This window comes from Homo sapiens, chromosome 3 (assembly GCF_000001405.40).
Source record: "Homo sapiens chromosome 3, GRCh38.p14 Primary Assembly".
Lineage (NCBI taxonomy): Eukaryota > Metazoa > Chordata > Mammalia > Primates > Hominidae > Homo > Homo sapiens.
Window position 1 is genome coordinate 23,186,475 of NC_000003.12, and position 576,716 is coordinate 23,763,190.

At 39.5% G+C, this 576,716-nt stretch overlaps 1 protein-coding gene, 3 long non-coding RNA genes and 3 pseudogenes across 14 annotated transcripts, besides 34 other annotated features; 3 read left to right on the forward strand and 4 right to left on the reverse strand.

Moving 5' to 3' along the window:
• Positions 1-8,595: 8,595 nt before the first annotated feature.
• UBE2E2-DT (UBE2E2 divergent transcript) lies at positions 8,596-16,519 on the reverse strand. Of its 2 annotated transcripts, none has more exons than NR_136176.1 (2): positions 16,390-16,519; positions 8,596-8,940 (listed from the first exon to the last, which is right to left on the reverse strand). It is a non-coding gene; the product is annotated as a UBE2E2 divergent transcript (long non-coding RNA). The 2 variants fall into 2 exon arrangements; NR_136177.1 differs by lacking the exon at positions 16,390-16,519 and adding an exon at positions 15,951-16,104.
• Positions 15,526-16,501: an enhancer, noted in NCBI's record as "H3K27ac-H3K4me1 hESC enhancer chr3:23243491-23244466 (GRCh37/hg19 assembly coordinates)". NCBI's record gives its function as "activates a minimal SCP1, AML or CMV promoter by ChIP-STARR-seq in primed H9 embryonic stem cells {active_cell/tissue: H9 hESC(primed)}" and the evidence as "EXISTENCE:reporter gene assay evidence [ECO:0000049][PMID:30033119]".
• Positions 15,526-17,013: a biological region, named in NCBI's record as "H3K27ac-H3K4me1 hESC enhancer GRCh37_chr3:23243491-23244466".
• Positions 15,914-15,973: an enhancer, noted in NCBI's record as "active region_19591". NCBI's record gives its function as "activates an Ori minimal core promoter by ATAC-STARR-seq in GM12878 lymphoblastoid cells {active_cell/tissue: GM12878}" and the evidence as "EXISTENCE:reporter gene assay evidence [ECO:0000049][PMID:35858748]".
• Positions 16,324-17,013: a silencer, noted in NCBI's record as "silent region_14138". NCBI's record gives its function as "represses an Ori minimal core promoter by ATAC-STARR-seq in GM12878 lymphoblastoid cells {active_cell/tissue: GM12878}" and the evidence as "EXISTENCE:reporter gene assay evidence [ECO:0000049][PMID:35858748]".
• Positions 16,624-405,451, forward strand: UBE2E2 (ubiquitin conjugating enzyme E2 E2). 9 transcript variants are annotated; one of them, NM_001370225.1, is made up of 6 exons: positions 16,628-16,788; positions 22,218-22,401; positions 30,788-30,838; positions 313,134-313,266; positions 346,080-346,227; positions 403,260-405,451. In NM_001370225.1, the coding sequence occupies exons 2-6, from the start codon at positions 22,226-22,228 to the stop codon at positions 403,355-403,357; spliced, it is 606 nt and encodes a 201-aa protein (NP_001357154.1). In that variant the 5' UTR covers positions 16,628-16,788; positions 22,218-22,225; the 3' UTR covers positions 403,358-405,451. The 9 variants fall into 9 exon arrangements, with proteins under 9 accessions (XP_047304801.1, XP_016862615.2, NP_001357156.1 ...); NM_001370226.1 differs by lacking the exon at positions 403,260-405,451 and adding an exon at positions 347,679-350,223; NM_152653.4 differs by lacking the exon at positions 16,628-16,788 and adding an exon at positions 16,853-16,990 and having other exon boundaries at positions 403,260-405,320.
• Positions 70,374-70,423: an enhancer, noted in NCBI's record as "active region_19592". NCBI's record gives its function as "activates an Ori minimal core promoter by ATAC-STARR-seq in GM12878 lymphoblastoid cells {active_cell/tissue: GM12878}" and the evidence as "EXISTENCE:reporter gene assay evidence [ECO:0000049][PMID:35858748]".
• Positions 70,571-70,771: a silencer, noted in NCBI's record as "peak4575 fragment used in MPRA reporter construct". NCBI's record gives its function as "represses an SCP1 promoter by STARR-seq MPRAs in K562 erythroleukemia cells {active_cell/tissue: K562}" and the evidence as "EXISTENCE:reporter gene assay evidence [ECO:0000049][PMID:32103011]".
• Positions 84,062-84,261: an enhancer, noted in NCBI's record as "active region_19593". NCBI's record gives its function as "activates an Ori minimal core promoter by ATAC-STARR-seq in GM12878 lymphoblastoid cells {active_cell/tissue: GM12878}" and the evidence as "EXISTENCE:reporter gene assay evidence [ECO:0000049][PMID:35858748]".
• Positions 133,583-133,712: an enhancer, noted in NCBI's record as "active region_19594". NCBI's record gives its function as "activates an Ori minimal core promoter by ATAC-STARR-seq in GM12878 lymphoblastoid cells {active_cell/tissue: GM12878}" and the evidence as "EXISTENCE:reporter gene assay evidence [ECO:0000049][PMID:35858748]".
• Positions 162,359-163,558: an enhancer, noted in NCBI's record as "CDK7 strongly-dependent group 2 enhancer chr3:23390324-23391523 (GRCh37/hg19 assembly coordinates)". NCBI's record gives its function as "activates an origin of replication core promoter dependent on BRD2, BRD4, P300/CBP, MED14 and CDK7 cofactors, with strong dependence on CDK7, by STARR-seq in HCT116 cells {active_cell/tissue: HCT116}" and the evidence as "EXISTENCE:reporter gene assay evidence [ECO:0000049][PMID:35650434]".
• C11orf98P3 (C11orf98 pseudogene 3) lies at positions 203,187-203,435 on the reverse strand (annotated as a pseudogene).
• Positions 203,209-203,308: an enhancer, noted in NCBI's record as "active region_19595". NCBI's record gives its function as "activates an Ori minimal core promoter by ATAC-STARR-seq in GM12878 lymphoblastoid cells {active_cell/tissue: GM12878}" and the evidence as "EXISTENCE:reporter gene assay evidence [ECO:0000049][PMID:35858748]".
• Positions 255,001-255,170: an enhancer, noted in NCBI's record as "experimental_68697 CRE fragment used in MPRA reporter constructs". NCBI's record gives its function as "activates a minimal promoter by MPRAs in K562 erythroleukemia cells, with activity observed for the introgressed 3:23483051 or rs75564076 variant allele {active_cell/tissue: K562}" and the evidence as "EXISTENCE:reporter gene assay evidence [ECO:0000049][PMID:34662402]".
• Position 255,086: a transcriptional cis regulatory region, noted in NCBI's record as "Neanderthal adaptively introgressed variant 3:23483051 (GRCh37/hg19 assembly coordinates) or rs75564076 in the experimental_68697 CRE". NCBI's record gives its function as "modulates activity of the experimental_68697 enhancer by MPRAs in K562 erythroleukemia cells {active_cell/tissue: K562}" and the evidence as "EXISTENCE:reporter gene assay evidence [ECO:0000049][PMID:34662402]".
• Positions 287,242-287,411: an enhancer, noted in NCBI's record as "experimental_68737 CRE fragment used in MPRA reporter constructs". NCBI's record gives its function as "activates a minimal promoter by MPRAs in K562 erythroleukemia cells, with activity observed for the introgressed 3:23515292 variant allele {active_cell/tissue: K562}" and the evidence as "EXISTENCE:reporter gene assay evidence [ECO:0000049][PMID:34662402]".
• Positions 297,411-297,580: an enhancer, noted in NCBI's record as "experimental_68746 CRE fragment used in MPRA reporter constructs". NCBI's record gives its function as "activates a minimal promoter by MPRAs in K562 erythroleukemia cells, with activity observed for the non-introgressed 3:23525461 or rs17013344 variant allele {active_cell/tissue: K562}" and the evidence as "EXISTENCE:reporter gene assay evidence [ECO:0000049][PMID:34662402]".
• Position 297,496: a transcriptional cis regulatory region, noted in NCBI's record as "Neanderthal adaptively introgressed variant 3:23525461 (GRCh37/hg19 assembly coordinates) or rs17013344 in the experimental_68746 CRE". NCBI's record gives its function as "modulates activity of the experimental_68746 enhancer by MPRAs in K562 erythroleukemia cells {active_cell/tissue: K562}" and the evidence as "EXISTENCE:reporter gene assay evidence [ECO:0000049][PMID:34662402]".
• Positions 319,739-320,239: an enhancer, noted in NCBI's record as "H3K4me1 hESC enhancer chr3:23547704-23548204 (GRCh37/hg19 assembly coordinates)". NCBI's record gives its function as "activates a minimal SCP1, AML or CMV promoter by ChIP-STARR-seq in naive H9 embryonic stem cells {active_cell/tissue: H9 hESC(naive)}" and the evidence as "EXISTENCE:reporter gene assay evidence [ECO:0000049][PMID:30033119]".
• Positions 320,240-320,740: an enhancer, noted in NCBI's record as "H3K4me1 hESC enhancer chr3:23548205-23548705 (GRCh37/hg19 assembly coordinates)". NCBI's record gives its function as "activates a minimal SCP1, AML or CMV promoter by ChIP-STARR-seq in naive H9 embryonic stem cells {active_cell/tissue: H9 hESC(naive)}" and the evidence as "EXISTENCE:reporter gene assay evidence [ECO:0000049][PMID:30033119]".
• Positions 332,410-332,579: an enhancer, noted in NCBI's record as "experimental_68793 CRE fragment used in MPRA reporter constructs". NCBI's record gives its function as "activates a minimal promoter by MPRAs in K562 erythroleukemia cells, with activity observed for both the introgressed and non-introgressed 3:23560460 variant alleles {active_cell/tissue: K562}" and the evidence as "EXISTENCE:reporter gene assay evidence [ECO:0000049][PMID:34662402]".
• Positions 344,599-344,768: an enhancer, noted in NCBI's record as "experimental_68816 CRE fragment used in MPRA reporter constructs". NCBI's record gives its function as "activates a minimal promoter by MPRAs in K562 erythroleukemia cells, with activity observed for both the introgressed and non-introgressed 3:23572649 variant alleles {active_cell/tissue: K562}" and the evidence as "EXISTENCE:reporter gene assay evidence [ECO:0000049][PMID:34662402]".
• Positions 403,312-403,811: an enhancer, noted in NCBI's record as "H3K4me1 hESC enhancer chr3:23631277-23631776 (GRCh37/hg19 assembly coordinates)". NCBI's record gives its function as "activates a minimal SCP1, AML or CMV promoter by ChIP-STARR-seq in primed H9 embryonic stem cells {active_cell/tissue: H9 hESC(primed)}" and the evidence as "EXISTENCE:reporter gene assay evidence [ECO:0000049][PMID:30033119]".
• Positions 407,378-407,427: an enhancer, noted in NCBI's record as "active region_19596". NCBI's record gives its function as "activates an Ori minimal core promoter by ATAC-STARR-seq in GM12878 lymphoblastoid cells {active_cell/tissue: GM12878}" and the evidence as "EXISTENCE:reporter gene assay evidence [ECO:0000049][PMID:35858748]".
• Positions 407,448-407,557: an enhancer, noted in NCBI's record as "active region_19597". NCBI's record gives its function as "activates an Ori minimal core promoter by ATAC-STARR-seq in GM12878 lymphoblastoid cells {active_cell/tissue: GM12878}" and the evidence as "EXISTENCE:reporter gene assay evidence [ECO:0000049][PMID:35858748]".
• Positions 422,151-422,747: an enhancer, noted in NCBI's record as "H3K27ac-H3K4me1 hESC enhancer chr3:23650116-23650712 (GRCh37/hg19 assembly coordinates)". NCBI's record gives its function as "activates a minimal SCP1, AML or CMV promoter by ChIP-STARR-seq in primed H9 embryonic stem cells {active_cell/tissue: H9 hESC(primed)}" and the evidence as "EXISTENCE:reporter gene assay evidence [ECO:0000049][PMID:30033119]".
• Positions 422,748-423,343: an enhancer, noted in NCBI's record as "H3K27ac-H3K4me1 hESC enhancer chr3:23650713-23651308 (GRCh37/hg19 assembly coordinates)". NCBI's record gives its function as "activates a minimal SCP1, AML or CMV promoter by ChIP-STARR-seq in primed H9 embryonic stem cells {active_cell/tissue: H9 hESC(primed)}" and the evidence as "EXISTENCE:reporter gene assay evidence [ECO:0000049][PMID:30033119]".
• On the reverse strand, positions 427,187-427,285 carry RNU6-922P (RNA, U6 small nuclear 922, pseudogene; annotated as a pseudogene).
• On the reverse strand, positions 455,015-455,118 carry RNU6-788P (RNA, U6 small nuclear 788, pseudogene; annotated as a pseudogene).
• Positions 460,348-468,510, forward strand: LOC105376993 (uncharacterized). 2 transcript variants are annotated; one of them, XR_940651.3, is made up of 3 exons: positions 460,348-460,532; positions 461,061-461,241; positions 468,194-468,510. It is a non-coding gene; the product is annotated as an uncharacterized LOC105376993 (long non-coding RNA). The 2 variants fall into 2 exon arrangements; XR_940652.4 differs by lacking the exon at positions 468,194-468,510 and adding an exon at positions 462,297-464,871.
• Positions 468,271-468,454: a silencer, noted in NCBI's record as "fragment chr3:23696236-23696419 (GRCh37/hg19 assembly coordinates)". NCBI's record gives its function as "represses an EF-1alpha promoter that drives an FKBP-Casp9 reporter gene in an ReSE screen in HepG2 liver carcinoma cells {active_cell/tissue: HepG2}" and the evidence as "EXISTENCE:reporter gene assay evidence [ECO:0000049][PMID:32094911]".
• Positions 479,641-495,289, forward strand: LOC124909353 (uncharacterized). The gene is made up of 2 exons (XR_007095844.1): positions 479,641-483,585; positions 493,714-495,289. It is a non-coding gene; the product is annotated as an uncharacterized LOC124909353 (long non-coding RNA).
• Positions 481,593-482,792: an enhancer, noted in NCBI's record as "P300/CBP strongly-dependent group 1 enhancer chr3:23709558-23710757 (GRCh37/hg19 assembly coordinates)". NCBI's record gives its function as "activates an origin of replication core promoter dependent on BRD2, BRD4, P300/CBP, MED14 and CDK7 cofactors, with strong dependence on P300/CBP, by STARR-seq in HCT116 cells {active_cell/tissue: HCT116}" and the evidence as "EXISTENCE:reporter gene assay evidence [ECO:0000049][PMID:35650434]".
• Positions 485,028-485,529: an enhancer, noted in NCBI's record as "H3K4me1 hESC enhancer chr3:23712993-23713494 (GRCh37/hg19 assembly coordinates)". NCBI's record gives its function as "activates a minimal SCP1, AML or CMV promoter by ChIP-STARR-seq in primed H9 embryonic stem cells {active_cell/tissue: H9 hESC(primed)}" and the evidence as "EXISTENCE:reporter gene assay evidence [ECO:0000049][PMID:30033119]".
• Positions 485,530-486,029: an enhancer, noted in NCBI's record as "H3K4me1 hESC enhancer chr3:23713495-23713994 (GRCh37/hg19 assembly coordinates)". NCBI's record gives its function as "activates a minimal SCP1, AML or CMV promoter by ChIP-STARR-seq in primed H9 embryonic stem cells {active_cell/tissue: H9 hESC(primed)}" and the evidence as "EXISTENCE:reporter gene assay evidence [ECO:0000049][PMID:30033119]".
• Positions 515,538-516,150: an enhancer, noted in NCBI's record as "OCT4-NANOG-H3K27ac hESC enhancer chr3:23743503-23744115 (GRCh37/hg19 assembly coordinates)". NCBI's record gives its function as "activates a minimal SCP1, AML or CMV promoter by ChIP-STARR-seq in primed H9 embryonic stem cells {active_cell/tissue: H9 hESC(primed)}" and the evidence as "EXISTENCE:reporter gene assay evidence [ECO:0000049][PMID:30033119]".
• Positions 573,237-573,406: an enhancer, noted in NCBI's record as "experimental_68903 CRE fragment used in MPRA reporter constructs". NCBI's record gives its function as "activates a minimal promoter by MPRAs in K562 erythroleukemia cells, with activity observed for both the introgressed and non-introgressed 3:23801287 variant alleles {active_cell/tissue: K562}" and the evidence as "EXISTENCE:reporter gene assay evidence [ECO:0000049][PMID:34662402]".
• Positions 573,919-574,555: an enhancer, noted in NCBI's record as "NANOG-H3K27ac-H3K4me1 hESC enhancer chr3:23801884-23802520 (GRCh37/hg19 assembly coordinates)". NCBI's record gives its function as "activates a minimal SCP1, AML or CMV promoter by ChIP-STARR-seq in naive and primed H9 embryonic stem cells {active_cell/tissue: H9 hESC(naive and primed)}" and the evidence as "EXISTENCE:reporter gene assay evidence [ECO:0000049][PMID:30033119]".
• Positions 574,556-575,192: an enhancer, noted in NCBI's record as "NANOG-H3K27ac-H3K4me1 hESC enhancer chr3:23802521-23803157 (GRCh37/hg19 assembly coordinates)". NCBI's record gives its function as "activates a minimal SCP1, AML or CMV promoter by ChIP-STARR-seq in naive and primed H9 embryonic stem cells {active_cell/tissue: H9 hESC(naive and primed)}" and the evidence as "EXISTENCE:reporter gene assay evidence [ECO:0000049][PMID:30033119]".
• Positions 574,777-574,826: an enhancer, noted in NCBI's record as "active region_19598". NCBI's record gives its function as "activates an Ori minimal core promoter by ATAC-STARR-seq in GM12878 lymphoblastoid cells {active_cell/tissue: GM12878}" and the evidence as "EXISTENCE:reporter gene assay evidence [ECO:0000049][PMID:35858748]".
• Positions 574,927-575,046: an enhancer, noted in NCBI's record as "active region_19599". NCBI's record gives its function as "activates an Ori minimal core promoter by ATAC-STARR-seq in GM12878 lymphoblastoid cells {active_cell/tissue: GM12878}" and the evidence as "EXISTENCE:reporter gene assay evidence [ECO:0000049][PMID:35858748]".

A 576,716-nucleotide genomic window follows, 5' to 3' on the forward strand; every position in this document is an offset into this window, starting at 1 on the left:
CTCCAGCCTGTACCACAGAACGAGACTCCATCCCTGACCCCCCACCCCCCAAAAAAGAAAAAAACAAGATTAAGCCATGGAGGTACATCAGCTTCCCTGGCTTCAGGACCAGCCCAGCCTGTCCTTTCTACTCCTTTAAGGGCTTTCCCGTTCTTCTCTTTCTCAGCAGTAAATTGGTTACAGCATAATTAAGCAATCTCTGTCTGAATGTTGCTGGCCCCTCATCCTATCCCACTGCATATTTTTATTTTCTCCTGACATTCTTTCTCACTCCTTTTAGAAGAGTTAAGTCCAACAAATTGAAAAACTAAAGACAAAGTAATTACAGTGGAAATGTAACAATAGAATGGACTGCTCTCAGCCAGATGCCATCGGGGCAACTGTATACCAGGCAGCCTGTCTTCACCATCCTCCATTCCCACCTCCCTCTGTCTCACCCATTCTTCAGCACCTGTTCCCCTCCTTCCAGCCATCTAGTCACCCAAAGGATGTCCCCAGAATGTGAGGTCACCCAAAGTTCCTTCTGGAGCAATGCATCTCAGGAACCACACCTTTTGTTTTTTTCTTTCTTCCCATACAAACATTTCTGTTCTGCCTTTTGGGTGAACAAAACAAATGACAAATAACAACAAACAAAAGCAAACAAAAAAATCACCAGGAAAATCTTCTTTTTTGTATCTCTCATGCATATAGTTTTTCTTGTTTTGTTTTGTCTTGTTTGTTTGTAGAAACTGAGTCGCACTATGTTGCCCAGGCTGGTCTCGAACTCCTGGCCTCAAGTGATCCTTTCACCTTGGTCTCCCAAAGTATTGGGATTACAGGCATGAGCCACTGCACCCAGAACTTTTTCTTTTTAAATCGTTTTCAAAGAATAATTTATATACAGTAACATTTAACTATATTAAGTGTACAGTGCAAAGGCTTTTGACAATATACATCTGTGCAAATACCTCTGCAATCAAGACATATACCATTCCTCATTACCCTAGAAAGTTTCCTCTTGGTTCGCTGCAGTGAAACTCACCCCACAACTGACCTCCTAACCCCAAACAACCACTGATCTTCTTATGGTCACATTCAGACAGGGATGGCTTCACAGGTAAATTTTGCCAGCTCTAGAATTTCACATAAATGAAATCATATCATGGCTACTTTTTGTGTCCAGATTTTCCCCCATCAATATAAGGCTTTTGAAGTTCATTCACGATGTTGCATGTATGGATATACCACAGTTTGGCTAATCATTCTCCTGTAGATGGACAGTTTGTGTCCAGTTTGCAACTATTACAAACAGAGCTGTCATTGCCATTGTGTACAATTTTTCTTTGGCATATATTGTCATTTCTCTTTGGTAAAAACCTTTGAGTAGAATTACTGGGTCACATTGTAAAATTATGTTTAACTTTATATAAAAACTAACAATTATCCAAATTTTTAGTTTTATATTTATTTTATATTTTATAAAATGAATGAAATCATTTTATATTCCCACCAATGATGTATGAGCTCCAGTTGTTCAACATTCTCCCTTAAACTTAGTATTGTCAACCTTTTCAATTCTAGCCATTTGAATAAGCGTGTCATAGTATCTCATTATGATTTTAGTTTGCATTTCTCTGACAACTAATGATAAGCGTCTTTTCACGTACTTTTTACTGCCATTCGTATAGCTTCTTTTCTGAAGTACCTGTTCAAATCCTTTGCTCATTTTAAATGAATCATTTGCTTTATTACATACACACATACACGTGTGGTACTTAAGATGCTGAACTCAAAGGATTGATTTTAATGGTAGGCATCAGACACAGTAGTCAAGGGTGAAGTCTAATTTTGTATATGAAAGGTGGAATTTTTACCCCTATGTAAGCTGCAAAGCACTGGAACCCACTATTAATATTGCCCCTGCTCTGATATAACAGAATGATTGGGCACACAGATTATGGAGTCACTCTGTCTTGGCTCACACACTGGCTCCACCACTTCCCAGATGTGTGTTATTGGACAAAGTGCCCAATTAATCTGTGCCTCAGTTTCTTCTTCTTTAAAATGGGGCAATGATAATACCTCAAAAATTGTTGTGATATCTAAGTGATAATACTCACCTCAAAAATTTAACATCCTTTGAACAGTTCAAATACATAGTGAGCACTCAGTAAATATTTGAAGTTATCAGGACAAAGAATCTGAGTTTTGTTTATTAAAGTGTTCACCTAACCACATTCTTTCTAGAATCCTTATCAATACCACATTATCTCTCTCCTCCAGTTCTCAATTATATTTCTACCACTAATTTCTAGATCAGCAATATCTGGAGACTTATGTTTCGCTTGCTCCCAGGTGATTTGCAAAAACAATGGCAAAGACAGAGGTGGTGGCTGGGTGCAGCAGCTCACGCCTGTAATCCCAGCACTATGGGAGGCCGAGGCGGGTGGCTCACGGGGTCAGGAGTGAGACCAGCCTGGCTAACACGATGAAACCCTGTCTCTGCTAAAAATACAAAAAATAGCTGGGCATGGTGGTGGGTGCCTGTAATCCCAGCTACTCAGGAGGCTGAGGCAGGAGAAGCGTTTGAACCCAGGAAGTGGAGGTTGCAGTGAGCAGAGATTGCACCACTGCACTCCAGCGTGGGTGGCAGGACAAGACTCCATCTCAAAAAAAAAAAAAAAAAAGAAAGAAAGAAAAAGAAAAAGAAAGATGTGGTGTGAAGGTAGATTTTACCTGATTGCTTAAATTTTATATCAATTTATATCAGCTTTTTCCTTGGAAATCTAATTCTTTTTAGACTATAGCCACAAAGTCTTGAGATAAGTTAAAGCTCAAGAGAGGGAGAGCAACTAGACTCATTCCAGCAGGAGACTGGGAGTAACATATGACAATCCAATTATTTTATTTCAGAGAAGAAAATTAGTTTCCTCTAGGACAAACAGAGGAAGTGAAACTTTAACAACTTTTGGCTTTGAACTTCAGGAAGCCCTAAAAGTTCCTGAAAGTACGTATTAAAAAAAAAAAGAAAGAATTAAGATGTATTAGATTAATATAATAAAGAACAAAAACCACATGATCATTTCAATGCATGCAGAAAAAGCATTTGAAAAAATTCAACACCCATTCATAATAAAAACTCTCAAACTAACAATAGAACTTCCTCAACCTGATAAAGAGCATCTATAAAAAGCCACAGCTAACATCATTCTTAATGCTGAAAGGCTGGATCCTTTCTTTCTAAGATCAGGAACAAGGCAAAGATATCTGCTTTCACCACTTTTATTCTATCTTGTGCTGAAATTTGTATAGCTAATGCTATAAAAATTTTGTTTTTAAATTAAGGACATTAGATTGGAAAGAAAGAAGTAAAACTGCTTCTTTATATAATGTTGTCCTATATGAAAATTCAAAGGAATTTTACTAAAACTATTAATAAAAGACTTTAGCACTTGTATAAGATCAATAGACAAAAATTAATTGTATTTCTATGTAATAATAAACAATCATAAATGGAAATTAAGAAAACATTTCCTTCACAATGACGGTGAAGAGAATGAAATACAGAAGAAATACAAGAGTTTACAACTGACAACTATAAAACATCATTGAAAAAAATTGAAGAAGACCTAAATGGAAAGACATTTCATATTCATGGATTGAAAGACTCAATATTGTCAAGATAGCTATTCTTTTCACATTGATCTATAAATTCAATGCAATCAATCTCTAGCAAAATTCCACCAGAAAGACTGGAAAAGTGAGTATCTCTGTTAGTTTGCCCCCTAACTATTTTGGAGCCCAGGGGCAACGGTACAAATAGAAATCCCAGCCACAAACTACTCTCTTCTCTTCCTACCCCCAACCCTGTCTTACACCAGTAGCCTCATGTGCTAGTGTGTGTGTGTGTGCGTGTGTGTGTGTGTACATCCTGGCCCATAGGTACAAGTTCCAACCCTTCCTACCCTATCCCCATCACAAACAGCTTCCTCTTGGCCACCCCTTCAACACAGAGCTGTGCGCACCAGTAAAACTGTCTCCTTTCAGGAGAACAGACCCAGAGAAGTTCAAGCAGTTACTAGGAAAATCTCTCTCAGAGCCATCTGGAAAATTCCATAGTCCTGTTTACCTGAAGCATGCTCTAGAAGCACTGGCTTGGGCTCCAGATGGGCACATCTGCTAGGCCCCCCACTCCTCAGAGGAGAGCCAAAAGCAACGTTTCTCAAACTTTAATAAGCAAGTGAATCACTGGGGATCTTGTTAAAATGTAGGTTTGTAGGTCTGAGGTAAGGCCTGAGAGTCTGCATTTCTAACATGCTTCCAGCTAGTAATCTGTTACTGGTGTGTGTCTAGTCCGCAGCAAAGATGTAAAGCACGAGTCCTAGATTAGGGGCCTTACTAAGCTGGCTCTAAGGGCAGAACTCAGCTGTAGAATGGAAGTGATATCTATGGGAGTGGAAGGTGGCCCTAGGACTGCCAGGAGATCACCATCTATGACGGAGCACATTGGTAATGGCTAATGGAGGGCCAGCAAACAGTGCTTGCAGTGCTGGCACTTGAAGAGCTATAGGCTAATGGGCAAGTTAGACATTAATAAGTAATTGCAAGACATTGTGTAATAGGCAATAATAGAGGTATATATGAAGCACATAGGTGACAGCAGACATGGGGATTAACTCTTTGTTGGAAAAATGTTTCACAAAGAACGTCATATCTGAGCAGAGTGCTGAGGGATAAACTGAGTTTCCTAGAGAACAAAGACAGAAAGGGGATTCAAAGCCGAGGGAATAACTTATCTGTGGCAGGGTATATTTTCCAAAAATGGCTGCAACAATATCTCTACTCCCACAAAACCTTCTAGAAACTTTCCACTTCCCTATTAAGAAGTGAATTCCAATTCCCTTTTCCTTGTTAGGATACTTCCATGAGTACAACGTGGAGAAGTGACACCATGTGACTTACATGGCTAGATGAGAAAAGGCTATCTTCTGTCTGGTTTTCTTGGGATGCTTGTTTTTGGAACCCAACCACTATGCTGGGTGGAAGCCAAGCAGCCCATGGAAAGTCCTGGTGGGGAGGAATTGAGGACCTCACCCACAATTCCTATTGAGATCCTAGCTGACAGCCAACACCAACTTGCCAGCCATGTGAATGAACCATCTTGAAAAAAGGTCTTCCAGCCTCTGCCACACTGTTCCAGGTGACACTATATGGAGCAGAGATAAGCCACTTCCACTAAGCCCTGACCAAATTGTGGATTCATGGGCAAAATCAATGATTGTTGTTTAAACCATCAACTTTTGGAGTGGTTTGTTATGCAGAAGAGATTCCCACAACAATATCCAAAGGCAAAAAGGTGTAAAGCAGCCTGGTGTTTAAAAATATGACACAAACAAGGGCATGTTTATGTATAACTCAGCAAGTAGAAAAAAAAACATAATAAGATGGGACCTGTTGAGAATGTTTAACATTATTAAATGTTAGATTGCTTGAGCCCAGGAGGTTGAGGCTGCAGTGAGCCATGTTCACCCCACTCCACTGCAGTCTGGGCAAAAGACTTAGATCTTGTCTCATGAAAAAAAAAAAGACTAATAATCTGCTGTTGTGTGTATGCTGTAGATAAAGCCCTGGTAGACAATTTCCAAAAGAAATCAATTTATTGTTTTTACTACCAAAGTGGAAACATGATATAATTTCAGAAACAAATAAAAAACCCACCTGAATGTGGAGTGGAGGGAAAAAGTTTAGTAAACAAACCATTAGTAGTGAAAATGTAATGAAGTTGTACTATATATTCAACCATGCTTGGATTAATTATTTTTCATGGCTCTGACAGTTTCTAGATACAATGTTAAGGCATTTATATAACAACGTTTTCTTGCTGTAAAAAACTAAATTCTTATTGAAAAGAAAATACTGGCCAAGCATGGTGGTTCATGCCTATAATCCCAATCCCTCCCATGTCTGTTTTGGGATGCTAAGGCCAGAGAAAAGCTTGAGCCCAGGAATTCAACCAGTCTGGGAGACATAGCAAGATCCTGTCTCTACAAAAAATTTCAAAATTAGCCAGGTGTGATAGCACACACCTGTGGTCCCAGCTACTTGGGAGGCTGAGGCAGGAGGATTGCTTGAGCCCAGGAGGTTGAGGCTGCAGTGAGCCATGTTCACCCCACTCCACTGCAGTCTGGGCAAAAGACTTAGATCTTGTCTCATTAAAAAAAAAAAAGACTAATAATCTGCTGTTGTGTGTATGCTGTAGATAAAGCCCTGGTAGACAATTTCCAAAAGAAATCAATTTATTGTTTTTACTACCAAAGTGGAAACATGATATAATTTCAGAAACAAATAAAAAACCCACCTGAATTCTGTGGGAGATAAGTTCCCACATTCTCGGGACATCAAAGAACATAATTCTGACCTATCATCAATACCTTTGTTTTTCTCCCTAAACACACATTTCTAAAAGAACCAACCAGGAGTTTGTGAAAGATAATAAAATTTATGACTATTCTTTAAAGTTGACAATGTTATTTCCTACAAGCCTTAGGAGCGGTGGGTGCATGCTAATTTGATAGATAAGGATTTAGAATGCAGTGAATTGATAAGTCAAGATTGTTTCCTGAACTTGTGGGTCTCTTGTATTTCTTTTTATTCTTTGACACTAACCTAATGTGTCATTGAAAAGCAGTATCCCCATGCAGCATGGGAATTTATATTACATTTAGCAGCTGGAATGGAAGATTCCTGGGATGGGGATAGCTAGTGACAAGTAGCTTCCTTCTGCTCTCAGCTGATCTGACTCCTCCTGGAATACTGTGTTCAGTTCCTGACACCATATTTTAGGAGAAACATAGACAAATTAGAGTACATTTGGAAGAGAGTGCCTTAAATGGCGAGGAAACACAAACCCATGTCACATGAGGGACAAATGAAGAAAAAGGAGATATTAATTCAGGGAGGAACCAACTAATGAAGCATATTCAACATTTTTAAATAATAAAAGCTTTCCTGAAGAAGGGCTGTTGGCATTGTTCTGTAACCTCAAAAGCATATGAAGGGAAGGATTGGGAGGCAATTTTGGGGTGAAGAAAGTCAAAGCTACCCAAAGATGGAACCGGCTATTAGGAGAGGTAGATAGTCCCTGTCACTGGAGGTATTGAAGTAATTTTTTAAAGAAGGAATTCTAAATTTGATGATGGTTGGATTTGACATCCTGCAAGGTTCTTTCCACTACTGTCAGAGCTTTGACGTCCTTCAGAGAACTCCGTATCATCACCCCTGGGAGTCACCAGGTATACTCTCATATGAGCTTATAAAACAGCCCCTTTCCTTTTTTCCACTTCTTGCTCCCAGAAGTGGCAGCATTTTCTGAAGCCTCCAAAGCCTATGAAATCCCCAGAAGTAATCTGTTCTCTACCACTGGCTAAAAGGGGCCTATCTCACCTCCGACTGATCGGCCCCAAATAGTTCTGCACCAATGCCTCCAAGCTGCACCACCAGCCAAGCCACTGATAGTGCTGGGGCTAATTCCCACTCTCTGTCAGTTCCCTCAACATGGCAATGCCTGGCTTCTTCCCTTTTCTGTGTTACACTGTGCAATTGTCAAACAGATTTTGTGGGTATATGGCTGTTAGTCCTTAGTCATAGACCTTCTTCCCCTTGGACCATAAAAGTCTACAGGGGTTGAATTGGAATAATCGGAAAGCAACAGATTTTATGACATGCCTAAAATTGCCTTTATCCAGTGATATACTCCTCATCCTTAAGCAATCTTCTATGCCTCCAACCTCTTTTTCCTTAGGATCCTTCTTCTCAGGACAATGCTTGGCTCCTCATTTAAATATGACACTCCACCCTAAGAGCTTGCTCTACCACCCTCAGTACATACCTGACATTCTGAATCCTAGATTGAGACAAATTAGACTCAAGCTGTAGCCTTTCCTTTTTCTTTTTCCCCTACCTGCCCTCCCTGCAACATGATTCTGTGACTGAGGGTTAAGAGCAGAGAAAGAGGAAAATAAAAATAACAGATTAAAAAATGGTTTATGGAGGCCAGGTGCAGTGGCTCATGCCTGTAATCCCAGAACTTTGGGAGGCCAAGGTGGGCAGAACACTTGAGGTCAGGAGTTTGAGACCAGCCTGGCCAAATACAGGGAAACCCCGTCTTTACCAAAAAATACAAAAATTACCTGGGAGTGGTGGTGCACACCTGTAGTCCCAGCAGGCTGAGGCAGGAGAATCACTTGAACTCAGGAGGTGGAGGTTGCAATGAGTCAACATCGCACCACTGCCCACCAACCTGGGTGACAGACTGAGACCCTGTCTCAAAAAAGAAGGTTCACAGAAGGGGAAGGGAAAAGACTTAGATGATGTGGATGGCTTAATTAAAAATTTTGAGTGGAGTTTAATAATAATTCAGTATGATGTTTATACTCTAAATAGCATAACTGAAAGAAATGCTCTTGGAACTTAGCAGTGACAATGTAATTGGTCATTTGTCATAAGTTTCTGCTGATGAAAATCTCATTCATAAATCAGGAACAACATATTCAATAGCTTGCTGACAGTATTTGGAAAACAATGTTTCATACTCATTCAATGCTAATTATAAACTTTGAGAGTCAAATTAAGAATATATTGTATATACACTGAATAAAGATATTTACACATACACAATGTGGGTCAAGTGATACTCTCCAACTTCTGAGGTAAAAGTAGCTTGTTACCAGTGTCCCTGGCAAAGTTATGCTGAGGATTGATGGAAGGGATGGTATATGTTTTTCCTCCACTCTGAACAAGAAGAGAGATCAAGGGGAATTAGCTCTTTCATCTGAACTTTCCGTAGAGGTGCACAACTCCTCAGGGATGTAGTTTTGGAACGGGCTGGGGAAAAGAGGTCAACAGTTTGACTTCTTATGTATTCTTCACAGCATATTGCAGTGGGCCTCTTTCTCTTGCCTGTACAACAGAGAGAAATGACAGGAATTAATAAGAAAGCTAATACTCTACTCACTCTAAGCCTCTGAAGAAGAATTCAGGTATTTATTTTGGCTCTCTGAGGCCAGTCTAATGAAAGTTGAGCCTGGTACAGGATTGAACATATCAACTATTAAGCAAATGGAAGAATTAGAGGCAGGATATTAGCTATAGTCAGAAGCTCAAAGCTCAGAAGCTAGGTTAAAGCAGAGATGGTGAGCAATGGCATGAGTGAAACTCATCCCGGTTAGCAAGTCCAAGATAGATAGAAGTAGAGTGTGAAACTATGTTTGTGAACGTGCAGTTCTGATGACAAAGGTGCAAGAGGAATGGAAATGCATGGCTTGGATCACACTTTAAGAAAAAGATTTGCCTATCCACTGTGAGGAGTCCAAGTTAGCTGCTGCCAACTGGCAGCTCTCAGTGCCCTCAGGACCCATTTTAGCTTTTGAACCAAGGACATGCTCTCCCTAGGCATCCCAGCAAATGACAGAACATGATGGGAACAGTAGAAACTGGCAATTTCTGCCCAGTGCTTACAGGCAATCTTTGCACTGGAACTTTGTTAGGCTGGACGAGACTTCCTCAGCACTGCACTTCAGCATGAGGCTCCTCCTACAAACTTCTTCCTCCTTTCTCTCTTTTCACAGGTATCAGACCAGTATCATAGCCTGAAGGATTTCCCTGCCTACTCCTGCTCCCTTTCCCCTTTATCATTCGTATATAAATACATACATTTCTTGCACATCTAACTGCATCTTGGTGCCTACCTCCTGGAGGACTCAGCCAATACAAGGGGGAATGCTGATGTTTGGGTTTGGATCATAATCCAGAAAGACACAATCCCAAATGCCATAATCCCAAATGTTGAAGCCGTCAAAGATCAACCTCCTTAGACACGAGATGGGAAAATGTAGTAAGAAGTGCTCGTGTTGGTGTATATCAAATAACAGAAGAATTTCAAAAAGAGCAGGGCCACATAGAAAATGATTGTGAATGTATTTTTGGAGGAGAGCTATGTCAAAAAAAAAAAAGCAGCTATTCATTGTGATGCAAGACTTCAAACTACAGTTAATGATTGTGAAAGTCAGCCAGGTCTTCTGGGACTATATCTGTGCAATTACCTATAATCTATCCCTGTAATATATTGTTTCATATGTTGAATTTTCTTTGACTTCCTGGGCTCAAGCAATCCTCCCACATCAGCCCCCTGAGTAGCTGGTATGGGTGAGCCACTGCTTCTTTCTTCTTTTTTTAAGTTTTTTCCCCCACTATTTTAAATTGTCAATTTTTTTTTTTAACAATTTGCTATGCTATGTATTTCGTCTTGGCATCATTTCCAATAGCGGAGGTATAAATTGTGTAGAGACTTTTAAAGAGTTCTAATTTGTTTTATGCATTTTTTGCAAATTTGACTCCATGAGAGTGAATTACCACAAAAATGATTTGTATGTAAGCATTGTTCATGTATGTAAAAACATTGAAACTTCCTTAATAAATGGAGAGATGCCTTTTTTCGTACATTTGATTTGCAAAAAGTAAAATTGCCCAAGATCTCAGCTCTTCGGGCAACTGCATATGTGGTGGTGACCCACTGAGGTTTTTGATTGATTTCTTCAAAAGATTTAGGTATTTCTCACGGTATTTCAGTATGACCACAATAATAAAGCTGGGTGCACTCACTTACCAACCATAATGATATGTTTACACATTCCCTTCTTTGACCTATTTATTTATGAATATGGCTTGTCTGCTTATAACTGTGATACTCATGTGACTGTCATTAGTATACCTGAGTGTTGCAAAAATATGTATTACTGCCTATTTTATTGTGTAAACTGGCCTATGAAGTACTTTGTTGTATTTTTATGTTTCTCAAATAAATCCCCTTTTAAAATGTAAATAAATGTTTTATTTTTTTCAGAATTATATTCTTGAGATTTTGATCTTTCTGGATTGTGATTTTCAGGATTTTGGACTTTAGAGATTTTGGTCTTTTAGGATGTTGGGGATTATGGCATTTGGAATTGTGTCTTTTGAGATTATAATCAACTCCCCCAGAATCTGAGGATACAGCCTGACTAGAACTAGGCTAGTAAGATAAATCATCAACTGGGGGCCTTGATACTTGGCTTCTCTGATGGTGCTGGTTTTTCATTTGACCCTGGTTTGCATATTAAACCCAGAGACTTTAAACAAATGGCTTACCTACAGAGTCCTCATAGTAAGTCCTGGTCAAAAGAAAAACAGAATAGAAAGCAAAAGAGAAAAGAGTCTTTATTCTTCTCCATATAAGTTATGCCTTCCTCTTAATATGTAGGTGTACTAAAAATCATTGAATTATATACTTTAAATTGGTGAACTGTATGGTGAATTATATCTCAATAAAGCTGTTATTTAAAAAGTGTGCACTTCCTAGTATAGAAGGTAGTACTAAGATGCATGTGAAAGAAAATAAAAGCAATAAGATAACGACAGCCAAAAAAAAAAAAAGTTTTTTTCAGACCGGGTGTGGTAGCTCACACCTGTAATCCCGGCACTTTGGGAGGCTGAGGTGGGAGGATTATTTGAGGTCAGGAGTTTGAACTAGTGAAACCTAATATGGTGAAACTCCGTCTCTGCTAAAAATGCAAAAGTTAGTTCGGCATGGTGGTGGGCACCTGTAGTCCCAGCTACTCAGGAAGCTGAGGCAGGAAAATCACTTGAACCCGGGAGGCGGAGGTTGCAGTGAGCTGGGATTGCACCACTGGACTTCAGCCTGGGCAACAGAGCAAGAAGAGTCCGTCTAAAAAATGAAAAAGAAAAATGTTTTCTCATTTGGTCATATTTAAAAAGATTCCACATTTTTTCTTTATAGAGGCTGCAGAGAAAGCCAGAGCGTTCATGAAATACTGGAAAATATTCATTAGTATACTTTCTGAATTCATAAAAAATAGTAAAGAGCTTGTGTATTCTTTGAAATGGTTGTTGATATGAATGATGTGAAACAGTTACACCCATCTCCACAATTCTATAGTCTGGGGAAATGGCAGCTGAAAAAGCAGGTATATTTATTAATTCAACCAACCCTCAGGGATGCTTTTTCTTTTTACTAATGTGTAGGTGTGGAGATAAATAAAGCATGGTGTATGCCCTTCAGAAGTTCACAGCAAAGTAAAGAGTGTAGGCTTTTAAACAGTGTAAGGTACAGGGAGACATGCGGTGTGGCTGACCTAGAAGACTATTTGCAAGAGAAAGTGGCAAACTCAAGTGAGAGAATTACACCTAGACTTGAGGGTGAGATGATCTCCCACTTATCAAAGCACCAGGAAGACTAGTAGCTCACACTTCTATTGTACTTACTTTGCTTCAAGTCTATTCAAGTCGCAGACATACATTAACTCATTTAATCTTCCCTCTGACCCTATATAAGAATTGGCCATTCAAATAAGCCCCATTTGTAGGGGAGAACTCTGAGGCAGTAAGAAGTTAAACCACTTGCTCATGGTCACATAAGCAGCAGCAGAACCAGGATCTAGAAACAAGATAGCTCAGTTCCAAAGCATCTCTGCAATGCCCAGGAAAGGCGCCAACCAGGGCAAGGCTTTTCCGTCTGCTTCTTTCTGAGGTTTCTCCATATTTTTATTTATTGTACTAATAGCATTATAATAACTACAACAAAGAAAACCTCAACTACAATCTCATTGCTCAACAAATCTCCGATTCTTTCCTTTCTGTTTGGTTAGTCCTCTCCACAGCCAGTTCTTCGTTTCTTACTCCTGTGGTATCTAAAGACAGCCCCTCAGAACCACTTTTCTTTTTTTTCCTGGCCTGTGCTGTCTCTTGAGATCCTTTACTTATGTCTCAGTACCTCCTTAAGCCTCTATGTTTGCAGTTACTGAGAAGTTAGGTGCAATAGTCCATTTCAGGAGTTAGTGGGACTCCTCTCCCTGGAAGACCTACCATGACAGCAACCTCCTTGATACATGGAGAACTTGAGGGGGAACTTCATCATTAGTGAGCAGAGAGCATGGTGTAGTAATCATCTATTGATGCATAACAAATTACCCTTAAAACTTAGTGGCTGAAAATAACAAACATTATCTCCAGATTCCAGAGTGGCTTAGCTGGGTGTTTCTGGCTCAAGGACTTTCAAGAGTTTGCAGTTAAGATGTTGATCAGGGCTTCATTATCTGAAGGCTTAGCTAAGGCTGAAGGATCTGCTTTAAAGCTTACACATGTGGATGTTAGCGGGTCTTATTTTTTAGTCACATGGGCCTCTCCACAGGGCTGCTCACAATATGGCAGCTAGCTTTCCCCAGAGTCAGTGACAGCAAAGAGAGAGAGAGAGCATCAGTGTGTGCGCAACCAAGATGGAAGCCCTAAACTAATCTTGGAAGTGACATACCCTCCTTTCTCACAGCATTACACCAACCCTAGCATGACGTAGGAGGGGATTACACAAGGGTGTGAATACCAAGAGGCAGGGATCAGTGGGACATCTTAGAGACTGATTACCATACTCAGGCAACGTCTAGGGGTGAGAGGAGCAGCCACACTTCTATGTTTGCATCTTAATTTACATGAATGGCACCCCCTGATACTTTGCAGTGTACAAAATACACGATCATACATAGTGGTCCAGGTAGCAGTTCCTGAACAAATGGGGAAGTCAGGGGAATTTGTCCTCAGTACACTTCTATTCCCTGCTAGAATTTCATTTATTTATTTATGAAACAAACATTTTTTTAAAGCACCTGGTCGTACCTTTGCGTTGGTACTGAACTAGGTAGGTAATGGGGTTGCAGTTCTATTGGAGTTTCAATTTTCCTACACCACTGTTGCCCTTAAGTATCCAAAACATTCGGGGTGACTACAGCCTCCTTCAAGCCAGACAGTATGCAACAGATCATTGTTTTCTATCCCATTCTTTGGAAAACCTGAGCTAATATGATGTTTCTTTCAAAGGGTATAATATAAATATGTAATAACCCCTGATAATTGGGTGCCTAACAAGAACAGAAGTTGCCTAAATAAGTAGCAGGGCTCTACCAGTATAATGCTTCTGCTCAAATTCAGCCCAGTTCCCCTGAGAGAGGTCTTTTCTATCACCCATCCAGTCAAACTGGAAAACTAACTGTGGCTCTACTTACTCACGAAGTTGGCAGTAACAACGTTTTAAGAAGGACCCTTCAAAAAACATTCCAATTTGCCAGTTGCAGGGGGAAAAAACGTAGGCTCTAAATTAATGATCAGAAATAAGAAATGTAAGAAAGGAGTGAGTTCATGACGACAGACTGATGGACCAGAGCAGAAAATATAAGGAAGATGAGCTATTTGTCTTGGAGACCAAGTTTGCACCGCAGAAGAGAGAAATAGAGAAAATCAAATAAATATTTATGTCTGTAACACCAGACTCATGGTAAAGTGTCCTTAAGTTCACAGACTCCAGAGCCAAACTGCTGATTTCGAGTCCCAGCTCTGCTCCTCACTAGCTATGTGACTGTAGGTGAGTGACTTAATCCCTCCGTACCTCAGTATTCTCATCTGTACAGTGGGGCTGATTGGATAAAACCAACCTGTGTGGTGGTTGTGACCTAGTATAACTAAAGTGCTTAGCATGCTGCCTAGCACAAATTAAGAACACGGTAAGTACTAATTATTGAAGAAATTAGAAACAATACCTATTGTGTCATCAACTGAAAGAGACCAATTTCTTTCACTCGGTCATTATCTATTGAATATATACAGCACTGAACCCCAGACGACGAAATCCTTTTTCTCAAGGTGCTTTTACGTGGGAGGGCTGGGAGAGGGAGGAAAAAGAAAGCAGAAGGGGGAAACTAATAAATAAGTAAAAAAATGTATTATGTCAGGTGGTGATCATGGAGAAAAAGCAGAGGATGTGGATAGGAAGTTCTGGGGGAGGAGTGGGAGGAAAGAATGTTCTAGAGATAGGAAATAGTAAGTACACAGGTCTTGAGGCTGAGGAATGCTTGGTGTGTCCATAACTGCAAGGCCGGTGTGGCTGGAAGGAGACGAGGATGGAGTGAAATCGTACAGCTTGAGGTCAGGGGAATCCTGGCTGGGAATGGTGGGCACATCATGCAGGCCATGTATCCATATTTTGCACTTTGGCTGTTGCTCTATGATGGGAAGCCACTGGAATTTTTGAGAAGAAGAGAGACATAATCTAATCTTTGTTTTAAAGGACAGTCGGCTGTGTGTAGGTGTTGGGGAGGGAGGAGGCGGAGAGTGGGAGGTAGAAAGATCAGGTAGGAGATAATTATTGAGAGATGATGCCTTAGACCAGGACATTAGCAGTGGGGAGGGGAGTGAGACGGAGTGGACATTTTCACCATATATTTGTGAAAACAGAGTCAACAGAATTTGCTGACGAATGTGATGCTGAGTGTACAACAGAGAAGGTTCAGACATAGGGAAGTTCTGAGGACAAGGATTTTTTTCTTTTATTCAATGTCATATATCTACCACCTAGACAGTGCCTGGTATCAATAAATATTCCTTGAATAAATGAAAAGGGTAACTGATTTGTATTAAACCCATTTTGAACTTAGTAAATAGCAGTTAAAACATCTACAGTCAAATGAAGTACTGTAGCAACCATAATTTCAGCAATTAAGCAGTGAAAGATCTTCCAATCCTTTCCTCCACAAAGATAGAAGTTAATTTTGCTGCATCCCTGGACACCCCGTTGCCAACGACCCAGCATTCCGTTGGTAAGTGAGGCTGGAGGTTGGAGTGGGAGAAATTTCGTGGAAGCTAAGTTCGCAAAGCAGGTACGTTTTTTTTTTTTTTTTAAACGGTTATTTGGGATGAGGAGTACAACGGAACCTAATGTTCCCTCATGCCACCTACAGCACTGCTACTGTTCCCATATCCTTCAACTGGGCATGAAGGCAGCTTCCCACTCACTCTGACAGTGGTGCACCCTGTACCCCCACCCCTCTCTTCAATACCCCAGGGCTAAACGGCCCGAAGCTCCTCTCTACCGGCTGGTGCGCATTCTGGGCCAGGGCGAGCCAAAAGGCAGAAGGGCCTTCGTGCTGCAGTGTCTGGTGAAGACTCAGGCTTAGCCTGGAAGAAGTTTCCAGGCCAACGTGAAGTTTTCCTGTCTTGGGTACATGCGAGCCCCACGCGTCTGCGAGTTTGGGTTAGTGTGTCAACAGGGTCAGTCCCCGTATCTACTTTGCGAAAGCTTCGAGGCGAGCGTGAAGTCAAGGGCTGCGGTGGATGGGGGTAAAAGGCCTCCTCGTCCCACTGCCTGCACCGTCTTGGGGTAACCCCTAACCCCCAGCCGGCGTTTCCCTTTAATGCGCGTGCCCGGCAAGGTCCTCGCGTCCCCTCCCCTCAAGCCACCCCGTCAGCCTCGGTTTCCCCCACTTCTCCCCGTCCTTGTCGTTCCTTCCCCGTGGGACGCCCCTCGCTCACCCCCGTCAGAGCCCAGTCTGCGCGCGGGACCCAGCTGTCACTTTACTTTTCCTCGCCGCCTCCCCACCCCCTCTCCCGACCGGCGGGGCAGCCCGCCCGGGCGCGCTCCCGCCCCCGCCCCCTCGCGGCCGCGCGCCGGAGGAGGAGGGGCGGGGGGAGGAGGGAGGCGCGCGGCGCCGCATGGCCGACGTGGGGCTCGCGCTCTCGCGGTCTCTCCCGGGCGGGCGCGCAGGCACGCGCACTCGCGGGTGCGCGCGCGGACGGCCGGGCGGCGGCGGCTCCCGGAGGTGGTGGCTTCACTTTCCAGGACTCAGGGGCAGCCACAGCGACAGCCGCGGGCAGCAGCCTCAGGAGCCGGAGCTGGAACGGCCGGGGGCGGCGGCAGCGGCGGCGCTGAGGGTGAGTCCGGGCGGGCGCGAGCGCGGCGGGGACAGGCGTGGTCGGGTGCGTGGTGCGTGGGTCCGGCTTTCGGTGACTAGACGGTCCGCAGGGGACATCCCGTCCCTGGGGCCTCCCCAGTCTCCCTCCCCCTCGCGCCTGGGCAGCTCTCTCCCAGGGCTTCGGCTCGAGCCTGCGACCTGCACGGACACCCCCCCCTCAGGTATTCGCTCGGGCCGCGCCGGTGCCTCCCCTCCTCGGGCGTCCTCCCTCTCGCTGACGTCCTCCTCACTCCCCCGACCTCCCCTCCGCGTCGCAGGTCTCTGCTTACACCGCTCGTGCCCTAGTTCCCTCCTTCCTCGCTCCCCGTGCCCGGTTCCCTACGCCCCCTCCCGCGAGCCTCCTGCCCCCGTTTCTCGCCCTTTCTACCCCTCCCCCTTCTTCCCATCCCCCCCTTCTGCCTCTTCTCTCCCTGTCCTCCTTCTACCCCCTTCCGTTCTCAGTTCCCCATCCTTCTCAACCCTCCCAGCGCTTTCCTTCTCCTAGCCGCATCCTGGAACTAAGTCTTTTCAAAAGTACAGGATAAATGTCACGGTGGAAAGTGCCCGGCTTGATCTTTTGCTATTTTCCCTAATTGCATAATTGCTGCACATGGTGTGTCTCCTGGCGAGTGCCGGGTTTGGCTCCTTCGCCGCCGCACCCCGGTGGCCCGCCCGGAGAAGACCTTGTGGGGTATATTTGTGTGTGTCCTGGTGAGGGGTGTGTGTTGTATTGGTCTTTTGTGATGCCTGGCGCTTGTCACAGTTTGGAACCGAAGCCCATTTTTCTCTGGTCTCTTCTCTGCAGCCCCCACTGGCCTGGTTTGAAACTGGATTCCCTCTGTCCTCTCCCCCTTCCCGCCCACCCCACTTCTCCCCCTCTTTTCTCCGATCTCTCTCATAATGTTTTGATCTTTTTGCCCTTTACCATTTCTAATGAAGATAAAGCGTGGCTTCTTGTGGCTTTTTTCCCCCACGACCAACCAGAAATGTCCAATCCATCTTCCCTTAAGGAAATTAAGGCTGCTTTAGAAAGACATCATCCTGTGCTCGGTGGCTGTTAGACCCATTTGCATGTTTTCAAGATTCATCGTTTTGTATTGTGTATTCTTGAGAGTCTACTAAAATATTTTTATTTAAAAGTACGAAAGGAAGTGCTAGGGTTTACCCTCAAAGTATCTCGCGGTTCTAAAGGATTTTACGCTCTTCTTAGTTTTTAATCCCTGATTTCTTTAAAAAGTATGTTTCTAGATATGTGATAATTCAGTCTGGACTTTGTGAATCTAAATATTTGCCTTTACTACGGCAATTTGGATGCTCCTTGGCTCTTTGGAATTCTGTATGTGGGCTGACGCTGAAATAGAGTGTTTTCATATAATGCCATACCCCATTCTCTTTCCCCTGCAGCACCTTTTACCCCCAAATCAGGTGTTCCACTGTTATTTTCTGCATAAATGTCTTTGCAGTTAAATTTAAAGCTGGATATTGCTGTGTGCATATACTATATATTTATTTTACATTTTAGAAAAGTTTAGAAACATGAGTAGGAAGACAGCAAGACATATATGACAGAATTAAACGCTTTCCTGTTATAAAAGCTTAAATGAACACTTGGTTTTGCAGTTTTATACTAGTAGATACTGTTATAAGGCTTACCTGGGTAGTAGGCTGGATTTATGGAATGACTATAGTTGCCTTTATGTAGTCAGTAATATTTCAAGCCAAATCATTTCATTTTTATGGAACATGTGAGTTTCATTCACTGTATGTTGCTAATTTCCAGGACTGTAATTACAACATAGGGTACATAGCTAATACAAGCTTAGACAGTTTGTGTTGAAGAAGTAACAATATGTAAGCCTCTTAATATAGTTTTAGGAAGGACTACTTATTTTATGGTTAAAAATTAAATTTTACTTTGAGTTATGAAGTAAGCGTATTTATCTCTCTCAATATCTTTGAAAGTATCATTGGAGAGTAGCTGTTTGTTTATAACCCTGGGATTTAAGTTTATCTTCCCTGTAGATGAGATAATCGGATCAGATTAGCTATTTAGGAATTAATTTTAAAATGCTAATTTAGAAGATAATGTTTAAAGGATTTTAATTCAGGAATTTTTATTCATTTGTACTTCAGAGAGACAAGACATCAAGTTTACACTTACGACTAATTAAATTGATTCATAGACTACTTTTTCTTCATAAAAATTCGTTGCACCTGAGTGGTACAATAATTTTTTTCTATACTTTTTCTGTAATCAAGCATTCAAAAAACAAACCCAGGAGAAATTCCTTTTATTATTGATATTTGAAAAAGAGATGTGAAAACTTTATTTCTAAAAGTTCCTATAGTGGTTATCAATGGCCTCAGATGGACTTATCATTTGTAGGTTAACATTTGGATGAAATATGTCTTAACTCAAAAGTGGGAATAATTCTTTTCCTTAATGTGAAACCAGAAATTACACCTCTGTTGGGGAATTTCTAATAGTATTTTTATTAGTTCTCTGGTGAGACTAATTTTTATTTTAATCTTCCTCTAATATTCGGCAGTAGAAATTTGAGTTTCAGATTATGGCTCAGATCACATCATTGAGTAATCTTTTTAAGTAATTATATAACTATGGCATTCGATAGTATGTAAATGCACATAAATAAGAATATTGAGAAGAATGTGTGGCTTTATAACTAATGTTATACACAACTGAAACTCTCAGCATAGTTTATTAAATCATAGTTTATTACGCTGAAGCTGCATCCTCAGTATAGAGAATATTATTTCATTGAGGTACCCATATATTTGTCATGGAATGGATTGCTCCTGTTTTAAAATGTATAAAATGATTTCTCACTCATTTCACATTTCTTAAGGTATTGCTGGCAGCATTTTGCTATATCTGAGCACCTTTCCCTGAGGATTGTTCTCTTTTTCACTCTCATGCATGCCGCCCTATCTGATATGCCATTATGTACATACTTACAAGATTTTAAACTTCTGATATATTTTAACTGAAAGAAGGTGAAAAAAAATATTAAATCCAAGAATGAGAATTTAGAGTGAAATAAAAATGAAAAAAAGCAAGAAATATGTTACGACTTTTAGAGCTAGATGTGAAACATACTGATATAAAATTTCAGTGTTCTATTAAGTGACTTTAGTGCTCATAAAAGATGTCACAGCTGTGGAGACTGGTGCTCTTCATTTACAGAATAGGTAGAAAAGTAGTCAGCTTTTCCGTTAGTATGTTTCAGAGCTGTTGGGGCAGATCTGTTTCTGTTTGGCATGGGGAGCTGTTGGGGTTGAAGGGGTGCTGGTGGTGGTGTGTGTGGTGTGTCAGTGAAAGGATTCACTATTTTCTGTTGACTCTTTGTGGCTCTGTGCTTCCTGATGCTTCCATTCTTTTGCAGTGCTTTTTGGTTTGTCTTACAAAAATTTCAGTCCATTAAAGATCGGTGTTACAACATTGCTTTGGCTTAGAGCAAGCTACAAGTTAAATCTTTAGTGATGATGAATTTTCATCAGTGTCAAATAGCTATCCATTTGGACTAAGTTATAGTAATTAAAAAATTTTGCTTTATTTGAGGTATCTTTACCTGTTCTTATTCTTGATCATATCAGAAACAGTTTTATTTCAAGTTGTAATTTGATTAAGAGTAATCAAAAGGATCCATTTCAAAAGGAATTTGTTCAGTGTACCTATAATTTTTAAAGATATATTTTTTGCTGTTAATGGTACTTATTAAGTATAGGTATTTTGTTTTTAAAAAGGTGTCTGAGAAGATAGCTATACAGTGCTGAAAGTGATTATTAGGTGACAAAACCATGGGGAGCACAAGGCCTTTTAGAGTCTGGGCATGAGTTTTGTTGGTTCAGTTCTGGATTTGTCAGAACACTTTAAGCTAGTCAGCTCATAAGGGATGTATTCATAGTCATCAAACTCAGAAATTGATTATGATAGAATGACAGTTGAGGAGAGATACTCCTTTTCACTTACTGGAATTGTTTGTGTCTGCTGTCTAGATTATAACAGCTACCTAAATATCAAGGTATTGAGGAAATTGAGTTGGTAATCAGAACTGCTTGGGGGGCCTGAACTCAGAGCAAAGGGAATTTGAAAGCCTTGAGGGATATTTTAGCCAGAATGTGGGGAAAAAAAAAAAAATCTTCAGTGTCTTCATCTCTTGTGAAATATGGTTGCTTTAGTATATAGCTGAATGCTGTCATATGGTTCAATTTTTATTTAGAATCATGCAGTCATGCAGGCCTCTGTGTTCTTCTGTTATCACAAAGGTTACTTAAAACCACTTACTAGTTTGGAGAATTTTAACCTTAGCCCAGCCCTGAGGATGTATTGATTGAATAGGGATTTGAAAGTGTCGTCCCATTTTTGTGTTCCCACAAGTATTTGTACTAACCTTCGTTTTTGTACTTAGCAAGTTGGCTAGTCGAGGTTTTTCACAGTTGTGGGACCAAAGGGCTTAGCACAGCGCCTGGTAGAGAGTAGACCCTTAATCATTTTTGTCTTATTTTCTGTAACAGCATTATTGATATATAATTCACATACTATAAAATTTACCCTTTAAAAATGTACAACTCTGTAGTTCTTAGAATATTTATTATTAGAATTGTGCAAGATTATAATTATCTAATTTAAGAACATTTTTATCACCGCACAGGGAAGCATCATACCCATTAGCCGTCACTCTTCACTACTCTCCCCTCACTCCCTGGCAACCACTTACCCATTTTATTTTTTTATTAATTTTTTTTTTGAGACAGGGTCTTGCTCTGTCACTCAGGCTGGAATGCAGTGGTATCAATCATATTTTTATTTTTTGTAGAGATCGAGTCCCACTACGTTGCCCAGGCTGGTGCTCCCTGAGCTTCCCAAAACATTGGGGATTACAGGCGTGAGGTTCACTACTGAATTTTATGTTTATGGATTTGCCTGTTCAGGACATTTCATATAAATAGTCAAACAGTTTGTGGTCCTTTGTGGCTGGCTTCTTTCACTTACCAGAATGTTTCAAGGTTCATCCATTTTGTAGCATGTAGACACAGTACTTCATTCTTTTTTATGGCTAACAGTACATTATGTGAATATACTACTATATTTTGTTCATCCATTCATTTGTTAGTGGATATTTGAGTTGTTTCCAGTTTTGATTATTATGAATAATGTTGCTATGAACATTTCATGTATAAATTTTGTATGTTTTCATTTTAGAATACATTTTGAATGGATGAAGGAAAAGTTTTAGCAACTCCCAAAGCTGCATTGTTTTGTAAATGACCAATTTAATCCATTTTATATTGAGATTTACTTGTTTTACTTTGAGGCTCATTCTCTGTGTTCTGGAGGTAGCTTACTGTAGTACAGCTAAATAAATGATTTTTGATTCTTTAATCCAGGATCTAAAATGTCCACTGAGGCACAAAGAGTTGATGACAGTCCAAGCACTAGTGGAGGAAGTTCCGATGGAGATCAACGTGAAAGTGTTCAGCAAGAACCAGAAAGAGAACAAGTTCAGCCCAAGAAAAAGGAGGGAAAAATATCCAGCAAAACCGCTGCTAAATTGTCAACTAGTGCTAAAAGGTACTTCAGTTATTATAACCTTTTTATTGTTGGTATCAATTTATCATCTTAAGTTCTATTTTTCTCTTGCATTTAATCATTTTTTCTGGGATGTCGGCCGTGAACTTCATGGATTTTTCTTTTCCCTTCAAGATGATCTCGTTTACATGGTTTTAACCATAGGGAACTTCAGTATTTAAAGTCAGTTAAATGGCAAGGCAAATTCATAACATACATTTCCATAGTGTGTTTGTGTGTTTATGTATTATCAGGGAAACATATACAGGGTGTGTATGTAAAATTGCAGTAGTTTCATTTATGGTTACTTGACCATAAATATTTTTTTTCTGTTCAGTAACACAGAATAGAGATTAGGAATCTTTGAAGTAGTTACTGAGTGAGTGACAGTTTATTTTCCACTACTCCCAGTTGGTAAAGTCAGAAATGCTGACATTAGCAACAGGTGCATCTTGGTTTCATTACATTAGTCAGTGGATCCATCTTGATACGGATTTTCTCTTTCTCTAGAGAATAGATGGATCTGGAAAGTAGGTATTTGAATGATTTTCTGTTGGTACTCAATCTCTTAAAATGATTGGCATGTCACTGGACTTAAAGGGAATCTGTTTGATATTGTTACATTATAGAATATCTCTTGGAAAATAATTTGAAAGATAAATTAAATGTAGTGTCTTTCCTGATCCTGTGATTTTATGTTCTTGCTTTGTTTTCATATATTTTACATTGACCAAGTCGGAAGTATACATAAAAGCGATCTGTAACTTGTAGGCATAGTGGAATGCCTGAATGTTGTATTACAGCTTTATATGTTATTTTATGGTGTGGGTTAAGGGGAACTCCTTTCTCAAAGATAAAAAACCATTATTTTGTTCTAGTAGACCTTGTTTTCCTTTGGCTTAGTCAGTCTACAGGGTTGGAAAGAACCTTCTCAGGACCCTTGGTGAGAGATGTTGGAGGGATGGTGAGTGGTTATTCCAAGGTACTAGAGTATTCAGTTTCCCTTTCGTGGGGGTGTATTGCTGATCTCTGTTGAAGGAGCTGTTTGAAAGTCAGAGAGCCCTGAACTTTAAACTTTGAGACCTGTATACTAGACCATGCTAGGGTGGGGAAGAGGGTTCAGTTTGTTTTGCCATCACAACACAATTACCGGGGACTCAGCTGGCTGACCCTTCTGTTTGCCAGACCACAACACAAATGACCTGCTTAGAGGTGACCTGGAAAATGGGGGGTGGGGTTAGGATGGATGAGAAAGGTGGGGAATAGAGAAAATATGACATTTAGGTGAAAGAAGGAAGTCGATGTAGGTGGGAAGGAGATGTTCAGGTACAGATTGTAGTTCCACGCAGATGAGGAAGATCTAATTCAGTCCTCAGTGTCTGATTGGGTTTTTACAGGGCCTCTTCAGTTTGTCAGAAAAGGGGAAGGATTGGTTGGCCAGGTCTGTGGGGAATAGGGTTCTGCTGGGCCTGTGCTTTATTCTATGATTGCTAGTTAGCAAAGTCACCTGTTGTGGTGAGGCTCTGCCTTTTCCTCTAACTGGGAGCACCACTATAAAATACCTTAAAATCATATTTCTTGGGTGATATGTCAAAGACCAAATTCTGCTTATGAAAGATGTACTGCTTTATGTGTGAACATGAGTTTTTCAAGTACGTGGGTCATCTTTATTTTACTACAGTATATAGAGAAAGTACGGATTATTCAAACCTAATGATAGATTTCACGAGGGAAAAATATAGAAGATATTTTTCTGCACTGTATGTAGGAGATAAAACCTAGTTTAGAGATAATGTATGTGCAGAGCGCAGCGCAGTGCCTGATTGGCAGTAAATAGAAAGTGGTTGTATTGCATTGGTGAAAATAGGAAGTCTCTTTTGAGTTGCTTCCTGGCTGAAAGAATCCCTCCATTGGCAAATTGTTGTGAATCTGTGATTTTCAAATTGTGGTTCATGATCTTCCTCTAGAAAGGTCTTCAGTTGGTTTTCGGGTGACAGTGTATGAAATGATGTAATTATGTACTATTTATTTTAAATATAAAAATGCGGCTTCACTACTAATTTTTTAATTTAAAAAACCTTATTTTCCCCTCTCTCTTCCTCCAATTCAGCTGATAGTGAAGTTGTTGGTTCTTTGCCATTTCTGCTGAACTTAGGAAAAAAATTGGGAATTATGAGCACAGAGGACCCCACATCTTTTAAGTTCACTGCCATGTCCACAGTGCCTAGCAGAGTACAGTCACAGTATTTATTTACTGGCTGCCTTGGAACCCTGAGCTTCTTATAGGGATCGGATTTTCCATGGATATTAGGATCTTAGTACTAGTGTGTTCAGAAGATTAAAAGTTAGAGGTAGTTTCAAAATAAATTTTATTTCACACTTTTTTGTTGACGATCATTTTTATTCAGATGAGAAGCCTTTCCCAAATAGTGTCATTTTATGAGATAAAGAGTAGCATTGAAGAGCTTGAACTCTAGAGACAGCATCTACGTTTGAATCTAGGTTCTAGCATTTAGTAGCTATAGCTCTGTGGTCTTTTTTTTTTTTTTTTTGAGGCAGAGTCTTGCTCTGTCACCCAGGCTGGAGTGCAGTGGTATGATCTCCAACTCCTGGGCTCATTCAGTCCTCCAGCCTCAGCCTCCCAAGTAGCTGGGATTACAGGGTTGTGTCACCACACCAGGTTAAATTTTTAATGTATTTTTTGTAGGGATGGGAGTCTCACTATGTTGCTCAGGCTGGTCTTGAACTCATGGTTGCAAGCGATCCTCCTGCCTTGGTCTCTCAAAGTGTTGGAATTACAGGCATGAACCACTGTGCCTAGCCTCTGTGATCTTGATGTATAATTTAACAGCTCAAAGCCTCGATTTCTTCTTTCGTAGAAGGAAGATGATAACGGTACGCTGTTCAGAAGGTTCTTGTGAGGACTAAATGTGATAAAGCATTTATTTGGCACATAGTAAGCTCTCAAAACTGATGCCGTCACTGATAGACTTTATGTCAGTTAAAATCTACGGTCATATTTTTCAAGTCTGTTTGGTACAAACTTTGGAAAAATGAGGTATATGTTAACCTTGGAGGCCTTAATGCTATTGTTAAACTAGAAATACTCAGATGCCGTAATTAAATACATTTTGTAGTGACTTAGGAAAAGTGCTTGCACGTAGGTGCTCAGTTATTATATGAAATGTACTATAATTGTAGAATTAATAATTGTAATGCAGTAATTATAGAATTAATAAGCTGGTATAGAACTATGATTTGAAAAATCTCATTTGTGATATTATAGAATAGTGGTATATAATACAGAAAACATTTAAGTGGGTATTTAAACAGCAGTAGAAATTAATTTCTGTCTCAGAGTTAGGAGGAAAGATTACAGTTACATCTTAGATGCATTTTTGCTTTTCTTTGGCAAGAGTTTCTTAAAAAATTGTCATGCTCTTATCACAGCCTGTTCTCTTGATATGTCTATATCACTCTTGTTATATTTGCAAGTCTGTTGTTGGACTATATCTGCAGTGACAGATTTAGATTATTTTGATTAAATTGACTAGTCAGTTCAATAAAACGTCTATTTTGAGATCTTCTTTGAATTTATTCTGCTGCTTTTACGGGTTGATACATCTGTAAATGTGAATTTTATATCATATTTATTCTAAATTAACTGTTTAGAGTGGACATGGTGATTTTATTTTTGGACATTCAATATGATACTGTTCGAGGTATGGTTTTTGGTTTCAGACTAAATTTTTGTTAGGTTGAAAGATTGATTCCACTGTATTCCAGTTTGAACTTTTATCATATGGGCTCGTCTAAGTTTGTTTTCCACATGAGAATGAAATAGTACTTTTGTAGATAATCTTTTGTAATTACTGTATTTTCTTCATTCTAAAAGTACATTTTAAAACTTTTTAATGTTTCTGAAATTGGGACACATCTTAAAATTTATGTGCACAATTATTGATGGTGTGTCTTAAAATCAATGATCTTTCAGAATCATAGATATATAGTATATACCACCATTTAGAATGAAACTCTAGACTTCTTATTTGCAATGGCAATGTGTTTTCTAAAGATTGCTTTGACATTTAAAAAATTTTAATAATTAGTTGCATGATGCTTTTTTGAGAATAAGTTCATTTTGGAAGGTTTTCGCTAGGTGATTCAATTGATTAGAGTAGGGGTTTTTAGGTTGACTGAGGAATGTAGTCTGTAAGGGAATATAGAAAGTTGTCTAGATGAGATGAAGGGTTTTAAAAAAATTCCTGCTAAGAAATTACTTTGCGAATCTGCGTATCCACACATTCATGTTCTACTTGGCTCTCAGTAAATTTTTGAATTTTCTTTAACTCAAGAAATGTATGTGTGTGTTTTAAACATGTTAGTACATATACACTGCTTCATTTTTCTGAACCCTTAGCCCAATATATTGATGTTAAAATGAGTGTTTCGTATCTTCTCTGTTCTGTATAATTTTGGTACCATATTCTTCATTTAAGTCTGAGTGAATCATGATTGTTATGATTCCCCTCCTCTGCTATTTTTTTTAAAGCAAATAACAGTCCCACACAGCATTCTTATTGTAGTCTTATCATTCATTCCTGGAACGGTTAAGGTATAAGGTGGAGTAATATACATTGAAATTTAATTGTGTATTGCTCCTTGACTTGTCTCAGGAACAATGGGCAGTTGCTGACTTCTGTATCATACTAACCTAAGAGGTGGCACTGCCTTATGAAAATTGGAAATTTAGGTGATTGTTCAGGTGATTTTTGTGTAAAATAATTTTGTCTTAAAAGTTCTGATGAGGGAAGTCTTCTTGTTTGACTTAGCAAGATAATAGTTCTCCATCTTTCACCTTACCAGCGTAAAATAATTAGCCTTAGTTTTCCTTGCCTTTTAAATGGGGACTGATAAAACAGATACTTAGAGAATTCTGTGAGATTTACCTAATCACTTTTAACGGTAAAAGATCATCATGGGAAAGGTAGACTGTAAGTGTGAATTATTGATACTTTTCATTTTTCCTCACCCTAAGAGACAGTGCCTGAAATAGGTACCTTTCTTATCCCACTTGTCAAGGCTGAGAAACTTAATACATACCATAATCACAACTTTTGAGATAGAATTGAATTGCTGTCATTCAAAACAGCAGGACATCTTACAACCGTTTAAATAGCAATTCTTAGTATAATCTTTTCTGTCAAGAGACATACAACCATTTTAGGTAACAGTAGCTCAAAATATAATATTATTGACTCACTGCTCAGACTTCTTGAATTCATCAGTAAATTGCTTTTTGTATTGAATAATATAGACCTAGAATTATAGGGATCTGGAGTTCAAATTTTATATAGAATTATATGACAGAAAATTATGATTTATCAGTTTTTTTTCCCTTAGAGACAGGGTCTTACTCTTGCACAGGCTGGAGTATGTGGTATGATCATAGATCACTGTGGCCTCAAATTCCTGGGCTCAAGTGATCCTCCTGCCTTGGCCTCCTGAGTAACTGGGACTATAAGCACACACCGCTATGACCAACAGTTTCCTGAATTTTTTGTAGAGGAGTCTCACTGTGTTGTGCAGGTTGGTCTCGAATTTCTGGCCTCAAGTGATCCTCCTGCGTCTGCCTCCCAAAGCTCAGGGATTACAGCCATAGCCACCAATACTGAGCCTGGCCCAGGATTTATGAGTTTTTTTTTTGTTTTTTTTTTAAACCTAAAGGGCAGTATAAATATAAAGCAAGATGTGTTGTTTGAAAATTGCAAAGAAGTTTTTTTATGTTAAAAATAGTTTTCTTTGACAGTTTAAGCATGCTTTTTAGAATGCCTATTCTTTTGGTTCTCTTAGTTTAAAAACAATTTTTAAAAGTTGTTCATGTTTCTGATAACAAAGTAAACAGTACATAGATTTTTTTTTAATGGAAAGTAACAGTTTTTTTATCCACCCCCTGCCCCTAGTTCTCCCAATTCCATTCCCTTGAAGCAGACTGTTTAGCTGTCTTTAGTCTTACTCCTTCTGTTGGTTTTCTGTACAACTCTTAATAATACACTTATTTCTCATTGAATTGTTAATTGAAGTAATATCTTTTGATTCCCTGCTCTGAAATATGAGGATTTAGTTTGCTTACCTATTCTTCCTTTCTTTTCCTTCCTCCCAGTTAATGATAGTTAAAATTTTTTTAAAAAGATTATTGGTTGCCTTTATAGTCTAAAAATATATATTTAAACTTCTGTTTCTTATTCCTATGAATAACATGTTTTTTATTCTCTACTTTGTAAATTGGGGATAATATCTTCTCCATCCACTTTTAGCTGGTTTATATTAGCTACACTTAATTTTACATCTTCAAAGTTAATAACATTTACTTTGTACAGTGCAACTAACAACCAATCTTCTATGCTTTGTCTGTAAGTAAAAGGCCAATAAATTATACATTTATTATAACTAAATATTCAATGCCAGACCAAACAGCATATTACGATTAGATTAACTACAAGGCCAGTGTCATGATCTCTGGGCTTCTCAATGAGTCATAGCATTGAGGCACAATAGATCAAATCTTTCTCTCCCCACCTCACCCCCAATGTCTGATACTTAATTAAAGTTATTTTACATTTTAGTTTGCTTCATATTTCATCTGTGATTTTCTTATGCAGCTTTTTTTCCTTCTGGGATTTCTGATTACTTCCCCCTATGCCCCTTTAGTAGTCTGTTTTATTGGTATACACTCTGCAGCCCCCTCTTGCCTGTCTCAACCTGTTTGATTTACACCCATTTGTTTTGTCTCGCAGAAATATATTGAAATTTCTCACTCATTGGTGACCACCACCCTTCTCTTTGCTGTTTATTCCTTTTTGCATTTTCTGTATGTCCCCTACCCACCCAGTGGGGTCCTGAATGAGTGAGAGGTGAAAGTGTGTGTGCCTAGTTGGCCATCTTTAACCTGGACTTAGCCACTGAGTTTTGAAGTGTCTGTTGTATACTTTTGTGTGAAATCCATAAAATATCTTCTCCTATATCAAATCTTTGAGACTTCTGTCATTTAAATATGGGCAATATGTACTTTGTATGCATATAAATACTTCACAGAATCCATATTAGAAGGAAGTTACAGTGTGTTAAAAGAGATCACGGAGTTTGTTCTAGTTAACTTCTATTTTACAGGACGGAAAACTGAGGCACAGGGAGAGAGAGCAAGCATGTGTGAGCAGTATTCTTGCTCAGGGACTCAATTTAATGGCCTAGCAGAATTACAATGACATTTTTTTGACTTTGAATTTCTTAGCCGTGCTCTGATTCATAATGCCTCGCCAACCTTGAATCACGTGGTTTAGAGAAGTCACAATTATATTAGTAGCATGCAGTTCCTTCGGGAAGTTGATACCAATTCTATTGGAGGGATCCCATTTATTCTAGTAGTTTGTTGTCTTGAAAAAGAAGTAGAATGAAATTGTTTGAGTTTAAATATTTTTGCTCAAATTCTTGTTTTGGTTTTTAAAGATACTTTAATCAGTTATTATTGATATACTGTCACAGTAATTACCAGACAACAGGCATCCAGCTATTAATAACCCCATATTTAAGAACCAAGGCAAAGGAGAAGAAACGGTTTTGAGAATTTTTTGGTATTTGATTTAACAAAGCCTACATTTAATAAGGTATGAATGATAGTTAAGGGATTGCCAAGTATAGTCTTAGAAAACAGTGGCGCACTTTCAGCCTTTTTGTATGTACATAGGATGTTAGATGCTGTTAAAAATAAAAGTAGAATGTAACACATGAGGATAGAGCAGGCTTAAATTTTTTTTTTTGCATGAAGCTCATGCAATGACATTAATTGCTCATGTAATATTAGGGTAGTTCTAGCCGATGAAATAGTGTTAAACTTCAAAGTCCCAACCTGGTCCAAATTAGAGGCTCCAGGAAGGAATACCATATGCATCTTGATGGCAGTTTCAGGTGTTGGAATGAGATCCCGAATCATTTGATTCTATCAGTCATGATGCTTGGATTTAACTTAATATCAGCTTTCCATCCTGTATGGGAATGCTCTAATACAAAACAGAAGTTAAAATGACCCATGAATGGTGTGGCAGAAATTTCCAGCTTTAGAAATTTTAATTAGTGCTGTCAGTGGTTCAGTGAAGTCGTAGTGTTCCTTCCACAGGTTGCATGCACTGGTAGTCTCATCCTTTAGATGCATCCTCAAAACCCTGGCAGAAATTGCAACTTTATTGTTTGTTGGATGTGATTCTTTATACAGTATTAGTATTTCAAACTAATATACCAAAGGGAAATGTTATTAAAATGTAACGTTTTAATGAAATAAATTGTTAAGAGTGAAGATATTTTTAACATAATGTTCTTTGTCTTTATTTTAAAGAATTCAGAAGGAACTTGCAGAAATCACATTGGACCCTCCTCCCAACTGTAGGTAAGTACTCATGGTTTTTTATTTACTTGTATCTTTTGCAGAAGGTGCATTTGAACTGTTGGTTTTATATGCAGCTGTTGTTGTAGTCTGATTAATTAGTAAAAACATCATTGTTGTTTGAACTTAAGTGACTGTGGAAGACAATGGTTTTTGTCATCTCTGTGCAGAAATGGAATGTTCAGCAAGTATGTTTGTAGTGGTTGAACGGAGTTGCCAAAAGTAGTGTAATGCAATAACAGTAAGACAATGAAATTATAGGGTAACAAATACACTATGACATTTTAGTGGAAGAGGTGTTAGGGCCTTAAGTGGTTTTTTTAATGATAGAATAATAGCATGGCTAAAATATGTGCTATGTTGTATTGTTATCTTGTTGGAATTTGATTTTTAAAAATGCAGACACATTAAACAGTGTTTCTTCATGGTTTACATTATTTCTTGTCGTCATTGGTTGTGACTAGGTAAGAATGGGTGATTTGAGGCAATGATGTTAAATGTAAAACTCTCTCTCCCTTTATGATCATGACCTCGAATTTTCTGGTCAGTGTTTACTTTTAGGAAAGAAAAGTGCTTACCTGGAAATGGTTAATGTTATAAAGATACATGGACAAAGAGGAGAAAAATAACCTCTTACCTTATGCTGCTGCTTTGGGTCTGGTGCAGTAGTTAGAAGATGGCTGTTTGGTTATTTTTAAGACACTTATTTCTGTTTTGAGATGAGATCAGCATTGGAACCAGGCCAACCTGGAGTTTTTCTGGTTTAAAATGATAATCTTATGCATTGAAGGTGAGAGGGCCGATTAAATAAAAATTTTCCCAACGTTGAACGCAGGTAGAATTTATTGCTTGGTATGATTTCTGAGTTTACTGATCTTACTTTTATGTAAAAACAAAGATAACAATTTTGTGTAGGAAAAATTCTAATAGGACTTACTTTGTGGTGAATCTAATATGGTTCTTCAAATGAATCATGTACAGTTTATAAACTTACAGTAATAATATTCAAAGAATGTTTCACTCAAATAGAACAAATATTTCTTTGTTAGGTAAAACCGTTTAACCTAAGACTTTTTGTCACTCTTAGGACTGTATTACATCAAAGCCGTTTCAGATGGCAGATCATTGTTTAGCTTTTGGTGGTCAATGATTATAAGTGGATGGATTTGTGGAAAAACCCCAGTTTGAATTAAACCTAACATCCTTTGTTTCTTAGGATAATATTTGTTTTAATGGTCTGAATCTTTAAAAAACCCATATTATTAATATATTACATATATTATTTTTGTAACCTTTTTTATGAACAATTGAACTGATAAATAAGTGAACTTTATACACTTCTTTGCTTAAATTTTGACAACCCCAATCACCGGCAAAATAAACAACTTTGTTTTAATAAGTTTGTTTAAGGCTCATTTTTAATAAATGAAATCCACATACAGTATCATGTGATGTAGACTGCAATTTTGCTATTAGATAAATGGGGAAAGGAACTATATAAAGGTTATTATTTAAATAAACAAATAATTGAACCATAGTTCTATTAAAAGTAAAAGAAACGTTTAACTATAGTGTCATCTGAAATTTGGAGGTTTACTTTGTCTTTGAGCCTTAGTGACATCATTACTAGTTCATATGTAAGCTCTTCATAAATAGAGCAAAATGTGTATTACAGGTTTTAATTTTTAAATGTAGAAGTCACACATAATAAGCCCTTCAAACAGTTTCAGGGAAGATATCTACTTTAGTTAATTTTCTGACTTGGGAATTTGTAAGGAAATTCTCACTTGTGGGCTGAGGATTGGATAGCTGATAAGTTTGCTTTAGAAGCTAGGTCTGCAGTGCAGTGGCTTTGGCTCCTTTTATTGATTCTAAAACAGTTGCTTGGACTGGGTCAGGCAGAGAGAAAGGTTATTTACCTTCGTATGGCACTCCCTTTGGCAAGCAAAGGGTCCTCTGTGCTGTAGCTGATAGAAAATGTAAAACTGGTTAATCAACACTTATCAGTGTGCTTGTGTTACTTAATATGGATGTTTGGTGTGCTTATTAAGTGCATCACTGTGGTCTTTGGACTGTTTGGTGTCAAATATTTGGTTGTGGTTTGTAGTTAATCTGCCCATCTGTATTTCGGTGAAAATGTGGTTACCATCTTCAGAAAGAGATTAGATTGCAGTGTTAGTTTGGCTTATTTTTGGTCAAAGTTAACAGTGCTTTTGTGGTTGATTTTTACAAGTTCTGCACTGCCTGCATTGGCCTAATGACTGTAATGGATTAATTTATCAAAATAGAGCAAATTAAAGTTATCTGCCTAATAGAAGTCAGAGTCCTTTACTTAATCAGTTAAGTCATATCTCATTTCAGAAGAAAGCATCCCCTTACTCTGCTCCCTTTGTGGATTACCTCTCCTATCACACATGCCTCTCAAAACCCTGCCTTTTGGTTCCCTGGGTAGTTGTTAGTCTGCTATCACATGTAAAGATTATATGTGAGGGAACATCTGTGGGTTTTACCTGTTTAGTCAGAGAGTGGAGAACGATTTTTTCTACTGGTTGTCTGGGTAGGGGTGGGTGTGTGTCACATTCCACTTTGAGTGTGGTTTATCCTATTTTCGGGAACCTTAACAGACAACCCAATACTGTGTGTTTGTCAGGTTAGATGGAACCTCTGAATTTTGGTGCATCTCTTAGGTGATATCTAGTTAAGCTTCTTTTGGAATCATATTGAAGGAACTGTATGTGTTTAAGCGTTGTGCAAATCTGTTATTTAAAGAAGTTGAGACTATCAAGTCACCCCGAATCACAGCATTCAGTGTAGATAAAGTTTTATGTAAGGCATTTTTAGAGGAAGTTATTCTAATATAGTATTGGTTAATTTTTTTTCAGGTTTTGAATAAACAAATATTATTTTAAAGAACACCTACAAATGATTTAATAGATTGAATTATTTCATGTAGGAGATATTTGCCTCTACATATTTCAGTTTTTTCTCACTTTATTGTTGTCTTTGAAGTAAAAATGCAGTAAGATAGTTTTATTTTTGAAGTTGGGTTAAATATGTCATCCTTTTTAAAAACATTACTCACAGTTTAATGGGTAAATATTTTAAAACAAAACTTTATAGCTAAGAAAAAATTTCTGCTCATAAAATCGTAGCGTCTGTAGGGCCATAGGCATAGAAAATTACACTTCATTTGAGTGAAATTTGGTATATGCTTAGAGTATTTCCTATAAGTAGTGGAATATATTTTTCTTGGCCTTAACTGTCATGTTGGCTAACATAACTGACCCATGACATTTGCAAGGGTTCTATCCTGAGGCCTTCACAGATCCACTGATCAATAAATGTTTTCATACTACTGCTGAGTTAGAGGTGCTGGGCAGTTGGTTAGAATTGCTCGTTACCTTGGTGCCTTGCACACCAGCTTAGATGGATAGAGTGGGTCAAATTGATGCTTTATCCTTACAGACCTCTAACAGGTAGATTCACTGCCCCTTATAAATGACTACAGGTTGTAACTTTCACAGTTCTTCACAAATTGTTAAAAGCAAGATCTTAGATCTGTGCATGTCAGTGTGTTCATTTATACTTCCTCGGTGCTAGTGGAGAACTGGCAGCTAGTGGGCCAGCAAATCTCCAGATAAAAATTAAAATTAAAATCGTCATCATCCAAAGGATAACTTGCTCCTCTGTATCACAGAGAAGCTAACTTGTTCAAATGCTATTATGATCTGCTACTGCTAAAGTTTGTATTAGGTTTACGAGCAGGGGAATGACAGAGAATCCTTATTACTTTTTGGAAGAAAAGACTAAGGTAAAATGATTTATTTGGATTTTGATTTTTGGTCTAGTAATTGAACAAGTAAAAGGAGGAAGTAAACCAAAAAAGAGGATGTAGTTATACTAGCAGTTTACACTTCTATTTCTATGTGTTTCAAGAATCTGCTCATGGAACACTGGCGCTGCTTTTTAATTTTGTCTTTTATTTGATAACAGCTTTATTGAGATATAAAGTGTAAAATTCACTTATACTTTTAGGTTTTTAGTATAGTCTCGGAGTTTTGTAATCATCACAGTCTGTTTTGCAATATTTTGATACCTCCCAAAAAATAATCCATGCCTTTTAGCAGTCACTCCTTCCCCATTTTCCCCCAGCTCTTTCACCACCAGCCCTCGGCAGCAATTAGTCTACTTTCTGTTTCTATAGATTTGCCTTATCTGGACATTTTGTATAAATGAAATCTTGTGTGCTTTTTGTGTCTGGCTTTTAAAATTTTTTTTACAAAGTGTAATATTTTCAAGGTTCATCCATGTTGCTGCATGCGTTAGTACTTCTTTTTTTTTTCTGAGACGGAGTTTCGCTCTTGTCGCCCAAACTAGAGTGCAATGGCGTGATCTTGGCTCCCTGCAAGCTCCACCTCCTGGATTCAAGCGATTCTCCTGGGTCAGCTTCCCGAGTAGCTGGAATTACAGGCGTGCGCCACCATGCCTGGCTAATTTTTGTATTTTTAGTAGAGACGGGGTTTCACCGTGTTGGCCAGGCTGGTCTTGAACTTGATTACCCAAGTATTTCTTTTTTAAAAATATTTTTAATTGAGGTAAAATATACATACATGATTTACCATCTTTACCATTTTTAGTGTAAAGTTCAGTGAATATACATTTATATATTTATATTCTTTTTTTCCTCTTGATCCCCCCACTCCCCTTCCTGGCCTCTGGTAACTACCAGTCTACTCTCTATTTTTGAGATCTACATTTTTAGCTCTCATGTAAGAGTGAGAACATGTGACATTTGTCATTCTCTGCTGGGCTTATTTCACTTAACCTTGCCTGTGGTTCCATCCATGTTGCTGCACATGACAGGATTTCATTCTTTTTTATGGTTGAATTAAATATTCCATTGTGTGTATATACCACATTTTCTTTATTCATTCATTTGTTAATGGGCACTCAGGTTGGTTCCATATTTTAGCTATTGTGAATGGTACTTGGGTAAACATGGAGGTGCAGATATCTCTTTGATACATTAATCTCCTTTCTTTTTGATATATACTGATATGCTTTGGCAATGTCCCCACCCAAATCTCATCTTGAATTGTAGCTCCCATAATTCCCACGTGTTGTGGGAGGGACTGGCGGGAGATAATTGAATCATGGGGGTGGTATCCCCCATACTGTTCTTGTGGTAATGAATAAGTCTCACGAGATCTGATGGTTTTATAAGGGGAAACCCCTTTTACTTGGCTCTCATTCTTCTCTTGTCTGCCACCATGTGATGCGTACCTTTCACCTTCACCATAATTGTGAGGCCTCTCAAGCCAGGTGGAACCATGAGTCCATTAAACGTCTTTTTGTAAATTGCCCAGTCTCAGGTATGTCTTTATGGGCAGCGTGAAAATGGACTAATATATAAATATATATACCCAGTATAGGAATTGCTGGATCATATGGAAGTTCTGTTTTTAGTTTTGTAAGTAACCTTTGTACTGTTCTCCATAGTGGCTGTACTAATTTACATCCCAACAACAGTGTACGAGCCTTCCCCTTTCTCCGCATCCTTGCCAGCATCCGCTATTGCCGTCTGTTTGATCTAAGCCTTTTTAACCTCAGTGAGATATTGCATTGTAGCAATGTTGAGCATTTTTTAATGTACCCTTTGGCCATTTGCATGTCTTCTTTTGAGAAATGTCTGTTTACATCTTTTGCCCCCCCCCCCTTTTTTTTTTTTTTTGAGTTGTCTCTCTCTGTCACTCAGGCTGGAGTGCAGTGGCGTGATCTCTGCTCACTGTAACCTCTGCCTCCTGGGTTCAAGTGATTCTCCTGCTTCAGCCTCCTGAGTAGCTGAGACTACAGGTACATGCCACCATGCTCAGCTGATTTTTGTATTTTTTTTTTTTTTTTGAGATGGAGACTCACTGTGTCACCCAGGCTGGAGTGCAGTGGCATGATCTTGGCTCACTGCAACCACTGCCTCCCAGGTTCAAGTGATTCTTCTGCCTCAGCCTCCTGAATAACTGGGATTAGAGGCATGCACCACCACACTTGGCTAATTTTTGTATTTTGAGTAGAGATGGGGTTTTACCGTGTTGGCCGGGCTGGTCTCAAACTCCTGACCTCAAGTGATCCTCCTGCCTTGGCCTCCCAAAGTGCTAGTATTACAGGCGTGAGCTGCGCTTGGCCCTTTTGCCTGTTTTAAATTGGATTATATATATATATTTGCTGTCAAGTTGTTTGAACTCTTTACATATTCTGGTTACTAATCCCTTGTCCCTTGTCAGATAGATAGTTTGCAAATATTTTCTCCCATTCTGTGTGTTGTCTCTTCACTTTGTTGATTGTTTCCTTTGCTGTGCAGAAGCTTTTTAGGTTGATGTAATCCCAGTTGTATATTTTTGCTTTGGTTGCCTGTGCTTTTGAGATCTTACACAAGAAATCTTTGCCCAGACCATTGTGCTGTAGTGTTTCAGGTCTTAGATTCAAGTCTTTAATCCATTTTGGTTTGATTTTTTTTGTGTATGGTGAGAGATAGGGGTTTAGTTTCATTCTTCATATATAGTTATCCAGTTTTCCCAGCACCATTTATTGAAAAGACTCTCCTTTTCCCATTGCGTGTTATTGATGCCTTTGTCAAAGATAAGGTGGCTGTAAATGCGTGGATTTATACCTGAGTTCTCTCATCTGTTTCACTGATCCATGTGTCTGTTTTTATGCCAGTACCATGCTGTTTTGATTACTATAGCTTTGTAATAAATTTTGAAGTCAGGTAGTGTGATGCCTCCAGCTTCATTCTTTTTGCTCAGGATTGCTTTGGCTATTCATAGTCTTGTGGTTCCATGTAAATTTTAGGTTTTTTTTTTTTTTTTTTTTTTTTACTATTTCTGTGAAGAATGTTATTGGTATTTTGATAAGGATTGTATTGAATCTGTAAATTGCTTTGGGTAGTCTTGTCATTTAAAAATATTGTTATAGTTCTTCTAATCCATGAACATAGAATACCTTTCCATTTTTTTGGTGTCCTATTTATTTCATCAGTTTTATAGTTTTCTTTGTATGAGTCTTTCACTTCTTTTGTTAGATTGATTCCTAGGCATTTTATAATTTTTGTAGCTATTGTAAATAGGATTGCTTTCTTGATTTTTTTCAGGTTATTTGCTGTTGACATATATAAATGCCACTGATTTTTGTGTGTTGATTTTGCATTCTACAACTTTGCTGAATTTCTTGACAGTTCTAACAGCTTTTTTTTTTTGGTAGAGTCTTTAGGTTTTAACATCACGTAATCTGGGAACAAGGCTGATTTGACTTTTTCCTTTACAGTTTGGATGCCCTTTATTTCTTTTCTCTTGCCTAATTGCTCTGGCCTTTGTTCCTACTTGTTACCAAATAAACTTCCATTTTTATGGATATACCACATTTTATTTTTCTTCTCATCAATTGATGGATATTTATATTGTTTCCACTTTTTTGCTACTATGAATAATGCTGTTATGAACATTTATGTACAGGTTTTTGGGTAGACATTTGTTTTCATTTCTCTTAGATATGTACCTAGCAGTGGAATTGCTGGGTTATATAGTAAGTCTGTGTTTCCTGCCAGCAGTGTATGAGGGCCCAGTTTTTCTCCACAACTTTGGCAGCACTTGATGTTGTCCTTTTTTTTTTTTTAATGATAGCTATCCTAGTAGATATGAAGTGGTATTTTGTTGTGGTATTGATTTGCATTATTCTGATGGATGATGGATGAGCATCTTTTCATGTGCTTATTGTCCATTTGTTTATCTTCTTTGGAGAAATGTTAGTTCAAATCCTGCTCCATTTTTTAATGACTTGTCGTTTTATTGTTGAATTGTAAGAGTTTTTTCAAAATACATTTTGGATATAAGTCCTGTACATCAGATATATAATTTGCAACTATCTTCCTCCATTCTGTGGATTTTTTTTTTTTTACTTTCTTGATAATGACCTTTGAAACATAGAAGTTTTTGCTTTTTGTGAAGTCTAAATATCTGTTTTTTCTTTTGTTGTTTGTGCATTTGGTGTCATATCTTAGAAACCATTGCCTAATCCAAGACCACGAAGATTTACATCTGTATTTTTTCCTAAGAATTTTACAGTTTTAGCTTTTACATTTTGGTTTCTGATCCTTTTTCAGTTAATTTTTGTATGTGGTATGAGATTAGAGTCCAATTTCATTCCTTTTGGCTTGTGTAGACCCAGTGTCCCAGCACCATTCGTTGAAAAGACTATTTTTTACACTGAATTGTCTTGATACCCTTGTTGGAAATCAGTGGATCATAAATGTGAAGATTTATTGCTGAATTCTCAATTTGGTTCCATTGGTCTGTATGTCTGTTCTTATGTCAGTAACATACTGTCTTTATTACTATAGTTTTACTGAGTTTTAAATCAGAAAGTGTAAGTATTCTAACTGGTTTACTTTTTTCATTGTCTTAACTCATTAGGTAAGGCATTCCCAGTGGAAATGGGAAGAGGCTGTGACTGGACATAAACCTAACTACTGTGTCATTTTACTACTCATGGGAGCCATTTTATAGAAGAAAGTGTTTTTTTTTTTTGTTTTTGTTTTTGAGACAGAGTCTTGCTCTGTTGCCCAGACTGGAGTGCAGTGGCACCATACCAGCCCACTGCAACCTCCGCCTCCCAGGTTCAAGCAATTCTCTTGCCTGAGCCTTCTGAGTAGCTGGAACTACAGGCGCATGCCACCATGCATGGCTAATGTTTGTACTTTTAGTAGAGACGGGTTTCACCATGTTGGCCAGACTGGTCTCGAACTCCTGATCCCAAGTGATCTGCCCTCCTTGGCCTCCTAAAGTGCTGGGTTTACAGGTGTGAGCCACTGCGCCTGGCCGAAAAGTGTATTTTCCACATCATAGTAACTAAAATGGTATGTAGGGAAAGTGTGTGTGGGGGTTATTTTTTGAAATTATAGAATAGGAAGGTATTGAGACAGAAATTAGAAACAATGTCTGTATGCGTGATCTCTACAAAGAACAACCAATGCAAAATCTAATTATTGTCACTAATTATTTTTCTTCTCTGCTTATTGTAATATTTGTACAGCAGTTTTTAACTTTTGAAGGATTTCTGTATGTGATGTCATTTAGTCTTTTCAACCACTTTCTGAAACTCCTAACATTAAGTAACTTGTTCAAGGTTGCCTGAGCCTCCCAAAGTGTTGGAATTACAGGTGTGAGCCACTGCGCCCGGCCAGGAAAACATCTTTAAGGAGGGATGTGAACTTGGCTTTGAAGAATGGGTGGGATTTGGAAAGGTAAAAGGAAATAGGGATGGCTTTACGTAAGAGAATGAATGAGAGCAGAAACATAAAAGGGGAGAATTTAGTATAGTTATTCTTGGGACAGTGAGTTTAACAGGTTGGCCCTCCTTCCCATGTGGGAGGTAAGATTTGTTAGGACTTTCTAGGAAGGGTGTTAAAATTACCAGTTGCTGTAGTTTGAGGTTTAAATACTGAGTAAAAGAGAGTGAAATTGAAGTTTTGATTTAAAAAAATTGTGTCATAGAAATTAATTTGTAATATGGAGTGGAGAAAGATATAAAGAGTTTGGGAATCCAGTAAGAAAAGTGTTGCATGAATACAGGTTCAAGTTATATAAGACCTGGTGATGTGATACCATGAAGACCAAAAAAAAAAAAAAAAAGGCAGTGGAAATGGGAGACGTTTTTGAACTGGCCCACCTTGTTGATGGTGTGGTTTTGAGAGACAAAATTAATGATGTCGAGGATGACTTTAAAGAGTGTGATATTTGTAGACTAGAATGGTGATACTATTGGCAGAAGTGGATTTGTCTCTATGGCCTCTACGGATCTTAAAATTGATAATACATCCCTCTTTATTTAGTTTGGCTGCCTGGAAACTCATAGCCTTATTTGCTCCTCAGTTTTAGTAATTAATTGCATTTTGTGTAGAAACCTCAACTCTCTGGTTGTATTTGATTTTTCTACCCTTTTCCCTCTTTTATATCCATATCTTCATTTGTACTTTCATACTACATATATTTTTGTCAGCCAGCTCAGAGTCTTTTCGAGGGAGGCATATTATTGGTAAACGTACAATGTGAATAACTGAAAGTTTATGTGAATGTGTATTGGTTAGCAAAATGCTGGCATAGTTTTTAAGAGGAGTTATTAACATGATAAAATTTAAATATACATTGAGGACCTATGTTATTTATTTAGGGTACTGAATTATTTGTATCCATCTCTTTTTCCTTTATCTAAAACAGGTAATTGAGGAATATTTTTAATTCAATCCTGTGAGTTCTTGACTCAGTTGCTACAGTGTTGAGTGGTTTTGGATAGACTTTTTGAAGACAAAAAACTTTAAATAACATTGGAAATGCGTGTACTAAGTGACTAGAACAGTTAACAAGAATGGAATAGCACCTGCAGGTGGGATAGCTGCAGAGTTGGGCTATGTGTACTGTGTGAGAGGGAGTGAGGGAGCATGGTCTTGCCTTATGTTCCATTGGCAGTTCAGAATTTCAAGAGTTTCAAGCTTGTTTATATTCTCATTTCTGTACTTCCTTTTATAATTTTTAAGATGAGCTCCTTCATTACTGCCAAGAGTATGTTTTCTTTTTGCCTTTACCTTGAGGCTGTCTTTTCACCTGAGGTACAACCAATATAGGGCTTTAAAAGGCTGGCTGCTTGTTATTTCAAATGGGGAACTTTATGTATAATAGTTTGCTGTCATGTACCTGTACTTCAAAACTGTATTAAGGGAAGACAACTGTCTCAATAAAATCACCATGAGAAAAATTCTTTGCTTTGTTATTTCAAAATGTTATTGTTTTAAGTCTGCCTTTAATCATAGCTTTAAAAATATTTATTTGCTAATAAAAGAAAATGTTGAATGGTAAAGTGAGTTTAGTGCCCATTATTTCTGGTCTTTGAATTTTTTTTAAATTCTTTACTGCTTTAAAAACGATAAAATAATGTGTCTGAAAAATATATATTAAATGGTCACACTGGGACTGTATTTTATAATAGCAACAGAACATTTTATTATTGAGTTTGCCCAGCTTTATATCTAGTTATTATTTCAGATTTATTAACTAAGCACTTTAGAGATAGGAAGTGTCATATTACTCTCCAACATGTAATATTTTAATTCCCATACCCCTTTTATCTTTTAAGATATCCTGAAACTGTATTCTTTCATGTATCCAAATTTCTTTACGGTGATTATTATGCTCGTTGATTTACAATTAATCAACTAAGCTTTATTGCAAACAAATAAAATTTTTTAGTATATTTTAAGACAGTGTAAAATTTGATTTTTGCATTTTTGTTGTCAGTTTGCTTTTTGGGCTATGTTTCTAAATAAATGTTCATTTAGAACTGTCTACATTCTTCAGAATGTCTACATACTTTAGGGACCTAATGAGATGCCTTTAAGGGTATATCTCAATCCGTATTTGTGTAGAGGCAGCACTTTCTTCTAAAACGTTTAATAGAATCAGGCAAAGCCATAAGCTAAAATTCATTTTCTACTTCAATACACAGCAGGTAGACTCTCTCCACACACTTTCGCCTATTTGGAAGATGAGGCCTAGTAATAATTTGAAATGACCAAAGGAGAGGCAGAACTCTTACACCAGAGCCAAGATTTCTGCCTGAGTATCGACCATTTTTCCTCCACCTTGAATCCAGCATCCCCCTCCCAACATTCCGCTACCATCACTTCTCCTGATGCTTCAGATTACAACTCTTTTACCCGTTTCACCCAGTCTGGCAAGAGCTCTTTCTTTAATCCCTGCATTTCAGGTAGCATTCAGTTCAGTATATCTGTGAATTAGTAAATATAATTAATTATAGTAGGGAGCTAACAGCTATTGAATGTTTCCAGTATTTGAAGCAGTGTGCTAAATGCTTTACCAGCATTATCTCGTGTAATCTTTACAACTGTCTTTGAGGTGACAGTAGTTTTATTATTTATTTTAAGTTTTTTATTTCCATAGGTTTTTTGGGGAACAGGTGGTATTTGGTTACATGAGTAAATTCTTCAGTGGTGATTTGTGAGATTTTGGTGCACCCATCTCCTGAACAGTATACACTGAACCCAGTTTGAAGTCTTTTATCCCTCACCCTCTTCCCACCCTTTCCCCCTGAGTCCCCAAAGTCTGTTGTGTCATTCTTATGCTTTTGAGTTGAGGTGGGTAGTAGTTTTGTACAGCATTTTATAGATGGGAAGACAGGCTTGGAAGGGTTAAGTAACTAACTTGCTGAAGGTCACATAGCAAGTAAATGGCAGAACTAGGATTTCAACCTTGTTTCTGACTTCAGAGCTCAAGTGTTTTGAGGTCTTGCTTTTCTGTTTCCATTTGCAAAACAGATTTAGGTGAACTGCTCTAGAACAGCACTGTCCCAGTAGGACTTTCTGTTATGATAGACCTGTTCCTTATCTGCCCTGTCCAGTACAGTGGCCACTAGCCATATGTGGACATCGAGTATTTGAAAGGTGACTAGTGCAACTAAATAACTGATTTTTAATTTTAATTTAGATACCAATATGTGACTTGAGGCTACTATATTGGACAGCATAGATCTAGAAAAATAGCTTTTTAAGGTTAAACTTATAAGTATATGCTTAAACTTATGTTTATATTGGGTAAGAGTAAACTACGAGGTCATTTTGATGGTGCTTGTAGTTAGGTATTTATGTTGTGTATGTGTATAAATACATATATACATAACTACATACTACGTAACTACTTGTAGTATATATTTATTTATCTCCCCTCTGCTATCCACCATTATATTCTAAGGACTCTTAAATATTGTGGGAGACAATTTAAGTAAAATACCTTTGTCAGTTCTATTAATTGGTTAGATATTTATTTTAAATTTCTTATCAAAATGAAAGCAATATTGCAAATGATTGTTTTTAATACAGACTGTGAGGCTACTGAAACTGGAAAGTTTATGGTTCAGCAGTGTCTGCAGCCCAGAGAGAGAAATAGGACTTCCTCAAGGATGTGGAGTTTAAAAGCAAAACCAGGACTAGTATTCAGTCCCGATAGTTCAATGTGTTGCTTATTTCACTGATAGAATGTGGATGCATTTTATAAACTTAGAGAATTTAGAAAACTCATAAATAAGGAAAATTGGGAGTTCTTATCCATGATCATGAGGTACATTGGAGAAGAGTTGGCTGGGCGCAGGGGCTCATGCCTATAATCCCAGCACTTTGGGAGGCCGAGGCGGGTGGATCATTTGAGGTCAGCAGTTTGAGACCAGCCTGACGAACATGGTGAAACCCCGTCTCTACTAAAAATACAAAAAATTAGCCCGGCTTGGTGGTGGGTACTTGTAATCCCAGCTACTCAGGAGGCTGAGGCAGGAGAATCACTTGAACCTGGGAGGCAGAGGTTGCAGTGAGCTGAGATTGCACCATTGCACCCTAGCCTGGGCAGCAAGAGCGAAACTCCTTCTCAAAAAGAAAAAAAAAAAAAAAAAGAGTTGGATTTATTTTTCCTGGAGAGGTGAAGGGTCATGACAGCAGTGATGAACTGTTTTCAGAGCCTTAACATTCTTTATTAAGCTTATTCTGTGTGATTTTGGGGAGTAGAACTAGCGCTGCTCTGTTAAAGTTAGAGGGAAACCACTTTTTTTGCTTGATAAAAGCCTTCATCTTCAGCCAGGGCTTTCTAGAGAAATAATGGGAGACATCAGTACATAATGAGAGCTCTACCTTTAGAGGAACTGAAAATGAATTTATTTGCTTATTTCAGAGAGATTTTCAGTTATTAGATGGGTGATGGTAGTACTAGAATTATATTTCCCAGATTCTGGACCCTAAACAAATGAAGCAGATTTTTATCAGCTTTTGTCCTCTTCACCCATAGATTGTGACTCATTTTTCCTCTCTTTGCCCTCTTGAAACCAGTGGTAGGTAATTTATATACTTCATTGGCCCACTTAAAGCAGCTTGTATACTTGCTATCAGTTCCACATCTTAGTTGGTTAGTGAGGCTTTTATTTCCTTCTTTCCTCAAAACTTAGATTTGTAGGAAGAGGAGGCTATAGGAAGAACATGAATAAATGAGTCTGGTTTGAGGATAGGGATTGTGTGTGGGGTAGAAAACAACACAAACTCAGGACGCTTTTAAAATTTTTCTTATTAAACAATAGTCAACACAAGACTTCTGTAGCCAGATGTTTGGGGGTTTCTCTTCATACACCAAGCAAGCAATCAGTTCTTGAAATCATCAAGCAATTGAATCAGTGTCCACAAATTCAATTCTGACACTCTCTACCTGGAGGTAGACTCAGAAACTACAGATTGAGGGCTTAGTCCCAAAAGATTGTATCCTTCTTCCTACCAGTCACAAGTCCAGGCCTCTTGGAACGTCTGACTGACTTGCTTCAAATTAGGGTTCTTGCAAACCCCATCTTTGGGTTTGTTTGATTAACTAGAGTGCTCACAGAACTCAGGGAACCATGTTTGCCGGTATATTACAAAGGATATTTTAAAAGGATACAAGTAAACAGCCAGATGAAAAGATATATAGGTTGAGGTCTGGAAGGATCCTGAGCACAGGAGCTTCTCTACCCATGGAAGTGGAGTATGCTACCCTCCTGGCACCTGGATGAGTTCTTGTTCACCTTTACGTCAGCCTCCATGTGTTCAGCTGTCTGGAAGCCCTGCTGACCCTGTCCTTATTGGACCTCTTATGGAGACCTTATTACTTAGGCATGATTGATTAAATCGTTGGCCAGTGGCTATGATCTTAAGCTTCAGTCCCCTCTCCACCCTGGAAGTTGAAGGGTAAGGTTAAACCCTCTAATCATGCTTTGGTCTTTCTTCTGGCAACCAGCCTCTATCCTGAAGCTGCCTAAGGGCTGCCAGCCAGCCATCAGTCTTGGCATACCAAAAGACATCACTTTGTACATTCCAAGGATTTTAGGAGTTGTATGCCAGGAAAACGGGGTTGAAGAACAAATACTATTTCAAAATATCCATCACTTTGCTAGGTCTCAGATTATTGCATGTTGTTTCATAAATACCTTTTACCTGACGTAGTCAAGAAATAAAAATATTACTGTTAATCAAATGTTAACATACATTGAGTTCATCATCTAATGGAAATCTTTTGATTATTCATTTGTTTAGTATATACCCCTTCAAATTTATCAAACTGTGTAACAAACTGTTTAGAATCCTCCTGATTTCCCCCTCTTTCTTTTGGTCCTGGAAAAAATAATACTTGCATCCTCAAAAATTGAATAAATGTTAGTGAAGAAAAGTTATGGTTTATTTGGGATGTGTTTTCCTTCCTACATATAAATGTTGCATGAGCCGAGAAATCTTAGGATTAAAAGAGAAGTAAAAGTTTTTAAAAGATTTTAAATGATAGAATACACTGAAGAAATCATTTTTGCTCTTTGCGCATACATTGTTTCATTTATAATCGATTAAGAGACAATTATTTAAAAACTTCGTCCAATCCTACGAAAAGATGACCATCATGTGTATAGGCAAAGGCACTATTCTGTGGCACAGTTTATTAGAGTAGAATGATTTGAGACCAACATGCAAGTGGTGAACTGGAAGAAGGTGACAGATTCAGCTGCAAGTGCTGAAGGGAAATCTTTGCCTGAAGGTAGGGCAGTTTCCTAAGAGTGGCACAGCCCATTGCTTTAAGCATGAACATTTTGGTGTCAGGCTCAAGTTAGCAGGCGAATGTAGCCCTGCATTTGCAGTCTTTGGATTCTAGGTGGCTGGTTAGTTGGTGAGTAAGGGAGACTGTAGGGGTGCAGTGGAGTGAGGGAGTTGGCAATAGCCTGAGCCTGTAGGGGAAAAGTGAGATGGTTTAGAAAATGTGAGAAAGTAGGACTGTAAGAGTTTGAGAATCAGGCTCCCTTGACTAAGGTGGGGCAGGATTGGACAGGAATAGTATCAGTCTTTTTAGTTTAAGGTAAAATATTTGCATTCTTATCAAAGCTGTTGTACATCACTTCAGTAAATGCTCTGTAATAGCACGGTTCATAAATGATATTAAACAGTGTTATGGTCCTACTTTGCAAACCCCTGAGATCTGAAGTGGGTGGAATAGAATAGATAAATTTGCATTTTAAGAGGGGGTGAACAAAGGAATTCAGTTTACTGTTTTGTTGCATTAATGTAAAACCCTTTGGAAATTTTTAGAGTTTATATAATAGACACTTTGTTTTTTGGATGATATCCTAAACATTGGAACAAAACCTTATGCATTTTACTCTAAATTTGGTTATAAGGCACTTCTGGGACTACCCACATGGCTTGGATGATCTCCAAGTGGCTTTAGTTATTAATATTATAATAACAAAAGAACCTCATTATAAGTTTTGCCTAAAAGGTAAAATGGACCCCAAAGAGAACATTAGAAGTAGCCTCCAATATTTAAGTAGCAGACTTACTCAGTTCTTGATTATCTGCATTAATGGGAAATTAATAGTTTACTATGTAGTATAAGGTGAAAATATGTAGTATTTAAAAAACTACATATTCATGGGATATGAATCACAGATGGTATTTTGAATATATTATAATGGACAGAGTGTTTGAAATACTAAATTCAGGGTTTAAATAGCTTCTATCAAATGTGTAAATATAAGTGTTATAAAATGTTTGGTAAATATTTATCAAAATTATCAAATGTCAATTATCCTAAATTGATTTTTTTTCCTTCTTCAAATTATGTATTGGCCAGATGTATCTTAACTTTGAGGTCAGGGGGAAAAGCTGTTAAACAGATCTCATGATTTTTGAGCTTACTTGGGTGTGGGTTGGTGAACTGGTTGCTGACAAAATCTCTGTACAGAGAAAGAGTGTTGCACATGGTTTCTGTCATCATTCTCTGTGCCCTTTTTTTTTTTTCTTTCTTTTTTTATTCTCCAGTTTGCCATCATTTTGAGAAGTGAGGTGTTTGGAGTGGGACATGACCAAACTGAGTGCAGCTTTGTAATCAGCCAGCTGGGGACTCCTGACTGGACTTTAGAGATTTTGGTAAATTTTGGTTGAGCAGATCTTTAGTTTTCTGTGTGGAAGGTAGTCAGAGATTGATGTTCAGTTGGACACATACATTCAAATTCACTCATTGACCTTCAGCTCCTCCATGGTCAGCCCCATCAGCTGGGAATCCAGCTGGAGAGTTTTGATTAATTTAGAAAATAGAGCCTGCATTTTAGTAAGCACACTTTCCTAGGTAAGAGATTAGGTAGGCTTAAATCGATATTTACGTGTTGACAGCATTGACTTTATAAGTTAGATACAGTGGGGGTGGTTGGGATTGATGCTCCATAGTCTTTTGGAGGCTTGGGAAGGAGGTAGGGGGCAGTCTCTTGCTGTACTAATCTCTAATGGCTTAGAATAAATGTCTCTTTCTAAGTGTTTATTAGAGTTAAGCTTGAATTAGGGTTGGATACATGTTATCATGTTGTTAAGCGGTAAGAGTTTGTCACAGGTTAAGAATAGTCTCCATGTTTGATAAAGCAGCTAGTCAGAAATTAATAGGGAAATCTGTGGATAGGTTCAAAATGGTATTGGGGGCCTGGGAAATAGCAGATAAAATTATATTTTTGAAAGAATGTCAGGCGCTGATGTGTTCAGAAAATATCTCCTACTAGGTTAAGTGAAATGAGATAAGCTAAGATACATTTTGAGGTTAACATTCATTTAACATTAAATATTTTCTAAGGGCCAATATGTGATCAGCACTGTGCTGTATACTGGGGATGCAATTATGAACAAGATGGAAGGCATCTCCAGCCTTTGTAGAGCTTATGTTTTAGCTGTGAAGACAGACTGGAACTTGTTTAAAAACAAAACAAAACAGAAAAATTGCCTTTATGATGAGCTGGGGAAGTAAACAGACATCATAATTGCTATGAAGAAAACCAGGGATGAGTTTTAGTGTGGGGTTCTAGTTTTATTTTGGGTTGAGAAAGCTTTTCTAAGGAGGTGAAATCTTAATTGAGAGCAAAAAGTTGTTAGGTACATAAGGTGTGGGGGACCATTAGTATTACAAACTGCATGTGCTGAAGCTCGAAAGCAGATAGCTCTGATGTTCAGGGAGCTAGCTGGAAGAAGTCTGGTGTGGCTGGATTGAGGGGGAGTGGGGAGTGGGCAGGGGAATGCTGTTGTACAAGATGAGGTGGCAGAATGAGGTTGTGGCCAAATCAAGCAGAGTTTGGCTTTTATTAAGATCAGTCTGGTTGCTAGATTGGAGGTGGGTAAAAGAGTAGATGCTGACAGTCATCAGGTGAGAGAGGATGGTGTTATAGATTATGGCAGTAGCAGTGGAGATAGAAAGAGGGTCATTTGAAGTATGTTTTTTGAAGGCAGGTGGACAGGATTTGCTGATGGGTAAATGGCAGAGTTAGGGGGACTGTTAGAACAGAGAAAGAAATCATGGGGTTGGGTTTGAGTCTGTTGGGGAAATGGTGGTGCCTGTTTTGAGATGGGGAAGATTTCTGGGAGATAAGTGGTTTGATGGACAGGATCAAGAGTTCTGTTTTGGATGTGTTAATTCTGAAATGTCTGAGACATCCAAATGGAGATGTCAAGTAGGCAGTTGAACATGAGTTTGGAGCTCAGTGGAGAGCTGGAAATATCAATTTGAATTGTCATCAAAGAAATATTTAAATCTGTAGGAAATGATGAATTTGTGTGTGGAAAGAATATAGACAGACAGTAATACTCAAAACCAAGCCCTCGTAACATTCAGAAATGGGTGAACTAGCAGCTAGCAGAGGAGTCCTAAGGAGTTTGCCATCTAGGGGGTAGGAGGAAAACCAGGAGAGAGGTTTCCATGAAGTTGAGAGAAAAAGAGAGTCCCCTGTTCTTAGTGAGTACATCTAAAATTAATAATTAATGAAATTTTCAAGTGAATACGAAAGTAGAATAAAGTTGTAATTACTTTCTTCACCGGGAAAGTAATAAGTAAATAAAGACTATTTAGTGGCATTGAGATTTCAAGAGTAATTTCTTCAGTAATTTTGCAAGATTATTCATATTACCTACTCAACCAGACTCCATAATTGGGCTCAGGAGGGAAGGCTTTCCCTTAGAGAAGCAGAGTTCTGTTCGTCTGAATGTTGTCCAGTCAGGCTTTGGGACTTAAAAATGCTTTTGAGGATTCTTAGGTCCTTTTTTTTTTTTTTTTGGCCTGTGGACTGAACATAGCTGTTCAGTGTGTATCATTATTTATTGCCTTTCTCTTACTATAGATTATTTCTCACAGGAGAAGAAGTTATTGCTGGTAGCATGTCAGTTTACATGTGTCTAGCTCCCATCTCTGGAACACATAATTAAGTGTGGTCGACATATATTCTTCTTCATTTTTGCCGTTGAGAAAGCTGTCAGAAATGTTACATCTGGAGAACAGGAAAGACTACCCTCAAAGCCAGCGTTGGCCTAAGTGTACTCTTAAACATTTCCTGTGGATGTGTGGACCGCCTGTCTCTCTATCTCTTCATGACTTCTGCCTGTGTCTTGTGTGTGCAGAGGCCAAATAGTAGTAGCAGAGATGGAAAACCTTCTCCTACACATGTGCACCAGCATGGTCCTTTGTCTCTCTCTTTCATTTGCTCTTCAAGGCTTCGCTCAAATACTGCTTCCATTCTGTAATTTTCTCTTCCCAGCGCACCCGTGGGACCTGTTACATTGAGTTAGAGGCAGTATTACACGGTGGTTTCTTTTGGAGAGACTGGCTAGACTACGTATACATAGCCTCTTGGTTAGTTACATACCTTCTCAGTGCCTCAGTTCCTTCATCTGTAAAACCACATGGGGTTGTGTGAGGATTATATGAGTTAATACATGTAAAGCACTCAGAGTAGTGCCTGGCATATAAGGGCTCAAAAATTGTTAGTTGTTGATGCTGTTGTTGCTGTTTATAAGGCTTGCGTGCATTTCTTTTCTTCATTTGTTTTGGGAATGGTGAAGGCATATAATGTATTATTCATTATCTTCTTAATATGTTTCATGTAATAGACAAATATTTTTATGTAGTTACTAAGGCAGATAACTTCTGCATGTCTTATTTTTCTCTAAAATGGTAAGCATACATATAAGTATCTTGTTACTTGTGTGTGACCCTAGATTGCTTGGTTGTCAGTATCTCTTAATAAAGATTTTCCCTTTCATCTGTTTGTAGAAGCCTCATCAGCTGGGCTGGTATTAGTAAAAGGAAGATGACTAGAAAATTCACTTGGAGATCACATGGACTCTTTTATTATTAAATTAAATAATTCATTTTTCATGTATACAACACTCATTAATTGGGGTTGTGTTTATTGGTGAAAACATTTTTTTCTTAAAATGAAATCTTTAATTTTTTTACATTAATTATACTTAGTATGAGGCACTTTTGCTTCATTCTTACAGGTAGGCGAATTGTAGAGGTCTTACGTCTTTGCTGGGCCTGCCACCATCAATAGTTTAGGAGAATAATAGCTTTTGAAATGTATAAGGCCTTACTTAAACCAAAAAATATGCTTTACAATGCAATTTCTAACAGGGTCTTAATTCATTTGTTAATATTTCTTCAGAACGTGGGCTTAAATTTTGTTTTAAAGTCTTATACAAACTCTTGAGGGGAAATTTTTTTTTAGTGTTTTCCGCTTTAGTTTGTCTTTTTTGATGATGCAGCTCAACAACCATAAATACATTCAGGACTCACAGGTTGACATTTTAATCATTCCATCCACAAGTACTCAGAACTGTGGGGACCTGGAATAAATATGAGATATGGCCTCTTGACTTTAGTTTATAATCTTTATTGTTGAAAAAAGCCTGGTTCCCTTGAAATAGTTAGAGAAAAATATTGGAAAGCATATAGAAGGAAGTGTGGTATAGTAGTAAGATAATTCATCTAGTAGTCTTGTTCATTTATTCACTAAAAGCCTGCTGAGCACTTTCATCTCCTTAGTGTCAAAACCTGAGTTTTGTCACAAGATCCGCCACTGTGAAATTGAGCAAGTACCATTCCTTTACCAGATTTACTCCACCTGCCTTGTAGGATCATACATGATCATGTATATGAAAGCTTCTAGAACACTAAAGCATTGTGCAAATGTAAAGAGTTATATAATGTTACATTGTTCGGGAGAGGCCATGCCTGTGGTAGCAGTTAAAAGGAACAAAACTTTGAGAGTTGAACTAGTTAGGTTGGGTGGGATTTTCCCCTTAAGAAACCATCATCAGTAAAGGCTGTTTTTTAAAAGCTAGTATATAGGATTAATAAAGTACAGGTTGAGTATCTCTTACCTGAGATGCTTGGGACCAAAAGCCTTTTGGATTTCAGAATTTGAATTTTGGAATATTTGCATATTCATAATGAGCGATCTTCAGGATGTGGCCTAAGTCTAAACATGAAATGCATTTATGTTTCTTACACACCTTATACACATAGCCTGAAGGTAGTTTTATTTCTCCCATGGGGACGCTGAATAAACTGTGTATTGTGTGCCTGCGATCTGACTGGGACCTGCCACATGGGGTTAGGTGTGGAGTTTCCCACTTGTGGCATCATGTCAGTGCTGAAAGTTTTTGATTTTGGAGCATTTCAGATTTCAGCTTTTCAGATTAGGAATGTTCAACCTCTAGCCGGAGAAAGAAGATAGTTTTCTATAAGATGGAAAATTTATCCAGTCATGCCTTTTTGGAACATGCGTGAATTTGTTGAGTAACTGAAATGTATACCTTCAGGTTCCTAAATTTAATTTATGTGAGATAAAATTTGTTTCTAAGTAGTTTTATATTTCCCTCTTCTTTGAAACAGTATGAGTTTAACATTTTCTTATTAGTTTAGGACCTCATTCTCAACCTCAGTTATGATACCGTAATATAGTGATCAATTATGGAACTACTAAGTTATCGAGGTAATAGGACTCTTGTCTCATGCCCTAAGAAGGACTTCAGGCTGCCCATTTAAAAAAATTGAGATATAATTTAAATACCATACAATTCACTCTTTTAAATTATGCAATTCAGTAGTTTCTAGTGTACTCACAACGTTGTGCAACTGTCACTGTCATTACTTCCAAAACATTTTCATCATCCTAGAAAGGAACCCCACATCCATTAGCATTCTCCATTCCCCCCTCCCCCCCAGCTTCTGGCAACCACGAATCGACTTTCTGTCTCTATGGATTTGTCTATTCTGGGCATTTTGTATAAATGGAATCATACAAGGTGTGGCCTTTTATATCTGGTGTCTTTCACTTAACATAATTAAAGCATTTAGTTTTATAATAAAAAAGGCTAGGCAAATAATTGAGTGGAGGTTGGGAGGTTTAAGAGATTCCATTAAAGAAGAAGGTGAAATAAGGGGGAGAGATGAGATCAGATGAAGTTCAGATTTAGCAAACATTGAGTATTACATAAGCCAGGCACTGTGCTAAGTCTGTTGGGTGATAGAGCAGAAGAGGTTCTAAAAGATATGCTGTTTTTCCATCCTTTGCTTGATGATTTGGACTTTGAGTAGAAAGGACAGTTTTATCCTCTTGATGTACAGAATTACAGAATGAATTCTTTGAAAAGGAGTAGGAAAGCAGATCAGTCAGCTTTTGCTTAGTATGATTTATTCCTCTTTTAAAGTGTAATTTCTGTTTCTACCTAGTTTCAAGTAAGTTTTGAGGCATGTAGGGCTCTGCCACATGATGCCAGCCTTGTCCTGGGGTATAACTTTTTTATGGATCATAAAGGAGCCTGGTTAAAGTTTGGAACTATTATAGACTGGGAGAATAGGCATCTCAATAATATCCCTTTATACCTTACTGCTTATTATTTAAGGTTAGGATAATTGGGTAAACATTCACCATTCACATTTTATTAGCTGGTAACTACGCTTTCTCATTTATTCCAGAGAATAAGGACAGTCCTTCCTTTCGCCCAATTTTACTTGTTTTTCTAAATTTTATTTCTTTAGCTTAGCATTGCTTACAGGGCTTAATTAAGTTTTGTTTCATACTGTTCTGGAGCTATACTAGTGGATTACCCAATGAAATTTTTTTTCCTATGTGGTAAATTGTTCAAACACTTACCAAATAAACAGCTAACTTGGGTAATACTTTATGACAATGTGTAGCTGCATGGCAGTGTGCTTTTACTATCAATACTCAGTTCTGGTTTTATCATATTATTCTTAATAAATAGTAACAACCAAGTTATTTGGTTTAGGGAGAAAATCTGCCATGAGGTATCTTTGTGTCTGTGGCACACAGCCACACTGTTTATGCCATTATGAACCTGCAAAGCTCACTGTGTCTGCAGTGAAAGCTGCAGATGAAATCTGATAGGATCTCTTGGCATTTTCACTTCTACGATTATACATTGAATATAGGGATGAATTAAGCCCTTTGTATTGTTGAGCTGTGATTAAGATTACTGGATAGCTTAAGTATTTTCTCTTTTTGTCCACATACCCAGTAACTTGGGTCAAAATTATTAATCCATTAGAGTGTATGCAGTAACTTTTTTTCTTTTGTAGTGTTGTGACCTTTAATGATGGAGCATTTCATAGATGTGCTAAATGAAGGTTAATAACGGTGAAAATTTATTATATTGATTAGCTACTTATATATTAACACTTAAGGTTTAATTTTATTTAAATTTTATTTTTCTTAGGCTGTCTGTAAAATCTTCTCATTTAAAATTTAGCTTCTGTGGATAACTGTTTACTCATTGCCCCATATGAATATTTAATAGGCACTTCAACAAGTCCAAAACAACTTCTGCTTCCCCTCCCAAATCTGCTTCACCCAGTCTTTTTCATTTCAGTTAATAGCAAATCTGTCTTTCCATTTAGGAGTCATTGATTCCTTTTTCTCTCTCACTCTACGTTCATTCTGTCATCAAATCGTTTTTGTCCTACCTTCAGAATACATCTAGAGTCTAATCACTTCCCACTTTCTCCATTGTTACTATTATGGTCCAAGCCGTCTTCATATCTTGCTTGAGTTATTGCCACACCCTCCCAACAGGTCTCCCTTCTTCCATCCTTCCTTCTATATAGTCTATTCTTAATATGACAGCCAGAATGATCTTTTAAACATGAAAGTGAGATCATATTACTCCTTGTGTTCCCATTACAATGGCCTTTGAGAGTGATCAGGGCCCCCTTTGTCTCTCTGACCTTATTGCTTATTCTCTTGATCACTCTGCTGCCGCTACGCTGGCCTCTTCCCTGTCCCTCAAATGTGCCAGACATGCTTCCATCTTAGGGTCTCTGCACTGGCTATTTCCTCAAATGTCATCTCGGTGAGGCTAACCCTGATCACCCTACCTCAATACACCCAATTATTTTTACTCCGCTTTTTCTTTCCGTAGGAGTTAACACCTCCTAACATTTACTTCTATCAGTTTCTTATGATTAACTGTGTTGTGTATTCCCTCCCATTAGAATGTGAATATCTGAAAGACACTTACAGTTTGAAAAGTGCCTGGAACGTAGTAAATGTTCAATAAATTGCACTTCATTGATATTTATTGGCAACATAACATTATTACCACTCCTCAGAAGCCTGCCACATCTTCCCTATCATTTATACCTCTCCCCAAGCCTGATGTTTTTGTTTCTTGTCTTAATATAGAGACAAGGTCTTACTTTCACCCAGGCTGGAGCTCAGTGGCATGATCATAGCTCACTGCAACCTGTATCTTTTGTGCTCAAGCTATCCTGCTGCCTCAGCCTCTCAAGTAGCTGAGACTACAGGATTGGGCTAACACACCTAGCTAAATTTTTATTTTTATTTTTTTGTAGAGATGGAGTCTTGCTGTGTTGCCCAGGCTGGTCTTGAAACTCATGACCTCCTGCCTTGACCTCCCAAATGATCCTCCTGCTTTGACCTCCCAAAGCACTGGGATTATAGGCATGAATCATCAAGCCTGGCCAAGTCTGATGGTTTTTAAAGTTGTTTTTAGTATGATTGAATATGATTCTCATACAAATAAAGGTCTGCTGTATAGTAGTAATCTGTTGCATAGAACTTTGTTCTTCAGGTGAGGTGTGAGTCACATCCTTTTATCTTGTTTGTTTTTTTTCCCCGCCCCCCGCCCCCCCAGTATAGTCATGAGCAGTCCACAAAGCCAAAATATACATTGAAACAGAAAGACTATTTGTTAAATTTATGGAAATATGTTTTAAATTGTTTCTACAATCTTCTTTGCTTCTAAGAATTCAAATGTCACAGGAATAAAAGCTTTCACCATTTTACCAGAATCTGTAGGATTTAGATGATGGTCATTTTATTCTGTTGACAGTATGGAGCACTTTGCAGATGGATATCAGGTTAATTGTTATATTGAAAAGTGAAGGAGTACATTCTACTAACAGTCTTTCTGCTGAGAAAAATCTAATTATTGCCATTAAGGTGGCATTAAGTTAGTAAATTGGGTAAATAAACAGTTAAAATCCCCAAATTTCTTATAACATGCCATAATTGCTTTGCTTGAAAATAGTTATCGGCCAGGCGCAGTGGCTCACACCTGTAATCCCTGCCATTTGGGAGGCTGAGGCGGGAGGATCACCTGAGGTCAGGAGTTCGAGACCTGCCTGGCCAACATGGTGAAACCCTGTCTCTACTAAAAACACAAAACTTAGGTGGGTGTGTTGGCTTATGCCTGTGATCCCAGCTACTTGGGAGGCTGAGGCAGGAGAATTGCTTGAACCTGGGAGGCGGAGGTTGCAGTGAGCTGAGATCATGCCACTGCACTCCAGCCTGGGCGACAGAGTGAGACGCTGTTTCAAAAAAAAAAAAGAAAAGAAAAGAAAAGAAAATAGTTATCACTGAATAGAAATATAAGATGATCAAATAACTATTGAAGTTAAAGGAAACTACAAAGAAAATCTCCAAAGGACGCCATCCTAGTTTGTTTTTTTGTTAAGCACTATTCACCTGCTGCACTAGAGCCAGCAATATGGACAAACAATACTACTACTAATACCATTATTTGTTAGGCACTTATGAGGTAGCAGGTCTCATGCTTCATCTTTTATGCTCCCAGCAGTTCTGTAATGGCAGAGAATAGCATTTTGTTTTTCTAAATACATTCAATCTCTGAGCCTCAGTGTTCCCCTCAGACCTCTCAGATCCTGGGCCCTTTACCCTACATTTTATGGCCCGCTTCCCTTTCTGCTTCTTTCTGATCATTTTATTTTGTATTTGATGTTCTGAGTTTTCTCTAAAGAACAACATATATTCGTTTTAGATTAATGGCTTTAAGAAAATCATTTATTGTTAAGAATAGTACAGTTTTGTGGCTCAGCAAAAAATAATTCTACTGTTCAGCCATAATCATTTTGGCAAGTTTACAGCCTTTTTCTCAAGCGTTGGTTAGATTAACTGAACTTCTGAATACCTTTGTGGTATTTTAAAAATCTGAAATCACTTGTCTACAAATAGTATTTCTTTTTTTTTTTTTGGCCTTAAAGTTTTAATAATGAAATTTTTCTATGTAGTCCTCTTTAAAATATTTAAGTATAGTAGGAAGCAGCAGAGTTTGTTCCACCTAATGTCAATTCAGAGAACATTTTACATTTTATATTAAAATTATGATGCCTTAGGATCGTTCTTTTACCTGTGTATTTATTCATTTTCACACTCGGGAGTTTTAGTTGCCACTCCATATCAGTGGCACAGCCATGATGATTTTTCCCTTGTCCAATCATGAAGGTTTAAAAAAACCTGTACAGTTTTTAGTCTCTTATTATGATATCAATTAAGGTGATTTTATAGGAAGAATATCAATTAAGGGTGATTTTATAGGAAGAAAAATGTACCCTGCATTTCATTTGGAAAAAAAAAAAGAATCAACTATTAAATGAGGAAATTAAAAAAAAGTTTAGGTTTAAAAAGAAACATACTTAGGAGAAACTTTTAAGCTGCATATGCCTTATGTGAGAATTTTAACCAAGAAAGACTAAATGATCTTTTATAATTATGTTGTCACCATATGTTTGCAGATTCATATTTGCATACATTATTTATATATAAAGATAGATTAGTGTCTAGCTTTATGTGCATTCCATTTTGTAATACACATTCTTTTAGCAGGTTATGTATGTCTTCATGCAGTTGACTTTTCTGTATTTGTGTGCTTTAGCCTCCTTAATGAAGATTTTTACAGTCAAAGTGGAAGAGGGCCAACTTTTTATTGTTAGTACAGCAACATAATTAACTATACAAGGTTTGTTTATTATAGCTGAGTACTAGAACAATGCTTCAAAGAGGAAAACGTACAGAGAAGATTAGTAAATAACATAGCAATGTGTGAGGCTGGCCAATTGTAATAATGCCTTTATTGGGTGGTTCTTGAATTTGTAAGCACATGCTTACATTTTTCAGATAATAGGAATGAAAATGTGTAATTTTAATTGCTATTTCTGTTGCATTTTTATAAGAAAATAATGGAAACTTTGCTTGGATGAATGATTGTATTGGAGAAATGTTTTGTATACTTTGGTTCTGAAATACTTTGAGCTCTTTTATACAAATGAATAGTGTTAGGTAAGACTCCAAGGTACAAATTGTATTACTGCTGAATCAGATCTGAAGAACAGTGATAAATTGCAATGATTTATTTAATTATAGAATAAAAATTTGCAGTCGGGTTAATACCATGCAGCTGATTTAGAGCTTTGTTCATCCCACATTTTCTGGGAAGGTCCTGATTTCAGATACTCCTTATTTTCTTCTTATGTAAATACATTTAGAAATGAGAATATCCTTTGGGCTTATTACGGTCTAGTAAATGTCATTAACCAATATTTTAGGTACTGTGGAGATACAAAAAAGATGAGATAGTGGAAAGATGTTGAGATTGTAACCATTTACATAAAAATGGGAGGGTCATAGGAAAAAACTCCATAGAGCACTTACTGTCTGATAAAAGAGGGTATATAATTGATAAGTTTTACAATGTTTGAAAGAAGATGCAAAGAAAATATTGAGTTCTCATATGTGGTAAACATTATGCTGAATATTGTCATATTCTCATTTATTTAAATTTCACATCACCCTCATTTTATAGTTGGGGTGACTGAATCTCAGAGAGTTTACATTGTTGAAGGTCATACAAAGCCAAAATTCAAATCCTAACTGTAAATCTTATTTTCTTTCTATTAAATCATTATAAATGAATGGAAACCCTTAAAGGATATAATTCTTTCAAATTGACTGAATTGACACAAAATATTGGATATCTTTATTTAAATACTACAACTAAACTTAATAAAATATCACAGGCCGTATTTAGATCTTAAATTTATTCAGGTAGTAAGGGACCTTTGATATCCATAGTAATAGCATGAATAATTGAAGCCATCAAAGTAATAAGCCAATTTTGTTTAGTAATAATATATTAGAGTAGAATTTTACAGTTTTAAAGGGCACCATCATATCTGTTATCTTAGCATCTTAAACCTTTTATGAGGTCTACCAAATAATTGGTTTTGTTTCCTCTTGACCTTTGTAAAATGAAGAAAAACCATGCCTCTTTGAGTTCATAAACTGTGTTTTGCATATTTACACACATACATCTTTTATCCTCCCACCAATTATTTGACCTGAGGTTGAACACTTAATGGATAAGTAGGTGGATAAAATGATAAGTAAAATAACACATTTAAAAAGGAGAAGCAGGAGACTTCAGGTGAATAGCTACCCATAAGTTGTTGAAAATAATCAATATTTATATTTATTGGCATCCAGTCAATAAATATATATGAGCTAGTCTTGTTCTATCACCCAAGCTGGCATGCAGTGGTGTGATCATGGCTCGCCGAAGCCTCCACATCCTGGGCTCAAGTGGGGCTCAAGTGATCCTTCCACCTCAGCCTCCCAAGTAGTTGGGACTACAGGTGTATGCCACCATGCGTGGCTAATTTTTTTTTTTTTTTCGAGATGGAGTCTCGCTCTGTCGCCCAGGCTGGAGTGCAGTGGCGCAATCTCGGCTCACTGCAAGCTCCGCCTCCCAGGTTCACGCCATTGACCTGCCTCAGCCTCCTGAGTAGCTGGGACTACAGGCGCCCGCCACCATGCCTGGCTAATTTTTTTTTTTTTTTTTTTTTGTATTTTTAGTAGACACGGGGTTTCAGTATGTTGGCCAGGATGGTCTTGATCTCCTGACCTCATGATCCGCCCACCTCAGCCTCCCAAAGTTCTGGGATTACAGGCATGAGCCACTGTGCCCGGCCATGCCTGGCTAATTTTTTTAAAATTTTTTGTAGAGATGGGGGCCTTTCCATGTCGACCAAACTGTTGTTAAATTCCTGGGCTCAAACAGTCCTCCTGCCTCAGCCTCCCAGAGTGCTGGGCTTATAGCCACTGCACCTGACCAGTAAAGATATTTTGAGCTTTGAGTAGTACCTGGTTATTATCGGTTAAAAATGAAACATTTTATAAGTCTTTTGTTCTATTGAAAAACCACAGTGGAATATGTGTGTCTTCCCCAAGAATTATGACAAAGCATGTGGATCATTGCCTGGCATATAGTAGGTATTTGGTTATTTATTAAGTAAATTAAAAACCACAATGTAGACTTTCTGGACTTAAAAAGAAAAAAATAGAGACGGAGTCATGCTGTGTGGCCAGGCTGGTCTCCTGAGCTCAAGGGTTCTTCTTGCCTCAGCCTCCCTAGTAGCTTGGGCTACATGTGTGTGTTAATATGCTCAGCTAATTTAAAAACGTTTTTTATTGTAGAGACAGAGTCTTGTTATGTTGCCCACGTTGGTCTTGAAATCCTAGACCCAAGCAGTCCTCCTGCCTCAGCTCCCAAAGTGCCTTTCTGGGCTTTTTATTCTTTTTTGATTTTCTTCAGAAAGCCAGTTCCTAAATAATAAAAAAAGTAAAAGAATTTATTTATTCTCTTTTTATTCCAATTTATTAATTAATACTCAAATATTAATGTAAAACTAGGTTGGTTTCATATTGTTCTGGTACTGTATTGTCTTATTTTTTATTATCTGATATCTGAATCAGAAAATAACCTAGTTACATATTATTTAGTCTCTGAGTGTATTTTTTTTTTTTTTTTGAGACGGAGTCTCGCTCTGTCACCAGGCTGGAGTGCAATGGCATGATCTCGGCTCACCAGAACCTCTGCCTCCCGCGTACAAGCGATTCTCCTGCCTCAGCCTCCTGAGTAGCTGGGATTACAGGTGCCCGCCACCAAGCCTGGCTAATTTTTGTATTTTCAGTAGGACGGGGTTTCTCCATATTGGTCAGGCTGGTCTCAAACTCTCAACCTCAGGTGATCTGTCTGCCTTGGCCTCCCAAAGTGCTGGGATTACAGGTGTGAGGTATTATTTTTTAAGTAGGAGTATTTGGACCTAAACAGGCAGAATTCTTCAACAAAGTACAATGAAAGGCATTTCTTTGACAGTAGCCTGAATTTGGAGGCTCATTTGCAAAGGCACTTTCCACTGCCACTCTACCCCAGAAATTGCTTATGAAATAATTCTGGCATTTACTCCTTCTTCCTCCCCTCCCCCTTTTATTAAAGAGACTAGCTTGTACAAAGTCATTTGCAAATTCATTTGTGGTTCTCCATTTTGATTCAGATAGCAACTCTAAAGACTGAGTTATAAAAGTCTTTAGACTTTGCAGTTTAAAAGAACGATAATATTACCATGTAAAAATTCTGATTAGCATAAAGCTTTAGAAAGTCCGTTGCGTATACCAAGCCAAGTGCATTTTTGTCTCCAATTCCCAATTCTAATCAATTTCGTCCTCATTTTTCACTATTGCAAAAGTGTAGATCATGATGCCCATCTTTTTTGTAGTCGAGTACATTTTTTCTTCCATCAAAAAAGCAATTAGTGTCCTGATGTACTTCAGCTTCACACATTTCTGTAGATGATTTGATCAGGTTGTTGTCTTCACGACAGACATCTGATTGTTTTTGAATGTGGGAACACTCCTTAGACAACATGGCCAGAATTAACCCACATCCTCACTGGTGTTCCACACCTTCTCATATGTAGGAGAGGAATTTCTCTGTCATTTCCCTGAGACTGCACCTTAATTCTCTACTATAATCCTTGACTGAAGGAAAAGTTAGGCGATCAGGTGGAATTTTTAAATTGTTCCACAAAAAACTGAGTTCTGCTAGCTAAGTGGAATGTTGAGAATTTAGAACATTCAGCACAATAAAATATAAACATTAAATTTGTATGGCATTAGAACCGCCTTTAGAATTTTTAGTGGAAGCGTTAGATCACATGCATTTCACTTTAGTTAATTTCTGTAAATTCAACTATGTATAGTCTTCTTTACGAAAAGGAGAGAACATACTTGAGAAATATAATTTAAGAGTGCAAGTGAGAGTCATTCAGCCATTCCTTTTATTCTGATCAGTGAATGTGTGTCCCTGAGTGAGAGATGGAAGAAGTCCTTTTAGTTCTTGATTGCATTTCATAGTGTGAATAGCTCCCTTCCCTGACAGTGATTTTTAGTCTTTCCTAAACTTAGTCAGCTACTTCATCTGTTATTCAGCCGAATGAACAGTGAGTGATCTGTTGCAGTGCTAGAGGAACATTGGCTGTTTTGGCCTTATTGAAGAATACTTGACCGACTGATTTAAGAGCTATTCAAAGGTAATTTTGAGTATGCAATTTTTGCCTTTTGCAACTACCTTAGGACCTTATTCTGGCCGGGTGCAGTGGCTCATGCCTGTAATTCTAGCACTTTGAGAGGCTGACGTGGGAGGATTGCTTGAGCCCAGGAGTTTGAGACCAGCCTGGGCAACATGGCGAAACCTTGTCTCTCCAAAAAATACAAAAATTAGCTGGGCATGGTGGCACACACCTGTAGTCCCAGCTACTTGGGAGGTTGAGGTAGGAGGATTGCTTTGAGCCTGGGAGGCGGAAGTTTCAGTGAGCCGAGATTGCACCACCACACCCCAGCCTGGGCAACAGAGCAAGACCCTGTCTCAAAAAAAAAAAAAAGAACCTAATTCTGGAGTAAGATATGACTTTACCATAATTTGTGAATTAAGGATTAACAAGGTCAGCAGAGCTGAAGCCAAGTGAAAGCATTTGAGAACAAATGACTGAAAAATACTGGATATATGGTAAGATATGTGTAGAAAAAGAACTCTTTAAGCAATTTTCATTAAAAGCTTCTTAGTATGTTTTCCAGATACTAAAAATTTTGGTCACTGGAAACAATTGGGAAGCAAAGAGATTGATTCAGGATAAACGTAGTTAAATTAGCCAAGATTAGGGATTCCAGTGACCTTGAAAATAAATGTGTAGATTAAAATTCAGGTTATTTTAATTTGATGGCTAAAATAAAATGTGTGTATTAACTCAGATTTTTTTTTTTTTAAATTTTGAGATGGAGTCTTGCTCTTTCGCGCAGACTGGAGTGCAGTGGCATGATCTCGGCTCACTGCAAGCTCTGCTTTCTGGGTTCATGCCATTCTCCTGCCTCAGCCTCCCAAGTAGCTGGGACTACAGGCACCCGCCACCACACCTGGCTAATTTTTTTGTATTTTTAGTAGAGATGGGGTTTCACTGTGTTAGCTAGGATAGTCTCGATCTCCTGACCTCATGATCCGCCTGCCTCTGCCTCCCAAAGTGCTGGGACTACAGGCGTGAGCCACCGCATCCGGCCTAACAGAATTTTAAGAATACATATTCTTGAATGATTGCAGAGTAGGTGGTAAGTTATATGCCAGACACTGATCTAAGTGGTTTGCCTGTCTTACCCCTTTAATCTAGGAGGGTAGATAGATGCTGTTCTGGGAGCTTTATGGATGCTAGTTCTCAGTAACTCTGAGTAAGGACTGTTGTTACCACAACCTTGCAGGTGAGAAACTGCAATATAGTCACAATTAGAAACTTGCCAAAGTCACAGCCATTAAGTAGATAAGCCATGATTCAGATCAAACCACCTGGCTCCATTTCCTGTACTATTAACCTATCTTCTACGCTGGTCTTTAATTCTCTTTTACATTATTATTGTCTCATCTGTAAAGGTTCAAATGCCTACTCCAGTTCCTTGAAGTGGCTGCTTTGAGGTTTCTGAGACCAGGTCTATACTCAGTAAAATTTTTCTGAATTTGTATTAGAGGTTGTTTTATGAACATGAGATTGGAAAAATGGTGGCATGAACTCACTTCTAACTTCATATCAAACTAGATCACCAGAAAACTATTTAGTCCTATATTTTAGTATTGTTTCCTCATATTCTGTCAATTTTTGTTAGATGCATTTGTATGAAGAATATTTCTGCATCTGCGATGAAACTATTGAATGCATTGTCTCTTATGATACTCTGTTCCCTTTATAAGAATTAATGTGATAAATTATTCAAGAATTTAGTTTCAGAGAAAAGTTTCTTTCCTTATGATATGGCATACTTCCTTCTATCAGTCATTAAGAATTATATATTCTGTTGAGTTTTTCTGTTTGCTTTGGCTGCAAGAAAGCTTGGAGTTATATGTCACTTCAATTATAGTAACTTTATTAGCCTAGGCTTCTGATATGGGTAATTTCTTCTCAGTCCTCTGTGGCAGGAGTATTTATTTATTGGAGACAGAGTCGCACTCTGTCGCCCAGGCTGGCATGCACTAGCACCATTATAGCTCACTGCAACCTTGAATTCCTGGGCTCAAGTGATCCTCCTGCCTCAGCCTCCCAGGTAGCTGGGACTACAGGTGCATGCCATCATGCTTCTAATTAAAAAAAGATTATTTGTAAAGACAGGGTCTTGCTATGTTGCCCACGCTGGTCTCAAACTCCTGGGCTCAGTCCTCCCACCTCTGTCTCCCAAAGCACTGGGATTACTGTGCCTAGCCTGTGACAGGAGCTTTTAATTCATCGTGTGTGTATCAGCTTCAGGGAGCTGATGAACCCTTCTGAAATGATCAGTAAACTTGCTTGTGTGCAAGCTTGTGTGGGAATCTGGGGGAGCATCGTTAGCTTCTCTCAGATTTTCCATGACCTCCTCCCAACGCCCCCCTCAAAAAGATGAAGAACCGTTATTCTCTGGGTTGACTTTTCATTTTATGTTATAATGGTCTAATTGTGTATCTCTTATTGTAAGCCTCTGGTAGTCTCTTTGGTGATAGTTGGGCTATTAATCATACATTTACATTCGAATCATCATCCAATTTCTCAGTTGTCAGAAAGTTAAAGAGCAGCCTCTCTGTAATTTTAAAAACATGCAGTCTTGGAAACTTAAGAAAGTTGTCGACATGTTCATGCAACCCATGTACCTACTATGTTTGTTTTCTATGAAAGGAGCTTGTCTCTCTTAAATTACCTTAAATAAGTAATAGTAAATTATTTGTAAAGTGATTCATTATTAACTTCTGTTTAGAATTAACATATTCAAACCATAAAGCATGTATGCAAACAGTATTCCCATATCCTTTTTCTTTGTTTTTTAGGTAAGCAGAAAAAGTTATAAAATTATAATAATCTCTCTCGACTATTTATGTATTAGGAGATCCAACTCTTCCAAAAAACATGGCTAGGGTAAGGTTACCAGCAATGATTTGCTATACCCATACATTTATAGGCAAATGCTATACCATTAGAGGAAAATAAAGCCAGTGCTGCTAACCTCATCACTCAGATTAATTTCCACAGCTGTCATTTTAACAGTGTTATTATAGGTCTTCAAATGAAAATTATGTTAACAGGTACTCCACATAAATGTGCTGTAATCCAAGGGGGCACATGTATTATATTTTTGATTGTAGTAAGCTTTTTGGCCTAATTGACTATTTCTCTGCAACAAAAAAATTAGTTAAACTGGAAAAGCATAATAAAGCTATATGCTCTTTACTAGGTGATATCTTGGTGGTTTAAATTTACAAGTTGTGTATACATACATATTTTCCTGTTGAAGACTTGATGACTGACTGAAAATGTACCAGGGTGTCATCACCATAAAAGTTGTTGCATCTATGAACTATACAGCAGTGTGTATGATGGTGTGAGTTATAATAAACTATTCATTAGTTTTTTGCTGCATAGTTTTAGGATGCTGTAACAGTGATCTTGAGGACTATGACTTAAAAAAATGAATAACACTATCATTCAGCTTGCTACTCTGCAGACAATGTGTATGAAAAAGAATTTGTGTGATTTAACCTCAGACATTAAAATTGGTTTGCCAGTAAAACAAAACAAGATTAAAAAAAATTTTTTTTTTTAATTTTTTGAGACGGAGTCTAGCTCTGGCGCCTAGGCTGGAGTGCAGTAGCACGATCTCAGCTCACTGCAACCTCTGCCTCCTCGGTTCAAGCGATTCTCCTGCCTCAGCCTCCTCAGTAGCTGGGATTACAGGCACGTGCCGCCGCATCCAGCTGATTTTTGTATTTTTAGTAGAGACGAGGTTTCACCATGTTGCTCAGTCTGGTCTTGAACTCCTGATCTCTGGTGATCCACCCACCTCGGTCTCCCAAAGTGCTGGTATTACAGGCGTGAGCCACCACACCTGGCCACCAGATTTTCTTAAACCATATTATTTATGTCCCCGCAGTAGAAAGAACACATCAAATCTGCAGCATTGCCTTGTCATTCATTATGGAGTGTATTTTACTTTCATATCTAAATTGATTAATCAGCTTGTAAAGAGACTAGTAAGAATCCAATAATGGCTGCTGTTTTCTAAATTTTATCTTTTAATAAAGAATATGTAAGAAGCATTTATTGAATGCTTAGCATGTGAAAGATACTGAAATAGGTTCTTTGGAGGCATGCAGAGATGACATATTCCTTACCTGTGGTTTAAGGGTTAAATATAAAAGAAAATAAAACTAGGAGAAAACAGATTTGGAGGCTGACTTCTAGAAATGTTAGAAGAAATTATAAAGAAAATAATAATCGATTTGACTAGATAAAATTACACACTAAAATGCTTTTAAAAAGTATGTCTTTGGTGAAGAGGGAGGAAAAGAAAATACTCCACAAAAAGCAAACAACAAACTGGAAAAATGTATTCACAGTGAGACAGGCAGAGAATGACAAACCAGTAAAAATACCCATGATGACTGTGATAGGTAAATGGGCATAGTACACAAACTGTTCACAAAGGAGGAAATATGGTTAGTAAACAGGCATGTGGGATATGTGTTCAGCCTTGTTAGTAATCTAGGAAATGAGACTTAAAACAAGAAATTGTACATAGTGCTGCTGAAACTACTACCATTGCTACTGGACTGTGAAAGGTATAATTCTAAATTGAAAGCACATTGGTACTGTGCTTCAGTAGCAACAAAAATGTTAGTTCATAATCTTTAATTCAGTAATTTCATATAAGGGGCTCTAGCTTATGGAAAATGATAAAAAATATGGACTGTTACCTGTAACAATGAAAATGTGGAAGTGAACAATATTATGTGAAGAGAAATAGCTGAGTAAATTAGGATTAGTCCATTCATTGGATGGTTATATATCCAATAAAAATAAATAGGCAAGGTATATAGTAGTATGAAAAGATGCATATGAAAGGACTAGATTATATGTAAATTGTGATTATGAGTTTATAAAGTATAAATATGAAAAATCCCTAGAAAAAGATAATTTATAATCCTTGTGCTACAGTAATGAGTTGCAGGTGATCTTTCTTCTGACCTCTCTCAAATAGGGTATATTAATTTTAAAATTTAAATTTAGATTTGTGATTTTAAGAAAATTTAGTTCTAGCTCTCAAGGAACTGCCAGTCTAATAGGATAGAACTACACTAAAAAGAAATGTGCTATTGACATGAAAGAGACATAACCACATGTTCTGAGAGTACCCTCAAATATAGTTTTGTATTTTATGGAGTGCTTATAAAGTCTCCAGGCATATATCTGGTGGTGGGAATGAATTAAGATGAATAACTGGGTCCTTGCTCCAAGAGACCTCTGCTTTAGTTGAAGAGACTCATTTTTGCATCTAATTAGACCCTGATACCAATCACACTTTATTAAATATGCCAACTGATGCTTACATCAAGAATGACTTGAAAGCATGGGGAAGAGGTAATTTTGACCAAGGGATGCTGGGTTAATCCTGGGTTTAGGGAACATCTGGTTGCCCAGTTTCTGGAAGTGTGCGTAGGTATTTGTGGGGCAGTAATAGGAGAGTCCAGTAGCCGGTGTTTAAGAAGCTGGTCCAGGCTAGTTTGTGCAAGTTCCTAGAAATACAGAGATGAAAAAGCCTGTGTTCTCAAGGGACATGTTGACCAGTGTGGGAGCTAATAATTAACTAAAAATCCAGTACATTGGCTTAAATTTGTATGTTAAGGTATATCTGGCTTCATTGAAATTCCTATTCACAAAATTCTCATTCAAGATATTGTGTTGTTCTAATGGAAATTATAGGATACTGTGGGATTATATGGAAAGGGTTTGGGGGTGTTTGATCCTGGCTGGGGAGGAGTAGCCAAGAAGGACTTGCTATAGGAGGCCACAGTGAGCTGGGTTTTCAAAGATAAGTAGAAATTAGAAGAGAGAATGGATGTGAGGGGAAGAGGAAGCTGGAAAGGCAGGGTGTGGCCAGATAATTCTTAAGGTCCTTGTATAATCTTAAAGGGATTTAGGAACTCAGCTTCTTTAAGGCTTTTTTTTTCCCCCCTTATGTCTCATGATATGTTAGTAAGCATATGGCCATGTTTAGAAGAAAGTAATGAAAAGGATAAGCCAGTGCTGCATAAGTGGTTTCTGAAGGCATATAACCTGGCCATCTTAAGAACAGTTCGTTGAGAAATTGCTGAGATCAGTTTAAGGAGTAACTTCCTTTTTTTTTTTTTTTTTTTTTTTTTGAGACAGGGCCTCACTATGTTGCCCAGGCTGGAGTGCAGTGGCGTGATCACAGCTCACTATAATCTCCTCCCATGCTCAAGCGACCCTCCCACATCAGCCTCCTAGGTAGATGGGACTACAGGCACACACCACTGTGCCCCGCTAATTTTTGTAGTTTTTTTTTTTTTTGGTAACGATAGGGTTTTGCCATATTGCGCAGGCTGGTCTCGAACTCCTCAGCTCAAGCGATCCGTGTTCCTCAGCCTCCCAAAGTGCTGGGATTACAGGCGTGAGCTACCATGCCAGGACAAGGAGTAATATTTATTTGACTGTTTTATTAACATCAGGCACTTAAAATAACGCAGTGTAGAAGAGAAGTAAAAGATACAGGCTTACTATTTATTAATGATTTGCTGTGTCAACAGAGAGCAAACATTTAGGGATTTAGTGAGGCAGCTCAAAGGGGATTGAGAAATAAAGTTGTAGAGTCAAAGTAGAGAGAAAAAGGGCATTTCCAGATAATTGACACTGATCTAGGTGGGAAGTGATCAGTCTAAGCTCTCTCTTTTTTCTATTTTACAGAAGTATGAGCTTCTGAACATTTTGCCTTTTATCACATATGGTACCTCTGTCTTGATTTTCAGCAGATTTAGCAAAAATCTAAACTATTTTACTATTGGATACATATCACAGTATCTGGGAATAATCATACTCTCCAGCAAAGCAGCTTCTGGCCATGTGCAGTGGTGCATACCTGTAGTTCTAGCTACCCTGGAGGCTGAGGCAGGAGGATTGCTTGAACCCAGGAGTTTGAGGCTGTGGTAAGCAATGATTTTGCCTGTGAATAGCCACTGCAGTTCAGCCTGGGCAACACGGCAAGACTCTGCCTCTAAAAATAAATAAAAGACAGCTTCTGAGAGTATTTATTAGTAAACTTGCTTTCCCAAAACAGCTTTTGAGTTTAGTTCTGGAGACAGCACTGTGCTGCCTATCATAGACCACTATAAAGAGATCATTCTGTTTTCCTGCTCTTTAGAATAAAGCTAGCATATGAGTTGCAACCACCTAATTTTTCTTTCGTTCTTAATTTCTGGTTACAGAGTTCTTTTTGGGATACACATGCTTTTTAGTGCATTATGGGAAAGACTTCACTGAAGTTAATAGGATTGTATTTATAGTCTCATCATGATATTTCTAATTAAAATGATGATTGTTTATTTTAGCCATTTGTACATCTAAGTAAAATATTGTTACTGCCTTGTCATATTTGAATACTTGGGAATTTATAGAACTGTTTTTATTAGCCTTTTAAAGGATACTCCGTAACAAAGTATACGTGTGTGTATTTTCATTATATAAACTAAAACTTTTGCATTGTAATTTTTGACAAAAAAAACTGTAGCTTCAAACTATATTCTTTGAGCAGTATGATTTTTAATTAAGAACATTAAAGTTCTTAGTTATAAATTTTAAAAAGCAATGAAAGTGATTTGTTGAGGTTATGGTTAATTTCTTTGAAAGCAATTAATAAAATCCCTTTGAAATTAGGATTTATATATTTTCATAATTCTTAAGACTAAGGTCAGTAGCATGCTGTATTTTCTCTTCTGAATTCTTTCTACATTTTAACACAGTGCGTTACATATTTGATTTTTAATCTTTCACGTGGGAGCTTTATCTACTTATCTCTAAGGCCTGCATGCGTCCTTGCTCTCACACACGCACATATAAAATCACTTTGTCCTTATTACTGTCCATTCCATTTTCTTCTCCCTGAGGTTGCCAGAAAGGCCTCTGGTCTAGCTTGAGTAATATGCAGTCTGTTTCAGTTCTTCCTAACCTGCCTGCATGTTTTGATGGAACACCAGGCACTTATGTAAGAATAGAAGCCTATTTATTTAGGTCGTGTGAACCACGAAGGAACTGGCACCAACATATTCATTTCTCCCCTTTGCTACTTCAGGTCTTGAGAAGAGTGTGCTTTTATGGACCATGTATTCTTTTCTCTGGATGGATGTAGCTTGTGGGAGAAGCTATTGTAATAAGTTCTTCTGAACCACAGCTCTTCTGTGTGGGTCTTCATCTTTCAGGAGACTCCAAACCTGAACTGTAATGGTTTCATGTTATCATCTAAATGGAATGGATGTAATGACACCCAGAGCACATGGCTCAGGCTAAGATCTTTCTTGGTAATCTTTCTCTATCCAGCTCTTCATCAGAGCAGGACTAGCTCTTCACTGGTTCCTTGACTCCAGGACTGTGAAACCAGGAAATGAACTTTCCTTCTTATATTTCTGCTTCTGCCTAAGGGCCAATTTCATAAGTGGAGGTCTGCAACAAAATAGATGTACTTAAGCAAGATGAAGCTCCATTGCTTTATCTTGCTTAAGACGGGTTTAATAGGAATTTCTTCTGGCTGTTTCCCGTGCCCCCCCCCCCCCCCCACTTTTTTTTTTTTTTTTTTTTTTTTAAGATATTAGAGTCTCATGAGGCCCAGACTGGACTCTAATTCCTAGGCACAAGTGATCCTCCCACCTCAGCCTCCGTAGTAGCTGGGACTATAGGCACAGGCCACCATGGCTGGTTTTACTTTTTTTTTGGTTCATGGTACATTTGAAACCAAAACATACCCAATATCTAGTCATATTAAAATTACTTTTATCTCTCTCTCTCTTAATTTGGAGAAAATAGTATTTTGTGGGAAAATTTATAGTATATAGGCTGGCATTTGCTTTACTCTCACAATCCTATAGGATTATAAAATTAGAATTTTATGAAATATCCTATACTTGGTGTAATTCCTTATTTTCTGTATTTTTGCTTTTCTTTCATTTAGATCTCTTTCGTCTATTCCTCTACTATCATTAAAAAATTATCTTCCTAGGAGAGGTGATTATTGGAAATGGATTAAAAAAAGGTTAATGAGAAGAGATGACAATACATATGTAACTATGTGATTGGCTCTGTAAAGTATGAATAATTATACTAATAATGGTGGTTAAGCCTAGCATAGGAATGGGATTGGAATGCTAGCAGGATGGAATGGCAACTAAATATGCAAGATGAGACCATGTTATTGAGCACACCGAAGGTAAGATCAAGAATTTACATTGGATTAGAGAGGCAAAACAGTCGATTCCTCACAAGGGGAGCAAAGATGGTGACTAGCAGATATTTTCGGTAGGACAAAAAGGGAGAGCGATGTCACCAGAAGTTGAGAGTAGAAAAAGAGAAAGGATGAGTCATGGTATTGGAAATAGTTTTGATGGAAGTCATGTTAATAGTGATAGTAAAGAGAAGAAAAACAATTTAAACATGTTCGTATCAACGGACTTTAGTATGGCCTGTTGAAAAAAGTCACCTAACCTACTGCTTTTGAATGCATTGATTTTAAGTAGTTTGCCTTTGTATATCAGTTTTGTTAATAACAACGACAGTAAAATGAGCTGTCTACCCAAAATTTAGATTATTATGTTGATTATAACAAACATCTTTATTTTGGTAATGAGCTTATAAAAATGAATCTAGGTCGGGTGTGGTGGCTCACGCCTATAATCCCACCACGTTGGGAGGCCGAGGCGGGCAGATCACGAGCTCAGGAGATGGAGACCATCCTGGCTAACATGGTAAAACCTTGTCTCTACTAAAAATACAAAAAATTAGCCGGGCGTGGTGGCGGGCGCCTGTAGTCCCAGCTACTCGGGAGGCTGAGGCAGGAGAATGGCGTGAACCCGGGAGGCGGAGCTTGCATTGAGCTGAGATTGTTCCACTGCACTCCAGCCTGGGTGACAGAGAGAGACTCTGTCTCAAAAAAAGAAAAAAAAAAAAAAAAAAAAAAAAGATTCTAACCCCAGGAAAGGAGAAGGTATTTGTCATAATTGTCATAATGTTTTGACTTATACAAAATAAGACTTTTTCTGAAACACAGAAATCCTTGACAGTTTATTTCTTTAAGATAACCAATTTTATACAGGTGAATTCTTTTAAAATTGAACATTGTAGTGGAAAAGACGTCACAAGTCACTTTAGGGTATGGAAAAGTGTGGAACAGGGGCATAAATATTACCAACCAGCACTTCTGCGGGCAGTCTTCCCACATCCAGTGAGGCCCCCTAAATCACTGTCTACTTCCTTGTATATGTGTGTGTGCGTTTGTGCACATGCATGCATACATGTGTTCATGGCCATGAACTAGGAGTTATCCCAAGTGTAGCTGTGCTCGCTAAGTCTTATATTTAAGTTATCTTTTGGGCATGGTTTGGCAAGAGGTTAGGTTTTTTTCCCTTTTCTGTAAATATTTAGTGAAAGCACTCCATTGTTTGCTACTGAATTTTTTTCTTATTTTTAAAAAAGTATTGTTTGAAAACCTTACATGATGGCTTGCATCTGTAATTCCAGCTACTTAGGAGATTGAGGCAGGAAGATCACTATGGCACACATATACCTGTGTAACAAACCTACATGTTCTGCACATGTATCCTGGAACTTTAAAAAAAAAAAAGTCTTGACTCAAATATTGTAATTTTTCTTGGAGTAAAATTTAGGGGCCAAAGGCTGTATTACATGTGTGAATATAACATACAGAAAAATTACCTTACATCATATATACCCTGTGGAAATTATTTGGATGATTCAGCGTATTGGAAGAGGTTGATGGGGCCCTAACCATGAAAAACTTCAGTGTAAGATTTTAAGGTAAGAGGACCCTCGAGAGTTTTCCCAATTCTGAAACAAAAGTGAAATTCACCAGCTTTGCCTATTAACTTTTCTCTGCTTTATAGTGTCAATAAGAGGTGTGGATGGAAACACATGGAATTAGATCAGTAGACTGCAAAATCCTGCTTAAGTTCATTAAATATAGTACTAGTCTGGAATTCTCTTTTCTCACAAAAGTAAATTTTTTAAATTGAAATGTTGTTATCCCTTTTATGTGATTTAAAATAGAGTTTAATCTGACATCCCTGGTTTATCTTTTTGATTCATCACAATGGTGTCCTAGATGTGTATACAACATTGTTGGGTTAAAAATTACTGATTTGTGTGTCTTTGAAAGCATCTGAAAAGGAAATTTCTAATAGTTCTTTTTTGTTTGATGACACATTATAAATAAGCCTAATGGATATATTATGCAATTTAAAAACAGTATTGTCTAATCCATTTATTATATGTTTATAATGCTATATATTTTTTAATTTAAAAACATTTGTAAATTATTAGCCTGTGCCAAATTGTACTTGAATTATTTTCAGTCTGCCAAGAATGTTTCATTCTGTACTTTTAATTAAAAGACTGTATATGAAAACCCAGAAAATATGAAATGTAGGATATGGAAATGATACAGTTCTTTAAACCAATTATGTGTAAAAATTCACTTTTTTGAAACAGCAAGACAGTATCTCATGTGATATTGTCCCTATAATCTAATTTCTATAATTTAATGGAACTTATGGCCTGTACATGGTTTACTCCTGTAATCCCAGCACTTTGGGAGGTCGAGGTGGGAGGATTGCTTGAGTTCAGGAGTTCAAGACCAGCCTGGGCAACATAGTAAAACCCCATCTCTACAAAAAGAAGGAAGTTAGCGAGCATGGTGGTGCATGCTTGTAGTCCCAGCTACTTCAGAGACTGAGCCTGGGAGGTCGAGGCTGTGGTAAGCTGTGTTTGCACCTTGGCAGTCCACCTGGGCAACAGAGTGAAACCCTGTCTCAGGTGGGGGTTGGAGGGAGACAGTAATGGGGCTGGGCGTGATGGTGGCTCATGCCTGTAATCTGAGCAATTTGAGAGGCTGAGGTGGGCGGATCACTTGCCAAGGAGTTTGAGATCAGCATGGGCAACGTGGCAAAACGCTGTCTCTAAAAAAATACAAAAATTACCTGGGCGTGGTGGCATGTGCCTGTAGTCTCAGCTACCTGGGAAGCTGATGTGGGAGGATCTCTTGAGCCCAGGAGGCCAAGGTTGCAATGAGTAGAGATTGTGCCACTGCACTCCAGCCTGGGTGACAGAGCAAGAACCTGTCTCAAAAAAATTAAAAAGGAAAAAAAGAAAAGTAATGGAACTCAGTATTTGGTAAGCAGTGTAACTGTGGTAGAATTTTTTTTTTTTTTTAAAGCTTAGGAATTACATCTGAAAGTCTTTTAAAAAGTATAATATTCTACTTAGAAATTCAGGGTCATTTGGAATGCATTGGTACCAGAAAAAGTTTTTGTTTTCCTTTTCTCATTTCTCCCTCCAGCTTTTTTGAGGTATAATTGACAATAAAATTGTGTATATTTAAGGTATATGACATGGTGATTTGATACATGTTTATATTGTGAAACTTACCGTAACCAAGTTAGCTAACACGTGTATCACCTTACGTAGTTACCAATTTTTTTTATGTTTGTGTGTGTGAGAGAGAACATTAGGATGTACTCTCTTAGCAAATTGCAGGTATACAGTATAGTATTACTAGCTATAGTTAATTATGCTGTACATTAGATTTCCAGAAATTTTTCATCTTATACTTGAAGGTTGGTACCCTTTAACTGACATCCCCCCATTTCCCCCTACCTTTAGCTCTGGTAACCACCATTCTACTCTCTGCTTTTATGAGTTCAACTGTTTTAGATTTCATTCGTAAGTGAAATCATACAGCATTTGTTTTTCTCTTTCTCACTTCACTTAGCATAATGCGCTTCAGAATCATCCAATGTGTAGCAAATGGCAGGATTTCCTTCCTTTTTTAAATGGGTGAATAATATTCCATTTTATTGATATATACACACACTGAATTTTCTTTATTCATTTATAGGTGTATGGGCACTTAGGTCATTTCTATATCTTGGCTGTTGTGAATAATGCTGCAGTTAACATGGAGTGCAGTTATCTCTTTGATATTCTGATTTCCATTCCTTTGGATATAGACCCAGAAGTAGCATTGCTAAAACAATGTTCTAGTTTTAATTTTTTGAGGAGCCTCCATATTGGTTTCCTTAGTGGCTCTACCAGTTTACATTCCCCACAAGAATTGCACAGGGCACCCTTTTCTCCACATCCTCACCAATACTTTTCTCTTGTCCTTTTCATAATGGCCATCCAGTATCTCTTTATGGTTTGGATTTGCAGTTCCCTGATGATAGTAATGTTGAACATTTTTTTCATGTACGTGTTGGCCATTTGTATTTCTTTTTTGGAAAAATGTGTATTCAGGGCTCTTACCAATTTTTTAAATTTTAGAAACAGAGTCGTGGTCTTTTTTTCAGGCTGGACTGAAGTGGCGCGATCATAGCCCATTGCAGCCAACTCCTGGGCTTAAGGAATCATCTTGCCTCAGCCTCCCAAGTAGTTAGGACTACAGGTGCATGCCACCACACCCAGCTAATTAAAAAATGTTTTTTTGTGGAGATGCGGTCTCATTATGTTGCCTAGGCTGGTCTCAAACTTCTGGCTTCATGCAGTCCTCCGCCTTGGTGTCCTAGAGCACTGGGATTGCAGGCATGAGCCACCATGTTCAGTGTAGGCCATTTTAAAATCAAATTATGTGGGGTTTTTTTTTTTGCTATTGAGTTATATAAGCTGCTTATATATTTTGGGTATTAAGCCCTTATTAGATGTATGGTTTGTAAATGTTTTCTTCCATTCCATAGATTGTCTTTTCATTTTGTTGATTGGTTCCTTTGTTATGCAGGTTTTTAGTTTTATGTAGTTTTATTTGTTTATTTTTGCTTTTGTTGCACATGCTTTTGGTGTCACATCCAAAAAATCCTTGCCGAGAAAAATGTCAAGGAGATTTTTCCATATGTTTTCTTCTAGGAGTTTTATGGTTTCAGGGTACAATGTTTAAGCCTTACTGTGGTCTTGAATTTTTGTCTTTAGCTTCAGAAGGCAAAAAGCTCTTCTGGAATTTTGCCAGCTTGTTTTTCTGAGTGTACAGAGGGAAATTACTTCCTACTGATGAGGAAAAGCAGGCAGAAGTTGCTGTTACAGAACAAGAGATGGAGAGAAGGAACTTTTAGGTGAGAGGTGGAAAAGGTGTGTTCTTAGCTGAGATGGAGAGCATGAGGTGATACAGCAATACATATTAACTCTGTACTTAACACACTGACTACTTGAGCCATTCTGACTGCTCAACGGAATTTTGACACATACTTGAGTTAGGTAAGCAAAGAACCATAGGTTTCTTTTATTTATTTAAATCTTTTATACAGATATTTGTAAAATCTGATGTTTATATGTGAGAGCCATTTGTGAAGATACTGTATTTAACTATTTACACAAAGATCTTTTGTGTTTTTGAGTTGAACTTTAAAAGTAATTAAATGAGTTAACTTGAATAGAATTTCTGAAGAGCTTCTGCCTATAATATTGATTTTGGCTTTGACATAATTGATACTTACCTATTCTGACAGTGATAGGCTAACAGATTCAGTCCCTTATTGCTTGAGTCACTTTTTGGAACATGATAATAGCATCATGTCACCTTAGTGGAAGATGCTCATCTTTTATTTATTTATTTTTCTATAGTGGATGAGGGCCTTTCGTTTAAGAGCTACAATGATTTGATGTTTAAAAAAGAGGGTGGTTTGAACATAGCCCTGCTTAATTTTAAGGAGTGCATTTGCTTATCAAAAGATCATTTCAGTCATTTTGATTTTTATAGTATTTTGGCAAAGGCTTAAAAGGATCATTGAAAGTCCTGACTTCATACTATTTTTATAGAGCTTGGTTCATAGATGGTGTATATCTTAAAAAATCTTAGAATTCTTAGCATGTTTATTATTTTAAAATTTTGGCGAAACTGCATAGGTCAGTTGTATCTTAGAATAGATAAAAGCCTCCCTATTTTTCTTAACAAGTTCTAGATTAGACAACTCAGACTAAGTTTTTTTGTACTTCGTTTCATTCTACAGGGTATCCGTGGTGACTAATAATAATAACAGTTAACATTACTGAGTGCTTACTATGAGTCGGGTACATGATCTTACATAATTCTTACATTAATCGTATGATGTAGGTACTACCATTACCTATGTTTTGCTGTCGAGAAAATGTTGGAAGAGTTAAGTATCTTACCAAAATTTAACATTCTGGGAGACAGAGGTAGACTGCAAACCCTAGGAAGTCTTACCTTTGCTCCCTAATCTCTACAGAGGGAAATGCAAATTAGAATAAGTGTCCCAAGTGGAAGAGAAAGAACATTTTACTGTTCGTATCTTTAGGTTACACAGCTATTATAGCTGGACCGTGAGTTTGACTCTGAATTTTCTATAGCAAAAAAATAAAAAATAAAAAACAAAAAAAGGAAAAGGAAAAAAAAAAAAGGTGGGGAGGACAAAAGAGTTAGAATAGCACACATAAAACCTATTTCTTAGGAATTCTCAAAATCCCTGTGCGAGCCACAAAAGGAGTCTCTGGGAGATTTGGGATGATTTCTTCAACATCATTCCTATATCATGTGACTTTGAGTTTTTAATGGGACTGCCTCTTTTGATCCCACAAAGAAATTTTAGAATATAATGCCAAAGCATCATTTGGTAAGAATTCTGTGAGAGATCATGATGATGTGGCCCAAGTATGCATGGTTTGGTATGATTCATACATAAAATCCAGATAACTTAGGAGAATGAAATGGATGGCCTGTACATTTGCCAGTCAATCCTTGGTTTTGTATATACTTCAGAAATCAAATGAGCAGATAATATATTTAAGATCTTTGCTTTGAAATTGAAAACAAGAAACATTGTAGTAATTGTATTCATATTATTAAGCTTGCAAGTGAATGGGTAATTATTTCCAGGTTAAGTGATTGTCTTACAAGTGAAGAGAGTCAATTTTTCAGTCCTGTGAAATGCAGCATAGAGATGCCAAGTTAGATATAGACTGAAAAGTGTTCACTACATTTCCAGACAAGTCTTGTGTATTTTAGTAGTAATAGCGTCAGTAGAGTATTGCAGAGTTGTGAGTGCAAGGTGAGAAAGCGGCAAACCTCTCTGTGTAGAAATGTCTTTGTAGAAGCAAATTGCAAAGGGAAGAAGGAAAGGACCAGATGTGGGAGGAGGATTTTTGTTTAAGGAATTGAAGAGGCTTCAGACTGATTATATGCTATGAAGAAGGAACGAATGGAGAAGGAAGAATTGAAGATTAGAAAAGCAGTAATGATTGATGCTGCAAGGTGAGTATGGTTGAACTTGAAGGGGATGGAATTCAGATCATTGAGGGTGGCAAGTGGATCATCTCTACTGAGAAGTTAGGGTGTCTTTCTCACTTCAGTTCCCTCACCCTCCCCACATGGTAGTGTGGTTTAGCTTAGAAAAAGTGACTGAAGTTAGGATGTGAATGAAGCATGCATAACCAGACTGGAGAGGTGACTGGGACCAGCAAGCAGCTGTTCTATCCTGAACTCTAAATAAGGCCTGCTGAAGGGGGACTAGGGGTAAAACATGGAATAAGCTAAAGAACAACAGAGAAACCATGAATTTTAGTGAAAATAAAATGAATCCCCTTTTGCCATATCTCCTCCAGTGCATAGGCTCACTGCCTCAGAGGTTCCTTATCCAAGAATGCATGTGGTTGAGGCCACAGGGAACCATTGGTAAGGATTTCTCTCTCACATAGGAAGCTTGTTTTAGGTGGGCAGTACATTTGAAACCCACTTGGAGGTCTGTCTAATGTTGACAGTGGGGTGTTAAAGTCTCCCATTGTTATTGTGTGGGAGTCTAAGTCTCTTTGTAGGTCTCTAAGGACTTGCTTTATGAATCTGGGTGCTCCTGTGTTGGGTGCATATATATGTAGGATAGTTAGCTCTTCTTGTTGAATTGATCCCTTTACCATTATGTAATGGCCTTCTTTGTCTCTTTTGATCTTTGTTGGTTTAAAGTCTGTTTTATCAGAGACTAGGATTGCAACCCCTGCGTTTTTTTGTTTTCCATTTGCTTGGTAGATCTTCCTCCATCCTTTTATTTTGAGCCTATGTGTGTGTCTGCACGTGAGATGGGTTCCCTGAATACAGCACACTGATGGGTCTTGACTCTGTATCCAATTTGCCAGTCTGTGTCTTTTAATTTGAGCATTTAGTCCATTTACCTTTAAAGTTAATATTGTTATGTGTGAATTTGATCCTGTCATTATGATGTTAGTTGGTTATTTTGCTCATTAGTTGATGCAGTTTCTTCCTAGCCTCGATGGTCTTTACAATTTGGCATGATTTTGCAGTGGCTGGTGCCAGTTGTTCCTTTCCATGTTTAGCGCTTCCTTCAGGAGCTCTTTTAGGGCAGGCCTGGTGGTGACAAAATCTCTCAGCATTTGCTTGTCTGTAAAGGATTTTATTTCTCCTTCACTTATGAAGCTTAGTTTGGCTGGATATGAAATTCTAGGTTGAAAATTCTTTAAGAATGTTGAATATTGGCCCCCCCTCTCTTCTGGCTTGTAGAGTTTCTGCCGAGAGATCAGCTGTTAGTCTGATGGGCTTCCCTTTGTGGGTAACCTGACCTTTCTCTCTGGCTGCCCTTAACATTTTTTCCTTCATTTCAACTTTGCTGAATCTGACAATTATGTGTCTTGGAGTTGCTCTTCTCGAGGAGTATCTTTCAGAAAGTTAAGAAGGATACCCAGGAATTGAACTCAGCTCCACACCAAGCAGACGTAATAGACATCTACAGAACTCTCCACCCCAAATCAACAGAATATACATTCTTTTCAGCAGCACACCACACCTACTCCAAAACTGACCACATAGGTGGAAGTAAAGTTCTCCTCAGCAAATGTAAAAGAACAGAAATTATAACAAACTGTCTCTCAGACCACAGTGCAATCAAACTAGAACTCAGGATTAAGAAACTCACTCAAAACCATGCAACTACATGGAAACTGAACAACCTGCTCCTGAATGACTACTGGGTACATAACGAAATGAAGGCAGAAATAAAGATGTTCTTTGAAACCACTGAGAACAAAGACACAACATACCAGAATCTCTGGGACACATTCAAAGCAGTGTGTAGAGGGAAATTTATAGCACTAAATGCCCACAAGAGAAAGCAGGAAAGATCCAAAATTGACACCCTAACGTCACAATTAAAAGAACTAGAAAAGCAAGAGCAAACACATTCAAAAGCTAGCAGAAGGCAAGAAATAACTAAAATCAGAGCAGAACTGAAGGAAATAGAGACACAAAAAACCCTTCAAAAAATAAATGAATCCAGGAGCTGGTTTTTTGAAAGGATCAACAAAATTGATAGACCGCTAGCAAGACTAATAAAGAAGAAAAGAGAGAAGAATCAAGTAGACGCAATAAAAAATGATAAAGGGGATGTCACCACTGATCCCACAGAAATACAGACTACCATCAGAGAATACTACAAGCACCTCTACAGAAATAAACTAAAAAATCTAGAAGAAATGGATAAATTCCTCGACACATACACCATCCCAAGACTAAACCAGGAAGAAGTTGAATCTCTGAATAGACCAATAACAGACTCTGAAATTGTGGCAATAATCAATAGCTTACCAACCAAAAAGAGTCCAGGACCAGATGGATTCACAGCCGAATTCTACCAGAGGTACAAGGAGGAACTGGTACCATTCCTTCTGAAACTATTCCAATCAATAGAAAAAGAGGGAATCCTCCCTAACTCATTTTATAAGGCCAGCATCATCCTGATACCAAAGCCTGGCAGAGACACAACCAAAAAAGAGAATTTTAGACCAATATCCTTGATGAACATTGATGCAAAAATCCTCAATAAAATACTGGCAAACCGAATCCAGCAGCACATCAAAAAGCTTATCCACCATGATCAAGTGGGCTTCATCCCTGGGATGCAAGGCTGGTTCAATATATGCAAATCAATAAACGTAATCCAGCATATAAACAGAACCAAAGACAAAAACCACATGATTATCTCAACAGATGCAGAAAAGGCCTTTGACAAAATTCAACAACTCTTCATGCTAAAAACTCTCAATAAATTAGGTATTGATGGGACGTATCTCAAAATAATAAGAGCTATCTATGACAAACCCACAGGCAATATCATACTGAATGGGCAAAAACTGGAAGCATTCCCTTTGAGAACTGGCACAAGACAGGTTTTCCCTCTCTCACCACTCCTATTCAACATAGTGTTGGAAGTTCTGGCCAGGGCAATTAGGCAGGAGAAGGAAATAAAGGGTATTCAATTAGGAAAAGAGGAAGTCAAATTGTCCCTGTTTGCAGATGACATGATTGTATATCTAGAAAACCCCATTGTCTCAGCCCAAAATCTCCTTAAGCTGATAAGCAGCTTCAACAAAGTCTCAGGATACAAAATCAATGTACAAAAATCACAAGCATTCTTATACACCAGTAACAGACAAACAGCCAAATCATGAGTGAACTCCCATTCACAATTGCTTCAAAGAGAAAAAAATACCTAGGAATCCAACTTACAAGGGATGTGAAGGACCTCTTCAAGGAGAACCACAAACCACTGCTCAATGAAATAAAAGAGGATACAAAGAAATGGAAGAACATTCCATGCTCATGGGTAGGAAGAATCAATATCGTGAAAATGGCCATACTGCCCAAGGTAATTTATAGATTCAATGCCATCCCCATCAAGCTACCAATGAGTTTCTTCACAGAATTGGAAAAAACTACTTTAAAGTTCATATGGAACCAAAAAAGAGCCCGCATTGCCAAGTCAATCCTAAGCCAAAAGAACGAAGCTGGAGGCATCACGCTACCTGACTTCAAACTATACTACAAGGCTACAGTAACCAAAACAGCATGGTACTGGTACCGAAACAGAGATATAGATCAATGGAACAGAACAGAGCCCTGAGAAATAACGCCACATATCTACAACCATCTGATCTTTGACAAACCTGACAAAAACAAGCAATGGGGAAAGGATTCCCTATTTAATAAATGGTGCTGGGAAAACTGGCTAGCCATATGTAGAAAGCTGAAACTGGATCCCTTCCTTACACCTTATACAAAAATTAATTCAAGATGGATTAGAGACTTAAACGTTAGACCTAAAACCATAAAAACCCTAGAAGAAAACCTAGGCATTACTGTTCAGGACATAGGCATGGGCAAGGACTTCATGTCTAAAACACCAAAAGCATGGCAACAAAAGCCAAAACTGAAAAATGGGATCTAATTAAACTAAAGAACTTCTGCACAGCAAAAGAAACTACCATCAGAGTGAACAGGCAACCTACAAAATGGGAGAAAATTTTCACAACCTACTCATCTGACAAAGGGCTAATATCCAGAATCTACAATGAACTCAAAAAATTTACAAGAGAAAAAACAAACCCGCTTGGAGTTGGCGTGTAGCGTTAAAAGCTAAACTCCAAAGGCTTTTGGGGCTCTATTGCTCTTGGGGACACATTGAAATAAAGAAATGTAGAGGGCACTCAGAGACTGGACTGTGTTAGCTGGGAAGGATCACAGTCTGCCAGGAAATCAGTTCTCACCTTCCAATGGGACAGGATTTGAGGGTGGGAGTTGGGGTAGGAGAAAGGGAGCAGAGAGGAAAAATTTGTAACTGTCATGCAAAAGGCCAGTTAAGAGAATCTCAACTACTCTGGGCACCAAAGAGCAGCTTTTAGTAGATAGTTGAGTTGGAGCCGGGAGCAGCAGCATCAACAACAGCAACAGCTGAAATAGCTTGTGCAGGACATTAGAGCTCTTCATGGGTAGAGTGCAGGAAGGCCATGACAATGGAAGCAGTAATAGAAATCATACAGGGAGGAAAATGATGTGCAGCTTAATATGGTGAGATGCCCAGTAGAAAAAGGGGAAAAATGTTTATTCTGTTTATAAGGGAATAACATGTTTCTCAGCCGTAGCAGCCCCAGGGGCTAAGAATCAAGAAATAGGGATCAAAACAATACCAGGAATTTGAAATTCCTTGAAAATCTTGGTTTAGAGTCCCTTCTGTATAACTGTGCTGACCCCAGAAATGCCTTGTCCTGGTGCAGGCCCCGAGTAGCTCATCCATTTCCTGTCTGGCTACCACCCCAGCAGCAATGAGCTAGGCAGGTCCCTGCCTCTGGGTCCTTGACTGTGGTCAAGACTCTTTCCACCCCCCTCCTCCTTTTTTTTTTTTTTTTTTTTTGCCTCTCCAGTGGATGAATTTGCTCCTTTTGTGTAGTGGGCTCTCCCTGTCACAAGATGTCCCTCATCTAAGGTGAGGGTCAGGAATCCTTATTTCCTGATGCTACTCCTAGTCTACTGTTCTGTGGTAGAATTGCCTTTGGGTGCCATGCATGTGCTGCGATGGTGTATTTTGTGCACAAAGGGCTTGGCTGATCTTGTCTTTTGCCGTTCCTGCACTCTTTTGTATGAGAGCCCCACGGGCCTGGGTTATTCTGTACCTCAGGTAGGAACCTGGAACCAAGGCTTGGAGTTAGGGGAAACACTCGTTCTGGCTCACAGATAAACCCTGGGGCCCTGCAGGGCTCGTTCTGTTCTCCTTCTCCCCAAGTGGTTCTGGTATTCTGGCCCTGAGGAAGTATAGAGTACATACAGAGAAGCAGACAGGGTAGGTTCTGATACAGGTACCAACTGAGTGTTTCGGTCTCTGAAGCTTTCAGTCTTTTAACTTGCCAAAAAAGAAGGAAATGGTTTGACTGAATGGGTTATTACTGGCATCTGATATTTCTAGCTTCCTGTGTGAGAAAGTGCTCTGTCAGGTCTGATTTGTGTGGATTTTTGTTACTAGTTACAATGTTTAACAGTTTCAGGAATTCATTTAACACACTCTCTTAGGTGTGCAATTGTTTTTCTCAGGGAAATCTAGTGTTTAATTACAAGTCTCAGATTAAGAACGATAATTGTCTAACATTTATGAAATCCTGCTGACAACTAAGTTTATACTCCATTTGTTAACAGGCTGTTCCTGATTCGATCTGCTTGCATCTCTTCTAACTTGTGAGTGACTTGGAAGGAGCAGACTTCATCTTACTTCTATTCATTTCTCAATTAACTATGACTAACATACACTAGGCACCCAAAAAGTTAAGATGATAGCAGTAATGAAGAGAAATGGACCTTGAGTTTCAGAAACTTGTATTCTAATGGACCTTCAAAAGATGGCAAGTATTGTGTCTGGAATTGGTGGGTTCTTGGTCTCGCTGACTTCAAGAATGAAGCCACGGACCCTCGCGGTGAGTGTTACAGTTCTTAAAGATGGTGTGTCTAGAGTTTGTTCCTTCAGATGTTCAGATGTTTCTGGAGTTTCTTCCTTCTGGTGGGTTTGTGGTCTTGCTGGCTTCAGGAGTGAAGCTACAGACCTTCACGGTGAGTGTTGCAGCTCATAAAGGTGGCGCGGACCCAAAGAATGAGCAGCAGCAAGATTTATTGCAAAGAGCCAAAGAACAAAGCTTCCACAGCGTGGTAAGGGGACCCGAGTGGGTTGCTGCCGCTGGCTCGGGCAGCCTGCTTTTATTCCCTTATCTGACCCCACCCACAGCCTACTGATTGGCCCATTTTATGGAGAGCTGATTGGTCCATTTTACAGAGAGCTGATTGGTCCATTTTGACAGGGTGTTGATTGGTGCGTTTACAATCCCTGAGCTAGACACAGAGTGCTGATTGGTGTATTTACAATCCTCTAGCTAGATGTAAAAGTTCTCCAAGTCCTCACTAGATTAACTAGACACAGAGCACTGATTGGTGTGTTTACAAACCTTGAGATAGACACAGGGTGCTAATTGGTGTATTTACAATCCTTTAGCTAGACATAAAGGTTCTCCAAGCCCCCACCAGATTAGCTAGATACAGAGTGCTCATTGGTGCATCCACGAACCCTGAGCTAGACACAGAGTGCTGATTGGTGCATATACAGTCCTCCAGCTAGACATAAAAGTTCTCCAAGTCGTCACCTGACTCAGGAGCCCAGCTGGCTTCGCCTAGTGGATCCCGCGCCAGGGCCGTGGGTGGAGCTGCCCACCAGTCCCGCACGGCGCCTGCACTTCTCAGCCCTTGGGCAGTCAATGGGACTGGGTGCCGTGGAGCAGGGGGTGATGCCTGTTGGGGAGGCTCGGTCCATGCTGGAGCCCACCGCCAGGGGGCTCGGCCATGGCGGGCTGCAGGTCCCGAGCCCTGCCCCGCGGGGAGGTGGCTGAGGCCTGGCGAGAGTTCGAGTGTGGCACGGGCAGTCTGGCACTGCTGGGGGATCCGGCGCTCCCTGGCCTGGGTGCTAAGTCCCTCACTGCCCGGGGCCGGCCGGCTTCTCTGAGTGTGGGGCCTGCCAAGCCCACGCCCACCCAGAACTTTCACTGGCCCAAGAGCAACGCACGCAGCCCGGGTTCCCACCCGTGCCTCTCCTTCCACACCTCCCCGCAAGCAGAGGGGGCTGGCTCCATACTTGGCCAGCCCAGAGAGGGGCTCCCACAGTGCAGCAGCGGACTGATGGGCTCCTCAAGGGTGGCCAGAGCAGACGCCAAGGCCGAGGAGGCGCTGAGAGCGAGCGAGGGCCGCCAGCACGTTGTCACCTCTCAGTATGAGTGTGTTGTAGTGTATGTGTGAAAGGGAGTTTTGCAATGGGAGTATGGGATGATGTGTTAGTCATAGTTCTACAGAGAAATAGACTATCTATCTATCTATATCTCAGAGAGAGAGAGAGAGAGAGATTGAGTGTAAGGAATTGGCTCATGCAATTATGGAGACCAAGTGCCAAGATATGGAGACGGCAAGCTGGAGACTCAGGAGAGCTGTGGCGTAGTAGTTTCTGTCCAAGTCCAGAGGCCTGAGAACCAGGAGAGCCAGTAGTATAAGTTCTAGTCTGAAAGCTGGCAGGCCCAAGACCAAGAAGAGCCCAAGTTTCAGTTTGAGTCCCGAAGCAGGAAAAGACTGATATTCCATTTCAAGCAGTCAGACAAGTCTTATGGCAGGGTCAGCCTTTTAGTTCTCTTCAGGCCATCAACTGATTGGATAAGGGCGACTCACATTAGGGAGGGCAATTTGCTTCCAATTCAGCTGTTTATCTCATCAAAAAACACCCTCACAGACACACTTGGAATAATGTTTGACCAAATGTCTGGACACTTTGTGCCCCAGTCAAGTTGACACATAAAATTAATCATCACAGATGGTTTACACTTCTAAAACAATTTTATATAGTAAGAAGCAATATAGTAAATTCTCACAAAAGTTGTTGATAGTTTCTTTGAAACTGCAACTTTAAGAGAAATGATGGGGCCGGGCGCAGTGGCTCACGCCTGTAATCCCAGCACTTTGGGAGGCCGAGGTGGGCGGATCACGAGGTCAGGAGATCGAGACCATGGTGAAACCCCGTCTCTACTAAAAATACAAAAAAAAAATTAGCCGGGCGTGATGGCGGACGCCTGTAGTCCCAGCTACTTGGGAGGCTGAGGCAGGAGAATGGTGTGAACCCAGGAGGTGGAGCTTGCAGTGAGCCGAGATTGCGCCACTGCACTCCAGCCTGGGCGACAGAGCGAGACTCCGTCTCAAAAAAAAAAAAAAGAGAGAGAAATGATGTACAGCAGGTCCTTGAATGACATTGTTATAACACTGATGAGAAAAAAAAATTGGTTTCATTATATATGGTTTTGCTTAAAGTCATAGTTTCCAGGAACCTATCAGTGACATTATTGTATACTTTTAAAGCATCATGAAATAACTGAATAAGAACTTGTAAATTGCTGAATTATGAATCATTCTCCTGGTTTCCAGTATTATTTTTATTAGAAGTTGACATGGTACATGCTGGTTAAAATATGACCCAGGCTGGTTCAAGTGCAGTGTGGTGTTTACAACCAACTGATCACAGCCAGTTACAGATTTCTTTGTTCCTTTTCTACTCCCACTGCTTCACTTGACTAGCCATATATGTATGCGTGTATGTATATATGTAATAAAGTGTGATCCAGATGTTAACAAACTTGATTCTTCTTACTGACTGAATCATTATTGTTCAGAAACCCTTTGATACAATGGGAAAAAAAATGCTGTTGATATAAGAAGGGAGTCAAATATTACAGGACTGGACTGTTGATTAAAAAATTATTTTTAAAGCACAGTAGCTATGAATTACTGTGCTGTTGTATTTGTCTCTATATGTGTTGCTGATTTCTGATCTTGGATCATGTTTAAAACCAGTGGCAGTCTGTAAATACCAACAATTATTATCTTTTGATACCCTTTTAAGTTATGAAACTCATATTGTTGAAGAAATACCTGGATTCATTAAGAAAATGATTTTTTTCCCTCTTTCTTTCCCCTCTTCTTCTTCTCTCTTCCTTTCCCGACCCCCTTCCTTTCCTGGAAGGTCTTTCTGTTATATGAACAGAGTGACGAGTCCCTCTCTGTTGCCCACTGTGTTGCGGCAGGCTGCAGTGCAGTGGCAAGGTCACGGTTCACTGCATCCTAGCTCAGCAGATCCTCCTATCTCCGTCTCCCAAGTACCTGGGACTGTAGGCGCGCACCACCATGCCTGGCTAATTTTTTTTTTTGTATTTTTTATAGAGATGGAGTTTCTCCATGTTGCCCAGGCTGGTCTTGAACTCCTGGGCTAAAGTGATCTTCCTGCCTCAGAGGCACCTCCCAAAGTGCTGGGATTACAGGTATGAGCCATCGCGCCCAGCCTAAGAAACTGATTTTCAGTGACTGTATTCCTTCATATGTGTGTTCCACAATTTAATCCTAGAATTCTTTGGTTTTTAAAATAATGATACACTGGATATTATTTGTAAATATTCTGAGTAGCTCTTATTATTTCTTTACAGCAAATGCTGTGTAGGTAATAAATGGAGTGATGTCAAATAGTATCCCTTTTTTTTGAAGAGTTTTGATAAATATTGCCTAATTGCCCTTATTTATTCACTCATATAAAATCAATAATAATTACAGCTAACTTGTTTAGAGTGCTGGTCAGGACCTGAGCTGTATGTGGACTGTTCAATGTAATCCTCAAAATAACTTTTTGAGGAAGTTGTTATCAATGTCCTTATCAGGAAATATCTGAGTGCCTACTGTGTGTAAAGCGTTGTGTTAGGCAGGGGGACTGCAGTAATGAGCAACCAACCATTGTTGATGCCCACATTCTAGAGGATGTGCTTAACAATTACTGTCAGTTAATTTAATTGCGTTGTGGGAAAGGCTGTGAAAGAGAAATTTGGGCTGCTTTGAAAGTATATCACACAGGGTGAGAGAAGCGGTGCTAAGAGAGAAATTATCTTTGTATAAACATCTCGGTAGCCTAGGTGGAGTAGCCAAGGTAAAAGGACGTGTTTTAGGCAGAGGCGGCAGCATGTGTGAAGGCACTGAGGTGCTAAACGGTGGACATGTCCCGGAAGCTGAAATAGACCAATTGTGCCTGGAATACTGAGGTGTTACAGTAGATTGACTCAAGATAAGGCTGGGCCTAGATCAAATCCTGCATTGTGTTTCTGGCCACCTGAAGGATTTAGTCCTTCCTAAGAGCAATGGGAAGCCTTTGAAGTGTTTTTAGGGAGGACCCGTAAGATGATTTATATTTTAAAAAGAATGACTTACCTGCTTTGTGGACAGTGGGTTTGTAAAGTATGAAATTTTCTATTGCTCTATAGTTTCAGCAGTCTTATTCTCAGTTTTATAGGTAGAGGTGCTTAAAATTTTTAATTAAAAAGAAACAAAACTTAAAAAGAAATCCATGATCATAGGCTGGGAGGGAGAGTTGAAAGAGGTGGCTTGGGAGGAGAAGGAAAGAATGATTAGAAACTTAGAAGTCAGAGAACACCCAACTTTTTTTTTTGTCACAGTGTTTGGAAAACTTAAGTTTGTATTTGAAATAGAATATATGTTGCCCAGCAGATCCCGATTCATTAAAAATTTGAATTTGAGCTTCTCTCTATCATGATAATGCTTGCCTCCATGTCATCTGATTTCCAGAGACTACGTATCTGAGAGGATGTCACTTAAGGGCTTTAACTGAATGATACCAGGGGCTTTGCAGATTGATAAGGCATGGTGTGGGGAAGAAAAGTAGAGACAAGCCTATTTAAAAAAAATTTCTATGTCTTTTTATCTGGCTTGTGATGCCAGTGAAAGTAAGGTGGCTATCTGGCATGTACACAGATTGGTTGTTGGAGAGCCTTCATGATTTTCCATTATTCATTTCCTTCAGACAGCTCCTTTAGTAACTTAGGTACATCCTACCTTCCCCCACCAAGACACAATCAGTAAACTGATTAGAATTATAGTTTTATGGAAAAAATACACTTCATTTATTCTAATTTTTGATTTTAAATTTTAGTTTTAAGAAACAAACCTTTTAAAGTTGAATACTAGAAAACTAAAATTGTGCTGCTCTTAAGTTAAACATTTTTGACTGAAAAATTCTAATATATAAACTAAGGAGGGGTTAATTTACGTTAGCATAGAACTCCCTTTCATTTACCTTCTTTGAATCCTTCCATGTCTTCAGAAGGGAAAAAAGCTAGAAAGTTTGTAAAATATTAATATGCTTTATAATGCTTTCTACCTGCTAAAATGTATGAATCTTAGAGTGAGATCCTGATGCAGACTTGTGTGTTCAAAGGATCATGCTATTTTTTCCTTTGTACTTAGAATTAAGCTTGAGTGCAGCAAATGTATAAAATCACAAGTAGAGTGTGGGTTGTGTTTTGAAGTCTTTAATAATTATTTTCTATTTTATAAAAAATAAAATAGAAAGTTATTCAAGATATTTCAGGATACTATTTTATATTGTGAGCATTTGTACTTTTTGTGAAATTTTATTTTTCTAATGTTGATTGTGATTTGAGACTATTATATAAACAAAGATTGACAAAGACAAAGTTGCAATTTTTCATAGTATTAATATTTTAGCAGAATAATTTTTGTACTTGCTTAAGGAAGAGGAAAAACTTTTTTTATTTTTCTCTCATTCTTTAAAAACAAAAACAAAAAAATGTGAGCTAATGTAAGCAGTTTCAGTTTTCTAGGAAAACAAAGGCTTTCGTGTACATGCTTCTGATAGTAGACGGTGTGACCATATCATGTATGCGTTCTTAATAATGTCTGACATTATCAGATTGATTAACTCAGCATAGAACCTAATCAGATTTAACTATGGTTGGCAGCTGTACACTAGAAGAATAGTAATATAGTGGGAGAATAAAATCAGTTTTTTAAGAAGCTGCATTAAATACAAAACTAAAAAAAATTAAAAGTGTTCATTATCTCACAGTGACATATAAAGCTATTGTGTTCACACAGTGGCTTTCTTAAATCCATGCTGACTTATATTTTCAAAGATCGGCTACTGCCAGATGCTAGACATGCTGATAATAAGATTTTCATTTGATAATTTGATGGTGTAGGTTTCAGGCAGTTATGATTTCCTGCAGGCTTCAAGGGTCAACGTTTGTATCTACATACTGTGTTTACTGTGTAAACCTCATAGACTATCTAACTCTAAGAACTAGAGCCAAAACCACTGCTTACTTTTTCTGGGATCAACGTAAGTATTTCTCTAAGAAATAGGTCATTGCAAAGTAATCATTTCTCCTTTGTTTTTTAAAAAACGTAATCATGAAAAGTTAATAAATGATAAGAAAGAGTCCTAAATTAGGGGGCTATAAATTAATTTTAATTCTTCCATTAACTGTAACCTGGGCCTTAGGATTTAATTAGATTCAGTCACTAAATGTTTAGTGAATGCTTACTATGTGAAGGCTGTTCTGGGCTCTAAGGCTATGTTAGTGACCCAAACAGTAAAGATATTGGTGCCATTCAAAGCACTTTTTTGATGTGCTGAGAATCCCTATTGAGGATAACAGTCAATAGTTAATTACATAAGCTTTGAGGACTGATTTCTAGACTAGTGAGAAATAGCCATGACAAAAACAGTCTCACTTGCGTAAATTATTTGCACAATATTTTTCTCTTCTTGGGCGTGATACCCATTTTAGTCAGTGTTCTAAAGCTATTAAACTAATAAAACTCAAGTGAATAGTCAAATATCCAGTCGGCTTTTATGATTTGGGATTAAAGTAACAAAAATAGCTGATAAATGAGTGGAAAAGGTATGCAAATAGAATGGATCAATTGTTACCTTCTGGGAAAAGAGAATAACTGCTTTTCAGAGAGCAATTTTCTAAATCAACACTCATCAAAGTATACTTAGATCCCTTGCATATTAACACATAATTAAGTTATGTATGTATGAAAAACAGTATTTATTAAGTTTTTCCTATTACTTAAGATTTCTAATTTAATTAAGTACACCGTCATCTCTGACTAGTTTACTTAATCCAGAAAATTAAGAAATATATTTAATTCAGGAAAAAGGAACAATTGCTGCCATTTTATGGTATATTAACCCCAACAGGTCTTCATTGTAAGACAATATAATTTCTGAAGGTTTGGTAAGTGCTTGAAGTTTTGAAATTAGATAACTTTCTTTAAACTCTAGTCTTGCATAAGAGTAAAAATATTACAGATTCCAGAAGAGTTACTTTGAGGAGTTTTAAATGCCAGCAAGGAGGTGCTTATAATAAACATATCTATTTAACTATCATTGTAGCTTTATTTTAATGTATAATATATCTGGGATATGTTGTGGGTCCACAGAAGTATTTGTTGAATTGAATTAAATGTATGCTTCCTAAATGTACCTTTCAAAACGTATTGAGCAATCATGTAACTACATTAAATTATAAACTAATAAAATGATCAGTATTAATGAAATTTGAAACCAATTTAGAATAATAAAAAGAATTGATTCATGGTAGAATTCAGCAATACATTTTGCATAAGCACATTATGAAAACCTAAGTTTCCAAACCTCGGCAGTAAAAAACCAGTCATAGCAAATTATTAGATGTGATTTATGACTTATTGATAGCATTAGGATAGCAGTCACATGTTCATTTTCCAGTTTTTTTTAATAATTTGATAATTTTAAAAGGATACTAAATTATCCCTTCTTTACTGTTCTTAGAATTTATGTTCATTTTACTGATGAGGTCTTGAGTCATCGTGTAATGTTTTAAAGGTAAAAAGTTGGGTAGAATAATCTTACCATGTAACTTATTTTTTGTTGTTGTAATAAACATGGTTTTAAAACAGTTGTCACTGTTTATAATTGTATCATTCATTAATTTTCAGGTAATAAATGGACAGATTTGGCTTAGTAGTTGAGGCGTGATTTCAGGGACTGCTTACCCTGCTTTCTTCAGTATGTTAAAAAATGAATGTGAGATCTACCGGAGGAAGGAGAAAGGAAAAAAACCTTTATTTTCCAAGTTAGCAATCTGCAGTTTTGGGAAACCTAGCTTCTGGGGAAACTGAAAGCACACGCTTGGCTGAAGGGAGGGAAATAGCAGCATTTAAGCCTTCCAGGGTCTGTCTTACATATTCATCAGATTTGGGGAATGTCTGTGAATGTTTACAGGGAAAGTCAAATGCATGTCCAGATATAACATTAATATAACATACATTCTATATTCACTTTGGGGTGGGGTTTTAACATTAAAATGAGGAGGAATTTGGTTCTTTGCATCAAAAGGTGAACTATAAGGGACAAAGATGTTTTATGTGCCATCTCTGTAAGCCAGTTGGAACCAGCTTAGGGTCTATAGCTGCTTATCAGGAGAGAATATTTGTAAAGCTGGTGTTTTCTCTAATCAGTGCTGTTGGCTGGACCCCCAAGGTGGGGGTGTTCTTGTTAGCTAGTGTCATGTGGTCTACCAGAGTCAGTTGGATAATGTTTTCCTAGAATGAGCTTCTGCTTAACTGCAGGAAGAAAACCTTATGGCAATGAACAAACCTTATAGTAGTTAACAGTGTAGGCATACATGACCAAACTCTTTTCCCTGCTCTGGCCACTTAATTTTCTCTGAGGGTCTCATCTTAGCCACAGAGCCCATCTTGTCTGTCATCTAGGGGTACATTGTTGACAGTTACCTTTGTTACCATTCACCAATGCTTAAGATCAATTAATAGTAGACATTGTCTCTCATTCACCTATTAGGCCATACATTCAAATAAGCATGGGAGAGAAAACACATTTGACTTATTACCACGGTAAGGTTCAAATTACTGATATCACATTCTTTTTTGAGGAAGCTTTTATAGAGAAGAAACACTGTGGGTTAGGATGGGAGTTGTAGCAAAGGTAGGCTGTGGGTACCAAAGATAACTAACCTATAATAACCTATTTTGGGGAAGTGTTTTTATTAACCCTTTTATTTGTGACTCTTTTTTGGTATTCAGAATTGCACCCCTTAGTGTAATTTTTAGTGGTGAGAGTCTTAAGAGTACTAGTATTCTTTGGGAAACAAATGTTGCACATATGGCATCATCTTTCTTCCTCCTACAGAGAAGTGTTGACATGGATCAGGATCACACTGGTGCCACTTTAACTGGAAAGTTTTGAGGGATTGTGAATGGTGCTAGAGGTGGCCACACAATCTTTTTGGTCCTTCTTTGTTCACATTTTGCCTTCTTTTTTCCCATCCGTGGCTGGCAGTTGACAGTGTTGAGGTTGTCCTTTACTTGGGAAGCCTGTTGACCCAACAGCAACCCTGATGACCCAGTTGTCTTACTCACTCAGAAATGGTGCCTTCTTTTGGTGGCATTTGCCATAATTGTCCTAATAACTGTGCTTGTCACAAAACCCAATGCTTGGGCTCAGTAAATATTTATTGACTAAAGGAATGAGTACTGGAGACTAGCCTCTATGTTTCTTACTCACTTCTGTTTTTACTGATTCTGCTTTTTTCCATGAATGTTGCCTTCTCTCGTGTTTCACATTCAGAATTTTCTTAGAGAATATCTTAGTTTGGGCTGCTGTAACAGAATAAGTCTGGGTGGCTTAAACAGCATTTATTTCTCACAACTCAGGAGATTGGGAAGTCCAAGATCAAAGTGCTGGCAGACCTGGTGTCTGGTGAGAGCACTGTTCCTAGTTTGCAGACAGTCTTCTCATTGTATCCTCACTTGCTGGAGAAAGAAAGACCTTGTGTCTCTTCTTTTATAATAGCACTAATCCCATCGTCAGGGACCCACCCTCATGACCTAATATAACCTCAGTTACTTCCAAATGGCCTCACCTCCAAATTCTGTAACACTGGGGACTTGAGTTGCAATATATGAATTTTAGGGAGACAAATATTCAGTCAATAGCAGAGGTAACACTTACGTTAGTGAGGAAGAATTTTTAAAGATTTCATGTTTGTTTTAGATATAACTACTTAAAATACATGGGAATGTTTCTGTAATATAAAAAAATGCCATTGTAGTTCCATATTCATAAAGTGAAACACTTTATAAAGAAATAACGTGGCTGGGCACTGTGGCTTATGCCTGTAATACCAGCATTTTGAGAGGCTGAGACGAAGGATTGCTTGAAGCCAGAAGTTTGAGACCAGCCTGGGCAGCAAAGCAAGAACTTGTCTCTACAAAAAATAAAATAAAATAAATTAGTTGGGCCCAGTGGCATGTGCCTGTAGTCCCAACTATTCTGAGAGGCTGAGGTGGGAGGATTGCCTGAGCCCAGGAGTTGTAGGCTGCAGTGAGCTGTGATGGCACCACTGCATTCCAGCCTGGGTGACATAGCAAGATCCTGTCTGTTTAAAAAAGAAGGAGAAGGAGGAGAAACATGTTTTTCTTAAACTTTCTTTAATTTGGTTTTATGTTAATGTTAAGAATAAATAACCAGTAAATAATCTTGTAAATAGAAAATACTATTTCTGAGAATTTCATTCGCAGTAATATTAGAAATCTATTACATCTCTTAGAAATATGATATACAAAATAGTTTGAATTATTGTTATTGAAGAGGATGTATGCCAGATTTTCAAGAGTAGGTTTATTGTTTGTTTATGAAATAAAACATCAACTGCCATTTATTAAATACTTTCTTTGTGCCACAAAGAGTTTTGAATGCAATTTCAGTCTAGTCCTCAAAATCATCCTAAAAGATTGGAGGATTATGTAAATTTTGCAAATGAAACTTGGCTTTTGAAATTTGGTCACTTACTCTCAAAGCTTTATAACCAGCAAGGGGCAAGGGCTGAGACTTGAACTCATCTCCGTCTTATTCCAAAGCCCAGCCCTTTCGTCTCTTCTGTATTAAATTCCCATTCCTACATATGGATGGCCACATTGCAGTGAATACAGTTGGAAAATAATATCAGTATTGGAGCCTCTGGGAAATTTTGTTTTGCTACATTGCATTTATGAGCTTTCATCCAGGTCCTTCTGTATTCCCTGTATAGTTGGCGCTGGATGAATGTTTATTATTAATATAATGAATACATATAGCCATTCCTTTAATGACACAGTCTTACCTGCTAATAAAATTGTGTATCAGTTTCTATCTTATTATGCATGATTTTCCTTGCTCTTCTCTCAGCAGATTATGATTTTTAATAAAAGCAAAGCACACACACAAAATTCTTGTGTCGGTAGCTGATAAATTTAATAGGACCTTTTAGGAGACAAATACTCCAGCAAGTTTGTATTCACTTTATCTGAGTTGAAAATAAAATTGCTTTGTATGCTTTAGAGTAATACTACATTTGATTGTCCTGTGCCTTGTATTCTGCAGTTTGACATTTAGAGCTTTTCGTCTTTCAGGATACAAATTCTATTTTGATATGCCAACAAAATGATTTAAAAACTAAATTGAAGTTTAAAAAAATACTGTCAGTATATTGTCAAAACCGGAGAATATGAAGTAAACTTGGTTCAACTTTTTATACTAGATACACGTTACACAGAACATGTAACATTCTTTTGTAGAAGCCAGAGCAAAAATACCCACAGTGAATTAATTTGGTAATGAACTAGGTTAATTTGTAGAGAAAAGGCTTAGGTCAGGGTGAGATTTGGAGGTATAGGATATCATAGTAACATAAACCTATCAAAACATGCAGAACATGGAGAGCACTAAAATTCATTAAAAAAATCAGATTGAGTGATAATATAATGATAACTTTAGGAAATTGATAGAAACTAAACTTGAGCCCCAGTGACTCCAGAGATAGTCTTTAAACTGTTCAGGACAGCTAGAACAGGTTGGTTTTCTGATTAAAATTCTTATCTAAGGAGAAGTTGATAAATGCTACCTTCCTGCACTTGCTCCTGTAAGTTCAGGTTAGTAGGTGATGTCCCAAAGTGCCCTGAAGGCAACCAGTAAAAAACTTTTTTTTTTTCATGTAGAAAATTTGGAACTTGGTGACTCTACAGATGAAATTCAGGCTCTGAAAAGTGCTCACTTGCTCTCAAAATTTATAATGAGCAAGGAGGGAAGACTTGAAGCGTGAACCCACTTACATATTACTCTAAAACTCATGCTATTTCCTCTGTATTGTGTGAGATCAAAACAAATGCCATATCATACACGTATGCAAGCTTTCAGAAATTTAGGTCGGTGGTTCTCTGACCAAGCACAGTGGTTCACGCCTGTAATCCCAGCACTTTGGGAGGCCGAGGTGGGATCGCTTGAGCTCAGGAGTTCGAGCCTGAGCAACGTAGTGAGGCCCTATCTCTACAGAAAATTTTAAAATTAGCTGGGCATGGTGGCACACACTTATAGTCTCAGCAGATGTGTGCCACCACACTCAGCGAATAATTTTGTATTAGCTGGTGGAGGATCGCTTGAGCCCGGGAAATCAAGGATGCAGTGAGCCATGATCACAGCACTGCAATCCAGCCTGGGTGACAGAGCAAGACCCTGTCTCAAAACAAAACAAAACAAAGCCTTCTCAAAAGTGTGCTCTCCAGAGGTCACGTGGGAGGTTGTTACAAATGCAGATTACCAGGCTCCATTTCACACCCACTGACAAAGAAACTTCGGGGTGGGGCCAACAGTGTTTAAAAGGCCCTGTCCTTGATTCTGATATGTGCACAAGTTTGAGAACCACTGCTTTAGATACTTTTGCAGTTTGAAAAAGAATATGGATAAGAGGGCCTCTGAACAATGTAGTTGTTTTCCTACATAGAGCAATTTGGCCATGTTAGGAATAAACCCATTTTGTGAGTAATTAATTATAGCTTAGGTGCAGTCTAACTTAATATTTTTACTTCAATTCCAATCTCCTTTAGGGATTTTTTTTTAACTACTAAATTTGGTCAAAATTTGACTTGTCTCCCTATAATCTATAATATTTCTATTCTAGATTAGCCATGTTGAGGGAAATAAAATTTGGGTAAATATTGCATAATATTTATATTATTGAAGAGACAATTTTTTACCTTAAAGAGAAGGCACAGTATTTAATTTTAATAAATTATATGTGATTTTTAAAAATGTAAAGACTCTTTTTGGCCTTATTTGAGCTCATAAAATATTTGGACAGTTATCATGAGAGTTTGCTAAAATAACGTAAGGTGATCTTATTCTTTCCCATTGTTTTGACTAATTGTTGGTAAAGAATCTTTCTTTGGGGAGCACTCCCCAAGGCAACTTGGAAGTGTGTCCTGGGCCGCAGTTATCATTATTATTATGATTATTATTTTTTAAAAAAGAATCTTTGAAATGACTGGTTACTTGATGGTATTAAAGAATTAATATCATACATGTCTGTGTGAGGTGGGGGATGATACCTTGGGGATGTTTAATGGGGGAGTATTTGTCTTTTAAAGAAGATTCTCATTTCATTCATAAATTTTGTTTTGGTGGGTACATAGTAGGTGGTGATTATATATATATATTTAGGAATACAATGTATAAGATATAGGTACACAATGTATAATAATCACATCAGAGTAAATGTGGTATCCATCACTTGAAGCATTTATCCTTTGTGTTTCAAGTAATCCAGTTGTACTCCCTGAGGTCTGTTCTAAATTTATAATTATTACTGACTGTAGCCACCCTGTTGTTCTATCAAATACTAGATCTTATTCATTTTTTTTTCATTTTTCTATAGCTTCTTGTTGGAAAAAAAAATATATATATATATATTTATATATTTACCTGTTAACCATCTCCACTCCCCCCACCCCATGCCTCCCACTACTCTCCCTAGCTTCTGGTAACCATCTTTCTACGCTCTGCCTCTATGAACTCAATTGTTTAATTTTTAGCTCCTACAAATAAGTGAGAACAGACAAAAGTTTGTCTTTCTTTGCCTCATTTATTTCACTTAACATAATGACTTTGAGTTCCATCCATGTTGTTGCAAATGACTGGATCCCATTCTTCTTTTATGGCTGAATAGTATTCCGTTGTGTATGTGTCCATTTTCTTTATCCACTTGTCTATTGATGAACAGTTAGGTTGCTTCCAAATCTTTGCTATCGTGAATAGTGCTGCAATAAACGTGGGAATGCAGATATCTCTTTGATAAATTGATTCCTTTCTTTTGGGTATACTTAGCAGTGGGATTGCTGGATCATATGGTAGCCCAATTTTTAATTTTTTGAGCAACCTCCAAACTGTTCTCTGTAGTGGTTGTACTAATTTATGTTCCCACCAACAGTGTACAAGGATTTTCTTTTCTCAGCATCCTCCTCAGCATTTGTTATTGCCTGTCTTTGGATAAAAGTCATTTTAACTGGGGTGAGATGATACTTTATTGTCGTTTTGATTTGAATTTTGCTGATATTCAGTGATGTTGAGCACTCTTTCATATGGCTGTTTGCCATTTGTATGTCTTCTTTTGAGAGACATCTATTCAGATCTTTTATCCCCCACCCTGCTTTTCTTTTTGAGACATAGCTTTGTCATCCAGGCAGGTGTGCAGTGGCTCTCACTGCAACCTCTGCCTTTTGGGTTCAAGCGATTCTGTTTCTCAGCCACTCGAATAGCTAGGAGGATTACAGGCACCCACCACCACATCTAGCTAATTTATGTTATTTTTTAGTCAAGAGGGGTTTCACCATGTAGGCCCAGCTGGTCTCAAATTCTTGACTTCAAGTGATCTGCCCACCTCGGCCTCCCAAAGTGCTGGGATTACAGAAATGAGCCACTGTGGATGGCCCTTTTGCCCATTTTAAAATTAGATGATTAAGCTTTTTTTTATTTATAGAATTGTTTTAGTTCCTTATATATTCTGGTAATCCCTTGTAGAGTGGATAGTTTGCAGATGTAATCTCCCATTCTGTGGGTTGTCTCTTCATTTGTTGACTGTTTCCTTTTTGGTGTAGAAGCTTTATAATTTGATGTGATTCCATTTGCCCATTTTTGCTTTAGTTTCTTATGCTTTCTGGGTATTACTCAGGAAATCTTTGCTCAGTCCAGTGTCCTGGAGAGTTTCACCAATGTTTTATTTTTCATGGTATAATAGTTTCATTTTGATTTGAGTTTTGTATATGGTGAGAGATAGGGGTCTAGTTTCAGTCTTCTGCATATGGACATCCAGTTTTCCTAGAACCATTTATTGAAGAGACTGTCCTTTCTTCAGTGTATGTTCTTGGCACCTTTGTCAAAAATGAGTTCACTGTAGATGTACAATTTGTTTCTGGATTCTCTATTTTGTTTCATTGGTCTGTGTGTCTGTTTTTTATACCAGTTCAATGGTGTTTTGGTTACCAGAGCTCTGTAGTATAATTTGAAGTCAGGTAATATGATTTATTCAGTTTTGTTGCTTTTGCTTAGAATAGCTTTGGCTATTCGGGGTCTTTTGTGGTTCCATACACATTTTAGGATTACTTTTTCTGTTTCTGTGGAGAATGTCGTTGGTATTTTGATAGAGAATGCATTTAATCTGTAGATTGCCTTCAGTAGTATGGACGTTTTAACAGTATTGATTCTTCCAATCAATACTGTTTTTTTGGTGTGTATGTGTCCTTTTCAGTTTATTTCACCAGTGTTTTGTAGTTTTTATTGTAGAGAGCTTTCACTTCTTAGATTAAGCTAATTTGTAGGTATTTAATTTTATCTGTTGCTATTGTAAATAGAATTACACTTTTAATTTCTTTTTCAGATTGTTTGCTGTTGGCATATGGAGATGCTTTTATAGTGGTGAAAGTGGGTATCCTTTTTATGTTCCAGATCTTAGAGGAAAGTCTTTCAGTTTTTCCCCATTCAGTATGATACTAACTGTGGGTCTGTCATATATAGCTTTTATTATGTTGAGGTGTATTCCTTCTGTACTCAGTTTTTTGATGGTTTTTATCATGAAGGGATGTTGAATTTTATCAAATGCTTTTTCAGCAATGATCATATGGTTTTTGTCCTTCAATCTGTTGGTATTATGTATCACACTGATTGATTTGCATATATTGAACCATCCTTGCATCCCTGGGATAAATTCCACTTGGCCATGATAAAATGATCTTTTAAAATGTGTTGTTGAATTTGGTTCGCTAGTATTTTGTTGAAGATTTTTGCATTAGTGATCATTAAGGATACTGGCCTGTAGTTTGCATTTTTTGGTGTGCCTTTATCTGGTTTTGACATCAGGGTGATAATGGCCTCACGGAATGAATTGGGAAGTATTCCCTTCTCTTCTCTTTTTTAGAACAGTTTGAGTAGGATTGATAGTAATTCTTTAAATGTTTGATAAAATTCGGCCTTGAAGCCATCAGGTTCTGGGGTTTTCTTTGCTAGGAGACTTTTTATTATGGATTTGATGTCATTACTTGTTACTGGTCTGTTCAGGTTTTGGATTTCTTCATGGTTCAATTTTGGTAGGTTGTATGTGTCTAGGAAATCATCTGTTTCTTCTAGGTTTTCAGATGGATTGGCATATCTTTGCTCATAGTGCCCCTAATGATCCTTTGGATTTCTGCAGTGTTGGTTGTAATGTCTCTCTCTTTTTTTTTTTTTTTACATCTCTGATTTTATTCATTTGGGTGTTTTCTCTTTTTTTCTTAGTTCACCTGGCTAAAGACTTGTCAATTTTCTTTCTCTTTTCTAAAAACACACAGTTTTGTTGCTCTCGTATTTTCTTTATTTTGATTTCATTTATTTCTGCTCTGATCTTTATAATTTCTTTTCTTCTACTGACTTTGGGTTTGGTTTGCTCTTGCTTTTCTGGTTCTTTAAAATGCATCATTAGGTTGTTTATTTGAAGTTTTTCTTTTTTGATGCAGGCACTTGGAAGTATAAGCATCTGTCTTAGTACTGCTTTTGCTACATCCTATAGGTTTTGCTATGTTGTTTTTCCATTATCATTTGTTCCAAGAAATTTTTCAGTTTCCTTCTTAATTTCTTCATTGACCCACTGAGCATATGGTTTAATTTGCATACGTTTGTATAGTTTTGAAAATTCTTCTCGTTATTGAGCTCTAGTTTTATTCCATTCTGGCTAGAAAAGATACTTGACATTATTTCAGTTTTTTAAAATGTTTTGAGACTTGTTTTGTGGCCTAATATATAGTCTATCCTTGGGAATGATTCATGTGCTGAGGAGAAAAATGTGTATTCTGCAGCCGTGGGACAAAATGTTCTGTAAATATCTATTAGGTCCATTTTGTCTACAGTGCTGATTAAGTCTGATTTTTCTTTGTTGACTTTCTGTCTAGATGATCTGTCCAGTGCTGAAACTGGGATGTTGAAGTCTCCAGCTATTATTGTATTGGGATCTATCTTTCTCTTTAGCTCAACAATATTTGCTGTATATATCTGGGTGCTCCAGTTTTGGCTGCACATATATTTATGTTATATCCTCTTGCTGAATTGACCCTTTATCATTATATTATGACCTTCATTGTCTCTTTATAGTTTTTGTTTTGAAATCTATTTTGTCTGTATAGCTGCTCATGCTTTTTAGCTGGTATTCTTTGCACACATATCTTACAATGTAAAAAAAAAAACTTCTCTGAGCAAAAGCAATTTGACACTTCATAACGTCTAGAAATATTTTTTCAAATGTGATGTATGAATAGGAAGTAGCATACAAAAACAAATTACTGTGCTATCCCTCCCCCAAGAATACATATTCTCTCTTCACACCACGTGGCTGCTGCTGGGGCATGGGGGAGGGGTGGCATTGGCAGTTCAAGACTGTCCTACCCTCTTCAGTGACTCTTTTAGCAATATGAAGTTAAAAACCAGGTACTGTTACCACTCACCTGATGTTTAATTCTCATGAAGATGCTTTTTTGTGTAGATAGTTGTCAAATGTGATGTTCCTGCAGGGAGGACAATTGGTGGAGGCTTCTATTTGGCCAACTTGCTCCTCCTCATTTGTAAATATTTCAGTGGGTACCTGTGATTTGCTTTGAAGTACAGTAATTGGAGAAAGGGTAATGAGAGTTAACAAATACGGCTAAAGTGGAAACGTGGTCAGTCTTGAGCTGATTATTGTTGAAGCTGAATGAGGGATTTATAAAGGTCTGTTATGCTTTTCTTTCTAAGAGTTTGCTTGAAATCTTTTATACTTTAAAGTTGAGAAAACCAACAATGATACCAGCTCAGTACAGTACTCACACAGTGAAGGTTTGTTACTTTAGCTGGCATTCTTTGCAGACATACCTTATAATGTAAAGAGAAAACTTTTCTAAGCAAAAGCAATTTGACACTTTGCGACTTCTAGATACAATTTTTCAAATGTGATGGATGAATAGGAAGTAGCAAACAAAAGCAGATGATGAGGAAATACCGTTTAAGATGTCACTTTAAAATACTGTACTGTGTTACCATAAGTAGAGTGCATTTCTAGATCCTTACTACATTTTACACATCTTTTCTGATTATGTTTCTTCTTTTTATACTTTTAGGTATACACATTAGCTGAGTACTAGGAATTTTAAATGCATGCTATTTAGTTTTGAACGTTCAAGTACTTAGTTGAACTTAAGTTATGAAATTGTAAAGGAATGGTGTCTACCAGTGACATTACATTAAAGCTTTTCATAATCGAGTTGTGGTAAGTTGTTTTATTTTAAATTTCTACCGTAGGAACAGAATGGTTCTGTAAAAGTTATTTTTCTTACTGTGATATAATTAAAAAATATGACCATACTTTTGCATAAAGAATTGATAGACTATTTCTCTTACGGAGCATATATGCATGCAAAATTGACTAAAGAGGACTCATTTAAAACATTTCTAAGGGGAAATTTGAGTTAACACAAGGGTGAATATATTTTAAGCCAGTTTATATTTTAAACCACTCAATAATGTGGTTTTGAAAAGTGACTTTTTAGAATATGTATGTATATGTCTACACACACACACATACGCACACATGCAAATGATGTGTTTACCCTGCTAAGCAGTTAGATTGGTAACTATGAGGTAGCAGCTTCTGTATCTTGTTACCTTGTTAGGTCAGTAAAGCAAGTGAGGGGGCACTTTATTAGTTTGTGGACCATTCTTGAAGCTGGTGACGCTGCAAAGGGTCCAAGGCTTGCCCTCTCTGCTAGTCTAGATCACTGTTTCTGAGACTGTAATGTATGTGTAAATCACCTGGAGGTCTTGTTAAAAGTGTAGACCTTGTTTTAGAGATCTGGGATGGGGCCTAAGATTCTAACAAGCTCCTTAGGTGATGCCAATGTAGGTTTGAGGACCTCTCTTTTTTTTAATTTTTATTTTTTTGAACTAGGGGCTTGCTTTGTTGCCTAGGCTGGTCTCCAACTCTTCCGTTCAAGTGATCCTCCCACTTCAGCTTCCTGAGTAACTGGGATTATAGGAGAACGTGCCCAGTTAAGGACCAGCTCTTTGAATAGCAAAGGACAAGCTTATCATAGTTGTGATTTAGAATTTAAAACCTCAGATAAACTATGGTTATAGGTAATATATTTATACTAACTTTAAAAAATATCAAATTTTATTATTATTATTTTTTGGATTTAAAAAATGTTTCTGGCCAGGCGTGGTGGCTCTCACCTGTAATCCCAGCAGTTCTGGGGAGGCCAAGGTGGGAGGATCGCTTCAGTCCAGGAGTTCAACATCAGCCTGGGCAACATAGCAGGACTGTGTGTCTAAAAAAAAAAAAAAAAAAAAAAATTAGCCGGGCATGGTGGCATGTACCTGTAGCCTGTAGTCTCAGCTACTTGGGAGGCTGAGGTGGGAAGATCGCTTGAGCCTAGGAGTTCAAGGCTGCAGTCAGCTATGAACAATGCACTGCCCTCCAGCCTGGGAGACAGAGCAAGACCCTGTCTTTAAAAAAAAAAAACAAAAAACGTGAGCCTAGGGCTGCTTCTAGCCTATAGAATATCTTTTGCTGACTAGATGCAGATTCTCCTTGGGGTAGATGCATAGCTTGGCCAGATAAGGGACTTCTAGGTAGAACCATGCACAAAAAGGTGGTTGAATTTCAGACCTTACTCACTGGCTGCAAGCTTTTGTGCAGTATACAAACTCACAAATTACTGGTTGATCCTACCTTTGTTTAACATCTGGGCACAAAGATTTAAAAGAGTAGGAAAAAACATTTAAAACTATTGTAGTGATAACAATAAACTGCTTAAAAGGTATATAAACAAAACAAGAAATCTTTATCTGTCTTTTCACATGTTGTAATAATAAGGCTTTTGTTCACAATTTTAATGTTATTTTAAAAATTAATACTGCATTTGTTACTCAGTAGGTTTAATAAAATGCAGAGACCGTATACAAGCAACATACTGCTGACTATGTTAACTTAGAAAATAACCACCTTCACAGATTTAGCAGTCTAGGGCAGTGGTTCCCAAATTCATGGTATTGGGCAAAATGAGAAAAATAAAACAATGTAATCAGGTTTTTGTATTTATTAATTCATTCTATTTAAGGGGCTTTTTTTTTTTTTTTTTTTTTGACAGGGTCACTCTGTTGCCCAGGCTGGAGTGCAGTGGCACGATCTTGGCTCACTGCAACCTCCGTCCCCTGGGTTCAAGCAATTCTCTCACCTCAGCCTTCTGAGTAACTGGAATTACAGATGTGTGCCACCATGCCCGGCTAATTTTTTTTTTTTTTTTTTTTTTTTTTTGAGACAGAGTCTCGCTCTTTGGCCCAGGCCAGAGTGCAGTGGCACGATCTCGGCTCACTGCAGGCTCCACCTCCTGGGTTCATGCCATTCTCCTGCCTCAGCCTCCCGAGTAGCTGGGACTACAGGCGCCCGCCACCGCACCCGGCTAATTTTTTGTATTTTTAGTAGAGACGGGGTTTCACCGTGTTAACCAGGATGGTCTTGATCTCCTGACCTCGTGATTCGCTCACCTTGGCCTCCCAAAGTGCTGAGATTACAGGCCCAGATAATTTTTGTATTTTTAGTAGGGATGGGGTTTTGCCGTGTTGCCTAGGCTGCTCAAACTCCTCGGCTCAAGCAGTCTTCTTGTGTCAGTCTCCCAAAGTTCTGGGATTACAGGCATGAGCCACCTCATCCAGCTTAAGGGACAACTCTATATTCATTATTTTTGGTGTTAAAATGTCGTCTTTAAAACAGTATTGGTGGTATATGAGAGGTATATTCGTTATGTACCTTTCTGCAGACATACATGCCCATGCTACTTTTATTCCTGACCTTATTTTTTTTTCAGAGGAAGAAGTTAAGAAATTAGTTTGTGGGCCATTCTTGAAGCCAGTGACACTACATAGGGCCCAAGGCTTGCTCTCTCTACTAGCCTAGATCACTGTACCTCTCAGAGCCCCACTCACTTGTCTCCTAGGTGCCTCATAAATAGTTAGCAACAATTCTCAGTACTTCATTAAAATTCACCTCCTCCTGGGAGCCCTCCAGCCTTTGAAATAACCTGCTACTGGCTAGAGTAGCCTAGTGGTGAAGAGCTTGAACTAGACAGCCTTGGCTCTGCCACTTAATGCCTGTGTGGCCATTACATATCTTTTACAAGGTTATGTAACCTGTTTGTGCCTCTTTTTGTTCGCAGTTAAAATCAGGATAATTGGCTGGGCACAGTGGCTCACTCCTGTAATCCCAGCACTTTGGGAGGCTGAGGTGGGTGGATCACCTGGGGTCAGGGGTTTGAGACCAGCCTGACCAACATGGTGAAACCCCGTCTCTACTAAAAATACAAAATTAGCCGTACGTGGTGACACATGCCTGTAATCCCAGCTACTTGAGAGGCTGAGGCAGGAGAATCGCTTGAACCTGGGAGGTGGAGATTGCAGTGAGCCAAGATTGCACCATTGCACTCCAGCCTGGGCAACAAGAGCGAAACTCCGTCTCAAAAAAATCAGGATAATTATGTATCCTTTTTGTGGTGGTGGTTGTGATTATTAAATATTTGGCACAGTGCCAGTCACATAATAAGCACTCAGCTGCTTCATCAATATCATCCTAACGTTAGTCGTTGTGTGGACAGCAACAGATTAAGTAAAAAGTTATACCCCTACCCCAATTCTGTTTCAGTCTTTCTGTGTTTGGCGAACTTCCCAGGTGATTCTTACATTTAATACATGTGAAAACCATTACCCTAAAGGTCCTTTCATAGTGAACTTCATTTAGGACTTGCCAAAGCCACTAACATGAAGGAGTTGAGATCAAATTCATTTTGTCTAACACTATATCTCAAATGCATAATATTGTGTCTGGCATATAGTAGGCATTCAGTAAATAGTTGTTTAATGTGTGTAGCCCAACTTCATAGTTTTATGAGATAATACGGTCTTACGTTAAAAAAATGAGAGCAAACATTGGTTCTAGTTATGTTATGGAGACCTTAATGGGGAATTCACTGAAGTATAAGAATTAATTCTCTATGATTATTCTCCCTATGGCTTATTAGAAAAAGATTGAATGAGCTATTATTAAAATCATAATATGTATCTTTCCTCTAGAGTAAGACTAATAACTGTCATAGCAGGCTCTTCTCCATTTATTTCGTCTTTAGAACCATCTTTTTTAATTTTATTTAAAAGTAAGGTAGGAGATATACTTTCATTTTTCTTATTCTCTGGCATAAACTTTGTTTTTTAAATTCAGCTTTAGCCAGGTGCATTGGTGTGCACCAGTATTCCCAGCTTTTTGGGAGGCTGAGTCGAGAGGATTCCTCAAGCCCAGGAGTTTAAGTCCAACCTGCACAGCATAGCGAGCTCTTTGTCTCTTTAAAATAAATATAATACATTCAACTTTAGAAGTCATACAGTACTGTTTCTTTTGAATTGAGAAATAGTTCTTAGGCAATGAGGATGCTCCTAACTATAAAAAAGAAACATGTTTTGTTTACCTTGAATAATTTACTAGGACACTGAATAAAAATGTTAAGAAACTAATTCCGCAAGAATAATTGTGTAGTTATCTGATTTCTGAGTGAAGCATTTTCAGCTAGATAATTCTAGAAGAAAATATTTAAATAACCTTGGCAGAACTTTAACGTTATTCATAACAAAGATAGATAAAAAGCAATTCTCACCTAGCCATAATAATAAATCAGTATGTGCAGTTAAACTAGGAAAAACACTAATATTTATTATATGCTTTTTCCTAATGTATCTTGTATATATGGTCAGTTAGTTTTATAAGAGGAGGTTATTTGACATTAGTTTTCTTGCTGGGAAAACCTGATTTCCAGTTGGTGTGATGTTTTACCTTCCTTGATTACAATCTTATTCTACCAGAAATGAAAAGATAATCAAGACGTGGCTCATCTGTTTCCATTTATCTTGATCATCTATGTAGTAAGTGCAGCGTTTAGATTATTTGTATCTTTTTATTTTTATCTTTAGATTTTTATCTTTATTAGTTTTTTTATTAGATTATTTTATTAGATATTTTATTAGATATTTTTGTATCTTTAGATTATTTTATTTATTATTTTAAATAAATATAATATTTATTTAAATATAATATTTATATAATATATTATAAAATAAATAATATATTTTAAAGATTTTGTATCTTTAGATTATTTTATTACTTTATTTTATTAGATATTTTTGTATCTTTAGATTATTTGTATCTTTTTATTTTATCATTATTTGCTCTAAAGATAGTCTGTTCAGATTTGTTATGACCAAAAATATAATGATGCAGGTAATTATTGTCTTCATCCTTAAAATTACTTTCTAAAGCCAATCATTCTGCCTAATACAGGGTCTTCATTTATTTTTAGCTACCTGAAACTGAGTCTAAAACCACTTCTCTCTACTTCCTCTTGTCTTTTTCATTTAAACATGTGTAAATTTTGCAGTTAAAAATGATAAACCTATTTACATTTAGTGTTCATCTCTTCTTCTGTTGTTATTGCTATTTTCCATCTCTAGTCCTTTTCAAAAACACAGTGGAATGGATAGTATAGATCAGCTGAGATTGCTTTTTAAAAGGTTGGCAGTGACATCTTCATGCTAAATTCTAGTGTCCATTCTTGCTCTCTGAAACTATCTCCCTTGATTTTTGGAGCATTGCACTTTTCTCCACTGCTCTCTGATCCTTGCTTTTTTTGTTTATTTTTTTATTTTTGTTTTTGGCTGTCTTTGCTGGTTTCTTTTCATGCCTCAAAGTATTTTCTAAAATTAAGGCCTTAATGCTATGTTTCTCTGTGTTTTAGGGTTGCAGATTCCTCTAAAGAGGGCTGCAAGTGACATAAGGGAATGAATGGTCCAGGTGGGTACACAATTAATAAGAGAACAGATCTCTGTCCAACGGGGACAACACCACTGTTTGAGTTCAACTTACTATCATGTGGGGAAAAAAATGTTTAATGTAATCAGATCTTCTAGTGAGCCAAGAGAAGTATGGGAAGTCCAGATTTTTATGTGAAATATCTCAGATTTCGAATATCGGTGGCTAGTGGAAGTTTGGGAATACCTACACGAGAGGGAGTTTGGAGCAGTATTCCGGTTGGAACAGGGTTTATGTAGCTTGTACGTTGCACAGCCTTTGGATTTGTTGTATACATTGTAATATGCACCACTTGCACTTCTATTAAGAGTCTAGGGATTGCCTTAAAGCTGGATTTTCATAGGAAGTGCACATTTGGTAATTTGTATATATATTGTTGGGTAGTGCCCTGAAGGGAAAGGTTGATGGAGGGATTGGAGCAGATGTCCCCCAAGCCACCCTTTCCTGCCACAATGGTTAGAAACTATTTTTTAAACATTGAAATCTAAATAAACATGACCATAGGCCTCTAATATGTGGCCTCTGCTCTGAATCTTGAAGAGCTTATAGCTCTCATAGCTTCAAACATTTCTAAATAGAAGATAGAGATCTAAATTCTAGTTCCCTTTCAGTAAGTTTTCAGCTGGTGACCTGGACAAAATCACAATTCTTTGACCCTTAGTAGGCTGATATTTGAATTGGAGACAGTTCTGTTTCCAGTTCAGCTCGGGGAGCTTTCCATTCTAAAACTCATGATCTTATTGTTTTAAATCTCTATTTTTTAACTGGCCTCACACTAGTTTGCATATTATATTTCCAGTCACAAAAAAATATTTCACTACTTTAGTGTTTCTTTTTTCTTTTTTTTAAATTTTATTATTATTGTATGTTAAGTTTTAGGGTACATGTGCACGACGTGCAGGTTTGGTACATATGTATACATGTGCCATGCTGGTATGCTGCACCCATTAACTCGTCATTTACCATTAGGTATATCTCCTAATGCTATCCCTCTCCCCACCCCACAACAGGCCCCAGTGTGTGATGTTCCCCTTCCTGTGCCCATGTGTTCTCATTGTTCAATTCCCACCTATAACTGAGAACATGCGGTGTTTGGTTTTTTGTCCTTGCGATAGTTTGCTGAGAATTACGGTTTCCAGCTTCATCCATGTCCCTGCAAAGGACATGAACTCATCCTTTTTTATGGCTGCATAGTATTCCATGGTGTATATGTGCCACATTTTCTTAATCCAGTCTGTCATTGTTGGACATTTAGGTTGGTTCCAAGTCTTTGCTATTGTGAATAGTGCCGCAATAAACATACGTATGCATGTGTCTTCATAGCAGCATGATTTATAATCCTTTGGGTATATACCCAGTAATGGGATGGCTGGGTCAAATGGTATTTCTAGTTCTAGATCCCTGAGGAGTCACCAAACCGACTTCCACAATCGTTGAACTAGTTTACAGTCCCACCAACAGTGTAAAAGTCTTCCTATTTCTCCACATCCTCTCCAGCACCTGTTGTTTCCTGACTTTTTAATGATTGCCATTCTAACTGGTGTGAGATGGTATCTCATTGTGGTTTTGATTTGCATTTCTCTGATGGCCGGTGATGACGAGCACTTTTTCATGTGTTTTTGGGCTGCATAAATGTCTTCTTTTGAGAGGTGTCTGTTCATATCCTTCACCCACTTTTTGATGGGGTTGTTTGTTTTTTTCTTGTAAATTTGTTTGAGATCATTGTAGATTCTGGATATTAGCCCTTTGTCAGATGAGTAGGTTGCAAAAATTTTCTCCCATTCTGTAGGTTGCCTGTTCACTCTGATGGTAGTTTCTTTTGCTGTGCAGAAGCTCTTTAGTTTAATTAGATCCCATTTGTCAATTTTGGCTTTTGTTGCCATTGCTTTTGGTGTTTTAGACATGAAGTCCTTGCCCATGCCTATGTCCTGAATGGTATTGCCTAGCTTTTCCTCTAGGGTTTTTATGGTTTTAGGTCTAACGTTTAAGTCTTTAATCCATCTTGAATTAATTTTTGTATAAGGTGTAAGGAAGGGATGCAGTTTCAGCTTTCTACCTATGGGTAGCCAGTTTTCCCAGCACCATTTATTAAATAGGGAATCCTTTCCCCATTGCTTGTTTTTGTCAGGTTTGTCAAAGATCAGACAATGAGGGCTCTGTTCTGTTCCATTGGTCTATATCTCTGTTTTGGTACCAGTACCATGCTGTTTTGGTTACTGTAGCCTTGTAGTATAGTTTGAAGTCAGGTAGCATGATGCCTCCAGCTTTGTTCTTTTGGCTTAGGATTGACTTGGTGATGGGGGCTCTTTTTTGGTTCCATATGAACTTTAAAGTAGTTTTTTCCAATTCTGTGAAAAAAGTCATTGGTAGCTTGATGGGGATGGCATTGAATCTATAAATTACCTTGGGCAGTATGGCCATTTTCACGATATTGATTCTTCCTACCCATGAGTATGGAATGTTCTTCCATTTCTTTGTATCCTCTTTTATTTCCTTGAGCAGTGGTTTGTAGTTCTCCTTGAAGAGGTCCTTCACATCCCTTGTAAGTTGGATTCCTAGATATTTTATTCTCTTTGAAGCAATTGTGAATGGGAGTTCACTTATGATTTGGCTCTCTGTTTGTCTCTTATTGCTGTATAAGAATGCTTGTGATTTTTGTACATTGAATTTGTATCCTGAGACTTTGCTGAAGTTGCTTATCAGCTTGAGGAGATTTTGGGCTGAGACAGCGGGATTTTCTAGATATACAATCATGTCGTCTGCAAACAGGGACAATTTGACTTCCTCTTTTCCTAATTGAATGCCCTTTATTTCCTTCTCCTGCCTAATTGCCCTGGCCAGAACTTCCAACACTATGTTGAATAGGAGTGGTGAGAGAGGGCATCCCTGTCTTGTGCCAGTTTTCAAAGGGAATGCTTCCAGTTTTTGCCCATTCAGTATGATATTGGCTGTAGGTTTGTCATAGATAGCTCTTATTATTTTGAGATACGTCCCATCAATACCTAATTTATTGAGAGCTTTTAGCATGAAGAGTTGTTGAATTTTGTCAAAGGCCTTTTCTGCATCTATTGAGATAATCATGTGGTTTTTGTCTTTGGTTCTGTTTATATGCTGGATTACGTTTATTGATTTGCATATATTGAACCAGCCTTGCATCCCAGGGATGAAGCCCACTTGATCATGGTGGATAAGCTTTTTGATGTGCTGCTGGATTCGGTTTGCCAGTATTTTATTGAGGATTTTTGCATCAATGTTCATCAAGGATATTGGTCTAAAATTCTCTTTTTTGGTTGTGTCTCTGCCAGGCTTTGGTATCAGGATGATGCTGGCCTCATAAAATGAGTTAGGGAGGATTCCCTCTTTTTCTATTGATTGGAATAGTTTCAGAAGGAATGGTACTAGCTCGTCTTTGTACCTCTGGTAGAATTTGGCTGTGAATTCATCTGGTCCTGGACTTTTTCTGGTTGGTAAGCTATTAATTATTGCTTCAATCTCAGAGCCTGTTATTGGTCTACTCAGAGATTCAACTTCTTCCTGGTTTAGTCTTGGGAGGATGTATATGTCAGGGAATTAATCCATTTCTTCCAGATTTTCTAGTTTATTTGCATAGAGGTGTTTATAGTATTCTCTGATGGTAGTTTGTATTTCTGTGGGATCAGTGTTGATATCCCCGTTATCATTTTTTATTGCATCTATTTGATTCTTCTCTCTTCTTTATTAGTCTTGCTGGCGGTCTATCAATTTTGTTGATGTTTTCAAAAAACCAGCTCCTGGTTTCATTAATCTTTTGAAGGTTTTTTTGTGTCTCTATTTCCTTCAGTTCTGCTCTGATTTTAGTTATTTCTTGCCTTCTGCTAGCTTTTGAATGTGTTTGCTCTTGCTTCTCTAGCTCTTTTAGTTGTGATGTTAGGGTGTCAATTTTAGATCTTTCCTGCTTTCTCTTGTGGGCATTTAGTGCTATAAATTTCCCTCTACACACTGCTTTGAATGTGTCCCAGAGATTCTGGTATGTTGTGTCTTTGTTCTCGTTGGTTTCAAAGAACATCTTTATTTCTGCCTTCATTTCGTTATGTACCCAGTAGTCATTCAGGAGCAGGTTGTTCAGTTTCCATGTAGTTGCACGGTTTTGAGTGAGTTTCTTAATCCTGAGTTCTAGTTTGATTGCACTGTGGTCTGAGAGGCAGTTTGTTGTAATTTCTGTTCTTTTGCATTTGCTGAGGTGTGCTTTACTTCCACCTATGTGGTCAGTTTTGGAGTAGGTGTGGTGTGGTGCTGAAAAGAATGTATACTCTGTTGATTTGGGGTGGAGAGTTCTGTAGATGTCTATTAGGTCCACTTGGTGCAGAGCTGAGTTCAATTCCTGGGTATCCTTGTTAACTTTCTGTCTCGTTGATCTGTCTAATGTTGACAGTGGGGTGTTAAAGTCTCCCATTATTAGTGTGTGGGAGTCTAAGTCTCTTTGTAGGTCACTCAGGACTTGCTTTATGAATCTGGGTGCTCCTGTATTGGGTGCATATATATTTAGGATAGTTAGCTCTTCTTGTTGAATTGATCCCTTTACCATTATGTAATGGCCTTCTTTGTCTCTTTTGATCTTTGCTGGTTTAAAGTCTGTTTTATCAGAGACTAGGATTGCAACCCCTGCCTTTTTTGTCTTCCATTTGCTTGGTAGATCTTCCTCCATCCCTTTGTTTTGAGCCTATGTGTGTCTCTGCACGTGAGATGGGTTTCCTGAATACAGCACACTGGTGGGTCTTGACTCTTTATCCAATTTGCCAGTCTGTGTCTTTTAATTGGAGCATTTAGTCCATTTACATTTAAAGTTAATATTGTTATGTGTGAATTTGATCCTGTCATTATGATGTTAGCTGGTTATTTTGCTCGATAGTTGATGCAGTTTCTTCCTAGCCTTGATGGTCTTTACAATTTGGCATGTTTTTGCAGTGGCTGGTACCGGTTGTCCCTTTCCATGTTTAGTGCTTCCTTCAGGAGCTCTTTTAGGGCAGGCCTGGTGGTGACAAAATCTCTCAGCATTTGCTTGTCTGTAAAGTATTTTATTTCTCCTTCACTTATGAAGCTTAGTTTGGCTGGATATGAAATTATGGGTTGAAAATTCATTTCTTTAAGAATGTTGAATATTGGTCCCCACTGTCTTCTGGCTTGTAGAGTTTCTGCCGAGAGATCAGCTGTTAGTCTGATGGGCTTCCCTTTGTGGGTAACCCGACCTTTCTCTCTGGCTGCCCTTAACATTTTTTCCTTCATTTCAACTTTGGTGAATCTGACAATTATGTGTCTTGGAGTTGCTCTTCTCGAGAAGTATCTTTGTGGTGTTCTCTATATTTCCTGAATCTGAATGTTGGCCTGCCTTGCTAGATTGGGGAAGTTCTCCTGGATAATATCCTGTAGAGTGTTTTCCCACTTGGTTCCATTCTCCCCGTCACTTTCAGGTACACCAATCAGACGTAGATTTGGTCTTTTCACATAGTCCCATATTTCTTGGAGGCTTTGTTCATATCTTTTTATTCTTTTTTCTCTAAACTTCTCTTCTCGCTTCATTTCATTCGTTTAGTCTTCCATCACTGATACCCTTTCTTCCAACTGATCACATTGGCTCCTGAGTCTTCTGCATTTGTCACGTAGCTCTCATGCCTTGGTTTTCAGCTCCATCAGGTCCTTTAAGGACTTGTCTGCATTAGTTATTCTAGTTATCCATTCGTCTAATTTTTTTTCAAAGCTTTTTACTTCTTTGCTATTGTTTCGTATTTCCTCCTGTAGCTCAGAGTAGTTTGATTGTCTGAAGCCTTCTTCTCTCAACTAATCAAAGTCATTCTCCGTCCAGCTTTGTTCTGTTGCTGGTGAGGAGCTGCGTTCCTTTGGAGGAGGAGAGGCACTCTGATTTTTAGTTTTCACTTTTTCTGCTCTGTTATTTTCCCATGTTTGTGGTTTTATCTACCTTTGGTCTTTGATGATGGTGATGTACAGATGGGTTTTTGGTGTGGATGTCCTTTCTGTTTGTTAGTTTTCCTTCTAACAGTCAGGACCCTCAGCCGCAGGTCTGTTGGAGTTTGCTAGAGGTCCACTCCAGACCCTGTTTGCCTGGGTCTCAGCAGCAGTGGCTGCAGAACAGTGCATATTGATGAACCACAGATGCTGCTGTCTGATCGTTCCTCTGGAAGTTTTGTCTCAGAGGAGTACCCGGCCGTGTGAGGTGTCAGTCCACCCCCTACTGAGAGATGCCTCCCAGGTAGGCTACTTGGGGGTCAGGGACCCACTTGAGGAGGCAGTCTGCCTGTTCTCAGATCTCCAGCTGCGTGCTGGGAGAACCACTACTGTCTTCAAAGCTCAGTTGGAAATGCAGAAATCACCAGTCTTCTGCGTGGCTGACACTGGGAGCTGTAGACGGGAGCTGTTCCTATTCGGCCATCTTGGCTCCTCCCCTTCCTTAATGTTTCTTCGCTTAATTAATCTTTCTTCCCAATGTAGTTCATTTCTTAGTTTCTTTGTCTTTAATCATTTTCCTGATAATTCAGACTTGTGGAAAATTGCTGACACATGTCCATTCATCCTCCTGGCCCTTTTATTTCTCCTTGTCAGTATAGCTCGTATCTTTGTAATTTCCTCCATTCCAGGAGTTCTTGAGGCTTGGGCTCTCCATGATTACTTTAGGTTTCTCTGTCTCCCAGTCTGTGATGTCCCTTCCAGCCATATCCAGTCTGTTTTCAACAAAATTCTGACCACTCTACTTCTATTTTCAAAAGCCCCAGTGGTTCTTATTTCCTGCCTGCAAAGTATGTTTCTTTTTCAGATTTTCAGAGACTATATAATATTTCCCTTACCCTATCCAACCATATTTCCCACTGTGAAATAGTTATTACTACAAGTTAGGAAAGTATCTTATTACCAGTTATGCCTTTTGACTTTATTTATTGCAATTTCCCCACCACTAAAATAGCTTCATTTTTTTATTCCTTTGGCAAAAACACCGCACATTCTTAACAGCTGAGTTCCATGCTTTTCAGGAATCTTCTCTGGTGACCTGAGCACACACCAACCTCTCCTTTCTTTGAACTTCTGTTACATCTAATGAGTGCTGAATAGCTTATCATCTAAAATCCTAGATGCTTCTAGAGCTGGAAAGTAGTAGGCATCAGCTAATCATCTGTGCATTGTATAAATGACAGAACATTTGTGATTTGCCCTTGATCATATTATTTAACAGCAGAGCCTAAATTAGATCTGTCAGTTAATTTCCTATATACAGCTTGCCTGAGGTAGCATGAAAGCAGCCATAGAAAATGTTTAAACTAATGAATGTGGTTGTATTTTAATATAATGTTATCAAAAACGGACTGCAGTCCTGCTTTGGTTTGTGGGCTATAGACTGCTGATCCCTGTTCTAGAGTAGTAACTAACAACTGCTTCCCCTAATTTTTCTCCTTTGTGTTGATTTTAAAACAATGAAACACATAAACCAGGGGTCCCCAGTTCCCATGACACATACCTGTGGAACCTGGTGGCACAGCAGGAGGTGAGCCAGTGAAGCTTCATGTGTATTTACAGTTGTCCCTCATTGCTGGCATTACCGCCTGAGCTCTGCCTCCCGTCAGATCAGCGATGGCATTGGATTCTCATAGGAGCGCAAACTTTATTGTGAACTGTGCATGTGAGGGATCTAGGTTGCTTGCTCCTTATTAGAATCTAATGCATGATGATCTGTCACTGTCTCCCGTCACCCCCAGATGGGGACCATCTAGTTGCAGGAAGACGAACTCAGGTCTCCCACTGATTCTACATTATAGTGAGTTGTATAATTATTTCATTATATATTACAATGTAATAATAATAGAAATAAAGTGCACAACAACTATAATGAGCTTGAATTATCCGGAAACCACTCCCCTCAACCCGGGTGTGTGGAAAAATTGTCTTCCCCTAAACCAGTTGCTGGTGCCAGAAAGGTTGGGGACCGCTGAAATAACAGAAATCCTCACTACTGCTTTTATTTAGAAGCATTTTCAGACAAGGAAGGATGTACAATTTATTTTTATTGTCAGGTATAAATTTTCCATGTTTAATTCAGCTTTAGAAGTCATATGATAATGTTTGAATTGAGAAACATTACTCTTAGGTAATAAGAATGCATTTAAATATATCCTATAAAATAGACACGTTATGCATGAGTGAGGGGTGCATTTTCAGTGACAAGTATAACACTTGAAATCTGAAGAATTGTTGGTCTTCCATACAGCGTACTTGGAATGAAACAAAGGTTTACAACAAGTTACTACAAGAGGTAGAAATAGAACTAGGGAACAATTTGTTTCATCTACTCAAGTCTGTTGAAGTATAATAATTAACTTCTGACCATTCTTGGCCTTTTAAGTTCTCAGGGCTCTCCTCATAGGAATTATACCGTTAACCCTGCTCTCCTGGGCAAATTTCAACCAATGTAATTATATTCTTAGTCTTACCTGAATTCTCTCCATAGAGTGTAATTATCTGAGCTGGATTCTTCCCAGGGCACTGGGCTTTAGCACAGCTACTACTCTCCCTATCTTTAGTCCACGACTGTTGGGTAATTTCATTTCTGCTCTTGAACAGTTAGCTACTATCCTGCCTGAAGAATTGGCATTTTATGTTGAGTAGTGTACATTTGATTTCACTGTTTACCTTGTATAAGATTAAAACTAACCTTAGCAGGCCACTTTTGACCGTGGGCAGGTCAAAGACGTAAGTGTGGTGAAATTATAGCAGAAGGGGTAAATATTTTCAAATAAAGATCGTGGAATCAAAAACATAGAGACCTTTTAAGTTTTGATGTCAAAAACCACTGTTTTTTTCCACATTATTAAAATTAGCAGTTAAGTTTTTTTCATCTCCAGGCTTTATACTCTTAAAAATTACTGGATTATATCTGTGAATATTTGTTGTGTTAGAACAGATTTAGTATACTTTTAAAATTTGTTTAAAATATTACTAAACTCATGTTAATGTAAATATATTATGAAAAATATATTTTGAAAAATCTTGAAAAGAGTGGCCTTGTTTACAGTTTTGCCAGTCTCTTAATGTCTGACTTAACAGACCACAGCTGTTTCTGGAATGTCTTGTGATACATTATTTTACTTGAAGTATGTGAAGAATATCCTCACACATAATATGTAATTGGAAAAAGAATGTTTTAATAGCTTTTTCAGATAATTGTGGATATTTTTCTTCAATAATACACCAAAAGTTAACAAGTGGTAATTTCTGTAGGTTAATTGCTATGTGGAATCTGAAATCATATCAGTGAACTTTTCATTGTTTTCATTCTTTGTTACATTGAAATCTACCAGCCTGCCTTAATACCGGGTATGCATACATTTATTCACTTATTCATTGGAGTGTGTGTGTGTGTGTAACTTCTATTTTTTTTTCCTTGCACTTTGAGTGAATCTTACCCATGGATGATTTTGTAATATCAAGTATTGGTCATTTGGAAATTATTGGCTCTCTGAAAGATTATGCAGACTTTCCACATGTTGATACATTTCATTATGTGATATCAAAAAGTATCATTTTTAAGTAACACCACCGATCTTAGAAAAATCTTCAAGTCTTTATTGGTGGCAGATACAAGTTTTCCAAAATTCTGGTTTTTGTTTGAAAGGTCAAATTTTATCATTGGCGACAAGTACTGTCATTTTTTCCCATGGGAAAGTCTTGTTCAGTCATTATTTTCAGAAGTATCAGCTGAATAAGCATAGTTTGTCCATCATTGTTTCAATTAAAAATGGCATTCCATAACAGCTAATTCAGCTTGCAGCTTTAACAGGTATACAAATGCTTTCCTTCGAGACAGCCATCGTATTTAGGTATGCAGTAGAAATGCTTTATGCATGCTCAAAGGATGGTTTTTAATACAATTAATAATTTTTGCTGCTTTATCAAGAACAAGTGAAGCTGAATTTTTATTTCTCTTTTAACTGCAGTTAGTACAGTTTAGATACATTGCGGTGATTTGAAATAAGGCACCAGGAGTTTTACCTGCTGTTGTTTTTGCATCAGCAGTATAAATGTCCACTCAGTGAAAATGGTGAATGAGGTCTTAGTTTTATTATGAAAATAGTTTTGACTTCCTTGACTCCCTGAAAAGGTCTCTGGGATGCTCAGAGGGAGGTCCGTGTGCCACATTTGAAAATCATGGTTATAAGCCTTGCAGAGGACAGTGTTTAATGGTCCCCTTTTCTTACAGTTATTAAAATGTAGTAACCATTCTTTTTATTTTTTATTTTTTACAGACAGGCTCTCACTCTGTCACCCAGGTTGGAGTATAGTGGTATAATCACAGCTTACCGCAGCCTGGAGCTCCTGGGCTCAAGCTCTCCTCTTGCCTTAGCTTCCCAAAGTGCTGAGATTACAGGTGTGAGCCACAGTGCCCAAACCCTAACAGCTCTTTTGTTTTATTTCATTTACTTTGGTATTCTCTAAGACTATTATTATGAAACTTTGCTCATTTTTCTAGGCCTTTATTCTCAATTTTATTATTTTGTTCAAGGGCTGACATGACCATATTAACAATTATCCTTAGATGAACCTTTACAAGTTAAGTGGTAGATAAAAAAGGAAGAGACTGAAAAAGTGTTTAAGAAAACATTTACTAGCAACCTACGTGGCCACTGAAATATTTAAAAGAAACTAATTGAAGTTAACTTTTCATTTTATAACAGTGATTGAAAATCAACTGCTTTGTCTGCCCAAAGCATTCTAAGTCTATTCTGTTATTTGAGGAAGTCATTTGACTGTCTGTGTCTCAGTTCTCTGACTAGCTGACATTGCTGTAAATTTGGTATGTATGTCCAGGAATTGAAATAGGCCTCCGTGGAAAGAAATACAATTATTTATTTAAACTCTCTAACAGTAGTTTAGTTGTGGCTTGGATCTAAAGACAAATATTAGCCAATCCAGTCTATATCCCCTTCCCCATGCATTCATTGTGTTTGTAGAAATGGTATATGTCTAAGTATCAAACGAGTTGTATCTATCAAAGACAAAAATATTCTGGTTCAAATTATAGATAACAATAAGATTCCAATCAAAACAAAGAGGTAAATAAATATCTGGTCATGATCCTTTTGTTTATACTGCAAATGTCGATATTGCTTAGTGGCACTGATTGATGATTTATGGCCACACATGTACCCATTGTTTCTGCTTCACTCCTCCTGGTTGGCTTTCTTATAGTACCATTCTTCCATGAGGAATGGCAAGTAAATAAACCAGTTGATACCTACGGAGCAAGAACCACCATTGAACCATGGATGCTGATTTTAGAACCTTGCTCAACTGATGGGTGCATGATGTGCAGAAATTTTATTTGACTATTATTTATAACAATCCAGACAGACCTGTTACTCATTTTTAGATTTTCTTTAAACCAGATTCTATTATTAAACATTAATTCAGCAAGAGATTAAGCAAATCTCAACTGATGACTTAAGGAAAATTGACACATTTTCTCAATATGTTCATAGGAATTCTCTTGTTTAATAATTTAAAGATATTATAGACTTTATAATACAAAAAAGCAACAGACAAGCTGATATTTTTGGTACGATATTATTTATAATTCAAAGAAATGTAAAGAGTATGCTAACTTGGAGATGTTTTGGTTGGAAATGGTGCCCACATTTGATGACTTTCTGCCTCCCTTTCCGTTTTGTCTTTCCATGTGTCTTTTAAAAAATATATACTGTTGCAGTTTCATAGCTGTCAATGTCTTCTCTTTCTGAGGATATTAATTAATAAATTCTTCCTCCCTCTGTATAGTCATTCTTCAAGTTGCTTTTTTCTGACGCTTTCAGGTCTAGTAATCTTTGGTTGGTTGAGTGTATTTAATTGTGGACCAGGTTACTTGAATCTCCTAAGGCATTATTGCTTATTTATATACTGTCCAGCTTCCAAAGTTTATTGCTTTTACCTCTACTCCCTGTACCTCCATAATGATGTATTTATGACGTTTTACAAATTTTGCTCTATCATTTAAATAGGACTTTGGAAGGTAGCAGATGATAGTGTGTATTTTGTTCTCATCTTTACTTGAAATAATTTGCTTATTTAAATGAAAGCATCTAGACAGTAATTGAAACCATGAGTTGAGTTCAGCAAGTACTAAAGTCAATATGATAGCTTAAGAAAATGTTTTAGCAATTATATTTTTATATTGATATAGATCCCATTAAACAGTCATATGGGTTCAGGAGTATTAGTTATGAATTATCACATGTATATTTTAATTAAAATACTATAGGGTTTTAAAATTAAATTATGAATTATTTAAGAATAAGCCTATTTTTATTTACTTAATGAGTTAGGTAGTTCTAATTAGGTAAATGTAAATAGAAGTGACCATCTTAATGCCCTACAATGTAAGCAGTAATTCACAATTTGTAAAGATTTATAGGAGGACAAAATCAGTTTGATCTTGAATATGCTTAAATTTTGCACGCTTGTACATTTCTCCCAACTTACCAAGTGGCACCTTCTAGGGAAACAGGTTTCAAGAATTGTATCCTTAAGTTTTTACCAACTCCCCCCCAAATACTGTAGTAATAAGTGGCTTTGGCTTGAATAGTGGGATGTCCACAAGTGTTAGAATCAGCTATACCTGGCTTTAGATCTTAGCTCCATTACCTTTTAACCATGTCTAAGAAGAACAAAATGCAAAATATTACTGATACCCTTACTTTGGAATTATTGTCAGGATTAAGTGAGATGAAATATGTGTAGTAACTAGAGCAATGTCAGACATTCAGATATTAGTTTCCTTCTCTTATAAGCCCCTATGTAGTTTTTATTTCTTTAGGATGACAGACATGAGTTCTCCCATTATTTTCTCATTGCCTGTGCTTTATTCATATTACCATCATTATCCTTCATTGCGAAGAATCCATTACATACTATAGTGAATTAACAATAAAATTCAAGATGAATTTACACAAAAAGGAGGATATTATTTTTACACAAATAAATATTAAGGTAATGAAAACAGTTTTGCTATTGTTGACAATCATTATAAAATTGTTTACCATGTCTTGTAATTTTAAAAGTTTAGTTTTTATCATTTAAAGACAGGTATTCTTATTAGACACTTGACATCTGTTAGTCTCAAAATTTGCTATGTTTTGGATCGCTTACAAGATTAGCTGAGTGTATTAGTCAGGGTTCTCCAGAGGAATGGAACCAATAAGATATATATACAAAAGAGAATTTGTTAGGGAGAATTGATTCATGCTATTACATAGGTGAAGCCCCGCCATAGGCCATCTGCAAGCTGGAGAATGATGGAAGCCGGTAGCATGGCTCTCTCTAAGTCCGGAAGCCTCAAAACCGGGTAAGCTGACAGTGCAGCTCTCTCAGTCTAAGGCTAAAGACCTGAAATCCCCCAAGAGGCTGCTGGTACAAGTCCCACAGTCCAAAGGCTGAAGAACCTGGAGTCTGATGTCCAAGCACAGGTGGAGGAAAAGATGTACTGTTCCAGAAGAGAGAGAAAGTAAAAAGAAGAGCAAGCAAACTGAATATCCCCCTTCTGTCTGCTTTGTTTTAGCTGTGCTCACAGCCAGTTGGCATGGGCAACTGTTCTAGTTCCTGGCCACTTTGTTCTAGACCCTGCCCACTTTGAGGGCAGGTCTTCCTCTCTCAGTACACTGACTCACAGGGGTGCCTTGTTATATTTCCCAGGCTGGTCTCTAACTCCAGGCCTCAACTGGAGTTGTCATCTTCTCTGGAAACATCCTCATAGACACACCCAGAAACAATACTTCAGCAGCCATCTAAACATCCCTCAATCCAGTCAAGTTTACACCTAATATTAACCATAACACTGAGGGTAGTGAATATAGTTCACATAACATAGTTACAATAGCTTAGGTGCTAGATATTTCAAATACCTCATTCATTCATTGGCAACTACATCATCAGCCGGGCCTGGGGCTATGATGGTGAAGAAATGTATCAGTTATTTATTGCAGCATAACAAGTTACTCCAAAGTATATTGACCTAAACCTTTATTATCTCATAGTTTTGTGGGGTAGGAATTGAGGCATAGGCTGTTCTGTCTTGGGGTATCATGAGGTTGTTATCAAGATGTCTCCTGACGTCTTTCACATTGTATACTGTATGTCAGAGCATCATGTGCATCTTGAATATATATATAATCTTTGTCAATATTACCTCAAAGCTGGGGAAAAAAGATGTCTGCTGAATAGCAGCGTTTAGTCATTTGAAGGCTTGACTGGGGCTGGAGGAACTACTTTCAAGTTAGCTCAGTCACGTTCCTGCCAGGTTGATGCTGGTTTTTGGCAGGAGGTCTCATTTCTTCCCTGTATAGATCTCTCCACAGGTTACTCGACTGCCCTCGTGACATGGTGGTTGGCTTCCACCAGAGCAAACAGTCTAGAGGAAGGTGGAGGAAGATGGAGAGGAAGAGAAAAGGAAAGGAGAAGGGGGAGTCACAGAAGCTATCTAAAAAGAATACTCTCAAAAGTCACATAGCATCAGTTCTGTCACATTCTTTTTATGAGAAGGAAATCACTAAGACGGGCCCATGTTCAACAGACCGAGATTAGACTCTGCTTTTTGAAGGGAGAGATATCACAGAATTCATGGATATATTTAAAAATCACCACAATATAACACCTTTCCTTTCCAGATACTAAGTTTCACAGGTGACTTGAGACTACAGTTACGTTGGTAAGTTTATTATTGTCTAACACTGAATTAGAGTTACCAATTAAGTACCAAAATGCAATGAGAAAGTGATATAAAAGCATTATGTGCAAAAGGCATGCCTTTTTTTTTTTTTTACAAAAATTCTGCTAATTTGGGGTATTTTTGAGTTGGATATCTTACTGTCTTTTCAGATTCAGAAGATTTATAATCAGACTGACTAAACACATCTCCAAACCTTCTAATTTCTTGTTCGTTATTGTTACATGTTTAGACTGAAATAGAGAGGGAAAAGATATTACCAGGTTTACTGCAGTGTGGAAAAGCTGTTGGAGAAGAATGGGGAATGAAAAGGAAAGAGACAAGATTCTTTGGACAAGGCAGAAGGAAGAAGTTGAAGGATTCAAGTTAAAGGATAACCTTGAGCCGGGCATTATGGCTTCTACCTGTAATCTCAAGGACTTGGGAGACTGAGGCAGGAGGATCACTTGAGCCCTGGAGTTCAAGACCAGCCTGGTCAATATAACAAGGCACCCCTGTCTCTATAAAAGTACGTACATGCATGCATACTCATACACATAAAAGATAATGTCAGTTGATGGCATGAGTGTGAAAGCAGAGCTGTGTGAAACATCACTAAGGATAAGATAATAAGGATGTCATTATTCCTAGACTGTGTAGCATGATTTTTTTTTAATACTTTCAGTTCTAGGGTACATGTGCACAACATGCAGGTTTGTTACATATGTATACATGTGCCATGTTGGTGTGCTGCACCCATTAACTTGTCATTTACATTAGGTATATCTCCTAGTGCTATCCCTCCCTCCTGCCGCCACCCCACGATGGGCCCTGGTGTGTGATGTTCCCCTTCCTGTGTCCAGGTGTTCTCATTGTTCAGTTCCCACCTATGAATGAGAACATGCGGTGTTTGGTTTTTTGTCCTTGTGATAGTTTGCTGAGAATGATGGTTTCCAGCTTCATCTATGTCCCTGCAAAGGACATGAACTCATCCTTTTTTGTGGCTGCGTAGTATTCGATGGTGTATATGTGCCACATTTTCTTAATCCAGTCTATCATTGATGGACATTTGGGTTGGTTCCAAGTCTTTGCTATTGTGAATAGTGCCGCAATAAACATACGTGTGCATGTGTCTTTATAGCAGCATGATTTATAATCCTTTGGGTATATACCCAGTAATATATACCAGGTGTATATTTGGCTGGGTCAAATGGTATTTCCAGTTCCAGATCCTTGAGGAACCACCACACTGTCTTCCACAATGGTTGAATTAGGAAACAGTGTAGCTCTCTACTGTAGATGGTTAATAAAATATGGAGAACCATTAGTGTAATCAGAGAGACTTGGGTTGCCAGTGGCTGCTTGTACAACCTTGGTCAGTTGCTTACATTCTCTGTGCTTTAGTTTCTTAATCTGGGAAAAAAAATGGATTGAACTAAATCATTTCCAGTGCTAACATGTTATACCTTTGGAAAGGAACTTAGATATAGTTGAAACAATTTGAATTTCTCTAGTTTTTAGTTTTTATTTATTTAAATTTTTTCTTTTTAAATCGTGGGTACATAGTAGGTATATATATTTATGGGATACAGGAGATATTTTGACACAGGCTTACACATCAAGGTAAATGTGGTATCCATCCCCTCAAGCATTTATCCTTTGTGTTACAAACAATACAGTTATACTCCTTCATATGGTTTGGATCTGTGTCTCCACCAAATCTCATGTTGAATTGTAATCGCCAGTGTTGGAGGTAGGGCCTGGTGGGAGGCGATTGGATCATGGGGAGTGGTTTCTCATGAATGGTTTAATACCATCAACTTGGTACCATCTTCATGATAGTGAGTGAGTTCTTGCCAGATCTGGTTGTTTAAAAGTATGTAGCACCTCCCTCCTCTCTTTCTCCTACTCATAACATGTGAGATGCCTGCTCGCCCTTTGCCTTCTGCCATGATTGGAAGCCTCCTGAGGCCTCCCCCCAAAAAAAAGCTGCTGTGCTTCCTGTACAGCCTGCAGAACCATGAGCTGATTAAACCTCTTTTCTTTATAAATTACCCAGACTCGGATATTTCTTTATAGCAATGCGAGAACAGACTAATGCATGAGATATTTTGATGCAGGTATACAATGCATAATAATCATATCAGGGTAAATGTATTCCTTCCCACAAGCATTTAGATTTGTGTTACAAACAATCCAGTTATACTCCTTCAGTTATTTTTACATGTATAATTATTATTGACTATAACCCACCCTGATGTGCTATCAAATACTGGATTTTTTTTTTTTAATCCGTTAACCATCCCACGTTTCCCCAATCATCCCCCTACCCTTCCCAGCCTCTGGTAACCATCCTTCTGCATTCTCTCTCCCTGAGTTCAGTTGTTTTGTTGATTTTTTATATTGTTTCTTTTGTTTTGATTTCATTTATTTCTGCTCTGATCTTTATAATTTCTTCTACTAAATTTGGGTTTGGTTTGCTCTTGCTTTCCTAGTTAAGATGCATCCTTGGGTGGCTTATTTGAGTTCTTTTTTGACGTAGGCAAAAAAGTACTGCTCTTTCTGTATCCCATAGGTTTTGCTGTGTTGTGTTTTCATTATCATTTGTTTCAAGAAAGTTTTCAATTTTCTTCTTAATTTCTTCATTGACCCACTGGTCATTCAGGAGCATATTGTTTAATTTCCATGTGTTTATATAGTTTTAAAAATTCCTCATTATTGATTTCTAGTTTTACTCTATTGTCATCAGAGAAGATACCTGATACTATTTCTTTTTTGGTGGAGAATGTTTTGAGAATTGTTTTGTGGCCTTACATATGTTCTGTTCTTGAGAATGATTCATGTGCTGAGGAGTACACAGCGTATTCTGCAGCTGTTGGGTGAAATGTTCTATAAATATCTACTAGATCCATTTGGCCTACAGTGCGGATTAAGTCTGATATTTCTTTGTTGATTTTCTGTCTGGATGATCTGTTATATCATCTTGCTAATTGACCCTTTTATTGTTATATAGTGACCTTCGTTTCTTACAGTTTTTGTCTTGAAATCTGTTTTGTCTGATTATAGCTACTCCTGCTGTTTTTTGGTTTCCATTTGCATGGAATATTTTTTTTCTATCCTTTTATTTTCAGTCTCTTTGTGTCTTTATAGGTGAAGTGTGTTTCTTGTAGGCAATGGATCATTGGGTCTTTTTTTTTTTTTTTTTTTGAGGGCATCTCGCTCTGTTCCCAGGCTGGAGTGCAGTGGCGCAATCTCAGCTTACTGTAACCTCTGCCTCCTGGGTTCAAGTGATTCTCCTACCTCAGCTTCCTGAGTAGCTGGGATTACAGGCGCATACCACCATACCTGGCTAATTTTTGTGTTTTTAGTAGAGTCGGGGTTTCACCATGTTGGCCAGGATGGTCTCCATCTCTTGACCTTGTAATCCACCCACCTCGGCCTCCCAAAGTGCTGGGATTACAGGTGTGAGCCCCGGTGCCCAGCCTGTCTTGTTTTTTTAATCCTTGCATCCACTCTGTGTCTCTTGATTGGAGAGTATAGTCCACTTACATTCAGTGTTGTTACTGATAAGTAAGGATTTGCTCCTGCCGTTTTGTTACTTGTTTTCTGGTTGTTTTGTGGTCTTCTCTTCCTTCTTTCCTGCCTTCCTGCCTTCCTTTTAGTGAGGGTGATTTTCTCTGGTGGTATGTTTTAATTTCTTGCTTTTAGTTTTTTGTGTATCTTTGGTATGTTTTTAGATTTGAGGTTACCATGAGGCTTGTAAATAATATAACCATTATTTTAAACTGAAGACAGCTTAACACTGATTGCATAAACAAGCAAACAAAAAGGAAACTAATAACTCTAACTTGGTCTCTCTGCTTTTTAACTTTTTGCTGTTTTTACTTATATCTTGTTGTACTGTCTATGTCTTGAAAAGTTGCTGTAGTTACTCTTTTTGTTGTTGTTGTTACAGGGTATTACTTTGTCACCCAGGCTGGAGTGCAGTGGCACAATTACAGCTCACTGTGGCCTTGATTTCCCGGTTTCAAGTGATGCCCCCACCTCAGCCTCCTGAGTAGCTGGGACCAAAGGTGCACACCACCATGCCTGGCTAACTTTTATATTTTTTGTAGATAACGTGATTTCATCATGTTGTCCAGGCTGGTCTCATACTCCTGGGCTCAAGTGATCCTCTCGCCTCTACCTCCTAAAGTGTTGGGATTACAGGTGTGAGCCACTGTGGCCCGCCATAGTTATTATTTTTGTTGGGTTTATGTTTTTATCTTTCTACTAAAGATATGAGTAGTTACATCACAATTAGTGTTATAATATTCTTTGTTTTTCTGTGTACTTACTATTACCAGTGAGTTTTGTATCTTCACATCATTTCTTCTTGCTCATTAATACCCTTTTCTTTCAGATTGAAGAATTCCTTTAGCATTTGTTGTAGGACAGGTCTGGTGTTGATGAAATCCCTCAGCTTTTGTTTGGGAGAGTCTTTATTTCTTCTTCATGTTTGAAGGATATTTTAACCAGATATGCTTTTCTGAGTAGAAGTTTTTTTTCCTTCAGCACTTCAAATATGTCATGCCACTCTATGCTGGTCTGTGACGTTTCCACTGAAAAGACTGCTGTCAGATGTATTGGAGCTCCATTGTATGTGACTTGTTTGTTTTCTCTCACTCTTTTTAGTATCCTTTATTCTTGAACTTTGGGAGTTTGATTATTACAAGCCTTGAGGTGGTCTTCTTTGGGTTAAATCTGGTTGGTTTTCTATAAACTTCTTGTACTTGAATATCGACAGTCTTTTTCTCTAGGCTTGGGAAGTTCTTTGTTATTAGCCCTTTGAATAAACTTTCTACCTCTACCTCTCTCTCTTTACCTCCTCTTTAAGGGCAGTAACTCTTAGGTTTGCCCTTTTAAGGATATTTTCTAGATCTTGTGTTAGAAAATTTTGGTGCAGCTGAGCTGGCATCAAAACCACAAGACAAACTTCTTCCCACTCTTCCCCTCCCCTTTCCCCAGGCAGAGGAGTTTGTCCCCATTCCATTACCAACACAGGCCCACGGGGAGTACTGCTAGGCTACCTTTGATGTTCATGCCGATTTTCTAGGTGTGCTTCATTTTTTTTTTTTTTTTCATTTGTCTCCTCTGACTGAAAATTTTCAAATAGCCTGTCTTCAAGCTCACCAAATCTTGCTTTTGCTTGATGAATTCTATTATGAGACTGATACATTCTTCAGTATGTCAGTTGCATTTTTCAACTACAGGATTTCTGCTGGATGCTTTTTAATTATTTCAGTCTCTTTGATGTATCTGATAGGATTCTGAATTCCTTCTGTATTATCTTGAGTTCATTCAAAACAGCAATTTTAAATTCTTTTGTATGAATCGTTGCATAACTCTGCCTCTCCGAGATTGGTCTCTGGTGCCTTATTTAGTTCATTTGGTGAGGTCATGTTTTTCTGGATGGTCTTAGTGCTTGTGGATGCTCATTGGTTTTGGGGCATTGAAGAGTCAAGTATTTATTGTAGTCTTTGCAGTCTTTGGTTGTTTGTAACCGTCATTTATGGGAAGGCTTTCCAGGTATTTGTTGGAACTTGAGTGCTGTAATCTAAGTTTGTAGTCCCTGCAACTGTATTTCCATTAGAGGATACCCTAAGCTTAGTAATGCTGTGATTCTTGCAGACCTGTAGAGGTACCATCTTGGTGGTCTTTGTTAAGATCTGGAGGAATTCTCTGGATTACCTGGCAGAGACTCTTGTTTTCTTCCTTTACTTTATCCCAAACAAATGGAGCACATTCTCTCTGTGCTGAGCTACCCTGGAGCTGGTGGAGAGGTGACACAAGCATCCCTGTGGCCGCCACCCCTGGAAATGCACTGGCTCAGACCTAAAGCCAGCGCAGCACTGAGTCTTATCCAGGGTCCCCTGTAACCACTGACTGGCTACTGCCTGTGTTTGCTTAAGGTCCTAGAGCTTTGCCGTCAGCAGTTGGCAAAACCAACCAGGCTTCAGGGTGATGCCTTCCCTTAGGTCCTGTATGGGTCCAGAAGTGCCATCCAAGAGCGAGGGCCCGGAGGTGGAAACCTTAGAAATTTACCTGGTTCTCTGTGCTACTGCACCTGAGCTGCCACCGAAACCACAAGACAAAGTCCTTCCCACTCTTCCTTCCCCTTACCCCAGGCAGAGGAGTCTCTCCCTGGTCCATTGTCACCACAGGCCCACAGGGAGTACTGCTAGGCTACCTCCAGTGCTCACCTAAGGCCAAGGGCTCTTCACTTAGCTTGTGGTGAATGCTGCCACACTTGCAATTCCCCCCGTAGGGCAGTGGTCTCCCCTCTGCCCCAGGACAGGGCCAGAAATGCTGTCCAAGAGCCAAGGCCTACAACTGGCGACCCCAAGAGCCCACTTGGTGCTTTTCTCTATTGTGGCCGGGCACAAGACAAAGTACCCTTAATCTTTCTTCTACTTTTCTCAAGCAGAAGGAGTCTCTCCCATAGCCACCACAGCTGGGAATGTTCTGGGTCATACCTAATGGTGGCACGCCTCAGAGTCTCGCTCAAGGCCCACGGCATGTACTACCTTGGCTACTGCTGCTGATCATTTAGGGCCTAAGCGCTCTTAAGTCAGCAGGTGATGAATCCTGACAGGACTGGGTGCTTCTCTTCAAGGCAGTGGGCTCACTTCTGACCCAGGATATGTCTAGAAATGTCATCCAGGGAATTAGGGCCTGGAATGGGGACCTCAGGACTCTCTCTGGTGCCCTATCCTCCTGTGACTGAGCTGGTATCCAAGTTATAAGTCAAAGTCCTCTTTACTGGTGCCTTTCCTCTCCTCAAGAAGAAGGAAAGGGCCACTTTTGTTGCTGTGAGCTGTGCTGCCTGGAGTTGGGTAAGCATGGTGCATACGCTCCTTTAGCCTCCTTGGCTGGTGTGTCACTAGGTCATGTGTCCCCCCAAATGTGCTGGCTCTGAGCCCAGCACGGCACTAGGACTTGCCTAGGAATTGTTGTCCTTGTGGCCTAGACAGCCTTTCAAGTTAATTTAGAACTGTGGGGGTAAAGCTTGTGAAAGTTCCAGGCTACTGGTATGGGCAGTTCCCCTGTGGCTAGTGCTGGTCTCAATGCCTTCTTCATGGGCATCACCTGAGTTCTGCCCAGCATTGCTTTCTGCTGTGACAGGGCATCAGTGAGTTCCAATGCAAAGCCCACAGTTGGTGTGCTCTCCGTCCCCCAAGTGCACAGATTGTCTCTCCGCACCATGCAGTCTCTGCTGGTGGATGGGGAGGTGTATTAGTCTGTTTTCACACTGCTGATAATAACATACCGGAGACCGGGTGATTTATACAGGATAAAGGGTTAATTGGACTTACAGTTCCGCATGGCTGGGAAGCCTCACAATCAATGGTGGAAGGCAAGGAGGAGTAAGTCACATTTTAACTTGAATGGCAGCAGACAGAGAGAGCTTGTGCAGGGAAACTCCTCATTGTAAACCCATCAGGTCTTATGAGACTTACTCACTATCATGAGAACAGCACGAGAAAGACCTGCCCCCATGACTCAATTACCTCCTACCGGGTCTCTCCCACGACATGTGGGAATTCAAAATGAGATTTGGGTGGGGACACAGCCAAACCGTATCAGGAGGGGTGATGTCTGCAATTCAAGACCCTCTTTCTTACCCTTTTCAGTGCCTCTTTCAGCAATATGAAGTTAAAACCAGGTACTGTGATCGCTCACCTGATTTTTAGTTCTTATGAAGGTGCTTTTTTGTGTAGATAGTTGTTAAATTTGGTGTTCCTGTAGGGACGACAATCAGTGGAGCTTCTATTTGGCCATCTTGTTCTGACTCCCTCTTATCTAGGTTTTAAAAAACAAGTTTCCTCCCTACTTTTTGATTCTAATGGATAATTCCAAGCTTCTCTAGTGTGTTTAATGGTTTTTTTAAAAAGGTATTTATTTATGACAGGGTTTTAAAAAAATTTTTTTTATTAATGAATGAATGACAGGGTCTTGCTCTGTCTCCCAGGCTGGAGTGCAGTGGTGTGATCACAGCTTACTGCAGCCTCAGCCTCCCAGGCTCAAGTGATTCTTCCACCTGAGCCTCCTGAGTAGCTGGGACTACCAGCAACACAGCTAACCTTTCATTAAATGGAAGCCAATAGCAAATCAGATTATACAATTAGCACTAAAGTTGCTATTTAATCAATATATATTTTAAGAAATATATTCATCAATAGGTTATAACTTGAAAGTGTTTATTAGAGAAACAATGTATTGGTCCATTTTCATGTTGCTGATAAAGACATACCCAAGACTGGGTTATTTATAAAGAAAAAGAGGTTTAATGGACTCACAGTTCCACGTGGCTGGGGAAGCCTCACAATCATGGCAGAAGGCAAAAGGCACGTCTATGTGGTGGCAGGCATGAGAGAAAATGAGAGCCAAGTGAAAGGGGAAACCCCTTATAAAAACATCAGATCTGGTGAGACTTTTACTTACCACTTATTCACTACCACGAGAACAGTATGGGGGAAACTGCCCCCATGATTCAATTACCTCCCACCAGGTCCCTCCCACAACATATGGGAATTATGGGAGTTAGCATTCAAGATGAAATTTGGGTGGGGACACAGCCAAACCATATCAAACACTTCCCAAAATTTACAAGCAAGAAAGAGTTAAAATTGGAAATATATCTGTGTAAATAACAATCTGCCTATACATTGTCTTATAAATTAATTTCTCTTTACATAGTTTTGAGTATTATTTTAAGATTGCATCTTTTCCAGTGTTCCTTTTGTCAAAAAATGTTTTCATGAGGAAGGAGAATGTTGTGTGTTTAAGAAGCCAATGTATATTAAATTGAGAGAAACTGAGAGTCTTTTACTTTTACTTTATAGGCAGTAAAGTATTTACAAACCATGACTGCTTATTTAAAACCGTAAGCCAAATTTGTATTGTAGTTAATCCAAATTGATCCTGTTAAGTGAAATTGGTTAAAATCTGGTTTTATAAACTTTTTAATTTTATAAAATAAACAGGAAGGAATTGTGTTTATTTATTTATTAATTTATTCATTACTCTCTTGCTGATGTTCTCTTCGGTCTGAAATGGACCTGGCTGTTCTTCTAAAACTTAACATTCTTAGTGAGAACAGTTATAGGTGAACAAAATCTCCTTTAATGTTTTAGCTTCTACCTCTGTGAAAATGTTGTGTGTGTTAGCTTCAGTAATACGCTATGTTTTGTTTTCATTTTATAGTTTATATAGTGTTGATTGTGTGCCAGATACTATTCTGATTTCTTTTATTTGTATTAACAAATTTAATTCTTACAACAATCCTGTGACCAAAAGCTATCCTTCTCTACCAGGCATGGTGGCTCACGCCTGTAATCTCAGCAGGCAGATCATTTGAGGTCAGGAGTTCAAGACCAGCCTGACCAACATTGTGAAATCCCGTCTCTACTAAAAATACAAAAAAATTAGCTGGATGTGGTGGCAGGGGCCTATAGTCCTAGCTACTTTTGAGGCTGAGGCAGGAGAATTGCTTGAACCTGGGAGGCAGAGGTTGCAGTGAGTGGAGATCGCACCACTGCACTCCAGCCTGGGCAACAGAGCAAGGCTCTTTGTCAAAAAAAAGAACAACAAAAAACAAAAAACAAAAAAAAACCCAAAAAACCAAAAAACAACTATCCTCTTGTTGACAGATGGTTCTTCTCTGGCATCAAGGCTGATAGCTGTGTCATGGAACATAGCTGAGATCCCTAAGATCTGGCTAGCATTGGTAGTTTTTCCCCAGTGGTGGACTTAGAGAATAGTTTTCTTTCAAGAAGGAGACTTGTCACACACCCACTGCAGCCACCATATGTGAAAGTCTCCTGCCCATGGGAAAGCCAGGCTTTACTTGAGTGATTACAGTGCCTAGTGTAAAGGTACCCATGTAGAAAGCTGGGGGTTGTCATAGTCATCTTTCTCCCCTTAGTTTCTCACATTCAGTCGCAGGTACTACTGTTCTTTCAACAGTGTTTCACTTTATTAGTCCCTTCTTCCCTGTGTCCATTGAAGGAGTTCAAGTTGTTATTATCTCCAACTGGATGTGCTTAAGCAGTAGCCCCTGTTCTTCTTTCCTCTTATATATTACTCCACTCTAATTCTTTGCAAGTTGTAGGCTTGAATAGCCTTTTTCTTTCTTAGTAATGACTTTATTAAGATATAATTCACATACCATACACTTCATTCAAATTGAATAATTCAGTTGGTACATGCACAGAGGTGTGCAACCATCATTCTGGAAAGAAATCCTGTATTTTTTAATAGCAGTCACCCCAGCCCTAGGCATCTGCTAATCTACTTTGCCTCTATAGATTTGTCTGTTCTGGGCATTTCATATAAAAATAGAATCGTCTTTTAGTTAACATAATGTTTTAAAGGTTCACTGTACAGAAAGGTTACGTATTTGGCCTGGGTTCAGCCAAGGGCTTGTAGCACAGAACATCCCTCTGATTGTTCCTCGGAAGCTGCGACCTTGGATTTGTGTATAGTCTGGACTACTAGGGATTATTGTGGCTTTAGCTGGACTCTTTGATTAATCCACCCCGGCATCCCCCATCTCCTGTTAAGCTTTTGACTAGTCTGTGTCTATTGGTATCATACTCAGCTGTTTGTCTCCACTAATTCCTAACAGTATTAGTTTCCTAGGGCTGCTGTAACAAATTACCATAATCTGGGTGGCTTAAAACAACAGAAGTTAGTGCCTCACAGTTCTGAGAACTGGAAGTCTAAAATCAAGTGTCTGCAGGGCCATTCTCCTTCAGAAACCTTTAGGGAAGAATCTTACCTAACTGGTCTGGTGTTTGCCAGCAGCCGTTGGCCATTCCTTGGCTTGTATCTGCATCACTGCAATCTCTGCCTTTGTATTTACACAGCATTTTTTCTCATGTGTCTGTGTCTTTACATGGTGTTCGCCCCTATATGTGTATGCCCAAATTTTCCTCCTCTTACAAGGATATCAGTCATACTGGTTTAGGGTCGACTCTGATTAACTTACAGATTTGGGAAGGGGATTAGGACTTCAACTTTTTTGGGAGGGGCTGGCACAATTCAGTCCATAAAGAGCTTGTTCTTTACCAGCTGTGCCACTTGGATCTACCCTGCAGAGCAGGACCTGTGTGTATACTTGTTTGTGAAGACGATAGAAACTGATGTTGCCATCCAACTCCCGGCATCTAGTAGGGAGAGTCAGAGTGGCAAAACAGGCATTGCCTGGCTGCCGCTACTACCTACTTGGTACAGGTCTTCTGTAGCATGGAGCTTTGGGAAGCAGTATCTGCTGATGTTCACCAGCTGCTAAATCTCCTAGGAATAGCTCTTCTACTCCTGGGACCTACAGGAGATGAGAGCTGCTACTCAACTGACCCCACTAGAATAGCTCTTCCATAACACAGAGTTGTGGGGGAATGGGGGTAGTCTCTTATCTCGAATGCCATGGCTTCCCACTATTATGACTGAATTTCGATAGATTTTGTTGAATGAATGTTTTACAATTTGTTGTAAGCCCTCTGATCAATCTCCAGAGACTGAATCATTGTCTTTGCTAATTTTTGCTGGTTTAATAAGTGTTGGAGAGAAGAGATTTATCCAAGCTCTTTATACTCCCATTCTAGAAGTCTAGCCCCTTGAACCGTTTTTAAAAGCACCACCTTCCAGTGTAGAGATTGGGATGACATATAATTCATCAGGTAATTTATGCCGTAAGAGAATGATTCACATTAGTGTCAATGTTATTTTTCAACATACTCAACTGCTGTAAAGTTTTATAATCCTTTGTCATAAAAATAGAAATTATTTTAAAGTTTAATAGCCTGCTTTTTGTACCATAAACAAAACATAGAAGAAAAACTTAAGTGGTTAGAGAAGAATGCTAATAACCTTTCATTCAATGAGTGAAATTATTCTTGAAATATTTAGTAAGTTATATAACCAAAGTCTTCCTTTAGCTGGAAGCTGGAATTTTTCATAGTGAACTTAATAGTGCATCTCTTTCATGAGTATTTATTTGATGTAAATGTCACCATCTGGGCTGCAAATTTTCTCTTATTCAGTTAGTTGAAAGGGTCGGTAGGATACCTTTAAAACTTTAAAAAACTTTAAATACATTTAGTGCCTGCACTTAATAATTTGTATCTAAGCTGAGTTCAAGATGTCTAAAACTGGAAGCTATGAGAAATTTCTGTTTTTCCTCCCAGTCTAACATACTGTTTTTTGGACAGAATCCCCATGTGACTTGATTAATGATAAGGAATAATCACAAAGTATTTTAAAAATTATTTTCTGTAAAGCTTCATAGTCTATATCTTAAGATGGTAACTATCTCTGTGTATATGTTCATTTATTTTAATAATGCTTTTATTATTTTAGAGATGGTTTGAACCTTATATTTTGTTTAGTCCACCCTCATCATTTTGATGAAGTAATTAAGTCCAGAGAGCATGTAACTTCGTAAGCTTTACAGTCTAAGGTTACATATATAACTCTAAAGGAAAGAACAAAAACCATAATACTTCCAAAAATCCCTGAAGCAGTGCGTAGTATTTTTTCAGAAAGCTTTCATAAATACAGTGTATTTTCTCTATAATTTAATATTATCATTATTTTGTCTAGCATTAATTTGGTATCTATAATAAATAATTGATTTTAGCCTTAACTTAGCTGTAGAGTCCTAAGGATTATATATTTATATATTTTTTCTATTAGACAGGCATTTTCTTGTCTCCTTTCACAACATACGTGGTTCAGTAAAACATAAAATCACTTGTCAATAGTTAGTATTAATATAAATATATAATATCGTGTCTATACATTTCACTTAATTTTTGAATCCATGAATTAGGAATTATCTAGATTTATTAGGCTTAAACAAATAATTATTTGCTTTGTTTTGTGCTGTACTGTTGATAAAGAAGCTGTCTATATGTTATTATATTTGATCCTCACAACCACCTTATGAAGGTAGGTTGGACAGCTTTTATTATTTCTGTTTTATTGATGAAGAATCAGGTTTGGTGTTTAAGTAAATTGCCTACATTTTATAACTTTAATAATTTGCTCCTATAGTTACCCATTTATTTTTATGTTACTGGTTAGTCATGGTAGTACTTACTGTCTTGTTTCTTCTAGGGAATACAAAAGTCTTGATTTTTATTCTAGACGATTTAAGAAGACCAATTTGGGTCATTTGGCATGACCCCAGGGCTAGCTCAGGTGTAAGTAATACGGGGTGAGCATCCCAAATTCGAAAATTCAAAACACTTTGTAATTCACAACTTTTTCAGCACCAACATAACACTGAAAGGAAATGCTCATTCAATTCTCAATTGGATTTTTGGATTTTGGATGCCCACTAGGTAGGTATAATGCACATATTTCAAAATCTGAAAAAATAAAATATCCAAAACACTTCTGGGGTTAAGCATTTCAGATAAGGGCTATTCAACTTGTGTAAGTTAAACTTCTCTGAATGCCAGGATTCCTTTTTTTCCCTTTTAGCAAACTCCTGTCCTTATTTTAGTTTTAGTTCAATGTCACCTTCTCTGTGAAGGCTGCCGTTTTTCACAGGATGCAGAAATCTCTTATTCCCCTGTGCTTTCTCATAGCACTTTTGTACTTGCCTCACTTGGTACAAGTATTATTTGTTCATGCCATGATTGATTATTGAGCTCCTTGAAGACAAAAGTTGTGATATACCTCTTCACTTCTCCATGGCCTTGAATTAACCATAATGGAGCTCAGTAAATGTTTTTAAAGTAAATGAATGAACAAATGGTACATGCTTGATGTGTGTCTGTAAACTGTATAAGCCAAACATTGTGTACTCCCTGTTTCTGGAATAACTGTGCAATGCTAAACATTTCTTTGACTACTTACTATATGATGTCTGCTGGTTTTTGCTGCATAAATATTCTGATATCTTCAGTTGGTGCTTAGCCAGTTTATTCCTGTTCCACTGCATCACTTATGATTATTTGGGACCTGGATGAAGCAGTTTCATTGTAATGTTGTATTAGTTGAATCTGTGATTTTATAAAATACGAATTAAATTTCTTATAAAATGAAGTTTGTCACTCATATTTGTCTAAATTTGTTTAAAAATAAAAATCCTAGCTAAACTCTTGCCTATCCCAGAAATGAATTTAAGGACCGTATTCCTTATGAATTATGAAGGGAATTTAAAAGGGAAGCATCCAGGAAGGTGTAATTAGTGTCTGGTAAACTGGCTCTTGTGTTTTCTCTGCCTTTCCTCTCTTTCTTTTACCAGCTACCTGTAGACCATTTCCCTGTTTATTAGCTGCAGTACCAGAAGGTGGAATAGGAAATGAAGTTTACATCCTTCAGTTTTGTTATTTGTTAGCTGATTTCTTAAATTTTAGGTGTGAAGAACTATAAAAAAGTTAGGTTGTTTGTGCTGCATCCTTATTATTTTTTGTATCCTGTTATCACAGGCATTGATGACTTATGTATAATTGAGTAAAGCTGCAGGAAAGAAAAGCACTTAGGAAATGCCTCTTCAGATTTTCAAGATCTTTTCACACCTCTCTTGGAGAAAAGAATTTAAAAAAAAAAAACCTAAATGGATTCTAATTATTTTCTTTATCTGTGGTATTTTGTTTTGTTAAATAGTGTGTTATATAATGAATAGTGGAATTGGGTTCAGTTGTGAATTACAGGAAGTGACACATATGATAAAGATTGTGGTTTTATGTCTGTTCAACAAACCACAGTGGAACTGAAATGAAACTATAAATATTTTAACTACACCAATTGCTTTCTGCCGCCAAGCAGGACTAGTCCTAATGAAAACTAGATAAGCTGATACAAAGTTGTTGAGAAGCAGTACAGAATATAGGTCCTTATGTACCATCAGGAAACTTTAGCAGTTTTGAATCTTCTAGGCACACATTACTTTTGATCAGTAAGAAACAATTATTAGGTTATTTTACTCTTTTAAGAATTGAAGTAGCCACAATAAAGCTATTGTGTGTTTTTTTTTCCTTTGGGACAAGGATTTAGATTTAATAATAAAATGTGTTTTGTATAGTAAATATTCATGAAACAATTGAAAAGCAAATAAAAACATTCAATTTGTGTACTCTTTTCACAATTTACATACTAATCTGAGGCTGGGCTGGAGGAGAAATATATTCCCACATTATTCACTTACCAGGAGTATACCATACTTTCAGAAGCTTTTTCTTGACTAGTGATGACTCTTAAGATTTTACTGTTAGGATTTGAACACTTGTAGGTCCTTTAGTATACAGAAAACATTAGATATATTTAATGGGATAGCATAAGTAATTTCCATTCTCATTCTTTTCTTGAGTTTTAAAGTCTAAACCCATAGACTTACACACTTAGTCTTTGTCCACTAGTCAGAATGTTTACACTTTGCTAAGTAGTTATGAACGTCCTCTCCGGTGTATTTGTTTCATTTTTCACCATGTGAGGCTTGACTGCTTAGTTTGTGTGAGAGAATGTGCTACTGTGAGAAATATAATAGTGAATATCTAACCCCTCCGTATCACTGACCTTCGGTCTAGTAGAGGAGAGACCATTATAAAAATAACTAGGGAGCCCTTATATCCTAACTTCTCTTATCCTGGCAAAATTATCAATATCACCCTTTTTCACTTTCCAGTGTTGTGGTTTGGGTGATGAGTGATATAGTCACACTGTGAGTAATGAGGGGAAAGAACAAATATTTTTAACCTGATACTTTTTCTGAATTCATGTTTAGGTGGTAGAGGATACCATTTGATTCTTGGAGACTCCCAAATATAATTTTCTGTCTCATTTTGACTTCTTGTAGATACATGCTTTGTAATCTTTTATTTTTATTTATTTATTTTTGAGGTGGAGTCTTGCTTTCTCGCCCAGGCTGGAGTGCAGTGGCGCGATCTTGGCTCACTGCAACCTCCACCCCTGGGGTTCAAGTGATTCTCTTGCCTCAGCCTCCCGAGTAGCTGGGATTACAGGCGCCTGCCACCAAGCCTGGCTAATTTTGTATTTTTAGTGGAAACGGTGTTTCACCATTTTGGCCAGGCTGTTCTCGAGCTACTGACTTCAGGTGATCTGCCTGCCTTGGCCTCCCAAAGTGCTGGGATTATAGGCTTGAGCCACCGTGCCTGGCCATCTGTAATCTTTTAAAAAGGAAGAGAAGGGTACCAATTATCTGGCTTTTCAAGATTTTTCAAAACATTTTTTGAAAAATTTCTGAGTTTTTGGAATTAACCCTTTGAGCAGCTGCTGAGATTTTTATGTTCTTAAATTGGTTAGATTAAAAGAAACATTTAAGATGTGTCTGTCCCTTGCCTTTTTCTAAATAATTTATGATTAATGTCACATATCCTATACAAAAAAAAGTATGAGGTTGTATGTAGTTTTGACTTGAGATTTTCCAGAAGTCTTTTAATGGCACATAAAGGTTTTTTGTTTGTTTGTTTTTGTTTTATACTTTAAGTTCTTGGGTACATGTGCACAACGTGCAGGTTTGTTATATATGTGTACATGTCCCATGTTGGTGCGCTGCACCCATTAACTCGTCATTTACATTAGGTATATCTCCTAATGCTGTCCCTCCCCACTCCCCCCACCCCACCACAGGCCCTGGTGTGGGATGTTCCCCACCCTGTGTCCAAGTGTTCTTATTGTTCAATTCCTACCTATGAGTGAGAACATGCGATGTTTGGTTTTCTGTCCTTGCGATAGTTTGCTGAGAATGATGGTTTCCAGCTTCATCCATGTCCCTGCAAAGGACATGAACTCATCCTTTTTTATGGCTGCATGGTATTCCGTGGTGTTTATGTGCCACATTTTCTTAATCCAGTCTGTCATTGTTGGACATTTGGGTTGGTTCCAAGTCTTTGCTATTGTGAATAGTGCTGCAATAAACATACATGTGCATATGTCTTTATAGCAGCATGATTTATAATCCTTTGGATATATACCCAGTAATGGAATGGCTGGGTCAAATAGTACTTCTAGTTCTAGGTCCTTGAGGAATCACCACACTGTCTTCCACAATGGTTGAACTAGTTTACAGTCCCACCAACAGTGTAAAAGTGTTCCTATTTCTCCACATCCTCTCCAGCACCTGTTGTTTCCTGACTTTTTAATGATCGCCATTCTAACTGGTGTGAGATGATATCTCATTGTGGTTTTGATTTGCATTTCTCTGATGGTAATGGCACATAAAGTTTAATCTGCAATACGGAATCTGATATACCACCCCTTTCCTCTCACCATCATCTACTCTATTTTACTAACATGAAACTCCTTAAGCAGCCTTTTAACTAGGACAAATACTTGTATCAACCAATACAGAAAGATTATTTATTGTTCTTATAGGCAGGTTTGTTTGTGGCTGCAGTTAGTATTAGACTGTCACTTGGGATGTTATTCTGGAATTGCTTTTTCTAATTCTTTCAGTGAAGGTATGTGACTCGTTCTCTTTTTTCCTTTTGCAAAGCAAAGGCTCGACAAAATTTTATAGACTGGTGAAACATTTTGCAGGTCTGAAAAAAGTGTTGTAAACCTGCTCATGAGGTTCAGACAAAACTTCTGTGCATAAATTAGGAGTTGGTGTTGTCTAGGAGTTTGTGAAGATTAAGTTTTTCAGGGTTCTGATTTCATGAAATGTCATTCTAGATTTCTGTCAATCTCAATTATAGGATGATAGAAGTATGCTGATTTCTCGCTTAATAATTATGTAGTATTTGCAATAAGTATACAATAAGAACTTATGTACTTATTGTACATATTATATGCAGTATACAATAAGTATACTTATGTTGTCTTATTACCATAAACAGAGCAGTGGTCATGATATATAAATACTGAGGAAATCAAATGTTTTCTTTTTTTGTGATCTAATATGAAAATCAATGCAACATTTCTGGATAATTTGCGACAATAAAAAAGAAAAGAAATATGAGGCATGCAGTAATCTTGACAAGCAAATTTCCTAATTTGCAAAATAAAAAATTACATTAGATAATCTCTAAAAAGAACCTTCTATCTCTGTGTCATCTTTGAATCTATAAAATACAGTTGGTCCCTGACTTACAATGGTTAGATTTAAATTTTTTTGACTTTATGATGGTGCAAAAGTGATAAACATTCAGTAGAAAATGTACTTCAGTGTGGTATTCAGTGAGTTACAGGAAATGTTCAACATTTTATTTAAAATAAGCTTTGTGTTAGATTGTGCCATATTTTGCCCAACTGTAGGCTAATGTAAGTATTCAAGCATGTTTAAGATAGGCTAGGGTAAAGCTATGATGTTTTAGTAGGTTAGGTATATAAATGCATTTTTGACTTTGGATATTTTCAGTTTATGATGGCTTTATTGGGATGTAACACCATTGTAAGTTTAGTCACATCTGTAGATTCATTTAGCTAAAATGCCGTAATCTCTCTCTCTCTTTTTTTTTTTTTGTTTTGAGACGGAGTCTCGCTCTGTCGCCCACGCTAAGTGCAGTGGCGCGATCTTGACTCATTGCAACCTCTGCCTCCTAGATTCAAGCGATTCTCCTGCCTCAGCCTCCTGAGTAGCTGGGATTACAGGTGCCCGCCACCATGCCCGGCTGATTTTTATATTTTTTGTAGAGACGGGGTTTCACCATGTTGGCCAAGCTGGTCTCGAACGCCTGACCTCAAATGATCCGCCCACCTCGGTCTCCCAAATTGCTGGGATTACAGGCATGAGCCATCGTGCCCGGCCTAAAATGCCTTAATCTCGATAGGCTTTTTGCACATGCACTATTTAAATTGAGTACAATACTCAATACTTACGCCCTTGCCCCCTTCTCCCTGGATCTTATTTGCTAAAGTAGACATTGATTTCTCTTGAAAATGTAACAAAATTTTTGTTGAACATTTTAGTGTTTAGTGAAAAGATGAGAATTCTCAGACATGAATTTTTTATTTGATAATAGGAAACTGTAGTTATAGGGGAAAGTCAGTATTTTGAAAAGGCAAACCAAATAGGCAAATATTTATGGAGTTTCTAACACAAGCAAGGCTCCCTCTGTCAGAATGGACATCAGGAAATGTCCACTGAGTGAACATTCAATAAATTTTATCAGTTGCTGTGGGGGATAAAATTATATATAATTTTCGCTTTATAGTTTGTTTTGAATGTTCTGGAAACAGTTAAAAGTAAATGAGTGTTTATATTTTGCCGAAGTATCAAGACAGAATAGTAGGCAGACAGTTGGTATTTAGGCAGGCAAAAGGGCAGATTCTCTGCCAAATGGTTGTAAATGAATTGACGCAAGGAATTTAAATATTAAGCTTTGATGAGAGATTGTTAAATTTTCTCAATATTATTGTTTCCATTGGTATGCAAGCTAATTAGATACAACAACTAATTGGAGCCGGTGGCTCAGACTGGCTTGCCACCATTGGCACACACACTGGATGGCGGCACAGTTGTTCTGATTGTTGGCTAGGAAGTCTTCCATCAAGGCTTAGCTGTAGTCTTATCTGCAAATTCCTCCTGGTCTTCTCTGGAGAACGTTGCCGTACATGGGTCTTTGGAAACAAGGAATTTCCCAGGAAATCCCCACCATCTTTACTGTCTGTGATATTAATACAATTTGTACTCTTCCCTTTTAAAATATTTTAGTGATCTTAAAACTTGACCACTCTGGAAGAATGGAGAAGTTCTGTATTTGGCAAGAATAAAAAGTATTACAAAGCATCCTGCTTCTGCATTAAGTGGTAGTTTACAACAAAGCTGCTGATCTTAATTGTGCATTTAAAAAAACAGGAATCTTGTTAAAAATTTTTATTTCTGTGATGCTACCCCATACATTTTAGTACAGTAGGCATGGGATAAAAGAAACACTCGAGAAGCTAGCCTTTCCTCAGCTTTCCTAGAATGGAGACTGCCTCCTAAAATATTCAGAAGTCAGAAATTATTTTAAAACTAAAGTGTTAATGAGCAAATTTAAATAAAGTTGGTCTGTAAATATGTACTTCAGAGCTGAACTTAGTACCCTCTTTTCACAGCTCTAAATGTAATACTTTCAATTACATGAACTCATTAGTCTCTATTAGCATACTTCCAGGCTTTAGAAATAAAGACTTTGAAAGAGCTCTTCTCTTATTTTATTGTATGGAAGTAAACATTGAAAAATAAAGAATCCTTACAAAAGTAAACTTAGTCTACGTTGCTGGCAGAATACATTTATTCTATAGGAGGTAGGTGACAGCTGTTTTTAAAACTTTGACACATAAGTACAAGAAAGATTAGAATCCTGTGGTCCACATTATATATTGAATAGTACACGAATTACAAGGAGGAATGATTTGGGTGTCCCCTAATTGAGTCACTTGAATTTGGATAAGGCAGAGTGCTTTCCCTGGAGGTGTATGGAGAGAATTCACATGACCCCTTCATTGTCCAGCAGCTTTATGCATCAAGATTGGACTAGAAAAAATGTGGGATGAATGAATTTAGGATTCTAAAATGCTCCAGACTTTTCAGTTCTTTTTGTTTGCATAGTTGCATTCTAAGAACAGATCGAATTACTATCCTAGGCTCAGAAAACACATTTGAGGTTAGTTTTGTCCAAAGAGCATATTTAGTCTTCCTTAATAAAAGTATATAAGAAAGGATTTATTGTTATTAAAAAAGATTAGAATGAAACTGTTAAGCTACTTAATTTTTTCTAATTATCTTTTATGATTCTGTAATACCTAGGTAGTTTATGCATATAATTAATATATTAGTTGACTATTCTTGCTTTTTTCTTTTTTAAAAAAATTAATGTTTGCATGGAATATCTTTTTCTCTTCATTTTCTTTCAACCTATTTATGTATTACTTTGGATTTTAAAAGTAAATCAAAGCGAAGTTCACATCTTAAATGTTCTCATGAAGTTCTTTTGAATTTTTTCCATTAGTGTCAGAATACATGTTTGGGTAAGTGGCACAAACACTTTTAAAATGTAGAAAATGGAATATTGGTACAAAGCAGAGTAGAAACAGCTTGATTCAATAAGTCAGTCTTTAAGTCATTAAACAGATATTTGTTCAGTACCTGATAGGTGCCAGGTTTAGGTGCATTGTTTAGGTGCCAGAGAGATAGTAATGAACCAAACAAAGAAAACAAAGTACTGCCAACCTGGAGTTTACATTGTAGTGGAGGAAGAAGAAAATGAACAAATAAACTATATCATATGTCAAAATGTAATAAATACTTTGGAGCAAAGTCAAGCTGGGAAGAGAGCAGAGAGATAGCTGTCAATGGATGGGGGCAGGGAGGGGGGTAAGGTGGTGATTTCAGATAGGGTGATCAGAGAAGACCTCTCTGACAAAGTGACACAAAGACCATAAGATGGTGAGGAGGGGACAAGGTGTGCTAATTTGTCTGGTAGAAGAGTGTCTGAGGTAGAAAAGGGCATGCTGACATGTTAGAGGGACCAGTGGGAGATTAGAGTGACTGGAGAGGAGTGAGCCATGGAAAGAGTGGGAGGAGATGAGAGAGAGGAAGTAGGGGATTGAGCCATGATGAATCCCGTAGGATATGGTAAAGACTTTGGTTTATGTGAGATGAGAAATCACTAAGGGTTTTGAACAGAGTAGTCACATGATTTAGCTTACATTTCTAAAGGAACATTTGGTCATTTGTGTATACTTGTCTAGTTGCTTAGTAAATGACAGCAGAAAGACAAGAATTTAATGCAACTAATTTTAAAATTTTTTTTAAAAGATGAAGTTGGACTGGATAATTTTGCATGGCCTTTTTACTTCTAAAGTCCTATGCTTCTTTACCTTAATACGGATCTGAAATAATTGATTTAAAAAATTTTAAAGTATGTAAAGGAATATTGTGGAATAATTTGTATTAATGCTATTGCTGTATATTTTGTATATTCAGTGCTTTATTATTTATATCTTTCCACTTTTTTTTCTTTTTGAGATGGGGTTTCGGTCGCCCAGGCAAGAGTACAGAGTGGCATGATGTCGGATCGCTGCAGCCTCGACCTCCTGGGCATCGATCCTCCTACCTCATCCTCCTGAGTAGCTGGGACTACAAGTGCTGTGCCATTATGCCTGGCTAATTTTTGTATTTTTAGTAGAGATGGGGCTTCATGATGTTGCCCAGGATGGTCTTGAACTCCTGGGCTCAAGCAGTCCACCTGCCTCAACCCCCACAAGCATGAGCCATTGTACCTGGGCATCTTGCCACTTCTGAAAAACAAATGCATACATGGCAATTATTAAAATAAAGATAAATCACTGGGGAAAAACATTTAAAAGCATGTGACTTTAAAATTTAAAAACTGTATGTAATAAGATTTTGAAGAAAGAAAAGTTAATAGGATTTATGTAACGAAAGAAAATAATTGTGACAGAAAACTGGGCTAAGGAAATTGGTGCATTTGAACACAAATTTTAGCTTTGAGCTTCCTGGCAGCCAGTGGGGTGTGTGTGTGTGTGTGTGTGTGTGTGTGTGTGTGTGTGTGTGTGCAGCTATGGATATCTCTCTAGGAAATTTATCAGGTGATGTTTTTGTTTGAGAAAAGGAGTAGTATTTAGTTACCTGGGAAATCACTTCTAGATGCCAACCAAATGTGTGTCACTAAGACTTGAAATCATTTTGATAATTTAAAAGAAACCCAGCACTTTATAAGACTCCCTTGACACTTCTAAAAAGTGATGACAGGTGTGCATGGCTGTTAGCCCTGGAAAATACAGCTATACGTTTCGTTTTACAGGTGATAAAAGCCTCTATTTTGAAGCAGAGATTTGTGAAAATTACTAGGAAAAGTATGACATTGGTGATGTATTACTCTCCCTCATCTGCAGGTCCCACTGATATCTCTATATTGGTTCTGTTCTTTAATAGATCATAATTTCAGCCTTAATCTGAAATACCTAATGCCCTGCAAGGCTCTCTGAGACTAGTGGTTTTCAAACTGTGTTCCAGGGGATCATGGAGGCATGTCAAATGCAGAGAGTCCTGAGCTTCTAGAGCTTTGAAGAAAGGGTTCTTTTTCAATTTAAATGTTTCTTAAATTTCATACCCAGTGTTCATCAAATATGATATTTATCTATGTCTCTTTCGAAGGCTATAAAAGACTGAGAGAATAAGTTATAGGACATTTCAGTGACTAGCCTTGGTTATTTTTTTCTTTAAGAGAAACAGAGTTATTAGGACTAAAAGACATTTTGATGTTTCATATCAGCAGTAGGGAGGGAGAACCTCAGGGACAGGTTTTCCTCCCCAACTCCCCCTAAACCTTTTGTACTCCTAGGAGACAGATTTTCTGCCACAAAATTGCCTGCCATGCCTATTTGACTCAGTTTTTTTCACCTGCAAGAGAAAAAATTAAGACCCTACAAAGCTTTCCTAGCCTTCATTTGTTTCCATTACAAGAGAATGATGAATGACAGTGTTAAAATAATTTGACAGTATTTATAATCTTGTGTATTATTGTTAGTAATAGTAGGAGCAGTAGTATCTCGTAGTAGTTCGCAGTGTAGAAAATATTTGCTTCTGAGTATTAAAGGACATGAATATATCTGAGAGATATATCTGATATATGTCTGAATGTATTTATGAGAGATATATTAGTCATCACCTCCACATAACATGAATAAATCAAGCTTTGTAAAGGTTAGGTAACTAGCCTAAGATAACAGACTAGTAAATACTAGAATCTGATACTCAAGTTCAGATCATAGAACTTAAGATCTCATGTTCTTTCAATTGTATTATTGTTAAATTAAAAGTTTCAGTTGTTGATGCATTTTGTCCTCACAGAAAGATCAACATTAATTTGATTCTTTGTATTATTTAGAAAAGAAGCAGTTTCTATCCTTACTCAAAACTTATCTTAAATTGAAATATGCACTCTCATATCTAGTAACAAGACATATTTTATTAGGTTGGTGCAAAAGTAATTGTGGTTTTTGCCATTAAAAGTAATGGCAAAACCTCGTAGTAATAAAATAGTCTGTACTGATTTTTCTTTTAAAAAGAGATTTAAAGGTTTCCTCATCTACTTTATTCTAGTAAAACTTACTAGTACTTTGGGGATGATTTATTGTATTTTTTTTTTGAGATTATGAGAAGACTTTCAAGAAATCTCTTTGTCTTTGTCTTCTAAGCCCTCGAGATCTCTTTCTCCATCACTATTGATGGGGCACAGCCGTTGGTGTGTAAACGTCCTACAACTGCGTATTGGTGGTACCTACTCATAGGAAAAGATTTTAGTGTACAAAAAGAGGCTAGTATATTTATATTTCACCATTTTTTAATGACCAGAAATTCCAAAATAAAACATAGTAAGTGAAGAAATTATAACTATAATTTCGAAGTTTATTTTAAATAATCTAGAATGACTTTTGGATAAAAAGGTATGTTTTGAATAAGAATGCAAACAAGAAAATAATAGCAAACATTCAGTAAGCTGTACTAGCATATTTTGGTACTGATGAAAGATCAACTGTATTATGTTTTTCCTTTTGCTAAGGTGATGCTTTTCATGCCTCCAGGGCAGACCTTCTAATGTATTTTTCTGGGCAGGAGCACATTCAGCCACAGGCTTTGGAAAAAGGCAGTTAGCTATATGATTCAGATTGATCTTATATTGATCAGCTATTGATATGTGAATTATCCAGAATAGCTGTCTGTTCTGTTTGAAATTCAGCTATTTTTTTTCTTGGTCTATAAAGATCTTTACATTTATGATGCAATTGAAATTTCCATTTTGTGAAAATTTGAGAGAAAGGAAACTTTTGAGCCTTAAAAGCTCTGGCAGATATCACATTAAATATGCACATAAATGAGTACCATTCCTAAATAAAATGATTTATTTTCCAGTTGTATAGATTTCCAGGCATCTTAATTCTTCTTTTGCTGTGCTTTCAAATGGGTTATTTTGTGGGTCTCAAATATATTTCCTTAAATATTTGGTGAATCCTTGGAGTTAGAAGAGAAAGGAATATTACCATCATTTTATTAGTGCTGGTCAATTCTGATGGGGGTAAAAATTAAAGAAGCTGATATGGTAAAGACGAAGAAAAAATAAAAATATGGGGAGACTGACCCTGGCTTTCATTGGCGTAGTTCATTTCTGCCCTTCCTTTCTATAGATTTAAATAAAGACAAGTATTTATTTTGACTAAATCACAGACATATAAGGCATTTTCGGGGGTAGATTGCGGAGGTAGTAAAATAAACTATAGTATTTCTTGGATTTGCTTATTTCTTGTAGCAGTGTCTATATTAATGCATCTTGAATTTTATGCAGTGTAATTACTGTTTAGTGAAATTTAAAAAAGGTTTTTTAAGAGACATGGTCTTACTCTGTCACTCAAGCTGTTGTGCAGTGGCACTATCATGGCTCACTCACTGCAGCTGGGGACTCCTGGGCTCAAGTGATCATCCCACCTCAGCCTCCTGAGTAGCTGGGACTACAGGCATATGCCACCTCACCTGGCTAATTTTAAAATTTTTGTAGAGATGGGGTCTCACTGTGTTGTTCAGGCTGGTCTTGAACTCCTGTGCTCAAGAGATTCTCCCACTTTGGCCTCCCAAAGTGCTGGGATTACAGGTGTGAGCCACCACGTCCAGCCTTAATGAATAATTTTTTTAAATTGAAAAGTCACAAAACTTACTACGAACAAGGTAAAAGGTGTACAGTTTGACTTAGCTCTTTGCTCAAAAATACTGATAACATAATAAGTAGGGTAAGCCTCCCCAGTGCCTCAAAATACCAGATACCGTGTTCATCATTCTCTCAGACATGAGTGATTAAAGTAAGATTATTTCATTTTTTTATGATACCTGCTGTGCTCTTGAAGAAGACTGTCTTATTTTCACTTACTAGTAAAAGTGAAAGAGGAACATTGTTTTAACATTTTAAAAATAAAAATTATTTTTTAATTATTGTTGATTTGAAATAATCAGTTTCCTAATATGTTGGTTCAGGTTTCCTGAGATGCAAGGAAATAATAATTGTACCAGAATGGGGGGAAAAGGAGGGAAGAAAAAGGGGAAGAGAGGAGAAACCAGTTGCAATGAATTATAGTCCTTATCATGTTACTTTCTGAGAAATAAAATGGGCTTCTGATTCTAAAAAATATACTGTATCTGCAAGAGTAAAAGTCGTAATCTTTCCCATATTTCCTATAGGCAAATTAAGTTACTTTAGTGGCAAAGTACATTTAAAGGCCCATTTATTTCTTCAATCACATGATAGTAAAAGTTTTGTCAGGAGGTCTGCTGAACTGAGAATACAGAATCAGTGGCAGTGACAGAACATCTAAAAATTTCCAATCACCATCTCCTTTAGACATACTGGTCCTTGCATTAGTCCTTAAGCCAACATAAATGATCTTTAATGTAAAATTGTAACAAGTACATAAAGCAGGCTAACGTAGATATTGCGTATCTCAAAGCAGTTGGATTTAAAATAAGTGATAGTTAACGAAATCCAATACTGTAATGAACTTTTGAGAAAAAAATAGTTGATTATGCTTTTTAATTGTGTGTTTGGGGTTTTGGCTTTTATTATTACTGTTAATTTGGCCATAAGCTCATTATGTTAATCAGTTTTAACAGTGTTTCTCCATTTGCTGGATAAGAATTTGGCTGATTGGCCGGGTGCGGTGTTGCATGCCTGTAATCCCAGCACTTTGGGAGACTGAGGCGGGTGGATCAGTTCAGCTCAGGAGTTTGAGACCAGTCTGGGCAACATGATGAAACCCCATCTCTACAAAAAATAGAAAAATTAGCCAGTGTGTTGGCACATGCCTGTTGTCCCAGCTACTTGGGAGTCTTGAGGTGAGAGGATCACTTGAGCCTGGGAAGCAGAGATTGCAGTGAGCCGAGATCATGCTACTGCACTCCAGCCTGGGCAACAGAGTGAGAGCCTGTCTCAAAAAAAAAAAAAAAAAATTCAGCTGATTACTACTTTATAGTTATATTTTCAGCATTAGCTAGGCAATATAATGCAGCAGAAAGGATCCAGAAGTCTTCACATCCATAAAAATTATAGAAAGTGTAGTTTCTATGTATTGCTGGTAGTTGTCAGTCACTATATCTAGCTAATTTTCGATAATATCTTTTGGTTCATTTATTCATTTAGGCATTCATTCAGTACTAATTCGGCCCTGTTTCTGTGCTGTACCCTGTGTCGAGCACTGGGATGTAACAGTGTGCAATACAAAGTCCTTGTCCTTAAGGAATTGATAATCTAGCTGGGAAGGCCTACTTGATGAATTACAGATGAGTTTAGCACAAATTGTCATTGAGAGATGCTGTGTGCTTTAGGACGATTTCACATAGGAGTCTAACCCAGACTGGGAGTTCAGGGACAACTTTACTGAGGAATAATATTTAAGTGAAGACTTGAATGATATATAAGAGTTAGCAGGACTAAGGCGGGGATGTAGGGAGAAGGAGTACTTATAGTTTAGTGGGAACAGTATGTGCAAGAACTGGAGTATGAAAGAAGAATTCAAAAAGGTTAATATAGGTGGAATGTAGAGAATATTGAGTGACTTGAAGCTATAAAGATTGGTAGGAGTTAGATCATGCAGTGTATTTTAGGCTACGCTGAGGATTTTAGACTTTATCTGACATATAGAGAAAGCCATCAAAATGAGTGAAAGTAGAGTGATTAGTTTGTCTATTTAAAGGCTAAGCCCCTGGAGATTGGAGGGAAGCAAAATTGGATGTGGGGAGATGACCAAAGGCTGTGGCGGCAACTTGACTGAAAGATGTGGTACCTTGAGGGAGAAAAGTGGGCAGTCTGAGAGCTACCTGGGAAGTATAATAAACAAGACTTGCAAACCATGAGAAAAGATTACTTAAGATTTCTTCCTGGTGTTGCTATCACCAAGATGGGTAAAACTGGAAGTATTTGTTGGTACACTTCCAGTGGTTGTATTTGTGTGGGTGGGCATGTTATTTGTGCATTTTATGATCAAAATGTGCAGTCTAACTGGCTCATTAAAAACTTGACAAAATTTAGGTGAGTTAGCAATTCTGAAACAACTTTATGTGTAGTTTAAGATTAAGCAACTAAATATGTGGTGGATATTAAGAGTTAATTTTTTTAACATCAGAAAAAAAGAGCTAGAAATAAGGTAAAGGGGAATCTATAATGAACCTTGGATTAGAATTTGAGATATCAGTATGAATGAATGGAGATAAAGAGAAGGTTGCATATATGTGTATGTGTACATGTATGCCTTATATATTTCTTACTTCTGTTCATGAGAGGGCCTAGAAGCAGTGACATCATAGCTCCAGTCAATACACCCAGTACCAGATCTTGGGTTTAAGTGCCAGGCACCAATAAAAGGAACCAGAGTTCCTTGGAAAAACTGAATTGGGGACTGGGACTGGGACTGGGGAAGTACAGGATGAAAGTGGCAAAATGTTCAAAAAATGATGGGAGCATGTCAAAAGAATGTATGAGCCAACTCTAAGGAGCTCTCAGTGGCCAAATTAGGGACACTTTGAGCACTATAATAATGGGCCATAACCCATAAAATAAAAAGTGGTATCCAGATATAATTAAGTAAATTCAAACGGGAGAAAGGAACACACTTTCTTGCCATGGAATTCCAATTAGTAAATGAAGAGTCATTGATATAGGAAATTACCATTTGAAAAGAAACACTACAGTAATAATTGTTTTAGGTGAGAACAGTTAGTGGACAATGTAAGATGGTTATAAACAGGATATTTACAGTCACAAAAAGATCTCACTAAAAGATATTTACTATAATTATAAAGGAATCATAGTAACCTTACAGTGGAGAAAATGGACATCTTCTTAACCAACTAATCAAAGTAGACATACTAATAATGAGACATGGATATCATGCATTTTCTGATATGATGTACTGAGAACGACACAACATTACTTTTGTGGTATTCTTGACAAAATGCATATCCTGAATTTAATCATAGAAAACATCAAACCCAAATTGAGGGCCATGCTACAAATTATTGACTAGATTTTTAGAAAGTGTCAAGATTATGAAATATGAACTAAGCAACTGTGCCAGATTAAAGGAAACCAAAGAGATCTGATAACTAAATGCAGTGTGGTATTTGGATCAAACACTGGACTAGAAGGAAGATATTAGTAGGACAATTAACAAAATTTGAATAAGGTTTATAGATCAGTTAATAGAATAATATCAGTATTAGTTTCCTGATTTAGATAATTGTACTGTGGTTATATAAGATGTTAATGTTTGGGGAAGCTGGGTGAAAGGGATATGGGAATTCTTTGTGTAATGCTTTGTAAAGTCTGAAATTATTTCAAGATTAAGAATTAAAAAATTACAAAAACTTAGAGACCCTAGTTAAATGTTTTCTTTAATTTAATGAAGGGAAGAGGAGATGATATGGTGGGGTTGGTTTTATTAAATTTGACTTTATAATTATGTTATGTTTAAATTTTGATTCCTGAGTATTTACTTCACTTGAGGATTTTTTTTTAAATCTTCCCATTCTCTTAAACATTGTCTTGGGAACAGATGTATTTTTATTGTGTTAGCAAGATGTGTCTTTAAAATATTTTCTTGAAATACAGTAATTGCACTTCTAGAAATGGATTCATTTTAACCTGATTTAAAATAATCAAAGTAGTCAGAGTGATTAATTTTATGTTTGTTTTAGTTTATTTTTAATTGTCAGGAATAACGGGAAATACTGAAATATTTAGAGAAAAAGAGTTAGGATGAAAAGAGGGAAAACATTTAAAGTCTTTAAATATTTGGATAATACTGTGAATTTTCAGTTGTTAACTCCCATTTAATACATGGATAAGCTGAAGCCTAGAAGCTTAACTGTTTTGCCAGGACCTACGTAGTTAACCTATATTGGAGGTGACATTTTAACCTGTGTCTGTATGTCAGGCTCCAGATTTTCCCACAATACTGTAATGAATAAAAGATGTATATATTCTACTGAATTGTAAAGAGCCATTACTCTTTAAAATTTTTTCTTTTTGCCTGTTTGATAATCATGTTTTCAGAATGCACAGTTTTTAACATTTATTTACATTAAATTTTTAGCTAAAATACAGAGTATTTATAAATTGGTTATGGAAAAGTGAGGAAAAATAATTTGCATCTACTATGCACTATATTTTTTTCTTCTTGTGAAGCAAGTGCCTGTCATGCTCTGGAAAATATAAATATGAAATCTGAACAGTTGATGATTATAAAAATAATTACAGGTTGCCATTATGAAGCACACAGTCACACCTAATCCTTTAAATAAATGTGCTTAACTACACTAAAATACATGTTTTAAAATGTTAAACAGAGACATTCTAAAAAGACACGTGAAAACCATTTAATTTTTTTAAAGAAAAAGATGCTGAGTGGGTCCATAGTGGGAATTATTTTAAAACAAGAAAAAAGAAATCTTTAGCCCTGGAAACCCTTCTTGGACTGCATTAGAAATAAATTTCCTGATGTAGCCTGTAAGTCAGTCAAAACAGGGAAGACTGAATGCTGGGAGCAATAGGTGTGTTTGTTAACTCTGAAATACTGAAAGTCAGAAACATGTGAAAAGGATGGTCATGTTAAGTAGGATCTTTAAAGTCGGTATATAAACCATTTCTTTGCCTTCTATTCAAGCAATATACTTTCATCCTTCTGTTGTGTTTCCTCAATTCCTACACTTTGTTTTCGTACTCCCCCCACCAGGAATGAGGCACCAACACCAGTGGGAGAGTTTTAGATTCCTTAGAAATTCTGCTTATATAAGTGAGTACATCAAATGATCTTTGCCACAAAAATGATGAATGTTTCTTTTGAAATGCAGACCATGGTTCCAAGAAGTTTATGCTCACAGAATCAGGAGCCTTGCATTGAAAAGGTGTAAGTCTTGCTAATAGCCTAAAAGTCTATTTTTTTCACCCAACTGCAGCATTAAATATTGGAGGTAAGACTACAGACCTAAAGAGCAGACTGGGAAGCAACAAATTATCTTATTGGTGGTGATGTTCCTTATAGTAACAATGATGAACTTTTATAGAGCACTTCCTGTATGCCAGACAGGAACCCATTAACTCATTTAATCTTTACAGTTGTTTAAGTACTCATCTTATCCACATTGTGTGGATGAAGAAACTGAAGTATAATTAGATAAATTTACCCAAAGCCACACTATTGAGATTCTACTTGAGGGCATTGTAGGTCTCATTTTGGACATATGAACTCTGGTAGTTATAAATACAGTATATGTTTTTCTAGTTGTGTCTTCACCTAGAATCTTCAAGACCACAAGCTAAAGGTTTGAGTGTAGGTAAGCTTAGGTTTAGGGTCTGCATTTGAGCATCTTATCCAGCTGACAGCTGTGAACAGAAATTAAAGGTAGCATTTTAAAACTGTGTCTCCCACAGCTACTCTTATCTGCATAAACTGTATTCTAAAGCATAATCATTTCCCCTCTTTTCTTTCACTTCCTTCTTCTCGTTCTTTTTTTTTTCTAAAAATACTTTAGTAATTTTAATAGTGTAGTAATTGATCAAACTATTTGCTTGCAAAAGTATCTGGCCAATTTTTTCTTTGTGAAAAGTAAACAGCAGTCAGCTAGCTGTGTATCAGTTTATCTTAGTTCTGAAAAGGAATCAATGAGAAGATGTAAACAATTATGACAAAACCAAGACCCAAACCACAAAAGACTTCAAAGATTAAGTAATTATGTATACATAGTTCCATATAACAAAACTAATAATTGATAGTAGGGAAGTAAAAGAGAACAAACATTTGTTGATTTCTTGCCCAAGCATTAGGTGTTTACAAAATGTATTGTTTACAGTGGAGACTTTGAAATTTCAAATTCATTTAGGTTAGTTGGAGGAGGGAGGAAAGCTATTGACAGAAACACTATTTATTTCTGTCTAGCTAAAAAGAGGATTTAAGCATTATGGGGGGTACTTTGATTTAGTTTAGTTTTTTTTTTTTTTTGAGACAGGGTCTTGTTTTGTTGCCCAGGCTGGAGTGCAGTGGCACAATCATGGCTCACTGCAGCCTCAAGCCCCTGGGCCCAAGTGATCCTCCCACCTCAGCCTACCAAATAGCTGGGACTCTAGGCACACAGTACCATCCATCAAATCTTTTGTGGAGATGGAGTTTCTCCATGTTGCCCAGGACCTTAGCTTATTTGATTGCATAGTTTATTTAGCACAGGAGGGGATATGATAGGAGAGCTCTTCCTTCCGCAGATAAAAATGTTCTCTTCCGTGCTTATAAACATTTCACTTTAGTCTCTATGAGATTGTGTGAATTTTTCTGTGGTCGTAGGCTACATTTTCACACTACATAAACTATGCCCCTGGTTATAGAATGCACATGCATTCTGCAGTACACCAATGTATTTGTTTGTAGTTGGCTTTATTATTTATTCGTATGTGTATATTTAAACATTCCTGACTTGGTTCCTGACACCAAGAATACATACATGTATATTTTCTTGGAAATACTATGGAATATAAATGAGTATTAGCATCACCCTGCGTTGATCAGGTGAATTTGATAGAAATGGGAGGGGAAATTTTCTTAATAAGTCCTAAACCCAAGAATAAACTTTTATATTTTTTTTTCTGCTTCATAGCTGTGGAAAATTATTGCAACCAAACTATTGAAACCATTCTTAAAGTTAAAAGAATTGTTATTTTAGGACAAATTTTGAAGATAATACTTTTTTGGGGGTGGGGAACTTCTGCTGTTATTGTTGCTGTGCTGGAGGAATGGTGCTTATTCTTTTGGTAGCATAACTAGTGGTCTGACATGAAAAACTCTTAAAACTTACCCTATATTGGGTCTTTAACTGCTATTTTATGTTAAAACCTTACATATTAGTATGTATATATATATGTGAATGCATACATATACAAACTACATTTTCTTATTTTTAAAATATCTTAAGGTACATGAAGGAGTTAACATGTTCATGAAACATTGTGACATGGAAAGGTACTTAGGACTTAGTCTAAAATGGAAAAAAAAAAGCAAGACGCAAGACTGAATATGTAGTATATTCAATTTAAAAACTTTCTGGCCAGGAGCAGTGGCTCACGCGTGTAATCCCAGTACTTTGGGAGGCTGAGGCAGGTGGATCACCTGAGGTGAGGAGTTCAACACCAGCCTGGCCAACATGATGAAGCCACATCTCTATTAAAAATACAAAAATTAGCTGGGTGTCGTGGCACTCACCTGTAGTCCCATCTACTCAGGAGGCTGAGGCAGGAGAATCGCTTGAACCTGGGGAACAGAGGTTGCAGTGAGCCGAGATGGCGCCACTACACTCTAGCCGGGGCGACAGAGACTCCATCTAAAAAAAGAAAAAAAGTTCTGAAGTGAACATGTGTATTACTTTTAAAGTAAACTTTTGTGAAGTATGTGGCATGCTCCTCAAGTGAACACATCTGTGTAATCGGTGCCAGATTTAAAAAAAGAACATTGCCAGCCCTCCTTTCCAAGGAGACCTCGTGCCTCCTTCACTTAGCCACTGTCTGGACTTCTCACACCATTGATAAGTTTTGACTGTTTTGGGACTGTACATAAGTGGAATTATACAGTACTACTTTCCTATGTCTGGTTTCTTCTGCACAATATTGTTTGAGATTCGTACTTATTTTATGTAGTTGTAGTTTATTCTTATTGCTGTGTAATATTCCATTGTGTGATTATATCATAATTCATTCTATGTTTATGGGTAGTTCTCAGTTTGGACTTAAATCATTTGTTACTTTTATCATTCAAAATGGATTTTAAAAACCAGAAATATCAACTAAATCTAGTTTTCAAGTGAACTCTCTTTAAATTTGCAGATGTACTGTGCTAATTATTCTGCAAATTAGCTACTTTGATTTGATTTTTTTTCAGTCCTGATTTATCAGGAGTTTACAGATTTGGGGATGTCTAATCATGTTATTGATTATGTTCAACCTGTTTTTCTTCAAGCATGAGTACTTTGATTTATCTGGTTAAGAAATTTTCAGTCCTTCATACTGAGGTCTCAGTCATCTTACAATAGAGACAGCCAGTTTACTCCCCACTTTCTAGCCTCCGACTCTTGAAAGCTTCCAAGAAACACATCCAGAGGTCACATATTGGGCAACCGAAGGCTCATGTGAAAAAGCCTTAGAGCCACAAAAACCTTGCGCCTCAGTCATTAATGTAATTTGGGGCAGATTTTATGAAGCAAACTAACGCCTTTGAATTTTTTTTTTTCAGTTTTAACGTGAGTATAATTACTTCCACTCCTTTTTCCACTTTCCAGTCTCTCCGAGTTGCGTCCCTAAAGGATCCTGCTGCAAGAAATGAGTGAATGAATGAAGATATTAAGAATTAAAGTACTGATGTTAATGAGAGCATGGGTGATGTGGTTTGGATTGCTTGAGGCCAGGAGATTGAAACTAGCCTGGGCAACATAGTGAGACAAACCTTGTTTCAAAAAAAATAATATATATATATACACATACACACACTAAGTGAGGTGGTGTGTGCTTGTAGTCCTAGCTGCTTGGAAGGCTGAGATGGGAGGATTGTGCCCAGGTGACAGAGCGAGACCCAGTCTGTATTAAAAAAAAAAAAAATTAAATGTTGTATACTTAGCACATAAGTGATCATTAAATGTTTGATGAATGAATTAATGAGGAAAGATTTTTTTTTTGAAAAAGAAGTTTTATGAGGAGAGAAAACATTGCATATGTAAGGCATTATCCTCAATTCCATTGTGGACTCTCCCCCAGGTGTGCAGCCTTGAATGATGGAAATATCCTCATGAGATTCTGAAAGAGGAGGAAACGAATTTTGCCCTTAAATAGGTGTCAGTACAGCTGCACTTATTTGCACATTTCTAGTTCTGCCTCTGACTAGAGATCAATTGTGATGACTTTGAATTTGTAGACCATCTGCCTGTCAGTGCACTTAAAATTGCAACTGATCTTTATAAGCTGAGTATAACTATTATTGTAGCAAACAGCAAATTAAGTGACTATACACTGGAAAGAGTTAGGTTCATACCTCCTTGAAGACTGTGAGCTGTTCTTTATTTGGACACCTGGTATTAAACTCTTATTGGTTATTAATATTTGGGACAGGTTAATGAAGACAATATTTTACAGAATATAGCAGTTTTCAATATAATAGATTCAATACAACAACTTTTTGTGTGTTTATAATTTTGTTACTTATTATTTACCATAAGTGGTTTAAAATATACGTGGCAAAACATTCTTTAGAGCTTTGATTGCAATAATTATCACATAACCAACACCTCTTAAGTATTACGTACTTAAGAAGGAACTTGAACTTTATCTTAACACAATAGCATTGACAAATTACTCACAAAATTAGTAGTTGTGGAAGAAAATAGGTATAGGAAGAGTAAGTCACTGATATTGAGTAAATTAAAGTTATAGACATTAAATTACAGACAATAAAATTATAGAAGCACTAAATAGATAAATTGATTTTTTTAATGTCATGTTAAGCATTTAAATTGCCTTTACAAAATATTCTTCACAGTCCTTGGAGAAATTGCTGCTGTATATTTGATTAATATGTGAACAACATTTTTATTGTTAAAATATTTTCTTCATTCCTTTCAAATTTGTATTTAAGGTTAGCAGAGCCTCAAGCAGTGCCTGAGTAGGAAAGTGATAAACTGACACCACACTGTAGAGGAGGAAGAAAAACATCTCACCAACGGCAGACAGCAGAAACTAATGGTTTTCAACTGTTGCTGATCTAATCAATCATGGTGCTATGATATAATCAGTTCTGTGTGATTCGTTTGTTGTTCTACTGGAATGCATTGTATTCCCTTCTTATTTTTAAGCCCCCCTACTTCTAGTTTTCGCCTTTCTTAAAAGGCAATTTCTAAGATTGTGTTTCTTTTAAAGCCAATAAGTAATTGTGAAAGACAAACTCAGAGCCTGTTGAATTTCAACAAAAGTTAAGTATTTTGTAGGACATACAACAATAGTGTTCTTTAATTAAAATACTGAGCCATATGAAAATTTGTCCAACATTTGGTAAATGCCCTTAGTTGAATCGTTAATATCCTAGATAGTAAAAGATTAGTACCTTTTATCTCTAGTCTACTGGGTACAGATTTTGCTTTCAGATACTATCATCACATCATCACACACAGGTTGAAGATGACATTTTCTCACCTGTTAAGGCATGACTTTCAGTAAAATGTATTTAGCTGTCAGAGGTCTGCAAGCAGTCCATCAGTTGAGACATGATGCTGTTTTGACCGATATTGGTGACATTTTAAAAGCTACACAAAAATTCATAATTATAAAAGTGTTCACTGTTTCACTAAAGACTGTGTAATGCATTGCATATTAATTAATAAGATGTTCTCTTTTAAATGCTATCCCTAAAATGTACTTAATGTTACTTTCCATTACCATGCATAAAGTTTTAACCATTTATTCATGCCATTAGAAAAATGTAGACTTTTCCTTTCTTTTCGGTATGTTCCTTTTACTTTTCTACTCATTATAGAGTCATGAACAACTATGGAAAAACACACTTTGTTGATTCTTTGTGATGTTTTTGAAAACTTCGTTCATATATGAAAACTTCTAATTCACCTTGCTTTCTGAAGGAGAAGACTAAGTTACATATGAGCCCTGTTTTGAGTAATGTATTACTATTAGTATTACAGTATGAAAGATTTATAATCAGAAGCCCCTTTCCCTTGAAGTGGAATTATTCTCTATGGCCATTAGTACTTAGGGTGATATACTATCTTCAGTGCTATCCTGTGCCTTTCCATTTTTGTCATGCTACTTCCCTCTCTTTACATCCCTGCCCACCTCCACTTTCTGCTGTTAAGAATAGTCCATAGGGACTGTAAACTAGTTCAACCATTGTGGAAGACAGTGTGGCGATTTCTCAAGGATCTAGAACTAGAAATACATTTGACCCAGCCATCCCATTACTGGGTGTATACCCAAAGGATTATAAATCATGCTGCTACAAAGACACATGCACACATATGTTTATTGTGGCACTATTCGCAGTAGCAGAGACTTGGAACCAACCCAAATGTCCATCAATAATAGACTGAATTAAGAAAATGTGGCACATATACACCACGGAATACTATGCAGCCATAAAAAAGGATGAGTTCATGTCCTTTGCAGGGACATGGATGAAGCTGGAAACCCTCATTCTAAGCAAACTATCACAAGGAGAGAAAACCAAACACCACATGTTCTCACTTATAAGTGGGAGTTGAACAATGAGAACACATGGACACAGGGAGGGGAATATCACACACTGGGGCCTGTTGTGGGGTGGGGGCCTGGGGGAGGGATAGCATTAGGAGAAATACCTCATGTAAATGATGAGTTGATGGGTGCGGCAAACCAACATGGCACATGTATACCTATGTAACAAACCTGCACATTGTGCACATGTACCCTAAAACTTAAAGTATAATAATAAATAAATTACATTTCTTCCAACGTATTTATCAGCTACAAAAGGGGACCCTTTTAATCTCCCTCTCACCAACTACTACTTCTGTGTCTCAATTTGTCATTAAATCAAGTGAGGAATGTTTATTCTTAGAGCCATCCTTAAAAAAGAAAAGAAAAGAAAAGAAAATATCTTGCACTTATCTTTGGTTGATGACCTAATATCTGGAACACTGTTTCTTATTAATAAGTTTGTGGTAGGCTATAATAAACTCCATATAAAGCCATGCCAGTTGTGCACATGTACCCTAGAACTTAAAGTATAATAAAAAAAAGAAGGGGTTCATAAGCACCCTGTAAACACTGAAGCCTATTCAAAAGGAGAGGGGTAGGACACATCTCACCATCAATCATCGCAAGACGACAATGGTATGAATAACCAATGTTTACTTCATACAGGGGCTACTTAAGGAGGTCACTATATCTCAATGTGAAAACTCCAATGAACCAGTCACTATGTTCAATTGAAATCAACCTAGAGAACCTTATCTCTCTGCATAAATGCTCCTGCTGCATGGTTTTTCATGGCCACTGGTGGAATTCTGTGATGGGGGAACAGGAAATCTGGACACAGAAGGGTGGGAATAAAATGAGCCTGTGCTGCTTTCAAAAAAAAAAAAAAAAAGAATAGTCCATAGGCTAAAGCTTATTGCTAGGGTTACCACCTAGAACAGGGAAGCTTAATTGTGAATTAGAAAGTAGATTTTTTTCTTTTTCAAAGTTCAAAGATAAGACAATAGCCAGACATTCAAGTGGTTAAAGGATTTTCTGAGAACTTCCAAAGCTGGGTTTTTACCTAACAAAAAGCATATTTGGAGGATTATTTTATGTCATAATCATAGTAAGAAGAGTAATTCTAGACACCAAGGACTGGTCAGTCCATCCCATTTAGGTATGGGGGACTGAGGTACATAGATTCAGAGTGGGTGAGGCTAGGGTAAGAATGATACCTGGGCCCTGAGGAGGGAATAAGTTCCCTTTATCTTAGAGGTGAAACAAAATAGAACTTTCACAAAGGCCAAAGAGTAATCCCTAAAACTGCAGGCTGTTGCTAGGGTTTCTCTGGGTATGGCCTGCAAAACCCACAGACTTTTGGAAAGTCTTGTTTGGAGCAAAGTGCCATCTCTGTCATAGCACAGTAGTAATGAATAAAGGATGAAGGACAAAGCCAAAGGGCAGTTTTTATAGGGTTCTGCACACTCCAGGGTAATGCAGAGAAAGCAACCAAGAGTTTTGACTATCCCCTGACCACCCCCCCACCACCTCCCCGCAGGAGTTGATAGTACTGAGTGGGCTGCAAGACTGAAATTGGCTTGGTTTCAAGAGGGAGGAGGAGGCAGCTCTATGCAGATTTCTTGTGAACAGAGAGATTGGACATCTCTCTGCAACTACTGGCACAGCTTGCCTGCTGACCAAGTGGATGAAGTCAAAGCAAAACCTGATGCTGAGAAGTGAAGCTCATGAAAAGCCATCCTGGAAGGACAGTAAAAGAAGTCATGCTTCAGGGAGGCAGCCAAAATGGCCGAATAGGAACAGCTCCAGTCTACAGCTCCCAGCGTGAGTGACGCAGAAGACGGGTGATTTCTGCATTTCCATCTGAGGTACTGGGTTCATCTCACTAGGGAGTGCCAGACAGTGGGCACAGGACAGTGGGTGCAGCACACTGTGCGCGACCCGAAGCAGGGCAAGACATTGCCTCACTCGGGAAGCGCAAGGGGTCAGGGAGTTCCCTTTCCCAGTCAAAGAAAGGGGTGACAGACGGCACCTGGAAAATTGGGTCACTCCCATCCTAATACTGCGCTTTTCTGACGGGCTTAAAAAACGGCGCACCAGGAGATTATATCCCACGCAAGGCTCGGAGGGTCCTACGCCCACGGAATCTCGCTGATTGCTAGCACAGCAGTCTGAGATCAAACTGCGAGGCAGCAGCGAGGCTAGGGGAGGGGCGCCCGCCATTGCCCAGGCTTGCTTAGGTAAACAAAGCAGCCAGGAAGCTCAAACTGGGTGGAGCCCACCACAGCCCAAGGAGGCCTGCCTGCCTCTGTAGGCTCCACCCCTGGGGGCAGGGCACAGATAAACAAAAAGACAGCAGTAACCTCTGCAGACTTAAATGTCCCTGTCTGACAGCTTTGAAGAGAGCAGTGGTTCTCCCAGCAGGCAGCTGGAGATCTGAGAACGGGCAGACTGCCTCCTCAAGTGGGTCCCTGACCCCTGACCCCCGAGCAGCCTAACTGGGAGGCAACCCCCAGTAGGGGCACACTGACACCTCACACGGCCAGGTACTCCTCTGAGACAAAACTTCCAAAGGAACGATCAGACAGCAGCATTTGCCGTTCACAAAAATCCGCTGTTCTGCAGCCACCACTGCTGATACCCAGGCAAACAGGGTCTGGAGTGGACCTCTAGCAAACTCCAACAGACCTGCAGCTGAGGGTCCTGTCTGTTAGAAGGAAAACTAACAAACAGAAGGGACATCCACACCAAAAACCCATCTGTACATCACCATCATCAAAGACCAAAAGTAGATAAAACCACAAAGATGGGGAGAAAACAGAGCAGAAAAACTGGAAACCCTAAAAAGCAGAGCACCTCTCCTCCTCCAAAGGAACGCAGTTCCTCACCAGCAATGGAACGAAGCTGGACGGAGAATGACTTTGATGAGTTGAGAGAAGAAGGCTTCAGACAATCAAACTACTCCGAGCTACAGGAGGAAATTCAAACCAAAGGCAAAGAAGTAAAAAACTTTGAAAAAAATTTAGACGAATGTATAACTAGAATAACCAATACAGAGAAGTGCTTAAAGGAGCTGATGGAGCTGAAAGCCAAGGCTCGGGAACTACGTGAAGAATACAGAAGCCTCAGGAGCCGATGTGATCAACTGGAAGAAAGGGTATCAGTGATGGAAGACGAAATGAATGAAATGAAGCAAGAAGGGAAGTTTAGAGAAAAAAGAATAAAAAGATATGAACAAAGCCTCCAAGAAATATGGGACTATGTGAAAAGACCAAATCTACGTCTGATTGGTGTACCTGAAAGTGACGGGGAGAAAGGAACCAAGTGGGAAAACACTCTACAGGATATTGTCCAGGAGAACTTCCCCAATCTAGCAAGGCAGACCAACATTCAGATTCAGGAAATACAGAGAACGCCTCAAAGATACTCCTCGAGAAGAGCAACTCCAAGACACATAATTGTCAGATTCACCAAAGTTGAAATGAAGGAAAAAATGTTAAGGGCAGCCAGAGAGAAAGGTCGGGTTACCCACAAAGGGAAGCCCATCAGACTAACAGCAGATCTCTCGGCAGAAACTCTACAAGCCAGAAGAGAGTGGGGACAAATATTCAACATTCCTAAAGAAATGAATTTTCAGCCCATAATTTCATATCCAGCCAAACTAAGCTTCATAAGTGAAGGAGAAATAAAATACTTTACAGACAAGCAAATGCTGAGAGATTTTGTCACCACCAGGCCTGCCCTAAAAGAGCTCCTGAAGGAAGCACTAAACATGGAAAGGAACAACCGGTACCAGCCACTGCAAAATCATGCCAAATTGTAAAAACCATCAAGGCTAGGAAGAAACTCCATCAACTAACAAGCAAAATAACCAGCTAACATCATAATGACGGGATCAAATTCACACATAACAATATTAACTTTAAATGTAAATGGACTGAATGCTCCAATTAAAAGACAGACTGGCAAATTGGATAAAGAGTCAAGACCCATCAGTGTGCTGTATTCAGGAAACCCATCTCATGGGCACAGACACACACAGGCTCAAAATAAAAGATGGAGGAAGGTCTACCAAGCAAATGGAAAACGAAAAAAGGCAGGGGTTGCAATCCTAGTCTCTGATAAAACAGACTTTAAACCAACAAAGATCAAAAGAGACAAAGAAGGCCATTACATAATGGTAAAGGGATCAATTCAACAAGAAGAGCTAACTATCCTAAATATATATGCACCCAATACAGGAGCACCCAGATTCATAAAGCAAGTCCTTAGTGACATACAAAGAGACTTAGACTCCCACACAATAATAATGGGAGACTTTAACACCCCGCTGTCAACATTAGACAGATCAACGAGACAGAAAGTTAACAAGGATACCCAGGAATTGAACTCAGCTCTGCACCAAGCGACCTAATAGACATCTACAGAGCTCTCCACCCCAAATCAACAGAATATACATTTTTTTCAGCACCACACCACACCTATTGCAAAATTGACCACATAATTGGAAGTAAAGCTCTCCTCAGCAAATGTAAAAGAACAGAAATTATAACAAACTGTCTCTCAGACCTCAGTGCAATCAAACTAGAGCTCAGGATTAAGAAACTCACTCAAAACCGTGCAACTACATGGAAACTGAACATCCTGCTCCTGAATGACTACTGGGTACATAACGAAATGAAGGCAGAAATAAAGATGTTCTTTGAAACCAACGAGAACAAAGACACAACATACCAGAATCTCTGGGACACATTCAAAGCAGTGTGTAGAGGGAAATTTATAGCACTAAATGCCCACAAGAGAAAGCAGGAAAGATCCAAAATTGACACCCTAACATCACAATTAAAAGAGCTAGAAAAACAAGAGCAAACACATTCAAAACCTAGCAGAAGGCAAGAAATAACTAAAATCAGAGCAGAACTGAAGGAAATAGAGACACAAAAAACCCTTCAAAAAAGTAATGAATCCAGGAGCTGGTTTTTTGAAAGGATCAACAAAATTGTTAGACCGCTAGCAAGACTAATAAAGAAGAAAAGAGAGAAGAAGCAAATAGATGCAATAAAAAATGATAAAGGGGATATCACCACCAATCCCACAGAAATGCAAACTACCATCAGAGAATACTACAAACACCTCTACGCAAATAAACTAGAAAATCTAGAAGAAATGGATAAATTCCTCAACACATACACCCTCCCAAGACTAAACCAGGAAGAAGTTGAATCTCTGAATAGACCAATAACAGGCTCTGAAATTGTGGCAATAATCAATAGCTTACCAACCAAAAAGAGTCCAGGACCAGATGGATTCACAGCCGAATTCTACCAGAGGTACAAGGAGGAACTGGTACGATTCTTTCTGAAACTATTCCAATCAATACAAAAAGAGGGAATCCTCCCTAACTCATTTTATAAGGCCAGCATCATCCTGATACCAAAGCCGGGCAGAGACACAACCAAAAAGGAGAATTTTAGACCAATATCCTTGATGAACATTGATGCAAAAATCCTCAATAAAATACTAGCAAACCGAATCCAGCAGCACATCAAAAAGCTTATCCACCATGATCAAGTGGGCTTCATCCCTGGGATGCAAGGCTGGTTCAAGATATGCAAATCAATAAATGTACTCCAGCATATAAACAGAACCAAAGACAAAAACCACCATGATTATCTCAATATATGCAGAAAAGGCCTTTGACAAAATTCAACAACACTTCATGCTAAAAACTCTCAATAAATTAGGTATTGATGGGACGTATCTCCAAATAATAAGAGCTATCTATGACAAACCCACAGCCAATATCATACTGAATGGGCAAAAACTGGAAGCATTCCCTTTGAAAACTGGCACAAGACAGGGATGCCCTCTCTCACCACTCCTATTCAACATAGTGTTGGAAGTTCTGGCCAGGGCAGTTAGGCAGGAGAAGGAAATAAAGGGTATTCAATTAGGAAAAGAGGAAGTCAAATTGTCCCTGTTTGCAGATGACATGATAGTATATCTAGAAAACCCCATCGTGTCAGCCCAAAATCTCCTTAAGCTGATAAGCAACTTCAGCAAAGTCTCAGGATACAAAATCAATGTACAAAAATCACAAGCATTCTTATACACCAATAGCAGACAAACAGAGAGCCAAATCATGAGTGAACTCCCATTCACAGTTGCTTCAAAGAGAATAAAATACCTAGGAATCCAACTTACAAGGGATGTGAAGGACCGCTTCAAGGAGAACTACAAACCACTGCTCAATGAAATAAAAGAGGATACAAAGAAATGGAAGAACATTCCATGCTCATGGGTAGGAAGAATCAATATCGTGAAAATGGCCATACTGTCCAAGGTAATTTATAGATTCAATGCCATCCCCATCAAGCTACCAATGAGTTTCTTCACAGAATTGGAAAACACTACTTTAAAGTTCATATGGAACCAAAAAAGAGCCTGCATCGCCAAGTCAGTCCTAAGCCAAAAGAACAAAGCTGGAGGCATCACGCTACCTGACTTCAAACTATACTACAAGGCTACAGTAACCAAAGCAGCATGGTACTGGTACCAAAACAGAGATATAGATCAGCGGAACAGAACAGAGCCCTCAGAAATAACGCCACATATCTACAACTATCTGATCTTTGACAAACCTGAGAAAAGCAAGCAATGGGGAAAGGATTCCCTATTTAATAAATGGTGCTGGGAAAACTGGCTAGCCATATGTAGAAAGCTGAAACTGGATCCCTTCCTTACACCTTATACAAAAATTAATTCAAGATGGATTAAAGACTTAAACATTAGACCTAAAACCATAAAAACCCTAGAAGAAAACCTAGGCATTACCATTGAGGACATAGGCATGGGCAAGGACTTCATGTCTAAAACACCAAAAGCAATGGCAACAAAAGCCAAAATTGACAAATGGGATCTAATTAAAGAGCTTCTGCACAGCAAAAGAAACTACCATCAGAGTGAACAGGCAACCTGCAAAATGGGTGAAAATTTTCGCAACCTACTCATCTGACAAAGGGCTAATATCCAGAATCTACAATGAACTCCAACAAATTTGCAAGAAAAAAACAACCCCATCAAAAAGTGGGCGAAGGACATGAACAGACACTTCTCAAAAGAAGACATTTATGCAGCCAAAAAACACGTGAAAAAATGCTCACCATCACTGGCCATCAAAGAAATGCAAATCAAAACCGCAATGAGATACCATCTCACACCAGTTAGAATGGCAATCACTAAAAAGTCAGGAAGCAACAGGTGCTGGAGAGGATGTGGAGAAACAGGAACACTTTTACACTGTTGGTGGGAATGTAAACTAGTTCAACCATTGTGGAAGACAGTGTGGCAATTCCTCAGGGATCTAGAACTAGACATACCATTTGACCCAGCCATCCCATTACTGGGTATATACCCAAAGAACTATAAATCATGCTGCTATAAAGACACATGCACACGTATGTTTATTGCGGCACTATTCACAATAGCAAAGACTTGGAACCAACCCAAATGTCCAACAACGATAGACTGGATTAAGAAAATGTGGCACATATACACCATGGAATACTATGCAGCCATAAAAAATGATGAGTTCATGTCCTTTGTAGGGACATGGATGAAATTGGAAATCATCATTCTCAGTAAACTATCACAAGGACAGAAAAACAAACACCTCATGTTCTCACTCATAGGTGGGAATTGAACAGTGAGAACACATGGACACAGGAAGGGGAACCTCACACTCTGGGGACTGGTGGGGGGTTGGGGGAGGGGGGAGGGATAGCATTAGGAGATATACCTAATGCTACATGACGAGTTAATGGGTGCAGCACACCAGCATGGCAAATGTATACATACGTAACCTGTACATTGTGCACATGTACCCTAAAACTTAAAGTATAATAATAATGAAAGACAAAAAAGAAGTCATGCTTCCTCTTATATCCAAATGCCAACTTGGTAAGAAGGGAGGAGATAACTGTAGGGAGGGGTAGAAATTTTTATGGATTAAACAGCCAAAGCAAAGTGTTTTAAATCAGAAGATACTGAGATGCCTTTTTAAATGACACGGTTGATTTTTTTCCTGTGATGATTTGAAATAGCGACTTGTAACTAGAAACAAGTTTAGAAAATACAGTTACTTTTTTTTGTTTGTTTGTTTCATGCCCTGGATTGTGGCTGACCAGTTTATACCTACTGTGCTGGAAAAGTTTAAATTATAAATTACTGTCACAGTCTCCGTAGATACTAAAATCTCTGATCTATAAAACCTGTATTGCATGAGCAATACTGTCATTCCTCCTTTTTCTATAACAGTTATTAAAGGAGAAGAACTATGCTACGATTCATGTGTATTTACTGAGCATATAAAGCAGTCTATGCAGTTCGTACATACCTCTCTCTAAATGCATTGAGGAAAATTATATCTCTTACGTAAATCATCTAAGACTTTCTGAATTTTGTTAGATCCTGCCATTTCTTGTTTTACACAGGAGGCTGCCAGCTATCAACTGATTGAATTGATTACTTCATTAAAGCTAGAAATACAGATCTGATGAGTTTTGCAATTAATTGTATAGAAAGCTGGGCTTGGAAAAAGAAGAGGATGCACTGAGTAGCAGAGTAGACCTGATGCTCAGTTAAACCTAAACTGCTACTGGTACAGCAAGTCAGACAAGCAGTCTGGACCTTACTCAGGGTCAGGAGAAAGCGGCAAATCAGAACCCAGGAAGAGAGTCAGGGAACATTATGGTATATACCCATTGAATTTAGATGATCAAGAGTTTAAGCCAGACAGTAACCTACAGGGCTACAGGGCAATAAAGAGTCACACGTAACAAATCTTTGTTGTGAAATAGACAAATATTTCATGCTATTTCAGAAACTATTCCCAGAGTTGAGCAGAGTAAATCTGCAGTTAGGCAGTGTTAGGTAAGTGAAAGAATCATGTGAGGTTAGGACTAAGGCTTCATCCTGATGTCAGCCTGTGGTGGTACATTCTGACACTAACTGCAGACAAATTTCTCACCTTCATATGTTTCCTGAAAACTTATCCCGAATTTATTTTTGTTAATTATCTCATCTCCTCTTATACCCAAGTGCATTCCTTGACTCAACTTCTCATCTTTCTTTTATGTATCCCAAAAAAGTTTGCTCCTCATCAGTGTCCTTTACACTGTAAAATTTTTGCCTGAGAGTATTCTCTTTTAGAAAATCTTCTCATATCAATTCCAAGTAGTTTTAGGTGGAAGCACAGAAACACTAAATCTCTGTTGTCAATCAGGTTATGCTAAATTATGCTGCATAACAAACAACATCAAAATTTCAGTTATTTAACACAGGTCTCCAACCCCTGGTGCCAGTTTATGGACAAACTGTCTTCTGAAAAACTGGTCCCTGGTGCCAAAAAGGTTGAGGACCGCTGATTTAACCCATCAAAAGTTTATTTCTCCTCACACAGATACACTGTGTAACTGGGTGATTCTCTGGGGTGACTGACTTCGTCTTGGTAGTTTAGCAATCCAGACTGCTTTGATCTTGTGGCACCATGATTGCTATGGCAGGGAGGGGAGATTCTGTAGAAAGTCTCACACTGGCAATTAAATGCTTTGACCTGGCTTAAGTATCATTGGCCAGAATAGTTGCATGGTCTTACTTCACTGCAAGGAGTGGGGAAATACAACCCTTGCATGGGCCGGAAGGAATGGGATATCAGAATGGATAAGTACAAAGTCACTAGTACACCTTATTTGGGCAGTGTAAGGTTTTTGTGGTGATTATTGATTTCTGAGAAGCAAGAAATTATAATGGTGTTTGTTACCGTAAGTGCTTTTTTTAATCTACCCATTGTCTAATAACCTTTAAAATATTTCCTAAAGGGCAGGTTATTTACTGAATCTTGAGGATGCCAGTGCCTGGAGATATGTGTGTGTGTGTGTGAGTGTGTATATGTATATCTGCATACACATAAATGAGATTATATCCATAGAAAATATTTGATTCTTTTTCAGTTCTTAATATCTAGCATAACAGGCAGGTTTAGCATTTTTTTAAATAATCCTACTGTCTTAAAATGGTATGTGGAATTATGTTCCCAAGAGGATCTGAAGAGTATGAGGGCATAGCCTTCCCATTAAATCCATTAATTCTCTATGGGAGCTCCATATCAGCAGCTTCTGTTTCCAGAAAACAGTAAATATATTGAATGGAGAGACCATTAAAAGAAATACAGAAAGCTTAGATGTATCTCTGAGGGGCGATTTGACCCCAGCAACAGTATCTGACTCCTTATTATTTATAAACATACGGTGTCTACATTTAGGAAAAAATTCTTCTGAAATTGGTAAATCTTCGAAGACGGAAGGAAATCTATTTAATTTTTTTTGACACAAGGTCTCACGCTATCACCCAGGCTGGCATGCACTGGCACAATCACAGCTCACTGCAGCCTCGACCTCGTCAAGCGTGATCCTTCTACCTCAGCCTTCCAGGTAGCTGGGACTGCAGGTGTGCACCACCATGCCTGGCTAATTTTTTTATTTTTTATAGAGATGGAATTTCACCATTTTGCCTGGGCTGGTCTCGAGCTCTTGGGCTTGAGTGATCAGCCTGCCTTGGCCTCCCAAAATGCTAGGCCAGGCATGAGCCACTGTGCCTGGCCCAGAAATCTATTTTAAAAGGAAGAAAACTGATAGGAGGACCACTTGAAAAAATATTTATATGTACTGTAGTTGCCCTTTGTTTTTCTGTCAGGGTTTTGAATTAGCTATGTTGAATGAGAGCTCTCAGTCAGCAACTACTGATTTCATTTCAACAGAGCAAACACAAACATACTGAACTTAGATTTTAGAAAAATAACTTTGTGTATGATGGTTCACAGAACCAGTGGTGATGGTTCACAATGATGCTTAAAGGTTCATCAAGCCCTGCCAATAAAATTAGTCTGGGAACATTTAATATGTTTGTCACAATAAAATGTTCTATATAACAAACCTCTTTAAAGGAAGTGGTGGAAATTAGTTTCTAACAGCTGCATCAAATATCAATAAGTACGTTTGCAAAAAACTGAGCTGATAGTTGAGACTTTTATTTTAGGATTGAAAAAAACAATCTGAGAATTAAATTCATATACTGGTCTACAATTATAAATTACAAATAATTTATTATATGGTTAAAACAATCATGCTTTTTATTTTGCTTCTACCTCTTTTATTTAAAAAGTAGCTGTAAGAATAACAGAACTGAAATTAAGTATTTAAATATCTAAATATTTCTTGCTATGGAAAGCAAAAAAGCTGATGTGCTTTAAGTTATTGTGCCATTGTGCATGAACTAACATGGGTTGTTGAGTGCTTGCTTATGTCTAGGCATTGTTACCTATTTATTATGTGTAGTATCTCCTTTGGTCCTATTATTACCTTGTCAAAATTAACATTCACATATATCCAGTAAATTGACCAAGGGTACCTAGCCACAAAGTGTTAGAAGCAAAATTTGAATCCACATGTATGTTCTTTTCATTATACTGTTTTTGAGATTTGGAATGGGAGTGGCAGAGACAAGGGGATGATCATGAAGCAGCCATGATCTGATCTCATTGCCGTTTTTGACTATTCAACTATTCAACATCATGAACATTACCTTTTTTCAGATTCTTTATTTGCTGCTTTTCATGGACTCTGGACAAATGACTAGTTTTTTGTCTTTGCCTGTGTTTCTTGTACTCTTTCAGGATCATTTCCCTACTCTAATGATGTTGCTAAGGGGAATGGCAGAGTGCTGGTCCTGTCATCTTTATTGCTAACATCTCCTTTGAGAAATATGGTTCTGGCAGGTTTTTAGAATGTAGATCAACAAGATAAGAGTTGTACTAGGCCTTCATAAGCAGTGAGGACTGGAGAAATCACCTAGATTCCTCAGGCCAGATATGAATGGGCTAGTGTTAGCTCATAGTACAAATTTCTTTTCTAAACAAAAGACTATCTCCTTGTTCCTTCTTTTGGAATTAAAAGTTGCTTGTAAATAACTTTTTCATAATCTCTATAACTGGTGTCTACAGATTTTGGAAACAGCTTTAATGGTAGCATATTTGAAATGATCTTTGATCTATTAAAAAAAATTTGTAGCACGTTTAGAAACCAACTTAAGATGCAGAACTTTTCTTTTTTTGCCTTTCTCTGGAAATTTCTAATGATATGTCCTTATCTTTGTGTAATTCTTAGCTGAGCATGGAGGTGTTTTTATTTTTTATATAATTAATAATTTTATTACTCAGGAAATTATACTTGCACCTTGAGGACACCTTGAAAATTTGGAATTCCAGTGTACTCAGACAGGGGAGATTCATGAAACATAGATAATTGAATGAAATATGAACTAGCTTTCTAATTGAATGAAATATGAACTAGCTTTCTAAACTCTGACTGTAGGATCACATCCCTGAATTGTTAAGGGTATGGAGAAAAATCTCTGAGCTGCCACCAGAAAGCCAGTCCTCTCTCTTGATGCCCCAGGAGTGATCTAGGACTCTCCCCAGTGTTCAGGTTAGTGGTTTTACCTGCTGGTCTAATTAGTTTTCCTTGGCAGTCTTCAGTTCTTCTTTCAGATCAGAAATAGTATCCCCAAATGGAAAGGCCCCATAATAGATGAATTTTTATAAAGGGCCTAAGTATTTGAATATTACTGTAAGACATCATTATTATAGCAGAGTGACACGATGTTCCAAAGTATTCCCATAGTCATCCAGAAAAGTTCAGCATGTTTATGCTGTACAGTAACAAAAAGAAGTGAGTGCTGTAACTTAGAAAAATTCGTTTTAAAAAAGTCAGTGTTAAAAAAAAAGTGAGTCCTTTCTCCCTATTACCTTCCTTCCTTTGTGTAACAAAGATTAATTTTACTTCTGCTGTGTGCCAGAACAGTACTGAATGCTGTGGATACAAAGATGAATAAAACATGTTCTTTGTCCTCAAAGAGCTTGCTATGTAATTGTTCAAATAGACATAAGAAAATAATTAGAATATGATGTAGTATTTTGATGGTAGTGTTCAAAATATTTCTGGAGAGCATAGAAGAAGAGATAATAATGAAATCTTCCTGACATGGTATGCGGGGGACCTATCAGGACTAGCTTCAGGTTCATGGTGAATTTTCCAGTTAATACTTCATTTTCCAGTGGTGTCAAATAAATGAGGTACAGCTATATTTTTGAAAGATTACCTGTTTGGCATTTAACATCATTCCTCTGGGATTTTACCCTGTTTTGAATGGAAGGTAGCCTTTTTGAAAGAAGATGAGCCACTTTTGTAAATTTAGTATGAAACATTTTGAGCTCCTCAAGAAATTTCTTTATAATTTCTAAATAAATGGGACCTAATTAAACTAAAAAGCTTCTGCACACCAAAAGAAATAATCAGCAGAGTAAACAGACAACCCACCGAGAGAAAATATTCACAAACTATGCATTTGATAAAGGACTAAAATCCAGAATCCACAAGGAATGCAAACAAATCAGCAAGAAAAAAAAATCCCATCAAAAAGTGGGCAAAGGACATGAATAGACATTTCTTAAAAGAAGATATACAAACAGCCAACAAAAATATGAAGAAATGCTCAACATCACTGATTATCGGGAAAACGCAAATTAAAACCACAGTGAGATACCACCTTACTCCTGTAAGAATGGCCATAATTTAAAAATAAAAAATAATAGATGTTGGTGTGAATGTGGTGAAAAGGGAGTCCTTTTATACTGCTTCTGGGAATGTAAACTAGTACAACCACTATGGAAAACAGTGTGGAGATTCCTTAAAGAACTCAAAGTAGAACTACTATTTGATCCAGCAGTTCCATTACTGGGTATCTACCCAAAGGAAAATAAGTCATTATGTGAAAAAGACAACATGCACACACATGTTTATAGTAGCACAGTTTATAATTGCAAAGTTATGGAACCAAGCTAAGTGCCCGTTGACCAATGAGTGGTTAAAGAAAATGTGGTATATAGACACCATGGACTACTACTCAGCCATTAAAAGGAATGAAGTATGTTCTTTGCAGCAACTTAGATGGAGCTGGTGGACATTATTCTAAGTGAAGTAACTCAGAAATGGAAAACCAAATATTCTATGTTCTCATTTGTAAGTGGAAGCTAAGCTATGAGGATGCAAAGGCATAAGAGTGGTATGGATGTTGGGGACTCAAGGAAAGGTTGGGAGCAGGGTGAGGGATGAGTTGGGTACAGTGTACATTACTCAGATGGTGGGTGCATTGAAATCTCAGAAATCACCACTAAGGAACTTATCCATGTAACCAAAAACTACTTGCATCCCCAAAAACTATTCATATAAAAATAATAAATACAATAAAATACAAGGTATTATTGGATATTCTTTAGCCATAGAACCATTTTTTAGAAAATCATGTATTTGAATGTTGAGTATAGTACAAGACCACTATCTGTATAATCTTATGTAATTTAAAAGTTTTAATTGTATACATACTTAATCTCATAAATAGTGGGTACATATCTGAGAATAATTTCATAAAAAAGCTCCTTAAAACGAATTCACTTTAAATCAAATTCAGGAAGAAGGGGCCAAAATGGTGAACTAGTAGCACCTAATGTGCACCACTCTCATGGAGATAAAACAAAAGGGCTAGTTAACCCTGACCCTGTAGGCTGATGATCTGAGAAACCACATTAGGGTCCATCAAGGCAGCAGGGGGACACAGAGAGCAGAGAGGAACAAAGAAGGGCATCAATCTATCTGGGCTCAGTGTGGAGCCAGGAGAACCTCCCAAACATGGGAAAGAATGAGTGAGTGTGAGCTTCCTGGGGGAGCACATCCCCCTGCGCTTATAGGCTGAAGCAGAGAGCCCATTTTGTGTGGGGGCAACTCTCGAGTCCAAGGAGACCACTTTGAGACTTGGGCCCTGGAGCAGACCAACACTGGCACCATAGCACCAATAGAACCTTCAGTCATGGGGCCTGGGAGCAGTAAGATTACACCACTTCTGCCCTCCTCCCTCCATCCCTGCTGGATGAGGCTTGGTGTCAGCTTCTGGCCTAGTGGTCCTGCTTCTGTCTGAACTCGGACAGAGGTCCTGGCTTGCTATTGTCCCAGGAAGGACCCAGATGGCAGGGTGGGCCACCCTACCCACCCCTGCCACAGGTAGCCAGGCAAGCAATGCCTGCTAGAGTTTCTGGCTCAGTAGTCCAGCTTCTGTGTGAACTTACCAAGAGGGTGCAACCTCCCTTTGTCCTGGGAAACACCTGGACAAAAGGGAGAGTGACCTCACCCCAACCCTGTCACAGGTAGCCAGGTAGCAATGCCTGCTAGAACTTCTGGCAAACAGTCCCACATCTGTGAGAACTCAGGAAGAAGGTGCAGCCTACTGTTGCTTGTAAAGTGTCTAGAGAGAAGGGGTAGGTCACCTACAAAGGGAACCCCATCAGGCTAACAGTGAAAACAGGCTTTTCAGCAAAAGCCCTACAAGTCAGAAGAGATTGGGGGGTCTATATTCAGCATTCTTAAAGAAAAGAAATTCCAACCAAGAATTTCATATTTGGCAAAACTAAGCTTCATAAGAGAAGGAGAAATAAGATCCTTTTAAGACAAGCAAATGCTAAGAGTATTTGTTACCACCAGACTTGCTTTACAAGATGTCTTGAAGGGAGTGCTAGATATAGAAAGGAAAGACTGTGTTACCAACCATCACAAAAACACATTTAAGAACGTAGACTAGTAATGCTATAAAGCAGCAACACAATCAAGTCTGTGTGATAACCAGCTAACAACATGATGATGAAATCAGACCTGCATATACCAATATTAACCTTGAATGCAAACAGGCTGAAAGCCCTAATTAAAAGGCACAGAATGACAGCTTGGATAAAGAAGCAAGATCGAACTGTATCCTCTCTACAGGACTCATCTCACATGCAATGACACTCATAGGCTATAAGTAAAGGGATGGAGAAAAATTGCCCAAGCAAATGGAAAACAGAAAAAAGGAGGGGTTGGCATTCTACTTTCTGACAAAATAGACGTTAAACCACCAATGATCAGAAAACACAAAGAAAGGCATTACGTAATGGCAACAGGCCAAATTCAACAAGAAGACTTAATTATTCTAAATATATATGTACCCACCCCTGGAGCACCCAGACTCATAAACAAGTTCTTACAGACCTATGAAGAGACTTGGATAGCCACACAATAGTAGTGAGAGAGTTCAACAACCCACTGACACTATTAGAAGATCATGGGGCAGAAAACTAACAAAGATATTCAGAACCAGAGCTCAACATTTGACCAAACGGGCCTAGTAGACATCTACAGAACTCTCTACCCAAAACAACAAGATATACATTCTTCTCATCTGCACATGGCATGTACTCTAAAATTGACCACACAATTGGCCATAAGACGATTCTCAGCAACTTAAAAAAAAAAAAAACTTACCAAACACACTCTCAGACCAAAGCACAATAAAAATAGAAATCAATACTAAGAAAATTGCTCAAAAGCATACAATTACATGGAAATTATATAACCTACTCCTGAATGACATTTGGGTAAACAATGAAATTAAGGCAGAAACCAAGTACAACATACCAGAATCTCTGGGGCACAACTAAAGCAGTATTAAGAGGGAAGTATATAGCACTAAACACCCAGAGAAACGGACTAAAAAGTTAAAAGTTAAAAGGATCTCAAGTTAACCTAACATCACACCCAGAGGAACCAGAGAAATGAGCAAACCAACCCCAGAGCTAGCAGAAGACAACAGATAACCAAAATCAGAGCTGAAATGAAGGAAACTGAGATGTAAAAAACCATACAAAAGATCAACAAGTACAGAAATTGATTCTTTGAAAGAATAAATAAGATTGATATGCCACTAGCGAGACTAATAGAGAGAGAGACAGAAGATCCAAATAAACAGAATCAGAAATGACAAAGGGGACATTACCACCAACCCAACAGAAATACAAAAAAACCCCAGAGACTACTGTGAACACCTCTATGCATGCAAACTAGAAAATCTGAAAGAAATGGATAAATGCCTGGAAACATACGACCTCCCAAGATTGAACCAGGAAGAAGTTGAATCCATGAACAGACAAATAATGAATTATAAAATTGAATCAGTAATAAAAAGCCTGCCAATCACAAAAATCCCAGGACCAGACAGATTCACAGCCAAACTACTGAATGTGTAAGGAAAAGCTGGTACTATTCCTACTGAAACTGCTCCTACAAATTGAGGTGGAGGGAATCCTCTCTAATTCATTCTGTGAGGCTAGCATCATTATGATACCAAAACCTGGCAGAGACACAACAAAAAAGAAAATCTTAGGCCAATATTCCTGATGACCATAGAAGCAAAAGTCCCCAACAAAATACTAGCAAGCCAAATTCAGCAGCACATCAAAAAGTTAATCCACTGTGATCAAGTAAGCTTTATTCCTGGGATGCAAAGTTAGTTCAGCATACACAGATCAATAAATGTGATTTGCCACAAAAACAGAATTATAAACAAAATCACATGATCCTCTAAATAGATGCAGGAAAAAAAGCTTTTGATAAAATTCAATATCCCTTCATGTTAAGAACCCTCAACAAACTAGGCATTGAAGTAATGTACTTCAAAATAATAAGAGCCACCTATGACAAACCCACAGCAAACATCATACTGAATGGGCAAAAGCTGGAAGCATTCCCCTTGAGAACCGGAACAAGGCAAGGATGCCAACTCTCACCACTCATACTTAACCATAGTACTAGAAGTCCGAGCCAGAGCAATCAGGCAAGAGAAGAGCAATGCCAAGAGGAAGAGAGGAAGTCAAACTATTTCTGTTTGCAGATGATATGGTTCTATAACTAGAAAACCCCATAGCCACTGCCCAAAAGTTCCTAGATCTGATAAACAACTTCAGTAAAGTCTCAGAAGACAAAATCAGTGCACAAAAACCAGTAGCATTTCTATACACCAACATCATCTAAGCTGAGAGCCAAATCAAGAACACAATCGCATTCACAATAGCTACAAAAAGAATAAAATACTTAGGATTGCAGCTAATCTGGGAGGTGAAAGATCTCTAAATGAGAATTACAAAACACTGCCCAAAGACATCATAGGTGACACAAATGGAAGAACATTCCATGCCCATAGATAGGAAGAATCAAGATTGTTTAAAATGGCCATACCACCCAAAGCAGTCTACAGATTCAGTGCCATTCCTATCAAACTACTGATGACATTCTCCATAGAATTAGAAAAATTATTTTTAAATTCGTATGGAACCAAAAAAGAGCCTGAATAGCCAAAGCAGTCCTAAGCAAAAAGAACAAGGTTGGAGGCATCACATTACCCAACTTCAAACTATATTACAAGGCTACGATAACCAAAAAAGCACAATAGTGGTACAAAAAGAGACACACAGACCAATGAGACTGAATAGAGAGCTCAGAAATAATGCCAGACATCTACAATCATCTGATCTTTGACAAAGTCGACAAAAACAAGCTATGGGGAAAGGACTTTCTATATAATAAGTGGTGCTGTGATAACTGGCTAGCAATTTGCAGTAGATTGAAACGAACCATTAGAGAAATGCAAATCAAAACCACAGTGAGATACCATCTCACACCAGTCAGAATGGCCATTATTAAAAAGTAAAAAATAATAGATGCTGTTGAGGTTGTGGAGAAAAGGGAACACTTATACACTGCTGGTGTGTGTAAATTAGTTTAGCCATTGTGGAAAGTAGTGTGGCAATTTCTTGAAGAACTTAAAACAGAAATACCATTCAACCCAGCAATCCCTTTATTGGGTATATACCTGAAGGAATATAAATCATTCTCCACAAAGACGCATGTGTGTGCTCATCACAGCACTATTCACGATAGCAAAGTCTTGGAATCAACCTAAATACCCATCAGTGGTAGACCAGATAATGCAGTATGGATATACCATGGAATACTATGCAGCCATTAAAAAAGAATGAGATCCTTCGCTTTGCAACAACATTGATGGAGCTGAAAGCCATGATGCCCCATGTTCTCTCTTACAGGTCAGAGGTAAACATTGAGTACACATGCACACAAATAAGGGTACAACAGACACCAGAGCCTCCTAGGGTGGAGGGTGGGAGGAGGGAGGGGATTGAAAAACTGCCTGTTGGGTACTATGCTTATTACCTGGGTGACAAAATAATCTGTATACCAAACCCCTGTGACATGCAATTTACCTGTATAACAAACCTGCACGTGTACCTCTGAACCTAAAAGTTAAAAAAAAGAAGAAAAAAATACCCTGGGATCAGACATTTAGAGTAAATTGTGAAAAATTACACTAAAACTTAGACATATAAGTTGATTTTAGTTCAATTAAGAAAATTTGTATAACAGAAACTATGTTCTAATTATAGAAGAACAATGAAAATTAGTGTTTATTGGTATTTTTTGTATGTACAATAGCACATAATTTTTACAAAAAAATAGTAAATTGCTTCTATCAGTTTTTCTAAGGGACTCTCTTAGTCCTTGGCAGACAAGTCATTCTGAAGAATTTATCCTGTCATTATCCTTTTTGATTTTCTCATCAGGGCCTTTGAATGTGATCCTGCAGTTCTCCATCATCCCTTTAATGGATTTCATGAAATCTTTTAAGTGATTTTCAGTTTCATTATAAAATGGAATTAATTTGCCCTGTGTTTGTTGACAAACCAATCTTTATGATAGAATGGCTGTGATATATTTGGTTTACAATCCAGTTTCTTGGTATTAGAAACTCTGAAGTGATGTCTTTTTGTTTGCTTATGAGTTGACTGATGGCTGGCAGCATCTAGGTAGCTTCATGATGGGGGCTGGTCACTGGAAAAACCAAGGCAGGATTAGAGGGGTGGGGCTGAAAGTCACACCAACATCTGTGCTGAAAGTTAATTTGATCACCAATGGCCAGTGGTTTAATCAATCATGCTTATGTTATGAAACCTCCATAATAACTCGAAGGGTTTGGAGAACTGCTTGATGACTGATCACGCAGAGGGTGGTATGCCCAGGAAAGGCATGGAAGCTCTGTGCCCCTTCCCCCCATACCTTGCCCTATGCATGTCTTCATCTATATCCCTTGCAGTATCTATGTGGAAGTAAGCTTAAGTATTTGTGTGAGTTCCGTGATTTCGTTCGGGCAGATTAATTGAACCCAAAGACAGGGTTGCAGAAACCCTAACTGGAAGCCAGTGGGCAGACGTTCTGGAGACCCAGACTTGTGACTGTTGTGCAAAGGCGGAGGGGTGGGAGGGCAGTCTTGTGGACTGAGCCCTCACTTTGTGGGATCTGAAACTACCTCCAGTTAGGTAGTGTCAGAATTGAATTGGAGGACACCCAGCTGGTGTCCACTGCAGAATTGATTGCTTGCTTGTTGTGTGGGGAAAACTCTTCACACATTTGCTCACAGAAATCTTCTGTGTTGATTTTTGTTGTGGTGTGAGAGCAGAGGAACTGTGGTTTTCCGTACACAGAATGGTCGATACACATATAGATATTTGGCTTTGGTCTAATTTTGTAAGTGGTCATTTAATTAGCATTTTCATTTTGTGATGGCATTTGATTTCCTATGTACTGTGTTTTTTTCAAACTAGTATACATCAATATTTTTTAACACAACATTTCATTTACTCTTAATTATTTATATTATGTATAGTTCTCACTTCATAAAAATTATAATCCTAATTTAGAAACCAGGTAGATTGTGAAATGGCAAAGTTGATGATGATGGCTCCTCCAATGACAGTGATAATAGCTGCCATTTGTAAAGCTTCTACTCTATGCCAGCTGCTGTACTAGGTAGTTTAATAATCCTTCCCACAACCTCAAAAGATTGATGTTAATCACCTGACTTCATGGATAAAGAAATTCAGGAAATTCGTAGAGGCAATGAGTGTCTTACAAGTTAAAAACAAGCCATTATAATGATCAAGTTTGTGTTTTTTTCCAAAACACTATGTCTTTCTTTGGTTTATAGAAGCATTTACTTCAGGGTTTTCTCTATAAATTAATTATATTTTTGGTACATATAATATAAAGTTGATAAAAATTGGAATAGCCCACAGTTGTAGGAATACTTTTCTATGTTATTATTTCTATCTGTATTATTAATGCAGTGGGTGTTAATCTTATAAAAATTATTTTTTCCTTTTGCTTTTTTTGTTGAGAGGTATTTCACAAATACTCCTTCTTCAGCAGATTTGAATCAAAATGGAATGGAAGATGTGGAATTTATGAAATTGGATTTTCACAACAAAAAAGTCATAAAATATACTGTAATGTTTTAAAAATGGCTTGACTGTACATCCATTTCTAATAGTTTATTTTCAAAGAGAATGGTGTACCATTTCCCAATGACTTCTTAATGGAAACCAGTGATTGCCATTGGAATTGCAGTTATTTTACAGTGTGTGTGTTTATATAAACCATTACTCTAAAATATCAGGTTGCAGCTTTGGTATGTGAATGAATTGAAATGAACGAAATTTAGATATTTTACTGTTTTTTATAGCTGCAGAAACTGGAATTGCAGATACTAGTCTTGATTTAGCCTATGGTGAATTTTCAGTTATTTGAAAGTTTTATTTCTCATTCAAAGAGTAGCTTTTATCATGGCCTTTGGTCAGAGATGCTGTTTGTATTGTTAAAATAAAAATCTCTTCAATATCAAATAGTATATAAGGAAGGAATCCAGAATTAGCCTGTTAGGCACACACAGCTTTGTGGTCCCAGGAATAATGGCATTCTTGAATAGTAACTCCTGAGATCAGTAAAACTTCAGAAGTTATTGCTTTATTGTCATTTTTTTACTGTTTGTCCTCTAACATGTGTGATTAATAATACATTTCTCATGTATAGCCATAATGTGCCATTGAGTTTTGGATCTTTTGATTACTTGTATTCTCTCCTAAGACAAATAATGGGATTGCATTCTTAAAGCTACCAGTTTCTTGCAGGTTATTATTTGACATGCATATTACATTTTTGGTACAGCTCATTTCCAGGGACTTGCTCTGTTGCTATTTCTCACTCAGCATGTTTCAGAACTACCAAACCTGCTGAGGCATTAAGCATACTCTTTGTATATGCTCTTAGGAATATGGGAATTGCCCATATCGAAGCCAGTCATCCAGCCATCATGTGTGATTTTCTGCTTTGAACACATTTTTGTCTTGTGTTAGAGGTAAGCATTAAGGTCCTATGAGTCTCCTACTTCAGCAGTCATATACAGAAGATAGAAACTTAATTTTGATTGCATCCAGTGATGTTTTTATATACCCTGAAAGCATGATGTTTTATAATTCTGGTCTAGTGTGTTTGCAGTTTTGTTTTTATTTATATGTATCTCTAAACCTAAAACAAGTTTTTATAGAGGAAATTTTAGGTAAATTTTGTATAATTTTTTAAAAGTTGTCAGAAATCTTTATTTTACATCTGTTCCCCCTTTAGATACTAATATCCCCATGTGGGAAATGGAAAATGTAAGTTCTCCATGCTGTTGTAAGGGCTGTAAACATTTCTCAAAAGCTATATCAACGCAGTCACCAGAACATGTTTCTGCTCTGTTGCATGTTTGTTTCCCCATCCTTTTACCATTGTTGCATTTTGTTTTTAGTGGCCCTAAGAAGCCTGCTTCTTTAATTTTTTTTCTTTAATCCTGTCTACATTCTTTGTTAAACTTTTGGTCTTTGTCACTTCTAGATTACTTTACTACCATAGATTTCCCTTTCTGTCTTTAAGTTTGTTATTTTGAATCACTTTCAACTTTTTCTGTGACACACTAGTGAGGAACTGTTCAGAGTGAATTCACTAGGTGGCTAGCATCTTAGAGTCAAAACATAAAATGTTGAAATTGATTAACTAGAGATAGTAATGTCAATTTTTAAGTAATTAAACATTGTCTAGTTTAGAACAAAGTAAACCCCATTATAGAAGTGGGAATTTAGGAAGAGGGAATGCCCTGTTGTTATATAGCCTTTCTGTATAAAATATTATAGGAAATATAGAATCAGATTTATGGTAGTTAAGAACTTTCTAAATGAATTTTAGTATATTTTCACAGGAATGATGTGAAAAGAAGAATGGATGAATGTTATCTGTGAAATGGTGAGAAAAGAAGGAACTGTGAGAATTGTGTTTTGTTATTTAAGGACCTGTGAAGGAGATGGAGGAGATCATAAGTTCCACCAGTGGTGGAGCTAGATCTCCTGGATTCATTTGAATAGAAAAAGAGAGGATATGTTGTGTTCTGTAGATGAAGGCTATCAAAGGACACCTCAATGGAAGATCCCAGGAGGAAGGTGATAAACAAATGGAAGGTAGACTTGAGTGTAGCTTTCTTCTGAAATGGGAAGAGAGTAGAAGTAAAAGCAGAAAAGAAAAATGAGGCTGTTGCTTATAAAACTTGAAAACGTTTAAAAGATTGGGTAGTAGTTAGAGTCTGAGTAACTAACATTTTAATAAATAATAGAATCTATAACCAATTGTGTACTTTTTTATTTTAAAAAATTTTTTTAATAGAAATGGGGTTTTGCTCCATTGCCTAGGCTTGAGTGCAGTGACACAATCATGGCTCACTGCAGCCTAAACCTCCTGGGCTCAAGTGATCCTCCCATTTCAGCATCCCAAGTAGCTAGGAGTACAGCTGCATGCCACCGCACCTGGCTAATTTTTAAATTTTTTGTAGAGATGGTAGTCTCACTGTGTTGCCCAGGCTGGTCTTGAACTCCAGACCTCAGGTAATCCTCCCACCTCAGCCTCCCAAAATGCTGAGATTACAGGTGTGAGCCACCCTGTCCAGCCTGTTAACATATTTTTAATAGATGTTTTTGAGTTATTAAATACCCATACCCTGCAGCATTGTGGATATTTTATGTTTTCTCACTCAGTGTCACTGATTGGTTCTTTATAGTCTCTGAATTAAATATATTTTCAAAGTAGCATGTTTTCTACCAAGCGAGGTATTTTATTGTTATTTAATTATTGACATCCTTGAAATAAGAGTGGCTTTGTATTTAAGAGGTATATGAGGGAACACAGCTGAAAAACAAGAGCATTTTTGTTAGAAATATATTGGGGATAGGTGCTGGGGTGGGAGGGAGACTCACTAAGCCAGCAATTTTCAAAAGTTACAGTAGTATATATAAAATTTGAAGTTAATTGAGAATAACTAGAGAATGAAACCTTCTGAATAATAATAGAGATAGTTTTGGGAGGCAGGAAGGGAATGTCTTTGGTTGCGATAATGTTTATTGCTTTGATCTAAGTGCTGATTACATGGGTGTATTTCTGTCTTAAAAGTCATTGAGACTGGGCACCGTGGCTTATGTCTGTAATCCCAGCACTTTGGGAGGCCAAGGCGGGTGGATCATTTGAGGTCAGGAGTTCAAGACCAGCCTGCCCAACATGGTGAAATCCTGTCTCTACTAAAAATATAAAAATTAGCCGGCTGTGGTGGTGGACACCTGTAATCCCAGCTACTCAGGAGGCTGAGGCAGGAGAATCGCTTGAACCCTGGAAATGGAGGTTGCAGTGAGCCGAGATCACGCCACTGCACTCCAGCCTGGGTTACGAGTGAGACTCCGCCTCAAAAAAACAAAAAAGAAAAAAGTCATTGAGCTGTATAAAATATAAATAAAACTTAATGTTTATACATTTTGCTGTATGTAAATTATATCTCAATTCTTAATGCAGGAAAAAGCACACTCCTAATGGGTACTTCAGACTGGGATTTTTAAAAAATTTCTGTTTTGTTTACTAAGTGTACTGGATATACGTCTAGTATCATCTTTAATGTTACTTTAAAAATATTCTTTAAAGTGATACCACTGGAAGAAAAACTAGCCAATTTATTTCACTTATAACTGTCATGAGCTGAAATTTCCCAACACTGACCTCTGTTTCAGATTCCTGCTGTTGCCTCTGCACTATTAGTTGGTGTCAGCAGGGGGTTAGCAGCACTCAATTTAACCTTGCTATTTGTATTCTGTTTTGAATTTTTTTCTTTTCTCATTTAACTTCCTTACATGGATTCTCCATTTTAAAGATTGTGCATGCACCATGGGGTCTGTACAGTGAAAGACTGTAGTACAGATAAGCATACAATAGAAGCACATTTAAAGATAATGTGAAGCTGCTTTTCTTTTTTTTCTTGAATAGAGGCATTGCTGTGAAAATCATTAAACAAGAGAAAAATTAAGCCTACTCATGCTGTTATTTTTCCGTTAAGATTATAGACCAGTTTAAAATATATAAGAACTATATAGATATGGATTAATTATACATTTTATGTCCATTTAGAGGGGCATCTCTGTGACTGTTGTGCTTGTAGCTAGCCATGGACAGAGACTTATTGGACCAGAAGTACTTCTTTTGTCTCTCCCACATTAAAATTTTAGAATCTGTTATGACTGAGACCACATCCACTATTCTTATTTCAATGTGCCCCCTCTCATTGATCCCTCTACTCCCTTCTTGGACCTTTTATCTTATAAATGCTGGGACCTTCCTATTCAAAGCAGTCTTCTACAGCAGGATAGGAAGTCATGGGTAATTAAAGAGGGGCCTCTAAACTCCAGACCCTTCCTCCTCAACTCCCCATGGAAACTGTCTCCCCTGAACAGTGCTTTGTAGAATCCTAGTGAACTTAAAGACTCACTACTCTTATGAGTGGTCTTTATCTTTCTCTGAGTGGGTTCTAAGTAAAACACCAGGTTGGTGGAAATGGAAAGGAAGGACGGCTGGCTCAAATTCTGGAGATACTATATGAAAAGGAATAATGAGACACTCACTGTCCTGTGGGGTAAGCAGGAAGGAAAGCCTAGCTTCCCATTCCACAGCCTCCAATTCCATTCATTTCCAGCCACTGCTTTGTACAGCTCCAGCACACTCCTCTCCTGGTCTGTAGTTCAAGATTCCACTAGTTTCATCTCCAGGTGCCAAAGACACTCTGCTTGGTGCCTAAGACACCAAAGTGAAAACAACAGCCATGGAAAACACTTCCAGTTAAGTTGAGGGAGACCGAGATTTCACTATGTATAGCAGGGAGACTTGCATTCCTGTTAGCTCAAACAGATTCTGAAGGCATTTCTCCAGAGATGCCTTGCTTAGGTGAATGGGGAGTGTAATAACCCAGGTATTGTATTTTAATATTATAATAGTCTACTCTTATGCTAGGGTGACATACATCCTGGCTTGTACTGGATGTATGTCACCATCCTGGCATAATTGTTGTTAGTAAATTGCTTCCCCTTTTATTCCCCAGAAGTTTGGATGGTAAATTATATGGTCACTATACACATAACAAAAATGGACTTCTCAGTCCATGGGAATTGTGTAACAAAAGCCCCAAATGTAAACATATGTCATTAAGTAAAGTTAAAATGATAGTGATGGTGTTTAAAAATATCGTAAATGCAAATGTTTATTAAATGTTCTAAAAATCAAAACAAAAAACCTCTTTTGTCAGGGATTCTTGTTACTATGATATAATTCCTACAGGATGCTTAATAGCACTGCCCACACAATGGATGTGAAATAACCACCTAATATTTTAAAATATTAAGTCAAAATATAATGGTATAAAATCTTTATAATAGAATACTTAAACGTTTCAATTAGGAATTTCAGCTTAATAAAATTACATGTTTAAATTTGTCGTATTCCCAGCTCTTTTAAATTAAAGAACCAATCATGGGCCTTCATTTTGAACATTGTTTTAAAATCATGTTAAATGTAGAAAACAAATAATGATTAAAAACAGAGATATTGGTTTTAGGAGATAAGTGTTTCACATTTATTATTTACCTTTTTTAAAAGACAGATTATGTAAATTATTCTTCAAATTTAAATGTATAGGTATAAAATTGAATAAATAAAACAAGTTTTAGTAAGAAAACTATTTTCAGACTTAATACTAACCAACTATTGCTAATATACTATAAAATGCTACTTAGGCAGGTTATAGACTCCAATTATTATAGTTAATGGCCTCAGTGGCCTCACCTTGCCTTAATCTAGGACATAAAGCATGCAGAACTCGTAATTTAATTATCACCTGTTAATATTGGCTCTAAATTCATGTCTCCCCTTTCGGGATGAAACTGCAGTGATGAGCCAATTAAAAATCATTATCTTCCTACTGAAAACACCAGCCTGCTAACTACACCACAGTATACAAATCTGCTGAGACTTTCAAGAAGAAACTTACTGCCTCTTACCTTTAGGGAGTGCTGAATTAAATTATTTTCGGCCATTTATAATTCTAATATTTTGTTTTAATTATTTATTTTTTTGAGATAGGGCCTGTGTTGCCCATGCTAGTCTCAAACTCCTGATCTCATGCAATCCTTCTGTCTCAGGCTCCCAAGTAACTGGGATTACAGGTGCTCACAAATCTAATTTTTCACATCTCTAGATTATATGAAGATTGTATTTTTTAATTATTACATACCTTAAAAGCCATGAGAGAAGTGGAGAGTTATGTTATTCTATAGTAATAAATGGCAGAAATGAAATCTGTGCTTTTATTCGTATTTACATATCATGAGATATAAAAAAAAAATCAGAGAATGTGGTGCTATAAAAGGGTTGTTAGCTTATAAAATCCCATTGATATGTACTAGAGAAATGTGCAGTTGATTTACAGGAATTTATTAGAAACTTTGCTCTTTGTGTACTCTCCTGACATTGTGTACTCTTGTACTGAAATCTAATTTTATAATTGACCCATGGGAATCAAACTCTGGAAAATTGATTTGTGCTAACCAAACTCACAAGAGATTGATTTATAAACTAGTAAATCACTTTTTAACTTACTATGAGAATGCTACCTGATCCAAAAACCTGAAAAATTTATGGTGTGTTTTTGAGTTTTCGCTACTCTCAGTTCAGGCACTATAGTGAATAAAGAGGTGAAAAACACTTAGTCCTCATCCTCAATGAATTTATAATCTGGCGAGAAGACTTGGACAGCAATACATAGAGTACAAGTCAGACTACAATAAATGAGTGAGTGATATGTTGTGGTTAAATGTTTAGTAGAGGTTTTTTGTTTCTGCTAGGCATACTCTTGTAGTTGGGAAACCAAATTATACTTCAGTGGATATGTTTTAAGAGATATTTCTTTCAAGCCATTATTGGATAATAAATTAACTTTCCCTTTTCTCTGCATGTTTCTATATAAAGAATCAGGACCAACAGCCCATAATTAGGACACCTTTGCTCTTGAATATGCTCTAGACACTACAAAATTTTTTAAACCCTTAACAAGTGCAGATACATGAAAAGTTCACTCTTGTTGCAGTTATTACACCAGAATCTTTCCTTCTGTACTGTAGATTAATTCTAAAGTTAGTGCATAAGGCAAAAATTAAATTATATGTAGCCAAAGTGCTCTAAAAATTTCATAAATGGCTTATAGAATACATACTGGTTTTGTAAAACTGCTCAGTAATATACAAGTATAATGTTTGGTAAATCATGATATATAATAAAGCATACATAATCCAAACAATTTTAAAGTATTCTAATTGCAGTATTTTAAAGGAGTTGTTTATACAAAGGAATCTTAATAAATTAAATGTATGTGCCATGTATATCCTCTGTCATCATACTCAAGTTTGTAGTTTTCTTCCATTGAGTAGATTTCAGGTGGGCCACTATCTAACAGTATATATTGGGATACTTACCTGTTAAAATACAAGATAGATTGTGTTGCTTTTGAGGAGCTTTTCTATAGCCAGCCTGTTTTAGACTTTTTGCGTGGATTTGTTTTGTGTGGTAGAAGTAAGGAGATGATCAAGGTATGATTTCATGAATCACATAGTTTATTGCCATACAAAGAGAATTTTTTCCTTAGGTTCCTAGTGCGTAAAGAAGGGGAGAATAACGTGAACAGATCTCACAGGGAGTATACTTGATAGGTAAGATACGTGAACCACAAAGTGAGTAAGTTCCAAAATTATTAAAGGCGTTGCCCAATTAGGATGGAAGCCGTCTTCTGTGGAAAATAGTCTAATTAAAGATTGAGGTGTACCTTTTTACAACCTTTGTACCATAGAGGTCAAGCCTATAGAGAAACTGGCTTGACCAATACAGTGGAGATCTGTTACCACAGGTAAGGTCCCTCAAGGCTGAGGGTGGTGCCAGTAGTGGCAGGCAAGGCTTCAGAGATTAGCTGGAATGATGTTGCCCTGTGGCAATGTCACAGCATGTCCTCTTGGTCTTTGGAGAACATGTAGCTTGCCACAGTCTGAACTCTCAAAGTGTCTGTCAAACTCTTAGTTTTATATGTATTTTGAAGTCCAGTAGTTGAGGTCAGCAACTCACATATGAGTTCTGATAAGGTGTGATGTGACATTCGCAAGGGGAGGGGTACCACTGTCACATTCTCTAGGGGATGAGGGAGAAAACACTCCAGCTTCTTCTTATAGCAGAACATAAATCATTCACATAGCAAACTATGTAAGTGTTTGGAATCATTTCACAGCAACATAACAGGATTCTTACTAGTCTCAGGCATCCTTCCTAGATTTGGATGTTAGTCATACTTTTCTCTAATTACTATATTCACCCAAACATACATGCAGCTGACTGGCATTGGGTCCGTGTTCTGTTTCTGACCATGGATAGCTTACCAACCTACAAGGAAATCAAGCCCCTGACTTGGCTGTTATTTGCACTGTACTCCATCAGCTGAGCCTCAGAACTCATCTACCTGAAAAAGTGATAAAATTGTCTCATTTAGCAAGCACACTGAAGCAAGACTAGCTGTGTTCAGCCTGCATCTAAAAGTGTGTTACTCTGTGACTTGGCTCACTGTAATAGTAATTTTGAGGTAATTATTAATGATAGTGTTTATGGTACTAACTGGTGCCTGATCATTTTCACAATAAGGTTGGTATTATTTCCATTTTTAGGAGATCAAAGTTTGCAGGATTTGCAAAAGCCTTGATTTGAAAGCCAGTGGCAGAGCCAGGCCAGAATGATGGTTTTCCCCATCTAAAGTCAGTCAGTGGTCTGCTTATCTATGAGATCATGGCCATTATACCAAATATTGGGAGGACCTGGTGAAAGATGCTTTTAGGATCTGGCATCGAAAATGTAGAGCTCATGCTCTGGAATCCAAGAGTTGTAAGAATTTCCCTGTTCTCCTTAAGGGCTGGGTGACTTTCAGCAAGTTACTTTAAACTTTTCAAGCCTCAGTTTATCCCCCTTAGGGATTTTCTGATAGTTAAATGAAATAATAGGTAAAGTGCTTAGCACAGAACCTGATATATGATAAGAGCTTAGTAAATATTATTTGTTTTTTAATCTTGATATTTAGAATTTCAAGTTTTCAACAGCTTTTATGTACATCTCTTATGTACATGTGTATTGCCAAATGAAAGCCTGTTTTTCTTCCTAAAAATGACTAGATATTATATAACTCTATAGGTAATGTTCTTATGAGGGCACACATAATCACCACCACTCACAATACCTAGTTTTGGAATCTTAATTATTCCTTCCATAATATTTTCTTAATCTGCTATAATGTGAGATATATGACTACAGCTGAGAGATATTAAAAGCAGAACAGGAAACCACAGAAGTTTCTTAAAATAAAAATACAAACTGAGCTCAGAAACATGATTTTTATATACATATCTGAAAAAGAAATGTAGCCAGTGAGCAGAATATACTCAAAGCCAACCACAAATAAGCAGTAAAAAAAAAAAAAAAAAAAAAAAATACTGCAGTTTATTTTAAAATTGTACACATCTTGCTTTCATTAGAGTATATAGGAATTTCATTATAAAATACATTTTTAAAAATTTAAAGGTACATATGTGCTTTGACTGAATAATTCTGTGATGTTGATTATACTCTAAAGTATACATGTGAAGCTAGAGTTGAATATGAGGTGCTGCCTTGTTCTTCCAGACTGTAATAGCGTGTATGCTATGTGGCCAAACCCTGTCCTCTGCAGAGACCAGCAAGTCAAACCCATGTTTCTCAGAGCTTGGTTACATGAGCTCTTGGTAGCACATGTACCTATATGTAAAATATTTATAGATAGCTCTCAATTTTTAAAAAGTAATGTACAGTAAATTTTATGATCACCTTCTAATTGCAAGTGAATTGGCTTCTGTTTTTGAATTGACAGCTTCCCTTTGAAATTCATTTACTTATGCTTTTTTAAAAAGTGTGTTGATTTTAAAAATCAGCATGAAAACTAGTATGAGGATAGGGAGAAAGTACAAATGTTACACTCAGCTGACTGAAGTTTTGGGGACTCTGAACTAAACAGAACTGTATAGTTGATATTTTAACTTAAAATATTACCTGTTTGGCCTACCTAATTTTTACTTGAGAGAAAAATAACATTAATACCTATTTTCTTTGTCAAATCTCTATAACACCCTTTAATTACTACATTTTTAGTAGCAGTGATTTGCTGACATTTGTGCAACCCCTATGTTGTGATCCATATACTTCTCAGTGACTGAAGTATTTTCTTTAAAATTAGTCCTGCTATATGTTTATGTAAATCTTTGGGAGAGGGATTTCTTTTCAAAATGCTGTTTGACTGTCTTGTGAGATTGAATGTCTGTGATCAAAGTACTGAAAAATTTAAAATACATAATTATGAAGTAGCTCCTCACATCTGAAGAAATGTTCCACAGAGATTCCACCATGTTTCTTCAAGATTATGTATTTATTTATTTTTTTATTTTATTTTTTTTTATTATACTTTAAGTTTTAGGGTACATGTGCACATTGTGCAGGTTAGTTACATATGTATACATGTGCCATGCTGGTGCGCTGCACCCACTAACTCGTCATCTAGCATTAGGTATATCCCCCGATGCTATCCCTCCCCCCTCCCCCGACCCCACAACAGTCCCCAGAGTATGATATTCCCCTTCCTGTGTCCATGTGATCTCATTGTTCAATTCCCACCTATGAGTGAGAATATGCGGTGTTTGGTTTTTTGTTCTTGCGATAGTTTACTGAGAATGATGATTTCCAGTTTCATCCATGTCCCTACAAAGGACATGAACTCATCATTTTTTATGGCTGCATAGTATTCCATGGTGTATATGTGCCACATTTTCTTAATCCAGTCTATCATTGTTGGACATTTGGGTTGGTTCCAAGATTATGTATTTATTGAGTTCTAATTTTCTCTCGGACATGGTACTAAGACATGGTGTGATGGGAGAGAGAGATGTTAGAAAGACACCTCTCTGAGGAGGTGACCTTTACGTTGAAATTCTGAAGAAAGTAGGGCAGGTAAGCTCTAAGTAGAAGGAAAATATGCAAAGACCTAGGGCAGAAAGGAGTTTGGTCCGTTAGACAAACTCAGAGTAATCCTGTGCAGTGGGAGCTTAGTGAATGAAGGGAAGAGAAGTGAGAGATAAGTTTGGAAAAGTGAGAAGGAATCAGTGGGGCAGTCTTTCTCCCAGATACTGTCACTTTATCATAAATTAACTTAGTGAAACTACACTAGAGCTAAAACTGTTACTTTACCTTGAATATAAAGGGAGAAAATGCTAAGAACATTTGATTACTGTAAAAAAAAAAAAAAAAAACCCTGAAATTGCGAACTTCTCTATTGGAAATTTAAAAAAAATCATTTTGTTGAAATTGCTATACTCTTGTGGTAGTGACTAACCATCACTACCATCCCATTTCTTCTTTATTAAAAAAAAAATTATTTTTCTAGAGACAGGGTCTTGCTCTGTCACTCAGGCAGGAGGGCAGTGGTGCAGTCCTAGCTCACTGCAGCCTGGAGCTCTAGGGCTCAAGCGATTTTTCTGAGCAGCTAGGACTACAGGCACATGCCGTGACTACAGGCGTGTGCCGCTATGCCCAGCTGATTTTTAAATTTTTTGTAGAGACTAGGTTTTGCTATGTTGCTCAGGCTGGTCTTGAACTCTTTGCCTCAAGTGATCCTCCCGCCTCCACCTGCCAGTGCTGGGATTATAGACGTGAGCCACCGGTGCCCAGCCTCACTTTCTTCTTTAGCAGGCCTCCCTGCCCTATACCTTCTGCTCATATTTAATGCATAGGCCCTACAGTCAGATGAAATCTTCCTGGGAATTGATTTCCCTGACCTTAATTTTCTATAGTCCTGTTTTTACCTTTCGTGTTCTGTGCCCAGCTCTGTTGGAATGCTTATGCACCTACTATCAGTGACTTTGATCTGGCTGGAGGGGTTCTAAGTCCATATGCTCCCCCTTGATTTAGAATTGGATTCTCTAGTACTCTGTATTTCAGGTACAGTGTAGGTTAAGTGATTTTTTTTTGAGCTGCCATGAGATTTAAGCACTTTATGTAAAACAATTTAATTAGGTAAGTGAATTCCAAGCTCTAAGCACTAAGGTAGGTAGACCAAGTTTTGAAACATAACTAGTTTATAATTTGGGAACCGTTTGAGTTAAACTGTATTTTCATCTTCAGTAGTCTTGTTCTGTGCCTCATTGTTAGGGTCCACAGTATTGCCATTGATAGTGTTGTTAATGAATAGAATCTTCATGCCTCCTGTTCTCCTGACTGGAAAGGGCACTTTATTTAATTCTTCTTTTCTAATGAAGACTTTTAGATAATCTTCTTATAAATCTGCCTTTTGATATTTTTTGTTTTTATTTTCCCACAGTATACACAATCTGAAGATCATATTTTCATCTGTCTTGTATAGGCTTAGAATAAAGTTAAGGTATAGATTAGCTCTGGATTCAAATCAGATGGTCAGGTAAGATCTCTTTCTGGGAAACTGTGGTAAGAATGTGTAGAAAAATATTCCTGGCAACAAAGTTAGAAAAACTATCCAAAATTCCAATAAATCTATAATTTTCACTGTCCATGGAGAAGAAAAAAATGTCATTTGATCATATGGCATTAGTTTATGAAGTGTCTCAGAAGAAGGTAAGTTATGGGTATTTTTTCAAGTATGTATAGGATTTAATTTGTTTAGGAAAAAGCACTCTAAGGTAATGGGTGTGTGTTAGTCATTCTGTAAGAGCTCCGCATTATTACTCTGCTGGACCTGTCTGCCAGTACCCCGGCTAGCTGAAATTCAGGCACATGGAGCATCACTTATCCCCCTGAATTATGTTAATATTAGGAAGGGACAAATTACTTAATAAAAGATACTGTATAACATTTTATGAATATCATTTAGAAGTAACTGCTGATAACTTTTTCTGTCAATGAGAATTACTGTTCTTTATAATTGTGAGTCTCAAATTTTATCTATGTTGACTTAGATGAAAATAAAGGAGTTTTCTTGTTTGGGCATGGTGTTGATTATGTTAACAATATATTGTTAGATGCTGTTTCCCAGTGTTTGAGGCTGCTTTGCCCCGGAGAGTGGAGAAGGATGTAGACTGAGAAGGTGGGAGGCGGAATGGCTGCTTACTGTGGGGTCTCACAAAATTCTGTTAGTTGGTCTTCATGATCTAAAGATTCTTCTCCATTCCCCCGCTACTTTCCCATCCAGGGGATTATTCTCGCAACCCACTTTTTAAAACAGTTGTTTCAATTTGAGAAGTTGTTAATTTTACTTATGATTGTCAGTTTATGATTATTTTATTAGGTATATTTTATGAAATATCAACAAACTAAGGTGATTTACACTACTCTTCATAATTACGAATACTTTAATTTTTTTTTTTTTTTTTTTTTGAGACGAAGTCTCGCTCTGTAGCCCAGGCTGGAGTGCAGTGGCGCAATCTCGGCTCACCGCAGCCACCACCTATCGGGTTCAAGCGATTCTCCTGCCTCAGCCTCCAGAGTAGCTGGGATTACAGGTGTGTGCTACTGCACCTGGCTAATTTTTGTATTTTTAGTACAGAGGGGGTTTTACCATGTTGGCCAGGCTGGTCTTGAACTCCCAACCTCGGGTAATCCGCCCACCTCAGCCTCCGAAAGTGCTAGGATTATGGGGATAAGCCACCGTGCCCGGCCTTACTTTAAAATCTTAAACACTGGTTTTACTATATGAGCGTATTAATGGCATATTTGGGAGAGAAGTTGATATTCATATTTTAAAATAACTCCAAATTTTTATCTTGAGCGAAGTAGTATTCACTATACATAATTTATTATTTTACATTTTCTATTCCTAACCAAATTAGACATTTTAAAAAACTCTGAAAAATCACAGCTTTGCTTGTGGACTCCATTTTGTGTAGATAATTAAGATCCATGGTTTGAATACCATTTAGGCTTATCAATACAAGGAAATATTACTCCTTAAACAAATAACTGTTGTAAGATTGTGTCTTTTTCTGTAGTTTCTTAATACATTTAAAAACATGTGCAAAGGACCAGACATGAAGGGAATGACAGTTTTTAAAAATCAAATTGTGAAAAGGTTAGTTTTTTTTTTGTACCAAGGAGGTAAGAGTCAGGAGGAATAAACAGGTGTAAACTGTAAAGAGCATTGTAATGTACGTTAAGGAGCTTTAACTGAAGTCTAAGAAGAGTAGTTGAACACTTTTAATAAGAGTAACATTTTCCAGTTGAGTTTTAGGAAGTACTGGCAGAAATTGAATAATGAGTTTAAAGGAAGAAAAGTAAAAGTAGGAAGAACAGTTAGAATGTTACTGTATTAATGTGGGTGATAATTGATTGGATGTTGTTGTAGGGGTCAGGGACTCAGGGTTTTAACTTAGTCCATGTGTGGATAACACAGTTTTTTTTTTCTTTTTTGAAGTATATTGCAGTATAAATTCAGCTGTGGACATACTGGATTTAAGTTGTCTAAGACTGATGTAGAAATGTTCAGTGAGCAGTTGAACACATACATTAGCAAACCTTGAGGAAAATCTGGCTTGGGAATATAGATTTGGAATCTAGCAAATGATGATTAAATTTAGAGAAGTAGACGAAATCAACAACTATATAGAATGAAATAGAAGCCGATTGACTTTTAAGAGATGAGCATTTTATCCCCCTTTTTTTTTTTCTGTTTAACTGGTAAGCATTGCAGTGGCACTGCATACCTTTTTCAATGCAGATGTATATTATTTTAGGCATATTATGGATTAAATTGGCATCTGTCGGCCACTCTGTAAACCTAATTATTATTTATTTATTTGGAAAAGATACTGAGGTTTTTTTTGTTTTGTTTTGTTTTACAAGTGTTGGGGTGTAACTTGCTTGTAAATTTGGAGCCTGGCAATATCTGAAAATATATTTTCTTCTAGAGCCCTGCTTAGCTCAGTTTTTCCCTTTCTCTGAAGCTTGATGATATATACTTAATGCTGTAGAACTTTTAAACTAAGTTATTCTTTGTTATTGTACCAATATGATTTTTTTTTAGGCTGCTGAATAGGGAAATAGTATATCCATCAATGAAATGCATTATTTCTTTAAAAAAAAAAAAGGAAAAATTTCAGTTTCATGCCATATAAAACTATTAATAAATTAACCTCACAATTTATCTAAGCCCTTAACGTGCTCAAAGTGATGGTTTGTGTTTTGTTTTGTTTTGTATTTTTGGAGATTGCTCTGTGTCCTGGGCTGGGGTACAGTGATGCAACCATAGCTCACTGTAACCTTAAACTCCTGGGCTCAAGCAATCCTTCCACCTTAGCCACCAAAGTGGTTAGAACTACAGGCATGCACCACCACACCCAGCTAAGTTTTTTGTTTGTTTTTGGAGACAGGGTCTCACTGTGTCACCCAGACTGGAGTATAGTGTCACGAGCATGGCTCACTACAGCCTCGACCTCCTGGGCTCAACCAGTCCTCCTGCCTCAGCCTCCCGAGTAGCTGGGACTACAAGGCATGTTCTGCCACACCCAGCTAATTTTTGTATTTTCTGTAGAGTTGGGGTTTCTCCATGTTTCCCAGGCTGGTCTCCAACTCCTGGTCTCAAGCAGTCTTGCCACCCCAGCCTTCAAAAGTGCTGGGATTACAGGTGTGAGCCACTGCGCCTGACCTTGAAGTCTTACACTAAAAAAGGGAGCAACATTTCTACCCTGGAAAATTTGCTCTTTGGACATTTGATGTAATTTTTATTCTTATTTATTTATTTTTGAGATGGACTCTCACTCTGTCACCCAGGCTGGAGTGCAGTGGTGCGATCTTGGCTCACTGCAACCTCCACCTCTGGGGTTCAAGCAATTCTCTTGCTTCAGCCTCCCGAGTAGCTGGGACTACAGGCACATGCCAGCACGCCTGGCTAATTTTTGTATTTTTATTAGAGACGGGGTTTCACCATATTGGCCAGGCTGGTCTTGAACTCCTGACCTCGTGATCCGCCCACCTCGGCGTCCAAAAGTGCTGGGATTACAGGCGTGAGCCACCACACCTGGCCCCTGGATGTAATTTTTAAAACCAGACTCATTTCAAATTCTGTCTTAGTGTAATTTAGATTTTTGTGTCTTGACAATAATGAAAAATATTTCTTCTTTTTTTTTCTTTTTGAGATAGAGTCTCACTTTGTTGCCCAGTCTGATTGCGGTGGCATGATCTCAGCTCACTGCAACCTCCATCCCCCAGGTTCAAGTGATTCTCCTGCCTCAGCCTCCCAAGTAGCTGGGACCACGGGCGCACACTACCACACCTGGCCAATGAAAAATACTTCTAATGATGGTTGTTAACTGCTTTAAAGAAATAATTTAATACTTTTTATGATGTTTGTATTACATTGTCCTTTGATTTGAGTTGCAACTGTTATTTACACCTTCTTTCCCTGTTTGCAAGCGATTGTTTTAGGATCATGTTCTTTTCAGTGGTTTTGCTGTAAAGGAATCACTTCATTTCTGATTATTGCATTTACAAAAATGATTGTTTCTTGTCTTCCTTGAACTGTGTTTTATCATTTGATGCTGTGATTCACTGTGCTCCTAAAACATTTCCATCTGCCTGTTTTGTGATCTTTCTATTTTAGATCACCATGCCACAGCTGCTTGGATAGCCTTCTGTCACCTATTTTCAATAGTGTCATATAGCATCCCGCATGGTTTCAAGGATGGTAAATTGGCTAGACTCCAGGGCTTGCTCTGTAATCCTGCCTTGTCTGTTAATGTCAGGTGTATCTCACAGCTGATGCTGATGAAACTGCTTAAAGAAATCAGATATGATCTTTAGCAGAGCCAAATCTCATTTCCATATGTGGGTTTAAGTTCTGTTTTGATCAGCTTCTTGAGGGCAGAGTCCTCAAAGTCCTACATCATGGAATGCAAGATTGTGTGGTAGAGACAAAAGTCGTAGTAATTTAGAAAAACCATCAGCTTCTTGTACTGGCTTCTCACAGATTGTTGCACTTGAGCACATTACATCTGTATGCTGGATGAATAGGAAGTTTTTCAATAAAGGAGGACATTCCAAAAATAGGTAACAGCTTAGCCTGATACATAAGTGGTAGCTGCTATTATTGTCATCATTTTGTTTTTATTATTATGATTGTGAGAACTGGATAAATTGGGAAGGAAAGTAAAACAAACTAAATTTTTTCAACTTATTTGATGCAAAGCTAGTTCTAAAATCGAATAGAATTACAAACATTTATTAGTGTGGATCATGTCTGAATGCTCAGGCTATTTATCTCTTTAACACTATTTCATATAAGTAGTTGTCTTTAATAATTGTAGAATGTCTTAGCCTGTTTGGAATGCCGTAACAAAATACCATAAACTGGGTGGCTTATAAACAACAGAAATTTCTTTCTCATTTTTCTGGAGGCTGGGAAGTCCAAGATTGAGGCACTGGCAGATTTGGTGTCTAGTGAGGGTCCCCTTCCTTGTTTATAGAACAGCACCCTCTCCGTGGCTCCTCACAGGGTGGAAGGGGCAACCAAGCTGCCTCAAGCTTCTTTTCTAAGGGATCCTGACCTCATTACCTCCCAAAGGCCCCACCTCCGAATGCAATCAGGTTGGGGGTTAAGATCTCAACATATGAATTTAGCGGGGACACGAACATTCGGACCATAGCAGAAAGTATCCGTAAAGGAATAAGAATGATTACAGGTAGTTCGGTTCTTAAAAGGCGTGAGTTTATTCTGTAGATGAATAATAAAACTGTTTGTCTAATTGGTATTACCAAACCAGAACAATTCAGCTATTATATTTATTTTCATGGATTTATTTAAATGTATAATGAGTTTTTAATATGAGACAAGCATATTGAAGTGAATTTTTACATATTAAGAGCCATCGTCACATTATTGTTTGACAGATACTGCTTTTGAAAGTAAGCTAATCAGTTCATTTTTGTCAAGTATTTTATATACTCAGAGTAGGGAGTAGAATTTTGAATTTGAAGTAGAATGACTGTTTTCCTCTGTCAATACATATGGCTTATATTTTAGATTTGCTGGCCATTCAGTTTTCATACATTGTGACCTGTTGTCAGAACCCATATCTTCATACTTGGATCAGAAAATACAATTCCTGTTAATAGTGGTCCCTGCTGCCTGACCTTCTGATCAGTTACAGTTTACCCAAGTTGCTGAATTAGAAAGCATTTTAAAGTACCTGCTATTTGAAAAGTACCTATAAAGGATTATGAAAAAGAACTCTATTTGAGGCTAATATCTACAAAGACTTTCTGATTTCAGGGTAGGAGTAGAGTTCAAAATGAAGCAAAGTTTAAGACGCACATATGCAGATGCTATTAGCAGTACTTGTTTCTGGGAAGACTAAATGTAGTATTCCTATTCCTGATGGTTTAAATAGACTGGTTATAGATTTCTGTGGTTACAGGGCAGACGTTGTAATAGAGGCTATGAGATTTTCTTCACATAAAGCACTAAGTACTATTTCTTTCTTTGTATTTATTCTTTAGTTCTTTTCAAAAGGTGAATTGGATTAGATTTTGCTTCTATCTCAGGTAAATCCCCTACTTTCAACCTCTGCAAATTTGCTACTCTTTTATTGTGTCTGTAAAAACCAACCTTGCATGAATTGTGTCCCTTAAGTGCTATGATTGTGATTCCCTTTTTTATCTATAGGACACAGTTTTCTCATGTTTGTCTTTTCTTGTCATGGCCTTTTTTAAGTGAAATGACATATCAGAAAAGATCATGATGAGGCCCCAAAATAGTCTGGCAATTTTGTATAAAATTAGTCCCTGTTATCAATGGCTCATGTTTCTCTCTTTCTTTACCATCTTTAATTATTTGTGTGTGTGTTTTTGCTGTTAGGTATTGTTTTAAGCACTCAACCGTTGAAGTGTAGGTATGAAGTGCCTGACAGGCCATTGAAAATAAACGAAGATAAATTACAGTTGTAGCAGAGGTTTCAGTCCTTGTTATTCTTGATATGATACCCTCATTGTCTCTGGCGAATTCCTGTAGACCTTTAAAGTGGCTTGTCAAATTGCTTAACAGAATTAGACTTTTTCTCTAATGCTGCTAGTGGGGTCACATCTAGAATTGTCTTTCAATGTGATCTAAAAATAACATACTGCAAAATTACAGAAGAGACATTTGGATGAAAACAACCAAATGACTGAGAGGAATAGCCATTAAAGAGGACAAAAAAATTCCTGAAAAACTGAAACTTAGTTTCAAGCAAATGGAATTGGGCCTTATGCTGCTTTTTCCAAAACACCTGATAATTCTCAGCTACCTAAGAAAAATTACCAAACCTTTTTCAAAGAAATTAAGGTCTGTGCTGCAATACTGTTCTTTGCAGTATTGGCTCATAATCACATTAGGGAGTAAATATTCTAAGACTATTAGTAAATAAGGACTGCTTAAGCAATATTTGCCTGCTTCTATAATTATATTGTAATTACATTTTATCATAGACAGTGAAATATGTAGCACCTTTTGCAGGTGGAATTCTCACTGCTGGTTTGCCTTAAAATATTGGCATTTGGGGATATTCTCTCTGCTAATTAATATTGTTTGTTCTCTTACATCTCTGTTCATAATGAGACAGCTCTCTGTTAGACATAGAGAAGTTATCTCACTTGAGAACCTTATGATATCTATTTACAAGTGCATTTTTGTGGAAATATAATTTTAAAGAATGTCCGAGAGGTTTTAAAGCTTTTATTAGCACCTTAAAATATATGTAGCATTTTTTCATTTTATTGCAAAGCTACATGTTAATACTCTAATGCTAATGAAATATTTCAGATTATTTTATGCATTAGAAAACAATTTCTTTGACATCAGCTTCCATTCCATTTATTTAAATAGTATTTTTTAAAAAAAATATTTGGTCTTTGTTTTATTAAAAACATAATTCAGGCCAGGCACAGTGGCTCACGCCTGTAATCCCAGTACTTTAGGAGGCCAAGGCAGGCGGATCATGAGGTCAGGAGTTCAAGACCAGCCTGACCAACATGGTGAAACCCCGTCTCTACTAAAAATACAAAAATTAGCTGGGTGGGGCACATGCCTGTAATCCCAGCTACTCAGGAGACTGAGGCAGGAGAATCACTTGAACCTGGGAGGTGGAGGTTGCAGTGAGCCAAGATCGTGCCACTGCACTCCAGCCTGGGCGACAGAGCAAGACTCCATTTCCAAAAAAAAAAAAAAAAGAAAAAGAAAAAGAAAAAAACATAATTCAGCAAAAGAAGCAATACACAAGAGGTAAACAATGACTTGCCTACCCTGGTCCCACAGGGGCAGTGGCAGGACTGATATGAAGACGCTTACCTCCTCTGCCATCCCTACAATAATCTATGTTTTTTTGTCATAAATAAAAAGAGTATCACTTACTAGGGAGCAGATGAGATCACAGCCTCAAGCAATCCTGCGGAGCACCACCTGGCAGAGGCTGGCTTCCTGTATTTGCTCAAGCAAGCTCTGTGAGTTGTGCTTCCTTATTGTCATGGATCTCTTTTCATGGTGCATCCCCATTCCTACATTTAATCACACACATCTCAGTCAGAGCTCTAGGGCTTTATTACGAATGGAGTTGACTGCTAGAGAGGCCCCTCCAAACTTTTTTCTGTACCGTCTTCCCTCCCAAGACATCTCTCCGGGGAGGACATTAGGGAAAAGGAAATCTGGAGAGAGTGAAAGGTGCAGTGCTTTCTCCAAAGTTCTCCGAAGCAACCACTGAGTCTTTGAAAATCTTCTGATGGAAGAGGTAAGAACTTTAGCTCTCATCTTCAAGTTCCTTCATGTCTACATCCTGGGGGGCTTTTGTCTTATTTTGCCCTTTGAGCTGTGGTTCACTAGTCGTGGCTGGCTTTGAGGGGGATTTCACTTCCATCGCTGCCTTCTCTTTCTGGGCAAGTCAGATCCACTAGAGGGGTTTTCTGTGCTTCTTCCCCGATAGAGTAATGTTGGTAGGTGCACTGGATACCCACTTCTTGAGGTGATGTGGCAAAATCAACCCTTGGTCTGTCACAGTCCTGACCACCCAGTGCCTCAGTTGCAGTTCCCAGTTCAACACCTGCAGGTGCCTGAACAGCTGCTTCTTCGATTCCAGCTGGAGAAAAAGATGCAAATCAAATGGAGGCAGTTCATTGCAACCTGGAACTGCTGCACCAGGCAACCCCAGTTCCTCATTGATCTCATCTCAGGCAAGACAAGAGGGCTCCTAGATGCTTGAGGAAACAAAGTTGTGGTCCCCACTCAGCCACCATTCTGGGCTGGTTGATCTTTCTTCCAGGAGCCTGAACTAGTATTGATGTGGATAAGAGGAAGGGAAATACTGGGTAGAAGTGGGCAGTTCCCCAGCAAAGGCCCCACCCCTAAGCCTGGAAACCGAGGCCCTGAATGAGAACAGTTATCCCTGTTTTCCCTCCCAAATGTTACATTTTTGGTCTGCCCTGCCTCCCTCCCCACTTATCCTGTACCCATATTAACCCCAAACCTCAGCTGGTAGAGACGCAAAGCAGCTGAACATCAAGAGGAGTCGCAGCACTGATTGTCGGAGACTACAGATAGATGTGGCTTAAGTTGAGACAACATGGCTTCAGGGAAGGATCACCTTCTTCCTGCACCATCCCCTTTCCAGCTCCCCTTTTGCTGAGAGCCACTTCCACTGCTTAATAAAATCCTCTGCATTCATCACCTTTCAGACCTTCATGTGACCTGATCCTTCCTAGATGCTGAACACGAACCCAGGTACCAAGAGGGCAGAGTGTAAAAGGCTGTCTTCCTGACTCTCCACTGAGCTGGTTAACAGCTGTCTGCAGATGGCAGCTGCTAAAAGAGCATTAATTGTAACATACCCTTAGACAGTGCTGTGGGGCCAGAGCCCAAAAGCACTTCTGCACCTGCTTGCCTGTGTGCTCCCTCTCCCACAAGGGGTTTGAGCTCAGTGGTGGCCAGGTAAGCGAGCCATACCCCTGTTGCAAGTCCCACAAAGGGGTCAAGGGAACTCTCCCATCTTGTTATCTTGTTGTATATGAACATGACAAGAAACATCATTATATCTTTGCTTTTGGCGTTCATGCTTACCTATATGTAGACCACAATTGTAATCATTCAATTTGAATAAATAAGTAATAATGTAGATATACAAGTTTATATCTGTATATATAATAATGGTTATATAACAACTAATACTTCTTCAATGCTTATTGTTTGTTTATGAAATGCTATTTGTTTTACATACATTGGAAACATTTAATCCTTAAAATAATTCTATGTGGTTAGGTATATTATCACTATTTTGCAGATGATAAATCTGAATCCTTGGTTTCAGGATGGTTGTTTACTTACCCAAAGTCATACAGCCAGCCAGTAGCATTTTGTCACACTTCATAGTTGGAGTTCTTATCTACATTATAAGTTAATGATTAGGTAATTCCTAGAAGTCAGCCTAAGTTGCCAGTTATATTAACTGCTACTTAAACTATACATTTTTAAATCTCAGTTCTGTAATAATAGTAGGTTTGCAATAGACTTAGAATGTATATGCAAACCATAGTTCAGGAATGTGGCCACAGTATGCCTGTGTATTAGCACATTCACTTGTCATCAAAATTTTTGTTGGGCATCTACTATATGCTGGATACAGGCATGATGCAAACATTTAAAAATATGGCCACTGTCACAGGAGGCTTAAAATCTTGTTATGAACCCAGTTAATGAAGTGTTTGCACTATTATGCATTTGGATTTTTAGTTGACTCATTAAAATAAACTAAATAAATTAATAAATAAATTACATTCAGGTATTTCTTGCCATCTGATTTTCTTTTGTTTCCTAAGCTTATATACTGAGAGATACTGCATTAACCGCATATTTTTGGCTTCTGAAATTTGAAGAGCCAGTAGCAGTGAAAGCTTGAAGAGCCAGAGAAAACAGCCTCATCTCAGAGAGTTTATTCTTGAGTTTGGGTAGTGTGAGTTCAGTTAGGGAGAGTTTGGATTGTGAGGGATGTGTATATCATGTCTTAAAATAGTATATCAATAATAAATAGAACGAAAGGGTGATTTAAGACGTTATTACCCCTCCACCATTGTTCTATTATGTACCCATTGAATATAAAGATATTCCTCAGGAATATCTATTCCTCTCCAAAAATAATTGTCACAGTAATTTAATAACTGAATTTTGTATACATCTTAATGTTCTGTTTGTGCTGGCTTACATATATGTAAGTAAAATGGTTTATCATGTTTTAATACCCAAGTATTGGGTATTAGAAGAATTGAAAGATTATCTACATAACAAGAGTGTATAGTCTTGAAAAAGTGGAGTCTGTTATGCATTATGCTTAGACAGATGGCAGAATGGAAAGCCCTCTTTTAAAATCAGCTTTTATAGTATGGCCTAGCGAATAATATATAACATTATGCTAGCACACTCAACCAATTTGTTTACTCATTCACTCAACAAATTGAGTGCCTGATATGCATGAGACTGTGTAAACTGTATCTGCTTGGTGCCTGGCCCCTGGAGATTAAAATCCAGTTGAGTTTTCTACTATTCAAGAGATAGTATTTGTAGTCTGGAAACAAGTAGCTTGGGTTTGCATTCTGGCTCTTCTACTTACTAGCTGCTTAGCCTTGGGTGAACTGTTGAACCTCTTTATTTCTCAGTTTCCTCTTATAGTTTAAAAAAAAACAAAACAGGAAGAAGAAGAGGGAGGGGGATGATATTAAGAGCATCTACCTTATGGAGTTTTATGATGTTAATAAACAAATGTATGGAGAGTTTTAGAACAGAATATTGCATGGTCTAATTAGAGCAGAATATTACCTAGTTAATTAAATAAACAAATATATGAAGAAGTTTTAGAGCAGAATATTGCCTAGTAAAATGTTAGCTCTTTTTATTATTTTAATGTGGAGACAGATGCTTAGAAAAACTGCACGTTAAGAGGTTCTGGGCTTAGTCCAGAAGGGTCAAGAATGACTTTCCTTGAGATATGATATGGGTCTGAGAAGTGAAAGATGAATAATATTGACAGATTGAGAAGAGAGAGGAGTAGAGTAAGAAAATCCCAGGCTGAGAACAGCAAGTCTGAAGGCCAGGAAGGGGCAAGTCAGAGTGGCTGAGGACAAGTATAGGCCACAAGTGCTAAGTGAGGATGCGGCAGAAGTGGCGATGGAGGCCAAATCTTACAGAGCCTTGGGAAGCCTGTGAAGGAAGATTATCATAAAAGCAAGAAAGTGACACAATCAGATTCTCATCTTACAGAGATCCCTCTACATGCGTTCTGCAAAATGTATGTGGGGAGCACAACCAGATGGCTGTTGAAGGTAAAAGATGATAGCTTGGACTAAGGTGGGAAACAGATAGAAGTGGATAAATCAAATTATATTTAGGGGATAAAATAGACATGACTTAATGATTTATTGGATAAGAAGTATGAGGGAGAGGAACTGTCTGTGAAGACTCCCAAAAGTATCAGATAGATGACAAATAGATTACAGATAAGTCAGGAAAGTGAGGGAATGTCCTAAGAAGATGCTCAGGATATATGAGAGTTTGCTGATAAGAAGTTTAGAGCAGTGATTCTCAAGATGTGGTCGCTGGACCAGCAGCATCAGTATCACCTGGGTGCTTGTTAGACTTGTAAATTATCAGGTCCTGCCCTGGATTTATAGAGTCAGAAACCCTGGGTGTGATGTCTCCCTAATCTGTGTTTTAACAAGTTTGCATGTGATTTGAATGCACAGTAAAGTTTGAGAACCACTGTTTTAGAGGCACGGTGGAAAAGTTGAGGAAGAGGGACAAATGAATGTTAGAGTCAAGCCAAGGACTTAATTTTATGAAACAATAATGCTTTCACATAGGGGTCAGCAAACTGTAGCCAGTGGGCCACATCTGGCCGACTACCTGTTTTTGGACAGTCCACAAGCTAAAAATGGCTTTTACAGTTTTTTTAATGGTTAAAAAAATCAAATGACTATTATATGACACATGAAAATGATATGAAATTCACATTTTAATATTCATAAAGTTGTATCGGGACACATTTGCACTTACTCACTTACATATTGCCTACATCTGCTTTTGTACTACAATGCAAGAGTTGAATAGTTCTGACAAAAAGTACACAAGGCTGAAAATTCTATCTAGCCCTTTATAGAAAAATATTGCTAACACCTGCCTTAGAGCATTACTGTATTTGTTGACTGATGAAAACAGAAAAAAGCAGCATGGGGAGTTTAATACTCTGGTCTGTAGGCAGAGGATGGACTGTGTGCATAATGGACAGATGTCTAAGCTTGCTTGGTTTGGAAAGATGCGTGCAAACAGCATGGTCCTTGTTTTCTGCCGTATGTGGGCCTGCAGTCCCAGAACACGCAATTTTGCCTAAGATAGTAATTTACCTGGTTCTTTTTGTAACAAGTTTTGGAGAGAGAGTTTTTATGAAAATGGATCAATATTTATTTTATACAGTGATGTTTTATCAACAGTGTTGAAAGTACGTTGTGTAAAAATATTGTATATTTTTACGAAATTGTGTAAATGGTCTGCTGAGGTCCTCAAGCATGTTCACCATGAGTATGACTTTACAGTTTGCTGGGTAACGTTCAGCCTTATCATGGGAAAAAAGTGAACTTTGGAAATTCTTGCTTTTGGTAATGGTGGATGAGCTTGTTATAGACCGTGCTTCCTGCCAAGAACAACTAGAAAAACTGAGGAAGACAAAATCTGTTTGATGGCAGTGAGGACTTGAGGTATCAGGATTCTAGAGAAGGAAGTACAGAGGGAGAGACTCAACTCTGTCCCTACCGTTAATCCTCAGTCATTCGCTAATTCTCAGCAGTAGCTAAGAATCTGAGCAGAACTCTGGTACTGTTCTGGAGCCAGAGGTTAAAAATTGGAATCCAGAGATTGCTAAGAAGGAGTGGTCCAGGTAAACAGCCAGGTTTTCATTTCGATCCCCAAAAGGTAGAACAGCACTCAGAAGGTGTTCTACCTTTGAATAGCCAGCTTTCAGTCCACTCAATTCTTGATTGGAATAAGGTGATCTGCCAGAGTATTGCTTTGATTTTGCTATTGTTACACCAGCCTCTAAATCAGCAAAGCTATTGAGCCCAATAATTAAGTCCTCTGTGTGGACCCTAGGAATAATAATCAAACCAGTGGGGAGGAAAAGCCCTCCTCTTCTGAAATAGCAGAACAGGAAGAGAAAGATCATTTTCTACTTCTTGTGTCATGGAGGTTAAAGGTGGGAAGCCCATAAGAAGCCTGAGACTTGGTCAGAAGGAGGAGCGGCTCTTTGTATAGATGAACGTGTTGAGAACCACCTTTATCCCTCACAGCTTCCATCTTAAAATGTATTTAGAACTACCTTTATCCCTCACAGCTTTCCTCTTAAAAAGCAGCCAAACAACAGAAAATCCATCCAGGTCTGGATTCTAGTAAAGTCATTTCCGGATACCAACTAGGTCGCTTTGAGGTGGAGTTTCAGCACCTAAAAATCCCCTGCTTTGCAGTGAAGGGTAAGATGAGAGAAACAGGCAATTGGAGTCATTCTGTTTTTTCCTTTTTGTTCCAGGGTAGTTACATGTACTTAATTTGTTTGAAACATGCAAGTAGATTATGGAACATTAATATAAGCTGTCTATAAGTTATCCAACCTATCCGAGAAGCATTCAACAGTAGTCACTGTGTATTTGGGTGAATTAGAATATAATTGACTTCTCTAGTAGACTTTTGAGCTGAGTTCATCCTTCTGGTTTGTTGACTCCTCACCTGGTTCTCTATCGAATTCATATTTTGGAAGTCATACCTCTTTTTTTATTGTTAGTTTTTAAGGGTGAATCCAGAATCTTCTTTAATTTCTAATGCTAACAAGGGCATAGTCTTAAGTTTTCTGTTTACTTTATTCTGAACTGCAAAACTAGGAAGGAGAATCGGGGTATAAGTGCTCTCTGTTCTGTCAGCTCACATGCTTCGTAGCATAAGCAGGTGTGTGATGATTATTTCAGAGCAAAAGGAAAGACTTAGTAAAATTTGTATGTATGTATTCAATTTGATTATAGCTTCACTAAATATACAAGTGAATATAATGAAATGGAATTTCATGCAACTCAATTAAATTAGCTTCTTTACCACCATATTAATTATCCAAATTTTATTAATTTGAAATATTTTCTTACATTGTTACTTTAACAACAAATGCGTCTTCAAATTAATCATCTCTTCTGTGTATTGAAGAATAGTTCTTTTGATTGTTGTGCTCTTTAAGACTTTTTAATGCATTTTCTATATTTAGTTATTTCACAAATTAGTATAATGGCTATAATTATAATAATTTCTTCTAGTATATGGCAGAACTTAATTTTGCCTATGAATTTGTAAACATTTCCAGAAGATAGAATATCTTAAGAATGGATTTAAAATTTGGGATTTGGGCCAGGATCAAAGTTCTTGACCTCATAGTTTCAAGCATTTATTTTTTATATATATATATATGTATATATATACGTATATATATATATAGCATTTTATTTTATCTATATAAAATAAAAAATTATATATGTATGTATATGTGTATAGTATATATACGTGTACATACACTGTATACGTCGTATACATACATGTATATACACATACATACATATACATATACAGACACACACATATATATATAATTTCCAAACAGGCTTTACTAAACCCCCTGAGGTCTCATGACACAGTAGAAAATCATGATTTAGTAGAAAGAGCATGGTCGTAGGAATCCAGTAGATCAGTAGACCTGAGTTAGAGTCCCAAATCTGCCACTTTCAATCTGTATGGCCTCAGGCAAGTTACTTAACCTTTCTGTCTCTCTGTTTCTTTATAAAATGGAGATAATAATAGTAACTTCTTCATAGGAGTAAATAACATAATACAGGGATAAATAACATAAAATACAACAACGTTTGACTCATAGTGAGCACTCAATAAATGTTGTTATTCTTCTTAAGAACAAAAAAAATATGATTTTTATTACTTCATCCCTGCTGTAGCCAAGCATTATGCAGGACAGGGGGGATGTGGTCACAAACCAATGTGGGTGGACAAGTGGGAGCTAGAAAGGTGAACAATAGAGTGTGATACCTGCTTTAAGTAGAGACTTGTGCAATGTGCTGGCTCTTGTGAGAAGTGGCTAACTCCCATTACATCATTTCCTCTTCCTGACACTTTTCCAGTGTATGATTATGCCCATTTACAGATCCAGAGAGGGTTATAATTGAAACATCAGTCCTCAGACCCCTAATCTTGTCATATATGATCGATCGTGCTACAGTTCTATAGTGAATGAATGCCAGGTAAAATAAACAGCTTTTTGAGCACTTACTAAGCATTTAAAGCATTTTCTCACTTTTTGTGGGAGAATACAGAGGAATTGGAAGACCTAGTTGTCATCAAGAAGCTTACAGATATGGGATGGCTAAATAAAAAAGTCAATTCAGATTGTATGACAAGATAGTGACTACAGATAACTACTAATAAGTAATTACTGGTAAACTTTTGAACAATTTTGAAAATTGTGAACAATAACACTTAGAAAAATGGAGATGAATAAATGTACTGCATAATGAGTTATTATAAAGTGAACATCCATTAACTGCCACCCAGGTTGTAAAATAGGACATTGCCAGCTTCCCCCCTCCAAGAAATCTCCCACATTCCCTTTCCCAATCATAACCACTTCTTTTCTCCCATAGGTAACCACTGTTTGTTATAATCACTTCCTGGATTTTCTTTATAGTTTTACCATCTCAATACATGGGATCATATACCGTCTACATTTTGGTGTCTGGCTTCTTTGTTGGACATTAAGTTTTTAAGATTTATCCATGTTGTAGGGAACTGTAATTTGTTCATTTTCTTTGAAGTAGTATTCCATTTATAACTATAGCACATTTATCTATTTCACTGTTGGTGAACATTTTAATATAATGGTTTTTTTAAGCTCCAGACTCCAGGAGATGCCTGTTTCTTTTTTCATTCTCAGACATTGTTACTTTCGTTCAGTTGAAGATGTCACACATACCTATTCCCTTGTGTAGAGTGAAAACTAATTTCTCCCTAATTCTTTCTAGAATGATAAATACTATCATTTTTCTCCTCGGTCTGTTATATAGCCACTTCTTACAATGTTGATTTCTATTGTTCAGTTGAACTCAAAAGAAACTTGGGGCCAGGCGCGGTGGCTCACACCTGTAATCCCAGCACTTTGGGAGGCCAAGGCTGGTGGATCACCTGAGGTCAGGAGTTCGAGACCAGCCTGGCCAACATGGTGAAACCCTGTCTCTACTAAAAATACAAAATTTAGCCAGGTTTGGTGGTGGGCGCCTGCGATCCCAGCTACTCAGGAGGGTGAGGCAAGAGAATCACTTGAACCTGGGAGGCAGAGGTTTCAGTGAGCTGAGATGGCACCACTGCACTCCATTCTGGACAGCAGAGCAAGACTCCATCTCAAAAAAAAAAACAAAAAAAAACTTGGAAAGTGGGATTCCTTAACACCTTTGGATTTTTCCAAAGTAATCACTATGTTTTGGAATGTCTAATCTCATCATCTTGGTCTTTTTGCTCTGCCCAGCTTTGGGAATGGCTGGCTTATCATGAAGAGCCTAAGAATTCTGATTTTAAGGGAAATATCATAGTGATAACTTGTGGTGGGAAAAGTTAGAAGACAGATGTTTTCCATGAATACTTGTGGAGAACTGAGTATACATTATAGGTATGTATATTAAAGGAATGTGTGTCTTAAGTGAACATTTCATCTTAACTCCATGTTGATGTCAAAATGATACTTTACTTAGGTAGTTTTTACTTTGTTACCAGTAGTGTAAGTATTCTGAAACTGTTAGAAATTGTTTCTCTGCCTGGAAATTTCAAGAAATTCGGAAGACAGGGTTTTATAGCAGTGCCTTCACATGGGGGATGCATCTTATTTCTTTATAATGATCTGGGTTTAAACCTTGAAATCAAGTCCCAGAAACACAAACTTTATGAATCAAATACTTATTATAAATATTAATGTAATTGTCAGAAAACTGGTAGAATAAGAACTTTTTCTTAGATAAAAATAAAAACTGTGTGTGTTGAATTTGAAATTAGTCGCCCTTTATACGTGGGGATATGTTCCAAGACCCCAGTGGATGCCTGAAACCTCAGATAGTACCAAACTTCATTGCTGTCGGTTGAAACACATTTCTCATGTCTTCCACTCATGTATTTAATGCCTTTTCCATCTTAACTAATAGGCATTTATCACGTTTCTTTTTCCTTCTTTATAATTTCATAGATAGAACATCGTTTCTTACCATAGTAACCTCAGCGTAGGATTTTTCCTTTCCTGTTCAAGTTAAGAACGTTTATCTTTTCACTTAAAGAAAGCAGTTTATGCCTTCTCTTTGGCATATTTAAATTGCCAGCATCATTTGCACTTTGGGGCTATTATTAAATAAAATAAGAGTTACTTGAACACAACACTGAGATATCCTGATAACTGAGATCTGGTAACTGAGATGGCTGCCTAAGTGACTAAAGGGCAGATAGTGTACACAATGTAGATGCACTGGGCAAGGGGATGATTTACGTCCTGTATGGGCTGGAGTAGGGTGGTAGGAGGTTTCATCATGCTACTCAAAATGGTGTGCAGTTAGGTTGGTACAAAAGTAATTGTGGTTTTGCCATTTTAATGACAAAAATCACAATTACTTTTGCACTAAATTAGTATATGAACTGTTTATTTCTGGAATTTTTCATTTAATATTTTTGGGCTACAGTTGACCTCAGGCAACTAAAACCTCAGAAAGGGAAATTGTGGATAAGGGAAGGACTACTATAAAATGAAATTTAAACATTTAGCATGTAACCAATTTAAATATTTACAAAATCGTATGGACAACTCAGTTTTCTTTTCCTGCTCAACAATACTTTACATTATAATGTACTGTTTATCATTTGCATCATGAAACATTTTTATTCACATTAATATATTGCTAGTGTGGAAATGGAAGAAGAAAACAGTTGATGTCAGACTCTTCCTCACTTTTGCTGAAGGGATTGCATCTTTATTTGGCATTTGAGTTGAGAATTGTGCTCCTTACTACTACGCAGGAGGCCACTTTTAACTGCTCCCTTCTCTTGAACATTACAATACTTTAGAGCATGAAAAAAGCAAACTATCTCTATGTGAACTATTACTACTCCACTGATAAAATGCTGAAAGAAATATTACCGTCATATACAAGTCTAAAAAAAATTGCTGCAGATAAAGTCTTATGAAACTCCATTAATGTAGTTTCACAGGGATTCTTAGCTTATAGCTTACAAAATAAAAAGGATTGTCAAAATACCAAGCTTGGAAAATCATGTTCCTGTTATAGAAAACATAAACATTCCTACAGACTAGAATTCTTACCAATTTCTTTGTCTAATTAACCACATTCTGTCATAACGGAAAACGGATAAAAAGGAATGAAGCTAGCCTTTTATTTTATTTTCTGTTTTGAGTTGGGGTCTTTCTATGTTGGTCAGGCTGCTCTTGAACTCCTGGGCTCAAGTGATCCTCTTGCCTCAGCCTCCTGAGTAGCTGGGACTACAGGTGCATGCCACTGTGCCCAGCTCTGCCCATTTAATGTATTGATGAGGAAAAATAGTAGTGGATGAGTTTGTGCATTCTGTGAATAGGAGCATATGGTCAGCAGTTACTTCTCAAAGTTCATCCTAAGATCTACAGGTGGACAGAGAGGAGAATAAATGAAACACACACACACACACACACACACACACACACACATCTCAGGCCTTTCAGTACTATAATTAAGTACAGGAATTCATTTATTATCCACTTAAATAGAAAGCCACATTCCCTATCAAATTACAGTAGCCTTTAAAGCTTCAAATTCACTTTTTAATAGGCCAGACTTCCTTCCCTCCCTTTTTTCATCCTCTCCTCCTTTCTCCTTCCTTCCCTCCTTCTTTCCTTCTTCTACCAGTATTTATTGGGTACTTAAGGCTATTCTGGGTACTAGGGATACAGCTGTGAACAAGTTAGTTTTCAATGAGTTTATGTTTGAGTTTGAAGAGACAGGCTGTAATCAAACAAATAAATAAGAAAATAATCAGATGTGAAGATGTGCTCTGTAGATAATTAAAATGGAATTCTGCTAAAGAATGACTGGTATGTTCCTTTAGAATGGTTGACTAGGGAAGGCCTTTCTCAGATGGTTATATTTAAGCTATGGGCTTGAGTGTCTTAGAAGGAATCATCATGTTACTGTCTCTGGGAAGAACATTCTAGGCTAAGGAACCAGCTAGTGCAGAAGGCAGGAACCCACTTTGCCCACCAGGTAACAGGAGAAAGATCAAGAAGCTAGTAGAGTATGGTGAAAAGGTAAGTCTAGAGAAATGAGCAGGAGTTAGAATACAAAACACTTTGGAGGCTAAGAATTATGGATGAAAAGAAAACAAGAATAATGTAGCAGCTACTGGTTATTGACTCACTTTATGCCAAATACTATAAGCACATTACCTTACAATCTTTAATTCTCACATTTGCTTAGGTTAGTGTTGTCACCCCCACGATTCAGGTGAGAAAACCAAAACTCAGAATCCGTTTGCTCAAGATCACCTTGTATGTGAAAAGGTAAAAACGTGGGATTTTATTTGCGCTCTTGTCTGATGGCCTTCAAAACCTGTGCTCCCAACTTACTATGCTGTAAAGAAGCTATATCGTTCTAACTTTCTCCTCCTGTCCCATTCTTCCCTTAATTAATATCTTCTTCAATTATATTGGTCCTGGGACATAGCCAGAGAACTTCATTATATATACATATGTATAAATATATATTTTTAGGTGGAGTCTTGCTCTGTCGCCTAGGCTGTAGTCCAGTGGCCCTATTTTGGCTCACTGCAACCTCTGCCTCCTGGGTTCAAGCAGTTCTCCTATCTCAGCCTCCCGAGTAGCTTGGGACTACAGGCATGCACCACCATGCCTGGCTACTTTTTTTTTTTTTTTTTTTTTTTTTGTGAGATGGAGTCTCGCTGTGTCACCCAGGCTGGAGTGCAGTGGGGCATCTCAGCTCTCTGCAACCTCTACCTCCTGGGTTCAAGCAATTCTCCTGTCTCAGCCTCCCGAATAGCTGGGATTACAGGCGTGCACTACCACGCCCGGCTAATTTGTGTATTTTTAGTAGAAATGAGGTTTCACCATGTTGGCCAGGCTGGTATAGAACTCCTGACAGGTGATCCACCTGCCTCAGCCTCCCAAAGTGCTGGGATTACAGGCGTGAGCCACCGCGCCCGACCCCAATCTTATATTTGGTTTTATTTCTCCCATTTGTCTCTCTAAATCCCTTAGTTGATAAGTTAATTACACTATCTTTGTTTGAAAAGAATATAAACTTAGAACAAGACTAGAACATTATGAAACAACTTCCACGTAATGTCACACCAGGACAAGTTATTATCAAGTGATCTTACGTGATAGTCACTAGTACTTCAGGAGATAAGTTTGCCGGAGGAAGTATATCAACAATTTACTAAAAAACCATTTTGGCCAGAATGGTTTCAAAGTTTTTAGTTCCATTAAAAACTAGTGGACATTTCCCAAAAACTAGTACTAGATGAGTGTCAGGGTTGATTAAAGTTTAGAAATTGTTTTAAGAACTTTAATTCAGCTGATATTTAGTTGCTAGCCCACATGTCCTGAAGATTTTCAACCATCTTTGGTTTGGAAATTATTTGCAAATAACATATGATCACCTTTTATTAGGTATTTAGAAAAAATAACTTCATCTGACATTTGTCTCTAGGTATATGGTTGTGATGTCATCAGGGTTACAATACAATAAATACTCTAGTTATATGTTTTAAATAGGAATATATAGCAGTAGTACAAAGTCTCATTTTTATTTCAGTAACTTTTCAGAATGTTGCCATCTGATCTAGCTCAAGACCCTTAGTTTGTGACACTCACTTGAATACTTAGGAAAAGTCTATGGCTTTGATCTGATGCCTGTTTGGGCATCAAACCAGAGATGTGGTTGAGTCCCAACCAGAGTTTAACCACAGCTCAACCACCCTTGACATCCTTTGACATACCTTAAGCTTTATGGGCCAAAGGCTGCTTGAGGAGGGGAGTACATGGCAGCCTCAGGGGCAGATTGAGTGCTGCTTTTAGAAACTGAGGGACAGGCTGATCTGCCTAGAATATATTGGATCTTGCTATGTAAATGGTTTGTATACATTCAGAATCAAATTAACAAAAGATAAAAAAGACTAGTGAAATTGAAATTATTTGACTTCTTGAACAAATATAATTATTTTTGCACAGTTACCACTAGTACTTTGCAATACTTGATCTAAGCATTCAAACACCACCCCTGTGGGCAGAATTTTATGGACACTGCAGTGACTGTCAAAAACATGAAAATTTCACATCTTCCCAACATTTTCAGTTTCACTTCTCCATTAATAGTCACTACCTTATTTTTAAAATCAAACCTTGTGTTGTGTTTAGCTGTTTGTAAATTGCCTACGTCAAACGATACAACACTCTATTGGAAAGTTCTTTGTTGGTTCTGAATATACATACTTGGCTTTTCATGGAATAATGCTGCAGCCACATAACAGAACTCTGTCATCAGTGTTTTAAATCCTGAGTGATTATATGCATTAAATGTCATTGTAGGGGCTGGGCACAGTGGCTCATGCCTGTAATCCCAGCACTTAGGGAGGCCAAGGCGAGTGGATCACCCAAGGTCAGGAGTTCAAGACCAGCCTGGTCAACATGGTGAAACCCGGTCTCTATTTTCAAAAATGCAAAAATTAGCTGGATGTGGTGGTGCACGCCTGTAGTTCCAGCTACTCAGGAGGCTGAGGCTTGAGAATTGCTTGAACCCGGGAGGTGGAGGTTGCAGTGAGCCGAGATTGCCTGGGCGACAAAGTGAGATTCCGTCTCCAAAAAAAAAAAAAAAAAAGCCATTGTAGGATAGTAGTAATTTTAAAAACATAGAGGACAAACAAAAAGTACTTTCTACTTCAATCCAAGATGAAGAATTAACCATGTCAGTAACGAAAAGGTGGACCATTGCAGCATCTGTCATTATTGTTTCTCATTTTGCCTTCTTCTTCCTGTCTTCTCCCCATTGCCATCTCATTTTCTCTGCAGCCATGAGCAGGAACTGTATGCAAAGTACAAAAGACTGTATTCCTGAAACAGAACTTGTTGACCCCATTTTCTTGACTCTTATTTGACATTGCTTTCTAAGAGAAGGGTTTTGGATTACACACTCACACACACACACATATGTACACATTCATAGTAATAAATGTATTTATCAACTCAGTTGCAATGAGATTCTGCTTGTTGGAATATCATATAATAAATAGCTATATTGGTATTTATTGAACATTGGCTTTTTATATGACTGCAATAAGATTTGATGCTAGTATTTTTAACTGTTGCTCCCTCTCTGCCTCCATGCTTAGCTGTTTAACATGACATTCATTCATCAAAAATAAATGTCCAAGTCAATGGAGTGTTTCTGTAACAGATATTAGTCACCTTAAACTTGTTACTCATAGCCCATAAACTCTTATCATTCTTTCTCAGATAACCCAGTTGACCCTACATTAGTAGAAATTGAGAGCTCTGAGTTCATTTTTGTTGTTATTTGATGAATATATCACTTGGCTGACTATTAGGAATGTAGCATTTGGAATTGTATAAGTAACAGGTTAAGACTGTGTACTGATTTCCTTTTTAAAAATTCTGTTTTATGAGTTTGTTTATAGCAACACAAAGTACCTTCTTTTTGCATAGCTTTTTGTTCATCAGCATTTTTTGCAATTTTAAAAAGCATGATTTTTATGCTTCATATTTAAAATAATCGCTAACTGTAGCGTTTAAATATTTGCCAATGTATGTCTGTCTGTACTTAATACTCCTATGGCAACAGGCAGAGAGAATTTGCCTAGAAATTTCCATCACTTTTCTGCACTGTCAAATTATATTATGCAGTTACAAGTATATTGAATACAGGGAAATCTGAGATACAAGTAGTTAACACATTCTATTTCCCACTACTCTGTTCAGTTCAGCCACTTCGTTAGCATTCTGAAATTTGGCTTATATACTTTGACTCAGATGCGAAGGTGTTTTTCTGATACTGAAATGTGTGGAACAAAGCTGGAATTTAATTGACAGTTGCTGCTGCTGTAATCAGTGAATTTTTGAAAAATACAGCAACAGTTTGCTGTACAATATTTTTGGGTTTGCTTTCATTTTAAGATTTTTACACATGGGAAGTCATGCGAAACAGTATAATGTGGTAGACCATTGTAGGTTTGAATTCCAAATATGTCTCTTAGCTTTTTACACTTGGTCAAAGCATTTATGCCTCTGAGCCTTTGTATCATTTTTTAAAAAATGCCAGTGATACACCTGCCTCACTGATTGTAAGAATGAAATGAGGTTATGTAAAACAACTAACACAGTGCCTAATGCTTTCATTTAGTCTTGAAGTCCCAGAGCTTGTTAGTGGCAGAGCCTGAAAAGCCAGCTCTTCTGACACACAGAAGTACTTTCTCAACCATGGCACACTGTCTATTATTTTTGGTTAGTAGGGAGTATGAGTACTGGCAGATGGTTATGCAGAGCTATGACTTTTTTCAGGTAATTTTTCCCCATAAAATTTTATTAGGGATTTTCCTCAAGAATTCTAAAAAGTCACTCAAAGTCAGGTGAAAAGTGAGGGGAGGAGTATAGAGGTGTCCAGGCTTTTGACTGGGTGATTGAAGATAATGGGGCCATCCACTGAAATCTGAAGCACAGGAGGAAGAGAAGCAGTTCTAGTGAGATGGCAAGTTCATTTACCACACTCTTTAACATTTTGTTTAGTTTTAACCTTTATTTATGGATAATAAAGGTTAATATTAATAATGATTTATTTTAAGGCATTCCCAAATTTGCATAATTCTCCTTTTGGAGATACCCTTTTATCTCCAGTGCAAGTCTGGATCAAAGTGATAGAAATTCCATGCAGTGCTATCTCTGATGCCATGAATTGGTCACTAAGAAGAATTGACTTTTCCATTGAGTTTCCCATAACTAGGGCCAAGTTAAAATCTCAGCCTTTTCTAATGACATTTTTCTCCATGAAGATCTTCTCAGTTGTGAAGAATATGTGTTTGTTAAAAAGTAAATGAAAAATTAAAACAATAGCCTGAGTATAAAACTGGGTTACTTAAAAGTACTTGTAGTTTTACATTGACTGCCTGGAACGCAGAATTATAAAGTAAAAGACAGTGTTAGACAATATTTCCAAGGCTCTCCAGTTTGTAAAGATTTGTTAATGGATCTCCCAGTTCCCTTCCTGTTTCTTTCTCTTGCTGCCTTCCTTTTCTGATTCTCTTTTTCTCTTTCTTTTTTATTTCCACAAATAATGCAGCATACTGGAAAGGGCAGGTCAGGACAGCCTAGGTTCAGAATCTGGCTTTCACATACTACTTGTATGACCTCGAACTGATATGTTTAACTCTTTGACCAAACCTCCATTTGCCAGTCTGTAAAATCGCAAGACTAATACCTACCCTAATGAGGTTATTGGGAAAAATGAGAAAACAGATTTAAAGAACTCATCTAGTTAGTAAGTAGTAGTTTTTAATATTGTTGTTATGTATCCGCTTGAAACTGTAGAGAGAAATAAGACATAGTAAAACTTAAATAAGTAAATGTAGTGATTTATGGGTTCCTAGGTGGAAAGATTTTGGTTAAAGAGAAGATTGAAACTAATAGTTAAAATGGGTTTTCTAAAAGATTATCTTTGAGGTTATCCCTCTTAACCTTGTGTTCTGTGACCATGACAATTGACTGTAAGGAAGATGGAATGAGGAAACAATTCTCCTGCCAACATAAAGAAAATCTGTATGCCCAGAGGCATGCATATCCAGCCGTGTTGGAGAAAGTGCTTTAAAATTCAGCCAGCAACACTTGATACCTCCCTATTGATGAATTGCTTGCTAAACTGTGCCACAGAGTATTCAACTTAATTCACTTAGCTCTCTTGGCACAGCTTCTTTATGAAGTCAGTGTCCCCCATGAGGAGGGCAGGGGCTGGGGTGTGGAAGGGTCCACAGGAAAGCCCATTCCAAATTGTAAAGCAATCATATTTGGTGATACTTTTAATTCATTGGATTATTCCCTTCCCCAGTTCCCCAAGTATTTTGGAGACAAATTTTTCTTCAGCTTCACATGTTGAAGATATTCTCCAAAGATGTCATCAAGAAGGTATAGTCTCCCTTTTTCTCTTGAGAACCCTGACTTTCAGAATGGCCTGGAAAAAAAAAAGGTCTTGACCACTGTGCAGGTGAGCATCAAGCTTTACACATTTTTTTCCCCATTTTTTTTCTGGAAAGAATAAAAAGATTCAGATGACATCTGAGACAACCTGGTATAAACAGCCCTAGTCTAGCTGCTACACAGCTGCTTAGTTCTGGTTCTGTGACCTTAGCTAAGATCCCAGTGTCCACAAATGTAAATGATATATTGACATCTTGACATCTTGATTAATTGGAGGGTTTTTTCTGAAATATTTTAAACTTTTAATTCTGAAAATGTTCAAACATACACAAATGTAAAGAATTGATCCCCTGCTCCCGTACTCATCCCTCTTCTTTCACTACCGTCAACATTTGCTACATCCTTTATCTCCTCTGCGCCCCTCCCTCTACTTTTTATGGTTTGTATGTTTGTTTTGGGAGGAGTGCATGTGTGTGTGTTTGTGTGTGCATGCGTGCATGTGTGTGTGTGTGTGTGTGTGTGTGTGTGTGTGTGTGTGTGTAGTATTTCAGAGAAAATCCCAGGCTTTATGCCGTTTTACTCCTAAACCTCTGTACATCTCAAATAAAACCTAAAACTTTGAGGTCTGTTACCTCTGCCTCTGCTTACCCTTCTGGGAAATAGTTACCAATAATATAGGAAATATAAAAAATTCTGTTTCCCAAAGATTTCTGATTCTGTAATAGTCCTGTTTCAGTAATTCTTAATTTGAAGTTTATAGAAATTAGTGGGTATTGGAACCTTCTGAAATGAAATACAGATACTTACCTTTATGTGTAATTGTGCTTCTGGTGGGGGCGGGGGAGATGGGCTTTTATTAAAAAATACAATGTCACTGAAGTAAATAAAACTTTTAATGAAGAATTTATTAAAAAATACACTAGCACATCATGATAGTGTTTTTGTAGAAGAAAAGTAAGCTGTGTCTAATTCTGTATTTAGTAAGCCAAAGCCATTTAGATATTAAATACATGCTTTACACAGGTTTTTTAGAAAAGAATAAGTTCACTTATTTAGAGTTAGGTATATTTATGGCCTCAAGATAAAGTTGTTAGTCTCTTACAGTGTCTGTAAAGAAATAAGACTTTTCTCCTTTTTTTTGTGCTAATGAAATGTTTCCAAAGGACATTCATTTTAGTATTGACTTGGGTTTGATAATTTATTTGTTTAAAATTTGATATAATTTATCTAGAAAATCTTTAAATCTGGATCACACTGGGCATCTAAACCTTTAAATTAAAATACATCCTGCAACTTTGGTCCTGCAGCAGTTTTTCTCAGTAGAGAATGAGGAATTAGCTTAAAGCTGGTAAGTGTGCCAACCCTAGGTTAAAGCTTTACATCTGTTAAAGTATATGACTCTGATGACTGGCTCCTGGAGGTCATAAATCTTCTTGCTAAGATATATAGGACCTGAATTTGAAGTGAACTTTTGGCAATTTAACACCAGAGTTGGAAATTAGACTAGTGAAGATGGTAAAAGCTGCTGCTCCCTGGAGCAGCTCTGAGCTGGCCCTCATAGGCTATCCATAAGTGTCACGATTCACAAAAAACTAGCAGAGTTTTTCCAGTACTGTAGTTTAATTTTTGTTTCTTTTGGGAGTATACTTGTTACTTGGAGTATTGGTTTATCATTTGTCAGTTTTTGTTCTTTTGCCTTACCTTGATTTAGTATCAAACATGAGCAAATGCACAGGGTTGTATTAGCCTTTGAGTTTTATGTGACTCAAAGAAGAGCCCTTGTATTTGAATAATGCTTAATTCCTACTTCTGTGGGATGTTATTAAATATGAGTACCCACAGTATCCAAAGCAGATTATTAATGATTATTACACCATGACAAGGGTGGTTCTCATCATACTTCATAATTAAAGAGGATGATTCTGATGGCATTGTTGGGCTACATTCCTGACCATTGGCTTTACTTTCTCAGGAATAATAGAATGTGGATTGTGTTGCCATTCCTTTCTGCCATGTGCCTTGGGATGAATGTAGATAGACAACTGTGAAAAGATCAGTTTTTAAAAATTCAACACAACATCACTAAAGCAGAAAAAGCAGAGTGTTACACAGTTAGCTCTTAGAAAACAGGTATTTGGGTCACAGAAAGAAAACGTTCCATGGCTGTGATGTAATGCCAAACCAAAGTCAGCGTATTTTCAGGTACACACAAAATAATCAAGTATTAATATGATGTACAAAGAACATAGGAACCCTTTGGGTAGAAACTTCTAGATGTAACCTCATGACTACTGCCTGATTATCATGCTCTTACTGAGTAGGAGAAGACAATGTGTGGTTTCTCCTTCCAGTGAAATGTATACCCCATATATTTCCCCTGTAATTATAAAAGGCAACTGAGAAAATGGATGTTGTAATTACTTCTGTATTTTGCATTCTTTGTACTATTACTGATGTGTGTTCTTCCTTAAGAATCTGTATTAATTTCCCAGGCCTGCTGTAACAAATTACACAAAATAGGTGGCTTAAAACAAAAGAAATTTATTCTCTTGCAGTTCCAGAGGCTAGAAGTCTGAAATCAAGGTATCAACAGGGCCATCAATGGGTCCCTCAGAAAGCTCTGTGGAAAAATCCTTTCTTGCCTCTTCCTGTCTTCTGGTGGCTGCTAGAAGTCCTTAGAGTTTTTTAGCTTGTATTGGTGTTACTCCAATCTCTGTCTCTGTCATCACACAGCCTTTTTCCCTGTGCTGTGTGTCTCTGATTCCAAATACTGTCATCTTTTCTCTTATACAGTCACCAGTTACTGGATGTAGAGCCCACTGTGATTTACTGTGACCTCATCTTAATTATACCTTAATTACCTGTTTTCAAATAAGATCACATTTGTGAGTTCTGGGGGTTAAGACTTGAACATATCTTTTTGAGGGACACAGTTCAACCCAGTATAGAGGCCATGGTCATGGGTAAGCAGGAGGATAAGTTTTCAGTGTAGATTTGGAGTTATGGTTTTGGTATAATACTATTAACCTGTTAATCACAGAATTTAAAAGTGTCTGTCAATTATCTGAAAATATAATGGGAACTCTTGTTAAGTGAGGGATGATTCCACTTTGTGTAGAATATTTTATTTGCTTAGTTTCTCTTCCTCTGCAGCATTTAAACAACAGTTTTAACCTTTAGGCTATCTTTTCTTGATTTTCCTCTTTTAAATTTTTCATTGCTCGCATACTTGAGATAGATTTCAAGCCTTAGAGCACATACTCTCATGTGTTGAGAGTAAAGATAGAGTGAGAGAGAACTTAGCTGTAAACCCTATTTAGCATACATATAAAGTAACGAGGCATGTTTTTATGAATGTTCTAATAAGCCTTGCAGTTTATTATGAGGATTAGGGTTGAATAATGTTATTATAAAGTGTGTATGTAGTACCTTCATCTTTTCTACTAATTTTATTCCCGAAATAACCCTGTGAAATTAGAATATGTATTATCTGCCCTTAAAAGATGGAAAAACAAGTGTATGTAGAAGTAGTATGAATCCTGTCCAGTGTACAAAGTGGAGATATATGTAAATAAGGTAAAAGCAGAAAACATCAAATGTCCCCTACTCTCAAGACATTTATAACTGAATGCAGGGTGCAGACAAGTTAACAAGCAATTCTGTCTGATGTAATATAACAGCAGAAGTGTCTGTAAGGTGTTTTGATAGCAAATGGGCATGGGAGAAGATGACAGAAAAAGAAGCAAAACGCTTGAAAAACACTTAAAGAAGCGACAGACTTTCTCCTTACTTTTTCCCTTTTTTTCTCATCCCCTCCTCTCCCTCCTCAAACTAGGGTATAGTTTGTAAATTTTTTAAAGTTCATTGAACAAATTAAAAAAAGAGAATGATAACTGCAGAATACTATAATGTGCTCTGGAAGATCAGGTGCAAATATTTCACATCACAGAACAAAAACATTAGGAAAGGGCAAGACAATGTCTGTTCCAGGCCTAAGGAAAAGCAGGATTCAGGCAGCATGCTCTTCCGCCTCAGTTGAGGCTGTGGGTTGAGCCCTCTCTGCTCCTGAACTGTTGATAAAAGTCAGGGTCAGCAAAGTCAGAAGCAGTTTGGCTGATGATTGGGAGTCACTTGCGGTTGGGAAGATTGGACCCTGTAGGGGTCTAGAGACCTGTGCTCTAGATGATGCCTCCACATCTGCTGGTCTTTGTTTCAGGCTTCTAGACTTTGGGGAGAAAAGCAAGCCTTCTCCTTTACTCTGATGGTCCTTTGCCTCTTGCCTGATGACAAGTAAAATGAAACTCCACTCCTCTTCTTTCTCTTAGAGATCTCAGGATAATTCGAGACCTCACCTGTCTATCTTGGGTTATTGAGGACCTCCTGAGAGGAGCGAGGAGGTTTTGGGGGTTGAGGTCAAATTTATATGTGCTAAATTAAACATTTTAAATTTCTCAATATTACAACTTTAAAATACTCCAATAATTTCTTCGTCTATAATTGTATGTCAAAAGCATGATAAAAATGCCCTAGTTGTCTACTGGATAGCAATATCATCTTAGGCAAGCTACCTAAATTCTCATTGGCTCATTTCCTTCAACTAGAACGTTGAGATTGAGAGTCTGTGAAAATTAAGTACTTAGTGTAGTACATACTACCTTCTAAGGGTTCAGTGATTGTTAGCTATTGTTATAATTATTATGTGTGATGATTTGGTCAGTTTATGAAGATCTTTGACACATATTTATTAACCATGAGTTATTAAAATTAATAGTTCTAATTGCAGTACAAACGAAATCACAGTTGCTTGTCTACAATGTATATAAGTGTAGAGAGAAGTAGAGTTAATTGCATACTGACTGGTCATAAAATTAGCTGCTCTGATAATTAAGATTCTTGTGCAAGCAACACTTAGATGACAGTGTGGACCCCATATCTAGCCAACTGAGTACAAGGAAAAGTAGAAAGCTCCCCCCAAGATGGTGCAGAATTAGTTACCAGTTATAATCCCATATTTAAATAGGATGTAATAATTAATGTATGTAAATGTAGACCATAGTCGATGAAATGCATTGTAATTATTTGTAATTTTCATTTTCACTGTCTTAAAACGTATTTGTGTTTTTAAAGAAAAGATAGTTGTCCTTGTTAAAAATTATTTTGCCTTATGAAGGACCTTGTTTGTATACTAGATCATTTTGGAAAGGTAAAGTTAAATTTCGTAGTAGTGACAGCAGCAAGACTAAATTGGTTTCAGAGCACTTTCAAAGGTGCAGCGCTCTTTGCAGTTGATGTTTCCTGCTAAGCATTTTTGAAGAGCTAAAACTATTGAGCCACTCTTTGTGAAGTTAGAGGTAGGCTGCTAGTAGAATTCCTACTGGTTAGTAGAACAGTAAATTCAAACAGGTTGGAATGCCAGTTCTTCAAGATGTTTGGAAAATGCAGTTCAACTCAGAAACAGGACTTAAATTAAATTTGGACACCTGATTATTATTACCTTAGTTAAGAGTTCAGAAACAACTCTTCTTTCCTCATGCCTTTATTCAAGTACACTGACAACATACTTTAGTGCAGTGGTTCTCAAGGTATGGTTTAAGGACCCCAGCATCACCATTGCCTGGGAACTTGTTAGGAATGTAAATCCTCAGGCCTCACCCCACATTTACAGAATTAACAACTTTGAGTGGGGAGCCAGAACCTTGTGTTTAACAAGCCTTCCTGGTGAATCTGATGCAGCTAAAGCATTATCATTCCTTTTTATAATTGTTGGCCCTTACCCAATTTAAGGCAAATTTCAAGAAAAAACTGACAACCTAAAGAAGTATTGTGTCATAGATGGGGAACCAAGATGCTTATTGAAAGACACAGGAAGGGGAACATCACACTCCGGGGACAGTTTTGGGGTGGGGGGAGGGGGGAGGAATAGCATTAGGAGATATACCTAATGCTAAATGAGGAGTTAATGGGTGCAGCACACCAACATGGCACATGTATACATATGTAACAAGCCTGCACATTGTGCACATGTACCCTAAAACTTAAAGTATAATAATAATAAAATTAAAAAAAAATCTGAGAAAAAAAAGTTAATTTAAACTTTAGCACATCGTATGGTTAACACTAGGTAAAATTTCCCTTTTGAAGTCACTAATATGAAATACATACCACATTTGTTTTCTGCAGCAGTAGAGCTAATATACTTTGACCTTTTTTTCCCAAATGATACTTTATAAGTCTTCAGGGGAGAGATTGAAAGTATTAAATTTCAAGTTACAACCATCATCATTAAGATCAGCTCAGCCTTAATCTTTTGGCCTTGTCCCTGCCTTTCCCTGCAGTGCCCCAGCCAGTCTGTACTTTATTTCCTTCAGCTTCTAATGTTTTTTCTTCACTTTTGGTGTAAAAGATTCTCCTCTCTCTGCCTGGAACCACTCCTTGGCCCCACTCTTCCCCTTGGCAAGCTCATTCTTTAGGTTTTAGCTTAGACATCACTTTCTTGAAGTAAATTTCCCTTACCTTCTCTGTGTTCCCACAGACCCTTATGCTTCCTCTTTCCTAACGTCATCCACTAGAGAGTAATTGCCTGTATTTTGTTCTCTAGGCCCTAATACACGGTAAGCTCTATAAGGTCAGGGATGCTCCCAGGCTACCAGCACTGCACCTGGTACATGTCAGGCATCCAGTGCATACCTGATGAGTTGAACAAATGAGGAATCATTCCACTACGTAACTAGCAACTAAGCATTCAAGAGATCAGTATGAATGCATATATTTATCGTTATTACTATATATCTGTATATCTTGGTTTTTACATTTGTTCCTTCTTTTGTATGTTTGGAGAATAAAATCCTTTATAACTCACTGCATCCCTTCCTTAGGAACTCTTAATACATCTGCCTCATCCCATTTATCTGTGTCTTGAAAGGGAATAAACAGGACCCAAATGGTAGATTATCCCAATGTACAACAATTCAGCATGAGAAATTCCATGTTAATGACATTGTTACAGTATAAAAGAACCTTTTAAATCTGAGACTTGGTTTTATAAATCCTGTAATTAACCTTACAGAGAACCATATTGGTCCATTTTTTCCAGTTGTCAAGAGAGACCCCACTGGCTGGAGACATTCAATCTACCTTACTCTGTTTCCAGTGAGTGAAAATATCTTCATCTGTCTATGTGAGCTGGTGCACACTTGTTAAAGGTCCTGACATAGTGCTTGGTATACTGTAAGTGGTAAATAAATAAGAATTGCTTCCCTTCCCTCATTTGAGCTTTCAGAAACAGGGATGGTGGTAAACCGTTCATGAAGGATCCACCTCCACAATCGAGTCACCACCTACCAGGCCCCACCTCCAACAATGGGGATTACAGTTGAACATGAGATTTGGGTGGGGACACAGATTCAAACTATATCACATTGCAATGGTAGGATCAGGTAACTTTCTAGTGTGATCAGTCATCAGGATCTTCTGCTAATTTGGAGGAGGATGCTATGATATGTGTCTCCTCAAAATTCTTATGTTGAAATCTCATCCCCAGCGCAATAATATTAAGAGGTGAGGCCTTTACAAAGTGATTAGGTCATGAAAGTGGAGCTGTGATAAGTGGGATTAGTGCCCTTATAAAAGAGGCTGAGGAAGCTTGTTTGTCTCTTCCACCATATGAGAACACGTAAGGTGCCATCTGTGAGGAACAGGCCTCACCACATACAGAATCTGCTCATGTCTTGATCTTGGACTACCTAACCTTCAGAACTGTGAAAAATAAATTTCTGTTGTTTATAAAGTACCCAGTCTAAGGTGTAGCAGCCGAAATGGAGTTAGAGTGTTTGGTGTGAGAACAAGACATGAAGACTTTCATGATTTTGTGTGCAACTCAAGAGGTGTGAAGCTACTGGACTTGCTAGATAGTTCTCCTTCCATACAAGGTTGGGGAACTTGTAAGATATTTCTGGGTGTCACACATTTTGAATGTCCTTTACTTCCACTGATAAAATTTATTTCTAACTTTTTTTATGCGTATAGATGAACTTTTCCTTGGTAATGCAGGTAAAGATATTAGATGCAGGTAAAAACACTGGATTCCTCTGGAGTTAAAAATCCTGATTAAAGTCCTTCACATACTAACTAGCCATTCCTGGAGTGATAAATCCTAACTAGGTCCTTCCAGTGATACCTTGCACACAGAGATACATCCTATGTCTGTATCAGTATTTTTCTTCAAATTGCAACTCTGATCCATCAGTGGGTTGTAAAATCAAATTAGCGAGACCAACATCCTTTGCTACCATAGTATAGGATGGGAAGGGTATGGAATGAGGCTGGAGTACATTACATGTAAAAAATTGTTTTTTGAACCTTTCCTTCCTGTTATACATGTACACATCATTGTGTAGTGCTGTAAAATGCATTTCTTACTGTGGGTCGTGGAGAAAAATGTTTGAAATCAGCAGTTAGTTTTTAAAGTAGATTACAGGTGATGTACATCTAAAAATTTAGCCAATTCTAGGATTATAATGGTTTGGAATTTGCTGACTTTTTGTAGGTCATATCAGTAAATAAAACCCTTTTCCATATTTCTGAAATTATATTCTTCTTTTTTATTATTATTATACTTTAAGTTCCAGGATACATGTGCAGAACGTGCAGGTTTGTTACATAGGTGTACACGTGCCATGGTGGTTTGCTGCACCCATCAACCCATCATCTACATTAGGTATTTCTCCTAATGCTATCCCTCCCCTAGCCTCCCAGCCCCCGAGAGGCCCCAGTGTGTGATGTTCCCCTCCCTGTGTCCATGTGTTCTCATTGTTCAACTCCCACTTATGAGTGACAACATGTGGTGTTTGGTTTTCTGTCCCCATGTTACTTTGATGAGAATGATGGTTTCCGGCTTCATCCATGTCCCTACAAAGGACGTGAACTCATCCTTTTTTATGGCTGCATAGTATTCCATGGTGTATATGTGCCACATTTTCTTTATCCAGTCTAACATTGATTGGCATTTGGGTTAGTTCCAAGTCTTTGCTATTGTGAACAGTGCTGCAGTAAACATACGTGTGCATGTGTCTTATAGTAGAATGATTCATAATCCTGGTGGTGACAAAATCTCTCAGCATTTGCTTGTCTGTAAAGGATTTTATTTCTCCTTTGCTTATGAATGTTAGTTTGGCTGGATGTGAAATTCTGGGTTGAAAATTCCTTTTTTTAAGAATGTTGGATACTGGCGCTCACGCTCCTCTGGCTTGTAGGGTTTCTGCCAAGAGATCTGCTGTTAGTCTGATGGGCTTCCCTTTGTGGGTAACCTGACGTTTCTCTCTGGCTGCCCTTAACATTTTTTTCTTCATTTCAACCTTGGTGAATCTGACGATTATGTATCTTGGGGTTGCTCTTCTTGAGGAGTATCTTTGTGGTGTTCTCTGTATTTCTTGAATTTGAATGTTGGCCTGTCTTGCTAGTTTGGGGAAGTTCTCCTGGATAATATCCTGCAGTGTTTTCCAACTTGGTTCCATTCTCCCCGTCACTTTCAGGTACACCAACCAAACGTTGGTTTGGTCTTTTCACATAGTCCCATATTTCTTGGAGGCTTTGTTCCTTCCTTTTTATTCTTTTTTCTCTAATCTTGTCTTCACGCTTTATTTCATTGAGTTGATCAGCAGTCTCTGATATCTTTTCTTCTGCTTGATCAATTCGGCTATTGATACTTGTGTATGCTCCACGAAGTTCTTGTGCTGTGTTTTTCAGCTCCATCAGGTCATTTATGTTCTTCTCTAAACTGGTTATTCTAGTTAGCAATTCCTCTAACCTTTTTTCAAGGTTCTTAGCTTCCTTGCATTGGGTTAGAACATGCTCCTTTAGCTCGGAGGAATTTGTTTTACCCACCTTCTGAAGCCTACTTCTGTCAGTTCATCTAACTCATTCTCCGTCCAGTTTTGTTCCCTTGCTGGCGAGGAGTTGTGATCTTTTAGAGGAGAAGAGGCTTTCTGGTTTTTGGAATTCTCAGCCTTTTTGTGCTGGTTTTTCCTCATCTTCGTGGATTTACCTACCTTTGTTCTTTGATGTTGGTGACCTTCAGATGGGGTTTCTGTGTGGACGTCCTTTTCGTTGATGTTGATGCTATTCCTTTCTGTTTGTTCATTTTCCTTCTAACAGGCCCCTCTGCTGCAGGTCTGCTGGAGTTTGCTGGAGGTCCACTCCAGACCCTGTTTGCCTGGGTATCATCAGCGGAGGCTGCAGAACAGCAAAGATTGCTGCCTGTTCCTTCCTCTGGAAGCTTCATCCCAGAGGGGCACCTGCCAGATGCCAGCCAGAGCTCTTCTGTATGAGGTGTCTGTCAACCACTGCTAGGAGGTGTCTCCCAGTCAGGAGGCATGGGGGTTGGGTCAGGGACCCACTTGAGGAGGCGGTCTGTCCCTTAGCAGAGCTCGAGGGCTGTGCTGGGAGATCCACTGCTCTCTGCAGAGCCGGCAGGCAGGAACATTTAAGTCTGCTGAAGCTGCACCCACAGCCTCCCCTTCCTCCTAGTGCTCTGTCCCAGGGAGATGGGGGTTTTATCTATAAACCCCTGACTAGGGCTGCTGCCTTTCTTTCAGAGATGCCCTGCCCCAGAAAGGAGGAATCTTGAGAGACAGTGTGGCTACAGCGGCGCTTTGCAAGCTGTGGTGGGCCCTACCCAGTTTGAACTTCTGGCGATTTTGTTTACACTGTGAGGGGAAAAACCACCTACTAAAGCCTCAATAATGGCGGGTGTCCCTCCCGTGCCCAAGGTCCAGCATCCCAGGTCGACTTCAGACTGCTGTGCTGGCAGTGAGAATTTCAAGCCAGTGGATCTTAGCTTGCTGGGCTCCGTGGGGGTGGGATCCGCTGAGCTAAACCACTTGGCTCCCTTGCTTCAGCCCCTTTTCCAGGGGAGTGAACGGTTCTGTCTTGCTGGCGTTGCAGGCACCACTGGGGTATGAAAAAAAATCCTGCAGCTAGCTTGGTGTCTGCACAAATGGCCGTCCAGTTTTGTACTTGAAACCCACGGCCCTGGTGGCGTAGGCACCCGAGGGAATCTCCTGGTCTGCAGGTTGCAGAGACCGTGGGAAAAGCGTAGTATCAGGGCCAGAGTGCACCGTTCCTCATGGCACAGTTCCTCACGGCTTACCTTGGCTAGGGGAGCGAGTTCCTGGACTCCATGTGCTTCCTGGGTAACGCAATGCCCCACCCTCCATGGGCTGGATCCGCTGTGTAACCAGTCCCAGTAAGATGAGTAGGGTACCTTAGTTGGAAATGCAGAAATCACCCACCTTCCGTGTTGATCTTGCTGGGACCTGCACCCCAGAGCTGTTCTATTTGGCCATCTTCAAGCCAGGCTCTAATTTTTGTATTTTTAGTAAAGACGGGGTTTTACCATGTTGGCCAGGCTGTTCTCGAACTCCTCACCTCCGGTTACATTATTCTTGTATAGAGTTGTCAGCCAAGATAGTAACCAGAGATGTTTTGTTTGTTGAAAAGTACATCTTAAGCTGGGCATTCCATCAATAATAGACTATTTTCTGGAGATGTTAAAAATCACTGTTATGATAGATCTGTCATGATAATATTTAGACGCTGTGACTCTTCAGAACAACAGTGAAGAAAGAAGATGTGATGTGATGATTACAGCAGTAATGACTCTGAGCATCAGATTTAGTGGTATTTAAGTTATGCTGTTACTTTGCAAGTGATACTTAAATATGGTTAAAATACCCTTGGCAGTAAGGATGTTAGATTAAATGACTTCCCACCTGTTCCAGTCTTTCTGATTTTTCTTTCACAAATGTTACTTTTTTTTTTTTTTTGAGTCAGGGTCTTGCTCTGTTGGCCAGGCTTGACTGCTGTGGCATGATCATGACTCCCTGCAGCCTCAATCTCCTGGGCCCAAGGGAACCTCCTGCTTCAGCTTCCTGAGTAGCTAAGACTATAGGTGTGTACTACCACATCTAGCTAATTTTTTTATTTTTATGTTTTATTTTGTAGATGTGAGGTTTTGCTGTGTTGTCCAGGCTGGTCTTAAGCTTCCTCCTGGCCTCAAGCAGTTATCCTGCCTTGACATCCCAAAATGCTGAGATTACAGGTGTGAGCCACCATATCTAGCCCACAAACATTAGTTTTCTAATTAACTTGTAATAACCCCCTAAGCTTTGCTGTCTCTGGCTATGCTGATGGTTCTAATATGGGAAGCAGTTACCACCCCCACACCCTCAATGTGTACTCTTTGGTATTGTTCTACCTATACAGTGATGAGTTGTCAACATGTAGTACACTTTCTTTACCAGATCTCCCTAAGATACAACACAACAGTGCCTAGCCTGGAAGCCACAAAGGACTTCAAATAACACAGAGAAGTGACCCACCAGAATTACCTGGGAAGCTTTTAATAAGTTGTGGATGTTGCTTGAGAATCTGTGCTTTTGTTATGCAGTGTTCTTGCAGAGATTATTTCCACTTGCCTGCCGTGCATAGTTTTGAAAAAAGCCAAACTAGATTGTGAGCTCCCTGAGAGCAGGGACATACTCCTTTCCCTCAAAATTATGGCCTTTGTGTCTCGTATACCTTCTGACAGATATTAGGCACTGAATAAATTTTTGTTAAATGAATGAATGAGTCTTTGGTTTCAATGACATTTGCTTCTCTTGAGGAACCTGGTTAGTTGACATAAATTGCATGATACCACATAGAATGGGGAAGCTCTCCCTTTCCTCTCTCTTGCTCAGGTCTGCAGAAGTCCAAGGGTCTTCTGCCTCTCCCTTCAATTAAATTTCAAAACCAGCAGTTACTACTGTTGGGTGTGGGACAAAATGCCTACTACTGGTGGGCTGCTAAGACTAGGCATGTACATACAAGAATAAACACAATATATATTTAGGCGTTTGAATGGATACAGATGCCTAAGAGAGAGAGTCTATCATGAAAAATTTGAACAAGTAGCCCTCATCTACTATAAAACCTACAGTTTTCTAACCTGAATTATTATTGTTTCAGTTATCTGCTAAATGTAAGCTCTTTGACGGCAGTATCTATGTCTATTCATACTTGTAGCCATCATAGCATCTGACACAGTGCATTGCATATTGTAAGAGCCCAGTAAATGCTTAATGAGGGTATATATGGATCAGATTGCCCAGAAGGAACTCTATAAATAATGATTGAATATCTTCTTTAATAAAATGAGGGAACTGGATCAGAAAGTCTAAAAGAAGTTCCCTTTATTGCTCAATTTTTATGATCCTGTGATTTAGAAAAATAATTTTAATGGGCAGTTTCATAGTTTGAATGACATATTATTCAGGCTTTTTAAATATAGGTGTTAGAAATGAAGCTTAAAGCAGTTGGAAGCAATAGAGAATAAGGCAGGAATTAAGTACTTCTAATTAACAATGCTAGATAATGTCAGTGACTGTTTCTTGTATCTGTACTGTAAGGACAAATGCTGTTCATAGTTGTAACTTCTAAGACAAGGCTTTGATTTCTTTACAGTATTCTTCACCTACACCAGAACCACTTGTAAAGAGGCAAGAATATTTACTAAGAGTTGAATCATGATATGTTTTTTTTGCAATATATTGTTTAAGGTTTCTTTTAAGTCCTGCCTCTTTCAGGAAGCCTTTACCTAATAGTTCACTTCTCTCCAGGAAAGGACTGATCTTTACATGTATATCTTTCTGTTACTGTATTTAGGCCCACAAAACCCCTAACTAGATATTGCCTATGGGTTAAGAACAGAGTAAAGATATGAAGAACTGTTTTCAGACATGTAAAATAAGGTAATGTGAATCATGTAGAAGAGACAATATCTTTATTCCTTTTACTCTCAAATCATAAAAACGAAAGTTATAGGAGGGAAGATTTGACTTAATAATAGGGAGAATGTTTCTGAAAGGTAGAACTCTTTGGAAGGGACATGATCTACTTTCTACTGTGTGCACTAGTAGTGCTTAGGCATCTTGTAAGGATTGTTGTGCAGGGAGTTTCTCTTTCAGCTTGAAGGTCAGCTAAATATATCATCTGAGAATCTGTAATTGAATTTAACAAATATTTTAGTGCATCTTTGCAGTAGGCATTAAACTCTACATAATTAGGTGATGGCTGGTATCTGTTACAGTCTAGCACAACTGGCTTAGGAGGCAAGTCTTATTCTTGCAGCACTATTCACAGTCACAAAAATATGGAATTAACCTAGGTTTCCATCAATGGATGATTGGATAAAGAAAATGTGGTGTATGTATGTAACATGGAATACTATTCAGCCATAAAAAAGAATGAAATCATGTCTGTTGCAGCAACATGGATAGAACTGGATCTCAGCTCACTGCAACCTCTGCCTCCAGGGTGCAAACAATTCTCCTGTCCCAGCCTCCCGAGTAGCTGAGATTACAGGCACCTGCCACCACTCCTAGCTAATTTTTTGTATTTTTAGTAGAGATGGGGTTTCACCATGTTGGCCAGGCTGGTCTCGAACTCCTGACCTCATGACCCGCCCACCTCGGCCTCTCAAAGTGCTGGGATTACAGACGTGAGCCACCATACCTGGCCTGGAGGCCATTGTCTTAAGTGAAATAACAGAAACAGAAAGTCAAACACCACATGTTCTCAATTCTAAGTGGGAGCTAAATAATATGTACACATGGCCAGAGGGCATGGAATAAGAGTCATTAGAGACTCAGGTGCGAGGGAGGTGAGAGATAAGAAATTATCTAATGGGTACAGTCTTCACTATTCGGGTGATGGTTATGCAAAACACCATGTTTAGCTTTCCCAAATAATAGCACAGTTATTGAATGAGGGAAATGTGGTATAATGGTAGCAGATTTGTTTACCAGTGTTGGCCAGCAACCAGGAAATTAGTTGGTCAGTGAGTCACAACATTAATGGGGCTGCCAAAATATCCTCTAATGAGCTGTTTTGTTGTATTGAATGAAGTAATTAATAATTTTTTTAATTATAAATATTTATATTCCAAATAGAAGTAGAAGTTGGTACTTAATATTGAACAGACTACACCAAAGAAGTAGGTTAAGAGAGAATCTTTTAAGAGAAACAATTTTCTTAGGTACTTTAAAGGAGCATTAATAATAAATACGGGGATAGAGAGTAGGAGGTAAGTTGGCTATTTTAGATAACATGGGCAGGTTAAGTTCTTCCTGAGAGACAACACTTGAATGGTAGAGAAAGTGGTCAACTGGAGCAGAATGCCCCATCTGAAGGAAGAATCTACTCTGCTGCTTCCCAGCTGCAGCTTACTGTCACCAGTCCAGTGTTGCCAGGACTACTATTTTTCAAGAGAAACCAAGATTCCATGTTTCTTTATGAAAATTTTTAAACTGAGCAGATAAACAAGCATATCTGAAGAATAGATTATCTTTTCTGTCAGTTTGTGACCTGGGTGATGCTGTCTTCTGAGTCCTCAGCCCTATGTTGGAACAAAGAAAAAGGCTTTGAAGAAACCAGAGAGCTGCTTTAAATACTTGTGGGTTATCAGGTGGAAGACAGATTTGACTTGTTCTATTTCCAGAAGGCAGAACAGAGACAGGCAGATTTTCACTCAAGGAAACACTTAACAATTAGAGCAGACTAGAAATAGAATAGGATGTTTGCTTGGAAATTCTTCTGTTCCTGGAAAGTGGTGTTCAAGCTAATAGTGGATGATGAGTTGTCAAAAGTGTCTAGGGAAGGGTCTAGGTAAGATGACATTTCAAGTTCCTTTTTATCTTGAAATTCTTGAATCACCAAGATCTAGATCCCTGTTCAGCTCTTCTCCATATCTTCACCTTCATGTTCACAGCTGAGTTATCACCTTCCCATACTAGGAAAGTCAGTATGTAAAGTCAGTTTCTTAAAGGCTTGGTTTTTCTGTGTGTCTGCTTACATAATGAAGGTTCATTGGTTTACAGTTCTTGTTTAAGATGTCCTTTGCATGTTAGGTTCATTGGTTTGCAGTTCTTGATTAAAATGTCCTTTGCATGTTAAGCAGTCACAAAACTTGAAATTAAAGCTTTTAGAGTCTCTGAAGCTATAATTGTTTTATTCTCCCAACTGCGCATAAAACGGTTTGATAGCTAGTGCTTTAACTAAAGCTAGTTGTGTTCGAGTTCTAACTTTGCAGCTGTCTTGGAGATCTAATACATTAGCAAAGTGAAGTGAAGTAAAGATATATTTTTCAAAAGTCCTTGAGTGGGATTATCTTACACTTTATTATTTATCTTGATACTAAAGATAAGAAATAGATCTCTGCTATTTCATTTTTCTTTACTCAGTATACATAACTTTTTGTCAAGAGTTAATATAGAAGTATGTCTGTTTCTCTCATAACCCTTGTTTTAATGGTTAACAATTGTTTATTTCTTATCAGGATGAGAGTTAATATATTGCCATCCTTGATAAGAACTCTTGGTCTAATTTTACTTATAACTGCTTTAATTACTTTATAACACACTAATGCCATAATCTATATAATGCTTGCATGTCCAGTGCGTGTATTTATTTCTAGATCAGTGATTGTAATAGGTACTAGGTGCTTAAAAATACCTATACTGGAATATAAGCAATTACATTTTTTCAAAATGTATGGAGTCTTTATTATGATACTCATGAATGTTTTTAATGAGAATATGATAATAAACCCTACATCTCTTCCTAAATCTCCGATCAGTAGTAGTGTGACCTGGTGCTACCTATCAGAAGAATGAGGGCCCTCCCTTAGCAGTGGAGTACTGAAAACTGTATCTCTGCCTCTCCTCCTTCACACCCTCCTTCAATTCATGATCCTCAGGGAGACTTATTTTGCCTAGTTTAGTTACTGAGTCTGGTGGTTGACCTCTTGAGTAATGAAAGGACATTACTGAGAATTTTGAGAGTGCTGAGAGTGAGTGGATACTTTTAAGGTTTTCTCTTCAAGCTTTTGTTCCCTAATTTGGAAAGGTAAGTAATGTTTGATAATCTTACTAAATTCCACAGTTATTTATTCTCTCAAACCCTTCAGAAAATACCCAATTGAATAAGATATAAATGTTTAAGGAACTTTTTTTTCTATGTTGAACCAGATAAATCTAAGAAATAAAAGAAAAGCTACATAATCTGCAGTATAATATTAATGAAAATACAGCAGAGACTTGCAGTTACCATGTTAAGGTACAGATGATTTCCTAAATGAATTCATTTGTCTATGATCAGTAACTAAAGAAGCAGCTAGCTGGGGTATCTACTCTTGTAGGGGAGCAGGTAGCCTTTCTGGGAGGAGAGCACATATTAACTGACTTAAACACCTTTGTTTTTTTTTTTTTCTGTATTTGCTTTAAGTGATACTGAATTTGATGGCTTTTTCTTTGGCTTGCTAAGGATAAAATGTAGAAAATTTAATTCTGCTTGGATTAATGAACATATTTTTAGAATCTTGTACAAATTGTAGCACTAATGAAAGGTCCTCTGCTCCAGGCATAAGGTTTCATTTAAGAATGAAAAAGCAAATTGAGCTAATGTATTGTGTAAGAGGTTTGTAGTTAAATACATAAAATGATGTCAGTTTGATTTCAGCTGGAGCTAAGGTACTCTGATAGCTATGAGATGTTAAAATAATAGAAACATTTAAAGAAGTATGATAGCTGAATTTTATATAAATAAAGTAGTTTGATTTTTTATAACTGGTAGCGTTTATTTTACTTCAGTGATTTGGCAGAGGTACTAAGCCAAATAATTTTTAAATTGGTTTTATCTTAAATTGGTTATATCTGGTGGTAACATTTATGGATAATTAGAGTCAAAATAAGCAATTGTTTCATCCTTTTCTACTTTACCATGTTTTAAACATTTGAGTTTGGAAAACTTAAATTATATACAAAGTAGAAAATTAGTATAATAAAGACTTTAAATCACATTTATCAATGCACAGGGAATCGTGTTTTAACTATACCCCCACCAAACATATCTTGCCTCAGATTTTAAAGCAAATTCCAAGTGTCAATCCTTTCCTTATAAATATTTCAGTATGTATCCTTGAGTAAGTCCATAAGGACTAATTTCTTTTAGCATAACTATAATGCCATTAAAACAGCTACTTTTTAGTTGCAGATAAGAAGTAGGGTAGGAATTGCTGGGGTCTAACCCAGTTCTGATGACATTAAATAGATCCTAGATAGTTGGACAAATCATTTAACTTTCTTCTCTTCCTGCTCTCTTGTCTTTTAAAGGGGGAAGCTCAACTAAATTTTCTTTAAAATCCCATCTGTCTCTGAAATTTGTTAATTTAAAAAATTAGACTTCTAGTTTCCAGACTAGCATGTAAGGAGCTTAGAAGTCATTACGTCAAAAAATAAACAGGTTAAAAAGCTGAACAAACTGAAAAATTAACAGTTCTTCTTAGATCTGTTATAGAAGCAAGGTTACAGGGTAAACCACTCCCACCACCCCCAGATTGAAGAGACAGGCAAATACAGAGAACAGGAGCAGAAGCCTCTGCAGGAATCAGCATCACAGTAGGAAAACCTGAACTGCAATTGATAAATTGCTGGGGCTCAGGATATACAAGCTTGAGAGTGAAAAACTTTAGGGGTGACGAGTCATGAGACCTAATCATAGGACTATAGAATGCTCTACCCTCCCCCGCTTTCTTACCCCCACTTTCTTAGCCCTATTTTCTGCAGTTCCTTTTACCCAATTCACCATGTCCAGCTCTCAAGAAAAAAATTACAAGTGTACTAGAAGGCAAATAATACACTTCGAAGAGACAGAACAAGCAACAGAACCAGATTCAGATATGGCAGGGCTCTTGAAATTATCATATCAGGAATTTAAAACAACTATCATTAAAATACTAAGGGCTCTAGGGATAAAGTAGATGCCATGGAAGAGCAGATGGGCAATGTAAGCAGAGAGGTGGAATTCTAAGAAAGAATCAAAAAGAAATGCCAAAGGTGAAAAACAGTGAAATAAAAATGAAGAATGTTTTAAATGAGTTCATTGGTAGACTTGACACAGCTGAGGAAAGAATCTAAAACCTTGAGTATATGTCAGTAGAAACTTCCAAGATAGAAAAGTAAAGGGAAAAAAGACTGAAATAAACTGAACAGAATATCCAAGAACTGTGGAACAACAATAGGTGTATCATATGCATGATGAGAATACCAAACGAAGTAAAAAAGGAAAGGAACAGATTAAATATTTGAAGCAGGAACAACAGAAATTTTCCTGCAAATTAATGTCCCACACTAAACCACAGATTCAGGAAGCTCAGAAAGCATTAGGATAAATGCAAAAAAAAAAAAAAAAAGCTACACATAGTCATATCATATTCAAATTACAGAAAATCAGTGATTAAAAATCTGGAATGAAGCCTGATGGGGTGTGCAGGGAGACCTGACTTAGAGAATTATATCCAACATTTCCTCAGAAACCATGCACACAATAAGAGAGTGAAGTGAAATAATTAGTGTTGAGAGAAAAAAACTTCCAGCCAAAAATTCCATACCCTGCAAAGTTATTCTTCAAAAGTGAAGAAGAGGTAAGACTTTCTAGCTAAACAAAAATTGAGAGAATTTGTTGCCAGCAGATCTGCTTTGCAATAAATGTTAAAAGAAGTTCTTCAGAGAGAAGGAAAATGACATAGGTCAAAAACTGGGATCTCCATTAAAAAAGGAAGAACATCACAGAAGGGATAAGTACAGGTAAAATTTTAAATTTTTTATTTTTCCTATTTTTAATGGACAGATCAATCTGTACAAAATAATAGCAACAATATATTGTGTGCGTATACACACACACATATATATATACTTATCTAAAAGTAGAAAGAAATAACAACAATGGTACCAGGGATGAGATGGAAGAATTAGTATTATTTTGTTATTAAGTACTTGTGTTACCTGTGAACTGGTATATATTTGAAATATATTTATTTGAAAGTAGGCTTCGATTAGTTTTAAAGGTATTTTGCAAACCCTAGGAGAATCATTTTTCAAAAAGTTAAAGAAGTATGGCCAGGCAGGGTGGCTCATGCCTGTAATTCCAGCACTTTGGGGAGGCTGACATGGGCAGATTGCTTGAGCCCAGGGGTTCAAGACCAGCCTGGGCAACATGTTGAAACCCCATCTCTACCAAAAAAAAAAAAAAAAAAAAATTAGCCAGGTGTCATTGTATGTGCCTGTAGTTCCAGCTATTTGGGAGGCAGAGGCAGGAAGGTGATTTGCACCTGGGAGGCATAGGTTGCAGTGAGGCAAGATGATGCCACTGCTCTCCAACCTAAAAAAAAGTATAACTGATAATCTAAGAGAGAAAATGGAATTATATAAAATGCTCAAAACCACAAAAGGCAGAAAAGGAGTGAAAGTAAAAAATAGGAACAAAGAACAAGGGCAACAAATAGAAAATTGTAACAAATCAATAGATAATAATTAAACTATATTTGAATGATCAGTTTGAATAGCAGTGGCCTAAATATACAAATTAAATGTCAAGAGATTGTCAGCATGGATGAGAAGCAAGACTCAACTTTATGTTGTCTATAAGAATCCTACTTTAAATATTAAAACACATGTAGAGTAAAGATAAGTTACTGGGGAAAGATATACTATGCTAACACTAATCCAAAGAAAGTGGGAGTACCTATATTAATTTCACAAATAGAAGACTTCACAGCAAGGAAAGTTGTCAGAGATGAAGAGGGGCATTACATAATGGTAAACGGGTCAATACTTCAAGAAGACGTAGCAATCCTTAATGTGTATGTGCATAACAACAGCATATCAAAATATGTAGGACAAAAACTTACAGAACTATAAAGAGAAATAGATGATTTGGCTATTAAATAGTTAGAGACTTCAGGACCCCCTCTATCAGAAAGTGATCCAGCAGGCAGAAAATTAGTGAGGACATAGTTGACCTCAACAGAATCATCAGTCAGTTGAATATAATTGAAATCCGTTTACTACATTATACACCACCACCACAAAGCACATTCTTCTTAAGCTCACATGAAACATTCACCAAGGTAAACTGCATTCTGGATCATAAAACACACCTTAACTAATTTTAAAAATGCTGTGCGACCACAATGGAGTTAAACTAGAAATTAGTAACAGAAAGATAGCTGAAAATCTCAAAATACTTGGAGATTTGACAACATTATTATAAACACATGGGTCAAAGAAGAAATACCAAGAGAGATTTTAAAATATTTTAAACAATGAAAACAAAAACACAGCCTATCAGAATTTGTGGGATGCAACGAAAACAGTGTTTAGAAGGAAATTTAAAGCATTGAATGCAGAGGTTACAGAAGAAGAAAGATCTAAAATCAGTAATCTAAGCTTCTACCTTAGAAAAGAAGAAAAAGACAAGCAAATCAAATTCAAAGTAAGCAGAAGTAAAGAAATTTAAGAATTAGTGTATATATTAATGAAATAGGAAACAGGAAATCACAGAAAATCAATGATCTCAAAAGCTGGTTCTTTGAAAACATCAATAAAATCAATAAGCCTCCAAAAAAAGAGAGAGAAGACACACGTTACTAACATCAGAAACAAAAGAGAGGGCCAGGTGTGGTGGCTCACCCTGTAATCCCAGCAATATGGGAGGCAGAAGCAGGAGGATTGTTTGAATCCAGACTGGGCAACACAGTAACACCCCATTTCTACAAAAAATAGCCTGGTGCCACCACATCACAGTTACTCAGGAGGATCACTTGAGCCTGGGAAATGGAGGCTGCAGTGAGCTGTCATCATACCATTGCAGTCCAGCCTTGGCAACAAAGTGAGACTCTGTCTCTTAAAAAAAAAAAAAAAAAAAAAAAAGAATTGAAAAAGAGGCTATCACTACAAATATTTTGAACATTAAAAGGGTAATAAAGAAATACTATAAACAACTTCATGTCCTAGATGAAATGAACCAATTTCTTGAAAGATACAACCTGCCAAAATTCACACAAGAAAAAATACACAAACTAAGTAGGCCTTACATATATATTAAAGCGGTTGAATCAGTAACTAATAACTTTCCAAAACGGAAAGCACCAGGCCCAGACTGGTTCATAAGTGAATTCTGTACATTAAAGAAGAAATTATACCAATTTTCTCTACAGTCTTTTCTAGAAGATAGAAGCAGAGAGAATCCATTTTAATTCATTCTGTGAGGCCACCATCCTAATACCAAAACCAGACAAAGACATTGCAAGAAAAGAAAACTACACACCAAAAAATTTCATATAATAGGCGTAAAAAATTTTAACAAAATACTAGCAAATGGATTCCAACAGTGTGTAGAAACAACTATACACCATGACCAAATGGGATTTATCCTGGGTGTGCAAGGCTGGTTCAGCATTCAAAATTTAATTAATATAATTCATCCCGTCAACAGGCTAAAGAAAATTCTCAGGATCATATCAATAAAGAAAGGGCACTTGACAAAATTCAACACCTATTCATGATAAAGACTTGGTAAACTAGGAATAGAAGAGAACTTCCTTAACAACATTCTGCTCTTACAGCATTGTACTAGAAGTCCTAGCTAATGTAGTGAGATAGGAAAAGGGGCAGGGGAAAGTATACTAATTGGAAAGGAAGAAATTAGACTTTCTTCACAAATCATATGACCATTTATGTAGAAAACCGAAAAGAATCGACAAGAAACTTCTGGAACTAATAAGCAATTATAGCAAAATTGCAGTATACAAGATTAATATACAAATGTCAATTGCTTTCTATATACCAGCAACAAAAAAGCAGAATTTATTTATTTGAGATGGAGTCTCGGCCTGTTGCCCAGGCTGGAATGCAGTGGCACGATCTTGGCTCACTGCAGCCTCTGCCTCCCAGGTTCAAGCAATCCTCCCACCTCAGCCTCCCATGCAGCTGGGATTACAGGTACATGCCACCGTGCCTGGCCGAAGGAACATTTTTATTAATCATGGTTATAGTAGTAGGAGTTAATTCTGGAAAGGTTAGGTTTTGAGATTCAGACCCCTTGAATGTTGGACTGAAGCAGTCTGTCTAGTGCTTAAGAATATAAACTCGATGCAGACTATTTGAGCTTGGATCTTATCTCTGCCACCTTCTATAATAGCGCAGCTTATTCTATAATCGACATAAATGGTCATATGATTTGTGAAGAAAGTCTCATTTCTTCCTTTCCAATTAGTATACCTTATCTCCCATCTTCTATAATATAGCACTTAAATATAGGTTACTTAACCTGTCTTTGCCTTGTTCCTCATGTGTCAGGTAGTGATAGTAACACTACCTACCTCATAGGGCTGTTACAAGATTAAGAGTTCATCCATTAAAGTTTTTAGAACAGTACCTGGCCCACATTAAGCACTTAATATGTTGGCTATTATTCTTGGTGGTTGTGTGGCGTTTTTTTTGTTGTTTTTTTGTTTTTTTCTTTGAGACAGGGTCTCACTCTGTCACCCAGACTGAAGTGCAGTGGCATAATCATGGCCTCAACCCCCTGGGGTCAAGCAGTCTTCCTGTCTTATCCTCCTGAGTAGCTAGGACTACAGGCATGTGCCACTGCCCCTGGCTTATTTACTTATTTCTTTTGTAGAGATGGGATATCCCTATGTTGCCCAGGTTGGTCTTGAACTCCTTGCCTCAAGGAATCCTCCTACCTCAGCCTTCCAAAGGGCTAAGATTACTGGTGTGAGCCACTACACCTGGCCTGTTTACTTCATTTTTTAGGCAATAGTTGACAAGTTTCTGTATACATAAGAATCAAATACAGAGTTTATGAAATGCTGGATCTTATTGCCAGAGCTTTTGATTGAGTGGGAGCTTTCAGTTGAGTATAGATTTGGCCAGTGAATCATAACAAATATGAGGGTAATTTTGCTGCAGTAGCCTACAGCCTTTACTTTGAGAAACTGCAGAATGTTCTAGAGATTCAGTGCTGACTTTACAACAATGGAGTGGGATGGGACAAGTGGTCTGTTGGGAGAATTTATCTATTTGGTATCTTCACTGGGAACTGGAAGTGGGTGAATAGAAATAAAAGGGTTTTGAGATGAGTGCTTGAGATACGACAAAGGAAGTTTTCACAGGCTTTGGTGTGAAAAACCACTTTGCTATTTTGAGCCTTTGTGACTCAAAGAAGATGGTACACTGAAGAAAGAAAAAGTCAGGAAGATGAATCTGTTTGCTAAGGATTTATTTTGTTTAATGTGATTGAGGTCCACTGGGGTCATGCTTAGTGAGCTGTTCAAAGATGCTTTCCTGAATGTTTCTGCAGCGGGAAAGCCACAGAAGTAGTAGGTTGTCTAAAACAATAGTTGCCACCAGCCAGCTTTCCAGTTTTTCAGGAAAATGCTATGAGTACAATATATTAATATGGATAGATTTAAATCATTAAAAAAACTTCTCTGATGCCTGTGAGCTGTGGTATATGTCAGCTGTTAATTTTCTTATCCTTTTCTTAGATAACATTTTATTTAATAGAGCTGTCTTATAAGTTGTAAAGTGAGGTTTATAGATTTACCATCACTTCTGACATCTTCAGATCTCCTCTTTAAAAGTACAAAATAGAACTTTGCAGTAAAAATAAAATAGTATAAACAGATTTTTTTTTAGCCTCTGAAAACCACTATATATTAGTTTGCATTAACCACTATACGTAGAAATATCTTCCTGTTCAAATGTAGTTATGTGATACTTTGTGAAAATAGGGCCTTAATATTTAGGGGTTAAAATTAATTCAAAATATTTTCAGTAAGAATGGGCCAACTTGGCCCACATACTGTAGTACAAGCTGATAAGTAGTCATTAGAAGATGATGATCTAAGACTACTAAATAAGCTCTCACAGACAGGTCATATGAAACCACGTTTATATCTAATGATTTAAGTGTAAAGCATGTAGGCAAACGCTACTAGTCATCACACTGTAATGTACAGCTTTCAGTACAGAAAATTTGGATAAATGTTCTGCAGCTATATCCAGAAATCAGTTTTTCATTAATTTCTCTTTCTATGTTTTGTCAGATACAGTAATTATATCACAAGCAGTCAAATTCTAAAATGGTATGTGTAGAGAAAAGAAGCAACAGAGTTCTTGCCATTCCTAATTCTGATTACCCTAATTTGGGATAAATATTTCCTTCTTAATTAATTGGTTAATGCATTAAGATTGTGAGCTGAAAGGTATCATAAGTGCAATTATTATTTGTATGAGGATTCTTCGTTCATAATTGGCAAAAAGTGAAACAAAAGGAATAACCAAAAATCATAACAAATAGCATCAGCATTTAAAAGCAAATTTCTAGAAATGATTACTATAGGACTTTAAACAAATTTTTTACATCAGTGATATGATTTTTAATATTTTTAATATTCAGAAGGCTTTTTATGTAAGTGCATATATCAACATTATCAGTTATACCTTCTTACTGATAAATTCCTGCTGTCAGTCTCTCCACAGCTCTACCATGTTCTTTTTCTCCTTACTTTCTCGTCTCAAGTTCATTAGTTGAGAAGGATGCTTACTATTACTCTGTCCAAATTTGGTAGTGGTTTTCTCAATTTTGGGCATTTCATGTTCAATTAAAATTTATTTAATTGAACTTTTGAAAGAACTTTCCCAGCCATATAGAGATGTATTTACATTATAGATTCATTTCCAGATAACAGTCACACAGAGACTTCTTTTCTGTTACTTTTTTCTTGCCTTTGATAATGACATTAATAATTTAATAATAAACTATTAACATATTAACAGATATAATAGATGTTAATATTAATATAATTTATGTGTGGTTCTATAAGAATAGACACTTCGATATCATGATAGAAAGATTCTTGATTATGATGCAACTTGAATATATTAAACACTAAACTTTCAGCTTATGATGCCATTAACAGAACTTTTAACTTATGATGCCTTTAATACTTTATTCCTGTGATAAGATGTGAATGGAAGGAAAAAATAAATATTACTTTTTGGTGGAAAAGTGTACCCAGTTGTTTATTCATACAGAAAATAATTATTGAATGTCAGTTTCTGTATGCCAGGCACTGTTTCAGGCACCTAGGATACTGTGGTGGACCAAAATCTTATACTCATATCTTTTCTCCCAAGTGAATTTTGCTATATCATTATTGTGCTCCTCTATAAAGAATTAGAATAACTTCATAATAATAAAAAATTATAAGTTGACTCCATTAAAAAAAAGCTGAAAAACAGCTGATTAAATCCTATTGTATGTAAAACTGAATTTTGTTTTATGCGTGCTTCTAGATAAATAGTGATAGAGTTCTTGAGTGTTTTAATGAAGTGTTTTAATGCAGGTGAATGCTTTGGACTGATGTCAACAGTGAATGTTAATGATTTTTGAGCATGGTTGGCACTATGAATTGGTTGTTTTTAATTTTTTGAAACTAAGTACATTGACGCAGATTTATATGATCTGATGATATCTTATTGGCTATGATTAACCAGAATATGTGATATTTAAACGTTGAAAATGCATTAAAGGATCAAGAAAACAGCTTGTCTTTATGACTTTTTTTTTTTAAGTTTTAAAAACACTGAGCCAAATTTTGGATTTAACATTCCCAAGCTATGGCCTAAGAGAAAGACAAATTTAACAGAATGAGAGTAAATGAAGGGCTGGCCCATCAGTGATCTCTTTTTATAAATTTACAACTTCCAAGAAAAGCTAACTAATAGAAGTATATCATGTCTTGCTTTTTCACAAGATGTAAAATACGGGAATACATGTAGACTAAGAATGGTAAATTTTTAAGTTACCTCGTTTGTAAGGGAAAAAAGATTCCCCTTTTTTCTCATTTACATTTAAAATAAATCCTCAATATTATATGGAACTATTTATAATATAGTGAAACCCATTTTATTTGAACATACAAATATAAAAATTTCTGGTAGTCTGCAGCTAATATGCACTGTCTGAAGCTAATAGGTTGTGCAGAATACTGCTGCTATTTGAGTAAAAGTTAATGCTTTTGAGACCAGCTAATACACTTAACTACACTGTATGAGCTGTGGGTGTTCCGCTTATTTTTATTACAGGCTTTATTACTGTGCAATTTTGTTGTACATTAACAATCATCCACTTTAAACTAGTGCTTAAATACTTATTGAATGTGGTAGCCAAAGAGCAAAAAAAAGATCTCAATGTAACATCCAATTGCTTACTAACATAACCTGGATTGTGATTTATCTCTAATTTTATGACAGTAATATTTCAGTATCAAACTAGAATTCTGAAGAGAATAAAGTTTGCATCCCCCAAATGACACAATTGTGCATTAGCTCTACTTAACTAGACAAAATTTAAAGGCAAAAAATTCTTGGTACGAAACAGATACTCCCAAAATGATCACCCTATGTGTGTCCAAAGGAGTTCTCACTATATTGTGTAAGTCTTCTTCCCTCCATTATTTAAATAGTTATAAATTTTCATTTTATTATGTGTATATTAGACTATATATTTTATAATTTTCCTCTCTGTAAATGTACAAATATGCAAACTTGTATAAATTAGGTAATTGCATAAAAATTGAAAGGCATAAAGATGTACTACTGAGTTCAGGAAACAGTTGGATTGGGGGTGTGTTTAATAAGTAGCACAATTAAGATGTGAGAAGGAAAAACTGAAGAAAAGGAAATTCTCTCAGTGTAATGCTTTATTAGCTCCAATTTTCCCCTTGTCTCTTATCTGAAGCAAGTGATTTTTTTCCATTTGCTTAAAAATAAAGCATTTGCGCACAGAATGTTAGCTCATTAAAAAGACCTTTATTGCCATAAATCGCTGCATCATTTGCATATCCAGATTCACAGAATCAAATTACAGTTCAACCAAGTATTTAGTATCTGGAAAGCAGTCTTGGTTTCATGTCTACTTATTTTCCCAAAACTCTTGTTAATTCTCCTTATAGTTGTTTTCTTAGTGGCTGAAATTAAGTGATGTCTAGTAAATAAGCCAGATTGCTTCTTAAATAAAATCTGGCCTGTTATTTATGTCCCCACCTATTGTTTCAAACTCTATAATTTGAACTTACACACTTGAAATCAATAGTAATAGTTATGGTGATAGGGACAGGTGATGGGATAAGGATTTTATTAGTAGAATCAGTCATGAGTCTAAAACTGCACTGCTAGATACAACACACAATAATAACTGCTAGAGATAATACTTAACCGTAACCTGCAGAGTAAATATTCTTAATCCTAGTTTACAGAATAAAAAGCTTGGAGATAAAAGTTAAGTTACTTGGTGTGAGGTCTGATTCACACAGCCAGTAAGTGGTGGTTTTGGTCACTTCCTCCTCACCCCTTTGACAAGGGAAGGATTCCTGCCATAGGGTTATGAGGATGGCTGAACACGTCAGTTGGGCTCAGCAGCAGTTAGTTACCTATGTTCACAGCTAAGGCAAAGAGGACCCTGTGCCTCAAGTGGGGTCACGTGGAGTTGCACTTGGGAACAGAGTAAACAACTAGGAGCTATGGGAGGCAGGCTTTGTAGTATCAAGAGGGTGGGGGTATCCCCTGGTTCCCATGGAAGGATGTGATTGGCTTGTTTGAATAATTCCTCAAGCTGACAAGAAACTGAAACCTACTATTCAAGGATAAGGAAGAACTGCATCTGGCCCCTTTGGTAAGGTGGATGGTTTCGCTAGGGGCCTTTATTCATGAGAGCAGAGTGGAGAGGGGAACGTATGGGTTACGTCGGTGGTCCCCAACCTTTTTGGCACCAAGGTCTGGTTTTGTGGAAGACAGTTATTCCACGGCAGGGGCGGGGCAGGCTGGTTTGGGGATGAAACTCTTCTGCCTCAGATCATCAAGCGTTAGTTAGATTCTCATAAGGAGCGCACAGTCTAGATACCTCGCACGCACAGTTCACAATAGGATCCCCACTGCTATGAGGATCTAATGCCACTGCTGATCTGACAGAGGTGGAACTCAGGCAACAATGCTTGCTCCCCAGCCGCTCACCTCCTGCTGTGCGGCCCAGTTCCTAACAGGCTACAGACTGTTAGCAGTCTGTGGCCCAGGGTTTGGGGATCCCTGGGTTAGATCATTCAAGGCCTTCCCGATTTTACCAGGTGTCAAAGCGGCACATGATATTGAACCTTAATTTTAGGTGTTATACCACAGTGGCTAAACTAGAGTTCTGATTGTGAACTTTCATGACTCCAGTGCCCAGGTTCATTCTGCTGTTCCATGATATTTTTCTTCTTGCCAGAATGACATGTTAACATTTCGTTAGTAATTGAGTACTTTGCTTTCACTGGGCATTTCTTAGTCCTGCGTTCTTCAGAATTCGTACACTGTAGCATCTGTTGTATTCTCATAGAAAACTGGAGCGCTCTCATTTAGAAGACATTTGAAGATTTGTTTTCCTTTAAAGGAAAATCTGAGTATAAGTTCTAATTATATCTTGATTTACAGAAGATTTTTTTTTTTTCCTATTCTCAAAGCTGCAGTGAGCTGCGATTGAGCCGCTACACTCCAACCTTGGTGACAGGGCAAGATGCTGTCCCAAAAAACAAAAACAAAAACTATACTCCCTCCCCAAAACAAAATCTTATTTTTCCATGTTCCATCTTATTTTTATTAGAACGTCTTAAGTTCCCCCTCTGCAGCCATGAAACTGGCATACCACAGGTCTGGAATGCCTCTCTGTCTCTCCATTTGTATCTCCGACATTAGACCATTTCAGCCACTCCTGCATGCAGTTACACCCACCTCATTTTTATCACAGTTAGGGAATGTTTCACAGAGTATTTTGCATAATACTATGAGCTGGGTGCTACAAGACATTTAAAAAATAATAGCTGGTTTCTGCCATTGACACTCTCACTGTGGAGAACAAGACATAAGAGTTGTGTAGTGTAAAGGTAAATCAGTACACATAGAACCCAGACTCCTAACCCAGGCCCACAGGCCATACGTGAGCTGGCCCCTGCCTGCTTCTGGAGGCTCATCTCTTGTTCTTTCTCCCTTTCACTTGACTCTGGCCACGTTGGCCTTCCTTCCACTTCCCACACACGCCAGGTTTTTCTCATCCCAGGGCCTTTCTCCTTGTAGTTTACTTGGCCTGAAAAACTCATCCTTACATGTCTGACTCTCTTTTTTCAGGTCTCATTGCAACTACTATTTATAGGGATAGTTCTTCCTTGACCATGCCACCTAAAACTGGCCCTTTTGACTTTTCCATGCATAGTAGGTCCCATGCCACCCACTTAATACCTGTGTAATTTTTCCAAGATGTTTAATTTCTCTGTGCCACAGTTTGCTAATCTGTAAATCCAGGAGTATTTTAATAGATTAGGTTTTTGTGACAGTTAAATGCATTAATATCATGTAAAGTGCTAATTATAAGAATCTCTGGCATATAGTGATTGCTCAGCAAATGCAATCAGTTTCTGACCTTCATCTTCATCATTAAGGGTAAAAGAAGTAGTGTAAAACGTAAGTACTATAGGAGCTCAGAAAGGAGAGGAATGCCGGAGGCCCTGAATCACCATGAACACTTTCCTTGTGACAGTAGAATCGAACCTCACTGCTTCTGTATAGTGTCTGGCATGTTTCCGTCAGACAGGCACTCCCTCCTCCTTTGGATTTCTACGTCCTTTTGGTTCTTTGTGTGATACTTGTATCGTAGATTGTGTATATGTTCTCACAGAAAAGGTCATCCTGCATCTCTGCATCCTCAGCATTGTGTGCCGCACACAGGACAGGTGGCCACTTATTTGATTAACATGAGAAAAACACAGAGATTCCATGAAATCAGCAAGTTTTAAACACCCTCAGTGTGGGCAGTAAATGCAGTATGAGCACAGTGACTACAAAGATCAGTTACTGGAAATGACCAAGTTGGAACAGTGAGGGGCAGACTATTGTATGGTCTTAAATTGGCTTTAGAGTCAGATTAATTCAGCAGATTTGAAGAGCATCATTTCATGCCAGTGTCTAAGCTCAGATTGTAGGATCACAAACATGAACCAGTACAGGTTTCTGTAAAGCATTTTAACTTGATTCAGGTGGGACTTCAGTGAGTAAAGCAAGAAAGGTGTTCCAGACAAGCTTCAGAAAGAGCAAAAGTAAAGGTGCAGAGTTGAGAAGGTTCAGGAATTCAGGTTCTCTAGAGAAAAGATTTCCTCATGCTGGAGCAAGAGGAAATAAGGCTGAAGTGAGGGGGTCCAAATTATGGAGGATTTAGGGTACCAGAACCAGAACATCAGCTTTATTCCATAGGAGCCTGTGGAAGGTTTGAGCAAAGGATTGGCAGAAATAGTACTCAAAATTAGATGATACATTTCTGTATTTTCTGTAGTGATAGAAGTTCCTTGAACTTAAATTTGAAAAGGTTTGAATTAAAAGGGACAGATGTTCTCAAGTTATATACTAGACATTTTCAGTAGTTGTACGGTTTTTGAGCTTTTATTAGTTGGTCCTAAGTAAGTTTTATAGCATTATGATAGGCAGTTGGTGACAGCTTAGTCATGTGTTCTTTCTTGAGTAATAATTAAAGTATTAATATTTTTCCTTTTCATTATATTTTATGCATCATGGTTTGATATATGCTTGAAATATTTACTAAATTAGATATTGCTGCATGTGGTCCATCCCACATATAAATGGAAAAGAGAAACTTAACATAGTTCATAAATTAAAATATTTGGTTTCAGCTGTATTCATATTGAAACCATAAAAGAATCAGAATTACTGTGGGTTTATGATTGTCAGGTTACCACCATCACTACAAATTTTCTGATAACAACATATTAGTATTCTGATAAGGTTTGTGGCTTCTTTGCAAGGATATTTGAATACTACTCAACACACTACATAATGGTTAACTATTGTTGTCTTTATTTTAAGGAAGGCATGAATATTGTTAGATTTGCCCCTAAGTAATTGAGTGATCATTTTTATATACAAGAAAATCAGAGTAGAATGCAAAATTTGGAACAGGAACTCAATAATACTTATAAATAAGTTGATTCAAAGAAATGTTTCAATTTCTTGACATTGAATTCATGATGTTTTGCTTTTAACATGTGATTTTTAAAAAATACTGTTATGTGTACAGGGGAAGGCTAACCTGAGACTTTCCCTTCATGCGTATTCTTCCTGTGCACTGCAAAAGGAAACTGTGTGACTGCTTTCCTTCCTGACTGGCCATCACATAGGGTTACTGGCAGATGCCAGGAATCCAAGGACTAAAGGAATAAAGGGTGTGTGTTATAGTACCTGCGCTAAGAGATACTGTCAAACTCAGAGGCACCCCTCCTCCTCCATGTCTTAACCCTAGAATTGTTTTAGAACTTCTTATGGATAAGTGTTTGGATTAAGGGAGATCTGGGAAATGGGATTTGAATTTTAAGCAAGTGAGCCCTGGGGATGGCTAGCTGCCCAAAGTCTCTAGGACCCCAAAGAGATTATGAGAGAGAACGTTGAGAGGTCTGGAATGAATTATACATACTCTTATAATGAACTTTCTCCAGCTTGTCCTTGAGCAGCTGTCTCCATCCCATCCCTCAAGTGCTTTGGAACCCACATCTTATAACAATGGAAAGATAGATAACCTTTTATTTTAATGTGTTTATTTTTATTTTAATGTATTTAAGTAGTTTAAACACTTTCAGCGAAAACGCATTGTATTTCTCACTCCATTCCTCAATCCAGATGTATAACTAAAGTACCATAGTGCTGTCCATTATTAGCCCATTTTGTGTTTTAACCTATACAGTTTGAGGAACAAGAAACCTACCTGACATCAAGATTATACTATCAGTGAAGCCAGAGAAGCTATACTTATTCATTGTAGACATTCTTATCTTTTTAAATTTTTTATATTAAAAAAAAAAAAGAGGCTGGGCATTGTGTATCACGCCTGTAATCCCAGTGCTTTGGGAGGCCGAGGTGGGTGGATCACGAACGAGGTCAGGAGTTCAAGACCAGCCTGGCCAAGATGGTGAAACCCCATCTCTACTAAAAATACAAAAATTAGCCAGGTGCAGTGGCAGGTGCCTGTAATCCCAGCTACTCGGAGGGCTGACGCAGGAGAATCGCTTGAACTCAGGGGTCGGAGGTTGCAGTGAGCCAAGATCACGCCACTGCACTCTAGCCTGAGTGACAGAGTGAGACTCTGTCTCAAAAGAAAAAAAGGAAAAATAATGGGGTCTCACTATGTTGCCCAGGCTGGTCTCAAACTCCTGGACTCAAGCAATCCTTGCATCTCGTCCTCCCAAAGTGCTGAGATTACAGGCATGGGCCATTGTACCCGGCTATCTTATCTTCTTTATATAGATATCTAATAAGATGTAAAATACTGACCTGCATTATCTCCATGTTAACATTTACACTTCAAAATCTGTAAACGGACCCACGTTCATACGCGTGAACAGAAATCTTTCAGCAACAAAAGAGAAAATTGTATTTCTCGATAGAAAGGAAGTGGTCAGATCATGCCAGCCAAACAAATCTGTCAGGCTTTGAAATATAGAACCGTTAGGTAAGATACTGAGAAAAAGGATAAAGTAAGATCAGCCTAAATGTTTCAGTCTAGTTAAGTTGATTTGTATATTACTTAGAAATTTCATTTTCAGGGAAATAGTTTTCAGATTTAAATAACTGTAAAGAGCTGAGTTATTCTTTGACTTGGATTTAAAAAAAAAGAAAAAAAGTGTCCTGAAGTCATTTCCTGCCAGTTTGTCCCCCCAACTTTTTTTCCTGCTCTTCCTGTAACTGGTTCTTGTTACGGCAATGTAGCTGTATATTTAAATCCTAAGAGACTCGCTTATTGTGAGTAGGCAGGGTCAGTAGTCTGCTGAAACAAGCACAGGAAACTTGAAACACCTAGGGGCTATTTTAAAAATCCCTTGCCACTGACATTTTAGTTAGAATTCTAAAGAGAGAATGGGCTGTTTGGATACTGAGCTCCAGTACAAAAGAGCTGGGGTTTTTACACCGACTTGCAAACCACTAAAATCATTTGACCTGGTGTTGTGTCACTTGGGTATTCTGAAGCATCAGATGAAAACTAATATCCACCCTGCAAGGTTGGCAGGCAACAATTGTACCTGTGAAGTGAGCATCTATCAAAGAATTGGGGAAGGAAGGCCGGGCGCAGTGGCTCACGCCTGTAATCCCAGCCAGTACTTTGGGAGGCCAAGGCGGGCAGATCACGACGTCATGAGATCGAGACCGTCCTGGCTAACACAGTGAAACCACGTCTCTACTAAAAATCCAAAAAAAAAAAAAAAAAAAAATTAGCTGGGCATGGTGGCGGGCGCCTGTAGTCCCAGCTACTCGGGAGGCTGAGGCCAGGGAATGGCGTGAACCCGGGAGGCAGAGCTTGCAGTGAGCCGAGATCGCGCCACTGCACTCCAGCCTGGGCGACAAAGCGAGACTCCGTCTCAAAAAAAAAAAAAAAAGAATTGGGTAAGGAAACTTAATGTGTGGAGGAGATGCCACCATCTCTGAAGCACAGACTTTGTTAGAGGAGCTCACTGACTTGTTCCTAATAGTCATGTGGTTGGGGCAGGCCTCTAGCACTGCTGACAGGTAGCATTGATTCTGTCTCATCTTTAAGTTATAGCGTATTCAGTATTGCTTTATGCTATTATTTTTGAAAGGAAGTTGTTAACTGTACAACACTTTAGGTGATATTATGAGCTAACTATTTTAAATATATCATTTTTTTTAATTACCAAAAGCAGTGTCAGAAAATGAAACTCTTCATTTGGGTCGTTTAAAACACATTTGCTTTTGGTGTACCACTTATATTCAAAGACGTTTCATATTTATTTAAGTACTTTAAGAATGTTATTACAAAGCCTTGCTTTGTGATTTAAATTGAAGTTCCCTAGTGTTCATATTGTTAGTTAGAAATTTAGATTTTAGTTCTGTGACTTTTATATTGTTGATTGTAACTTTGGACTTATGTGGCCTGTGTAATACATGCTACAAAAATAAAATCTGGGAGTAAAAGAACATATGTATATTTTAATAAAGACCTCATTAAACATTAGTAACAATAGGATAAGGAATATTAACTGAAACAGACAGGAAATCAGGGTGAAGATCAGGCAGAACTGATCCTTTTATTTACACCAAACTAAATGCACTAAAGAGAAGTTTTAATGAACTTAAGGAGAATACCAAAACATTTCTAAATTTAAAAAAAAAAATGAATCCTGCTACTGATGGGTATATAGCATTAATCTCCCACCCAACCCCCCAAAAAGGACTTGTCTGGCTTCTTGTAAGAGAGGGTGATATTTCATACCTTAATCTTGTGATTAATTCCAAGTATTAAGATCTGTCTTCTGATCCTAAGTGTTCGTAAAGACATATAAAGCATTTTTATGAACTCTTATGCCCTCCTATGTGTAAGGAAGAAAGTCTTACTATGAAGTATAGTTTTAAGTATACTAAATTAAAATGCCTTACATAAGGCACTGAGCTTTCTGTGTTGTTTTCTATAAGATCTTATAAAAGCCTGTTTTATGAGCTTTTATTTTTTGATGTCAGAGCGTTTTTTAAAATCCAAAAGAAATTTTCAAAAGGTAGAATTTTGTAAGTGAATAACTTAGCCAGCCAGATCATCCTTTCCTCAGTCTGTATCCACTACCAGTTTGCCTTCCAGAGATGCATAGATAAGGGGGCGTGGTTACTGATTCTTCTGCTTTCCTGTAGCTCTGCCTGGGGTTTCCCCTCAGAGGAATGTGGTTTGAAAAACTTCCTCCATCACTACTTTGTTTGCAGTATGTATTATTTAATTTTCTTTGATAATATATCAAATATCTATATTAATAATTGAACCAAATTTAGTAATTTAAAATTAACAGCTTGTATATTAGATGTATATTACCTGTGTCCCCTACTAAACTCCCTCACAATAACAACAGTACTTTCCAGTTTTCTACTCACCTCTCTGGCCACACAGCATTCTTCTTTTCTGGCCATTATCCCTCTCGTGGCCATTAATGGACCAAGTGTTAGGTCTTCTTCTCTTTTCTCTTCCTACTCTGTCTTTCCCTCTGAGTGATCTCATCTCTGCCTGTGGTTTCACTTACCACCTCTGAACTCCAGAGGAATGACCTCAAATATCATAAAGGCACCACAGACTATTAGATCTGTCTTAGCTCAGCTTCCCCACTAAGAAGAGCCGGAAGCAGAGCAGCATGTGCTGTTTATTAGGGAACATAATCCCAAGAAGTAGAGTGAGAAACAAGGAGAATATGGTTTGGTAGGGGTGGAGAGTCAATACATGGATAAGCTATTGTGGTACCTGCCACCACTCAGTCCTGTAGGTTCGTTCCTGAAAACTCTCATAAACTGTGCTTTAAGACTGTACCTTGTGAGAGAAGAAAGGAGGAAGAATTTTTTCATTAGTTTCTGTCTCCCATTGGCCAAAGATTCATCTTTCAGTATATTAATTCCTCCATGGGGGTATGCAAGTGGGGAATCCAAAGCAGCGTCAACGCAGATGCCATAGAGTACAAGGCAAGAACTGCCCCCCGAGGCATGAGGCAGGGAACTGTCAGATGTACCTATGTGAAATTGGTGCTGGTTAGACAGCTGGACTAAGATACAAGTAAGGTTGAGAAGATCTGAATGATGCATAAAAGATGCCCAGTATAATACACCCCTTTAACCACTGAGATCCATTCAGGCTCTACATTATACGTAGCTTCCATACTACGATATGAGGCCTCCATTTTTGTGAGAATAAGATGCCTTCACTTCATCCCTGAGATCAGAGGTTATGTGCAATCAGTAACTGAATCCCCTTCAAGGTGGAGCCCTGCCACACTGTCCGAAAGACTTTAGACGGGACAGTTAGAGAAACAAATTACAGTCCCTTCTGCTGCAGCTGACCGTGAGGCAGTAATTGATACACATCTTCTATCACTCATTTTAGGTTTTCTTCACCAGTTTTGTTTTTTTTTTTTTTTTTGCCAGCTTGTGTTGCTTGCCTGCTGAAATAAAATATGACTTATGTCCCTCAAATGTCTGAGCCCTTAGTTGCCTTGCTGTTGTTGATCCATGGTTGTTGAAATATCCCATTTATTGTAACCGCTGGCTATGGAAGCACCACGAGATACCCCAGTGAATCTCTCAAGTTCTGGACATATTTCTTCTTCCCCCATTGTGTAGCTGCAGTCTTTGCTTCTTGTGGTGGTCCAGATTGAATATTCCTAGCAGTAACCTGACTCCCTTTTTTCTACTGATGTACTGGCTTGAGGAATTCAAAGTATCCCAGCAGTATAGTCAGATCTTCAAGTTTATTGGAACTCTTACATGTCCACTGGTGGAAACAATCACCCCTTAACCCCATCTGGAAGTCAGAACCTCTACCTTAGTAGAGATGAAAGTAGGATGGGTAGAAAACACAAGTTTCACAAAGTCAACCCTACTGTCATCCTTCAGTTCCCAGACCTAAGTATTGAAGCTGTTTATAACACAGCACCCTGTAATGGCCATTGCTTCAATGCATATGCATATACCATACCCTGGAGGGCAGTGCTCCAACACTGCAGGAAGTCATCTTCAAGATGTCTCTTCAGCTGATATTTTTTAATAGGCTATTCTGCCTACCTATTGGGCCAGCTGTTATTTGTGAATGGAGTGTACGGTAAAGCAAATGGATTCTAAGGGGATGTGCCCATTGTCATACTTCTTTAGTTATAAGATGGGTACTTTGGGCCTAAGACAGTGTTTGGTGGGATGCCATGTTGATAGATCAGTTATTTTATAAGCCCTGGAATGGTGGTGGTAGCAGAGGTATTGGGAGCTGGAACTAAATCCATGTTCAGATTAGGTATTAATTCTGTAAAGACAAATCATTGCCACCCTGCCACCAACTCTTTTACTCCCTCTACCTCCCCACTCCCATGTAATCTTATGCCAAGTGATCGGTTTCCTTGAGTAATGATGTCATATTGAGTGGTTGTCATCAGTCTCTTTCATTGGCAGTTTACGCATTTAGCAATAGCTTTTCAACATTGGTGAGAGGAAGCACCTTGGCCACTCTATTATGGGCTCACTATGTCAACTCTGTGGTGGCCCAAGTGGAAGGCTGGCTGACAGCCATAGAATAAAGTATCCTATTCACCTCATTGTTGATATTAGACAACACACATGTTGACATGCTCCATTTTGGTAGATACCTCCTGGTAGTTATTGTGAGACACACAAATGCCCCTGATTTGTGCCCAATTCATTTTTCCAGACCTCCTTATCACATCATCTTTCACTGTTGTTTTCTAGGCCCCTGATCAAACAGCCAGACACCATTTACCACTGCCAATGAATCAGAGTATATCTGTAGCTCAGGTCATTTCTCCCTCCATTTGAAATGGATGACCACCACATATACTGCTCCGGTTGTTCTCATCTGCCAAACTTCTTTTACCACAGTTCTTTAGGTCTGCTCCTGAATAAGGCTGCAGTGCAACAGCAGTTCATATTTGGCTAGATCGGAAATCCTTTTTGCCTTGACAGTTGGTCATGAAGGAGAAAGGCGTTAGTGATGTGGGAGTCTGAGTTACCTGTGAATGTAATTTTTTCATGCCTCCTGAATGTGCCTGTGCCTAATCCCAAATATACCATTTCCATCATACAACGGGTTGTTTCTCTGCCCGTCTTGCTACTCAGTGGGTACTTTAAGTCACAGACTTATTTGTTGGCACATAGTGAGGCATGCAAATTCTCTTAGGGCCCTGTAACATACTAGGATTTGTTTTTCTAGCAGAAAGTTCTTCTCTGCCACTGAACCCCAAGGATCAGCATTGTGACTTCTCTTTTGGTGCTTGCCAGAGACTCCACAGCATTTTTATCCGTCAATGATAGGTCTTCAGCCTGGGGGAACAGAGAGAGACCCCATTTCTTAAACAGAGAAAAAAAATAGGTCTTGTACCATGAGATCCATTGGTCACAGATGCACCATAGCTGGGACCTGCTACAGAGTCTTCTTTATCACACTCGGTCACTCTTGAAACTGGCATCCTTCGGGGTCTCTGATAAATGGATCAAAACGGTGTTAAAAGTACTGCATATAAATATACAGCCTCCAGGATCAAAGAAGGTCCACCTTTTTCTTAACAGTAGATTTGAGAGATGCAAAAACTTGTTTACCTTAAAGAGGATGTTCTCAGCATGGCCTGGAGCCCTGAACTCCTTAAAAAGTTTGGCAGTGTGTGCCCATAACCCTTAATTTTTGTGAAATGTCTGCTATGTGTATTTTACTTAAGCTGGCTAGGGTACTTTCCATTTTGTGCTAACCAGATGCAGTTAGTATGCTATCATGAATATAATGGAATGTGAAGATATCCCGGCTGACTGAATTTTGAGTGAGATCGTAAGAGTTAACATTGCCCTGGGGAAGGATATTATGGTCTCTTTGCCATTGTGAAAGTTACCTGCCTTTCATCTTCCCTACTGATAGGGACTGAGAAGAAAGCATTCACCATATCAGTAGCTGAGTACCAAATTGATACCATATCTGGCATGCCAGTTACTACTGGGGATTCTACCAGTTTAAGGTTACAGTTATTCATTATCCGTCTGTTTGGTTTTTTTTTTTTTTTTTTTTTATCCGTAGGGTCATAAAAGGTATAGAAAGAGAATATGGTGAGGACCACCACCCCTGCATCTTTAAGTCTTTGATAGTGCTCTTCTCTGTAGTTCCCGAGACTTGGGTCAAAACTTTATTAATTAATTGGCCTCCATAAACCCTCACTCTGACCAGAAGAGCGTGCTGGCATTTCAGGTCCCCCAGTATTGGTGTAGTTTAGAACTCAATTGTAATAGGCCTCAAAAAGTTTGGGATTTCCCTTTCCCCAGTGCAGTTATCCATGCAAAACAGTCCTTACATGCTGTTTCCTCTGCCTGACACATTTCATTCTCCCTGCTTTCCTTAGGTATTATCTGATTTCCCTGACTAGGTCAGATCAGCCATATGTTACTAAATGATGTGCATCTTTTTTTCAGTACTTACAACAGTAGTAGTTTTATATTAATTTTCTGTGTTTATTTAATTAATGCCAGTCTCTATGTAAGTTCCCTGAGAGTAGTGTCATTACCTGTTTGTGCACTGCCCTGTCCCTTGGTGCCTGTGTCACATATTAGGTGATTAATAACTATTTGAGGAATGAATAGTTAGATGGGTGAAAGGAAGTGAAAGAAAAGCATTTTGTCCCAACATCAGGAGCCCTGTTATTGTATCTCATCAGTTCTAAGAAGCCTATTTTTACATATTTTAACCTTTCTGATATCAATTACTTTGGGACAAGTAGTTATTGTGAGTTAGTTGTAGTTATGCATTCTTTAAAAATCTTGCAAAAAGAATGTCAGCAGTTTGGAAGAAAATTCCAGGGGCAGTTGTGGAGAGAAATTTCAAGATACACTACCTCAACAATGCTCTTGATGGCACAAAGGACTACATTTTGTGGAAAAACAATTATCTCTGAGCTGAAAAATGATTCAGAAGAATTAAACTCCAAGTGTGAAGAAGTTTTAGTAATTCTTTTTTTGTTCATGTAATCCTTTCTTTGTGCTCAAGTGTGATATATAGCAAACATGACTGTTACACTTATCAAGAGACCCCTTTCAAGAAGAGTAATATAATTTTTGTGTGATAAGAAATCACTATATTACAGCCTAATTTAGTGAGCTTTTCTCAGTGGTTTGTAAAGTGATGGTGCACCTTATTTTATAGTCAATGAAATATGGTATTACATGGTTGTCTTCAGAGCCTTTATTAACATTCATGGCATTTTGTGTGAATTAGAAAAATGTATTCCTTTCTGCAGGCCAAAACAGCCTTGCAGCTGCATGTGAGGAAGAAAGGTTATTAGGAAACTTTGACAGTATAGCAAAGTAAATATAAAATCAATGTTCAGAGGAGTAAGTTTCTGTTTTTAAAAATTATCTCTTTAATTAAAGGCAGTATTTTTTTTTCTAATGGATAAGCCAGTTGTGAAGAAGTTTTTATCTGTGGATATCAGGGTCTTTTAGGGTAGACAGGAAGTCTAACAGAGTTTAATTTTGACTGAGTCTGTCGAGGTTAGTGACCCCGTAATCTTTTCAGAATGAAGCTCTTGCCACGAAGCCTTCCAGTTCCACCCCTAGGAACTTAGGTCAACTCCTGAAAGGCATTTCTGTTTTTGATGTTTGATGTAAATCTTTATTCTTACATCTTTGGCAATGTTTTTGTTTGACCATATACTCTGGAACTACTTTTCACACTGATAGTGTCAAAAATTTAATTTTCACAACTAGCAGCAGGTAAGCCTAACTTACCCATGTTATGGAGATTTGGAATACTATTAGGAATAGTCTACTAAGTTAGTATTTTTTAATACATGACCTAATATGAGGATTCTGATTGGAAGCTAATTGGGAATGATATTAGTTCCTGTCGTGAAAGTATTTCAACTTTTACAGTAACATTAAATACTTGGGATCTAGATATTTTCTATTTAAAATAAATTTCTCTCACCAATTGGAGGGTGATAATTTGTAATTCAAATGTGTTACCTAATTTTGTATAAAATACCTTTTCCTGGTTATGTTTCCTTTCTTTATCCTCATCTTTCTTGTAATGTAGACAGAAAAGTGCAGTTTGTAGTAAGCTGACCTCTGAATTGCTCTTTGGGAGCGTAGTTACAAGGGATTAAAGGGGCCCTCTGCAACTCCAGAGATTAGGAGATTAAGTCAGGCAGATCCAGGATCTCTGGTACCTGGTGGGAAAAATAATGTCACAAATTTTAGTGCACAGTTCCATCTGTTTACTTCTTCTGTCTCCTTTCTTGGAGTTCACCACAAACTTATATTTTCTGGTTTTTCAATGGCTTTTAGAAATGTAATATCCATCATCCATAGAGTTCTATTGAATTGCCCTCTTACCTAACAGCCCAAAGGTATACTATGGCATGCCATTGTAAGTATACTAGCAGAAAGAGTTTAAACTGGAAAAATTTAGGGTAACTCTTATGGCATTACAGAACGTCAGTAGGAATACACCTATCACTTTCCATTGAACTGTGTGTGCTGCAGCCCAAACAATGAAAATGCTCATTTTGTAGAAGTGAAAACATTTGGTAAGTGTAAGGGGGATTTTTATTGTTAGCCACATTTTTAGATATCAACAGACTGCTTACATGGATTTCTTAAAAATTTTTTGGAGAATAAAACAACAGATCTTTGTTTCCATTGACCATTACATCATCATTATTTTAGTACCAAATCTCAGAATGTTCACAAGAAGTAACTGGATGGAATTTAAATATTTGCTTCTTATTTTCAACTCTGATTTTAAAAATTCGGATGGGGTAAGAATGAGAAGCTGTGGAACTTGGTGAGGTTTTTGTTATATCTGATTACATTTGCTCTTTTCACCACTGTCTGTTACTGATAATTAAAAGACAATTATCCTTATTTTTTATCCTGATTGGAAAAACCATTATCTGGTTCAATCTAATCTTTTCAGCATTTAATAAGATTGAAAATTCTTATGACAGTTCTGGTAATACTGCAGGTGATTTTTTCCTAGGGGACTCAGGGGCAGACAGAATCAATCACACATCATGATTCATCAGTTCTAAAAACTTATCTCATATAATTCTGTTTTGAATTAACTAAATAATCCAGTAAGCAGTGTTTTTAATATCTCAACGGGGAAAAGTTTTAAAGCTGGCTAACAATGAAATTTCCCATTTTTCACTGGCAGAAACCCCAGCCCTATAATGGGGAAGGTCCCACCAGTGCGGAGGCCCCACATGGGGACCCCTCCCCCTAGTGAGGAAATGTACCCCTGAAGAGGCATCCTCCTGGCCACTGGGCCCACTGCTACCCTGCCACGTGAGTACAGCAATGGCTTTGAGGACCTCAGCAATTTTTTCATTTATTGGTGGCCATTTGTCTGTTATGGGAATTGGCCAGGCCGTCTTCCTTTTCATCCCTTAAACATTTCAGAAAATGAGATAAAAGCCTGCTTTTATCCCCTTGCTTCTTTTTTGCAAGTTTAATAAAAAGAATTTGTTTGGATAAAGAGGTTAGGACTATTGGGTAGAACTCAGTTAAGTGTGATTAGTGAAACAATCTGTTCATATCTAGAGCAGTACTTTTCAGTACAACTTTCTGCACTGATGGAAATGTTCTCTCTCTGTGCTTCCAACATTGTAACACTAACCTCATGTGGCTACTGAGTCCTTGACGTGTGGTTCTAGTACAACTGAAGAATTTAATTTTAATTAATTTTAATTAATTTTGCTACATGTGGCTAGTGGCTACTAAATGGGGCAGTTCATGTCTATATTTAATGCTGTGTGCCTCTTTTAACATTGCTATAGATACACCTCTTTACCTCTTTCATTATCATCTCAGAAAAATTTGCCTTGTATTATATTACTAGAAATATGATTCTTTAAAAGTGAGGAAATAAATTAAGAATTCTGATATCAAAATGTATTCACCAACATTGCCCTTATGTAGTTTTAGTTACCTTATGATATTAAGAAAATTTATTTAATTTTAAAATTATGAAGTATCTATTTAAATATTCCGGCTTTATTTTCTACTTTACGTTTTAATTTGCAACTTAATATGTATATAGAAGTAATTACACACATTAAAATAACTTTTTCATTTTATTTCTTTTTAATGAGAATATAAAACACCTTACATTAGTATAGTATGTGCAGTGCTATTACTAAAACAATAAATTTAGCACTTACTAATTATAATATGGTATTTACAAGTTTCAAAGTTTTATTCCAGTAGGTGGGTTACTGAAATTACAGATTAATTAAATTTGTAGTTTTACTGGCTGAGAATAAATGACTTTCCACTATTGAGCTATCACTAAAAGTTGCTGACATCATAAAATGTTAATAAGAGAAACTTCTTGGAAGATTTGGGAACTTTTTGTACTATCTTTGCAATTTTTCTGTAAATCTGCAACTATTGTAAAACTTTTTAAATGTTTATTAACTGGGCACGGTGGTGCACACTTGTATTGGAGGCTGAGGTGGGAGGATCCGTTGAGCCCAGGAGTTTGAGTTTAGCCTGAGCAACATAGCCTCTCCTCTTAAAAGCAAATAAATAATTTTTTTTGAAAAATTGCTCATGTCAAATTTGTCCTGCTATCCATTTAGATTCATTAATTTAGCTGTATATGCATCTAAAATAAGAATTCTTAGATCAGTAATAGAGGTAGTACTTACCTAAGTCTCATTACATGGCATCCTCGAAACATCCTGAGCAATACTTATAATTTTACAGATGAGGAGGCTGAGGCATGGAATAAAGAGTAATTTGAGCAGGGTTGCTGAGCTGATCGGTGTGGCAGGTCTGCAATTGATAGCCAGGAAATTTAGGTCTTCAGTGAGCGCTTCTGACGACTATACCGTGTTATCTCTTAAGGAGTCTTGATTATGTAATGTAAGATTTTGTCTCTCTGCTATCAGTGTAGTAAGATGTACTTTTTGCTATAAGAAATCCAAAATAAGCTAATATCCTGGTAATAAAGTACTTTTACAACATGAAAAGTATAGAGGTATGCTTTATTTCTATTTCAGTAATTCAAACTTGATTCTCATACAATCGTTAGTTATTTTTATGAGCGAGGAATATGTTCATAGTCTCTCAACAAGAAATCTCTATGTTGGTGGAGTTTTAAAAAATATATTTATGCTTCCCTAAGATAGTGGCCAAGTTTGAAAAAAATAGAGCAGTACCTAAAGGGTAAGAGGGATGGATGTTGTTGCTTATCTCATAAAGATAAATTTTTATCATTTTTATTGAATTATTACAGGGTTGTTTTACCATCAACCTGTTAATGTTATTCTTACTGGAAATTAAATTATAGAGATTTAATTGTTAAAATCTAAATATGGAAAAGGTTGGTGGTGAGTTTTCAACAATTCTTTGAGATGTTTTTCTGGGCTTTGGAGAGTATTTCTTTGGCTGAAAGTGGGGAAGAAAAAGGATGGAGTTACTTGCATAGTTCAAAAATTGTTGCAGCTGGAATATGTTAGTTCATATCCTCATTTAATGAATGTTCTATATCCACTGGTGAATTCACACTTTCAACAGCACGATATATCTAGCTACTGTGTGGATTTAAGGTCCTACATTTACTTGTCAGCAAGAGACACAGTAGGAAGTTCTTTAAGAAAATGTGAATCATAAACAGGTGCAATTTTTATACAGAATCTTTTTTTTTTCTGTTAGTGAGTAGACTTTTGAACCAGCTGACAGTCCTCCATTGACTCTTCCAAAGTATTTGAATTTGGAACATGGTGTTTTCTTGATAAGAATGTATGTTTTGAATCTATATTAAAATTTTTGAGAGACTTTAGAAAGTTTAGTGTAAAAGTCGTGTTTATAAAATATGGGAATTCTAGTGCACACTGACCAGTTAAAATTTATATTCAGATTGTTGATTTAGAATAACACTGTAACTTGATCCTAGTTATAATCTTTATTAGGCTAGGTGATAACTGTTACCCAAATGGTTGAGTTGCTACTGCATAATTCTGTGTTGGTCAAAGATGAGAACAACTTTATCCCTGATGGGAGAAAGACATTTTAATGTTATCATTCTGTGAAAAGGAGGGTATGTCAGGAGGTCTGGTGAGGGCAGTAGGGAGGAAAAAGACTTGAAGGACCATAATTTACTACAAAATGCCTATGATCTAACAGAGTTAGGATGGACAAGTTCTTTTTATGCCGTCTCTTGAGTTCTGTTCTCCACAGCACGCTGGCACACCCCTTTACTCAAATAGCAACTATGTATTCTGGATTTCCTGGAACAGGCCAACTTTTTGGTATTTCATCCTGTTTTTCCCATAAGTGCACTAATACTGCTTAGACTCTATGTCCCATTTTTAATAGTATCCTTAGAAAAATAACTGCTCTTCAAAGTAAATGATAGGTAAAATATTTTGGAGCATTTGGCAGTGGGGAAATAATAAGTATTCTTAAGGCTTAGGCACCGAAGTTTGAATGTGCCTTCCTATAACTGGCAAGTGCTACTTCTGGTAGAGTATCCTAATGGTTTAATATATACCATTTTAAATATGTCAGTTAAATCAACGTAGTTGTGGTGTTTTCAACTTATTTAAAATATTGAATTTTTTGTTAAAATGAGCAACTATTTTTTAATTCATCCATTTCCGTTGGAAACAATATGTTTGGAGGCTCTCCATTTGTTTCTGTTTTTTTTTGTGGTGAGGAAAGAAAAAAATACTTTATATCTTTAACCTGTTTTTTAAAAAGAAAGTTGGCATGAATATGTCTTAAGGGAAGTTAAACAGAATATATACCCAAAGTATTAACAAATGAAAAACAAAGACTACAGTTTTAGCCTACTTTCTCTTTCCACATATTTCACTTCTCATTTAAAAATTGTATGCATCTTTGAAGACTAGAACTGAGGTGCTTACAACAGTGGTTTGAGGATATTTTAAAATCCCTTTTTATATATTTCTGAATCTGGAAAGGGAATCATTGATGATCTTAATAAAATATAAATCAAGATATTGCATATTAACGACTTTATAAAACAAACTGTGAATACATTTGTCATTATAGATTTTCCTAACCCTCTGCAACCAACAGAGCTTTCTTGTAGAGCAGTGTATTACAGCTTTCCTTTCAAAATGTATTTGTACATTGGCCAAGGAAGCATCTCTTCATTGTGAAGATGTTACAAATATCTTGATAGGGGAAGAAACTTTTTCTGAGCTTATTATAGTGGTGCTAGTTACCTTTTAAAGAAGATACACGTCTAGTAGTAAACACCTAGAATGTCTGCTATAAAATAACTTAAAGGTATAGTTTTCTATACTCTTTAATTTTACAGAAGGGAGGCAGCATTCTGAGATATTTGCATATTGTGTAAGATTATGTTGCTAAATGTAAGTATTTAATTTGTTAGAATCATAGACTCCTAGAACTTGAGGAATAAGAGGAGACTTGTTTTACCTTTGTCAGTTTTGTTCTGTTTGAATTTTTAAGAAGCTAATGAATTTTTAGATCCCCATTAGTTGCTCTTTAAATTATTTTAATACTTTATAAACTGATTTTTTAAATTTTAACAGTACTTAAATGTAATAACTTTATACCATGTGTTTATTAGTTATTAACTTACAGTAGAAAATCTACTTGAAACAGCTTATTATTTTAAAAGAACAAAACGCTTTGAAAAAGAATGGTTTATTTTAAAAGGTGCCACCCATGAATGCAATCCATATTTTAAAAGCTGAGAGTTGGGTAAGACCTTTAAGGGAGGTCTCATGTCTGAGCGCTTTCCATCTACCTGCTGAAGTCTGATTTAAGTCTCATCTGCTACCTTGTATCTTTAGTCTCATAAAGAACTTTAAGACAAAAATTATGGAATAAATTGCCAGAAAAGCTAAGAGAAGTTTTGCTTACAGTACAAGAAATACCTCATATAACACAGACTGTGTTTCATCCTGCTAATGGGATAGCCCAACAGCTTTCTTCCATCCGTGTGTGATGTCTGGGTATGCCTATATGAGAAATAATACGTGAATATGCACCTAGAATAACAGCTCTTTTAAAGTTTTGTTTGAACTAAGTGCAAGTTTGGCAAGATGCCATACTATTTTTTGATAGCATACAAATTCAAGCACTAAAATAAAAGACTACCTCCTGGTAAAGTGTTGTACAGTGTACTTCCTAATTTAGCTGAAGCTAAACTCAAAATTTGAACTTTGCATAGAAAATGTTAGGAATTTTTTTTGTCTGTTTACCTTACGTTTTGCAGTATTTTGTTTCTTTATGGGTGTATCCGAGATTATGAAAAGTCATTGAAGCCAAGTGTGGGGACTTGATCCCTAAGCAGAATTCACTGGATTATCATGTCTTCCTGCCTAACCCAGGTCTCTGCATGACAAGAATAGTTTTAATGCAGATTTTGCTCTCTTCTCTTTCTGAGAGACCTGAAAAGTTTAGCTTTCCAAAGGCTTCCCTGCATGCGAGGTAAATAGATGGAGCAGAACTATCAACAATCTATAATTAAGCAGCTTGACTACCTGTCAATAGGAAATGCCCTCTGTGTCTACCACACAAGTGAATTACAGGAACCTCAGAGATACTGCAGGTTCGGCTCGAGACCACAGCAATAAAGCAGATGTTGCAACACAGTGAGTCACACAAATTTTTTGGTTTCCCAGTGCATCCAAAAATTATGTTTATACTGTATTGTAGCCAATTAAGTGTGCAGTGACTTTATGTCTAAAGAGGACAATGCATATACCTTAATAACAAGTACATTATTGGGCTAAGCACAGTGGCTCATTCCTGTAATCCCAGCACTTTGGGAGGCAAATGCAGGAGGATCACTTAAGGCTAGGAGTTCAAGACCAGCCTGGTCAACATAATGAGACCCCCATTTCTACAAAAAATTAGCCGGGCTAATTTTTTAAGTTTTCAGCTTAGGCGGAGGATCACTTGAGCCCAGGAGTTCAAGGCTGCTATGAGCTGGGATCACGCCACTGCACTCCAGTGTAAGCAACAGAGCGAGACCCTGTCTCTTAAAAAGAAAAATAAGAAAACTTTATTACTGAAAGATCCTAACGATCATCTGAGCCTTTAGGGAGTCATAATCTTTTTGCTGGTGAAGGGTCTTTCCTTGATGTGGATGGCTGCTCACTGATCAAGGTGGTGGTTGCTGAAGGCTGGAGTAGCTGTGGTAATTTCTTACAATAAAACAACGATGAAATTTGTTGCATCAGTTGACTCATCCTTTCACAAAAGATTTCTCTGTAGCATGAACAGTTGTTTGGCAGTATTTTACCCACAATGTAACTTCTTTCAAAATTGGAGTCAGTCCTCTCAAACTCTGCCACGGCTTTATCAACTGATATTATGTAATATTCTGAATCCTTTGTTGACATTGCAACAGTGTTCATAGCATCTTTACCAGGAGTAGATTCCATCTTAAGTAATCACTTTCTTTGCTTATTCCTAAGAAGCAACTCTTCATTTGTTCAAGTTTGATCATAAGATTGCAGCAAATCAATATCTTTAGGCTCCACTTATAATTCTAGTTCTCTTGCTATTTCTACCATCTTTGCAGTTACTTCCTCCATTGAAATCAAACCCCTCAAATCATCCATGAGAGTTGGAATCAACTTCTATCAAGCTCCTATCAACTTGATATTTTGACCTCATCTCATGATCACGAATGTTCTTAATGGCGTCTAGAATGGTGAATCCATTCCACAAGATTTTCAGTTGACTTTGCCCAGATCCATCAGAGGAATCACTGCGAATGGGAGCTATTGCCTTACAAAATGTATTTCTTCAATAATAACACTTGAAAGTCAAAATTACTCTTTGGTTTATGGGCTACAGAATGGTTGTTGAGTTAGCAGGTATGAAAGCAACATTCATCTCCTTATACATCTCCACCAGAGCTCTTCGGTGACCAGGTGCATTGTCAGTGAGCAGTAGTGTTTTGAAGAGAATCTTGTTTTTGAACAGTAGGTCTCAACAGTGGACTTTAAAAATATTCAGTAAACTGTGCAGTAAACAAGTGTGCTGTCATCGCAGCTTTATATAGCGTAGGTAAAGTTGATTTAGCATAATTATTTAAGGCCCTAGGATTTTTGGATTAGTAAGTGAGCATTGGCTTCAACTTAAATGTCACCATCTGCATTAGCCCCTAACAAGAGGGTCAGCCTGTCCTTTGAAGCTTTGAAGCCAGGAGCTGACTTCTCCTCTCTAGCTCGGAAAGTCCTAGATGGCCTCTTCTTCCAAAAGAAGGCTGTTTGTTACCCACACAATGGGTGGGTTTGATTGCTTGGTGGATGACAGTCCATTTACCATAATCGAGGATTCAGCAAGGAGATTTTATTACTTGTAATAAGAAGAATGCTGAGGATAGTTCCCAAAGCAAAACCTTCCTGAACAATGGTGAAAACAAGCTTTTATTGGGCTGGTTAACTGAGTCATTGTATGTTGAGGTGGAGTAAAGGCAGCACCCGAGCAGTCCCTGATGATGCTTCTATATATGCTGCGTGTATAGAAAATGGGGGCTAAGCTTCTCTCTGGGCAGGGATTTTAGTATGCATTGAAGGGAGTTTGCCAAAGTTCATCTGCAACTGACGCATCTCTAGATCCAACTGGTTTTTCTGGGGCTAAGCTTCTTCCTGGAAGTTTTTTTGAAATAACAAAAGCTCAAGGTATAACACTTACAAGTGAGTGCTTTTTCACAGTGGATACCCAAAAACCCAGGGACCCTAAGCTACATTTTGTCTGCACTGAAAATCTAGACTTAAATAGCCACCTTCATCAGTGATCTTAGCTAGATATTCTGGATAACTTGCTGCAGCTTCTCCATCAGCTGCTGCTGCTTCATCTTGCACTTTTTTTTGTTTTTTGGAGGTAGGGTCTTGCTCTGTCACCAAGGCTGGAGTGCAGTGGCGTGATCACAGCTCACTGCAGCCTCAACCTCCCAGGCTCAAGCTCCTCAGCCTCTCAGGTAACTTGGACTACAGGCATTCACCACCATATCCAGCTACTTCTTCTATTTTATGTAGAGATGGGATCTCCCTGTGTTGCCCAGGCTGGTCTCAAACTCCCACATTCCACTTTTATGTTAGGAAGACTGCTTTTTCCTTTGTGTCTCATGAGCTAAACCTCTATAGCTTCCAGCTTTTCTTCTGCAGTTTTCTTACTCTCTTAGCCTTCGCAGAATTGAAGTTAGTTACAGCCTTGCGCTGGATTAGGTTTTGGCTTGAAGGAGTGATGTGGCTGGTTTGATCTATTCAGACCACTAAAACTTTCTTCATATCAGCAATAAAGCTCTTTCACTTTCTTATCATTCATGTGTTCACTGAAGTAGCACTTTTAATTTCATGCAAGAACTTCTCTTTTGCATTCACAACTTGGCTAACTGTTTTGCACAAGAGGTCTAGTTTTCTGCTTGTCTGGGCTGTCAGCATGGCTTCTTCATAGGCTTCATCATTGCTAGCTTTTGATTTAAAATGAGAGAGATGTGATTCTTCCTTTCATTTGAACACTTAGAGGCTATTGTAGACCTAATTTCAGTATTGTTGCGTCGCAGGGAACAGGAAGGCCCAAGGAGAAGGGGAGAGAGTAGAAGGTGGCCAGTCAGTGGAGCAGTCACACAACATGTATCGAGAGTTTGCCATCTTCTATGGGTGTGGTTCATGGTGCCCCAAAACAATTAAGATTCTAACATCAACAATCACTGATCAGAGAGATCGCTGGTGGTGGTGGTGGTGGTGGTGGTGGTGGTGGTGGTTGTTGTTGTTTGAGACGGAGTCTCTATCGCCCAGGCTGGAGTGCAGTGGCGCCATCTCAGCTCACTGCAAGCTCCGCCTGCCGGGTTCACACCATGCTCCTGCCTCAGCCTCCCGAGTAGCTGGGACCACAGGCGCCCATCACCACGCTGGGCTAATTTTTTGTATTTTTAGTAGAGATGGGGTTTTACTGTGTTAGCCAGGATGGTCTCAATCTCCTGACCTCGTGATCCGCCCACCTCGGCCTCCCAAAGTGCTAGGATTACAGGTGTGAGCCACCGCGCCTGGCCAGAGATCACTGTTCACAGATCTCATACTAATGAAAAAGTTTGAATTAGTGCAGTAATTACCAAAATGAGACACAGAGACATAAAGTGAGCATGTACTGCTGGAAAATGGTGCTGATGGACTTTCTTGACACCTGATTGTCACATATCTTCAATTTGAAAAACAAAAAAATGCAATATCTAAGAAGCACCGTAAAACAAAGGGCAATAAAACACGGCATGCCTGTAAATGGCAGTAAATCAGAAAGTAAGGTCATCATGAGGTTCCTATATCATGTGTGCATTCTGATTTGATAATTCTGATTCCATCTCATTTTTTACAAATGGGTTTGAACTAGATCTCCATTTGTGTTCAATTTTCTGCCTTAATTATGTGCCCATACAGATTTAAACTAAACACAGATCTTCTGTGGTCACAAATTATTGACCTCTGTTATGTTTTCAAAGCCTGCCAAATACTTTAAGTAAGCAAATCTATCCATGGAAAATTCTATAAGGGCTACCCTTTGGCTCCTAAGAGATAGTTTTTGGAATTTTTTTATGGTTCAGATATTTTTGTAGCTGATTCAACAAAATGAACTTTTTAATTTCATAAACATTCTTCTCATTGACAAGGCAGATGTGACTAAAAGAGATGAGAAATAATAAGAACAAAACTTGTTACTGATACATATAGTTGAATTACACCCAAAAATAGTTCAACAGTTATTAAAAACTGCTTTTTTGAGAACTTTTAGCTCTTCTCCAACTTGTAATCATGAGAAAATAAGTGAGTAGTAACAGGACCATAATGTTTTTACAAATCCAGACACCTTTATGAAACATTTAAACTATCCAGAACGTAAAAAGGAGAAGAAACAAAGGCTGTTGAACAGTAGGAGGGCTATATAAACACCTCCAGGACCTCTGTAATAACCTTTCTATTGCTCTGAGTTCTGCCATACAAACTCAGCATGTGAACAAATTATTCATGCCTCGGGACATATTAAGTTGTTATGGAAGTTTCTGGAGAAGGTCCACCAGCTGGTGTAGAGAGCTATTTTGCCTGTCTTAATTGCATATTCCTTAGAATTTCTGTGATCTGTAAAATCGCAGGCCAGAATGAAGCCCCCTTTTCTTAGCATACTTTCTGTGTAATGAATTTAAATATTTGTGTTAGTTTTAAATGCTGAAAGGGGAATGAAAAAAAATTACAAAATGTACTTATGCCAACAGTTCTCTTATGGTTAACTAAAAGTATTTTTCCCCATTCCTTAATTTCAAATCCTGTGAGTTTGGGTAGGGGTCGAGTGCTTGTCTCTGTTTTCCAAATGAAGAATTCCTGGCAAGAAGATTAAGTGACTAAGCCGGCTGTGTACATGGCAGTGCTGGGCAGCAGCAACACAGTAGATGACACTTTCAAGTTATTTTTATTATTTGGACCAGATGCATCTGGTTGGCACCTTGAGCCAATGAGCTGCCCTCCCAGAGGTCCTCTGGCACAGAATTGGAGTTAGTATGAACACCAGAGATATAAGATAAAGCATTTCAGAGAACACTGAAGTTAAATTCAGAAGACCTCATTCACATCTCTGCCAAATCACAACTACCTTAAGTGAGCTTGTGAAAATGCGCTTTTTGCCTACCATACAGAATGCTTATCACAGAAGTGTTATTGCTTAGTACTCAGGCTCAAATTCTGGCTCTACAACCTCTGTTCTGTTTCCTCATATGTAAAATGGAAATGGCACCTACATTATGGGTTACATGCGAGGCTCTTAGCATGATTTTTGGTGTGTAATAAGCCCTCTATTGATAGGAACAGCAGTAGCAGGTAGACTCTATATTGATATATAATCAGAGGAGTTACAATATGTATATAAATACCGATAATATAAAGTGGAAAGTTATGCATTCAATTAGCATAATTTAAAGCTCTTTGGTAATTACAGAAAGGAGAGATTATTTTCTTTTGGGTTGTCATGGGAGTGTTCCTGAAAGAGGTGGTTTTTGAGCTTGGCCTTAAAGGATGAAGATTTGGGCATGCCAAGGCAGGAGGAATTGAAAGTGGTGAAGGACATTCCAAGAAGAAGCAGAAGTGTGAACAAAATTAAATGTTTTATCATTGTTATTTTATTGATTTTTAAGAAATTATATTTAATTCACCTTTTGGCCATGTATGTATGTTTATATGAACATAGCCTGCTGTTTTAGGTTCTGAGAATCCTTACAATACTGTTTTAAATCAAGATATTTTTGATTTCTGCAGAAAACCAGTAAGGTTTTCTTATTTCCATTTTATAGATAAGGAAACAGACTTCACACTAGTGATTGGTAGAATGGGAGAACCCCAGTGTATAAGCACTAAATTTCATGTGTTTCCACAGCACTGCACTGCCTCTGTTAGACTTTAAGTAGAAATAATTTACACACCGTCCACCATATTCCCCAAAGTTGCTTTCTTAAAATGTGTGGCATATTTAGAAAAGTTGGAGAAAGTCTCGGTGACCTCATATAGATGTAACCCCAAACCCACAAATAACTAGTCATAGTACTTAAAAGGCAGCCACAAATCATGTGTTTTATTAACACCATGTGTGGTGCTCCATCTTGCCACCGTTAGCCAAGCTCTTGCCTCAAGTTTGCTAGGTAACTTATCTTTGTCTTTAGTTTATTAAATTAAAACTGACCAATAAATGAGTATCAGGTCTTAGAGCTGTTCAGCAGTGTGGTAGAGGAATCCTATTCTTGACTCTTGACTCATACATATTTGAAAAAAAAATAAGGATTTTTATTTATTCATATTAGGAAATTATGTTAATAAATTCATAATAGTCAAATCATTTAAATAGATACCTACTTCTAGACCATTGTTCTCCCAGCAATTTTCTATTTACCATTAGTATGATTTCCTTTATACAGGTTTTTTTTAATGTAGATAAAATATCCTGAGTTGCATTTATAATACATTTTAGTTGAAGCAATAAGACACAAAAGCTCATGTTTTTTCATAAGGTCTCTAAGACAGATATCTCCAGTATTAGATGAACACAGTGTATTTCCCAGGATTATGCTATTGCATACTTGTTACATTTTGAATATGAAGTTAACATATTCTGCTTGAAATGTCTTGATTACATTGCATGTTCTGAAAACTCAAACTATTCCAATAAAACTGTTACTTCAAGAGTAATATGACTATATGATGTGACATTTATATTAAATGTGATTTTCATGTACTGTATAGGGTTTTTTGTATAACAAACTAATTTCATCCAATTCTGGTTGCATTGTAAACTTGGGGGTGAGCTAAAGTGATTTGTCATAAATATCCCACTATGGAATTTATTCTGAATGAATTGTAGCATATTTCTCATTTTTAATAATATAAGGTTAATATCATTCAGTATGAAATATATTTTCAAAAATGCCTCCCCAATGCTGTCACTATTGTATAAATTTTAACTTGATGTCTGCATTGCCTAACACTTTCTGTACTTTATCTGCTGTTCTTAATATTGCTAAGATTCTTATAGGAATATATGCCTTTGTTGCCCAGTGTATAGCTAGTATCAAGAACACTTGTTACCATTTTGGAAATGAAGTAGTATTTTCAAGCTACCAAGACAATTGAGGAGTTTTGAAATGTTAATAATTCTCATTATGTGGTAACGGATTTTAGAAATTACTGCATTTACTTTAAAAGCCCAGTGCATCTCTACTTAGTCCTTTATTGATAGTGTTCATCAGTCTTCACAGGTGTATGATAATGTGTAATGAAAAGTACAGCTTTTCACATCTTTGCTATTCACGACGAACCCTGAATCCTCATGTTTCTTCACCCCAGCACAGTCCTTTCCCTACTCCTCTTTGCTAGGCACCAGTCTAGGCAGACAGAGTAGGTAAGTGACATTAGGAACAGGACAAGATTAAGTGACACCTGGGTGCTACAAGGCTGAAGAAAGGACCAGACCAATTCTACGTCAGATTTCAATGTGAAAAAAAATACTTTTGATGCCTTCCCGTCTCATCTTTTGCATCCCTCATTATCTCTTATTCTCCTGATGATCCTCCACATCTGATAGAAGAGTTACAGTTCTTTTACGTCAGGGGGTAACTGTAACCATCAGGGGCTCTGGAACCCCACTTATCAGCATTGTGGCTTTGGGCAAGTTAGTTAACCACTCTGTGCCTTAGTTTCCTTGTCTGTAAAATTCGAATGGTTTGTAATGGTGCCCCATCCCAACTGGAATGTAAAATGCATTAAACAGTGCCTACCATATAGTAGACACTGTAGAAATGTTGGCAGCAATGGTATTATGACAATAGGTTCATATTACAAATTAGATGGTTAAGGCCTTATGGGTGAGACTTTATATCCACGCTAAAAGGAGATCAGTAAATGTTGCATTTACTGAATGTTGCATTAATGAAAAACTTGCCTTTACTTGTAAGTGCCCCTTACTTAAAATTATCTCTTTTTCCCCCTTAAAACATTAATTCTTTCAGAGTATACTCTAGTAAGGGTGTTAAAAGAAAAAAAAAGATGATAACTAAACCAAACAACAATAAGGTGGGAATGATTAGTGGCTGCACCCTAGGAATGTTTTTTATTTAAATCATATTAATTTGCAAAATTCCAGGCAGCTTGGAATTAGGAAGAGGAATCTGGGCCGGTAACCTGAATATCCAGGTCAGTTTAACTTCTCACGTCAAAGAAAATACTGCTTTACTATAAGCAATGAGAGGTCCAAGATTCAGTTTCTACCATATATTGACTCCTAGTAACTAGGAGTAGTCATAACCATTACCCCAGGTCCCACAGAACATTTAGCCTGTGGGACCCTCTTTGACTTGAGATGACCTGACTTCTTGGGTTCCCAGATGCTGGAAATCTTGCAAAGAGGGCCTCAAAGTAGCTTCTTGATCTCATTAAGTTGTTCTCTCCCCTCACCATTGTTTCTCTAAAATGTTTGGCTGGCTTTTTAAAAATAGTACATAAAGTGTATTATTTCTCCTTAATTACCACACAGTGTAATGTGGTAACCATTGGATGCCTTATCAAATATGTTTGAGATTGAGCCCATTTAAAATTTATTCCAATACAGTTCTAAACTCCATTCATGCCTAAGGATTGTCATTTACTGTAATATAGCATGGTCCTCAGTCTTCCACTCAAAGGAATTAGAGGAATTAATGCCAGTCATTTTCATTAAACCCTTTTAATGTTAAAGATCATAATGTTCTTAAATGTTCAAAATATACAGAACATATGAACTGTGACATTGGGCTCCATTTCAAAATAGCATGTTTGCATATCCCTGTTGTGGCTGTTTTCCACTTCTAATGGTCATAAAACCCTGGCTTATATTTAGCAGAAAATCAACGACTTTGACAGAGGAGCTTAGCCTGGTAACAGCGCAAATTAATAACCATCTTTAATAGTAGTGAGAACAGTCTTTGAAGGGGTAAGCCAAAACCTGACCCCCGAAATCAACAGTATTGTCAAAGTATTTTACGGTAGATTGGCTGTTTAATCTACTATTTAAATGTACTTACTAGTTTTATCTAAGGAGACAAAACCAGTAACTTACCTTTATAGGAAATACTTTAGTTAAACTGTAGTGTAATTGCAGTGCTCCAGATTAACTACCCTCAAGCAGTAAACTATATTGGTTGCAGTATAGAAAGGATGTCTGCTTAGTATCTGCATAATATCAACCATTGACATAATTTTTTAGATTTATTTTTAGGACCTTCCAAATACAGGATACTATTCTAAAACCTAATAAGAATAGGGGAGATATATATATATAAAGCTATGCTTTAAGAGTTCATTTAGAAACTTTATTTTACTGTGCTGGAAAATACTGTGTCAAGTTGTACTTAAATTCAAAGACAAAATAAATTAACTGTGACCTTAAATCAAAATTTAATTATGTAGTACCTATTTCTTTATCTTAAAATGTGAAGCAAATAGTTATGAGGGCACAGTTGGTGTAGTGAGAAAATACTTCTCTAGTTACTGTAATTATGGGATAATTAAATAACCTTTCTGAACTTCAGTTTCCTCATCTACAAAATGTGAACAGTTCTTGTACTGCTTACTTCTTAGTGTTTGCATTGGGAATCAAATGAGATGATAATGTGAGAAAATGCTTCTTTAATTACTAAGTGTTTTTCAAATGTCTGTGAAGTCCTAAATACAAATCATAAAATTAGCAATGTAGAAGACTCTAGGCTGCAGCTACACATGTGTATCTTCGAAGAGTATTTACCCAACATCCTTTGAAAAGCAAAGAAGTAACCTGAGCTTTCATTGACACACAAATTTTCATCTTAATTTTTGTGTCAAAGAGATGTTGCTTCATGTAGCTGATAAGCTAGCATTTATTGACTTCTTATTGTTATTTTAGATATTATTTCTGCTAATCAACCCTTATTTCTACATGTCATATCATTTAATCTTCCCAACAATCCTTTGAGGTAGGTAATGTTAGTAGCTTCATTGAGGGAACTGAAGTAGAATTGCTTAAAGGATTATCTAAAACCACACAGCTAATAAGTGGCCAAATGAAGACTGAACTCAGAGCTGTGTTATTCCAAAGCCCAGGCAGCTCTCCTGGCCCCCAAAGTAGGCAATTGGAATCACACTAGGTATAATATAGCTTATCCCATATTAAAGCACCCCCTCACCCAAATCATAACTTCTAAAAGACCTATTGTCATAAAATAGTTTTAAAACTTGGTACCGTAACTTTTAGCCATAAAAGGGACCAATAGCCTTTGCTAATTAAGAGTACTGACAGATTCATTACCTGACTTGAATGCAAGTGAATGACTGGCCTCTCAGAGACCACCAGTGGTTACACAGTGGCCAAATTGGAAATTCATTAGCCAGAATAAGAAGTACTGGAAGAAGCAGCTGCTAACTTCTACCTTCTCTTTTTGCCACTTCCCTGATCAGATCTACAGAACCCTGTATCTCTAAATCCCACTCATCCTTCAGCTTCCCAGCTTGAGCATAACTGGCTTTTTTCCTTAACTAATGATAAGTATCACCACATGTTTAAAGAATTAAGCCATTTTAATTGAATTCCTACAGAAGCCCTGCTGAACAGTAGATAGCAAAGGAAAAGTGTATTTGTTTAACTATAACTCAGAGTTATATAGTATGCCTCACATTCTCACAAAAATTATTTTTTGACTAAGTTTCTAGCCTGAGAGCAATAGTCTGCATTTATGGGCCTAGGTACACATTCTTTAGAGTTGGGTAGCTTCCCCTAATAATTAACACGGTTATTGAGGAATGCTTTTTAACCATTCTTGTATTAGGATGCCACCTATAAAGATATCATCCAAAATGTGGCACATTGTCACCAGAAGTATGCAGAATGATTACTGGTAGTACAATATAAACATTTTTAAAAATTATAATTATAAATGTTAATTTTCTGTTAGGAAAAGTATACAGCCAGCACACCAAAGCCATGACTTCATGATTTTTTAAAGTTGAGGTTAAACTAGGTATTTTATTTTTAAAAAAGTTAAAAGAAATGTCAAATGAAGAACCCTTCAGTTAGTACCTGAATAGGCAGGTACACATATAAGTGAGATGTGGAAAACAGTGGCCTGAAATACGCATGATGATCTCAGCACTAGTTGTCTACAGTGCAGCGTCCTGTATGACAGAGTCTTGATCATCCTGCCTTTGTGGCATTCTGTAATGAAAACTTTGGATTGGCTATTACTTTTGTTATAGTGAGCTTATTAGGGAATATTTTGTCCCTTGCAGAATATTTTGTCCAGCTTCAAAACAGCCTTATTCCTTCAAAATAAGGAGTAGTCCCAGAGTCTGTTTTGTTTTTGTTTTTGTTTTTGTTTTTTGTTTTTGAGACAGAGTCTCACTCTATCGCCCAGGCTGGAGTGCAACGGTGCAATCTCAGTTCACTGCAACCTCCGCCTCCTGGGTTCAAGCGATTCTCCTGCCTCAGCCTCCTGAGTAGCTTGGACTACAGGCACCCACCACCACCCTCAGCTAATTTTTTGTATTTTTAGTAGAGACAGGGTTTCACCATATTGGCCAGGCTGGTCTCGAACCCCTGACCTTGTGATCCACCCACCTCAGCCTCCCACAGTGCTGGGATTACAGGCATGAGCCACCGCACTCGGCAGTCCCAGAGTCTTATTTCCTTATTTTTCTTATAATGACATATTCATTATTTGCCAGCTCCTTCACAATGGGAGAGGCTCTGCAGAATTTACTGTGATGAGTTTGCAAGGTGAAAGCAAAAGAACAATTATTTTTCTTGGTAGTTTAAATGAGATCTTGCTATGGAAAAGTCTGAGGTAAAACCCCAAAGCTGTTTCTCCCCCAAAAAAGTAGGTATTTATTTAGGAAGTAAAGTTGGCAACAAGGAATATGTAAACCTCTCTTAAATATGACATGTATGTTTCATTAGGATTTCAAAGTAACTGTTTATCAGGTAATATACAGTACTACCTGTGTTTATAACTTCTGACTTTGACTGCATGAGAAACCTAGACTTGAAGGTTTTCTTGACTTTTGATCTTTTAAGTGTGTTTTTTACTTTGTGGTTGTGTTTGAAAACAATTTAACTTGAATGGCTAAGATTCGTGCTTTGGGAAAGTTTTTTGTTGTTTAATCTGTTGGTTTTCATTGAAAAACTGCTGCTAGAAACAATGTGAATTTTGGAATCCAACTCGCTTGGTTTAGAATACTGGGTCTCGACTTCTCACTGCTCTATGACTTTGAGCAAATTGGCGCCTGACTGAGCCTCAGTTACACAAACTGAACATGGGCCTAACAATCCTTACTTCATGGGGTTGCAATCAAGATTAATGTAGGATACTATAAAAGGGTTCCTGCAGTGTTGGACAGAATAAATGGATGGTAGCTCTTAGTTTTGTTTTTTTTCAGTCTATAGCTGCACTGTGATCTATGGTTATGTAACCCCACCATTTATAGCCTCACTATACTTCTAAGTAGCTATATTAGTACGTTCTCACACTGCTATAAAGAACTACCTGAGACTGGGTAATTTATAAGAAAAAGTTTTAATTATGCTCACAGTTTTGTGAGCTGTACAGGCTTCTGCTTCTGGGGAGGCCTCAGGAAACTTACAATCATGGCAGAAGGTGAAGGGGAAGGAGGCACATCTTCACATGGCCTGCAGGAGAGAGACAGTGAAGTGGGAGGTGCTACAAACTTTCAAACAACCATATCTTATTAGAACTCTATCACAAGGACAGGAAGGGGGAAGTCTGCCCCCATGATTCAGTCATCTCCCACCAGGTCCCTCCTCCAACACTGAGGATTACAATTAAACATGACATTTGGGTGGGGACACAACCAAACCATATCAGTAGCCTTCTTTCCTTGAACTTGCCCTAGAGAGCCTCCTTATTCTTGCTCCACATGGACCATTCAGGATTTTGCTATTCACTGTGTATTTTTAAGTCATTTCTCCTGCCCACCTCCTTTCCTGCCAGTTCTGCATCCTATTTCCCCCTTTATTTCAGTCTTTACTGTTGTTTTCTCTGGACTTTCAATTGTTAGCACACACTTCAGCAGTTGTTTTTCTCTACTTCCTTGATTCAAATCTTATTTCTCCAATAAAATCTATGTACACAAGAGCAAAGAAGACTGTACCTATACTTTTCCCATATTATCTACAATTGCTTGGCATAGTGCCAGAAACAAAAAAGATGTTAAATCAGATGCATTGAAAAAATGGGAAAGCAGTGGTCTTAAAATAAAAGCCCAAAACATTCTGATACATTTAGTTTAGGTATAGTTATACTATATCGAGTACAATACTAACTACCCAGTAATGGAAATGTAATGGAGAAAAGAAGAGGAAATACACTAAATCCCTTATGTGAGACCTAGATTCAAATTCTGTTTCTCTACTTGCATGACATTAGGCAAGTCACCTAACATTAAATGTAAAATTGCAGGGTGCAGGAGATGGGGAGAACAAACCAAACAACTAATAAGTACAACAGACTTGGACTCTGAAGATTGAAATCTTGGCTCTGGAACTAAATAACTGCATGCATCTTCTTGAACAAGTCATGCATCTCTTGATTTCCCTCATCTCTAAATTTAGCGTGACAAAATCCATCTCACAAGGCTGTTAGGATTAATTAGAACTTGTGTGTGTCGATGCCTGGTATATTGTGGGCATATACTAAATGTTAGATTTATTTATCAAAAAAACTCTGTGGATCTTATGTGACCTCATTGTAGAAATGAGGGACTTTAGTTAGCCAATCACTGAAATCCCCTTGAGCTCTTAGTTTTGGGCAGGTATAACAAAGTACCATGGACTGAGTGGATTGTAAACAATAGAAAGTTACCTCTCACAGTTTTGGAGGCTGGATGTACAAGATCAGGGAACTGGCATGGTTGGGTTCTGGTGGGTTCTCTGTTCTGGGTTACAGACTACCAACTTATCACTGGATCCTCTCATGGCAAAAAGAGAATAAGAAAGCTCTCCAAGTTTCCTTTCATCATATTGTTGTTAGGATTTAAACATATCAATTTGTGGGGGACACAAACATTCTATCCATAACAAGTTCCAACATTCTACATCAGTCATCTCAGAGAGAAGATAATAGATAAAGAATGGATATTGTTCTTTTTAAGCTCACTAGGGATTCCTAACTTATCTACAGGAAACAGTTGTAACAAATAGAGAAAAATTGATGCCTCTAAATTAAATATGGTACTAGTAAAATATGTATTATTCATACTATGGCTTTACCTTCATAGTAATACCAGTGGATATCTATGGCATCTTCCTCCTGTGTTTTGATGTTTCATTTTGCCCAGTAAGAACCTCCCTATATTGCATGCTTAAATGATAAAGTATCTCAGTAATAAATAAAGCAGAGTTGAACCTGCCAAGTTGACCGACAGTTCACTGGTAGAAGAAGAGCTATATTTTATAATGCATACATCAGGTTTGACTTCTCCTTAATATTATACATGATTAAACAAGTTCAAAGAGAATATAACATTGATTCACTGCATTTCTCAGTGAAGGATTCTGCCTGTTGAAGAGAAGAATGTAATCTATTGCCAATTGGGGTTTTGTATTTGAAGTCCTCTGATTTCTAAAATAAGCACAAATTGTTTTCTTGTCTTTCATCTTCACAGCCTTTCTATGCATAGAAATCTTGAATATGGTCTTTTTCTGGCAAGTGTCTGAATAAGGGTTTACAATGCCTTGTTTATCTGACAAGCAACCATGTTGGCAAATATTTCAAGGCTCCAGTAATACTAATGTGAGTCTTTAGGTAAAGGAAGCTGGTTATCTGTCTGGCACATGGGAAGACTTAAGAGCATTGCAGTAATGAACTATTTCCTTAGAATGCCAGGTTTACCAGCAATCAGATATGGAGGCCGCAATTAATACATTAGGATCCACCAGGAGGTCCTAAAATTGGGTCTTGTAGAGTTTCAAAAGAGATACTGTTACTGTGCCCCTCCTTTTCCCACTCTGTTGGCCAAAGTTCTGAGTATGGCACTTCCCTCCTTGCTTCCTTGAGATCTCAGCATTTAGTGAAGTGAAAAGTTCTCTGCTCACAAGAAAGATCCTCCCCCCAATCCGGGGTTTGACAGACAGGTCTATATGGTGTGATTCCATGGATATGTGGTATATAATATGCCAGAATGTTTGACCTACCAGGTAGGAATCTAACCATATCTTCCTCCACAAGCACTAACATTTAGGATTTTGGTTTTTGTTTTTCCTCAAGTTGTTATTTTGAACATCTTATTTGTAAGTTCTCTGAGGGAAATTGAAATTTAAAATATCTAAGACAAAGAGGAAAAATCTAATTGAGTTGATCATTTCTGAGATTACTTTAAGTCTTTGTAAACTTAGTTTAAATTTTCACATTTGTTCCAAGTAAATACTTAGAAAACTTAAGAACTGCATTTGATGCCACAGTTGATCTTCTGGCAGCAGATAGTAAATGGGAGAAAAGTAAAGCCAGTAAAAACGGTTCTTAATAGAAATGTAAAGGAATTTAATAAGTATATATTCTGTTCTTAAGCCTTTGAAAACCATGAGAGATTACTTTTATAAAAATATATATATTTTTTTTTGCGTGAACTCCACTTCTTGGAGCTCAAGTTCTTGGCCCAAATTGTCTCTGCAAATCTGTATTATGAAAGTCTATTCTTAGGTATGGTTTTTAAAGGATGACCCCTGGACAGTTATGTTCCGACACTTTTAACCATGTAACCCTTTCTTCACACAAAAATATTTCATTGAAGTACAATATCTACAGTGAGCCCCCTCTGTTTGAAGTGGGGTAAAGAAAGAAAAACAGAAGTCCACATATACACACAGACATGCAACATGTATGCATAAATCTGTGGTTTCAAAGGTCACAGTTTGAAAATCCTGAGTATTTTACTATGTTTTCATTAGAAGGACAGCCCCAGTTTTTCAAATTCTGAACTAGACCTTGAGCAATAATTATTTTAAATTTAAAAGTACAAACTACAGGAAGAAGATTCCTGAAAGATGGTAGCAGTAGTGACATTGTTCTTTAATCTCATCATAAAACAGAGCAAGTAGGATATCAAAACCAAAAACCTACAGATAGCAACAACCTCAAAGCTAAGTATCCTTATAAACCCCCAAATACTAGCAGGTAAGGACAAACTGCCAACAACTACAAAATCAGTGTGGGATCAGTAAATGTGTGGAAGGAAGCAAATGTAAGGAAACAAGGTGGTTGATGGGTCCTGAGAAGAGGAAAGCCCTTGAAGTGCCAGCAAATACTCATTGGAAAGCACAGCAAGCCAATTACATAGCAACCACTGAGATTGCTTGGGCGTTTTTGTAATGTTTAATTCATAGGTGAATAAAGGAGACTGGAAAGTGATTCAGTTTGATAGTGCTAAAGCAGTCTGGGCCTTAAAAACTCCTGAAGCAGACAAACCAAAGTTGTCTTCCAGAACAAATGCTGTCACTGAAGGAAGCTACTTGAAGTAGAATCCAAATTAAGCAGTACAGGACAAAAGGGGAGAAGAAACAAAGTCCATATAAAAAGTGGGCAAGGACAACAGAGTAGGCAGTCCCACAAAGTGGGAGACCACATTTTGTAAAATCACTTTGTGAAAACAATTGAAAAGACAGCTTTGGAATCATTAAGTTGGGAAGAACTAGGCTGGACTGTCCCTTTCACAGTACAGGAAAACATCTTTAAAAAAAAAAAAAGGAAAACAAAAATGGTTAAAGCCTTTATAAGATAAAAGAATACAGGGCAAAATAACGTTCCTACAATGAAAACATGCCCCAAAAAATCCACAAAATAGATTAAAACTATGAACTATTACTTCAAAACAAGCTAAAAGAAGTTTTTTACATGATATCCGAAAGGAAAGACAAATCCAAATTAGAAAAGACTCAGAAATTAGGTGATTGAGTAAAAATCAATGGAGTATATAAGATATTTTAGAAAGGAAAACATGAGCCACTTACTTTCTGTCCAGCCAGACTTACCTTCAGTTACAGCTCCCCCAGACAATCAAATATTGCTCACATGAGCCCTTGCTGAGAAATCTACTGGAAAATGAGTTTCAGACAACCAAAATGAAAAACAAATTGTAGAGACATCAGAATAAGGACTGGTGAAATTTTGTTTCTTAGCACTTAGATACAGGACCATGTGACTGAGTCCTGGCCACCGACAAGGGGTAGCAGAAATACAAGGTACTTCCAAGCACCATCCTCCATACTTTTTTCACTGATTTGTCAGCTAGGTACAAAGGATCCAGCAAAGTATTCTTTGTCACCAATAGAAATAACTTCACAGTTATTCCAGATATCTTTAAATAATGCTTCATCACCTCATTACAATTTTTAGACCTAGCAGATTAAATTGGATTTTGTCATTTATTATTAAATCTGTAACACTTTTTTTTTTTTTTTGAGACAGGATTGCTCTGTCACCCAGGCTGGAGTGCAGTGCCGTGATCACAGCTCACTGCAGCCTCAACCTCCTGGACTCAATCCTCCCACCTCAGCCTCCTGAGTAGCTGGGACCACAGGCGCACATGCTACCAAGCCCAGCTAATTTTTTTATTGTTACTTTTTGTAGAGACAGGGTTTTGCTGTATTGCCTATGCTGGTCTCAAACTCCTGGGCTCAAGCGATCCTCTCACCTTGGCCTCCCAGACTGCTGGAATTACAGGCATGAGCCACTGTGTCTGGCCCTGTAACACAAAAGTTTTTAATCCTTTGATAACTTTATTTCAATATAATCTATTTTCTTTGTGATACTGTGCATTTTCTGTTATGATTTAAAAATATTATCCTGAGAAAAGGTCCATATGCTTCACTAGACTACCAGATGGGTCCATGGCACCTGATTTAAATGGAAGAAGACAGGGTCTTTAAATTAAATGGGAGCAGAGTGCCTTTCCCCCACTCTATCAATACACATTGAAAATGACTTGAGCCAGAAATAGTTTTTGTCATGTTTAAATGGGAAAAAAAAGCACAAAGGAAAGTTTTTTATTTTATTCAAATGCTTTTTTAGAAAGAACATTAATATTTTCTTAATGTTTTAGTAGTTTTTCATTATTCAAAATCAGTTTACATGGTCTTTACTGATTATCCCCAGGGGTCAAAAAAAGCACCAATCTACCTTTAATTTTTGTGGTTGGGAAAGCTAGACCAAAGTGAAAAAAATTTTTTTGTAGTATTTCCATAGGTTTTTGGGGAACAGGTGGTATTTGGTTACATGAGTAAGTTCTTTAGTGGTGATTTGTGAGACTGTGGTGCACCCATCACTTGAGCAGTATACACTGAAGCCAATTTGTAGTCTCTTATCTCTCACCCCCTTCCCACCCTTTCCCCACTGAGTCCCCGAAGTCCACTGTGTCATTCTCATGCCTTTGCATCCTCATAGCTTATCTCTCACTTAAGAGTGAGAACATACGATGTTTGGTTTTCCATTCCTGAGTTACTTCACTTAGAATAATATGCCATTAATTAATTCCTTTTTATGGCTAAGTAGTATTCTATCATATATGTGTACCACAGTTTCTTTATCCACGCATTGATTGTGGACATTTGGGTTGGTTCCACATTTTTGCAATTCCAAATTGTGCAGCTATAAACATGCATGTACAAGTACCTTTTTCATATAATGACTTCTTTTCCTCTGGGTAAATACCCAGTAGCGGGATTGCTGGATCAAATGGTAGTTCTATTTTTAGTTCTTTAAGGAACCTCCACACATTTCCATACTGGTTGTACCAGTTTACATTCCCACCAGCAGTGTAGAAGTATTCCCTTTTCACCGCATCTATGCCAACATATATATATTTTTTTATTTTTTTGCGGGAGTAAGATGGTATCGCATTGTGGTTTTGATTTGCATTTCCCTGATCATTAGTGATGTTGAGCATTTTTTCATATGTTTGTTGGCCATTTTTATATCTTCTTTTGAGAATTGTCTATTCATGTCCTTAGCCCACTTTTTGATGGGATTGTTGTTTTTCTCCTGTTAATTGTTTAAGTACCTTGTAGATTCTGGATATTAGTCCTTTGTCAGATGTATAGATTTTGAAGATTTTTCCCACTCTGTGGGTTATCTGTTTACTGACTGAAGTGAAGATTTATTTCTTACAGTCATTCTAGTCCTCATTTTAAAATGCAAATTTGGTACAAAGTACTCTTTTCTGAAGGGAACGTGCAGATTTCAGACACAAATACACGTTATTGTACATTTCTAATAATCTATCACAAAAAAATCATAGAATTATAATGTATAATTTTGGAATTTATTGTTGAAGGGGGCTTTGGTGATATCTAATCCACCTTCCTCATCTTCATAAATTAAGGATCTGAAAAGTTTAAATTTATATATGGTCACATTTACCCTGGTCACACAACTGGAATGGCAGTCTAGAATAAAACTATGCTGTTTCCACTTATGTGGTAATAATGCGTTAGACCAATTACAGTCTTACACAGTCTTCATCTTCCTCCCCTTTCCTCCTTCCTTCCTGTCACAGCAGAAAAGGTGTCAGTGCTTCTGTCTGTGGTTTAATCCTCCTTCCTGTTTGGACATTTTGTATGCCCCGCCCTTCTTATCCCCCATTCACATTCCTCTCTAGCTTTTCACATCCAGACTTCTAGAAACAGAAACACATTGTCTCTCCTTTAATTTTTTTATTTCTTAACCCACAACCGATGACAAGCATTTCACTCAAATTGCTCCTCTCAAAGTCACCAACTGCATTTTGCTGAAAGTGATAGAACTTTCTCCATGTTTTCCTTCACCACTCTGCAATACACAACACTGTTGACCACATTCTTCTCCTCGAAGTGCTCCTTCTCTCAGCTTCTGTGATACCATATGCCCCTGAGTTTCCTCTTGTCTGGTTGCTCTTTCTCACCCTCCTCATCTGTTGCCAATACCTTTAAATGTCAGTAAGTGTTTCTCAGAACTCCCTCCTAACTCCCCTCCTTTTGCAGTGCTGGTTCTGTCATAACCTAATCCACTCATAGGGGTTATAAAGACCAACAGTTGTGAGCACTGTTGACTCACAAATCTCTGCAATACAGCCCTTTTTACCTGAATTTCATACCTGGCTGGCATCTGCAGATGGACATGCTACAAGTCCTCCAAACTCAATATGATCCTTTTGTGTCTCAACTCTGAGATGTATTACTTCTTTCCATGCTCCTGTCATTACCACCATCATCTTATACCTCAGTCACTATAAAGCCCTGTAACTGGTCTCATGTCCTCAATCTCAGCTATATCCTCACTGCTATCAGGGTGATCTTTTTCATATGAAAATCTGTTGTTCCATGAAAGGGTCATATATGCAAAGTGACTCCTAAACTCAGAAGGAGCCAAGAAACCTAAGGATAAGGCTCGCAAATCCAGTTTTTCAGGAAATGGTAATTTATTTGGGAACTTACAGATGGAAGCATACTCTTGGGTGGCAGCAAGACAGGTAGATCTGCACACCACTACTGCCCAGACCGGGGCTTTTATACCACAGGGAAAGGGTTTACAGGCTCTATAGAAACAATTTAAGACAACCCACCAGAACAGGCAAGAATGCTAGGTACATCATGCCTGTGCAGTAATTTGTGCTGTACCATCAAGATTGCTTTGATCTAAAAGCAGGATTTACAGTGAGTACATGTTCTTACACTAAAGACAGCTAGTAAAATAAGAATCAGGAGGCCTTCACAGGACTGGAGTTAATCAGAAGTCAGCATTGTGGATTAGTATTCAAGATGGAGTCACTTTTGTCTAAGCATCTGTCCATGTTCACTTATCTTTTCAAAACCTCTCCTCTTCCTTCCCTTTCCATATTGTGTTCTGCATTGTCTAAGTGACCCACCAAGCAAATTTTTTGTAAAGTGGATTTTCGTTCCCTTACCTAACTTACTTTCCTCAATATTGGGTTGCCTTTCTATCTACCAAACAGTAGGATTCATACCTGTCTCTGAGTGTTTGTGGCCATTGTTTTTGAAACTTAAGAAATAGAATTGGTGTTTTGAAAACTTGGATATTGTCGTAACACTGATAGTGATTCTGTGGGCATAGGACATTGAATGTAATTATTATGCTAGATACCCTAAGACTTATGAAATTGGCACTAAAGCACCATTAAGAGATACTGACCCACAGTTTAAATTTACTCAGGCCAGGTGCAGTGGTTCATGCCTGTGATCTCAGCACTTTGGGAGACCAAGGGAGGAGGCTTGCTTGAGGCCAGGAGTTTGAGACCAGCCTAGGCAACATAGTGAGACCCTGTTTCTACAAAACATTTAAAAATTAATGGGGTCTGGTGGCATGTGCCTGCGGTCCCAGCTATTCAAGAGGCTGAGGTGGGATGATTGAGCCCAGATCAAGGCTGCAGTGAGCTGTGATCATGCCCTTACACTCCAGCCTGGACAACAGAGCAAGACCCTGTCTCAAAAAAGAAAAATAAATTTTAAAAAATTAATTTACTCAATCTAAATGGTTTGATTTTTAATTTTACCATGTTTGGTGTTTAATAAACTATTCTTTGTTATTTCCATTCTTTCTGTTATAAAAGCTGTCACGAGTTACTGCTTCCAATATCATACATAAAACAGGACTAATCAAATTGGATTGTGCCAACATTTTAACTGAGGAGTCCCAGAGTATTTCCATTTGTAGTGTTGATTTAATTCTAGAAGTTTGTGTTAAGTTCCTTATTGTTTCTTTTGTTGAAAATATTCTCTATCTTTATTTTAACATTATTTGATGAACTAAAGAGATGTAATTATTAACAAAATTATCATTTTAAAATTTTACATTGTGAATACTTAGCATGCTGTGGTCATAAACAGTGTAATTGTGTTTGCAGTGAATAAATTGTTAGCCTAAAATAGAAAGAAGTCTTACATGAATTAGGACAAAATTTATCTTGATGTTTTGCAAATCCTTAGCCAGCTGTGAATATACAACTAAATAATACTACACTTCACAGAGAAAGCAATTTATCATGTGTGAATACATTTTTAGGAGCTTTTGTATGATTAGTTTTGAAATAGAAAAATGCAACTTGTGTAAGTAGAGAAATTTCACAAAGTAATAGCTAAATGTGTACCACATTTAGCTGTGTTTTAGGGAGGTTGTTTTTAAAAATAATTTGGAGTCACTACCTTAAGCCTTGTTTTATTATTTACCATTATTTCTCACAATCAGTATATTACATGTATACTTGTTTATTTGCTTACTGTTATCTTCCCTTCGCTAGGATATAAGTTCCATGAAATGAAGAACTTTGGACTTGTCCACTGCCAAATCTGCAGCACATAGAACAGTGCCAACATATAGAGGGATCTTAGGATATATTTGTTGAATATATGAATAAGTGAACAAGTAAATTTTATTTAGCATCTTTTTTACTTTTTACTTATCATGTTTTGAGGATTTCTCCGTGTTACTGAAGAGTAAAATACCTTTTTAAGGAAGAAATCATGGTGTACCTACTGATGTACTTTGGCAGTGTCCCCACTCAAATCTCATCTCAAATTGTAACCGCCATAATCGACACATGTCATGGGAGGAACCCAGTGGGAGGTGATTGGATCATGGGGGCAGTTTCCCTCATGCTGTTCTTTTGACAGTGAGTTCTCACAAGATCTAATGGTTTTATAAGGCGCTTTTCCCCCTTTGCTCCTCACCCTTCTCTCTCCTGTCACTCTGTGAGGAAGGAGGTGTTTGCTTCCACTTCTGCCATGATTGTCAGTTGAGGCCTCCCCAGGCATGTGGAACTGTGAGTCAATTAAACCTCTCCTCCATAAATTACCCAATCTTGGATATTTCTTTATATCAGTGTGAAAACAAACTAATACACCTATTCCGTCCTCAGCACTTTTTGTCAATGTTACAAGTGTCAGTTCTTTATGAATTCATAAATCCAATAAAAAGTGTTGTTCTAGTATTTATTATGTGGCAGACATCATCACAGCTGCCTAGTATGCAAAGATAAGTAAGACACAGTGCCTGCCCTCAGGGGACTCCTAGACTGTAAAAGACAGGCAACAACATAACCAGGGGTAAGGATAATTTATTTTGCTGGTTAGGAGTGAAACCAGGTTTTACAAAGTGGCTAACTCTGAGAAAATGGCAACAGACTGATCACCAAAGGAAATTTAAACAAATATATGACAATTAGAGAGTGATAGAAGAGGATAGTGATATTCAAAAGAAATAAGACTAAGTACAAATAGAACACACAGATTTCCAGGTCCCATCAGGGAACAAGTTCAATATAAGTCAGTAGTTTTCATACATCAAGAACTGATGTGAAACAAAAATATTAAGAATAGAGCCTCCAAAACCAAAAAAGTAATATTTTTCTTCCCGTAGAAGAGAAGCTGGTCTTTACTAAAGTAGCAAATTCAAATCTAGTCTTTACTAAAATAGCAAATTCAAATCTGTTCTCATTTGATCATCCTTTTACCTATTATGTGCAGAGAGTCATCTTAAAGTTAGATTACAAAAAATTAAGAGGTGAGTCATGATGGCTCTTGCCTATAATCCCAACACTTTGAGTGGCTGAGGCAGAATGATCACTTGAGCCCAGGAGATCAGAACCAGCCTGGGCAAAATAGGGAAAGCCCATCTGTACAAATATATATATATATATATTTTTTTTTTAATTAGCTGAGCATGGTGGCACATGCCTGTGGTTCCAGCTACTCAAGAGGTTGAGGTGGGAGGATTGCTTGAGCCCAGGAGATGGAGGCTGCAGTGAGCTGCGATCATACCACAGGATCCTTTGTAATAGTGTCACAGGATCCTTCAGGTGTTGCTTTTCTAGCCAGAAACTTCTGTGGTAGGTGGTGCCTTTGCTTGGGTTTTGCTTGGGCCCACTGGGCTCATTCCACCCACTTGGCCTGGAATCAGCTGTGCTTGACTCATGCTACCAGCCTGGATCCCACATCTGCCAAGGGTGAGCCAGGCACGGAGCAGTGAGAGGTGTGTGAGCAAACAATCATGGAATCTAGTCACTGTGCATAGCCAGGCATGCCAGCTGCTGTGGTGGGGCAGGCAGCTCCATGCAAGACTGTGGCTAGATCAGACGTACCACAAGTGACTTCTGCTACAGGCACCTGCATCTGAACAATGCATCTGAACGCAGTGGCAACCAGAAACTTGGAGACCCCAGGAACAGCAGAGCCTCAAAAAGGATGTCAACAGTCCTAGCTCAGGGAGCCCCTAGGCCTGGGCTCCCCAGAGGGCCGTAGCTCTTCTCTCTTTCTCTTCACCCACAAGATGGTGAGTTGGGGGGTAGGGGGGGTATGTTTCAGCACTGTTTGTATTACAGCTCTTTCAGTCTCACCATTTGGTGGGTCCCAAGTTCTTGTTCCACATCCAGGAAGAATGAGATTCGGACAACTGGAGGGTGAGCAAGGTGGAAAGGAGCTTCACTGAGTGACAGAATGGCTCTCAGGAGACCTGAAATGTGTAGCTCCTTTTTGCAGGCAGCTTGTCCCAATGAATGTCCAGCTCTCAGCAGAGAGGAGACCTGTAGTGGCTAGCTCCTTTCTGCAAGCAGGTCATCTAGAGGAGTGTGTAAGTCTGGCTGAGTCTGGGGTTTTTATGTGCTCAGAATGGAGGCAGTACATGCTGACTGGTCCATGGGCTGTCACGGGTGGGCCTGGAGAAAGCACCATCTGGTTGGCCAGGTGGTCATCAATGAAGTTCTCACTCCAGGCTGCAGACTTTGCTCAGAACTGGCAGCCCAGCCCACAGGCTTCAGGCCATCCCCAGCCTGAAGGTGGAGTTTCACTGGGGACCTGCCCCTTCCCGCCTAGGAACCTATCTGCTTTTCATACCATCCATGGCACCCAGGCTGTCTGTGCCAAGAGGCGCCCACAGGTCCATGCCAAGCTGCCCGCAGTGCCCCCGGCCTCCCTCCTGCACTCGTAGGTGTCTAAAGTCTGGAAGGAGCCTGTGCAGCAGGGGGCTGGTGTGTCAGTGCTGCCCTGAGCATGTTCATACCCAGCTGGGTTGTGATAGCACCCAGGCCCACCCACAACTTTGCTCCACCTCAGAGTGGATGCCCAGAGCTGGGAGAGGCCAGGGAGTGGGAACAGGTACTTTGAAGCCTATGGGGGCAGGGAGCTTCCTAGGCCCCCAAGAGTGCAGGGATGCCTTGGTCTGGAGCCATGGCTGGGTGGCTGCAGCTGTGCCTAGCAGCACAGGGCTCCTGCCCCGCCAGCTTAGTAGAGGGTGGGGCTCCCGCCTGATCCCAGCCCCGACCGGTTCCATGGAGGGTGCAGCCCTCGCTGCGCCTCCCCCACTACAGCTGGCATCCGTACAGCAGCTGCTGCAGAGAGGCCACTGCCGCCATGAACAGAGCAAGACCTTGTCTCAGGAAAAAAAAAAAAAAAAGAAGAGGATTCAGAGATCCAAGAAAGGCATAAAGGTGGAAAATAAAAGCCATTTTAAATGCTGTAAAATTGCTTAGTACAGAAAAAGGATTTCTACCTTCCTAACTTTCCAGTAACTGAAGGGCATTGACAAAATGGTTTTTTGAACAGAAATAGAGGAAAGGGCCTTATATGTAGCAAAATAAAAATGAAACTAAGCATTAGAGAAACCTTTCTAGTGTAAGAAATATTAACCAAATACTTGAAAGTCAGTAATTGGCGAAACTGCCTTCTTTGATTTAGGGGGACATCCTGCATTTTGTTGGCGGTCTAGAAACAAAGATTTATTGTTTCCAATGATTTGGATAAATAGGGTATTCTTTGATTCAAAATTATTAGATACAACATTTTAGCAAATATATGAAGTATCAATGGCTTTTGTAATCTTAACATATAAATAATGAGAGTTAGATTTGGATTTGGGTTTTGATCTTCCCAAAGGAAAATTAAATTCATCAAAGCAAAGAAGCCCAGCTGGCATAAGCACTTGACAGATTCAAAAAAGATAGGACTGTTGGTTGTCTATAATATATTCTATTCTCAACCTTTTGTTTCAGCTTTAACATTTCTATCCTTTCAAATGCTACTCTATCCCGTCCACCTGCATCAAATGAGTAATAGCGTTTTACAAGTAGTAGCAATTTTTCTGAATGTAAGACAATGAGTGGCCATCTTTAGAAGGAAATTGCTTTTTAAGAATCAGGCTATCGTTTCTCATTTGAACTAATTAGTTGGTGCCTTCAGAGCTTTGCTTTCATATACTATGTATATCGTAGTTGTACTACGTCCTTTGCATTTGTTTCCATCTATAAAGAGTACAATTAGCCTTTTTAATGCTTAGTTCAGTCACAATTAAAGCTCCCCTAATGGTTAGGGATTGGTCTTTCCAAGGCTGAGAAGGTGTTTTTAATTATTCATTCCTCTGTTTGTGTCTTACAGCAGCCTCAGCTGTGCTTTATTATTCAAAGGTTAATGCAAACTGAGAAGTGGATAAATTAAATCTGCCTGGCAGCCAACAACCCAACATGTTAGCAGACACTGTAAGATGGGGATGGGCAGTGTAAGTTATTTCCATTATTGCAGCACTGCCAAAAGCAAAAACCACTAAATCCTTCAAAGATAGCCGACGTTGACAGGAATTATTAAGGGATACTACAAGTTGATGGTTCTTAAATAGCAGATCTTCTGTAAAATCTGTGTTTGTTTTGCTTACAAAGAGAAGGTAGTGGCAGAAATCTGAGAGGCAATAATAGCTACTGTAGAAAATTGATGTAGATACCATGACTAGTGAACTCTGTATAGTATTAAATCACCAACTCGAGTGCTAGAAGTCACTTCTATAAATGTTTTACAACAGCCAACTGCAAAATCTCACATGAAAGCTAGGGCATAATAGACCATCCTTAGACAACTAAGCAATTGAGTAGTGAACTGTGACATAATGTGAAAGTGCTGTCATAACTTCACTCTTTTGAGCAACAAGATGTTTCTAGAGCCTTTCATTTGCTTCCTTTTGAAAATGTGTATTTATAGAACTCAGAATTTTATAGACTCTTAAGAGGGTGCCCTCTAGAAATACTGACCACAAATGATGTGGAAGGAAAATAACTCATTTTATCAAGGGAAGTAGAGTTTATGAATATACCAAAAGCCAAAAAGTAAACTTGCGTCTTCTGTTTGGTTGCTTATCATCTCTTTCCACCAGGATATTCTGTGTGGCTCATCTCTTAAAAACTTGTTTCCAGCTGGGGCTACACCTCCACCAAGAGCCTTCAGAGCTCAATTAATTACCTTCCATCACTTTTCTGTGGAACAGAAAAGGAAGATAAACCTATGTCATGCTGCCCACGCTGTTCTTGACTCCCTTTGACCGAAAACCCATCTGTCTTCCTAACCTTTGCTGATGGACTAAAGGAAAGAAGGAAGGATAGGTGATGAAATCTGAAATCTGTGCCTGTCATTGACAGCCTGGATTATTATTATTTTTTTTTAACACAAAGCCTAATTCTTTCATGAAAGCCACTGCAAAGTTTTAGGAAATCCAGGTTTATGAGATTAAATAGGGATTTAAGGAGGAAAAAAGTAAGTAGAGCAACCTGATTTGAGAATAATAATCCTATCTCACTTAGTTGTCACTAAGGTTAAAGAAGATGATGAATGTGAAAATGTTTTGTCAACTTGATAAGCCTATCCAGAGATTAAATATTGTTAAATAAATTGCCAAATAACTAACTGAATGTTATTATATAAATATTGTTAGTTTAATTGCTAAGTGTTTAGGAGATATTAGGACATACCTATAATTTCTTCAGACTATAATAACTCTAATCTGTACTTTTATTGGCACTTGTTTGTAATTCTAGTCAATTCTGGTCTCTTAAACAGAAAGGTAGTGAACTAATGTTGACACCATTTAGTTTATCATTGCTGCTATGGTCTTCTGTATCTCCTGCTTTCAGTCCACACTAAGCCTTGCTGTCAGAGTGTTGCATGGAAAAGAAGATGAGCTTTTCAGTGCTCGTCTAGGTTTGAAATACAGTTTCATCATTTACTGTGTAACCATTGCCAAGCCACTGAATTTCTTTGACCTTTAGTTTTAGATAACATTTAAGTTTGCAGAGTGACAGTAATTTGAAAAATATATGTGAATGATAATACTTAGATTTTTAAAGAACCTACTCTTTGCCAGACACTACATTTGACACTGCATGTATGTAAATATAAAATGTCTTAATTCTTATTATAACTTCACACGGTAAAAAGTGTTACCTTTTTTACAGATAAGAGAACTGAGGCTCAGTGGTATGAAAGGTGTCTGGCTTAATGTCTGGCACACAGAAGATGCTCAGTAAATGGTGAATATTCTTATGTGGATTTTATTATGTGTTTCCTATTTAGAAATTTCCACTAGTGCCTATCAAACTTTTAATGTACACACCAATCATCCAAGGACCTTGTCAAAAATGTAGTTTCTCATTCAGTAAGTTTGCCCAGTGCTGCTTCTTACTGGACCACACTTTGAGGCCCTCAGTGACTCCATAGTCTGTAATAGTAGTTCTATCATGGTGATTCTAGTTGTTCATTAGATTCTGATTCATCTGGTCTGATTTGGGATCTAGGCCTTTTTGTTGTTGGGGCAGGGTGGGAGTTCCAGAAGCTGTTCAAGCTCTTTTTAAAGCAGTGGACTCCTTTTATTCAAAGAGTATTTAAAGAAATTATGTACTGACAAGGTACACAAACACAGCGGAGTTTGTCTTGTTGAATCTCAGCTGGGGAGGGAGCAGCGAACTTAATGACCCCAAAAGACCTCAGTGGAGCCCTGCAGCTCCTAGGAGCAACAAATTTGAATATCACGGTTCTCCAGAGTACTTTTGCAATTCTTTATTACGTCATTTAAGGCCCTACACTATCTAACCTCAGCCATCCTGGTATATCTGCTGTTCTTCCAAAGGGCAACCCGCTTTCTTCTCCCTGCCTTTTTCCATGAAGTGCCTTTAGCCTGTTATGCTTTATCTCCCTATACCAGTTAAAATCCACTTCACCTTTCCAGCCCAGCTTAATTGCTTAATTGCCACCCCTTTTATGAAGCCTTTCCCTGGAGGAGATGTAGTTCATGTCAGAACCTCCTGTGGGACTTGTTCAAACCATATACTTATCCTGAGAGAACCTAATGTTTCTTTTTCTCAGGTCGGTGCTGAAATGAAACATGGTACTACTGTGGTATAAGACAGGGTGAAGAAGCTCACCTACCAGGAAATGAAAACTTTTTTTTTTACAGGGTTCCCATAGCATCTTGATTATGAATCCTGTGGAACAAATACGTCTTACCTTCTCTCTTGTTGCCCAGACAGGAAGCCCTTTGGGAATCAAGAATGTTCTTTATCTTGCCTAGATCACAGTACAGTGATGAGCACTGATGCAAGATGTGTATTACTCCATTTTCGTACTGCTGTGAAGAAATACCCAAGACTGGGTAATTTATAAAGAAAAGAGGTATAATGAACTCACAGCTTCACATGGCTGGGAAGGCCTCACAATCATGGCGCGAGGTGAAGGGGGAGCAAAGGCAGGTCTTACATGGTGGCAGGCAAGAGAGCTTATGCAGGGGAACTGCCCTTTATAAAACCATCAGATCTCGTGAGGCTTATTCACTGTCAGGAGAACAGAATGGGAAAGACCCACCCCCATGATTCAATTACCTTCCACTGGGTCCCTCCATGACACATGGGGATTATGGGAGCTACAGTTGAAGAAGAAATTTGGGTGGGAACACAGTCAAGCCATATCAGTGGGTAACTACTGAAAATAAGTCTCAACACCATATAGCTAGTATTTTAGTCCTGTGGGAGTCTTGATTTCCTGAAGTAATCATAGAAAAGTTTTTAAGTGAGTCCACTTAACACTACCTTTTTTTTTTTTTTTTTTTTTGAGATGGAGTCTCGTTCTGTGACCCAAGCTGGAGTGCAGTGGCACGATCTTGGCTCACTGCAACCTCCACCTCCAGGGTTCAAACCTCCCAAGTAATCTCAGCCTCCCAAGTAGCTGGGAGTACAGGTGCCTATAACCACACCCAGCTAATTTTTGTATTTTTAATAGAGACAAGGTTTCACTGTGTTGGCCAGGCTGGTCTCGAACTCCTAACGTCAAGTGATCCACCCACCTCGGTCCTCCCAAAGTGTTGGGATTACAGGCATGAGCCTCCACGCCTGGCCTCAACACTACCTCTTGTTGGCAATCAATCAATATCTTTTATTGTTGGATTATTATTTACAGAGCCTATTTTAGCCATCTAGCACTTTTCTTCTTGAACAGGTCTGACATTTAGCCTTTCTTCCCCTATTAAAACAAAAACAAAAACAAACAAAAAAAAAACCTCTCTTGTTTTTGTTGAAGTAGTAATGTGTGTATATCATGGAGGTGAGAGGATTAATTGTAAAGCCACTGTTTCAGAGTATGTGGGAACTTTGGCCTGGCGCTGCCTTCAGATGTTATAGGATGGATGATGCAAAACTGAAGGTATTCTTCACTGAATTATAAACCAAGAATGGTGGGACTTATCAGGTCATTTGTGCATTTCTTTCATGATCTCAGAATTTAATGGGGAGAAGTATGGGGGACAGAGAGAGACATTAGCATGCAAGATGTCATACAGCTGGTATAGAAAATGGAAATTAGAGCCTTTAAAGAGAAACTCTTACTGTTTCCATGGTATAAGTGCAGAGGTCAAGGAGGAGGTGAGCCCTACTAGTTTCTTGCTTTGCCTGGTAACAACAGTAGTGTCATGGGATCCTTCAGGTGTCGCTTCACCAGCTGGAAACGTCTATGACCAGCAGCGCCTCTGCTTGAGTTTTGCTCATGCCTGCTGGATTTGTTCCACCCACTCGGCCCAGCAGGCTGCACTCAGCTTGCACTACTGGCCTGGATCCCACACCTGCCAAGGGTGAGCCAGGCACAAAGTGGCGAGGGGTGTGTGAGTGAGCAATCATGAGGTCTGCCCACTGTGCACAGCCAGGTACACTGGCTTCAGTGGCAGGGAAGGCAGCTACAGGTGCCAGCTCCGTGCAAGGCTGTAGCTGTACCAGATACACCACAAGAGGCTTCCACTGCAGGCACCCACATCCAGACAAGGGGAATGCAGTGGCACCTGAAAGCTCAGAGATGCCAGGAACTTCAGAGCCCCATAGAAGGTATTACAGTGTGTCACAGCTCTGGCTTAGGAAGCCCTGAGATCTGGGTTCCCAGGAAGGCTGCAGCTCTTCTTTCTCTTTGCCCACAGCATGGCAAATGGAGGAAAGCATGTTTTCTCGGGGTCATGTTTCAGCTAGTTTGTGCTGCAGCTCTTTCAGTCCCACCGTCCTGCTCCGGCCCATGGCTCCTGAGCTGACCTGACCCCACCACTGCAGGTTTCAAGTTCTTGTCCCACGTCTGGGAAGAATGAAGTTATGCAGACAACTGGAGGGTGAGCAAGACAGAGAGAAGCTTTATTGAGTGACAGAACAGCTCTCAGGAGACTCAAAGTGGTAACTCCTTTCAGCAGGCAGGTTGTACCAATGAGTATCTGAGTCTGGCTGAGTCTGGGGTTTTTATTTGCTCAGAATGGAGGAAGTAGGTGCTGACTGGTCCATGGTCGGGCCTGGAAAAAGCACCATTCGACTGGCTAAAAGGCGTCAATGAAGTTCTCACTCTAAGTTGCAGACTCCACCTTGGATTGGCAGCCCAGTCCCCAGACTTCAGGCTGTTCCTGGCTTGAAGGTGGGATTTCACTGGGGTCCCACCACCTCCCACATAGGCACCTGTCTGCCTCCCACCACCATCAACATGCTATCTGTGGTGCCCAGGCTGTCTATGCTGAGGGGTGCCTGCAGGCCCATGCTGAGCTTCCCTCAATACCCCCGGCCTCCCTCCCTGAGTTCGTCAGAACCCAAAGCTTCAGAGGCGGCCAAGGTGGTGGGGGCAGGGGGCTGGCATGACAGCACCACCCCAAGTGTGTGCACACCCAGCTCGGTCGCAGCAGTGCCCAGGCTCAGCTACAGCTTTGCTCTGCACTGGAGCAGGTGCTGGGATTGGGAAGAGGCCAGGGAGTAGGAGCAGGCACTTCCAAGCCTGCAGGGGCAGGGGGCTTTCCAGGTCCTGAGAGCACAGGGATATCCGAGTCAGAACCACTGCTGGGCAGCTGCAGCTGCGCCTAGAAGTGCAGGCTCCCACCCTACCAACTCGGTAGGGTCCGGGGCTCCCACTGGGATCACCTGTTCCCTGCCCCTGCCAGCTTCACAGAGCATGCAGCCCCAGATGTGCCTCCCCCACTGTGGCCAGTGTCTCCACAGTGGCCAATCCGGTTGCGCTACTACCGCCATCAATAGTATAAACTTACATAGCCATTACTATGAGCCAGGCACTGTTCTAGGCACCTTACATATATTAATTCATTTGATGCTCACATCAACTTTCTGGAGTAGCTACTTTTTCAGAGATGGACAACTGTAACATTAAGAAGTTAAGTAACTTGCTCTGAGTTACAAGGTAAGTGGGACTGCCAGGATTTGGACGCTTCATCTCTGGATCTGAAGCATACTTTCTTTACCACCATGTTACGGTAATAGATTCATGTTTTACAAAAGATATTTCTTTATTATTCTTCAACAAGCATTTATTAAGTGTCTCTGTGTGCAGGTCACTTTTGCTGTTAGTCTTCTGGTTGAATTGTCTTCCACTTCCTCTGCTTTGATAACGTTGGCTTCCAGACAGCGTGGTAGAAGAGACAGTGTTGATGGGTCTTGGAGCTAGATGATTGTGTAAGGAATATTTAAAAAAAAAAAAATGCAGGTAGTAGGATGTCACAACCAACCTTTTTAGGAATAAACTAGACAACTGTATGAAGAAATTGTTTATTATTTTCATAGCCAAGAAACAAAAGATGTTCTCAGCCAAAGAGAAGTATATTGAGTGTCTTGTAGATATTTAACCTACCTTGGAAACAACTTGTCTTGATAATAACTCTTTATACAGATTACATTTCTTTTTTTTTTTTTTTTAATTAGACTTTAAGTTCTGGGATACGTGTGCAGAACGTGCAGTTTTTTGTTACATAGGTATACCAGTGCCATGGTGGTTTGCTGCACCCATCAACCTGTCACCTACATTAGGTATTTCTCCAAATGTTATTCCTCCGCTAAGCCCCCTACCGCCCCGCCGACAGGCCCCGATGTGTGATGTTCCCCTCCCTGTGTCCATGTGTTCTCATCGTTCAACTCCCACTTATGAGTGAGAACACAAATTACACAGCTTAACTAGTCTGTCTAAGATAGTTAACTGTCCCTCAGATCTGCCCCATCTTAACTTCTAAATGGAATTTTTACTGTGATTACTTTTGTAAATATTAGAAAGTAATAATTATGCAATTAGAATGATACCGGGAAGCTTTACATTTCACCGTGTATGAGTGGTAACATTTTTGAGAATTGAAAATTTTTGAGAAGCGATTTGGCTTCCTGAAAACTGTGTAGGGGCAGCAATGGTTTACCCTCTTGTCAGAAGCTTGTTTATACTGCAGATAAGATCGGTAGATACATTAAAACTCCACAGTTTCCCTGCCTAACAGGTGGGAGGTGGGGGCGGAATTAATTTAAGAAATATTCTTTGCTACATTTGCTAGCTCATAGGCCCAAGTGTTCTTACAGTACAGATAAGAGAGGCTATTTCTGGAAGCCCTGAGTACCTTGAGGCCTTTCATTACATATTTGAAACATGCCCAGGATGAAAAGGTTGAAAAATATACTCAGATGCTCATCTTAATCTCTGGTGTCCTGTCAAGCAGGGTAGTTTATCATAATGGTTACCTTTCTGGTTTTTTTACTTCAGTCTTCGTATCTAATTGGCAGATGTAGTGACAGGATAAGAGTCTTCACTTTAGAATTAGAGCAGTGGTCCCCCACCTTTTTGGCACTAGGGACCAGTTTCATAGAAGACAGTTTTTCAACAGACGGCATGGGTCGGGGAGATGGTTTTGGGATGATTCAAGCACGTTACATTTATTATACACTTTATTTATATTATTACATTGTAATATATAATGAAATAATTATATAACTCACCATCATGTAGAATCAGTGGGAGCCCTGAGCTTGTTTTTCTGCATCTAGGTGGTCCCATCTGTGGGTGATGGGAGACAGTGTCAGGTCATTAGGTACTAGATTCTCATAAGGAATACACAGCCTAGATCCTTCACATGTGCACTTCACAGTAGGGTTTGCATTCCTGTGAGAATCTATTGCCACCGCTGATGTGACAGAAGAGGACATTAGCATGCAAGATGTCATACAGCTGGTATAGAAAAGGGAAATTAGAGCCCGTAAAGTGAAACTCTTACTGTTTCCATGGTATAAGTGCAGAGGTCAAGGAAGAGGTGAGCCCTGCTAGTTTCTTGCTTTGCCTGGTAACAACAATAGTTTCATGGGATAATGCGAGTAATGCGAACAATGGGGAGAGCCTGTAAATACACATGAAGCTTTGCTCACTCACCTGCTGTGTGGCCTCCTTCCTAACAGGCCACGGACTGGTACTGGGAGTGGGGGACCCCTGGATTAGAGGGTTCAGGTTTTCTTCTCTGGGTGTGACCTTGAGCAAAGCACTTCACTTTTCTGACCCTTAATATTATCGCCTTTGAAATGAAGGCCTTCAATGGAAGTGTTCAGCGGGGAAGGAGCCTTTTCATTTTTCCTAAGTATTCCTTTCTTTCCCCTTCCCCCCATATGCATGCTGAGAATCACTGCTGAAGTGAGTCATTTTTACTGCAAGGAAAGGAAGGTATAGTGGAAAAGGGAAAAAAATGTTGAGAACCACACAGCTCATTTCTGGAGTCCTTTCAGCTAATTAAAGGATTGCAGATATTATAATTCAGTATTTTAATTCTGATTGATTTTATGCCTAATTGTCCAAGTGAATGGATTTCTAGTCCAGTTCTAATGCTTGCTTGCTTCTGTGTTATAAAAAAATTGAACTCTAGATGGTTTCCAAAGTCTTTATAATCATAACCTATTTCTAACAACCTATGTATATACATGTTGAACATCTGAAATTTGAAAATTTTAAATCTGAAAAACTTCTGGTCCCAAGCATTTCAGATAAGAGATACTTAACCTGTAAAAAGTAAGACTTAGTTCTTGTTGATTCCGTGGTTGGTCTTTATGTTTACAAGTAAATGCATATTATAAAAATGTAGCTTAAAAAGAAAAGGAAGAATATACAGTTTTTCCCTGTAGTCTTTCTTCCTGCTTCCCAGTTTCTCTGCTTATCCCTGCTCACTACTTTATACAGTTATGTCTCTTAAAATTTTAAGTCTGTTGGCATAGTTGTGTACTCATTGCAAGGTATCCACACATTGGGAAAATTAAATATACACGCACGTAACACAAAAAGAGGCAGGGAAGTCAAGGAGTGTCATGAACTTACTGAGGAAGTCTTCCTTTCTCAGTGACTCATAGAAGGCTCGTTTACTCTCTAAGCTTGCTGGCTACTGCTTTCCCTGGGAAAAGGAAGTATTATGATGATTAAGTAGTAGTTATTTTTTCATTTAAAATATTCTTTTTCTTCTATTTCTTACTCTCTGCTAAGTTGTTGACAGTGATAACAAAGGGTACAGAGTAGGTAACAATAGTGACTTTAAAATGATATTTGGTGAAAGATAGCCAAAATCATTTTTTTCATCTTTACATCTCAAATCTGTAAAGTGTGATTGAGGGTAAATATCATTCCCATTTATTAAGCATTCACTGACAAAAAAGTACAAAATAATTATTTTTCTTGGAATATTTCAGGAGAATTAGAACCAGATGTTTAAGGACTAGGAAGAAGCCTTATGGGGGATAAAATTAACAGTCCATTTCTGCATGGAGTTTAGTGTATGAAATGGGTCTTTTCTATCAGCGCTATTATATCCTAACTTCCTAAGATGTTTTGGTAGACTTTGGCAGTATTGGTTTTTTAAAAAAAAATTAATGAATACAAATACAGGGAATCTCAGGAGTCTATGGAATACTAGTCTTCATTTGTCCTCCTCTCAGACACTACAGTACTGGCCTGTTTCTGAACACCCTCTGGGGCATAGGGAATGCCTTTTCACTGTCAGTATAGAGTTCTTTTTTTCCTTTGATCCAGTTAATGCTGTTTCTTAATATGTCTTCTTCCCCCAAAATTAGAGGCCTATGTCTATGTTTTTATAACGTTTATATTTGCACAGAATGTTACCACTTCCAAAGGAGAACCTAGTACAGCCTTTAGGGGATCAGAAAGGTTGCAGCCAAGTTAAGAACTAGGGGTCAAATAGAATGGTCAGACCTACAGAACATCTTATGCAAAAGCCAGGAGACAAGAAAGAGCCCAGCTCTCTTGAAAGCTCTGCAAGTAATTCCAGTATGATTGGAGTAATAGAGTTGAAGGGGAGCTTTGGGATGGCAAGGGATGGGACCAGAAGTGTAAGCAGGAGCCAATTCTTTATGAAAGACTTTGTATGCTGCAAAGGACTTTGGGCTTGATCGTGAAGAACCTAGAGAAAGCAGGGAAGCAAAAGATCCTACTTAAAGGAGTTTCTGGAAATTGCCCTAGCTGCAGTTTGGTAAACAGATTGGAGGGAAGCACAACTGGAGGCAGGGAAACCATGCAAGATGCTGGTGCCATAATCTAAATGAGAGCTGATGCGGCCAATAATCAGAGTACAGAGATAACAATGAAGTAAGATTCAACAGGATTTGGGGGACTTAGAGCAGAGGAGAAAAAAGAGGCATGGTCAAGGATGACTCTCAGATTTATGACCAGATTAGAGATGCTAACAGTTTGGTAGGTGATTGTCAAAGGTAGGTAATGAGATACCCAGAATGAAGGTGAAGAGACTAGGTAGCTGAGGGTAGAACCCCTAAGTAGGCAGACATTGAAGAGGACAAACAACATGGAGTAGAACCCTAAATTAGAGGGAGACTGTCACTAGAGAAACACCTTCATTATTGTGTTGTATGCCAGAAGCTCAATATCCCTGCAGCTAGCTTCCAAAGGGACTTTGGACATAGGTGCAATATATAGTTTGAATGTGAACAATGTACTTTCCCACAGGAAGGATGAATTCAGTTACATGGACTCTGCTTATAAGCAAGGATTGCTAAAGCTTTTGAAAAATCCCCTCATCTTCTTCTCACTACCCTATTCCCTGGTAATTTCAGGTCAGTTCCCTGGACTTACAGGGACTGAACACCTATTCTTCAGACAAGATACTCCCTACCTGATCAATCACACACATACTTTAAGAGAATTTCACTGGGTTGTAGGATTAGCAGACAGCAATTCTCACTTGCTGTGTAGTATGATTAGATTTTTTAAACACACAGTTTAGGTATCCATTACCATTAAAAGTTTATTTTCAGCTAGCTAATTCCATGAATACTAATTTTAAAAAGCCCATTCCCCTTTGACTTCTTCTAGTTATGCCATCAATTATAATCCCTTCAATCAAGATTTAGACTTAACAATATACATAGCTTATGTTTTTTCAGCATTTGATATGTTCAAGCAAGGTTCTAAGCACTTTTTTTGTAATAATACCATTAAACCTCCCAATAACCTCCCAACTTCTTTGATTCATGATGTAGAAATATAGTGTGAGCTATGTATGTAATTTTAAATATCCTAGTAGCCACATTAAAAAGAAGAAAAAAGAAATAGGTGAATTTTATTTTAATACATTTTTAGCCCACCATTTCAACCTGTAATTATTATTAAATAATTATTAAATAGATAAATAGTAATTATTAAAATTACTAATGAGATATTTTACTCTCTTTTGAGGTACTATTATCTCATTTTACTTAAGAAGGGATTGAGGCACAGAAAGGTTTAGTGAAAAGTGGTGGCAAGTCAGACACATTCTTTCTGTGGAGCCAGAATCCCAACATTGCCGAGGCATCCTTCCTCTTTACCTGTCCCAAAGTCAGTGTTAAGTGAAAAAGCAGTAGACACAGCCAAAAACTCTTGGTCTTAGAATCACAGGTGTGGCACAGCAGATTGAAAGTATTCAGTATATCTAAAGCATCTTATGATCTTTAAGATGCTAAGTAAAGACAGCGAGAGCCTATTTTCATGATTTTTATTGCATGTAATATTTCAGCTGTACATAGGGGCTCATCCACTGTAGGCTGCAGCATGGGAAGCTGAACACAGTTTGATTCTGTTGCAGAATTTCTCCTGAAGCAGCAACCTTGGGCATTCAGCCAAATCGTAATTTGCTGATATTTTTCATTCTAAAAGATTTACCTCATTGTGTTTTTATTTTGAAATTTAACTATGAAAGCTTTAGGTTTTTTTTCTTATTTAAAAAATAAAATCTGAAAATAAAACAGTAAGGGAATTGATCATTTTCAGAATGTTGCAAGTGGGAAAACATTACTTAATAACCTAATACCTGAAAATCCTGTTGTTAAATAAACATTCTATTCATTGATAATTTGGATTTCCTAAGAGTGGCAGCAGTGGATATACATGATTTCTAAAGTTCTGCTATATCTAAATATACATCATAAGATTAGGTTACAGAATCATTATTTTTTTTTGATGTACACATCTTTGTAGCCTTGTTTTTCAGTCCTGAAACCATTCTTATAAATTTACAAAGCAGTCAACCTCTTTGAGTGTATTTTTGATCATCTGCAGCGTGTAACAGCAAGCACAACAGCAACTGACATTTGGAGGGTTACTATTTTCCAAGTTCTGTGAGTACAGTTCTACTAAAAATTTACAAGATTTGTGCTATAATGATCTCATTTTGCAGTCAAGGAAACTAAGACATAGAAAAATTACACATTTACCCAGGTCCTAACAGGCTTTAAATGCCAAGGCTAGGATTCAGACAACTTAGTCTGACTCCAGAGCCTGTTTATGTTCTTCATCATTGCTCTGTACTGCAAGTGTCCTCTGGCACCAAATTTTATTTGTTCAGCTTGAGAGATAAGTGATCATTAAAAGATTAAAAGATTTCTTTCTCACTTCTTGATTCATGATACAGAAATATGATGTGAGCCATGTATGTAATTTTAAATCTCCTGACAGCCAGACTAAAGGAAAAAAATAAGCAAAGCATATTTTCATACATCTTTACGCCAATACATTCCAAGTATTACCATTTCAACATGTAGTTGTTCATTAATAATTATTAAATTAATAGGTAAATAGTAATTATTAAAATTATTAATGAGCTATTTTACTTTCTTTTGCATTAAGTCTTCAAACTTAGGTATATATTTTACACATACAGCACATTTCAATTTGCCCTAGCCACATTTCAAGTGCTTAGTAGCCACATGGCTACCATATTATACAGCAAAGTTTTGGATGTTGGGTTCTCAACTGGTACATATCCAAATAGGAGTGGGGCAGAGGGCTGTGTAGTTCAAGAACCACTGCTGTAAGCTTTGGGATTTCAAGTGATACATTTCTAAAATGTTAGAAGAGTCCAGGTTGCTAAAACCCAATTTTTATATGAGGGAAGTAGTATTAGTTTTATATGCTTTTTTCTTTTTTTTTTGAGAGTCTCACTCTGCCACCCAGGCTGGAGTGCAGTGGCGCAGTCTTGGCTCACTGCAACCTCCACCTCCTGGGTTCAAGCAATTCTCCTGCCTCAGATAGTATCCCATCTTCTATCTCCTGGGATAGGAGTATTTCAGATACTCCTCCCGAGTAGCTGGGATTACAGGCGCCCACCACCACACCTGGCAAATTTTTGTATTTTTTTTAGTAAAGATGGGGTTTCACCAAGTTGGCCAGGCTGGTCTCAAACTCCTGGCCTCAAATGATCTGCCCGCCTCAGCCTCCCAAAGTGCTGTGATTACAGGCTAGTTTTATGTGCATTTTAAAATACCAGTCTGTTTTCAAGATAATTTGTTGCTACTGGCTAAGATTTCTTAAAGTGGCACACTTTGACAGCATAAACCAATTCAGAGTGATAATATTAGCTGTGTTATTTTAGTCCACTGTTAATAACTACATAGACAGCTGACTGACTTCAAAGAACCAATAAAACTTGGAGTTCTGACTGAGAGCCAAATAAAACTTGGAATGGGCAAAAATTGAGTTTATGTTATCTGCAGACATTGCCCTTCTTGGTGAGATACTGCTGTCTTCTGCTTCAGAGTCCCTTCCTCAGCCACACTATTTGGTAGTGACTCCTTATTTAGCCTATATCTTGTAATTTACTGTGGTTACCATTCTTGGGAGGCCATTTTAAGATTTCTTAAAGTGACCCAGAGAAATCGTAGCTTGGTATTTACTAAATGTGTTTGTGTATGTTATTTCATAGCTGTATACGCTCACCTGTGTGTACTTTTTAACTGAATTTATTCATCTACCTTGAAGTAATGTTGTAACTATAAACCTGTGATTTTCTCTACTTTTAAGCTCTTCCTTCTGATAAGCTTATCTATTCATATTGGGTTTAATTATAGCTCAGGGCATAACCATGTGTATTATTCATCTGAGTGAGTGAGCTTGTCTGGCAACAAGAGGCTGTTGTTGCCAAAGCTTTATTGTCATCTGGGCTGAATATACTCTGTCTATGCCTCATTGCCAGCCTCAGGAAAAGGAGGTAATGGGGTGATGGGGGAGGAATGCTGTACTCTAGTCCCTTACACCACTGCTTCTCAATATATTCCAACCCTTTGCAATAAGCTAGGATAACTGTGATTTTATTTACTTCATCCTTTTTTAAACAAGAGAAATCAAACACTAGAAATAAAATGTAACTCTCCTTCATTTCCTATCTCTACATCTGTTTCCTCCCATCTCCCCATTCCACCTCATCCCTTGTTGTTCTCATAACCACTATCATGAATTTAGGTTTATCTTTCCAGTTAATTTCTTAAAAGACTTTGACATAGATATGTATCCATAAATAATATAAAATATTCATACAGTAGGACCTGTAAATTCATACAGTAGGATCTTTTTTTTATTTATACAGTAGGATCACATTGTACATATGCAGCAAGTTGCTTTTCTCACCATATTGGTAGACCTTTGACATAATTTTTCTTAATATAAGAATTTGGTACCTATGTAATAACGTATCTAACACATGGTAGGTGAGAAAACCTAGTAATAAAACAGAAAGCACCTGAATCCACTGCACACACTGAGAAGTGAAACATACCCAGAACCATTGAAACTCCAGTGTGCTGCTTCTCCAACCTCTGCTCCTACCCAGGAAACCACTCTTCTGAACTTTTTTCTTACTGGTTTTCTTTTCTTACCTCATATTTATGTGTCCCTCAGTAGTATATGTCCCTGTTTGCTTGTTTTTAAGCTTTGTAGAAATAGTATCCTACTGTATAGATTCTTTTTAGTCTTAATTTTTTATTAAATGTATTTTTAAGATTCATTCATGTTAATCTGTATATTGTCACTGCTATATAGTATTCCTTTGGGTGGATTTACCCATTTTTCTGTCAGTAGCCATTTGTGTTGTTTCCAATTTTGCTATTATAAATAGTGCTTCAATAAACATTATTCTCAATGTCTTCTGGTGATACACACATGTAAAAGTTTCTCTGTAGTGTATACCTGGGAGTATAGTTGCTATGTTGTAAAATAGGTGTACAGTTGACCCTTGAACAACTCAGGGTTTAGAGGTACCAGCCCCCTGTGCCATCAAAAATTCATGTATAATGTTTGACTTTCTCCAAATTTAACTACTAATAATACCCTACTTTTGACAAGAAGCCTTACTCATAACATAAACATTTCAATTAATACATATTTTGCATGTTATATGTATATATGCTGTATTCTTACAATAAAGTAAGCTAGAAAAAAGAAAATATTAAGAAAGTCATAAGGAAGAGAAAATGCATTTACAGTATTGTACCGTGTTTATTGTTACCCTGAGTTTACATCATCTGTTTACAAGGTGAAATGGCAGCTAACCACAACTACAGACCTCAATCTACAGTGTATATCAAGTAATTCAACTTTTTCTTGTAATGGCATGACTTTTCTCTGCTTCTTGGGACTACTTCCAGAATCACTAGTGGCCCTTCGTATGGATCCCATGGTGTTATTTAAGGTTTACGGTATTGCACAAACACAATGAAAAATATGCGAGAACTGAGAGAGAGCACTTTTTATGGCAATACGCAATTTGCTGGAGAGATGAACTGCTCATGCAGAGATGATTTTTGTCACGTGGCATTTTAGGCATTTTAAGCAGCTATTGGCAATAGCTGAGTTCATTGCAATAGCAACAGGAGGTGGCTACAAAATTATTACAGTAGTACAGTATGTATTATAGTTACTTTTATGCAGTTATGATTTAATACTCTATGTTTGTGTTTGCTTACATTTCTTTTAAAATGCTCATGGCATCATGTATGGTTTGTGGGTATAATTTTAACTTTGTAAGAGATCGGTATATATTTTCTGGTAGTAAATAAGAAAAACTAATATCTGTGTATATTTTGTGCACTCATGACGTTCCTTTTTCTTAATTTTTCAATATTTCTAGGCTAGTGCGTTGTCAGCGAGTTTTTTCAAATTGTCACAAATCTCAAATTTTTCTAATGTATTTTCTTGAAATTTAGTTCATCTAAGTTGACCCACGCAATGCAGACCCTGTTGTTCAGGGGTCAACTGTATATTCAACTTAACTAGATGAGCCTATATTCTCATCCGAAGGAATTACTCATACTCATCAGCAGTACATAGGAGTTCTAGTTTTTCCACATCCTCATCAACATGTGGTTTTGTCAGGCATTGATTTTTGCATTTGCATTTTGTAAAATAATATTACTGAATTTTGATTTTCAGTTTCATTTCCCCGATTTTGATGATATTGAGCATTTTTCATATGATTATTGGCCATTTATGTTTCCCTTTTTTTGGAAATGTCTATGTCTTTTTTAATAGAGTCTTTTTTTAGTTGATTCTTAGGAACTTGTGTATTCTCAACACTAGTATTTGGTCACTTTTATATGATCCAAATATCTTTTCTGTTTGCAGCTTGCCTTGTCACTCTCTTCAGTCAAACTCTAATATTTTGACTTTTGCATTTAAATATTTAATCCATCTGCAACAGCATTTGTTTATTTACTGAGGGTAAAAATCCAGTTTCTCTGTTTTTCAAATATAAAAACTTTTCCTAGTCCCATCAGTTGACATAAATCAGGTTTTCATATATGTGTGGAAAAGTTTGAGGAATTTCTTTGAGCTTCCGAAAAAATTTTAAAATCAACTTGTCGAGTTTTGGTTTTAAAAAGCAGTTGGACTTTTTAATTGGAATTATGATGAATCAATTTGGAGAAACTGACATTTGATATCAGGTCTCCCTACCCATAAACTTGGTATCTCCCTCCATTTATTTAACTCTTATGAGTACTTTTCAATAAGTTTTATATAATTTTCTCCATAAAGATCTTACACATCTTTTATGACTTTATTCATAGCTTCCCTACAAGACCTATTGCAACTCATTTAAAAATACATTTTCTAGGGGCCAGGTGTGGTCCAGTGATGCATGCCTGTAAACCCAGCTACTTGAGAGGCTGAGACCCAAGAATGGCTTGAGCCCATTCTTAGGATTAGCTAAATCCTAATCTCATTTTGCCCTTCTTTTCACCTGAGAGAACTAATACAATTCACTCGACTCATGTGGGCCATATTGTTTTCAGCAAAATTCTCTGAAACTCAGAGACATGTGTACTGCTAGTAGCCATGTGGCTTCTTCACTTGCTTTGTTATTAATTCATCATCATCCAACATACTGACTTAAGAGGCACTAAGGACAAGGTACAACCTGTTCCTCAAGCACCTTCTAGGGAGGGTAGAAAGAAGCATTAGTTGCAAAACACAGTTATAAAACAAAATGATACATCTTATCCTCTACAGACCTCATTGGTCATGATGTATGGGTCAGGAAGTCCTTTGGGTGGGGAGAAAGAAAGGAAGATTCAGATGGGATATGATATTTGAGCAGAGACTTTGGATGATGAACATTGAACCTCCTTTGTGTTCTCAGTTGTTAGCAAAGGGATCAGACTAGTCATTCCCCAGAGGTCCTTCTAACTTTGAAATTTTGTCTCTGACATCACAAATAATTTCATGCTTTCATTAAACATTTGTGTTTCTACCTCTGGCCTGTAGTCCTTGGACTCTTGTTCCATAGGCGTAGGGTTGTGAATGGCAAAAGAGGATCTTGGTGTTCTTTTATGAAGTGATACCAACATATTTCACTTCTAGGATAATGACAATATTGGCAATATGAATCTTAACATGAGAGTTAACTGATTAACTTTTTGTGTTTTTATGGAATTGCTCAATTGGTTATCATAAATAGATTTTGTTAAATTCCAGCCTTTATGTAATTTCTAAGCACATTTCATTTGTATGTCTTATTTCAGTGCTGGACCCAAAGGAGACAACATTTATGAATGGAGGTCAACTATATTGGGACCCCCAGGATCTGTCTATGAAGGAGGGGTGTTCTTTCTTGACATTACCTTTTCACCAGACTATCCGTTTAAACCCCCTAAGGTCAGTATGAAGTTTTCATTGATTTTTAGCAATATGGATTATATTTCTAGATACATATACTTATTCTTAAATATGCATTCTAGGGATGCATGTCTATTCTGTTGTCACAGACAGCTTCCCAGGATTGATAGTGTATAAAATGAAACAATGTAAAAAATTGTAGGTTATTCCTCCACCCCAGCTTTTTACTGATTTCATTGTTTTTTTTCTCCTCCTTTTTCTCCTCATTATCTCCTTTCTTTGTTATATGTTTTAATGTAACATTAAAACACCATGTTTTATGGGTGAAAATGGGGGCATAAGGTTGGGCCAGGGTGAGTACCAGAGCCCAGAAAATCAGACGTAGCCTGGAGCCAGAGCCCAAGCAAGCTAAGCGCAAGAATCAGGCTAAAGGCAGAGGAAGCCTTGCCTAGGCAAGGTTTATAGCACCAGCTATGGAGGTTTGAGTTTTGGTGCCTCTAGAGTTCAGCTGCTCACATGTAGCACACATGGACTAGTATGGAAAGTATGACCCACAGAGACTTAAAAGTTGTGTTAAAAAATTTCGTAAAGTATTTATAATAGTTCATTAATGAAACTAATCAATGAAAAGTCATGTATGTTCATGTCTGATGTGGAAGAGTGCAGTGAAATCAGAACATGAAAGAATCCTCACTTATTTAAGCCAAGGTTATATACTTTAGAAAGTCTTCACATTCTTTTCTACTGCCTATAAGTCGGATATTTGACTGTTTTAAATATTGTGTCGTCTCCATTAGCATTTGTTCTCCACTATAGCAAAGGAAATGACCCTGAGGACACTATGTTTTGACTACCAAGAAAGAATTCTCGTCTGGCCCTGACTTAACGTCACAATGCACAGGGATAGAAAACTTGTTTGTATTGTGGGTTGGAGTAAACAATATAAAAAAACAAGAATAAGACTAGACGTTCACCATGACTTTCTATAATTCCCCTCCCTCCTCTTTTTTGCCCCTGCTCTTCCTTTCTTCCTTCCTTTCCATTGATGCTTAGATAGTGTTACCAAAGCAAAAAGTAGTAGCTATAATTACCCTCAATGAGGAAACCAAGGACAGAGGAACTAAGTAACTTGTCCAGCATTATGCATCAAGCAAATTGTGGTGTAAGGATTTGAATCTGGAAAGCCTGGCTCCAAAGCCCATACTTCTTCCTACATTACACAATACATTTTATTCAAGCTGTCAGGGCTGGTGGCACTGGTGACCACCAAGAGCTTGCATTTGGTAGGTTTTCAATGACAAAGCCATGGTAAATCTAATACTTATCTTCTCCCTTTACTGGATGGGACCCTTATACCTTCCTTTTCTACTTTAGACCAGCCCTTATGTCACCTGGAGTATCTGTTGTACTATGAGGGATGTAAGGACCTTTCTTTCTCAGCCTCTACAGTAAAGGATGCACAGAGTGAGGAAGGAGGAGGAAAACTCAGACCAGGCTATTGTGCTGCTTGTAAATCTGATGTGATCTGTTCCTTGAGATTAGTAGTTTCAGAAAATGTGTGGGCTTATCCTAGTTCTGAATGACAGAAATGTGTAGATTAAACAAAGCTAGAATAAGCTGGGGGGAGAGAGTCAAATCGCATTCTTGACTTTCTCCACTGAGTCGTGCACTCCACTGGGCATCAGCTCTGCCAACTCATTTCTTCTCCAGAACACTCCAGTAAGACTAGGATGTTCCCCTGTCACAGAGGAGGAAACATAGATGAGACTTAGAGAGGTTTTCCAAGAGTGTACAACCAGGAATCTACTGAAGTCTGACTCCAGGGGCCATGTACTTTCCACTGAATTATACACACTTGCCTTGGAGAAGTTGACTGGTAAAAATAGGGCGTGGGAGGAATGCTTTATCTGTCCTCACATGTTTTAGGGACTATGGTGTGGGTAGGGGTTGGACTTTATCCAGGATGGTTGGATGGGACAAAAATAGAAGCAGGAGGGTGTCAGTTACCGGGAAGTAGATTTCAGTTTTCTCTGAGGGAAATCTGACCCACAGTGGGACAGTCAACTTGTGTGTAGCTCTACCTCTGAGACACCACACTTCCCTTTACTAGGAGTGTTCAAGAAAAAACTGAGTTACTACCTGTCAAGAATTTTACCAGAAAAAATGGAATCCCTCCACATAATGAATTGGACCAGACAATCTCTAAGGAGAAAAAAAAAAGCAAACTTTGGTACCTATAACCACAATTCAAATGCACATTTGATAGGTATCTGTGGAAAGTATTTAAAAGCAAATTATCAACTCCTAATATATCAGTTTTAGAGATCAGATTCTGTAGATAGATGTGTTACTCGAGGGAGAAAAAACTTGGGGTGTAGTGAAGGCTATTAAGTAAAACAAATACTCTTATTATTAATAGTTTTGATGTAACAACTCCATGCCTTCCTAGTGTCCTGTTACTGTAAATAGTACATGTTTCAAGTTGTCTTGGGTTTTTTTTCTCTGCTGCTTGGTATTTTTCTCTCTTTTGCTCTTTTTTTTTTTTTCACGTTAGCCATGCATTTTGATTCCTGCAACATTTCCCAATACTCTGAAGAATGAACCAGGGAAGCAGTGGGTGTCAGGGGGAATTACTTATAAGAGCAGATGCTTATAAATACATCTGATGGGCTATCTGATGGTTATTTGTGTGGATATACATACCATAAAATTAGTCCGTAGCATGATTGGGTTCATGAGATAATTTTTTCCAAATTATCATAAATAGAACCTTTTATGAGGACTTCTAAACACTGCAGAGCTCAAATGTAGCTTTTAAAGGTCAGAGGAATGATTCGAGATGCCCCTTCTTGTTGCAGGAACTTTTTCACAGTAGGGCTTGATCAGGTTGAACACCCTATATTCCACTGCCCAATTTTTTAAAATCAGAGATGAGCTATTCTAGTAATTTCTTCCAGAATTTGCCTAAATTCTAATAAGGCGAGCAAAACAATTACTACCTGAGTACATAATGTTAATTAAACTTAGTATTCTAGTTTTAAATAGGTTGAGTATTAGTACTTTTCAAATGCTATATTTCAGTACAATTTTTAGTACATTGAATTTCTTATATGTTTATGCCTTTTACTTAACCTATAGCACAATTTTACTATTTCAAAGTAGGTAAGGCATTTTACATAGTATCTTTTCTTGTATGACATTGTCCATTGCATTTGATGTCAGGTCTTCAGCTGAGTATTTAACCACCAATGATAATATTATTTCTCTGTGAAAATACCTGTTTAATAGAACTCCACCTAGGAATACTACATTATGGCCAAAAAGAAAAGTGTAATGAACTGCTAGTGTGTGTAAAAGCTTTTTACACCTATTTATTTTTCAGTGTAGACATATGTTTTAATGTTTTCATTCAGTATCTTTTTAAGGTAGAAGTTGCTTTGTTTTTTGGGGTTTTTTTTTTGTCATTTGGTTGGTTGGTTTTTGTTTTTGTTTTTGTTTTTGTTTTTTGAGATAGAGTTCGCTCTTTTGCCTAAGCTGGAGTGAAGTGGCACAATCTCGGCTTACTGCAACCTCCGCCCCCTGGATTCAAGCAGTTTTCCTGCCTCAGCCTCCCGAGTAGCTGGGATTACAGGCACCTGCCACCACACTCGGCCTATTTTTTGTATTTTTAGTGGAGACAGGGTTTCGCCATGTTGGCCAGGCTGGTGTTGAACTCCTGACCTCAGGTGATCCACCTGCTTCAGCCTCCCAAGGTGCTGGATTACAACCGTGAGCCACCACGCCCGGCCAGAAGTTCCTTTACATTTTGCTGGGGATTAGCTTTTAGATTCATAGATAATTAGTTTTTAAATTTATGGGTAATTACTCCTCAGCCAGGTGCAGTTGCTCACACTGGTAATCCCAGCACTTTGGGAGGCTGAGACAGGTGGATCATTTGAGATCAGGAGTTCGAGACCAGCCTGGCCAACATGGCAAAATCCCATCTCTACTAAAAATACAAAAATTATCTGGGCATGGTGACTCACACTTGTAATTCCAGCTTCTCAGGAGGCTGAGGCATGAGAATTACTTGAACCCAGGAGACGAGGCTGCAGTGAGCTGAGATTGCACCACTGCACTCCAGCCTGGGGGACGGAGCAAGACTCTGTCTCTAAATGAATAAATAAATAAGTAAAATTACTCCTCAAAGTGCTCAAAATCTGTACTTTATTTTAAAAGTTTAATATGTAAGTATTTTAATGTTATTCATTTTGCAGCCTACATATTTGTTACATAATTAAAAAACAGTTGCAGATAAGCAAAAGGGAAAAAAATTTGCCTGTAATCTCCCCCAAACTGATTATTCATGCCATTTAGGTATATCTGTTTTAAGACTTTTGTTTCCTTCATTTGTATCATATACATATAAATATGTACACGTACATGCCTGTACATATATATACATAAACACACATACACCTTTTTACAAAAATTGGGCCATACTCCCCATGGCTTCATGATTACTTTTTAATCTAATGTTATATTTTCATCCCGTGCCATATATTATATATTTCCAGTAAACATTTAATTGTGTTACAGTTAGAAAGGGTGCCTAGTATTCCGTTGTATAAATATACCAAAATTTAATCACTTTCATGTGGCTGAACAATTAGGTTCTTCTCATTGCTTCTGTTATAATCAGTGATGTGATGAACATTCATATAATTACACATTTTTATACTTTTATGATTTTCTCAGGTTAAATTTGTTGCTGTGGAATTTCTGGGTAAAGAGTTTGCACGTGTTTATAGAGTTTTTGGTAACGATTGACAAATCGTGCTCCAGAAAAATTCTATCAGTTTACATCGTGACCATCAACATGACAGTGTAGAACTTCCCTACACTCCCCTCAGCTTTTAGGATTTTAAGTCTTTTTTACTGGCAATAGATGAAAAGTCGTATCTTATGGTTGCATTAATTTACATTTATTTGACTACCTGTGAAATGTATGACAGTTTTCATGTATACTGTTGTCCTATCTCATTATTTCTTTTCGTGAATAATATAAAAAACATTTTATCTTAAAAGTCTTACATCAAATAAAATTAACAAGGATGCTTGAAGAATTCAGAAACTAATGGAATATATTATGTTGGGGTTTTTTCCTACCAAAAACACTTTGAAAATATTGTGACACTCTGTGTCTAATGTTTCTGTTTCAGACATTCTTTCTTTTTTTTTTTTTTGAGACAGGGTCTCACTCTGGGGCCCAGGCTGGAGTGCAGTGACGTGATCATGGCTTACTGCAACCTCCGCCCAGTCTCAAGCGATCCTTTCACGTCAGCCTCCCAAGAGGCTGGGACTACAGGCACACACCACCACACCTGGCTAATTTTTGTTTTTTTTTTTGTTTTTTTTTTTGTAGAGACAGGGTTTTGCCATGTTGCTCAGGCTGGTCTTGAACTCCGGGGCTCAAGCAGTCTGCGCACTTTGGCCTCCCAAAGTGCTGGAATTACAGGCATGAGCCACCGCCGCCGGCCTGTGTTAGAAATTATAATGACTTACATCCTCACTAAGGACTCATGTTAGGTAACAGGTCAGGTGTTTGTCTTTTCAGTAGAAATGCATAGGGGTAACGCATTTTTAATTTAGCTTTTTCTGTCTCCCTGTGAATCTGTACATGACATAAAAAATAAGTGTAAATAGATTTGAAATTAGGTAGGTGAGAGAGTCACTCATGTTTGTTTTTTATTTTCAGTATTTCAGGCAACTTATGCACAGGTTAGACATGCTGTGTCCATGTTCCTGGGAAACACTGTTTTCTCTGGTAATGGCAAGAAGATAGTATCTGCTGGTGATAAAATTTGTGCCTCAGGTGTTTTATAAAACAAGACAAAAAATTACACACATCAGTAAAGTGTCTGTAAGTGAAATTAAGAATGATATTCAAAATCTTTTAAAATATAATTTGTTCTTTCACTACAAATTTTACCAAGTACATTTTAAAATCCTAGAGATCAATTCAGAGCATATCAGTTTATGGGTTTGTTTGTTGTTATTTTTTATAAAGTCTAACTATGGGTTGCTTACTAATGTCAGCTAATGCGGAAGGCCTTCACTGCTTTTGAAAAGTGAAATAGATGGGGTCTTCAGGTTTTCAAAATCTTTATTTTTCTCATTAGATTTTAACCTTAAATTGACAGGTCATGGCTACTCATAAATAAGGTAGCTAATTAGTTACGATAAGAAACAGTGATATTCAGCATCTGAAAGCCAGAGAGAGATCTGTAACTGAAGTTCAACAATGAGTTCCACAACTGCACCCTTACTCTAGATTATTATTATGTACTTGTTTTTATTGTTAATGCTACTACTCAAAGAAGAAAGTTGAATGTGTTTCCCAGAATTTTCAGTAAGAGCAGTGATTTATGTGTGTAAACCCAACTACCCATTCATTTACTCCAGCCTTGGTTAGAGAACATGCAGTTGTCATGGAATAACATGAATTGGCTTGTTTTTAACCTGAGTTCGTGCATTCATATAAAGCTTGGCCATGGGTCAAGTTCTTTCTTACATTTTGAATTGCCTATTTGACATCTCTAGTTGAACATCCAGTAGTCATCTCAAACTTAACAAATCCAGAACCAAATTATTGATTACCCCATTCTACATCAGCCAGACCAGCTCCTCTAGTCTTCCCCATATCAATGAATGTCAGGTCTTTTTTTCCAGTTGCTAAAACTAAAAACCTTACATTCATTCTTGACTCCTTTCACACAGCTAGCCAGACCCAGTCCCACTGGCTCAATCTTGACAATAAATCTAGAATCCAAACATTTCTCACCATCTTTCCCTAGAAACTCTTTGGCGCAAACCACCGTCAACTGTTCTCCTCCCTCAGATTATTGTGGAAATCTCCTATGTGGTCTTCCTGGTTCCACCCTTGTCCCTTCAACAGTACACCCCATATGCTGAAAGATTCCTTTTTTATTTTTTTGGCTGGAATGGAGTGGTGTGATCTCAGCTCACTGCAACCTCAGCCTCCCGGGCTCAAGCAATCTTCCCACCCCAGCCTCCCAAATGGCTGGGACCACAGGCATTTGCCACCATGCCCGGCTAATTTTGTATTTTTGATAGAAATGGGGTTTCGCCATGTTGCCCAGGCTGATCTCGAACTCCTGAGCTCAAGCAATCCGTCCGCCTCAGCGTTTCAGAAGTGCTGGGATTACAGGCATGAGCCACCACACCCAGCCTAAAGCTTCCTTCTATAGTGTGTCAGATTATGTAAATTATTTGCTTAAACCCTTCAGTGATTCCCAGCTCCTGAATAAAAGCCTATAAAGCCATATAGAACCACCCCGTCCACAGAACAGTTTTCAAAGTGCCAGCCATCATTTTTTACTCAAATACTCAAAGCATGCTTCTTCACAAGCCTTTCCATTTGTTCTTCCTTCTGCCTGCGTTTGTATGCCACCCAGAAATTCACATGACTCACTTCATTTCTCCCTTGATGTCTCTGCTCAAATGTCACCTTTTCAGAGAGGTTCTTGGATGACAAATTCCAACCTCCTTAGGTTCCCTATAAACTTCCTCAAACTTCCTCACAACCACTAGTATACTTGATTTTTTGCTATAGCACCTCTCCCTCTTGGTGTTATATATTTCTTTGTTTATTTATTATGTTTCCCTTTCCCCAATTAGCATGTAAGCTCAATGAACACAGAAACTTTGTCTATTTTGATGTCACTCCTTTAATCTCATCCATGTAGAACAATACCTGGTGATTCAGTAGGCAGTCAATAAAAATTTGTTGAATTAGTTAAATGCATGTAACTGTGCCCTAAGCAAAATGTTTATTACCCCCACTTCATGGATCAGAAAACTGAGCTCCATGGAGGTTAAGCTGCGCACAGGCCACAAAGGAAGTAGGTAGCAGAACCAGAATCTAAACCCAGTTCTAAACTGAGCCTTTTATCTCCAATTATAGAGAAGGTTGAGGTTGCTTATATCCCTGGAAGAAGGAATACTTGTTCCTGGATTATACACTCTGGTATGAATTAATTATATCACATTATTCTCCAACCCAAGTATTTTTGAGGGGAGAGGAAAGACAGTATGAGGAGGAAAGAGATGGTTTGAGGAGGAAAGAATGTTAGAAGAGATTTTGTGTGCCTTTCTGTTTTGCCAGGAATCCTCTTTCCGAAGACACTGGGGGCTTTTCTTCAATATGTTTCTAATTCACAGACTAACGTGTTATATCTACGTTAAATAATAAATATTGATTTCTGGATTTTGCCAGCTTTAAAGAAGTTACTTCACATTTCACAGATCATTTTCACATTTAACTAGTGTCAGAATGGCCTTGTATCCTCAGTGTCATGACTGGGCTGTCATAGGTTTGCTTACATCACATGAGTCAGTTTTTCTTTTTGGTCCGTGCTCCTTTTGATAAACTTTTAATAATGGCATGCTATCCTTAAATGTTGTGTGAAATCCCAAAATGAATGTGATGATTAAAAATTGATCAAAATGGTGTCATTGTCTTTGTGCTTTTAAAATAATGCACATTATATCTGTGTGTCCAGCCACCACCTACAATTACCACCAGTTTAGTAATTACTAAGAAGTAGGATTGGGTTTTGTTTTCAGGGCAAAGAATACCAACTTTATTGTAAGCCAAATTAAATATGCCTATAAGCTAATAGGAAATCAGCCTTTTGGTTGACAGGAAGTTTAATTTAGCCATATTTTGGGAAGATACGTTTGTTCCTAGCTTTCTATAGTCTAATGCAGTTTGCTAATTTTAAAGAAGGACCTTTAGTTTATTATTGTCTCCTGAGATGCTTATTGCTCAAGCCAGCTTAATTTTTCAGGTTGGATCAACTCAACCAACTGTACGTTTGCACAAGCCTTGAAGAGGTGGTGGTGAATCAGCCACTCTGATATCTACTGACACACCCTTATAAGAGCCCTGCCATAAAGGTGGAGGTTTCAAACAAGTATTTTACTGTGCTTCTCCATGCCCTGGAGTTCCTATCTCTGTGAATGTGACCGCACTCTAAATGGAAGTTTGTGTTGGTTGATATTACTGTCAGCATAACTGGGAGGGGTAGATAGGCCTAAATTCCTTCACGATGGATGTTCTTCCGCGGAGAAGTTATGTGAACAGGGGAGACTGAAGTGAGACATTCAGAAGCTTGGAAAATGAGGATCTTCTTTGCCTTCAGGGCTCAGAAAAGGTTCAACTCACTTACCAAAGAGGGGTGACTTTTCTAAGGAAAGATTCACAGATGACACAAGTGATACCCTCCCCTCACGTGAGTTTTCTGAAGAGAGAAGGGTAGGGTAACTCCTCCAGGTACAGTCTTCAGTATCCCAAACATCAAAGGGTATTGAGTGATCCACTCACTGGTCCCATAAAACAGTGAACACTGGAAACTCTGAGAGAAACACTCTAAGCACATAAAATTTAAGGACAATAAAATGATACTGGAAGAAATATTCTTGTAAAGAGGAAAACCTTCTGTAGTACTGAGCCAGATGAAGCTTCAGTTTTGGCATTTTCCTAACCTTACAGGAAAGGGCTTTTATGGAACCAGATCAAGACATGGAACAGACACCCTGTGTTGATTGTCTGTAAATTTGAAAACAAATTATATTTCATTGTCCACTTGAGAGATGGGATGGGGAAATAATATTCTACGTGTGATGAAAAAAAGTATAATATTCTCCACTTTATTTAAATATGTTACTTGCTTAGATAGTTATTTGTGACGTTATTTTGTTCAAGCTGGGATACAGTAGGCAGGTCTGAGTTCATTTCTGAGACTGCCTGCCAAATATCAATCCCTTTATGGCAAGTGATCAAATTTCCTTGATTTTTTCTTTTTTTTAATATATATGTTTTTTTATTATACTTGAAGTTCTAGGGTACATGTGCACAACATGTAGGTTTGTTACATATGTATACATGTGCCATGTTGGCGTGCTGCACCCGTTAACTCGTCCTTTACATTAGGTATATCTCCGAATGCTATCCCTCCCCCCTCCCCCCACCCCACAACAGGCCCCGGTGTGTGATGTTCCCCTTCCTGTGTCCAAATGTTCTCATTGTTCAGTTCCCACCTATGAGTGAGAACATGCAGTGTTTGGTTTTTTGTCCTTGTGATAGTTTGCTGAGAATGATGGTTTCCAGCTTCATTCATGTCCCTACAAAGGACATGAACTCATCATTTTTTATGGCCGCATAGTATTCCATGGTGTATATGTGCCACATTTTCTTAATCCAATCTATCATTGTTAGACATTTGGGTTGGTTCGTAGTCTTTGCTATTGTGAATAGTGCCACAATAAACATACGATTTTTTCTTTTCATTAGAGTTGGAGCAGGATCTCTCCGTAAGGTAGCAGCCTCTTAGAGATTTGTTCAAGGAGATCTAAAGAAAATGAGACAGAGAGAAATGAATGTTCCTAGTTTGCAGCTGTCCAAGAGAAGAGTCAGTACATGATCATGGCTTATTGATGAATTAGAGAAGATAGGACCACCTGTCCTTTCGCAGGTGTGGTGCAGGTCTTGTCCTGCCAAAAATAAGGAGAAACAAAGTCAGACAGTCAACAAAAATTATAAATAAAATGCATCTAGGGGACTGGGCATGGTGGCTCACGCCTGTAATCCCAGCACTTTGGGAGGCCAAGGTGGGTGGATCAGTTGAGGTTAGGAGTTTGAGCCCAGCTTGACCAACATGGTGAAACCCTTTGTCTACAAAAAATACAAAAATTAGCCAGGCTTGGTGGCACACGCCCGTAATCCCAGCTACTTGGAAGGCTGAGACATGAGAATTGCTTGAACCCAGGAGGTGGAGGCTGCAGTAAATTGAAATCATGCCACTGCACTCCAGCCTGGGTGACAGAGCAAGACTGGGTCAAAAAAAAAAATAAGATAAAATAAAATGGATCTAGGATCAGACAAAGTTATTCATACTGATTCATATAAGCATACCTATTCTAAACCATCAGGTGAATTTTTCTTATGGTATCAGTGTATTAGCTGTTAACAGAGACCTGCCAAAAATTCTTGTAGGTTGGTTGCTTTTTTAAATACCTGTTTTAAGGCTCATTTATAAAGCAGAGGTTTATTGAGCCCCTACTACTTTCCAGGCCCTTGATATATAAAGATGAGTAAGATACAGCCCTGGAAGCATGGAGACAGAAAGAACAATTAGGGGCTGACACAATAGTTCAGCCCAGAAAAGAATTAAGGCTCAGCTGTGAAGATAAAAACAAGGAGAATAATGTATAAATTCTCTTCTCATTCCATTATTAAGTAATCATGTATGTACCATGCAGTGGTCTAGATACTGAACATAGAGAAGTGAGCAATGGCATGCCCCATCTTGCATAGAATTTACATTCAAGGTATGGTAGAATAGGATTTTTTCAACTTTGACCCAGCTGACATTTTGAGCAAGATAATACTTTGTAGTAAAGGGCTACCCTTTGTATTGTAGAATACATAGCGGCATGCCTGATCTCTACCCACTAAATGCCAATAGCAATCTCCCCTGTCCCTCATTGTGACAACAAAAATTTCTCCAGATGTTGCCAAGTATACCCTGAAGGAGGGGATCACCCTGTTGAGAACCACTGTGTTAGCACTGACATCCATATCTACTGGTGACTAGTTTGAAACATCAGGAAGGACTCTCTGGTTTCTGATCTGAATGACCAGGTAGGGATATGTTGCCTGTGAGGAACTTATGGGACACCTGAGTGGGAAGTGCAGAAATGTTCAGCCAACAGCTTAATAGATCTGGAGTTCAGGTGAGTCATATGAGCTAGAGGTACTGATTTGGGAGTTAGCAGACACAGATTTGGGTGTTAAAACCCTAGATAGAATAAATGATCTCACCTAGAGAAATGGGCAATTTTCAACCCAAACTGAATTTTTGAACCTATGAATTTCCAGAATGGGTTTTCCAAAAGAAAAGAATGATGACTGAAAAAACTAACAAAGCTGATATTTTCTCTTTTTCATTAAGTTCTCACTGTTTGGGGATTGGAAAGTTATTTTCCATATAGAGTATTATTGCTGGAAAGCTTATATAATAATACCTCATAAAATATCATGCTTTTATTACAAGGAAAAAACCTCATTTGTTGTTAATAAATTATATAAATTAATTTTCTCACAAGTGCCTAAATCAGGCCTAAAATAAGTCAAAATAATTACCTGTAGTTGCAGTGGCCTTCTGCAGGGCAATGGACTAAATGACTTTTTTTAAGCTCCTCTTGAGCCTTTGGTTTCAGTTTTAATCGAACTAAAACTTATATAAGTAATGTGATTAGGATCACATAGCTAATAAGGCCAGGGTCAGGATTAGAACTCCTGGCCTCCTAATTTCCAGTCCTGCAGCCCCTACTCTTCACACCTGAACCAACTGAGCTATGAAGTGATCTTGGTAAGTGCACAGTAATTCAGTTTTTTGCCTACAGCCTTTCTTTCCTGCCTGCCTGCCTTTTTTTTTTTTTTTCTATTTATTTTATTATTTTTGTTTTTTGAGACAGTCTTACCCTGTCACCCAGGCTGGAGTGCAGTGGCACGATCTCAGCTCACTGCAGCCTCAACCTCCAGGGCTCAAGTGATTCTCCCACCTCAGCCTCCCAAGTAGCCAGGACTACAGGCATGTGCCACCATGCCTGGCAAATTTTTTTGATTTCTGAAAGAGATTAGGTCTCACTATGTTGTCACGGGCTGATCTCAAACTCCTGAGCTCAACCAGTCCTCCTGAGCTCAACCAGTCCTCCTGCCTTGGCCTCCCAAAGTGCTAGTATTACGGGCATGAGCCACTGCACCCAACCAGCCATACTTTAGGTCACTCTTTGTGTTCTTTTCTGTAGTCCCTTTTGCCTCTATTTTTGTGGAGAATTAAGGTTAAATAAGATTTTTTGTTTGGGCACTTACCAAGTTGTATATCTGTGTATAGACTGCGCTCAGTGGCTCATGCCTGTAATCCCAGCACTTTAGGAGGCCAAGACGGCCAGATCACCTGAAGTCAGGAGTTCAAGACCAGCCTGCCTAACATGGTGAAACCCCATCTCTACTAAAAATACAAAAATTAGCCAGGCGTGGTGGCGCACGCTTGTAATTCCAGCTACTCAGTAGGCCAATGCACGAGAATTGCTTGAACCCAGGAGGCAGAGGTTGCAGTGAGCCAAGATTGTGGCAGAGCAGGACCTTGACCATACATACATACATACATGCATACATACATACATAAAAACTTAAAATATCTGTACATGTACAGTATACTATATATACTGTGTATTTATGTTTCCCCCATACTTGGCCACTAATGCATTTTAAACTCTATCTCTGTGGATAAAACATTACAGTAGTTTGTTCAACAAGGAAATAACATATAAAGCAATATGTTTATTTCAGGTTATTTCCAGTTTATTTTCTTCATTTCTTTTTTCTTTTCTCTCTTCCAGACATCACTACTTCTTGTAGTGATTTGCTTTTAAAACCAAACTATTTTTCTTTTTAAATTAGTTTTAAATAGGTAATATATATACACAGTAAAAAGTTCAAACAGCACAAAAGGTATGCAGTCCTCCTCATTGCCCAGCATTCCCGTTACCTTCCCAAAGACATCTTTTATTCTGCATTTACTTTTTGCATTTACCATCTTGAAGATTATCCCATATTTGTATGTGTAGATCTTTGTTAGAATCACATAATATTATATTGAACAAGTGTACCATAAGTTTTCCTGTGATTGACATACAGGGATTTTTTTTAATCTTTTGCCATCACAAATAACGTTTCACTGAGTATCTTTGTACATACTGTCTTTGTGGACTTCTGCAAATATATCCGTGGGATAAATTCCTAGAAGTGGAATTACTGGGACTAATGATGTATGCATGTTCAATTTTAATAGATTCTGCCCAGATTGCCCTCCAAAGAAGCTATACAAAGTTATACTCCCAACTTAGGCACACCTGCCTCTTTTCCTACATCCTTATCAGTGCTGTGTGACATCAAATATTTGACCTTTATGAATCTGATATAAATAAAAGAATATTTATAATTGCTTTCTCTCATTATAAGTAAAATAATACCTTTTCATGTGTCCAGAATTTGGACTTTTTTTTATTGAAAGTAAGTGTACACTTTTTCTTATTGAAAGAGTGTGAAGAGTTTCCATATAGAAACCTATGGATGTAGTATTTTCATCTGTAGAAAGAGGCTTAACAGTCTCTAAGTTTCCTTTCACATCTTTAACTGTCAGTGATTTGTCACTGCCCTGCTTAAAACTCTTCAGTGGCTTCCCATTGCACTTAGAATAAAATCCAAACTTCTTTGTCTTACAAGGCCCTACGTGATCTCTCTGCCTGCCTCATCACATGCAGGCCCTCCTAGGCCTCCTTTTTGACCTTATGATTTGCCAGTACATTTGACTGGAACATGTTTGATCCAGTTCTTCATGTGGTCAATACCTTCTCATTGTTCAGGACTGTTCAGAGTTAGATCCTGAGAGGTACATTTTCTGACCACCTTCTATAAACAGTGCCACACTAGTTGTTGCTGTCACGTCAACCTGATGGTTTCTTTCTCACGTTACCTTCTAAGATCCAAAGACCTTATGTGCCTTACAGTACCTGGCAGATATGATTGATGAAGCAAATGAATATTCATTTAGCCTGTGTATCCTTAACACTTCTGAAATCTTTTTTGCCCTGTTGGTTTGTAGTACTGAAATATTGTGCAGTGTGTATGTGTTTTCATTCTCATTCTCCCATATCTAATCATATCTAATTCTTATACCCAGAAGGCAGGGCCTTGCTTTTCCCTGAAGATGCCTGCCATAAAGGCATCCAGTAAACCCAGTAGAAAGTAATATTTTATTATTATTATTATTATTTATTTTTGAGATGGTGTGTCGGTGCCTGACTGCATGAGAAATGACAAATGGAAGGAGGCTGAGCAGACAAGTTTGAGAAAGCACAAAAAAGTGGTTAAAGAACTTCATCAAGCTGAGACAAGGAGAAATGTCTTAGGAGTCTGGTCAAATAGAGGGGTTTCATTCAAACAAAAAGCCAAGGGGATTAAGAATTGAGGCCACAGTACTGAATTGGTGAACTCCGAGAATGTAATAAAAGTATACTAATGAAAAATAAGACAATGATTAAGCAATAGATAAGGAGTAGGAATAAACTGCAGTTTGTCTTCAGTTTCAGTATTGGGTCAAAATCTGCTCTTAGGTTTAATTTTGATCTTGTCCTTTGGAAGACCAAATAGCTGAATTTCTGATTAATCATTTCCATCATCTCTGAACCTGGCATGATCAATGATTGTATGATTTGTACTAAAGAACTGACCTTCATGTTTTCTGAAGCTTACTCTCAAATAGTTGTAGGGACAAAATAAACTTGGGGTGTGTGTGTGTGTGTGTGTGTGTGTGTGTGTGTACATATATATAGAGAGAGAGATACATACATATGTATAGAGAGAGAGATAAAGCAGATTTAGCAAGCTGTTAACAGTTGGTGAGTCTGTTTACTATAGGTTTGAATTTTTTTAATAAGTTGAAAAACAATGAAAAGCAAAGTGAAATAGGAGATATTTCCTCCTGCAGGTGTGCACACACATGTAAATACCTAACATTTGGAGCACTGTTGTTGAACAAACAGAGTGGCAGGGAAGGCTTTCTCAAGGAAGTATTATTTAGCTGGTCCATGATGGATGATAGAATTTCAATAGGAAGGAGAGAGAAGATAGGTTTATCAAGCTACAGAATGACAATGTTTTTAAATGTGAAAAATACAAGCCCTCCCTCCTCCTTGGACATGGATACCATCTCCTCCTGGCAATTCGATTAGTATGGGTGTATAACCAGCATATACTCCCTGTAAAAATTAGACAGACACTTGAAATTTTAATACGTTCTCATTAATTAAGAACATATAAAAGTGGTATAAAAATTTGAAGGGCAAGGTGCAGTGGCTAACGCCTATAATCCCAGCACTTTGAGAGGCTGAGGTGGGAGGATCGCTTGAGGCCAGAAGTTCACGACAAGCCTGGACAACATAGTGAGATCGCATCTCTACAAAAAGAAAAAAAAAAAAAAGAAAAGAAAAAACGAGCCAGGCGTGGTAGCTCACACCTGTAGTCTCAGCTACTCAGGTGGCTAAGGCAGAGCTTGAGCCCAGGAGTTGGAGATAGCAGTGAGCTATAATGATGCCACTATACTCCAGCCTGGGCAACAGAGGGAGACCCTGTCTCTGAAAAACAAAACAAAAATTAAAAAGGAGCAACCAGATTAATGTTTCTTAAGAGAACATTTCTTACATCATTCCACTCCAAAAAAGATGTTGAAGTACATGTGCATGCTTTGAAAGCTAACCTGCAGGTGGAAATTCAGAAACAGTTGTATCTTGGATACCAGTTACACTGTTCTATTACTGTATTTCTAGATACATAGTTTAAGAACAACTTTTTTCCCTCAAAAGATTGTGTGAACAACAAATACAAGCAAAAATATTAGGGGGAGAAAGAATATATATCAGAGCAATAGCATTGTTTGTTATAAAAATATTCAAAGCACCTTCTTAGAGCAGTGCATAAAACTTGAGTTTGTGAGATTACTTCAGTGAAACTGCATTATAACTGTGAACCAAATCTGCAAAACAGATGGTTGAAAGAGATAATGTTTTTACCTTACTCAGTTGGTATTAGAGAAGAAAAGCCTAATAACACTATGGTAACAGACTCTGATACCAGCAGTATCTATAACAAAAAAAATCTTGTTCCTCCACTAGGCTCAGTATAAAGTAAGCAGATGTATATTATAGCAGTCAACAGTGTTTAGAAAATACTATTCCTGCAGTATAATATCAAAGTGAAGACAAAATTCTTAAATATTTTTAATAGTGAAAGTGTAATAGTTAGAAATTTGGATGAAAAAATTTATTCTTGTATCCTCTATTCTTAACCTTTTTAATAGATTTATTTTTATGACCAATAAAGGATGTTACTTCCAACCAGGCTAAAAGTATTTTACTATGTGACTGTATAAACTAATGATACAGGTTTTTAGTACATACCTGAGAAATGAGTCTTATTAATTTAAAGTTTTACAACATCTAGCTAAAGCCATCCATCTAATTGTGGGACCTCTAGATATGTGTTCTTTAACACCTTAGAACATATCAGTTTCATGATGAACATGACCACTTTACTATGATGATATGTTAGTTTTTACTTCAAACAAAACTATTTATTTCTGTCCTTTAATACCACTAGATAATTTTGACTAAAATAGGAGGAAATAAATGAAACACTGACCAATACAGGCCTTTGAAGAAAGTGCATTCTTCTAATATTGTCAGAACAAAAGTCCATGAATCTTCTTTTAAAGGAAAAAAAGCATAGTTAGTCTTTTCTACCGAGACATCCCAGCTTTTTAAATTATTTGAACTGTTTATTTGAAGTAGACACAATGTAGTGATATGTGCCATGCTTCTGGAATTTCTATGAGTTTTATTTTCTAATATGAAGAATTAATGAAATATTTAAAATCTCAACTCTGCAATTAATATTTAAGACTTATAATCTCTGTCGACTAAAATACTAATCACAAGACTTTTTAAATTGCCTTAAATCAAAATTTGAATGACAAAGCACATTTCCCTACATAAGCTTTACACATCTCTCCATTGACACCTCCCATCTCAGACTCCCAAAAAGAAGGCACTGTAAACCTAACTGTTGAAACATCAGAAGCTCTCGATCAATTGTCATTTTTAATTATGGTATGTGTGGCCTCCTTTCAAATGTAAATATTCTGTGTTTTTCCAGTTAATTTGTTTATTGAACAAATACATGTCAATATCCTCTTTCCTAGAGGGGATAAAAATCAGTATCAGAGATAATCCCTGTCCTTATATAAATTTGTTCCCTTTGTAAATAAACATTTTTGCTAGCCTGTCTACAAAAAATTTATTTCTGAAATCTTTATTTAGCTGTACATACAACTATCAGTTTTGTAAAATGAAGTTGGCACTATTTATTTAAAAAGCCACATGTGGTGCAGTTGTTTGCTTCTAAAAGGTGGTATTGTTATACCACAGCAGACAATTTTCTACTAGATAGAAAATTTCAAAGATAAATGTTGCAAATTATATGGAAAGGAAAACAGCGGCCTAGAGTGTTTATTTAAGATAGTACTTCAGATTTCTTTTAGGGACAGGAGATTCAGGAAGCAGGAATAAAACATTAGAAAATGGGAATTTTTTTTTTCACACAATTCTGAGTCATTCTTATTCCCCCTACTCCCCACTCTTCCTTTTTTCTTTTTCCTTGTTTCTATCAGATACATTTCTACACAGCTTTAAGGAAAATTAACCCATTTTTTTTAGGGCAGTAGTCTTACAGAGAATATTGGAGGGGAAAAGATAAACCCAAAAGAACAGGCTTTGGAAGCCGTGGAATGTGAATGAAGCAAGATACTCTAGAAGGTGGAAGTAGAGACTGAAGAAATCATGTCAGAAATCATAGAGTGGTAGCAGAGATTAGATATGGACAAGTGGGGAATAGAGAAGAACAGAAGAGAGAGATTGCCTGGGATAAAAGAAAATTAGGCATGGAAATTTAAGTGGAAAACAAACCCAGGTAGTTACCATTAGATACAAATAAAATTTAAGATATTCCTCATAATACTACATATTCCTTCAGTAAGACTAAAAAGTAATTCTTGAATGCTTGCCACGAAGGCAGAAAGAGGTATGTTTGTGATAGTCCTGGAGTTGTTGAAATGAGCTGTGAGCTAGTTTATGTTTACAGTGAGGAAGGAAACTTAGATCCATCCTTATAAGGATGCCTTGACCTGAAGAGTCAGAAGGCTTGCCTTAGGCTCTTCTCATATATTTGCTGCCTTCCTTTTCCCCTCTCCGATATTCTCCACAGTGGGTTCCAGGAAGTGGTGCAGGCTTGATGGGAACTGGTTTTCAGTAAGTTCTGGCTGCTGTGTGCCTGCAGTGCCTTGTCCCTTTTTCCCTCTGTCCCTGCCTCAGATTGTGGATTGTGTTGCCCATGTTTTCTCCATCTCCCCCTCCCTTATTTCTGTTTCACATATATTCATTTCTTTCTTGGTTTGGTCAGCTGTTAAGACAATATTCAAAGAAAATGGTATTAATCATATAAAAGCCATTTTGTGAATTTAGGAATAAGTTAGTGTCATCTACCACAAAGCATTTGTTCCACAAAAGGCTAATTTGAGAACGAACATCATATAACAATCCTGTTCCAAATCCCTAAAACACCTCTTTCATCATGGCATTCTCCTAAACTGCAGGATGAAAGACCAGCTCCTCAGTTTGTCATTCAACATCTACTCCTTCACTCCTTCCCTAAGACTCCAATCTTATTTTCTAACCATTTTTAAGTAAACCAATATTTGTATGTCAGGTTGGTTGCAAGGGGGTCATATATCAAGCAAGAATTAGCACATTCTCAAATAGAAATAACTAGCTTAGAAAATTAAGTGCACTTCTACTTTACCAAGGTTTTTTTTTTTGCTATTTTATTCCTTTATAACAAATGCTTATACATTATCATTTTTCTATTTTACAATCTAATTCAAATCATCACATAGTATTAGTCATGCCTGTTATAAAACCAACTAAAACTTTCAAATATTTAATAAAAGTACCCTTTTTTATTTTTCAAGTATGCTTCCTGATTAGCTGTTACTTTCAGTGTACAGTATTATGAGTATCAGGTTAGTTAACTACATCTATTCTGCATAGATGTTTAAACAATATTCACTAGAATATTCTGTGTGCTGAGATTTAAGTTATTCAAAGATTATACATGTTAAGTGAGAGTTTTCAAGTCATGTTGAAACAGTTGTTTACTTTTTTAACTGACTTGGGTTTTTTTGCCTTTAGTAATCTCACAATAGTAATAGTGAATATATATATGTGTGAGGGTTTTTTTTGTTTTGTTTTTGAGACAGGGTCTCGCTCTATTGCCCATACTGGAGTGCAGTGGCACAGTCATGGTTCACTGCAGCCTCAACCTTGTGGGCTCAAGTGATCTTCCCTCCTCAACCTTCTGACTGGCTAGGGCTACAGACACATGCCACCATGCCCAGCTAATTTTTTTTTTTTCATTATTTTGTAGAGACGGAGTTTTACCATGTTGCCCACGCAGGTCTCTTAACTCCCAGGCTGAGCCTGAGCCACCACACCCAGCCATGAATATCATTAAACATTTCTTCTCTTCGCTATTCACTTTACATGCTTGATCATTTTGTCAGAACTTGATCTGAGAAACCTGTTGAATCCCTGTGTCATTAGCTTTGCTCTGTAAAGTCAAACTGTTGAGATCTGGAATTTACATAATTTTCTTTATTATTTTTTTCTGTCATTTTCTTTAATTAAAAAAAAAACTTTGAGGGTGTGGGGTTTTCATTTGTCTTTGATTATTTTGTATTTTCCTTATAAGCTTTTTGCTTAGTATTGGAATTGACTTTACTGTGAGGATTTGAATTCCTCTCAACCTATGTCTGTTTCTTAGTAATAATAGTACCCACCTTACAGGATGAGTGTGAAGATTATGTAATAAATGCAAGTCACCTAGGACAGTGCGTGGCACATAAACATGGCATTATTGGTAGCTATTTTAATTATTACTATTATTTTTGGTTACAACTTACTGTTTATACATGTGGTATTTTTTAACTTTATGGTAAGAACATAGGGGAAAAATATGATTACCCTCAAGTATGCATACAAAGTTTGGAAATTTTTATAGTATTTGTGAATACTCTGCTACTTTCAAAGAATGTCTCTTTTGTGTGTTGTACACATAGCATTCAACCAAAAGAGTGGGAATTTGGCCAACTCTATAATAGCTGTAAATTTACTTATCATTAACAGAATCAGTCATTGTTTTACTATATTTTTATTAGTTTTAGAGACACAGAGTCTCTGTCATTCAGGCTAGAGTATATGGTGTAATCATAGCTCACTACAGCCTCATATTCCTGGGCACAAGCTGCCCTCCTACCTCAGCCTCCCAAGTAGCTAGTAATACAGGCACACACAACCATGCCTGGATAGTTTTTTAGTTCTTTGTAGGGACAGGGTCTTGCTGTGTTGCCCAGGCTGGTCTCAGATTTCTGGCCTCAAGTGATCCCTGCTCCTCAGCCTCCCAAAGTGTTGGGATTACAGGTGTTAGCCACCAAGCCCAGCTCATGTTTTTTTTTATATCATGTTTAAATATAGTTTACTTCTACACTTTTGTAGGCTGTATGAAAAGCTAAATCATCACTTCTAGCTAGTTTGACAAATACTTTGTATTGTGTTGTATATGAACTGGATTATTGATCTCTTAAAATAAATAACTGACCCTTCATATATCTATAAACATAAAATGTATTACTCCTTTCCTGAAGGATGGAGTAATCCTGTACATTATTTTCATTTTACATTTATCAAATCTGTAAATATGCTGCGTCTTACAGAATTGCCTTGGGGAGTGTGAGACCTATAAAAAATGTAAAGAAAAGAAACGAAAAGGAGGACATTCTCCTTCTGTTTGTGTTTATGTCACTGTCTTTAGTTAAACAGCAAGTGTGATATGGTCAGTCATTTATTACATGCTTTACATGGAATCCATTAACTATCTCAGCTGTTGTGCTTCCTAATTAATTGTTGTTATGTATGAGACACTTTTGCAGTTCTAAAGCCAGAAATGAATCATCTTGTCTAAGAGATGTTGGTCCTTTGGACATCTGTTAAATTATCTTCTGTGGACAGTACTAATTGATAAATAAGTGCTGTTGGCTCAACATAGCCCCACATAATGGTTGTTAAGTTTGTTATTCAAGAGCAATTGTTCTAGTACCTGACTGGGGGAGACTGATGCCTCTAGGACAAGCTCATCCAATCCGGGCCCAGGATGGCTTTGAATGCGGCCAACACAAATTGGTAAACCTCCTTAAAACATGATAAGGTTTTGTTTGTTTGTTTGTTTGTTTTAGCTCATGAGCTATCATAAGTATATTTTATATGTAGCTCAAGACGATTCTTCTTCTTCCAATGTAGCCCAGGAAAGACAAAAGATTGGACACCCTTGCTCCAGAAGGAAGATTAAACCAAGAAAGCTTTGGGTTCTGGTTTTGATGGATCCCCGTGTACCCCCCACCCCCCCAGCACTAATTGAGCACCTACTATGTATGTGCTTAATGAATTAAAGCAGTGTGAATGTTTAAATGATTATTTGTGTACCTGTTTAAGTTTAGATACCAGGTTATCTTTATTTCCACCACAGTTGTTTGGTGGAACAGCCGTTTTTAAATCCGTATGTGATTATGTTATTGGATAACTTGTCCTAAGGCACAAAAACTCATTTGTAGAAAACTCATATAACCAGCTAATTTTTTTTTTTTTTTTTTTTGAGGCAGAGTCTCGCTCTGTTGCCCAGGCTGGAGTGCAGTGGCACGATCTCAGCTCACTGCAAGCTCCGCCTCCCGGGTTCGCGCCGTTCTCCTGCCTCAGCCTCCGGAGTAGCTGGGACTACAGGCGCCCGCCACCACGCCCGGCTAATTTTGTGCATTTTTAGTAGAGACAGGGTTTCACCATGTTAGCCAGGATGGTCTCGATATCCTGACCTCAGGTGATCTGCCCGCCTCGGCCTTCCAAAGTGCTGGGATTACAGGCGTGAGCCACCGCGCCTGGCCATAACCAGCTTATTTTTTAAATTCCTTGTTTTAAATTTCTGTTTTGCTTTTTTGAGTAAATTTTTTAAAGACTTGTTAAAATCTAAGCCTTCAAATAGTGAGTTTGTACTCTTAGAGTTTTGTTTAATTTCTGAACCCCTCCACTTTTTTTTAACCCATTGAGAAGGAAACCTCTATATGCATGCCAAACAAGCATTGATTGAGCTGGTTTCAGGCAACTATGTCTTTACCAGATAGTATCTCCTTCAAAAGAAAGTATTTGAGATGTCATCTGTAGGAGACTTCTATGAAGATTTGAATCTAAATCAGCTCTTCTTTTCCTAAGGGATTATTTTATTTTATTGCCTTATGTTTTGGCATATATGGTACAGTCTAGTCTCAAACTAGTGTTACCTGAGGCCCATGAAGATGCAAATGCAAAACATTCCACAGTCCAAAGCACATGGGACTTCTATAGAAAGAAAAAAAAATGCCCACTGAGAATGAACTCACACTCAAAGATTTCTGTCTGTACCATGATACAATCTACCATTAAGGAGAATCTTCTGGAATACCATTTCTGAAACTTAAAAAAACAGAACAAGTCAAGAGACAAAATAATTGTGTAAAGATAAAAAAATGAAATATGAAATATAATGAAAGAAGTAACTAATTTAAAAAAAACACAAATTTAGAAAAGAACCAGTGAACTTTATTCATTATAGGTATGTTCCAGAAACATTCTATATAAACTGAATTTTTATAAATTGCAAAAGAAGGAATCTGTTTGCCCCTTATCAAGTCATACCAAGCATCCTGCGCTGTAGGAGTTGAGAGTAATTTGCTGTATTGTAGGAAAGAGCACTGAGAATTGAATAAGATGCTCCCAATCTTCTAAGAGATTTGCTTCCCGTGATGGGGAAAATTTTCTAGTTGCATGTTTTTCTACATTTATACATAAAAGGAAACTGAGAAAGACTTTTTTCAATTTAAATGTCTGTGGCATAAAGGTCTTTTGTTTTAAATCATTTGAATTGTACTTGAAAGCTAAAAGATAGTAGTCTTATCATGTAGCATGCTCTAGCATGTAGTTAGTATTCACAGCTGGATAGGTGTCATCTTTATGCATTATGGTTTTCAGGTGATGTTTAATTTCAGTTCCTTCACTGCCAGTTATTCAAGGGCCAGATAATATTCCTATGGGGTGGGGGGCTGGGGGAAGGTGGTGTTCTGTTTTGCTAATGTGTATTTCTTAGATATACATATTTTTCAGGATTTATTCCCTCACTATAATGAGGTTTTCCATTTTTATTTTGTCACTAATAAAAAATTAATTTTAGGGTGTATGTTAGTTATTGGTGCAGTGCTCTCAAATTGGTTTTAAGAAAAGAGCACTTGAAATCTCAAAGAGGGGATTTTTTTTTTTTATGTATACTAACAACCTGTTTAAATAAACTGTAGTTTCATAGTGAGCCTAATGATGTTAACCATACCATTTTAGAGCTTTGTTACATGATTTACTGATTCATGGCATGGGGGCTTCAAATATTTGTGGGGTTGGGGGGTTCTCCGTGGAAAAGTATTTTTAAAAAGAATGTTCTCACTGATTGCAGATTTTCTCAGTAAAAGCAAGGCACCATTTATGTCCTTATCAAAATTTTTTGAAAAATTGAAAAACATTATCATTGAAAAATTATTTTAAATTGTTATTTTGAATGTTATTATCAGAATTAGTTTTTCATCTTGGAGGTGCTTACTTTTAAACATCTTTCTAAATTATGTTTAGAATCAGTTTGTCAGAAATACTGTATTAAAATTTTTTTTATATTTATGCCTTTCATGATCTCTGTCCTCTTACAAAATTACTTTTTATTTATATATGGAGTCTTGCCTATACCTTAAAGTGATGCATTCTCAGTTAATCTTATAACTAGTAACTAGGGGATGTAAGAGAAGGGAAGAAGAACTAATACTCATTGGATTCCTGCTGAGTGCCAGGCAGGCTATTAGAACCATTTGTGTACTTCAGTCTTCACAGCTACTGTGGGTATAGCTGTTATTTTCCTCATTTTACAGATGAAGAAACTGAATCTCAAAGATGTTAAGTAATTCATCCAAAAAGAGAATTCCAGCCCAAGTCCAGCTAACTCCCAAACCCATATATTCTTTCCACAATACAACTCATGGATCATGGAACTAGAATAAGCCTTAGAAATAATCTAAGCCTCTTGTTTTGTTAGGAAAGAGAGGCTCAGAGTTGCAAAGTTAGTTATCCAAGAATGCTACTGTGTTCTTTTATGCTTTAGTCAACATAAAGAATGTTAACTCTTTCTAGAATTATTTTTAAGGAGAGATGATTCTGTGAAGTACAGAAATAGCACAGCTTCATTTTTAAGTACCTTTTAAGAGAAAGTAATGAGACAGCTGGGAGATACAGATACACACAGACACACAGACACACACACACACACACACACACACACGTGTGCACTATATTAGTTTCCTGTTGCTACTGTTACAGACTTAGTGGCTTGAAACAGTATGAATTTATTGTCTTATAGTCTTATAGTTCCGTGGGTCAGAAGACTCAAATCAAGGTATTAGCATGGCTGAGTTCATTCTTGAGGCTTTAGGGGAAAAATCCATTTCCTTGCCTTTTTCAGCTTCTAGAGGCCAACTACATTCCTTGGCTCATGGCTCCTTCCTCACATCACTTATCACATCCCCTACTACTGACCCTGATCCTCGTGCCTCTCTCTTAAAGTACCCTTGAAATTATATTGGGCCCACCTAAATAATCCAGGATAATCACCCCCATCTCAAGATTCTCCGCCTAATCACAAGGCTGTTTTTATCATGTGAGGTAACATTCACAGGTTCCAGGAATTAGGATGTGGACATCTTTGGGGCAAGAGGGCATTATTCCATCTACTGCACATGTGTACCCACACATGCAGGTGTTGGGTGTGTGTTTATCACACATAAATTAAAACCTTTGTTATCCAGGGCCATCTGGGAATTAGCCATTCTAAATAAATGTTTTCTATATCGCTATATCCAAGTCGTATTTTTAAAATTTCCTTTTTATGGAAAATGTTCCAAAAGGTGCTGTCCTCCCTGCCTTTGAAAACTGTTATTCTCAATATAATTTTACCTATCATTGAGAAAAGGTGGCTACCATTGTAAACATCAGTTATTGAGCTATGCTTCAAATACAGCTATAAATGCCAATGTAGGCGTAACTAGTTTGATACACAGAACTCAGCGGGTATTAACCCTTGCAATGGAAGTGCAGTTTGCTTTATGGTCATTTTTTATCATTTGCTTGTTTGTCAGGAACATGACATGAAGGATGTATAGCTGCCCAGCCCCCTGATCAAAATAATGTGATGGGCTTTCTGGAAAATTGAGTCAGAGATCGGAGTAGTCTTGTAGGTTAAGGGTGGGAAGACTTCTTTTCTCAGCCTCTAAACTTCTCCTTCTGGCAGTTGCAAATTCTTTGCTATTTGTCACTATTCAAAACATTATTTCCTATTTCTGAATCACTAATATCTAAGGACCGCAAACAATTCCTTATCAGTTTGCAAGTATTCTTTCTCATTTTCCCTAGTTTGTTGATAAGGTCTAGAAAAGAATGCTGGCTGCTTCAAGGGCTTTTATTAGCGAGTTTTTACCTTGATTGTAGAACATGTTTGCTGATGTAACCAGACCACTCATTTCTTAGGTTCTCTTTAGCATTTAAATAGGAAGTAGCAGCAATACAAATGTTTATGTTGGAGTGCCCGGCACATATTGAATGCTTACTGAATTTATTATTTCTATTATTAGTTTAGCCTATATGAAGCCCCTTGTGAAATAATATTATAACCTGTAGGAAAATTTAGTAAAGGAACATGGGACAGAAAAATGTTAAAGAGATCTTCTCCTTCCTCAGGATATTCTCTAGTCTTCCAGCTTTTACTCTTAAGTTATGGTTCTAAAACGCTCTTTTACCTAAAAAACAATAAGAGGTTATAACCCCTCAGAGACCACGAGCCTGTGGTGTGTTAGCATTTGTTCAACAAACAGTGGGCTCTTTATGTATGCCAGGCAGTGCTTTGGACATCAGTTGAAAGACAATACTTTCATGAGTAATTCATGATTTCATGAGGAGGTCCTACTGCAAGTATAGTATTGAAGTAGGAATATGATGGCAGGACCCCCAAAGAGGAGATTGCTTACATTTCAATAGATAAACACATAACACTTCTTAAAACTTAGGGATCAAGATTTTGTTTCCTGCTTCAAAAGGTGGTAGTTGTGGGAGTCTCTGACATTAGAACATGTTGGAACAGTCAGTGTGTCTGTTTAATTCAGTGTGGTTTAATTCATGAACACCTGTCAGAATAGAAGTTGACAAACATCATCATCAAAGTAGATCCTTTTGTTATCATTATAAAATATTCAAGTTTAAAACTCTGTCCAGAAATTCACAGGATTCTTTGCAAACTCAAATTTTATTATTTTTCATCCAGTTATACTTTGGTTTTAACGAAATGTCTCCATTTAAAACACCATAAAGTCAACAAAATTTATTAAAATTTTTAATAAAAACTGAGCAAAAGATGTGACAAACTGTAGAGGATATCCAGATAACACATAAACAAATGAAAAAGTGTTCAACATTATTAGCATTTAAGGAAATGTAAATTAAAACCACACTGAGGTATCATTACACCTTATCAAAATGGCTATAATGAAACATAGTGATAACACCAAATGCTAGCAAGGATGCAGAGAAACTAGATCACATTGCTAGTGAGAATATAAAATGGTACAACCACTCTGGGAAGGAGTATGGCAGGTTATTATAAAACTAAATATGAGCTTAACATATGACCCACCAATTACACTCTTGGGCATTTATCTGAGAGATATAAAAACTTATGTTCACACAAAACACATACACAGATGTTCATAGCAGCTTTATTTGTAATAGCTTGAAAATGGAAACAACCCTGCGATATTGTGATTTTTAATAAGAAATATATACTATTTGGTCCTGATTTTTGGCACAAAGCTACTAAAAGCCTTGCGATCTCAGAAATGTTAAGTGTCTTCTGATGCTAATGAGGTGACTGGTGGCTGGGGTCTCCTGGAAGGCCTCAGGATGGAAGCTGGTTGCCATCATGTCACAATCATGTGATTAGAGGGTTGGAACTTTCAGCCCCTTTCCCCTATAACCCTCAGGGAGAGGAGAGCATCTGAAATTTGAGTTGATCACTAATGACCAATGATTTAAATCAATCATGCCTACATAATGAAGCCTCCATAAAACCCCTAAAAGCAAGGTTCAGAGAGGTTCTGGGTTGCTGAACTCATGGAGGTTGTTGTACCCCAAGAGGGCATGGCAACTCTATACCACCCCCACCACCCCACCCCACCCCTTATGGCTCGTACCTTACCTTATGCTTATCTTCTTAACTGTTCAGCTGTATCCTTTGTAATATATTTTATAATAAACCAGTAAAGGTAAGTAAAACGCATTTATGGATTGTGTGAACTGCTTTAGCAAATGATTGAACCTGAGGAGGGGGTTGTGGGAACCCCCAGTTTATAACAGTCAGAACTTGGATTGGCATCTGAAGTGAGAAGCAGTCTTGTGGGACTGAGACCTAAACCTGTAGGTTCTGACTCTAAATCCAGGTGGATAGTATCAGAATTGAACTGTGGGACACCCAGCTAGCATCAGAAAATTAGTTGTCAGGAGAAACTCCTCACCCCACATTTGGTCACAGAAGTCTTCTGTGTTGAGAGAGTAGGAAAAACATTTTGATTCTTCCAATCTCATAGAAACCCAGATGCCCTTCAGTGGGTAAATGGGTAAACAAATTGGTACATCTATTACTGTTTGGTTCTTAGTCTTATTTGGAGAAAGAATTCTGCCAAGCTACTGGTTTAGCCAGAGAAAGAGAATTCATTGAAGGAAAATACAGAGTAGGGAGTTTATCTAGAGAGACAGTACACTCTGAAAAGATGAGGCAGGGCGAGCTGCTGAAAGAGAGTGAGCCAGCAGCACCCCGAGAGTGGTGGGTTTTTATGATTTCAGATTTTTTCTTGAAGTTCCTGCCTCTTTCTTAAGTCTCCGCCTTTTTACTTTGTTTAGTTTTCTGCATCTGCCTTAAGTCCCTGCCTTTTCCCTCACCTAGTTCCCGCCCCAAGGTTGTGGGACCCTCCCTTACTATTGGTGTGCACGCGTGAACCCGATGTTGGACACAAATTGCTTCTGCGTATCTCTTAGGAATTTTCTCCTTTGCCCTCTTCCCTTTAGCATGCATCTAGCTACATTCTGGCAGGTTAACTGGCAGAGTGAGCAATCACTGGGGTCTTAAGGGGGATTCCTTTCTGCCTAGGTATTTCCCCTCCTGTCTGTTCATATCTAGCACGCCTGTTTGGGGTGATCCCTGGGGCATGAGATTTTCCAGACTCCTTTTCTCAGGGCAGCCCTTCTCCTCCTCATGTCTGTTTATCTGCCTATTCTACCACATCTATGCCGTGGAATACTACTCATCAGTAAGAAAGGAACAAATTATTGACACGTGCAACAGCTTGGATGGATCTTAAGGGAATTGTGCAGAGTGAAAAGAACCAATTTCAATTGGTTACCTACTATACGATTCCATTTATATAGCGTTCTTGAAATGACAAAGTTGTGGAGATGAGGACAGAGTTGTAGTTGCCAGGAATTGAAGTAAAGGGAGAAGGCAACTATGGCTATCGCAGGGTACCATGAAGAATGTTTGTGATAGAGTTGTTTGTGTGTTGACTGGTGGTATTCACACAAATCTATACATGTGATAAAATTACATAGAACTAAATATACTTAATATGCATGAGTGCACATAAAAATGAAACTGGAAAAGGTCAGTGGACTGTATTAATGTCAGTTTCCTGCAGTATACTGTAGTTATACAGGATGTTTTCATTGGGGAAAATTGAGTGAAAAATACATGGGATCTCTTTATTTCTTACAACTGTACATGAATCTACAATTATCCCAGAATTATAAATTTTTAACGAAAGAACAGAGGCATTGATGCTGAGAGACAAACCGTAGGCTTTTGGATCAGCACAATTGTGTTCAAATTCTGGCTTCCACTTACCACTTGTGGGATCTTGAGCCAGTTCTTTAACCTCCCTTTGCCTTAGTTTCATCATTTTTCAAGTGGTTGCCAATAATATTATTTTCCCTATTGAGTTGTTTTGAGGGTTAATTATCAATATTATGTAAGCCACTCATTGGTTAAATTGGGATCGTAAAAATATTTTATCTTTTCATTTAGCACTTAAAGGGATAGGCACTCTGCCTTCTCCAGAGAAATTTTAATATCACGAGATAGTCTCTGTTTCATTAACTTAGGCTAGTGTCTTTATTTCTTCTTTCATGGAGTTTACTCTGTTGTTCTTTTACTACCTTCCTGAGTTGGACACTTAACTCATTAAATATCTGTCTTCCTTCCTAATGTATGTGTTTGAAACTGTAGATTTCTCTTTTACAACTGTTTTAGCTGAGTCACAAAATTTTGATATTGGCAACCCAATATTTTCATTGTCATTCAGCAATAATAGTAACTGATTTTTTTCTTTGATCCAAGAATTATTTGAAAATGAGTTTTTCAGTTTCCAAACATATGATAGGGGGATCTTTTATATGTAGATTCTGACTTTACATTATGGTCTTAATAATGTCAATTCTTTGAAATATGTAAAGCTTCTTTTGTGGCTTAGCATGGGATCAGTTTTTACAAATGTTTCTTAAATGTTCCTTAATCATTAAGTGTAGGATTGTGTCTTCATTCACTCCCTTGATTTTGTTTATCCAATTGTTCAGATCTCCAATATCCTTACTAATCTTTAGTCTGGTTGACCTATCAGTTACTGTGGTGAAAATGTCCCTCTTTGATTATAGCTATGTCATTTTCTCCTTATAATTTTGCACATTTTTACTTTGTATACTTTTGGCTATATTGTTAGATACAGCACATTCAGAATTGTTACTGTTTTCTTGATGAGTTGTTTATTTTATCAGTAACGTTCTTTGTTTCTAACAATGCTTTTTCCCTTAAACATATTTTGATCTGATAATATAGTCATTTAAGCTGTTTTTGTTAGCTAGTGTTTACACAGTATATGTATCTAGGATTTAGAATTCTCAGGAAAAACATTTCTCTTCTCATTCTAGAGCCCACGCTTTCTTTGGTAAGTTTCTTTGCTATCTCTGTCATAAGGCATATCTTTTCAAGTCCATGCATTTACTGAAAGACTAGCCATTCGAGTTTCCTAATTGATATAAGGGCGCTCAATTCTAAATTCTTGCAACATACAGGCCTAAGATTTCATCTTCTTTTTCCATGAGGGCATCAAAACCCAAACCTCCACTTTATTAAGACTGAGTACCATCTTTTACTCCCTTCCCTCTTCCCAAAACCCCACCCATGGCAGGTGCAGTCTCAGCTTGTTGCGCTTACTATAATTTTTGGTTTTTAATTCTGGGCTCTGGGAATTCCCCTTACAGATTTTGCTATGCATTTTAAAGAATGTTGGTTATATTTTCTTCAACATTTCTAGGCATTTAAGATGTGTATGTAGGTGTCATGGATTATCTGGTCTGGCATGATGCTAGAAGGGCAGTTCTCATTAGAAGTACTAATTTAACCTGAGAATGATGTCTCTTGTTCGACAACCACATAAGTCTCTAGATTTGCCCTTTCTGAGACTTCGCATCATGTAAATTACATAAATCTGGTGTTTGACTGGATGCTGGATGCCCTGGTGGAGTGGCAGCACCTGCAGAGATCTGCATGTGTGTTTTTCTTGGTTCAGAGCTATTTTGAACATAGGGTACCAAAAGACTGTCTTTAGAACCCTGAGATTTTTGTATATTTCAACTTAAAATTTAAGAACATTTATGAACATAATATTAATCAATAATATTCACATCTTATTGCCGTTTACATAACACTTTTATTAAACAGTTTTAGTAGTTATAAAACTGATTTGCACTTAATTATTTTCGTAGTTATAAAACTGATTTGCACTTAATTATTTTCAGTTGAAGTGTTTTACAAATGATATGGTCATGTTTCACAATTACATGTAAGCAGCATACAGTGGTGATCTAGCTATCACAGGGCAAAGGTAGGATGCACTAATATTACGTTTTAAAAATAAAATTTAAGAAGGAAAAGGTTTCTAAATTACAGCTAATTGTAACTAGTAATATAACTAAAATAGTAAATTGTAACTACTATAATTATACTAATATAGTTCTATGAACTGGGCATGTTATTTATATAAATGCCTTAGTTTATGTTTTAAAACTGTGTTATAGGCCGGGTATGTTGGCTTACACCTGTAATCCTAGCACTTTGGGAGGCCAAGGCAGGCGGATGACTTGAGGTCAGGAGTTCAAGACCAGCCTGGCCAACATGGCAAAACCCTGTCTCTACTAAAAATACAAAAATTAGCTGGGTGTGGTGGCGGGCACCTCTAATCCCAGCTACTTGGGAGGCTGAGGCAGGACAATCGCTTGAACCCGGGAGGTGGAGGTTGCAGTGAGCAAAGATCACGCCACTGCACTCCAGCCTGGGCAACAGAGCGAAACTCTATCTCAAAAAAAAAAAAAAAGAAAAAAAAACTGTTATAGAATAATATTTATTTTCTTTGTATTAGTACTCTCATGCTTTTTGGTGTTTGAATATTATAAATGTACAAAATCCTTAAAATAACTGGAATCTAACAAAAGTTTTCTTTGAAATTTTTTAGAAGTCAGAGTCAGTTTCTCCCCATGAACATTCCTGTAGTTGTATCAAAAGTAAATTCAGTCCCTAAAACATTTGTTAAATAACAGGACTCTTTATAAGAAGCAGAATGTCATGGTTTTGCTGTTGATGTTTATTTCTCTGTGCCCAAAATGACAAATTCTAAAATGATGATCTCTGTTGATTAATCTCATGTGCCCAAGAAAAAAATCAAGTGTATGTTAACCAATAGCCTGGGCTATTTTGTCTGATAAAATAGGCAATTTTATTAGACAAAAATTGTCTATAGATACTGTTAATAAACACTTTGTCTAACAAAATATAACTTTACATTTTCTTGTAGGTTACCTTCCGAACAAGAATCTATCACTGTAATATTAACAGCCAAGGTGTGATCTGTCTGGACATCTTAAAGGACAACTGGAGTCCGGCTTTAACTATTTCTAAAGTTCTCCTCTCCATCTGCTCACTTCTTACAGATTGCAACCCTGGTAAGAGACTTTAAATCTAGTATGAATTGGAGCTTGTCAAGATTTAAATGTCAGACCCTTAGTAACTTGTTTACTACTGCTACTACCACTACCACCACTGCTTCTACTACTATTATTGTTAAATTTTCATAGTATGTAACTATTTTCTTTTTAAATTGGGTCTTCTCATTAGTGTTTTTAAGACCTATCATTTGCCAAAAAGGAAAAAGTATAGTGTGGTAAAAAAAATAATGAAAAATCATTTTAGATGGGAAAGTACGTTTAAAGAATGAATTAAGTTATCCTGCCAAATAATAATAAAAATTCAAGTTGAATAGCTTAATCTTTAATTAGATGCCTACTAGAAGATGTTAATTTGAGGAATGTGGGCTATTAAAATCTGATAACAACCAGGCAGCACCATGCAGACGTGACCTTTTTGGCATCCTAGTAACTGTGCATCCTGACAAGCTATTATAACGGTCCTGAATGGTCTGTTCTAGGAAATACCCCAAAAGTAAACAAGGAAATACACCTCCCAAGAAAACGAAAAAGTCTATAGCCAGGCCTTTATGGCTTGCTGGTGTGCTTACCACTGAAAATTCTTAATTCCTGGGCCATGTCTTTACAAATTGGGTTTATTTTAGAAAATACAAAAATCCAAAGATAGCTATAGGGTTTTCATTGATGTTCTCAGTGGGAGAATTATTTTATGAGTAATTAATAGCTTAAATATTGCATGAGATTCCCTCTTCTACAATCATGAGTAAACTCTGTTCACTGGATACATGAAATTTTACACAAATGGAAATGACGAGTATCAGTGGGGTTGCTTAGGATCCTGGCTGTTTTATAAAACATCAAGAAATAACAGTCTTTCTACTTTTATATTTCTTTATTTTTCAGCAGTAAAATCTTTTTTAAAGTAGCAAATTAGTATTTTTTTTTTTTTTTTTTTTTTGAAACTGAGTCTCACTGTGTCACCCAGGCTGGAGTGCAGTGGCACGATCTTGGCTCCCGCAACCTCCGCCTCCTGGATTCAAGCGATTCTCCTATCTTAGCCCCCCAAGTAGCTGGGATTACAGCCGTGTGCCGCCAAGCCCAGCTTATTTTTGTACTTTTAGTAGAGACGGGGTTTCACCGTGTTGGCCAGCCAGGTCTCGAACTCCTGACCTTGTGATCCGCCCGCTTTGGCCCCCCAAAGTGCTGGGATTACAGGCATGAGCCACTGTACCCAGCCTGCCCAAAAAATAAAATTGTGCAGGATCATTATAAAATATTTTTTGAATTAATTCATACTTTACTACAGACAGTAAAGTCCAATAATGTTATACTAATTTAAAGTTAATTTTGTTCTTTCAGTCCTGTTGTTCCCATTTTAATCCCATTTGTCTGTGACTGTGTATAACCTTGTATAACCTCATTTGGAGGTAATGTTGCAAGAAGGCTTTTTTTTTTTTTTTTTTTTTGAGGTGATTTCGAAGCCTGGCCTGCTTTGCCTCCAAGTCAGCTGAAATGGAATCTGTTACCCTGAATAAGCCTGTATATGACAGCCTGTTCTCTCTACAGATATTCCTGCTTAAAGGAATAGATTCATTCCACCAAAGCCTTCTCTCAGCAATCAAAAAGACTTCTGTTCAGTGAACTAGTTTTTTTTTTTTGCTCCGTTTCAGAAAATTACAAATGCATTCTGCAAAAACTTAAAAATCACTCCTAACTAAAGCAGAACCACATAAGTAAAAGAAATAGATTTTGAAATAATGCTATTGATAGTAAGAACAAGCCTAAAAATAATGTTCCATAAAACCAAAGACAGCCTGCCTCATATGAGACTAGAAGAGAATTTGTAAAATACATGCTAACATTTAGTTTATCACACTTTTTAACACATAAAAATAAAGTTTCCTAATTGGTTTTTATGAATGTTGACACTTCTAGAATCTTAAATAGAGTTGTTTATTTTAAAGTAGTCAAATGTCCATTCTTTTGCTTAATGGACTTATTTCACACTGTTATCTGGTACACTTTCAATCTCTGTAGGTTTTTTTACCTACAGAGGTAGGAAAGATTAGGTTAGATTGAAGTTTATCTTAAATCTATCTTCAAATTATCACAAAAACAAGTTTGATAGAATAGGAATAAATAAGATTTTCCTACACTGAATCTGTAGAGCTATTTTAACCCGGAAATGCTGTCACCTCAAAAATAGGCCTTGTATAATGATACAAATTTAACTCACTTAAAAAATACTTTCTCACTCTTATCCATACATAAACTTATTTTCTAAATCTTTTTCATACTCTTTTTGTAATTTGCACTTGTCTCTTTAAAGAATTTTTGGTCCATTCCAACACAGATGTTCTTTAGGGTATGACTACCCATCCTTATCAGCATGATATTTGTAGACAGCAGATGTAGATTTGAAAACCAGTTTAATTGTTTATTAGTCATATCACATTGGATGGGTCACTTAACTTTCCACAGGCTTAGTTTTTGATATAAAATTGGGATTAGTACCAGCCCTGCCTAAATCACTGGATTCCTCTGAGGTTAAAATGAGATGGTATATGTGAAAGCCATTTATAAATGGTAATGTGTTGTTGATATTGTTACCCAGAGTATTTGGGACACCAAATGGGCCCACAATAGGTGACCGATAAACACCTACTCAGTTGAATTTAACTGGGGAGATAGTATCGAATAGTATCTAACGCCGTCACCTCAACATTGACACTTGGATTTTACAATCGAAAAAAGCTGAACCTTGACTTAGTAGGATTATCACTCAGGTGGCAGATGTCCAAACGTTATCAGCCAGTCGATGGGTGCACCAGCAATAATCATTCTGTTTTCAATGCAATTGTCTAGGTAGATCTAACTGCTGGTCTTATTAGGCCACCACTTCATGATGGTGTTTATTGAGCCTGATAGAGCATTCTTTTTTTTTTTTTTTTTTTTTTTGAGATGGAGTCTCGCTCTGTCGCCCAGGCTGGATTGCAATGGCACGATCTCAGCTCACTGCATCCTCTCCTCCCGGGTTCAAGCGATTCTCCTGCCTCAGCCTCCCGAGTAGCTGGGTCTACAGGCCCCACCACCATGCCTGGCTAATTTTTTGTATTTTTAGTAGAGACAAGGCTTCACCGTGTTAGCCAGGATGGTCTCAATCTCCTGACCTCGTGATCCGCCCGCCTCGGCCTCCCAAAGTGCTGGGATGACAGGCGTGAGCCACCCAACCAGCCAAGCATTCTTATTTGTTAGACGTTACCTGGCTTTTTCTGAGTTTAGTCTTGCTTACTAAACATTATTTAATTTGTGAATTGCCAAAGTTGAGAATACCATTGGGGAATCAAATTTCTGTGCTTTCTTATTTGTAAGTACTTTCTTCTGGAGTCATTATTTAACACATAAAATTTAAGTTCTATTTGGTTTCATCTTTTGAAGTTTGTTTTTGCTATTTTGTGGACTTTTTAAAAACTCTTAGATGTTTGGTAATATTCTTTATATGAAATCTGTTTCTTTAACAATTATTTAAAATGTGCTTATATTATGGCCTTCAGACCTATTTAAAAAATGGGTATTTTACCTCATGCAAAATTAATCATTGTGAGAACACTGACAATTAGAAGATCAACAGTTTTCCTTTACCTGATGCTTAGTTTACAGAGTTATGGCTATAAATATTTCTAACCTTTTTTTCCTTCTTGAGACGTGTATAGGTCTGTATATCATCTAGCATTATTTTATTAATCTCATTTCTATTTGTCTGCTCTACTACTGTTACTCTCTAAAGTGTTTTTGAGCTTGTTTTGTTCTAAACTCAGTTATGATGTATCATTTAAAATTTTCCCCCAAATATGTATGACTCTTATGAGACAGTCAGAAAGTTGACAATGAAACATTTGATATTGAGAAATTATTGCCAGAAATTTTTGAGCATGACAATGGAATTGTACCTGTCCTTACCTTTTAGACATCTGTACTGGACTATTTGCAAATAAAATTCTTTGATATATGGAATTTAGTTCAAAATAATCCAGAAAGATTGTAGATGGGGAGGAATATGGAAGATACTGAGATTGACCATTATAACTGTTGAATCTGAGTGATGAGTATACACATGGGTGCTCATTATACTTTTCTATGTTTGGATATGTTTGAAATTCTTCTTAACTTTTTTTAGTTGCTAAAAATCAGACATACTAACAGTGTGACATAAGTCCTCGTTTAATGTCATCAGTAGGTTCTTAGAAACTGCAACTTTTAGTGAAACGAGATAATGTATAATGAAACCAATTTTACCATAGGCTGATTGATCTAAACAAGGGTTAATTTCCCGTGGCATACAGTACTTCATTTTGCTTGAAGTTGCAGTTTCCAAGAACCTATCAGCCACATTAAGTGAGGACTTAAGGTAATCTGTAAGTGGTACGTGATTTGGCTCTCTTTTGCTCTTGAAGGGAATCATCTGGGCTCTGACCCTGGCTTGTGTATTTCATTCCCCTGTCGTCTGCCTTCAGACCATAAGCTGCCTTGTGGTGCAGCCTGGACCAGCAGGGGCTTGCATTCGTAAGCAACCATGAAGTCTTTGTCTGTCTCTCTTCAAACAGGCAGAACTATACAGGTCAGGTCAAATGAAAATGCTCTAAGCATACCCACAAACATCAACACTCAGGATGGATGAGCTGCTCCCTCTCCCTGCATCACCTTTCAAATAAAAATCAAGTATCGGTTACTCCAGTCTTAGATGTGTGCAGATCTGTATTAGAACAGCAAATAGAGCTAAGAATGGCCACTAATTAACCCTCAGCCTTGTATAGTGATTAAGCTGAGGGTGAGCACAGCTGCAGTTTCATTGGTAAAAGCTTTATTCTTCTCAAATGGACTGAGCAAAAGAAAAGAGGAATTTGCTCCCAGTGGCTCTTTTATAGTGATCTATAAAAGCTTGGGAGAATGTTTCCTTCTTCATTCTCCAACATCACAATTTTTTGTTTCAGATCACTTAAGGCCCTTTTTTTAAGCAATGAAAACAATTCTTATTCATAAATTGTCTCTGATACCTTAGCTTTGATTGTTATTAATTGCTTATCTTTGGATTAGTTATGATTAGGTAGTAAATTGTGTTAGTAAATATTAAAATTTTACAATTGATAGTGACTGCTGGTGGGTGGGAACCATTAAGTCAGATTAATTATTTCAGCACATTTATATTTGTGTAGATTATTTATACCAAGTTTGGGAGCCGCTAGACTGATGAAAGGTACATATAACACCTCAGTAGGATTCTAGTGCTTACACAATAGTGTGAACCTTGCTGCTGCATGTCTCATTCTACTATACTTGAGAACTGAAAAAGAACAATTTCTTTAACTGAAATTCAGGTAAAATGGTAAGTCTACCTGTTTTCAAAGCAGACTGTTTTAGCAGGACTACAAAAAAAAAATTTTTTTTCCTAGAACAATAACTACAGTTGGCTACCTAGATACCAGATTTCTTCTGATGCCTATGGCTTTTTTAAAGTGAAAAATATTAAGTAGAAATACGTGGCACAACATATAGCTAACTTCAGACTGTTTTCTTGTGAAAAGTTGGCTTGTCTTCTGTCAACTTCTGTCTACCTGCTAAATTCTAAAAGTCACTCTAATCAATACTTCCAAATATGGATGTGGAGAGACTCCACATTATTGTCATTTAACTTCACTGGCACCTCATACAAAGAAAAGGAAAGCTATGGTTATAGAGTTCATACTTTGCTCCTGTTGTTTAAGTAAATATTAAATAAGTGCTATTAATCAATCTACCTGGTATTTTTAATAGCAAGACAGTAAACAAAGTTCAAAACGTTTATTAAAGCCTTTGGGTTCCAATTCAGTATTACCTGTAGAATCCTGGGACACCGTCCCCTTCCCTCCCCTAAGTTTCCCATAGGCTTACTCAGATGCATTTGAAAATAATGCTATTCATAATGTTGAGGTTCTAGAAAAATTGAAGGCTTATTAAGATGGATGAATAAAATCAGGGAATATACGTTCCCTGTTTTGTGAATTAAAGAAGATATACAGAAGTGATTGTGTACCATCATAAATTTGGTTTAAAAAAACAAAAAATAACAATTCTGAGATGCTTACCTTGACCCCTACATATTTGTAAATGCAAATTTTAAATGATATTAAAAGGATTATTTCCCTACTTTGTCAATTCTGTAAAAATAAACCATTTCTTTAGTTGTCTTACAAGAGATACTGGTGTATAATAATGCAAACAAAAATATCCATTAGTTTGTAGCACTTTTACCAAAGAATGATTTTCTAGGAAATACTGAATGAGAAAGGAAAGCCAAAATTACCCCATTGTAGGCTTAGATCTTGGATTCCCTAGTTGTGAAACAAGTCAAAAGGATTCATCCTCTTTGACTCAAAGAGTTACCAAGAAAGGATTGGTAGCTTCAGGTGAGGGATGACTTCATGACAAAGCAAGGATTTCCTATTTAGCCCATGGTATTTCTGCTTTGTGTGGGCAAGTCTTTATTTATAACCAACAATTTGATATCCTCCTCAAACATCCAATTTGCCTTGGTGAAAAGGAGCATTAACTGTTTATTCTTTTTTGATAGATTCTTACTAGAAATGCTGACCTGCTAAAACTTTGTTACTTTCATAACTTAAATATACGTCCTTTGATAGGTTTGATTCTTTTAAAGATGGTTAAAACTAGACTTTACCATATTTGCTAACATATGGGATACCTTAAAAAGTGCTTTTAAAGTTTAAAGTTTCACCCTTATCTCTTATCTAACTAAAAGGGCCTTTGGAGAAATTACTTCCATTTGGTAAATAAGAAAATACAGTGTTGTGTTTATCATCTTCATGTATCTTTTCCTTACTTCTGTTTCCTTACTTCTAACGCAGGGAGTATCTGTCAACTTTACTTGACCTATAAAGTGCTACCAGCATTTTTAAAGTAGGAAGGTAAATCCCTTAGAGTGGGAATCTGTGGTTCCTTTTCTGTTTCTTTTTGACTGTTACAGAGTTGTTCACGCATCCATTTCAGGTTTCTGATTGGTGTGTTCTGTAATAGCAGGTACAGTAAAATCTTACTAGTTCAGTATAATTGAGAAAAGATCAGACTGATTTTTTTTAATGAATTGGAAATTTTCACTAAGTGAAGACGTAATAATTTTAAGTACATATAGGAAATATTAGGTAAAATGTGTGAACTAGATGGCCTCTAGACTCTCCTTTACCAAGGAAAAGGCTGAAGTGGGTTTTTCACACATTCACAAAAAATAGAGAAAATGGTTATTATAAGTCCCAGTGTGTCCCTCACCCAGCTTCAGAACTCACCTATATTTAGTAAGGTTTAGGAATTAGGGTTTTTTGTTTATTATTTATTTATTTATTTTTAGAGATGGGGTCTTGCTCTGTCTCCCAGGCTGGAGGGCAGTGGTGTCGTCATAGCTCTCTGCAGCTTCGAACTCCTGCACTCAAGCAACCCTCCTGCTTCAGCCTCCCGAGTAGCTAAATATTCTCAGATAATATTGTTTTAATACCATTAATTTTCATGAAAACCATTTTTAAACAAGACCTAGTAAATGTCAGAACAGGTTGCTGCATCAGAATTAAGTTAGCAGTGGTGAACTTAAGGGTATGTTACTAAAAGATACAGCATGTGCCCTGTGGAAGATAAGCCACTGAGTAAAGTTTGATGCCCTTTTGTTTGTTTGTTTGTTTGTTTGTTTGTTTGTTTTGAGACAGTTTCACTCTGTCTCCCAGGCTGCAGTGCAATGGTGCGATCTCAGCTCACTGCAACTTCCACTTGCTGGGTTCAAGCAATTCTCCTGCCTTAGCCTCCTGAGTAGCTGAGATTACAGGCGCGCACCACCACGCCCAGCTAATTTTTGGATTTTTAGTAGAGACGGGGTTTCACCATGTTGATCAGGCTGGTCTCAAACTCCTGACCTCGTGATCCTCCTGCCTTGGCCTCCCGAAGTGCTAGGATTACAGGCATGAGCCACCGTGCCTGGCAGACTGACACCTTTTTAAAAAAATAGAGAGAGAGATGAAACCTCATTCTGTTGCCTATGCTGGACTGTAGTGGCACAATCAGAACTCACTGCAGCCCCCTACCGGAACTCCTGGGCTCAAGTGGTCTCAAGTGATCCTCCTGCCTCAACCTCCCAAGAGCTGGGACTATAGGCACATGCCACCATACCCAGCTAGTTTAAATGTGAAATCAGGCTTTTTAAATGTGAAATTTTTAAACATGAAATTAAGAGAAATTATTTAAACAGCATGTTTAAACAATACATATTTGAAATTAAAATAATGCATTGTTAGTGTTATGGAAATTCCAATCTGAAACAGCATAATAAAACAACTCTAATTATTCAGTAATTGACTTGTGTGGACAAAACATCCAGATGATTGAATGACATTTTCTCTTTTTACTGTGAATACTTAAGATTGTACAGTATCTTGGGAGAAATGTTGTAATTATGAAAATTTGAAGAATTAATGTAACACTACCAATGTCTGAGTCAGATCCCATAACAAATGGGCAGTTCTCTTTATTTTACTTATTTTCTGACTCAACTTTTCATTCAGTATCTAGCCTGGGCAAGGTGCTATCAGTAACAACACTCACAGTGCCTCTTCCTCAGAAAAGAAAGCGCTTCCAAAATGTCAGATTAATTATTCCTATACAACTGTAATAACTACTTTCTCTTTTTCTTCTCTTCATATTTGTTCTTTAGTAGATCCTGGAGCTTAATGTGTATTATGGCTGTTGAATTTTTCATGTCATATTGGTGAATAATTCACACAATAAGCAGTACAAGAGTTTGCCTAAATTACTAGCATATTTCTTTCTGGAGCAGGTCTGTTCCTGGAAAAAATTACAAATCAGAATATTTTACATGTATTGGAAGAACTTTCTGCTTAAGAGTATCCTACAGGGAAACCTGTTGCCACATGAAGCTTTTATAAAGTTGAATTTTTGGAAAATGCAATGGTTCTTCCCCACCACCGCCCCAATTCAGCACTGTCTTCCTTCTGAAAGCATTTTCCCAAATAAGACATATTGTTTGTGCTATTCAAGTGCCTCGGCCAACCAACAAATGCCTATCTGACTATGTGCCTATAGGCTGATGTAGTTAGTACCTTTTGACGTGACTCTTTACACCAGTGAGGTAAACCACCTTCCTTGCATACATTGTGACCACATGTGTACTCCAGTGACTTTCTTGTCCAGACTGGCTGGCTCCTGTGATGGAAAAAATGTTCATACACAGACTAATTTAAATACATAAGGGAAACTAGGAAGAGTGCAGGCCTAGAGAAGATGTCTTCATAGTTTATCTAGCTTTGGATGCCAGCATTATATTTTTATAAGAAAAACTCTAGAAAAGAGTTCAGCTTACAATGCATGAATAACCCCGCATCACTGGGGCAAAGGCATATTAGAGTGCCAGCCACCCGTGGTCATCGTAGGAGGGTACATTTATCTGAGGGATGTGTATTTTTTAATCTTGGTAATAGCCTACTAGGGATGGTATATTTTAACTTCAGCCTTACTATAAATGGTTCTGTATCTGCGGGTAATGCATCTTTTCTGTAGATTCATAATCAAAATAATGTGGTTAGCTTAGAGTTGGGGTTAATCATATATGAGTTCAAAAAGTTAATAGTCCATGTCCAATTTGGTAAAAGTTTGTAAGTGAAAAATTACTATTTGGGGGAAGTTTTTGTTTGCTTCTTTGATTTGCTGGAGAAATGATTTAAAGTTGCAGTATTGTAACTAGGCAAAGAAGCCTTTGATTTAGATACATGTGGGAGTTGCATTTGGGGAACTTAGGCCATGTGTATCTTCATAGTATTCATGGTGGAGAGAGAGTGTTTTCAGGTGAAAAAGAAAGTTTTAGATTCATTCCTTAATAAAATGTATTTTCTGTATTGGCTTTTTGTTATTTTCAAAATTGATGTATCTTTATTATTTTTTCTTATACAAATAATACCTGCTTATTAATTTTTAAAAATCAGTCGTCTTTTCAAGATAAGTATTTAATTTTTATTTGAGGCTCTTTGCTCTGGGAACTCAAATTTGGTGGGACCCAGCAAAGTATATTTGTCAGTTAAGTTTGTCTGGTTATAATCTTGGTGTAAATTTAGACACGTTGACCTCAGGGATTTAGCCTTGGCTTTGACCTGCTTTTGCTTAGCATTTCCCTATGCATATTTTATTGTCTCTTAATTAATATAAATGTCGACATGGATTAGCTGTTGATACAAATTTTCTTTTATAAAGTCCATTGCTCTCCCTGCAGTAGTAACCTCTAATTGGTTGGTTTAGAAGTTGATCTTGGCTAGGTGGCTCATGCCTGTAATCCCAGCACTTTTGGGAGGCCAAGGCAGGAGGATCACTTGAAGCCAGGAGTTCAAGACTAGCCTAGGCAACAAAGTGAGACCCTGTCGCTACAAAACATAACAAACACTTTTACCACTTCTATTCAACATAGTACCAGAAGTCCTAGCCAGAACAATCATTCAAGAGAAAGAAATAAAGGGCATCCAAACTGGAAAAGAGGAAGTCAAATTATCTCTGTTTGCCAGTGATGTGATCGTATACCTAGAAAACCCTAAAGACTCCTCCAGAATACTCCTAGATTTGATAAATGAAATCAGTAAAGTCTCAGGTTACAAAATCAGTGTACACAAATCAGTAGCATTGCTGTATATCAGCAACAGCCAAGCTGAGAATCAAATCATGAACTCATTTCCTCTTACAATAGCTGCAAAAATAAAATAAAATGCCTGGGAATATAGTTAACCAAGGAGGTGAAGGATGTCTGTGAGGAATACTACAAAACACTGCTAAAAAAAAAAAAATAATAATAGATGACAAACAAATGGAAATACATTTCATGTTCATGGATTGGAAGAGTCAATATTGTGAAAATGACCATACTGCCCAAAGCAATCTACAGATTCAGTGCAATTCCTATCAAAACACCAAAATCCTTTTTCACAGAATTAGAGAAGACAGTCCTAAAATTCATATGGAACAAAAAAAGAGCCCGAATATCCAAAGCAATCCTAAGCAAAAAGAACAAAGCTAGAGGCATTATGTTACTTGATTTCAAATTATACTACAAGTCTGTGGTAACCAACAGCATGGTATTGTTATAAAAGTAGATACATAAACCAATGGAACAGAATATTGAACCCAGAAATAAAGCCAAATACAGCCAACTGATCTTCAGCAAGGCAAACAAAAACATAAAGTGGGGAAAGGACACCCTATTCAACAAATGGTGCTGGGATAATTGGCAAGCCACATGTAGAAGAATGAAACTTGATTCCTGTCTCTTACCATATACAAAAATCAACTTAAGATGGATTAAAGACTTACATTGAAGACTAAACCATAAAAATTCTGGAAGAAAACCTAGGAAAAACTCTTTTGGGCGTTGGTCTAAGCAAAGAATTTATGAGTAAGACCCCGAAAGCAAATGCAGCAAAAACAAAAATAAATGGGACCCAATTAAACTAAAAAACTTCTGCACAGTGAAAGAAATAATCCTCAGAGTAAACAGACAACCCACAGAATGGGAAGAAATATTTGCATACTATGCATCTGACAGAGGACTGATATCCAGAATCTACAAGGAACTCAAATCAGCAAGAAAAAAACAGTCCCATCAAAAAGTGGACAAATGACATGAATAGACATTTCTCAAAAGAAGATATACAAACGGCCAAGAAACATATGTAAAACTGCTCAACATTACTAATAACCAGGGAAATGCAAATTCAAGCTACAATGAAATTCACCTCAGCCCTGCCAGAATAGCCATTACTTACAAGTTAAAAACAGTAGATATTGGTGTGGATGTGGTGTGAAGGGAATGCTTGTACACTGCTGGTGGGAATGTAAATTAGTACAAGCTGTGTGGACTATGGAGATTTCTCAAAGAACTACAAGTAGATCTGAAGGGGTGGGTTGCCCCTCCACACCTGTGGGTGTTTCTCGTTAGGTGGAACAAGAGACTTGGAAAAGAAAAAGACACAGAGACAAAGTATAGAGAAAGAAATAAGGGGACCCAGGGAACCAGCGTTCAGCATATGGAGGATCCCGCCAGCCTCTGAGTTCCCTTAGTATTTATTGATCATTTGTGGGTGTTTCTCCGAGAGGGGGATGTGTCAGGGTCACAAGACAATAGTGGGGAGAGGGTCAGCAGACAAACACGTGAACAAAGGTCTTTGCATCATAGACAAGGTAAAGAATCAAGTGCTGTGCTTTTAGATATGCATACACATAAACATCTCAATGCTTTACAAAGCAGTATTGCTGCCCGCATGTCCCACCTCCAGCCCTAAGGCGGTTTTTCCCTATCTCAGTAGATGGAACTTACAATCGAGTTTTATACCGAGACATTCCATTGCCCAGGGACGGGCAGGAGACAGATGCCTTCCTCTTGTCTCAACTGCAAGAGGCATGCCTTCCTCTTATACTAATCCTCCTCAGCACAGACCCTTTACGGGTGTCGGGCTGGGGGAGGGTCAGGTCTTTCCCTTCCCACGAGGCCATATTTCAGACTGTCACATGGAGAGAAACCTTGGACAATACCTGGCTTTCCTAGGCAGAGGTCCCTGTGGCCTTCCGCAGTGTTTGTGTCCCTGGGTACTTGAGATTAGGGAGTGGTGATGACTCTTAAGGAGCATGCTGCCTTCAAGCATCTGTTTAACAAAGCACATCTTGCACAACACTTAATCCATTTAACCCTGAGTTTGACACAGCACATGTTTCAGAGAGCATGGGGTTGGGGGTAAGATCATAGATTAACAGAATCTCAAGGCAGAAGAATTTTTTAGTACAGAACAAAATGGAGTCTCCTATGTCTACTTCTTTCTACACAGACACAGTAACAATCTGATCTTTCTTTTCCCCACAAGATCTACCATTCAATCCAACAATCCTACTACTGGGTATCTACCCAAAGGAAAATAAGTCATTTATATCAAAAAGACACCTGCACATATATGTTTATCACAGCGCAATTGACAATCGCAAAGATATGGAACCAATCTAAGTGCCCGTCAACCGATGAGTGGTTAAAGAAAATGTGATATGTATACACCATGGAATACTACTCAGCCATAAAAAAGAAGGAAATAACATCTACGGCAACTTGGATAGAGCTGGAAGCCTTTATTCTAAGTGAAGTAACTCAGGAATTGAAAACCAAATACCTTAAGTTCTCACTTATAAAGCTAAGCTATGGGCACACAAAGGCATACAAAGTGATATGGATAATTGGAGACTCAGAAGAGAGGAGGTGGGGCAGTTGGTGAGGGATAAAAAACTATATATTGGGTAAAGTGTGCACTACTCACGTGTAGGTATACTAAAATCTCAGACTTTACCACTATACAGTTTATCCATGTAACCAGAAACCACTTGTATCCCTAACACTATTGAAATAAAATTAATTAAACATTTTTAAAAATTTTTCAAAGAACTTGATCTGATTGAAAAGTCACTGTATCTTATGAAAATTCTCTTCAGTTTATGTTTAGAAGACTTCATTTTGGAGTTACCCTTAAAAATTACCAGTGACCTATTTTTGTTGTCATTGTTCTTGTTGTTTAGAGAAACAAATATTTCACTTAAACAAACATCATTCTTTACTCACATGTCTTTTACTCAGAACTATTTGCCCAAGAAATGATTCAGAGTTTCTTTGTTTCCCTTACTTGAGGAATTTCTGAAGTCAAGAACATTTAGATTTTTTTTTTTTTTTTTTTTTTTTTTTTTGGATTCGGAGTTTTACTCTTGTTGCCCAGGCTGGAGTGCAATGGTGCGATCTCAGCTCACCACAACCCCCACCTCCCAGGTTCAAACAATTCTCTTGCCTCAGCCTCCCGAGTAGCTGAAATTACAGGCATGCACCACCACGCCTGGCTAATTTTGTATTTTTAGTAGAGGTGGGGTTTCTCCATGTTGGTCAGGCTGGTCTCAAACTCCCAACCTCAGGTGATCCGCCCACCTCAGCCTCCCAAATTGCTGGGATTACAGGCATGAGCCACCGCGCCCGGCAAGAACATTTAGATTTTAATTAATTTTTAAAAATTATCTTTTAATGAAGATAATGAAAAGATAAAGATTATAGTGGTGAAAACAGATGATTAATTCTCTCCACTCTAGAGTAAAAATAACTTTTCTCTAATGACAGGGAGAGAATTATGTATTAGTATATATGCCAGTTATACATGCTTTTTTCCCATAGTTTTATCCGTGCTTTTTTGATGACTTGGATTATTCTGTTTCTGTTAGAGTTATTTTATTGAGCATACATATTTTATTGCAAATTGACTCTTGTTTGGCAAAGTGAGGTGTATAAATAAGAAATTAAGTTTTTTTGCTTATGGTAGGATCAAGGAGCACATTTTGTAACTACCCTGCTCACTATTTGGGTTTATTTACAGCTTCTCTCAAGAGAGGAATAACTGTGTCAGGCTTTGCTAAGCAATCTCGTTCCAACAATAAGACATTTTTTTCTGTGTCTGTTGTCCAGCTGTTTAGTAGGTTCTTGGTCTCCACACTAACAGAAAGGTTTCAGGTGTTACTCCCAGGCAGGGATTTACCACAGGTGTGTGTCTTTTCCACCATTTAAAATACCCAGAAATGATGAGATTATTAAGTAGCTGACTATGGTCTGTATACTTCTCTTAGTTCTTCACCAGTTGCTGCTTTTGAAATTCTTAAGTGCTATTTCTTTATTGGTTCATTTGTTTTGCTATTTAGATTTATTTCCCCATTCAGTCTACATTTATAATGTGGTGGTCTGTTAATACAGTAAGCTTGTTATTGGTAAATGGAGTCATTCTAGTGAAATTTATTGTCAGAAACACCTGTACCTGATTTATAACTAATGCAGCATGGATTTTACTTTATGCAAATTAAACAAATGTGTTTTAAAATTTGATAACAGCATAAAACACCCTCGAGGATGTTGATTGCTCACCCTAACTCAGAAGGCTCTCAAAGCTGATACTTCTCTTCCTAAATAGGAGACATTCTTTTCTCAGTAGAGATCCCCATGTGGCTGTCACATTCTTTTTTCAGGTCATCTTTCAGAATGTACTACCTTCTGAGACCTCTGATACTACCCACCCAGCCCTAAGGAGGTCCCAGTGAGGTGATCACATTGACTTTTAAAAAACTTTTATGCCCAGAGGATTTGTTAAGGAAGCTATTCCCATACTTTGAAGTAGCTGATGTCCTCAGGGACCTGGTGTGAATACCGGAGGGAAGACTGGAGGGAAGAGTGATACTCTTAAGGTTAGCATTAGACTCTCTCCTCTGCCTGCCTGCAGAGAAATAGCCAAATCAGTGTGAACTACTGGCTTTTATATACATATGTTCTCACATCAGCTTACTCATGACTGCCTTCTAAAGACTGCCTCTTTCAGGAATCCTAATAGAAAAAGCAACTAAGAGAAAGAAAATGAATCACGTCAGAGGTTACAGAAATTATAACCTACACCATCTTTCACAACTAGAACATCATATAAAGCTGTTTCATTATTTTTCTTACTCCTTTTACACATTTTTCTTACTCCTCTTTGTCTTGTTCCTATCAGCCCAGGGACTCTGTTGCATTTTGCTTTACTTTCTGGTGTTTGTAATATAAAAACAATTTATCTATTGTACATGTTTTCCATTTCCAGTACATACACATGCACAAACCCCACCTTCACCTCAGGCTTTGATTTGACTCCACCTTCAAGCTGGAAGCCTAACCCTCTATGGGAGTCACTAAGATGGAGCCAATGGCAAACTGAAGTGGACCAGCACTTACTTACTTCTTTAAGACAGAACTTTGCGGTGTATTCTTGGTTGTTCCTTCTCTCTAATCCCTTTTCCCGTTAGCTGGTCTCTTCTCTCTGCATTTCCAGCCTCCTGATTTTTCTGCTGCTGTTTCTCTTCTCTTTTCTTATCCTTATGGTTCACGTGCTGCTCTCCTCCTTAACTTCATTTAACCTTGCTTGCACTCAGTAAAATATTTAAAAACAAACAGAAGGACTTCCAAGCCATATTTTTTATTTTTTAAGAGTAGCTTTATTTATTATTATCTCTATAACCATATGACTCAGCCTGTACTGTCTGTTAGACCAATATATAATCTTGGAATATCCCTTTTCACTTCATGTGCCAAGTTGGTGGCTCCTGTTCTTCTGGTATGCCAGGGCAAGAATGGCCCCATCAGCTCTCAAAAGAGGTACATAGTAGCAACTCTGAAAATGTGGCTGAACACTGTGAGTAATGTTGTAGTTCTTGCCAGTCTCAGCCAGTACCTACCTTCTTAATAAATGGCCTCTTTCCCCAGCTAAACTGTTTCTTTTTTTAACCTACTTTGGAAAATATATTAAAGTCCTATACTTTGTAAGCAGCACTGCCAAAGCAGTATCATGCACATAGCATAATAATCTCATTTTGATGTTCTAAAGTTCTTTCTTTGTCCTTTGTAATGGATGGCAAGGTTTTAAATGAAAACACTGGAGTTGCTCCATAGCATGAGATGGTTTTTTATTGTTTTGCTCTAAGCTGTTGCCCTGATCTCTACTACATTTATGCCTGATTTCTCTAAGTCATAGTGACATGCCCTTGCATGCATCTTTTCAGCAAACCTTATGATGCCTATTGCTAGACTTATCAGTGTCAGGTCATGAGAACAATGCAAGGTTATACCTTGCCATGTTAAAGAAAATTAAGTCAAAGGACCTAAGTTATACTGAGTTTTGAAGCTGTCAAGAAAGCCAGAGCCTTGGCCCAGCTCTCTCACTAACTAGCTAGTGACCTTGGATAAATCGGTGCCCTCATTTGTGAATTAAAGATTGTACTTCTGACCCTATCTTGCAGCATTATTGTGAGGAAAAAATGGTATGTGTGGACCTCTGTAAACACTTTGAAGGCTATGAGTATCATTACGTGGAATGTTATTGAACTGAAAGTCCATATTAGCTGTGTTAGGTGTGATGACCTCGCCTTTGAGATGTCTAAAAAAGGAATTTCAACCGGGCGCGGTGGCTCACACCTGTAATCCCGGCACTTTGGAAGGCTGAGGTGGGTGGATCACCTGAGGTCAGGAGTTTGAGACCAGCCTGGCCAACATGGTGAAACCCTGTGTCTTCTAAAAATACACTAATTAGCTGAGCGTGGTGGGAGGTACTGGTAATCCCAGCTACTCAGGAGGCTAAGGCAGGAGAATCGCTTAAACCTAGGAGGCGCAGGCTGTAGTAAGACGAGATCGCACCATTGCACTCCAGCCTGGGTAACAGAGAGAGACTCCATCTCAAAAAAAAAAAAAAAGCAATTTCATTCTCAGCATAAAATCTTTAGATAACTCCTTTATAGTTTGTTAAGTTTGGAGTTTCAAATGTGGTGGAATTTACTTTCTATAAAAAAACTAGTAGGAAGAATGAATTATAACTCAAACTTGATTTAATGATTTTAATTTGCTTTAGGCTCCTATTTTTATAATCTAGATAACTATTGAGGATTATCTTCTGTCATCTATAAAATGAATTATGAGTCTGCCTCTTTATTCCCAGCACCTATAATGTACAAACTGTATTCCCCTATGCAACCCCATGTGGCCAAAGGGCTCCCCGTGAAATTGCCTTATTTCAAGCCCAAGCCTCTTTTAACCTTGACTGCTATCCCCACTGTTCCTTTGCTTTTACTCTGTATAAATCTCAGGCATAAGAGACAACTTAAAATATGTCAGGATATTATATTAGATAACAAAACTCCTAGAGGTCAAAGACTATGTTGTCCAGAGAGTTTTGTTATCGCAAACTCCTGGAGGTCAGAGACTATGTCTAGTTAAGATGGGAGTGAAACTCAACTTTTTCACTTCTGCTTCTGGCCATGAAGAATAACAGGAGCCAGATTTACACTCCTACCTTAGACTACCTTTCTAGTTAGAAAACTAGACATTCCCTGAGAGGAGAAACAGATGAAGTAAGCCCTACAATTGTCCCCAGCTTACTGCCTAGAAGCAGTTTCCAGGATACTGTACAAGGAGAAAGAAACCAAAGAGAGAGGCCAGCAGTGTCACTGAGTTGAGGAGACAGAGATAGGAGTTTGGGAAGATCAAGATGGCTAGCATTTGTGGGGCAGAAACCCAGAGAAGAGGGATTGTACAGAGAGAATGCCCTAGAAATCTGAAGAGAGATCCCCTTGAGCCTTTGGTTAAGTTTGCATATAATCATCAAAAGATCCTGCCTTATTAGTAGGGATGAATTACTCTAAAGACTACATTGCATCTGCTCTAACAGTTTAAAAGCAAGTTTTGAAAGTATCATACTGTTCCTAAATAACTTAACTCCCTGTTAGAGTAAAATGCAACATTCTTTGGAATAAGGTACAACATTCTTTATGGAAATACAACAAATTCCAACACTCAACAACATAAAAATTGCAGTGTTCAACATTCCATAAAATATTACCACGGACTTAAAAGGCAAGAAAAGAGAATTCATAACCAGTTGAAAAATAAATAAAAATGGAAAAGACTAAAACATTTTTGTTTATAAAAGGGCAACCTTTTAAGTTAATTACTAAAGCATTATAACTTTGGTAAGTATTCTCAAATTGATTTAGTTCTTAACTTCATGAAATGTGAATGCTTTAAGAATTGACCAGCATGTCTTTTGCTTAGTTAAAACCAGAATATTAAACTGAAGAGAAACTTATGTTGGCTCTATATTAGTAGAAACATGCAAACAGCTATACTATTCAAACTTGCTAGTAACTTGGGGCTACTATCATTACTGTTACTGTAGGACTTACATGGCTGGCCATTTACAATCTAAAGAAATGTGAGTGGGAAGTAAGAGAATCACAGAAACAATATGTTGCCTCATTGGATCTTTGAGAAGGTGTGGTTAGAAAGAATGGGGGCAGCTGGAAGAGGATTATCCTGGAGTAGAGGACAAAGAAATGTGGGGATGAGAGAGTAAAAAGGATGACTGACTAGAGGGCCTTGCATGGTGGGAGATGACGATAGGGATGTAAAGCATGGTTTGCTGTAGCTGGTCCCAGGCTCGGCTAGGGCCTCGTATAAGGGTGTGTGCTACGGACTGAACTGTGTTCTCCCCAAAATTAATATGTTGAAGCCCTAACTCCTAATGTGACTATATTTGGAGATAGGGCTTATAAAGAGGTAATCAAAGTTAAACTAGGTCATAAGGGTGGAACCCTGATCCAATGGGATTCATGTCCCTTTAAGGAGAGACACCAGAGAACTCTGTCTTTCTGCCTTGTGAGGACACATCCAGAAGGCAGCCATCTATAAGCCCCCAAGAGTCCTCGTCAGAAACCACATCAGCCAGCACCATGATCTTTGAGTTCCCAGCCTCCAGAACTGAGAGAAATAAATTTCTGCTTTTTAAGCCACCCAGTCTATGGTTTGTTGTATGGCCACCCGGGCAGACTAATACAGGTGTATTAAAGTTTTAGTCAGCAGCCAGGCTTGGTGGCACCCCCCTGTAGTCCTAGCTACTCGGAGGCCAAGGTAGAAAGATCACTGGAGCCCAGGGGTTCGAGGTTGCACTGGGCCAAGATCAGGACACTGCACTCCAGCCTAAGCAACAGAGAGAGACCCCTTCTCTAAAAAATAAAGTTTCAGTCAGAATGTCAATAAAAATATTCTGCATCATGTACCAATTCCCAGGGGACTGAGGGTGTTGAGTAGATCTGGATTTCATGATAAGCGCCTGTTTAACTAAACTAATGGGTTGCTTTTCATCTAGGCACAAGGTAAAGAAAGCATAAACAAGGACAGTCACCAAGGAGAGGTTTTGGGTTTTAACATTTCTACAGTTCCAAGAAATAAATAGGAGTTAGCACAAAAGGAGGTGTACGTTTGTTTCTGCATTCCCACTCTACAGTTGATTGTCTTTGTACAATCAGCTTCTTTACAAATTGTACTTTGGAACTTTTAAGAATGTAAGGTTTTGTGGCATTTCTGTTAGCTGACCTCAGTTCTCCATCAGTTGTTGCCACATGAATGCAAGTACATTCTGAAATGCTATTCAACTACCATTCAAGGCTTTGAACAGGCAGCTATTGCCATAACTCATTCAGAAAAACACCTCAAGATTAACTAAAATTGTCTTTATTCCATGCTGTTTTCAATCCAGTCTAAAAACTACCAACATGTGTATAGCAAAATTAATTTTGCAAAATGTACGAATAGTATTTTCTATGTAAATTTTTTTATGTTAAGAAAAAAGTATTTTACTTTCTAAGTTTTGATAAACCCTTTCTTATTGATTTTTAATCTCCTTGATTATATCCACCCTGGAGTTTTATGGATAAAAGTTGAAGATGATTGTAGGAGAAAAATGAGAGAGAAATAGAAATTTTCTCTTTTGTGTTAATGGTAAAGTTAGCCTACTTACCTAAAGATAAAATTAATAAATTACTTGACAGATTTTCATTGTTAATATAGCCCAAAATGCTCTATATTTCCCTTTTATAGTATGATAGAAACCTTTGGTCACACTTTAATAAAACAAAATGCTATATTAAGAATCATTGATATTACATTATAAACTTTATGACCTCTAAAAAAAAAAATAATTTCAAAGAAGCATAACTTGTGAGCATGTGGTAAAGCGGCATCCCACTGAAGATCAGTGTTACTGCTTTTAATCTCTTTTAAGTTAATACTTCAGTATACTGGTAGCTATAACTATAGGGCCTTTGTTTTGGTCGATGATATTTAACCTACCATTTATGTTAATAAACTGACATTGCTCTTAAAGTAGGTTGTACATTAACCACCCAAAATTGGACATCTGTTGCTGAAGGAAATGGTTTCATTTTCTGAATGCCTCTGTTCCCTTTATAGTCATTTTTTCCATTATTGACAATAGTTATTTGCATTTTTGTAGACATGAGGAGGCTTTCTCAAAAGCCGTATCCATCTAATAAATAAATTCAGTAAAGTTACAGGATATAAAATTTAAAATCTAGATAGAAAAGTCCATGGCATTTCTGTACACAAGTGACAACCTAGCCAAGAAAAGAAATCAAAACAATCCCATTTATGATAGCATTTAAAAATTAAAATACTTAGGAATAAATTTAACCAAGGAGATAAAAGACCTGTACACTAGAAAATGATAAAACATTGATGAAAGAAATTGAAGAAGACACAAATAGAAAGATATTTCATGCTCATGGACTGGAAGAATTAATATTGTTAAAATGCCCATACTACCAAAAGCAATATGCAGATCCAACACAGTCACTATCAAAATCCCAAGGGCATTGTTCACATAAATTTAAAAAAAAAATCCTAAAACTTACCAAAGACCCTAAATAGCCAGAGCAATCCTGAGGTGGGGTTGAGGGGGGAAGAGATATCACACTTCCTAATTTTAAATTTTATTTCAAAGCTATAGTATATAGCTATAGTAATCAAAACAGTGCAGTACTGGCACAAAAACAGACACATAGACCATTGGTACAGAATAAAGATTTCAGATATAAATCCAAACATATATGGGCAACTAATTTTCAAAAAGGGTACCAAGAAGACACAATGGGGAGAGGATAGTCTCTTCAAATAAATGATTCCGGGGAAACTGGATTGCCACATGTAAAAGAATGAAATTGAGCCAGGCACAGTGGCTCATGCCTGTAGCCTAAGCTACTTGGGTGGCTAAGGCAGGAGGATCACTTGAGCCCAGGAGTTAGAGGTCACAGTGAGCTATGATCACACTGCATTCCAGACTGGGTGACAGAGCAAGACCCTCTCTCTTTAAAAAAATAAAATAAGAATGAAATTGGACCTTTATCTTACACTATACACGAAAATCAACTCAAGATAGATAAAAGACCTGAATGTAACACCTGAAGCCATAAAACTCCTCGAAGAAAACGTGGGTAAAAGCTCCTTGACATTAGCCTTGGCAATGATTTCTTGAACATCACACCAAAAGCTCAGGCTACAAAAGCAAAAATAAATAAATGTAACTACATCAAACTGCAAAACTTCTCCACAGCAAAAGAAACAACAAAATGGAAAAGGACAACTACAGACTGGGAAAAAAATATTTACAAGCTGTATATCTGATAAGGGGTTAATACCCAAAATTTATTTTTAAAAAAACTCATACAGTTCAGTAGCAAGAAAACATATAATCCACTGGACCTGAATATACCTTTTTTTTTTTTCTTTTTGAGATGGAGTATGGCTCTGTTGCCCAGGCTGGAGTACAGTGATGTGATCTCTGCTCACTGCAGCCTTATCTCCTGGGTTCAAGTGATGCTGCTGCCTCAGCCTCCTGAGTAGCTGGTACTACAGGTGCCTGCCACCACGCCCGTCTAATTTTTTGTATTTTTGGTAGAGATAGGATTTCACCATGTTGGCCAGTCTGGTCTTGAACTCCCGACCTCATGTGATCCACCCGCCTCGGCCTCAAAGTGCTGGGATTACAGGCATGAGCCACCATGCCCAGCCTGGTCCTGAATAGACATTTATCCAAAGATGACATTAAAATGGCCAATAAGTATATGAAAAGGTGTTCAGCATCACTAATCATCAGGGAAATACAAATCAAAACCACTATGAGATATCACCTCGCACCTATTAGGATGGCTGTTACCAAAGAGACGAGGTTAAGTGTTGGCAAAGGTGTGGAGAAAAGGGAAACCTCGTATACTCTTAGTGGAAACATAGATTGGTACAGCCCTGAGGGAAAACAGTATGGAGGTTCCTAAAGAAATAAAAAATGGACCCATCATTCCCTCTGCTGGATATATACCCAAAGGAAATGAAATACCACCTCATATAGATACCTGCACTCTCGTGTTCATTACAGTATTCTTCACAGTAGCCAAAATATGGGGAAAAACCTAGGTGTCCATCAGTGGACAAATAGATAAACTGTGGTGTATACATACATACATACATAAACACACGCACATACACAGAGCAGAATATTATTCAGCCTTTAAAAAGGAGATCCTGCCATTTACTGAAACATGGAAGGACATTATGCTGAGTGAAATAAGCCAGACACAGAAAACTATTGCATCTCATTTATATGTGGAATTTTTCTTTTTAAAGGTCAACTATATAAAGATAGCAAATAAAACAGGAGTTACCAAGGTTGTAGTGTGGGGAAGGAACTGGAAAGATGTAGGTCAAAGGATATAAAGTAACAAGTAGAAAGGTCTCGTGTGCAACATAAGGACTATAGTTAATAATAGTGTCTTCAGGATTTTTTTCTAAATGAGTAGATTATAGCTGTCTTGCCATGGGGGTGGGGAGGGAAATGGGTAAAAGTGTTAGGTGATGGGTATGTTAATTTGTTTCACTGTAGTAACCATTTTTCTATATATTGTATCTTTTAACAACGTGTTGTATACCTTAAATATACAAACTTTTTTTTTTTTTTTTTTTTTTTGAGATGGAGTCTTGCTCTTTTGCCAGACTGGAGTGCAGTGGTGCGATCTCAGCTCACTGCAACCTCCACCTCCCAGGTTCAAGCGATTCTTCTGCCTCAAGCTCCTGAGTAGCTGGGACTACAGGCGTGTGCCACTGTGCCCAGCTAATTTTTGTATTTTTAGTAGAGACGGTTTCACCATGTTGGCCAGGATGGTCTCAATCTCTTGACCTCATGATCCACCCGCCTCGACCTCCCAAAGTGCTGGGATTACAGGCGTGAGCCACCATGCCCAGCCAATAAAATTTATTTAAAAAAAAAAAAAAAAAAGCTATACTGAACAAGATAGGGCCACCTCAAAAGTAAACGTGAAAAGAAAGATTAGAATCATTGATAAGGCATTGGTATTAAAAACCAGCTTATCCTAGATTTAAGATGAAAGCGGTATTGTGGACATTTGTTAAGTCCTCCAAAACCACTAATAGCTTATTTGAGGTTAAAGAGTCCTCCCTTAAAATATGTACTACAAACTTATGGTTTAGAATTTCACTGTTTTGCCTCACACATGACTTTACAATGTGTAAATCAGGAATCCAGCATTTCTTCCCGTATACCAACAAAATTTATATTTTAAATTAACTCATAATAATCTATATAATTTTAAAGCAAATGCTGACATTCTGTGACCCATAAATAGCACACATGGAATTGGTATGTCCTGTAGAATTATTGCTTTCTTTACCTATCCGTAATGTACAGTAAGTCCTCATTTAACATTGTCAGTAGGTTCTTATAATGAGACCAGTTTTACCATAGGCTAATTGATCTAAACAATTGCCAAGTCCCTTCGGCACATTTCTCATCACAGACATATCACCAAACTCCTAAAGGAAGACCTAAAACACTCCTAATACTAAACATTGAAATAGATGTGAGCTATCCATACATTTAAGAAACACTAAATACAAGTAAGATAATTATTTATCCAATTTTAGGGAAATCAGTGAATGACGGTGTTTGTGTTGGTGGTGGACTAAATCAAATAAGTTTTTGCAAAGCAAAAATTGTGAGGAGCACCTCCTACAACCATGCAGTTCAGATGCTAACCAATATGGCAGGCTCATTGAATGCTTTCATACTACATCATTTACTGTTGCGCATTTTGTATGATTATCATAGACTAAGCACTTCTATTTTACAATCCTTTGTATTCATTCATTCATTTTCCAGCTTGTTTATTCCAGTTTAGGATCTCAGTCAGCTAGAACCCATCCTGGCAGCCCAGGGTACAAGACGGGAACCAACCCTGGACAGGATGCCATTCCATCGCAGGACACACTCACACACAGACCCATGCTTCCTCACACTGGGACAGTTTAGATACACCAGTTCACTTAAATACACCTTTGGGGTGTAGGAAGAAACTGGAGTACCCAGAGAAAACCCACACCAGACGCAGTGAGAACATGCAAACTCTACACAAACAGTGGCTCTGTCAGGAATATTATTTTTTCTCGTCAACCAACATTGAACAAAATGACATATTGGAGACCCTGCTGTAGTTAATGCAATTGATGAGATTCAACTTCCCCATCATTAACTTACTTTTTCAAATATAAGGAGCATAGCAGCCTCATCTATAACTTTTTCCAAAGGTAACTTCCCACTTCTTTATCAGCAAGTCACTCTGTCACTGTATTTTAATATCCTCTTGTCCACAAACCAGGCTTACATAGTCTTCCTTGGAGTTTATAGGGATCTGACAAATTCTTTCAGAAAGTCAGCATAGCTTTTTGTCTATATTGACATCAACACACTAGGTCAGCCTATGCGTCTAAGAGAAACATGTCAACATGGCTGTCTTACTGCGTTTCTCATTGTTTTTCTCTAGAGTGATATCCCTTGAAGGTCATATTACAGATCGTTTTATCAAAGGCATGTCAACAATAGTAACTGGGCAATGGTTGGTTTCACCTAATGAGATAAGTCCTCCAAAACCACTGATAGCTTGATGCCCTAACAAAACCCAGTTGTCTAAATATTTCACCATGACTTCAAACTAGTCTCAAACTTAACATAATTGATCTGCATGTTTCATTCTCAGTCCTCAAGAGTACATTGCTTAAGATGTTTCTTCTATAAGTATAGGGTGAAAGTGCAGATAAATCCAAGTGTGCAAATGGTATTTCACTTCATTATTCCTCCTTCTCTGCCCCTCAGTTTATACACCTGGGCAAACATAGATGTACAGACATATCTTTATGTAGTTATGTATATCTTTACAGCTTGATGCCCGAGTCTCAGACTCATGTAAAAGCAAATCTGGTAAATGAATTCAGATTATGACGTTTGTACCATCCTGAAATCAGTCTCCAAGAAAAGGTTCAAGATACCAACTTATCAGCAGATTTTTTTCTGAAATAAAGACTCTCTTCATGGTTAATTTATAGAATCTTATTCTTACTGTAACTTTTAAATTGGAGGAGATTGGGAGGCATGACATATACCAACTTTTTGAATATGGCATTGTTTCCTAGCATTGGTCAATGGGATATTGCCCATCCAGGATGAGGATATTAATGTGACTATTTCAACTCTTCTCTTCACTGAAATCTGTTCATCTCAGTGTTATTTATTGCCAGGCACAGTGGCATATGCCTGTATTCCCAGCTACTTGGGAGCTGAGGCAAGAGGGTCCCTTGAGCCCAGGAGCTCAAAGACCAACCTGGGCAACATAGCAAGACCCCATTTCTTTTTATAATTGTATTTATATTAACTGATCTGAGTGCTAAAAATAAATTGTATAGACACCTTTATTCCCATAATTAGTTATTATCATTCCTAAGAAATTCTAATGAGGTTAGTCAAATAAGTCACTGGAAAACTGAAGTCTCAACACAAGAGTAATATAATGATTTGCTTATGGGTACAGGCTGAATATATTAGAACTCCATGAACTTTAGTTTTGACAGATTAAAAATAACCAGCTAATGAAATTAAGCACTGAAGCTTTATTCTTAGGTTATCCCTAGAGAAATAATTCCTCATTTTTATTTTGGCTTATAACTTGATTACAAATTGAGAGTTGGCTTTTTTGTACCTTTTATGGAATTCAAGTGCATTTGATTAAGCATTTAACATCACTCCCAGAGGCAAGCAATCTCAAAGTGTCACTGGGCATGGTAGGCATTAAACATCCTGGTTTTTCTGACCTGTAGTCAACCTTAACCGTGACCTATCACCTCCTCACCACACACTAGATTACCTGGAGGCCCTTCTCTATCAGAAAGACTATACTAGAGATTTGAACTTCGTACAAGTGAGAATTAGATTTAAATTACTAAGCTGATTTTCATTTCCGATTTTAATCAAAACTTAAATACTTGTCTCCAGAAATAAAAGATAGTCATGTTTAACTAATACCAGCAGCCCTGTGGCTGTCCTGCCGTGAGCAGCTTATCCTCCCTCCCCCACTCCTTTCCTTTCTTTCTTTCTTTTTGTACAATGTTGAGTTAAGGTCACCATCATCTACTCATCACTCCAATAAGAATTTTAAGTCTGGTTAAAATATTAAACATGAATTGACACCACAGTGGTTTGGTATCATGCACGTTAGAAATAACTGCTCAAGTTAAATGCTGATGTTTAATTCTTTTGTTATCTTTATAGGAATGGTTCTCCAGTATTATTTTATTACTGATTTTTTAATGATTATCCTAGACTGGGTAATTTAAATATGTAAAGCTCTGTAAGTACATACTGGACCTAATTTGCAAGTAAAAATATACCTCATGCACATAGTGGGTGTGCTCTTTAGAGGCCAAGAGGCTGTTCAGTATCTGTCTTAAGATGTACCTCCCACTCTGTATCTGTTTATTAATATGGGGCTAGAAATATCTTTCTTTTTATATATGTATATATGTATTTTTTTATTTTATTTTAAGTTCTAGGGTACATGTGCACAACGTGCAGGTTTGTTACATATATATACATGTGCCATGTTGGTGTGCTGCACCCGTTAACTCATCATTTATATTAGGTATATCTCCGAATGCTATACCTCCCCCCTCCCCCTCCCCCCACCCCACAACAGGCCCCGGTGTGTGATGTTCCCCTTCCTGTGTCCATGTGTTCTCGTTGTTCAATTCCCACCTATGAGTGAGAACATGCGGTGTTTGGTTTTCTGTCCTTGCAATAGTTTGCTCAGAATGATGGTTTCCAGCTTCATCCGTGTCCCTACAAAGGACATGAACTCATCCTTTTTTATGGCTGCATAATATTCCATAGTGTATATGTGCCACATTTTCTTAATCCAGTCCATCCTTGATGGACATTTGGGTTGGTTCCAAGTCTTTGCTGTTGTGAGTAGTGCCACAATAAACATACGTGTGCACGTGTCTTTATAGCAGCAGGATTTATAATCCTTTGGGTATACGCCCAGTAATGGGATTGCTGGGTCAAATGGTATTTCTAGTTCTAGATCCTTGAGGAATCGCCACACTGACTTCCACAATGGTTGAACTAGTTTACAGTCCCACCAACAGTGTAAAAGCATTCCTATTTCTTCACATCCTCTCCAGCATCTGTTGTTTCCTGACTTTTTAATGATTGCCATTCTAACTGGTGTGAGATGGTATCTCATTGTGGTTTTGATTTGCATTTCTCTGATGGCCAGTGATGATGAGCATTTTTTTCATGTGTCTGTTGGCTGCATACATGTCTTCTTTTGAGAAGTGTCTGTTCATATCCTTTGCCCACTTTTTGATGGGGTTGTTTGTTTTTTTCTTGTAAATTTGTTTGAGTTCTTTGTAGATTCTGGATATTAGACCTTTGTCAGATGGGTAGATTACAAAAATTTTCTCCCATTGTGTAGGTTGCCTGTTCACTCTGCTGGTAGTTTCTTTTGCTGTGCAGAAGCTCTTTAGTTTAATTAGATCCCATTTGTCAATTTTGGCTTTTGTTGCCATTGCTTTTGGTGTTTTAGACATGAAGTCCTTGACCCCCATCCCTATGTCCTGAATGGTATTGCCTAGGTTTTCTTCTAGGGTTTTTATGGTTTTAGGTCTAACGTTTAAGTCTTTAATCCATCTTGAATTAATTTTTGTATAAGGTGTAAGGAAGGGATCCAGTTTCAGCTTTCTCCATATGGCTAGCCAGTTTTCTCAGCACCATTTGTTAAATAGGGAATCCTTTCCCCATTTCTTGTTTTTGTCAGGTTTGTCAAAGATCAGATAGTTGTAGATGTGTGGTATTATTTCTGAGGGTTCTGTTCTGTTCCATTGGTCTATATCTCTGTTTTGGTACCAGTACCATGCTGTTTTGGTTACTATGGCCTTGTAGTATAGTTTGAAGTCAGGTAGTGTGATGCCTCCAGCTTTGTTCTTTTGGCTTAGGATTGACTTGGCAATGCGGGCTCTTTTTTGGTTCCATATGAACTTTAAAGTAGTTTTTTCCAATTCTGTGAAGAAAGTCATTGGTAGCTTGATGGGGATGGCATTGAATCTATAAATTACCTTGGGCAGTGTGGCCATTTTCACGATACTGATTCTTCCTACCCATGAGCATGGAATGTTCTTCCATGTGTTTGTGTCCTCTTTTATTTCATTGAGCAGTGGTTTGTGGTTCTCCTTGAAGAGGTCCTTCACATCCCTTGTAAGTTGGATTCCTAGGTATTTTATTCTCTCTGAAGCAATTGTGAATGGGAGTTCACTCATGATTTGGCTCTCTGTCTGTTATTGGTGTATAAGAATGCTTGTGATTTTTGCACATTGATTTTGTATCCTGAGACTTTGCTGAAGTTGCTTATCAGCTTAAGAAGATTTTGGGCTGAGACAATGGGATTTTCTAGATATACAATCATGTGACCTGCAAACAGGGACAATTTGACTTCCTCTTTTCCTAATTGAATACCCTTTATTTCTTTCTCCTGCCTAATTGCCCTGGCCAGAACTTCCAACACTATGTTGAATAGGAGTGGTGGGAGAGGGCATCCCTGTCTTGTGCTAGTTTTCAAAGGGAATGCTTCCAGTTTTTGCCCATTCAGTATGATATTGGCTGTGGGTTTGTCATAGATAGCTCTTATTATTTTGAGATACGTCCCATCAATACCTAATTTATTGAGAGTTTTTAGCATGAAGCGTTGTTGAATTTTGTCAAAGGCCTTTTCTGCATCTATTGAGATAATCATGTGGTTTTTGTCTTTGGTTCTATTTATATGCTGGATTACGTTTATTGATTTTCATGTGTTGAACCAGCCTTGCATCCCAGGAAAGAAGCCCACTTGATCATGGTGGATAAGCTTTTTGATGTGCTGCTGGATTCGGTTTGCCAGTATTTTATTGAGGATTTTTGCATCGATGTTCATCAGGGATATTGGTCTAAAATTCTCTTTTTTGGTTGTATCTCTGCCAGGCTTTGGTATCAGGATGATGCTGGCCTCATAAAATGAGTTAGGGAGGATTCCCTCTTTTTCTATTGATTGGAATAGTTTCAGAAGGAATGGTATCAGCTCCTCCTTGTACCTCTGGTAGAATTCAGCTGTGAATCCATTTGGTCCTGGACTTTTTTTGGTTGGTAAGCTATTAATTATTGCCTCAATTTCAGAGCCTGTTATTGGTCTATTAAAAGATTCAGCTTCTTCCTGGTTTAGTCTTGGGAGGGTGTAAGTGTCCAGGAATTTATCCATTTCTTCTAGATTTTCTAGTTTATTTGCATAGAGGTGTTTATAGTATTCTCCGATGGTAGTTTGTATTTCTGTGGGATCGGTAGTGATATCCCCTTTATCGTTTTTTATTGTGTCTATTTGATTCTTCTCTCTTTTCATCTTTATTAGTCTTGCTAGCAGTCTATCAATTTTGTTGATCTTTTCAAAAAACCAGCTCCTGGATTCATTGATTTTTTGAAGGGTTTTTTGTGTCTCTATCTCCTTCAGTTCTTCTCTGATCTTAGTTATTTCTTGCCTTCTGCTAGCTTTTGAATGTGTTTGCTCTTGCTTCTCTAGTTCTTTTAATTGTGATGTTAGGGTGTCAATTTTAGATCTTTCCTGCTTTCTCTTATGGGCATTTAGTGCTATAAATTTCCCTCTACACACTGCTTTAAATGTGTCCTAGAGATTCTAGTATGTTGTGACTTTGTTCTCATTGGTTTCAAAGAACATCTTTATTTCTGCCTTCATTTTGTTATGTACCCAGTAGTGATTCAGGAGCGGGTTGTTCAGTTTCCATGTAGTTGATCGGTTTTGAGTGAGTTTCTTAGTCCTGAGTTCTAGTTTGATTGCACTGTGGTCTGAGAGACAGTTTGTTATAATTTCTGTACTTTTACATTTGCTGAGGAGTGTTTTACTTCCAACTATGTGGTCAGTTTTGGAATAGGTGTGTGGTGCTGAGAAGAATGTATATTCTGTTGATTTGGGGTGGAGAGTTCTGTAGATGTCTAAGAAGTATCTTTTAGTGTGCTCAGCAAGTCATGTTATTTTCTTTGATGTATTTCTTCTTTGAAGCTTTTAACCTCTTTGTTTATCTGTATTGCATCCTTTAAAGAATTCAATAAATTTCAAATTGACCATTTAAGGATATAAGCAAGAATACTCACTAAAAGTAGCTATAAGTGAAATATTGGTAAATAAAATTAAAAGGATCATTTATTCTATTAATATTATTTGCCCCAAGTAGTTAATGAGGTGTGTATTTTCCGTAAGACTGCATTGTTTGTTTTTTTCTAGGCCTAAGACAGTATAGCATGTGTGAGGGCCAAAAGTTTTGTCCTGTTACCTCTGACAAGATGGAGCAAAACTTAGAGGTCTAGAGGGTTGATTTAAGCTTCCAAAAACAAAAGAAAGAAAGAAAGAAAAAGAAAAGAAAAGAGAAAGAAGGAAGGAAGGAAAGAGGTTTTTTCTGTTTTTTTTTACCATTCCTAAGAACAACCATGTGTTTGTGTGTGAAGAATGGTTATTTAAGCAGGGAAAACATTATAGGTACACGTACAAATGATACCTGATTTACAAGTAAAAATATAATTGATGATGTAAATGTGAGTGCATTCACATTTAGGGGCAATAGGTCTGTTCATTGCCTCTCCCCACTTCCCACCCCAAAATACAGCTCTGGACATATGCATGATCAATATGCAAATATACACAGCATATTTACATTGGAAACAAATGTAGCTAGTTATAGAAAAATAGGTGGAGCTGTTTTAAGCATTCATTAAATCTCTCAGTGCAAGGGGATGAATTAAACTTTATAAGGCTGCTATAAAAAGAACTATTTTAGAATTTAAATATGGCTGTATAATGTAGTGCTTGTTACCATGTTCAATTTTAACACCCAAATCCAATCTCCAAAAAATACTCCAAATGAGGGTACCACATTAGGGAACCTGTGACTGTGCCCACCACACAAGCATTTTAAAATTGGGGCCTCAGCATGTCTCATTTTATACAGAATTAAAAGGAAATTCCTTGAATTTCCAAACATAATTCTGTGGTTTGACCAGTCTTAAGTAAATATGATGTTGAGTTAGGGTCCTGGTAGATAGGATTCTGTCAGCACATCCACGGGGTAGAAAGCCTGGTGCTTTCCACCTGTTACTGGTCTGCGCGGTCACAACCAAGAAGCCAGGTTTCTACAACTCATGTTCTTGTCTTTAATGATGTATCTTGGAGAAAGAATTAAAGTAGTGTAATATAAATGTTGAAATGTATGTTTAAAAATTAAAACACCAATGAGGGTCACATTTTCATGAAGAATGACTGGCACTGCTACTTACATGAGAAGTAATAATCAAAACCAGGCATATGAGAAGGGCAAGGAAAAGGTGCAGTTGTGTGCCAGACATTGTGCTAGGTACTTTACAGTGGGAGAGTGGGTGGCGGCTTTCAGCTGTGTAACTTGAAGAACCGAAAATTCCTCCTTGTCAAAAAAGTAAACAATATACACACACACACAGACACGCTTTTGTTCCCATTATTTTGTGTCAGTTTCATTTATTTTTGTTAAATATAGCTTCTCTTTATGGTTCTCTTTGAAAATGTGCATCCCTCTGGGAGAGATGACACATTAGGTGACAGTCACATTATGATGTGAGTCAAGGTATATGAACGTGTCAGGAAGGGGAAATAGGTCCCGGAATTAGCCAAATAGGGAGGGAGGGAGGCAACCAGATGCAAGCCGGATTTCCACTACTTTACAAAGCTGCTGTGCAGTCTTTTAGAGAGAGGCCCAACTCTAATTATTACACTCTCATGAACAGTGAGAAACTTGGAGATTTCTTTTGTATGTCCTTATCCCAAAAATAGGCATGGCTTTTTTTTTTTTTTTTTTTTTTTTTTTCAGTGAAAGAGGTTTGCAGCTGGACTGGGAGAATTAAGGTGAGAAAGGTCAACAGGTTACAGAGGCCAGTGCAACAGGGCTTGTTAGACGTAATCAAAGACCTGCTTAGGGAAGCTGCAGGAAGCAGAAGGTTGGGATTTCCACCTAGGGAGGTTATAGGGGCCCTCTGGCTAAAGGGAAGTTGGCTCAACTCTGAAAAGGTTTAAAATCCAGTTTAAAATTCTGATTAGGAAAATCCCACAATAAGCAGTTGGTCTTTTTAAATGTTTCCCCTCTCACAGGGCAAGATGCTTCTGCCTAATAGTTCAGCATCATTGGAAAGGACTTAGTGTGTTCGCAGATCACTTTGATAAGCGCTTCTGCCACCTCTTTTCTTTCCTCCTTTTTGTGCTTTAAGAACCTCCGTCATGAGATCGTTTTCTTCTTTCTGAGATTGGTCTCCCTAGGGAAGACCAGAATGACAATGTAGACTAAATTGTTGTCCAGAGTTGTCATTCATTTGTTGCTTTTGAACTTAGAGAGATGGAAGCCACTACATATTAATGCGTTGTTTTAATGTATAAGCCAACACCTCACACTTACTGAGCATAAAGTTTTTTGCCATGTATTTTCCCTTTTTTGCAGTAGTCTTAGCCCTCTGTCAAATTAACATGTTTGCCTCTTTTGAAAACTCATATTTCCTCCTGAAACAGTAAGAACTAAGGAGAAGAGCAAAGCATTGGAACAGTCCCTGCTGAAGACAATAGTATGATAAGAACATTGAAAAATACAATTTAATAGGCTAAAATGCATTTGGGACATCAAGTTATTGGCCAGAATGCATCTTTATGCATAGCAAGCCTTGCCAGTGGGGATCTCATGGGGAGTAATGGTGATTAAAAGGTTTTTGAAGAGCGAAGTTGTGTAACCAAGCTTGTATAAGAGACTGAAACTTGGTTCATCTCGTAGTGGACAGCCTGAAGACAGACACTCCAGACATGTGTTAGTCCATTTGCATTGCTATAAAGGAATAACTGAGGCTGGGCAATTTATAAAGAAAAAGTTTTATTTGGCTCACAGTTCTGCAGGGTGTACAAGAAGTATAGTGCCAGCATCTGCTTCTGGAAGGGCCTCAGGAAGCTTCCAATCAATGGTGGAGAGTGAAGGCAAGTCACATGGTGAGAGAAGGAGCAAAAACGAAAGCAAGAAGTTGCCACACTCTTTTGAACAACCAGATCTCATTACCACTCATTACTGAGGGAAGAGCACTGAGCCGTTCATGAGGGATCCACCCCCCTGACCCCAACACCTGCCACTAGGCCCTAGCTCCAACATTGAGGGTCACATGTCAGCAGATTTGGAGGGGACAAATACCCAAACCATATCAAGAAAGTATTTGGTGGCCCAGTTAAGAGATGACAAAGGCTACAAAGAGGAAGGAAAGGGGAAAGGCCAAGAGATATCTGGGAATTAGAATCCTCAGGACTTAGTTTCCTTACCACTATGGCAGTATCAGTAGTGACTGTGTCCCAAGCTCAAGAAAGTGAACTTGACTGTGCCTGGTCTCTCACAAATTTCCAGACCAGTCTTAGTGAGGTAAAAAGATGCATTCTAGGATCAGTGAATATTATTTAGTCATTTCATGTACCCAGTGGGTTAATGCTTCTATAACTAAAACAAGCCATTCCCCCTTTTCTGCCAGCAGAAAGATGGAAAACAAGGTTCACAATATGCTTCCCGTGATGTGTTAGGATTTGTTTGGTCATGATTTTTTATCCATAATAGAGGGATATAGTAAGAGTTTGAATCCCAGAAATAGAACTGCCCACTTACTTGGCTGAGGCAGGGGTAGGGGAGAAGCACTGTGTGTGGACAGAATTTCGTCAGGTGGTAGAACATGTTGCCTAAGGGGTTTAAACAACAGTATGTTCGAGTTCAGGCAAGATGTCAGTAAAACAGGAAACTACTGAATACAGACTAAATGTAAGAATCTTTATATATGATAAGAATCGAAACCTTCAGGGACTGAAAGAAGGTCATGGGGAATCTGGAAGACCAAGCAAAAGGTCACTTATAGGAAATGGATCATGTCTGCTTTAGATTCAAAGCCAAGACAGCTGTATATTAAACCCCAAAAAGTGGCACCAGACCTGTCAGAATGCTCACCACGCCAAGTCAGTGACTTAAAGAGTCAGTGATCCTATGGGTATAAATATCAGTTAGGCCCAAGAATGGAAATGAAGAAGGATGTCTAGTCTGGAAGAACCTGCCACCACCCACAAACTAAGTCATCTTGACCAATAGGTTGAACTGTACATGAATCCATATATTAAACAAATACTTACTGCATGGTCATCTGTGGTATCCTATATCCTAGACACTTTGTTGGTTTTGTGATATAAAACTGAAAGAGACACTGCATCCCTCAAGGAGAGGGGGAAGTTGGCAGGCACAGAGCAATAAGTTTCCTCCTTTTTAGAGGTAATGGTTGGTCCCACCTTTAGCAGAAGATTCATATAACACCCTCTCACAGGAGAGAACAAGAGCAAGGCCTCAGCCCAAATCAGAGCCCACACTTTCAGTGGACAGTCACTCCTCAGCACAGACAGCACCCATGTGACTCACCAGACTCCCTTGACCACAGTTTTTCCACAGTCAAAGGCAGGCAGAATGGTCTATAAACTGAAACCACTGGGTTATTTTTATTTCTTGGCTCAAGTTCAGATTCCCACACGTGGTGGAGACCACGGATACGTAACAATGTCTAGGGCATGACTGTTGTATTCACACCCACTATCACAATTCCCTTGTCCTACTCTTACCCACTGAAGAGGAATGTGAACAGAAAAGACTTTGGGGGGTGGAATTGATATATTTTGCAGTACTAGTTACTAGTGGGTGGACTACATGTGAGGATTATGGAATAAAAATTTTTTTGAACAAAAGGTGTGCATTATAAACAAGTCTCATTATATTATTATTATCATTTTTTCTTTCGAGGTGGGAGTAGACAGAAGAGACAATCAGGATAATCTTGTCTGTCATAGCCAGAGAACATCAGAAAAATACTCCATTTAAAGAGAATTTATTTTCTCTGGCTGGCAGAAACAAACGCTTGTATATCTTATATATAATTATATACATATATATGTATACATATATACACACACATATATATATGTATACATATATACGCACATATATGTATACATATATACGCACATATATGTATACATATATACACACATATATATATACATGTATATACACATATATATGTATACATATATATATATATATGTATAACACTTTATAAAATACCTGGATACCTGGTGGGTATAGACTAATGCAGAATAAGCTATTCTTTAAAATCTAGTATCCACAGATAATAACAAGTATTGGTGAGGAAGTGGAGAATTAGACATTGCTAGTGGGAATGTAAAATGGTGCATCTGCCTTGGACAGCACTTTAGCAGTTCCTTACATGGTTAAACATAGAGTTATAAGACCAAGCAATCCTACAACTAAATATATACCCAAGAGAAATAAAAACATATGTCCACATAAAAAGGTGTACACAAATGTTCCTTGCAGCATTATTTGTAATAGCCAAAAAGTGAAAACAGCCTACATGTCCATCAGTTGATAAATGGATAAATATAACTGATATATTCATACAATGGAAAATAATTTGATAATAAAAAGGAATGAAGTATTGATGCTACCACACGGATGAACCTTGAGAACATGCTTTGTAAAAGAAACCAATCACAAGAGACTACATATTATTCCATTTAGGAAAAGTTTTCAGATTAGGGAACTACCTAGACACCAAAGTAGTTTGATTAGTAGATACCCAGACCTAGGACTGGTGGATTTGCCAGCGGGGAGTAACTGCTAATGGGTACAGGGTTTCTTTTTGGAATGACAAAAATATTCTAAAATGGATTGTGGTAATGGTTGCCCAATCTGTGAATATACTAAAAACCATTAAAGTGTGCACTTTAAATGGGTGTATTGTATGGTATGTGAATTACATCTCAATAAAGCTGTTTTTAAAAACCTAGCTTCCAATATCTTGGCATCTTGGCCTGTTTCCTCCACTACTTGCTGCAGCTAGAGCTTTTTGCAGTGGTATTTGGGAAAAGTAATGTGTGGACCTCTGGTATCTTAAGTCCTCTACTGTAAGGATATTTTCTGAGATTTCATTAAAAATTATTACTTAATTAAGCCTGGAATTGCAACCCAATAGCTTCTCAGTAGGAATACACCATCTGTGCTGTTCTTTAGATGAGTTTATTCTAAAAGGACATTTTATATTTCAAAGTGTGCATTGATTTAATGTATGTAGCACTGCTATATAGACTTACAGGCTGAGTTTTTAAGTTTTTAAAAATATTTTATCAAGTATATACAGCCATTGTATTTTTACTGTTTTATGAGCACTATTGACTCAAGGGGCGTTAATTTTGAATGGTTTTAATTTTATCCAGTTACTGCCTTAGGCTATGTTTTGTGGAATCTTGCTTTTCTATCCCTTAACAATATCTAGCAGATCTTTTAGCACTCACTACTGCGGGTCACTTTCTCATTATTAGAAGGTCAACCTGGTCCATTTTTAAACTCCCATCTTATACCTGATTTAAATCTAATATCTTCTTTCTACTCCATCAAAATGCGAGGAACATGGTCTGGTACCTCCTTTTTCCCCCTAATCAAGCCGTAACTCCTTGCGGGTGAGGGATAGGTAATAAGTGAGAACAGTGTCCCTTTACCTAATTTCACATGGTTGTCATCTTCCTGCATCTTTGGCAAATACAGCCTTGCCATCCATGCCTTCTGGGTAACAGGTGTCAAAATGCTTCTTCACATTGGGTAACTGGGAGAGTTCACTGCCCAGTTCCCTGATGTTGAAGACCTAGCCTAGACTCAACCCCCTTGCCCAGCCCAGCCCATTTCCCAGTAGTGTACTGGTAAATGTTTAACAAAAGGCTGGGCAGGGGTGGTATGTGTATATGTACATACCTAAGTTTATTGTACATTTTACTGATGTAAACAATGTATAGTAAATAATTTACAACAGTAAACAATGTATAATAAATAATTTATAAATTATAAAATATACAGTACTCTTAAATGTAAATTTCATATAGCCAGCTGATTCTTCCAGAAAGGCATTGATATTTGCCAAACTCTTTCCTGTGTATTCATCCTGTGATTGCACCTGACAAATGAGTATATTTCTAACATGACTGTTGGGTGATATTTTCATTTAAGAAATAAGACAAAGTGAAACAAAGATGTCAGAGCTTGTTTTTAGTAATGTCATGAGCAACTTCTTTGCTAAATCAAATAATAGTTTTCAAATACTAGAAGAATGTGTCCTCCAATTTTTGTACTGTTCACAGTGTGAGGACTCTAGAGATGATAGACTTTTAAGTTTAATCTGCATTATTAGCATCTTCTTTATCACTTCCTTAAGTCTAGACAGTCAACAATAAATCAAGTCCTGATTTTGTACCATTTTTGCATTTCAAGTTGCCAACATAACTCTTAATAAATGGATAATTGGGACAAGATGCATGCTAGCACAATTTTTCCCACCATGCACATAGACAATAAAAAAGTAAGAGCATAGAGGGTAATAGTAAACTGATTAAGAAGTGATGAGTTTTTAAGTATTTTCTATGTTTGTTTTTAATATTACCTATTTAATTATAAGTTTGTATAATGTTTTAATAATGGCTCCAGAGCACCACTGCCCCTCACACACAGCATTCTTCTAAGAATCTCTTTGCTATCAGAGTCCCCTCACCTGTGTGCTCCTTTCTTTTTTTTTTTTTTTTTTTTTTTTTTTGAGACAGAGTCTCGCTCTGTCAGATAGGCTAGAATGCAGTGGCACAATCTCAGCTCACTGCAACCTCCGTTTCCCAGGCTCAAGTGATTCTCCTGCCTCAGCCTCCCGAGTAGCCGGGATTACAGGCGTGTGCCACCACGCCTGGCTAATTTTTGTATTTTTAGTAGGGACAGGGTTTCACCATGTTGGTCAGACTGGTCTCAAACTCCTGACCTCGTGATCCGCCCATCTCGGCCTCCCAAAGTGCTGGGATTACAGGCGTGAGCCATCACGCCCAGCCTGTGCTCCCTTCTTGATAGGACACTGACAAGATAGCAAGGATCGTACAGACCGCTTTTTTTGCCACTTCCTCTCTCTACTCAGCTAGTCTAGGAGCAGGTCAGCAGGTCAGCTACCTAAGCAACTCATATCTGATTTAAATTTCCAGACAGGGATAACACTCAAGAGTCTCCTTGAAGACACTCTGAATCTTTACTAACGAATCTCTTGGTACCCTCCCGAAGTGGCTTTGAGAAAGGAAAGCCATCTTTTGGAGGGGAGGGTGTGGAGAACAGGACACCTCCACTGCCACACAAACTACACTCCCAAGGTAGTAGCTCAGTATTCCCACAAACGTCCTTTCTCTTCTTTTTCATGTTTTATGTTGGACTCCTGGAGCTGGCAGAGCCAGCTTATCTTAATAAGTCCTGAGGGAGATATTAATGTCTCCTTGGAATTTGGGATAGTTAATACCTCTTTTAGTATCCCTGGTTATTGATTCTGAAGCAGTAGCACATGTTGCTAGATTTAGGCAGTTTTATTTAGCATTCCCAATTTTAGATCTAGTTTGATAATGTCCATTATTTGATTTAAATCATGGAAATGATCGTTTTTCTCCCTTAATCACTACAAGTCACACACTGTTATGTCTTTTGAGGATACTTAATCTTTCTGGTTTGGGTTAAGCCTATAATTAGTAGTCAGGTTTTTCTACCTTCCAAACTACAAAAACCCAACTTTGTCCTAATCACTTCATTTTAGACTCAGAGGAATTCCAGTGTTTCTAAATCCTGATAACATTATATATGTATGTATAATTTTAATTTTTATTGTAGATTCAGGGAGTGCATATGCAGGTTACAAAGGTATATTGCGTGTTGCTAAAGTTTGGGGTTCTGTTGATCGTGTCACCCAGATAGTGAACATAATACCCAATAGGAAGTTTCTCAGCCCTTGCCCCCTTCCCCGACTCTCACTCTCCTTTTGAAGTCCTTAGTGCCTTTTGTTCCCATCTTTACATCTGTGTGTGCCCAGGCTTAACTCCCACTTATAAGTGAGACAATGCAGTATTTGGTTTTCTGTTTCTATGTTAATTCACTTAGGATAGTGGCCTTCAGCTGCATCCATGTTGCTGCAAAGGATATGATTTTGCTCCTTTTGATTGCTGCATGCTATCCCATGCTGTATATGTACCACATTTTCTTTATCCAGTCCACTGTTGATGGGCACCTAGGTTGAATTCATCCCTCTGCTTTTGTGAATAGCGCTGCAGTGAATGTACAAGTGCAAGTGTCTTTTTGGTAGAACAATCTATTTTCCTTTGGGTATATACCCAGTAATGAGACTGTTGTGTCAAATGGTAGTTTTGTTTTGATGACATTATTTAGAGGGACATGAGAGTCCTATACCCTGGGGTGAAATGCTTTAATTGCTCCAAGTATTAATCTCATCAAGATTAGGGTTCTCAAAAAAAAATTACAGAAGGAAAGGAATGAGGTACGATGAGGACTTAATTTACTAGATATCAAACCCTACTATAAAGCTATAGTGATACAAATCAGGAGTGAGTAAAGCAAAAGACAAATTATTCCGTTGAAAGAATAACAAGTACAGAATCAGGTCCAGATACACATAGGAAGCTTGTGTATGATAAAGTTAACATTTCACATAAAAGTTACTGTAAATATAGGAGAAAGTAAATACGCAAAGATATTTCTAAACTAGTGCAGTGAATATAGAGAGCCTTTATAAACATGCATCAAACCAGAAAATATTAAAGAAAGATGGACTGCTTTGAATTCTTAAATTTTTTAAATTTATATTTGGCCAGAGACATCATAAGCTAGGTTAAAGGACAAATCATATACTGGGAGAAAATATTTTTTCCACACATAATAGATGAATCGTGTTATCTTTAGAAGTGCACTAAATTTATTTTGGCTGAGTACTAAACAGCCAGTATTAAAATCAATGAACAGCCTAAGGCAAAGCTGAATGTTCCCATCATAAAATGACCTTCTGAGATATAAGAATAAATATGAAATTTTATTTTCAAGAACTTAATGTTACAGTTTTATTATTAAAGCATCAGTATGTTTTTAAGGTTTGTCATTATGATGTACCAATATCTTTTCTCAGTGCTGCCAGCTGCTAGGTGGTTCCTCCACACTTGCAATACCTAAATAGCTGCTTGTTGTCAGCTGATTAAAAGCGTGGATTTTGTGGGCAATGTACGCCAATATGGGTTACTATTCATGGAGATTGTGCTATTAGGTCAATAAGCTCTCCTTTTTCTTGAATAGTAACAAAAGGGTAAAGTCTTCTCAACTCCTAGACTTAAAAACTTAGCTGATGATGACACACTGTCATTGAAACAATTTCACAAACTAAAGCTGTGTGCAATGCTTAAACAAAACACTTTGACTGAATAAAAAAAAATGTGGTACATATATGCAATGGAGTACTATTCAACAGTAAAAAAGAATGAGATCCTATGATTTGCAACAACATGGACGGAGCTGGAGGTCATTATGTTAAGTGAAATAAGCCAGGCACAGAACGACAAGCTTCACATGTTCTCACTTATTTGTGAGCGCTAAAAATTAAAACCACTGAACTCATGAAGATAGAGAGTAGAAGAATGGTTACCAGAGGCTGGAAAAGGTAGTTGGTGTCAGAGGGAGGGAAGTGAGCACAGCTAATGGATACAAACAGTTAGAAAGAATGAAAAAGACCTAGTGTTTGCTAGCACAACAGGGTGACTATAATAAAAAATAATTTAATTGTACATGTTAAAATAACTAAAAGAGTACAACTGGATTGTCCATAACACAAAGGATACATGCTTGAGGGGATGAATACTCCATTTGCCATGATGTGATTGTTATACATTGCATTCCCATGCCTTATCAGAGTATCTCATGTACCCCATCAATATATACACCTACTATGTACCCACAAACATTAAAAATTATAAATTTTTATAAAGAAAGCAGTTTGCAGGCTGATCTCAGTGGCACACACCTGTAGCCCCAGCTACTTAGAAGCCTGAAGCAAAAAAGGATTGCTTGAGCCAAGGAGTTTGAGGCTATAGTACACTATAATCATGCCTGTGATTAGGCACTGCACTTCATCCTGGACAACATGATGAGACCTTGTCCCTAAGAAAGAAAACACTTTCTCAATATTTAAGAAGCAGACATAAGACTTCTGCCATTACATTTTTATTTCTAATACTTTTGCATTCACTTGCTGCTTCACACAGTCACCAGATGTGCTACACTTTATGCCAGCAGCTGTTGCTTGTTACCAAGTCATTTTCTTTTGGTACAGGTTGAGTGTCCCTAATCTGGATATTGAAAATGCTCCAAAATCTGAAACTTTTTGAGCACCTACATGACTCTCAAAGGAAATGCGCATTGGAGCATTTCAGAATTTGGATCTTCAGATTAGGGCTACTCAGCCTGTATTAGCACTTGCAGTGGATAACATTAAAACCATGTTTGTTCCAGCAGCCTTTTAACATGTGGTGGCTGCTCTTCTCTCTCATTTTGAACATTTGTGTGAATACATGTGTAGACAATGCCAGATGTTTCCTTCATATATTATGTAGTTTGTCTTTGGCTAAAAGAGATTTTTAGTCCCAAGTTACATTCAGAATGCTTACCAATATTTAAAAATCAGTATTCAGATACTAACAGTAAGTCCAAGTGATGATGTTATGCTTACTATATGTGATAATAACCTATATGATCTTTGATCTCTACAAGTTCAGTAAACCTGGAAATGACATTGAATGAGGCATTTGCCTATTCCGTCTTCCAAAAGCTAAAGCAAATTTTGACCGAGTACTGAGGCCAAAGCTTAGTTATAGTGTGTTTTCAATATTTATAGTGTATAAAGTGTTCCTTCATATTAGAAAAAATGGACTAAGGACATGAACAAAATACTCACAGAAGAAATACAAATGGTGAACAAACTTGAAAAAATGTTAAACTTCAGTAGGTATCAAATTAAATACAGGTACAACGACAGATTATTTTTCTGTTAGTTTGGAAAAAAAACAAAAAAGCTGATAATGAGTTGGTGAGAATGCCCAGAAAGAGAGTAAATTGTACATACTTTTATTGAAGGGTGGTTTGGCAGCATTTACCAGACATTTAAAATGTATACAGTGGTCCAGGAATCTGCCCTCCAGAAGTACTCAAATATGTCCTCAAAGATTTATACAAGACTGTAATATAGTTCTAACAGCAAAAAATCAAAATCTAAATGTGATCATAAGGGGAGTGGAAAAATGAATGCTGACTCACTATGCAAAGGAATGCCTTATAGTTACTAAAACTAATGTGCTAAGTCAATATGTGCTGTCTCAGAAACACAGCTACGGTACATTGTTACAGAAGAAAATGCGAGTTGCAGAATGTCTGTGCGATTTCTATTTAAATAAATAAAATATGGAAGGATGAGGGTCAAACCATTAACTGTAGTTGCCTCAAGGTGGAAGGGGGTATTGAGTTGAAGAGAAGGTAGTATTTTTTTACTTTATACATACTTCTGTATTATTTGAATTTATTATAATGCACATCTGTTATGTTTTAATTTTATAAAAGATTTAAATAAAACTAGGCTAGACCAAACCATGGAATAAAAGTATTATGAAAGAAACAAAAATTAATTATTTCTCTCATTTTAAGACAACTCACAGATAGCCTCCAGTGACTTGGGGAGCGAAAAGAATAACATTAATCAAAGATACAGTGGAACTGCCGGAGGACAGTGGATCATAGCCTTGAAGAATCCAAGAAATGGCAAAGTGCAGGCCACAAATTCCAATAACAAAATAATTATGTTTAAAAAAACATAATTTTTAAATTATGTTTACATAATTAGAGGAGAAAAGTGAAAGAATGCTGTTAAAATCACCACCATGTCCCTATCTCTGACTTCCTAGTAATCCTTGAGTAGAGACAGGACAAACATCTATGATGCAATCTATTTATAATGCTAGTGCTGCAAAGGAACACCTGCCTTGTGGAGTGACTGTGCTATATATGGCTGTTGTTGTGTGTATACCTTATCTACTTATATTCTTCTAATCATCCATCCATCCATGCAGTAAACATATAGGGTAAGAGGGATACAGAGATGACAGACAGTCCTGTGAGGGGAGAAACTTGTTTAGCACTGGTTCTCCAGTACCTGGAACAGAGTAGGGGCTCAATAAATATTTGTTGAATGAGTGCATGGGCTCCCGTCCAGTGAGAAAACAGAAAAGTAAACAGACAGCTAAAAGGCAGTACTGGCACACCTCGTTTGACAGTGCTTTTGTGTTTCACATATACTGTTGTTATTGTTTTTTTTTTTTAACAAATTGAAGGTTAGTAGCAAGCCCGTGTCTGTCAGCCCCATTTTTCCAACAGCGTGTGCTCTTTCATGTCTCTGTGTCACATTTTGGTAATTCTCACAATATTTCAAACTTTATTATTATATCCTTTATGGTGATCTGTGATCAGTGATCTCTGATGCTACTATTGTAATTGATTTGTAATGGCCTCTAAGTGTTCAAGTGAAAGGAAGAGTCAAATGTCTCTCACTTTAAATTGAAAGATGGAGATAATTAAGCTTATTGAGGAAAGCATGTCAAAAGCCAAAACAGGCCAAAAGTTAGGCCTCTTGTGTCAAGCATTAGCCAGTTGTGAATGGAAAGGAAAAGTTCTTAAAGAAAATACAAAGTGCTACTTTGATGAACACAGGAATGATTTAAAAAAAAAAAAAAGCAACACACCCTTATTGCTGATAGGGATTTAGTGGTCTGGATAGACAGTCAGACCAGCTACAACACTCCCTTAAGCCAAAGCCTAATCCAGCATAAGGCCGTAACTCTCTGCAATCCTGTGAAGGCCGAGAGGTGAGGAAGCTGCAGAAAAAAAGTTGGAAGCTAGCAGAGGTAGGCTCACAAGGTTTTAAAAAAGAAGCCATCTTCCTAACATAAAATTGCAAGGTTGAGGGTGACCAAGGAACAAGGCAGGTGCAAGATGTAGAAGCAGTTGCTGATATAGAAGCTACAGCAAGTTGTCCAGAAGATCTAGCTAAGATAATTGATGAAGGTGGCTACATTAAACAGATTTTCATTGTAGATGAAACAGCCTTCTGTTGAAAGATACCAATCTAGGACATTTATAGCTGGAGAGAAATCAATGCCTGGCTACACAGCTTTAAAGGACAGGCTGACTCTCTTAGTAGGGGTCTAATGTAGCTGGTGACTTCAAGTTGAAGCCAGTGCTCATTTACCATTTCAAAAATCCTAGGACCCTTAAAAACTTGCCTGTGCCTACTCTGCCTGTGCTCTCTGAGTGGAAGAACAAAGCCTGGATGACAGCACATCTTTTTTAATATGACGTACTGAATATTTTAAGCCCACGGTTGAGACCTACCTCTCAGAAAAAAAAAAAAAAAAAGATTCTTTTCAAAATACTAGTACTCAAAGATCTAATATCCAGAGTCTACAAGGAACTTAAACAAATTTACAAGAAAAAAAATTTAAAAGTGGGCAAAGGACATGAACAGACACTTCTCAAAAGAAGACATACGTGTGGCCAATAAAAATATGAAAAAAAGCTCAAAATCACTCATTAGAGAAATGCAAATTAAACCACAATGAGATATCATCTCATGCCAGTCAGAATGTCTATTATTAACAAGTCAAAAAACAACAAATGCTGTCAACATTGCAGAGAAAAAGGAATGCATTTACACTGTGGATGGGAGTATAAATTAGTTCAACCATTGTGGAAGACAGTGTGATATTTCAGTGACCTAGAGGCAGAAATACCATTTGACCTACCAGTCCCATTACTGGGTGTATACCCAAAGGAAAATAAATTATTTTGTTATTAAGATACGTGCACACATATGCTCATTGCAGCACTACTCACAATAGCAAAGACATGGAATCAACCCAAATGCTCATCAATTATAGACTGGATAAAGAAAATGTGATACATACACACCATAGAATACTGTGCAGCCATAAAAAGGAACAAGATCATGTCCTTTGCATGGACATGGATGGTGTTGGAAGCCATTATCCTCAGCAAACTAGCACAGAAACAAACCAAACACCACATGTTCTCACTTATAAATGGGAGCTGAATGATGAGAGTACATGGAAACATGGTGAGGAACAGCACACCCTGGGGCCTGTCAGAGGGGGCAGGGAAGGGGAGCATCAGGAAGAATAACTAATGGATGCTGGGATTAATACCTAGGTGATAGGATGATCTGTGCAGCAAACCACCATGGCACGTGTTTATCTGTGTAACAAACATGCACATCCTGCACATGTACCCCTGAACTTAAAAGTTAAAAAAAAATTTTTAAATACTACTACTGGTTGATAATACACCTGGTCACCCAAGAGCTCTGATAGAGATGTATGAAGAGTTGAATGTTGTTTTCATGCCTGCTAACACAGCATCCATTCTGAAGGCCATGTATCAAGGATTAATTTCAGCTTTCAATTCTTATTATTTAAGAAAACTAGGCAGGGCGTGGTGGCTCATGCCTATAATCCCAGCACTTTGGGAGGCCAAGGTAGGTGGATCATGAGGTCAGGAGATCGAGACCTTCCTGGCTAACATGGTGAAACCCCGTAAAAATACAAAAAATTAGCCAGGCATGATGGCAGGTGCCTGTAGTTCCAGCTGCTCAGGAGGCTGAGGCAGGAGAATGGCGTGAACCCAGGAGGTGGAGCTTGCAGTGAGCCAAGATCGTGCCACTACACTCCAGCCTGGGCAACAGAGCAAGACTCCATCTCAAAAAAAAAAAAAAAAACCTAAAAGCCTGGGTGTGGTGACTCATATCTGTAATCCCAGTGCTTTGGGAGGCTAGGTGGGAGGATCACTTGAGGCCAGGAGTTTGAGACCAGCCTGGGCAACATAGCAAGACCCTTTCTCAACAACAACAACAACAAAAATTAAAAGTTAGCCAGGCATGACGGTTTGTGTCTGTAGTCCTAACTACTTGGGAGACTGATACAGGAGGATCACTTGAGCCCAGGATCGCGAAGTTACAGTGAACTACGATCGTACCACTGCACTCCAGCCTGGGCAACAGAGCAAGACCCTGTCTCTTAAAAAAAAAAGAAAAAAGAATACTATTTCCTAAGGCTATAGTTTCCATAGATGGCGATTCTCTGATGGATCTGACCAAGGTAAATTGAAAACCTTGTGTAAAGGATTCACCATTCTGTGTGCCATTAAGAACATTTGTGATTCATGGGAGGAGGTCAAAATATCCACATTAACCAGAGTTTTGAACAAGTTGATTCCAACTCTCGTGGATGATTTGAGGGTTTCACAACTTTTATTGGAGGAAATAACTGCAGATGTAATGGAAATAGCAAGAGAACTAGAATTAGAGTAGTACCTGTAAATGTGACTGAACTGCTATAATCTTATGAACAAACTTGAACAGATGAAGAGTTGCTTATTATGGGTGAGCAAAGAAAGTGGTTTCCTAAGATGAAATCTACTGGTGAAGATTGTTTGAACACTGAAATGACAACAAAGTTTTTAGAATATTACATATAAACTTAGCTGATAAGACAGTGGCAGGATTTAAGAGGCTTGATTCCGATTTTGAAAGAAGTTCTGTAAGTGAAATACTGTCAAACAGCAACATCACATGCACAGAGAACTCTTTCCTGAAAGGGAGAGTCGATCGATGCGGCAAACTGTATTGTTGTCTTATTGTAAGAAATTGCCATAGCCACCCCAGCCTTCAGTAACCTGATCAGTCAGCAGCCATCCACATTAAGGCAAGATCCTCCAACAGTAAAAAGATTACGACTTACTGAAGGCTCAGATGATTGTTAGCATTTTTTTAGCAATATTTTTAAGGTATGTACTTTTTTAAGACATAATGCTATTGCACACGTAATAGACTACAGTATAAACACGCACTGGGAAACCAAAAAATATGTGTGACTCACTTTATTGTGACATTCACTTTATTGCGGCAGTCTGTAATCAGACCTGTAACATTTCCAAGGTATGCCTGTATTTGCAGTGCAATGATAGAGATATGAACAAACAAATCAGAGATGGGACACATAAGACTGCTAGGAAGCCCCTGGAAGACATCCTCAGGGAGGCTATGCTTGAACTAAATGTTGAGAAATGAGTAGAAGCCTGCCAGGTAAAAAAGTAGAAAAGGTTATCCCAGGCAGAGGAACCAACATAAGCAAACAAACATAATCATAAAAGAGCAGGGCTTATTTTTTTATTGCATATTTTAATAACTTGATTCAGGTAATCAGATGTCCCAGAAAATATCCCAAACTTTACAAAATATCTTAAGTTTTAAAAATCCTTATGGTAATGTCACGTAACTTCCTATCTAACGTCAGATCTGATTCATGTTAAACACGTTTTGCATATGGCAAAGGGCTTTTATTTCAGGTAAATGGTGAAATTGTTGGTCCTTTTATTATTTTTTTAATTTTTATTTATTTATTTTTGAGGTGGGGTCTCACTCTGACACCCAGGCTGGAGTGCAGTGGCACAACCATAGCTCCCCACAATCTTGAACTCCTGGACTCAAGGGATCCTCCAGAGTAGCTGGGACTATAGGCATGCACCACCACACCCAGCTAATTTTTAAAAATTTATGTAGAGGCGGGGTCTCGCTATATTGATCAGGTTCATCTTAAACTCCTGGCATCCTCGAGCAGGGCTTATTTAAAAAGCTGAAAGTCATTTATTATGGTTAAAGCATGAGGGGAGGAGGCTAGAAAGATAAAGTCTGGATCACAGAAGACCTTGGGAGCCATGCTGAGTTTGGATTTTATCTGAAGAGAATGTCTTTAAGAAGACAATCAGGTATATATTCTTAAAAGATGCACACAAATACATATTTGTTTTCAATTTGTATATGCTTTACAAGGATTAATTCACTTAATTCTCATAACAAACTATGAAGTGTAGGTACCATTATTCTCCCCATTTTGCAGTTGAGGAAACTGAGGCACAGTAATTTCCCAAGGTGACCTGACTCCGTGGTGGAACTAAGTTAAAAACCCAGACATTCTGGATCCAATGCCCATGCCCTTTTCCACTATGCTATACTATCTTTGTGTTTCTTCAAGATGTGTATGTTTTCTTATGAAAGGGGAATAAAAAAATTTTTCGTGTAATTTCTTCCATACCACCTACCAACCAAGATAGAATGTTCTTTGGTCTTGCAAATAGAGTCATTCAGCAGTTCAGCAGTCTGCCTGTCTTTTCTCCATTTCCTCAGGATTCACTTTCCTCTTACCACTTAGCTGCTGCTTATCCCTTTTAGTCTGGATTTTTTGTTTTAGTTTCAGGGGTACATGTGCAGATTTATTATATAGGTCAATTGCATGTCACAGGGGTTTGATATACAGTTGGTTTTGTCACCCAGGTAATAAGCATAGGTAGTTTTTCTATCCTCACCCTTCTCCCACCCTCCACCCTCAAGTAGGCCATGGTATCTGTTGTTTGCTTCTTTGTGTCCATGGGTACTGAATGTTTAGCTCCCACTTATAAGTGAGAACATGCGGTATTTTGTTTTCTGTTCCTGTGTTTGCTTAAGATGATGGCCTCCAGCTCTATCCATGTTGCTGCAAAGGACATGATCTCATTCTTTTTTATGGCTGCATAACATTCTATTGTGTATATATACCACGGTTTTTTTCTTTATCTAGATAGTCTACCATTGATGGGCATTTAGGTTGATTCCATGTCTTTGCTGATGTGAATAGGGCCATGGTGAACATACACATACATGTTTCTTTATGATAGAAATATTCCTTTGGATATACCCCGTAATGGGATTGCTGGGTCAAATGGTAATTCTGCTTTGAGTTATTTGAGAAATCACCACACTGCTTTCCGCAGTGGTTTGTGGAAACGCTTTACACTCCCACCAGCAGTGTATAAGCATTCACTTTCTTCATAACCTTTCCAGCATCTGTTATTTTTTGACGTTTTAATAATGGTCATTCTGACTGGTATGTGATGATATCTCATTTTGGTTTTGATTTGCATTTCTTTAATGATCAGTGATCATTTTTTCCTATGCTTGTTGGCCACATATATGCCTTCTTTTGAGAAATGTCTGTTCATGTCCTTTGCCCACCTTTTAATGGGGTTCGTTTTTTGCTTGTAAATTTAAGTTCCATGTAGACTCTGGATATTAGACGTTTGTTAGATGCGTAGTTTGCAGATATTTTCTCCCATGCTGTAGAGTGTCTGTTTATTCTGTTGAGTGTGTGTGTGTGTGTGTGTGTGTGTGTGTGTGTTGTGTGTTTGTTTGCTGTGCAGACTCTCTTTCATTTAATTAGATCCCATTTGTCAATTTTTGTTTTTGTCGTAGTTGCTTTTGGAGTCTTCATCATGGAATTTTTGCCAGGGCCTGTGTCCAGAATGGTATTTCCTAAGTTGTCTTCCAGGGTTTTCATAGTTTTAGGTTTTACATTTAAGTCTTTAATCCATCTTGAGTTGATTTTTGGATGTGGTGTAAGGAAGGGGTCCAATTTCAATCTTCTGCATATGGCTAGCCAGTTAGCCCAGCACCATTTATTGAATAGGGAGTCCTTTCCCCATTGCTTATTTTTGTCAGCTTTGTCAAAGATCAGATGGTCGTAAATATGTGGCATTATTTCTGGGCTCTTTATTTTGTTCCACTAGTCTATGTGTCTGTTTTTGTACCAGTATCATGCTGTTTTGGTTACTATAGCCTTGTAGTATGCTTTGAAGTCAGGTCATGTGATGCTTCCACCTTTGTTCTTTTTGCTTAGCATTGCTTTGGCTATTCAGGCCCTTTTTTGGTTCCATATGAATTTTAAAATAGTTTTTTCTAGTTCTGTGAAGAATGTCATTGGTAGTTTGATAGAAATAGCGTTGCACCTGTAAATTGCTTTGGGCAGTATGGCCATTTTAACAAACTTCTTCCTTTCCATGAGCTTGGAATGTTTTTCCATTTGTTTGTGTCACCTCTGATTTCTTTGAGCAGTGATTTGTAATTCTCATTGTAAAGATCTTTCACCTCCCTGGTTAGCTGTATTTTATTTTCTTTGTGGCTATTGTGAATGGGATTGTGTTCTTGTTTTGGCTCTCAGCCTGTATGGTGTTGATGCATAGAAATGCTACTGATTTTTGTGCATTGATTTTGTATCCTGACACTTTGCTGAAGTTGTTTATCAGGTCAGGGAGCTTTGGGGCAGAGACAGTGGGGTTTTCTAGGTATAGAATCATATCGTCTACAAACAGGGATAGTTTGACTTCCTCCCTTCCTATTCGAATGCATTTTATTTCTTTCTCTTGCCTGATTGCTCTGGCTAAGAATTCCAGTGTAATATTGACTAGGAGTAGTGAGAGAGGGCATCCTTGATTTGTTCTGGATTTCAAAAGGGGTATGCTTCTAATGTTTGCTCATTTAGTATGATGTTGGCTGTGGGTTTTTCATAGAGGGCTCTTATTATTTTGAAGTATGTTCCTTCAGTGCCTAGTTTGTTGAGGGTTTTTAACATGATGATATGTTGAATTTTAAAAGCCTTTTCTGCATCTGTTGAGATGATCACGTGGTTTTTTGTTTGCGTTGTTTATGCAATGAATCACATTTGTTGATTTGCATGTGTTGAACCAACCTTGCATCCCAAAGTTAAAGTCTACTTGATCATGGTGGATTTGCTTTTTTGTATGCTGCTGGATTTGGTTTGCTAGTATTTTGTTGAGGATTTTTGCATCTACATCCATCGATCCCTTTTAGTCTTGTTCCCTGTCTCTGTCCTCCCTTTTCTAGGTGGGACTATAAACCCTTTGGCTTCCAGGGTACCCAGTGTAGCTCCATCCATTAAAGAGGCAAGGTGGGAGTTGTCTGAGCCTTTTTCCTCTAGAATCAAAGGTGCACATACCACAGATCTCAAAAAATGCGAAGAGGTAGATTACGCAATATGACAATCTTTTTTTTTTTTTCTGGAAAGACGGTCTCGCTCTTTCGCCCAGCTGGAGTACAGTGGCGCAATCATGGCTCACTGTAATCACGACCCCCTGGGCTCCAGTGAACCTCCTACCTCAGCCTCCCAAGAAGCTGGGACCACAGGTACATGCCACCACACCCAGCTGTTTTTTGTTTTTTTTTTTTTTTTTTTTTTTTTGTAGAGATGGGTTCTCACTGTGTTGCCCAGGCTTGGTCTCAAACTCCTCGGCTCAGGCCATCCTCCTGCCTCAACCTCCCAAAGTGCTGAGATTACAGGCATGAGCCGCTGTGCCCAGTTGGTATGACAGTCTTTCACTCGCTTGCAAATAATAGTGATTGTTAGTTGACAGGTATGTACTCTTTGCTTCTAAATTGTGTAGGGAGACAGAGGTGAGATAGAGGAAGTAGAGGTGAGTAAGAAGAAGGTATGTTCCCCTTCATCAGTGATCTTGCAGTCTTACGCTTTCATTCAGGTTATTATTTTATGACTGGTATTTTGTTAACAAAAATGCCATGATGCTGGCTTGGAGCAGCGGCTCATCCTGTAATCGCACCACTTTTGGAGGCCAAGGTGGGAGGACACTTGAAGCTAGGAATTTAAGACCAGCCTGGGCAACATCTGCCGTCTCTACCAAAAAAAATAAATCAATAAACTGGACATGCTACTGTGTGCCTGTAGTCCCAGCTACTCAAGAAGTTGAGGCAGGAGGATTGCTTGAGCCCAGGGGTCAAGGCTGCAGTGAGCTATGATCCCACCACTGCACTCCAGCCAGGGCAACAGAGTGAGACCCTGTCTCAAAAAAAAAAAAAAAAAAAGACATGATTTTTATTAAACAGATGAGGAAATGTGATTTAGAGGAAAGCTTTGTATACCTAACTTCCATCTCTATGATATTCTGTTAACCACACTGTAGATCCTATACTTCTGCCTCAGGAAACCTCTAATACATGCCGTACTGGTGTTTGGGAGAATTAAGTACTTGAAGTCATCTAACTCTGTTCTGCATAAGTCTGAACATGCTCCTCTTTTCAAAAGTGTAAATAATTTTTGAACAAAAACAGAAAATGTGGGAGGCTTTGATTTCAATTTACTTATCTACTGATAAATTTTGTGGCTTTTCTTTAGTAAAAATGAGGAAAACTGACAGATGATAATCTCAAATATTAATAAAGATTTGGGAAAATAGTAACAATCTAGAAACCCAAAATGATGGGAAATATTTTCTTCTTGTTAGAGAAATAGGGTACAGTAATTTATGTTTGGAGCCTGGCTTGGATGGCAGAGTGAAACTGTCTCAACAAAAAAAAAAAATTATTTGGTTGATAACATGTTTTTTTTTTTTATTACCTTTTAGTGTTGCTAAATTCATGACTTTTATTTACCATTTATTAAGTTTAACATTCTGCTAAGAAACAGTATTTTCAGACTTTCACATTGAAAAGTCCTCCCTTAATTAAGCATATACAATTTACCATTTTCAGCAGAGATCCATTTTCACAACTAGCTCTTCAGGATTATTCCACTGAGCTGAATCTTTATGTGCAGCATATGAAAAAGTAGTTTGTAGCCTTTTTCTCCTTTCATGAAATATTAGCTTAAACATCAGCACTGCTACTGGGGGTAATATTCAGAAAATCATAGGGACATGTAAATTGATATGAGAAGATAGTTACTATGTTGAATAGAATTTTAAGTGAACATCAAATACTAATTGTTAGTGGTCTTTTTTATTTTTTTAGAAACAGAGTCTTGCTCTGTCACCCAGGCTGGAGTGTGGTGGCATGATCACAGCTCACTGTAGTCTTAAACTTCTGGGCTCAAGCGATCCTCCCACCTCAGCCTCTCAAGTAGGCTGGACTACAGGGGCACACCACCACACCTGGCTAATTTTTGTTATTTTTTTGTGGAGTTGGGGGTCTCAGTGTGTTGCCCAGGCTGGTCTTGAACTCCTGGCCTCAAGCTGTCCTCCACCCTCAGACTCCCAAAGTGCTGGGATTACAGACGTGAGCCATCTGACCCAGCCAATAACATGATTTTTTTAATTCCTTCATTGTGTATTTTTACTTTATCCCTTCATTTTATACTTTAAACAAATTTAAGATTTGTATAACTTCCAAAGATGCATGCATGGTAATGGTCCTCACATCGTTGTTTTTAAAACAAAAGTTGGAGAGTACCCAAACATCTAAAAACAGGAAATTCGTTCTTAATTCAGGTATTAGAAATGATGAAGTAGATCTACAATTATCTATGTAAAAAGTTATTTACCATATCGGTATAAAAATCATAGTTATTTTTTAAAAGATTACAAAAGCAGACTATAAATTAATCCCTTTTTTTTTTTTTACATCATGTGATTAGAAGTGTAGGAAGAAAACATACCACGATGTTAACAGCAGTTTTCTTTGCGTGGATTTATACACGAGATGGTCTTTACTTTCAACTTCCTGTCTTGCATATTGTCTGAGGTGGTTTTCTAAATTATTATTAATTACTGTTTTATAGTTAGTGTGTATAATTTTACAGGTGGAAAAAAAATTTTTTAATCAAATTTGAAAACGTAAAAGAACCTTGAAAGCAATTAAATGTTAAGCATGCAAAAAAAAGTTTGCACAACGCACGCTAATTGTTACCAGCACTCTAACTTGTTTTTAATTGTTTCTCCTTTTGCCTGTACTGAAATACTATTAACAGTTGATATGACACATTTTCCCACCCCACAGCTTCTTGTTCCCTTTATTCTTCATTTGTTTCCCTCCACCCCCTTTGAGCTGAAGTGGCAGACCTGTCTTATTCCCAGTGTGTACACTCTGGATGTGGGTACAGTTTGAGGTGGAACATATAAGTCAGTGTTATTCTTCTGACATTGAGCCTTACCTTCATCAGTAAGTTAGAATGGATCTTCAATGTGTTTCACTAATATAAGTTCTATTTAATTAAACACCTATCTTGAGTGATACAGACTTAAACTATTAAGGATGCCCACGTTTCACCCTACTCTTTGCATTCTAGAATGCCAGGAATCAGAACAAGATTACTTTTTTTGAAGGTAGAGAAATGTGACTCAGATTTCACTTTGGCCCCTATTACTCTAATGTCATTACTTAAGCTCAAGTGAAAGGCTACATTTTTAAAAAAGTATCCTGGCCAATTGCCAGATATTTTGTGTCTGTATTTGGTAGTGCTGGTTTAAATCTTGTTGAATCTTGACTGGACTGGGTGAAATGGTAGAGTTTTCATTTCAACATCTGAGAAAATGAAGAAGAATCACAAAGAGTAGGCAGAGAGGCAAACGTTTCGAACAAACCCACATACTAAGTAGTCTACTAATTGTGATATAAGTGAATGTAGGAAACTGGCTTCTCCCTGGAATAATTATTACGAGATTTACACAATTCCAGGAAAACTTAAGCAAGTCTTGTTGAGCAGGCTTTCAAAGGCTTTGTTATCATGAGCTTCAGCAGATAGGTTAAAAAGTGGTGTTTCTATTATACCTTTCATATTGAGAACATATGACCATGAGTGCCTTACAAGGTTAGTCTCAGGATCTTCCCAAGTTGCCGGTGGTGTTGGGCCACAGACGTAGTTCCATATTCTCTACTATTTTTTTCCTACCAAACATTAGCTTTTGATGATTTTTCTCATTTTCCCTAGTGGATCCTCCTTACCTGACTGCTCTAATATACCCAAATTCCCAATACCAAAAATAGGGGAAATATAAATCGGGGAAAGAGTGAAATTAGAGAATTGGAGGGAAAAGAGTAGAATCTGGGATCTTTAGGAACCTAAGTTACTTTTTTTTTAATTGCTTTGCTTTTTGTTTTTTTGTTTTTTTGTTTTTTTTTTTTTGTCTTTTTTTTTAAAGAGGGTCTCACTCTGTCACCCAGGCTGGTATGTGGTGGCACGATCATAGCTCACTACAGACTCAAACTCCTGGACTCAAGCGATCCTGCTGCCTCAGCCTCTTAAAGTGCTAATATTACAAGCATGAGCCACCGTGCCCCAATTTTTTTAATTAAACGTTGACCCAATCAATATTCTGGATAGAGAGCTATCTCCCAGCACCCTGTTAAGTTAAGCACCCTGTTAACTAACAGCACCCTGTTAGTTAAGAGGGTGAACTCTGGCTCCAAGCCCTGCTCCACCCCTTTCTCCACGTTGGGCAAGAGACTCAGCCTCCTTATGCTCCAATTTCCTCCTGTGTCAGCTCCTTAGAAATCCATGTCATTAACATATTAGAGTTTTAGGACATGGTTAGTCATGGTGAGTGTTAGCTATTATTAACATCTATTAGTATTTTTGTAATAATGAGCTATGTAGGTTGGATGTTACCAAATTTTGAGGAAGAAGTGGACCATCTCTCCCCTCTTTTGACTGTCCAGCTCAGACTCTGGCGTCTCCTCAGATAAGGTAATCTGGCAGGAGAATGCCACCTGCCTGTGGTGCTAGCCTAGGGTAAGGAGTTGTCCAGACCGCCAAACGTCTTCCCAGGAGAGCTCATCAAGAGCCCATGAGTCCCCTGCCCACAGCCCACCTGCATTTTCTCCGTGAAATATCTACTTGAAGACAGGCATCTCACACCTGTAATCCCAGCACTTTGGGAGGCTGAGGCAGGAGGATAACTTGAGCCCAGGAGTTTGAGACTATCCTGGACAACATAGTGAGACCCCCAAAATTACAAAAAAAAATTTGAAAATTAGCCAGGTGTTGTTGCACACACCTGTGGTCCCAGCTACTCAGGAGGCTGAGGCAGGAGGAGGATTGCTTGATCCCAGGAGGTCAAGGCTACACTGAGCTGTGATCATGCCACTGCACTCTAGCCTGAGTGACAGAGCAACACCCTGTCTCAAAAGAAAAAAAAAAAAACCAATACGAGGGGAGCAAGGTGAGAAGTATGTGGTGGGTACAGGGAAAGAGAATAAGACTTGTCAAGAAATATGACAAGAGCTATCAGTAAAATACAGATAGGTGACTCTTGGGGCAGCTGGTGTGAAATGTAGTCTGTCAGCAGCAGGTGACTGGCTCAGCCGCAGCAATGGTGGTCCAGGTTAGAACAGCAGCTTCTCATCTCCTACCCTCCCACTCCTTGCCAGCTTTCTGAACACTTCTTCCCCCACAGTGCTGGTATTTACTGACTCCCAACTCTGCTTTCCTTGCAGCTGACCCTCTGGTGGGCAGCATCGCCACACAGTACATGACCAACAGAGCAGAGCATGACCGGATGGCCAGACAGTGGACCAAGCGGTACGCCACATAGGGGCCTGCTGCCTGCCGCCCCGCGGGACCTGTGCAAGCACATTCACCAAGTGCATCGGTAGCCCTGCCCACCCCTCCAGACCTCGGTTCTTATTTTCCTATTTTTATTAAATTTGGAACCATTTTGTGATGGTATGTTGTCCATCTTCCCATCCCAGTTCTTCCTGCCCCCCTTCCTCTCTCCCACGCTCTCTTTTATCTCTCATTTTATTCCCTTGTTGATTTCTGTTAACTTGAAAGATTTGGGATTTTTTCCCACCTCATCATAGATGGGAACTTTTGTTTTCAGTGCAAACAATGTTGGAGCTGTAATAGTAAGAGCTTTCTTACAAAGCTTTGTATTACTGTGTGGTTTTGTTTTTTTTGTTGTTGTTTATTTGATTTTGATTTTTTTTTCTTTTATGTGATCTTTGGGAAAACACATTCAGAATTATATCTCGTTTCTACTTAAATGTAGTGCTTAGGGTTAATTTTTTGTACTGAAGTCTTTATTGGTGGGTGCATGCTACTGGGAACAAGTTTTTGTACAAAAGCTTCAATCAGAATCACTGTGCATTACTGAGACTCTGTTTATCACTAGCCTTCTGTCCCTCCCGCAGAAGACTGTTGGATTGAACAAAATAATATGTATTTTGATTTACTTAAAGTGCTTGTAAATTTCTTAGGGACCTGCCACTTTTGACTGTGGATCAGTTGATGTACACTTGTATTATTAAAGCACTCAATAAATCACTGTGGCTGATAACTGCACTTCTGGTAACCCGACATTTGCTTTGTGTCCTGGTGACCGCTGTAGCCCTACGTGCAGTGAGGCTTGTCTAATTCAATTACAGGTTCAAGTGTATTTTTCATCTCAAACCTCTAATATTTCTTTGGAGTTGAGTTGCTTAGCATGTGGAATTTCTCCAGCTGTCAGTAGCCTGATGATTTTATGGTTGTTATAGTAAATTGCTATCATTTTACATATTGACTGGGCATTCTTTCTGTTACAGCCTTCTTTATCAACAATTAAAATATGTAACTCCAAAAATAGCCTTCTTGTGAAAGTGAAGTCTGAGCTAATCATTGTGTTCAGCCACTTTCAACTTTATTTCTCTCAAAATTGTTACAGTGATTGCCCTCAAGCTTTGTATTGTTCATTTTTGTTGTTGTTGTTGTTGTTGTTGCTGCTCTTTTTTCTCCATGATTTTAGCAAAAGAAGTAAACTCAACTGTATTGGTCACGGTCAGCCCATTCAATGACAAGGGTGTCTGTCTGGCTTCACCTTCAGGCTATTTTAGTGTGCAGCTATAGGAGGCAGAGGAAACGTGGGTGGTGTAGTTTCTAAAACACGCTGACTTGCTGATTGATAATTCAGGGTTATTAGTGTAACAAAGCGTAGTGGAAACTCCTACTCCTGCTGCACCATACAGTTACAGACCCTACCATACTCTTGGTCTCATTTAAGGAACCATTAACACCTTCACTGCTGAAAAGCAGGATTTATAAGCATAAGTCATCCACCTCTAAATATTTTAACATTTAAAATGCCTGATTCAAAAGATACAGTTTTTGTTGTTTTTAACTAGTTAAAAATAAATCCTAAGAAAATATATTTAAATATTGCAAATGCCACTTCTAAACCAAAATACCTGAGAATATTTTTTGTCTTTTTAATAACGATTTTACCATTCATTTTATTTAAAAACATTTCTCAGCATAGCAGGGCACTGTATGGTCTCTGATGCACTACTCAACCCTCTAGTTGTAGTAGAGGGAGCCACAGACAGTACATAAATGCATTGGGCAGAGCTATATTCCAGTGAAACTTTATTTACCACCATAGGCATGGGATTTGGCCCATGGGTTGTAGTTTGCCAATCCCTGACACAGACCAACATAGACTGGGGGCTGGATGAAAAACAAATAACGATGTGTCATTTCTTTCTTTAACATAAAATAAATTCAATATGGTACAACACTGATTTTTGGAAAGTTGCTCAGAATGTTTAATTGCCTACAGTTTCTCACCACAAAGTTTTTTATTTTTACTTCAGATTTTAAAATTCAGCACTAAAGGCATTGAACCATTGAAAATAAAATTTTATTAAACTGCTTTTTTCCCCTACTTTTGGCTGATTAAACCAGACCCATAATACTAATACTTTAAAGACAATCTTTATAGGCAGTTTTTAAATTAAATTTTTTTTTTTTTGGTCTGTAGCAACAAGGTCTCACTGTGTTGCCCAGGCTGGTCTCAAACTCCTGGCCTCAAGTGATCCTCTCACCACAGCCTCCAAAACTGCTAGGATTATATAGGCTTGAGCCACTGTAGCCAGCCAACACACATTTTAAGTGATAAATATATTACATTGCACATTTCACATCTACTTGTACATCAGACCATTTAAAAATGTGTTATTAGGCCAGGCTTGGTGGCTCACACCTGTAATCCTAGCTTGGGACGCCGAGGTAGAGATTGCTTGAGCCCAGGATTTCGAGACCAGCCTAAGCAACATGACAAAACCCAGGCTCTACAAAAAAATACAAAAATGAGCTGGGCATGGTGGTGCACGCCTGTAGTCCCCGCCACTCGGGAGGCTTAGGTCAGAGGATCACCTGAACCCAGGAAGTCGAGGCTGCAGTGAGCCATAATTGCGCCAGTGCACCCCAGCCTGGGCAACAGAGCAAGACGCTGTCTCAAAAACAAAACAAAATTTGTGATATTTAGGAACCAAAGATTACAACAACTCTAGTAGGAATTCTAGTCACTGACCTGTTTGTTTTCCTGTGACCCATTTTTAGGTTTAATGCCCATCTGTGATATGAAGAGGCTGTAAAACTTCTCTCCCCAACTTTATGATTTATTCATACTTCATGACAAATGTACACAGCCCTCAAAATGTAAAAGCTAGAGAAACTCCAGAGAAACCAACAAACTTAGTAGAGCTGAAGTCTAGATTTCAAATAACATGGTCATTTTACTTGAAATCTGTAATTGCAGCAGGCAATACAATTCCAATAAATTTTTTAAAATGCATGTAAAATAAGATTTAAGAGTAATTTGACACTCAGTAAACAAAATTGTTTAGCTTAAAAATACAGGGATAACATTTCTAAAATTTAGGAATTATTTTGTACCATAATAATGCTGAATTTTTCACACTAGTTACTGCTAGATATAGTATTTGTAGCTATGTTAGATAAAATGTTGGCAGATCCTTGACTGAGGCAAGACCATTGGTTATTGAGGAAATGGTTTGAGATTATATTTGTTGATCTTAAATCATTCAAAACGTTGTGTCCTTAATTTGTCATCAAGCTGCAAACAAGGGGAAGATTTTTATCTGTTCTACAGGAATCCACTGATGATAGCAACTGCAGAAGTAGTCAGTCTTTTCTTCTTATTCCAAGATTAGGAAGTAAACATAGAAGTTCATCACGTAAACTTATTTAGGAATTAAAAAGAAAGGAAATAATATGTATTCAGGATGTACTATACCAGGCTATAATAAGTCATCTAATAAAAGCTCAGCCTACCTTTTAAGGGTGTAGGTGGCCCTCAGTCGCAAAAAGCTAACCAGGTGCCAAAGCGAGATTCCCATTCAAGCATGTGACACCAGAGCCCTTACTGTCAACGACAAAACCACATAAACCTTTCCTTTGACTATGAGGGCATACCATAAAAATGAATTGGCATAATTCAGTCTTAGAGTCAAGGAGGAGCACAATTCCTAGGTGGTGGGGTTTTGCCATCTTCAAAAAATGGGAAAAAAAAATGTTGAAGAAAATGTGGACTTGATATTAGATGGGAGACCAAACAGGAGGGACCAGCATTCTGATCTTAGAGGTACTGCATGCAGATTTGATCAGCCATGGGGAAACAGGTCAGTTGGAAAACCCCTGAACTTCTCTGCATCTCAGTACTGCAATAAGAGGGGTGTTAATTATTGTCAGGCATGGCAACTTTTTGATGTCTGTATCTTTAAAAAGAGAGGTCTTCATACTTAATACTGAAAACAGTTGAAATTGCACCCAAAAAGCCCTACCAGATATCCTGACCACCTGCATTTTATTTCAAGGTAGCTTTGTAACTGTCAAAATGTCCTTACTGTACAGAACACTTTCATATGTGGACCAGGACTGCGAGCCGAATGAGCACACCCTATACCTCAGCTAGTCCTAGAATTGTCCTCAGAGGCATTGAAGAGCTGACCTAGTTATATTCTGAACCCTAACATTTTAAGCTACATCAGATCTGGAATCTTTGGGAGTTGAGACCATCAAGGAGCTTAGAGTAGCTTGGCCTCTGAGGACCTTCCATGGTAGCCATGCGTTTCCCCACATCCATGCCGCCACCTTGGGAGCCAACTGGAACATTCATTCTCTGTTAAGTAGAAGGAATGTTCACATTCCTTTCACTCTCACGTTCCCCCATGAGCACTGGTAATGTGGGTTAAGGTTATCTTAAAACAGAATGTCTTACGTCTCAGGAACCCCTTGGTCCTGGACAAACCAAGACTGTTGGTCACATGAGCTTTTGTGCTCAGAGTACCAAGGTTAAGATCTTAGGCAATGCCTGGGACCAGTTTTTCCCATAGAAATATTTAACTTAAGGACAGTGTTTTCCTTGATGCACAATGATGGCTTTAGAAGGGATCTTCTATCTGAAAAACCCTGCCCCTCTCTGTGGCTTCCACACCTAGGCCTCTTCATTCATTTCCTGCTTCTGAAGGCCTCTGAGGGATTTAAACCAACTGCAGCCTTTCTTTACATCTCTGAACATGGCTTAAGGTATGTATGTCTTTCTGTGAAGGAACAGGAGTAGTCTGAAGACTAATAAGCTTTTTGAGAGGATTTCTCAAAAGGAACGTGTGAATTTTTAAACATGGGACCCACACAGGAAAATGGGGGAGATGTGGTAACCACCGATCTCTCTTGTTTATAAATCCATACAGTCAAAGTGGGGGCCAACCCCAATTATTCCAGAATGCCCAGTGTCAGAGTTTTCACTTCTGGTTACAGAAGGAAACCTTACCCACTAACCTTGGCAACCTTTAGAGCTGTGTGACTCCCAGCCCCCGTCTCACAGCATCCCCTCCTTCCCCTTAACATGACCCTCATCCATCTTTTTAAAAATTAGATAGGAGGTTAGAGTTCAGGATGACAATCACATCCTGGTTTACAGGAAATTGAGACCTCCTGAGAAATCATGTCAAGCTATGCAACAGAAAAGTAACAGATGCTTTACAATTGGTGCCTCTGAGCACATTGAGAAACACCAACCAAGATTCTTTTCCTTAATCCGTAGTTGTACAAAGGGGCAGTGAGAGGTCACACTCTGCTGGTGAGCCTGCCGCTGTGCTAAAATTGCCTAGAAGTAAGATGATCACATTCTTCGTTGTCTGTTTGGTCTCCAACTTGAAACTACTGACAAACAGGTAAATACATGATGACGATGGCTGCCACCATGAACTTTGACAATTTTATTCTCTTTCCTTTAGACCAACAGCTGACTTTATGCTCACCACCAAACAGCCCTCAAGTACTGCGATTTGAAAATCAAAGCAGTGTATGGTCAGTTATTAGAAACCTGTGATGAGAAACTCCAGAAGCCATTATTAATTCCCCAGAGACCCCATTCACTTTAAGCAATCTATGAGGAAATTATGTTAAATTCAAGCATGACTGTGCATTTTTACTTAAATGTAAAACATATGCCTGTATTAAAGAATCCCCAAATTCCCATGTGTTCTTAATGGGTGTAGTAAAATACTAGGGTGTACTTGTCAGTCCAGATTTGGGCTACTGGATTTGGAGGCAGTGGTAATGTTTAGTTATTGCTTGGAATTTTTTTATAGATTTATGGGGTTACAAGTTAATTTCTGTTACGTGGATAGCTTACAGATTTTTAATGGGAGAGAGAAGAAATAGGTTTATATAAAAATTGTTTTTTAATATAACAAAATTTTTATAAAGTGAATATTTTTAAAGTACATTTACATAAAGATGCTACCTTGCTAGGTACTACAAAATAAAGACTGTATGTATTAAACCCCCAATATGTTTGCAAGCAATTTGCACTTGATTTTTTTTGTAGATTAAGAGGTCACAGGGTAAGTTGCTGGGTCAGCACAGTCAAGGGAGAATCAGAAATGGGTTCTAGTTAAGAAGAATAGAAATTTTGTCAGAGTGCTATTATTATTATTTATGGCAAGAGATTGAGAGTGTGTCCTCTATTTAGGGAAGATGAATGGGGAACTATGATTCCTTCTGAGGCAGAGTCTATAAATTATCCCTAATATCCATTCTCCTTTTCTTCCTTTTATTATAAATAGAACTATTGGAATTTCAGCAGGGCATGTGGCCACCCCACTAGAAACTAAATTCCTCAACCACCATGTGATAGGTTGATTACAAAAAATGGTCCCAATCCTTCCCAGTATCTACATCCTTTGCAGCTTTTCTCATGGGAAGGTGGAGTCTTTGTTCCCCACCACTTGGCTGGCCTTGTGACTTGCTTTGACCAGGAGACTCTGGAAGTTATCTTGTGCCAGTTTCCAGCCTTGGCCTCCAGAAGTCTTACACACTTCCCCACTTTCTTGGATTCCTTCCATGCCTTGAGAGTAAGCCCCAGGCTAGCCTACTAGAAGGTATGAGATCATGTGGAGAAGAACTGAGACGATCCTAGACCAACCAATCCTCCAGTACATGCAGGAACCCAGCCAAGATCAGAGCCACCTACTGTGTGGCTGATAGCAGGTGCTGCATCAGCCCAACCAAGACCAGATAAACTGTCCACCTGATCCTTATATTTGTGAGCAACAATAGAAGGTATTGACTTAAGCCAGTAAGCCAGTGATTTGTTACACAGCAATAACTAACTAATACAGTTCAAGCTAGGCATAGCCGTGGAACAAAATTCTGGTCAAAAGAAGTGAACCGAAGTGATGGGAGCAAATTTGCAGATCTCGTCTTGTAAAATGAAGCGGCCCACCCTCCTCTCCCTCTTTATTCTTTCCTGTGGTCTGGAATGGAGGTGTGGTGCTGGTGAGCCCATCGGGACCTTGTCAACAAGGGCAAGAATATGGAGCAGCAAGACCAAAGTTGTTCAGTTTTGAACCTGTTGAGATTTAAGTACCTCGAATACATCCAAGTAGAAGTGTTGGGTCACTGGATATACCAGCCTCATATTCAGGAGAGCACACGGCCCAGCATGGTAGCTATGAAGCTGGGAATCATCAGAGTATAAAGGGGAATGCAATTATGAGAGACGATGAGATTACTTGGGGAGATTAAGGGTAGAATGAGAAGACAAAGAAGACCAGAACCAAGCCTTGCAGGTGAATCACATGGCTCGCCATCTGTCCTGCCCAAAATGTCCTGAGATGACATGTTAAAACATTTTTAAGTGTGCTTATTTTAAAAATAATATCACGCCTATAATCCCAGCACTTTGGGAGGCTGAGGCGGGTGGATCACGAGGTCAAGAGATTGAGACCATCCTGGCTAACACGGTGAAACCCCGTCTCTACTAAAAATGCAAAAAAAAATTAGCCAGGCATGGTGGAGGGCGCCTGTAGTCCCAGCTACTCAGGAGGCTGAGGCAGGAGAATGGCGTGAACCCAGGAGGAGGAGCTTGTAGTGAGCCGAGATTGCGCCACTGCACTCTAGCCTGGACGACAGAGCGAGACTCCATCTCAAAATAGTAATAATAATAATAACAATAATAATAATAATAATAATATACCTGCACATTGGAAGTCTGAGGCAAGTGAATAACCTGAGGTCAGGAGTTCAAGACCAGCCTGGGCAATATGGTGAAACCCCGTCTCTACTAAAAATACAAAAATTAGCCAGAAGTGGTGGCACGCACCTCTAATCCCAGCTACTCGGGAGGCTGAGGCAGGAGAATCACTTGAATCCGGGAGGCAGAGGTTGCAGTGAGCCGAGATTGTACCACTGCACTCCAGCCTGGGCAACACAGTGAGACTCTGTCTCAAATAATAATAATGATAAACCTATACTATTAATGAAAAAAAAATACCATCAGTAGATGAAGTATTCTGAGGAATTATGGGAAGATTAAGCAACTGGAATTATTGATGAAGTCAATAGCAGAAGTGTATGCAAAGTAAAATTCATGAGGGAGAACTGCAGAGGTAAGAGCCATACCAGAGTTAAACTTCCTACCTGCTGCTGAAATGCAGGACCTGGAGCTGCTGCCCTGGACTACAAGATGTTGGAGCTGCAAGGTAGCTGGAGCCTGGGCCCCTGAGACCAGAGCACCGAAGGACCCTGTTCATCCCACCCAGACCCCAGACCTTCCTGTGAAAGAGAAGTCTGTTTTTATCTTCTTTAACCTACTGCTGTGTTGGAGTTTCTGATCTGTGCAGCTGATCTGAGCCTAACAAACGCACATGCCAACTTCACGATGGTGGCCTTGGGGGAGAAGAGGAAACAACACTAAATAGGCACATAGAAAATATTTCAATTTTATCTCTGATTTTTTAGTAAAGATATGCAGCCAATAAATATGACAAATACACAGATGTTTGTTATAGTATCATCTTTACTTCTCTATGTGTAAATTTTTTTCCAAATTAAAATGTTTAAGGTGAAAAAAAATAACTAAGCCTTACCTAAGGGAGGATAGAGTTTCGTTTCTGTATGATACATTTTGGTAAGTTTAGATTTTTAAAAGTGAATGTGCATTACTTTTGTAATCAGAAGAAAAAGACATAGCAAAAAGGTAAAATTTGGAATGGTGGAAGCAGCCTGGGTAGAAAATTGTTTCAGTAAGAATTGTTTTAACAGGAGATGGACTGGGCCGGGCGCGGTGGCTCACGCCTGTAATCCCAGCCCTTTAGGAGGCCAAGGCAGGTGGATCACGAGGTCAGGAGTTTGAGACCAGCCTGACCAACTTGGTGAAACCCCGTCTCTACTACAAGTACAAAAATTAGCCGGGCGTGGTGGCGGGCGCCTGTAATCCCAGCTATTCAGGAAGCTGAGGGAGGAGACTCACTTGAACCCTGGAGGCGGAGGTTGCAGTGAGTCGAGATCACTGCACTCCACCCTGGGCGACAGAGCAAGACTCCGTCTCAAAAAAGTAGATAAATAAAATAAAAGGAGATGGACTGGGGTGGTAGTTTGAGAGAGATGTTTGATCAAGGGAGGAGCTTTAAAAATGGAAGCTACTAGAGCCTGCTTATGATGATAAAAATGACCTAAAAGAGAAAGAAGGGAAGGGAATGTACACTTGCTGCTCAGATCATTGACATCACCTGGGAGCTGGTTAGAAATGCAGAATCTTGGGCCCCTGGCCCAGACCTGCTGAATCAGACTGTGCATTTTAACAACTCCCCAGGCAATTCACACACACATTACAGGTGGAAAAGCACTAAGGAGGGACGCACTGGGGTCACAAGCCTTTTGGTAGGAAGGGCAACCTCTGTCATTGCAGGAAGGAAGATCCTGTGGGCTGGTGTAGATGCAGGGAGACTTGTTTGTTTGGAAATGGAAAGATGAGAGAGTCACCCTAACAGTTTCTATTTTCTGAATAAAGAATAAAGCAAGATCACCTTCTAGGAGGCGGGAAGGGAATGTGGGAGGTTGAGAAGAAAGTACGAAATAGTCATCTCAGAAAGAGAAGAGTGACCTTATAGAAACATGGTAGGATTTCCAACCAAGGTTGAGTGTCCACGAGGAGTGTGAACTCATGACCTAAAAGAAGTTAAATCTAGTGTCAGCCAAGTTGTGTGGCTTTGTCCAGCAGCGTTCAGCTCATTCAGCACACAAACAAGAGAAGGCAGACAGCCAGATAAGAGAATTAAGGGACTGAATTAATGAAGGAACTTGCGAGGAACTGATTTAAGTGATGGATCCTGAAATCCATCCCTGTCATGGGGGTCCACAGGCAAGAGGAGGATGGAAGGTAGTAATTACAGATGAAATAGTGGGCTGTCTGGTATTAATACATTTCACTGTGTGATTAGTCTTTAAAGTTTCGTTATTGACAACGTAGTCAAGTTACTGTAACTGGAACAGATCTCCTGCCATTCTGAGTAGAAGAATTACTCTCCACATGACTCAGGTTTTGAAAACTACTGAGTTTATGCAATTTGGATATATGCGCCACTGTATTTCTCCACGAGTATTGAAAATTGAGGAAATTCTGTAGTCTGAATTACCAGTAAAGGCAATACGGGGTGTCCTGAGAAGGGGAAGAGAAGAATCACTAGCATGCTGGCCTGTGCCACGGTCTTTACATTCATCTCCTTCTCTAATCCCCAGGATAAGCCCTGTAAGAGAGGCATAATCACCCCACAGTTTACAAGTGAGGAAACTGCCACAGAAAGGTTAAATAACTTGCCCCAGGTTACCCAGCTGGGAAGACTGACCTTGTCAGGATTTCGGCCCCCTGGGTTCCAGACCCTTCCTTACACCTTCCCATTACTCTGTAAAAAGATCCTCTTAGTTGTGATCATATGTACAAACAGGTGCACGTGGGCCAGCACACACATTCCATAGTTCTGGCCACATTTTGTTTGGCTAACAAAGTAATGAGACACCCTGGACAGTACATTCTTGGGCGGTGATGTGACTTGCGGAAGACGGAGGTTCTCAGGCATATGGTAGCATTTCTTATCTGTAGATTTAAAAATGTTGCCCTTCTGATTGGGAAAAAATTCTTTTAGTACTATTAATGTAGAAGGCTTGAGATTTTAGAAAGCTGTGAAAATTGTGTGCCTTTGGGCAATGGAAATAGATCTCTGTGGCAGAATATAAAAGGGTAATCTACTGGGACAAGATTCTGTGTGTGTATTGTTATTATCACCACCATCATCACAATTACTACCCCTGCTGAATATGTACCCAGTAAATATTCAGCATAAAGCATCGAACACATGGTGTGTATGCATACAAACACAGGTGTGTGTGTATGTGTGTGTATATACAAACATGTAATTTCATTTAATGCTTCCTGTAATCCCCCGAGGTGTATCTTATCCCTATCACATAAAAACCCAGAGATTTTAACAGAGCCAAGCTTGCGTAGCTGCTAAGTGGCAGAGCTGGGTCTCAAACCCAGGTCTCTGTGGCTGTGAAGCCCCATGTGCAAAAGCACAGTGCTGTGCCACCTCCCAGTCCGAGTAAACTTGATACATATAATTGTGTATTTACTAACTGATGAAGTAGGGAATTACTGAGTTTATGCAGCCAAAACCCTTGAACGTAAGGAACATTCAGCATTGTGTCAAATGGACCCCAGGCAAAGCAAAATATTGTATGCCAGCTCCGCTGGGTGTAATAGCCCGTATTTCCCTATTAAGGGAAAAACAAAGCAGGAGGAAGTTAGAGCAATCCTTACAGATCAGGGTATTTGGAAGAAGGCAACACAAATCGGTCCCAGAAAAGCGCGGAGTCACCTCTGCCCTGCAGGAGCCGGCCATGGTCAGCTCTGTGTCTTCTCTTCCTTCTGGCAGTGGGTTTGTTTCTCTGTTTTTCTTTTCTTTTCTTTTTTTTTCCCAATCCCCATGGAAAGATTTCCAGTCGTTTTATAGCTGAATTCAGTGGAAAAGTAATGTTTATTCACCTCACAGCCAATTTGGACAGAGCACATTTCTATTCCATAAAGCAAGGCATTGGTACATTCATGATTCAGAATTACAGGCACATTCCTTGCGTACAGTTGTGTTTCAGCCTGGATAAAATTAAAATGTCACTTTCCTTTTTCTTTCCTGTGGATTCGCTTGAGTTGCTCTCATTAGGCAGAACTGGCACTCTTGGGAGAAATGCCAGGCTTCAGAATGAAGGCCTGGTAAATGTAACCTCATCAAGTTGCAGTAGCCGGAAAACAAGACATGAGGTGAACATCGGCATTAAGTGCACTTCTCTCTCTCTGTCTCTCACACACACACACACACACATGCACATACACACACAATCTGCCTTCCTTTCTGCCACTTTACTGAATCCACTCACAGATCACCAGTCATCAGCACCAACAGCATCTTCTAGAAGCTGATCTTCAGGCCTCCATAGCAGCCCATGCTGTTAACCCTCCTTCCTGAACTTCTTTTCTCCCTGGGCTCTGGTTCGAATCTCACGTGCCCCAAAGGTGACCTTCCACACTTCTGAATGTTTCTGATCCCTGGTTTTCTATCCTGTGTCTTCTCTCCTTCTCTCTTCCTTGGTGATCTCAGGCACTCAATATGCATGCATTTATTGCATCCCTAGACCACGTACAGTTGCAGAAGAACCGCAAAGATAAAGATGAAGCCTATCCTGTAAGGAACCGGATCTGTCTGATACTGTGAATTGTTCCCTTAAGTGGAAGTAATTCCAGCAGATTTCCCGTCCCCAAAAGGATGCAGACAAGAGAGCATGGGCTTTGGAATCGGACGAGCGGGGATTGAGGCCAGTTCCATAACCTCTCACCCCTGGGTTCCTTTCTACAAACTGGAAATGAAAACACCCACTTTATGAGGTTATATTTTAAAGTTTCTGTCAAATAGTAGGTGCTGAATAAATGTTATTATCTACCTCTCTCCTTTCCCAAATTCTTATTCTGACAAGATTTATTGATCTCCTCGTATGGGCAGCCAGACTCTCCTTCATGAGCCAGTGGGCGTGGCTGCAGCTGCTTGCCCCATTCCTATCCAGTATTCTTCACCTGGAATACCTTAAAAAGGCTAAAATTTAATTAAAAGAGGACGAGAAAGAAAATGAGTTAAGTAGGGGGTAGGGTAGAAGCACCGGATCCGTGGAGACTGAGGGGTTGTTCCCAGAAGTGATATAATTCTGGTGAAATTTGTTTCAGATATTTCATTGGTGTCTGTGTTAAAGCTGCTACTCCACCTTCACAGCTCTAGAAGGATACGCAAAACAGATGAATTGTGGGCCTACAGAGGGGGGATTTCGGATATTGTGAGTTAGAACTGGGAAGAAAACTTTTTACCACATACCTTTTAGCATGATGTGAATTTTAACCACGTGCAACTACTATATTTTCAAAAAATAAAACTAACCAACCAGAAAACAACATAGTTCTCTTTAGCAAACAGTTTGAGGACAATTGGAAGCACCATCTTTATGCTAAACTTAGCACCTTTCTCTTTTGCTAAGAATAAACCAAAATTAGCTCAGAAAGATGCCTGATCGCCAAGAGTTTGCCGACACCCAGGTGTGTCATGAGCCTCAAGACAGAACCCGGGTGCGTTGCAAACCTCATCTTTAATCGGCTGCAGGAAGCTCTATCCAGCTGCCGCACCGCAGGGTTCGCTTCACTGATGTGAGAGTGGGAATCAGGGATCAGGTTCCAGCCTGGGCCCTGGTGCTGTCTGGCCTTCAGCTCTCTGGGCCTCACTTTTTCTTTTATGAAATGTGATTTGTAAGGTCACTCTCTGATCCTCTGATCTGTGTACTGTGTCGGTAGAGTAATTAGACCTCATCCTCCCCTCCCAAGCCCTAGTGGACCACAGCCTTTCTCTGTTTCCACCCTATGAGGGCCTGAGATTCTCATGCTGAGAGTGCCTTCTTGGCTTTTGATGTAATTTCTAGAAATGCCCCTCAGACCCCATCAAGATTAAATATAGTATGTATTTTCCAAAGGCAGTTTTCAGCTACAGGAGATAAGAAAAAGATTTGGAGTAATACATTGGCAAACAGTGATTTTATTTATTTATGTTTTGTTTTGTTTTGTTTTGTTTTTTGAAACAGGGTCTCACTCTGTTGCCCAGGCTGGAGTACAGTGGTACTCACTGTAGCCTCGACATCCCAGGCTCAGGTGATCCTCCTACCTCAGCCGACCAAGTAGCTGGGGCTATATGCATGCACCACTACCCCGGGCTAATCTTTGTATTTTTTGCAGAGACGAGGTTTTGCCATGTTGCCCAGGCTTGTCACAAACTCCAGGGCTCAAGCAATCCACCCACCTCAGCCTCTCAAAGTCCTGGGATTACCGGTGTGAGCCACCATGGCTGGCCAAAACACTTATTTTAATAGTCATGTTTTTATATTTATTACATTACATTATTTATGTTTGTAATGTATTTTATGTATTATGTTTATCATCAACTTCTTTATGCCATGTGATACTGGTTTTCTGTTCATGGTATACAGTATTATGGTATTAGGTAAAAAAAAAAAAGAGCTAATGGCAAATTAATAGTATAGGTCTCATATTATTCAAGAGAACAATTATAAAGGTGGTCTAAAAAATGACTGAGGTTTGAGAAACATTGACTGCTATGGGTCAAGTTGCATCCCCTGAAGTCCATATGTTGAGTCCTGACTCCTTGTATCTCAGTATGTGAGCTTATTTGGAAACAGGGTTGTTTGCAGATGTCATTAGTTAAGATCAGGTCACACTGGAGTAGGTACCTACTGGGCAGGGCTCCTAATCAATTATGACTGATGTCCTTGTAAAAGGGAAGATTGGACACAGATGTGCACACAGGGAGAACGCCACGTGAAGACTGGAGTTGTGCTGCCACAGCCTAGGAGCTCCCAGAGCCAGAGAGAGGCCTGCAACAGACCCATCCCTAGCACCCACCGAGTGAATGTGGCACTGTTGACACCTTGATCTCAGACTTCTAGCTTCCAGAACTGGGAGGCAATGTGTTTTAATATATTTAAGCCTCCTAGGTTGTGGCCTTTTTTATGGCAGCCCTAGAAAATGAATATGTTAATGTAGATGGTTTGCGTTGCCCTGGGAAAATGGAACAAGAGAAAGATGCACAGATGAAATAACTTGGGGAAGAAGTTTGCGAATATCTCCAAACCACCAAGCATTGTCTCAACCTTTAGCAACTAGAGAGAGTGTTTCTGTCCTTGGCTGGAGGAAGCAGGTGACTCAGTGTCTGTCAGGATGCTGCTCCACTCCGGGCTTATTTGATTGGAGGACTGTGCACCTTCAGGGCTGGACTCACTACCTCGACCTAAGGAAGCTTTCTTGGAGTCTCCTTTCCAATAAGTAGGGTGTTAGGCTTAGGCTGGAGTTCTTCAGAGTCTTTTTTACCTCATCCCTAACTTTGCCAGGACCCTGCACCAAGAATTAAACACTTCTTTAACATCATTTAAATATCAGTGTGCAGGAAGGAGCAGAAAGAAAAGAAAATCATTTAAGTAAGCTAACCACTGCCATCAATCTCTGTGCAATTTGATAACCGCTGTGGTTTAAATGTGTCCCCTCAAAAATTTAGGTATTGCCGGCCAGGCACAGTGGCTCACGCCTGTAATCCCAGCACTTTGGGAGGCCGAGGTGGGCGGATCACGAGGTCAGGAGATAGAGACCATCCTGGCCAACACAGTGAAACCCTGTCTCTACTAAAAAAAAATATAAAAAATTAGCCAGGTGTGGTGGCGGGCACATGTAATCCCAGCTGTCAGGAGGCTGAGGCAGGAGAATGGCGGAGCTTGCAGTGAGCCGAGATCGCACCACTGCACTCCAGCCTGGGTGACAGGGCGAGACTCCATGTCAAAAAAAAAAAAGAAAAGAAAAGAAAACATAGGTGTTGCCAATGTGATAGTATTAAGAGGTGGGGCCTTTAACAGATTAATAGTCCCTGAGGGCGGCTCCCTTATTAATGGGATGAAGGCCCTTTTGTCTTCTGCCATGTGAGGACACAGCAAGAAGGGCCTTGCCAGACCAAATCCTGGGGTCTTGATTTTGGACTTCCCAGCCACCAGAACTGTGAGAAATAAATTTCTGTTCCTTATAAGTCACCCAGTCTATGGTGTTCTGTTAAAGCAGCACAAACAGACTAAGTAACATGGTCTTTTTTGACAGTGGTAACTGTTAGATGCTATTAACCTCAGTGCTCTCTTACTCACTCTGCAATACCATTGGACACCAGGGCAATGTCGTGACTTACAGGGTGATACGGAGAAGTTAGGAAGTTAGAAAGCCTGGCCTGGGTTCATGCTAGGTGTGTGGCTCTGTACACCCTCCCCGCTGCCTGCACTTGGCTTCCTCGTTGGTCACAAGCAGATGACAATATCTGCATATCTGCCCTTAGCTCTGCGAAGTGTTGCTGTGATGTGAAGATTGCTAACATGTAAGGGCTTTGAAATTGTAAAGACAATAAGAGCCATTCACCAAATATCTGCTGAGGACTTCCTAGGTACATGACAATGAGGGGAATACAAAAGTGTATAAAAGCCTTTCATTCTTGGAACACTTACTTTACTATATGAAGATAACACTGTCAAAAACAACTACCAAACAAAGATGTACATGTGCTGAACAAAGTAGTGTTGAATTGCATAAAAAGCTACAGCATGCAGACGGGGAAGAGATGCTGCTGCAGGCTGGATTGGGGTCAGGGAAGCCTTCCTGGGTCTTTGAGACATGAAAGCAATGGAAGAGTCTATTTCAGGTAAAAAGGCTACTGTGAACAAAGACGCAGGGCTGGACAAGGCCAGGCGTGTGCTGGAGGCATGAGAATTCCCTGTTAGTGTGAATGGAAGGAAACCAGGTGAAGCCTGGATACCAGGAGGAAGGCTCTGTATGCAACAGTTCTGCGGGAGGCTGGATGGCAGGCAACAGAACCTGCTGGCAGAGGAACCCGCTGGGAAAGCACCAAAGATGTTTGGCAAGAGGGGAGATAAAGAGACTAGAAGGGCACTCTGTGCCAGGGCTGATGGAACTGAGGCCAGGGGATCAGGGGGCAGGGACAGCGTCTGAGAAAGATGGGACAGACTGGAGGGGAGGCCATGGGAGAGTGTGAATAGTGACAACAGGAGGTGGATGCGGGGACTTCAACGAGTACCCTTGAAAGTACTCAGGGGAGATGAGGAACATGATACTTACTTGTCACTTATTAAGAGCTCTGTGGGCATTAGCCTATTTAATGTGCACAGCCCCTTATGAGCTACTTACTGTTTTCACCACTGGTTTATTGATAAGAAAACTGAGGCTGCCGGGCGCAGTGGCTCACGCCTGTTATCCCAGCACTTCGGGAGACCGAGGCGGGCAAATCACGAGGTCAGGAGATCAAGACCATCCTGGCTAACACGGTGAAACTCCGTCTCTACTAAAAATACAAAAAATTAGCCAGGCGTGGCACGTACCTGTAGTCCCAGCTACTTGGGAGTTTGAGGCAGGAGAATCACTTGAACCCAGGAGGTGGAGGGTGCAGTGAGCCGAGATCATGCCACTGCACTCCAGCCTGGGCGACAGAGCAAGACTCTGTCTCAAAAAAAAAAAAGAAAGAAAAAGAAAAAAGAAAGAAAACTGAGGCTAAGAAAAGTCAATTAGCTTGCCCAAGATCCTCCAGCAGGGAGTCATGAAACTGGAATTCACACCTGAGCCTTCCCACCTCAAAGCCTATAAAGTTTATTCAGGCACACGTTTAATAACCATGTTAAGAGACTCTTGAATTCTTTTTTTTTTTAATTTATTTTAAACTTCTTACACATATTAGATTGGTGCAAAAGTAATTGCGGTTTTCACTATTAAAATTAATTAGGTCGATGCAAAAGTAGTTGTGGGTTTTGCCATTACTTTTAACGGCATCAAAAGTTTACTTTTTGCCATTCCTTTCAGTGGCAAAAACCGCAATTACTTTTGCACCAACTTACAGTAAAATGCATAGGTCTTAGATGTTGAGATTGGTGAATTTTGACAGTTACAGATACCTGTGTAACCACCACCCAAAGCAAGGTGAAGAACATTTCATTCATCCCAGAAAATTCCTTTATTCTTCTTTCTTATCAGTCCCCCACTCCCACCCACAAGGAACACGTTCTGGTTTATGTTTCCTTGGATTGTCTTGCCTACTCCAGATTTCAGACAAATGTAGTGTGTTCTGTTGTCTGGCTTCTTTCACTCTGCTTGTTTTTGGAACTCATCCATGTTGTTGCATGCATCAGTGATTTGAAGAACTATGAACTTAGGAGTAAGAAGCAGATAAGTATGATGTTGGTAATATAAGTATCAAGGGGCCGTTCTTATTTGGCTTTCTGAGAACCTGACCTTTATACTAGTCTACCTGAAGCATGTATTTACCTGAGAGGAAATCGGGACTCGCAGCAGAAGAAAAGCTCAGGGAAAGACCAAGGCACACAGGTTTTCCTCACATAATGACTGTGGCATTAACTCTTCAACATAACGGCTCTGGAAACACATTTTGGACAATGGCTTTTTTTTCAGTACAATATCCTTTTATCCAAAAAGCACACTAAATAAATATGCTAGAAGCAGTGATATTTTGACATCCAAGGCAGGCAAAACCACACTCAGAATTTAGTTGACATAACAGTGTCTCACCAAAGAATATCATATGAAACAGACCTGAACTGTGCACCTGTGCACCTTGTTTGCACAGACTCAGTGTGCCTTGCAAATGTGAACCCGGCGAGAGAGAGAAGGAGCCAGCACCTTCTATAGCTCTCAGTTTCTTGTACATTTGTGCTATTCCCACACTGCCAAGCACTCTTGCGCTCAGCCTTTATTTTTCTCTAGCAATGTTAATCTGTATATAGCTTAAAGCATCATTTGCAGGCAAAATAGTTGTCAGCCCAAAGGTTGAAAAATGGGTGAAGTAAACATGAAGAAAGAATGAGCCTTCCAAAGAATGATGCCCTCCCTCAACTACTCTTGCTCCTTTGGTGAGTTCCAAAAACCTTTATTACCTTGCACTTTATGTACAAACTAGATTCCTCTACCTTTGTGTTGTTGTTTATTACTTGCATTACTTACTTTTATTGTTCAATGGATAGAGTTTCCTACCTGTGAAAATTATCTGAGTATCTTGGTTTGGAGGACAATGCCTCATAATTTTTTTCCATTAAAATTAATGGGAAAAATTTCTTTCATTAAATGACTTTGTCCTTAACAGCAAGAATTTCAGGAATGAATTGGGTGGTTAAACAGGGATAGATAGGTGGTATCAGACTTCTGACTTTCAAAAATGGGATTTTGCACCATGGCAGTTCTCTTGAATTGTTTTAAGTCCTTTTGTCACTCCTGTGGCATGTAAATTGGGTATTTACTTAAGTAAATGCAATGCAGATGGAAAGGAGACCCACACAGAGGTAAGAAGGAAAGGGGGAGGAGAGAAAGTCTAAGATGCTCAGAAATGGCAATTTCCTCTCACAGGCTTTGGCTTAAAGAAGGAGGGGTGGATCTGGAACTCCGCCTGCCCTGTGGCAACCTGGGCATCAGCTACACTGAAGAAGGCCAGGCAAGGCCAGAATCTGGGTAGTCCAGGCACTTAACTTTCGCTCAGATTCCACACGGAATCGGCTCCTGGCTGGAGCTCAGGGGCCTGACAAGGGTCTGTCTTGGCAGAGGCTGAAGAGTTTCTGCCCCAATTTGTGGGAGTTGAGGTGCGGGCCCCAGGCAGGGACACTTCTGGACTCTGGAGGTTCAGGATCCTAAGTTACACCTGCCACAGACTTCAAAGGACATTTCCTGAGGGACCCAGGGGGGAAGGACCTCGCCTCAAGGACCCTGCCTCCTAGGCAAGTCCCCAGAGGCCCCCCAGTGACTCCAAGGGCTCCAGATGCCAAAGCAGAGGGACCATCAAAGGGAAACACTAGGACTCCCTCAGCAAAGTCCAGACTCTGGGGGCTCTGCAGGACAAGGGACCCTGGATCTTCACCAGTGAAATTAGGGAGAGGCAGGTGGGGCGCCATAAATTCAAAGCAGCTTAAGAAACCAATCCGTCATTTGCCGCGCATAGACCTTACTTGGATTCTCATTTAAACAAACTATTAAAAAAAATTCTTAGACAGTTGGGGAAATGTAATGATGTTAAGGAATTGTTGTATTTGGTATGATAATTGCATTGTGTTAAGTTTTTTTTTTAAAGAATTCTTAGAAATACATTCTGAAACACTTGTGGATGAAATGATGAGATTTGGGATTTGCTTCAAAATGATCCAATGGGAACAGGTGAAACCTCGCTGGGCATGCATTCGTATTGTTGAACCTGGGCAAGAGGAACACAAAATTCCATTGCATTATTTTGTCTACTTTTGAATATGTTTGAAGTTTCCCGTAATAAAATATTAAGGAAGAAGGGAAGGAGGAAGGGAGAAAGGGAAGCGGAAGAGGTTTCATTATGGCTGCGGAGAAGTGAGGAAGCCCGTGAGGGAAGCTGTCTTTCAGCCTGGAAAGCTGCTTAGGATTCTGGCCACGTCAGGAAGGAAGGGCTTTTAGGAAGAAGAGAGAGCTCAGCAAAGGCCTGGAGACACATCCGAGGGCACAGCAGGTGGAGGTGGAGGATATGGGTGGCAAGGGTGGGAAGTAACTTAGCCCTGTTGTGAAGAGCTCTGGGCCAGGTGGATTGCAGGAGCCGTCTTAAGACTATGTGGCGGTTTCGAGCTGGGGATTATCCCACAAGAGCTGGACGGGCACAAGCCTCCCTGGTTGTCCTGGGGGGCCAACAGGCCAGCTGAGGCACCATCCCTGTTCTGTGCCTCTACCAGAATCCATGCAGCAGCTTGGTCTGAATTATCCACATTATTACCTGTGCCTGCTCGCCCCACTAGAGTAAAACAGGTGTCACCAAAGAAATAAAATAAAGAGTTACAAGGCCTGAAGGAAAATTAGGTACAACTACAAAGGATTCTTTGCATGGAGAGACTTGGGGGACAGGGCTGGAATGGGGGAAGAGGAAAGGACAGGCCATTGATTTTGCTCCTTGACTAAGCAACAGAGCCAAGGGGATTGTGGCTGACCGCAGGGCTGCACTCGGCCTCGAAGCCAGAGTGTGCTGCTAAAATGCCCGAGTGGAAATCTTCTATCTGGATTACATTTAAAATAAACTCTGATAGGTTGTCTTGTTTTCGTTTCTATTCTTTATATATTTAGGATTTATTTAGTACCTGTTTCTAAAAACAATTTATGGACTCTGCTAATACTAATGTGCAGGTTTTCTTGGGAAATGTTTAGGTTCTGAAACCTCAATAAATGTTCCAGCCCTGGAAAAATATGCTAATTTGTGGTTCACATTACTATGATATGTTCAAAAATAGCTTAATCGGCTGGGCGCAGTGGCTCACGCCTGTAATCCCAGCACTTTGGGAGGTTGAGGCAAGTGGATCACGAGGTCAGGAGATAGAGACCATCCTGGCTACCACGGTGAAACTCCATCTCTACTAAAAATACAAAAAAAGTAGCCGGGCTTGGTGGCACACGCCTGTAATCCCAGCTACTTGGGAGGCTGAGGCAGGAGAATCACTTGAACCCAGGAAGCGGAGGTTGCAGTGAGCCGAGATTGCGCCACTGCACTCCGGCCTGGGAGACAGAGCAAGACTTCATCTCAAAAAAAAAAAAAAAACTTAATCAACGAATGTTTTAAATATCAGGATAATAGAGAAAAAGAAGTTAAGGGAGAAATTGTGTTTCCACCTACATTTTACATGGCCTAAAAATCTATGGCTCAAGAACTCAAGTTGTCACAAAGAAAATAAGCTTGGGCAATACCTCCCCTACACAGACATCAAAAGGGCCTACTAAGCACAAAAGAGGTAAGTCTAGGAGAAAAAAAATTAGAGGGTTCTACTTCATAGAATGATTTTGAGTGTCTACTATATGAAAGGCAAATTTTGCTTTACTCTGATATTCACCAATTTTATAATTTTCCTTCTAATATTTGAGAGTGTGACGTTTCCCTTAGCCTTTAACTTAAAGAGGTGGGCACATTGCTTGGCCATCTCTCTGTGGATAGGACCTTCCTAAAAATGACAGCCCCTCGGTGACCTCCCAGCCTCCAGGGCCTGGGCGGGTAACAGCCTTTTAAAAGTTCCGTCCTCTGGGGATTTGAAAATACAGCCCAGGCCATATATAGAAGAGCAGAGTCCTCAATGGGCTTTGGATTCAGACAGAATTTCATGGCTGACTTGGGTTTAGGGAGGTCATTAAACCTCTAGGAGTTTGTAAGGATTAAATGAGAAAATTTAGGTTAAATATGTAGCCCAGCATCGGGCACATGGTGAGTGCTGAGTAAACGGGATCTGCTGTGTTATTATTATTCATTGTTGTTATTGCTGGCATTATTATTTTATGGGCATAACGAATGAGCTGGCAACATCAGTACAAACTCAAGCCAGAATCTGACACGGCCAAAATAAAACCAGAGCCGGCAACCCAGCAAAGGAGCTGGTGCTCAACAGGCCTTTAGAGTCCTCTCTCCAGCTGTGGCTGGCCGGCTGCCCGCTCTCCCTGCTCCTCTCAGCTCCAGAGAAAAATGGCTTTTAGATAAAGCTCCTTTGAAGCTGGGAACTCGCTGTAGTGCCTAAGCCTAGGGACAGCCCCCAAAGGTGTTTTTTTTCCACTTCTGTTGACGGACAGTCTGCAATATACGTATCAGCCACATTAATCATTTTTCTTTTGGGGGCCTGCTCAAGAAGGGCCTGGTTAGTCTGTGAAGGAATTCCAGAGCGAGTAGGTGGCCTTGCATCTGAGAAAGAGGAAGCTTGTTTCAGGGCCAGACAAGCGAGTGTGAAACTTCCTGCCGAGGCAAAAGGGGGCGGGAGGGGTGCAGACTTCTGGTGGGGGGTCTACGTGGAGCAGGTGAAAGGACCCTAGCGAAAGGTCTCACCCCTCCTCTGGTCAGGGTAGACTTCCATGTCCTGCAGAGAACGAGCATCTCTGGGGCTTCCGATAACTCAGCCCCAGAGGACTCCATTGGCAGGGCCACTTCAAGCTGGTTATTGCTCAGAAAAAATTCCCGGGCCCTGAACCCTGAACGGGCTGCCTTTCCTCAGAGCCAGAGGGAACGGCAGAGAGGACATGCCTTCCTGTTCTTGATTGTTTTAAAGGAGCCATGTGTCCAATAATTAGGTTCTGTGAAAAAGGAGAGAGAGGGGGAGAAGAAAAGAAGACTAGAACGCAATGTGCTCCCCTTAGCTTGCGTAAAATTGTATAAATAAGACTTCTCAAGCGCAGTTTAGAATAAAAAAAAGAAAAAGGAGTTGTTTGCTCCAGAGTGTGGTGTGGTGAGGCGGGGTAGGAACACGTGGATGTGACTATCAACTTTCCTCGTCAAACAATCTTTCTCCCATGATTTGACAGCGAATCACCTCCTTACTGGGAAGTGAGTTTCATTTCAAGCTCGCATAAATAAAAAAAAAAAATGGGCTATAACCCTTTTATGGAGTGAGTGAAAAATGTTTTGTGTAGGTAATTAGAGCATAAACTAGAATTCACCAGGTGCTTTTATATCATTTCCATAAAGTTTTATTGAATTAAGTTAACAAGGTTTTGGATTTATATGCCACATTTCTTCAGAGGGAACAAAACACGTTCATATATATTTCCTTGATTTTTAAAAATCCCAGTGAAGTAAGACCCAGAAGGCACTATCATTCCCATAAAATAAAGTCTATGTGTAGAATATTTCCGTTTCTCTTTAGTATACTAAGATATGTTTGAACACCGTAAGAAATGCTTTTACTCACAAAAGAATGCCCTTATAATTGGTAGGAACACTTTAATTTTATTATGTGATACTGCTTTATAACCTCTCTATGGCTCTATGAATTCCAGCTTTGAAGCTGCACCTTCTTAAATCCTACTTTCTCCATTTAAACAGCAGTTTCAAAAATAATCTTTTTGAATATTTAAAAGATCAGAGGAACTGTTTAAATCCCTCTTTAAGACAGGAACATGATCGTGTAACAATCCCCCTCTTCAACAGATGCCCTAAATGTAAAATAATTATTGCATTTTCATTATAAAAAAAGAATTTATTAGACACCATTCTAGTCACTCTAGTGAGCAATTTAGAAAAGGGGAGTATTTTTCCTCTTGGGGGTTTTACCAGAGGGGAAAAAAATTAATAGAATCAAAGATGATCAGGGGATGTGTACGTTGGAGTGCAAATGCGTTCTTTTTATGAACATGGACTGCTGCACGAATTGTGTGTCATCTTTGTGCAGGGACCATGCTAATCTCCGTATCATTCCAATTTTAGTATATGTGCTACAGGAGCAGGCTCTTGTGTTCTTAATGAAGAAGCTTTCAAAATTGAGATGTAATTTACATGCCATAAAATTCACCTTAGTGAAGTGTACATTTCAATGGTTTTTAGTACATACATGAAGCCATACAACCATCATCAGTATCTTCTCCCAGAGCATTTCATAACCCCCAAAAGAAACTCCATGCCCATTAGCTCTCACTTCCCATCTTCTGGCCTCAGCCCCTGGCAACCACTAATCTATTTTCTGCCTCTATGCGTTTGCCTATTCTGGAAATTTCATACAGATGGAATCATATAATTTTTTAGGTCTGGTTTATTTCACTTAGCATGTTTTTAAGGTCCATGCATGTTGTAGCACGTATTGATACTTCATTCCTTTTTATGCTGAATAATATTCCATTGTAGGATATGCCGCATTTTATTTATTCATTCATCAATTGATGGACATTTGAGTTGCTTCTACTTTAGGGCTAATATGAATAATGCTACTATGAATATTCATGTACAAGTTTTGTGTGGACATACGTTTTCAATTCTCTTAGGTATATACCCTAGGAGTAGACTTGCTGGTCCTGTGGTAACTATGTTTAACTGAGGAACTTCCGAACTGTTTCCCATAGTGGCTACGCCATTTTACATTTCCACCAGCAATGACTTACGAAGTTTCCAGTTTCTCCATATCCTTGCCAACCATTGTGATTTTGATTGTAGCCATCCTAGTGAGTGTGAAGTGGTATCTCATGGTATCAAGAGAGTGACCACTCAGATCATCAACAAAGGTTTGTAAATAGGTTGTAATATTTTTCCCCAGAAGACCAAATGCCTACTACTTAATTGTTGCATATTCTGCAATTTCCTTCTTCCTTTTTTTTAATAAATGTTTTCAGCTTCTTTTTTTTTCTTTGAGTTGGAGTCTCAGTCTGTCACTCAGGCTGGGGTACAGTGACACAATCTTGGCTCACTGAAACCTCTGCCTCCTAGGTTCAAGTGATTCTCTTGCCTCAGCCTCCCAAGTAGCTGGGATTACAGGCACCCCCCCACCAAACCTGACTAATTTTTTTTTTTTTTTTTTTTTGAGATGAAGTCTTGCACTGTTGCCTGGACTGGTGTGCAGTGGCACGATATCGGCTCGCTGCAACCTCCACCTCCCAGGTTCAAGCGATTCTCCTGCCTCAGCCTCATGTGAAGCTGGGATTACAGGTGCCCACCACCACGCCCAGCTAATTTTTTGTATTTTTAGTAGAGATGGGGGGTTCACTATGTTGGTCAGGCTGGTCTCGAACTCCTGACCTCATGATCCACCTGCCTCGGCCTCCCAAAGTGCTGGGATCACAGGCATGAGCCACCACCCCTGGCTAGCTTTTGTTTTCTTTCTTGATTTCTTGGAAAGGAAGCTGTCAGGAGAAAATAGAAGAAGGATAATCCAAATAGACCTATGCTTCGACATGCAAAATATGCTCTGCAGATTTGCCCTAAGTGGCTTTGTGCAAGAGTAGGGGCACCTTCCTAAGTCCACAGGGAGGAGCTGTGGGGGCATCACTCATGCTACCTGGCCCGGTAGGAGCAGACAGGCTCTTGGCAACATATGCAGCACCAGAGTGCCAACCCTGCACCAGTGTCCATCTCCTCCGTAAGACGCATGTTAAGACTCTCCCATGTGCATCAAGCATTGCTACCCCCGTCCAACCAAGGTAAGTAATGGCCCCAACTCAAGTGGCCTTTAGCTCAGGGGAAGATTCCTGAGATAGGTCTTTAGTCCCAAATCTTTCAGAGCTCAGTGGCCTTTTGAGGAAGCAGGAATTTCAAAGAAGAGTTGAAAACTGGGCTCCCCTCTGAATCCAGCCCTATCGTCCCATATAACTGATACTTATTGGGTTTTTCTTTGTTTGTTTTTTGTCTTGTTTTGTTTTTGAGACTGGGTCTCGCTCTGTCGCCCAGGCTGGAGTACAGTGGTGCAATCTCAGCTCACTGCAACCTCCACCTCCTGGGTTCAAGCAATTCTCATGCCTCAGCCACCCAAGTAGCTGGGATTACAGGCACCCGCCACCACACCTGGCTAATTTTTGTGTTCTTAGTAGAGGCAGGATTTCATCATGTTGGCCTAACTGGTCTCAAACTCCTGGCCTCATGTGATCCACCTGCCTCAGCCTCCCAAAGTGCTGGAATTACAGGCATGAGCCACTGTGCCTGGCCTGTTTTTTGTTTTTAATGAACCTGTTGCCTAGGCTAGGGTTCAGTGGAGTGATCACGGCTCACTGCAGCCTCAACTTCCTGGGCTCAAGTGATCCTCCTACCAGTATAAACATTTTTTCTAGATCATGTTCAAGATGCAACAGGATCTTTATTTTCCTATACAAGTCAAATATGATATGCGTGGGAATTAAATTTGTAAATTATATTTTTTGTTTTTTAAGACAGGTTCTCACTGTTGCCCAGGCTGAAGTGCGATCACAGCTCCCTGCAGCCTCAACCTCCCCAGGCTCAGGTGATCCTCTGACCTTAGCCTCTTGAGTAGCTAGGACCACACATGTGGTGGCATGCACCACCACACTTGGCTAATTTTTGTATTTTTTGTAGAGATGAGGTTTCACCATGTTGCCCAGGCTGGCCTCAAATTCCCGACCTCAAGCAATCCACCTGCCTCAGCCTCCCAAAGTGCTGGGATTACAGGTGCGAGGCATCATGCCTGACCTTTATGATTTTCTTGAATAAACATAGACATTGACACCCCCATCTTAAAACTTGAAACTTATTTGTCTCATCTGGGTTCCTTCTTCAGGAAACTGACCCTTAGGCAAAGGACTAAAATTCACCAGATCACTGCATCCGGCCAGTAAGACACCAGTCGCTTTATTCATTTTCCTTACCCTTCCCTAGTTCCTGTTTTCCCACACACAATTCCATCCCTTCTCAGCTACATAAACCCCCAATTTTAGTCCATTGAGGAGATGGATTTGAGACTTATCTCCCATTCTCCAGGATAACGTCACCTGAATAAAAAGCCTTCTTCCCTGGTGATACTCGTTTTCTCAGTGATTGGCTCTCTATGTGGTGAGTGATGGGACCCAGATGGAACCCATGGTGTTTCAGTAACACCTCTTCCACTCAGGTAAGTGGGTATCTTGGTTTTGGCAGAGTCTGGCTTGAGCGAGTCACAGTGTTATAGGAACTCAAGACAGACCTTCTGAGGGGATGAAGACAGGATGCCAAAGAGAAATAAAAATAAACATGTGTCTAGAACGTGTGCCCCTTATGTTGTAGCATCCCAGGGAGAGCTTGAAGGTGCAGGGCCAGGAAGGAGCTGCTCCTCAGCACAAAATGACTCCACACACAGAGGTTTGAAGAAGCCCCTTGCAGAACCTGGAGATGGTCCCCTGAGGCCAAGGCTTTTACAATCTGTAGTCTCAGCTTCCATCTCCAGGAAGTCGGCCTTGAGAACTTCCTGTTTTTCAGGAAGCTGGTTCAAAGAAGCTGGTTCTGGCCTCTTCAAGGAGAACTACAAACCACTGCTCAAAGAAACAAGAGAGGACACAAACAAATGGAAAAACATTCCATGCTCATGGATAGGAAGAATCAATATCATGAAAATGGCTGCATTGCCCAAAGTAATTTATAGATTTATAGAATGTGTCTATCCCCATCAAGCTACTATTAACTTTCTTCACAGAATTAGAAAAAACTACTTTAAATTTCATATGCAACCAAAAAAGAGCCCACATAGCCAAGACAACCCTAAGCAAAAAGAACAAAGCTGGAGGCATCACGCTACCTGACTTCAAACTACACTACGAGGATACAGTAACCAAAACAGCACAGTACTGTTACCAAAACAGATATATAGATCAATGGAACAGAACAGAGGCCTCAGAAATAACACCACACATCTATAACCATCTGATCTTTGACAAACCTGACAAAAACAAGCAATGGGGAAAGGATTCCCTATATAATAAATAGTGTTGTGAAAACTGGCTAGCCATATGCAGAAAACTGAAACTGGACCCCTTCCTTATACCTTACACAAAAATTAACTCAAGATGGATTAAAGACTTAAACCATAAAAACCCTAGAAGAAAACCTAGGCAATACCATTCAGGACATAGGCATGGGCAAAGACTTCATGACTGAAACACCAAAAGCAATGCCAACAAAAGCCAAAATTGACAAATGGGATCTAATTAAACTAAAGAGCTTCTGCACAGCAAAAGAAACTATCATCAGAGTGAACAGGCAACCTACAGAATGGGAGAAAAATTTTGCCATCTATCCATCTGACAAAGGGCTAATATCCAGAATCTACAAAGAACTGAAACAAATTTACAAGAAAAAACCCCATCAAAAAGTGGGCAAAGGATATGAACAGATGCTTCTCAAAAGAAGACATTTATGCAGCCAACAAACATATGAAAAAAGGGTCATCATCGCTGGTCATCGGAGAAATGCAAATCAAAATCACAATGAGATACCGTCTCATGCCAGTTAGAATGGTGATCATTAAAAAGTCAGGAAACAACAGATGCTGGAGAGGATGTGGAGAAACAGGAATGCTTTTACACTGTTGGTGGGACTGTAAACTAGCTCAACCATTGAGGAAGACAGTGTGGCTATTCCTCAAGGATCTAGAATCAGAAATACCATTTGACCCAGCAATTCCATTACTGGGTATATACCCAGAGGATTATAAATCATTCTACTGTAAGGACACGTGCACATATATGTTCATTGTGGCACTGTTCACAATAGCAAACCAACCCAAATGCCCATCAATGATAGACTGGACAGACTGGATAAAGAAAATGTGGCACATATACACCATGGAATACTATACAATAGCAAACCAACCCAAATGCCCATCAATCATAGACTGGGTAGACTGGATAAAGAAAATGTGGCACATATACACCATGGAATACTATGCAGCCATAAAAAAGGATAAGTTCATGTCCTTTGCAGGGACATAGATGAAACTGGACACCGTCGTTCTCAGCAAACTAACAGAAGAACAGAAAACCAAACACCACATTTTCTCACTCATAAGTGGGAGTTGAATAATGAGAACACATGGACACAGAGAGGGGAACATCACATACCAGGGCCTGTCAGAGGGTAGGGGGTCTGGGGGAGGGAAAGCATTAGGAGAAATACCCAAGGTAGATGATGGGTTGATGGGTGCAGCAAACCAAGACCATGGCATGTGTATACCTATGTAACAAACCTGCACGTTCTGCACACATATCCCAGAACTTAAAGTATAAGAATAATAATAATAATAAAAAGAAGCTGGTCCTGGAAGGCCCCAGGGATGTTGGGATTTCCCCTGCATTGCCAGTGCAATTTATTTCTAGATCCTTCATTTCAGCAGCAAGATTTCCTTCTGTGTGTGTTACAAACATGCATAATGACTGAATGATGGGTATGAATGAATAATGTATGGTCAATGACTGCTAGATCCCAAAGATGACTGTCTTCTTGGGTACCTCTTTTTTTGCTCCCATCCCAAACACAACCCTGACTAGGCTCCACCAGCCCCATGTGGTGACAGCTGTGGCTTCCCTGGGTGACCCAGCACACTCCATTCAGCTGGTGAGAACTAGAGTTAGGTCAGAGCACCCGCCTGCACCCCCCAACTCCACTCAGCATCCCGCCGAACTTGGCTTAGAGCTTCCTACATCCACTGGAGGTGTGGGAGACAGAGGCAGAATTCAGATTCCCTACAGTTCTATCACCCACATCAAGGTTATAGGTTTAGCTTTATTATCTCTGGGCTTTTTCACGTTCTGTTTTCCTTTCTGATGTCCAAAGTCCTACCAAACTCCAAGACTTGAACTCCTTCATGAAGACATGCTAGTCTTATCCCACAGCAGTGCAAACTGAATATGTTTCTAACAAGTTTAAAGTTGAATAACCCCAACATCAGCAATTCAAATGCACAAAGATGGAACTCTCTTCATTTGTCTCTTACTAAAATTAACTTAGTTTTTGTGCATTCATTTTTTGCTGAAGGTGGAAAACTTAATCTTGCCAATTTAAAACAACTGGTGACTTCCAGTTTAAAAATCATGTTCTTTTGGGTAACCGTGCCTCAGGCGATCTAAGTTCCTGGGAGGCTGTACACATGTCTGCTGGCTGTGTCCTCGCTTGCCTCTGCCAGTGAGACTTGCCTTTTCTGTGTGTTGCCAGCTGTTTTTGATGTCCTTGCCCTGCAGGAGTCAGGCCGATGCCCTCCTTGTCCCAACCACAAGGCCCCTGCTGGTCCGGCAGGCCTCTGAAGTTCCACCTCGCCCCCAAGACACTGCTAGTCCACTGCCCCCAGGCCTCCATGCAGGATTCTCCAGGAGGGCTAGGTGTCCCAGGCTACACCTTGGAGAGCCAGGCCATCACAGCTTCCTTCTCAAGTACCCTGACTGATCCAAGATATTCACCCTTCCCCCTGCCATAGGGAGTTTGCTCTGAAGCAGAAGCACAGAACACTGGGCATTTGCCTCGAAGCTCTGGCCCCGCCCACTGCAAGTCTCCCTCCCTTCCCAGCTGGCGAACTCCTATCTCTCAAAGCAGGAAACTCATATTTTCATCCCCACTCCTTCTATATTTGAGACCAGTGTTCTCAAAGTGTGATCTCGGGACCAGCAGCATCAGCATCGCCTGAGGAGTTGTTAGACATAGGCTCGGGCCCCACCCCAGACCTGCTGCCTCAGAAACACTGCACTGGAACCAGCCCCCTCAGTGGTTCTGACCAGACCAGAGTTTAAGAACCACCCTCTAGTTCCAGTGTCTGCACCTGCCCCCTCCAGCTCTTGATATTTTAAACAAAATCTACAATTCCAAAGGCACTTTTCTTTCTTAGCACCAGGCTTTCAAAACTTATCTCTGCTTAAAATATTCAAAAGCCTAGCCCACAATCAACTGCACATATTTAGAGTGTACAATTTGATAAGTTTTGACTGACGTATACACAATCAAGATAATAAACATTCCCCATCACCACGAAAAGGTTTTTGTTCGGACAGGACTCTGCTTTGGGGTTTAGTGGCTTCCTTCTTCCCTGGCAGGGCAAGCCCCAGCTAGCTCCAGGCTTCAAGGCAAAGGGCAGGGGAGCTGGGAGTAGAGAGGAAGAGCAACTGGGAGAGAAAGTGCATTGGGTAAAACTTGAAAACATGATTTCACCACGGAGTCACTCTACAACTATTGTGAAGGGAAGACTAGGTTCTTAACACCATGCTGGGAACTGGGGTAGGGGGTATAGGTAAGACTGTGAACAAGACAGACATCCTGACACTGAACCTAGATCCCTGGAGGAATCCACGCATTGATGACGTTGATCCATGGATTCCTGGGAGGAGGCCACGCAGGTGCCTGAGCAGAGAGTAACAAGAGAGCCACCTCACTGGGATTCTGGGCATTGGTGAGAAGGTTTGGCGAGACCTGGAGATGGGTTGACCAGGGTGAGTTCTGGGCAGAGGAAGCGGCTCGTATGGAGGACTGGCCGCCCAAGGAGGCCCCTGAGGGAGCTGAGCCACAAGCCGGACTTTATCCCAGCGCCTGCTCACCTTGTAATGAACCGTGAGCAGCTCTGTGCCTTTCTCCCTAGGATTATTTCAATCCCACAGTGTTGACTTAAGTATTTAATATTTGTCTCTGTTCTTTTTAGTTCAGGTTGCAAGGTTGCGATCATAAACTCCACAGCTTGGTGTGTCTCTCGTGTCACATTTCTTTGTTTCTCTAAACCAAGTGTAATCAGCTGAGTCCCACCCCAGCTTACCATAGAGCCGAGATTGTCTGCCCCTCCCTGCTCCTAGGGTCCTGAGGGTCTCACACAATCCAGAACAGGAGCTAGGGACCCTCTGGTTTCTGGCCCTCACTGACAACAAGGGCCAATGACACGAGCTCACTGTCAGAGTTGAGACGGTCCTTGAGCATAAGGGCTCTGCTACTCTTGGGCCAAGCTAGGACAGGAGGTCTTTGCTGAACCTAGGAGTCCCAGTGCTGTGGGCCAACCTGCCTGGCTGCACCCCAGAGCCTCTCCCTGGGGACGCTGTGAGGGAACAGGTGTAGACTGCATTGCCTTAAAACATTACCCGCTTCCCAGTCTCTCCCCATCCCTCTCACGGCTGGCCCTGGCCAGCTACGCTCCATCCCCTTCCCTACTCATCACTTCTCCCGATATTGGCCTATTCTTTTGAGCAGAGCTGTGGGTGAGCAGGTCCTGAGGAACTCACTGTTCCCCCTCCTCAGCCAGTGTGGGGCCCGGCAAAATGCATCATTCTCCATCCCTGTGTAGCCCTCAAGGCAGTGGGGGATCTGGCTCTTTAGTGGGCTCCCCAGGCCCCGTCCTGGGTTGCCTTCCTCAGGGCAGTAACTCCTCTGGGCACAGCAGCCTCTGTGGCGAGAGCCTCCCAGGGCAGGAGGTAAGCCTGGATAGGAGTGAATCTGGAAGAGGATCTTGTGAGATTTCAGAAACTAGATCATACAAGGTACGATCACTTCTCTTTTGCTCTCTTGAATCACTCCCTCTGGGGGAGGCCAGTTGCTACATTATGAACAGCCCTATAGAGAGGCTCATGTGATGAAGAACTGAGACCTCCAGACAGCAGCCATGTGAATCAGCCATCTTGGAAGACAATCCCCCAACCTCAGACAAACCTTCAAATAACTGCAGTTCTAGTTGCAACTTAACTGCAACCTTAGGAGAGACTCAAAGCCAGAACCACCCAGCTAAGTCACTCCCAGATTTCTGACCCGCAGAGACTGATTGATATAATGTCTTAGTCTGCCTGAGCTGCTGTAACAAAGATAACCGTAAACTGGGTGGCTTACAAACAATGGAAATTGATTTCTCACAGTTCTGGAGGCTGGGAAGTCCAAGATCAAGATGCTGGCAGATCCAGCAAATGTGAGGGCCTGATTTCTAGACCACTGTTTTTTTGTTTTTGTTTTTGTTTTTTTGCTATAACCTCCCATCACAGAAGGGGCAAGGGATCTCTCTGGGGTATCCTTTATAAGGGCACTAGTCTCTTTCATGAGGGCTCTGCCTTCATGACCTAATCACCTCTCAAAGGTCTCACCTAATATTATCACCTTGGGGTTCATATTTCAACATGTGACTTTTGGGGCAAAATAAACATTCAGTACATGGTAAGTAACAAATGCTTATTATTTTAAGCTGTTAAGTTTTGGAGTTATTTGTTATGCAGCAACAGATAACTAATACACAACCATTTATGGAAAACCAGTACCACATGCTATAAATAGAAAATACCCTGAAAATAAATAAGATAAAACCTAAACAATGTCATTGAATTTTGGCTAGATACTCTTAATTACCAAGACTCTGAACCCAGACCAGCCCTCTCTTAAAAACAAAGATGGTTATGTGTTTAAAACAGTGGACAACTGCTCAGCAATGAAAAGACACAAACTACTGATATATGCAACAATGTGGGTGAATCTCAAAAATGAACTGAAGGAAACCAAACTCAAAAAGACCACATATTTTAGGATTCAATTTACATGAAAATTGAGGGCAAATTCATACAGATAGAAAGTAGATCCGTGGTTGCCTGGGGATACAGTAGAACTCTAGATTGACTATATGTGTGTACAAGAGAAATTGAGAACACTTTTTGGGATAATTGAAGTATTCTAAAACTGGATTGTAGTGATGGTCGTGCAACTGTATATATTTACTAAAACTCAGCAAATTATATATTTAAATTGGGTAAATATTATGGCATGTAAATTATACCTCAATAAAGTTGTCAAAAATTTAAAAGAGCCAGACATGGTGGCTCATGCCTATAAACCCAGCACTTTGGGAGGCCAAGGCAGGAGGATCACTTGAGCACAAGAGTTCAAGACCAGCCTGGGCTAGACAGGAGTCTCTGTCTCTACAACAAATAAAAATAAATTAGCCAGTCATGGTCCCAGCTACTAGGGAGGCTGAGGTAGAAGGGTCACTTGAGCCCAGGAGGTCAAGTGCAGTAAGCCGTGATTGCTCCACTGAACTCCAGCCTGGGCGACAGGGCAAGACCCTGTCAAAAAAAAAAAAAAAAAATAGAAAGTAAAATATTTTTTTAAATGACATTTATTTTGACTACATGAGTCTAAGCTAACACATGCCTAAAATCAACATCTCATATACCGCCAGTGACAGGTTTATTAGGCTTTGGGAATCACTGGCCCAGAGTGTCCACTCCTGCTGGCATGCTCTGTGTCTGAGCCAGACCTCAAAGCCAGAAGACAAGGAGGTTTGTGGTGATGTAAGACTTCTAGAGCCAGGCATTGACTGCCATTGTGTTTCCGACAGATAGGCCCCAGAAAATACCCTATGTCCAGCTCTGCTGAGGACTCTATTGGCAAATAGCCTTCCTTCTTGGCAGTTTCTCAAAAAGCCCTTTTGAAGTCAGAGTAGATGCTATGTTAAGTCTGTGGACTATTTTGAACAACAGACTTCTCCTCAGCAAAAAAAAAAAAATTCACTTTAGTGCTTGTGATAGATTTTATTAATGTCCCAAATTTATCACCCCTCCCTGTGCCCATGCTGTTTGCCATGTGACTTTGTAGTTCTTTTCACTAAAGAAGTGAGTCTATTTCCCTGCTCTTTGACTTTAGGCTGGGTCACATGACTTGTTTTAGCCAGTGGAATGTAAGCAAGACATGGCAAAGGCTTCAAAAGCATGAATGGAGTTGGGTTTGCCCTCATGTTCTTGGTGGACCAACAAGATGTGCTGAGGGAGTGAATGTGTGGGTGGAAACTAACAATGAGTCTCAGGTTTCAGGATTGAGCATCTAGGTGGTTAGTGATGTCACTTACTCAGATGGGCAGGACTTGGGGAGCAGTGAGATTTGTGTGTGGAGACATGACAGGGTTAAGGGAGAGTCCAGATTATGGTTGGAACAGAGAACCATCAAAATGTGAGATTTTACCCCTATTTGCAAATTAGTCCGCCATAGTTTTTTGTGTGCTGACAGAAGGCATGAAATCCTGAGTGAGAGACAAAGGTCAGTTTATTACTTCCAGGAATAACAGTAGCCAGGATAGCTGCATTTGTCCTCAGGACCATTTTGCACCTTAGAGGAAGCAAGTTCACTGACTTCTCTCTAAGTCCAGAGATGTCATCCACGGGTAGCTTCCTGCTTTTCTGTCGGTTCACTTCCACAACACAAATCAGATCACATCTCACCCCAGTTTTTGCCTCTCCCAGGTAAGTCCTCTAGCTTTCTCTTTTTTCCAGTACACACCAAGGGAAGTCCCCTCTTCTCAGAGTTCTTTCCCTATCACTTTCTGAGAAATGCCATTCTTGACCAATCTACCACAGTTCCAGCTTTTCTCCTTTGTGGCACCTGCTGCATGTTCTAATTTGTTTGTTATTTACTCAGTTGCTTATTATCTTTCCCTCACCTTAGTCTGTTTTCTGAGGCTATAACACAATACCATAAACTGAGTAATTTATAAAGAAAATAAATGTATTTATCACAGTTCTAGAGGCTGGGAAGTCCAAGAGCATGGTGCCAGCATCTGGTGAGGACCTTCTTGTTGTGTCATAACATGGTGGAGGGCATCACATGACAAGAAGACAAGAGCATGCATGCCAGCTCAGACCTCTTCTCCTCTTCTTATAAAGCCATCAGTTTTGTCCTGGGGTCTCCACCCTGGTGAACTTATCTTATCCTAATAAGTTCCCCTAGGCCCCACCTCCAATTAAAATATGGATTTGGGGATTAAGTTTCAAACACATGAAATTTAGGGGACACATGCAAACCATAGCATTCCACCCCTGGCTTCCAAAATTTATGTCCTTCTCACACACAAAATACGTTAACTCCATCCCAATAGCCCCAAAGTTTTAACTTGTTCCAGCACCAACTCAAAAGTTCAAAGTCTGGTGTCTCATGTGAAGCATATATGGGTGAGACTTAAAGCATAATTCTTCTTGAGATAAAGTCCCCTCTAGCTGTGGACATGTAAAAGTAAACAAGTTATCTACTTTCAGAATACAATGGTGAGACAGGCATAAGATAGACATTTCTATTCCAAAATGGGGAAAGAGGCAAGAAAAGGGGGTAACCGATCCCAAGGAAGCCCAAAACACAGAAGGGAAAACAACATTAAGTCTTAAAGCTGGAGAATATTCTCTCTTGATTCCATGTCCTGCATTCTGGGCACACTGGTGTGGGGGTTGAGTCCCCAAAGCCTTGGGCAACAGCGCTACTCTCACAGCATACCTGGGCTCTGCTCACACTTCAGTCCTTGAGGGTTGGAGTTGGGTGCCTGTGGCTTTCTCAGGCTGGAACTGCACACTGTTGGTTCTACGGATCTGGTCTTGGCAGCGGTCCTGCTCCCATGGCTCCATTAGGTATTACCCCAGTGGGACTCTGTGGTGACCGTGCTTCCACTACTCCACTAGGCATTGCCCTAGTGGGGACTCTCTGTAGCATCTCCGACCTCACAGTTCTGCTTGGCATTGCCTAAGTAGGGATTCTGTGGTGGTCCTGCCCTGTAACAAGTCTGCCTGGGCAGCCATGCTGTTCATGACATCCTTTGAAATCTACACAGAGGAAGCTATGCCCCACAGCTCTTGCATTCTGTGTGTCTGCAGAATTAGCACCCTGTGGATATTACCAAAGTTTCTGGCTTGTACCTTCTGGAATTATGGGTCTAGTCACACCTGGACCTGCTTGAGCCATGGCTGGGGTGGTCAAGGAACACCAGAATGCGCTCACACTTCAGTCCTTGAGGGTTGGAGTTGGGTGCCTGTGGTTTTCTCAGGCTGGAACTGCATGCTGTTGGTTCTACGGATCTGAAGCACAGATCTGAGGCAGCCCTAGGCAGGAAGCCCATGGAGGTTACCCAGGTCAGTCCCCTGAAACCATTCTCATCTCCTAGAGCTCTGGGCCTGTGATGGGAGGAGCAGCCTCAAAGGTCTCTGAAATGCCTTTGGAGTCATTCTTTTCCTATCTTGATGAATAGCCTCTGGCTCCTTTGTATTTGCACATGAAGAGTACTTCATGTGGCCAGGCTACACATTTTCCAAATTTTTTTCCTTCTGTTTCCTCTCATATCTTACAATAAGTATTAAAAGTAGCCATGCAGTAGCCTGAGTGCTTTGCTGCTTAGATGTTTCTCCTACCAGGTAACCTAGTTCATTGTTCTTAAGTTCCATCTTCTCTAAGGCCCTTGGGTATGGACATAGTTCAGCCAGCTTCTTTGCCACAATGTCATAAGGATGACCCTTACTCCAGTTCCAATATCTTATTCCTCCATTCTGCCTGAGACTTCATCAGAGTGGCCTTTACTGCCCATATTTCCACCAATGTTCTAGTCACACCACTTCACTCTAAGAAGTTGCAGACTTTCCCTAGTCTTCTTTTCTTTTGAACCCTCACCAGAATCACCCTTAATGTTCCATTTATGGCAATACAACATTTTTCCAGCATTTACTTCAAAATTGTTCCAGCTTCTTCCCAGTTCCTAAGTTGCTTCTACATTTTCAAATATTAATTATTACCAAGAGTCCCACTTCTCCATGCCAGTTTTCTGTCTTAGTCTGTTTTATGTTGCTATAACCATACATGAGACTGGGTAATATAGAAAGGAAGAAATTTATTTCTCACAGTTTCAGAGACTGGGAAGTCTGAGAGTATTTGGCGAGGGCCTTTGTGCTGCATGATTACATGGCGGAGGGGATCATGTGGCAGGAGTGCAAGCGTGTGTGCATCAGCTCACTCAGCTCTCTTCTCCTCTTCTTATGAAGTCACCAATTCCATCACAGCGTTTCCACACTGATGACCTTATCCAAACATAATTAGCTCCCAAAAGCCCCATCTCCAGTCAACATGTGGATTTGGGGATTGAGTTTCCAACACACAAAATTTAGGGGACATATCAAATCATAGCAACCCCACTGGAAGACGGTTCCCTGAAGATGGAGAACTCTGTGTGGTTCATTCAAATCTTAATCCAGCACCTGGCATGTGGAAGTTTCTAAATAAATATTTGTGGAATCCAAAATTATATTTTCCAAAGAGCAGCTTGTGTTTTAAAGGCCTATACTAGCTGGCATTTTGGTAGGATAAATTCTACCAATTACAAATTTCTTGGGAAAGATACATTTTAATAATTTCCTGTGATCTTACTATTTTTAAGGGCTTATTCAAGAAAGCATTTTATACAGGTCAGATGGCTTTTTGATGGTTTTCTTGGTTTCTTACACAAAATGATAAATGCTCTAATGAAGCTTTAAAAGCTACAAAATTAAATACAGGGGTTTTTTCCAGGAGCTGTTGCAATACACAGTTGTCTTTAAATTTCCTCAGCCCTCTGAGCAAACAGCTATATGGTAAAGGCTTTATTAGTGTCATTAGTGTTAGGAAAATCATTTGGGGTTTGAGTGTTCATAAAAACATTTCATTTTTAAACAATACTGAATATTCCCCAAATTACACACATTCTGGCAGAGCTCTTGCACACTGCAGACAAGAATGAATACACGAAATGTTGAATTATGACACAAAATACTCTTTTGGAGGCAATTTCTTTTAGTGTGTGATGTGCTCTCAGAAGTAATTCTTACATGTGTTGACCTGTTTCTTCAATGCCTCGTGTGACAGTTAAGATGCTCAAGAAAGGATGCTCCAATTAACTTCATCAGATGTGAGGATATGAGTCTGTGGAGGCTACTGTGAAAGCTTTTGTTTTTCTGATAAAAGAGTTGGATGTAATGGGTACAGCTTGTTTTTTTTGGTTGTTTGTTTGTTTTTTTGGTTTTGGTTTTTGGTTTTGGTTTTTTTTGTTTTTTGTTTTTTTGAGACAGAGTCTAGCTCTGTTGCCTAAGTTGGAGTACAGTGGTATGATCTCGGCTCACTGGAACCTCCACCTCCTAGGTTCAAGCAATTCTCCTGCCTTAGCCTCCTGAGTAGCTGGGATTACAGGTGCCTGCCACCATGCCTGGCTGATTTTTGTGTTTTTAGTAGAGACGAGTTTTCACCATGTTGGCCAGGCTTGTCTCAAACTCTTGACTTCAAGTGATCTACCCACCTCAGCCTCCCAAAGTGCCAGGATTACAGGTGTGAGCCAGCATGCCCAGCTCGGGTACAGTTTTTTTTTTCTTCGTTCCTTCTTCTGCTTTTGAAGATGGGTGTAATGGTACAAACTCTGGTGGCCTTTTTGCAACCATGGGAGAAAGCCCAGAGAAATCTCAGCGTTACCAATGGTGTCAGTTTAAGTTCTTCAGGAAGCAAATGCCTAGATAGGAGTAAATGGGCAAAGATCTGATTAGGGGATATGCCTGTATAAGGGAAAATAGGGAGGGGGCCAAATAAGACTAGGAGAGCCACCAGATTTTGATGATGTCTTACTCTATCCAACTGAAGAAGAGAGGGAGAGAAGATTGGGTGAAGGCATCTTAGACTGCTGTATAGTCTAAGGCAAGTTCAGCAAAGCCATCCAGGAGTCTTCAAGCCAAACGTGACTGTCAGAGGAGTCCCAGGTCTTCCAGGAGTGGATTGGCCTTGGTATCCCTGCCGCATAAACCACTGGTTGGGAGCCACCCATGGAATGCATGGCTTTTGCACAAACATTGCAATAGATTTTAAAGCGCAATGGCTGACGCCCTTGGTCAGTTATGCTCCCTGTAGCTGGAAGTCTGTGAGGCCACAACACCATTACTGAACCACAGCCAAAAACCAACTTCCTCTGGACTACTTGCTATCAGAGAAAAATAAGCTCCTAATTGTCTGTACCCTTGTCCCATTTTCTATAACTTGCTGCTGAACGCATTCCTACCAGAAACACCCTTCACCCTGGGTAAGCCTAGCCTCCCACCAATTCAGGCTTCTCTTTTTCTTATCCTCTCTCTTGTCTCTGTTCTTCACTTTCCCCCTCCAATTTCTCATGCAGAGCAGAGTAATTCTGTCTCTTTGATACTTGAACTCCTGCCAACACTCAGCTCTCAAGGTCCCACCTTCAACCCCAAGTTGAAGTGGCTTATCAAGTTGTTTTTCCAAAACAAACACTATTCTCTCCTTAAGAGGAATTCTGGTGCCAGGTGGTAAGATAAAAATTTCAGGGCCAGACACAGTGACTCATGCCTGTAATCCCAGCACTTTGGAAGACTGACTCAAGAGGATTGTTTGAGGCCAGGAATCCAAGACCCCATCTCTACAAAAAAATAAAATAAAAGAATTAGCCAGGCATGGTGGTGCACACCTGTGTTCCCAGCTACTTGGGAGACTGACGCAGGAGAATAACCTGAGCCCAGGAGGTCAAGGCTGCAGTAACCTGTCTTGGCCCACTGTACTCCAGCCTAAGTGATAGAGTAAGACCCTGTACTAAAAATAAGAGCCAATGATAGGGAAAGAAAGAAAGAAGAAAGAACGGAAGAGAAAGAAAGAGGAAGAAAGAAAGAAAGAAAGAAAGAAAGAAAGAAAGAAAGAAAGAAAGAAAGAAAGAAAGAAAGAAAGAAAGAAAAGAAAAGAAAAGAAAGGAAGGAAGAAAGAAAAGGAAGGAAGGGAAAGAAAGAAAGAAAGAGAGAGAGAGAGAGGGAGGGAAAGAAAGAGAGAGAGAGAAAAGAAAGAGAGAAAGAAGAAAGAAAGAAAAAAAGAAGAAAGAGAAAGAAAGACAGAAAGAAAGGAAGGAAGGAAGGAAGAAAGGGAAGGAAGGGAAAGAAAGAAAGAAAGAAAAGAAAGAAGAAGAAAGAGAAAGAAAGAAAAAGAAGTGGAAGGAAGGAAAGAAGGAGGGAGGAAGGGAAGGGAGGGAGGGAGGGAGGAAGGGAAGGAGGGAAGGAGAGGAAGGGAGGGGTAGGGAGGAGAGGGGAGGAGAGGAGAAAGGAAGCTGGGCGTGGTGGCTCATGCCTGTAATCCCAGCACTTTGGAAGGCGGAGGAGGGCGGATCACCTGAGGTCGGCAGTTCGAGACCAGCCTGGCCAACATCGTGAAACCCCGTCTCTACGAAAAATACAAACACTAGCTAGGCGTGATGGTGGGTGCCTGTAACCCCAGCTACTTAGGAGGCTGAGGCAGGAGAATTGCTTGAACCGGGAGGCGGAGGTTGCAGTGAGCTGAGATCGTGCCATTGCACCCAAGCCTGGGCAACAAGAAATAAACTCCATCTCAAAAAAAAAAAAAAGAAAGAAAGAAAGAAAAAGAAAAAGAGAAAAAAAGAAAGAGAAAGAATTTCAGCTCATTGTGCACATGCACACACATACCCATGTACACTACAATTGTTCTCTGGGGTAGGTTACTTATCTACCTCCCTAACGTGTGAACTACCTTAGAACTAAGACCATGCCTCTTTTTGTGTACCTCAATTTTATTATTAATTATTTCAAACATACAGCAAACTATCAATAATGATATAATACTCAAAAACACACCACAGGGATTTAACAATGTTAGCGTTTTACCATATTTGCTTTGAGTTGTATTTTAAGGAACAGTTTATAACAGATAATAATAACCACAATAATGCTAACATAGAGTATTGAACACATGCCAGCTGCTCTTCTAAATGCTTCACATGTATTAACCTCTTTTAAACCTCACAAAATCTGTGAAATAGATATTAATGTTGGCTCCACTGATAGGCAAGGAACCTGGAGCACAGAGATGTTAAGTAACTTGCCCAAAATCTCACAGCTAATGAGTTTTGGGGTTTTCTTTGCGGGGGGGGCGGGACAGAGTTTTAATCTGTCACACAGTCTGGAGTGTGGTGGTGCAATCACAGCTCACTGCAGCCTCGACCTCTGGGGCTCAAGCAATCCTCCTGCCTCAGCCTCTCAAGTAGCTGCGACTGCAGGTGCACACCACCACGCTTGGCTAATTTATAAATTTTTTGTAGAGATGGGTCTCACTATATTGCCCAACTGGTCTCAAACTCCTGGGCTCAAGCAATCCTCCTGTTTCAGCTTCCCAAACTGCTGGGATTACAGGCATGAGCCACTGTGCCTGGCTTAAAATATTTTTAATTTCCCTTGTCTTGCAGCTTTTCACCAAGAAGAGGCCTAGATCTTTCTTTTATTAGTTTTCTATCGCTGCATAACAACTTATCCCAACACAAAATGGCTTAAACCAATAAGGATTCAGGGAGCTGGCACTGTCGGGAGGTCCATTCACTTCGGTGTCTGGCAGTTGATGCTGGCTGTGGCCTGGGTCCCCAGCCTGGGCTTCCCTCTGACACGGTGGCTGGGTTCCAAGGACAAGTGACCCAGAGAGACAGAGAGTCAAGCAGAAGCCGAGTTGCTTTTATGACCTCAGAAGTCACATATCGTATCACTTCCACCGCATCTGATGGGTCAAGGCAGTTACAAAAGTCTGCCTGGGTTCAAGGGGAGGGAGCATAGACCCTACCTCTCGATGGAGAGGCGTCAGTTTACATCGTGAGGAAAGTGGGTGGGATGGGATATGCACTCAGTCTATCACAGATCCTGAAAAACAGGCAGCCTAATAGGTCCTCTTTCCTGGAGAAGAGTTGATTCTTTCTAACCAATTGGATTCTTCTAGAATGTATGAGAATGGCCTTAACCAGTGTGTCCACTATGAAAGCAGAGCAGGAGCAAAAGTTACGGTGCTTTTCAACTTTTGTATAGCTAGTACCATGCTTTTTTCTTTACTTGTTCAAATATTATCAGCCCTTAAAACATGGAATATACAAGCAGTCTTAAAAATCTAGCCAAGTGGCTGGGGGCAGTGGCTCACACCTGTAATCCCAGCACTTTGGGAGGCTGAGGGAGGTGGATCATTTGAGGGACGAGTTCGAGACCAGCCTGGCCAGCATGGTGAAGCCCCGTCTCTACTAAAAATACAAAAAATTAGCCGGGTGTGGTGGTACATGCCTGTAATCCCAGCTACTCAGGGGGCTGAGGCAGGAGGATTGCTTGAACCTGGGAGGCTGAGGTTGCAGTGAGCCGAGATCAGGCCACTGCACTCCAGCCTGGGCGATGGTTGTGAGACTCTGTCTCAGAAAGAAAAAAAAAAATCTAGCCAAGTCTCGTTTTCTAAACGTCTAGCGTGTTTTTCCCTCCAGTGGCGTGGGTCAGGGCCTCCCCTGCTTCACTTTGTCTCGTGAACCCTTAACCTACAGGCCAGTCAGGGCCCTGAGGTGTATTGGCATCAGCTTCATCCACAGTTTCATCAATAAACTCCTGTAACTCAGAGCAGATTTGACAAAGGTCAGGGGTGCTACATTATCCCTGCATATGTGTGGACAGACCTATTGTCTGGCTAGTTTATATTCCTGGGATGAAGCATATGTAACTCATACCTTGAAGAAATAAAGGCAATATCCTATTTGACAGTTCAAAAGACTTATTCTCCTTGTCCTGATAGAAAGTATCTACTTCCCAGAACTGAGCAAGAAAACGTAATAAAGTGGAAAAGCCTCTTGAAGAAGAGGTTATGACATTTTTGCTTTGAAAGAGAATGGCAGGTCGCTTTTAATGGCCACATCACACACGTGGTGTTCTGAGAAAGTGGCGGTAAATCGAGGAAACCCTTAATGTTTTCTTCCGTGTAACCAGAGAAAGTGCTGAGCCCACCAGGTTGCAGATTATCACCTGCTAAGGTTTTCAATCTCATGCGTGTGCGCAGAACACCAAGGCTCCCAGCAATTTCCGTCCTATCTGGAGCTGTGCATAGAGTGAGGGGGAGATGGCACTGTCTATTACAGAGAGCCTCCTTGTTTCTTTGTTATCAAAGAAAATAAGCCTTCTCCCCATTCCCTGTGACCACTTGTTTTCCATTGTCACTACATTAGTAGCTCTGCGGTTTCAGCCATCATTTTCCTAAGGAGTGAGTTATTTAAGTTCTCTAATTTAATCATCCTAAGATTATCTTCCTACCTCAATTTAATAAAGGAAATTAAAATGTGTTTTCTTTTTGTTAGTATCCTTAACTGCCATCTGCTTAAAAATGTGGATATAATCAGCCACTGGACAGTATGAGAAACAGATCATGTTTACGAAGAAGTTTCTCTCTTTTTAAAAAGCATGTGAATAAAATTTTTTAATCCCCATGAGGAAAAAAAAATCTGCCAGAATTTTGAGTTGAAAGAGATTTCATTTCATAGCAAAAACTGGTAATGTAAAATGATCTTTCCAAATATAAACCCACGGCTTCCTGGTAATTGTGTTAGTTTTAAGACAAATAAGGTATTTTTTCTAATTCAGTGTTTTCCAAAAACCCTTTTTGCAGTCTGTCTGGGAGCAATCAATGGAACTAAATTCATGCCACCTGTTCCCATTGGTTTTCAATCCTATGTATCTGGAAAATTGCTCTAGTCATCTTTCCCCAGGATGGATGATTCTGAAACCATAAATACTCTTTTTATTTTTGAGTAAGAGACATTAAGATTTTTAAACTACTTGGAAGATTGACAATTAATTTCTTTTTTCATCAAGGAAAACATACACTGATGTTTTTAAACAGCCTCATTGAGATATAATTAACAGAGTAGGCAATTTATTTATTTAATGTATATAATTCACATTTTTTATATATTCACAGAGTTGTGCAACCCCCACGACCACCCACTTTTAGAACATTTTTGTCTCTCAAAAAAGAGCAACAACATCAACAAAAAACCAACCCTATACCCATTAGCAATCATTCCCATGCCTACAGTAACTCCCAGGCCTGAGCAGACATTAATCTACTTTGTGTCTGTTGATTTGTCTTTTATGGACATTTCATATAAAAGGACTTATACAATATGTGATATTTTGGGACTGGCTTACTTAGCATAATGTTTTTGAGGCTCATCCAAGTTACAGTCTCTATCAGTACTTCTACTTCATTGCTTTTTATTGACAAATAATATTCTATTATTCAGATATACTACATTTTCTTTATTCATCGGTTGATAAATGTCTAGATTGATTCCACTTTTTAATTATTATGAATAATGCTGCTACAGGCATTCATGTTCAAGCTTGTGTGTGGACATATGTTTTCAGTTCACTTGGGTATATACCTATGAGTGGAATTGCTAGGTCATATGGTAATTCTATATTTAACTTTTTTGGGGAACTGCCAGACTGCTTTTCACAAGGCTACACCGTTTTACAATTCCACTAGCAGTGCATGAGTGTTCCAATTTCTCCATATACTCACCAATACTTGTTAGAGTCTGTATTTTTTACTATAGTCATCCTAGTGGGTATAAAGTGGTATCTTGTACTTTCGATTTGCATTTCCCTAATGACTAATGACATTTAGCATATTTTCGTGGGCTAATTGGCATTCTATATATCTTATTTGGAAAGATGTCTACTCAAATACTTTGCCCAATTTTTTAATTGGGTGTTTTTTTTGTTTTTTGTTTTTGAGACGGGGTCTCGCTCTGACACCCAGGCTGGAGTGCAGTGGCATGATCTCGGCTCACTGCATCCTCCGCCTCCCGGACTCAAGCGATTTTCCTGCTTCAGCCTCCCAAGTAGCTGGTACTACAGGTGCCCACCACCACGCCCAGTTAATTTTTTTTGTATTTTGTTGTAGAGACTGGATTTCACTGTGTTAGCCAGGATGGTCTCGATCTCCTGACCTCATGATCCACCCACCTCGGCCTCCCACAGTGCTGGGATTACAGCATGAGCCACCGCACCTGGCTAATTGCGTTGTTTTTTTAATTCTCAAGAGTTTTTTATATAATATGGAAGCACATCCTTTATCAGACATATGATTTGCTAATATTTTCTCTTGTTCCGTAGGTTGGCATTTCACTTTCTTGATAATGTCCTTCCATGCATAAAAGTGTTTAATTTTGATGTAGTCCAATTTTATCTATGCTTTCTTTTGTTTCTTATAATTCGGGTATTTAAATCTCTTCTAAGAGTTTTATAGTTTTGTTTTTTTGTTCGTTTGTTTGTTTTTTCAGACAGAGTCTCACTCTGTCACCCAGGCTGGAGTGCAGTGGCATGATCCCAGGTCACTGCAATCTCTGTCTCCAGGGTTCAAATGATTCTCCTGCCTCAGCCTCCCTAGTAGCTGGCATTACAGGTGCCTGACACCACACCCAGCTAATTTTTGTGTTTTTAGTAGAGATGGGGTTTCACCATGTTGGTCAGCCTCGTCTTGAACTCCTGACCTCAAATGATCCGCCCTCCTCCGCCTCCAAAAGTGCTGGGATTACAGGCATGAGCCACCGCACCCAGTGAGTTTTATAGTTTTAACTCTTGCATTTAGCTCTCCAATACATTTGGAGTAAATGTTTGCATATGATATGAAATGCATTCTTTTGCATAAGGGTATCCAGTTGTTCCAGCACCATTTGTTGAAAAGATTATTCTTTTTCCACCGAATTGTTGTGGCACCCTGGTAGAAAACCAACTGATGATATATATAAAGCTTTGTTTCTGGATTCTCAATTCTATTCCATTGACCTATGTGACTATGTCTATGTCAGTACCACACTGTATTGATTACTATAACTTTTTTAAATTTATTTTTTATTTATTTATTTTTTTGAGACAAAGTCTTGCTGTGTCACCCAGGCTGGAGTGCAGTTGGCATGGTCACAGGTCATTGCAGCCTCTGTCTTCCTGGCTCATGCGATCCTCCCACCTCAGCTTCCTGAGTACCTGGAACCACAGGTGCGTGCCACCACACCTGGCTAATTTTTAAATTTTTGTTGTTGTTGTTGTTTTGTTTTTTTTTTTTTTGTAGAGATGAGGGCCACCCTATGTTGCCTGGTATGGTCTCGAACTCCTGGACCCAAACAGTCCTCCCACCTTGGCCTCCCAAAGTGCTGGGGTTACAGGCATGAGCCACAGCAACTGCCCTGATCACTGTAACTTTGGTAGCAAGTTTTGAAATCAGGAAATGTGAGTCCTCCAACTTTGATCTTCTTTTCCAAGGTTGTTTTGTCTATTCTGGGTCCCTTGCATTTTCATGAGAATTTTAGGATAAGTATATCAATTTCTACCACAGACCAGCTGGGATTATGATAGAGACTGCGTTGAATCTATAAATCCATTTGGGGAATGCTGCCATTTTAGTGATATTGAATCTTCCAAGCAATGATTTATACCATTCTAATGCATTTATTGAGGACTTTTAAATTTATTTCAGCAATATTTTATAGTTTTAAGTGTATAAATTGTGTATTTTTATTAAATTTATGCCTATTTTATTCTTTTTGATGCTACTATCAATTGAATTATTTTAATTTCCTTTTTGCAATATTTCTTTTTAGTGAGTAGAAATAAAATTGACTTTTGAATATTAATCTTATATCCTGTTACCTTGATGAGCTTGTTTACTAGTTCTATTAGTTTTTTAGTAGATTCCTTGGGATTTTTTATATACAAGATCATGTCATCTGTAAAAAGAGGTTGTTTTAATTCTTCCTTTCTACTATGCATGCTTTATTCTATTAATAGTGTGTATTACATTAATTGATTTCTGACTGTAAACTCACCTTGTATTCCTGTTATAAATCCCACTTGCTCATGGTATATAAACCTCCTTATATGTTGCTGTATTCTGTTTGCCAGTATTTTATGTTTGCATTTTTGAGAATTTTTGTATTCATAAGGGATGTTGGTCCTTTTTTCTTTTCTTGTAATGTCTTTGATTTTGGTATCAGGGTAAATACTAGCCTCAAAGTATGAGTTGGGAAGTGTATCAGTGAAGCCACTTGGACTTGAGTTTTCTTTCACAGGAAGTTTGAAAATTACTAATTTGATCTCTTTACCGGATATAGGTCGATTCAGATTTTCTACTTCTCTAATCAGTTTCAGTAGTACATGTCTTTCTGTGAATTTTCCATCTCATCTAAATTATCTGCTTTTTTTGGCATGCAGCCTGTGGTATGCCCTTATAATCCCATGTATTTCCGTAAAGTCAGTAGTAGTGTCTCCTCTTTCATTTCTGATTCTAGCAATTTGAGCCTTCTCTCTTTTTCTCTTGGTCTATCTAGCTAAAGCTTTGTCATTTTTGTCCATCTTTTCAATAATCAACTTTGGTTTTACTGATTGTCTCTATTGTTTTCCTACTTTTTATTTTATTTTATTAATTTCTACTCTAATTTTTATTCTTTTCTTCCTTCTACTTGCTTCAGTTTAGTTTGCTCTTCTTTTGCCAGAGTCCTAGGGGAGAAGTTTAGGTTACTGATTGGAGATCATTCCTCTTCGTTAACATAGGCATTTATAGCTATAAAATTCCCTCTCAGCACTACTTTAGCTGTATCCCATAAGTGTTGGTATGCCGTGTCTTTATTTTCATTTAGCTCTAAGTACTTTCTGACTTCCTTTGGATTTCTCTGCCAGCTCAAATTTACTGTTGAACCCCTTTATAAATTTTTCATTTCTGTTTGTACTTTCTATGTTCAGAATTTCTATGTGGTTCTTTTTAATAGTTTCTCTTTATTGATATTTTCTTTGTTGTTGTTTGTTTTGTTTTGTTTTGTTTTTTTGAGACAGGATCTCACTCTGTTGCCCAGGCTGGACTGCGGTGACGTGATCTCGGCTCACTGCAACCTCTGCCTCCCAGGTTCAAGTGATTCTTCTGCCTCAGCCTACCAAGTAGCTAGGATTACAGGTGCCCACTACCACGCCTGGCTAATTTTTGTATTTTTAGTAGAGACAGTGTTTCACCATGTTGGCCAGGCTGGTCTTGAATTCCTGACCTCAAGTGATCCGCCTGCCTTGGCCTTCCAAAGTGCTGGGATTACAGGCATGAGCCACTGTGCCTGGCCTTTTCTTTCTTTTGTTTTTTAACAGGCACTTGTGAACATTTCTAGCTATTTTCTTCTGATAAGACATTGCTATCATATCTTCCTTTAATTTTCTGAGAAGGGTTTTCTTTAGTTCTTTGAGCATGCTTAGAATAGCTGTTTTATTTTTATATTTTATTTTATTAATTTATTTATTTATTTATTTGACAGAGTCTTGCTCTGTCACCCAGGCTGGAGTGCAGTGGCGCAATGTCGGCTCACTGCAACCTCCGCCTCCCGGGTTCACGCCATTCTCCTGCCTCAGCCTCCCAAGTAGTTGGGACTACAGGTGCCCGCCACCACACCTGGCTAATTTTTTGATTTTTAGTAGAGACGGGGTTTCACCATGTTAGCCAGGAAGGTATCGATTAGAATAGCTGTTTTGAAGCCTTGTCTACTAGGTCCACTATCTGGACCCCTTCAAAGGCAGTTTCTATTGCTGGCTTTTTTTTTCTTGTGTATGGGTCACACTTTCTTATTTTTTTGTTTGGTTTTGTTTTTGCATGCCTGGCAATTTTTTGTTGAAAACTAAATATTTTAGGTAATATTTTGTAGCAACTGTGGATACTGACGCCACTGCTAGGGGTGGTGATGGTTATTGTTTGCTGGGGTTTATTTATTTGCTTAGCGACTTGACTAAAGTAATCCTGCAAAGTTTGTGTCCCTTGCAGTGTGCAGCCTCTGACATTCAACCTCAGATTTCTCTGACCTTGTTATTCTCTTTTAGCCTGGCCACTTAGGCTAGGAATCACTTCTGGCAGGTCACCTTCTTATTGTTCATATGTTGTACTTAAGCCTGCTTAGCAGTTAGATGTTTATTGTTGGAAATGTGTGTTGCTTGAAGGTTGCTAGCCCAGTTGTGGGGGAAGGGGTTACCTTTTTCTCTCATGTTCTATTATCTTAGAGCTCTGTGGTCACTCCTCTGATCACACCCTGGAAAGGTACAGCCTTGGACATGCATACAGTCTTCCAGACTGCCAGGGAAGACTGCAATATTATTATTTACTTTATTTTTATTTGTTTATTTTTTGAGACAGGGTCTCATTCTGTCACCCAGGCTGAGTGCATAGCTCACTACAGCCTCAACCTCAAGGCTCAAGTGATCCTCCCACCTTAGCCTCCCTAGTACCTGGGACTACAGATGTGCACCACCACGCTCAGCTAATTTTTAAATTTTTATTTTTAGAGATGGGGTCTTGCTTTGTTGCCCAGGCTGGTCTCCAACTCCTTGCTTCAAGTGATCGTCCTGCCTCAGCCTCCCAAAGTGCTGGGATTACGGGCGCCAGCCATCATGCCTGGCCTCTTTGTCATCTTGATTTGCCTTTCCCCTGGGACAGAACCTGTGCAAGACTGCAAGGAGCTGGGGTCAGGGACCCACTTTTCCCAGAGTGATGAATGCCCAGATTTGCAAGTAGGTACTGGGGTGGCAGCTGTGGCAGCTGTGGATAAGCCTGTTCTTCTTGGCTTGTCCGTTGCAGCATGGAACCTCCCTACTACTAGTGAGTGAGCTGGGTGGGGGTGACAGAGGCCCCAGTATTCTCAGCCTGCTTCACCTGGAGTAGAACTTCTACCCTACAATCAAGGGAGGCAAGATAGAGAAGGGGAGTTGGTACTGCCTAGAATAGAGCTTCTGCAACACAGGGCTGGGGGCAGGAGGGGTGAAACCATACCCTCAGACTGGCAGGTGGAAAGGGGGGATGAAAAGAGAGCCCCCATCATCTTGGCCACACCTGCCCAGAGTGGAGGGTGCAGAATGGGTAGCACTTCCATTAACACTGAGCTATGGGTGCAGAGGGTAAGGAAGCAGGAGGTGGCTCAACTGCCACAGACCCTTCCTACGAAGGTTTAATATATTTTTTTGAGGGACTTTTTCTTTGTTTCCTGTACATCCTTTGAACAATTTCCAGGGGCTTTAAATTATTGCCTTTTTATTATTTTCACCACTTGAGTTGTTTTGCTGGAGAGAGGGTCTGCTGAGCTTGCTTCACCATTCTGAATGTCCTGTCCTACACAGATGGTTTCTTTAACCTCCATATTTGATTGGATTGATGGTCTTTTGACTGCTCCATTTGGGAGGAATGAAAGCTAAGAAAGTCATTAAGGGCCAAAGGATGGGAAGTAATGACTTGTGGATGTTGCCTGCAAATAGCAGTTGCTTAATGCAAACTCTGGTTGCTTCTTAAAATTTTAAATGATGTCATATTTTCTCCACTCCACCCTCAAAAGTTATCAAAACAGAATGCTGGCAGCTCACTTTCATTTCATATCACAAATAAGTGACACACAGTATTTTCAAGTTGGAAGGAGACATCAAACAAATGAGGAAATAAGTCCCAAGAGGACAGGACTTGCTATTCTAGTTTTCCAATTTTTGTAGGAAATAGGAAGTGGTAGTCAAACAACAAATGATGTCTTTAAAATGGTATTTTCAAATCGAGTACTGTTTCTGGATAGCACAAACTATTTACAACTCAGCAGGGTCATAGCAGGCTTTATATTCTCCAAAGAATGCATTTTCTTTCCTGAGACAGAGGGCCCTAGACAAAGAGCTGAATCAAGACATTCCTTCACAACAGCAACAATTTGAAAGTTCAGTTCAAATACAATTTGAAATCTAAAGAACTCAGTTGTAACATTTTAAAATAGAAAGATAATTCTCTACTTAAAAAGTTATCATGTCAGTTCTTTTTTTAAAAAAAAAACATATTAAGAAATATTTCTTTTTTCTTTTTTCTTTTTATTTTTTTTTAAGATGGAGTTTCACTCTTGTTTCCCAGGCTGGAGTGCAATGGTGCGATCCTGGCCTGACCTCCAGTGATCTGCCAGCCTCAGCCTCCCAAAGTGCTGGGATTACAGGCATGAGCCACCATGCCCATCTATTTTTTGTATTTTTAGTAGAGACGGGGTTTCACCATGTTGGCCAGGCTGATCTCAAACTCCTGACCTCAAGTGTTCTGCCTGCCTCGGCCTCCCAAAGTGCTGGGATTATAGGCATGAGCCACCGAGCCCAGCCAATATTTTAATTTAAAAAATTGTTTTAAATTTAAATCACTTCATGAATTTGCATGTTATCCTTGCATGGGGGCCATGCTAATCTTTCATTTATTCCAATTTTAGTGTATGTGCTGCCGAAGCAAGCACTCTAAATTTTGTCTTACCACAATCCTTTGAAGTAGAAAGTAGTAATAGTATTAGTACTAATAGTGGAAGTTGGGAGACTTGGGTTTTAGTTTTACCTCTTTCAGTTATTGTCTCTAAACCTTGGGGAAAAATCATTTAATCTTCTTGTGCCTCAGTTTTCCCAGAAGCTACACCCTTAGCATCCTGTGGTATTCTAGAACACTATTACTTCTAAATGTTTTGCAGAATGCTATTAAGCATTAGGAGTGGTAGAGTATTCACACCTTCATTTTGGAGGTGAGGAAACCAGACCATCTGCATATTTACTGATTTGGCCAGTATCAGACAGCCAGGGAGCAGGAGATCCAGGGCTTGAACCCAGGTTTCTCCAGGCAAATCTGTGCTCTAGACACAGAGTGAAAGTCAATGGGCTCTAACACACACAGATTACCAAGGTGTTCCAGGAGCTACAAGATGAACAAAACAAGGCCTCATCCTCAGGGCTTTTCCATGCTGCCTCCTGGCCCTTCCCACTCCTTCCTATTGTACGTAGTGTCTACTCCACCACGAGACTTGTGTCAGCATTGACGTCAAGAATATAACAGCCTCTCTTGATGTCTACCAATGCTTTGCCTCCACATAAGTCATTCAGTTTCTCTGTGCCTTGGTTTTCACTTGAAAAAACAAAACAAAACAAAAAAACCTTCCAACTGCAGTACGATGCAGCAAAGCCCAGCTGACTGCATAACGAATGTGAAACTTTAAAGTGCAGGAATGGAGTATGGTACCTGTTTCTAGTGACACCGTTTCTCCAGAGCATCTCTATGTAACCATGGTTTTCATATCCTCATAAATATACTACGACATAGCACACCGGGAGTATAGTTACGACAAAAATTTCCCATATAATAAAGGTTGTCTTGGCGGGGCATGGTGGCTCATGCCTGTAATCCCAGCACTTTGGGAGGCCAAGGCAGATGGATCATGAGGTCAGCAGGTCAAGACTATCCTGGCCAACATGGTGAAACACCGACTCTACCAGAAATACAAAAATTAGCTGGGTGTGGTGGCGTGCGCCTGTAATCCCAGTTACTCAGGAGGCTGAGGCAGGAGAATCTCTTGAACTCAAGAGGTGGAGGTTGCAGTGAGTCAAGAAAATGCCATTGCACTCCAACCTGAGCGGCAGAGCAAGACTCCATCTCAATAAATAAATAAATAAGGGTTGTCTCCAGTCTTTGTCTATATAGCTCGCACCTCCTGTATGAAGAATAACTCTTTGCTATAGAAATTTCACATAATAACATGTAAGTTAAGAATGAAGCCAGTAGGACAAGAGAAGAAGTGAACTATAAGAGATCTCCCACACAGCTTTGTTCTACAGTGCCATTCGTGTCTCTTTTCCACGAAGGCAAGCATTTCATTCCCTCACACTGAGATGAGCACAGTGATTGAAACCTTGGATAACACATAGGAAGCTCAGGGGAGAGTTGAACTGGGAAGACGTGTTTCAGTGATCTACTGCTACATAACAAATCACCCCCAAAACTTAGTGGCTTAAGCAATGATGATTAGTTCTCATTATTCTGTGGTCCCAACTGGGTCACTCTTTTGACTCTAAGCAGCTGCTGGCTGGGCTGAGCTGTTGGCTGGGACATCTTTGTTATCCTCCACAGGGCCTCGCCACAAGGCAACTTGGGCTTCTCCACAGCATGGTGGTCTCAGCGTTTCAACAGGGCAGAAGTGGAAGCTGCCCGGCCTCCTAGGGGCTAACCTGGCACAGCATCACTTCCACTACATTCTATTGGTCAAAGCAAGACACAAAAAGCTGGGGACAATGGTGTGCACCTGAGGTCCCAGTTACTCAGGAGGTTGAGGCAGGAAGATCGGGAGTTCAAACCCAACTTGGGCAGTGTAGTGAGACCCTGTCTCTAAAAACTCAAAAAAAAAAAAAAAAGCAGGCCTCAAAAGTCAACTCAGATTCGAGAGGAGGTGAGGGTAAATAGGCCCCACCTCTAGATGGGAAAAATGATGTACTCATTCAAAAATGGACGGATTGGTGTAGCCATCTTTTTTTTTTTTCTTTGAGACAGAGCCTCCCTTTGTCCACCAGGCTGGAGTGCAGTGGTGCGATCATGACTCTCTTCATCTTTGGCAGCAACCTACCACATAGGGGATTATAGAAGAGGAGACTTGTAACTTCTATGTGGTCACTTCAGACCTGCAGAGCAGGCAGGTGAGGTGAAAGAGGCTGTTTGAGAGTCCGAGCCTGTTGTAGAGAGATCAGTCCAGTGGTCCAGGTTCAGTGAGGAAATGATCTGGTAGTAGTTCTTCTGGAAGCATTCTTCTTTGGAAATTCTACAGGTAAGGCTTGTCCGTATTCCCTCTTCTCTCACCTCTGGGGAGGAATGGGGAGTTGGGTAGGGCTGATGGAGCTTGTAGAAGGTATTAGGGACTGAATCCTCTTCCTCCGAAAATTCATATGTTGAAGTCTTAATCCACAATACCTCAGAATGTGACTGTATTTGGAGGTAGGGTCTTCAAAGAGGTAATTAATTTAAAATGATGCTGTTAGTGTGGGCCCTGGTCCAATATGACTAGTGTCCTTCTAAGAAGAGGTGATTAAGACACACAGAGATGTTGGGGGAGTAAGACAAGCATGGGAAGATACAGCAAGAGGGTTGCCATCTGCAGGCCAAGGACAGGGGCCTCAGCGGAAACCCAACCTGCTGGCACCTTCATCTTGGGCTTCCAGCCTCCAGAACCGTGAAAAATAAACTTCTGTTGTTGAAGCCACCCAGTCCGTAGTATTTCACTATGGCAGCCCAAGCCGATGGATACAAAGGAGAAAGGCCTCAGCCTGAAGGGTCCGGTAGAACCAAAGCCCATGTGGAAGTGGGAAGGCCTGAAACAACAGGAGGATGGTCCAAGCCTCTGCAAATCCAAGGTGCCTGGTAGTGGGTTTGGACATAGTGACATGTCCCCAGGGTTCTGAAGCCAGGACAGCAAGAGAATCCTCCAGAGATCACAAGCCACAGACTCAGCCCCAGGCATGTCTTGTTGACCCCACTGTGTTTTTAAAGAAATTGTAATTCATCTCCACTATTTAAGCATCAGAAGTTTTTATTCTTTTAAAAACATTAGGATTTCCAGCTTCTCTTGAACAATTAGAAGACCTCGCTACCCTGGCCTCGCCTGCCTCTGTGGGTACAGGGCTGGGGCTGGTGTTTTTTTGTTTTTTGTTTTTTGTTTTGCATTTGAATATCCATCGTCAAATGAGTGTTTCCCAGACAGGAGTTTAGTGAATAACAAGTGGGAAGGAGACAAGTACATTCTATCAAATTGCATCACTTTGGGGATTGAAGGTCTTTATGGTAATTTATGTCTTGTCATTACAATGAAAAGAGTGTGATTCACCAGCTCTACTTGGTTCATTGTGATTTACAGTGGAGGAAGTTATGTAATTAGCCATATCCAGAAGAGGTAGAAGCCTCCAATATCCCAGGTAGGGCCTTTAAAGGGTTTTTGTGATCTTAAACTGAGTTTTTATAGGTGTTTCTATTTCCGGAAGGCATTGGAAAGAGCTGTAAGTGTACGCCTGTGTTCCAATTGCTTCTCAATTGACACTCTTCGATATGCATTGGCGGCCTGTGCGCCTACTTCAGTGTAATGAAAAATCTTATTATAATTTGCACATCAAACAAGAGGGGACTGGCTACTCTTGCTGGGGAGCCTTGACTGAGTTTCTAGGCTTTTGAGAAACTCACAAACACTCTCAGTTGTTAATGTTCTTTGTACATAATATTTCAGACAGAATTAGCAACAGAACTACTGCTCTGATCTGTTTGCCTTTCTTTATTCCAAGATATTTTGCATATTTTAAAGAGGATTCTCTCCGTGTTCTCAGGTTAAATTAGTTGCTCAGAGAGGCTGCAGTCTCTTTCCTGGCACTGGGTATTTGAGCTCCACTTGGGGCGGCTGATTCTGGAAGACTGTTCTCACCTGAACCTCATCAGGGCACCATGGCAAGACCTCTCAACTAGGCTGCATGGAACACTCTAGGGTCTTTGTTCCCCTCTCCTCCACCCCGCCTCACCCCCAAATCCTTCTCTTTTAGTGACCCCTTCTCTCAGCCGTGCAACCTCCACAGATACCCTCCCTACCGCCACCCTCCAACTGTCCCCAGGGAAATACACACTCTCCTGCCCTTCCTGGAAAATAACCTTGATCCACTTTTCCTGCAATCACTCGCTCAAGACTGGCTTTTCTCCTCTGGCCTGTCTGGACCAACATCCATCAATGATGTGACAAAAATTGTTGTCCATGTGCCGTCTCCTGGAAGTTCTCCCTCACTCCCCTGCAGGCAGGAATCCGTGGGGGTGGGGATAGACACCAGAGTGTGCCTGCGATAATAGGAACCCAAACCAGCATTTGTAGAGGCTTCACTGTGTGCTAGGCACTGTGCAAAGCAAGGCATTGCATGGGCTAACTCACTGAAGACCCACTTCTGTACATTGGGGTAAATCTTTGTACTATGCACACTTTACAGATGAGAAAACGCAGGCTCAGACTTGCCCAAGATCACATAGTGGGAAATACTGAAGCAGCCTGACCCTAAAGACCTAAAGTCATGCATGTATTTCGTGAATTGCTTATATATGTAGTTATACAATCCTACACTTTGTTCCAGGAAGGATTTATAATGATTCACAGAAACACATAAAGATAAGATAAAATTTTAAATTAACAGGACGATAAACCAGGACAACAGGAAAATGAGGACAGGAAAGACCGAGTGGAGCCAGTGGCGATCTCTGTACACAAAATAAAAGCCAGTGGCATTTTGTCTGCATCACAGCTATAAAGTTATGACTGTGTCTGGTATCAAAGTCATTTCTGAGCACGTCTTATCTGCACCACTGTTGGCTGCTTTAGGGCAGGGTGAGCCATCAGCATTTTCTCTCCCACATTTTATCCAACAACTATTTAATGCACAAATATAATTATGAAGGAGGATGCATCCTCTCCCTCTCTCTGTCCCCTCCTCAATCTTGCTTGCTCCTGAAACGGGAATTTCTACTTGTCTAAGGCCCTGGAGAAGTTTCTACTTTCTATGCACCTCCCAGTGGATCCACCCTGGGGGAAAAAGAGTGATTCAGTTGATTAGGGCAGTGGCAAAAGGTGCCCCATTGGCCCACATTTCTCTACGGGGTGGGGTTAGCTCTTTAAAAGATTCCCACTCCCCTGGGCATTGTTCTGTCTCTCCTTGGGCTGTTTCTCTTGGAGGTGACTTTCTGCAAGGCTCTCCTCCCTGACAGGGAGCAGGATCGGGGACAGTGTGTAGGAGCCTGCAGTCTCCAGCTGCTCTAAGTGAGCTTAGGTGGGAAAAATCAATTCAGTGGAAAGTCATGGGACAGACACTTTGGCTTCAGATCCAGGTTTGCAGTAATAAATTTGATGTTTTGATCCCTAAACTGACTTGTAGATCTGTTTCATATTTAGTTCAGAATCTGAAAGGAAAGAGTGTGAATTTTTTTTGACACTTTAAAATCTCAACTAATGATTTACTTTCTCACAAATATTTCTATTCTTAAAATAGGGGGCCTTCTGGAGCCATCTCAGTTAGGAAAACTTGTGATCGCAAGTAACCAAAAAAAAAAAAAAAAAAAAAAGCCATAATGGCTGCATTCATTTGGGTCCTATGAGAGGAAAATGCCAAGACAGGATTAGATGTGCAAGCAATTTATTGGAGCAGTGCTGGAGAAGCATAAAAAGGAAAAGGCCAGAGAAGGCAGAGAGAACCTTCAGGCCGTGGTGCTGGTCTGACGTGTATGAAGAAAAGAGGGGAGGAAGGCAGATGGAGTAGAATGTCTTAGATTGCAGTGCGGGTCCAAGAAAGTTGTGGCCAAGGCTGATGGGAATCCTTGACGCAGTGTTGCCCATTGGTGTATCCCTGTGTCTCACAGGAATAAGAAACCTGCATTGGCTGTGCTTCGTCACTGATTCAGGAGCAGCCTGTGGAAAGCGTGGCCTCAGCATCAATGTGGTGGTGAACCCAGAGGAGTGGAAACAAGGCCAACTATTATGCTCCCTGCAGCAGGAGACCTGAGTGGTGCATTGTCCTGGCCATCACAATGGCTTGATCAGGTAAGGGTTTGGTTTCTCCCATAATAATAGTTTGAATTAGGTAGGCATCTGCTGGCTTCAGGCCAGTGTTCCTGCTTTATTTTGGGCATGCCATTGTGGCCTCGCAATCACTGCAGCCACTGCAATCATCACATCTGCAGTCAGCAAGGAGAAAGGTGGAGTGGCAGCACCTCTAGCAAGAAAACCAAAACACTCTGTGAGCCTCACAGCAGCCTTCTCTTGGGTCTCATTGACCACACAGCTGGAGCATGTGGCATCCCTGGAAGGGAGCTTAGAGAGAAAAAGTTGGGGAAGAATATTGGGTCAGCCACCATGATCATGTGCCTGCCACAGAGGCCCAACATAGGCCCCAGAGGAAGACCCTGATATTGGCATTTCAAGCCCCCGCGGATGCTATGTTGGGTAGTTAATTAAACCTGGCCCCGCTGTGCCTCCAACAGAAGCTTCCTGGTGCTTCTGGGTGATCAAGTCTCGGTGTACTCCATCGAAGTCTCTCAGGATGCTTTCTAATAGCTCAGCCTGGTGCAACATAGCATACAAATTAGACAGTTCATTTCTCAGAAAAGTATTTGTATTTTCTTTGGAGAGCTGACTATGTATTTGGAGAGGAAATGGCTTGTTGTTTGCCTGCCCTATCAGGTGCTTTTACTTGTGTCCTCTTGTTTAAGCTTCCCAATGGCCTTGCGTGTGTGGTGGATGTTCTCACAGGCATTGGGGTGGGTCTCCCTCTGTCTGCTCTACTCTCCTCTGTTGTGGCAGCCATGGGATTTGGGATGTGGACACCAGGCCCACAGGGTGGGCCTGATTAATCTAAGCCAGTCAGAGTAATCTCATTACCTTGGTAGTCATTGGTGCAGAAATGAGCTTGTAACCAATCTGGCGCAATGAGATTCAGGGGAAGGTTGCTGGGCTTCTGGGAACCTGTTTGCTTGGGCTAGAGAAAAAGCCACAGGAAGAGCAGTTTGTGTCTTCAGCTAAATGTGAACGGGAAAACCAGGAGCCCTAATTGCTGTGGCTGTATCCTGTGACCCTGAGAGCAGCCCTGTTTAGAACAGATCCAACACTGGATGGCAGCCTTGGAGTCAGAAAGAGCCTGGGTCCTTGAGGACATCACTGAGAAGCTGGACCAACCATCCTGATGACCTCACAATCTGTAGACGCCCAGATATGTGAGCCCATCTGTTTCCTTATGTGAAAGTTAATGTGGTTGGATTTTCTCTTACACTGAAAGCATCTAACTGCTCCAGGTGTTATGCCCGTTTTCAGTTGAGGAAGCTGATATCCAGAGAGATGGAGTAACTTGCCCAAGGTCGCACAGCTTGTGTGGCAGAGCTGGGCTCGGGACCAAGGTCTGACTGTTGGCTCCACACCCTGCAATTAATCTGCTGTTCACTGGGAGAGGTGATTCGTGTATTTCAAGATTATAAGAACAGCTCAGACATGCTTAACTTACTAAGAAACTGGTATTGGACTTTTCACACTTTCTCTGAGTTCAGAGCTGGGCCATTTCCTGTGTAACAGGGATCTCCAGAATATCAAAAGACTTCACAAATCACAGTGGTGCCAAAGAAGACAGATTTAATACTGGTTTTCAGGATGACATCAGTTCTTTTTCTCCATTTTTAAAAGTAGGCAGTAATGATGACAGCATATAAAACAAATATATACCAGGTCGTAGCTTCCAATTTCCTCTTATCAGAATTGACAAATGTCCCACACCGTGCAGGAAGAGTGCAGTTAAGAAGGGGCACAGAGTTATCTGTGAGTTTTCATTACTTTTGTTCATTATACTGCTGCATTCCCAATCTTTTCACCCTCAATCCTGTGGGTTAAAGGACTGCAAATGCAGCAGTGTAATGAGCAAAAGTCTAAGAACTTTTTCTGGAACAACTTAAAGTCTCAGAATTGGACAGAATTTGGAGGACAGCTGGTTTAGTCCCTCCCCCGTGGCAGGCAGGAGTCCCTCCCAGAGCACCCCCTGCTAGGCAGCCATTTAGCTTTCCCTAGAAAACGCTCTGGAGAGGAGTCACTCTTTTCTACTCTCCTTGCTAGGAAGCTCCTCATATTGCACTGACTTCGTGCTTATGTATTGTTATAAACCAAGTCACTGTTCTTCAGAGCAGAATGGATACCAGCTCATTAAAAGACAAATGGCGACAAATTATCTTTGTGACTGTGTTCTCTTCCCAAGGTGATCTGATGAGCCATCAGTAATAGATACCCCCCAATAGGGTGACCAAGCCTACTTACCCCTTTACCCCTTAACTCACTCTAGGTAGAAATGGGATACACATCCTGTCTGTGAATTTGATGTAACCCAGGAGAGAGACAAGGGGTAACTTCAAGGTTTTATGTAGCTGAAAGATGACCTTCAGGCGGGGGATGACTTTGTTTTTTGCCTTATTTTATTTTATTTTATTTCAAAATCACACATTTGTTTAGCTCTAAGAGTTAAATACCACTACAAAGCTAATAATGAAAAACAGCAGTCTCTACCTATGGTCTCCCTGTCTTTACATCTTCCTCTCCAGAGGCAACCCCTTGCAAGTCTTCTGGCCATTTCTTCTGGTGTTTATACTTAAATTTCTCAATAATGTGTTGATACTGTTATTTCTTGATTTTTCAGTTTTAGGTATAATCCAATTTCTTCCTATCACAGAAAATGAGGATTGAGCATGGCTTCACCTCTCCTTCCTTTCCCTGGTGCTGCTCCTGACCCCCAACCCCCACCACTCACATGCAAACTTCCTCTTCTATCTTCCCAATATAGTTGCATCATAGTTTTTGGTTGAGTCAACATGTATTATTTAGATTTATATGATGATGTAGATCTTGCTCACAGCTGAGCCATGCAATGAAATCCAGAAAGAATAAAGAGGCATGACTGACCTACTTAACAGAGAAAACACACATGTGACCTGAGGTGCCAAAGCCCTCCCTGGAGTGTTCCACACCAACTAATTCAGACTGCGGGGAAAGGATTGCTGAAGGTTACTTGTTCTGTGCCTGCCAGGTTGAAGCAAGACCAACTGCTGAAGGGGTGGGCGAGGTTTGCCTCCCTTCCTAAGGAGGTGGAAGTGTGAAGATTTTGCACACTGGACAAATAAAGAGATGAAAACAAGGGTGAACTCAAGACAGCAAAACAAAGCCATAAACCAGCCCCTACCCGTGTGGGAACCTTGCTGAAGAGTTTGATGTTTTTCCTTTTTCCTTTGCACTCTGGGAACAGTCATATGAAGCATCCTGTTTAAATACTTTTCTCCTTTGAAGCAATACCCTCTAGTTACTCATGACCCTTCAGTGATTCACAAACCATCTTGTGCTTCCTATGAGTTGATGTAGGGTGGGCTGGGGACCAGGCAGTAAGAGAAGCCTGGCGTCTCCACATCACCACTCTGCAAGCTTCCGTTTTCTCCAGAGTGTTCTGAGTCTGTCCTCCCCAACCCCTCCCTGTCGGGCTAGGCCATTTTGCCTGCTGTCCCTCCACCGGCATTGACAAGCCCTAGGGGCACCACTGCTTAGGGGAAGGGCAGCTTCTGCATGTGGCCCTCTCCTGGAGAAAAAACATGCTGATTTTGTTTTTAAAATAAATGTTAGCTGGAGCACTGGCTCACACCTGTAATCCCAGGACTGTGGGAGGCTGGGAGGATCACTTGAGCCCAGAACTTCAAGACTAGCCTGGGCAACATAGCGAGACCCCATCTCTACAAAAAAAAAAAAAATCTCCTTAAGCTGATAAGCAACTTCAGCAAAGTCTCAGGATACAAAATCAATGTGCAAAAATCACAAGCCTTCCTATACACCAATAACAGACAAACAGAGAGCCAAATCATGAGTGAACTCCCATTCACAGTTGCTTCAAAGAGAATAAAATACCTAGGAATCCAACTTACAAGGGATATGAAGAACCTCTTCAAGGAGAACTACAAACCACTGCTCAACAAAATAAAAGAGGACACAAACAAATGGAAGAACATTCCATACTCATGGATAGGAAGAATCAATATCATGAAAATGGCCATACTGCCCAAGGTAATATAAGATTCAATACCGTCACTATCAAGCTACCAATGACTTTCTTCACAGAACTGGAAAAAACTACTTTAAAGTTCATATGGAACCAAAAAAGAGCCCACATTGCCCAGACAATCCTAAGCCAAAAGAACAAATCTGGAGGCATCACACTGCCTGACTTCAAACTATCCTACAAGCCTACAGTAACCAAAACAGCATGGTACTGGTACCAAAACAGAGATATAGACCAATGGAACAGAATAGAGTCCCCAGAAATAATACCACACATCTACAACCATCTGATCTTTGACAAACCTAACAAAAACAAGCAATAGGGAAAGGATTCCCTATTTAATAAATGGTGCTGGGAAAACTGGCTAGCCATATGGAGAAAGCTGAAACTTACATCTTATACAAAAATTAATTCAAGATGGATTAAAGACTTAAGTGTTAGACCTAAAACCATAAAAACCCTAGAAGAAAACCTAGGCAATACCATTCAGGACATAGGGACGGGCAAGGACTTCATGACTAAAACACCAAAAGCAATGGCAACAGAAGCCAAAATTGACAAATGGGGTCTAATTAAACTAAAGAGCTTCTGCACAGCAAAAGAAACTACCATCAGAGTGAACAGGCAACCTACAGAATGGGAGAAAATTTTTGCAATCTACCCATCTGAAAAAGGTCTAATATCCAATCCAGAATCTACAAAGAACTTAAACAAATTTACAAGAAAAAATCAAACAACCCCATCAAAAAGTGGGTGAAGTATATGAAAAGACACTTCTCAAAAGAAGACATTTATGCAGCCAACAGACACATGAAAAAATGCTCATCGTCACTGGCCATCAGAGAAATGCAAATCAAAACCACAATGAGATACCATCTCACACCAGTTAGAATGGCGATCATTAAAAAGTCAGGAAACAACAGATGCTGGAGAGGATGTGAAGAAATAGGAATGCTTTTACACTGTTGGTGGGACTGTAAACTAGTTCAACCATTGTGGAAGTCAGTGTGGCGATTCCTCAAGGATCTAGAACTAGAAATACCATTTGACCCAGCAATCCCATTACTGGGCATATACCCAGAGGATTATAAATCCTGCTGCTATAAAGACACATGCACACGTATGTTTATTGCGGCACTATTCACAATAGCAAAGACTTGGAACCAACCCAAATGTCCATCAGGGATGGACTGGATTAAGAAAATGTGGCACATATACACCATGGAATATTATGCAGCCATAAAAAATGATGAGTTCATGTCCTTTGTAGGGACATGGATGAAGCTGGAAACCATCATTCTGAGCAAACTATTGCAAGGACAGAAAACCAAACACCGCATGTTCTCACTCATAGGTGGGAATTGAACAATGAGAACACTTGGACACGGGGTGGGGAACATCACACACTGGGGCCTGTAGTGGGGTGGGGAGAGGGAGGAGGGATAGCACTAGGAGATACACCTAATGTAAATGGTGAGTTAACGGGTGCAGCACACCAACATGGCACATGTATACATATGTAACAAACCCGCACGTTGTGCACATGTAACCTAGAACTTAAAGTATAATTTTAAAAAATCTAATAATTAAAATTAAAATTAAAATTTGCAACTTGTCCAGAGATTAGGAATTAAAACCCAAACTTAAGTATCTTAAAATTTCTATCTAATACAATGGAACCAATCTTTAAGATACTCTCATTTATTAAATTTCTCCATCTGTGTTTGTATGATACTGCTTGTGTGTCTAGAATTTTTACTTCTGCCCAAAGAAATTTTGCTTATTGTTGCTAAGTTTTTAGAACACCGTCCCTTGATGGGGAAAAATAAATCTATAGGGATTTAACTAGAAGTCCTACTTCAGAGATTACTTTTCAAGATGTGTAGAAAGAAGAGGGCCAAGGAAAACCTCACTGACCTTTTCCCCCAGCAATGAAAATGTTCAAGTTTCTTAAAATAAAAAGCAAGCACCTGAGTGTTATTTATAATTTCAAACGTTCAGTTTCAGTTTCTAATCCACCAAGTCCTCCACCTCCAAAGCTCACAGTGACTTTCCTAAGCAGCTTCATTTCACACGGTTCCCTGTTGTCTGCTTTCTTTTATGGGTCTGTAAACTCTAGAAGATTCAGTTATGCAAAGGAGGTTACAAATGCTGTCTTTAAAGGAGGGGAGAAGCAGAAAGGTAAGTGGAAAAAGCCAAATGAGCCACCAGGGCTGCTTCCTGAGAAAGCTGACCTCCCTCTTGTCTTCATTGGAGGGTAAGTCCTCAGTTGACACTGTCAATAGGTCTTTGGAAACTGCAACTTTAAGCGGAACGACATAGGACAGATCAATTTTACTGAAGGCTAACTGATACAAACAAGAGTTAAGTTCCCTTGGCACGTTTCTGATCACAAAAACATTAAACTTCTAAATAAAGATCAAAACACTTCTAATTTTAAACCTTAAACTAAATGTGAGCTAAGGTACATTTAAGAAAGAATAGGCCCAGCATGGTGGCTCATGTCTGTAATCTTAGCACTTTGGGAGGCCGAAGCATGATGATCGCTGGAGGCCAGGAGTTCAAGACCAGCCTGGGCAACATAGGAAGACCTCATGTCTACAAAAATAAAAAATAGCCACGTGGCAACATGTGCCTGGACTACGTGAGTTATATCTTATGACTTTCAAGTAATTCTTTGAGAGCAAGGCATGAAGGAATTGGAATCAAGAGGAATTGGCAGAATTGGGGGAAGGGTTTGAAAAGGAATTTGGGACAGGACTAAGGCTACCTTTATTAAATGTCTGTTATCTTGTTCATTGTGGAATTTTTTAAATATCAATTTTGATTGGATTACGATGCTATATTTTTTAATTACTGAGTTTTGTTTGTTTGTTTGTTTTTGTTTTTGGCAAGCCCTTAAATTTTGTTTGCATTTAATACAAGGCCTGGAAACCAGAGAAGATGACCAATTTCAAAACCAGAGAAGCAACCCTAATATGAAGTTCCAAATGGTGTGGCAGGAAGGTAGCAAGACACCTGGGGCAGATAACAACGGTTTGAGCACCTGCTCTGTGGCAAGCTGCCTGAAGGGACTTGACACACACTTGCAGACAGTTCTCAGAAAAGTTCAATAAATTGCCCAAGGCCAAAGAGCTAGTAAGTTGTGAGCTTGGATTTGAAGCTGATTTTTCTCTTCATTGCAAAGCCCTGGGCAACAGTCTTTTTGCCATGAATCGGGAATAAACAGGAGAGAGCATGGAGATGGCAACAGACTCAATTTATGAATGAAATTCTATTTTATTACTTTTAAATACAGATAAGGCCAGGCATGATGGCTTACACTTGTAATCCTAGAACTTTGGGAGGCTGAGGCAAGAGAATTGCTTGAGGTTAGGAGTTCAAGATCACCTTGGACAACACGGGGGGTTGGTTGGGGAGGGGGAAGAAAGAAAGTGAAAGAAAAATAAATACAAATAAATACCAAAAGAGACCAGTACACTCTCCAGGGGCAAATAATGAATAATATTTCAAATCACTATCTTATTTTTTTCAACTTTATTGAGCTATTATTGAAGTAGATAAGCTGCACATATTTCCATGTAAAAGTTGGTCAGTTTCGGTGTGTGCATACCCCTATGAAATCACTCCCACATCAAGATAGCATTTTCTTTTTTTTGAGATGGAGTTTTGCTCTTGTTGCCCAGGCTGGAGTGCAATGGCGCAATCTTGGCTCACTGCAAATTCCACCTCCCAGGTTCAAGCAATTCTCCTGCCTCAGCCTCCCAAGTAGCTGGAATTACAGGTGCCTGCCACCACACCCAGCTAATTTTTTGTATTTAGTAGAGATGGGGTTTCACCATGTTGGTCAGGCTGGTCTCGAACTCCTGACCTCAGGTGATCCACCCGCCTCGGCTTCCCAAAGTGCTGGGATTACAAGTGTGAGCCACCACGGTTGGCAGGATAGCATTTTCATTACCCCCAAAAGTTTCCTGGTGCCCTTTTGTAATCCATCCCTTCTTCCATCCCTGTTTCTAGGAAAGCATTGATCTACTTTTGTCACTATGGATTCGTTTGCATTTTCTAGTATTTTACACAAATGGAATCATGCAGTATGACTCCTTTTCATTTGGCTTCTTTTACTCAGCATAATTACCTTGAGATTTGCCCTTGCTGTTGCATGTATCAGCAGTTCATTCCTTCTTATTACCAAGCAATATTCCATTGTATGGACATACCACAATCTGTTTATCAAGTCATTCACCTGCTGATGGTTGTTTTCAGTATCTTAAAGTTCCCATGTACACAAGTAGCACATTTTTAGACCACTTGGATGTGATTTGAAATTATGTGTTCTCCCTAAACTCATGATTACCCTTATATAGCAGGGGCAATGCTATGCGTTCACCTAACCCTGCGTCCCATTACTTCTTCCTGGGAAGATGGAAAATACACGTCTCAGCCCCTTTGCACATAGGCAGGGCCATGTGCAAATTTCCGGTTTCTCTCTTCCCCTTAGGTGGGGGAGTGCGGGCCATGACTGAGCTGGTAGAAGCGCTGGGTGGAAACAGGTAGGGCCGCTGAGCCACCAGATGGAAGCAGCCACCTTGGAAAGCACTGGCCTGCCGTGGACTTCATGCCCAAGAGAAGTAACCTTTTCTGTGATTTGGGGCTGGTTGTTACTGCAGCACAAGCCTAGCCTTTTCTGACTAACACACCTTAGCTTAGCAAACCCTTTCTTTATGAACACAACAAGAAGGCATTCCTGGCTGAATTTCTACCAAAGCTGAATGGAATGCAAATTAATGAAGCTTTTACTATTTAGAATTGTCTAAAAATGTAACTAATACTGTACAGCTACAGACTTCCCTTTGGTGCATGGAAAAGCAATATAAGTATTCGGAAGAGGTGAATGGGAAAAAAACATTTATTACTCTTCATCATGTACCAGCAACTCACCTCCATCCACTTCTTTAATCATCACAACAACTCTAAGGAGATATTATAGCTTCATTTGTACTAAGGAAAAAACTGAGACATGAAGAGGTTCCCAGGGATACACAGCTGGTAGGTAGCAGATTTGGAATTAAAATCTAGGTCTGCCTAACTGCCAACTGCCTGTTTATCCCATCAGATGGGGAAATGCAGAAAGAGGTGAGCAAAAGAGCCCCTATGGAACAGCTATCCACTCTTCACTACATGCTAAGGCCATTAGCAAAAGGAGAAAGGGGAGGTTCAGGCAGGGACGGTCTGAAAAGCAGGTGGACAGCCCCAGCTATGGACAGGTGGTCACGGCACACAGCCAGAGTCCACCCGTTTGTGGCCAAGCTGACTCAGTGAGGTGGAGGGTGGGCTGGTGGAAAGAGGAGGGCTCGCAGCCAGAGTTTGGGGCTCAAGAACTATCCCTCAGGTGTTTGTGGCCTCAGACAAAGGCAATTAACCTCTTCACGTCTCAATTCCCCAAGTTGAAAGTAGGAATAATGAATAGAAAACAGACAGAAAACTCTAATACTATGTAAGTTCAGGCCTGTCCCAGTCTCCTCTGCCTTGGCACACACCCTAGGTGACATTTGCAAGATTAGTGTAGATAAGATAGGTGTGAGAAATGATCTCCTGGCTCCTCTCAAAAAGGCATATTGGCAAAGTGTTCTCTGTTCCAACTACTTTTCAAGTACAGCTTGTACAAACCTCAGGTCTCCACCTGTGATTAACAAGAAGACACTTGTGCTGGTTGCAGCGGCTCATGCCTAGCATTTTGGGAGATCAAGGCAGGTGAATCACTTGAGCCCAGGAGTTTGCAACCAGCCTGGGCAATGTGGCCAACCCCATCTCTACAAAAAAAAAATAGAAAAAAAATAGCTGGATGTGGTGGTACGGGTCTGTGGTCCCAGCTACTTGGGAGGCTGAGGTTGGAGGATTACCTGAGCCCGGGAGTTTGAGGCTGCAGTGAGCCATGATGTCTCCACCACACCCCAGTATGGGTGACAGAGTGAGACTCAGAAAAAAAGAAGAGAAGAAGAAGAAGAAAGAAAGAGAGAGAGGAAGGGAGAGAGGGAGGGAGAGAAGAAGGATGGATGGAAGGAAGGAAGGAAGGAAGGAAGGAAGGAAGGAAGGAAGGAAGGAAGGAAGGGAAGAAAGGAAGGAAGACATGTGAGAAACCTACTGGCTCAAGACCCTCTGAGACTGAGAACCACTTGATTCTAACTCTCGTCTCCTTGTCAAACTTCTCTCCCTAAGAATAAAGGAAGGGTAATTGGGCCAGCTATGAAGTCGCTCACATACTCTAAGAATTTGCCCATTTCTGCAGAGGAGGCAACCCAGAGAATGCTGGGAGGGAACATTCTTTTTGTCAGCCATAAAGAGGCCCAACTCATCTGCCCTGTGAGGTTCCCCAGCCCAGGATTTAGGAACTGAGCTAAACATATTACAATTAGCAATTCAACATCTTGCGTTTACAGAAATCAAGCCATAGCTATGTGATGAAATATTAAATATATGAAATGGCCACCTGTGTAGGTTCAAAATAGTTCATTCTAATATATTTTATCATTTGACAGATTCCAGAAAGGAACATGTTCTCTTACTAACTTAATACTTCTTTCCTTATTCTTCCCTGTTTTTTTTCTTTAAAAACATCAGATCTGAGCAAAAAGATGGAAGATGAAATATATCTATTAAGTAAAATTAAAACTCAACCTTTAAAGTTTTATCTTCTTAAACAATAAATAAAATGTAATTTTTTGCATACTAGATGTATGGAACTCCGCTAAGTATTGAGACTAGGAGACGGTGTATACAACCATAGCACTTATTTTGTCAGTGAGAAAATATATTTTAAAAAGGACTGTTCAATTGCTCGCATGAAATAATCTGAAAAAATTATGAGAAACCAAAACGAAGCATCACCCCCCAACACACACAACAAACCCCACTCTGAACTATCTGTAATAGAACTAAAGATATTTAATTATGTGATAGAGGTCCTAGTCTTTGGGTTTTATTATTGGGTATTATGCCCCATAGAAACAAATCATTGGTCAATTACAAATGTATTGAAGCATAAAATACTTTATTAAGGCTGTGATTACTCAAGTGTGGTTTCTGAAGATGCCTGCACCTTGCTGGGTTCATTTTCACTGGCTTTAACTTCATCCTCCATGGCGCTTCTAATCTATGCAAATGGTTAGCATATCCATGTACTTAATAACAAATTACTGGATCTATTACATACTTAAGTCTTTGGCTATGACCATGTAATTAGATCCCTGGGTGCTTTAAAGGAGAGGAGCTTCATATAAATAGAGAGAAAACAATAAACACGCATGAGTTGGCCTGCCCATATGTTTTACATTTATAACCCCCAGTGCTGGTGCCCAGCAGGCACTCAAGGAACACGGGTGTTGGTGAGAGGGGTTTTATTGGGGGGCATTATTGAATTCACCAAGCCTGGCTGTAAGTCAGCATAAAAAGGTTTTAAGTATAAGTTGATGACATTAAAGAAAAAAAAAAAAACTCTAAGGTAAAAGAAATAACAGAATAATTTTATATAAGCTATTATAAAAACCGTAATCACAAACTTCTAGATGTAAGAAAAACAAGTTTAGGCCTATATGCAATTACTAAATGGAAAAGAAGGAAGGAAGAGAAACGAAACGACACTGTTAGCTGTTGACAGACTAGAGGAAGTGAAGCTCTCGGCTACTTGATATAAATAAACGTTCATTGAACACAAGAGGTTGTGGATGATGCCACCCCTGTTAGGCATTGAAGCAGAGGTGCCCCTTGGGGTCAAGTCCCCAGCTGTGGTGTCACTCCTCGTGTTCAGCAGCCGTCCTAGAGCAAATGTCCACCTCGTACCACTTCAGATTTTCTCCTCCCTTTGTTTTATCTTTCTTCTTCCCTTTCCTTTCTTTTTCTCCTAAGCAATCTTTAAAATAATTTTAAAATCCTATAAACATTCTAAATTGAATTCCTCAGGCAAGCCTCAAACTTGATCTTCATTGTTCCTTTTCAAAGTTCCAGAGTTTAATACTTTCTATTGGTTTGAAAAAAAATTCTAAACACAACACACTAAAAACGCAGCATGCCCACCACCCAGAATGAACAAAGATTGACATTTTGTTATTAAAAAAAAATTAGAAAGCAAGAGAATATTACAGATACAATGAAAGGCTCTTTTGTCCCTGACTTAATCTCATTCTCTTCTCTCCCTAAGACATGCATGATCACTAAGCTAGTGTGTCCCTCCCGTTCTTGTTCTGTGCTTCTACTAAGTGCACATGTGTCATAAACTGCAGTGTGGCTGGGTTATTACTTTACAGTTACAGGAATGTATACCCATCTGTAAGTTGCTGTTTTCACTCAGCACTGAGCTTGGGCCATGTGTGTGCATAGAGACAGCATTCACTCCCATGTTTCACCCTATGAACATTCCTCAGCGTATTTATTCCCATCTTGATGGCAGTTCAGGTTGTTTCCAATTTGCTGACATTTCAAATGACACTGCGATTTTGTAGAGTGCACGTGGATTCCACTTTTGTATGTGTAGCCAAATTGCTCTGCAAAGTGATGGCAACCAGTTGACCCTCCCACTAGCAGCTCCTGTATAAGAGCTTCTGTGTCCCTGCATCCTCTCAGGCAGTCAATTTTGTCAGACTTTTTGATTTCTGATAATCCGATGGGAGCTCTTTGGGGTTTTAACCTTCATTTTCCTGATGACTAGGGAGGTTGAGCACACGCTCTATGGGGGATGTTGGCCGTACTTACTCCGATGTGCCCTCTTTGTCCCTGTCCTTTTTTATTTTTCTAATGGAGTTAAAAAAATAATTTATAGTTCTTTGTATATTTTGAATATAATCTTTCATCTGTTTTATTTGTTGCAAACATCTCCTAGCCTGTCATCAGTCTTTTAACACTTTTATGATGTCTGCTACATATATTTCCAGGTGGTTTTCATTTTGAACTCAGATGTATCCACTTTTTGAGTTCAGCTTTCTTTTGCATCCTGTCTAAGAAATCCTTGCCTGTCCCTAAGATTAAATATTGTAAAGTTTTATATAGGTCTTCAGTCCATGAGGAATTTATTTCTATATGGTGGGCAAGGTGGAGACCTAATTTTATTGTATTTTTTCCATTTCAATAGCCAGCTGTCCTAATATCCTGATTTGTAGGGCCATTGCTATCACATCCCAAGTCCCAAATATAACTAGGATGGTTTCTGTGATCTTTATTCAGTCCTATTTATTGTATCTTTTTTCTATCTTTCTACCCGGTTTATCTACACAGCTGCCAGGATATAGTAAGTCTATGAAGTGGTTATTTGATTTAATCAAAATATGCATGGAAGGCTATAAGTAATTTTTTGGTTTCATGAAAGAGCGCTGAGGAAGGTGAAGACTGCACTTCTCTTTGGATGGGGTTTAGTAAATGTTAAATGAAACCAAGAACCAGATAAGGAAGGGTTGGGGGTATGGGAGAAAAGAACTCAAATTTGTTGAGCACCTAAAACTGTGCCAAGCGTAATCTTGGCTTGTTGTGTTAATCATTTCATCTTCTGTGCTTTGAAATCAGTTTTATTTGTTCCCATTTTACAGATGAGAAAACAGGAGACGCAGAGGAATGAATAACTTGCTCAAAGTCATATAGTGAGTGGGTAGGAGGGTTGGGAATGACACTTAAGTCTGTCTATCCCCCAAAGACTTTGACATCTCTGCCACAAAAACTAAAGAATGTTTGGCTGGACAGAACATCTCATCTGGGATACTGATGCTTCTCGTCTAGGAGAAGTCACTTCACCCCAACTCATTTGAGTTTAGGGCTGGGAGTAGATGGTGGCCCTCAGCAGAGCTCAGGTTTGCTGACATCTGTTACAGTGCACCAGGCAGTTTACATACATCATCTAATTACCTCAACAACAGTCCTGCAAAGGAGAAATGATTAGCCTACAATTTCAGACAAGGAGACTGGGCTACAGAGACAATAAGCATTTTCCCAAAGTCACACTGCTATGAAGGTGTATTTTCAGGGCCGCAGCTGGTCTATACACCTTCATGTACATTAGATTACAAAGTCAGCTCCTACTCCTTCCCCCTTACTCCTAGGGAAGTAAATGTTGAATGAAACCAAGCTCTACAGAGGCTTGACTGGCAGAGTGTAGGCTGGATTTCAACCTGCCGACTGAAATCCGTGCATGGAGGCTTGACCCTAGGTTGGTCTGACTCCAAAAGCTTGTTCCATTTCTGGTACATCCCATTGTTTTAGACTAGTCCTCACAAACTTTTATGGTTCCACACCATTCAGTTGAGACAAAAGACTGTAATGGTCCACCCATTTCAACCTTCCATGGAAGAGCAACTAGATAGTAACAAGAAGAGGTTGTTTACATGTAGATGTTTTATTTAGCTGTAGCTGTGGTTAACCACGATGCATACTAGGTCATGAAATCTGTTTATTAGGAAAAAAAGTAAGTCAAAGTCGTGATGCCAAGTGTTTTCACAGCCGGACCTCTTAGGAGAGGACAAAATAGAGTTCTGTGCATCCTCAAGTATGGTGCTAATTTTGTTTATAAATTCCTAGTAAGAAGACCTGAGTGGTACATAAAAATGGAAGTCGGTGAAGGAGTTGCATTTTTTAATTAGCTCACAGCCACCAGAGACCTCACTTTGAAAACCACTTCCTTAAACAAAAACAAAAGTCAGACCACACTGACTTTCTTTGAATTCCCAGTAGAAATCCTAGTATGGGAATATTCGGGAGCGTTTATTACCGAGTACATAGATGAGCTGTTCCCCATTCTTTCCAGATGTAGACACTTTTCTGAGCTGTGTCCACATGACAATGGCTTGTCGAGGCACACAAACCACAGGCACAGATCTGAAATGATGGCAGCCCACTCGCTTATAGAGAAAGAGACAACCCGAATGTAGAACCGGAAGGAGCCATGAGAACTGGAATCGGATTATCCCATAAGAAATGATAAAACGGTTGTTATAGCCGTGCCAGAAATATGACCAACTAGAAAGAGTGGGGACAAATGACTTGATGGAAGTTTTAGGGGAAAAAAAAATAGATTCCACGTGTCTTAAATCCAGATATTGTTCTCAAAAGACCATGTTTAATAGCTGAGTGAAGCAAAGAACAAAATAATGCCCTTCAGGGAGAAATAGAGAACCTGAAACCAATAACAGCCTCCTCTACATTTATGGCTTTTCCTGACTGAGCAGCTATTGGCTCAAACTTAATGGAGTTAAGGCATTTATTACCACATTTTCTTTTTACCTGGATTCTTGTTGGCCTCCTTAGCTAATTTTTTTTAGTTCAGTACCTGTCCTTCAGGCTATCTTTCCATAAAAAAGGCAGCAAAATGATGAACTTTTCTGCATTGTTCTGGGCAAAGAAATGACCACTTCATTTGCTTTTCGGAGAGGGGATCCTGTTTTTCTTTTTGTACAGTCCTCACTCTGACCAAGAGCGTGCAGCACCTGGATCTGGTGATTCAGATGTTCTGTGACCCCAGCTTCAGTCCTCAAGGATTCCTTTCTATTTGGACTGAGGGCCGTGGGTGTCTTTTCAGTGATGAGACTGAAAAGCAAAAACTCATTCTCAGTTTGCTGCTCTTGGTGTTCCTCTGGTTGCATTTTCCAACTCCGTCTGTGACCCAGCTGTGTTCTCAACAATACCTCAACTTGATGGGGCTTGGCACTTGTTTCTTTTCGTCAATGGTGTGTTATGAATAAAGCTTGTAAAAGCTGCTTCCTTGGAAACTGTTAACATGGTCTCATCCCACAGGCCAAGTTTTGCAGCCCTTTGCTATCCTTATCTATAGTAGACCAACTCAAAGTTCCTAACTGCCTTTTATAAAAGAGCTTGGAACTCCATGGTTCCTGGCAATGAGTGCAAAAATTTGACATTTCTATTAGCAAGAAAATATGAGAAAATATTTCTTGTTTTACCTTGCCCCTTCCCCTGAATTCCTGTCTTACCAAAGGAAAAAAAAAAAAAAAGAGTTAAAATCTAATGCATCTCAACTAATGTGGGCAACTAGCAGTTTTGCTTTTTTAGCCAAAGAACTCTACCCCCACTGCTGCCCATTAAGTAGTAAACAGGCCAAATAAGGAAATGATTAATCTTGCCAAGTTCACTCACCATAATTTGGTTGGCAAGCTTTAGCGAACATGGTATAATAGAATTTCAACACTGGAAGAGATTTGAAAAGTCATATAGTCCAACCATCCAACGGATGCTTAAATGTCGTCCTCTGTGCAGCAGTGGCTCTGAATCCTGGCTGCACATCACAACATCACAATAACTGCAAACACTTGTTCAAAATAAAAGTCATTGGGCCTCACTTCCGTGAGATTCTGATATAGTAGGCCTGGGATGGACCTGCTTATTTTGAATAACACCCAGGCGAATTGATGTAGCCACTCCACAGAACAGTGCTGCAGCCTTTGGGGAACAGGCCAAGTATCAAAAGCCTTTGCTTGGTCTTCTGCAGCACCTGGTCCTCACTATCTTCCAAAGTATCCGAATTTGGGCAGCTCTGACTGTTGACAAAATGTGTCCTCAGTCTCCGTGGAAATATTTCTCCTTACAACTTCTACCTATTGACTCTACTGCTACCCCTTGGAATGACACAGAGCCAGTCTAACCACCGGTGAGCCTTCAGGTATTGGAAGATGGCACTCATGGATCTCTTCTGAGATCTCCTCTCCAAACCCAACATCTTCCTACTCTGTAAGAGCTCCCTTATGGCTGGTTCTGACCTTTTTCCCCAGTGGATTTCCTCTCCTGAGGATGGATCTGACTTCGGGATTTTAAATTCAGTAAATCTAAATTCTAATGCAAGCTCTTCCTCTTACTAGCTGTATGGTTTGGGGCATGATAGTCAGCTTTTATGACCCTCCACTTAGTCATCTGTAAAGTGGAGATGATGCTACTGATTGCAGGGTTGATTGTGGGGCCAGCACAGAGCCTGTCACACAGCAGTTCCCCAGGTCAGTCTCCTTCCACCAAGTAGATATGTGAAAATATTATATATGTGGCTCACATTACATTTCTATTCAATAATGCTAATCAAAACATTATATTCCAAGAGAAAGTTGCTGTCCAAGACAGAGTCAGAGCAGAAATCTCATGGAAGTCTTTGGAATTTCTGACAAAATTTCAGGGAGTGTGGAACAAGGGTTGAGCTGGTCATACCTACGCCAGTGATTCTTTTGTTTTTGTTGTTTTTTTTTTTTTTTTTTTTTTTTTTTTTTGAGACAGAGTCTAGCTCTGTCACCCAGGCTGGAGTGTAGTGGCACTATGTTGGCTCACTGCAACCTCTGCCTCCTGCATTCAAACGATTCTCCTGCCTCGCCTCCTAAGTAGCTGGGATTACAGGCACCCGGCTAATTTTCGTATTGTTAGTAGAGATGGGGTTTCACCATGTTGGCCAGGCTGGTCTTGAACTCCTGACCTCAAGTGATCCGCCTGCCTCGGCCTTCCAAAATGCAGGGATTACAGGCGTGAGCCACCTCGCCCAGCCGCCAGTGGTTCTTAAACCCTGTTGTATGTTAAAATCACTTGGGAAATTTATAGAAATCCTAATGTGGCGCTCCATTTCAATCAGAATCTCTAGGGGTGGGACCCAGTAGTTTTAAAACTTCCAAGGGGATTCTGATGCAGGTAGGGTTGAAAACCAGTGATCTTGACAGTGCTTCTCCTATCAGCCTTCCATGCTGGCTGTCCTGCATTCAAACATCCTGAGCACACAGCCCACAGCCCAGGGTCCTCCACGCTCCCTCCTGAAGTTATATGGTAGGTGTTCAGTTTTCCATAAAGCCGCCTTGACACATGTAGCTTGCCTCCTATCCTCTGCCCCGAAGTTGTTGATGCTTGATTTATGGACTATCTTGTGTTATTTATTGTGGGGGATACATTCTAATAAATACATTGTTAGGTGATTTTGTCATTGTGCGAACATCAGAGTGTACTTACACAAACCTTGGTGGCATAGCCTACTACACACCTAGACTGTATATAGCCTATTGCTCCTAGGCTACAAATCTGTACAGCATGTTACTGTACTGAGTACTGTAGGCAGTTATAACACAATGGCATTTGTGTATCTTGACATAGAAAAGGTACAGTAAAAATACAATATAAAAGATTTAAAATGGTAGACTTGTATAGGGCACTTACTGTGAATAGAGCTTGAAGAACTCAAAGTTACTCTGGATGAGTCAGTGAGTGAGTGGTGAGTGAATGTGAAGGCCTAGAACATTACGCTATTGTAGACTTTACAAACACTGTATACTTAGGCTACATTAAATTTATTTTAAAATTTTTTCTTTCTTATACAATAAATTAACCTTAGCATATATATATATATATATATATATATATATTTTTTTTTTTTTTTTTTTTTTTTTTTTTGAGACAGAGTCTTGCTCTGTCACCCAGGCTGGAGTGCAGTGGCGCGATCTCAGCTCACTGCAACTGCCGCCTCCTGGGTTCAAGTGATTCTCCTGCCCCGACCTCCTGAGTAGCTGGGATTACAGGGACGTGCCACCACTCCTGGCTATTTTTTTTTTTTTTTTAGTAGAGATGGGGTTTCACCATGTTGGCCAGGCTGGTCTCAAACTCCTGACCTCAAGTGAACCACCCCTCTCAGCCTCCCAAAGTGCTGGGATTACAGGCGTGAGCCACCGTGCCCAGCCAGCTTAATATAATTTTTTAACTTTATAAACTTAAAAAAAATTCAACTTTTTGACTCTTTTGTAATAACAGCCTAAAACACAAACACATTATACAGCGTACAAAAAATATTTTTATATCTGTATTCTATAAGCTTTTTTCTATTAAAATTTTTTTTAACTTTTAAAACTTCTTTCTTAAAAATCAAGACACAAGAACGCACACTCTCCTAGGCCTGCACAGGGTCAGGATGATCAATATCACTGTCTCCCACTTCCATATCTCGTCCCACTGGAAGGTTTTCAGGGGCAGTAATATGCATGGAGCTGAAAACGCCTATGATAACAATGCCTTCTTCTGGAATACCTCCTGAAGGACCTGCCTGAGGTTGCTTTACAGTTAACATATTTCTAAGTAGAAGGAGTACACTCTAAAATAATGATAAAAAGTATAGTATGGTAAATACATAAACCAGTAACCTAGTCATTTATTATCAAGTACTATGTGTTATTCATAATTGTATGAGCTAGACTTTTAGTTGACTGGCAGCGCAGTAGGTCTGTTTACACCAGCATCACCACAAACACATGAGTAATGTGTTGTGCTATGATGTTACAATGACAATAGCATTACAACAGCTTTGCGTCACTAGATGATAGGAATTTTCAGCTCCATGATAATCTTATATATGGAGACCACTGTCATACATGCGGCCCATTGTTGACCAAAGCGTTATGTGGCACATGATTGTAGTTGTTTATAGTCAGCATCCCTTCTGATTGGGTGGTCTGTGCCATTTTTGAGCATTGCCTCTTGGAACAAGGTATAAGAAAGACAGAGCCCAGCTATAACTTTAGGAATGTCCGTACCCTCAGGAATATCTGTATCCTTAAGAAGGGCAACAGGGTTGCTGAGTACAGGCTAAAATAACGATAAAAAGTACAGTATAGTAAATATGTAAAAAAAACAAGTATTATCTATTGTTTTCTTTTTTGTTGTTGTTTTTTATGTATTGTGCATAATTGTATGCATAATGCTTTTATATGACTGGCAGTGAAGTAGGTTTGTTTACACCAGCATCATCACAAACATGTAACACATGTAACTATAACACAGTTAAGTCACCTGCAACATCACTAGGCAATAGCCATTTTCCAGCTCCATTACATTCTTATGGGACCACTGTTATATTTGTTCTCCCTCACTGACTGAAATGTCGTTATGTGGTATGTGACTGTACAACATAAACTCTTCATTGTTTACTTTGTGGCTTCTTTGCATGGCAGTCATCTGAACCTTGTTCCTAAATTCGGGGACTTCCCCACTGTTATGGTCTGAATATTTGTGTCCCTCCAAAATTCATGTGTTTAAACCTAACCCCCAAGGTGATGGTGTTAAGAGATGGGGACTTTGTCACTGCTGTATGTGGAAACTAAATAAAAAGGAGATGGGGATTTGGGGAGGTGATTAGGTCATGAGGGCTCCACCCTCGTGGATAGTTTAAGGGCTTGAGGGAGGCTTTCTGCCCGTTCTGCCATGTGAGGATGCAGTCATTCATTGCTGTCTATGAGAAACAGGCCCTCACCAGACATGGCGTCTGCCAGTCCCTTGATCTTGGACTTCCCAACCTTCAGAACTGTGAGTGATAAATTTCTATTGTTTATAAATTACCCAGTTGAAGGTATTTTGTTACAGCAGCCTGAATGGACTAAGACACCCACTGTATATGTTTGGGGATTGATAGGGTGTATCACTTACCACAGAAGTAAAAAAGAAGGCAGATTCTTGCTTCATTCCTGCCCCAAACATGAGTTTGTGGTGGACATGTGTCTCAGTATGGCAAATCAGATGCCCCTGCCCAGGGCTTTGACGCTCACAGTGGGAGGCAAAGAAGCAGAGAGAGAAAACTATCCCTTCAATAAATCCTTTTCCTGCTTAAGTCTGATTTAGAGCTGGTTTCCACTGCTTTCAAGGTTAAGATGTTCAAGGCTGTGCTGGGAAGGCAGGTTGCCATGCAATCCCAAAGTGTGTGTGCTCGTTAAATCTACACCTCCTCTGAGAGCCCAGGGTAGGTCACCAGCCATCTCATTCCTCCTGGGACTCAGGGGATTTCCTGGAATATGGGACTTTCCGAGATAAAGCTAGACATACTGGGCAAACCCAGGTAGTTGGTCAACCTAATCTGAGCCCCATGGACTTAAAAGAGCTTTGGTGTTCCAAGTCAAGGCTGTCTTGGCTCCAAGTCAATTCATTAATATGTCCTGGAGAAAAGGAGGGATCCCAGGAATGCCTTTTCCAGAGACAGCTTCTGAAATCAAAGGCCCTCTGAGGAAATGCTTAGTAGGAGTCACTGATTTTATAAGAGTGACTCATTCAGAACATTTCGATGTAAGCAGAGGTGGATTTACCAGCGAGCTACTGAAACTTGAGCTTCAGAGGCCCTTGTTTGCCCTTGGAAGCCATGGTAGGGGCCCAATGAATAGTCACAGGATCATATGTTTTTGTCAATTTTACAAAAGTAAGATTTTTTTTTTTCTCTGCAGTAGGTTAAGATGCCTGTCTCTTTCTCTTCTGACTTCCCCTCCTATTAAGTGGTGGACGTTGGCATGTCCAAGTGCATTTCTGAAAATTCTGCTAAGGGGTCATTCAGTTTAGAATACATTTAGTTTGGATTTAATGGGATGTGTGCCTGAAGTCACTGTCACTTCTTTGTACAGTTGTACAGTTTAAGCTATTGCTGGCAGGGGAAACGCACATATCCTACCTTGAGTATTTTATTTGATGCCAAAATGCTTCTTTAAATTTTATTCTATTTTATTTTATTTAGAGACAAGGTCTCTAAAAAATATGTTTCCTGGGCTGGGGTGCACTGGCTATTCACAGACATGATCATAGCTCACTGCAGTCTTGAACTCCTGGGTTCAAGCTATCCTCCCAAGGAGCTGAGACTACAGACACGCACCACCATGCCCGATTCAAAGTGCCTCTCATATCCACAGGGAAGAAATGCTGAGTTATCCATAAACTTCAAAGCCTGAGCATGGCTGTGGGAGGCAGCTAATAGACAACTCTGCAAAGAATGGGAATCATTTTGAAAAGAAGCGTGGAGCTTTCACAAAAGAGAAGAGAGCTAGAGCAATAAACAATTTCTATCTACACAAAGAGGAGCAGACACGTTCCTGTCTTGGACCCTTTATTTTGGACTCCGGTTGGTCTGAATTGAAACTGCCTTTTAGTTGGGAGCTACAGAAAGGCTGGGACCTTGAGATCACAATGGATGCTTGTTACACGTGAGATGAAAGTTTGAGGAGGAGTGTACATCAAAAGATGCTGCGTTGATGACGTCAGAAATTATATGCTGAGAGAGCCTGTTGCAGTGAAGAAGGTGGGGTTTGCCTCCCGCAGGTGAGGCCCTGCTCCAGCCCCATGCCCAGTATTACCATGGCACTCACAAAAACACCATTTATCCTATTCTTTGTTTTTTGCTGCCTGGGAACTCCTCGAAGGCAGGATCTTGTTGATGATGTTTGTATCAGCAGCACCTGGCAGAGTGCCTGGGCCCAAAAGTAGACTCCCAAAAAATGTTTGCTGAATTTAATGACAACATCTTGCAGGTTCTGTGACCACCATGACATCCGGTGCCCTGCTGCTTAATAAAGGTGAGTAAGAATGAGGTGCTCTCATAATAAGAGACTTACATAGAAAACCAGCTCAGGGGATTCCAGGACCACAGCTCCTTTCTCCTCCAGGCCCAGTGCCAGGAAGTGTGGACAGACAGCTCTATGTGTCTGAAGCCAGGGATCTGTGGGGGTTGCAATAAAGGCAAAAGTAGCAGGATTTGTGCCCTCTTGTAGAAGCCAAGGAAAGAGAGAAAAGTGTTGTGGGAGAACAAGCAAAACAAACAAATAAAACTCCACTGAAAGTAAATCCATGTCTATTATTACAGTCACACCTTTAAGTAAAATTATACATAAGGATGTAAGCACAAACCAGTTTTAAAAATTCTTAGAGCAGTGATCCTTAGATGGGTAGGTTGAGGCATCCCAGTACCAAGAACGCCCCTCAGGTGCACCACACAGTTTTACTCAATGCATGAAAACTGTTTCAGCTGCAGCTGGGAACACATATATATATATATATATATACTGCTCTGACGAGTCTCTTCCAGGTGAAACACTGATTACTGAAGTTCAGGGAATGGGGTCTAGAGCTGGGTCTTGAAAACAAAGAATGGAGTGTCCTGGAATTTGGGAAGCTTTGCCCTGCGAGTATGTAAAAAGGCACCATGAGGGCAGTGAGAATTCCAAAGGACCACCAGGGGTATGGGTGGGGATAATTATGTGGGCAATTAAGCCCATGGAAGTATGCTGTCAGATGAGAAGTCCCTACCCAGAGTGAGGGCTGCCACTTGGGATACATTCTTAGTGTTTCCTTAACTTCAACTCTTTAACTTAGCTTCTCTGGAGTTTTTGTTTCTTCATTTTTCCTTTTTTAATCCTCACATTCGAAATAATTTTAAATTTACAGAAAAGTTGCAAGAATAGCACCCAGACTCACCAGTGTTAATAATTTGCCACATTTGCTTTATCATTCTATGTATCTACATTTTTTTTTCTGAACTATTTGAAACTAAGTTGCAGACATCATGTCCCATTTACCCCTAAATATTTCCACCTATGCTTCCTGAGAACAAAGACATTATTTTATGTAACTACAGGACAGGGATCAAAATTAGGAAACATGGCTGGGCGTTGGCTCATGTCTGTAATGCAGCACTTCGGGAGGCCGAGGCTGCAGGATCACTCGAGCCCAGGAGTTCGAGAACAGCCTGGACAAAATAGCAAGATCTGTCTCTACAAAAAAAAAAAATGAAAAAATTAGCCAGGCATGGTGGAGCAGTGCCTGTGATCCCAGCTTCTTGGGAGGCTGAGGAGGGAGGGTCGCTTGAAGCCAGGAGGTCAAGGCTGCAGTGAGTGTAGCCACTGCACTCCAGCCTGCCCGACAGAGCAAGAGCCCTGTCTCAAAAAACAAAAAAAGGAAAAAACATGGATACAGTGGTTTCAATCTGTAAACATATACCGGCTTTGCATTCAAATTTTGCCAATTGTCGCAATATCTCCTTGTACTTAGCGGTGCTGCCCAGTGAAGCTTTCCACAGTGATGGCAAGGGCTGCTGAGCGCTTAAAATGTGCCCAGTGCGACTGAGGAAGCCCATTTTAAATTGTATTTAATTTTTATTAATTCCAATTTAAAGAACCACATGTCCCGCGAGGCTAATGTGTTCACATAGTGGACAGCGCAGCTCACTATCCAATTCCCACCCCACCTCGCCCCCTCTTCCTGGGTTTTAAATGAATAGCCTTGGCCCCGGGAGCCCTGGCAGCGCCTCCTCCTCAGCAGTCTCGGCCGGCAGATGGGTTTCTTTCCTTTAGCCAGCGCAGACTTTTCTTAAACAAATGGACAGAGTGGTCCCCATTTATTAATAGAAGCTGCGCGACTGCACTTGCAGTGTGGCGGGCCTGGCTTCTCTTGCGAAAGCCGAAGCCTGGCGGCAGCGCGGCCCGCAAGCGCGGAGCTTCTGCCGGTGGAGGTCCGAGCTCGCAACGCTCACCCAGGAGGCCGCGCCCGCCCCGCAAGGCGGCAGGAGAGCCAAGCCCGGGCACCACACCTGCGGCATCGGAACGAGAATCCTTCCTCCAAGTCTCCTCCACTCCCTCAGGCGAATTATGGCAATTCCCTGCTGTGTGGCCTTGCCCTTGGAAGTGGAAGTGAGTGAGAGTCACGTTTGGCACCGGGCGGGTGGGAACCGCACCCCTCAGCAGTGCCTGGAGCGATGGGTGGCGAACTCTGCTCCAGAGACCTGCTGGGGATCCTGGCCATCCGCGTGTGCCTGAGGCTTGCGAGGACGCCTCTGAGCACTAGCCCAGAACGTGGAGGTGTGGGTGTGGTTTCCTAAATGAATATTTACTTATTTATTTATTTATTTATTTATTTATTTATTTATATTTTTTATTTTTTAGGGAGAATGTGTGTTTTTTTGTTTGTTTTTGAGACAAGTTCTCAGTCTGTCACTCACGCGGGAGTGCAGTGGCACAATCAGGGCTCACTGCAGCCTCCACCTCCTAGGCTCAAGCTATCCTCCTGCCTCAGCCTCTGAAGTAGCTGGGACTACAGGCTGCAGCACCACTCCCGGCTAATTTTTGCATTTTTGATAAAGACGGGGTTTCACCATAGGCTGGTCTTGAACTCCTGACTCAAAGTCATCCACAGGTCTCGGCCTCCCAAAGTGTTGGGATTACAGGTATGAGCCACCACACCTGGCTTTTCTTTTCTTTTCTTGCTTTCTTTTTCTTTTTCACTCTTTTCTCTCTCTCTCTCTCTCTTTCTTTCTCCTTTGAGAGGGTCTCATTCTGTCACCCAGGCTGGAGTGCAATGGTGCAATTACGGCTCACTGCAGCCTTAGCCTCCTGGGCTTAAGCAATCCTCCCACCTCAGACGCCAGAGTAACTTTTTTTTTTTTAATTTTTTGTAGAGATGGGGGTCTCACTATGTTGCTCAGGCTAGTCTCAAACTACTGGGCTCAAGCCATCCTTCCACCTCGGCCTCCCAAACTGCTGGGATTACAAGTGTGAGTCACTGCACCGAGTAAACTTTCTACTTTAAAACAGTTTTAGATTTATAAAAGTTTTGTGATGATAAACAGAGTTCCCATATACCCGGCACCAGTATTCTCTCTTAACGTCTCATATAAGAAAGGTACATTTGTCACTATTAGTGAATCAATATGGATACATTATTATTAAGTAAATTTCGTACTTTATTTCTGATTTCTTTCATTTTTACATAATGTCTTTTTTTCTGTTCCGGAATCTCATCCAGGATGCCACATTACTTACATTTAATGGGTTTGTCTCTTTAGGCTCCTCTTGGCTGTGACAGTTTCCCAGACTTCCCTTGGTTTTGATAACATTGACAGTTTTGAAGAATATTGGTCAGGTGTTCTGGAGAGTGTGCCCCAGTTAGGATTTGTATGATGTTTTTATCATGATTAGCCTGAGATTATGTGGCTTTGAGATGAAGACTAGAGGTAAAGTGCCATTTTTATCACACATCATATCAAGAGTACATACTGTCAACATGATTTATCACTTGTCATTGTGATACCTGGCTGGAGGTAATGTTTGTTGGGTTTCTCCACCGTAGAGTTACTTTTCTCTCCCTTTCCATGCTGTGCTTTTAGGAAGGTAGTCACTTTGTGCAGCTCACATTCAGTAATAGGGAGGTAAGCGCCGCACCTAGAGGGCAGAGTATTTGCATAAAATAATTGGAATTCTTCCACATAGGAGATTTGTTCTTATTTATTTATTTATTCAGTCATTCATTTATACTAGTATAGATTCATATGTATTTATTTTGTATTTTGGGTTATAATCCAATACTACTTTATCTTATTGCTCCAATTGTTCCGGCGTTGGCCACTGGGAACCGTTTCAGTTGGGTCCTGTGTCCCTTCAACACGCCCCATCTTTGTGCAACTGTTTCTGTTTCAGCACTTCCTTATGTCCTGACACAAGATGCTCCAGGCTTATCTTATATATTTCATGCCCCAGTCCTAGAATCAGCTATTTCTCTAAGGATCCCTGGTTTGTTTGTTTGTGTGTTTGTTTGTTTTTAATTGGGGAATGGTATTAAAAATCAGGATCTGGCTGCTAGGTGTGCTTGTTGCAACTGTAATATCATAAGCCCTCTCTGACAGAGCAAGGAAATGTGTGCATTCCATGTATATCTCTAGATATTTCTTTATGTAACTAGCTGTATCTATATTAAGCTAAACATGAATTCATACTAATGTCTCCAATTCCAATCTATTACCATGTAGATTATTCTAACCTCCCGCTCCAACAGTGAGAAACCTGGTTTCTACCATCCATTTATTTAATTGTTCAATTCTGACATATATGTATTGCAGTATCAGAAATGTTAATCCATACCCCTATAGAAACAACTTTATTAACTAGAGCACAGTGCTATGTAGTTGCCTTTGTAGTCTTGTAGATTCCACTCATTTCCAAAGCTACCTGGGGCTGGGCGTGGTGGCTCACACCTATAATCCCAGTACTTTGGGACGCTGAGGCAGGCGGATCACTTGAGGTCAGGAGTTTGAGACCAGCCTGGACAACATGGCAAAACCCTGTCTCTACTAAAAATACAAAAATTAGCCGGGTGTCAGGGCGGGCACCTGTAATCCCAGCTCCCCAGGAGGCTGAGGCAGGAGAATCACTTGAACCTGGGAGGTGGAGGTTGCAGTGAGCTGAGATTGTGCCACTGCACTCTAGCCTGAGTGACAAAGCAAGACTCTGTCTCAAAACAAAAACAAAAACCAAACAACAACAACAACAAAAAAAGCAAAGCTACTTGGGTCAGTACTTTTCCCTCCAGCACTGTCCGTGAGGTTTTTCATATATTTGTAATACAGTTAGTTTGATTTGTCATATTCTACCTTCCATCCTTGTATTTCCCAATCTCCTAAATTACATTTTTGAGTCTACAGCATACATTAAGTTTTACTATTTTTTTTTTTTTTTTTTTAGAGACAGGGTCTCACTCTGTTGCCCACGCTGGGTGCAGTGGTGTGATCATAGCTCACTGCAGCCTCAAAACTCCTGGGCTCAAACAATCTTCCCACCATGGCCTCCCAAAGGGCTGGGATTATGGGCATGAGCCTCAGCACCTGGCCAAGTTTCATTCTTTGTACTGTAAAGTCTTGTGGATTTTGACAAATGCATAGTGTCACATATCAACCAGTACAGTATCCTACAGAGACGTTTCACTGCCCTAAAAATCCCCTGTGCCTCACTCAGTCAGACCTCACATCCCCTGCGCACAGGCAACCACTGATTTTTTACTCTCTCTATAGTTTTGTAATATAATTGGATTAATACACAATGAAGCCTTTTCAGACTGGCTCCTTTCATTTAGTAATATGCATTTAAGATTCACCCATGACTTTTTGTGGCTTGATAGCTCGTTTCTTTTTATTACTGAATAATATTCCATTGCACGGATATACCACATTTGTTTATCCTTCACCTATTGAAGTACATATTGGTTGCTTCCAATGCTTGGAGAGTATGAATAGAGCATCTATAAATATTCATATGCAAGTTTTTGTGTGGGCATCAGTTTTCAAATCACTTAGGTAAATACCTACAAGCACAACGGCTGTGTTGTATGATAAGCCAATGTTTAGCTTTGTAAGAAACTGCCAAACTATCCTTGAAAGTGGCTGTACTCTGTTGCATTTTCACTAGTCATGGATGAAAGTTCCTGTTGCTCTATATTCTTGCCAGAAATTGGTATTGTCAGTTTTGGTTTTTGGTTTTTGTTTTTGTTTTTAGCCATTCTAATAGATGTGTAGTGGTAAGTCATTTTTTTAATCAGTTATTTTTTAGATGTGGGACTCTATGCCCATCAAAATAAAATGGCTTATAAGATTAAACTACATGGAAATAGGATATAAAAAGAATCAGAAAACAAATTAAGTAAAATGAACAGAAAATGGGTATTGCCAGATAGCAGGAGTAGCTTATCATCATACTTCCATATTAAATTTAACTTTATGTTGCAAACACAGTTTCTTTTATCATTGAAAAGGAAGCATACATGGTTATTTTGAGAGACAAAATTTTTCTTGGATCTGAATTTCAGTAGAAATGTACCTTGTGAACTTTAAACATAATAGACATTGGGTATCACAAAAGATGGCATCTTCAACCAGTTTTACAACTGTTAGCAACATGCTTCACCCAGAAATTCCTTATAGCTGCTTTCCCTTCAGCCCCTACTGCTGCTTTCTAAGAGTTACAGTTTGCTAAAATGGTGACTAAGAATCTTAGTGAGTCTTTCACTTAAGAATTTTAGAACAGTCATGACAATCTGCACATGTTAAACCCTGAGAGATACTTATGACATTGAATGAAGATGGTGTAGACACCATCTTACTTGGTGATGTAGTTTCTCCCAACTGTTCTCAAAATCTGTTAAGATTCTTCTGTATTGACCAACAGGAGAGTAAAAACCTTATTCGCTGACACCCCAGCAGGTTTTCCTACTATAGTTCTAACTTGGAATTTCTTACTTTTCATTTTGCTATTCTTTGGAAAAGAGTCTGACTTTTTTTTTTTTTTTCTTTGAGACAGTATTGCTCAGTTGCCCAGGCTGGAATGTAGTGGCATGATCCTGGCTCACTGCAGCCTCTGCCTCCCTAGTTCAAGCGATTCTCCTGCCACAGCTTCCTGAGTAGCTGGTATTATAAGGTGCCTGCCACCACACCCAGCTAATTTTTGTATTTTTAGTAGAGATGAGGTTTCACCATGTTGGCCAGGCTAGTCTTGAACTCCTGACCTCAAGTGATCCGCTTGCCCGGGCCTCCCAAAGTGCTGGGATTACAGGCGTGAGCCACCGTGCGTGGCCGAATCTGACTTTTAATACATTTTTTTGAGGTGTACTGCTGGATAGGGGCTCCTAGATTTGAAGGAATCTCTGAAATTGAGATCTCCTCACTCTAGATTTTATTTTGTGATGGCTGTGTATACAAGAGTTATTGCTGAGCAATTACTGTTCACCTAACAACTGTGGAATGGAGCCACAGGTCTGGAATGAATAAGTACAAGGAGCCATAATTCCTTTACCTGGAATTAAAGGGAGAAAAAAGGGCCTTCATAATATTTCAAGTTAATTTCCACAGTATCGTTTGAAGACAGGAGTGCAGTGGAAGGAAATGCAGTGGACTGACAGGCTTATTTGTCTATCTCTGCCGTGAGATGCAGAAAAGAAAGTGAAGACTGCTATGTGCCCTCTTTTTATAAAGCTGCTATGCAGAGTGCACTGTCAAAAAAAAAAAAAAAAAAAAGAGCAAAGAGTGTCAGTAGCTATTTAGACAGAAAGACAATATGCTCTTTCCAGAGTGTCCATTTACACCAATTTGCTGTGAAACTTTCCAAAGCTAATGAGATATTAAATGTGTTTTGTTGAGGGAAGAAGCTGATTAGTCTTTGGTTTGATTTTTAATGTAATTGGCAAGGAAAAGTACACAGCTTAAGTTTTGAAGGTAATCTCCATCCAGAGCCCTGTGAAAACATGATTGGGCTCGCGAAGGCCATGGAGACCTGTACCACTTGGCTGGGAACTCAACTGCAGCTGTGAAATGTAACTGCTCCTCTGGATTGGGAACTTTTCTGGTGTTTATAGGGAGGCCCTCACCCCTCATTTATATTCTGGAACACTTTATTTTCCACAGATGGCTGTCATGGCTTTCAAAGGCAGTTCTGATTCTGGTAAGGGTTCTAGAACTTGGAGCTTTTCAGATAACCCTTATACAGGGTTCTATATGTACACTCACAACACAATACTTCCAGAACACTTCACTTCTGACACTATCTATTTGGAGTTAGCATTAGATCCTACAAATGAAGGACTCAGTCCCACAGACTGCCCTCACTGCAGATGCCAATTGCAAGTCCAGGTTGTCAACATCCAGCTGTAAATCGGAGGTTCCTACAACCCCTAAGTTTCAATCATTTGCTAAAAACAACTTGCAGATCTCAGGAAAACATGTTTACTGGATTATTATACAGGATATTACAAATGATACAAATGAATAGCCAGGTGACGGGATAAATAGCATGAGTTCTGGAAGGGTTCCAAGCACAGGAGCTTCTGTCTCCGTGGAGTTGGGGTGCAGCACCACCGTTCTGGCACATGAATGTGTTCACCAACACAGAAGCTCTGAACCCTGTCTTTTAGACATTTTTATGGGGGCTTCATCATGTAGGCATGATCAATTATCAATACAATCCCCAGCCCTGCTCACCTTCCTGGGGGATGGGGCGTGGGGCACTGAAAGTTTGAAGCTTCTAATCGTGGCCTGGTCTTGCCCATGACCAGCCCCCGTCCAGGAGTACATCCAGAGTCACCTCATTAGAGCAAAAGATGCTCCTCTTACCTGGGAAATTTCAAGCGATTTAGGAGCTCTTTGCCAGGAGCCAGGGGCAGAGACCAAAGACATGCTTTTTGTTTGTTTTTTGTTGTTGTTTGTTTCTTTTGAGATGGAGTCTTACTCTGTTGCCCAGGCTGGAGTGCAGTGGCACTATCTAGGCTCACTGCAACCTCTGCCTCCTGGGTTCAAACAATTCTCCTGCCTCAGCCTCCCGAGTAGCTGGGACTACAGGTATGTGCCACCATACCTGGCTAATTTTTGTATTTTTAGTAGAGACAGGGTTTCATCATGTTGGCCAGGCTGGTCTCGAACTCCTGGCCTCAAGTGATCCACCCACCTCGGCCTCCCAAAGTGCTGGGATTACAGGTGTAAGCCACCACGCCTGGCCTCAAATACATAATTTTTTTTAACGTCCACACCCTTTATGCATGATTTTGCCAGTAATCAATAATTAATATATCAAACTTACAGATAACCAGTATAGAACTATATGTTATGTAATACACAGATTATGAGTTGGTTGATATACAGCATTTGGTTTTATGGATCCTAGGAAGCTTTAAAATCAATGTGAGTTGTTTATTTACAAACAGGACCAAACCAAAATCTTTTGTTCCCCTTGGGACTAGAGAAAAGGGCAGAAAAGTCAAATGGTTAGGTCAAGAATCAAGAATCCTGTGGGCCTGTGTTCAAATTCTGGCTCTACCACTCACTGGCTGAGTGACCTATGGCAAATTGCTTCTCGATGTCTCAGTTTCCTGTGCATAAATTGAAGCTAATACCAATACCCACTTCAGAGTTGTTGTGAGGATTAAATGAGATAATACAGAAAGTATTTACCTTAATGAGTGTCAACCAAAACCAAACAAACTTGGTTTGTGACATGGAAAAGGAAAACTGTTAAGTTTATTCCTTGGTAAAATTATTCAAATGGACTGATAGTAAATTTTTTTAAATATGTTGACAATCTCGTTGTCAGCTGACTGTCTTTGAGGCCATGAGGGATCCCTGGGAGTGCAGTGTATGTACCAGCCAGGAGGAAAGGGTAAGGCTTTCCTTCCTTGCTCTCAAAAGGGAAGGAAGCTGTATTAGACTGTTCTCACATTGCTATAAAGAAATACCTGAGACTGAGTAAGAGCTGTAATTGGCTCAACCATTCCACAGGCTGTACAGGAAGCATGATGCTGGCATCTGCTCAGCTTCTGGGGAGGCCTCAGGAAACTCACAGTCATGGCAGAAGGCGAAGGGGAAGTGAGGCACTTCACGTGGTCAGCACAGGAGGGGCAGGTGCCACACACTTTTAAACAGCCAGATCTCATGAGAACTCCATCACGAGAACAGCACCAAAGGGATGGTTCTAAGCAATTCGTGAAAGATCTACTCCCAAAATCCAATTACCTCCCACCAGGCCCCACCTTCAACACTGGGTATTACAGTTCGACAGAAGATTTGGGCAGGGACACAAATCCAAACCATATCAGAAACTTTGAGATACCTTTCAACTGTTGAGTCATTTCAAACCGAGGCCGAGGGGCTCACAGAGAAGGAGTCTCGGGGCCAGTTAGCCAAGCCCAGACCTGGTGCTGCATCGAATCGCTTCTAAGCTGACAATTGGGAAGTGAGGACAATTTGCTCAGTGACTGACTAACGTCATGAAGGTGTTGTTTCCGTACATATTGAGGTTCAGCTAAAGCAGACATTAATATTGGTAATTTTATCAGAAGTAGATATTTCAGATATCATCAATGTTTTAAGTCCCTAAATGATAATATTTTTATTGTTTTTACAGTTCCGAATGACTTCTGGAGAATAGTAAATGTGTCCCTAAACATAGGATATAATTTTACCTAAAAATTTCATATACATGTTGTGAGATAAATTGTGTTCCCCCAAAAAAGATATGTTCAACTCCTAAGCTAGTACCTATGAATGTGATCTTATTGGGAAATAGGGTCATTACAGATGTAAGCAAGTTAAGATGCTCAGTATGGTGGACCCTAAACCCAATATGACTGGTGAGCTGATAAGCAAAGGAGACATAGATAGGCACTCAGAGAGAATACCATATGACAACAGAAGCAGAGATTGGAGTGACACGGATACAAGTCATGGAACACCAAGGATTGCCAGCAATTCCAGAAACTGAAAGAAGGACATGGGACAGATTCTGCCCAAGAGCCGTCACGGAGACAGCATGGCCCTGCTGACATTGATTTTGGACTTCCAGCCTCCAGAGCTGTGACAGAATAAGGTAATGTTGTTTAAAGTCACCTGCCTTGTGGTACTTCCGTATAGCAGCCCTAGAAACTAATACACACTATGTTAAGATTATTTTGGTGCTACATTTTAATGATTTTTAAAAACTATGATTAGGGCCACGCACAGTGGCTCATGCCTGTAATCCCAGCACTTGGGAGGCCAAAGCAGGTGGATCACTTGATGTCAGGAGTTTGAGGCCTGCCTAGCCAACATGGTGAAACCTCGTCTCTACTAAAAATACAAAAATTAGCTGGATGTAGTGGCTGCATACCTATAGTTCCAGCTCCTTGGGAGGCTGAGGCAGGAGAATCGCTTGAACCTGGGAGGCAGAGGTTTCAGTGACCCAAGATCTCACCACTGCACTCCAGCCTGGATGACAGAGAGAAACTCCGTCTCAAATTAATTAATTAATTAATTAATAAAATAAAATAAAAACTATGATTAGGAGCTTTCTGTGACTCTCCTTTTCCCACCCCTCCCTACTATCTGAGAGTTGATGACATTTTCTGTTTTATTTCTTCCGTGTTTAATTGTATAGTCTCTGAGAACTAGATTTGATCTCAAGGACAGGAAAATGAAAAGGAACTCATCATGACTTCTGGGATGGTTAATATTAAGTGTCAACTTGATTGGATTGAAGGATGAAAAGTGTTGTTTGTGGGTGTATCTGGGTGTTGCCAGAAGAGATTAACTTTTGAGTTGGTGGGCTAGGAGAAGACCCACCCTCAGGAAGACCCACCCACAGTGTGGGCGGGCATCATCCAATCGGCCCCAGCTTGGCTGGAAAAAGCTGGCAGAAGAAAGTGGAAGGAGCTGACTGGCTGAGTCTTCCAGCTTTCATCCTTCTCCTATGCTGGATGCTTCCTGCCCTGGAACATCAGACTCCAAGTTCTTCGGCTTTTGGACTCTTGGACTTACACCAGTGGACTTACACCACTGAAGGCCCGAGAGCCCCTGTCAACTTCCCCTGTCAACTTTGAGGGTTGGGGACTCAGACTGAACCACTACTGGCTTCCTTGCTCCTCAGCTTGCAGACGGCCTGCCGTGGGACTTCACCTGGTGACTGTGTGAGTCAGTTCTCCTTAATAAACTCCCTTTCCTATATACATCTATCCTATTAGTTCTTTCCCTCTAGAGAACCCTTACTAATACAACATCCAACTTCAAATTGCTTTTTTTCAACCATAAACCTTGACTGGAGGTCAACCAAGTATTGGGTACTGTTCCAGGCACTTTAATTAAAAAGATAAAGTAAGGCACAGTTCTTGTCCTGAAAAATATCTGATTCTTAGGCTGAAAACAGACACACAGTCCCAAAACACTGTGATGAATGCTTTAAAGGGGTTTTTAGACTTCAGGTACACCAGAATCACCTGGAGGGCGTATTTAAACCCAAATGGGCTGGGCACAGTGGCTCACAACTGTAATCCCAGCATTTTGGGAGGCTGAGGCAGGAGGATCACTTGAGCCCAGGAGTTCAAGACCAGCGTGAGCAATATGGCAAAACCCCTTCGCTACAAAAAATACAAAAATTAGCTGGACATGGTGGTGCACACCTGTAGTCCCAGCTACTTGGGAGGCTGAAGTGGGAGGATTGTTTGAGCCCAGTAGGTTGAGACTGCAGTGAGCTATGGTCACGCCACTGCACTCCAGCCTGAGAAACAGGGCTAGACTTTGTCTCAAAAAAATTTTTTAAATAGGCCAGGTGCAGTGGCTCATGCCTGTAATCCCAGCACTTTGGGAGGCCGAGGCAGGAGGATCACCTGAGGTCAGGAGTTCGAGACCAGCCTGGCCAACATGGTGAAACCCCGTCTCTACTAAAAATACAAAAATTAGCCAGGTGGGCACCTGTAATCCCAGCTACTTAGGAGGCTGAGGCAGGTGAATCGCTTGAACCAGGGAGGCGGAGGCTGCAGTGAGCTGAAATGGCACCACTACACTCCAGCCTGGGAAACAAGAGTGAAACTCTGTCTCAAAAAAATAAAAATAAATAAATAAATAAATAACCTAAATGAGTGGGCCCCAACCCCAGAGCAATTGATTCAGAAAGTCGTGAGCAGGGTCTGAGAGTTTGTGTTTCCAGCCAGTTCCCAGGTGCTGCTGTTGCTGCTGCTGCTGGTGGTGGTGGCTGGGAACCACACTTCAAGAACCTCTGCTCTGAGAGAACAGTTTCAAATGTTAGAGGACTGGCATTTGAGCTGGCTTTAGGACAAGGAGTGAGGTTGGGTGTGGTGGCTCATGCCTGTAACCCCAGCAATTTGACAGGCTGAGGCAGGTGGATGGCTTGAGCCCAGGAGTTCAAGACCTTCCAGGCTCAAGCAATCCTCCCACCTCAGCCCCCACAAGCAGCTGGGACTACAGGCATGTACCACTATGTCCAGCTAATTTTTAAATTTTGTGTAGAGATGGAGTCTTACCATGTTGCCCAGGTTGGTCTCAAACTCCTGGGCTCAAGTGATCTCTATGTAACTATATGTATATTTCTATATATCTATATAGATATATGGATATATACACATACATACACATATACGTGTGTGTGTATATGTGTATATATATATATAGAGAGAGAGAGAGAGAGACAGAGAGAGAGAGAGAGAGATGAAGGAATTGGCTCATGTGATTGTGGGGACTGACAAATCCAAATCCAAAATCTGTAGAGCAGCAGTTTAGGTAAGTGTTGATGTTGCAGTCTTGAGTCCGAAACCCACAGGGCAGGCAGCGACTGGAAACTCAGGCAGGATTTCTATGTTACAGTCTTGAGGCAGAATTCGCTTTTGGAGAAACCTCAGTTTTTTTTTAAGGCTTTCAGTTGATTTAGTGAGTCCCACCCACGTTATGGAGAGGAACTGGCTTGACTCAAATTCTACTGATTTTAATGTTAATCACATCTACAAAATACCTTCACAGCAACATCCAGACTAGTGTCTGACCAAACAGCTGGGCACATAGCCTAGCCAAGGTGACACACAAAATTAACCATCACATGCCTCTTCCCTTCATGTACCCTGGCTGCCCAGATATTCCATCAGTCTCTGGAGCCTTAGGGGCTTTGTTCTTTCTAGTCCCTTTGCCTGTGATATGTTCCCCTTCTTTATTTAGCCGGGGTCTCAGGTTAATAATCATACCCTAGAAAAGCCCTGATTGATTCCCGTAGTTTAGTTAGGATCCCCTGGTGTGACCCTACCCAGCTTCCTATATTTTTCTTTCACATCCTTTGTATACTTTAAAAAATGTGAACATTTATAAAGAATTGTTTCGACTTTTCCCTCTTGGACTGGAAGCCCCTCATGGTATCCTACTCTTCCTATAGTGCCTGACACATAGTAGGTGCTCATCAAAACCTTGGGGCTTCTCTAAATGACGTACAGACTTGGAAGCCTTCTCAGGGAGTCTTATGTACAAGTAAGGAGACTCATGAGAGTCAAACAGCAGGATTTAGGCCCAGGTCTTCTAACACCAAGTGAGATATCTTCTCCCTGCACCCTCCAGTTTCAGGGCAGAACCCCAAGTGTCCCATTCTGAGCTGGCTGACTTATTTTGCCTTACTAAGAAAGCCAGAGAGCCTCTCTGACCTTCAGTCTCCAAATTCACAAATGAAATCCATGTGGAGAAGGAGCTTCTTTTCACAAGTTAATATGGTAGGACCAGTGGATCAAAGGTAGATATCAAGAGCTACAATCTCACGCCTCCATACCTCCCATTCCACCCCATCTTATGAGAAACTTTTCAGACTAGATACTAAGGAAAGCAACTATGTATTAAATGCTCGCTATGTGCCAAAGACAGTTGTAGTGCTTTGGGGTATATCTTCTCACTTAAGCTTCACCTATTTATGTACTAATATTAACCCCATTTTACACATAGGGAAACTAAGACATGAAAACTTGAACAAATCTTACAACCAACTGATGGTAGATCCAAAATTTCAACCTAAATGGTCAAGATCCACAGGCTGTGTTGTTGTTGTTGTTGTTGTTGTTGTTGTTTTGTTGTTTTGTTTTGAGACTCTCTCTCTGTCTCCCAAGCTGGAGTGCAGTGGTGCCATCTCAGCCTTGATCTCCTGTGCTCAAGCGATCCTCCCACCTCAGCCTCCCAAGTAGCTGGGACTACAGGTGTGCACCACCATGCCCAGCCATTTTTTTTTATTTTTTGTAGAGATGGGGTCTCATTTTGTTGCCAGGCTTGTCTCAAACTCCTGAGTTCAAGTGATCCTTCCGCTTTGGCCTCCCAAAGTGCTGGGATTACAGGTGTGAACCACTATGCCCAGCCTCAGCCTTTGTTCTTAATCACTTTGCCTTAGAAGAGATGACCCTTAATGTGTCTAAAGCAGTCAGGCCAATGAAATCAAATGTGAGCCATAAAATGTGAGTCACATATGTGATTTTAACTTTCCTAGTGACCACGTTAAGAAAAATGATTTTTTTTTTTTTTTTGAGATGGAGTCTCACTCTGTCATCAGGCTGGAGCGCAGTTGGCACGATCTCGGCTCACTGCAACCTCTGCCTTCCAGGTTCAAGCGATTCTCCTGCCTCAGCCTCCTGAGTAGCTGGGATTACAAGTGCACACCACCACACCCGGCTAATTTTTGTATTTGTAGTAGAGACAGGGTTTCATCATGTTGGCCAGGATGGTTTCGATCTCTTGACCTCGTGATTCACCCACATCAGCCTCCCAAAGTGCTGGGATTACAGGCATGAGCCACCGTGCCCAGCCCGAAATTATTTTTAAAAATTTTATTTAACCCAGTATATATTTAAAAATCTACCATTTCAACGTGTTCAATATAAATAATTATGAGATAGTTTACATTGTTTTTTCATACTCAGTCTTTGAAGTCTGGTGAGTATTTTATACCTCCCAATTCGGCCCAGCCACATTTCAAGTGCTCAGTAGTACTTGTGACTGGCACCTACCATATGGCAGCTGGACTGAGCATGTCTAAAGGAACTCTCGGTGTAACCCTTAGACGCTGAAATAACCAGGCTGCTCTTACTCCCTACCCACAATAAAATTCCCACTGTCCCAGCCAGGGACCGCGAAGCTCTGCCCCCTTTAGGATGCCAATCAGTTATTGGAATACCTGAGCCTGCCTCTCAACTCAGTCTTGGGTGTTGGGGGGTTATGACCATCTTCATAAACTGCAGTTATCTTTCACCCCATGGACAAGAATCCAGAGTCCACAGTCCCTGTCACGTAGATTGGGATCTTGGTTTGCCAGTGGTGAGGCGGCCAGTTCTGTGCACTCACCCTGAGCCTCTCACTCCCTCTCTGCCTGGAATGAGTCCAACTTGGTGAGTCAGGGCATGAGTTATGAGTAATCCAGAAGGCCCTGAACAATTGTCTTCCTGACTTTTGAATCACCCGATCCTCTCTGGGATCAGATCAAGTTGGGGGAGTTGGTTCTGTTGGTTGGCAGGGACGGGCCCCCTGCTGAGATGTCTCATCTGGTCCCTCCTTTTTCTCTTGGCTCCCTGACAGTTCAGGCATTTGGCAGAGGGAACTTAAATTTTCTGGAATTGCTTTTGCAGGGAATTTATCATGAACTCACCAGTCCCTTCACGTGGCTTCCATTCTCTCAAGGTTTAGTTCATTGGTTTGGGGGTTCCCCTCCCTACTTTTTTTCCCTTTTAAAAGCTCTAACCATTAAAACATAACTTAGTAAGCTAGAGAGTGGTTTAAATAAAATGAAAAATCGAAAGACAATTATGGTTATGGTGTGTTGTCAACTTCTCACTTGTGAGAGACCAGTCTTTCCACCTGAACCCTCACCCAGAAAATTCTGCAGATTCTACTTTCAGGCCCCTCTGCCCACAGTATTGGCAGAGACTTTTATACACTGGTGCAAAATTTAAAATTCTTCCAGGAGAAAGAAGTGCTCCAATCCTAGAGGGACTCTCATGTTGAAATATAACAGTGGAGTTAATTAGCATTGCAGGGCTCACAAAACTGCCTCCAGGGGCTCCTTCTCAGATTTAAATCAGGGCTGTGTGTGAGATGGAACAGCTCCCACAGAAAGACCCCTTCCACCAACAGCTCTGACCACCGTTTTTTCATCCTTCTCCTTTGGCTCTGCGAGGAGGAACAGCTGAGCCTGGATCGGTGGGCAGCATTTACCAGCTGCATGCTAATAGTGCCCAGGGCCCCTTCCCAGCCCACCTCCTGCTTTCCCCTCAGCACTTTGCTTCTGAAGCCAGATCTCCTTAACCCTTTAAGTTCACACTTATCCCTGTCCTAGAGTGGCAGCAGTTGGGTGAGCCTGGACTTTTCCAGGTTGGGGAAGAAGTCAGGGGGGGCCTTTGGCCCAAGCACTCCTTTCAGCTCAGCCTAAGAAAGTGCATTTTCTAAATGACCCTGCCATTTTTTTTGTATCCTGGACATGAGCTAGATATCTGCTTCATAGATTCTCTGCATGCGTTTCACAACCTTGCCTGGTAGGTATTCTAATCTCCATTTTACAAAGGAGGAAACTAGGACTGAGAGAGGAGGTGGTGTTTCTAAGTTGAACCTGCATGAAAGATGGTTCTAGGATCCCAACCCAGGTCTGTCTTGCTCCAAAGCCCCATGCCAGGAACACTGTTCCCCACCCATCCCCAGGCCGAAATGGTGGAGATGCTGCTGCACTATTACTGCTACAAATGCTAGTGATTATAATAGGAGCAGCAAATACTTTGTAACAGATCACATTTTGCAAAGATGGGTAACTAATTAAACATTACACAGAAGGCCCTGGTCAGAGCTGTTAGGGGCTGGTGGGAGGTGTCTGCTCTGCACAAGCTATCCCATCTCACATATAGCCTCGATTTAAATCTGAAGAATGGCCTGGGTAATATAGTGAGACCCTGTCTCTGCAAAAAATGAAAAGTTAGCCAGGTGTGGTGATGCATGCCTATAGTTCCAGCTACTGGGAAGGCTGAGACAGTAGGCTGAGCCCAGGAGATTGAGGCTGTAGCGAGCTATAATTGTGCCACTGCACTCTGGCCTGGGTGACAATAAGACCCTGTCTCTATAAAATAAAATAAAATAAAATAAAATAAAATCTAAGAGCTTGTTCAGGGGGATTTATGAGCCATGCTGTGAAATATATGAGTATAGACATCTGTATTGATATCTATTTCTAAACAGGCATACCTCAGAGATATTGTGGGTTTGGTTCCAGACCACACCAATAAAGTGACTATCACAATAAACTGACTCACACAAATTTTTCGGTTTCCCAGTGCATATAAAAGTTGTGCTTATAAGGCCAGGCACAGTGGCTCACGCCTGTAATCCCAGCACTTTGGGAGGCCGAGGCAGGCGGATCACAAGGTCAGGAGATCGAGACCATCCTGGCTAATATGGTGAAACCCCGTCTCTACTAAAAATACAAAAAAAAATTAGCCAGGCATGATGGTGGGCACCTGTAGTCCCAGCTACTTGGGAGGCTGAGGCCGGAGAATGGTGTGAACCCGGGAGGTGGAGCTTGCAGTGAGCTGAGATCGTGCCACTGCACTCCAGCCTGGGCAACAGAGCGGGACTCCGTCTCAAAAAAAAAGAAAAAAAACAAAAGTTATGCTTATAATATACTGTAGTCTATTAAGTGTGTAATGGCATTATGTCTAAAAAAAGTATGTACCTTAATTTAATTATTTATTTATTTTCTCAGCCTGGTTCAAGGGGGAATCTTAACTTTAAAATTCTTTATTGCTAAGAAATGCTAATGATCAGGCTGAGCATGGTGGGTCACACCTGTAATCCCAGCACTTTGGGAGGCCGAGGTGGATGGATCACCTGAAGTCAGGAGTTCAAGACCAGCCTGGCCAACATGGCAAAAGCACATCTTTACCAAAAATACAAAAATTAGCAGGGCATGGTGGCATGCACCTGTAATCCCAGCTACTTGGGAGGCTGAAGCACAAAAATCGCTTGAACCCAGGAGGCAGAGGTTGCAGTGAGCTGAGATTGAACCACTACACTTGCAGTGAGCTGAGACTGAACCTGGGCAACAGAGCGAGACTCCCTCTCAAAAAAAAAAAAAATGCTAACAATCATCTGAACCTTCAGCGAGTCATAAACTTTTTGCTGGTGAAGGGTCTTTCCTCCATGCAGATGGCTGCTGACTGATCAGCGTCATGGCTGCTGAAGGCTGGAGTGGCTGTGGTAATTTCATACAGTAAGACAACAATGAAGTTTGCTGCATTGATCGGTTTGTCCTTTCATGAAAGATTTCTCTGTAGCATCCAATGCCGTTTGATAGCATTTTACCCACAGTAGAACTTTGTTCACAATTGAAGTCAGTTCTCTCAAACCCTGCTGCTGCTTTATCAACTAGGTTCATATATTAATCTAAATCCTATGCTGACATTTCAACAATGTTCACAGCATCTTTACCAGGAGTGTGTTCCATCTCAAGAAACTACTTCCTTTGCTCATTCATAAGAAGCAACTCCTTATCTGTTCAAGTTTGATCATGAGATTGCAGCAATTCAGGCACATCTTCAGGCTCCACTTCTAATTCCAGTTCTCTTGCTGTTTCCACCCCATCTGCAGTTACTTCTTCCACTGATGTTTTGAACCCCTTCAAGACATCCATGAAGGTTGGAATCAACTTCTTCCAAACCCCAGTTAATATTGATATTTTGACATTCTCCCAGGAATCATGAGTATTCTTAATGGCATCTAGAATAGTGAATCATTTCCAGAATGTTTTCAATTTATTTTGCCCAGATCCTTCAAAGGAATCACTGTTTATGGCATCTACAGCCTTACAAAATGTATTTCCTAAATAATAAGACTCGAAAGTCAAAATCGCTCCTTGATCCATGGACTGCAGAACATATATTGTATTAGCAGGCACGAAAACATTCATCTCCTTATACATCTCCATCAGAGCTCTTGGGTGACCAGATGCATTGTCAATGAGCAGTAATATTTTGAAAGGAATCTTTTTTTCTGAGCAGTAGGTCTCAACAGTGGGCTTAAAATATTCAGTAAACCATGCTGTAAATAGATGTGCCATCCAGGCTTTGTTGTTCCATTTACAGAGCACTGGCAGAGTAGATTTAGCATAATTCTAAAGGGCCCTAGGATTTTCAGAATGGCAAATGGGCATTGGCTTCAACTTAAAGTCATCAGTTGCATTAGCGTCTAAGAGAGTCAGCCATTCTTTTGAAGCTTTGAAACCAGATATCTACTTTTCCTCTCTAATTAGAAAAGTCCTAGATGGCATCTTCTTCCAAGAGAAGGCTGTTTCATCTACATTGAAAATCTATTGTTTAGTGTAGCCACCTTCATCAGTTCTCTTGGCTGGATCTTCTCAGTAACTTGCTGCAGCTTCTACATCAGCACTTGCTGCTTCACCTTTATGTTACAGAGATGCCTTCTTTCCTTAAACCTCATGAACCAACTTCTGCTGGCTTCCAACTTTGCTGCAGCTTCCTCACCTCTCTTCAGCCTTTTCCTCTCTTCAGCCTTCACAGAATTGAAACAAGTTAGGGCCTTGCTCTGGATTAGGCTTTGGTTTAAACGAATGTTGTGGCTGGTTTGATCTTCTATCCAGACCACTCAAACATTCTCCATATTAGCAGAAAAGCTATTTCGCTTTCTTAACATTTATATGTTCACTCAAGCAGCACTTTTAATTTCCTTCAAGAACTTTTCCTTTGCATTCACACTTTTTAACTGTTTGATACAAGAGGCCTGGCTTTTGGCCTGTCTCAGCTTTCAACATGCCTTCCTCACTAAGCTTCATCATTTCTAGCTTTTGATTTATTATTACTATATTATTATTACATAGTATTATATTATGTTATATTATTATTAATAATAAATCCTTTTCCTTCATGCAATTAGCTTTTGATTTAAATTGAAAGATGTGAGACTTTTCCTTTCATTTAAATACTTAGAGGCCATTGTGGGTTATTAATTGGCCTAATTTTTATATTGTTGTATCTCCAGGAGTAGAGAGGCCTGAGAGGGAGAGAGATGGGGGAATGGCCAGTTGGTAGAGCAATCAGAACACACACAACACTTATCAATTAATTTCACTGTCTTATATGAGTGCAGTAAATGGTGCCCCAAAACAGTTACAATAGTAATATCGAAGATCACTGATCACAGATCACCAAAACAGATATAGTAATAATGACAAAGTTTGAAATATTGTGAGAATTACCAAAATGTGACATGAAGACATGAAGTGAGCACATGCTGTTGGAAAAATGGTGCCTATAGTCTTGTTCAATGTAGGGTTGCCACAGACCTTCAATTTTTAAAAAACAAAACAAACCACAATATCTGCAAAGCACAATGCAAAATCTAAGAAGCACAATAAAACAAAGTGTGTCTGTATATAATCACCAATCTCTCATGTAAAGGGTTATAGATCTATCTCCTATCCTCCTATACTGTGACAATGTGACTAACACCCGTCCCCTGAAAGGTAGAGCCTATCTCCCCTCTGATATGGTGTGGCTCTGTGTCCCCACCCAAATCTCATGTTGAATTGTAATCTCCAGTGTTGGGGGAAGGGCCTGATGCAAGATGATTGGATCATGGGGGTGGATTTCCTCCTTGCTGTTCTAGTGATAGTATGTGAGTTCTCACGAGATCTGGTTGTTTAAAAGTGTGTAGCACTTCTCTCTTCTCCTTCTCTCCTGCTCCACCACGGTAAGACGTTCCTGCTTCCCCTTTGCCTTCTGCCATGATTGTAAGTTTCCTGAGGCCTCCCCAGCCATGCTTCCCATAGAGCCTGTGGAACTATGAGTCAGTTAAACCTCTTTTCTTTGTAAATTACCCAGTCTCAGGTAATTCTTTATAGCAGCGTGAGAACGGACTATTACACCCTCCTCTTGAAACTGTGTGTCTTATAACTGCTCCAGGAAATAGAATATGGCTGTGTGGCTCTTGAGGTTAGATCATAAAGGACTCAGGGTCTCTCGCAGGCTGCATTCATCCTCAGTGTTTAACCCAGGGAGGATCTGCTTCCAAGCTCACTCACATGAGTCAGGACCTTGCTGTTGGCTGCAGACATCAGTTCCTTGACACGTGGGCCTCTCCATATGACTACTCACAACATGGAGGCTTGCTTTTCCCACTAGAGAGAGAGAGAGAGAGAGAGAGAGAGAAGCTGCAGTCTTTTAACAACCTAATCTCAGAAGTGACATCCATCACTTTGGCCATGTTCTATTTGTTAGAAGCCATGTCACCACGTCCAGCCTACACATAAAGGTAAGAAATTATACAAGGATATGAACACCAGGAGCAAGATGCCTGGGGCCGTTTTAGCGGCTGCCTGCCTGCACCACAGCTTCCTTTTTTATTTATTTTTTTCTTTTAGAAACTGGGTCTGGCTCTGTCACCCAGGCTGGAGGGCAGTGGCAAATCATAGCTCATTGCAGGTTCGAACTTCTGGGCTCAAGCAGTCCTCCCACCTCAGTCTCCCAAATAGGTGAGACTGCAGGTATGAGCCACTGAGCCCAGGCAACAGCTTCCTTTATTGATCCTTTCAACTGGGCATTGCTGTGCCCATTGTACAAATGCACACACTTAGGCACACAAGGCTAAGAGATGGGATTACACATGGTAAACAGGTAGTGGAATACATTTCAGCATAAATGTTCTGGCTGCTTTGCCTCCTCAGGAACTTCAATACCAGGAATGATGTGCTGCAGAGGACACAGGTTCCATTCATGTATTTAAAACTCTCAATAACTTTTCTAAACTTACTATTTAGCTAAAAGATTCCAGGTTTGTGAAGTCCTAAGCCTTCCTCTCCTCTCTATTTTGAGGCTGCAGGACCATGGAAAACACTGATAGAATTTCTGGGCCCTTCTCCACCCTGACTGCACTTGTGGAGATCTGAGAAATACTGTTGCCCAGACCACACCCCAAATCCATAATATCAGAATTTCTGGAGGTGGGACCCAGGCACCGAGATTTTCATTAAAAAAAAGAGAAAAAGTTTCCGCAAATGTCTTTTTGTCTTATGAAAAAAAAACTTAAAAAAATTTAAATAACTTAAAAGCTCCCTCAAATGTCTTTGTCCTGTGAAAAAAAAAACAATAAAAATAGAAAAGATTTTAAAAAAATGCTCCCCAAATGATTCCAATGTGCATTCAATGTGATAGCATCACCAAAGATCTCAGTAAAATGTAGAATCAGAATGACTCGGCAGGTCTGGGCTGGTGTCTAGAATCTACACCTCTAACAAGTACCCTATTGATGCCGGAGCCACGGGTCTGCGGACCACATTTTGAGGATCATCGTTTTAGGGCAGTGGTTTGCAATCTTGGCTGCACACTGGAATCAGCGTGGAAGCTTGAGAAATGCTGATGTCTGAAGTGCAGTCCTAGAAGTCTGTATTCCATTGGTCTGGGTTGAAGCCTCAGCATCAGGAGGCCCTCAGGTAATTCCAGCATGCAGCCAAGGCCATGAACTGCTGCTCTGCCTGCCTACTGAGGTCTCCCATCACTGCTTCCCTAAGTCTAGCCCCTGCCACCCCCACACCCAGCCTCCACTCCCAAACTGCATCTTCTCCCACCCCCTTTCCTCCCTGATGCTCTTCCCCACATATGCAGCTGTCTTTAGTGTGGTTTAACAGCAGCAAGGTAGGCTGCCATGTCCCCTGACGTCTTTCTCCAGGTGCAGAGAATTCCACCATGAGCAATTCATCTCTGTGTGTTAAGCATCACTCTGTCCTTGGGGGCCTGTTAAGAATGTAACATTCCCTTGGGAGGCCGAGGCGGGCGAATCACGAGGTCAGGAGATCGAGACCATCCTGGCTAACACGGTGAAACCCCGTCTCTACTAAAAATACAAAAAAATTAGCCGGGCGCGGTGGCGGGCGCCTGTAGTCCCAGCTACTCGGGAGGCTGAGGCAGGAGAATGGCGTGAACCCGGGAGGCGGAGCTCGCAGTGAGCCGAGACAGCGCCACTGCACTCCAGCCTGGGCGACAGAGCGAGACTCCGTCTCAAAAACAAAACAAAACAAAAAAAAAAACAGAATGTTAACATTCCCAAGAAGGGTAGCACATTAATCACATTTCTAACAAATCACAAAATGCTCCTACCTGGCTTCCCTAGTCTCTCTCATCCAATCTCCAAAATGTAGCCAGAAGGCTCTTTCTAAAATGTAAAATCAAATTACACCCTTGCTTAAACCCTCCAGTAGTTCCCATTGCTTTTTTTATTTTATTTTTTATTTTTGAGACGGAGTCTCACTCTGTCACCCACGCTGGAGTGCAGTGGCACAATCTTGGCTTATTACAACTTCCTCCTCCCAGATTCAAGGGATTCTTCTGTCTCATCCTCTCAGATAGCTGGGATTACAGGTGTGCACCACCATGCCCAGCAAATTTTTGTATTTTTAATGTATTTTAATTTTGTATTTTCACCGTGTTGGCCAGGCTGGTCTCAAACTCCTGACCTCAAGTGATCTGCCTGCCTCAGCCTCCCAAAGTGCTGGGATTACAGGCGTGAGCCATTACGCCCAGCCCCCATTGCTTTCTTTAGGGCACTCCAGCCCATCTCTCCCCTTCTGCAGCCATCTGTTACCTTTACCACCTTTAGCCACCTGTTACCTTTACCAGCCACATTCTAGTCACTAGGTCCTAAGCAGTTCCAGAACCTGCCCTGCTCCCCTGGCCTTTGCTCCTGCTCCTGCCTCTGCTTCTGAGGCCAACTCCTCCTGCAAGACTCGGCAAAACTGGCCTTACCGAGGAGCTTCCTTGATCCTCATCCCCCAAACCCAGTAGTGAGATGAGGAGAACATCCTCAGATGGCAGGCCCAGGAGCCTACTAACCTGCCCCTCTGTGTCCACAGTGCCTAGCCCTGTACTCACACAATGCTTGGGAAGGAAGGCAGGGAGGGAGGAAGTAAGCTGGGAGCTTAAATGGAGAAGAGGGAAAATTACAAAAGGAAGATAAAGAGAAGAAAAAGGGGAATGAGATGCCTTCCCGGCAGACATCCTGCTTCTGTGCTTTATTGGGTCATTTCATTCTGGACCTTCAGGATGACAATTTCTTCTTTGCAAAGCATCCTATAGGTGACAGTGCTCTGGCCTAGGCTCCAGGTTCTTGCAGGGTCACTTGAAAATGAAAAGATGATTCAACAAAATTCCTTGACGAACACATCCTCTCTGTCTGATAACTCTCAGAAAACCCCAGTCGGCCAGCCACGGTGGCTCATGCCTACAATCTCAGTACTCTGGGAAGCTGAGGTGGGAAGATCACTTGAGGCCAGGAGTTCAAGACCAGCCTGGGCAGCTTAGTGAGACTTCATCTCTACAAAAAATTTAAAAATTAGCCGGGCACAGTGATGCGCACCTGTAATCCTAGCCACTTGAGAGGCTGAAGAGGATTACTTGAGCCCAGGAGTTCAAGTTTACAGTGAGCCATGATCACACCACTGCCCTCCAGCCTGGGTGACGGAGTGAGACCCTGTCTCTGTATACATACATACATAAAATGAAAGACCCCAGTCCTAATTCAAAATAACCTAATTCAAAATAATGACTCGGGAAATAAAAATGTGCACACCCTTAAGATTATTGACCCCTGATCTTTGGGGGCTATGTCTCTAGAAGGCTGCTTCTCTGCCAGCTTGGAGTTGGATCCCAAAGGAAGATGAAGTTAATGTTATTTCCATTGTGACCTTTCTCTCTTCTCTCCTCCTCTCCATTCTCCCTTTTCTCTCTCTTTGTACATTCCACCCCTTCTCTCTCCATAGTGCTGGCTTCTTTTCAATGTTTCTTGGTATAATTTGATTAAATTAGAGCCTTAGCCTTGTTTTGTACATACCCACATGTCCAGCTTTGAAAATCCCAGCCTGGAACATACCCTGTCCTGCCTAGGTCAGCCGCCCTTGGTCTGGTTTTCTGCCAAAGCTACCCATGATGGATGAGAGGGGCATTCTCGCCACTCTCACTAACACACTGGGTGTGTGGGCTGTTCCTAGAGAGCCTGTTGTAATGCAAGTGAATGAGAGTGACGTTGAATCCCCTCTAATACAGAACAAAAGCCAATCATTTGATAATTATGATGTTTTAACTGTCCTTAGTAATAAACAACTAGTTACTTTCCCATAAAATGAATCGAGGTAGGCCAGGTGCAGTGGCTCATGCCTGTAATCTCAGCACTTTGGGAGGCCGAGGCCAGCAGATCACTTGTGGTCAGGAGTTCAAGACCAGACTGGCCAACATGGTGAAACCTCATCTCTACTAAAAATACAAAAATTATCTGGGCATGGTGGCACACGCTTGTAATCCCAGCTACTTGGGAGGCTGATGCAGAAGGATAACTTGAACCTGGGAGGCAGAGGTTGCAGTGAGATGAGCTGAGATTGCACCACTGCACTCCAACCTGGGTGACAGAGCAAGACTCCATCTCTGGAAAAAAAAAAAAAAAAAGAAGAAGAAGAAGAAGAAGAAGAAAGGCAGGGTGCGGTAGCTCACACCTATAATCCCAGCACTTTGGGCCAAGTTGGGAGGATCCCTTGAGCCCAGGAGTTCGAGACCAGCCTGGGCAACAAAATGAGACCTGTCTCTACCACAAATACAAAAATTAGCTGAGCAAGGTGGCGTGCACCTGTGGACCCAGCTACTCCGGAGGCTGAGGTGGGAGAATCACTTGAGCCCAGAAATTCAAAGATGCAATGAGCCATGATCACTCCACTGCCCTCCAGCCTGGGTTCCAGAGTGAGACTCTTCTCAAAAATCAAAAAAAGAAAACAAAAAAGAATCACAGTGTATTCCATGTATTCTAAACCAGAGACCTCAAATATGCATATAAAACACCTTTGAAAATATTAATATAATTAATGCTATGCTTCCTTTCATGAAGATGTTTAGGGACTTACTAGGGATAGACATTACTTTTTTTTTTTTTTTTTTTTTTTTTTTTTTTGAGATGGAGTTTTGCTCTTGTTGCCCAGGCTGGAGTGCAGTGGCGTGATCTTGTCTCACTGCAACCTTCACTTCCCGGATTCAAGCGATTCTCCTGCCTCAGCCTCCCGAGTAGCTGGGATTACAGGCGCCCACCACCACACCCAGCTAATTTTGTATTTTTAGTAGAGACAGGGTTTCACCATGATGGTCAGGCTGGTCTCGAACTTCTGATCTTAGGTGATCCTCCCGCCTTGGCCTCCCAAAGTGCTGGGATTACAGGCATGAGCCACCGCGCCTGGCCAACATAAATTTAAAAATGCAGAATTTCTGAAATTCTAGCATAAGTGGAGTAGATGGTGTGATTTCTTATCATAGAGCACCATGCAGGACATACTGGGTGCTCGGAAATAATAAAAGAGTTCATAGATTGAGAGAGTGGAAGGTGGGAGTTGCCCAGCTGTCACACTGCATCGTCATCTGTTGCATTTCCAGCTCACCTCTGAGCTCCTTGGACTGGAGTATAGTGCCTGACACACAGTAGGAAATAAATGTTTATTGAACTGAATTGCTTGTCTAATGGCTGAGCCAATAAAGCAGATGTAAAAAGAAATTGCCCCACTCTGAAAACTCCCTTTGGATTTTTGCCAAAACTCTATTTCAGCACATTCTGTTAGGATTAAAGATACATTTACTCACAGGAAAAAATAAAATGGAAAGTCACTCTCTTTTTTCTCATTGTGTTAAAAAAAAAATCTTTTGAAATCATCCTCTGCCATTTCTTATCCATCAGCATTACATTAATAAGATATGTTGCTGTGAAAATACCTCCTTTAAACACATCAAATGGATTAATGTTGGCACTTTATCAGGTACAATTTCTGTTTCTATAAAACATCTTTAGACACATAAAAACTACTTAAATGAGAAGGAGAAAACCCTTCCCTTTTCCCATCATTCAGTTGACTCTGCGGGAAAAGCTGACATTTCTAGAGGCTCCGGTTCTGTTCCCTCCTGTAGGAGCCATTGCATTCTGAAGAGCCAGCTTCTTGCTGTGAATCCCTCTCTCGTCAAGGGCTCTAACAGCCTGGGGAGTCGGGCCGGCTGATTAACAGGGCTTTAGCCAGCAGGCACCAGGTGGAAGGAGGAGAGGAAGGTAGCAAAGGAGGGGTATGGAGCTGAGCGGGATTCACGCCTTGCAAATTGCTTGGAAAATTTTTCCAGTTCCTATCCTTGGAGGAAAAATAGGGCAGAAGCTAACTTGGGGTCATCCCGATGGACACCCAGAAACGCAGTCCAGCACACCTGTGTAAACCATTATTTCCTGGCACACTCCCCACCGTGTTATTAATTCTTAGCTTCAGATGCACAAGGAATAACTAGGCTAGTGGTTCTCAAACTGTGGTCCCTGGACCAGCAGCATCACCATAACCTAGAAACTTGCTAGTGTTTTTTAATTGAGTGGATGCTACGGACAGAAGCCATCATATATCTGTCACATGCCTTGTTTCTTTAATTATCAAAATAACCCTTTCAAATAGATATTAGGCCATCCTTAGGGACTGAACTGTGCCCCACCCCCATAAGTTGAAACTCTAACCCCCAGAACCTTAGACTGTAACTGTATTCAGAGCTGAGGTCTTTAAAAGGGTGATTAATTTAAAATGAGGCCATTAGGGTGGGACCTAATCCAATCTGACTGGTGTCCTTATAAGAAGAGGAAATTTGGACACACAGAGAAACTCCAGGGATGTGTGTTCACAGAGAAAAGGCCATATGAGGACACAGAGGGAAGGTGACCATCTGCAAGGCAAGGAAAGAGACCTCAGAAGAAACCAGCCCCTCGATCCTGGAATTCCAGCCTCCAGACTGTGAGATACAAATTTCTGGGCCAGGTGCGGTGGCTCACACCTATAATCCCAGCACTTTGGGAGGCCGAGGCGGGCGCATCACCTAAGGTTGGGAGTTCGAGACCAGCCTGACCAACTGGAGAAACCCTGTCTCTACTAAAAATACAAAATTAGCCAGGCGTGGTGGCGCATGCCTGCAATCCCAGCTACTCGGGAAGCTGAGGCAAGAGAATCACTTGAACCCGGGAGGAGAGGTTGCAGTGAGCCGAGATCATGCCATTGTACTCCAGTCTGGGCAACAACAGTAAAACTCCATCTCAAAAAATAAATAAATAAATAAATAAATGTAAATAAATTTCTGTTGTCTAAGCCACCTAGTCTGGAATTTTGTTATGACAGCCTCAGCAAGCTAATATAATGGGCAATAAACTGTTTCTCTGGAGAACCCTGATCCAACCATTTTTTACAATCCAGACAATCAAGATAGCTATACCTAACTCTTACCCAATACTCACTGTTAGGTACTTTGCAAGTGCATGTCATTTAATTGCCACCATATAGGTCCCATTAAAAGCCTCATTTGACAGATGAGGCACTGAGTCTTAGAGAGAGGAGAAATCATTTGCCCAGTTCGGCCCAGCTGGCAAATGGTAGAGGAGGGTTTTGAAACCAAGCAGCTAGAGCCCAAGGTTTGTGTATGAACCACGATTCTCCACTGCCTCCCCTGCTGGCACACCTGTGTGAATACTTCAAGTTCATTGTGCAGTATTCTGTAGCAATTCATGGGCATCAGTGTCATTCTTATCCCACTTTTACAGATAAGAAAACTGAGGCTTAGTAAAAATGAAGGGAATGCACTCAGCTTGCAAGTTACAGAGCAGAGAATTAAGCCAGGGCCCTTTCCTTTCACTGAACAGACTTCTACCAGGGAGTCTTATTTGCTCCCAGGTACATTTGTGTTTTCACAGGACATTCCTGAAAGCCTTCAGGAGAGTACATCTTTGAGGGAAGAATTTAACAAGAAGGAGGAGAGTGTCATTAATAATATAATAATTATTAGTGTAATATATCACACGTCTTCTGTGAGCCCAGCATTGTGCTAGGGACTGGATTCTCTCACACATTTTGTGTCTTAGTTAGACACAAAATGCCATGGCATCTACAGTCTCTGCAGCCATAGAAAGGGGCAGTTAGCCAAATAAAGGAGTCAGGTTGCCAGATAAATCCTGACTCCCCAACTCACAAGCTGGAAGACCTTGGACAATTTACGGAACCTCCACATGCCTCAGTTTCCTCATCTGTAAAATGGGGGTGATTGTGATAATAACAGCTTCTGCCTCGTAGGCTTGTGAAGAGTAACTGGGTTAACACAGGCAAGGGGCTGAGAATTGCACCGGGCCAGTGGCAAAAGCTTTTGTGAGTATCTCCTGCTATTATTATAAGATGGACTGAAACATGCACATGCCTCTGATTGCTTGTCAAAAAAATGTTCAGGGATCTTCATTTCAGCCTCAGGTTGTCGAGAACTGTTCCAACAACTAAGGATGAGCTCTATGCAAGTCCGTGTAAGTTCATTTCTGAGTGCAATGGGGAAGAGCAATGGGGAGAAGATGGTTTTACAATGTGCATGATGTGTCCATAATTATTGCTTGCCAAACCCAGCCTTGACAATGATTAATAGTAAATAGTATTCTGTCTATTAAACCACAAATATCCCCCAATTTTCCCTGTCACTTTTCTGCCAAGCCCCTGTCAAAATGCTCAGTCTCATTAATAACAATAATGATAATGATAATAACATGAGTTGCCCAGTATATGTTAAAATCATAAGCCAACAGTAACAACAGAACAATTTGAAGGTTTATTTTGCAGGCATCATGTTTGTTAGTGATGTTGTTATTGACCGTAACGGAAGAGCAGGTCCGTACTCTCAGTGAAGAGATAAGGGCAGAGAAACATTTAGACATGCACAAAGGCCCACATCCAACGATACTCATTATTCATTGCAGCACTGGCAGTAACCTCAATGTCCATCAAAAAAAGACTGAGTGAATAAAATTATGGGACAACCGTATGGTGGAATGAGATGCAGTTATAGAAAAGAATGAGATGTATGTAGTCATACTGATACAGAACTCTCTGAGATAAGTGATACATAAAAAGACAAAACACTTTAAATGGGTGAATTGTACAGTATGTGAATTATATCTCAATAAAGCTGTTATTTTGTTTTTAAAGAAAGTCACAGAAGTATGTTGTGTGCTACCATTTGTCATTTTAAAAGTGCCTGTATGTAAGTACCAATGTCTGTATTAACTATCTTGGTGGATAAGCAAGAAACTGAAACCTCTGAGAGGGGAATGACAGTTAAGAGTAGGAGGGGGAGTTTATTTTTGCTGTAATCCGTGTGCAATTATGATTTTTTGTGAAATCATGTTAAAGTAGTTCCCACTCAATCAAGATAGTCATTCTGCAACACAGAGAAAAGGAAAGGAGGAATAAATATGTATTGAATGATACAGAGTGCTGGTCACTGTTCTAAATCATGCAATCATGTACGCCCACAAGATACGTATTATTGGTTATTATTATTCCCATTTTACAGAGGGGCAAAGTAGCTTCCCTGCACCGGGTCTCACAAGTGGGAGGTTCAGCCACTGAAATCTGCTGAAATTCACCAGCTGCTTCTCCAGCTTCTTTCGATTTCTGGAATCTTAGAATTTGAGACTCGCCAAAGAATGGTCCTCAAGATAAAGCAGGCTAAAGTGTTCAAAAGGTAAAAACATCTCACAAGTAATTACCTTTTTTGTATTTATTTATTTTGGAGACAGAGTCTTACTCTGTCACCCATACTGGAGTGCAGTGGTGTGATTTCAGCTCACTGCAACCTCGGCCTTCTGGATTCAAGTGATTCTCCTGCCTCAGCCTCCTGAGTAGCTGGAATTACAGGCATGCACCACCACGCCCGGCTAATTTTTTTGTATTTTTAGTAGAGACAGGATTTCACCATGTTGGTCAGGCTGGTCTTGAACCCCTGACCTCAAGCGATCCACCCACCTTGGGCTCCCGAAGTGCTGGAATTATAGGTGTGAGCCACTGCACCCGGCCTTAATTTGTTAATTTTTAATTTTTGTGGGTACATAGTAGGTGTATATATTTATGGGGTACATGAGATGTTTTGATACAGGCATGCAATATGAAATATACACACCATGAAGAATGGGTATCCATCCCCTCAAGCATTTATCCATTGAATTGCAAACAATCCAATCACAAGTAATTCTAAAACCCCCGCTGAAATGTGACCTGCTATATCTGCCAAGTTTGCTTAGGAAGCCACACTCCTGGACCCTGGCAGGCTGTCTGGGCAGCTTCCTCACAGCCATGAATCCATCTGGGCCTCCCCTGAGCCCCCTGTGAACAATGGGTGGGGGGTGCCCAGACTGTTGAGAGGAATCTTCTTGCCAGGACCACAAAGAAGGTTTGCTTGAAAACGTACGGTAGCATCATGCCATTCACCCGTCCTCCCCCGGGGCCATAAACAGGTGTTTAATTACAAGGCAGGTGGGAGACTTCAGAACCAGGGGTCAGCCATTCCATTGTTTGTGGAACTTCGTTACCAGAGAGCCACTAGATTGCACCGAAGATTGGCCGTGCACCTGGCAATTTGTGTTTCTCTGCTTGAGCTGAGTTGCTACACTGTTGAGAAGGAAACTTTTTTCTTGAAAAAGAGAAAATGTCAAGGGGGATAGCTGGCAGTGATTCTGAGAAAGTATAGTTTATCACTCAGCAGCAATGTTTAGCCAGTTCTGAAGGAGAAACATGTACTGGGCTGGGATCATGGAGTCCTAGCCTAATTTCTAGAACTGACATTCCTGGAGGACCTACTATGTGCCAGGTACTTTACACGTGATGTCATTGAGTCCTCAGCCCTGTAAGGAAGTGTTAAGGAAATTGCTGCTTTCAGCAAGCAGATCACCCAGAAGCTCCCAGGTTGATTCCAGACGGAGAGGGGCACCTCCATCAAAATTCCTTACTCCTGACTCACTGTTGTCACTGGCATCCTAGCATCTTTAGAAGTGGGGCTCCTCTGATCCTCAGCCTTCCTGTTACTCCTGTGTAGCTGAGACAAGCCTAGAATGTTCAAATAAGAGGGACTCAGTCAAGAAATGCAAAAGGAAAATAGAATTACAGGAACCTAGAAACTGTGGCTTACAGGATGCAACCTATTTGATGGAACTCATAGTCACTTCTATAGAAAAAGATGGCACCTACTGTTTTCCCTTCTGTTCCCTCTTGGGTCCCCATTTGTTCATTCATTCATGCACTCACTTGCTCAAACAATATTTATTAAGGAGCTACTATGTGCCAGATACTGAAAATATAGCTTTGAACCAGACAGATAAGTCCCTGCCCTCCTAGAACTTTCATTCAGCTGGGGAGACAGATAAACAGATGTATAAATACATACATAAAATAATCTCTGATGGGGACAGGTAGTATTGGGAAAATAAAGTAAGGTGATGTGGTAGAAAGGAATCTTTGAAAGTCTTTACTAGCCAGCCATTTAAAAGCAATGTTCTCACAATTATTATACACACACATGTATATATGTGCACATGTACACACACACATATGTATATATGTGCACATACACACATATAGTCATCCCTCAGTATACTCAGGAAATCAGCGCCAGGGCCCCCACATACACCAAAATCAGTGAGCCCTCCATATAAGCAGGTTTCACATCCCTCAAATACTGTATTTTTGGTCTATGTTTAGTTGAGACAAATCCATATATAAGTGGGCCCATGCAGTTGAAAGGCATGTTGTTCAAGGGTCAACTGTACATGTATACATATATACGCATGCATGTGTATGTATACATGCATGCATATATATGTAATTATATCTATTTTATAGATGGGAAATTGAGGCTCAGACAGGCTAAGTGACTTGGTTAAAATCACAGTGGCAAAGTTCCCTCAAGTTTCTCTATAGAGCCACAGGTTTTCTCACTGTATCCTGGTGCCCAGATTGTCTTGTTAAGGGTATGCTTGGACCCCTCCAGCTCTGTGAAATGCAACAGGCTGGATTAGCCTATGGCATCCCGCTCACCTAGGCACAGTGGCATAGAGCCTCTTGATGGTGACAACAGCTGCTGAGGATTTGTGTCATCTGAAAACCGAAAGGCCTCCAGGGAGACTGAATAAATCAGAGACCTATAGATAAGGTAGGGATGCTTAGCTAGGGCCTTAAGCACAATCCATGTTCAATAAAAGTTGGTGATGCTCCTATGTTCCCTGCTCAGAGCCATCTACTTCCACCCCTTCCTCCCTTCTCATAACAAAATAACAGATCGTGCTTTCTTAACCTCAGAGTGGCCCATCATAGGAAGCACAGTGATGTCCAAAGGCAGAAATTCAACCCAACCCAACCCATCGATTCTCTCTCCCAGGAATCTGAAACATGAGTGGGGGTCTCCCAGATTTCCCAAGTGCCTGGAATTGTGAATGAAGGTCTGAAATGTCCTACAATATTTATCATTCCTGTCCTTGCTAAGACAGGAATTTTCTTTAAATTACAAAAGCTACCTGTCATATAGTTTAAGCAAGCCAAAGGCAGTTTCTGTTGCTTGCAACCAAGAGAGTACCAAATAATACATAAAGCTATAGTGTAGTGGTCAGTCTAGCAGACAAAAAAAAAACCAATACATAATCACAAAATGTGATAAAGTACCAGGACAAAAAAAGAACAAGGAGCTTGGAAAGACTAACAAGGGAGGCCAGTTTTAGACTGGGTGATCAGGGAAAAGAGTTTAGGGGGATTATATTTAAATTGGAACCTTAAATATAGGGAGTCAGTCATTGAAAAGAGTGGAGGAAAGACTATTGAGGCAAACAGAAAGCATGGAAAAATATCCTGGAGCCGGGAAGAGCTGGCTCATTCCAGAGACAAAGGAAATGAGTGGGGCTGGAGCCTGTGGAGAGAAAGTTCATTTCTGAGAGGATCCAGTGCAGTTTTCCTCCTCTTGGTTGAAGTGGTGGATGTCTACAGTTTTTTTCCTCAAAAGTGGGCAAAATGCATCTTAGCATTTAGCTGTACCATTGTGTGTGTGTGTTGCACAATAACATGGAATCTCAATTGGGAACAGGCAAGTTTCTTTTCTTTTCTTTTTTTTTTTGAGACGGAGTTTCGCAATTGTTACCCGGGCTGGAGTGCAATGGTGCCCTCTCAGCTCACACAACCTCCACCTCCCAGGTTCAAGAGAGTCTCCTGCCTCAGCCTCCCGAGTAGCTGGTATTACAGGCACATGCCACCACACCTGGCTAATTTTGTATTTTTAGTAGAGATGGGGTTTCTCCATGTTGGTCAGATTGGTCTTGAACTCCCGACCTCAGGTGATCCACCCACCTCGGCCTCCTAAAGTGCTGGGATTACAGGCATGAGCCACCACACCCAGCCTTCTTTTTTCTTTTCTTTTTTTTTTTAAGATAGGGTCTTGCTCCGCTGCCCAGGATGGAGTGCAGTGGCATGATCACAGCTCACTGCAGCCTTGAACTCCTGGGCTCAAGTGATCCTCCCACCTTAGCCTCCCAAGTAGCTGGGACCAACAGGCACGTGATACCACACCCGGCTAATTTATTTTTTATAGAGGTGAGGTCTACATCTCTACAGGCTGTTGCCCAGTGGCTGTTGCCTGGGCTCAAGTGATCCTCTTGCCTTGGCCTCCCAAAGTGCTGGGATTACAGGTGTGAACCACTGTGCCTGGCCAAGTTATTTTTCCATATCATATGATTTTAGCACCTGCTTACAGGAACCACTGGTAGACTAAGAACTTAATTTCTTCAGTATTAACTTGGATAAATCAGATAATAAAAAAATGTGTCCTGGGCTTTGGTAGATTCTCGACAGCCTGGGCATATAGCGGTGTGTGTAGTAGGTGGTGGAGGAAGATGGGAATGTGTAGAGGCAGGATGCTGGAGAGAACTCTTTCCTACCTGCACCCTCCCTGCCCACTCCTGGTCAGTTCAATGCCTGGGGACGTATATTAGTTATCTGTTGCTGTGTAGCAAATGACCACACATGTAGCAGCTCAAACAACATCCACTTATTAGTTTACAGGTCTGTGGGTTAGGAGTTGGGCACAGTGTGGCTCGGATCTTGCTGAAGGCATCACAAGGCTAGAATCCAGGTATTGGTTGGCATGTTTCTCACCTGAGCCTCATGATCCTCTTTCAAGCTCACTGGTTGTTAGCAGAATCCATTTCTTTATGGCTATAGGACTAAGGTTTCCATCCACCTCTCTTCATTGGTAGTTCACAGCATGAATGTTTGCTTTTCTCCAGCCAGCTGGAATGTGTCTCACTGTACCCCTTTTGGCTACCAGGTGGAGTAAACTCTCTGCATTTAAAGGGCTCATGTGATTAGGCCACCAGATGATCTCCCTATCTTAAAATCGACTGATTAGTAACTGTAATTATATCCCCAAAATCCCTTTCCCATATAAAGTAATATAACCAGCTGGACGCAGTGGCTCATGCCTATAATCCCAACATTTTGGGAGGACAAGGCAAAAGGTTTGCTTGAGGCCAGGAATTTGAGACTAGCCTGAGCAACATAGCAAGACTTCATCTCTATAAAAAACAAAAAGTTAGTCAACTGTGGTGGTGTGCTCCTGTAGTCCTAGCTACCCAGGAGGGAGGTGGGAGGATTGCTTGAGCCCAGGACTTTGAGGCTGCAGTGAGCTGTGATCATGCCGTTGCATTCCAGCCTGGATGACAAAGTGAGACCCTGCCTCAAAAAAAAAAAAAAGGTTACATAACCACAGAAGTAACACTCAGGGGTGGAGGTCATGAGCTTTCTTAGAATTCTGCCTGCCACAGACTGTCACAGCTGTTTTCCAACTCCCACAGTCTCTACTCTGTACAGTGACTTAATGGAAGGATCTAGTCTCTTTAAGCATTCAGCTAAAAAATAACTTCCTTTCCTCCTTACCGCCCCCATACCTATTACTCATTGTATTAATTCCCTTTGGCTGCCATAACAAATTACCATGACTTAGTAGCTTAAAACAAACAAACAAACAAAAAAAACACACAGAAATGTAAGTCTGGACATGGAAGCTCACCTTGGTAATCTCAGCACCTTGGGAGGCCAAGATGGGAGGCTCTGAGTTCAAGATCAGCCTGAGCAACACAGCTAGACGCTGTCTCTACACAAAACTTAAAAATAGTGGCTAAGGCGCGGTGGCTCATGCATGTAATCCCAACACTTTGGGAGGCCGGGGCGGGCAGATTACCTGAGGTCAGGAGTTCGAGACCAGGCTGACCAGCATGGAGAAACCCCATTTCCACTAAAAATACAAAATTAGCCGGGCATGGTGGCGCATTTCTGTAATCCCAGCTACTCGGGAGCATGAGGCAGGAGAATCACTTGAACCCAGGAGGCAGAGGTTGCAGTGAGCTGAGATTGCGCCATTGCACTCCAGCCTGGGCAACAAGAGTGAAACACTGTCTCAAAAAAAAAAAAAAAAAAATTAGCCAGGCATGGTGGCTCACACCTGTAGTCCCAGCTACTCAGGAGGCTGAGAAGGGAGGATCTCTTGAGGCCAGGAGTTTGAAACTAGCCTGAGCAACAAAGCAAGATTCCTCACTCCCGCCTACAAAAAAATTAAAAAAAAAAAACAACATAAATATATTCTCTCACAGTTCTAGAAGCCTGAAGTCTGAAATAAAGGTATTGGCAGGGCCACATTCCCTACAGCAACTCTGTGGAGGTTCCCTGCCTCTTCCAGCTTCTGGTGGGGACAGGCATTTCTTGGTTTGAGGCTGTATCATTCCAATCTCTGCCTCTGTCTTTACATCACTTTCTCCTCTGTGTAGGTCTGTGCCCAAACTCCCTCTGCTTCTCTGCTATAAAGACACACATGATTGCATTAGGGCCCATCTTGGTTATCCAAGATAAGCTCCTCTCAAGATCCTTAACTGCGTCTTTTGCTGTATAATGTAATATTGTTTGCCATACAAGGTAATATTTACAGGTTCTGGGGATGTGCATATGGTCATATTTTTTGGTGGCCAGTTTTTAACCTACCATACCTACCATTCCCCACTCTCATAATCTGGATACCAGTATCCAGTTGTCAGATGGCAAGTGTTTGTGACATCTTTCCCTGTTGCTCACTCTGGGATGCTGAAGAGGCTGTGTTTTTCTCATTGCCAAAAAAAGAAATAAAAAATTTATTTGATACCAAATGTGACGTCTTATGCAACGACCCAATCCTCGCAATTATGCAACCACCCAATCTTCGCAATTCCCAAAGACATATCACCTCAGGTTGTAAAACTCTCTTTTTGTGAACCTCTATCTTGTCTCCTTGAGACCAGCTTTGAACCTGGAGAGCAAATGTCTGCGTAGACCATGCAAGCAAGGTCTTCGCCAGGTTCCTGGATACCACAGGGAGACTTGAGGACTAGACCCTTATGTTTTGAAGGTTGTTTTGTTTGTTTGTTTGTTTGTTTGTTGAAATGTAAAACCAGAGCTAGCTACAGGTCTCTCCTGCCTTTTTTTTTTTTGCATTTGATACTTTTTAATCTAAAATATTCATTGTGGGCCGAGTGCAGTGGCTCACGCCTGTAATCCCAGCACTTTGGGAGGCCGAGGCAGGCAGATCACTTGATGTCAGGAGTTCGAGACCAGCCTGGCCAACATGGTGAAACCCTGTCTCTACTGAAAAAGAAAAACACAAAAATTAGCTGAAAGTGGTTGTGCATGCCTATTATTCCAGCTACTCAGGAGGCTGAGGCAGGAGAATCACTCGAACCTGGGGGGCAGAGGCTCCAGTGAGCCGAGATCATGCCACTGCACTCCAGCCTGGGTGACAGAGTGAGGCTCCATCTCAAAAAAAAAAATTAAAAATTAATTAATAATTAATTCAATATTTATTGTGGTTTAATTTAAAGGTTATTTCTTAAGAATAAAAAAGCCCTAAAATTCAAATGATGCCTATAGATTATTTTTCAACTCATTTCACAATTTGTGATTTGTAAGTACTCTTAAAATGTGATAACTTCTAGTTAAATTTGGGATCTGATTATCCATATCTACCACCTGGAAAGTTTCTGTATGAAGAATTGTAAGAATAATGAGAAGAAATGGGTCTACATTGATTAATCACCGTGTTCTACAAAAAGCAACACACTCCCTATGTAGATCTTTGCAAGGAATTCTGGAAAATATGGGCTACTACCTAAAATGAGGGCAGAATAATCTTTAGAAAGAATGTTCCCTCTCAGTTGCAACTGCCTGTTAGTTTACCTGACATGGTATCATTTTCAATGCTCAAGACATATTTATTTTTATGACAGACTTTAAAATATTGTTTGAGAAACATATCATATAAAAAGAGTATATATAATATATATGTGCCATTCAAGATTAATAATAAAATGAACATAAAGCATTTTTTAAAAGAAAGTAGCAGTAAGGGTAGAAAGGCTTAATATCCCCGGGGTATGAAATATTTGACATTCTCTTGTGGAAATGCCAACACACAAATTATCCCTGTTCATTTTTTATTGCTGTAGCTCTATATTTCCTCACATAATGCTGTGCAAACATTTTATCAGAAATGGTAGAGGAAAGAAAACCCATTGTTAACCATACCTGATAAAGTAATTTGGTTGCTGATAAAACAGCCTTTGCAGTTGGATGGTTATGTTGTTTTCTATATTGAACAAGACGCAAGAATAACATATTGAGGGTGGTTATAAAGAAGCAAAGTGGAAGTTAAAAAAGCCATATGCCGTAATATTTTTACCTCCCTGATTTCTTCCATTTGAATCCCATCATGAAAATATCCAAGTGGTGGCCAGGCACGGTGGCTCACGCCTGTAATCCCAGTGCTTTGGGAGGCCGAGGCGGGCAGATCACAAGGTCAGGAGTTCAAGACCAGCCTGGCCAAGATGGTGAAACCCCGTCTCTACTAAAAATACAAAAATTAGCCAGGCGTGGTGGTGGGCGCTTGTAATCCCAGCTATTCGGGAGGCTGAGGCAGAGAATTGCTTGATCCCAGGAGGCAGAGGTTGCAGTGAGCCGAGATTGCATCACTGCACTCCAGCCTGGACGACAGAGCGAGACTTCGTATTAAAAAATAAAAAGAAAAGAAAAGAAAATATCCACGTGGCATAGCCCACCGATAATCAGAGACTTTCACACAGTCCACAAGGTGCTGGGATCTGATAGGTCAGGAGCAGGTGAGACAAAGAGGGAGGACACAGCTAGGGTCTGGCTCATATACAAATCAGATCCTGGTTCCCTTCTGTCTGAAACCCAGGCTGTGTGGGGAATCAGTTAAGGGGGCAGACTCGGGGCCAGACCACCTGAGCTGGAAGCCTGGCTTTCTGCCACTGATGCTATTTGGATGTGGGAGAGTTCTCCTCCTGTGCCTCAGTTTCTTCACCTGTAACAAGACGAGGATAGTGATACCAGCCTGCCTTTATTGTGAAGATGAAAAGAGTCAGCATATGTAAAGCCCTGGGAGAACACTGGGCCACAGTATGTGTGAGTTTGCGGGATTAATAGTTACAGGATCCCCAAATCCTTACCACACCTAAAAGACATGGCCTGCCCAGGCCCTGACTTCCTCTCCTCTCTTCTCATTGCACTCCAGCTTGACTGGCCTTCCTTCTTTACCTCGAGCTTGTCAAGTTTGTCCCTGTTCCTTCAACCTGCAATGCTCCTCCAGGGCCCCTCAGGCTTCAGTTCAGTCACCTCCTCTTTACCCAGCTATCAACCAAACCCTGCCCCCTCCTCCCACCTCCAGCTGCTCGGTAGCACCTCACTCAGTGTTACTTCCTTCATTGAGCTTATCACTGTTTGAAGTTATTGCATTTATTTATGTACTTATTAACTGTTGTCTCCCCAGCAGGTGACCAATTTGTCCCAATTTGCCCAAAACTTTTCCAGTTTTAACTCCCATGTGCTGAGACTCCCTTCAGTTCCAGGCAAACCAGGGCAGTTCTGGTCACCCTACTCGAGTGTAAGTTCTCTGAGGTCAGAGATTTGCCTTATTCACCTCTGTCTCTGGTCCCTAAACAGTACCTAGCACATAGTAACACCTCGGTACGTATTTGTGGAATAAATAAGCGAATAACTAAGCAGCTGGATGAAAATGGAGACATAACTGAGGAGTCTCGCCGTAAAACTACAGTCGTCCCATTTGTTATAAGAAAGACCTAGTAGTTCTGCTTTCATCATTTGCAACACATCACAATGCCGAATGAATCCCGTCAATGCTTTAACTCCTAAGACTGGCCGCCTGCTTCCTGCCCTACTCACTGATGTTTATATTCCTGTCTCCATAGTTACTGAGATGCCTCAGAAGCCAGCAGCTGGGTTGCATCCCAAGCTGAATACGCACAAGTGTCTGGAGACCTGGGGTGATCAAGGCCAGGTGGAAGTTTTGGAGGCTGACACTGCTGCACATGTCATTTCCTCGTGGACCTAATGCCCAGAGCCAGCTTGTCACAGAATCAAACTTAGCTTGTCGGAACTCTGAGCTCTTCTTCAGCCTGCAGGCTGTAGACACGGAAAGAACTGACAAGGAATTATTCTAAACAAGAGCAAGAAAGGTTGGAAGGAACTGCCATATAGAGAAGAAAACAGAGACTACCAGGTATTTCAAAATAAGTGGGGGAAGAAAGGGCAAAACTAGATTTCTCTTTCCCTATGATGATAAAGAAGTGCTATAGCATCTGGCTTTCTTGTTAAGGGAAATACACACATAGAGGTGCAAAGGAAGTCTGGGATTCATCCTATACCTAAGGAAACTATGTGTTAGGATGATCTGGTGAACATATTATGGGCAAGTATCTCTCTTGTGTGATAGTGAGAGTTGTGTTTAATTTTCTCCATTTATTAAGTGGGGATGGCAATTTCTACCCTGACTTACTCATGAAGATGTAACACTATTATATGGTAATCAGCTTGATCCTATGGGTTGAATGAAGAAAACTGCTCCCTCTCAGGGGATGTGTTAAATGGGTCGGGTCATTGCAGTTGAATGAATAAATCAATTTCAGTTGACAGGTTGGTTTCCCACTGCTCCAGAAGTTTTTGCAACAGGGGGCATTTACTTTCTCTTTATCCACAGAGAAGCTGGAGCTCAGAGCTATTTGAGGTCTTCTAAAGAAATAGCCTAAGAAATTATTATTATAACTTAACATTGATATGCATTAGATTAATCCTTTAAGCCACCAGGGTAAAATATTTTAGAATCTGGCCTTGTAAAGGAGAGGGGAAGATGCAAGCATTGAACTGTGCACTATAGGAGGAAGATCCCTCAGCATCTTGGGACTTTGTTAGGAACACAAAGTCTGATTTCTCCTCCAAGGAAGTGGAGGCTCAGCTTCTCGTCTCACACTAAAACCTGACTTCTCTCTCCCTACAAGCCCTATTCTTTGGGGTGATTCTCACTCTACAACTTTGCTTGTCCTGGTGCCTACATTTTCCTGGCCTCCCAGGGGCCATCACTGAAGCCCTGTATGGTCCAGCTCAAACGTTGCCTCCTCCATGAGACATCCCCAGGCCTCTGCTGCCAAGCAGCATCTCTCCAAATCCCTCCTCCAACTGCCGCTACTTCCATGCTAGTCCTTTATCGGTCTCTTCTCACATAATAGCGATTTGTAGATCTCCTTTCCTTCTAAACAGCAAGCTTCCTGAAGCTAGATCCAGTGCATTATTAATTATTGTATTCCCCTGGAGCCTCACTCGGTAAGATGAGCATGGTATGGGGCTCAATAATTATTCACTCAGTTGAATCCAAGTGGAAGAGTCTATGAAATCTACAAGCAACATCTGAGTGAGAGCCTGGGTCAGGAGAAAACAGAGTACTGTCAGGGGCAGAATTAGTCAACCTTGGTCCTCAGATGAGCGAGCTGTGGTTTATGCCAAAGCTGATCTGCACCAATGACCACATTGTGCCTGTTTGGTTTTCATGGTGTCATTTATCTAGAGGTGCAGAATTTTAGCTGGCCATCGTCCCTTTTGGGAACCTAACATTGTACCAAGGCCATCATAGGAGTCTCGCTTGGTATCCGAGTCCCGGGAAGTGTCCACGAGCAGAGTCTACATAGGTTCTATTTGAATGTCAGGGGGAATGAAACCAGAAATGAAAGCAAATTAATAGCCATAGAGATTTGTTTGATCACAAGAAATTACACGGAGGAAAAGTCTCCTATCTCCATGGAAAAATTTACACCCTTCTCCAGCCAGCTGTGTGAGTCGAGGAGAGATGGGGAAATTTGTAATCATTTGCAAGTTTGCCCAGAGGATGAGTTATGTCATTTTTCCTGCAACAATCTGTGCTGCTGGCTGACAGCGTGGAATTTCCTCCTGGATTGTGTTGGCGACTACTCATGAAAATGGCCAATTAGGCTGTGCAAAGCCAGAAACAGTGGCTTGCCGGAAACTGTTAAAGAGAGGGATGAGGCAGAGGATAAACTGAGTTCCCACATCGTGGCTGTTTGAGCATTCTGACCTCTTGCAGTGTTTGGTTTACTCAGGTTTCATCCAGCCTCTTGGTTTCACTGGCCACTGGCGAGCAGGACTGACCTCTTGACAAACAGTTCTTAGTCGCTTCCAGAGCCCAGGGCTGCAGCCCTTCTCTCCCCAACCCCCACAGAACATTTCCCTTGCAGGCACCTGGGAGACAGATGGCGCAATAGCCTGGGGAAACACTTCTTGGATCCAAGCTAAAGGGATGTAGGTTTCAGATTGTTTAGAAGGATGCTCTCTATAGAGCCACAGGCTGCTGAAAGCAGGCAAGTCAGAGCCTCCCTGATGGATCCCTGATTTTAGTGTGGTTGAATAATAAAGCTGAAAGGAACTTCTCCCAGTCACCGGCCCATTCTTATGTTTCAGGCAGGTTTTCTCTGACTCAGTCCCTCTATAAGAAGCTACCTGAGAGACCTAAATTAAGCCTGCCCTATAAATACATTTACTGCCTAGTGCAGAGCAGAGAAAATGACTTGTTTTAATATCTCATCTTTTCTAGCCCAGGCCCACTTTTATGCACAGGTGCTTTCTGTGTAGTTTGACTCTTACAAATCTGTCAGAATGAGGTTGCCAGATAAAAAACAGTATGCCCAGTGAAATGTGTCATGCAAAGAAACAATAATTTTTGAAGTACTTCCCAAAGATTACATGAGACATACTTATGCTAAGAAATCAGTTGATGTTTATCTAAAATGTAAATTGATCTGGGTTCTGTATTTTTATTTACTAAATCTAGCAATTCCAGCCAGGCAGATGCTGGACCTTTTTATTACTCCCCATCATCAGTCATCTGTTAATTTATCTTGATGGCAGGAGTTTCTATGACATGGTATATCAGCTATTTCCACAAAAATGCTGTGTAACCAACCACCCCAAAATTCACTGCCTTAAAACAATAATTACTTATTCTTGGGGATTTGTGGGTTGGCTGGAAGTCGGCTGGTAATATGGGCTGGTTGGGCTTGGGCATATCTGCTCTATGTGTCTCCCTTCCTCTTCCGAGACCTGTAGTGCAGCAGAGGCAGACCCAATGCACAAGCACTTTTCAAACCTTTGGCGACATCACACAAGCGAACATTCCATTAGCCCAACCAAGTCACAGGGTCAAATGCAAAATCAGGACACAAAACTGTAAAGGGTGGGATACAAGGAGAGGTAGAGAATGGAACCAAATAATCTCTCACACTGGGAAAAGACCACTGTGGAAAGCCAGGCAAGCCTAGGGTCTCACCGCACTTTGCCATCAACCAGATATGAGACCTTTGAAAAGTCACATCATCTCTCTGAACCACTGTTTCCTTATCCAGAAAATAGGGCTGTAGTGAGGTTTACAGTTTACAGATTTACTTATAATTGAGCTCCTCTTCAAAGGGCTGAGACCTCTCCTTCCTCTACCTTCCCCAAGCCACCACATGCACTGCAGCACTAAGGGCATACAGAAGTTCTGGGGTCTGCTGGGCCCTTCAAACACTGTTTGGCTACACAACCAACCTTCAAAAAATGGAGTGTCTGTGGCCATGGTCTCTAGCAGCCAAGGAGGATTTCCAAATGGTGAAGATCACCTCTGACTTCTGACTAAATGTGGCAGATTGAACATACACATTAACTCTGCCCTCTCCCCACACCCTACTAAAATGACAGCAAATTTAAATCCATGAGGACAAATGACAACAAATTTCAACCCATGAGGAAATTTAAACCCATGAGGACAAAGAGAATGAGAAGAGTTGGCAGCAGATGAGCAATGTTAATAAAATTGTGGAAAGGCAAAAGAACATGGAAAAATGATAGCTGACTTAGCAGAACTGAGAAACTGAAACATACTTCCTATGAATCGAGGACAGATTTGCTCAGCAGAACTAGAAAATCTCAGAATTTGGAGGACCAAATACTTCTAAATGCTAGTGTAGTGTGAGGGCTAAAACCAGGATTGATTGAAAGTTTAATTGATATGAAATTAGACATCCAGATTCCCTCTTCCATATTTTTGACTATTATGAATAAATCTATAAACATCTATGGGCAGATTTTTGTGTGGGTGTGGTTTCAACTCCTTTGGGTAAATACCAAGGCACACAATTGGTAGATCATATGGTAGAAGTATGTTCAACTTTGTAAGAAACTGCCAAACTGTCTTCCAAAGTGGCTGCACCATTTTGCACTCCCACCACCAATGAATGAGAGTTCCTGTTGTTCTACATCCTTATTAACATTTGATGTTGTCAGAGTTTTAGATTTTGGCCATTCTAATAAGTGTGTAATGCTATCTCATTGGGTTTCTTCGTTTGTTTGTTTCTTTGTTCTTTGAGACAGGGTCTCACTCTGTCACCAAGGCTGGAGTGCAGTGGCACAATCACAGCTCATTGCAGCATCGACCCTGGGCTCAGATGATCCTCCCACCTCAACCTCCCAAGTAGCTGGCACTACAAGCATGCACCACCATGCCTGGCTAATTTTTTTGTAGAGGCAGGGTTTCACCATGTTGTCCAGACTGATCTTGAACTCCTAGGCTCAAGTGATCTGCCCACCAAGGCCTCCCGAAGTGTTGGGATTACAGGCGTGAGCCACTGCACCTAGCCTTGTTGTTTTATGTTTCAATTCCCTAATGACATATGATGTTGAATATCATATGCTTATTTGCCATCTTAATAACTTTTTCGGTGATGTGTCTATTCAGGTCTTTTGCCCATTTTTAAATTAGATTGTTTGTTTTCTTATTGTTGGGTTTTAAGTGTTCATTGTTAAATTTTGGTTAACATTACTTTATCAGGTATATCTTTTGTAAATATTTTCTCCCAGTCTGTGTCTTATCTTACCATCTTGACAGTGTCTTTCACAGAGCAGAAATTTTTAACTTTAATGAAGTCCAGCTTACCAATTCTGTCTTTCATGATTCATGTCTTTGATACTGTATCTAAAAAGTCATTGCCATACCCAAGATGACCTAGATTTTCTCCTATGTTATCTTCTAAGAGTTTTACAGTTTTGCATTTTACATTTAGGTATACAATTCATTTAGAGTTAAATTTTGTAAAGGATGTAAGGTCTGTGTCTAAATTCTTTTTTTTTCTTTTGCACGTGGATGTCCAATTGTTCCAGTACCATTTGTTGAAAACACTATATTTGCTTCATTGTATTGCTTTTGCTTTTTTGTCAAAGGTCAGTTGACTATATAGATCTATTTCTTGGCTCTCTCTTCTGTTCCATATATCTGTGTATTCTTTGGCCAATACCACACTGTCTTGATTACTACAACTTTATAGTAGTTCTTGAAGTCAGGTAGTGTCAGTCCTCTGACTTTGTTCTTTTCATTCAATATTGTGTTGGCAATTCTGGATCTTTTGCTTCTCTATATAAATCTTGGAATCGGTTTTTCAATATCTACAAAATTACTTGCTGGGATTTGATTGGGATTGCACTGAATCTATAGATCAAGCTGGGAAGAACTGACATCTTGACAATATTAAGTCTTCCTCTCCATGAACATAAAACATTTCTCCATTTATTTAGTTCCTCTTTGATTTCTTATATCAGAGTGTTGTAGTTGTATTAGTCTGTTCTCACATTGCTATAAAGAATTGCACGACAAATCACCTGAGGTCAGGAGTTTGAGACCAGCCTGGCCAACATGGCAAACCCGTCTCTACTAATACAAAAAAAAAATAGCTGGGCATGGTGGCACATGCCTGTAGTCCCAGCTATTTAGGAGGCTGAAGCAGGAGAATTACTAGAACGTGGGAGGTGGAGGTTGCAGTGAGCTGAGATCGCACCACTGCACTCCAACCTGTGCAACAGAGCGAGACTCCATCTCAAAAAAGAAAAAAGAAAAAAAAAACTGCCTGAGACTGGATAATTTATAAAGTGGTTTAATTGATTCACAGTTCACATGGCTGAGGAGGCCTCAGGAAACTTACAATCATTGTGGAAGGCACCTTTTCAGAAGGTGGCAAGAGAGAGAAGAGCAGCAGAGTGATGGGGAAAGAGCCCCTTATAAAACTATTAGATCCCCTGAGAGCAGCATGGAGAAAACCGCCCTCATGATTCAATCACCTCCACCTGGTTCCTCCCTCAACATGTGGGGATTACAATTCGAGATAAGATTTGGATGGGGACAGCCGGGTGCAGTGGCTCACCCCCGTAATCCCAGCACTTTGGGAGGCTGAGGTGGGCGGATCATGAGGTCAGGAGATCGAGACCATCCTGGCTAACACAGTGAAACCCCATCTCTACTAAAAATACAAAAAATTAGCTGGGCTTGGTGGCATGCACCTGTAGTCCCAGCTACTCCGAAGGTTGGGGCAGAAGAATCACTTGAACCCAGGAGGTGGAGGTTGCAGTGAGCTGAGATTGTGCCACTGCACTCCAGCCTGGGGGACAGAGCAAGACTCCGTCTCAAAAAAAAAAAAAGAAAAAAAAAAAGAGATTTGGATGGGGACACAGAGCCAAACCGTATCAGTAGTTTTCTGATATATAGATCTTATACATATTTTGTTAGATTCATACTTAAGTTTTTAATTTTTTAAGTATACTAATGTAAATGGTACTGCATTTTTAATTTCAAATGCCCCTTTTTAGTAGCTGGTATATAGGATAGTAATTGACTTCTATATTTACTAATCTTGTTTTCTACAACCTTCCTATAATCACTTTTAGTGTCAGGAGTTTTTGGTTGATTCTTTCAGATGTTCTGTATAGTTGATCATGTCAACAGTGAACAAAGACATTTTATTTACTTTTTCCCAGTCAATATGCCTTTTATGTCCTTTTCTTGTCTTAATGCATTGGGTAGGACCTTCTGTAATGATGTTGTAAGGGGTGGTGAGAGGGGACATCCTTGCTTTCTTCTTGATCTTCATGGGAAAGCTTCTAATTTCTCACCTTAATGGTGAGAAACTAGAAGCTGTAGCTGTACCATATTAGCTGCAGGCTTTTTGTAAATATTCTTTATCCAGTTAAGGAACTTCCCCGCTAATCCTTGTTTACTAAGTTTTTATCACAGATGAATGTTAGATTTTGTAAAATATAATTCTGCATTTATTGTTATGAACATGTGATTTTTCTTCTTTAGCCTGTTTGATTTCATTGATTTTTGAATGCTGAACCAGGCTTGCATGCCTAGAATAAATTCCACTTCATTGTATTGTAAAATTCTTATTATACATTGTTTGATTCAATTTGCTAGTATTGGCCAGGTGTGTTGGCTCATGCCTATAATCCTAGCACTTTGGGAGGTTGAGGCAGGAGGATTGCTTGAGCTCAGGAGTCCGAAACCAGCCTAAGGAACATAGTGAGATCTCATCTCTACAATACAAATAATATAAAATAAGTAAAATCAATTTGCTAGTATTTTGTTGAGCGTTTTTGCCTCTATATTCATGAGATATATTTGTCTATAGTCTTCTTTCTTTATAATGTCTTTGTCTTGGTTTGGTATTAGGCTAATGCTGGCCTCGCTGAATGAGTTAGGAAGTATTTCCTCTGCTTCTGTCTTCTGGAAGAGATTGTACAGCATCAGTATAATTTCTTCTTTACGTGTTTGGTAGAACTAAGGCCAGGCATAGTGGCTCACACCTGTAATCCTAGCACTTTGGAAGGATGAGGCGGGCAGATCACCTGAGGTTGGGAGTTCAAGACCAGCCTGACCAACATGGAGAAACTTCGTCTCTACTAAAAATACAAAATTAGCCATGGGCATGGTGGCACATGCCTGTAATCCCAGCTACTTGGAAGGCTAAGGCAGGAGAATTGTTTGAACTCAGGAGATGGAGGTTGTGGTGAGCCGAGATCGTGCCATTGCACTCCATCCTGGGCAACAAGAGCGAAACTCTGTCTCAAAAAAAAAAAAAAAAAAAGTTTGGTAGAACTCACTTGTGAACAAATCTGGGAATGGTGTGTTCTATTTTGGAAGATTATTAATTATTGAACTAATTTCTTTACTAGATATATGCCTATTGTTTGTTTATTTATTTTAGAGACAGAGTCACATTCTGTTGCCCAGGCTGGAGTGCAGTGGCACAATCACAGCTCACTGCAATCTCAAACTCCCAGGCTCATGCAATCCTCCTGCCTCAGCCTCCTGAGTAACTGGGACTACAGGTGCATGCCACCATGCTCAGCTAGTTTTTAAATTTTTTTTTTTTTATGAGATGAGGTCTTGCTAAATTGCTCAGGCTGGTCTCAACCTCCTGGCCTCAAGCAATCCTCCCACCTTGGCCTCCCAAAGCTTTGGGACTACAGGTATAAGCCACCATGCCCAGACAATAGATATAGGCCTATTTAAATTGTCTATTTCTTCTTGCATGAGTTTTGGCAGATTGTGTCTTTCAGGAAATCAGTCCATTTTATCTAGTTTATAAAATGTGTGGCCATGGAGTTGTTCATAGTATTCCTTTATTATCCCTTTAATTTTCAAGAAATCTGTAGTGATGTCCTGTCTTTCATTTCTGATATTAGTTATTTGTGTCATCTCTCTTTTTTTCTTAGTCTGGCTAGAGGCTTATCAATTTTATTGACTTTTTTCTTTTTCTTTTTTTTTTTTTTTGAGACGGAGTCTTGCTCTGTCGCCCAGGCTGGAGTGCAGTGGCACAGTCTTGGCCCACTGCAACCTCTACCTCCTGGGTTCAAGTGATTATCCTGCCTCAGCCTCCCAAGCAGCTGGGACTACAGGTGTATGCCACCACACCCAGCTGATTTTTGTATTTTTAGTAGAGACAGGGTTTCACTATTGTGGCCAGGCTGGTCTCAAATTCCTGACCTTGTGATCCACCTGCCTTGGCCTCCCAAAGCACTGGGATTACAGGCGTGAGCCACCACACCCGGCCTTGATCTTTTTTAAAAGACAATTTTGGTTTCACCGATTTTCTCTATTGATTTCCCGTTTTCAATTTCACTGATGTCTGTTCCAGTTTTTATCAAGTCTTTTCTTCTGCTTTCTTTGAATTTAAATTACTCTTTTTTTCTAGTTTCCTAAGGTAGAAGCTTATATTAGTGATTTAGATCTTCCTCTGTTCTAATACATGCATTCAATGCTAAAATTGCCCTTTAGGCACTGCTTTTGCTGTAACTCACAAATTTTAACAAGTTGAATTTTCATTTTCCAAACATTTTTCCTAATATTTTTAAATTTCTCTTGAGATTTCTTCTCTGACCCATGTATTATTTAGAAGTGTTTTGTTTATTTTCAAGTATTCTGGGGTTTTTTTGGTTATTGATCTCTAGTTTAATTCCATTGTGGCCTAGTGGTACACGTGGTATGATTCCTTTCTTTCTTTCTTTTTCTTTCTTTCTTTCTCTCTCTCTTTCCCTTTCTTTCTTTCTCTCTCTCTTTCCCTTTCTTTCTCTCTCTCTCTTTCCCTTTCTTTCTTTCCTTCTTTCTTTCTTTCTTTTTCTTTCTTTCTTTCTCTCTTTCCCTCCCTCCCTCCCTCTCTCTCCCTCTCTCTTTCTTTCTTTCTCTCTCTCTCTCTTTCTTTATTTCTTTCTTTCCTGGTAGAGACAGGGCTTCACCATGTTGGCCAGGCTGGTCTCGAACTCCTGACCTCAAGTGATCCGCCCATCTCGGCCTCCCAAAGTGCTGGAATTACAGGCGTGAGCTAAGCCACCATGCCCGGCCTGATTGCTATGCTTTTAAATTGGTTAAAGTGTGTTTTATAGCTCAGAATATGGCCTATCTTGCATGTTCCATGTAAGCTTGAGAAGAATGTGCAGTCTTCTGTTGTGAGATGAAGTAGTCTATAGATGTCAACTATATCCAGTTGATTCATGACGCCATTGAGTTAGAAGTTTTAATTTTTTACAAATAGAATATAATCCTATATTGCATATATTATTTCTGCAAATTAACATTCCAACGAAACAAAAACAATAGATAAAGTGTTTAAAAAGCAGTAAAGGGCAAGAACAGAAGGTGTTTGTGGGAAAGAACCCTGTGATCATCGCCAACAGCTCATCTACTCTTTCTGCCTCATTCTGCCAGCCTTGTCACTCCAGCTGAGGGTGTGGCAGCCAAAGCAAGCCTAGGCCACGGACTCACTGTACTGACCACAGTCTGTGAAGAGGACATGCCAAGGGATGGGCTTGGGCTGGGAAGAGGATAGTGGAACTGGGTCTGTGAAACACTCCCAAATGCAAGTGCAAACTGCTAGTGATAGATGACTGAAGTCCAGCCAAGCCTATTCAACTGTGATTATTATAAAAGGCATGAAGTTTACATTCAGGATTTAGGCTTATTTATTTGATTAGCAATTGAAGACTTGGCCTTGTGTTCTTGGCTGGGCTCTAAGCATGTCAGCTCACAGAACTAAAAGCACCTATCGAGAAAAGAAAAACAAAACAAATGAAACTACTTTCTCAGTCTTCTCTTAGCCAACTGTCATTGAATACATAGTGCTTCTTTGAGGCATTTAATTTGTTATACCACTCCCTCTTTCCTAATGGAGATAGGCTATAAGGAATCTCAAGCTCAAGAGAAAACCACATCAACCAAAAGATATCTCATAAATGCATTTGGAAAGTTCAATGTAAATAAATTAATGTTGCTGCAAGTGGTTCTACCCAGCACTTTGTCAAAAATTATTTTCTTTGTTCCTTTCTTGTTATTTATTTGTATTTATTTATTTATTTTGCAGGGGGTACAGAGCCTTGCTCTGTCGGCCAGGCTGGGGTGCAGTGGCACAATCTTGGCTCACTGCAACGGCCATCTCCCGGGCTCAAGCAATTCTTCTGCCTCAGCCTCCTGAGTAGCTGGGATTACAGGCATGTGCCACCACGCCCGGCTAATTTTTGTATTTTTAGTAGACACGGGGTTTCACCATGTTGGCCAGGCTGGTCTCAAACTCCTGACCTCAGGTAATCCACCCATCTCGGCCACACAAAGTACTGGGATTACAGGCATGAGCCACCGCACCCAGCCTGTTCCTTTCTTTAAGATAACCCTCATTCTTCAAATGGAAGGACTTCACATCTGACTAGGGATTTGTACATTGGCCCATTAAATTAAAGGGTGAGGGCCAGGCGCAGTGGCTCACATCTGTAATCCCAGCACTTTGGTAGGCCAAGGCAGGCAGATCACCTGAGCTCAGGAGTTTTAGACTATTCTGGTCAACATGGTGAAACCCTGTCTCTACAAAAAAAAAAAAAACACACACAAAAATTAGTTGGGCATCGTGCCAGCTACTTGAGAGGCTGAGGTGGGAGAATCACTTGAGCCTAGGAGGCTGCAGGTTGCAGTGAGCTGAGATCACGCCATTGTACTCCAGCCTGGGAGACAGAATGAGACCCTGCCTCAAAAAAAAAAAAAAAAAAAATTAAAGGGTGAGGTGCTGGGGAAGTCTGCAGCATTGTTTTCCAATTGTTAATATGTTCCATTAATTTTCCCAAGGTGTTCAAAATGAGTTTCTAGATGCTATGCCTACATGCAGTGTACAAATTACAGTGTTTAGGGGAATGTTGACATTTGTTATACTAGTTGTGTGACACTTCTCAGTGAGTAAACTCATCTAATCATTTGTAAATCTCAGAACTGTTGACTTCTGTATTCAGAAACAATTTATTTATTAACTCTGAAAAATGTTCAGTTGTTTTCAGAGAAGAGTTCAGTCTTATATGTAATTATTCTGGAGAAGAGCAACATTTCTTTAAAATGTTTGATACAAGGCCGGGCGCAGTGGCTCACGCCTGTAATCCCAGCACTTTGGGAGGCCGAGGTGGGTGGATCACGAGGTCAGGAGATCGAGACCATCCTGGCTAGCACGGTGAAACCCCTTCTCTACTAAAAATACAAAAAATTAGCCGGGAGCGGTGGCGGGCGCCTGTAGTCCCAGCTACTCGGGAGGCTGAGGCGGGAGAATGCCGTGAACCCGGGAGGCGGAGCTTGCAGTGAGCGGAGATCGCGCCACTGCACTCCAGCCTGGGTGACAGAGAGAGACTCCGTCTCAAAAAAAAAAAAAAAAAAAAAAAAAAAAAAAAAAAAATGTTTGATACAAATATCAAATGATTCTCCAAATATATGTTGGAGAATATAATTTCCCTTTGAAAATGTTTTCTGAAGACTGGAAAATTAACTTGCATAATGTCTCCATCCAACAAGTCATTAATTTACAGCCTTCCAAACACGTTTGTCTGAATCTTAAAAGTAACTGGTTAACTTTCATTTTTCCTCTCATAACTGTGACAAAATCCCTACTCGTGGCTACCAATGGCTGGAGGATGCACTTCATACATTTCTCAGAGTCTACATGTATTTAGATCTACACAGAAAAATTGAAAGATCCCAAATTTTATTTCCGTGTAATACCACAAAGCTTCTTTTGGGTGAAACAGTGCTTTTTCTGGTGGTCCTCTTGTAAGTGCAAATTTGCCTGAGAGACTGTGTAAGCAGATTGCTGTCCTACCAGTTTGCTTTCCTTAGCAATGTCCAGGATGACAGATGGACAGGGCCTCGCTGCTTCATGGATTATTGTCAGTGAACAAAGGAGAAAAGGCAAACTTTGGCTTATGAATCAACTGGCTGCATGAAACAGGAAAACCTAAGAATTACCAAAAATAATAGTAGCCTCTTTCTTCCTTCTCTAAAGAAAGTTTCGAGGCAGGCATGCCGGGAGCGGTGGCTCAAGCCTGTAATCCCAGCACTTTGGGAGGCCAAGGTGGGCGGATCACCTGAGGTCGGGAGTTCGAGACCAACCTGACCAACATGGGGAAACCCTTTCTCTACTAAAAATACAAAAATTAGCTGAGTGTGGTGGCATGTGCCTGTAATCCCAGCTACTCGGGAGGTTGAGGCAGGAGAATCGCTTGAACCCGGGAGGTGGAGGTTGTGGTAAGCCAAGATCGCACCACTGCACTCCAGCCTAGGCAACAAGAGCGAGACTCTGTCTCAAAAAAAAGAAAAAGAAAGTAAGTTTGGAGGCAGGCATCCAGGGTTGGTGGGACCTAGGTTTCATCAGTCTTTCTGCTGCTGCATTCTAGCATATGGCTTCCATCCTTCAGATTGCTTCATGGTCCAAAATGGGCTTCTGGAGTTATAAGCCAGAAAAAGAAGGAAAGTAAAGAAAAAGAGAGGCCTTCCATGCTAAGTTAGCTCTCTTTAGACTGCCTTCCTGAAAGGCCCACTGAATTCAGCTTTCTGGGCCACAAGTCACATGGTCATATCTAGCAGCAAGGGAGGCTGGGAGATTAATATTTTATTTTTGGTCACAATGTGGCTAGCAAGTAAAGAGGAAGTAAGGAGAAGTAGAGAAGTGATACTGGAAGTAGCCACTAACCATCTCTGCATCTGGCAAGACATGAAGGCAGGACTAGCCTTGGAACAATGTCTGGGGCTCAAGTTTTTCTAGGCCCTTAAGAGAATGCTTGCTCCAACTAGGCTTTTCTGCTCTGTTTAGGCTTTTTCTGGGTAGAGGGCAATCCTAAGGACTGGAATAGCCTAGTTCTCACAACTGTGTTTATTTGTCCAGAAGCCTCAGGCCCAAAATCAATAAAAATGCACAAGGATCCACTGAGCACACTTCATATGGGCTGCACTGATGTAGACATAACAGTGGAGCCAGGGTGATGGGAAGCTCTTTCCTGAGTGGCTTTCAAGCTAAGAGGGTAGCTTAGAACCATGTTTCTCAAACTACTTTCTTCCAGTTTATAGCAGACCACTATGTGTTCCTACTGTGATAACCATAGGAGTTCAGCAATACCCAGCCTCGTCTATTTCTTGTTCAAAAAGATGAGTCCTCTAATCATACACTTGGGTGTCACAATGTCAACTTGCTATATATATTTTATATATATATATATATATATATATGTTCTATATGCCTGTTCTCAGTTTCTCGGGGGAAAGGATCAACCTCATCCATTTGGGCGGCTATAACAAAAATACTATAAACTGAGTGGCTTATAAACAATATTTATTGCTTACAGTTCTGGAGGCTGGGAGTCCAAGATCAAGGCACTGGCAGATTCGGGTGTCTTGTTCATAGATGGCGCCTTCTTGCTGCGTCCTCATGGGGAAGAAGGGGGTCTCACTCTGTTGAGGGCACTACTCCCATCATAAGGACTCTGCCTGTGGGATCTAATCATCTCTTAAAGGCCCCACTTTCTAATATTACTGCACTGGGGGATAGGTTTCAACATACGCATTTTTCAGGGGGGGACATTCAGACCACAGCTCCCATTGAAACAAACTCCTCAAACTTTTCTAACTTTTCACTTGTGGTTTCAAATGACGTTCGAGACCTGTGGGTGTCAGGTGGAGCCTGAAGTCAATTTGTTATACAGACATGTTTTCATTATAATGATATTGGTGGGAAGACACTGTGCATCAGTTGATGATAAGAAAAAATCACATTTTAAAAAAAAGTTTAATTGAGTTATAATTTACATATACTAAAATGCATAGCTTTTGAATGTATATTTTGATGGCTTTTGATATATATGCTTGAGTAATCATCTCCTTAATCAAGACAGGTAAGCAAGGACCAGGCTGGGGGCTCATGCCTGTTACCCAACACTTTGAAGGGCAGAGGCAGGAAGATTGCTTGAGGCCAGGCCTTGAAGACAAGCCTGGGCAACATAGTGAGACCCTGTCTCTACAAAAACATTTAAAAATTAGCCTGCTGGTGGTGTTCATCTTTAGTTTTAGCTGCTCTGAAGGTTGAGGTGGGAGGATCACTTGAGCCCAAGAGCTTGAGGTTACAATGAACTTGATTGTGACACTGCACTCCAGCTTGGGCAACAGAGCAGGACCCTGTCTCTAAAAAAAGAAAGAAAAAGGCCAGGTATGGTGGCTCACACCTGTTATCCCAGCATTTTGGGAGGCCGAGGTGGGCAAATCACGAGGTTACGAGTTCAAAACCAGCCTGGTCAACATGGCGAAACCCCATTTCTACTAAAAATACAAAAATTAGCCAGGTGTGGTGGTGCACACCTGTTATCCCAGATACTTGGGAGGTTGAGGCAGGAGAATTGCTTGAACCTGGGAGGCGGAGGTTTCAGTGAGCCGAGATCACGCCACTGCACTCCAACCTGGGCAACAGAGCAAGACTCCTTCTCGAAAAAAAGTTTTAAAAAGAAATAAAGAGAGAGAGAGGAGGGAGGGAGGGGAGGGAGAGAGGGAGGGAGAGAAAGAGAGAGAGGAAGGAAGGAAAGGAAGGGAAGGGAAAGGGAAAGGGAAAGGAAAGAGAAGGAAAGGAAAGACCCGGCCAGGCACGGTGGCTCACGCCTGTAATCCCAGCACTCTGGGGGGCTGAGGTGGGTGAATCACGAGGTCAGGAGTTCACAACCAGCCTGACCAACATGGTGAAACCCCATCTCTACTAAAAATACAAAAATTAGTTGGGCATGGTGGTGCATGCCCGTAATCCCAGCTACTCAGAAGGCTGAGGCAGGAGAATTGCTTGAACCCGGGAGGCAGAGCTTGCAGTGAGCTGAGATTGCAGCACTGCACTCCAGCCTGGGTGACAGAGCAAGACTCTGTCAAAGAAACAAAAGAAAAGAAGAGAAAGGAAGACAGAAAGAAAGAAAGGAAGGAAGGAAGGAAGGAAGGAAGGAAGGAAGGAAGGAAGGAAGGAAGAAAGAAAGAAAGAAAGAAAGAAAGAAAGAAAGAAAGAAAAAAGAAAGAAAAGAAGGAGGAAGGGAGGGAGGAAAGAAGGAAGGAAGGAAAGAAGGAAGGAAGATATGGAAGCAGAATGGTGGCCATGATAGCCAGAATCTGCTAAGGAGTATGTAATAGATCACTTGCCAAAAAGAGATAGGGAATACTCCATCACCCCAGAAAGCACCTTGATGTCCCTCTTTAGGCATCTCTCCTGAACTTGTGTGTCTGCTCCTGAGGCAGCCAGAGGTACCCACTGTTCTCAATTCTGTCGCCATGGCTTGCTCAGGTTTTTTCCAGAACTTCTAGAACTTCCCTAGAATTTCATATAAGTAAAATTGCAGTTTGCAATCAACAAACTCTTTTTTTCTTTCTTTTAAAAGATGGGGGTGTCACTATGTTGTCCAAACTGGACTTGAACTCCTAGCTCAGGGGATCCGCCCTCCTGAGTACCTGAGACTACAGGTATGCACCACCACACCCAGCCTCACCAAACTCCTTTGGTTCCGGTTTCTTTCATTCAACATAATGTTTTTGAAAATCATTCATGTTTCTATATGAGTAGTTGATTTTTGTTTTGATTGCTGAGTAAAATTTCATTGTATGAAACACCGCACCACAACTTGTTAACCCACAAATAGTGCCTTGCATGTATTGAAACTTCACTATTGCCAGACACTGTGTTAAGCACTTCCCAATGTCTCATAACCACCAGAGGAAAGGTGTTGTGATGGCCCTTTGTGGAGGTTTTGCCTTCTTCTGTTCAGTATCAGATCTCAGTCTTATTAGCAGCTGGATCTGTCTTCCTGTGTGGTTTTGGTGCAAAGTAAAATGCAAGAAATTAGATCCTCCTTCTTGATGGGAGTGACCTTGGCCTGGCCAGTCTGATGCTGTCTTCAGGAACTCTGGAAGCTAAGTGAGTGACATAAGGACCCAATGCAGGGGGAACTGCAGGGCACAAAGAAGATTCTTTCTGCCACGTGACCTCTGCCGTGACTCCTGCCTGGCCTTCTGAGCAGCCTAGCTTCCTGCCAGTTTTCTACTCCTCCAGGCTTCCCTCAGTTCCAATAATTTCTTTTTTTTTTTTTTTTTTTTTGAGACAGAATCTCTCTCTGTTGCCAAGGCTGGAGTGCAGTGGCGTGATCTCAGCTTACTGCAACCTCTGTCTCCCAGGTTCAAGCAATTCTCCTGCCTTAGCCTCCTGGGTAGCTGGGATTACAGGCATGCACCACCACACCCGGCTAATTTTTGTATTTTTAGTACAGACAGGGTTGCGCCATGTTGGCCAGGTTGGTCTTGAACTCCTAACTTTGCGATCCACCCGCCTCGGCCTCCCAAAGTGCTGGAATTACAGGCGTGAGCCACTGCGCCCAGCCTCCCTTTTTGTTTAATGTAGGCAGACTTGGTTTCTGTACTTGCATACTAGGCCATTACTGATATACTAGGTATTATCCCCATTGTACAGATTAAAAAATAAAGCCCAGGGTCAGTGTGGTCAGTGACTCTCCTGGGGTCATACAAGCTACTAGGTAGCAGGATAAATAAGGATTAGAACCAGGCCGGGCATGGTGGCTCATGCCTGTAATCCCAGCACTTTGGGAGGAGGAGGCAGGAGGATAGCTTGAGCACAGGAGTTTGAGACCACCCTGGCAAAAATGGAAAAACCGTGTTTCTATTAAAAATACAAAAATTAGCTGGGCATGGTGGTGCGTGCCTGTAATTCCAGCTACTTGGGAGGCTAAGATGAGAGGATCACCTGAGTGTGGGAGGCGGAGGTTGCAGTGAGCCAAGATTGCACCACTGCACTCCAGCCTGGGAGACAGAGTAAGACCTTGTTTCAAAACAAAAAACAAACAAACAAAAAAAAAACACAGATTAGAAGCAGTCAGTCTTACTCCATGCAAAGGGAGAGGCAACATCACAACTGACACTGATAACCCTGGCCTCACTCCAGTGCTGTGACTTTGTCCCCATCCTTTTGCACCCAGGGGACAACATGGGCATGCTGGCATGAGGAGAAATGCACAGATCCCTTTCACAGCTGTCCGCTTCTCCCAACAAGGCCAACCAGGGAGCTTGAGATTGTGCCATCTCAAAATCTCTCCCCTCCAACCAGCTGAATCCTCCAGGCAACCCACTCACTTAACCATTTCTCTCTTCTAAGGGAGCAGAAACAAGAACCCAGCCCAGCGCGTGGGCTTCTGTGCCTTTTTCTGTGGCTTAGCTGAGCATTACTCTTAAATCCTTATTCTGATCTTTGTTTCATGTTTACAGAAGTGGATTCTTTTTATTCCTTTCCCCTGACAGGAATAATCCCTTTGGAATTTAAGCTTTTAAAGAGTAGCTCCTTGTGTTATTTGAAAGGCAGCCTAGGGGCTGCCCCTTTGCACACAGATCTCCTCCTTGCAGGAGGAGGTGTGGCTGGCCCAGGGCGGTGTGGGGACACAGACCTGAAGAACGTGAAGTGCATGACAAGCTCAGGCAGTCCTGGGGAAGGGAGTTCTCAGCTCCTATCTGGCCTCTCCCTCCCCCAGCTTTCCCCCATTCCTAGACCAGTCTGCACCAAGGGCAACCCTGAAACAGGAGAGGGAGGTAATGGGGGGAGGCTGTCAGCAGGAGGGGAGGAGTGGGCAGAAGATAACACTGACTTGTCACCTGCAGCCAGGGAGAGGGAGGGTGATGCCACAGTCGGCCCACCCTGGGACAGAATCTCACCTTTCTTTTTTTTGTTGTTGTTGAGATGGAGTCCAGCTCTGTAGCCCAGGCTGGAGTACAGTGGTGCAATCTCAGCTCACTGCAACCTCCACCTCCTGGGTTCAAGCGATTCGCCTGCCTCAGCCTCCCAAGTAGCTGGGATTACAGGCATGCACCACCACGCCCAGCCTTTTTTTTGTATTTGTAATAGAGATGGGGTTTCACCATGTTGGCCAGGCTAGTCTCAAACTCCTGACCTCAAATGATTCGCCTGCCTCAGCCTCCCAAAGTGCTGGGATTACAGGCATGAGCCGCCGCACCCAGCCAACCTCTCACTTTTCAAGGTCCCCTGGCTATTGAAACATGAAGACACCCTAGAGGAGGATTACAGACTCTAGGGGGCAAGTGAAATGCTGTCTGGATCCCTATCCACGAAGGAACTGGCACCCAGCTGCTGGGAGGAGGCCTGTGGTGGCCAGCCTCAGCCAACAGCCTTTTCAGAGATTGCCTCTACCGCAGAGAGCCACTTCAACCAGGTGACAAGGACAGCAAGAGAAAAAAAGCCTGGTCCTATCAGCTCAGCTGAGGACAACCCTGAAAGGCCATTTAAAACTCCCTGTGAGCGCAGCGCAGGCTGCCACTGGGCCACATCCCAGCCTACTTCTCACCCTGCCCACTCCTGCTTCCTTTTGTCCCCCTCCATGGCTGGTGATCCAAGGGTGGTCCCTAACTAGTATCTTGTCTGCTAACTCCATTGGCTTCCATAACATTCCTAACACATAAACATGCAATGCAATAGTCTGTACTTTTACATGATAATTGTGATTTTTTTAATGCTGATTCACGGTGTGTGACATCAATGAATTTTTTTCAATACTTGGTGCATATCTCTGTGTGTAGCCTTTAGTGACACAAAGTTATATGGGTTAGTTACTATTATCCACTTTTTTTTTTTTTAGAGACAGTTTCTCACTCTGTCCTACAGGCTGGAATGCAGTGGCGTGATCATGGCTCACTGCAGCCTTGAACTCCTGGGCTCAAGTGATCCTCCCACCTCAGCCTCCCAAGTATCTGGGACTACAGGCACATGTGACCACACCTGCTAATTTTTTTTTTTTTAATTTCTTGTACAGACAGGTTCTCACCATGTTGCCCAGGCTGGTCTGTAACTACTGGCCTCAAGCTGTCTTCCTGCCTCAGCCTCCCAAAGTGTTGGGTTTACAGGTATGAGCCACTGCACCGGGCCACTATTATCCTCTTTTACAGAAGAGCCAACCAAATAACAGACAGGAAAAATAACTTCCCCAACGTGACCCATCCTACGGTGGAGCCAGGATGTGACCCCAGGCAGGCTGGTTCCAGAATCTGCGCTTACAGGGCTCTACTCACCTGCCTGCCATCACTCTACATCTCTGGGCTGTTTCTACCTACCAGGCTGAGCCATGAGGTCAAGGATTGTGTCTCAATCTTAAACACTGTCGGGGGCAGGAGGGTAAAAATAAGTCTAAGAATATGAGAGAAAGGAATAACATGAACTTGAATATAAATGGCAAATCTCAAAGTAAAAAAAAAAGTTTTTTTTTGAGACAGAGTCTCTCTCTGTCACTCAGGCTGGAGTGCAGTGGTGCCATCTCGGCTCACTGAAACCTCCGCCTCCCAGATTCAAGAGATTCTCCTGCCTCAGCCTCCCGAGTAGTTGGGACTACAGGTGCCCGCCACCACACCTAGCTAATTTTTGTATTTTTAGTAGAGAGGAGGTTTCGCCACATTGGCCAGGCTGGTCTTGAACTCCTAACCTCAGGTGATCCACCTGCCTCGGCTCCCCAAAGTGCTGGGATTACAGGCGTCAGCCACCACACCAGGCCAAGTTAAAATTTTTCAAAGTTAAAAACATGACTCATAAGATGAACACATACCAAACATTTAACTGATGCTATAGCTCCCTAGGGCTGCTACAACAAATCATTACCCAGCAGGTGGCTCAAAACGACAGAAGCATGTTCTCTCACAGTCCTGGAGGCCGGAAGTCCAAGATCAAGATGACAGCAGGCCTCACTCCCTCCAAAGGCTCTAAGGGAGAAACTTTCCCTGCTTCTTCCAGTTTCTGGTGGCTGCCAGCATTCTCTGGCCTTCTTGGCATGTGGCCACATCTCTTATAAGGACACTTATCATTGAATTTAAGGCTCACATGGGTAATCCAGGATGATCTTATCCCAAGATCCTTAATTTAATTGTATCTGCAAAGGCCCTTTTTCCAAATAAGGTGACATTTCAAAGATTTGGATGTGGACATAATTTTGGGGGACCACCATTTAACCTACTACACTCATTAATGAGGAAATCAGCAGGGTGGTAAAGTTAATTCAAGGGAAAATTTGAGGAACAGGAGTTTATCTAGTCAGTCAGCAAAGGCATGCTGAAATAACTTGGCACAAATTGAATGGTTACTGTCTCACGGGACAACTACACTGTAACCTCTGGGGTTATCTTTTCCCACAGACAGAAACCTATTTGGGTAAAAATCTGTAAGTTAACATGTGACTTCACAGATTCTGGGCCCTAATCAATAGTAAATCAAACAAGGTACATTTGCTAGATCAACATTCCTCAATAGAACTTTCTGCAATGGTGGAATGTTCTACATCTGTGCTGTCCAATACGTTAGCCACATTTCAAGTGCTCATATATGGCTCAGGAGCTCTTGAAATGTACTTAGTAGGACTGAGAAACTGAATTTTAAATTTTATTTAGTTTTAACTAATTTAGATTCAAATATTAATAGCACCAGGCATGGTAGCTCTCATCTGCAATCCCAGCAATTTGGGTAGCCAAAATGGAGGCTCACTTGAGTCCAAGAGTTGCGGACTCGCCTGGGCAACATAGTGAGACTCCATCTCTACAAAAAAAATTTTAAATTAGCAGGGTGTGATGGTATGCGCCTGTAGTCCCAACTGCTCAGGAGGCTGAGGTGGGAGGATCACTTGAGCCTGGGGAGGTCAAGGCTACGGTGAGCCATGATTGCACCACTGCACTCCAGCCTGGGTGACAGAATGAGATCTGTCTCAAAAGAGAATAATAATAAAGAAAGAAATATAGATAGCTACAGGCAGCTAGCTAGTGGCTACAGTATTGGAAGGTGTGATCCTATAGATTTAAATAATCCCTACCAGGACCTAATAGACATGCTTGAATATAATATTGGAAAATATGCTGTTGCCTTATTTTCAAGTTTTCGTAATTTTTCTTAACACGTTAACAGCAGACCTCAGATGAGCAAAGTATGGGGAGTGGTGAGGCCTGCGGAAAACTGACAATTGCGTGTCCATGTAATTAGAAAAACACTTCCAGTTAGTTCCAATCAATCATTGCCCTGTTGTCAGAACTATTCATTTTTTAGAATATGACAGATGTGTGGGGTTTTATGCAAAATATCTTAATATTTAAATATTAGCCAAAGATTGGTAATCTCTGCTCTAGAGGAAATTGGCGCATGCTAATTAACCTCTTACGATCTGCTTCATTCCTAGTTACTCTTGTTCATATGCCATACTATCCAGCGCTGTGCCTCGTACACGTTAGACTCCCGTCCTCAGCAGTACAATTCATTTCAGTTCAACAAATATTTATTGAGCACCTACTGCATGCCAGGAACTGACCAGGAAGCAGGTCATTATAAGAATTAATAAAGTGCCTCCTTGTTTTCACAGGCTCCCATTCTGATCGAGATACCACACAAAGTCCTTTGTAAAGTAGGGTGATGGAGATCAAGGCACCAGGTGTCTGGGGAGTCAGGATGGCACTTGGCTCCAGTTGGGCAATTGAGGGAGGAGAAAATGGCAACCGAGCTGAACCTTGAGTAAGAAGAGTTGTTTGGGTGAAGTGAGATGGAAAGAGCATATTGGGCAGAGGCACTGCTGGGTGAGAGGGGAGATGCATCTATGGGCACAGCATGGCATATGAGGGAAACCTCAAGCAGTCAGTGTGACTAGAGCTTAAAATCTGAGGCCAGAATGGCCAGACGCGGTGTCTCACACCTGTAATCCCAGCACTTTGGGAGGCTGAGGCAGGCGGATCACTTGAGGTCAGGAGTTCAAGAACTGCCTGGTCAACATGGTGAAACCCTGTCTCTACTAAAAATAAAATATTAGTAAGGTGTGGTGGCGGGTGCCTGTAATCCCAGCTACTTGGGAGGCTGAGGCAGGAGAATCGCTTGAACCTGGGAGGTGGAGATTGCAGTGAGCTAAGATCAGGCCACTGCACTCCAGCCTGGGCAACAAGAGCGAGACTCCGTCTCAAAAAAAAAAAAAAAAAAAATTGAGGCCAGAAGAAATAGGAGGTGAAAGTAGGGAGGAAAGAAGGGTGAGATCATAGAAGGTATTATAGTCTATAATGTGAAGGGTGTTTTATCTCTGGCTTATCAAGACCATGAAATGAATGAATAGATGAATACATTCATTCAACAAATATTCTCCAAAGCTTGGCATTGAAGACACTGGAACTACAGGTAACAAAATTTGTAGAGTTTTCTTCTCATGGGGTTTATGTTCTAGCTGGGAGAGAAAAATGATAAACAAGTAAATAAGTGCAAAAATAAGATAGAATTCTAACCTGGGCACAGTAGCATGAGCCTGTAGTCCTAGCTACTTGGGAGGCTAAGGAGGGGGAATCAGCTGAGCCCAAGAGTTCAAGGCTGCAGTGAGCTGTGATTGTACCACTGAATTCTAGAATGGGCAACAGAGCAAGACCCTGTCTCTATTTAAAAAAAAAAAAATGGCTGGGCACAGTGGCTCACACCTGTAATCTCAGCAGTTTGGGAGGCCAAGGCAGACAGACTGCTTGAGCCCAGGAGTTTGAGAACAGCCTGGGCAACATACTGAAATCCTGTCTTTACCAAAAATACAAAAATTAGCCAAACGTGGTGGTGTGTACCTATGGTCCCACCACCTACTTCAGAGGCTGAGGCAGGAGGATGGCTGGACTGCAGCGAGCCGAGATCGTGCTACTGCACTCCACCCTGGGTGACAGCATGAGACCTTGTCTCAAAAAAATAGGGCCGGGTGCACTGGCTCACACCTGTAACCCCAGCACTTTGGGAGGCCAAGGCAGGCAGATCACGAGATCAGGAGTTTGAGACCAGCCTGACCAACATGGTGAAACCCCGTCTCTACTAAAAATACAAAAAATTAGCCGGGCATGGTGTCACACGCCTGTAATCCCAGCTTCTCAGGAGGCTGAGGCAGAATGGCTTGAACCCGGTAGGTGGAGGTTGCAGTGAGCCGAGATTGCGCCACTGCACTCCAGGCTGGGTGACAGAGCGAGACCCTGTCTCAAAAAAAAAAAAAAGATAAAATTCTAGATAGAATTCTTCAGCCTTAAAGAAAAGGAAATCAGAATGTTGGGGGGAGTGGTTTAGAGCTGGGAATCAGAGGTAATTAGGTAGGTGCTCAGCAAAGGTGGTATGTGACCTGGACCTGAATGTTGAGAAGGAGATAGTTGTATGATTCAGATTCTAGAAGAACAGCATTCCAGGTTCTTAATCCTCAGAATCATTCAGTAATGTTTATAGCCAAATTTAAAATCTAAATAGGAAAAAAAATAGCATTTGAAAACAGAAGAGAGAAAATTCACCTACAATCTTACTACCTTAACACCACTTCTATTTTTAGTCAGAGTGTATTTCCTTTAATCTGGGCCCGCATGCATATGTTTTTTGTATCATTTATCATAATCAACTGTATATACAGTAGTTAGCTCTTTTCACTTAAAATTATAAGCATTTTCTGTGATAACCATTATATTCCCGACCATTATAATTTTCCATTTCTTCATATTTGTCCATCCAGTGGCTCTGACATATACAGGAGTTAACCTTTTCCCTATTGCACATTTAGGTTGTTGTACAAATTGATGCATATGAGCATAGGCATCTTTACATACACGTATTTTTCCTCTGCTTTTGTATAACTTTCTTAGGATAGACTTCCTGAAATGGGAGATTTCTGTGTCAAAGGGAACACTTAATCTTAGAGGTTGTGATACAAGTTGCCAAATCTTTTTCCAAAATAAATAGGAAAAGAGATAGTGGTAGAGAGACAGAGAGATGGCGGGGCCTCAGGGTGGGGGGTTGGAATATGAGTAGGCAAAAATATGAACCATTATGCTCTGTGGGGGTAGGGAAGGATATCCTTGTCTCTTTTGCTTATTGTTGTATATGCAGTGCCTGGCACACGGTAAGAGCCCAATAATGGAGTAAGTTCAAGTTTTGCAGCTCAAGATTGATTTGCAGCTGAATTTGTTGTTGTGCTCCAAAGGAGAGAAATTTGCTAGGCAGGAGCAAACATTTTACATCACTCTGCTTTTGTAGCTTTGGCTTGTGATTAAAAGAACAAAAACAAAATAGATGTTTATGGAGATTCGACCGAGAAGGCAGGCTGAGCATATGTTTAAGCCTCCCCCTCCAATTCCTAGAAAACACTTAAAAGGTACATATTCTCCTGTTACAGATCCATTTATATGTGTGTGTTCACACATCCCACCCAGCCCCTTCCCCCAGCCAGTGGATCCAGGCCATGGTAAACAAATCCAGTACTCACAGCGATAAGCACAGCTTTAGGCTGGGTTCTTATAAATAGCTTCTGAGATGACTTGTAGGAAGCTGACTTATTAGAAAATATTCACAATAAGAATGGGTAGGGATATGGGGAATTGGGACCAGGAAGGGAAGAGAACATCCAAGGTGTAATGGCAAACAGACCCCTCAGAGGATAACCCTGGCTTCATACAAGGAGCTCTGGAGATAGTACAGGTCACACCACAGAGGTGCCCCCATCAAGCAGTGAGGGGCCTGGAGGATCCACATCTCCTGTGCTCATCAGTACATAAACTGTCCCGGGGGACATAAGCTCCCAGGCCCTTCTGGCTCTTGGTGTACACTGGCAAAGTGCCCATCCATCAGGCTGAGGCCTGGACCTCGACAGAGGCACAGATGCTGGCTGTTGGAGTAAAAGCATTCGGGAGCCTGTTTAGACTAAAGCGTTAAAGGGATTTGGGGGAAGGTAGATGGAGCCCTGCCAGCTCCTGCTTCAAGCTCACAACAGGAACCACCGTGAAAACTAACCCCATGAAAGGAGACATCAAATTTTACAAATGAAAGAACAAGCTCTGAGAAAAGAGTTAATTGAAAAATATAGAAAATGACTCTAGAATAAGTTTAACCTGTATCTTCATGGACAGAGAAGCAGATATTACATCTGCTGAATCAGAGATCTTGAAAATTAAGTCTTCGATCATAGACATTTTTTTTTTTGAAAATTAAGTCTTTGATCATAGACATTTTTTTAAAAAGTAGATGGACTAAATAGAATAAGAGAACAAATTAGTGAGCTAGAAGATTGAACTAAAGAACTCCCTGGAAAGAGATAAAAAGTATGAAAGAAAAGTTAGGAACATGGAAAATAATTTCATAAATTCCCATATCCGGCTAAGATTTCCAGAATGAGAGAACAAAGAGGATAGATAAGATAAAATACTTTGGGCCGGGCGCAGTGGCTCACGCCTGTAATCCCAGCACTTTGGGAGGCCAAGGCGGGTGGATCACCTGATATCAAGAGTTCAAGACCCGCCTGGCCAACAGGGTGAAATCCTGTCTCTACTAAAAATACAAAAATTAGACAGGCATGGTGGCACAGATGTGTAATTCCAGCTACTCGGAGGCTGAGGCATGAGAATCGCTTGAACCCAGGAGGCGGAAGTTGCAGTGAACCGAGATTGCACCACTGCACTCCAGCCTGGGTGACAGAGCCAGACCCTATCTCAAAAAGAAAAAAAAAAAAAAGAGAGAGAGAGAGAGAGAAAGTACTTTATTTATTTATTTATTTTGAGATGAAGTCTCGCTCTTGTCCCCCAGGCTGCAATGCAGTGGCACGATCTCGGCTCACTGCAACATCTACCTCCCAGGTTCAAGCGATCCTCCTGCCTCAGCCCCCCGAGTAGCTGGGATTACAGGTGCATACAACCACTCCCAGCTAATTTTTTGTGTTTTAAATAGAGATGGGATTTCACCATGTTGGCCACGTTGGTCTCGAATTCCTGACCTCAGGTGGTCTGCCCGCTTCAGCCTCCCAAAGTGCTGGAATTACAAGCGTGAGCCACCACGCCGGGAAGAGAGAAAGTACTTTAAAAGATAACAGAAGAAAAATGTCCCAAGTTAGTGAAATATATGAGCCAATTAAAGTCTCCAACAAGACCAAGCAGGACAGATGAAAAATGCTGCATAAATAGTGGTAACATTGTAGTAAAATTTCAGAACACCAAAGACAAAGTCCTAAATATTTCTGTGAGAAAAGCAGATCATGCACAGGCAAAGAGAAACAGAGAGGGAGAATGGCACACTGACCTCACACTTCTCATCAATAGTTGATGGAAGATAGTGAAGCTAGATCTTTAACATTCTGATGGGAAAAGGTTGTCAACATAAACATCAAATGCAAATATTAGTCGCCTGGGAACGAATACAAGCATTTCAGAAAAGCAAGAGTTCAGAAAATATACCATTCACAAACCTTGTTTGAAAGGATTTTGAAAGAATGTATTCTAACAACATGACAAAATTTAAGAAGAGCAACAGCATGGAGAAGCAATAGAAAATGGTAAGAGGAAATAAATTGGTAGACTGTAATGTTAAGAAAAGCAGGCCAGGTGTGGTGGCTCATGCCTGTGATCCCAGCACTTTGGGAGGCCAAGGCAGGAGGATTGCTTGGGGTCAGCAGTTTGAGACCAGCCTGGGTAACATAGCAATACCCCTGTCTGTATAATTAAAAATACATAAATAAATAAAACTGGACATAGTGGTGTATGCCTATAGTCCCAGCTACTCAGGAGGCTGAGGTGGGAGGATCATTTGAGCCCAGGAGCTCGAGGCTGCAGAGAGATATGATCATGCCACTGCACTCCAGCCTAAATATCAGAGCAAGACCCTATCTCTAAAAAAGGAAAACAAGGCCAGGCGCTGTGGCTCACGCCTGTAATCCCAGCACTTTGGGAGGCCGAGGTGGGTGGATCACCTGAGGTCAGGAGTTTGAGACCAGCCTGGCCAACATGGTGAAACCCGGTCGCTACTAAAAATACAAATCCCAGCTACTCGGGAGGCTGAGGCAGGAGAATCACTTGAACCTGGGAGGCAGAGGTTACAGGGAGCCGAGATGGCACCATTGCATTCCAGCCTGGGCGACAGAGCAAGACTCCATCTCAAAAAAAAAAAAAGGGGGAAAACAAATATTAACCGGGATTCCCATTTATTAAACACTGTGTGGGCCGGGCATGGTGACTCACGCCTGTAATCCCAGCACTTTGGGAGGCGGAGGCAGGTGGATCACAAGGTCAGGAGATCAAGACCATCCTGGCCAAAGTGGTGAAACCCCCATCTCTACTAAAATTACAATAATTAGCCAGGCGTGGTGGTGTGCGCCTGTAGTCCCAGCTACTCAGGAGGCTGAGGCAGGAGAATCTCTTGAACCTGGGAGGCAGAGGTTGCAGTGAGCCGAGCACTCCAGCCTAGGCGATAGAGCAAAACTTTGTCTCAAAAAACAAAACAAACAAACAAACAAACAAAAAAAAACCACTGTATGAACACTTATAATGTGTGTGTGTGACAAATAGTAACTTCGTTTATGATGATCTTCAAAGAAAGTGTCAACCAAGCAACATTTTCAAATGGATAACCTCTGTAATTTTTTAATGAACTTCACTGAAAATTGGAAAATGCCCAGAGACAGGTCCACCACAGTCATGATATGTGACTCAATTAGTATGAAACTGTGAAATTAGGGTCTGGGTGGAGCCACACACCTGAGTTATTTGTCATCTGGACTAAAGGTCTTTGTCCATTGGAATGGCATCCCGTGTATGGAATGGCATACACGCCCATTGATGTACATTCTTTCTTCTCAAACCACAGGTTCTCTTATTTTGTGAAATTTTTGGTTGACTCAGAATAAATTTGTATAATTCGCCCTTCTGGTCTTTCTATTAGAGCACTTAAATTATTCCACTGAAACATACCAAAAGCTTTCAGACCTTTAGCATTGACTGGGAAGTGATTGAATAACAAATGAACTCAAGTCATCAGGGAAACTCTTGTTTAAAAATAAAGGACTCAGCTGCTTTTAAACAGTTTTGCTTCAGCCCCCACTTATTTATCACACCTCTTAGAAGTTTAAAACTATTTGCTTTTCTCTGATTGATTTGATCCTTGGATTTAGCTGTCTTCTTCCACGGCAGGCAATGCGTGGAGGGTAACCCTCTTTGTTCAGGAGCCGTGTCCTCTGGTTAAGACAGTGCATTTTTGCTTCCATATCAGGAATTTCAGTGATATCCATTCTCCTCAGGGATTAGAGATTGTTAATTACTTTCTGTTTAAAAAAAAAAAAAAGGGAACCCGCAGCACTGCAGCTTGGCAGGTTCTCTAAAAATAGAGGATTTAGGTTATTTTTAAAAACCCTCATTGAGGGATCATGACCATGAGTCACATTTATCTCCAGAGTTTGCCTGCTGAAGGAAAACCACATGGTTCTGTGGACATTTAAACCCTCCCTGAAACACTGCCACCTCTACAGAACAAACAGTCCCATCTACCCATCCATGAGGAAATGGAGAAGAATTTGTGCCTGTGGAATTTGAGGACCCAATTTAGTTTAAAATAGATATTTCATGTCCAGAGGCTGTGAACTGTTTTCTAAGCACGAGCTCTTACTAATGTTTGTCATGCTGCTGTATGGCTCATTTTACTTATTGTTAGGTTTATTCTTTTCCTTTTTCAGAAATATTCACAATCTAATGAAGAAATATTCATTGAGGAAGAGCTCTATGGCCTGGGAGGTATCAGTCTTCTCCAAGACATCAATTTTACTTGCTTACAGAACATAAAAAAGAAATTTTATGTGATAAATGCATTAATCTACAGCTACTTATGATTAGGCTGTTCTGGCTAAAATGGAATACATTATCTGTAAGACATCTTTCATACTCCCAAGGCACTTTAAAATAATGAAAACATATAAAATAATATCTAAGTAATTAAAGTAATGGCAAATAAAAACTTAGCATTATATGGAATTGCCTATCGGAGTAATATATCTCTTTTTATAAGCCCTTTGTGATATTGCTATTAATTTTTAAGTAACAAAATATTGCTCTTGAACCAAAAATGGGATATTAACTAACATATACACTATTAATTGCTTTACAAATGCAAAGTGCTAAATTCCAGCTCATAAAAATAAACCTTTGAGGATATCTAATAAAATCTACACACAGTGCCTGCTTCTGAATCATCTAAGGAGTAGAGGAGACTCCTCATATTGCTTCATAAAAAAAGAGACACTGTGTCCCTTCTGTGAGTGGATTTTTCTGCCTCAGGAAGCCTGGTATTGTCCACCCTCTCTCCCCACCTGGCAGTCATTCTTTCCGTTCACCCCTCCCCTTCCTTGATGACTCAGGTATTTATTCACATCCCCCTTTCTGATAATGAGTCCTCTAAGCCACAAAGTAAAACCAGCATCTTTCAAAACATTGTCACTTTTTTTTTCAGTTTAGTTTGTTTTGTTTTGTTTTGGTTTGTTTCAGACAGGGTCTCACTCTGTCACCCAGGCTGTAGTAGTACAGTGGCACAATCATGGCTCACTGCAGCCTCCACCTCCCGGGAGTGATTCTCCTACCTCAGCCTCCCTAATTGCTGGGACCATACCTGACTAATATTTTGTATTATTTTGGTAGAGGTGGGGTTTCACCATGTTGTCCAGGCTGGTCTCAAACTCCTGGACTCAAGCAATTCTCTCACCTCAGCCTTCCACAGTGCTGGTATTACAGGCATGAGCCACTGTGCCCGGCCATCACCTTCTTATAGATGGTATTCTGCCCCAGACCAGCCTGTTTTCTCGGCAACCTCCTACTGTCGTGATGTTTCCAGTCCTGTGTGTCCCACAGAATTGACCTAATGCCAGATTTTTCTTTATTCACCAGAATGTGATTGATTCAGCACGTCCTGGATTACTTAGTCCCAAATGAACTCATTTCCCTGGGGACCACACCCAATGCCCCTGTGTACACACCACTTATGCCAGGAGCCTTGGGTGCGTCATTTAAGGAGGCACTCGCTCTTGGATTCATGTAAGTTTAGGGTTAGCAGTTGCATAATTCAGAAAGCGAGTGCTTCCTTAAATATGGTGCCCTTCTTACCTGAGCCCTAACTTATTCACAGTCCAGCTTTTCCAGCCCTCAACTTGTTTTACTGAAAATATCAAGCAACAGGTAGAGAGAGGAGTTAAAGTGAACAATTACTTAAAAGTGGGTACAAGGGCCCTCTTTCCCACCATACTTTGCAAGGAGCTCTTCTTCTATTTCCTGAAAATAGTATCCTTGGAACTGACAGAATGGACTCCTCAGCATTGGAAATGAATTCATTTTTAGCATATGAACTGTTTCTTGGCAGCATTTCTGTAAACTATTTGGAGGGAAATCGCATGCTAGGTGTGTGTAAAATCATGAAATCATCTAACATTTTTAGGGTTCCCTGTTTTTCCATTTAGAGAGTTTTAATGTATATTCATTATAGTAAAATTCCAAGGCTGGGTGCAGTGGCTCACGCCTGTAATCCTAACACCTTGGGAGACCAAGACGGGAGGATCCTTGAGCCCAGGAGTTCGAGACTAGCCTAGGCTATATAAAGAGACCTTGTCTCTACAAAAAATTTAAAAATTAGTTGAGCATGGTGGTGGGCACCTGTAGTGCCAGCTACTCAGGAGGCTGAGGTGGGAGGACTGCTTGAGCCTGGGAGTTCAAGGCTGCGGTGAGCTATGATCATGTCCCTGCACTCCTGCCTGGGCCACAGAGCGTGATGCTGTCTCAAAAACAAAAACAGAAGATTCTGAGAATTCCTGGAAGAGGAAAAAGCAGTTTGTTTAAATTTGTTGTAACCAGCATTTGAACACAGAACCCCTTGAGGTGGGGGACATCTGTTAATGCCATACAGAAGTGGTATTCTGAGAAACTGCGTTAGGGAAAGCATGGAGTAGACTGAGCATTGGATTTAGGATGGGAGACTTGGATTCTAAGCCTGTTCAGGAATAATAGGACTCAGCACTCTTATTCACTCTGTTACCAGATCTATACATAGAAGGATTTGGATCAGGCTAAGGACCCTTCCAGGTGTCAGATGCGAGTGCTCTGTAACTCACCTCTGTTTTTCTTTCACTGGTGACCATCCTTCCCTGCTGGGTCATAGGAGGAAAAGAAAAACAACAACAACCTTTGTATACAAATATGCCAGCCCAACTTGGTTCTCTTGTATTTGGCTGCAGATCAAGAACAAACTTTCAAGTGGCATTTCGAGAGAATCCAGGAAAGCAGTTTCAATCTGGAAATTTGCTCTCCTTAAATATTTCAAAAACACATTTAGGTAAAATCAAACAGCGGAGTAACTGAGTGCCACCCCCTCTGCTAACCCAGAGGCTGAGAAGTTTCTCAGGGGCCCCCGGCATAGAAATCCAATATCAGAAACACCTACCAATATTGTAACACCCACCAATACTGTAACACCCTAAATCTTTCAGTAATTTTGCCAAGAATTAGGCTTTGGATTCTGCACCAGAGTTTAGTGACTTCAGTTAATTCCAGCTTCAAGCAAATCTTGGATGTTAACCCTGATTGTCAGCCTAATCTTTATTCAAATATATCAATACTTTGAAGGCCAACATAAAGACAAATATTTGCCTCTTGTGCTAAAGTAGCCAACTTTTAAACAATAAACAGACTGAGTGAATCACTAATTACCATTTTTAATCATTTTTGTCCCACGTTTTGAGAGATTTTTGTCTAGCAAACTATATTTACTAAGCAATTAATTTGTTTTCCTTGTAAAAAATTAATCCAAAATGCATACCACTTGGCTGTCTTCCCGGGCAAAAGCAGACGCTTGTTATTTGAGTTATATTTATTCATTCCGTTTTTTAAATTTTTATTTATTTTGTCTTGCTGTAGCTTATATTTAAGTAAATGTACAGAACTTTGAAGATTCCGTTTCATAAAATACCTGATGAATACCACTGGACGCTTGCGCTGCGCTGCTCCGGCTTCTGCTGACAGAGGCTTAAAGAATGGAATTCAGGCACATTTTAATTCATTCACTCACTTGGTTTTCAGTGGACAACTGTGAGACCTTTCCTCGGGAGAGCTCGTGTCCACTGAAATTTCCTATCCTCGGTGTAATAAACCTGTCACCAAGATCCTAAAAAATTGGTAGGGAGCGCTTATTAAATGCAGGCCGGTGGTGCGCCGCCATCCACGGCCCCACCCCCCGCCGCCTCCACATGTCGCTGTCTGCCCCGGGCACCCTGCAGGCTCCGGTGGAAATACCTTTCCACCTGCCTTTGAAGAGTGGCGGTTGGGCTGGCAGTTCCCCAGAGCTAAGAGACCTCCCCTCCCGTTCCCTAAGACAGTAGGGTACAGTTATGAGCCCTCTGGGATTTAGGCTTATTTTGTGTCCAGGGATTTATTGACTCATCTGTCCCCCCAAATCGGTTATTTTGGGGGGTAGATGAGTCAATATCCAAGTGTCAGGGAGATACTAAGGATAGATGCAAAGACAGACACGTGGCGGAATCAAACAGGCCAATTTCACCACTATTGGAGTGGGTTGCTACTATTTCTGAGTTAGCAGCATCCTGCTGCCACCCTGGCTTTTCACTTTTCCCCTCATCCCACTCCTCACCTCCAATGCAGGCTTGTTAGGCTGCTTGGCAGCAGCTCATTGCCCCAGGGGAAGGATGGTGCCTGGGCAGAGCAGAAACTAAGGCATCTTCGAAGCTGAAACCTCTGGAGCTGACAAAATGTTTGCAGAAGCAAGATGTTAGAGGGATTGACGTTTGGGGGCGAGTTTCTCTAGGGCCAGAGAGAGGGGAGGAAGGGGATGGGAGGAAAGAAGCCATGGGCTTTGCTTCCTAGCAGAAACCCGGGTAGGCACAAAGCCCTGAACAGGTTGGTGAAATTTAGGGGCTGAGGGCACTGTTGTCCTGCTTCCCCTGGAGCCCCACATAGGCAGGGAAACCCCACAGAGGAAACAGATCTATGGTGCATCCAGGCAGAACAGTCTTAGTTTCTCCAAGATTTCCACCCCATGGGAAGGCACAGAAACAGCAGAATGGGGCCTCCACTCCAACACAGGACCCAGTGCGCAATTTGGTGTCTCTGATGACCTCAGTAGAGTTATGACCAAGGACTCCCTGAGCCCCCCCCATACCTTGACAAATACATAAGCCCCCTGAGGAAAAGGAGAAATGACTTAGATTGAGATTCCACCACTCTAGGAAGACTGGAAATCTAAAACAGAAATTGGTGAGTTGTTTTAAAATTTTTGTTTTGAAAATTAAGTTGTGTTTATTTTCCATCAAAGTTATGGTATGAGATTTCTATCCACCACCTGCGGATAAGGGGAACCCAAGGTGACCTTGCCTTAGAGCACAGGCTGGAACTTCCAGAGTTCCCTTCCCCCATCATCCCAAATAGATGAAACCCTTGCCCTCTTAGAAGTCAAGTGCATCCGTCCCTAAATGCCGAGAGGTCACCTCTCAGCAGTCACTGTCAATCTAAACCTGGGGCTTAGGGTAAAGGCAGGGTGGTCCGATGCCAAGGACTTAATCCCAAAGACCAACCATACATGACCTTGAGAAAGACCAGAAAAGGATGACTAACTCTCCAGCTTGGACCAGTGTTTGGATGCAAGTGTATACAGGAAGCCGAGAGAAAATGAATGGGAAAATCTTCTGCCTCTTCCCCTTTAACTCAGGTTCCTAATCCTTTATTTTCTTCAAGTTTCTAGTGGCAACAAATTGGGGGGATGAGAGAAGAAAGGTTTAGTTTGCCCCATCTTTAACCACATTATTCCTCTTTATTCTACAAAAGTAATAAAAATCATGCACCCACACCCATACCTTAACAAAGTATCAGAGTTACACAGAGTAAGCTTATCTTTTTACAAGAATGGGAAACTGAGCGGGGCCCGGTGGCTCACGCCTGTAATCCTAGCACTTTGGGAGGCCGAGGCAGGTGGATTGCCTGAGCTCAGGAGTTCGAGACCAGCCTGGGCAACAGGGTGAAACCCCATCTCTACTAAAATTTAAAAAAAAAATAATTAGCTGGACATGGCGGCGTGTGCCTGTAGTCCCAGCTACTGGAGAGGCTGAGGCAGGAGAATTGATTGAACCCGGGAGGCAGAGGTTACAGTGAGCTGAGATCGCACCACTGCACTCCAGCCTGGGCAGCAGAATGAGACTCCATCTCCAAAAAAAAAAAAAAAAAGAGGAAACTGAATCCCACAGTTAATAATATAGTTTAACTAAAATCCAGTACTCAACTGATATGTTTGGGTAGACTGCTTTTCTTTGAAGAGGAAAGAATGCTTTAAAACCCAAAGGTCTTAACTTTCAGATTTTGCCTAGGTCATTCTCCATTGGCTATACAGCTGCTAGCCTCCCACCTCTGTCCATGATACCCCTCGGTTGTTCAAAGACTCAGGTCAAGACATGAAAAAAAATGTGGTATGGATCTGGTGCAACTCTGACATAAATTGTTGTCAAATTGACCCATCTTCCGGTAGTGGAGGTGATTGGAAATTGGAAGTTCCCAGCATTGATTCTTGTTCATTTCCACTCTGACACTAGCCTTTTCCCATTTTCTTTTTTTTTTTTTTTTTTTTTGAGACAGGATCTTACTCTGTCCCCCAAACTGGAGTGCAGTGGCATGATCACAGCTCACTGCAGCCTCGACCAGGGCTCACGTGATCCTCCCACCCCAGCTTCCTGAGTAGCTGGGATCACAGGTGCGCGCCACCATGCCGGCTATTTAAAAAAAAATTTTTTTTGGACAGACAGAGTCCCACCTTGTTGCCCAGGCTGGTCTCAAATTCCTGAACTCAAAAGATCCTCCTCCTGCCTCGGGCTCCCAAAGTGTTGGCATTACAGGCGTGAGCCACCTGCCCAGCACCAGCCTTTTCTTATCTTAACCAAGCCTCGCTTCCCTCAAGTCATTTAAAATAGGGGAACTTTATTCATAAGACTCCAACGCTCAATAGCCCACCCAGCTAATAATAATAATAATGATAATAAAAAGTCTATGTGGAAACCTGTGATAATCCAAATAACTAATTCTAGCCATTAATTTCAGCCTTCTCCCTCACTGGGAGATTCGAGAGCTGCGAAACACCAAGAAATAAATCACTGAGCTTCGCTTCTCACAGTCTACCGTCTGGTGAAGGTGCTAATGAGCAATGATGTGCCCCACAGGAAGGAAGAAATTAGGGAAGGAGGAGAGGGACAAGAGCACACAGGGGCTGGGAATCCAGCCCTTGGTGACTCAAAGTTGCCTAGACTTTTAACCAAATCTGTTTAGGTTTTACTTCTCCAGGTTTCATTAGCCATTAGAAATGCAAATTAGTTAGATTCCTCCAGAAAACATTACCCTGCTTCCCCCATCTCCGGCCCTCCCTTCTCCCCCTCCCCTTCCTTCCTGCCTTTCTTCCTTCCTTCCCTCCCTCCCAGCAGCATTGTTGAGCATTTATAAAGTGACCGTCACACCATCGGTTTTACATTGCAATGTCAGGGGCCTGAAAGTAGATATAAACTGCCAGTTTTTCCAAGGCTGCCATCAAATAATTGAGCTGTGGCCTCTAACTAAATTCCAGGAGGAAAAGATTTCTCAAAGCTGGGCTAATTCTCTTTGTTTATAGCTATTTTATGTATTTATATATTTGTTGTATATATACATGTGTATATATATATATGTTTTATATATGTAATTTTTTGGCTCTTTTTTTTTGAGAGGGGGTCTCACTCTGTCACCCAGCCTGGAGTGCAAAGGCTCAATCTTGGCTCACTGCAACCTCCACCTCCCAGGTTCAAGCGATTCTCCTGCCTCAGCCTTCCAACTAGCTGCGATTACAGGCGCTCGCCACCACGCCTGGCTAATTTTTGTATTTTTTAGTGGAGACGGGGTTTCACCATGTTGGCCAGGCTGGTCTCGAACTCCTGACCTCAAGTGATCCGCCCGCCTCAGCCCCCCAAGGTGCTGGGATGACAGGCTTGAGCCACCGCACATGGCCCCATATGTAATGCTTTATATATAACAATGAGAATTCTTATATTATGTCCATTTGAAAGCTTGACCTTGTCTTTTGAGACGGGGTCTTGCTCTGTCACCTAGGCTGGATTGCAGTGATGCAATCATGGCTCACTGCAGCCTTGAACTCCTGAGCTCAAGTGAACCTCTCACTTCAGCCTCCCGAGTTGCTGGGACTGCAGGCATGCATCACCACACCTGGCCAACCTTGTCTTTTTCATTATAGACACTGAAGAATGAACAAAATGTAACTGCTTTTCCAATAAGTATTTTCTTTAAAAACAAAACTCAGTAAGAGAAAGAACATTAAATGCAGATTTCTTCAGGTGACATAAGTTGAAGGGCCCCTATACTTGAGTAAGTTAGAAAGTGCAGAACTATAAATGCATATGATACAAGAGGCATGTGGCAATTTTGCTCCTGAGTTCCCATGTGGGAATAATGGGAAATTTGCCTTGCTGTAGAAAAACCTATGTTTTGCATTCCCAGATATCTATTTTGACTTCCACTCTAGCATTTTATTATCAGCAGCTGTAACTCTGAAAATGTGTTAGAGTGATGTTTTGCTTAAACAGAATAAAAACTTGCTTCACCAGAGCATAAGAAAAAAAAAGTAATTCTGTCCAGTTTTATAAGCTGAAGCTGTATTAAAGTGATTGATTGCTACTCTGAATGTCTTTTTCTGGGCCTCTTGTAACCCTAATAACATTTAAACCATTAAGTGTAAGATAATTGCCTTCTGAAAAGAAAGGAAAATGCGGGGAGTGTTTGCTTGTCTTCTTCAATTCAGTACCAAAGAATAGTATTGGAAGTAGGTTCTGGGGTTTTCAGTTAACATTATATTTTGTACACGTATCACTTAGACTATCAGATGAAGAAGATCTAATTCTGGTAGAATGTGACAGCAGAGAGAAATATAGGGCCATTGTTAGGCAAACCAGGAAATGTGACCCTTCATCTCCACCTTCCTTCTCAACCCTTCCTTGTTTATTATGAAGTACTAAATATGACAAATATATAAAATATCTGCAAGCTGGGTAAACATTAAAAAATTAGGTAAGGGTGAAACGAAAGAATAAGAAAAGAAAGTATGGAAGGTTAAAAAAAAAAAAAAAAGAAAGACATCAAATGGCAGAGCAGAAAGAGTTTCAGGGTCCATGAGCCTGCATGAGAATCCTAGCTGCCCCATTCAATAGGTGTATGGCCTTGGACAGTCACTTAATCTCTCTGAGTCTCTGTTTCCTCATCTGAAAAAATGGACTAGTAGTATTTACCCTACTGGGTTTGTTACATATAAAGCACATGGTTAGTGCTCAATAGATAGTTTTCCCTGATTAGCCCACATAAGTTAAGGTTTACAGCTCAATATGTTATCACTTTTCTTGGGTAATTTTGTGCTTTCACATCTTCATAAGAATGTCTGGTGCTTTAACTCAAAAGAGGAAGCCCGGTGGGAATTTCCTACATTGTGGCAGATCAATTGCGAAAGATGTGTTTGTGACATCAAGAGCTTTCAGGGAATTTATCCAATCATGCCACCAAGATATTTCTTCTGGTGCAGTATTTAAAATAAGATCCACTCTGAATCTAGGGCTTTCTGTGTCACCCAAAAACTCCTGGTCTTTTTCCGTTGGTGACATCATTGTTTGTGCTGTTATTAGAGCAGATGGTGGCCTGGGACTTGGCACTCAGAGAAATCCAGGGATGAGGTCTAAGAGGAATGACCTGCTCTTCTCTTAACATTCTCAAGTGGGTCAGAGTTAGGGTGGCTAGAGGTTTTTGTTTGCCTGGGACAGCGCCTGCATACCCCTGTTGTCCCTGAGTAATTATTAACAGCACCTCCCTTTTTGCTCCTAAAATTATCCTAGTTTGAATGATAAATTATAGAAATACCTCAATCATCCGTTCTATGGGAATACTGGGCAAAAATGAAAAAAAATTAAAGAATTACCTGAATCAGAATGTTTTTTATTAAGTTGACTTTTTTAAACTAAACTTTATAGTAAATAATTCAGAATGATGTTTATATGAATAAGGATAAGTCACAAAAAGGAAAATAAGAAAGTTCCCCAATTGATAGGCTCTCAGATGTTTAGATTTCATCAATTATAAGAGGCACTACCAAGTCACACACCACTAAGAAAGAAACAGACCCACCGTATTAGTTTGTTAAGACTCTCATAACAAAGTACCACAGACTGGTACAGAAATTTAAATTAGCGGGGCGTGGTGGTGGGCACCTGTAATCCCAGCTACTCAGGAGGCTGAGGCAGGAGAATCACTTGAACCCTGGAGGTGGAGGTTGCCGTGAGCCGAGATCACGTCATTACACTCCAGCCTGGGTGACAGAGGGAGACTCTGTCTAAAAAGAAAAAAAAAAATTATGTGTTCACAGTCCTGGAGGCCAGATGTGTGAAATCAAGGTGTCAGCAGGGTTGTTTCCTCAGGGAGCTTTCTTCTGGCTTGCAGATGGCACCCTCCCACTGTGTCTTCACATGGTCTTCCCTCTGCATGTCTGTGTCCTAAACTCCTCTTCTTCTAAGGACATCAGTCACTTCGGGTTAGGGCCCACTCTAAGGACCTCATTTTAACTTAAGTACCTCTTTAAAGACCCTGTCTCCAAATACTGCCACATTACGAAATACTGGGTGTTATGACTTCAACCAATGAATTTTATTGGCCAGGTATGTGGTGGCTCATGCCTATAATCCCAGCCCTTTGGGAGGCCAAGGCAGGAGGATCGCTCAAGGCCAGGAGTTTTGAGACCAGCCTCCCGGGCAATATAGCGATAACCCACCTCTTAAAGAAAAAAAAAAAGCTAGGTGTGGTGGCATGAACTTGTCGTCCCAGCTACTTGGGAGGCTGAGGTGAAAGGATCAATTGAGCCCGGGAGTTTAAGGTTACAGTGCACCACTGCACTCCAGCCTGGGCTAGAGTGAGACCTCTCATCTCTAATATATATATATTCATACATATATATATATATGAATTTTGTAGGGATATAACACTAATCAATTCTGACATGCCATGGGTTGTTAGAGATGTACCCTGATGTCAGAGAGATTAAAATGTAAATGATGGGCTGAGAATGGTGGCTCACGTCTATTAACCCAGCACTTTCGGAGGTCCAGGCAGGAGGACTGCTTGAGCCCAGGAGTTCGAGACCAGCCTGGGCCAAGTAGCGAGACTTCATCTCTAACTAACCATAATAATAATAATAAATAAGCCGGGTGTAGTGGTGCATGTGCCTGTGGTCCCAGCTACTTGGGGAGGTTGAGGTGGGAGGAACTCTTGAGGCTTGGAAGTCGAGGTTGCAGTGAGCCATGATCACCCCACAGCACTTCAGCCTGGGAGACAGAGTGCAACCGCGTCTCAAAAACAAACAAACAAAAAAGTGAGTAACTGGATCTCAGAGCTGATAAAAGATGTGCTGGTTTGGAAGGGGGAGAGTCCCTTCTCTATGCTTTGGTGATGGTGGACATAGCAATTTATATACCTGTTCCTTTGAAACCAACACTTTCTCCCCTGCACTCTCCAAAAGATCTGGGATAGGAAGGTAGAGCTCAGCTGCCCAGATTGCTATCTTGATTGCTTCCCCTCCCTGGTGCCTCGCTTCCTGCCAATTCTTCTTTTGTAACAGTGCCCATGACTGCCCCTTCCTCTCTCCCTACCCACACCCGAATCAGCCCTTAGCTCATACCTGGACAGTTTCCACAGCCTCCGAACCGGTCTTCCCACATCAGTCCCCTTCTTTTCCCTCCTGATCCACCCTCACACAAGAATTGATCTGCAAAATGACTCTCAAAACGGCAGCCTTGGTCGTGCCACGCCCCTTATAGAAAGCCTTGGCTAGCTGTTCATTCCGCAAGGGTAAAGACCAAAGATGTCTTGGCCTAACCTTCAGGCCCCCTGTGCTCAATCTGGCCCCCAGACTCTCGTGCAGCTGCATCCGCTGTGCCCCTGCCTCTTACCACAGCCAGCATTCCCACCTCAGGGTCTTACACGCTCCATACCCCTCCTCTGGCAGGCCTGTGCTCTGGGCCTGTCTGAATGCTACCATGTAATTATTGCACGTTGTTATTTATGTCTGACTCCCCAGCTAATAGCTATCCAAATTATCAAGACTGTAATGTACTCCATTAACCGCTCTGGCTGAGAAAGGAGTTGTTTCTCCTTGGCTCCTCCAGAAAGAATGAAAAGTATTTCCCCCACCCCCTCCCATCTCCCTCCCCTGAGAGAAGGTAGCCGGGCCTTTGTGTCCTGGAAGTCTGACTTCCCTTAGCCCCAAGGAGAGTTAACAGCCTTTGTGTGTGTGTGTGTGTGTGTGTGTGTCTGTGTCTGTGTGTGTGTGTGTTTTTCTGGGGGAAAAAGGAAAGCTGCCTGGTAGGATGGATTCCCCCTTTGCTTTCTGAGACGGAAAGTTGGTGTGGCTCAGGACATCTTTGATTTGGCCTGCGAATTATTTTATATAAATTTAAAATATTAGTTGCAATTTTCTAAAAGTGAGAGATTTCCCATGAAAATCTAAATCTCTGGGTTCTCTGGAAAAACTCAAAGGTTTCCCATTTCTGGGCCCCTATTTTCACATGGCAAAAATGGGAAGGATCCAAGTCCAGCTGGTGCCTTTAGGCAGGCTATGTGCTTTCCATTCACCACAGTCCCCACCACCCGCTAAAGTCTAACACCACCTGCAACATTTGTTTGTGTACCTGCCGGTTCTTATATGTGTCGGAGTTTTCAACCCCTGCTTAGACGCATCAGATGGTTAATCTGAGACATTTAACAGAAAGGAGATGGTGGCCATGAGCTTTAAGAGTGAAAGAGAGCATGGCTGCCCTATAGGTCTTGAGAACGTGAGCCTGCTCTAAACTACCCTCCCTAGGGGGCAGGACCAGGGATAGAGATGGTTGGCTGGGTGCCTGCAAGGACTAGGCTGTGAGTGCTGTCACCTTGAGAATGTCAGGGAAATCCTCCACAGCTGAGCTGGACCCAGAGGGACTGGAGCCACGCCCAGAACTGACCACAGACATACCGATCTTCAAAGGAGAGTGGGCCAGGAGTAACAGCATCAGGGACCACACCAACCAAAGACCAGGCCTACCTCCATTCCCTGCCTGGCATAAGCTCCACAGTTCTTTTTTTTTTTTTTTTTTTTTGAGACCAAGTCACGCTCTTGTTGCCCAGGCTGGAGTGCAGTGGCGCAGTCTCAGCTCACTGCAACCTTTGCTTCCTGGGTTCAAGCAACTCTCTGGCCTCAGCCTCCTGAGTAGCTGGGACTACAGGTGCCCACCACCACTCCTGGCTAATTTTTGTACTTTTAGCAGAGAGAGGGTTTCACCGTGTTGGCCAGGCTGGTCTCAAACTCCTGACCTCAGGTTATCTGCCCACCTCAGCTTCCAAAAGTGCTGGGATTATAGGCATGAGCCACCACAGCTCTTGTACAGCTTAAGCAGAGTGCGGTGAAGGGCATTACACTGCAATACAATGATTCCAGAAGGGGCCGTTTGTATCATAGTCTTTGGCATAACTTCTCCTGCAGTTGTGCAGTATACAACCTGAGTGCCATACATCTGGTGGCCCTGACTGGGCACACTGTGTGTGTGTGTGTGTGTGTTTGTGTGTGTGTGTTTAAAGCTTCTCAAATTGACTGATTTAAACTTCTCACCAACCCCGAGAATGGGGGTCTAGAACTTTAATTTTTAAAAATAAATTAATATATCTTACTCCTCAAGTGTGGTTTATTAATCGAATTGTCATAAAAACATATACTTCTCAAAGACAGAAAGCATGTTTTGTACTTCTGTACTCCTCCACAGTGTTTTGAAAAATAAATGTGTTAACTCTGAATGTAAATCTGAACACCGAATCTCTCTCCCTAGTAAAACTTAATTTTTTCCATTTTCCTGTTGTGACTGGTCCAAGTCAAAACTGGCTTGTGTCACCCACACTCAAATTAAAGCAAAGCCACTTTAATATTTTTATTATTATTATTATTATTATTATTATTTTTGAGATGGAGTCTCACTCTGTCGCCCAGGCTGGAGTGCAGTGGCACGATCTCGGCTGACTGCAGGCTCCGCCTCCCAGGTTCACACCATTCTCCTGCCTTAGCCTCCCGAGTAGCTGGGACCACAGGCGCCCACCACCACGCCTGGCTAATTTTTTTGTATTTTTAGTAGAGACAGGGTTTCACCGTGTTAGCCAGGATGGTCTCGATCTCCGGACCTTGTGATCTGCCGGCCTCAGCCTCCCAAAGTGGTGGGATTACAAGCGTGAGCCACTGCACCCAGCCTATTTATTTATTTATTTTTTTACTGTAGATTCTGATTCAATAATTCAGAGATGAGGCCTGAGATTCTGCATTTCTACTGAACTCCCAGGTGAGGCTCATTGACCCTCATTTTGTGCCAAGGACCACACCTTGAGGTGCAAGAGGCTAGAAAGCTGAGGTAGGTGCCTTTAGTTCTTTTTAAACAAGCCCAGCACCTGCTTTGCATTAAAGCTATAGTAACTGCTTGAATGAAAATAAATAAATAATTAATTAAATTGTGGTAAAATAAAACATAAAATTTACCACCTTAACTATTTTTAAGTGTACGGTGACATTAAGTATTTTCACATTGTTGTGCAACCGTCATCACCACCCATCCATAAAACTTTTTCCATCATGGCAGGGCATGGTGGTTCATGCCTCTAATCCCAGCACTTTGGGAGGCTGAGGCGGGTAGATCACCTGAGGCCAGGAGTTCGAGATCAGACTGGTCAACATGGTGAAACCCCGTCTCTGCTAAAAATACAAAAATTAGCCAGATGTGGTGGCACATGCCTGTAGTCCCAATTACTCAGGAGGCTGACGCAGGAGAATTGCTTGAGCCTGGGAGGTGGAGGCTGCAGTGAACTGAGATCTGCCGCTGCCACTCCAGCCTGGGCGACAGAGTAAGACCTTGTCTCAAAAAAAAAAAAAAACTGTTTCCATCTTGTGAAACTGAAATCCCATACCCATTAAACAATTACTCTCGTTCTCCTTTCCCTTCAGCCCCTGGCAACCACTATTCTACTTTCTGTCTCTATGAATTTGACTATTCTAGGTACCTCATATAAGCAGAATCATACAGTGTTTGTCCTTTTGTGACTGGCTTATTTCAGATGATAATGTCCTCAAGGTTCATTCATATTGTAGCAGAATCTGCTTTTTTTTTTTTTTTTTTTTTCTCCTGAGACAGGGTCTCATTCTGTCACTCAAGCTGGAATGGAGTGGCACCATCTTGGCTCACAGCAGGCTTGACCTTCCGGGCTCAAGCAATTCTCCCACCTCAGCCCCCTGGTCCCCCACTCCCCTCAACCCAGTAGCTGGGAGCACAGGTGCGAGCTACCATAACTGGCTAATTTTTTTGTATTTTTTGTAGAGGGTCTTTACCATGTGGCCCAGGCTGGTTTCAAGCCCCTGACCTCAAGCAATATGCCACCTCAGCCTTCCAAAGTTCTGGGATTACAGGCATGAGCCACGGCACCCAGCTAGAATCTGCATTTTAACAAAATCTTCGAATTGTGTGTATGCCCATTACAGCCTGAGATGCACAGCTCTACTAGATTACTGGGGCCAATACAGCGGAGATAAGAAAGTCCAATACGACAGTCCTGGAAGAAACTCAGGTTTCCTTACTCCTAGAGCCACCACTTGGGGACCATTTCCATGGTCATATTTGTGGAGCAATTTTGGTTTCCTGAGATCAACCTCTTGGGCTCCAATCTATCAAAAAATGAATGGCTAAACTGGCCTCTGAGCATCAAAAGTTTGAGGCCTACAGGAGTCCTGCTTGCAAAAGAATAACTTGTAAAGCACTCAGTACCACTGGCAAATAGGTATCTGTAACTGGACTATGTAGAGTTAGTAGCTCATTTAGGTTTCCACTAACTTAATAACACATACACTTACATGGTGCCAGCCATGATTCCAAGTAGTTATGGAATATTAGCACCTTTAACCCTCATAACAGTTCCAGAAGTAGGAACATTTTTAATCCCAGGTTTACAGATGTGGAAACTAAGGCACAGGCAGGTTAAGTAACTTGCACAGGGTGATGTGGCTGGTGAATGGTAGAGCTGGGATTTGAACCCAGGAGCTACACTGTGCCTCCTCTCTGGCAATTGCTTGACCAAGTCTTCTGTTGAAACTGAACTATAAGGAATTATGCAGATTGTGGGTGTGTTATGGGGAGGGAACCTACATTTAACCATAGACATTAGTTTATATGTAGGAAAAAACAACAGAAGCTAGAATGTCAGAAAGTAAGTGGGAAACCCTCATGACATGGTGGATTTTTTTCTCAGTAGAAAAAAATTTTTACTGCAGAAGAAAAATGTCTCAGCAGAAGAAAATTTGGGGTCCATGCCTACATTACTAAATACTTGGACTCAAATACTCGGACTGGTTTTCCTCCTCCCTTCCTAACGACACCTCCTCTGCCTCTTTCACAGGCTCTTTCCCCTTAGCCTTCTCCAAAGGCTTTCTTTCCTCCTTTTCTAATCTCAGTTGTTTTCTTGGCTTCCAAGCAAAAAAATCCCAAATCCATGTTGCTTGCTGTGATCTTTCTTCCTGGTTCAAAATCATAATTCATTGCTTCCTGATGTCAAAGCAAAAATGTCACAACAAGATCTCAAATTCTACATCTGGGAAGATGAACCACATTGGCTGATACCCTAGAGATGAGAGAGGAGCCCAATGTCACAGCCAGACTTTTCTTATATTCAGCACGCCCCAAACAGCACCTGCCACCTGCCCCTCCCAAGCTCACTGCCACAGGCCCCATCTCATTCCTGACCCCTGTCATCCTCTCTATGAAGCTCGAAGCCTTCATTATCTTTTCCTCCTCTCTTTCTCCATATCTGAAGGAGTCTCCCTCCTCAACTGGTCTCAAATCTGTCTTCTGCTTTACATGTTGTCATTGTCTAAACTCAAGCCCTTCCCACCTGCCTCCAGTCTCCCTGACCCTCATCTGCCTTCCCTCCTACACCCACCCCTACACACAGCTGACAGGCATTCTCCCAAACACAGATCAGCTCACACCACTCCTTGGCACGGCCTCTCAACTCCATCTCTGGACCTTGGGTGAATCTGCCAACTGCTCAGTGAAAATGACCTCCTTCTTTGCTCTTAAAAAAAAAAAAAAAAAACTGAAACTTACAGGAAAGTTGCAAGTACAGTACAAACATTGTTTTTGTTCCCAAACCATTTGAGAGTAAGTTGCAGACCTGACCTGATGCCCTGAAAATTCTAGTATACATTTCCTACAAACAAGGACATCCTTCTACATACACAATACAACCATTTTTAAAGTTAGGAAATTAACACTGATACATTACTACAAATCCTTGGGCCCCTTTCAAGTTTTGCCAGCAATCCCCACAATGTCATTTTTATAGCAAGTGGATTCAGTTCAAAATCCCGTGTTGCACCCAGCTGCCATGGCTTTTTGGGCTCCTTCAGTCTGGAACAGCTCCTTATTCTTTCTTTAATTTTTATGTCCTTGACTTTTTTTTTTTTTTTTTTTGAGACAGAGTCTCACTCTGTCGCCCAGGCTGGAGTGCAGTGGCACGATCTCAGCTCACTGCAATCTCCCACTTCCAGGAGTTCAAGCGATTCTGCCACCTCAGCTTCCCAAGTAGCTGGACTTACAGGCGTGTGCCACCACACCCAGCTAATTTTTGTAATTTTTTTTTTCTGAGACAGAGTTTCACTCTGTCGCCCAGGCTGGAGTGCAGTGGCACGATCTTGGCTCACTGCAACCTCCACCCTCTTGGTTCAAGCAATTCTCCTTCCTTAGCCTCCTGAGTAGCTGGGACTACAGGCACCTGCCACTGCACCCAGCTAACTTTTTGTATTTTTAGTAGAGATGGGGTTTCACCATCTTGGCCAGGCTGGTCTTGAACTCCTGACCTCGTGATCCACCTGCCTCAGCCGGCCACCCAAAGTGCTGGGATTACAGTAATTTTTTTTTTAGACAGAATCTTGCTCTGTCACCCAGGCTGGAGTGCAATGGTGTGATCTTGGCTCACTGCAACCTCCGCCTCCGGGTTCAAGCCATTCTCCTGCCTCAGACTCCCAAGTAGCTGGGATTACAGGCACCCGCCACCAGGCCTGGCTAATTTTTTTGTATTTTTAGTAGAGATGGGGTTTCGCCCTGTTGGCCAGGCTGGCCTCAAACTCCTGGCCTCAAGTTAACTACCCTCCTCGGCCTCCCAAAGTGCTGGGATTACAGGCGTGAGCCACTGCACCCAGCGTGTCTTCTGACATTTTTAAAGACTATAGGCCAAACATGTAGAATGCCCTCAATTTTGGTTTTCTCTTGTTTAGATTTAGACAGGAATATTGCAGAAGTGAAGCTGGATTCTTCTTATTGTGTGGGGTACAGTTTCCATTCATCCTATTCTGGGGGATGCTCACTTAGACCCCTTGATAAAGTGGTGTCTGTCAGACTCATTGCTACAAAGTGACTCTTTTCCCTTTCATAAGTATTTTGTGGAAATCCTTGAAACTATGTAAATATTTCATTCCCCATCAAACATTTAATTGAATTTTTATTTATATCAGAATGAGCTAGTGGTTTCTTTTTTTTTCTTTTCTTTTCTCTTTTTTTTTTCTTGAGACAGAGTCTTGCTCTGTTGCCCAGGCTGGAGTGCAGTGGCACCATCTCAGCTCACTGTAACTTCTGCCTCCTGGGTTCAAGCAATTCTCCTGCCTCAGCCTCCAGAGTAGCTGGGACTACAGGTGCGCAGCACCACACCCGGCTAATTTTTGTATTTTTAGTGGAGATGGGGTTTCACCATGTTGGCCAGGCTGGTCTCAAACTCCTGATCTCACGTGATCCTCCCGCCTCGGCCTCCCAAAGTCTGGGATTACAGGCTTGAGCCACTGCGCCCGGCCTATGGTTTCTTATTTTATTCATTGTGTTATATATAATCTGTTACTATCGTTACTTGTTTGCTCTGTCTGATATCTCAGCCATCCCACTGATGGAAAAGACTTTTAACCACATTTCTGTCCACAGAAATCTGTGTTTATTAAAAAAAAAATGTGCTGCATTCCTGTACAAGGGATGGTTGTTATCTGAGTATTTGTTACCCAAGTGCCTACAGTTATGACTTGCTTATGAAGCAAAAATTATTATAATATGAAACTATTTGCTAAGGGAATATGACACAGCCTATACACAAATAAAGTCTCTTCCTATTCCACAGCCGTTCTCACCCATCTCATTGACACCTCTGTGGTTTGTAGCACCTCCAAAATTATCATTCAAATTCAATGCAGATTGGTTCACAAAACGAACTTGCAAATCTTGCAAAGTCTCAGGGTTTCATGGAGTTCATGAAAGTAACATAGCAGGACTGCTCAAAGCCTTGAGACCAGATAACAGCTACCCAGGAGAAAATAGACCAGGGGGAGAAGACAATGTAAATGACAAGGGTTCAGAAAACTCCTTTAAAAATTGATAAGGCTGTCAAATACCTTTGTGGGGAAAAAAAATGACCTTCTTTATGAATGTGAAATAAAAGTCAAAAATGAAGTGAAGGATACCATTCAATTTTGTCAGAAAAAAAAGTTTAGATTCTTTGTTCTAATAATTAGCACATAGCCTAAACCATGATCTAAACTTTGTTAGAAGGTGAAGTTATTTTCAAAATTTTTTGTGTCCTCTTTTTTTAAATTAATTAATTTATTTATTTATTTTGAGACAGAGTCTCATTCTGTCACCCAGGCTGGAGTGCAGTGGCGCCATCTCGGCTCACAGCAACCTCTGCCTCCAGGGTTCAAGCGATTCTCCTGCCTCAGACTTCCTAGTAGCTGGGATTACAGGTGCCCGTCACCACGCCCGGCTAATTTTTTTGTATTTTTGGTTGAGACGGGGTTTCACCATGTTGGCTAGGCTGATCTTGAACTCCTGACCTCAGGTGATCCACCCACCTCGGCCTCCCAAAGTGCTGGGATTACAGTTGTGAGCCACCGCACCTGGCCAAGGTGTCCTTTTTTTCAAAATAAAATGCTAATCTATTTTTTTCCCCTCTATTTACTGTAAAGTTTCAGTCCCTTCAGTAAGTAGGTTTAATTTAAATGACTTTATCTTGGTGTCAGTATTCTGCAGGTCAGGACCCCTCCCTTGCATACAGTAGGAAACTTAAAGCTGCTGTGGCAAGAGGGTGGGCCTGTCCCCTTAGATGCTCCTTGCTCGTGTTAGCCATCTCCCAATCCTATGAGCCCCTCTCTCTCTCCTTCGCTTCCTCTGGCCCCATGCTTGCTTTTTACTTTCTGATCTCACTTTCCTCACTTATCAGAAGAGGAAAATATCCCAGTCCAACCAACTTCACAACAAGTCATTCTTATAGTCAAATGAGTTCATGGATAATAATAGTAGTCATGGCTGGGTGTGGTGGCTCACGCCTATAATCCCAGCACTTTGGGAGGCCGAGGTGGGCAGATCACCTGAGGTCAGGAGTTCAAGACCAGCCTGGCCAACATAGCAAAACCCTGTCCTTATTAAAAATACAAAAATTAGCTGGGCATGGTGGTGGGCGCCTGTAATCCCAGATACTAGGGAGGCTGAGGCAGGAGAATCGCTTGAACCCAGGAGGTGGAGGTTTTGGAGAGCTGAGATTGCGCCACTGCACTCCAGCCTGGGCAACAAGAGCAAAACTTTGTCTCAAAAAAAAAAAAAAAAAAAAAAAAGTAGTCACTAACATGTATTGAACCATCATTCTATGTCTGACCATGTGTTGAGAGCTTAACATAGACCACTGCAATTAACTCTCCCCAGACTTGTAAAGGTAAAGGCTGTTATTATCTTGCATTTTACAGAGAAGCAAACAGAGGCTCCAGGATGTTAAGTAATGTACTGAAGTTTTCTTAGTCTTTGGAGGAGTCAAGATTTACTTCAAGCATTTAACTACTAAACTATCCACGCTATAAAAGCGCTATGAGGACAGAATGGTATTCTATAAATATAGGCATCAGCATTATTATATTTCCCTGTGTATGCTCTGAACTCCCAAAGACACTGAATGATAAAGCAGAAATTATTAACAGGTCTTTTTTATGTGTATGACTGGTTGTTTGGACCCCAAAATATTCCACTAGTGGCACCCAGTGGCACCCATAGGCATTGATTAACCCCACTCAGAGTCTCTAGGCCTTGGAAGACCAATTTGACTGTGAGTGGTAAGATAGAAGCAGACTAACTCACCCCAAAGAACATTTTACATGGTCCCCAAGCCCTCCCCCAGCAGCTCTGGCAGAGATGAACCTAGTCACTCTGCCCTCACTATTGCAGGCCAAAGTGGCGGGGGCCAGGCACAATGACCTAAAAGGAAATTTGGTTCTGATAGACTAACAGAGGAGATAGGATATGTGTGGGGTTCTGTGCTTGGCGCTAGAATTTGTGGTTGGCAAATGCAAAGAGGCTGTTAAGTGCCCGCATATAAGATGATGAAGAATACTTCTTCCCTGTAAGTCTATTCTCAGCACTGGCAGGGGCCCCCTGCAGCAGGAAACGTTGGGTTTACAGGGCAGGGTCCCTTCCTCTGCTGCAGATGCCCCTGTTTAATGGCCCTCCCTCTGCTCAGGCTGAGAGGGCCTGACCCTCACGGGACAGAAGTCAGCCACTGCTGAGCTTTGCATTTTCAGGTCTTTCAAATGCATTGTGTTTGTCCCCAGCCAGCTTCTGCAGGGGCCCAGGTTGGTGAGTGGGTGCTAATTTGCCTAACAGGCAAAAGGGGGTTTGTGTATCACCAATGTCTTTTGGGAGGGAAATTACAACCTGCTGAAGGGGGAGCTGGAGGTGATCAAATGTGACTAAATGCGGTAAAACCAGCAACTTCACAACTTCTTGTTGTGAATGCGGTAAAACCACCAACTAAATGCGGTAAAACCGACTAAATGCGGTAAAACCACCAACTTCACCAACTTCTTCTGAGGAGACCAGCTGGGGGAAGGGGGCTGGAGGTAGAATTATACTTGTTGGCACAAACAGTGGGAAACTGGGAGAAAAGAAAGACCCCCAAACCACAGGCCTCCTTCTAATCTGGACCTTGAGTAGGAAGGAAGGATTTTGGGAAGGGTCCCCTTATCCTACAAATGAGGAAGCTGATATCTAAAAAAGCCTCAGGACTACAGCAAGTATGCCCTCATAGTAAACACAGAGCTGCAATCAATCCCAGGCCTCCTGGGCCCCAGGTCTGGACTTTTCCATCCCAGTGCTCCCTCTATGGGTTAACATCACACACCCAAGTTTGAGCAAACATTTAGTTGTAAAATGGCTGATGTGCACGTTCTAATGAATAAGCCACAGTTTAAGCACGTCAGGCAAGAAAACTTGGGGTAAGGCATCTATTTTAGAATGGTTGGGGGTGGATGTGGAGGACATATGTTGGTTTTCCTGCCCACCAGTGCCACCACTTACAGTGTTCAGGTGTCTGTCACACAGCACAATGTTGTCCTGCCAAGGAGTCAATTGAGTCAATATCCACCTTTAGTTCTGCTCACTCAACTATCTGTCCTAGGTGTGGGTTTTCTTCTGCCCAGAGGAAGGCAGGTCAAAGGTGCCATCTGCTCCCCAAGAAGTGGGGGCATAGGTCTGCATCAGCCTGGAGGGGGTGCCTGTTTCCAACTCACAAGGGTCCCACATAGGCTAGCTATGGCATCTTGCATCCATCCCTTCTTCTTTTGAAGCTGAAACACAATTTTCTTTCGTGGAGTCAGGCCCTACCCAATCTCAGTCCTGTGGTTTGATGGAGCAGACCCCACTCTCATCTTCAGGAATGGACCACTGACCCAAGCCTGTAGCCATTTTAAGGATGGGCACCTGACTTAGTGAGAATAACTACAGAATTATTGCTGGAACTGTTGATACCAAGCCAATCCTTTTCTTGGAGTTGCTAATCTCGGGAGAGGTGGAGGGAGCAGAAAAGAAGATAGCATTGCAAGAAGCCTCGGAATCAGTTGAGTCTGACCAGATTCGTCTTCTTATGGTTAGTTATACGAACCAATTCTCTGTTTTACTCAGGCTGGGTTAGGTTGACTCTCCCTGGCAACCAAGAGAATTCTCACCAATACAATGAGAAAGCGGAAGTTTCACCTTAAATGAAAGCTCCTCTAGCATCCTCTAGCAGATTTGTCAAGAGATCGTTCCAAATCTGAACCCATCCTAAAAAGGCATCCCTGTCCCCCCGGGCTTGTTGGAAAGACAGGATTGTGAAGGGCCTGTCCCACAGGCATGTAAATTACGTTGAGGTTTATTTGCCTACACTTGCAATATCTATTCTTTCACTTCTGGTGGTTCTAGAAGATGCTGGAGCACTTATCCCTCAGGTCACTAACAACACTGTCAAGAAAAGACCCACATTTTAAATTCCATTTAGTCCATTTCTGCAGAGCTGGGTAACCAAATGAGACAGCCATGGAAAATATATGACTTCCATTATTATGACGTGGAAAACAGAGCTGTCTAATTGCTTTTGTCCACTGGTGTATAAAGATTGAGACCAGATGTGTTTAAAAAAAAAAAAAGGAAAAGAAAGAAAGAAAAAAAAGGGCTTGAGTTGGCCGTTGCTTTGAACAAAGCAGTCTGATTTCCTCTCTTTCTCTCTCTCTCTCTCTCTGGGAAAGACGACATGAAAGTGTTTTAACTGCTTGTAATTTTTCATAGCCTCGTTGATTTTGCTTTTCACAGAAGATGAAATTGTGAAATTGGCCTTGAAAACTTTATTTTCGCTTTCCTCAATTCAAAGGGACAATTGTGGAAGGAAAGAACTGAGCTGCTTGCCAGAC

What these genes read in the sequence shown, in the direction of transcription:
- UBE2E2 (NM_001370225.1), top strand. Translation starts at nt 22,226, where the DNA reads ATGTCCACTGAGGCACAAAGAGTTGATGACAGTCCAAGCACTAGTGGA. An exon ending in TTGTCAACTAGTGCTAAAAG is followed by an intron (nt 22,402 to 30,787) that starts GTACTTCAGTTA and finishes TTTATTTTAAAG; the next exon opens with AATTCAGAAGGAACTTGCAG. An exon ending in TCTTACAGATTGCAACCCTG is followed by an intron (nt 346,228 to 403,259) that starts GTAAGAGACTTT and finishes CTTTCCTTGCAG; the next exon opens with CTGACCCTCTGGTGGGCAGC.